The 576,716-nt window shown below is 47.0% G+C and overlaps 3 protein-coding genes, 1 non-coding gene and 5 pseudogenes across 4 annotated transcripts; 4 read left to right on the top strand and 5 right to left on the bottom strand.

The window, feature by feature from the left end:
* Window positions 1-10,894: 10,894 nt before the first annotated feature.
* On the bottom strand, window positions 10,895-17,676 carry LOC149345185 (uncharacterized; annotated as a pseudogene).
* Window positions 17,677-98,388: 80,712 nt separating this feature from the next.
* LOC149345182 (tachykinin-like peptides receptor 86C) lies at window positions 98,389-363,349 on the top strand. The gene is made up of 5 exons (XM_089547383.1): window positions 98,389-98,849; window positions 199,801-200,016; window positions 287,960-288,110; window positions 346,144-346,340; window positions 362,898-363,349. The coding sequence occupies exons 1-5, from the start codon at window positions 98,389-98,391 to the stop codon at window positions 363,127-363,129; spliced, it is 1,257 nt and encodes a 418-aa protein (XP_089403509.1). The 3' UTR covers window positions 363,130-363,349.
* On the top strand, window positions 252,602-255,577 carry LOC149345184 (uncharacterized; annotated as a pseudogene).
* Window positions 335,357-335,428, top strand: TRNAT-CGU (transfer RNA threonine (anticodon CGU)). Its single transcript has one exon. It is a non-coding gene; the product is annotated as a tRNA-Thr (tRNA).
* Window positions 363,350-405,625: 42,276 nt separating the features above from the next.
* LOC149345181 (uncharacterized) lies at window positions 405,626-407,832 on the top strand (annotated as a pseudogene).
* Window positions 407,833-409,611: 1,779 nt separating this feature from the next.
* Window positions 409,612-423,896, bottom strand: LOC149345180 (uncharacterized; annotated as a pseudogene).
* Window positions 423,897-428,333: 4,437 nt separating this feature from the next.
* Window positions 428,334-566,817, bottom strand: LOC149345177 (uncharacterized). The gene is made up of 15 exons (XM_089546486.1): window positions 566,613-566,817; window positions 541,424-541,571; window positions 536,778-536,819; window positions 525,203-525,399; window positions 520,605-520,697; window positions 516,248-516,364; window positions 512,139-512,522; window positions 501,355-501,670; window positions 484,525-484,680; window positions 470,688-470,750; window positions 470,406-470,497; window positions 464,919-464,992; window positions 453,964-454,210; window positions 442,687-442,780; window positions 428,334-428,644 (listed from the first exon to the last, which is right to left on the bottom strand). Exons 1-15 carry the CDS (start codon window positions 566,815-566,817, stop codon window positions 428,404-428,406), a joined length of 2,469 nt encoding a protein of 822 aa, XP_089402612.1. The 3' UTR covers window positions 428,334-428,403.
* On the bottom strand, window positions 477,975-480,004 carry LOC149345179 (uncharacterized; annotated as a pseudogene).
* On the bottom strand, window positions 493,962-497,711 carry LOC149345178 (uncharacterized). The gene is made up of 6 exons (XM_089542818.1): window positions 497,491-497,711; window positions 496,596-496,760; window positions 495,909-496,011; window positions 495,390-495,485; window positions 494,261-494,994; window positions 493,962-494,007 (listed from the first exon to the last, which is right to left on the bottom strand). The coding sequence occupies exons 1-6, from the start codon at window positions 497,628-497,630 to the stop codon at window positions 493,962-493,964; spliced, it is 1,284 nt and encodes a 427-aa protein (XP_089398944.1). The 5' UTR covers window positions 497,631-497,711.
* Window positions 566,818-576,716: the final 9,899 nt, after the last annotated feature.

Below are 576,716 nucleotides of genomic sequence, written 5' to 3'. Positions count from 1 at the left end.
ATTAAAGTTATTATTGGTTAATATTGCAGTATAATGATAATGGTGTTTTATTTTGCAGAAAGATTGCTTTTTCTTTAATGTTCTTCAAAACACAGTGCCTTAGTTTTCTGGGTTTTTTTCGGCTCCTCCTGTATCAGGTTTTCGCAGCTAGGCCGGCCGGCGATGTCGTCTGCTTTCGTCTTTCGGTTTCCGAGAATGCGAAAATGGCACCGCTATCTCCTACTCGCTTGTTTTCTTCGCCCACTGCGGCTTTAAAAACATCTCCTGCTCGCACATTCTCCAAGCTGAAGCATCCGAAAATTTCGGAAGACTGCAAGCAGGTGATCGTCAACGTTTACTGTAGCGTAAGGAAGCGCTTCCCGGAGAAGACTGCGCGTGAAGTTCTCGAAACTGTGGGCGAGGTGACCGGGGTGAGCCCTCGGACAGTTGCGAGGTTCAAGAGAGAAGGTCTCTCTGCTGGAATAAGATCACCTTGTGTGCCGCATGCTAAAAAGTCGCTCATTGCCCGAGAAAAGCACTTCGCAATCACGTCCGTCGCCAATACAATACAGTGCCTTTTCCCTTCGAAGCAAGTAAAGAGCGCTGTGTTTTTCAAGGTAGGCATTAGAGTTTGACAGTTTCGACTTTCTACCTAATGATTATTTTAATAAAAATAAAAAAAGAAGTGAAAAAAAAAAGCAGCAAAAGCCGGGAGTCGAACCTTGGCATCTTGTAAAATGAACGCGCGCTTCGTACCACTCAGCCACGACGCGAGGCGGACGGATACATTTTGCTTGCTTTTTGCAGAGGACTACTTTCGTACCTTTGGCAGCGTTGACAGCTATGTATGAAACGGAGTATAGGCGCAGCCAAAGCAGGGCGCTGCAACGCCAAAGCATGAAAGCCTCTAACCAAACGGACAGAATAGAACTGGCCGAACTATCAAAGTTAATCAATAAGCGTAAGGTAATCGACAGAAGCAAGTGCAATGTTATGAGAATCGAGCATGCTCCAAATTACAGACGTAGCCCAAAAGCGAAGAAGAAGAAATTAGGCATAGACAAAAATCAAATGCATGGGCTAAAAGACAGAGCTATGTCATTACCAATATGGATAAGATAGTTGAACTAGCCGAAGAGTTCTATTCAGGTGCATACAGCAGCCGAAGCAACCAGAGTAGTAATGAGACAGGCAGTAGTGCAAGAAAATTGTACACTCCGACGCTGATGAAGAAGGTAGTAAAGGAAGCATTAAAAGCACTGCAAAGGAGGAAAACAAATGGTGAGGATCAGCTGGCAGCAGATCTGTTACAGGACGGTAGGCAGAGGCTGCTGGGAAAACTGGCGACCCTGTATACGCGATAGCTCAGGACTTCAACAGCGCCGGAATCTTGGACGAACGTTCATAATATCTTAGTCCGTAACGAAGAAGATATTAGCGACTAGAAAAATTACAGACCGATTACCTTACTGTGCGTTGCCAACAAGATATTTGTTATGCTAATGTCTAACAGAATCACGACAACCTTAGACTTCAAAAAACAAAGGACAGGCTGCGTTTCTTAAAGGCTACTTGACAATAGACCATATTGCCATTGTTTATCAGGTAATAAAGAAATGCGCAGGATATAACTAACCTCTATATGTAGCCAAGCCACCGCGGTAGTTAAGTGGCTATAGTGCTCGTCTGTTGGCCCGAAACACGCGAGGTCCATCTCAGACTGTACCATGTATGATGCAATGGCAGTTGTCATCACTTAGCGCGCTTATGCTTACGTTCCTAGAAACCTTAGAGAGCGTGGGGGTAGCGGTCTCGGTCTAAAAGGAGATGCCCTCGATTCAGCGTAGGAAGCTCAGCGAAAGACCTGCTACCAAGTGAGAAAGAGGTTGATCGTTTGATGCCCAACTTTCGCCGGTCGCGATAATCAGTCGGAGTCAAATGTTCACAAAGCAAGCTTTATACAGCCAAGAGACGATACAAAGGATTTCACAATCACTCGTACGAGCTTATACAAAGTGATTTACAATACAATGCAACTTGTGGAAGGCAACACTCGAGAGAGGCTACAATACAAAAAATTATTGCTCCGAGTGTGCACTAACACAAGAGAGAGGGAAACAAATAAAACACAATTTGTTCACCGCCCACTGTGGCAGTCCTACAACCAGTGGTTTACGACGGTGCCATCTCGCAGGCTGGTGCACGTTGCCTGATTGGTCCGTGGCTGGGCGAGTGGTGTAGTCCCGGGAGTCGAGCGGACGCGCTTCTTTGAAGCTTGAAGGGCTGCTCGGGCTGACAGCCAGCGGTTAGCATCCTTCATATATAGGCAAACTCCGTGTCTGTTCGTTCTTCCAGCCTAATTTACGCACAGTATCAGCTGTGCGATTTCCTTCTCTCTCGCGCGCCGGGCGCGCGTCCCCATTGGTAAGGCGCGAAGACTGGCTTCGAAATGCTTCGAGACTTTTCATGTGTTGCGCCGCCGTCGGTCCGCGAGTGAAGGAGAGAGGGCATCACTCAGCACGACCAAGCTGCGCCCTGTCCGTCACAATTGAGTAGAAACTACTACAGCATTCTGGAAGCATTGACGACGTGCGCTGACGTAATTCCTTGGCGACGCGCCGGTGATTGATTGTGGAGAGGGAAGCAACACACACAAGGTTAGGCACTCTCCAGGGTTTCCTTCTCCCCTGCTCTAGCGACGCGTGCTGGCGAATTCGCTTCCGCGCGAAGTTGTTTTTTCTTTTGAAAATGCGCCAGATTTTGCGACAGCATGTTAAGAACCCTGGTTGGTTGAAATTATCCTCAGCCCTCCAGTACGGCGTGCCTCATAGCCTGAGTCGCTTTGGGGAGTAGAACCGCATTTAATCAAACCAAACCAATCTATATATCCAGCCCTTCGTTTTCGGGTTTTATTCTTCCCGGAATTATAAGGGCAAAATTCAGGCGATATTTTTCGCACTTAAATGTCGGTACAATTCGGGCTATTCAACCAGTCGGCAATGGGAGTTCAAGAAGATAAACCTAGTGATCTGCGCTGCACGCGTGGCATTGCGTTGATGTTAATTCGGATGAAAAATTGCAAAGCAGGATCAATGAGTTAGATCAGTGAGTAAAGCAGAACGGTTGGTCAAAAAATTAATTCGCAGATTATTAAAGCATGTTCATAAGTTTCGGGAGGGAACAGCAGTTTACGATAGGTAGCAGGCGCTGACAGTGGAAAGCAATTTACTTAGGGCAGGTAGTTACCGCCGATAAGGATCACGAGAGTTAAATAACTATAATAAGAATGTGATGGAGCACATTTCGCAGGCTCTCTCAGGCGATGAATGGCAAGTTACCATTATTTTTCTAGCGAAATGTTACTAACAGCTGTGTCCTACCGGTACTCACCTGTGAGGGAAAACGAGCAAGACAATGAAAAGGCTTCAACCTAAATTGTGGACAACGCAGCAAGCTATGGAAAAGAAAATTGTTTGTACAACGTTAGTCGACTTCCTTTCGCTTCGATGCGCCCTGGCGGGCTTGGTTCCCTTGGTCTGTTCCCATATGCTATCTTCTGTGTTGCCACGCTTGACTAGGTTTTCCAACGATCACATGGAATATCTGCTGCCTTCCATAAACAATGTCACTTTTGCACATCCATGTCAGCTTTTCTCTTCACCGGAATGAGTCCGTAGCTTCCGAGTGTGCGGTTATTGTTCTGCAGTCAGATTTCACTCGAAGCTTTGGCCGAAAAAAAATATACTTCGCTGCGAAGCCATGTTTTATGACGCTAATTGAGTTCTTTCTGGCCCTCGCAAACAAAAAACCATTTTGGGAGTGTGTCATGCTCCTAGACCAAGAATGTCATTTGTTTCTTGCTCAGCAATAAACCGTGTTTATTAAGCGAAAAACAGAATGTGGGCCAGAGAGTAACGTAAGCATCGGCAACTGATCACTCCCAGGGGCCAGAAAATGTGAAGAGAGAGAGGGACTCTTTACTGAAATAGAAAATTTAGCCGGTGTTTAAAAATCGCTGGCATACTACTCTGCGTAGGGAGGGGAATTTGGAAGACAGAAGGACAGCTGTGTGGAAGAGATAAAAAAGAACGAAGATAAAATGTGGCCATGAAATGGGTACTAAGGATGCAACGGCGAGTATTGATGTAACCTATGGAATGATGGAGTGCATAGTCCGACAAATAGGCTGACGAAGTTCACTGCATGAAGAATGCATGAAGGTAACGTGCAAGTGAATTTAAAGCTTATCTAGATGCCCAATGTCTTTTAAATATGTAAATAGAAAGTTCATTGCAAGTCTCTGTAGCCTAAGGCAGGCTAAGGGACCAAAAACTTTGTCCATTGTTTGGGGCACTGGGCAGAGCTTCTGCATGCAATGTTCATAGTACGCACGCTCGTTAGCATACGCAGGGCACTCAAGCAGGATATGTTCCACAGTTTCTATCGAGGCACAGTTGTCACTATGCGGACTGTTGATTTGTCCAAAACGGTATCGCAAGCCGTTTGTATATGCAGCATTCAGACGAAGTCGGTGATAAAGTGTTTCCAGATGTCGAGGAATTCTGGGTGAGAGTCTTGATCTAAGATGTGGGTCGATTGAGTGAAGAAATTGGTACTGATGTGTCGGCAAACTCCAAAGCCGATACGTTTCTTCGGAAGCAAAACTTTTAACCATTTGGGACGCATCAGATTTCGTGAAAAAAGTTCGAATGTATCTCCGATGTTGATGGCCCTTACGGGCCGCTTCATCTGCTTTTTCAATAGGCATAATGCCACAGTGAGCAGGTACCCACTGAAATGCTATGCAGTGGCCTGCGGCAATAGTTAAATGATGTAGATACCCGATGTCCAGGGAAACTGGCTGGTGGTTCGATTTCTTCAGCAAGTTGGCCAGAATCTGCAGAGATGCTTTTGAATCGGTGAAAATAACCCAGCGGCGGGCGGTTCGGCGCAGAATGTAAGAAACAGCAGCTTCCTTAATGCCGTGAAGCTCAGCTGTCGTAGAGGATGTCCTCCACAAGTAAGCCTCCGCTTACTTGTGGAGGATGTCCTCCGCTGTAGCCGGTAAGAAAGGGCATGGCCTGTTGAGTGCACATAAAGGCCACAAGAAGAGGTTTCTTTAGTAGTTGAACCATCGGTGAAGATATGAGTGTGCTGCGTATATTCCTCGGTTAAGTAGGCGAGAGTAGATTGCAGAAGCGCTGCCTATGGCATGCGGCTCTTTGCATTCACATCTGGAACAAACTTCTTCACCTTTAGAGGAGTGTGTGTCCATGGAGGAAAGGCCAGAGGTAGTAGCTTCTGCGGCTGATCAATAGTAAGGAGGGGCAGGAGCTGCACTGCCTGGCCAAAGCTAGAGTTGCTGTGAGTTAGGTGGACACGGTGCAGGAAGTGCTTCTTCCCTTGCATGACATGGCGGAGATGTGTATGCATAGTTTCCTGGGCGGCAATCGCCTCTAGTGGGAGACATCCTGCCTCCGCTACTATTCCTGATGCAGAGGAAACCTTTAGGAGGCCAAGGCATATTCGCAAGCAGTTGTTCCGTGCGGCAACGAGAGTCTTATTGCTTGATGTAGATAATCTTTGAAGCACTGGTAGACAGTAGCGCAAGGTTCCTTCAACGTAGGCTTTTTCAAGCAGAAGCATTGATCGGCAGTTGCTACCCCACCTTGTTCCCGCCATGAACCTGAACACTTGCGATGCTGCAGTGATCCTCTCGCGGACTTTTTTTATCTGAGGTGACCATGAGAGATTAGAGTCGATTACAACACCCAAGAATCGCTGAGATCGTACATATGGTAGCGATCGTCCGCCTAGGAGCATAGGATATCGGGTCATAATTTTTCTTGTAAACGCCATTGCAACACTCTTTTCTGGCGAGAGACGAAGACCTCTGGAAGCAGGTACATCGAAATGTGCAATAGCGCTCTCTGAAGACGTTGCTGGGTAATATAGCGCGAACGTGATGCGGTCCAGATGCAGATATCATCAGCATAAAACGTTATGCGGACCCCTCGCGGAATGTTTCTTCTTACGCGTATAAGGATAATATTGAACAGGAGAGGGCTGAGCACTGCTCCAAGTTGTACGCCCCTCTGCACTGCGTGAAAGTGTGTTGAACCGTTTGGAGTGGTGATAAAAATTTGCCGTGCTTTTAAATAATGCCCAATCCAATTGTACACCTTTCCTCCAAATCCAAGACTGGCAAAGGCTGCGAGAATTGCATGGTGAAAGACAGAGTCAAAGGCGGCCTTGATGTCTAGGAAAACGGCTGTCGGGATGTACCCAGCATGAAGGTACTCCTCAAGTGATGAGACGAGGGTGATGATATTGTCAGTCGCAGACCTGTTTTGACGGAACCCGCTCATTTCTTTGGGGAACTCATTTCGGCTTTCTAGGAACCAAGTTATGCGTTTGCAGATCATGCGCTCCATGAGCTTACCTACGCCGCTCAGTAGGACAATGGGCCGGAATGATGCGTAGCTTGTTGGCTGCTTGCAGGGTTTCAAAACGGGCACAATTTACGCCAGCTTCCATTCCGCGGGGACCTCACCAGCCATCCAGGAAGAATTGTAATACTCCAGGAGTCGAAGACGGGAGGTGGGGGGTAGCTTTGCAATGGCGTCATAGGTCACCTCATCATGACCCGGAGAAGTTTGTCTGTCTCCTCGATAGCTGTGGATAGTTCTCCCATTGTGAAAGGCAGGCCTAATGCTGGCACTGCCGCCTTTGGGATGCCTGTTTGATCATCTGCGGAGAGTGTCGAATGCCCTGACCCTGCCGACAGTAGCCTGCAGTATTCTTCTGAGACTTTTATAGATTTTTGTTCCTGAAGGGAGAGTGCAGGGAAGGGGTGGATTTTTTGAAGTGGCGTACGCACACCTCTAACTATCCTCCAAATATTGGTTACTGCTCGGCGCACACCCAGCGTAGAACAAAAGTGATGCCACTTTTGCAGACTGAGTTTATCCATGTAGCGTCGAATGTGACGTTGTGCCCGTCGGCATGCACGTAGGCCATCGAGGCTTTTTGTGCGCAGAGCTTTCCTTTCAGCTCGCCTGAATATAGCGCAATACCTTTGAAATGTGTCATCATTTGAAGGTAGGCTATCATTTTTAGCTGTAATTTGTGTACTCACTCTCAGGCAATACGCCACTGCCGATGCTAATTCCTCATTGCGAGTTGCCGCAGTAACTCCTCTGCTTACAGCGTCCTTGTATGCGCCCCAGTCTGTAGATTTTATAAGGAATTTCTTTGGGTTGCTCTGCGCACGGAAAGCCGATATGAGGATTGGGTAATGGTCGCTTACGCTTGTCTCCAAATCAGTGCACCAGCCAAAGTTGTGGGCGAATGAACTTTTGACAAATGTCACGTCGATGCTGCTGGTAGTCGTCGGGCCACGGAGGTAGGTGATGCTGCCGTCATTTAATGGCTGAACTGAATGTTTGGAGAGAAGTTTTGCAAGCTTGGCACCTCGGGCACATGTATGTGAACGGCCCCAAATTTCATTATGAGCATTGAAGTCTCCGCAAATAATGTGCGGAGAGGGCGTCCTTGCTATCAAGTTTTCAAGTCTCAAAGCATCAAATGGCGTGCCTGGCTCAAGATATACTCCAGTCAGAGTGTACTGTTGTCTAGCAATAACTGTGACAGAGCACACGTATACATTGTCGCTGTGAGGCGGGACATCAACCGAGGAGGCCGGGATATCCTTGCGAAAGCCTATCAGCAATCTCCTGACGTTATCTGGTGGTTGTGAATGATGGAAATAGTATCCGTGGAGTCGGAAAATGTCCTCGACGCGTGATTCACAGATGACTATGAAGGGGAAGCGGTACGCTCGCGCGAGCTGTCGGAAATCTGAGAGTTTAGAGTGTAGCCCGCGAGTGCTCCACTGGAAAATGGTGCATGTACGAAAGATGTTGTGGATTGTCAGCTGTGGTGAAGTTCTCGCTGTTGAAGTCATGATTACTGAAGTGTGGTATTACGCCCCTGCGGAGCGTAGGAGACCGACACCAACGGCTCCATTGCAAGGACAGCTTCTACTTCTGAGAGTCCTCCTGACGAGGGGTTTGCACGGATAAGAGCCTTGATGCCTGCAAACAGCATCGGAATCAGTAGGCATGTGATATCTTGTTCAGAGCTTCCGGTTTGCTGCCTGTCCCTGATCTTCCTGTCATGTTGTGGCGCCTTAGGCTCAGAGCGAGCGACCCTGTTTGTCAGGTCTTGCGCAGTGCGTTGCAGCAGCTTTGATGAAGGAGAAGAACCAACGGACTTCCCACGCCTCTTTTTTACCGCATCTGCGTAGGTCTTGCCAGCTGTTTTGCCACGCTGTGTTGACTGATTCTCGGGAAGAGCTGCCGTAGTCGAGAAAACCATGTCGGGGTTAGATGGTGGTTCATGGAGCTTAGGGGGCTTCCCTTGTGTTTGCTCTGCCGTGCGAGCAACTGTGGCTGCTTTCTTTTTATAACACCCTCCATAGGAAGTAGGGTGTGGGCCACCGCAGTTAGCGCATTCAGGTTGCGCTCTAGAAGTGCATCCTTTTTTGCGAGTGGGGGCCAGCACACACTTTGCAGCGCACGGGGCCGTTACAATGTCTTGGTATGCGGCCACGCCTCTGACATTTATAGCACTGAGTTGCTGCTCCGAAGTATTCAGTTACAGGGTAACTACACAACCCAAGCGTTACTCGTTTTGGTAGCGGCGCCTCTTTTGCGAATTCCATTATAACTGTGCGGCGGCGTACCTCTTTGATCTTTCCGCCATCCTCAGGAGTGTAGGTGGTTAGCCTCCTTGCTGAAAAGACACCTTGGTCGCGTAGATATTCCTGCAGATCTTCGTCTGAGTAGGTGACAGGTACATCTTGTATTTTTCCATAACTTGCCGTGTAAGAGTATGGGACTCGGGCCTCTACAGCCACTCCAGACAGCTAAGTTACCGTGAGCAGACGGTTGGCTGCGGGCAGCGTCGATACTGTAACCATCAGGCTCCCGTCCTTGTGAATGCGATGGCTCAGGACTTTTTCTTGAGCCGATGCTACAACTGCCGAAGCCAAAATGTTGGGGTTGGCTTTCCATAGGCTTCCTCCTACCTCGGTGGGCCTGAAGACTACAGGAACACCGGTAGCTCTCTTTTTCTTGTACGACACAACTGCAAACGATGCTTGGTTCATGTCCTCTGGATGTTCGGTCAGACGCTCGTTGCTGGCTTGGTCGTCGCGCAGTCTCTTGTTTGCCGGGCCCTGGTCTGTAGCCGCAACTACAGGGGCCGCTGGACCCACCACTGCCGCTGCTGCCATCAGTGCAGCATGGAGTTCAGTTGGTGATGATGTTCCGTGTCGGCGTGGATACGGCGCACAGCGCCGAGGAGGTCGCTTGACGTGCTTTTGCCGGTGGCCAGGGACCCCCAGGTCGTCGCACGTCGAGGACACACGCCAAAAAAAACTGAAAAACCTCTGAAGTGAGAAAATAAAGCCGAAAATTACGGACCGGTGTCAGACAGCCGGCCCACTAATCATCGTCTTCTTCTTCCTTTCGAAAATGTGAAGAGCAGATGGCAATAGGGAAAGGTTTGTTTGTCAGGTTTCACTGTCTCTCGTCGACTTTAGAGCGCAGTATCAAGCCGGAGTCCATGAGTAATGCCAAAAATATTGCGTAGGGTTTTGAGGTCTGAGCCGGGCGACTGAGGACCATGAGGTGCAGTGAAGTGAAAATAGGAATGGCCGTCAAAGCCGAGTCTTACCTCTGGATGATGTCTTAAACAATGAAAAAAAAAGCTTCTAGCTCTTAACGGCGCGCAATGTTTTCTGAACCGAAAGAAAGAGCCCACAAATGAGGAGGTAAATACACTACATGGAAGCAAAGAAGGCCAAAAGTGACATAAACTCCACTGCGGCCAGAGCGATTGCCCTAAAGATGGCTTTCATCGTGCGTATGAAACGAATAGCATTTCACAAAAATCTAAGTGCGCATGTTTGATTATTCAACAATAATAACAGGCAATAACAACAAAATGAGTGAAACACACAATACTCTTATGCTTAAGCTAGAACGCACAAAGTGCACTGCGGCTGAACGAATATTGCTGCTCAGTCCTGTTATGTCGTTTTCTTATGTTCCTTGTTTGTCAACTCCGGAATGGCCCTTTTCCGTTTTCTTCTTGCTATGCAAGACGGGACAAGAGCTCTCCCGAACGTTCTGATCACGTGCTGCATATTACGGCGAAAGCCTTTAATGTCTCATCGTTGTAAGCAGCAGTTGTCGACAGAGAATGTCACGCTTTTCAGTTGGTCGAAACGGTCGTGACGTCGCAGTGCGCCAATTTCAAACGGGGCCAATTGTACTTTGGCTAGTAACCATGCAACCAATTGAAGGTACCATATAGTGATGCTCCAAGTAAGTGGGATTGAGCTTAGTTAATTGCTTAATTACCCAATTAGACTAATTAACTTGTCTAGTCAGGCCATATAAATAAATAAAACCTAGTAAGAAATTGGTCGAGCTCGGGAATCGAACCCCGGTCTTCGGAGTGCGAGACGAGCATGCTATCCACTAAGCCATGCCAGCTCGACGGTTTGGAATGAACAAAGGCATGTCTAGTGAATACGGTGTCTTCGCTCACTGCCATCCTCCTTCCTTCCCTTCCGGCGAGGTTTAGGTGTCCACCGAGATATGAGAGAGAAATACATTTCCTTTCCTCAAAAACCAATTTACCGACGAGCGAGGCGTAGAACCGAATGGGCGATGGCGTTCTATGGACTCCCTGGCAGCGTTGAGAGAGAGAGAACAACTTTTATTTAGAAAGCCTGCAGAGTCGGTTAGGCTCCCTCCAAGCAGGGAGGACAAGCTTTTACCGCGACGCGGCCAATACGTCAATCTCGTGCGTTGTGCTCCTTGAGGTCTTGTTACGTCCCTCGCTACTTCCGCGGGTTCGAGAGGGCCGCCGCTTCCTTCCTGGGGGTGCCGCCCCCCTCTCCTCGGTTTCGCTCGGTCGCTGCCTCTCGAGAGCTGCCGAGACCTGCTGGACGGCCTTGAGTTGTGTCTTTTGATCACAGCTCCTCGTTGCAGCCTCTAGCTGCGGCGGGATCGCCGTCTTCTCGCTGGCTTCGCGCGGATTTACGCTACAGTCCCAAAGGATGTGAGCCGCGGCGGCTCTCTCCTTCGCGCACAGTCTGCATATGTCGCTCGCGTGCACACTCGGGCACACGTGCTTAGCTAGCACCGGGGTGAGCAGGGACCCCGTCTGTAACTGTCTATATAACACTGCCTCCTTCCGGGTAAGCCCCGGGTGAGGTGGCGGCATAGTCTGTCTCTTCAGTCTGTACCATTTCACTATTTCGTTGAAGGTGGTAATCTTGTCCTTGGCACTGCGCCGCGACCAGGACTCCGAGTCGGCCGTGCTTTCAGCCGCGCGGTTGGTTAGTCCTCGCGCGGCCGAGTTGGCCGTCTCGTTGTGGTTCACGTCTCCGCGTTCCGACACGTCACTGCCCATGTGGGCCGGAAACCACTTGATCACCATAGGACTGTTGCGTCCGATGTCTTCGGCCTTGCGCAGTATGCGCGCGGCCTCACTACATACCCTACCCTTGGCGTAGTTCTTCACTGCCGTTCTAGAGTCACACAACACTGTAGTACATCCGGGGTCGGAAACGGCCAAGGCGATGGCCACCTCCTCCGCCCGGTGCGCTTCTCGAGTCCGGACGCTCACCGCGGTCTTCGTTGCACCCGTCGATGCCCCGACAACCACCGCCGCGTATGCGTCGGTGCTCCCTTGAACAAAACTTGGGTAGGGCCTAGTTGGTACATGATGTTGTGAAGGTAAAGGATGCGCAATCAAAGGACGAACCACGAAGAAAGACACAGGGACACACACAAGCGCACTAACAACTGTTTATTTCTTCCTTGAAACGCTTACTTATACACTTATACTCTGCCGCGTCCACGTAGGCGGCGCCTTCTTCTCTGGCGTGGAGGTCCACGAGAGCCCTGGCCCTCGCCAACCTCCGCTCCCTGTTGTGCTCGGGGTTCACGTTCTTCGGGATCGGGAAGACCCTGAGCTTTCTGTTGATGCTATCTGGTATAGGTACGTCTTTCTGCTGCTTGCCTTCCCTCGGTTCGAGACCAAGGCCCCGCAGTATGTCTTCCGGTTCTTGTTTCGGAGAGACGCTCGAGTTGCGCCGTTCTCTGTGCTTCGGCTATTTCGTCCAGCGTGTTGTGGACTCCCAGCGTCATGAATTTTTCGGTGCTCGTGCCCCCGAGGAGACCGAGTGCCGCCTTATACGCCTTGCGTATGGTGGCGTCTATCTTGTTACGTTCACTCGGCCTCCAGTTGTGGAAGGCGGCCACGTACGTTATGTGGCTAACTGCGAAGGATTGAACGAGCCTAGTCAGGCTCTCCTCCTTCATCCCCGCTTTTCTGTTGGACACCCTCTTGATGAGTCTCATTGCCGCAGCCGCCTTGCCCGCGAGCTTGTTGACCGTTTCACCGTTGACTCGGTTTCGCTGGACGAGCAGCCCGAGTACCCGAATCTTCTCGACCTCCGGTATTACCTGTCCTCCCGCCGTCTTGACCGTGATCTTGGGACGCTCGTACTTGACTTCCATATTCTTTCTTTTCCTGCACGATCCTTTCGGGGGAATCACCAGCAGTTCTGACTTGGCCGGGGAGCAAACGAGTCCAGACCCGTCCAGCTGCTCCTCGATGGCGTTGACCGCTTCTTGCAGCGTTGTCTCGATGTGTCCGTCGCTTCCTCCCGGTACCCATAGCGTCACGTCGTCGGCGTAGATGGTGTGCCGGACTCCCGCTACTCTTTCTAGCCGGGTGGCCACCCCGATCATCACGAGGTTGAAGAGTAGCGGGGAGATCACCGACCCCTGCGGAGTTCCGACGCTGCCCAGCTTCTTCTCTTCGAGCTGTAGGTCTCCCGCACAGATTTCGGTGGTTCGTTCCGTCAGGAAGTCTTTGATGTGCTGGTATGTCCTCCTGCCCATGTTTAGCCTGGATACTTGGGCCAGGATAGCCGAGTGCCTCACTTTATCAAAGGCGCTCTGCAAGTCCAGCCCGAGTACGGCTCTGTTGTCCTTGGTGCCCGTCGTATCGTCGATGATCTCGTTCTTCAGTAAGATCATGGCGTCTTGCGTCCCGAGTTTGTTCCGAAACCCGATGATGGAGTTTGGGCAAAGCTCCGATTCTTCCAGGTAACGCTGCCACCTGTTCATGAGAACGTGCTCGAGGACCTTTCCCACGCACGAAGTGAGTGAGATCGGCCTGAGGTTCTCTATGTTGGGCGGCCTGCCAGGCTTGGGGATGAGGATCGTCTTGGCTGCTTTCCATTGCTTGGGTAGCCTTCCTTCTTGCCAGCACTTGTTGTAGAAGTTCGTGAGCGTTTTGATGGCCGCTTCGTTGAGGTTCTTGAGCGCTCTGTTGGTCACTCGATCGGGACCCGCGGCAGACCTTCCATTGAGTTCCTGCAGGGCATCTCTTACTTCTCAGATCTGGATGTCGCGATCTAGCGTCTCGTTCTCCTAGCCTTGGTAATCCGGGTGTCTTTCCGTGGGGGTGGTCGGCAGGTACTTGGCGTCCAAGCGCCGCTTGACCTCGTCCTCCCCGTGTTCGCAGATTGCCTTGTGTAGGATCCTGACCAGGTTGTTGTGTTGGTGGCCCTTGGTCTTGGTTTCGTCGAGGAGGTGCCGCAGCATGTTCCACGTCTTGCCCTTGTGCATCTGTCCGTCGTTGCAAGACGCTCTCGCGTTCCACTCTTAGAGGCGAAGGTTAACATCTTAACCACACATCAGTGACCACACTTTAGGTCAAAAAAGTGCACCCCCCCCCTGAATTTTGACGGGTGTCCACCGAGATATGTGAGACAGTTACTGCGTAATTTTCTTTACTCAAATACAATTTTCATTTTCTTCATTACGGGCCATCTTGGTCTTTCTTCTTTCACTCCCACTTCCTCCGTTCCTCTACGGTGCGGTTCAGGTGTCCACCGAGATGACAGAGATTTACTGCGCCATTTCCTTTCCTCAAAAACCGTTGCGTTGAAACGGCAAGGCATCGCGCCGAACGGGTGGTGGCATTCTGTGGACTCCCTGGCAGCGCTACACCACGCGGTCGCGTTCCACTCCTAAAGGCGAAGCTTAAGCTTAATTAGCAGTTAATTAGTATTCAGGCTTTAATCAGTAATTAACCATTAATTAGTGATTTGTCATCACTTAGTAATTAGTACTCAATTACATGTGACGCCACCAGTGCCACAGAAGCACTGAAAGTGGTGCGGAAAACGCTTTCGCCTCTACGCACTTTAGACAGTCAAAGTGCCCCCTGAATTTTTCTTTGATGTTCGAGATTGTCGGTATTTTACGTACATTATCACAAAAATTCACTGTCATCTTCGAATTGGGTGCTGTTAAGAAGGGCGGTCTTTGTGATTCCGACTCTGTACGTGTGAACTGGCTGCTATTTTCGCCGCCGCGTTGTTTTCTGTTTTCTGCCGAGAGTTCGCTCAGTGAAGAGCTCTGCCTCCAGGAGGAGGAGGAGGAGGAGGAAACCTTTTATTCCTATTTACAGTGAGAGGTCGATGGGGCGAGCCGGAAGGGCCCGCCCCTTACAAACACTAGGAGGGATCCCTAGTCCGGGATCCCTGTAGCTTCCGCAGCGGCCCGGGCTCTAGCTACCAATGCCTGTTGGGCATGGAGTTCGGAGCAGCCGCGCAGGGCAGCTTCCCAGTCCTCTCGAGTGGGGTGGAGGTTGGGTGGGTAGGCAGGATTGGAAGGGCATGCCCACACCATGTGGTAGGTGTCCGAAAACTCCTCCTCACAGTGTGGGCACGCGCCCGAGAAAGAAGAATTGAAGTGCTTAAGTACTGCCGGGCACAGTACAGTATTGGTATAGAGGCGGAGAAGCCAGCGCTCCTCCACCCTGGTGAGGCCTTTACAGGGAGGGGGATAGAGACCATGAAAATTTTGATAAAGAGAGGTGATCTCTTTAAAGGTGATGGCCGGATTGAAATTGAATTCCGGATCAGGCTGCGGATGAGGCGACGCCCGGTGAGTAAGCGCGCGGGCGGCAGCGTCTGCTGCCTCGTTCCCCTCAACACCCGCATGAGCCGGAGCCCACACGATGGTACGATGGGTCGGAAACCCTGTGTATTCGCATGCGTGGATAATTTTGAAAGCACGGTCTGGAATATACCCTTGCTCAATATTGCGGCAGGCGCCCCTGGAGTCCGTAATAATGACTCGGGACTCTGGATCTGCGGCGGCCAGTGCAATGGCGATCTCTTCCGCAAATGTAATGTTTGGGGCACGGAAAGTAAGGCCCTGAACTGTAGTGTTTTGGTGGATGACGGCCGCCGTGTACCAACCCCCATGGTGTGGGCCGGCCGCATCCACATAGAAGACACCTGGCTTATGGCCATATTGTTGAGAAATAGCCTCCGCCCGCGCGAGACGGCGACCATCATGGGTGTCTGCAGTCATGTTCTTCGGAAGGGGTCGCACCTGTAGTGCAAAGCGCCAGGCTTCAGGGATGCGGACCCGTTCTTCTGTATGTGTTGCGTAGGATATGTGTAAGCGGGTCAGAAGGCGGCTCCCCGCAGGTGTTTTGCTTAGGCGCAAGTATTGATTGTTAAGATGAGCTTCTCGTAACTCCCCAAAGGTGTTGGTCATCCCCAGACCGAGGAGACGCTTGTTGGACGTCGTTATGGGGAGGTCGAGCGCTCTCTTATAAATCTTGCGGAGAACTACTTCTAAGGCATTCTCATCGCATTTGAGTAGGTGGAGGTAGGGAGCCGAATATAAAATCCGGCTGGTCACGAATGCATTGGCCAGCCGCAGGGCATCTTTGCATCGTAGTCCCCCCCTTTTATTGGACACCCAGCGGAGCATCCGACCCACCTGGTCCCCCACCTTACGTAGCTTGTTTAGGGTAGTGTCTATCTTGCGCCTATGATGAATGAAAAGCCCCAGTACCCGGATCTCCTCGTGTTCAGGTATCGGTCCGCTAAGTAGGGAAAGGGCAATTTTGGTTGTGCACTTTGAGTTGGGGCGTATGTCCACAAATTCAGATTTGCTCGGGGAGCATTCAAGACCACAGCGACGAGCGTATTCGTCCACAATAGCTGCCGCTTGTTGCAGGTTGGTCTCGATGTCTCCAACCGATTGTTGTGTTGCCCAGAGGGTGATGTCGTCCGCATACAGAGCGTGCTGCACACCGGCGACCTCTGCCAGCTGGGTAGGGAGCTTCATCATGGCCAGATTAAATAGTAATGGCGAGAGGACAGCTCCCTCAGGGCAGCGTTTTGTCTGCTCTGTACGTCTCCGCCCGTCCTGTCTTTCCAACCACGTGATAATGCTAGCATTGTACAAAAAAAAAAGCAGCGGCACCGATTCTGGAGCCAATCCTATTCACATAGAATGGGCAGGATGTAGAACGTGGCTATGTTTGCAAAACAAGAAACTGGCTTGTACGCGCAAAATTTATTTATTTATTTCAGTACCCTCAGGGCCCGAGGGCATTACAGAGGGGAGTGGGGTACAATAGACAAATTGAGAAAAGAACAGCAGTCACTAGTAACACTAAACGTGAACAACAGTATGGCTCGCGCAAATGAGTAGTTTACAGCAAATACAAACAAACAAATTAACAATCATTAACACGAAATTATGAGCAAAGAAAAAAGTGAAGTATACTACGCAAAAAAAAACACAAGGAGCAATTTTTTGAAATAGGCAGGAAAAAACGGTTGCTCATATTCTTTCATGCCCTTAAAGAGCAGAATTTGGGGAAAAAAGACCAGGTTTGTATGAACGACTACACGATCTGAAATAAACAAATGGCAGTGCGCAAGGACTCCATGTACTCTGTTACCATCAGGTTAGTTAAAGCTGATTTAAACACAGAATGGTCACATATTGCGACAACTGATCGGGGAAGGTGATTCCATTGTGCGGATGTGCTGGGGATGAATGAGTTGTAAAAGTGGTTTGTTTGGCATGAAAGAATACCAACTTTACGACGATGATCGATCCGAGCTGAAACGTGGCAAGGTGGCGTTATAAATTTGCTCTTCAGGATGGTGTTACCATAGTAAATGCGATGAAATAGACCAAGGTGGGATATATTTCTGCGTTGCGACAGTAGAGGGAGTGATAAGATTGATTTCATGGCACTGACACTAGAGTTACGGGGATAATTGGAGAGAATGAAACGGGCCGCACGTTTCTGTATAGATTCGAGTTGATATATTCGATAAATAATCCAGAAAAAGAAGAAGCTGCTAAAATTTTCTCTTCATTTTGCGGAAGATCTTGCACAAGTTCTAAACCACTTCGGTTGGGAGAAAAGTTTTGCACTCAGAAGATGTCTGAACACGTCGGGGGACCGGAAGCGCTAAAAGTGGGAAGTCTTCACCCCCAAGAAAGAACCGAATATGGTTACGTGTAGTTGTTCCTATCTATTGAAAGAGAATTCCAGCTGACGATAGGCATGATCCCGGGAACAAATCGCCAATTTTGGCAGCGACGGCAGCTCGAGCAACACGTCCGTAACGCCGCTCTTCTGCACATGCAGGTTGATCGGTGCCAGCCGGAAATTCTTGCGGCTGCCTACCCACCTTCGTGCTTTTGCAAGCCTTTTCTGCCGACGACTGGACAGTGATTTTGTTTGCCAGTCACCGTTCTCAACGTTCCGGACCATTCCGGACCATTCGGCGGCGCGTCTGCGACCACTCCTGGCAACCATTTCGCCACCAGCAGAGACATCTGTGTTCCGGACACTGCAGGGGGGCGTGTTTCGTCACGCATTTTGGCAGCGACGGCAGCTCGAGCAACACGTCCGTAACGCCGCTCTTCTGCACATGCAGGTTGATCGGTGCCAGCCGGAAATTCTTGCGGCTGCCTACCCACCTTCGTGCTTTTGCAAGCCTTTTCTGCCGACGACTGGACAGTGATTTTGTTTGCCAGTCACCGTTCTCAACGTTCCGGACCATTCCGGACCATTCGGCGGCGCGTCTGCGACCACTCCTGGCAACCATTTCGCCACCAGCAGAGACATCTGTGTTCCGGACACTGCAGGGGGGCGTGTTTCGTCACGCATTTTGGCAGCGACGGCAGCTCGAGCAACACGTCCGTAACGCCGCTCTTCTGCACATGCAGGTTGATCGGTGCCAGCCGGAAATTCTTGCGGCTGCCTACCCACCTTCGTGCTTTTGCAAGCCTTTTCTGCCGACGACTGGACAGTGATTTTGTTTGCCAGTCACCGTTCTCAACGTTCCGGACCATTCCGGACCATTCGGCGGCGCGTCTGCGACCGCTCCTGGCAACCATTTCGCCACCAGCAGAGACATCTGTGTTCCGGACACTGCAGGGGGCGTGTTTCGTCACGTATTTTGGCAGCGACGGCAGCTCGAGCAACACGTCCGTAACGCCGCTCTTCTGCACATGCAGGTTGGTGACCGTCACTTATCTTTACCACGCGGTTATCACGCGCTTTTGCTGCCGTTGCTGCCAACTTGCTACAGTGTTCAGTGCTTTAACTGCGAGCCATGCCTCGGTGCTGTACTTGTCGCGTGGCGCTTCGTGATGACGAGCCTTCAATAGTTTGCTGTGACTGCAAATTTCATTTTCATGCTGTTGAGTGTTCTGGTATGACTGAAGAAGTGTTCAACTCTAAAAAAAGCAAAAAGTCCTGGAAATGTGCAATGTGCAGGCCAAGTGGCGCTCGGGACGACGGTCCCGTGGCTTTTGGAAAGGAGGACGCTGAACTAAAGTCCCTCGTATTAGAGATCAACCGGAAATTGTCATCCCTTCTCCCACTAACAGACAAAGTAGATGGCATTGAACAATCGATCCAGATGTTATCGAACCAGTTCGATGCAGTGCAAGAAAAGTTAAAGCAACAGGGAAAGGAAATAAAAGACATTAAGGCACGAATTGACCGAATTGAGAGAGAGGAAGACGTTGGGGGCCTGGCGCGACTGCAAATGGATGTTGACGATCTTGAGTGGCGGAGTAGGCGGTTAAACATTGAAATACATGGTCTAGCGGAATCTCAAGATGAAGACCTCCTTGCTAAAGTCAATGAATTTGCGGACGAGTTGAACATGCATCAACTCGTAAAGGAGGACGTTCTGGCTGTTCATAGGCTGCCCGCGAAGCCCGGGTACACAAAAGCCGTGATCGTGAGGTTTGCGCGCCAGGACCTAAGAGATGCATGGTTGGAAAAAAGAAAAGCTCTGAGGGATTCTGAAGGAAAGAGATATATCACAGAAAACATGACAAAGCGTTCAAAAGCGCTCCTGGTAGCTGTCAAGGCATGGGCTAAATCGCATGACTATGACTTTGCCTGGCACTCAAACGGAAAGGTCCTGGTGCGCAGAAGGCCTGGGGACTCCGCCGTAGTCATCAAATGTGAAAGTGATCTCTCAAACCTGGTCACCTGAGTCCTGTGTCTGTGCTGTGTTGCCTTTGTTCTGTCTAAATTCCAAGTTCAATGGCGCATTTGGGATACATATCTTTGGATGCGCTAACCAAAGAATATGGAAATAGAGACACTCTCCTGCGTTGTTTCCATTTAAACGTTCAGTCTCTACAAAACAAAACTGCTCAACTTGAGTGCCTATTTAATAGAATACAGAATTGCTTCGATGTACTTATGTTTACCGAGACCTGGCAAGCTCATGAAACGGATGCGTTTTACCTTCCTAACATGAAAACATTTTATGTTCATAGAACCAAGCGCCGTGGTGGGGGCGTATCTCTTCTTGTAGAAAACTCCTTACAAGCCCGTTCATTGGCAGACTTCTCTGCTGTTACAGATAGTTATGAAATTGTGTGTGTGCAGGCAAAAGATATCGTTATTGCAGCATGCTACCGTCCTCCAGATGGCAATGTGTGTGATTTTTTTGAGTTCCTGGACAATATGTTAACATTTGTAAATGAAAATCATTATAATGTCATTATTGGCGGTGATTTTAATATTGACATGTCATGTAATACCTCCAGAAAAGTTGAATTTGAAAATCTGCTTAGCAGCAATGCCTGCTCTAACCTTATAAATATGGCTACTCGGTTGACACCTACTTCAGAAACTACTATAGATTTGTTCCTAGCTAATTATGATATAGGGTCCATCACTACAGCTATTCTTCCCTGTTCCATTAGTGACCATATGGCAATATGTTGTAAGGTTGACACTAATCCGTTTAATACAACAGAGAGCCCTGCGATGTTTTCTCAGTTGATTTCACAGAAAACACTAGACTCTTTCCGTACAGAGTTAGAAACCACAAGCTGGGACTACATCCGGAACATTGCTGATGCAAATGCTGCATATGAAGCGTTTATGGGTCGTTTCTTATGTATCTATAAAAAGCATTTCATTCGTAAGGAACGTGTAAAAAACAAAAATTATAAAAAACCTTGGATTACCCGTGAACTTCATAAAAAAATCCATAAAAAAGATCGACTTTTCAAAAAATTTATGAATTCCCGTAATGAGGCGGACCTTTTAGCTTTTAAACATTTCCGTAATGTTTTAAATAAAGAACTGAAAAAGTGCAGGGACGCCTACTACTTTCGTTACTTTTCTAAGTGCTCAGGTCGAATGAGTGAATTATGGAGTAAAATGAATGCTCTTATGGGACGTGGGCAGGAAAAAGATTCCGTAGTAGAGATTATACATGACGGAAAAACGCTGAGAGGGGACGCAATGGTTAATGCTATTAACGAGTTCTTTGTTAACAGGAATGTGACTGCACGCCCTTCAGGAAACAACACAATGCAAGGTATAGCTAACAATAATACTTTTTTCTTAGAACCAACCGACATTCAAGAAGTTTGCTCTGTGTTTGCAAATATGAAAAATTCGCGTAGCTGCGACGCTGACGATGTGCAAATTAGTCCAGTGAAATATGTCCTTGACGTTATAAGTCCCATACTAACCTACATATATAATCTTTGCCTTTCAACTGCAGTTTATCCAACAAAAATGCAAGTGGCTCGAGTGATTCCGCTATACAAAAAAAAAGGTGATAACCGAGAAGTTTCGAACTACCGCCCCATATCAATACTGCCTGTGTTTTCTAAAGGTCTGGAAAAAATCCTATTCAAACAACTTTCACGTTTCTGCCACAAATATGATATAATCACAAAATCGCAGTATGGCTTCCAAAAACATCGGTCCACAGAACTGGCACTTCTTGATCAAAAAGAATACATTTTGCAAAACTTCGAGGATAAGAACTACGTTCTGGGGATTTTTGTTGACTTTACGCAGGCTTTTGACAACATTAATCACTCTATTCTTTTTGATAAATTACATCACTACGGTATCAGAGGACATGCACTTAATATGTTAATTAGTTATCTCTCTCACAGAAAACAATTTGTTCAAGTAAGCCATTTAATATCTAATAAGAAAGCAATAGTCGCGGGCGTACCTCAAGGAAGTATTCTTGGTCCCTTACTCTTTAATTTATACATTAATGATATAGTATGTATATCATCTGACCTGAAGTTTGTTATATATGCAGACGACACTAGTATATTTGTGCCTTCATCCTCTTGTGCTGACGCGTTCGTTAAAGGAAGCATAGCCTTAAAAAAGTTGGAAGCTTGGACAGACAGTAATCAACTGAATATCAATGCAAAAAAAAACAAAAGCAGTAATTTTTCACCCCAAGGGTAAGCAGCTATCTACCGATTACGATCTTCTGTTTAGAGGTACAAGGATTGAGGTGGTCGAAATAATAAAGGTATTGGGCGTTTTCTTTTCCAAGATGTTGCAATGGGATGACCACGTAAAGCATATTTTGCAGAAATTATGTTCCATAACAGGTATACTCAGTCGAAATCGCTATGTCTTTCCAATGTCTGCAAAACTAGCCATTTATTATGCCTTATTTTCTTCCTACATGAACTATTCTCATTTAGTCTGGGGCACAACGACCCACAAAAACCTCAGTAGTCTTTTAAGGATGCAAAAAAGGTTTTACGGATCATTAATAATTTGCCTAAGTTTTACTCAAGTAAACTTATCTTCAGAAATCTTAAGGTCATTCCAATAACTAAAATGTATCATTATAAACTCCTACGCGAATATAAACTCAGCATCAAGGAAAATAAAAGGCTGTTTTTGGACATATCGAACTTAGAATTAATAGGCAACGCGGCCTATAATGCGAGGACAACAGACCGTTGGAAAGTGCCAAAATGCCGTACGAACTATGGGTTTCAGAGTCTTAGGAATAACCTGCCTCGATTACTAAATGAACATATTAAAGCGGAAACAGATATTTTAGGACTAAATTTCCGGAACCTGAAGGCGTTGTTTTATTAATTTGCATGTCCCTAATACACACCACACATTTCATAAACAAAACACCTTGTACAGATATTTAGCCACTCTTTCATTATAACTGCATGTCTTTATTTCCCGACCGTTCCATGAGCTTGTCGCCATATCTTTCATAAAAATGCCAAGTTATAATTTTGTTTGTTTCTGTATATATCTGTACATTTTGTTCTGTACATTTGTTTCTGGATTGTGTTGCTTCGTTGCTGTCAATGCCAGGGGGGACCAAGATTTTTTTTCAAGCCGTAAAGGAACGGCTTTTCTTCTTGGCCCCTTTCACAATGTGTACGTCATGTTGTGAAAAACAAATAAAATGAATGAATGAACTGCAGATGATCGGGCGACCTTCGACCGCTGGTCAGAGACCCACGTGACTGGCACTGTAACCTTGGAGATACGTTCAGCCAGCATGAAATAAGGACGCGGCTGGTTAAAGATTGGACAGAGAGCATGCACTCACGAACTGTTGTTGTTAATGGCTATTTAGATATAAAAATAACAATGTAAGGAAAAGATGTTGCTAGCCATGGCATCTGCTATTGAAACCTGAAGCACCGATTTGCGACTAACGGGAATAAAAGGACAGGGAGAGAGAAATAAAGGGGGGGAGCGATAGAAGGAAGGATAGGAGTAGGGCGGCAATATAAACTAAGTACAAATACAGTACATGGTTTTTTTACAGAACGGCAATATAAACTCATTATATGCTTAGTGTTAGCCTCTATAATTACTGGTTGTTCTGTCAGTTAGAATGATCTGCATTTATTGTCTGTGCATTCTCATGGTGCAATGTAATTTGTTAAGCTGTTATGCTGTATGCCCTGTAACGGAGCGCGGACCTCGTCAAGCCAAGTATGGCTTTTTGTCTGCGTGTCCTCAGTACTCATAATACTGAAATAAACTTCAAAATTCAGAAAGACAGTACAAATACAGGACATGATTTTTTTACACAAAATACAGATGAGCATACACTCTAAGCACAGCTGCCAAGAAGCAATGGTTTGCAGTTTCGAAAAAATTGCCGACGATTACGCTACTTCCTAATGCAAAATTTCAGCGCAGCCATAACCTGTTTCAGCTTTTCGATAGATGGAGGCAAAGAATTCGAGCAAGACATGTGTGTACAATTCTAGACAACTGGCTATTTTTCACACATATTCCTTCTTCAGGAAACACTCCACTAACAGTTCTTAATTGTCATGAAGGAAGCTTGTAGACGGAAACATAAATGGATGTATGCTCGACTTGCTGCACCAATGCCTGGTTCTCAAAGACGAGGTCTATTCAAGTATTTCGCGAGGCTGTCACAGCCATGGGAGGACTATTAACGAGAGGAACGGGATGTTCTCCCGCATAAGTGGTAAGAAATTCCTTTTTGTCTTTATATCTAGGTCAAAGTCCCCACCCACCTACGCTCTGTCCAACCTGGGTGTTGGCGCCAAACGCACTCCTACATCGCCGCTTTCCTCCAAGATCGCACAGCAGCAATCCGGGTCGGCCCCCTGAAATCCACCGCTTTCCCTTTGGGTAATCGAGGAGCGCCTCAAAGGTCTGTATTACCTCCCTTTCCTTTTAACATGGCACTAATCCCAACTTTGCCAAATTCCGAGGCTCTCCCTACACTGACATTACCTTTTGGGACGCCACAGGCAATGACGGAAGCATAGAGGAAACTCTTCAGACAGAAGCGAAAGTAAAGGCGGAGTGCGCGGCCTTCATAGGCCTCGCTTGCTCCCCTGGCAGCCTGATTCCGCAGCCCTCAACCGGGCTGTCCCTTATAGTCTATGTGTCGCTTCGTGGAATCAAATCCCGCAATATACATTTTTTTTTATTTTAGTGACAAAAATAGCGTTGAAACACGCGGCTACAAAGAAGTACCTGGTGGTGCATCTGCAACGTGACCTCACATTTCATCACCATATTAACACTACTATAGCGCCTGCTAGCAGTATTGTCTATCTTCTCAAACGCAACACTAAACAAGTACCCATAAACGCTAAATAATTTCTCCTCATTCACCTGGCTAAGCGAAATGGGACTTAAGTGCGCTAACACTGTTCCACTAGTTCTGAGAGAGAGAGAGAGAGAGAGAGAAAATGGACGGAAAGGCAGGGAGGTTAACCAGGCGATGCCCAGTTGGCTACCCTACACTTGGGGAGGGGAACAAAGGGGAAAAAAGGAAAAAGAGCGGCAAGGAAATGAGTTTTCTAAGTGTCCAGCGACCACCATGTCACAGGGACAGAGGGCGCGCACTGAAAACTTAAAGATTATAGGCGGGAATGCAACCCCGAGTCTTTTAAGAAAGTCAGGAGCGCTTTCACCGCTTTCCGTTGTCTGGAAGGTTGAGTCCAAGGCCCCAGAACGTTAGACTCTGTTAAAGGACGCGAGTCCAAGCGGAGCAGAGAAACACTTAGGACACCGCGCTCTCGCTCAAAACGAGGGCAGTCACAGAGGAGGTGGCTGATCGTTTCGTCACAACCGCACTGGTCACACGCAGGAGAGTCAGCCATTGTGATCAGATGGGAATAGGCGTTTGTGAACGCCACTCCCAGCCACAGGCGGCACAACAGCGTAGTATCACCGCGGGGGAGGCCGAATGGTATGTGATGTTGGAGCAAGAGGTTGAAGTGATGCGAGCGGGGTGACCAACCTCCAGGGGCAGACCACGACGTTACAGTAAGGTTTCGGGCGAGCAGTTGAAGGTGCCTTGCTGCGTCAGCTCTTGTCAGTGGTATGCGGACAGTGTTGGTTGTATCGTGAGCCGATCGAGCAGCATCGTCAGCTAAGGCGTTACCAACAATGCCGCTATGGCCTGGTACCCACTGGAAGATGATTTCATGATCTTGTTCGATTGCCTGGTGGTGCAGATATCGTATCTCCGCTGTAAGTTGCTCATGGTCGCTATGTCTCAAGGCAGATTGAAGACATTGTAGGGCAGCTTTTGAATCACAGAAAACAGCCCATTTTTGAGGTGATTGTTGTGAGATATACTGTACTGCTGCAAGAAGCGCAGCCAACTCTGCTCCAGTAGAGGTAGTCCGATGCGAAATTAGTTGGTGAATTTGAGTCTGTCGCGCAGGAACGACCACAGCGCAAGCAGAACTAGTAGAGGTTACTGATCCATCCGTATAGACGTGAGTGCGGTCCGAATATTCGAAGTGGAGCATGGACAGTGTCAGTTGCTTAATGGCTGGCGTCGATAAATTTGACTTCTTCGCTATCCCCGGAATAGCAAGGCGCACACATGGGAGCCGCATACACCACAGAGGAGAGGGAGGTAGTGCTGCCGGGGTGAACTGTTGTGGGATCGACGACTGTTGCGTCGTTATCACCTTTGCAATTGCAGAATGTGGTCTCTGCAGTGGCAGAGGCGCAAGGTGATGCTGTGGAATCCTTGAGATATGACGTATGTGCATTCGCAAGCAGTCTAGGACAATATAAGTAGAGATCGGGTGGGACTAGTTCTGATTTGTTTATCTTTTTATAGGCCTGAAAATTCAAGGTGCACCAAAATCTTTTTTTGCTGTAGCTCCTCGAATTTCCTCTTGCCATAAGTCGCCTGAGCTGCTTGTTGCGATCCCAGTCGTCGTTCCCTCTTTTCAGCGGCTTCTGCAGACACCCTAGTGCAGGGTCCCCCGGCAGCTTCATCGTTCGCCTCTTTTTCGCCCTTCGATCGGCTGACTCGGGTTGGCACTTTCTTCTTTTGCGTTTCTGTTCAGACCGCCGTGCACGCCGCTCGACATCGGAATCCGTCGAAAGACAGCATGTGCAAAGGTGTAACTAGCGAAACAGACGCAAGACGTGAAAGAGGAGGCATACACACAACACCTCCTTGTTCCTTCATTGCGTCTGTTTCCCTGGTTCTACCTTTGCCCATTATGAACCAACTAGCCCAGAAATTTACTTAATTGAAAGACCGGCATCTTCTCTGATTTACAGTTGTCTGCACTGCCCTCTTTTTCTTCTTCTTCCTCTCTCTAGCGGCAACTTCATCCTTCTCCTTTTATTTCTGGCATCTGTCTGTGCACGCAACCGCGTTTCTCGCTCTTCATCTTCACACCCTCTGTCCCATTGGCTGCAGCTTGCGCGACGCTCCTCCGAGCTTACCCGAGCTTCCTACCAATGGCTGCAGCTGGCGCTAGCTCTTTCGTGATGACCCGAGTTCTAATCATCGCATTTAGCGCAAAACGCACACCAGGCAAAAGAAAGGAACACACAAGACGAGTGCTCCGAGTTACGCCGAGCTTCACCAGAACACAACGGCGTTTTCGCTAGGGACTCATTCAGGGCTAGAGCACTAAGAACTTCTCGACATCTCTCTAACTCGGCCAAATAACGAATACGCCGCAGCCACTTCGGAGCCTGACCTAGCTAGCCTATACTTCACCACCAACACCTAATCTTTACACAGCTTTGCTGTTCGATTTATCATTGCAGACTACTCGCGCTTTACTGCTGCCCTAATTTCAAAAGAGCCTATCGCATTCGAAAACTTATAGCGTCTGAAATATGCTCCTCTAAATCTTCTATAAATTTGGCACCATGCATAACTTGAGACGATTTTTTGGTCACCCCATGATGTCCTTCCAAGGCACCATGAGACTTCGACTAATCAAGCGAGTTCGAGGCCAGCCCTAACAATCTCATGCAAAAGCGAAAAGATGCAAGAATGAAAATGTAGATGCGAAACGCAAAACTAACCTGCTAGCGCAGATTTTCCGCCTAACACGTCATGATCGCATGTCAGTCTTTTCTTTTACCTTTGTTCTTATCACCTCTATTGTATGCTTTCCAAAGCCTGCTTTTTCGTGCTTATTTCCGTTGCCTGCAACAATACCCGGAGACAAAGAAAAACTGGTACGATTATACAGTATTTACTATGAAGCTGCTTTATGAGGCATGCAATGCCTTTGAAGTGAATTGCTGCTCAGCGTGGTTGGATATTTGTACCTTTCTTTAACGAATGAGGGATAATTCTAGTTTATACAGAGACGGGAAATATACTCTCACATAAGGTTTTTGAGTTAGAGCTGTTCTAGCAATTCCAACCACACTTTCTCCCGATCGGATCAACTAAACTCAAGGTTTCCCATCGGTCTGGTGTAAACCATCTTAAGATTGATGAAGGTTCACTGTGGAAGTGTAAAGTGTGTTTCTAAGCCGCCACTTTCCTCCTCTTTTTGTTATCTCGTGGATTACTTGCCATTCTTCGAGTGCCCAGCGCAGATCTCGGTGGATAATACTGATCAATTCGAGCTAAAAGGCACAGACACACGAAAACACAAACGGACGAAGCTTCGTCCGTTTGTGTTTTCGTGTGGCTGTGCCTTTTAGCGCGAATTGATCAGGAAGCACCAACTAGCCCCCGCTCTTGCATTGTTAATCAGTGGATAAATCTCAGAAGTAAAATATGTCACTTTATATGAAAAAAAAAAGCCATGTTGCACGAAAAGTGGGCTCAAATACTGTCCCCGATTCTTCTGAATCGCTTCGCGTCGAGTTTAGTTCCAAGATAACGAAAAAAATAAGGGTTCTGTGCTGGTTTCGAGAAAAATAGAGATTTGGTTCCTGTTCGAGACCCTGGATATTTTTCATTCTTCACAATGAGGAGGTGAAAGGTTCCAGTCAGAGCAAGAAAAATATTGTCGACATTCTTGCAATATTTTTGTTTCTCTTTTCTTTTCTTACGGAAAACCATGGAAATATAAAAGCGACTACACAGCTACAGTTTACAGCATTTTTAACTCTACAGAAAGCAAAAACGTACAAATTTTCCATTTATCACGAAACCACAGTTTTCCTATTAACTGCAGCGACCTTCATCTTTGAAAGTGCATATAAAATTGAGCGTTATTAAAAACAGAGGCGTAAAGTTAGAAGGGTGCCTCGGCAATTAAGTTTCGACACTCCAAGTTTCACTAAAATGGAGCACACGACTAACTAAAATTCAGCAAGTTGGCTTTTGGGGGCCCTGTCCCCAGCTAAGTACTTCTGCGGATCGAATTCCCCAGGCGGGGATGGTTGCTAAGTGTCTCTTGCGGAAATTTTGTCTTCAGTGCTTTTGTACCTCCGCCGATAATATTTGTGAACAGTGCCAATACGCTGCGAGCGATTCCGGCTGAGCCGCTGTTTTACAGGGCTGGATTGCATGAAGAAGAGCGATGTCACAGAAGCAGCCCCACAGGTAAGCCGAGCATCTTATGCCGCCGCGCCATGTTACGAACGCTGCTCGTGGTACATTGTTTACGACTTTGGGGACTGCGCGGTCTTAGTGCCTGAAAAGAACGCCGAGGATGTTAAGTGCTTTGGGGAGAAACACTCTCGAGTTGAGGGCGGCATTTCAAAAGCAGCTTGCTTTGAACATGTGTGCCTTCTTACAGCTCAGCCGAACAGCGGGGTTCACAGCAAGCTCTGTGGCTCTTGCTGCCCTTCTAAGCAAATGCGCTGAAAAAGAAACACTGACAGAAAACTGAAGTTGGCCTATGTCAACAGCCATACTGGAAGCACGCTTTCTACGAGTTACCACGTACACCATGCTACCACGTACACCACAGCCTTTATGCGCACGGATCCATGAGTCGCCGTTCACAATAAAACGGTGATGCTGGTATTGTACGTTTTTCACAGGATACAGAGTGTTTCACCTAACATTTTACGCAAAGTTCAAACATCGTCTTTTTGATATAGAAGAGCGCTTTTTTCGGCATAGCATCGTCAGTGATGTGGCACATCTGAATAGAGCTAAGACAGGCTAACTAACATGATGGGGAACTAATATTGAATATTCAACTTTTTAACTATTATACCCGTGCCACACGCGCACAAGAAATGGCACTAAATGCTTAAGGCCTTAAGTTTGTTAATGCCATTATTTCCGGAGTTGGTGCTACATGCCATTATCGGAAGTGACGATGGCGATAACGCTTGCAAAGTAGTTAAAAGTTTCATCTGAATATAAACATTCTTAATGAGCACAATATATCGGGAATGTTGTTCAAATGTAATGTAAAAACGATTTTCCAGAAAATACGGCTGTTCCTGCTTTACAAGTCGAAAAAGTAGGCATAAACTCGCATGTCAGCACATAAGTCGAAAGTACCTGTCAATAAGGGTGTTTAAAATGGCGCTCTTCGCATCGAAAATGCGGTATATATGCGTCATCTGACTGAAAGTTAAGAATTAACCATTTCCTACTGGTTAGGTAGTTGTTACTAACAAATCTGCATGCTTTTCTGCGTGTGGAATGGGAACGAGAGTACACGTTGCACGGGCGAATGAGTTGTGGCGAACTCAGTAGGTCGCGAATGACAGTAAGGCTAATGCCATTAAATTTATGCGTGTGGCACCGCACGAATGCCATTAAAACTTAAGGCAGTAAGCACTTAATGGCATTAAGTCTGTCCGTGTGGCACGGGTATTACTCCTAGTCTCCTTCAGCGGCATGTAGCCCACTTTAAGTAATATCCATACCAGTTTTCAGAATTCCAAAAATGCACTTACCCTTGGCGCTGTGGACCAACAAATGTTTGGCTACTGCGACTTGTTACGTGCACTGGAAGGGTTGCTATGCCCGCAAGGTTCTCTAAAGCACATGTATTTTGGAGCGATGTAGCCAAAGTTTGATGGGTTACAGCGCCAAATTCGAAATTCTAAAAACTGATATGGATATTACTTACGGTGGGCAACGCACCTCTCAAGATCTAAGGACCCTAACAGTATTGGTTAAAAAATTAAATTTTCAATACTAGTTAACCTCCCTGCTACTTAACACTTCTTGGCTGTATTCTGATGGCCCTACAGCATGCACAATTTTTGCCGAAAAGGCTCTCTTCTAACTCAAAAAGCCCATTTTTAAAAACTTTAAAATCATAAAGGGACAGTGAGGAGAGCTCTATTAATATTTTTTTAAAAGCAAAATCCGATAGGTCGGCATTTCATGCCTTTGTTGCCACTTGGCCGGCAGATGCATTTATTTCTAAGAAATTGGATTCAAAGTTGAAAATTTTTTCCCGCCGCTCTGATTCAAAGTTGGGATTCTCTTATGACGACACAGGACTGAGTGGCGTTAAACATGGCGTGCACATGACGTAGCGCAGACTCCGTGATTTCTGGCGGCCAGCACTGCGGCCTCACAGCAGCCGTAAAGAAAGCTACCGCCGGCCGCACGTTGAAGGCATCTATCGGCTATTCGACCGTCGCTTCGTTTACGTTTCCACCGGCGTTTTGCAAGCGTTGCGATGGACCCCGCTCTCGAAGTCATCAACGAAGTACTCACAAATAGACACCTTTAGCATACCGTGTAGCTTGTTACCGTTAGCGGAATACCGGGAGCCCGCCTACCGCCGGTGAGCAGGCGCTGATTGGTCCCGATGCTGCAGGCGCGCGCGTAGCTGCCGGGTACGTGGCGCTATCTGGCGACATCAAGGAGATTTGCACATGCAATGGCTGCGCCTCAGTGATTCGTGGAACTCGTATCCTAGTGCTGCTAGAACCATCGGTTCTAGCAACACTGTTTTGCCCTATGACGTCCTCACGCTTTTACTTGCGAGTTTGGCCTGTGGCGGCGATACCTGTATTTTGGTTCTTGCTCTTTTCTACGTTACAAGAGCTTTGTTGTCAGTATAAGTGGCGTTTTTGTAATCAGGAGCTGGTATTCTGTCGATACAAGCCAACTTCAATTTCTCCTCATTGTCCCTTTAAGTGAAACACCCTTTTTATTACCAAAATCCCATCCTTAAGAAAAGACTCCTGGCGCCAACACGCTACGTTTCAGCTTGCATCGACCATCCTCCTAAAGTTGCCATTCTTTCAGGCCAAACGAAAGATTTTTACAATTTACTCCTCCCCAAGACGTCTACAAGTTGGGATCACCTTCCTCAGTCTCCGGTCAAAATACGTAATCATTTTGTTTTTAAATCTGCTTTTTCAAATCCTTTGTTGCCTTAAAGCCGCCGAATTTTAGCATCTGCACATTCTGCCGTTTTTCTCCTTTCTTAGTTTTTTGTGACTTCATTTTCTGGCGCTACGAAGCCTTTTTTTATTATAAGGTTCCTTTCTCCTTTAGTGCGTGCTGCTTTGGCTGTTGGTTTTTTGAGTCAGTCCATTTCTGTCCAAGGCTTTTTATTTTTTGCAGCTTATTGCAAATTTGACCGCATGCTTTCTCAGTTTCTTTTAACCCAAACTGCAACCCGCGTCACAAAGCAAATTGCTACTCTTCTTGATACTTTGTAACCAACATAAATAGTAATTATGTTTTCTCAGGTGTTCTATGCGGTGACATTAGTGACCACTTCCGATTGATGTACTTGTACAAGGCATCAAAAAGCAAACAACTGACTTACCCGCCGTAAAACAGCACAGTACATCACACCCGTGACTCTTGAACTGTGTCTTCAAGTATTATAAACGAAAGTTGGAATGGTGTATTTTCTTCCGATGCAACCGATAATGCATATGAGCTATTTATTTCTCGTTTAAAGTCGTTATACCATACACATTTTAAAGAAAAGGTGATTAAGAAATCAATAAGGAATCGTAAACCTTGGATCAAGCACGAATCTCTAAATATGATTACAAAGAAATCCAAGTTGTTCAATAAATTTCAGAGAACAAAGTTGCTGGCTGATCGACAAAGATCAATGAGTATCGCAAAAATAAGCTACTCACTTAAGAAATTAAAAAAGAATAACAAGTTTATGAGCGAAAATTGCTATGAAAGCGCTCAAATCTCGATGAAAATCAACAAACTACTTGATCGCAAATGAAGTTCTGCAGTTGTTACCAGTCTTACTCTCGAAGGCCATGATGTAGAAGGAATCGAGCTTCCAGAAAAGTTCAATAATTTTTTTAACGATGCGGTTTCACAAAACACATCCCTGAAAACTGCAAATTCCAAAATAAAAGCCAATGATCGCAGTGTCTTTTTATATCCCACCAATGAAAATGAAGTTTGCAGTATTTTTCCCTCCTTCAGTAATAGCAGAGCTTGTGATATAGATAACATTCAAATTGCGCTGATAGAATACGCAATTGACTCCATGGCTTCTATTCACACCCTTATTTACAACCTCGTCCTATCTACTCGTCTATTCCTAAAGTAAATGCAAGTATCAAAAGTTATCTTGGTCAACAAAAAGGAACATAAAAGTTATAAGTCTAATTATCGACCAACCTCAATAATACCGGCCTTTTCAAAAGGATTACAGAGAATAATATAGAAAAGCAAAATTAATTTTTGCTTAAAGTTCAATCATTTTTCACCTTCCCAGCATGGCTTAAGCCATGGGAAATGATCCGAAATGGCGTTATTGACGCAAAAAGAAATCATACTGGATGCAATTTAAAATGGGAAATTGTATCGGAGTTGTAGACTTTTCAAAGGCTTTCGACCGCGTCAAGCATGGTGTTTTACGGGCAGAAACTGGAATTACACGGCATGCGTGGAACGCCCCTAAACCTTATACTTACCAATCAATATCAGGAAGTCCAAATAGGCACCCACCCGTCATTATTTCAAGCAGCTTGTACCAGTGTGCCGCAAGGCAGCATTTTAGTTCCGCTCCTGTCCATATTATATATAAATGATATAGTTACAATACATGATAAGCCAAAATATGTCATATACGCAGAAGATACAAGTTTAGTTTTTCAAGGCACCTCATTTCAGCCCCTTCCAATTATAAATGACCCCATGAATAGATTAAAAACCTGGAGTGAAAATGATGTACTCCTTTTAAATACTGAAAAAACTAAAGCCCTACTTTTTCATGCAGAGCAACCAGCAATTATTCAGAACTTCGACATCAAGCTTGGGAGCACCAACATAGAATCAAAGGCATGATTAAAACACTAGGAATACTTTTCCTTAATCACATGAGCTGGAACGCCCAGGGTGATTCTGTCGTCGCTCCTCTGTCACGGTGTGTTGGTATTCTCGCTAAACTCCGACACTTCCTTCCTGTATTATTCAGGTTAAAGATATATGACGCCATTCTTTTGTTTCATTTAAACTAGCTAGTCTTAAACTAGCTAGGTTTTTTAGTGTGGGGCACTACAACAGAAACAAATATGCATAAAATTTACATGCTGCAAAAGAAAGCTCTCCGTTGCATTGCCAGTGTTGACTACCATGCCCCTACCGATCACTTATTTTCACACTACAAGACCAGTTCATAGCTTTTACCAATATTACTTTGCAACCAGATACAAAAAAACGTCTACAATACAATAATCGAGGGTAGACGACATGCCTAACTCAAACTGTACCGGCTTATACCATGCGCAATAGAGAAAAATGGTTTAATCCTTTTTGCCACACCAAATAAGGGAATCACATGTTACGTTACAAAATGCCACACTTATTAAACCAATTCACTCTATGAATGTTGATGATTCAAAAAGAAGCTTGCGCCAAATTAAAACCGCCTCTACATAAGCAGCAAAATGTTGTTAAGCATATTTTTTTTAGTTGATGTACAAAATATTTTGTGTGTATATCGGTGACTGTTTAAAAAGTTTTTGTCTATAGTATTGGCTGATTTTCCAATGTTTGCAGTCTTTAACAAAATACTCACATTTCCTGCTGTATGCCATGTAAAGGGGGGTCCAGGGGTCCGTGAAATGATCTGCGATCACTTTTTACCCGGACCTACTCACATCTATGATGTAAGAAATAAGAACTTGAAATTTGAAGCTTGAAGTATTCTATTTATCTATCTAAATATCTTAAATATATTTATTTCTATTTATTTTAATTAGTTGTTGTAACCTGCCCTAATCCTCGTGAGCCGCATCTATATTTGTGTTTGTGCATTCTTCTCTTTATTCTTTTTTCTTCCGTAGTAAAAGCCCATACCCATTTATTGCGCTCGGGTCCTGAGGGTAAATCAATAAATGGAGTCATAATCGGTCACAGCGTCGCGCGTTTGAATCGAGAGCCACAGAAATTTTTCAAATTTCATATTCTCAATTAAAAGTCTGGGGCGACCTATGCAATTGATGCGGACAGGAATGCGTTGCAAGTTGGCCTCAGTTTCTTGAGCGTTCTGACTTGAGCGCAGCTACGCGAACTAGCTTGTGTCCCAGGCATTTCTGGGGCCCTCAGTGCGCAGCTGCACCTCCTAGTGCCGCCACAACGCGAAAGGCTGGCAGTTTAGTACGCGGGGAGGAGCAGTGATTGTCAGTATTGGCAGTTCTTAGAAATCATTTTCGTAATGGCCAAATTTGCTCAAATGGGATGTGACGGCTGATCAAGCGTTTGATCACCGGACACGAACTGTAACTTGGGCTGGCACGTGCAGGTGGCCGCGCGCTTTTGCGTTACGGCTGTATCGCGCATGATGAAAGTGATGGACACAATTTCTAAAGCACAGCGCGGCAGGATGGCAGTACAGCACGCTGGGAAAAAAGGCAGCGTCTATGGCTGAGCACAAACATAGCCACAAGTTTGTGTCATGAACAGTGCAATGCCGTCTGTGCAATACGCCAGAGACCACGGATAATTCTTTAATCGGTGGCGCGATTGTGTTCTTCTGGACATTTTACAACCAACCTTTAAGAAGGACACTGAAAGAACAGCAATACAGTATTAGAAGAGAAAGGGGAGCTCATTGTGGCATACATGATTGAAGCCAAAGGCCACCGAAACGAAGGAGCATGGGGGTGTCTTATTTATTGTAGTTTTCCATCAATAAGAGAATAATAAAACCGGAAAAAAACAACCCCATGTCACCGGTGGGATCCGAATCCACGACCTCTGAATTTTTTTGGTTGTGGTGGCTGTTGGCTTCCATCATCCATGCCACTACGGGCACCTCTATTCCCTTTAACTGTATGCTCATTAGTTTTGTTTAACGAGGGCCTCGGATCTGGCAACCTTGATGCCATATGTACAGTCTTTGTCAAACGTTTAGAGCCCAGGGGGTTTGCTTCTAAGTCTCGGAGTGGGACTCCTGAAACTTTCGTGGTAGTCCTACCCATTGGAGGAGGCAGGATCAGAAATCTTCTTACCTTCAGCAAATTAGGAGCGCTGGAGATGTATTACGAACCAGATAGTGTGCTTCAGAAGCAAGCCCCCTGGGCTCCAAACTTTTGACAAAGGCTGTACCATAAGAGGGCTTTCGCATAGCTTCCGCCCTCACAGTTCGACCACATTCCTACGTGGCACTAGCGGTAATACAGGACGTACTACGTCTGCCACTGTGAACGAGGGTGGCGCTGGTGAACACCTCAAGAAATGAACGGTAGCAGAACTGCAGATTGGGCGAGTTGGTGTTCCATGGCGCTGAAAAACGGCGCTGAGCGCCGTGTTTGTCTACTCCTCTTTCTGGTCCTGTTGTTTAGCGCTGTTTATATGTACTTGAACACCTCAAGGTTCGCTTACACTGCACATAAATACCCCCCAAAGATGAATATTAAACAGCCAACACCATAGCTCAGCCGTCACCGTAGACCGGGTTGGCTGGAAACATGCCCTGTTCTACAAGAATGCCGACTGCTGTATCGACCTTTGCGTGAAGCGGGAGCGGAACTTGTCATGTTTTAAAGCTTCGCGAGCAGGCAGCCTGATCAGCGTCAACGTGCACTGGTGGACAGCGGATTTTTCGCACTGGTAAACAGCGGATTTTTCGTAGTCCCTCTTGAAATAGCTGAGGAAACTAACTTCAGGGCTGGCTGACAGTTGAAGGCTTGTATAAGGTTCCGAGCCATGGTGCAGTCCCTCTAGCAATATTTATAGTGCGTCCAACCCGTTCTTATCCAGTAAACAGGTGCCTCTTCTCTGATGACCAGTCGAGTTCAGTGTTCTACCCTTCGTCTCCACACTGACGGTTGCCTCGCACAACAGGTCGATTATCTCCTGCAAAACCCCAACTCAAGCGGTGACGGCGGTAGCTCTTTCTCTCGGATACTCAACTGTTACACTGCTGCTCAGACGACAGCTGAATAAGGAGGTCATTAGTCCATTTCCATGGTAGTTGTTTGTTCGTTAAGTTTCGCAGTTACCGTTGGCGATCGCGCCCCATTGCTAAGCAGACGCAGTGGTGCAAGGATGTAGCGTTTATCTTCAGATTCTGGGTCATTTATTTTTGAGACAAGATTAAGGTCGAGTCTTGATTCTTGGTGCTTCTTGCGAGACTCGGTTTATTATTCCTTCTTCATCAAGGACCATGTTGCTGTCCGATTTCCGCTGCTATTTTGCAGAACCCATTTCCGTGCTCTAGTGTTTTCGGTAGCCGCTTTCTTTCGGCAGACTCTAATGATGCGACCCTTACGCGCAGCTAAACCAACATTTTGCGTTCGCGGTTGACAAGTACTAGCTTGCTGCGGACAGCTACATCTCCAGGAACTTCTGCCTTGGTTATTTGGCGGCTGAGCGCGAGCAGTGCAGTTCTCATTACAAGCTGATGCTCCGTCACTCGACTGTCTTAGCGGCGGCCTCCTCCGAAGCTCTTGCAAGCTCTGCTGTTTTGGTCAAGTTCCTGTCTGGCTCACACAAGAGCCGACGGTGATAGTACTCGTCTTCAATTCCGCATACTAGTCGCTCGCGGAGCAACGAATCAAGGTACTGGACGAAATCGCAGTGTCTCAAGAGATGACACAGATCAGCGACATAAGCCGGAACGGACTCGTAAGCTGTCTTGCCGCGCTTGGTAAAGCGAAATCGCTCTAAAGTCATCGAATGCGCACTCACAAAGTGGGCAGTCAGTTTGGCCACGACGAATTTTAAGCTTTCTCGAGTGGAAACATGGGTACACTGACGGAGAAAAGAATGGTGTACGTCTCCGCCGCATTCATTGCGGAGGAAAAAAGCCCGGGTCCTGTCCGGTGTTGTGACGTTGTTCACTTCGAAGAAGAATTGCAGTCGCTCCAGGTATACGAGAGATGCTTGCTGCAGGCTGTGCAGGCGTTAATTCTTCGGACGCGACGACAGGCGCAGACGTCACCAAGGTACGAAAGAGAGAGCCTCACTGACAGTTGGCCGACTAATGACAAACCTCGTCGCCTGGTATTATGTTTTACTGTTTACTAGGTACAAAAAAATTCAGGGGGATGCACTTTCTTGACCGGAAGCGCGATGAGGCGAAAGCCTCTAGCGCAGTGTTGCTCCTTGTGTCACTAATGTGTGGTTAAGATGTTAATTAAGTATACACAATTGTTTGTGAATCTTAAATGCTGGGGACACTGGAGGGCGTTCAGGAGGCATCCGTCTGATTCGACGTCTTTCTGCAAACACTCTCCAGCGTCCCAGACAAGGAGAACTACATATGCGTTGGCAGCAAGTAGCGTAGCCATTAGCACGCTCGGCTGCGGAACGGAAGGATGGTGGTTCGGATCCAATCGTGCACAAAGATTTTTTTTCTGGTCTGACTAGGAAAAGCGTGACACCTCTGCTGACAACCTTCCGTCGACAACGATGAGGCATTAAAGGCTTTCGCCTTAATACTGGTGGAACGTGACGAAGCTCGTCGCCTTTGGGCGTGAACCGGGCAGGAACACCCGCAGAATGCAGTCCACAGGCGGCGGTGAGACGGTGACCGCCTGTGGAGGTCATGTGCGTGTCTGGGTAAACCAGTCTCTCGTTGCCGCCGGAGCGCTGCACTTCTCGCATAAACGCACGCGCACATAAACTGTGGAATCCAGGGCGGCGGAACTGGACATATAAACACAAACGCGCGCACCGCCCACACACATAACTCTTGGTAAGCGCCGGGGTTGGTGGGCTCTGGCGCGGGAGTGTGAACTCCTGAGTGTGCGATTACACGACGCCATTCCTTTTCGTTATCTACAGTTAATCCAAATGGCTCGAGGTGCGCATCGTTTCATTCACCTCAATTGCTGCTGTCGTGAGGGAGCTTAGAGTATGTTTTGCTACTCACGTAATACCAGATGTTGTCTCAGTCAACGCAGCCACCTTCGTGTCAGAAAAGCTCAAGCTCTTTCTCGGTGGCAGCAACACTCGTCAGGCTCGAGTTCCAACATACCATCAATGGCCGAATGGACGAAAAGATACTACAATGATACTAAAAAAACAAAAAAAGATACCACAATGATCGAAACGAGGAGACGTAGAAGTGAACCTCTCACGTTTTCTCTTTCAGCAACATCTCGTACCTAGCACTTCCCCAGGAAGAAGTCCCTCAACGCTACTTTTCGCAACCAGCAGTCGATCTATTGCACCCTCGTCGTTACGAAGCGCTGCTGAATACGCAGCTTGCAAGGAGGCACCAAAGCAAAATAGCGCACGTTCCAACCCGGAGACAGAGGTTTCGGAAGAAACTTTGCCACGGAAGGAAAACGTTGGTTACATGGATTAGTCACTGCCCGTTTTGCACCTTTGTGATAGGAAGTCGAGCTGCCTAACGGTCAACGTTGTAAGAGCAACATGGCTCACATCAGGAAGCGCATTTCAGACCTGGAGAACTAACCGCTTGGCAACAGCTTGAAAACGGCCAACTGATTCCCGGGTTGGATGCTGGCGAGAACCATCAGAGCGACGATGCTCTGCAAACTGCCAGCGCACCGTCGAACAAAAAGAAGACTGAAGTCCGGCAGCTGACACTCAGTTCTGACAGCAGGCGCTAGCTGAGCTTCTGTGAAGACGCAGCGGAGATGGTCCAACAGATCAAGACAGCATCCAGAATATTACAGGACTTTCATATGCGGGAAGAGGGTTCGTGTATCCACGGGCTGAGGAGTTCACGCTCCCACGCCACAACTCGCCGGCGCAGGTGCTTCCCAAGAGTTATGTGTGTGTGTGTCCGTGGTGTGTGTTTACGAGGTCTGTTAGAAAAGTATCCGACTTTATTTTTTTTGCGAACACCTGATAGATATGAAACAAGCGCGCTTACAGCAGCTGACCTTGAACCCTCGTGCGCATGCACGAATTTTTTCCCGCCTGCCGATAGCGTCAGTCGCTGGGAAGCAGCGTTTGAGTGAGGCAGTGCGCAGTGCTCTCGTCGGTTTTTTGTTGCAAGGAAAATGGCGGAGCGAGAGGAGCAGCGCTACTACCTCAAATTTTGCCAGAAACTTGGCGATAGCCAAGTGGAAACCATTCAAAATGTTCAGACGGCTTTCGGTGATGATGCTATGAGGAGCACACAGGTTAAGCAGTGGTGCAACTGGTTTAAAGACGGCCGCATATCTATGGAGAGAGAGCCACGCTCCGGTCGGCCATCAACATGCCTAAATTACCAGGTAATTGTCAAAGTGAACGCTGTGGTGATGCGGGACTGTGTGTGACTATCCGAGAAATTGCGGAAGAGGTGGACATCAGCAATTTTTCTGCACATTCCATTATCACCGAAGATTTGGCCATGGAGAGAGTTCCATGGAGAGAGTGTCCATGGAGAGAGTTGCGGCGAAATTTGTGCCGAAGCTGCTGACGGTGGAGAAAAAGCAGCTTCGTGTTGAAGTCTCACAGGAGATGCTGGATTCCACAAACAGTTACCCTGACTTCACCGACGCCGTAATCACTAGTGACGAGTCCTTGGTGTACGGGTAGGACCCGGAAACCAAATCCCAGTCGTCACAGAGGACGCATTCCACGTCACCAAGACCAATGAAGGCCCGCCAAGTGCGCAGCAATGTCAAAGTGATGCTGACTGCTTTTTTGACTCCCTCTGTGGGGCACACCACGAGTACGCACCCCACAGGATCAAAGAATGACTAAAGAGTACTACAGGGATGTCCTCCATCGCCTAGTTGGTGCTGTGCGGCGCAAGAGACCGGAATTGAGGTCAACAAGAAATTGGCACATCCCTCGCGGCATTGCTCCTGCACATTCCTCGCATTTGATTCAGACTTTTCTGGCCAAAAAACAGACTCCTGTAGTTCAACAGGCTCCTTAATCTCCAGATATGTCCCCCTACGACTTCTGGCTGTTTCCTAAAATCAAGAGGCCATTGAAAGGAGCGCGATTTCAGAAAAGAAAGGACATTATGGCTGCAACGACAACAGAGCTAAATTCCATTCCGAAAAGGGCCTTTTCGCAATACTTCCAACAATGGCAGCACCGCTGGGAGATGTATATGGAGCCCCAAGGAGACTACTTTGAAGGTTATTAGGTTTCCAACGCTCCAGTTATGCCAGTTTTTTTTCTTTGGCCAAAGGTCGGATACTTTTCTAACAGACCTCGTATATATCCAGGCCCCCGTTACCTCGGATTCCACAATTTATGTGCGCGTCTGTTTATAGGAGCAGTGGTGAGCCCGCGGTAACTAGAGACTCTAGTTTACCCGGAAACTCACGTGACCTCCTTGGGCGACCAACGCCTCAATGCCGCCTGCTAGGGTGTCCTTCGCAGCTTTCTTCCATCCTCATCATTCCTTCCTTCCATCCTCAAATACAAACCGATCAGCTAGTTTCACAAGGGGTGTGCTGTAAAAGTCATCCGCTTAAATTCCGGTAACCGTGTAACACTACAAGTGCTTTATTTGTTCTTAGGAAGTTTGCATTTAAGCAAATTAATGATGACAATGATGTATGTGTTGTTCAGTCAGATATTAACAAGGTACTGGATTGGTGTAACCTGAGATATGAAGCTAAACATTACTAAATGCAAGCATTTGCCCATTTCTCGTCTATCTAATACACCCTCTACCTACTGCATTAATGGCATCACTCTTGAAACTGTGTCGTCTTATAAATATCTGGGTGTTCACGTCTCTTCTAACCTGTCTTGGAAATCTCATGTTTATTTATTTATTTATTTATTTCAATACCCTAAAGGCCCAATGCGGGCATTACATAGGGGGGATTCATCAAAGAAAACAACAGATATAAAACACAGAATACAAACGGCTGAAAACAGAAGTAAACAAGTTAAGAAGGCAGGTACAAGTTAATAAGAGGAACAAAAAAAAGGCTAATATGAGGTGTTTGAGAAAAATTCACATGTAGCAAGCCGCGCACAAAATCAAGAAAAATCCCGGCTTCAAAAGTTACTAAGCACAGCATCTAACATTTTGCGGAACGTTACGGCCAGCACACACACACACTAGAGCAACCAAGAAAAAAAAACATAAGAAGTGAATCACACAGTGAAAAAAAAAAACGCACATCAACATATGTTAGAATTTTCTAAATAGGACCAAAGAGCTGTTTGAAATGAGGATGTTTCAGTGATAGTCGCAATGCTAGAAGGAAGCCAATTCCACTCTTCGATAGACGAGACCAATGGTGAGTATTTGTATCGTTCTGTCCGAGCGAAAATAGGTTTAATCTTCTGCATGTGATCTACACGAGCCGATGTGTGCCGTGCCGGGAGAAGATGAGAGCTTGAAAATGGTGCGTTGCTGTGGTAGATAGTATGGAAAAAGGATAAACGGCTGAATTTTCTGCGCATGACTAGAGGCGAGAGATGGAGCGATAGTTTCAGTGCTGTTACACTTTGATACCGAGAGTAACGGGAAAGGATGAAACGAGCAGCTTTGTTTTGAATTGATTCCAACATATTGATAAGATAGACGTGATGAGGGTTCCAGATCACCGACGCGTATTCTATCGCAGGCCTGATCAGCATGTTGAATGCGTGTAGTTTTGTGTCCTGGTTGGCTTGGTGCAGTCGGCGTTTAAGAAGACCAAGTTTTTTTAAGGCTTTGATAGTTATTTGTTCAATATGAGTGCTCCAGGATAAATTAGAGTTAAAATTTACACCGAGGTATTTTACCGACGCTGCAGTTTCAATGGTAGTATTATTAACTGAGTAGGCATTAGGGCTCATGTTGGCAACGGAAGTAAACTTGAGGTGTTTAGTTTTATCGGCGTTAATTACCATTTGCCACCTGCCGCACCAATTAGTTAGCTCATCAAGATCAGTCTGGAGAGCAACGATGTCGCGAGTGCTAGATATTACTCGGTAATTTACACAGTCATCTGCAAATAATCGTATTGTTGATGTTATCTTCGACGCGATGTCATTAATATATATTAAGAAAAGCAGTGGACCCAGCACCGAACCCTGAGGTACTCCTGAAGCAACACCTGTACGTCTTGATAAGAAGCTCCCTAATTTAACTGACTGAAAGCGGTTTGTTACAAATGCGTTAATCCACTGCGTAGTATGTTGATCCAGCAGCAAGTTGCGTATTTTTATAATCAGACGGTTATGAGGTTGACTACAGTACAAATAACGCCAATCGCATGCTTGGATACCTTCGCAGAAATTTTTCATGTGCACCGAGTTCATTAAAACTATTACTTTACAAAACATTGGTCCGCTCTAAATTGGAATATGCTTCATCGGCGTGGAACCCTGGGGTCGAATCTCTCATTTCTGACTTAGAATCAATTCAAAACCGCGGTTGTCGCTTCATACTTTCCAACTATCATCGTACTAGTAGTGTAACTGCCATGAAAGCTAACCTTTCCCTACAGCTTCTTTCCCATCGCAGGTCAATAGCTTCGTTATGTACTTTTCACAAAATTTATCATAATCCTTATCTTAAAGAGAAGTTATTAAAAAGACCACCCTATATTTCCGCACGCATTGATCACCGTCACAAAGTTTGGATCCCTCCTTGTCGTACAAGATGTTTTCACGATTCATTCATACCCAGAGCTTGTGTCAGCTGGAATCGCCTTCCCCACAATATTGCTGTAATTACTGATACTGCTGCATTTCGTAACGCTGTTATTAATTTTATATAAGTATGTGTCTGTAACTTTGTTAATTTATTAGCTGGTGTTTTCTTTTTTCTTTTGTGTTTTGTTTTGGGAAATGCTGCCTTTTGTTAATTCTGTTATTGATTTTATACCAGTGTGTGCTGTAACTATATTCATTTTTTCTAGCTGCTGTTTTGTTTTTTGTACTTGCATGTATTTCCCACTCCCCTCTTTGACGCCTAACGGCCCTGAGGGTAATTAAATAAATAAACTGTCACAAAACAAATCTTTGACGTCCCGCAGCTGGAGAGGCCGCAACAACCGGCTGCCCCGGCCACTCAAGTGGGCCGCTTGAGCCACATGACCTTGCGGCGTCACGAAGCCCTGCCCATCTGGTGTGAGCAGACTGTCCGCCGTGGGAGGTGGCAGTTAAATTAATGACTGGTCACGGGAGGTTGCTCGGCAGGAGAACCCTAGGTCGCACAAGCTGCACGGGTGGCAGCGCCTAACACGGCACGGCAGTGGCGCATCGCGTAAACGTTGAGCCGTTGTGTCAGAGGGGGTATGTAGACTCCCTGGTTTCTATGACTATAAATTCCAGAATTACCAATTCCCCATGATCATCATCTTGACCAAGTCCACTGCAGGGCAAAGGCCTCTCCCATGTCTCTGCAATTAATTCCGCATTTAATGGCATTAACCCATTTTCTCCATCTCATCATGCCTTAAGGTGGAGGTTAAGTAGCCTCTGCAGTTTTTTTTTATCCTGTTTCTTTGAGGCCTAGGTACTCTACAACAACCCGCGCTCCACCGTAATGTTTACCTTTTGAAGCAATTTTTAACCCACATGTAACTTTCTCAGGGCAGTCATGTGAATATGCAAGTGTCTGGGAAAATATTTGTTTAACTGAAAAGAAATTCTAAGCTACCCTGCTGTTTTCATGGCCATAGCTGACGAACAAAATGTTCTGTTCTGGAGGCTGCGACGAAATGCTTCAGCCACTAGTAAGAAAATGATCCTCATTGTTGAAGAATGCACTTCTGTTTTTGCAAGGGTGTGATTATAAATTTGCTTTTATTTTGAGAACTTCAGAGCCGCTTACAGAAAAGTAGCTGAGGTGACCACGAAAAGAGAGAACAAATGGGATGTTCTATTAACTTATAATCTACAACAGGAGCTCAAAGTGGTCGTCGCACACATCTCTCCACTTTTAGGCAAGTCGGAGTGCGTTGCTAACATATCTTGAAGCTGTACAGCAATCATTTTGGGGATAATGTTCGCTATGTTTTATTTAGTTCAGTTAAGCCATTCCGATTCCTTTGTGCAAAACTGGCGAATATCTTTGACGACTACCATTCGTTCTTCCATGGTGAACGCCATCCCTCCGACGTAATGTGCGAAGAAAAACTGAATAGGAAAGTTTAAGAAAAAAAGCCCAAACACAGCATACGGGGCGACATCACGAGTCTAGGGAGAAAACCATGGGCTGGTGTATAAAGCGTGGCACCCACATTGGCGGCGAGCTCCATTGTAGTGGTCAACCTGTGCAACGCACCAGAATCATCCGAGATGTTGACAGAAACACAATTCCGACGACAACGGTACCAGAACAACATCGTCTCGTGACAGCGTTGAACACTATGCGTACCTACAACCCTTAAGAAATTGTATTAGACTGAGGGTGTACGTTCGGCAGCACGCAGGAGCAGTCATCGATAAAACACGGAAACAGCTTTCACAGAGACCACTCCTGAGTGAGAAGGAGGGCGTCGGACATCTGAAAGCTGCCTTTTGCCACTCGTAAACCTCAGAATGAGAAGCAACGCGGGCTCTTGCGCACGCGTGCCATCGGACGGCGCGCATCCAGCGGCCGCAGCTCAGCCCTACATTGTTTTCTTTGTAGCTTTATGTCGAGGCAGGCTTCTCGAGCGGCTGCCATCCCGGTACCGTCGGAATGCGTTTGTTTTGAAACAGACGCGGCAGATGGCGGCAACGACGGTTAACTGGCGCGTTGTAAGGTCGCGTTCGGCCAGAAAGGCGAAGTCGATGCGCGGCCTCTGGGTTTACGAAGGGGATGGCGGAGGTGCGGGTAAATCTGTTGGTTCCGACGGCGCACCGCATGACGGACCGGATGTCCTGGAGACGGGCAGCGAAGGGTGGGAGCGTGACTACGGCAGTGCGTGCGGTTCGGACTAAGTGTTCACCTTCCACGTGTTTTTGCTGGCGCTTGGTGTCTTTGTGTCTGTGTGCCGTAACTACAGACGGAAATGCGTAACGTCTCCAGGGAAATAACGCGGTGGTCGCGAGTCAGCAACCCCTAGAGTACCGGCGTGCCATCGGCTTCTTCTGTTCGAACAAAGTTGTGACTGGCTCTGAGAAGCGCATTTCCTATTGGTTACAAAAAGTGTCCCCAGGATGATAGGTGAAAATATTTAAGGGCGGCTTCTTGGCGCCGAAAGGGAGATCAAGAGAGATCGGAGTGCAGATCGGATAAGGGCAGATAGAGCCCAGAGAGGAGGCGCGGTGGGACTCGAGTAACTCAAAGATAGTTTGCTTCGGGAGAGTTTGACGAGTGAGTCTGCGCTTCGCGACAGGCAGAGCGACGCCAGTACCACTTAAACAAGAAGGTTGGGCTAGTTGGGGCTGGGACACTGGCAGCGAAATGTTAGCTAGCGTGAATAAAACAGCGGACAGAGGCAGAGAAACAGACGTCTGTTTCTCTGCCTCTGTCCGCTGTTTTATTCGCGCTAGCTAACATTTCGCTGCCAGTACCACTTTGGCCTAATGTAGGTGTTTTGCTTTACCCGCGTAATAAAGTGTACAGAGTGCCCCGAGTACACTTGCCAAGAAGACGAACAGGACGGGCGCTACGCTGTCTTCCTGTGTCCGCGTCTGTCCGCGCTATGTGGCAAGTAAACCGTCACCAGCTCGCCTAAGCTTCCATTCTGGTCCTGGGTAAGTTACCTAGTCTGTAGCGCAACGTGTCACCGGATCACCGAACCCTCAAGAGACATTAAGACCAATCCCATCGATCTTCGATCATCAACATCGATCCGCAGTTTTCAAAATAAACTGATGCACTCAAAGGCGTGCCCATAAAAGCCGTTGTTTATTCAACAAAGAAAAACAGGTTCTGAGGAGACCTGCTTCCATGTATAACTGGATACGGAGAGAAGTTTTTTACGCAGAGAAACATCTGGAACATCAGCCACAGGTAACCTAATACAAGCGATATGTACTTTAGGAGAGCGTACTGCCGAGCTAGTTGGTGTTGCATGTTGTGATGAAGTTAGCGCGAATACTAGAAAAATGGAGAAAAGATATCCACGAGCTCTACTACCAACTGTTAATTCAGAAGATCATACAGAGCGTATACAAGGGGAAAGACGAGCATGTGGGCTGAGGGGCAGTCAAGGTTTAGGGAAGCATCACAAGCAACCGCGGTTTTTAGCAAACCGTTGAGCTCGGACCGCTGAGAAACATAGCAAATTCGAGGGCGACGCTTAAGCTTCTCGAGACTCTAACAGAAAACACGCTATCGTTATCAGGTCCAGTTTGCATCGGCTACTCATTTACCTATTTCCTAATTAGCATACTATTAATAGCCTATGTACGCATCAGTACATCGCTTTAAGACACTTCACTAAGCCAAAGACCACAACGTACTCAACAGGTCTTTCTTTATTCAGCTTGAACCAAGATGCTTCATGGCCTCAAATAAAGAAAAAAAGCTTTCGTGGCCTAAGGGCAGCGTAACCGTCTTACAGTCCAGATGGCCTGGGATCGATTCCCGCCCAAAGCAAAGTTAGCCCAATTTTCATCTCCGTTTTATTATCAGTTTGCTCTCATCAGGATTTTTTCCTCACGGCTGCCGACGAAGGTGGCGCGGTATTTTCTGCAACAAGGTACCCTTAACCCTGTCACGTTAAAATAATTCAAGAATGAACACTCAGCAGAATTCACGTCTGAATACTTGTCACTGAAGCAGCGATTAGACAATGTGTTTTATATTGTTACGGGGATGTTGCGGTATTACCGCTACGGTAAGTATATATTGACGGCTGCTGTGAGATGGCCAGCACTCAGCTCTGACTCCAAGGGCCCAGCTACCCACTGTCAACGTCGTCGTCATCCAGCGCACCGCCACTTCGTTCACGATTCGTTCACTTATTCAGTAACCAGTTCACCGGTAACACTATCCCCCTCGGCTGAAGGCTTAGTTTTCGGGGTAGTTTTCTGTCGGCCTAGCCTTCGCTTCACGTTTCTTTAAATCAGCCTTTCTCCACCATTTTTACCTTGTTACTGGCCTTTTGGCTTTTAGTTGTTATGTTTCTTTCTTTATTGACACTGCTTTTGCTACAATGAGTAAATATTACGCATTGACCACTTCATTGTTTTTATTTACTTTGACACTGCTTTTACTAAGCAGTGTCAGCGATGTTCATCGTTCACCTCATGCATCATCATTCCTGTTGTTTTTGTTAATTTCTTCTCTTTTATATGATTATGGTATTGAAGGGTTCTATATCAATTTACGTGTATTGCTATCGGGTGGCACACTTGGCGGCTGGATGCTGACATGAACAGTGCGTGTATTTGCATGTTAATCTTTTGATTGCCCAGCGCGAGTATAAATGTACAAAATAACATTTAGAAGTACAGAAAGGTGGGCAAGTTGGTTATTACTATCCATGGTAAAACAGCGCGGAAAAAACACGAGGACGGAACAAACACGACAACACGAGCGCTGACTTTCAACTGCGATTTATTACGCACATGTGTACATATATAGCATTCCCGCCAAACATTAAACAGAACAAAAAAACACTGCATCATCACTGAAAATATTAAATCTACATATCTACAAATGCATGCTCCAAAAAGGTGATTTCGCGGTTAGCTAGTGATAATGAGGGCTTACTAATGCATGCTGTACCCCCTTTGTCAATGTGATATGCCTCTACTATTTCCCTTACTATCTGATCCTTATGTTTGAAGATGGATGTCTGATGAAGCAATGGGGCGCACGTGTGCTCAGGTTGCCTGCAGTGAAGCGCCAAATTCGAACCGGCTGCCTTGTCCAAAGAATTATGGTGCTCCCTCAGGCGTTCGTTTAGACATCGCCCAGTCTGGCCAACATACCACCCACCGCAAGAAAGGGGAATCTTATAAACAACACCCTCGATGCACTCAACCCTCCTCTCTACGTGTGCTGTGGTACAACCACCACCGATCCTCCTTCCTAGTAGGGCCTCTCGCTTCCGCTGCACAGCTCGGCAAATGTTGCTTAATTTTCTGCGAGACGAAAATACCACATCAATTTGAAATTTTCGCCCCACTTTCTTCAGACGGTGTGAAAATGCGTGGACGTATGGGATGACAGCTATCTTCCGGCGCTTTGAGACTTCATTCTCCTGAGGAACACGCTTATGGTCCGATTTGATTTTGGCCACCAACCTTTCGCATAACCTTCCAATAGTTGCCTCAGGAAAACCAGCGTGCTTAAGCCTGGAAATTTGGCCTTGCACTCCTTCCTCAATACGATGGACACACGACTTGGTCAGAGCGGCGCGAACACAAGACAAGGCGATGCCTTCCTTTACCAGCTGGTTGTTTCCAGCTACTTACAGAAGGCGCTTGCTTCCCTTGCTTTTGAAGACCCTTTCCGAACGCGAAACTCTGAGGTCGTTTTGGAGTACCTTCAGAACAATAATCCTGGTGACTGTCATGTGTTCAGTGTTGACGTCGAGGATCTATATTATTCGATTCCTCATGAGTGTTTGCTGCGCTTTGTAAGAGAATGTATAAGTGAGGAAAATGATGAAGTGCGCTTCCGCAATGTTTGCGGTGTATCTGTTGATGCTTTTCTTGAAGTGCTGTGTATGTACCTCCGGTCGACCATTGTTGAATGGAATGAAGGTGTGTTTATACAGCGTTCCGGGATATGCATTGGTTCTCGCGTGGCTCCGCTGCTAAGCGACTTGTTCCTTAGTAGAATTGACAAAGCAATGGCAGGAGAGTTACCGGACGGCGTACTGAAAGTACACAGATACGTGGACGATTACCTCGTTTTTGTAAAAAACGAAGAATGCACGCAGGATGTCGTGAACACATTTGTCAGAAATGGTCATGGACTTGCTTTCACCATGGAGAACGTTAAACAAGGTAGGATTCAGTTCTTGGATGTGGAGCTGAGACTTGAGCCCGAACACGTTTGCTGGTTGTATTCGCCTCGCTCCGTAAAGCCCTTACTCAGTTTTCAGTCCGGGCATTCCAAGCTGGTAAAGGAAGGCATCGCCTTGTCTTGTGTTCGCGCCGCTCTGACCAAGTCGTGTGTCCATCGTATTGAGGAAGGAGTGCAAGGCCAAATTTCCAGGCTTAAGCACGCTGGTTTTCCTGAGGCAACTATTGGAAGGTTATGCGAAAGGTTGGTGGCCAAAATCAAATCGGACCATAAGCGTGTTCCTCAGGAGAATGAAGTCTCAAAGCGCCGGAAGATAGCTGTCATCCCATACGTCCACGCATTTTCACACCGTCTGAAGAAAGTGGGGCGAAAATTTCAAATTGATGTGGTATTTTCGTCTCGCAGAAAATTAAGCAACATTTGCCGAGCTGTGCAGCGGAAGCGAGAGGCCCTACTAGGAAGGAGGATCGGTGGTGGTTGTACCACAGCACACGTAGAGAGGAGGGTTGAGTGCATCGAGGGTGTTGTTTATAAGATTCCCCTTTCTTGCGGTGGGTGGTATGTTGGCCAGACTGGGCGATGTCTAAACGAACGCCTGAGGGAGCACCATAATTCTTTGGACAAGGCAGCCGGTTCGAATTTGGCGCTTCACTGCAGGCAACCTGAGCACACGTGCGCCCCATTGCTTCATCAGACATCCATCTTCAAACATAAGGATCAGATAGTAAGGGAAATAGTAGAGGCATATCACATTGACAAAGGGGGTACAGCATGCATTAGTAAGCCCTCATTATCACTAGCTAACCGCGAAATCACCTTTTTGGAGCATGCATTTGTAGATATGTAGATTTAATATTTTCAGTGATGATGCAGTGTTTTTTTGTTCTGTTTAATGTTTGGCGGGAATGCTATATATGTACACATGTGCGTAATAAATCGCAGTTGAAAGTCAGCGCTCGTGTTGTCGTGTTTGTTCCGTCCTCGTGTTTTTTCCGCGCTGTTTTACCATGGTACAAAATAAACTATACAAAATAAACTAGTTGGAAGTTCCGCTCTGTACATGTCGTGTGAGTTACTTTGTTGTGTCCAGTCTTCGCGCAAGTACGTACCCGTTCTAGTTTGTTTTGTATAGAAGACATCCCAGCTACGAAAAAAAAAAATTCGGCAGATATTCTTAAGACTCCTTGCGTGTGGGAATGCGACAGCATTACTGCCCTTGGGTGCATTGACACCCGCCCACACGCACACACCAACCACATATACACGTTCGGGTATGACACCATCGGAACGATATACGACGAACGGTTTCATCACAATTTCGATAAAAAAAAGTCCAGGAAAGAATACAATTGAAGGTGCATAGGTCGTTGGCTTGAACCCCTGTCGCAAGCTAGCCCCCAACCTAACTAGCGCATGTATGTAAGCTATACGCAGCAAGAAATCATATTACACCACACGTAACGCTGTACGACAAACGGTTGCGTCACAATGTTAGTACGAATGTCGGAAAAACTTGCGCCACGTGGAGGTCAGCCAGTGCCGAGTATTTATAGAGAAATAGCATGTATATAATTGTCTGAAGTACAAGTCCTCGGCTTACAGTGTGCGTCATACGGCCGCTTAATGACGTCACCCTGCTTTTCTTTGACAAGCTCCAAAATGGCCAGAGGCGCACCAACTGAGTCTTTAATCTGGCAGTGGAACTGTCGCGGCTTCCAACGCAAGCGGCTTTTAGTGCAACCATATCTGACGCCATTAGATGAGAAACCGCTGGCTATAGCCCTGCAGGAGACGGGCAAAACAGCAAGACTCTCGGTATACCAATCTTTTTCAAGTGACAGGGGTGAGAAATCTCCGTCACAACGGCAATCGAGCCCGAAGTCAACTAGAGAGAAATTGAAGCAGTGCTATTGGAAGTTTTCACGGGACGAAAAGAGGAGCCGAACGTGTTCCTCTTAAATTTGTACAGTACCCCACAGCAGAGAAAGGAGATATTCAGGGTCCTCTTTCACAAAGCGATTAAGGCAGCTGGACGAACCCCTTGCTAATAGTCGGTGACTTTAATGCCACGCACCCGGATTGAGATTACGCTAAACAAGGTCCCAAACATTAGGGCTGAGGAGAGGAAGAATTAGACTCGCTCATTCGACGGCCCATAAAGAGGGCCCTGGGCTTACCTATTACCTCCTCCACAGAGAAGCTCCTCTCTATGGGAGTGCACAATACCTATGGTGAAGTATCGGAGGCTGTCAGAATTTCACAGCTCGAAAGATTAAGCCGAACAACCACGGGCAGAGCCATCCTCGATATGGTAGGCCTGCAAGCAGATAGGAGACTACTAGCCAAATCGAGCATTCCGCAGGACTGTCGAGAAAATCTAATCATTCCCCCACTCCCTCGTAACATGTATCCTATATTCAACACTGAAACGAGTGAGAAGAAAGCAGAAGCACTAATCAGACGCTTCGATCCGATGGACAGCAAGTCCGTCGAGTACGTGGACGCGGCAAGTGGCAAGTCGGGTGCGGCAGTCGCCTCAGTGGTCGACGGCCGCGGTGCCCCCGTATCGGCAGCCGCCATTAGAAGCCACAACTTGGAAACAGCTGAAGAAGTTGCGATAGCGCTCGCTTGCGTTGGAACGGCAGCCGATTTTATAATTAGGGATATCAAAACGCGCATCTGTAATTTTGGAAAGTGTAGGATCACGCCGGAAGCGGCAAGGATTCTGGCCAGTAGACGACTAAACAGAAAAATTCGCCTCATTTGGACTCCCGCACACGTGTTCGTTCCTGGCAACGACGCGGCCCACGTGTTAGCCCGAGCTCTCTACTTCCAGGTAGCTGTGGAGCCGCCCGACTGCCGGAACATGGACGAGCGTCTGCAAAATTATACGGGGATTGTCGAAAATTATGGGTTACAAAGGAGACTGGTGCCACCAAATCTAAACAACCGGGAGGCAATCGCATGGCGGCGCCTACAAGCTGGGAACTTCGTAAACCCGGTCTGGGCACATCAGGTTCAGAGAGATGAGAAACAAAACGTTAAGTGCAAGCACTGTGGGGCGAGAGGGACCTTCAACCACATAATCTGGTAATGCGCTAGCTCCCCAGGGGCTAAAGCATATATAAATTGCAGGGCCACCTTGGAAGCCCTCAGTAAATCTTGGGGGGCGTTCTGACATTGAAACAGAACCCCCCTCCCCCATCCCCTTGGCTACGCCCCTTACTCCTAGTATAATGTACTCATTAACAATTTCAATTTCTTCACCACCACATGTGACAGTTTTTTCGAAGTGAAAGTTCTTGTTCCTTCCAAGAAATATTATCACTTTTGTTTTTGCGGAACTTATGTTTAGTAGACTGACATCAGATCATTGATGAAGTCGACTGAGAACTGATCATCAATTCATTCACGTCAGGACCAGAGAGCAAAACTTTGCAGTCATTGGTATAGTGAATTTCAAGGTTTTCGAATGTTCACAATGCTATTTCTACGCACATTAAATAAAAGAGCGCCTCACACATTTTCCTGAGGCAACCCTTTCACTATAGATAAATAAGATGGTTGCTGGTTTTAAAGAGTCACTGAAAAAGGTGTTTGACGTTCCCTATAATACGCTTGCATTATGTAGAGTACAGGCCACCGAGTGTTCATGCCGCTTACAGGACCTCAAAAGCTAACATATCACTTACAATATATTCTTTCAAATTCGCGTTTCCATGCCTTGCGGCGACCTGCGGTCCCGAAGGCTTTAGCCTGAGTCCGCGCGCAAGGCATCAAGCAAGGCTCATTAAGCCAGCAGCAGAGAGCTGCAATTGGTTCGCCGTGGCGTCAGAGACGCCACGGGTGCGGCCGGCGGAGGAGCTCCGGCCTCTCAGCGCTCCAGAATTGGCGAGAGGAGAAAGGCGCGAAGACGCGTAAATTCAAATTTTGAATACAGATAACCGAGCTTCCACACGACGCTTTAAAAATTCGTGCTGGAGAATATTTCTGAAGCGGCGTCTTTTAACATACTAGGCATTCCGCAACTTTATTCGGCACCCGTTCAGAGCCTTTTTAATATACACACAGTGGTACCTATCAGCTAAATATAATTTTATTAGAGCTAAAGGCTCACCGCGACTGAGTGGGAGCGGCAGCACCGCAGTGACCATGTTGCCTGAGCATGCTTGGCTTGCTTTGCAGGTCCTGCCGCTGATCATCAACTTCACCGTATCAAACGATCAACTTCCAGCCCTGGCGTCAACAACTTTTCCTGAAGCAAGTGACATCAACAAGGGGAAAATTCCGGCAAGCGAAACGTCATCTTCCGGCGGCGAGCATATAAAGCCTTCCCTGCAACTGATGGTCTTTAGTGGGAGCGGCAGCACCGCAGTGACCATGTTGCCTGAGCATGCTTGGCTTGCTTTGCAGGTTCGTTATTATTCTTATACAACTAATGTTCGTTCAAACTGTCTTTGTCTAATTGTGCTGCCGCTCCCAGCGAAGTTGCGTGAATGTTTTCTTATTGTGTGGTGTCGCGTTGTGCTCATGCTCTGCGGTGACATTGAAACCAATCCGGGTCCAACAACAGAGGCCATCATCATCATCATCAGCAGCCTGACTACACCCACTGCAGGGCAAAGAAAAGGCCTCTCCCATGTCTCTCCAATTAACCCTGTCCTTTGTCAGTTGCCGCCACTGTATCCCCGCAAACTTCTTAATCTCATCCGCCCACCTAACTTTCTGCCGTCCCCTGCTTTGCGTTAAACATTGCCAGGTTCAGTTTCCAATGGCGTCCTGTCCGGAGCCAGAGATTCTTAGCACCCTCCGCTGCGTCACAGATCTGACCGCCGCCTTGGTCAGTTGCTCCGCAGCCGCTGGGGACTGAGGGCCGAGGGTTAATTGGTTTGTTCATAGAAGGTTGTGGCCAAGTACTACACCAGGGTGGCCAAATCCTGTTCTGGTGAGGAAGTGCGTTGTCGGTTCTGGTCACCGATATCAGGCCGCACTCCAAGCCTGGTTATGCAATTCCATCGACACGCGGAGTTTTTTTTTTCTGCCGGCTACCCAACCGAAAGCATCCGGTTCTAGGGAATTACACAAGAACAAACATGAACTAAGATTACTAAACATAAATGCGAGAAGTATCGTAAATAAATCAGGACCCGTCGAATGTTTAACATTACTGCACAATCCCCATGTCATTGCCGTGACTGAGACGTGGCTGCACGACTATATTCAGAGTGAAGAAGTTTTTCCCAATGCGTATAATGTGATGCGCGCTGATAGATCAAACAGAGGTGGAGGAGTGGCACTGTTAATCAAGAACACACTGCAGTATGAACCCTTGCCCTTTATTAGTGATCATGAAAGTGTATGGTGTAAACTAATTTTAAACGATTTGATATTAGTAATTGGGGTCATTTATAGGCCACCAACCAGCCCTGTCGAGTACCTCCAGAAGATTGACGAACATTTAAGCATTGTTACTAACAATAGAAGCAGAATTATACTTGTAGGTGACTTTAATTTACCAGGCGTTAATTGGGAAGCACAAGTTTCCGGGACCACAGATAGGTCTCAGGCTGACACTATATTAGAGATTATGACGAAGTATGGTCTAATTCAAATGGTCGATAAGCCCACGCGAACTCAAGGGAACTCTCATTCGCTCTTGGACTTAATATTTCGGTCTCCGGAGGCCTTTGAGTGCACAATAGATGTTAAAGATGGTATTTCCGACAATAAAAGTGTACTTGCTACCATTAATGTTAGCAAGAAGTGTGCCTCAAAACAGAAGACGGTAAACATTTACAATTTCCGCGAAGCTGATGACACTTCAGTTATTGACTACTTGGAATCTGCCTTTTACTGATACCACAAAATGATAGAGTTGAAAACTCATGGCATTACTTCATCTCAACTGTGAGGCATTATTTGAGGCGGTTGTACCTCTGATAAAAAAGCGATCACGTAAACCGAATCCTTGGATTACTCGAAATATTATCCATTTAAAACGCCGTCTACAACGTGCACAGAAAAAGAAGCCTAAGCAATGCCATGTTATTTCCACTCTCAGTGCGCAAGTACGGAAAGAATTGGAGGAAGCCAGAACACATTTCGTTTCTACAACACTGGCAGAATATATGCACAGCGCTCCTCAAAAATTTTGGAGGTACTTCTCTGGCTCTAGCTCAACGATAAACGGAGTAGTAATAAACGGCACTTTAAGCTATGAACCGAAATTATTCGCCGAAGCCTTTAATAGATTTTTTGTGCCGGTATTTACTCCGAAACTGCATTTACATTCAAAGAAAGCGCCAAGCACCCAGCAGCATGATGGCATTGACATATCACGAGAAGGTATTCTTTAATTACTTTTAAAACTGGATTCTAAGAAGTCACCTGGTCCTGATAACATACCTAACGAATTTCTGAAGCGTTACTGCGAATGGGTTTCCTATTTTTTTAGAGATTATATTTATAGCATCATTACGCGATAGCACTTTACCGCGTGACTGGCTGTTAGCAAGAGTTGTGCCTGTTTTTAAATGTGGTGATAAATTTGACGTTTCAAATTACCGTCCTATATCTATCACACCTTCTGTATGCAAAATGTTAGAGCATATAATATGCAAATACCTTGTAGAATACATTGAAAGTAAACACCTTTTTTACAGTAAACAGCATGGCTTCCGTAGCCGTCTCTCGACAATAACGCAACTATTTGAAATTACTCATGCTTTTGCTACAGCCATAAACTCAAAAGAGCAAATAGATGTCATCGCAATAGATCTCTCCAAAGCATTCGACAGAGTGTGTCATGGCAAACTTTTACACAAATTGCATGAGATGGGTATCGATGTACAAATAATTAATTGGATTCAGGCTTACTTAAGTAACAGAGAACAATTTGTACTAATAGATGAAGAACGCTCATCGGCTTCATCAATATCCTCTGGTGCTCCGCAAGGGTCCGTTCTGGGTCCTATATTGTTTTTATTATATATTAATGATATTGCGAATGACATACACCCTCTCGTCGAAGCGCGCTTGTTTGCTGACGATATTGTGTTATTTTGTCGCGTAAAATGCCTGCGAGACCAGGTTCTCTTGAATGACTCCTTGAATGTTGTGTATGATCGGTGTGTGAAATGGGACAAGAGCATTAATTATGATAAGTCAACCTTGATCATTGTGTCGAACAGAAAGACTCCATTAGTGTTCCCATACATAATTAATAACAGAGAACTAAAGCGTTCTAGTAAATTAAAATATTTAGGTATCACGATTAGCCATGACTTAAACTGGAGTGATCATGTGCAAAACATTTGTGGAGCAGCTCAACGAAAACTTGGATTCCTAAGGCGGAAGCTAAAAGATGCACCATCGGATGTCAAACTACAAGCATATAAATCAATCGTAAGACCAACTCTGGAATACGCAAGCATAGTTTGGGACCCGAATGAGAAATATCTTGTAGAAAAGGTTGAACGTGTTCAAAGATTGGCAGCAAGGTTTATATTTTCGTCTTACCGAAGAACGCAGTCCGTATCAGAGCTTCTATTACGAGCACAGTTACCAACATTGGCTATTCGCAGAAAAATTGCTACGCTAAAGTTTTTTTATCAGCTTTATCGCAATATGTTCAATCTGGATTCTACCTTGTACTTGCGACCACCCGGAAGACTGTCATCGCGTACTAACCATTCCTTCGCAGTTATGTCATACATGCCGAGAGTTGATGTGTATAAGTTTTCGTTTCTGCCTAAAACCGACACGTATTCAACCAAACTTGTTCACTTGAAACTTTTGTAAAAGAGCTGGAACTGTGTTGTACTGACTGACTATACCATTCCCACCCTGTAACAGCCCGCAAGGACTAACAGTATTTGGAAATAAATAAATAAATATAAATAAACTTCCATATACTAAGAGCTCATGAGTTGGAATGCATTGATCAAGAGAATTGAACGCTTTGCCGAAATCTGTATAAACGGCAAGGGTTATTAGTTCTTTTCTATGTTTTGCAGCACATATCTCTTCAGTTCTAAGAGTGCTAGTTCAGTGTAGCGCCCTTATCTTAAGCGGAGCTCCGCATCAGAAGCGAGATTACTTTTTCAAAGAATTGGTAAAATCAGTAGTGCAATATTATTCATCTGCTTTGGCCAACGTGAGTTTTATAGATATTTAGCGGTAACTTTCAGGCAAGTTTCTATCACCCATTTAATTAATATACAACTGACGCCCTGTACTTTTTCATGGCAATGGGGGATTCGCCTGATTGAATAGAGAGGTTGAAAATATACGTGATTGGAGGTTTCACACAGTCTGGAACGTATTTAATGGGTTTAATTTGAATGTTATCCATATCAAGCCCTTTGCTGTTGTTCAAAGACATAAAAGTTCTGTAAACTGCTTCATCTGTGGGTTGCAACAATATGCTTTCACGGCAGGAATGCAATACTTCTTTAATAATTATGTCAGCCATAATGTGTCGTGAAAATCGAATTAAGTGTTGATGAAAAATCAAGAAGAGCCCGACCGTTATCTATATGGTTTCTATGAATTAGCTGCCCTAGAACTACATCTTTTTTCTCTCAGCCTAGTGCACTATTTATTGCCCTTTTGTGCTGCGGCTGGTTGCTGTCTGTAGACGTTTACAAAACGTTTCTCAAAATAACCTTCGCTCGCCGAATTCCAGCCCTTAATTTGTTTATGGTGGTTTTGAATATTTTAGAGCACCTGAGCTGTACGTTTTCTGAAAAGTAGGAAAAAGAGTTTTTTCCCGCTTTATAGCTTTTAAGTGATTGTGGGTTACCCACGACTTTTTTACCTTTGTGATAAGTTTTGAATAGATATGAGAACTAACTTCATAAAATCTCAAACCTGCATCATTCGCATTCGGTTGGCTATACGCAAGGCCAGTTTAACTCGCTATTGTCACGTTGTAAGGCCCAAAGGGAATCATCAGTAATATGCTGGATAGCTGTCTCCGAGCTACTTATAAAATTCATTTTTCGGTCACAACAGATGAAAATTGGGCAGCAATCACTGATATCAGTTTTATAGTACCAGCGCTATGAACCGATGTTTGAACATCAACAAATCACACGTAGATTAAGTAGATGCACAGACATGGGTTGGTGTATTAATTACTGCTGTGAAGCCTACCGAATGAACACGAGTTAACAGTAGTAGTATTAAGCGAAATATTTATTATGAAATCTCCTCTGTACTGAATGGCAATGGGCCTCAGGCGTTGTGATTCTTCCCTCCGGTGTAGTCCTATCTTCCTTGGCCAGGGCTTCTATCATCGAGGGGATCATCTCACGGGGCAATCCTGTGCTGTGGAGTCTTTGCAGCCGAAGACGCAGGCTATTTGCATTTCATCTTGGCAGGACTTATCAGGGGCGGCACGCTGGGTGTTTTTCCCTATACCCCATTTAACAAGCTTGGGGTGAGTGGACCGCTGGTTTAAAATATCTTTTTTTGAGAGAGGCTGATACCGCCAGCACGCTTAGGTTTCACCCATTTGACAATGTCAGCCACCAGGCAGTACTGGACGACCTCAATCAGACGAGTTGCGGACACCGAGCCTATACGTATATTCGTTTCATCCCTGCAGATCATACAGCCACAATAGAAAGTGGCGTGCTGTGAAGTCCCCTCATATCGACCCCTAAGACATGGATGCAGTAGGAGCGATTCTATCTCCCACCCTTTTTAACATCGCCGTGATGAAGCAACCAGAGGAGATGAAGGCAATCCTTGCTGTATAGGACAAGCTGTCCGGCTAGTTTGTGGTGCATCGTTTTCAGCCGCGCATAGCAGCACGAGGATAGTGCACAAAAAAGCTCACGAAAGAAAACAAACGCTCATTTTTATTTTTGTTGGCTTGTCTTGTTTGTCTGCGTGTGTGTGTTTTTTTTGTGTACTGGAACTGCTACGCCCTACTGAAAACGATTAATCGCGGATGGCATCACTTTACTGGCCACAACGGGCTCCAAAGGCGACATACAAGACGCCCTACAGCAAATTACCGATGTAGTAACGAGATGCCCGCGTGCAAGCGACTTACGGGGCTCCACGGAAAAATCGCAACTAATAATACTCCAACGCAAGACAAGACGCAAACCTCCAGAACATCCCTCAGTCAGCTCGCGTTAGAAGTTGATAGTCTCAGTCGTACCTTACGTAAAAATATTAGGCCTGCACATCTAAAAAGACGCAGTCCGTGCAAAAGCCGTAGAAAGGCCCAACAGCACCGTCGCGCAAATTCTGCGTCGTGTCTGTCGTATCACGGCAAGGCACCACGGGCATGAAGGAGTAGAATACCATTCGCTTAGTTCACTCCCTTGTTCTTTGCACTATAGTTCACGCTGAACCCCAGAGAACCATATCAACACTAGGCACTGCTGCTCAAAGCAAGCATACAAGCTCTAAGCTCACCACCGCACACGACTCCGCACAAACTAGAAGCACTAGAAATGCACAACACGGCCCGACCGCACATTGAAGCTCACCTCAGTAGCCAGCTTACCCGGCTACCCTAAATACCACACGAAGGCAGGTTCCACGTAGACTGGGCTATCAAGACCACAACGAGAAAGACAAACTACCACGGTAGTGTCTCACATCAGGACAAGAATCAAAGTGAACCCGATCCTACGAAACATACGCGCCGAGTACCGTGCTGAGAGAAGGCGCAAGAGCAGAATTCCTTCAAGCAAAGTACGTAAACCTCACCGACGTTAACACAAAGATGCGGCGCAACACGCCTCCCGACCTGCTATGGTCACGTGTACACTCGACCACACACTTTAGATGGTCTCTGCCACCACCTTACAAAGCTCCGAAACAGTAGAAGCTGAGGAGACGGCCATTACTCAAGCAACAGCCCCCAGCTGAGCAGAAGACACAATGCTGGTAATCCTAGACTCCCGAGTACCACGTCAAAATTACTCAAATGGCCGCCTATCAGCAAACGCAAGACGTATATTAACGCGAAAACGCCCCCTTCCCGAAACTGTACTGACCTGGACACCAGGCCACGAGTATCTCAGCGCCGTAGCTCGAGGTCTTACTAACAGGGCCCCTACAAAAGTCTCAGCGGTCCCGGATCCGGTCCCACAAATGCACAGTGACATTTTTCCCTACCGCAAGCTAAACCGACGAATCTACCCCGGCCACGCAAGAGGTTGACGCAGGAAGAAGCAGTAGCTTAGAGGCCGGTACAAAAGAGAATACTACTAAAACAACAATAAACAAACATATACACGCTGAGGGTTTTCACAGAAAACAAATCTTTTGTCACTTTCTGAACTTATGAGCATTGCTGGTTTTGTCTTATGCTTTTCCTTTTATTTATGCGGTTTTCAGTTGGTTGCTTCGTACTTTTATTTTCGTTAGGAGTACTCTATTTTTCCCTTTTTTTCTTTATTATTGTCTTCTTTCTAAACTTCACCTTTTTTTCACTTTCTTCAGATCAATTAATCGTCTATTGGGAACCGTCAAGCTTATCGGTAGCTTTTAGCCCCAGAAGCCATTCAGTACTTTTCTGCAAAATAACGGTGCATTTTATTCCATTTTATACTCTTACACTCCATACGCCTTACATTATACCCATACTCAGGCCCGCCATGCGGTGGATGCACCACAATGTATCACATGACTTCAAAACACTGTAGCGCAGCCAAAGACGAGAACAAAAATGAACAGAAAGAGCACCACGAGCGCTAACTTCCAAGAAACTTTATTGTTCTCGAGCAGCACATATAAACGCCAGAAAAACACGTAGTCAGTTTTGCACAGCATTACCGCGTTCGCAAAAAGCGAGCTCTTTATCACTGAAAAGATGGAAGGCTTGCTCACACGTGTGACCTAAAACTATTTATCCTCTCAGATTCAATGATTTCTCGTGTTAACCTATCTCTGCTTTTTGCTATGACAACATATCTATCCAGAAAAGCTTTGCATGCTTTTGACTGGCACGAAAGAATATGTTCAACGAGCTTCCCTCCTTTCCTGTTCTTGATATTTCGAGCATGATCCATTAAGCGTTCATTGAGGCACCTTCCTGTCTGCCCTATAGATTTGTTACCGCAAGATAAGGAAATCTGATACATGACTCCTTCATCGTACGCTACGTACGGTTTCTGGTCCTTGACTGTGCATCCACGTGGCTTGCTGCTAGTTTTTCCAAGTTTGCACAAGGTATCAAGTTTTTTAGGGGCCGAAAACACCACGGTTGTCTGGCACGAAAGAATATGTTCAATGAGCTTCCCTCCTTTCCTGTTCTTGATATTTCGAGCATGATCCATTAAGCGTTCATTGAGGCACCTACCTGTCTGCCCTATATATGTGTTACCGCAAGATAAGGAAATCTGATACATGACTCCTTCATCGTACGCTACGTACGGTTTCTGGTCCTTGACTGTGCATCCACGTGGCTTGCTGCTAGTTTTTCCAAGTTTGCACAAGGTATCAAGTTTTTTAGGGGCCGAAAACACCACGGTTGTCTGGCACGAAAGAATATGTTCAATGAGCTTCACTCCTTTCCTGTTCTTGATATTTCGAGCATGATCCATTAAGCGTTCATTGAGGCACCTTCCTGTCTGCCCTATAGATTTGTTACCGCAAGATAAGGAAATCTGATACATGACTCCTTCATCGTACGCTACGTACGGTTTCTGGTCCTTGACTGTGCATCCACGTGGCTTGCTGCTAGTTTTTCCAAGTTTGCACAAGGTATCAAGTTTTTTAGGGGCCGAAAACACCACGGTTGTCTGGCACGAAAGAATATGTTCAATGAGCTTCCCTCCTTTCCTGTTCTTGATATTTCGAGCATGATCCATTAAGCGTTCATTGAGGCACCTTCCTGTCTGCCCTATATATGTGTTACCGCAAGATAAGGAAATCTGATACATGACTCCTTCATCGTACGCTACGTACGGTTTCTGGTCCTTGACTGTGCATCCACGTGGCTTGCTGCTAGTTTTTCCAAGTTTGCACAAGGTATCATGTTTTTTAGGGGCCGAAAACACCACGGTTGTCTGGCACGAAAGAATATGTTCAATGAGCTTCACTCCTTTCCTGTTCTTGATATTTCGAGCATAATCCATTAAGCGTTCATTGAGGCACCTTCCTGTCTGCCCTATATATATGTTACCGCAAGATAAGGAAATCTGATACATGACTCCTTCATCGTACGCTACGTACGGTTTCTGGTCCTTGACTGTGCATCCACGTGGCTTGCTGCTAGTTTTTCCAAGTTTGCACAAGGTATCAAGTTTTTTAGGGGCCGAAAACACCACGGTTGTCTGGCACGAAAGAATATGTTCAATGAGCTTCACTCCTTTCCTGTTCTTGATATTTCGAGCATAATCCATTAGGCGTTCATTGAGGCACCTTCCTGTCTGCCCTATATATATGTTACCGCAAGATAAGGAAATCTGATACATGACTCCTTCATCGTACGCTACGTACGGTTTCTGGTCCTTGACTGTGCATCCACGTGGCTTGCTGCTAGTTTTTCCAAGTTTGCACAAGGTATCAAGTTTTTTAGGGGCCGAAAACACCGCGGTTGTCTGGCACGAAAGAATATGTTCAATGAGCTTCACTCCTTTCCTGTTCTTGATATTTCGAGCATAATCCATTAAGCGTTCATTGAGGCACCTTCCTGTCTGCCCTATATATATGTTACCGCAAGATAAGGAAATCTGATACATGACTCCTTCATCGTACGCTACGTACGGTTTCTGGTCCTTGACTGTGCATCCACGTGGCTTGCTGCTAGTTTTTCCAAGTTTGCACAAGGTATCAAGTTTTTTAGGGGCCGAAAACACCACGGTTGTCTGGCACGAAAGAATATGATCAGTGAGCTTCACTCCTTTCCTGTTCTTGATATTTCGAGCATAATCCATTAAGCGTTCATTGAGGCACCTTCCTGTCTGCCCTATATATATGTTACCGCAAGATAAGGAAATCTGATACATGACTCCTTCATCGTACGCTACGTACGGTTTCTGGTCCTTGACTGTGCATCCACGTGGCTTGCTGCTAGTTTTTCCAAGTTTGCACAAGGTATCAAGTTTTTTAGGGGCCGAGAACACCACGGTTGTATTCGTCCTTTGACAATACAATTTTTTTCAGGTTGTAAGAAATCCCGTGAAGATAAGGCAGTACAATAAAATGCATTGTCTGTCGAGACCCGGATGAGGGTTGCATTGATTTTCGGGTTTCAGCTTCTTGAGAACCTTCTCCGCAACAGACACTTGTATGTACATGCGCGGGGCAACCAGCTTTAGTCAGCCTCTTGGTCTGCTCTTGAAAACTTTCCTCATATGCGTACATGATTTACGGAGAGCATTCTAAAAACAAAGATTGAAGATGGATCTTTTAACAAGTTTTGAGTGTGAGGAGTGATATGGCCGCGCGGGTTTATTACTTCGAGGCTGGTAGGCCCAGCAAGTGCCATCCGCATTAAAGGTGGAGTTAAGGTCTAAAAACCTGATCTAGTTAAGTATGGGCAGTTCTCTTGTTAAAACAAGTGGATTAAAACAATCTGTCATAGTGGTTAGAATGCTATGATCCTTCAACTCTAATGAGCCGGAGTCGCAATTAACAAGGATTAAAAAATCATCAACAAATCTAAATATTTTCCAGGCCTTCTAGGCGACTGACAATAGCCTTGTAAAATTTAGACAAACACAGGTTACTTAAGATTGGTGCTATGCATGACCCGATGCATATACCTTCCTTCTGAAGATAGGGTCTTCCATTCCAATTGATGAGAGTTGCCCGTAAGTACATGGCTAAAAGTTCCACAAAGCTGCTCGCTGAAGAAATTATAGAGTTGGTTGGAACGCACTCCGGTGACAGCTGTTGTGCTTTCTCAGCGGATATCGATGATCTTTATTACTCGTTGCCGAAAAGTGCTATGCTGTGTAGAGGAGTGCATTGATGAGTTCAGGTGTGTTGCTTTCCAGAATGCGACTGGGAGCTCAGCGAGCAGCTTTTAGAACTTTTAGCCATGTACTTAAGGTCAACTCTCATCAACTGGAATGGAAAACCCTACCTTCAGAAGGAAGGTATATGCATCGAGTCATTCATAGCACCCATTTTAAGTACCCTGTGTTTGTCTAAATTGGACAAGGCTGTTGTCAGTCGCCTAGAAGGCCTGGCCATAATCAAAATCTTTAGATTTGTTGATGATTTTTAATCCTTGATAATTGCCACTCCGACTCACTGCAGTCGAAGGGTGAGAGCATTCTAACCACTATGACAGATTGTTTTAATCCACTTATTTTAACAAGTGAACTTCCCGTCCATAACTACATCAGGTTTTTACACATTAACTGCAGCTTTCATGCTGATGGCATTTGCTGGGCTTACCAGCCGCGAAGTAATAAACCTGCGCTGCCATATCACTCCTCACACTCAAAACTTGTTAAAAGATCCATCTTCAATCTTTGTTTTTAGAATGCTCTCCGTAAATCATGTACGCATATGATGAATGAAAGTTTTCAAGAGCAGTCCAAGAGGCTGACTAAAGCTGGTTACCCCGCGCATGTACATACGAGGTCTGTTAGAAAAGTATCCGACTTTATTTTTTTTGCGAACACCTGATGGATATGAAACAAGCGCGCTTGCATCAGCCCACCTTGAACCTTCGTGCGCTTGCACGAATTTTTTCCCGCCTGCCGATAGCGTCAGTCGCTGGGACGCAGCGTTTGAGTGAGGCAGTGCGCAGTGCTCTCGTCGGTTTTTTATTGCAAGGAAAATGGCGGAGCGACAGGAGCAGCGCTACTACATCAAATTTTGCCAGAAACTGGGCGACAGCCAAGTGGAAACCATTCGGAATATTCAGATGACTTTCGGTGACGATGCTATGAGCAGCACAAAGATTAAGCAGTGGTAAAATTGGTCTAAAGACGGTCGCACATCGCTGGCGAGAGAGCCACGCTCCGGTCGGCCATCAACGTGCCAAAATGACCAGGTCATTGCCGAAGTGAACGCTGTGGAGATGCGGGACCGTCGTGTGACTATCCGAGAAATTGCGGAAGAGGTGGACATCAGCAATTTTTCTTCACATTCGATTATCACCGAAGATTTGGCCATGGAGAGAGCTGCGGCGAAATTCGTGCCGAAGCTGCTCATGGTAAAGCAAAAGCAGCTTCGTGTTGATGTCTCACAGGACATGCTGGATTCTACAAACAATGACCCCGACTTCATCAACACCATAATCACTGGTGACCAGTCTTGGGTGTTCGGGTACGACCCGGAAGCCCAATCCCAGTCGTCAGAGTGGAAGCATTCCACGTCACCAAGACGAAAGAACATCTGCCAAGTGTACAGCAATGTCAAAGTGATGCTGACTGCTTTATTTGACTCCCGTTGTGGGGCGCACCGCGAGCACGCACCCCACAGGGTCAAAAAATGACCAATGAGTTTTACAGGTATGTCCCCCGTCGCCTACGTGGTGCTGTGCGGCGCGAGAGACCTGAGTTGAGGTTAACAGGAAATTGGCGCATCCATCACGACAATGCTCCTGCACATTCTTCGCACTTGATTCAGACTTTCTTGGCGAAAAGCCAGACTCCTGTAGTTCAACAGACTCCTTACTCTCCTGATATAGCCCCCTACGGCTTCTGGCTGTTTCCCAAAATCAAGAGGCCACTGAAAGGAGCGCGATTTCAGACAAGAGAGGACATTGTGGCTGCAACGACAGCTGAGGTAAACTTCATTCCGAAAGAGACCTTTTCGGAATGCTTCCAGCAATGGCAGCACCGCTGTGAGAAGTGTGTGGAGTCCCAAGGAGTCTACTTTGAAGGTGATTAGGTTTCTAACGCTCCAGTTATGCCAGATTTTTTTCTCCGGCCAAAGGTCGGATACTTTTCTAACAGACCTCGTACGAGTCTCTGTTGCGGAGAAGGTTCACAAGAAGCTGAAACCCGAAAATCAATGCAACCCTCGTCCGGGTCTCGATAGACGGAGGCATTTTGTTGTACTGCCTTATGTGCACAAGATTTCTCGCAACTTGAAAAGATTGGGTCAAAGGACGAATACAACCCTGGTGTTTTCGGCCCCTAAAAAACTTGATACCTTGTGCAAACTTGGAAAAACTAACCGCAAGCCACGTGGATGCACAGTGAAGCACCAGAAGCCATACGTAGCGTGCGATGAAAGACTCGTGTATCAGATCACGGCCGGGCTGCATGCAGCGGAGCGCGCTCTCTCTTGCGGCCTGCGCATTCGCCTGAACGGCAAGGGAAAATATTCTCAGCGCCTCGCGCCGATCGGCCTACCCTCCGTCAGCTCCCCGGCCGCTAGCCGTCGGGCCTTTGTAGCAACAGCGGGACGCGAGGCTTCAACGCACGCTTGTTTGTTGCAAATTTCGAGCTTTTGAGCACTCCGAATGTGACCGGCTTGTGCGTCTCGAGCTTGGTGTACATTGACCCTTTTCCCTTCAGCGGCTATTCGTTGGCTTCTGAAGCGAATGCCTTGTACCGCGGGGGACAGAAGCTTGCGGCACATAGGACTTGATTGGCCTATTCTGTATGTGATGCCTCACATACCGTGAACCAGTGCCTCGTTGAACTGTACATCGCGCGATGGTGTACTGCTGTGTTCCTTTTTGTAAGTCTCGGTCCGGTAAGAGTCCCGGAGTTTCTTTTCAGCAATTCCCCAGTGATAGTGAACTGTGTGCTAAGTGGCAGAAGAACATTTCGAGGGAAAACCTGGTGATCAATGACAAATCTGCATCTACTGTAGTTTGCAGCAAGCACTTTCGTGAGAGTGACTATGATTCTAAGTGTCGCATTAGGAAGCTGCTTCCAGGGGCTGTGCCTACTGTTTTTGAAGGGTACCCCTCCTACAAGGCGCCATGCGCGAAGAAAGCTCGGAGAGATCCCACAGATCGAGAACCTGTGCCTCCGCGACGCCCAGTCAAACGGAAAGCAGACACAAGATTTGGAGCATGATGTTCACAGTCCAGCCAACGATGCCCCCGAGAAACGCACGATGCTCGATATAAGCACACAAACGAGGAACGATGCCAGTGAGCGCGCAAGTCGATACTTCTCAATGATCGGGAGACTTCGCTCGCAGGTTACTTATCACCGTTCAAGGTACAGGAAGGTCTTGCAAGATCTTACAGCTGAAAAGAAAGTGGTTGAGTACTACCGTACCAACAAAAGCCACTCTTCACTAAAGAAGATAGTGGCGAATGCACAGGGAGGCGACAAAAAGGCATCATTTCTCCTACACCAAGTGGAATGTTACGAAATGCAGAGGCCATGTTACCCAGAGTAAATCATTCGCGAGTGTGTCATCAGGGATAAGCTCTGCGGTTCAAGAGAGGCTGGTGCAGGAAGCTTCGATGCTGAGCAGCAAGCAGCACATGGCGTCTCTAATAATAGACGAGGCTGCTATAAAGCCCAAATGTCTTTATGACAGAAAGTCTGATACAGTCTTTGGCTTCAAAGACAGACCGAACGAAAACGTGCCATCCAACTCGAAGGAAACTCTAGCAAACCGAGTCTTGTGTTTTGTCCTTCACGGGGTCACAAGCAACTATAAAATACCGTGCGCTTACTATTTCACCAGACAGCTGAGCGGAAGAGACTTGTTTGCATGGACGAAAGAGGTGATATCGGCTGTAGAGTCATGTGGATTCACTATTGTCCGCATCGTGACCGACAATTACTCTGCGAACACGACGATGTTCAAGCACTTCGGTAACGGGTGCCTTTCGACGGTAGTGGAACACCCCCTTGATAAGGAGCGAATTATTTTTTTGAGTTTTGATCCATGCCATGTGCTCAAGAATGTTCGCAGTCAGTTTCTGGAGCGTGAGCTGACGGACGGCGCAGAGATCGTCAGCGGTGTGTTTGTGCAAAAACTCTATGAGTACCAAAAAAACATGACTGTAAAATTGGCAAGGAATTTAACCAGAAAGCATGTCTATCCCTCGAATTTGGAAAAGATGAATGTATTACGAGCTGTGCAAATATTTTCACCACAAGTAATTGCAGCGTTGGAGCACCTTCAAGAAAACTCACGCAGTGATGGCGCTCTCTTCATTTTCAAGGATGCAAGCTCTTCGTTCACTTCATGAAAGTCATCAAAAAATGTTTTGATATTCATGATACAACTCTGACAGGAACTGGCCAAAAGTTGCCGATTTCTAAAGAAAATGACCTACGTTTGCTGTGGCTTGAAGATGAATTTCCCAGCTACATAGAAAGCATGCAAAAAGTTTCCATGGCCTCGGGAAAGGATGCTTTCACCAATGAGACATTCCAAGCCCTGCTATTCACATCAAAGTCAACTGTGGAGACAGTGCGGTACCTGTTGAAAAAAGGTGTGAACTACGCGCTGACAAATAAATTTAACAGTGACCCCGTTGAAGCACTTTTCGGCAGGCTAAGATCAATGTGTGGTGGCAACGATATGCTGGACGCGAGGGCCGTTACGGCAGCACTTGATCGTATTGTGAAAGAAGATATCCCGCGTCCAAAAGACGTAAAGGTGCTCGAAGTTGACGCACAGGAAGTGGCTGCAACACTGTCACCAGCTCTGCTAGAAAACCTCAAGAGCGTGACAGATGATGATTCAGCTGTTCCGACACCCTCCGTGACATGCTCGGGCCTCGTATATGTAGGAGGGTATATAGCTAAGCTCATCGCTGACTTCGGGTGTGATGCGTGCACTCTTCTTGTGACAACTAGGAATTGGAGTGATCCCATTTACAAGCTTCTGCAGAGTCAGGACAGGAGTGGACTTTATTATCCAAAGCCGGAGCTGTTAGCTCTTTTGGATAAAATTGTGAACTTCTTCGAAAAGGCTGTGGAGCAGTTGCCCCGCACAAACGTTCTTGAGGTGCTTCAGACTGTAATTGAGCCACAGCTTGAAAAGTCAGCTGTACTCAGATGCCCAGAAGGGGTGGACAATAGCCATGCTAAAAGGTCAGCGTGCTTAATTGCTGAGAAATTTGTAAGGATATTGCTGGTCAATTACACAAAAAAGGTCACTGACCAGACTGATAGGACATGTACTTATGTTCACAAGCCTCCAAAGAAACATTTCAGGCTCTGATGCTGTGTAAGCGAGAGGTATTGCTGTTTCTGTGCTAGATGCTATAGCAATGTGCAGCTTAGTGTTATGAAAGCATTATTCGTACTTACTTTGACGGCAAATTTTTGAATCAGTAACAGAGTTTTTAGCATTTAAAAACGATAATGAGTCGTGATGTTTCGCCAGCAAGCTCGCATGTAATACCAGATTTGTTGTGTCTTGCTGTGAAATTTTTGGTACTGTAAATGAAAGGTATTTTGCATTTTGATCGGCGTACTTTACTTAGTGAAATGTCAGAGCTTATGTTATTTATTATTAATATTGAGCGTACTGCTACCGTTAACCGGTAGCTTTACCGTACAGCGATGCAGTGCAATCCTTCAATGACCGAGAATGAAAAATATTAATGCTCCAGAAATGCGTGGTGGAGTGGTTGTGTTGCTATTTTTCCGCTCGCCAGCTGCTCCTGTGCGATCCTAGAAAGCGAAAGTCGATCATGGTACATTTCTGCACGCCTGCTATCTCATGCCTAGCAATCCTACCGAGCCCGAAAAACCCGCAGCATACGCGCGCATGCATTCCGAAGCGCGACGGCGCAAGCGGAGGGGCAGGGCAGCAGCGCCGCCTTCAAGCTGCGGCCGCAGGCGGCAACTGCCCCCGTTGCGCAGGCCGGAAAGAGAGAGATCAGATTACCTTATCTTGCAGTAACAAATATATAGGACAAGCAAGAAGGTGCCTCAATGAACGCTTAATGGATCATGCTCGAAATATCAAGAACAGGAAAGGAGGGAAGCTCGTTGAACATATTTTTTCGTGCCAGTCAAAAGCATGCAAAGCTTTTCTGGATAAATATGTTGTCATATCAAAAAGCAGAGATAGGTTAACACGAGAAATAATTGAAGCTGAGAGGATAAAATAGTTCAGGTCACACATGGGTTAGCATGCCTACCATCTTTCTCACTGATAAAGAGCTCGCTTTTTTGCGAACGCGATAATGCTGTGCAAACCCAACTACGTGTTTTTCTGGCGTTTAAATGTGCTGCTTGAGAACAATAAAGTTTGTTGGAAGTTAGCGCTCGTGGTGTTCTTTGTTCATTTTTGGTCTCGTCTTTGGCTGCGCTACACTCTTTTGAAGCTATGTACCACCAAAAAGCTCGAAAATCTAACCTACTGTACCATACAACTTAGGTTTGCAAAGGCATTTAAGCCGCCCCAAAAATCCCTGATCCGAAACCTAAGCCGTGGGAGCCCGTGCTGTCCCGCTCCAGCCAAGAGGACCAAACACAGCTGGTGCAGCGGGCGCAGCAAATAGCGAAGGCGCGGCGCAAAGCTGTTCATTGAATGGAATGTTTACAACCGCTACCACCACTTCAACACATGTGCAAATACGAGATCTGCACCAGCTGCTTGCCTCCTTTGCAATGCTTGTAAGGCTTTCTTCACTTTCTCTTTCTTTACGTACAGGATGTCCAGTTCGTCCACACTACTAGCTTCATCATTAGCATTCGATTTGTTTCGGTTACTATAGGGTACTGCGTAACTATTGTGCAGCTATTTTAACCATATAATTCATATCTGGTAATGAAATTGCTCTCATTGTTTCTAAGGGTGTACATATGATCTTTCCCAATAACTAATTTTTTCTTGCTGACTCCGTACCTCAGTGCCTGCTTGACCCTCTCCGTTTGTACTTCCTCATGCCGTTTACCTTGCGCTTATTGATTAGCTTTTGGCAGCTCAATGCTATCCACGAGAAACTCGATAGTAGTCGGATGCAATGAAAGAAAAAACTGGTAAACGCCCCGCAAAAGAGTCCTTCCAGCAAGTCACGTCGACCATTTGTCATGACGGCGCGGTTAATACCTAGTGTGACGTCGGAGGTGCCTAACAGATGCCCCCGTGAAGAGGGATTAACCGCGACGTCATGAAAAATGGTCGACGCTTTGGGCTGGAAGGCCTCCTTTGCGTTTTGTCAGCCGCTTCGTGCTTGGGTTGAATTCGACTATATCTATAGCACACTCTCACTGGTCCTCTGCTCTGACCGCCGAGGTCAGGCAGCGCCTTAGGCATGTTTATTCAGTCCCGTTGAAAACCTGGTTTCTTTGTTTAAGCCTATGAACAGCATTAGACGGCAGCGCGATTAAAACCAGACGCCTTTTGCATGCGACGCGTAGGCTGTTCTTCTGCACACTCCAAGGTAATCGCTTAATAATCAGACGACACAAGCAAACCACAGTACCCGCTGTTTAGAATCAGTTCATCTGTGACTGACACGGAGAACTGCTCTACTTGAGCCCCTTCTGCCGCCATTTTTGTTTACATTGAGAAGAAATATTTCTCCGCACAGGTAGGATCTTCCGGCCTTAAGAAAGACCATTTGTTTGTTTTTCACCGCCAAACAGAAGCGATTAGTCTTTTGCAGGGTTGTGCTAAATTTGATATCAAGTTTATCAAATCCGAAAAATTCGGAATTCGAATGTCGCAACGTACTACGTAAAGCCCCGAAGGATCATGAGAATCATTTCTGTTGCGAAAGTACCCATTACGACTAAAATTACTAGACAAAATTGATGATGCTACCACTGGCAAAATATATCCTGCACAATATGGCAGAACACTTGCAACCCCGCTGAATGTTTCTCGAAATATTTTTTTACGGCTTTCGTAACCTGACATAAAAAAGCACCTTATTTGCGATATGAATTGTGCGTAATTCATCCCGAAGAAAGAGACCGTTGCTAGGTGCAGCACATTCTCAGAAAAAGGCTGCGAGTTCGCTTCGTACATCCTTTTGTACGTAGCGTGGGAAATGGTTAAAAAATGCAGGTAATCACTGTATCTTGCAGTAATTCGTCGCTTCGTTCTTGAAGAACCAAATATTCGATAATTACTGTTTTCATTCGCGACTGCACGCATTGTTCAAGAGCATTGTCTCTCCTTGCAACAACTATATGCAGCAAATCAAAGCGCAGCAGGCGTTTTAAAAGCCTGCCAAGAAAGAGTAAATCAATATATTGCAGATAGCTTCAAACTCACAAAAATTGCTAAAAAGACGCTTTTCCGCATTTGTTCAAGCGTCAAACTTTGAACGTTATAAAATTTGTGCGCTTTGTTAGCCGTGTAATTGTGCCCACAGTGGATAAAATATTTTATTCATTATAATACTGCTCTCGAGGTTGAGTTAAAGCCTTCGGAGAACAGCAAGATATGAGCTGGCTAAGTAGACGAAGCACTGTTCTCAGGTTTAGCGACGCTATCACCTCGCGCGCGTCACCATTAACTATACCCTCCGGCAGTCGCATGCCTCCCTCTAATGACTCATTACTGGTGCTGCATAATTACACGCATTCAAAGCAACCTTGCGTAGGTTGACATCTTAAAAGCCGCGTTCATCAAAAGAACGCTACAAAATGTTGCGCTTAGTTGAGGGGAAAGTCTTAACCTGAAAATAAAACCTTTTTCTAAGCGTCCTAATGAAAAAGGTGTTGCTGATGTTTTTTGGCTTTAAGGTCCCTGAAATGCGAGGGCGGGAACACTGCTTCGGGGCAGCAAGGCAATAGATCCGTAGAAGAGAAGAAAGGGAGCGCACATCTGTCTACTGATGTGCGCTTCTAGCCTGGCGTCGATAAGGGGCGTTCAGTGCGCTTCTTTAAAAAGAACAGAGGACTAGCACGCTGAAATGTTTTGCGTACGTCAGAGCGTTTGTAGCCATCTAGTCATTAAGGGCCAACTGCCGCTAAGTTTAGTTTAGCTGGAATACCTTTTAATATTTTCGGTCCGTCATAAAACTAACCACGCCAATGTTCTACGCTTCCTAGAAAACCGGGGATGTTGCTACAAGCGTTTAGCCCTTTGGGGCGCGAGGGGTAACATTTAACCAATTTTTTTGGGTTGGCTTTCAGCTCCTGGTGACAAGCACAAGGTACATCATTGTGCATGTTAGTAAAGAAATTCAAACCTCCCAAAGCGTCGAAAAAGTAATATCCTCTACAATGATCTAGGATACTGTACGAATAACCATTTCAGGGCTTCCAAGAATGTATAGACTTGAGAATGAAATGCAACCTGATATCTTCAAATTGCTCGATAACAGATACTAAGTCACTCTAAGAATTGGCGTAATTTGAAAGGCTCGAACATCCCAGTGAGCGAACGTTCCGCAACATACGAACGAAACTCTTGGACAGCTGTAAATAAAATCGAAATGACGGTGACGATGACCCCCTTGCGTACAGTAACGATAAGGTAAGCGAGTGCTTCGGATGGGATGACAAAAAGGCTGACAAGGTAGAAATAAAGAACGCGGCAGCTCAGCTAAACGGTGCACACAACGTGAAACGCCAAACAGATTAACTATTCAGTAGCGTGGCTTTTTGGGCTTGTTGGTACATAGTGCCAATACACTGTAGCGCAGCAAAAGCCGAGGACACAAGAGACGAGAGACGAACACCACGAGCGCTAACTTCCAACAAATTTTAAGGCGGAAGCCTTTAATGTCTCATCGTTGTAAGCAGCAGTTGTCGACAGAAAATGTCACGCTTTTCAATTGGTGGAAACGGTCGTGACGTCACAGTGCGCGAATTTCAAACGGGGCCAATTGTGCTTTGCCTAGTAACCATGCAACGAATTGAAGGGATCGTATAGTGATGGTCCAATTAAGTGGGACTGAGCTTAGTTAATTGCTTAATTACCAAATTAGCCTAATTAGCTGTACTAGTCAGGCCATATAAATAAATAAAACCGATTAAGAAATTGGTCGAGCTCAGGAATCGAACCCCGGTCTTCGGCGTGAGAGACGAGCATGCTATCCACTCGGCCATGCCAGCTCGATGGTTTGGAATGAACAAAGGCGCGTCTAGTGAATACGGTGTCTTCACTCACTCTCATCCTCCTCCATTCTCTTCCCGCGAGGTTTAGGTGTCCACCGACAAATGAGACACAGATACATTTCCTTTCCTCAAAAACCAATTTACTGACGAGCGAGGCGTAGAACCGAATGGGCGATGGCGTTCTATGGACTCCTTGGCAGCGTTGCAAGACGCTGTCGCGTTCCACTCTTTGGGGTATCAGTGACCACACTTTAGGTCAAAAAAGTGCCCCCCTGAATTTTGTGAGACAGTTACTGCGTAATTTCCTTTCCTCAAATACAATTTTCATTTTCTTCATTACGGCTCCTCTTTATCTATCTTCTTTCACTCCCACTTCCTCCCTTCCTCTACGGTGCAGTTCAGATGTCCACCGAGATGACAGAGAATTACAGCGCCATTTCCTTTCCTCAAAAAGCGTTGCGTTCAAAGCTCGCGCTGAACGGGTGGTGTTCTGTGGACTCCCTGGCAGCGCTACAACGCGCTGTCGCGTTCCACTCCTAAAGGCGAAGCTTAAGCGTAATTAATTTAGCAGTTAATTAGTATTCAGACATTAATCAGTAATTAATCATTAATTAGTGATTTGTCATCACTTAGTAATTAGTACTCAATTATATGTGACGCCACCGGTGCCACAGAAACAGCGAAGGTGGTGCGGAAAACGCTTCCGCCTCTACCCACTTTAGACAGTCAAAGTGCCCCCTGAATTTTTTATTCTCCTGAAGCATCACATTTATACACCAGAAAACAGTAATCACATGTGCGAACAGTATCAATTCCTCAAAAAAACAAGCTCTTTATCTGAGAGGAGAATGGAAGGTGTGCTTACACACCAGCATCCTGACCTATTTATCTTTTCAGCTTCAATGATTTCGCGCGTTTCTCTTTCTTTGCTTTTTCCTATTACGACACTTTTTTTAAAGAAAGGCTTACAGGTTTTTGACTTGCATGCAAAAATGTGGTCAACAGCAGGTGTCGAAAGGAACGCTCAAGTACTACCAATATTTTAAGCAGTTATTGAGGACACAGCTGGTGTCGAAAGGAACGCTCAAGTACTACCAATGTTTTAAGCAGTTGTTGAGGACACAGCAAGTATCGGAAGGAACGCTCAAATACTACCAATATTATAAACAGGTATTGAGGACACAGCAGGAGTCGAAATGAATTCGAATGGACATGAATAAACAGTTGCCATTGAAAACAAATTATTTAGGAACGACTAAAGCATACTACACAGTTCACATGATAGTAAAGAAGACAAAAATAAGTTAATCTTTGAATTCGGATTACAAAAATGATCAAAAAACTTTTGCACCAACCATTTTAACAGAGGGGAGCGTGTATAATAACGTTTCCTTGCGGTAGTTTGCTCGTGGCGAGGGCACCATCCATGTTTCACCATGGCGGTTATGGCGACAAGATCGTCCCTTTCCAGTTTCGCGGTTTCCGCTAAGATGTCATCGCTCTCTTTAAAAGAGAACTTGAAGCATGACAGCAACTGTAACTATACATTTTGAAAATGGGAGCAATATCATATTGCAAAAAGAGATCATGGGAAGAATAATGCTAACGAACATTTGCTATACATCTCAAGGCTTTTTTCTGGAGTAAGTGCAGATTAAACAACATTTTCACACCGGCTGGGCCCCAAACGTGATTACAATATGAGCAAATACAACAATAGAGAATTGTAGAACATGATTTTAAGTTTTTCGGAAACCATGCATTTTAACCTGCATGACACCCCTACAGCAGTGGCTACTTTAGAACAAAGATGTTCTATGTGTTTATTCTGTGATAAGCGCATTGGAAAATGACACCAAGGATCTTTACAAATTCGACATTTTCCAATATATTTGTGCCTACCCGTATGTTAAGTGGATTGGAAATACGTTTTTCTTTCAGCAAGTAAGGCGCGATTTTTGTTTTATTTGGATTAGTTTTAAGGTGATTTGCACCAACCAATGTCTAAATGTCAGCCAACACTTCATTTGCAGAAAGCTTGATGTAACATTAGCACCTACCTGTAATGAAGACAGATGTATCATTAGCTTATGATACAAACTGTGCGTTGACTGTCCGGCAGATACCGTGTTGTGTTGGGTTTTATGGCACATAGGCAGCTGAGGCCATCATGCGCCAAGCTCAAGAAATGGAATAAGTTTTGTTTAGAGCTTTTAGAAATGTTAAAATTCATCGGTGGTGTAGACGTCCTAAAAAGATGGTGCTACCTAGTAATACCAGAGGAAAAGAAATTTAGAAGTGGCAAATGTTAAAAGCCTTATAGAAGGTCAGGTAGTCTCCGCGGCTATCCTTCGCTGGTCAAGGATCTCGAGGCTCCCAACCGGTTAAATAAAAACCTCAGCCTTCTTCTCAAAAATGAGAAAGTGGCTGAGGGATCTAATAAAGTGAACCAGTGGATTGAAATTAACAGTTTTTCCAGTACACGTGCTTCTTTTCAATACCTAAAATGTGAAGGTATGTTAACAATGGCATTCTCATCTAAAAGCAGTGATGGGTGAAATGGAATGTATTCAATATAAAATTGAGTAAAGAACTTTTTTCTTAGTTTTTCCAGTTTTACACAACAGATTAAAATGTGGTTAACTGTAAGTTTACCTCCCCATTCTTCACAAACAGTTGTTTTGTTTTGTTAGCAGGAACTTATGCGTTAGGTGTGTGTGGCCTATTCGGAGACGGCAGAGAACCGCTGCCTTGAAACGTTCCTGTTGCTCACATGACTTCCATTCATCTAAAACCTGCTTTACCAAGTGTAGTTTATTATTCCCTTCGCTGTTCCAAGCGGACTGCCATTTCTGTCTTAATTTCTGTTGTACTAATTTCATGCAATTCTTAAAGGGTAGATATACTTTTTTCGTTTCCTTTCTACGAGCTTGAGCTGCGCACAAGTCTGCTGTCTCGTTCCCTTTTATTTCGACATGACTCGGGACCCAGCATAGCTTGATCTTTTGTCCTCCAGCTGCGGCTGTTACTATGCTGTGTATGATGTCACCTCTAAATATAGGAGTGGTTGCGTTTCTAGAGTAGAGAGCTGTAAGCACACTTAAAGAGCCTGTGTAAATAACTGTTTGTGAGGTGTTCGTTTCATATTTTTTCTATGTCCACCCAGACTGCGTAACATTCTGCAGTGAAGATGGATGCGCAATGGGGAATGGCGTGCATATTGCAACCGCGCAAAACGACGCAGGACGAAGAGAGGAAAGCACAGGACAAGACGCGGACAATGGACCATTGTCAACCACCAACTAGCCCCGCCTTAACTTGTTACATGTGCAATGGGGAAGTCGTACTGTTTTTTTCTGAATTGCCTCGCACCACTGACCTTCCTACGTAACCATCTGTTTTTGAGTCATCTGTATAAAAAGCTGTTAAAGTACTGTGTTTTTCCTCGTGTGCAAGAAATTCTTGTAGTGTGTGTTGTTGCGGAGTTTGTTTTTTACGAAACTGCGTAAGGGTGAAATCACAGATTGCAAGAAAATTGTACCATGGAGGCAGCGGATCTTGTCTTCGAGCAATGCTGGGTAATTTGTCTAGAACGCCGAGGTTTTGGCATGTCTCTTCAAAACGCAGGAGGAGGGGCCTGATAGCTAGCGGTTTGTTGTTTAACGGTGTTCTCAATCGGCACTTTGTAACAATCGGGTAACCGATATGTTTCGCACGGAGCTGATTTTTAGATTGTAGGAGGATGTGAGCATGCTTCTGTCTGCAAGTGGTGCTTCATTTGTTTCCACATAAAAACTCTTTATGGGCGACGTCCTGTATGCACTAGTTCAAAGGCGCAAACCTAAATTGTGTACTGGGTCTTCTTAAGTATGATTGCCTTGCTGAACCATATTCAATGCAGCCATAGTCTAAACAGGATCTTACCACAGAACAATAAATTTGTAGAAGACTTGCCCCGTCAGGCACCAGTGCTTGTGTGAACGGACTTTGCGTATGTTCAGTAATCAGGAAGCTTTCTTTTTCAGTGCGTTTATATGAGGCAGGAAAATGAGTTTTTCATCAAAAGTAATGCCTAGAAATTTGTTCTCATTTTTCAAAGGTAAATCATTTTCGTTCAGATGTAGTGTGGATCTACCTGTAATCCTCGTTTGAGTGAGAACAGAATGGCCACTGTATTCTCTGGAGAAAAGTCGAAACCATTTTGTCCGTCCATGTTGCCAGTTTATTTATTGTTAATTGTATTTGTCTTTCACATGTTGATAGGTAGGAGGATGTGCAAGCCATCTCAAGAACGTCGACATAAACCGAATACATAACTGAATTTGGGATTATTTTCCTAATCGAATTCATTTTTACAACAAAGAGCGTTGCGCTTAAATTTCATCCTTGGGGTACGTGCACACCGTCTGACCGACAGCGTGCACGTCGGTGTCAATGAGACTCAGCGACCAGAAACTGGGTTTTCTAGACAGGCACGTGTAGAACCTGACACTCGGTCATTGTACGGCGATTCGGTAAGTTTCTTTGTACGTTTTTTTGGCTGTGATAATCTCCCGACTTATAAAAAAGATGGTGTTTTCCGCAACGTACTCAGTTGGTAGCAGGCACTCTTTCTATCCACCCTTTATTTGCTATGTTCGTGTCCTTTCCGCCATTTAAATTTATCACATAAACCCACTAACCCTACAGCAGTACTATTGCAAGAGCATAAAGGTGGAGTGAAAAAGCCCTACAACCGCGCCAAAAACTGCCTGCTCCTCTGGCTAGGCTGTGTGTTACGGCGCTGCAATCTAAAAGGCAAACTTCTGCGCATGTTCCCTATGTCCTGCACCAGGGTCACCAAACTCGACTGGTGCGTCAGCTGGTCCGGCGTTAGCCAGGCGCAGTTCAGCACCTCGAACAGCAGCGTGTCTGCGTGGTGGCGAGTCACAGCCTGGTAATGCGCAGATAACAGCGTCCACCAGCTCGTGGATGCTTGCAGAGCAAAGCTGGAACGCCGTGTGGGAGAGAGAAGGCTCGCTCATTCGCCTCTCTGCTGTTGTGCCAAGCGCATGGCCGGTCGGGTCGGTCACACGAGCTAGCTGCACCGCAGTTGCACTACTAGCGGCAGCTTTCGGCGTGCAGAGTTAAGCGAAGCTTAACGTAGCATAATTTCTTTCTTTAACATCCTACCAACACTTGGTTACTACTACCTGGAAAATGATCAGAATATATAAAGGTTCAGATCACCACGTGCAAACATGTGTTGAAATCAATTCAGTCCACTGGAAACGCCGGGTTTTACCTGAAAAAGGAACAAGTAACCGTCGATCACAAAATTCTCTTTTTTAATCCTTGCAAACACAAAATCACAATTCTTACAAACAAAAATTTAGCATGATAATCCTAGCTACGGGTTCTAATAACCCGTTCGCCAGAACAATAGACTGTACACTAAATACCTCTCTCAAGCCTGCTCCTAAATGAACCTAACAATGAATAAAATAAAAAAGAATTCATTAATTTCACGTGGCGGCGTCGTTCTCTCTGTCGCACAATTTGGCGATGCGAGCGTCCCTAGCAGGAGAACCGTGAGGAGGTCAGGAAAGGAAGTGATGGCATAAATGAACACTTTTTCGTTTCACAACTGAAGCGTGGCACCTGCTTTCCGTCATAGTATTAAAGATCATGGCAGTGTTATTGAAGAAAGACTTTGTAGTGTTCAAGCTAGCACATTTCGTTTTACCTGCTATCACCTCCTTCTATTGATCCAGTAAGCATATTTATTAGATTAAAAAAAATATGCACCAACCACAGCCATTCACAAATAAGACAAGTCCTTGAACAATTACTTCACGCTGAAAGGTTCGGACGAGTGCTTTTGGCAAGAAATGGGGGAACTACGAAAGACGACGGCTCCAACGGAAAGAAGCACGTAGGGCGCTCACTTCCAAGCATTCATTATGCATGCCAGCTATTTATTGTTCATGACGTCTTCATCCATGGTCACAAAAGGCACGGGCGGTGAGTTATGATCGCTGTGGCTGATTTTTCTCTAACTTCACCTCTCTGGCTCCGAGAAAGATGTAATTGCTTTCGTGCCGCTTTTTAATGTGTCGTTTTTTTATTTTGTCCCGTTTGAACTTCGCATTTTAGAAGGCTTCTATTGTCTACATAACACCGACACACTTGCTAAAAGGGAGCCTGGTACTCTGTCCTCCGAAACCCGTTTCTCCTATTATCAAATTACGCATCATAGTATAATTGAAACATGAGCATTAGGAGGATGTTCCGACCATAGATGCCTGCAAAAGTTTTTCTCTTTTTTTTTTAGAAAAAGAATAACATGTATTCTGAATACTGAGGAAATGCACTTCAGGACCTGGGAGAAAAATTGCATCTTGGCACAAAGCTTAATCTTATATGCCTCGCTTTGATTATGCGACCGATACGAATGACACTTGGTGGGAAGACAGCGAAAAAAACGACAACCACAGGGGAGGACAAGACACAAAAGAACGCTTCGAGGTAGCGTTCTTTTGTGTCTTGTCCTCCCCTGTGGTTGTCGTTTTTTGCGCTGTCTTCCCACCAAGTATGAATTACCAACTAGCCCAGCACCATGTTTTATACGAATGACGTAGTCGGGATCTTCGTACGTCGAAGGGGCACACGAAGCAATTACTGCCAGTCCGTGTAGCTTCACTTGTATCGCCTCTCTTCCTTTTGCGTATATTTGACAGAAAAGTCCAGAAAAGCAGGTTGCCTGGGTAAAGAGAAAGGAAAGTCGATAGCGAAGCTAGCAAAATGTGCAAGGACGATTTCCCCTCGCGCAGATCAGCCAGGGGAAGCCGTCCGAGAGTTAAGCTAGGTGGTGCCATTAGATTAATGGGGTCCAGGTGGAGTTCGCAATGCTACATACAGGCGCGGCGGTTGCACACTCCAAGCTGGCAAACAACTGTCGTTGTGACTTCCTTAGAGCACAAAGTAAGTGCTGCTCAGTGCCCACCCTGCAAAGGAAGAAATACAGTCGTGCCCCGTTAATACGACCCCCCCTAATATAGACGACTGGAATTATGGGCAGTTCTTCTGCACACCAAACTTTTTCTTTGTACCTACACCTTGTTAATACGCAAACTCGTTTTAGAACAATGGACAGCGTGCGTGAATATACATGGAGCGAATTGAGATCCATGCATTTTTGTCCCGTTAATATGGACAGCGAAGAGAACAAAATAAATACCGAGTGATCTACCAGATGTCTAACCCCTTGTATTTTAAGTTCACCACACTATCGAAAGGCAGTGCGAAAATGCAAATTCCATAGTAGTGGCTTTTGTTTGTGGGTAGTTTCTTGCTTAATAGTGGCAAAGTGCCCGCTCAGCGCGTCTCACCATTTCTCACATTGCATGAATGGCTAAGAAAAAAGTTATCTTTGTGCTCTACGTATAAAACGGCAGACAGCGCTCAGCCGACTGACTGCATAGGATGTGAACAGTACTTCATCCCACCAAAAGGGGCAATCCCGCGTCACATGCACTGCCTGGCGCTTCAAACATGCTTCGAACTGCACCGCTTGGTTTTAAACATAACGGCGACCAGAATAATTCACCTGGGGCTTCCAAGTCTGCCCGATGTCCATTTCACTGCCCGCAACTATAGACTGAGGCAGTCCGTAATCATAAAGCTTTTTTGCTTTTTACGGCGTTTCTTTTGTTTTTTTCTTCATAATTTGTTATTACGGACTACTAGCTTTATAGACGCTTCTGCTCGGGAACGAAAGTATATTGACCCGGCAAAACTGAATATTACTATTTGCTGATTATTATCCAATTGATCCTGGATTACAGCTCAGATGCAAAATGAGTAGGATCAGGCAAAAGCTCGACTACCACTAAGTCCTGCCCTCTTTCATTTCCTGGTCACTTTTTTTTTTCGGAGGCTCATGGCGCACCTTTTTATTACCACTGGCGAGCAGTGACAGCAGAGAGCAAGGCCGCATGGCTATTTAGTACCTCTAATCACTCATCCCTACGTTCCTTTCATGTGGTAAACAGAGAGCCTTTCATTAGGCCACAAGGCAATAATATTGCAAAGTCGTCTGCCACTGCGGTTGGCACAGCGCAATACGGACGAAAGACGGACAGCACGGACGAGCGCTTATTAGCAACTGAAAATTTATTGAAGACGGCTCTGTTACATGTTTGGGTTTCGAACCTTCGGTGCAGTTCTTTGGTTAAGAGAAACTGCGTGTGGTTGTTTCAGATAAAGACAACTATGTTTTTTTTATATTTCACCAGAAAAACTCTTCCTTGTTAGCCTAATAATGTGATCAGAAAAACTTTGAGCCTGCGCGCGCCAATGCGAATAGGCAAAAGCGCGAAGCGTTGCGGCTGGCGGAGGGGGGGGGGGGGGGGGAGGCTTCGTGCATCTGTTAACAAAGCGCAAAAAAAAACGGTCTGGCAGTATTTTTTTTTTCTGCCAAAACACATGAACCCGATATTCCTTTTCCGATGTATCGTTACTGAACGTGCCGCCTGGCAACATGCAGTTTCAACTTTTTTACAAAGCAACTTATGTACACTTGTCATTGATGATCCGTTTGTCGTGTGAATTCTTTGGCTGTTCTTGAATATTTGAAGCTTAATAACCCGGGGGGGGGGGTACGTTTAGTATCGATGTGCAGGATATGTTTTAATCACTTCCTCATGATGGGATCCTGCAGTGCGCTAGCAGATGTATAGAAGAAGATAATGATGAACAATTATTCATTTCAAAGTGCGGGGTCTGTGTTAGTGCGTTTTTTGGAAATTTTGTCTTTTTATCTTACATCCACTTTTTTTTATTGGGAGGACAGACTGTATTGGCATTTAAAAAAAAACGAGGGTCTGCATCGGCTCATAGTGGCTCCAGTGTTCAGAAATATCTTCCTGTGCTATGTTAACCATATTATCAAAGATGATTAAATGTACTGCGTTAAACAGGGCTCCCTATATATGGACCATTATCTAATTTTTGTTGACAACACTAACTTCAAGAGGCAGTTAGATGATATTTTATAAAGATTTTGGGTGTTGGCGGTTTTGACTTGAAATTTACCCTTGAAACCCGGCCACGAAAATGAATTGTTTTTTTCTTAAATATAAGAATGTATATGAAAAATGATCACTTTTGTTGGTCCTTTCTACAGCGGTCGGAAAAGCTTATGCTTAGTTACCGTTCAGAGCATCCGAAAATAGTAAAATTTAACGTAGCTGTCTCGTGCTTATGAACAGAAATATCCAAGTCATGCGTGCCTGCCATTAATAACAGTTTCAAACAGTAGGTACAGAGGCTGAAGTCAGCGGGTTTCCGGGCGATGCTATATTGCTTGCTTACAACAAAATCCTGAAAAAGCTTGCCATTCTGTAAGCTAGAACCACCGGGTCCTTCTAGTAGGAAAACAGGAAGCATGCGGCAATACTTTACATTCATCAATTATCCCACCGTCGAAAGCAAGAGGCACTAGGTGTGGGGTAGAAGTCTTGTTTTTTCTGCTCCGAATTTTTCCTAACCAAGAAAAATTTGCGCAGTTGTTTATAGAAGAGCCCAAGAAGAGAAACAAAGAACAAGAAAAAAAAATAATAAAATGTGCCAAGTGAAACATGAGTTGCAGTTGCAGCATGTGCTGAGGATGTGGTTTAAGGCATTCCTTTCACTTGCGCCATGGACTATACGAGGCAAACCGGGAAATGCTTGAACACGTGACTACGCCAGCACAACATGTCTTTAAAACGTTTTTAACGAGCGCACGAGAATGAAACGAGGACTGAAAGAAGACACACACCACAAAGCGCCGTTTGTGGTGTGTGTCTTCTTTCAGTCCTCGTTTCATTCTCGTGCGCTCGTTAAAATTATTGAGATATGTAACCAACTAGCCCGCCAGTTCGTCCTTTAAAACGTGCTCCTTCTTCTAACGTGGCTTTAAATTGCAGAGATTGTTGTCTTAATAATTCCAGTGCCTGGAGTAAAAATGCGTGCACTCTTTTTTAATCAAAACTAAAGTTCTTTGTACCCATAAACATCACTTAACGAGAAAAATCTGCAAGGGATATCATATTCACAAGAAAAGCGAGACGTGCGTGAGCACTCCATCTTTTCCCATCCATGACATCGATGTTATGTATTTGGATTCCCATCAGTAAGGCATTCTGTATCATGTTGGGGAAGCGCATGTGCTTCTGGTCGTAGATTTAGTGCGCATTTCAGTGTCTTTTTCAATAAACTTTCAGTTGTTAGTAGGCGCTCTTCCTTGTGGTCTTCTCTTCGTCTGTCATCCGTGTTGCGCTCTACCACCTGCAATGATGTACCAACTAGCTGAACTGTCCGGTTTACTGTCGTTAGCCGCTGGGCGCATGTTGCATCGTTCCCCAATCATACTGACAGCCTTGCGAAACGTTTTGGGCGAGGAAGCGTTCGCAGCATGAGTTTGCATTATAGGACATCTCCTTGGGAGCTCAAACTCGTCTCGTGGACGGTTCCCCTTGATCAAAAAGTGCATAATTTTGACGAAACACTCGGAAAACCATTGCCGACTAACTTTATTTCAAAAAAATTTCCTAACAAATAATATGAGAAAGCCAGCTTGGCGCACCGAAACGTTTTCCAGATTTTGCGAGACTTGTAACTGAAACCGCTATAAAATGATGCCCGTGATGGGTAGCAATAGATAATTTTTCTCTTGAGAGCCTCTATTGTGGCAAACCCAACACTGTATTTATTTTTCTTATCAAAGTTTTTCATAATGCAATAACCATTTCGAACACATCACATTTTAAGGTAGGTTCAGAAAGTTCAGCCAACATTTTTCTGGGCTTAAAACACCTCGGAAGCTTCAATTTTCAAGCAAGATTGGTATTTGCATTAACAACGCAGGCGACCACTTTAGTTCACCCTGCAAGTGCACTTCGTATTAGAAACCCACTTCGTTGCGAGTAAACAGCCTAAGATGGCACAATTGGAATATTATAACAGAACTCAATCTACAGTTATTTCTGTCTAATGCGAGATTCACCGGCAGCTGATGTTGTAGTTTCATTTCACGATATAATGAGGTAAATGATTTCAGAGTAACATACATATATGTATAGCTATACTCTCACTCTTCGAATCGCACACCTTCCCAGTCCACCTCTGAGTCTCTCCTCGGGCGGCGCATTTCGCAGGAGCCGCCGCAGACGAAGAGTTCCCCATTCTTCCGCCCCCACTGTACTCTCCCTCCAACTTTTATGGAAGCCACACCCTGGGTCCTACCCTTGTCACCCACACTCCAGCAGCGCACTCTTGTGCTCTCGCCATACTCCCCTCTTTCCATAATAACGGGATGATTTCCGTGGTAGCCGCTTTCGGTTACGCACCCGTGCCTTCCTTCCACGGTTGGCGCTGTACGAGTAGTCCAATTTCAATTTCTGAATTTTCTTAATTGAGGCCATTTTTTTACAATACATAAGCACGGCTGTCTGAGTCCTTAGCCAATGACTAGTTATGAATTCATCAAAGAAAGGGTAGAAATCATTGGATACCAATGTTTTTCGACTACATACAAACAAAACACAGATATGCAAATGGTACAAAAGTTCGAAAGATACAAGCAATACCTCCTTAATAGAAGTACACAAGCACACAACAGCTAATGGCAAAAAACAATTATCTAAGACTGAGAGGAAAAGCAGCAGTCATCATACAAATAGTAAGAAATGCATACCTCTGAAGCAGTCGTTTCAAATTTTCAGCAGCAAGCCCAATATCGACAATAAAATGAAGGCTATGAAAAAGGCTTCAAGCAGCAGGCATTCTGCAATAGGCAGTAATATCTGACAGTTCATGGCTCTCCTTAAACCCTTCACATTTCCACGTTCCATGGAAATCTTCCGCCTCCTTCCGCGGTAAGCAGGCTCCGGTTAAGCAGTCCTCCGCTCACGACGTACCCTCCTCCTTCGACGGTAAACTGCCTCCGGATAGTTACCGTAATAACCACCTTCCGATTACACATTTCTCCGCTCTCGTCACACCTTCCTTCCATGGTAACCACCATCCATGTGGCTCCATGGCAGCCAGCCTCCGCTACTGTAATAGCCATCAACCTTGGATGGCGATTCGGAACGCGATGTCCTCCTCACAAGGCACCGAAAATGTCTCAGCAATATGGTGTAGTGCACCTTCATAAAATGGTGCTGATGCTCGACACCGACGCCGACGTGGAGCAGCATCTCAGCCGCGAGGTGATGATGGACGCAGCGGCGAATACGGAGCCAGACGCCGATTCATTGCACTCCTAACTCAGCCCATCTGAAACCCTGCAGAAACTCCGTTGGGCTGTCGTGATCACCTTCATTCATCGCTGTAGTCGCCTGGCTGACAGTGGGAGAGACCTTGTTGAGAGTGATTTCCACGTCTGCGGACACAGCATTACTATCAAAGACCAAATTACGGTCACTGATATTTAGGGTTCGCCAGCTTTAGTCCTGGACTCTTCAGTGCCGCGTAAAAATCGAGTTACCGATGCTTGGCGTGCGGGGAAAGCCGTGAACCTAATGTGGTTCTTGGCCAGCGAAAGAATTGTTGCTCGTGCAGTGTTGACCACTCTGCGCACTTTTCAATCTGTGCTGCGTGGGCTCAGAAAGGTCAGGTGCGTCAGGTGACCGATAAACGCCCTCGCCTCCGACTATAAGCCATTACCGGTGTCAAAAAAAGGGCCACGGTTGCGTTGGAGTGACAGCGCTGCTGGCTTCTGTGGTGGATTCTAGCGTGTCGCAAAAACTTGCAGCGACTTGGTGCAAGTACGTAGCGTAGCGTCGAGTGGAAGGCGTCACTGCGCACATTTCTCAAGCTGCGGCATCTCACAGCTAAATTTGCTACAAGCCTGTATAGCATCCATATTGTCTTCTTTGGCCAGATTTGCACCTGCAGCTTCGTAGGTGGTTCATTTGGCAATCCTACTGGTCAATAACGGCAGTGTCTGACACCACCTCTCTCCAGACTCACAGTGTTGCAGGCGTATTGTCAGCACACTCAGTTGACAGAGAGAGAGCTCTGTGATTGAGCTCACAAACGAGGTGCTTCTTAATTTTCGCTGGTCACTCCTGCCCTCAGTGAAAGGCAAGAAACAAAAACATAGGCTACGAACTTGAACAGCATTTTAGAAAATTAAATCGTCGTTGGACCACTCTACGCCAAATACGGTCGCTGAGAGTGTTTCAGTGGAGCTGCTGTTTAATTCAATCGGAATAAAACTGATTTTCGTCTGGTGAACTTTTATCAGATATTACATCAGTTAAAGAAACGTGACTTACTATAGACTGTGGTCATCATGTAAAAATTTCCGATCTTACAGGCTAAACTATCTGTCGAGGGACGGGGGTGGGTGGTTTGGTACAGCTCGTTTCGTCCATATTTTACCACAGGGCGTGTCATTTCAGTATATAGATAGTGAGTGGGAAATTGAGGCGGTGGATTTAAATCTTCCTCAGCATCATCATCATCAGCATGACTACGCTCACTGCAGGGCAAAAAGCTCTCCCATGTCTCTCCAAATTACCCCGTGTTTAGCATGCTGCAGGAATTAGTGAAGAAAAGAGAACAGACATATCTGCCAATTAGGAATAATCTGCGCATCAGTCGAGCGGCAAAACACTGAACGGGGGCGAGAGTTTTTCACTGCAGTGAATGTTCCGAAAACGATATCAAGCAGGCCATAAAATCCAAAGCTGCAGCTTTCATTGGAGAAGGGTAAGATGACACGCAGAAGGTATCCAGGCAGTGTCTGTTTTCCAACCGGTGTGCATGCTACTCTGCCTCTCGGTTCGATATTATCTAGTAGCAGAACACCAGTTCTACTTGCAGAAGACCACATCCGCACCATTTATCATTGGGGATTTTTAACTGATCACTGTGGCATACGCTTGTGAGACTGGGCTGGTGATAAGCACCTCAACTGTCAGAATTCAGGTTTCACAACATTTGTCCGTGTCCAACTTCACTCAGGATGAGGTCTCACTAATTCGACACCAGCAGTGAATGTCCCCTCTCGGACGCGCCTGTTCAGTGTACCGCAAACCGCGATCACTTTTCAATAAACTTCGAAATCACGTGACCGTTAACAGTTTCAGCTAGATAACAGAGCCCCTACAATCATAATTAAACAAATTCTTGCCTTGTGGCATCTCGAGTCTGAGCGGAAAACAGCAAGCAACTGCCTAGGATTCACGGCACTCCCAAGAAATCAGTGTCTGTGGCATTGGCTACTAAAGACAGATCACCGTGTCTTTGGTGGCCCGCAGAGTGTACTACACGACGTTATCGGCAGCGAAAAGCATCCTTGAAAAACCTCTCGTCAACCAGAGCGGCAGAAACTGGATGGATCATAAGTTCATTGCTGCTACATAAAAGAGCCCTGTTTCTCGAGCAAACTACTAGTATCACATACGACCTGATGAAATTCTCTCTAAATCATGAAAGAAGAGCTTTGCCAAGTTAGGTCAAAAAAAGAAAGACATGCGGACAGCCCCGAACGTAGTCTTGCTCATTCTGACTCTAAGATAACAGAAGAAATTAACTGAGCCTTATAGCTTGCTTCTTATTTTCCACTGGCTGGCAATTAAGGCTGTTAACAGGGCTAGTTTGTTACTGGCTCCAGACAGTAACTAGCGCAAAAAGACACGCACAGTACAGATGCGAGAGGACTCACTCTAGGCTTCCAAGAGAATTTTGCTACGGGATGGGAATATTTATACATTCATTTTTCCGCCGTTTTGTTCTCGCGCCGCCGGTGACAGTTATCAGCTCCAGTTTTGGAAGGTTCTGATAATAAACAAAGTAGCAGCAAAAAAGTCATGAATCTGCGAATATGCTTAATCCTGATAGAAGTCGACATTGCAAATGTGGCGGCATGTAACTTTAAGGATACGGCTAGAAGATATAAAATTCGGCGAAAAGAAAAGAGAAACAAAACAAAATTAAGAGTTAACCGAAAGTAAACTTTTGATGCGATAATGGTGCTAAATGATACATTGATTAGCCGCACATAAAATGCTAAAAGTAGTTAAAACTCTATAGTTACTAAAGGAGGGCTCAGTAAAACATATCCGCTCACACAGCTACAAACGTGGAGCAAAGAACAGGACACGCTGAAAACAGGCAGCATTAAGACAGATACGATGTTTAGCCAGTTCACAAGTCCGAAAGGTGTAAAAGTTGCATTCAAAAGTAGGCACAACCAAAATAATTTCACAACATACCCAGAAGCTCGCCTAAAGGCAAAAGTGATGCGAAAAGTGATAAAGGCCTGGAAACAGGGTTAAATTCAGATGGAAAACGACAAGACATTCAGAATAGATAATGCTGCGCGGTTTACTACTAAAGCCCCCGCATTTATAGGCGGCAGTGAGCCGCGTACTCCTTACGATGGCGTCTTTCTATATTTCTGAGTGATACAGAGGGCGTGCTCACCCATTTCTCTCCTGCCTCTTTTATGCAATTAATCGTTGGCTTATGGAGGTTTAACGTCCCAAAGCGGCTCAAGCTGTGAGGGACGGCGCAGTGGAGGGCTCAGGAAATTTCGACCACCTGGGTTTCGAGGATTTCCCTGCCTTTCTGCTCTCCTACTCGATGCTCCCGTTTCTTTTCGTCCCGGTATGGATGCTGGTTTGTACGGGCAGCGCTTGCAGTGTTCCACGAGTTGGCCATCTATGGCAACGGTGAAACATGCAACAGGAGTATTTTGATTGGGCAGCGTCCAGTTTGTCCCAGGCAGCGCTTGCCACAAGGCAAGGAGATCTTATGAACGACGCAAATTCTGACAGTTGACGGTTTTGGTTTTGGTGTGTTTTAGTGCTGGCACTGAAGTATTTCTTGCCGTCGTTGACGACCCGCCATAGCCTGCCCAGCTTCTTTTGTGAATCAGCACCACCGAGATAGTGTTTCTTTCTGTCAGATTTTTATGCCGGTATGACAATACGTGCATGTACAGAAAGGCTGTCCGCTGTTTGTTTGACTTTGTTCCTTTTATGACTTTAGGAAGATCGCCGTTGTAGACCTCTTTTATGAGGTGCAGATATTTTCACCCTCTCTCACATTTTTCGTAATTCCCGCTCCGTCTCCTTCACTTCCCCTCATCCTAGTCGCAGAGTTTTTAGGAGTGGCCTTTTTCTTGCGTAAATTGGAAAACTTTTTTTCTGACACAATACGGCAGCCTCTTTCATTTGCGTGTTCGTTTTTAACCAGGCTTACTCAATCGCCGGCAACCGCATGTACAATGATACACCACACGCGCATTCTGTACGTTTTGCTTTGGTGTGCTGGCACAAAGAACTGCATTCAAATGAACTTTCAGACACCTTGGCGGTGGCACCTCTAAGCGGCTCAGTCCTTACTCTCTAACCCACCTGCGCATATATTACCGCCGCTGGGTTTTTCAGGCGTATTCTAATGAAATGATTTGCTGCATCAGCGCTTGCTTAGTCTTTTTCTATGAGCATTTTATTCTCTTGGGGCAGGAAAGATTGGTGATCTAGCAAGCTTTAGTTTTCCTTCGCGTGGCTGCGGTGCAGCATTCCGCAGTTAAATTGACGCCTTCAGAAATTAGGCCTGGCGTTCTCCTTTTCGTGTGCGTTTTGTGCTGAATGGAAACAAGTGATCACTTTGGGCTGTCCTGCCGCCGCTTCTCCTATCGGAGCAGGCGTCTGTAGAAATCCGGTGTTTTTTTAAATTCGGCTCAGGTATGTCGTCTCGGGTTGTTCATTCTCTAGGAGGAATGTATTCTCAGCCATGCAAACTTTCTCTTAATATAAAAACGGCTATATTCCCAAAAGTTTCCCTCCTTTGTATTTCTTCTGCAGCTTACGCCCGCGATTTACTCATATTCATGTCTTCCTCTTTCTTGAGCTCAGAGCCCTCTTTCTGTATTTTACTAGCCATCTATCTTAGTGAAAACAGCCCTTCGTTAAGTTTACTACGGCAGTCTTGAACCTCTAAATATTTTATTGGAAATGCTCCCAAATATTTTATTCGAAATATTTTTTGAGCATCGCGATGTCACCGCCGGTGCCTTCGACAATCTCCCAGAGTGGGTACGCGCCATTTTTCACTTGAGGACAGCAACGACAACCAGAACAAAATTAAGTGTAAAGCGACCGGTTAAGAGCAGCGGCAGCCGCACCGCCAGCGAACAATAAGCCAATACATCACAGACTGGCAAAGTTTGTGCGGCCGCTTTTGCGGCTCTTTCCAGGAGTGCACGTTCCTTGAGATTACGTTCCTTCTGTATTGTGGTAGAGGAGTAAACACTTCGTCATCTACCAAACCTCCCTTCGACGAATACCACCGACAGTAACCAGCCACCGGCCCTTTTTCCTGCGCCTTTGTTTGCCCTGGTGACCCCGCCTTATTTAGTGAGACAAACAGCCACAACGCTCCTCCTACGAGCAGGTGAGCTACTACAATGAATGAGAGCATGCACTGAAGCTTAACGGCGTCGTGTTAGACAGACTTCACGAGTTTATGGCACAAGAGCCACAAATCAGACTTCCCCACCTTCCCTGCATTTAAGCGTAAATTTTTTGAAACATCGGGTACGCTACCCTGCAAAAGCTGCGCACCGAACAGCCTGTGTACCTTATAGCAAATCACCAAAGTTAAAACTTCGCCACCTTTTTCAATTAGTTTACATATTCGTTCTCAGTTTGCTTTTGCAAGAAATCAAAGGATCTGGGCCAAAGGTGCTCCCTTGCATCTAAATGCGACCAGAACCCCATTCAAGCTGTAGGCGGAGGAAGCAGTGCTGTACAAAATCACTGACACACAATTCAATTTCGACCTGCATAGACAAAAAGTAGTAAAAAAAGCGTACACCGAAAGCGGAAAACCGAAACGGAAGATATAATTCGTACAACTGAGAACATCTGTTTCTTGGTACACAGGCACAATTGCACATGGGGAAAAAATAATAAAATATGAAACCACTAAATGCGTACGTAAAAAAGAACGAGCGTAATTTAAAAAAAAAACTCACTCGCTCAAGAAAGCAGTCACTAAGCAAACTTAAATAAACATTGCTTCGCTCAAAACAGCCTTAAATGTAGCTACGCACGAGAGCCGTTCAGTTATTTCACTAACGCTCTTACTCTTGCTGAGAAGCCTAGGTATTTCGCATTATACTTTGTTCATTGCCATTTGTTCTCACATTCGGCACCCTGTAACGCATAGTTCTAAAATGAAAACCCTGTTTATTAACATTTACGCTAATTCAAAACTTTGAAGACTTTTTATTTCCTTATGCATCTAGATCACAAACTCGCGCTTTTAAAGATGGTATAGCCTCAACATTCGGTATCAGCCTCGGAAAGACTGAGTGCGTTCGCTGTTTTCAGCATTCTAGAGTTAGCAAAGCGGAAAGTTGGGCAAGTTGGATAACGTTCATGATGTAAAAAATAGCGCACAAGGAACACACGGCACGGAAAGTAAACGACGCAGACAAGCGCTAACTCGCAACTGAGGTTTATTGCTGACGCGCGCAATATAAGGTAGTCACTTTAAAAACATAAAACAAAAACAACCAGTTATAAATGACTCTTTTTCCGCGACAAATATATTTTCCACATTGGGAGCAGTAGTCCACCCCCATATCAGTGTCAAAAGTCAAAAATTATGAGGGTCAATCAGTCACAATAAAACAACTGCTGTGAACGTCCTGGGAACTGGATTTTTTACTTTCCGTTCTGTTCTTCCTGCTCTGGATAGTTTGCTTCAGGCAGTTCCGTGACAATTTCCATTAATATATGTATTTCATGAAAAAAACTCACCTACCAATTTATCACAATCTATATGCTGTATCGACACGCTCTGATGGCACGCTCCGCCGACAGGCTCTGCTGACAGGTCCTAACACGCCACTAATGAGGCAAGAAATGCTTTGGAATTAAAAGGCACAGGCGTAAGACTTTTCAACATTGTGCTAGGACAGGCAAGGAAAGTTTATATTTCACTGCTGTAACATTCGTGGTCCTACTATAACGCACAGAGCTGAAAGGAACGGCATTATAATGAACAAGCGCAAACGGCGCTAGCTGAAGGTCCCAAATGGGGGCGGCATATTCCAAATTCTGAACAACAAGTGTTTCATAAAGTAGTAATTTAAAGAGCAAGGGGCTTTCATTAAACTTCCACGTAAATAGCCTAAAATGCGGTTAGCACTGTTCATTGTGCGGTTTCAGGTTAATGACATGAATATAAGTACACCACCCAGGTACCGGCAACTCATCGTCCCCTACGCCCAGTGCAGGTTAGCGAACCGGTTTCTTCTCCCGCGTGGCCTTTCCTTCCCCTCACCCTCGTCCTTACTGATGCCAAAAAATCAGCATGTGGGGCACGATAAAACAAATCTCGAATTAAAGTGGAAAAGTCAAAGTCCATCTGATCCTTTTTCAGCAGAAATTCGACAAATTATCTCTTTTTGTGTCCTATAAATACCTTGGCGTTTATCTGACTTCTAATCTTTCTTGGGCGGAACATATTCAATACATAAAACTGTCAAAGCATCGCGCACGCTTGGCTACCTGAAGAGAAATCTTCATAGCGCACCAGTTTCTACCCGCAAGCTAGCATACTTAACATTTGTCCGTCCCCAACTAGAATATGCACCAGCTATCTGGTCACCACATCAAGCTTATTTAATTCATTTCCTCGAAGCAATTCAGAACCGTGAAGCGCGTTTTATTTCTCACGACTACAACCGTCATTCCAGTGTAACAAGCATAACATATATATATATAACAGATATAACATTTCAAACGAAATATCATGCGCAACCTGGTCCTTATTATCTACGACAAAACTTAATACCAAGGCCCCGTTCGCGTACAATATACGGTGATCAAAAACCAAGTTATTTGATTCCGGATTTCCTCAATGCGCCTCCTGAAATAGCTGAGATACTGTTTACTGCCACAAAGGTGCAACGACTGAGAATAAGACTCTTTCTTAAATGAAAACTTAAGACCATGCTGTGCAGATAACTTCGTTCGCCTTCACTCCGGATCTTTACCTTCACTGTGATGATTGAAGACGTGCGCACATAGATCCCTGTTTTTCATAACACCGCACTACTGATCCAACTTATTGTTTTTATGTACCTGCATTTTTTGTTTTTTCATGCCCTTTCATATCATGCAGTATTGATGTTTCTTTTGGTTTGTAATTATTGTGCTTATGTTATGTTGTTTCCGCCGCAGCTAAGGGGGGCGCGGCCCCGTCAGGCATGTCTATTGCCTTTTGTCGCGTCCCCCAAGGCATTTCTGTAACGGAATGTCTTGAATAAAGAAAGAAAGTAAGAAAGAAAGAAAGAAAGAAAGAAAGGAGGAAAGGAAGAAAGAAAGAAAGAAAGAAAGAGAGAAAGGAAGAAAGAAGGAAAGAAGGAAAGAAAGAAAGAAAGAAAGAGAGAAAGAAAGAAAGGAAGAAAGAGAGAAAGAAAGAAAGAAAGGAAGACAGGAAGAAAGAAGGAAAGAAAGAAAGAAGGAAAGAAAGAGAGAAAGAGAGAAAGAGAGAAAGAAAGAAAGAAAGAAAGGAAGAAAGAAGGAAAGAAAGAAAGAAGGAAAGAAAGGAAGAGAGAAAGAAAGAAAGAAAAAGAAAGGAAGAAAGAAAGAAAGAAAGAAAGAAAGAGAGAAAGGAAGAAAGAAGGAAAGAAAGAAAGAATGAAAGAAAGAGAGAAAAAAGAAAGAAAGAAAGAAAGAAAGAAAGGAAGAAAGGAAGAAATAAAGGAAGAAAGAAAGAAAGAGAGAAAGGAAGAAAGAAGGAAAGAAAGAAAGGAAGAGAGAAAGACAGAAAGAAAGAGAGGAAGAAAGAAAGAAAGAAAGAGAGAAAGGAAGAAAGAAGGAAAGAAAGAAAGAAAGAAAGAGAGAAAGAGAGAAAGAAAGAAAGAAAGGAAGAATGAAAGAAAGAAAGAAAGGAAGAAAGGAAGAAAGAAAGAAAGAAAGAAAGGAAGAAAGAAAGAAAGAAAGAAAGAAAGAAAGAAAGGTGGGCAAGTTGGTTATTACTATCCATGGTAAAAGAGCGCGGAAAAGACACGAGGACGGAACAAACACGACAACACGAGCGCTGACTTTCAACTGACGATTTGTTTACGCACATGTGTACATATATATATATATGTGTACACATGTACACATATATGTACATATATATATGTACACATGTGTACATATATATATATATATGTACACATGAATAGGAACATGCTTGGGCTTATTCATCAGAAAATGGTTGACGTTGTGTTGCCACGAAGCCTTCCCACTTACAGTTGCCCTAAATGGCGTGTCATGCTTTCGTATTTTTGTCCAAAAGACGACCGCTAAAGAATTCGTTGAGCTTGCGTCGATAGCATTTGTGAAATGCAAATACAAACTTCTACAAAAGTCAATAAATTCTGTTTTTATCCTCCCTTCGCTTGTGCTTACGTCCACAAATTTTTTGTGAACCGCTTGAAAGGCTTTCGTTTTTTTTTACAAACGCCATTTTTCTTGTGAACCAACATGCCTTTTTTTTGTCGCATAACAGTAGGCAAACACCATGTTTCTTAAAATATTTAATAATTGAATTCACTTCAATAAAGAACATATGCTGCTCGGCGCACCTATTTAAGCAGTCCATTCTGTCCAGAAGCCATCATTCCTTGTCATATTATTGCCTTAGAGGCTATATTCCTACCGATGGCTAGGAGTTCGTTCCCGGGTAACTTGAGAAGAATTCCCGATCGATTTCGGGCCTTCCTCTAGGACGCGTGAAATATTTTCAGGAAAAGAAGCACGACAGACGAAAACCACATTCTCCTTTCTGTCAGGACTTCCCTTTTGTGCGTGTAGAGGATTGCAATATTCCATGGTGCGTGTGTATCTGGGTCTAACTAACCTGCCCCGCCAGAAGCCTTCCCCAGTTGTCCAATAAATACAAGCATCTGGCACCAAGGTATTCGGAATTACTAGTGAGGAAGCGCATGCAAAAAATTCCGTCTGAACTACTGCCACACCTACTCTGTTGTAATGGAAGAATATTTTCCGCTTAGCGTATGAAATATCGCACCTCGATAGTCTGACATTACTCGCGTTAAATGCAGCTAATTCTCATTTACTGCCATTGTTACTCTGGAAAGAGCTCGGCTACACTGCATGCAGGTACTCAGAATCTCTATCTCAGCCACGTTACAAAACTACATATGATTTGGATCCCGAATGTAATAGCACTGTAAATAATAATGAGCCTAAAGGTGCCAAAATGTACGCTGCTGTGGAATCTCTGCACTTTTAATGGGACGTCCCTGTCTCAATCAGAAGTAACCAAATGAAAGCTTGCAATCGAACCAGCTCATGCTTACGAATGCGGACACATTTTAGTCTACTATAGCTGACTACTTAATAGTTTTTCTGTGAAAGTGACTGTACCCAAGACGCATGATGGGCACCGATTGCCCCCATTTAGGTCTTCAATTCAATTAGCGTTCAGTTGTCATCGTTCTTCTACGTTCAAAACAACAGTTTCGTTAGCAGGCTCAGTGAAATAAGCAGATAGCAATTACATCGTTTTCCTCGCAATTTTTTCTTGAATTTGCATAACGACGGGGAAACTATCTTCCGCCGACGTAAGTCGGATACCTCTGGAACGATCGTCGTAATGAGACAGTTATAGAATTAAGGAGCCGCTGATTGACCACAGCACCATCTCGAACTAGGGCCTTCTATAAGGACGAGATCCAGATAAATCTTCAGAAGCACAAAATGCAATCCTAGTGAATGCAAACGACCACCCGCTGCAATGTGCTCGAAAGACAGCTCTGTTTCGCGCTGTCTTCGTTGAATGGAGACGGTGATGCCACCGGGCCTCCCCGAGCGTTTTCTATATGTATATTTCTATCCCTCTTTTGCGGGCGAGCCGGGGCCAAGCCGATTCTCTCAAGGCGTGACGTATAGGTGACGTAGCGCGCCGTCATCGTGACGTTTCCCGGCAGCCGCGGTTCGTGCGCACGCGCTCGCTACTGCAACCGATGCTCCGCGAGCGCCGGCGTTCCTCGAACGCGCGCAGTGAGTGGTCAGCGGCCGTGCGGAGAAGCGGCCGCACGTTTTCGGGCAGCAACGCGCGGCTAGCTGGCTGAGGTGAGAAACTACGCGGGCCAGTGGAGGGGCAAGCGCTGTGGACTCTGCTGTGACACCGACTCCCCGCACATATTCCCCCGAGTTATTCGTGATGCGATGCTTGCAAGCCCATCTGCTCAGCGGCTGCGTGCACTGGATTCCGTCAAAGTGTGCCACTATGTGAGTGACGGATGGTACGAATCGGACGTTCGAAGGGGGCGAAGTAAACTAACGCAGAAGCAGTGGCTTTGATTGCGGAGTTAACGAGGTTTAGGTCTGGTACAAAACTTATTCCGACAGGTCGTCGCGATTTTCGAACGCCAGAAAATCAGGTCGCTATATTCAGAAGTCTTAAACACCCATCGAAATCAATGGAAAACAGTGTGTTCCAGATTATGGAAATATAAATTGCAATTGCTGTCCCCTCCTCCTCATAGGCTAGCACTCAGCGACGCTTTGCGAATTGCAGTCGTTTTCATACCTCAAGGCAGAAATAGTAGTCGCTGCGACCTTTGCGACGGGCTTGGTGCTATAACTAAGTCTTAGATACGGAGGTTCAAAAACTTAAAATTTTCTTCCGCCTTTTTAATATGTATGTGTGTTGACAATTTCATCATTATCGCACTTGAGAAATCTGCTTTTAACGTGCAGGAATTGTCGCATAAATAATTGTCACATCCCAAAGAAGTGCCCTGCCTTTGTGGGACAGATTTTAGTCGCTGGATGTGCGGATATTTTACGGCACTGTCCGTTTACAACAGCTTTCCTAAGACGGCTCGAAAATTACCTGAACGAATTCTTGCTCAAGGAACCTGTTTCTCAGCAGGCTGGATCATTACAGGTCCGTTTTACCGTAACATGATTACCATCACGGAAGGTCAGTTGTCAATATGACCCGATTCTTTCTGCAGGAGATTTTTCTGAAGACCTGTGAATTGCATTTTGCCGTTGGAGAATACTCCTACCGCTAGCTCAGCACAAGGGACGTCTGAAAAGCTGCCTGGGTCCTGCGTCTGTGTCCTTCCTGTGTCCCCACTGCGTACCATGTGCCACGGAAAGAAGAAAGAAAAGACAATTCGTTCCGAAGAAACAGTGGAGATGCCAAGAGCTTTGGAGAGGGGAAGAACTCCCCGTTCTCATTACGTCATTCCGCCAGCAACGCCGAGCTCCGAGTGAATGACTACGGGAATAGCACTGGAACACTCGCCTAAAGAAGGGCATTTTCCAGTTGTCGCAGTCTGAGTGAGCGGGATGCCTCTGCTGGAAGGCTTCATCGGTCCCCTTGTGAACTTGTCCCTGGCTTCTGGGCAGCGGGATGACCTGTCCGCCCTGCTCCCTCTGCTTCCGACGATGCTGAACGCAACCGCTGGTCTCAAGGTGAACCGGGAGCGCCAGTGGGTGCTATCCGCGTGGGCGCAGCTCGCCTACGCGCTCCTCTTCGGCGCCATGGTGGTGATCGCCGTCTGCGGAAACTCGTTGGTGGTGTGGAGCGTGCTTTACCACAGGCGCATGAGGACGGTAACCAACCAGTTCCTGGTCAACCTCTCCGTGGCGGACTTCATGACGGCCGTGTTCAACGCGGCCTTCAATTTCGTGTACATGCTGGAGAGCCACTGGACCTTCGGTGAGCACTACTGCGTGTTCAGCAACTTCGTCGCCAACATGACGGTGGCCTGCTCAGCCTTCACCATGGCCGCCATGAGCATCGACAGGTAGGTCCTGATTTCATGCGTTGGAGGTAGGTACAGACAAAGAATTTCGAACGCACACAAACGATATTATTTCTTTCACGGCTAAGGAGATGGCTTCTAGCCCAGTGCAGGCATCGAGTGAACTATTATGTAATATTATTTTGAATGTTTCCCGAGAAGCCGCTCGTAATTTCTACCCACATCGAGTGACGTCAGCGTGCACTTGCTCAGTGCTTTCCGGCGAGCCGACGTCATCGGGAATGTGGTAGTCTAGGTCGGCCAGTCGACTATGACGTCTATGACGACTATGACTCCGTAGCTTGCGCCGACCGAGACCAAAACTGTCGACACAAAATCATTTGTAATCAATTACTCACGCTGCGCCCCGGGGTTTTCAGCTTATTTTAATGATTACTAGGAATCTTTCAAAAAAAAAAAACAAGCACCCGAACACTTTGTATCTGTACACCTTCGAAAAAAAATAGACCCCGCCAAGCACAGTTGTGAGGATGCGAGCTTCAGCGGTAACTGCTAGATAGTAAAAAGCTGGCAAAAGCCTCGAAGGTAAGAGCTGTGCGCAGTTTATGCTTCGGCAGTTCTCCTTCATTGTACGCGACTGGAAGCGAATGTATACAAAGAAATGCGATAGAAAAACATCCATGCACTTGTCACAATGCCACAGAGAGGCTAAAAAAAGACCTGCAATACTTCGCATAAGCTTCGTCGGTAATGCAGACAATAAAGACCCCTGCTATCCAAACGTTAAGAGAGCAGGGAAGGGGTCGTTCCTTTGCCGTAAATTGCTCGGGAAATCATTCCAAGAGAAGGGGGAGTTCCACGTCATGACACGCGCCACGGATGCCATCAACTACACTTATGAAAAAAAGTGACGTTTATAATTGTGGCCTTCTCATGAAGACCGGCACCGCTAAAATGGAGTGGCCATAAAAGTTACTTAATACTTGGAACGTCAAGCACAGCCCATGCGCGGCACACTTCTTTGCTTTGTTCAAAATATTTCTTTTTTGTGAAATAACTATGTCTGTGTTCGCCGTCGAGTACCGTGCGGTTTCCTTTCCTCTTTGCCGCTTCGGTTGCTCGTAAGACTTGGCGCAAAGAACCAGGGCCCCTGCTTCTAATGTCCTGGGCGTAGCGCGTAATGGCTAAATAAAGAATTACGGAACGTACGAAACTGCAAAAAGATCTCTTTCAATGTTTTGCGCTGTCGACTTGCCAGTATAATTAGTTTAGGCTCTAGTTTCTGCTCCCATTTGTATGACAGCTCACAATGCGGGTGCCGACAAGCGACCTCTATGCACCTTGTTTACAGCCATGTCTTTAATTTTACGCCTGTACACTTTTACGCCTTTTACGCCGGTACTAATGCGCAGCATTTAAACCAGAACATTCGTCTCTGAAAAACTGAGTACCGCAGGAAATCTGCCAGATGGAGTTTAAAGTGCGAGGTCTCTCTGCATTATGTCGAGCAAAGCATAGATTACATCTCATAGAATGTCGCCCATCTTAACCAAGTGGTTGTAGAGCGTTACATTATTAATAATGACACCTAAAATAACTTAAGCTGAGGTAGAAGAGAAAGGTTTCAGAACACCAATTCATTTCCTCCCTTCAACCACACCTAGTCAACACAACAATGTGGTGTTGTGTGGTAGTAACCCGATTAAGCACTTGGCCTAGTCGGCATGGCCTCAAATGTGCTCATGAAATAAGCCCGATGTTACAGAGGCCCTGCGGCTAAGGTTTCTTTCTACCTCTCACTGCAGGAATTATCATTTTCGCCACGCAAAGCAGTGCACATTTCCTGAGGGGGTTTTCAGCTGAATGTTGGGTCTTTAAGTGGTAACGCGCACCATCGTTACATCTCTTTTCTCCACGTCTTTCCCCGAGAACTTGCTGCTATCACATGCCAATCTTTGTTCATCGAAGGAATCACGCGTGTACTTGCTCAGTGAAAATCTTATATTTTGTATAAGTTTCAACTTATCTGTTACTCATTCTGTTTTTTATTTCTATGGCCCCACCCCTTATATAATACCCTCTAACGAGGGTCTTTAAGGTATTAAAGTGAAGTCGATTTCCTCAGATGTCTTCGTGTCAAGGTGTGTCGAAACCTCAAAATCTCTAGGGCTCAAAAACAAAAGTAAAAGAGATTGTGTAACCGACAGTGAGGTAATCTGTACTCTTCTTACGGCGACACTTGCCCTTATTCTTGCGGCATCTCTCACACCAGACAACCTTCAAACGAAGCCAAATGGACACTTCGATATAATGTTCGCGAAAGCGCTCTCGTCGCAGCCTTCCAGATACTCGTGAAAGACATGAGAGCGCAAAACGGGGACACGGACGAGGAAGGAAACAGCGCTCGTCCTGTTCCCTTCCTCGTCCGTGTCCCCGTTTTGCGCTCTCATGTCTTTCACGAGTACGCACCAACAAGCCCAGCTTCAAGTATTTCTTAGCCTTCCAGATAGCCGCGCGGCTCCGCAGTAATCCTGTGCAGGCAAAAAAATAAATGAAGGAAACATCAGCGAACACCACTGCACATCAAACTTGCACGTGCGCCAAAAGAATCAGACCCATTCTTTCTTACACTCGCTAGACGCTCTTGCGCAATACACCGAAGCTTAGTCATTTGGGCGTGTCTTTGACCGTGAAAAACGTGCACTGCTATCGACATTCTTTCGTTACAAATTAGTTTTTATACTTTCGAAAGTGCAGTGGCGTCACAATTGTCAGCGGTACTCGGTGCGGTGGCGTTTCACGACAAACCCCTTCTCCCCCCTCTCCCCCCTCCCCTTTTGCGTTTCAAGCGCCAAATAACCACTTCCTCTATCCTTATGGCCTGCTTCGATGCACAATTCGTTCTCTACCCGACGACTTGGTACAAGCGGAAGCAATGTTTTTATTTCTTTTATACGACCTCCACATAACGAAAGTGCCCCATGACTGATAATTTAGCAAAACATCATATGAAAAGCTCATACATATGTCTCAAACGGACACTGAGCCATTGGCCCATATTCATAGACCACCGCATTCTGACGACATGCAAGCTTCTTTCATAGAAGAGGGCGCTTTTATTAGCCAGAAAATGTAAACAGAAAATGATGGGTGATTAGCGTAATTAGACGAAATGCGAATCAGGTGTGCTAGCAGTCCAGTTTTCCCTTCTGTTCTGGTGTTCAGATGCAGTGTTAATGGATAACAGTTGTTCGAATAGCGATAAGGGGTTGATGTCCATATAAGCGGAATTGGTCATTACTATTGGTCACCTGTAATTGGTCACCTTAATTGGTCACCTGTAGCGGATAAATGGTTTCAACACAGGTGATAGCTCGAATCAAAGCTCGCCGCCAACGGCTCAGAGCCCAGATCAGTCTGCGCGTGCCTCCCTCTTCATCCTCGAACTCCTCAGTAATCCGCTGCCCGGCGGAACAATACATATTGTCACTACTGGTGACGGCAGTCCGGCGCGCAGGAATACAGCGAAAAGGCTTTCAAACGAAACTCTTTAGGCTGACTTGCGGCCACGAAGAACTGAATGACTCGGTGGCGGCGGCGTAGCGACGAGCGTGCTCGGCAGTCGTCGAACAGAATGCCCGCCGCTCCCGGTCGAGCTGAATCTGAAGCTGATAGCGAACTTTCGAGCTAGGGCTTGCAAAGTTACTAAAACATTATGGAAAAACGTAGAGTCGCCTTCGCCTCGATGCTGGCAGTTGAGATAAACCTGGACACAAAATTTTAACGCTGATCCTTCCTATGCTATACTTCCATCCACTTCCCAACAGTGATCACGGAGTCATTTTAGGAAATGGCTGTTACGAGTCCGAATTCAGTGCCCCCAAAAAAATGCTTCATTTTAAAGTTAATTTTCTCATCAATAAATGCGTCCTTTCCTTCCCAGTTCTAATCGACACACCCATCTAATCTATTTTAAAAAAATGAGATGGAGTTGTCCCTTGAAAGTTACATCACCATTCTTCTTACCGTACCCTGCTTCTCTGTTCTCATTCAGTTCAAGTATTTTCGTTAGCTTCTAAATATCTGCCCCATACGTCAACACTGGCTAAGTAGAAGTCTTTTACTTTCCTTTTTGGGAAGTACTGGTAGTCTGATCGTCATCACCTGTAACTACTTGAACGCAGTCTACGTTTTGTATCAGATACTTTCCTCTCGCGGCCTGGCCTACGGCGTTATTTTCCCTAGATGGATGCATTCTTATACCTCTTCCAGTACCTCGCTGCCTTTGTAAACAGTTATTCCACTCTTCCCCACTAGGTGGCTGGATGCCGCATTCCCGTTTTCTGAGACGAGCGCGAGTGAAGCCACCCGAAGTTGGACGGCTTGTCTCGGAAGTCGGGTGTCTGCTGCGTATTTCAATGCAAAAAGTCGCGTCTTTCGCCCTTTCGTTCTCAGTTTATTGCGTTGTTCTCGTGTAATTTCTGCTGTAATATGAAAGGAACAAGCAAGCTGAACGCGAGAAATGTGATGATTGTGTGCAGAACCCTGTAATTTCGGAGAAACCGAAGAAAACAGGCATGCAGTTCTCGCCCTGATGCAGCAAAGGGGCACTCACTTAAAACACTAAGTTCTTACTTGTTCCTGGTATTCCGAGCGTAAATGAGAAGTTCTGGAATGATTATGAGGCTAGGTCATCTTAGAACCAAATTTTCGTGCAGCAAAGAAAAGGCGAACGATGGCGCGGATATCCTTACTCTCGAAGAGCCGCTCGTTATACAGCTGCCGCAGTTTCAGTTTCGAGTTGGAGGCGGACGATGACTCTTCTCATCGATGGCAGGTGGTGTTCATTGCTTTAGGGCGTCATTTACCTTCTAGGCGTGCAATTAACCTAACTCCAAAGCACTGCCCTGTTTCAGCTACACAGCACGAGAGAAACGAGTGACGAGGAAGAGGAATGCTGCAGCGCGCATGAGAAGCGCTGTTAAAAGTCAGCTGCACCAAGCATCCCGAATAAAAGCCCCTTCAGGCATAACTTGCTAGAGTACGAAACGGCGCATGACACGCTCCGTCGAAAAAGCAGTGCGTACTACATACCTTATGAAGGAGCTAACGTGAACCAACCGAACACAGCCGGCCCCTCACCCGATAGTAGCCTCGCCCTCGTTCCGGCTCGGTCTACACATAATTCGGTAAAATGGTCACTGCAAAGTCGGCTGCCTGGTGAAGGCTTCCACCTATTCTCTCTTGAACTTATCCCCCATTGATATCATAATTTGGGCTTGAGCGCGGGAACGTACATCCCAGCAAAGAGCAGAGCTGGCGACGCTAGCGCAACGGGACACCAGAGAGCTGAGCAGACGAGGCTCCATACTTGCTGTGTGTAACGACATCCTGTCGTCTGCTAGTGTCGTCCCATTGCGATGCAATGGACCCTTATTTTTGAAACGTCTTTCCCGAAGACTTTGCTGGTCTCCTCGCTCAGTTGACGGCGCAACAGGTTGGCACTGTCATAGAAAAAGACGAGAACGGCGAAAAGACGAAATGCTAAGTGAAAAACCAAAACTGAAACTGAAAAACCATGCTCAGGTCCAATTTCGTGCACTGCCAAAGGCTGACTTCCGGTAAAAGACCGCTTACTTCCGATGGCTTCACTTTCAGGCGCCCGATGCGCCATCCAGCCAACTTGTGGAGATCAGTGAGTTCTTCCGATCAGAAATTGTTGAGCGTTACTCAAGTTTCCTTCATATTTGTTCCCAGTCCCGCAATTCCACTTTGAGTTTATATGTCTCCTACCATCCCCTGCAATTCTTCCCCTGGATTACTGAGCAGGGTGATGTCATCAGTGAATCGGACCTCGCATCAACGCTCATTATTCGCGCTTCTCCTCAGCTTTATTTAACTCAGCCCTCTGTATACGTCTTCTAAGCATGCGGTAATCAGCACTGGAGAAATTATGCCTTCTTCTCCGACCCTCTTCCTGATCGGCATTTCATCACTGTTCTGGTAGGGAAAAATGGTCACTATGCTATGCCTGCTGGTATTTTCTATGACTTTGATAAATGCCTATTCTACAGCCAAATTACGCATGCGTGACTTCTGACCTTGAGACTGAATCAAACGCTTCTCCTATTCTAGAAAGGCTCTGTATAACAGCTGGTATATCTGCGTATTTCGCTATAACCTGACTGATGCTGCGAATACGGTCCACTGCCGATAATTTTTTCCACACACCGGCCTTGGTATTTACCGCCTTTTCCTTGAGTTTTTATACCAATGGATACGTATCTTACTGTAATACCATGAAGGGAGCACGATTTAATAAAATAAACAAATGAACTTTAAATGCACCGCCCGACTTGGCACCAGATGGCCTAAGTAATTTCTGTGCCATGAAACAACATAACCATCACTGGATTACTGAAATAGCTCACAGGCTGTTCGCAGAGGAATGAAAGATACGACCTCGAGGAGTAGGCTTCCAGCCATATCCAGTAGGCTTGAGAGTGCGTGAAAACAGCGCGCCGGTGGAAGCTTTCGCCTCGTGTTTGTATCTTCTACTTCACTGAAGATAACTTGTGAGATGGTTTGTAGGCTACCATAATCTTATTAGCGATTGCTTATGTGAATACTTTGCAACCAGCGAAGAGCGAACTGATTCGTCTAGCATTTTTCAAGGCTTCAGTAATCTGTTTCTCACCGATCAGGATAATGTCAGCTTTTGTATATGCCTCCGGAATGTGACAAAAGAGGCTAGTTGGTACTGCATTTCTGTGTGGCTTGGCTGCGCTGAGTGGTTGCAAGGACAACGTTGCGAAGGATTACAAGGAATGATTAAAAGACATCGTCTTCTTTAGTCCTTGTAATCACTCAACGCAGTCAAGCGACAAAGCTGTGCCTCCGCACGCTCCAAGTTCTGGGGCATACTGATTCCTGATCATACTGATAAAATGATTCCTTTATACGTACGGCATTGTACGGAGTGAGACAACAGGGCAGCGCTAACCTACAGCGTGGGTTCACTGCACCAAAATGCGCAAAAAATTTTCTTGTTGTGGCCAAATTATTACCTGGGCATGCTTCACATTCTCTGACACGATAGAACCGATTCTCTTTCCTGTTCATTCATTCCTCATACTCGTACGACACCAGTGTTTCAACTTTGAAATTGAAATCCGGATTGCCTTTCCTTTCATTTCGTCGCCGCATCGCTAGCCTCGCTCTTTTTCACAAGTTTTTTTATTCTTCTCTGAATCAGCAACCGTACATCACAGCCGCAGCACGCATATCTCACCGCACCAGTCATCCACGGCAAGTTGCACGCCCACCATCGCACACTACTACTTTTTCTGCATCGCTCTTTTCTCGAACAGCTTCAGACTGGAACGGCCTTCCCTATGACATAGTCGTCATCGCTTCGCCATCTGTTTTTCAAGCGCGTGTAACAGATCATCTTCAATGTTAATCATTGCTGTTTTTTCACATCTTCAAGTGCATTCCCACCCCTTATGTAACACCCCCTGAAAAGGGGGCCTTTAAGGAGAAAAACTGAAACCGAAAGAAGAATCTTGAAATCTGTGCAGAGTAGAAGAAGCACAACTCAGGCAGTCGCCGTTCGTATTTCCTGTACAATGCGACTATTAATTGTCGTGCCGCCGCGCTTTTGCCTTTTGTTAATGGTAGTTTCATGCAACCCCGCACTGTAGTCACATATTTTGCAATGCAATGAATGGTGGTGCCATCTGGAACCACTCTTCAGATAACACGTGCTCACAGTGGCTGTCTCTAATGCATCTGGCGCTCTTGTCGATGGAAACCTTTCCGCACGTAAGTCCAATTTTGTAGACCACTCCTTGGTACTCTACATTCGGGTTCAGGTGTTTCTTACGAGAAAGCCGTTTTGTTTTATTTCACCACGCACATGTCCTCTGGAAGAGGGCAAATACGGGCTGGTTGGTACATGTTTTACGAATTGGAAAAACAGCGCATTCAAAGACGAGACACAAGAGAACGACAAAACACCAGCGCTTTGTCGTTCTCTTGTGTCTCGTCTTTGATTGCGCTGTTTTTCCAATTCGTAAAACATGTCCTCTGGCACAGGAAAGCAAGCTTGCACGGTGCGAGAATACAGCGGGAATTTTATATCTTGTTATCACTAGAGGCCGGATTTTTAGGCACTAAAAAGCACGTTTTAGGCGCCATAAATAGGCGGCTAAAATTGCATTTTAGGCACCTAACGAGAAAATAGGCACTGTAAACTTTATCAAAAGTGCACACAGTTCCGAACTTCAGCGCGCAACATCTGCCATAAAATAAAACAAAAACACAGCAGGAATGATTTAGGACCTTAATCAAGGTGCGAACATTAGAAGCCGTTTTTTTTAAAGGCTGTCGAGCAACTTTTCGTACAATACACATGCTTCAGTAGAGGAAAAGGGACGGTTACCAACCGTTTTAAAACACTTTGGTATACCTCGAAACAAACAATTCGCTTGTCGTGTACAAAAGTAGAAACAATGAACACCATAACAGGAGGCCATGTATTTAGAAATTTATAGAAACAATGTCAATTTAAAGCATCTGACAAATGAGGTCAATCTTCGCTCACACAGGAATTGAACAGTGTTTTATAGTTTGTCTTCACGTGTCTGGAGCCACGCGACTATCAAATGGTGCTTGCCATTGGAAGGGTCTGGAAGCCATAAATACGAGATGCTAGAAAATGTTACACACAGTGCTGCTTGATGCAGAATATGCCGAAAAGAATCATAGTTCTGCACGGGCCTACGTACATCCACGAGGATCCATGGTAACATCATCCATCTAGAAATCACTGTTAAGGCTATGGAAGCAGTAGCAGACAAGCACCATCTCCAGGTTGATGGACTCATATTTATGCCTCTTATCACTAAGAACAAGATTGCATGCTGAAAAGGAACGCTCAACATCAGCGAATGTTACAGGAGCGTGCTTGTACTTAGGAACGTTTGATGGCTTTACACTGTTCGGCATCATAGAATGTTCACCGGAAAGTACTCCTGAAATTTGCTTGAGGACTGAGAACCCCTCGTTTTTGTCCAAGACGGACTGCAACTTTGCGCGGACTTTCTCGGCAACTTCTCCTTGAGGAAGGGCAGCGATTCGTTGCTGCACATTCTCAATCAGTACAATGTTGGTAGTGAGCATTATACCCCCCCATTCCATTTTTATAGTGCTCGAAAGAAAAGTGAAGTTAGCGCACAAGTACGCGAGGTCTCCTTATAGGTTGTCCTGAGAGAGGGCAGTTTGAGCCCTCCTGATTAGAGCACTCTCTCATCACCTGAGAAACTGTTTATGACGGTCTTCAGGTCAGAAAGGTGGTAGTTATGGTATTCAAAGGCTTCCAGCCACGTTCCCCAACGTGTGATGATAGGCTCCGGCGGGAGAGGCACTTCCGGCAACTGCTCTTTAAACGCCCACACACGAGAAGGCGCTTTCAAAAATACACCCTTGACTGAAGCAATAAGTTCATTAACGTCCTTGAAGTGCTTTCTGAGATCTTCAGAAAGACAAAAAATCTTCTTCAGAAAAAAATCAGTTAAACTGTTTCTAGCAGGTCTATGGCGCATTGTACAGCTGGTTTCAATTGGAACCAACTGGGAATTATTTGGTCGAACCTATAACTTACTCCGTATACTTTCCGAAATGTGGTGCCATCTGGTCAACTACCACTCTAACAGCCGAAGTCATCAAAAACCTGCCACGATAAAATGGCAGTAAATAGGAAAAAGGTTGCTTCGATATTTTCGGCTGACGTGGTTGGTATTGTGTACACAGCCGGCGTAGGTGGAGTGTTCACCGCAGCCAACTGATGAGGTCATCTAATGTTGCCACGTGTGTGTTCTACTCAAAACAGAAATGGATTCGAAAGAAAACAAAATCTGCAAAAGCAAAACCACAGCGTATTTCAGGCCCTTTTTCTGGAAAATGGGGCATTTTTAGGCACCGACGTCGGAAATAGGCATTTATAGGCACTGACACCCAAAATAGGCATTTATAGGCACTATAAAAAGAGTATTAAACATACTGTCAACACCTAATTCGTGCTCATATGTAAAAATGGTGCTCCTACGAAGCGTTGAAAAAAATAGGCATTTGCCTAAAATCCGGTCTCTAGTTATCACACACCTCAGCTTATTCTGGGTACAGTTCATTTATAGGACCCATATGCGGACTTTTTCTTTCTGTGGGTTCATCCCCTCGTCAGTTAAATTTGCATTTCGGTTTTTGCGTTCAAGTCTCAGTGATACCGGCCAGCACAAAAAGCATTATACCTTGCTTATTTCAGCTTTAAGACTTAAGTCAAAGCTTGCTTTCGTCGAATGACAACCTTATTTTTACTGGCTAGACTGGAAAATAGGCGAGGTAATCGCTATTTTCAAATTACTTCAATACGTGGAATCCAACGGCAGCTACTCTTTCCACATGCGTGGACTGTCCATCGATCATTTATGGTCTTCCAAAACACTGGTTTCAGATTCTACAAACTCTAAATGTATTCATATTAAGTATAAAGTGCTGTCTAAAGAGCTAAAACATTCGCCAGCATATATTGGTACGTCAAAGACCACTGTTTAATTTTATATAACGTACTCAAAATTGCTAGCTTTTATATGAACTTTGAGAGGCTTCCCTCCACATAAAACAAGCAATAAAATTCTGTCTATTGCTGAAAATAGACACACATAGGAAGGTACTGGGGCGACGCAAGAATACATCTGAATACTCTACTACTCGCTGCCCTTTCGATCTGCAAATTAAATAGTTTTTTAACACACTTAAAAACCTAATAGCACCCCTTAATTATAAGCCTGAATTTACGTGGCATTCTCGAAGAAGGGTACATCATTCTTCTCAGTGCAGGAAAAGACGAATTCAAACAATTTCTTATGCGGGATGGAATAGAAAAAAAGAAAGTTAGCAATATTTTCTGAAAAAAAAAACCTATCTGCTCTGAAGACTCTTCTGCAAGCAGGTCGAGTGGCTCAATAGGCCCGAGTAGCTCATTACTGCACTCGTGTGGGCTCTGTGCAACAAGTCAGCCTAAACTAACAGAGAGGATTCCGAACAAAAGCCACCTTCCTCACTTCTACGAAATTATCGGCTCTGGTCTTCCCGGGGCGCCGGCTCGCCGCCTCACATTAGAGAGCCGTCGTTCACGGCATTAAGCTGCTGCCAGAAGGCAGGGCAAAAAAACCTAAAAAAAATTGACGGACGATCAGACAATCGATGCGAACTGTGAGGGTAAGCAGTGGGGATTTTAGCAGACTGCTTTTATGATGAACGCTTTTCTAAATATTGGTATTGCGTGTGGTGTTTTTCCAATGTACCCACGTCTAACTGCCTGAACTTCCGTCAGATTATACGTATTTACTTCTGCTGCTTCAGCGCAACTTGCCGTAGTCATGCATTTGGCTCTGATCGGCAGACTCCCCTGGGTTTACCGCAGTTTTTGCGATGAATGACTAACCGCAATGCTCACCGCTGTATTTTTTCTGATCGGCGCGGCCAGCATGCCGAACCACTTCTGTTGGGTTCAGTACTGGAAGCGGGATCTGAGATCCGGGATCGCGCTAAAGAGGGACTGGCAAAGCACCCGGGCCCGGTGTCCTCGGGAGCGAAGAGACACACTGCCGCAAGCAAGCGAGGTCCTTCGACCGCGGGCGGCATGCAGAGGAACCTGGTGACGGCCGCGCCTCACGACTGGCGTTATCGCTGACACGATCAGCGCAAGACGTCACTTGGTGACGGTCAGAGCGGCTCTTAGGGCAAAAGGACGAAGAGACGATGGTATAATGAAACATAGGGCATTATGGGGGTACAACAAATATGAAGTACTAAGAGGTATTTGGAAAGGAATAATGGTGCTGGGACTTACTTTCAGCAATGCGGTTCTGTGCTTCAGGGCAGAAGTTCAGTCGAGATTAGACGCAAATCAGAGAGCTGTTGGAAGATTAGCACTAGGTGTCCACGGCAAAACCACAAACGAGGCAGTCCAAGGGCATATGGGCTGGGCATCGTTCGAAGCACGGGAAGCTAAGAGTAAGATACTATATGAAGAACGCCTGAGGAAATTGGACGATAACAGGCGGGCAGCTCAGGTATTTAAATACTTATACATAAAGAGCGTTGAGCCCCGCCGCGGTGGCTCAGTGGTTACGGCGCTCGGCTGCTGACCCGGAAGACGCGGGTTCGATCCCGGCCGCGGCGGCTGAATTTCTTCAAGGCGAAATTCTAGAGGCCCGTGTGCTGTGCGATGTCAGTGCACGTTAAAGAACCCCAGGTGGTCTAAATTTCCGGAGCCCTTCACTACGGCGTCTCTCATAGCCTCAGTCGCTTTGGGACGTTAAACCCCAATAAACCAAACCAAACTAAAGAGCGTTGACTCTTAGTGGCGGAAAAGAACTAAGAAACTAGCCAGTAAGTATACCGGTCATGAGGACGGAGAAAGAAAGAGCATTAAACGACAGGTTAAAAACGCGGAAGTAAAAAATTGGATTAATTCAATGGAAAAGAAGCATAGTGTAGAACTATATCGATACTGGAAAAGGCAGATCAGGAAAAAAATTTTCTATGATAACTCAAGAGACAGTGCCTTACTTTTTGAAGCCAGGTCAGGGTGTCTTAGAACGCGCAGCTACAAAAAGAAATTTAGCGAAGATGACGACACATGTGCAGTGTGTGGTAGATCTGTGGAAACAATTGAACACCTCGTACTCAATTTTGATGGTATCCATCCGGATGTTGATGCAGGCACCGTCACTCTTTCATAGGCCCTTGGGTTTAATGATAACAATGGTCGCGTAAATAAATCTGCAGTGGAAGTTAGCAAAAAGTGATTGGAGGATTAGTGGCTGAAAAGCAGAGATGTGACATAAGGTTAGAAGTGTACGAAACCGTAGGTAAAGAAGATGGCGAATCTTAATGAGAATTGACGACACAGTTGAACAAAAATAAAGACAGAAAAGCTGAGCATGGTGGCAATTGTCACCACCCCGTTTCAAAGGGGGCGCTCCTATCCATCCATACAGCGCCTTCACCCCTCATCTCCCTTGCTCTTCGCTATTAGCGCTGCTTCGCGCCCTCGAGTCAAGTTATCACTGACACCAGGGCTGCCAGACGTTTATTGGTGTGAAAGAAGTATTCCGGTGTGTAAACCCCGAGCAAGATCTCACCATGTTTGCGGGTTTGCGATCTTCCGATGTTTGTCGGTTTGTTCCAAGTGAAAGAAACAAATGAAAATAAAGCAAATAAATATGCGCAACAGAGATTCGAGCCCGCGGCGGCGCGCACATATCAGCTTTTCTAGCCACCGCACGACAGCACTAGGCTATCGCCGCGGGTTTTTTTTCTTTATTGCATGGAAACTATAACTTGCTCAGCTACCAAATCATCTAGGTACACACATACTATTCCCCGATGCAGACACAGATTCTAATCTCTTCGTAAACTGCACTCCACCAGCACATCAAAATTGCGGAAGACTTAAATGTGCGTCAAGAATCGGCAACAATTCAGGTGACTGGTCCTGCGGACCATAAACCCCCCCACCGAGGCGCACTGTTCACTGATCTTGACAGTGAAAGCGCTCAAAAGGACAAGGACGACAGAAAAGGAAAGACATACAAAGCGCTTACTTTCAACTGATTTTATTTCATGCGAAAAACAACTTTATACTCATAGTAATCACTTGCGCATGCTTACAAGAACATTATTAACGAGTGATAGCTGGCACGTTCTTTCAGATAACCGGCATGCCCGATGTAAGATAGGAAATCTCTTTATCCGACAACAAAATTGACGGAGCGCTTACGCAATCATCGCCCGCTCGTGCTATCTCAAGAGCCTCGACAATCTCTCTCGTTATTTGACATCTACTTTTAAAAAGTACCTTACACCTGTGAAAATCGGGACGGCAGCCTTCCTTGCTTTTCTTGCTTTTCCATTTGCACTTCAGACAATGGATACTCAAGTGCCCACCTCTTTTGTTTTCCACGTTGTAACTATGTTCTCCTAACCTCTCGTTTATGCATCTACCCGTCTGTCCTATATAACATTTGCCACATGTCAAGGGCACCCTATACACGACGCCTTCTACGCATCTGACGAATGGCTTTTGGTGCCTGATTGTGCAAGCAGCCTTTCCCTGGTTTCCAGAAGTGATTTTCTTGCATAGGGCGCTCAACTTATTCGGGGCTGAAAACAAAACGTTTACATTTACCCTGTTGCCAATTTTTCTCAGGTTATGTGAAAGCATATGCTTATATGGAAGCCTATGCTTCGGCCCTCGGCAAGTCATGGCAAAAGGGTCCTCAAGATACTTCGGGCAGAATGGAGAAGGCAAGCAAGATTGTACAGAAACTGCCTGCAAGCAAGACTTTTCACAGGTGAGAGCCTGCTGGGGGTCAAGAACTGGCAGCAATTCGCACGAGTGCTTGACCAATCCTCCGAGTTTTTGTGGAGCACAATCCTGCCGAGGCTTCGACAGATGGTCCCTCCCCGACATCCCTCGCCGCTCAACCAGGTCCGCATGTTTGGGGAGGTAACACTTCCCGAAGATGTGCGTCGGACGCTTTAGCTCGGGCCTAAGTTCGCCGTTGAGCAAGAGAATTCAAAACCGGAACTGTTGGCCATGGTCCGAAAGGTATCGAAACTTGCACCTATGTGTGAGCAAGGGAGTTGTGTGTCTCAGGGTGTTGACGTTTTAAAGAAGTGTTCGCAAACCAGGCGTCTAGCTTTCCCTAGAAACGTTTCGAATTTCCTAAAGCGCGACGATTTATGTCTTCTTCCTTGCGATAAGGAAGGTGGTTTTGCTGTGATGCCACGGAACATGTTTCAAGAAAAAGTGTATTCTGCTGTCGAGAACGTTTTTGACAGGCAAGAAGGTGTAAATCTTTCAAAAATAAGATCAAAAGCGAAGAAGCTGTGCGTCTCTTTGAATCTAATCCGTCTAGCTCAGTCTGTAGAAAAAGCCAAAGGTGTGAATCTTGAAGTGTTTTTTTCCGCCAAGACACATAAAATCGACTGTCCTTTAAGAATTATTGTTTCGGAAGCGGGTACTTGGCAAAAGTCAGTCTCTGATTTTCTGCAAAAAAGTCTAAAGCAAATTGTTGTTGATGATCCCTTCTTGATAAAAAATTCAGAAAGTGTGATTTCCTTTCTTCAAAAAACTGAAAGAAAGAATCTGGTTGCTTTCTCAGTCGACATAAAAGATATGTATTATTCGCTCCCCCAAAATGGTTTGCTACAGTGTGTAGAAGGATGTATAGAGAAAGCTGGTGTCGTTGCCTTCCAGAATTCTGTGGGTGTGAGCGTTGGGGGTTTTTTGGAGCTGTTAAGCACCTATCTTAAATCTACATTTGTTAAGAGGGACGATGACCTGTTTTTACAAAAGCAAGGAATATGCATAGGATCCAGTGTTGCTCCTATTTTAAGTGACATCTTTTTATCTGAATGTGACCAAAGGCTTTTTGCCCGGTTTGAAGCACTAGGAGTGCTTAAGGTCTTTCGTTTTGTTGACGATTTTTTAATATTTTTAGACACCACTTGTATCCCCCTCGATGAGGCCGTGGGACGTATTTTAGATCATTTTTCAGATTGTTTATCTCCACTGGTCGTCACACATGAGCTGCCTGAAAACAATAGCATACGATTTCTTGACATCAGGTTAAAGTTTTTAGAAAATCACACTTGCTGGAGTTATCATCCTAGGGAAGGAAAAATGCCTTTGCCTTTCACTTCTGCGCATTCTAAGCTCATAAAACGAAACATAGCTCGTTTAGGGTTTCTAAACTGTATAAAAAAGTCATGCCCTCATGTGACTGAGGAGACCCTGTTTCTGCAATCAAAAAGATTGCAAGACGCGGGTTATCCGCTTCATTTGCTGGTATCAGTGGCCGAAGGACTGGTCAGGAGGAAAAAAAGGAAAACTACGACCCAGCAAGAGCAGGATAAGACAACTGAAAAAAGAAAATTGGCTGTTATTCCATATAAGCATAGGCTTTCACATAACCTGAGAAAAATTGGCAACAGGGTAAATGTAAACGTTTTGTTTTCAGCCCCGAATAAGTTGAGCGCCCTATGCAAGAAAAGCACTTCTGGAAACCAGGGAAAGGCTGCTTGCACAATCAGGCACCAAAAGCCATTCGTCAGATGCGTAGAAGGCGTCGTGTATAGGGTGCCTTTGACATGTGGCAAATGTTATATAGGACAAACGGGTAGATGCATAAACGAGAGGTTAGGAGAGCATAGTTACAACGTGGAAAACAAAAGAGGTGGGCACTTGAGTATCCATTGTCTGAAGTGCAAATGGAAAAGCAAGAAAAGCAAGGAAGGCTGCCGTCCCGATTTTCACAGGTGTAAGGTACTTTTTAAAAGTAGATGTCAAATAACGAAAGAGATTGTGGAGGCTCTTGAGATAGCACGAGCGGGCGATGATTGCGTAAGCGCTCCGTCAATTTTGTTGTCGGATAAAGAGATTTCCTATCTTATATCGGGCATGCCGGTTATCTGAAAGAACGTGCCAGCTATCACTCGTTAATAATGTTCTTGTAAGCATGCGCAAGTGATTACTATGAGTATAAAGTTGTTTTTCGCATGAAATAAAATCAGTTGAAAGTAAGCGCTTTGTATGTCTTTCCTTTTCTGTCGTCCTTGTCCTTTTGAGCGCTTTCACTGTCAAGATGGAAAACCAACTCGCCCACTCAATTCCATTATTCTGTTCACTGAACATAGACTTCGATGATTAGGCAAAACTTTTCTGCCAGTTTTTCACTCGCTATCTCGCTCGTTGTTTTGTGCCTTGATCTTGTCATTGCCTGGGCGAGGTGCACGATGTCTCACTTCAACCTCACGCAAGATTCACGCGGGGGTATAGTAGCAGTACTTTGGCAACAAAACGAGCAGTTCTAAGCTTCTTTGCTGAACGTATAAATTTCTGGTGACAGCCGGCTTACTGCGCGCAGTGCTGTGCTGCTTTGGTTGTTAGCTTGCACAGCGCATAAGAGGTACGGTAAAGGCACGACAGTCTCTCCTCAGCGTCCAAGACGACTTTCGCGCTGCGGTACGACATGACGTTCAAGAGTTTCTCCGTCGGCGATAGCACTAAGAAAAATGCAAGTGCCGCATGAGTGCCCGCGTGCAGTAAGACCACCTGCTTCTCTTATTTCTAACATCGCTGCCACGGCACAGCACCTTACCATACCATACCTCTAACATGGTCCGACTGGTGGCTTTGGAACTGCCCAAGCTCTCGCTTCCACTGCCTCATTTTAATGTTAAAGCATTACTAAGCTACGTCAGCGAGCTCGTGTCACCAAAACGTCTCCGCAGTTGTTGTGTGGTTCTCAGAAGAAGTAGGATCAAACGAACGGTTGTAATCGATAGAGGACCATGTGAGGATGATGCGCAAAACATTTGATGTCAATAAGATGCTTAGTTAATTAAGTAGTGCCAAAAATGTCGGGATACCTTCGAAATACAGCAGGCGTCGATAGAGTGAGTGGACGAGAAAACAGCCGTGGATGGCAAAATAGTTGAACAAATTCTGGCGTCTTCTATCGAACAAATCTTGTCCTAGCCAAATCGAACTCGCAGATCCCGGTGGCGACACTATTGACCTTGAGAAATGCGAAACCGCCCTAAACGACTACTTCGTTTCTGTTTTCACGCCCGTCAACATCACCCCTGTCAATCACAAATCTATCATTCGTGCACACCCTATGACAGAAATAGAAATTAATGCACAGGGCACATCAAACCTCATTAGCTCACTTCCGCTGTCAGTATCAGGTGGCTGCGACGAAATCAACAGCAAATTGTTAAAAAAACACTGCATCATTGTCGAGCCAAATACTCTGCCTAATATTTTCTCGATCACTGGACACTGGGAACGTACCTGACGACTGGAAAAAAGCCCGAATAATACCGGTTTTTAAATCAGGTGACCGCTCAAGCCCATTTAACTATCGCCCAATATCCCTGACTAGTATTCCTTCAAAACTCTTTGAACATATTATAGCGTCTAACCTTATGGCACACCTTGAATCAATTAACTTCTTCTATCCTCAACAGCATGGTTTCAGGAAACTATATTCATGTGAAACGCAACTAGCCGAATTTACTCATGATCTATTGCAGTATATTGTCAGTGGACAACGAAGAAGACAGTGCTGGGCTCGTGCGCGGAGCGCGAAGAGGACGAAGTGTGATCTGTGCGACGTTGGCCGTTCGATTGAGCTGCTGCCAGCATCCCTCAGTGACTACTCCTTGTGTGTCTACATTTACGTAACATCTCTTGGTGGAGGTCGGGGGTTCGAGCCGCCATGCCGCTGACCCGACGAGCCGATCCGTCGAGATAGCTACCGACGCGCCTGCCACGCCAACTGTCGTCCTAGCCCACCCTCGAGTCCCGGGAACATTCTGCGGTACCGATGGCGTGGACGTCGAAGACTGGCTCTCGCTGTACGAGCGTGTGAGCACACACAACAGGTGGGACCCCACGATGAAGTTGGCCAACTTCATTTTCTACTTGACGGGCACTGCAAGGGTATGGTTCGAGACACACGAGGAAGAACTGACCAGTTGGGACCTGTGCAAGCAGAAGCTTACCGAATTGTTCGGTAAGCCATTCGGACGTCAGCTGGCTGCGAAGAAGGAGCTTGCATGCCGCGCACAATCGTCAACAGAGTCATATGTGTCTTATATTCAGGACATTTTAGCCCTCTGCATGAAAGTTGATTCCGCCATGTCAGAGAGTGACAAAGTCGGTCACGTTCTCAAGGGAATTGCAGACGACGCCTTCAACTTGCTGGTATACAAGGACTGTGGAACGGTTGACGACATCTTAAAAGAATGACGCCGGTTTGAACAAGCGAAAAGCCGCCGTATTTCCCCCCAGTTCACGCGGTTGCCGAACACGGCGGCAACGTCGTCCTGCGTAGATTCATCCCAACCGTGCTCCCTGCCAACATCCGACAGCCTGACACGACTTGTACGCCGAGAACTAGAGGCAGTGTCTCCCACAATTTCCCAGTTATCGGTACCGGACAATGCCCCTGCAGTATCCCTTATACAGGCTGTTGTCCGACAAGAATTCGCCAATCTCGGGATCCGACCTGCATGCTCCATTAGTTGCCCAGATGCTCGTAATGTGTCTCCCGTGCTCGGTGCCCGACATCCGTACCACACTCGCCGCAGCCGCAACCCGGATGAGTGGAGAACACCTGACGACAGGCCCATCTGTTTCAACTGCTCCCGAGTTGGTCACATCTCCCGACACTGCCGAAGCCGTCCGTCATCGACCTACCGCCGCTATCCTGATTCTTTCTCTCCCCGCCGCTCGTCGTCGCCCCATGACCCACAGCTCGCAAGCTCCGACGCTCAGGCCCCTCCAACTAACCGCTCGTCGTCGCCTTACCGCCGTCGAACTCCGTCGCCCCAAACTCGCCGCCCATCATCTCCTGGCCCGTATGCTCGATCCCGTTCGGAAAACTGATGGCTGCAGCGTCTGGAGGTGATGCTGCTCCGACTACCGACCTTGAAAATCCTCCTTTGACTCTGCATGCCCGACGGAATATACTTTGCGTCGACGTGGACGGGATCCCTGTTACCGCTCTCATCGACACGGGAGCGCACGTCTCCGTTATGAATGCCTGTCTACGCCGTCGCCTAAGGAAAGTGCTCACTCCTGCCAACTCCGCTGTTGTTCGTGTCGCCGATGGCGGTACTTCCGCTGTCGTTGGAATGTGCACAGCCCGTGTGTCAATCGCTGGCCGCCATACTTCGGTTCTCTTCACTGTCCTCGAACACTGCCCTCATGACCTCATCCTTGGCCTTGACTTTCTTTCTGAACATTCTGCCCTCATTGATTGCGCCACAAGTGTCGTTCAGCTCGCCCTACCTTTTAACGAGGAGCCACCGGCTCCAGTTGTCCATCGCCTATGTACCGTGGATTCTGTCCGCCTGAACCCCGAAGCCGTCACATACGTATCATTCTCTTCCGTCCCACCAGTTCCCGATGGCCAATACATCGTTACTCCAGCCCTTGATGTGCCTCTCACACTTGAAGGAATTGTTGAGCGCTAAAAAACCACGGAAAAAGGACGAACACACGGGACGAAGCGCTTTCTAGCAACTGTTTTAATCTGAAAAGGAACATGACTATATACACACATTTGACGTCATATCATGCAAAGAAGAGGTACGCACGCGCTGACAAGAATAAAAGAAGGAAAGAAAAGGAAAACGGGTAAAAAACTACGGGCGCTTAGAACAGCCGAAGATTGCTATTCCTGAGATAGGTTAATTCAGTTCCCCCTAACATCACCGAAGGGGAGCTGACGCATTGCTTATCCGGAGCAACGTGCATTGCGAAGGCTTCGATAATTTCTCTTTCCCGTCTGTTTCGAGCCCTACCTATAACCTTGGTGTTTTTTAGCAGTGGTGTGCATTTACAGTGTGCACAATGAGGTGCCAGATTACCGGATTTTGCAATTTGTTCACATAATCTTTCGTGTTCCCGGAGCCTCTTGTTAAGGCATCTGCCCGTTTGCCCAACATAAGTTCGTTGACGAGGGACGCCCTGCCGTGATGCCGTATGTTCACAATATCTCCCACAGAATAAGGAGGATAGCCAACAAGTACGGAGTCCAGGTGGTTTTCTCAGCTCCCAATAAGCTCATTGGAATGTGCAAAAAGGTAAACGAGAGTGAAGACCACAAAAAGAAGCCTGGGTGCGATATCAAACACGAAAACACCTATGTAAAGTGTGATGAAAACGTCATTTACAGCATTCCACTCAGCTGCCAACGAACTTATGTTGGGCAAACGGGCAGATGCCTTAACAAGAGGCTCCGGGAACACGAAAGATTATGTGAACAAATTGCAAAATCCGGTAATCTGGCACCTCATTGTGCACACTGTAAATGCACACCACTGCTAAAAAACACCAAGGTTATAGGTAGGGCTCGAAACAGACGGGAAAGAGAAATTATCGAAGCCTTCGCAATGCACGTTGCTCCGGATAAGCAATGCGTCAGCTCCCCTTCGGTGATGTTAGGGGGAACTGAATTAACCTATCTCAGGAATAGCAATCTTCGGCTGTTCTAAGCGCCCGTAGTTTTTTACCCGTTTTCCTTTTCTTTCCTTCTTTTATTCTTGTCAGCGCGTGCGTACCTCTTCTTTGCATGATATGACGTCAAATGTGTGTATATAGTCATGTTCCTTTTGAGATTAAAACAGTTGCTAGAAAGCGCTTCGTCCCGTGTGTTCGTCCTTTTTCCGTGGTTTTTTAGCGCTCAACAATTCCTTCAAGTATGTATTTCCAACTAGCCCCAGTAGTAGCTCTTTTGCCTCTCACACGGAGTGTTGCCCTCGCACATACAGTGGTCACTATGTTTGCCAATCGAGCGTCCCTTCCGATCCTCAAATTTTCATCGCACGTTCAGCCGCTTCCCCAAGGCATGTCGCTCGCCACGCTGTGCCCTGCTTCCGACTGCGTTGTATAAGCTGTCACCGGCTGTGTACCTCCCTCGCCGAAATGCCCCGAGTCCGACGTCCCACCATCTGACCAATACGCAAAAATGATTGCTCCTGACCTCTTACCAGCGCAAACTCACGACCTCAGGTGTCTTCTTTCCTCATTTCACGACATCTTTGACTTCGACAACCGCCCTTTGGCTCGGACCTCTGTGGTTACGCATCGCATTAACACCGGTGACGCCGCTCCTATTCACAGACGTCCGTATAGGGTCTCCAGTACTGAACGGAACATCATTCAGCAGGAGGTGGACAAAATGCTTACCAAAGACATTATAAAGCTCTCGTCGAGTCCTTGGGCCTCACCAGTTGTCCTAGTTAAAAAGAAAGACGGGAGCTGGCGCTTTTGCGTTGATTACCGACACCTTAACCGCATCACGAAAAAGGACGTGTATCCTCTCCCCAGAATTGACGACGCTTTGGATTGCCTTCACGGAGCCAAATTTTTCTCTTCCATCGACCTTCGATCCGGCTATTGGCAAATTGTTGTGGATGACCAAGACCGTGAAAAGACTGCATTCGTCACACCAGACGGCTTATATCAGTTCAAAGTTATGCCCTTCGGTCTCTGCAATGCGCCAGCTACCTTCGAGAGAATGATGGACTCCTTGCTTCGAGGATTTAAATGGGTTACATGCCTGTGTTACCTAGACGACGTCGTGGTTTTTTCGCCCTCATTTTCCACCCACCTCGAACGACTGACGAGCATTCTTTCTGTCTTCCGTAAAGCCGGGCTGCAGCTCAACTCGTCGAAATGCCAATTCGTACCAATTCGCCATGCCAATTCGAAATGCCATTTACGTAACATTATGGATGACCATTACCAGATCGATTCCATCTTTTTAGATTTTTCGAAGGCATTTGATCGCGTCCCTCATAATCACTTGTTGCTAAAGTTGTCCGGCCTTGGTTTAACACAAAAACTGTTATCCTGGTTAGAGCACTGCTTGAAAGGACGTGTTCAGAGCACATGCGCTAACAACTACACATCGCCTCTGTCGAGCGTGCCATCCGGTGTCCCTCAGGGCGCCGTGTGGTCGCCATTGCTGTTCCTAATTTATATCAATGATCTGCCCTCCAACATCAAATCTTAACTGAGATTGTTCGTCGTTGAATGCATCGTATACCGCGCCATAACTAACCAAGACGACACGTGCACCCTCCAACAAGGCCTAAACGCTATCTCACTTTGGTGTGAAACATGGCTCATGCCTTTAAACACGACCAAATGTAAAGTCATGACATTTTCTCTCCTTCACAACCAGATTAAGACTACCTACTACTTCAACTCTACACCCGTTGCCTACATATCATCATACAAATATCTTGGCCTGCATGCACATGACACCATCGCTATCATGGATTACACATATTGAAACCATTTGCTCCGAAGCCTCACGCGTTCTCGGCTACATGCGACGTAGTCTCTCCGACTCATACTCAGACATTAAAAAACTAGCATATCTCACATTCGTCAGACCAAAGCTTGAATACGCATCAGCCATCTGGAACCCGTCACAATCATACCTCGCCGCAAACCTCGAAGCCATTCAAAACAGCGCAGCACGATTTATCACCTCGAACTATTCAAGAAATTACAGCGTCACCTCAATGAAAAGAGACCTCGACTTGCCGTCCCTCGCATCACGCCGCATCATATCTCGTTTGTGCCTTCTTCACACATTCTATTATCACCCATGGTCCAGACATGAGCTACTAACAACACCACTAAGATCTTCCCGTTTAAGCGACAACCAGTCTCTAGCACGAATTTCCACCCGCACCCTCGCAATGAGTAGCTCGTTTTTCCCTCATGCAATTTGCCTTATGGAATTCCTTACCCGAAAACATAGCCGAATGCACAGACAGAAAACAATTCCGTAATAAGCTAAAACTTCAGCCATCCTGAATAGACTTTCCCCTTTGTACTCTTTTGTTACTTAGTTTAGTTGCATTTCTGCGCCTTAGTGTAATTTTGTTTCTGTTGCGCTTGCTTGCTTGCGGTTATTTCACTCAGATGCATGTCTGCATTCTTTCTGTATCTTTTTTCTTGCTTTTGTTTCTGCCTGCCTTCGTTGTATTTTTGATCTTGCGCTTCACATTTTTCCAAGTTCAAGATTTTACACCATGTTAATTCGCCTCCCCCGTATGTAACGCCCTCGGGGCCTTAAAGAGAAAATAAATGAAATGAATAAATAGGCAAAGGAGTAAAAATAAAGTTTGAAATGAATTGAAATGTGTTTGACGACTGATAATTAATCGAACAAACAAATTTGACTGACATAGATTACTTGGAAGCAAAAGTCATTGGACGGTCGAATAGGCTGGACGGGAGTATAGTAGGTGGACGGGAAAGCAGCAATGGCGCGAAGCTTGAAAAACCAAAATGCGTTATTGAGGTGAAAATGGGTGCAATCAGAGTTAATGCGATTAATTAAGGGAATTAATTAAGAAAAAATGTAACGAGTGCCGTGGAGGCGTCAGTGGTTTGGCATCCTCCAAATGCGGGTTGCCGCACTGATCTCGAGCTTTTTCTTTTGTACCCGAAACCCCCGAAATAGTTATGTACGCTTTAACGTATGGTTTGACGTTAAATAGGTAGTTCTGTTCGATGTTAACGCGAGAGTATTAAAGGCCCCGTTCCTCAAACACAATCCAGTGTCAGCGTCAGCGTTGTGAGCGAAAAATCAAGGCCATGGCTCTGACAGGTGGTCCCCAGGGAGCAACCTAGGAGGCAGGTGGGCCACCTAGGTCACGTGACCATGCGGCGTCATCCGAACCTACACACCTGATGGTGAGCCGCCGCGGTGGCTCAGCGGCTATGGTGCTCGGCTGCTGACCCAAAAGACGCGGGTTCGATCCCGGCCGCGGCGGCTGGAATTTCTTTGGAGGAGAAATTCTAGAGGCCCGTGTACTGTGCGATGTCAGTGCACGTTAAAGAACCCCAGGAGGTCGAAATTTCCGGAGCCCTCCACTACGGCGTCTCTCATAGCCTTAGTCGCTTTGGGACGTTAAACCCCATAAACCAAACCAAACACCTGATGGTGAGCAAACTATAAAACAAATGCACGTCTGGAAGAATTATTGATGCGGTTACGCCACAGTTAACTAGCGCTCAATATAGACTAAGTGAACTACATTATCTTTGGGACTTAAAATAAAGCAGTTGACATGAATCTTAATTTAATCTTTGAAGATCGAACGTTAACTCGTGTGACAACTCACAAGTTCCTGGACGTACACTTCCAAGACAACCTCAACTGGACACAGCCTACAACTTACCTGAGCATGGACACACCAAGAACTATTAGAAAATAACCCGCATTCAAGCGTTTGCTGCCCGTATTGGTGAAGAGTGAACTTTATTATGCCATATTTAATTCACAATGAGCCTACACTGTAAACAAAAATATACCCAAAAGGGAGTAAAAATGGTGGCAGCCACCCTTTTTACTCCATTTGCGAAAACATTTACTCCATGAGTGGGGATTAAAAAGGTGAACTGTCCTCTATTTTACACCCATGAGGGAATAAGAGAGTAAAAATGATGATTTACCAGCATTCACTCCAGTATAAAAAGGGAGTTAATTGTGCCAAATACTCCAACAGTGCCGAAATGGAGTAAAAAAACACCATTTTGTGCAATCCGCCCCGCCGCCTAGCGTCTCGTCTGCTTCTGGTCAGTTGTCGGATAATGGCGGTGAGTGACGACCGCTTCGTTACCATCGTCGCTGGATCTCTGCTGACTTCTGCTCCTTCACGGGCGCCTGCCGCGGTTCAAGATATCGACTTGTCGCCGTTTTCCGCTACAGTACGTTACATAATTGAATTGCTCCTGTGAAGCCTCCAGTGCTCTAACGATACCTGACTTTCCTTTGTGTCGCCACCCCGTTACAGCCCCCGCTTAGGCCTAATTCTCGCAGGCTTTTTTCAGTGTGGTTCTCGCAATGTGTTCCAGCAGATTATGTGTTGCATGAACATGGAACTGTGATAGAACATAGTGTCAGCGCTGAGCTCTTGATTGAGCTCAAGAGGCCCCATTTTTACTCAGCCATGTTTAAAATCCAAGCTTTAATGAAGTGAATATGAAAGCAAACACTGCCATTCCAAACTACCATCAGGTGTATTTTCACTTTTTCTGCTCTGGTTTTGGGTCAAATATAGCGTGGTACATGACCGTGAAAACTTCCCAGCGTCTTCTTTTCAGTTTTGAACTACTGATTATAATGTTAAATCCATTTATCTACGAACATAGCCAACCAAACGAGCTCGTACAGCAAAAGGAGATGACAAGCAGACGACTCCTGCCGCGTACGCCGCCGCTGGGCTAGCAGACGGCGGAAAGAATGCGTGAGGCGGAGTTACGTTAGGGCAGCGCAGTTTCCAAAGTAGGGTTGTCGGTGGCCCGCAGAGCTACTGCCGGTTTCCGCCGTTGTCAATGCTGTAAGAATGAGCCTAAATGAAAATAAATAAACATGACGCCATTTTTGGGCTTCATCTCTGTGGGTAGTAAACAATTTACTCCCTTTTCACTCCAAAATAACTCCCTTTATATTCCAAAATAACTCCCTTATATAAGGGAGTAAACAAAAACACCATACATATAGAGTAAAAAAAACGTCCTTTTGGGTGTGCGTTGGAGGACAAGCCATTTACTCCCTTTGGGTGTTTTTTTGCTAACAGTATACTGTGTGTTAGTTAGGGGCGCCACTATAAAAGGTAATATTAAAAGTCTTCAAGTTCTTGAAAAAAAACGCTCGATTCATAGACAGTGAATCGTTCCGACAAAACACACTTCCGCTATTCTCAAAAGGGCAAAATATTGGTAATTAGCCGTATTTTTCGACAACAACTGGCACAACATATTTGCTGGTATAAGAGCCGATCCAACTTCATTTCATGAAGCATTCCGACGCCCGAAAGCTGCCTACAACTTTACGAAAGGTCCATAGGTTAAGAAAAGAATTAGAACTTCATAAGGGAGACAGTCATTCAACTGTCAAACCCCTGAGCTTTTGAAACTATATCAACAACTTACAATGCATTGGGTATCGAGTCATTTCACACTTATAAAGTACGAAAAGCAGTATTTTGTTTAGAGCAACGAAAATGACTTTGCTCTGTAACAGGTACCTCATACATTTCAGTGCTGTGGTCACAGTGCCATGATTCTTTTTATAACATGGTTATACGTCTATGTAATTGTCTCTTTTTCTTGCCTTTTTGATGGTGTACTATCCTTTAGTAGAATGAAAAGTTGGGCGAGTTGGTATACGTTCATTTTGGGTGGAAAAATAGCGCGAAGGGACGGAAGACAAAGAAGAAGGAAACCTCACCGGCGAGCGCTGACTCACAACTACTATTTATTCAGAAAAAAAACAGACATTTATAATTAAGAAAAGTCACGTGGCTTGATGTCGCCCGCGTGCATGCCCAGAGTACAACAGTCTAAGAACTACATCAAGTGACAATATTAAAAGCCTTAAACTAGATTTTAGAACAACGTGACTGACCGAAAAAACACGAGACAGCCCGAAACAAAAAAAACAAAAAACATTAAAATGCATCACGTGTTGTCAAGAAACGAGACCTCTTTATCTACCATCGACAAGGAAGCCTGACTGACGCATTCATCCCGTCTTTTCCGAATATGATATGCCTTAATGAGCTTCCTTGTCGTCTTATCTTTATGGCGAAATAAAATGCATGTGTGCGCGATTGGTTTGATTTGGTTTGATTTGTTGGGGTTTAACGTCCCAAAGCGACTGAGGCCATGAGAGACCCCGTAGTGAAGGGCTCCGTAAATTTCGACCACCTGGGGTTCTTTAACGTGCACTGACATCGCACAGCACAAGGGCCTCTAGAATTTCGCCTTCATCGAAATTCAGCCGCCGCAGCCGGGATCGAACCCGCGTCTTTCGGGTCAGCAGCCGAGCACCGTAACCACTGAGCCACCACGGCGGGGCGTGTGTGCGCGATTAAAGGTCTGCATACTTCCTTATTTTCCTTCTTGCAAGCTTTGCAGTGCTCTTTTAGATGTGAATAGTTTGAGTCCGCAAGTGATCGAAGATGCTCCCTAAGTCGGATATTGATACATCGGCCGGTCTGTCCTATATAATCTTTTTTTACATGAAAGAGGAAGTTCATACACAACTGAACATGCACACTCTACACATCTTGATCTATGTGAAACCAGACAACGAAATGGGCTGATTCCTGGTATGTTGTCACGGTGGTTCGTTCTCATGTGGTTTCTTTCATCTTTGTCTTCCGTCCCTTCGCGCAGTTTTTCCCACCAAAAACTGTAGTATTCTACCCTATTCATGAAATCTTAACATTGTTTACAGAACACTTCCTGTGCACGCTGCAGTAACCATCATTTGAGTGTGTATAGTGTACTGCACTGATTACATTATCTGACCAGTTTCTTTTCTATACGTAGTCAAATGTACAATAAGATATCTGTCATAACATCTACAATGGCTTAGTATAGCAATAAGAGACCAATGTTTTTCGCCAAGAGGCGCAGCCTTGTCAGGCGTAATTCAAGGTCATTTTGCCTTGTGCCGCCGCGGTGGCTCAGTGGTTATGGTGCTCGACTGCTAGCCCGAAAAGCGCCGGTTCCATCCCTGCCGCGGTAGTCTCATTTCGATGGTGGCGAAATGCTTGAGGCCCGTGTGCTGCGCGATGTCAGTGCACGTTAAAGAACCACAGATGGTCGAAATTTCCGGAGCCCTTCACTACGGAGTCCCTCATAGCCTGAGTTGCTTTGGGACGTTAAACCCCAATAAACCAAACAATAACACATTTTGCCTGATGTAAACTTGGTAGGATGTCTCACTTTTTGCCTTCCTAGTGCATGACTTGTACCTGCCTCCTGCTAAAAATAAATACAGAGCAAAAAAAACTCAATGGCGCTCGCTTGGGTGACACGACGAAAATGCGTGAGTGGTCGCCGTTACGAACTACGCCCAATGACCACACACCTATTTTTGTAATTTCTTTTATTTTAGTTCATGCATCTTCGTTCTCATCTTATTTAAACGTTCCGACATCGGCCATTATCTACTTCACATTCATAGATCTCTGGAAGTAATAATACCAATCCTGGCGCAGTGGTGCAGGCGTTAAGCGATGCGCCAATGCCCTGCGATGGTAGAGGCTTCCACCCGTGGGGATTGGGCAACCCATTTTGCTCTTACTGGGCAACTGCTCACTACTAATCATCAATTTAACTGCACCTGCGACGGTGAGCGGGGCCTCATTCCTAGGGCTTCACCTCATCACGCCAGTTCTCCCGGCCGCGGCGGTTGAATTTCTTTGGAGGAGAAATTCTAGAGGCTCGTGTACTGTGCGATGTCAGTGCACGTTAAAGAACCCCAGGTGGTCGAAATTTCCGGAGCCCTCCACTACGGCGTCTCTCATAGCCTTAGTCGCTTTGGGACGTTCAACCCGATAAAACCAAACCAAACCAAACTTCTTCCCCGACATGCTCCCTCTTATGTTCAAGCACTGAAATTAAAATTCTTTCAACGTGTCAAGGTGGCAACCAAATTCCAAATAACCGTCACTGATGAATAAAGACCATACTAAATACACCAGCAAACTCCTTCCATATTTGGGCTCAGCTGCGCATGCTGTACCCTCCGTTATGAAACTAATTACTTCCCTTTATAATGCTTCAGAAAGCTTTAGAGGACAAGTTCAGAAGACTGAATTGGGATGAGTGAGGGATAACGTTGATGGCCAATATCATAGTAATCTCCGATTCACTGACAACATTGCCTTGCTAAGAGACTCGAGGAACGAACTGCAGAGCATGACTGAAGGCCTGAGAAAGCACTAAAGTGGGATTAAAAATAAATAATGTCACCGACAATTTCACACCAAAAGTCACAGCGTTTCCTAGGACGAAGCCCGCCGAACCGCCGAACTCAAGCAGAACGAAGACGACGCGCGGCCACGCGCGGCCACGCGCCTGGAGCCAAGGTTCGGCCACCAGGTGGCGCCGGCAGAGAGCCAACAGTGTGGCATTGCCCCCCCCTCTCTCAAGAGGCATCGACCCGATGCCGCGCGGGCGGAAAAAAAAATAATGAAGGGAAGGCGGAAAGTGAACAGCGCGAGTGTCTGCGTGAAAAGGGGCTAACGGGAGTAATACGGCTTCAGTCGCGCCACGTGGACTACTTCGGGCGTCGGTTGTCGTGAGGACCGGACAGTTCCTTGAGGGAGCACCTCGTAGGTCACCGCACTGAGGCGGCGTAAGACCTGGTAGGGACCGAAGTAACGGCGAAGAAGCTTCTCAGAGCGCCCCCGCAAGCGGATCGGGCTCCACACCCAGACTTGATCACCGGGTGTGTAAATCACTTCCCTGCGGCGGAGGTTGTAACGCTCGGCGTCGCGTTGCTGTTGGTGCCGGATTCGCTGTCGAGCAACATGGCGAGCGGCTTCGGCGTCACGTGCAAATTGGTTCGCTTCGAAAGAAGAAGGAGCAGGATCCGGAAGAAGCATGGCGTCAAGCATGGTCAAGGCTTCGCGACCGTGCACCAAATGGAACGGAGTGAAGCGTGTCGTTTCGTGTAGAGCAGTGTTGTAAGCGAACGTGATGTAAGGCAGTATCCGGTCCCAGTTTCCATGGTCATCGTCCACATACATCGAAATCATGTCGGCAAGTGTCTTGTTAAGCCGCTCAGTCAGTCCGTTCGTTTGCGGATGGTAAGCTGTAGTCCTTCGATGGCTGGTGCCACTGAGTCGAAGTACCTCGCTCGTAAGTGCCGACGTGAAGGCGGTGCCCCTGTCAGTTAATACGACTGTAGGGGCTCCGTGACGAAGTACAATGTTGTGAATGAAGAAATGTGCAACGTCGGCTGCGGTACCACGGGGAAGGGCCTTGGTCTCACAGTAGCGGCTAAGATAGTCAGTGGCAACAGCAATATACCGGTTACCCATGGAAGACGCCGGAAATGGGCCGAGTAAGTCCATGCCGACCTGTTGAAATGGGAGGCGTGGGGGATCGATCGGCTGCAGGAGCCCGGCTGGTTTAGTCGGCGGCGTCTTCCGGCGCTGGCACTCACGGCAGGTTCGGACGTAGCGGTGGACAACCGCAGCAAGCCTGGGCCAGTAGTACTTGTGACGTATGCGCGCCAACGTGCGGGAAAATCCGAGGTGGCCCGAAGGAAGATCGTCGTGGCACGCACGCAGAACTTCGTCACGAAGCGCTGTAGGTACGGCAAGCAGATAGGCAGTGTCCGTCGGGCCGTAATTCTTTTTATAGAGGACACCATCGCGCAAGCAAAACGATGACAGCCCGCGCTTGAAGATTCGAGGAGGAGATGGAGCGGTTCCTTCGAGATACTGGATGAGAGGAAGCAGTTCGGCGTCGGCCCTCTGTTGGCGGGCAAGGGTGGACGCGGTGACAGCGCCCAGAAAAGCGGAATCGTCGTCGGACTCGCCCGTGGGGCAGGGAATAGGAGCGCGGAATAGACAGTCAGCATCGCTGTGTTTCTGGCCGGACTTGTACACGATGGTGACATCAAATTCTTGTAGCCGAAGGCTCCAACGAGCAAGCCGCCCCGAGGGATCTTTCAGATTCGCCAGCCAACACAGGGAATGATGATCGCTCACAACCCGAAATGGGCGGCCATACAGGTACGGACGAAATTTCGTAACGGCCCACAGCACAGCCAGACATTCCTTCTCCGTGGTGGAATAGTTGACTTCGGAACGAGACAAAGTGCGACTGGCGTAAGCAATCACGCGTTCTAGACCATCCTGCCACTGAACAAGGATCGCACCGAGACCAACGTTACTGGCATCAGTATGTAGTTCCGTGTCGGCGTCCTCGTCGAAGTGGCCAAGCACAGGCGTACATTGGAGACGGGACTTGAGTTCCGTGAAGGCTCTTTCCTGGTCCTGCCCCCACAAGAAGGGTTCAGCGTCTTTCGTCAGGCGGGTCAGAGGCTCAGCTAGCTTGGAGAAATTATGAACGAACCGGCGATAGTACGCGCAGAGGCCCAAGAAACGACGCAGGCTCCGTTTGTCTGTGGGCTTGGGGAAGGCAGCTACGGCGGCCGTCTTTTCGGGGTCTGGACTAACGCCTCGAGCGCTGACAATGTGACCAAGAAACTTCAGCTGATGAAACGCGAAGTGACATTCCTCTGGCTTGAGAGAGAGACCAGCGGAACGTATGGCCTCGAAAACAGCACGCAAACGTTTCAGGTGCTCATCGAACGTGTCGGAGAAGATCACGACATCGTCGAGATATACGAGGCACGACTGCCACTTCAGTCCAGATAGCACGGTGTCCATCATTCGTTGGAATGTGGCAGGGGCCGAGCACAAGCCAAAAAGGAGCACCTTAAACTCGTATAAACCGTCAGGGGTAATAAAGGCGGTCTTCTCGCGGTCGCGTTCGTCGACCTCTATTTGCCAATACCCACTGCGGAGGTCAAGAGACGAAAAATAGGTGGCATGGCGCAGGCGGTCTAGAGAGTCATCAATGCGTGGCAGAGGGTACACATCCTTTTTCGTGACGTTATTGAGGCGCCTGTAATCCACGCAGAACCTGAGGGTGCCATCTTTCTTCGTGACGAGGACAACAGGTGATGCCCAGGGGCTCGTGGACGGTTGTATGACGTCGTCCTGGAGCATTTGTGTAACTTGGCGGCGGATGGCGTCACGTTCTTTTGAAGATACCCGATAAGGGCGCTGACATATTGGTCTTTGGTCGTCAGCAACGACAATTCGGTGCTTTGTAAGCGGCGTCTGTCGCACCTTGGAAGTTGATGCAAAACAATCGCGGAAGGAATAGATGAGGTTTTCTACGCAGCGTTTCTGACTGGCCAAGAGGTGCGGGTTGACGTCGGTCGGGATGGCTGTAGCTGTCGCCTCGTCGTGGTCGGACGTCGTGGACAAAGAGCACTGCCTGGTACACTCGCCGAGCTCGTCAAAATAAGCGACGACATAGAGAAATAAAGTAATGTTCAACAGTCCCGATAAGAAGCGACAGTTTACGGTGGGCAGCAAAGCATGGGAAGTGGTAAGGCAATATATGCATCATGGCAAGCACTGATCGCAGATTCGGACCACGAGAGTGAAATAACTTAGAAGAATAAGAATGGGCTGAAGTGCACTTGCCCGGTACTCTATGGTATCGAATTACGGCTTCTCAGTATCCTCCAACACGAAAGTACAAAACAGTTGTATTTAACGAGTACTCATCATGGGCCGAAACTTGGAGGATAACGAAAAGGCTTGAAATTAAGTTAGAAACAGCGCAACCAGATATGAGCAGGGTGTATTGCTGGGCTAGTTGGTTTGACATACTCCCATATGCAGCGCTGGCAGACGACGGAGGAAGAGAGGACGAGGCAAACAGTTATCGAGGGAAAATGTCATGTGTAAATTTAACAGACAGGAAAAGAGCGGAGTGGGCCAGAGATCACATTCGAGTTAATGATATACTAGTTAAAATCCAGAAGAAGAAACGGGCATCGGCGGGGTATGTAATGCGAATGCAAGAAAAACTGATCGTCCTTGAGTGCAAATGCCAGAGCGGACTCCAAGAGGGGGCGGGCAAGCGCAGCAGGGAGCGGGAGCGGCTCAGGTGGGCAGACGGATTGGGAAGTTTGGGGGAGTAGTGGAGTTGCAGTCGGAGTAGGAAAGGGTTAATTGGAGGGATATTGGAGAGGTCTTTGTCCTACAGCGCGCATAGTCAGGCTGATGATGAAGATAAAAAAAGCGTCCAGCTCATTTTCCTCCACCACTTTAAGACTCTCTATGTACGTACATTCACATCACTCCACAACAAATTAAGTTCGTATGCACAAACTGGTGCTTGCATAGCGAACACCCGTCGCAGCGCTGTAGTATTGAGCCTAGGAGCGAAACAGGATTTGGTTTGGACATGACGCCGCCTGCCCGAGCACATCTCGAAGCAAAAGCAACCGCGCACTCTGTCGAAGCCGCACGCTGCGTGCGTCCGCCTGACTACACACACGTGAACTGAAGTAAACTCGACTTCTATTCCACTTCACCGCACCGCTATTACACTTCACCGCACCGAAGCGAGGACGAGCGGCTCAAGTAAATGTTTGGTTGCGCAATGAAGTAGTCTCTACGCCGCTTGGACAACGAAGACTCCTTATTGCAGAAAACTTGAGAAATGCAGACTGCGCTAGAATTTTTGTTTTAATTTCAGCCTTTTTTTCCCGGATGACACTGTAACTCTCGCGAAAGAGGATGGATGGGCGCGCGCATCAAGTTTTTACCACCCTCGAATGTCGTTTCTTGGCATGACATTGACGAATGAGATGGAGCTAGCGAAGATAACTGAACAACTCGATTTAAAATAACCAAAGAGCGCCGCCTATGAGTGAAGACTCGAGAGCTGGCGTAAAACAAACCAAACGAAGAAAACCCCCCTTCGGCTCTACGGGAGCTCGGAAAGGCAGAAGGGCTGAACGAAATAAGCTTCGCAGGGAGTTGGATTCACCAGGGGGTCTTGCCCTCTTTTGGACAGTATTTCTGCCTCACTGCTAAGGCGGTCCGAATGCACTGAAAACACGCGTTATTATTTTCTCGCTGCATGGAGCCTTTTTTGAAGCAACGGTAACTTGTTTTTCAGTGATGGCTCTATACCTGAAGTAAGACGCGCTTCAAGGCCGCCTCATATACTGCCTCCCAAGGAATTCACCACGAGGCAAAACGGAGATTGCATTTCACGTCACGAAGGCGGCGGGCAAGGCACGACCGATGCCAGCGAGTCGCTGACGCGACATTGAGGGCAACGGGGCAGGGACCGACGACGGCGTTGCACGGAAGGTCGAATAGCTGCACATCAGCGATGCGCCGGTAAGGTGAACAGGCCCAGACCGCTACAATGTGCTGAAAGCAAAAAAAAATGGTTTCCTTGTTTCGAATGGATGTTGCGTGCGTGCGCGCATGCGTGCGTGCGTGCGTGTGTGCCCGCGAGCGCACGATGTGTGTGTGTGTGTGTGTGTGTGTGTGTGTGTGTGTGTGTGTGTGTGTGTGTGTGTGTGTGTGTGTGTGTGTGTGTGTGTGTGTGTGTGTGTGCGTCTGTGTGTTTCGTTGGGGGGAGGGGGATATGAGCTTAGAGATGCGTAGTCAAGGTCACGTGACCTTGCGGCGTCGTCACCACCTTCCCACCGGATAGTGAGAAAACTGCCCACCGTGACCGGCGGCAGTTAAACATATGATTCCTCGCTCGGGAACAACCTTGGCCGTACAAGGCACATCGCTGGGAGCACTTGCCATCGTGGCGCATCGCTTAACCGCTGCACCCCTGACCAGGAGGGCTATGAGTACTCCCGGGAATGTAAAGCAGAGAATGACCTGCATACATGGGAATCAACCCAATACGCTATCGCGTCATACCCTTAAAGTGGAGCTGAAGTGTCTCCTTAAATTTTTAGTTTGCATGCATTAACCACGGCGAAATAAACAGCCCACTTTGTTGTCTCTCTTTCAACTGTTGTCCAAGCCCACACGACGTGCCTTTCATGCGACATAGATTGCTCAGTTTCTCATAGCAGAAGGAAGTTTTGGATCAATAAGGCATGTTCACTGGCTAGTTGGTGTTCCGTCTTCAAACTTGAAAAGAAAACACCTAGGCGCAAATAATTTCACAAGGACCAAGAGAGACGAGGAGACAACGGACAGGCTCCGGTCCGTTGCCTCCTCGTCTCTTTTTGTCGTTGTGAAATTATTTGCGCCTAGGTGGTTTTTTTTTTCCAAGTTTCAAGAAGTTTTCGAGCTCCGAAGTCCAAGTAGTAGAAAAGTGGCCCACTTGTAGAAAATGTAAAATTCGTAAAATAAGCACGAAAGCCTTTGGGCACTTGAACCGAAAGGAACATTCATTCTGCGAATTTCTTTCACATGCGGAATTGAAATTTATTACATCGCCAGCATAAAACCAAAACATGCCGGAGGCCACATCACAAAGCAACAGCGGGGATTTCCCGAGGTCCATGCATTTTAATGAAACTTTTACTCCATGCCCTGATTTTTCCCTTTTTTCCTCCTGGAAGTTTCGGAGCCGTGTGGCTTTTGATTCCGACGAAAATCAGTTTCACTTTTATTTCAACATGATTTGAGCGAATGCTGGCATATGCTGTCAAAGCCGGCAAATCCTTGTCTCGTAGTACAGCCAAAGGCTTCGTACGATTAAGTACAAATTAAAGTAAACGTCACTGCAATTCCGTCAGGAAACAAGCGGACCTCATAAAACCTCTGCGGACAAACTAATTCCCTGCTCTCAATATTCAGCCGTCGTCAGACGTACATAGCCCAAGGTGTGTGCTTATAACCCAGTCGTGTAGTGGGTTTCTAGTACGCAGCATCCGTAAAAGCCTAAAGTTTCGGATTACAGCACACGTTGGGCGAGTTGGAAAGCGGAATTGGTTGATCGGAGCTCAACTGTGCTCCATTAATGAAGACCTATGTTCTTTCGTACTAAAACCTCCTTGATGCAATGCCTTCGGGCGCTGCGGAGTAATGTCTGAATAAAGAATCAAATATGCGTGGTGGAAAAATGTTCGTGAAGACGGGTTGAAATGCGGGCCAGTTGGTACATTGTAAACGGAAAAAAAAAACCAGTCACACAAGACGACGGACAAGAAGAGTGTACACACCACAACGACTTTTCCGTTTACAATGTACCAACTGGCCCGCATTTCAACCCTTCTGCATACTATTTCTTCTTCCGTGGGCGTCTTTCTCCAGTCGTTGTGGTGTGTACACTCTTCTTGTCCGTCGTCTTGTGTGACTGTTTTTTTTTTTTCCGTTTCGTGAAGACGTCGGCATTGGCTGTTTTGGAGAAGAAAATATAAGAACAACAGTGCCGTGCCAGCAACCGCTCGCACAAGCAGAACAGGCTTATTTCAGTAATAACATAAAGGATGAAACCCAAAGGCAATTAGTGCTTTGGACACCCGAAGGTGAAAAGAAATAATAAAAATTCAGGGGCCACTTTGACAATGTAAAGTGCGCGAGGCGAACGCCTTCCCACGCAACTTTGGCCGCACGGTCGTTGGCACACACGAGGCGGCTAAGGGGCGACTTGGCTTGGCTAGCCATGACTAATTGGGTCATGATGACCCATGACTAACTAGTCATGATTGGTTATTGACTAACTAGTCATGACTAGCTAATTGATGACTGGTTAATGACAAGCTTGTCACGACTAATTAGTTGATGACTAACTAGTCATGATTGATTAATGACGAACGAGCCATGTCTAGTTAATGACTAGCTAGTCATGACTAACCAGCCATGAGTAACCAGTCATTAACCAGTCATAACTAGTCATGAGTAGAGAGCGGATTTTAGGCAAATGCCTATTTTTTTCAACGCTTCGTAGGCGCACCATTTTTACATATGAGCACGAATTAGGTGTTGACAGTATGTTTAATACTCTTTTTATAGTGCCTATAAATGCCTATTCTGGGTGTCAGTGCCTATAAATGCCTATTTCCGACGTCGGTGCCTAAAAATGCCCTATTTTACAGAAAAGGGGCCTGAAATGCGCTGTGGTTTTGCTTTCAGGTTCTGTTTGCTTTCGAATCCATTTCGGTTTTGAGTAGAACACTCACGTGGCAACATTAGATGACCTCGTCAGTTGGCTTTGGTCAACACTCCACCTACGCCGGCTGTGTACATAATACCAACCACGTCAGCCGAAAATATCGAAGCAACCTTTTTCCTATTTTTTGCCATTTTATCGAGGCAGCTTGTTGACTTTGGCTGTTAAAGTCGTAGTTGACCAGATAGCACCACATTTTGGAAAGTATACGGAGTAAGTCATAGGTAGTACAAATATTTCCCGGTTGGTTCCAATTGAAACCAACTATAAAATGTTCCATAAGCCTGCTGGAAACAGTTTAACTGATTAAAATTTCCACCTGGGTATACCCTGCCCTATTTTCGTTCCTTGTGCTCCAGCTGCATGCCATCTTCATCAAATGGCATTTGGCGGTAATCTTGGACCAGGCCGCACTAGAAAGCTGGCAGTCGTGCGTGCATACAAAAACGCTTTCGTGCACTCAAACCATAGAGTAAATGACTCAAACAATATTTATTTAATGCTTGCATGAAGGCCACTCTTCTGGCGTCGCTCCCACGCCATATTCCCACGATCCTTGTATCGAAATGGTTTCTTGTGCCATGTCCCTGTAAACGAACTACTAACAAAAGCACCAGAAGTGGCGCTGGCGCATCACGAGTTGATACATCACGCTTGTTAGTCGTTATTTTCAAGTGGTAAGGGATCTGCACCGGGCTTCTCAGCCATGCCGAAAGGAGAGACCTCAAAGAGCGCATTGATTCGGCAATGGACTACTGATTCCCCATGCTACACTGCAGATGGTGAAACTGTCTTCTGCCAACCATGCGGAAGGAAGGTGAGCACGTGTAAGAGCCGTGTTTTATGGAATCATTTATTGGAATCATCCGAAATTTGTGAGACGTTCCACTGCAGCTCCTCACCACGTTTATTTTACCGCGTGCCGCTAATTCAAGTAGATTGTCCGTGGTTTTATGAAATTTGCGTATTGCCCTCGTACATATTATAGCTCAAAAGCTCAGCTCTTCACGCCCTAGTTATTAGTATGTTTCATATCATTTGTAGCAGATATCCTTGTGTTTTTCTCGTAGATTTCTTGCGAAAAAAAGTATCATCTGTACCAGCATGAAAAAACTGCAGGACCCCAGGCAAATGGCCAACGCCAGAAGCCCTGAACCTCAAGGCAATCGTTCTTGACACAAGCCGTTAAGGACAATCGGAAAAATCCTTTCTGCACTGATTTATGCGAGGCCTTAGTGGCGGCAAACATTCCATGGACAAAAATCGAAAATCCGGTATTCAAACAGTTCCTACAGAAGTATTGCAATATGAAAGTGCCATCTGAATCTACACTGCTAAAAAACTACCTGATATCTCTGTATGAGAAAAAACCCTTGGAAAGATACGAGATGAGATCGGTGACTCCTGCATTTGGATCTCCGTAGATGAAACAACGGATGTGAAGGGACGGTTTATTTGTCACTTCCTAGCAGGAAAACTTGAATCCGATGAGGTGACAAGGCCATTCCTTGTATGCTCTAAGCCTTTGGAGAGGACCAATGGGGAAACTATAGCCTGCTTTGTTAACCAATCCTTAAAAGTGCTCTACCCAAATGGTATGGAAGACAGCAAGGTTTTGCTTCTTTACACGGATGCAGCAACCTATATGCACAAGGCCGCATTTTTTCTGAAGCCGTTCTACCCGCACATGGTCCATGTCACCTGCCTAGCGCATGGGCTGCACCGTATTTGCGAAGAACTCAGAAAGCACTTCAAGGACGTTAATGAACTTATTGCTTCAGTCAAGGGTGTGCGCGTTTAAAGAGCAGTTGCCGGAAGTGCCACCCCGGCCGGAGCCTACCATCACATGTTGGGGAACGTGGCCGGAAGCCGTTGAATACAACTACCACCTTTCAGACCTGAAGACCGTCATAAAAAGTTTCTCAGGTGATGAAAGTGCTCTAGTCAGGAGGACTCAAGCTGCCCTCTCTCAGGACAACCTCCAAGAAGACCTCGCGTACTTGTGCGCTAATTTCACTTTTCTTGCGAGCACTATAAAAAAGTAGAATGTGGGGGTGTAATGCTCACTACCAACATTGGACTAATTGAGAATGTGCAGCAACGAATCGCTGCTCTTCCTCCCGGAGAAGTTGCCGAAAAAATCCGCGCAAAGTTGCAGTCCGTCTTGGACAAAAACGAGGGGTTCTCAGTCCTCAAGCAAATTTCAGGAGTACTTACCGGTGAACATTCTATGATACCGAACAGTGTAAAGCCATCAAATGTTCCTAAGTACAAGCACTCTCCTGTAACATTCATTGATACTGAGCGTTCCTTTTCAGCATACAAGCTTGTTCTTACTGATAAGAGGCATAAATTTGGGTCCATCAACCTGGAGATGGTGCTTGTCTGCTACTGCTTCCATAGCCTTAACAGTGATTTCTAGATGGATGATGTTACCATGGATCCTCGTGGATGTACGTAGGCCCGTGCAGAACTATGATTCTTTTCGGCATATTCTGCATCAAGCAGCACTGTGTGTAACGTTTTCTAGCATCTCGTATTTATGGCTTCCAGACCCTTCTAATGGCAAGCACCATTTGATAGTTGCGTGGCTCCAGACACGTGAAGCCACAAACTATAAAACACTGTTTACACAAATGACAACATATTTATTAATGTTGAAGCATCGTGTATGCCTGCAATAAATAAGTTCAATTCCTGTGTGAGCGAAGACGGAACTCGTTTGTCAAATGCTTTGAATTGACAATGTTTCTATCAATTTCTAAATACATGGCCTCCCGTTAAGGTGTTCATTGTTTCTACTTGTGTACACGACAAGCGAATTGTTTGTTTCGAGGTATACCTAAGTGTTTTAAAAGGGTTGGTAACCGTCCGTTTTTCTCTGCTGAAGCATGTGTATTGTACGAAAAGTTGCGCGACAGCCTTAAAAAAAACGGCTTCTAATGTTCGCACCTTGCTTAAGGTCCCAAATCATTCCTGCTGTGTTTTCGTATTATTTTACGGCAGATATTGCGCGCTGAAGTTCGGAACTGTGTACTTTTGATGAAATTTATAGTGCCTACTTCTCTCCGTTAGGTGCCTAAAATGCAATTTTAGCCGCCTATTTATGGCGCCTAAAACGTGCTTTTTAGTGCCTAAAAATCTGGCCTCTAGTCATGAGTGATTAATGACTAAGTAATGACTAACCAGTCATGACGGCTAGTCATCACTAGTTAGTCATTAAGCAATCATGACTAACTAGTCATGAATGGTTAATGACTAGTTCAAATGCCAAATAAAGGTAGTTAATCACTTCAAATGCCAAAGCCCCTGGTTCGATTCTGAGCCTCGACACAGATTCTTTTTAAGTAGTGACGCCGAAACGCGGACACATTTGCCGACACGGCTGCTAACCACAGTATGGGGCATTAAAGTCTTTCGCCTTAATATGGAAAAGCTGCCACAGCGACCCACAATCCGGGTAAACTCTCCTGATCTTCCATGGGAATTCGCGGATAGGAATTGGCTATATGGATGGGTAAAATGGTTCCTTAGCGAAAATTGAGTGAAAAAAAATCGCCGCTTAACTACCGTCCCATTTCCCTTACCAGTGTGCCCTGCAAACTCATGGAACACGTCTCCTACTCCATTGTCATGAGCTTCTTCGACTGTCAAAACTTTTTTCATCCTGCGCAACATGATTTTCGGAAAGGTTTGTCATGCGAAACACAGCTGGCCATTTTTATCCATGATTTGCATGCTAATCTTGACTCTAACCTACAGACCGAAGCTATTTTTCTAAACTATGCGAAAGCGCTTGATAAGGTTCCCCACAAATGCTTACTACTGAAGCTTTTATATTTGAACCTCCCCTCTAATATCTTTAAATGGATAGAGGAATTCTTGACTAACCGCTCACAGTGCGTCACCGCTAACAGCCGCAACTCTTATCCTATTCCAGTAACGTCAGGTGTCCCGCAAGGGTCTGTCCTCGGTCCGCTTCTGTATTTAATTCATATTAACGATTTACCAACGAATATATGTAGTAATATTCGGATGTTCGTCGATGATTGTGTAATTCATCCTCAAGTTAATAACGCCTCTGACCAAAAAACTCTTCAAGATGGCCTTAACCGCATTCAGGAATGGTGTACCAAATGGTTAATGGAACTTAACCCTCATAAATGTAAAATCTTGTCCTTCACGCGTCGCCGCAACCCGCTTCATTTCCCATACATAATAGCTAACGTCCCTGTACACCCGGTTTTATCCTACAAGTATTTAGGCATTCCCTTATGTAGCGACTTGTCCTGGAGCACACACGTTACGAACATAATTTCATCTGCTAATAAAACACTTGGATTTTTAAGACGCCATCTCCGCCAAGCCCCTAAACATGTAAAGTTATTAGCATACAATTTTCTTGTCAGACCAAATAAGAATATGTCTCACCCATTTGGAACCCTCACCAAGCTCACCTCATAAATTCACTCGAATCAGTCCAAAACAGAGCAGCCAGATTCATCCATTCATCGTATTCTTACATCAGTGCATCAGCGTTGAAAGCTGAATCCGACTTATTGCCCCTATCACTTCGTCGCCGCATTGCCAGCCTTTGCTTGTTTCATAAATTTTTCCACAGTTCACTAGGCCGCGCACCCTACATCGTCCCTCCAGACCGCATATCTCGTCGCACTCGTCAACGTTTTCAAGTTTCCAGACCTCGTGCCCGCATCATTTTTTTCCCGTACTGCAGCACACTGGAGCGACCAACCCAACGACATCGCAGCCATTATGTGCTCATGCAACTTTGCCAGAAATGTCACCAGTCATGTTTCGTTGTGTTAACACTTGCTCACCAAAATATTTGTACCCACCCCTTATGTAATACCCCTCGTGGGTCTTTAAGGTAATAAAATGAAATTAAATGAAAAAGGTGGTAAGGACTTGCTTCGTCTACCCTTCCAACCTTAGGAGTGCCCGATGTGATGAGAGTCCTGGTATACTGCTTAGAAGCAAACGCCTTGGGCTGTATAATGACAAAAACCGTATATAGAGTTCCTGGTCTGGTGATAACATGTCATAACCCAAACTTAACATGACTACATTGGCTCAGCCCATGATCACATGCAGTGGAAGATAGATTCATTAAATTCGTCACATAAACATTTATTGCAAATATAAGCACGCATAGCTGGCAGGAAATAAAATCGATGATGCTACCAAGTGACTCAACTTCTGTCAGTGTTGGATTTCCAAGCGAGACCCGCTGACGCCGATCTCAACACCATCGACCGTCGTCGGCACCCCACACCTAGTACCGGGCCTGGTGCCGACGCACCGGGGTGCAATTCCTAGGAGAAGACACAGCCTGGTGCATAATCGGGCATGACGTTGCCCGGGACAAAGCTCTCACAGAGCTTGCTAAGAGCGACTGCTTCATAGACTCAATCCATTGCGTTTAGTTCCCTCTATTGTCAATTGAAAAACGGCGCAAAAATACCAGGAAGGAAAGACAAGAAAGGAATAGCAGTCTGTCCTATCTCAATCTTTTTTTCTGATTGTGTTCGCGCTGCTGATACATGTCGATTACAACCAACTAGCCCGGCGTTGCACCTAAAACTGCTAACCTCTGGGAATGGGAAATCATTTCCTCTGGGAGCATTCTTTACACGTAATGTTTGGCAATGCATTAAGCTCTTTTCTACGACTGTATGAAAGCCGCAGCGTCATACCGGGTCCCGGGTGGTGTCCACCAGTGTATGATACCACCCTAAGCGATGTACGACTAACGGTTGCATCACAATCACAAGGTGCATCACAAGGTGCTCCTTTCGCAGAAAATAATAAACTAAATAAACACTAAATAAACAAATTTTGAGAGACGGGGAATCGAACCCCACGTCTATTATATTGCGAGGCGAGCACGCGCAGATCACGCTACGAAGGCTTTTTATTTCTACATCGTACTTATTACAATGATGCGATGTTTTATGTGCACGAGCTGTCTACAAACAATAAAAAAACACTGGCACATCAACACATATCAGCAACGAAGCACGAGAAAAGAGTCAAATCGGAGCACATAGCTAATACATCGCAACACGGCACATCTAAGCAACAAGAAATTAGAAAAGAAGCAATGAACAACACAGCACTAAGAGTGAGTGCCACTCCGGTACAAACTCATTCCGGGCTCACAATTATTTTAGGTGCACAATCATTCCACAGAAACCGACTTTAGCAGAAAGAACAGATTCACAATGTCGGTCCATCATGCGTGTTTTCAACAGGCTGCGTAATCCAATTAAAAATAACATATCTAAGGGTTCATCGGCAGATGGTAGCCTTCTGAGAATTCGTGCAGAATGCGGCGTCAAATTAAGTCGTTTCTTAAATGTCCGTTGCATGATGTCCGAAGAGTATTGCATCTTTGCAATCAATGAAACAATGCTCACTCGTTTCAAGAACATCATCTCAAAGGCGGCAGTTCACCGTAGGCACAAAAATACCCTTTTTCTCCAGCCATGTTTTATTTGGCAATGTCTCAGTGTGTAGCTTAAAGAAAAATGATTTTGTGCATGGGGAGAGGGGCATTTTACGTACTCTCTTGAGTACGTCACGTCCCGGTAACCAAAATACACAGAACGGTACACTGCCGGAGGAAATAGCATACAGATCAAGTCTTTCTACAACCGTTTCCTCAACACCAAAAAAACGAACTCAGGGGAAAAACGAGCAAGTAGGAAAGAAACACATCCAGCTCTTGCATTAATCCCCACAAACACGGATGATCTGAAACATTATAAGACACAATGATGCTCGGTAAATTTTACTTGCAAGAATGCACGCACTACTGGGTGTGTATCGTCCCGGAAAAACATGAAACGTGAAAGCATGGTGGACTAAACCGAGGCTGCCAGCGCTTACAGGCCGGAAAAGGTTATCACGCCTCGTTGATTCTAAAGACGAATCCCACACAAAAGTTGCGAAAACTCTGTGGAAACGCTATATATAAACTCATGTTCAATGAAAAATTCGCAGTAGATAAGAAAATTTAGTGGCGAGGAACAGACTTCATGCGGTCGCCCTGTCAAAATCTGAAAAACCACGGGGCACAAAAGTATTAGCATAACGCTCAAGAGTTGACAAGCGGTCTCTCCAGCAATATTCACTGTGCTTATAGGCACTCAAAGGAATGCCAAGGTAATATGGTGGCGTACGTGCCCATTATATGCCAGCATATTCGACAGGTGTCGTTCCCCACATCACAAACCAGAGACCACAACTCTTAGAGCGATTAATTCGAGCTCCTGGAACTGAACCGAAGTCATACGCTAAATTAATTACCTCATCGATGCTTGGCTTATCAGAGCAGAAAAATGAGAGGCCGTCCGCGTAGGCTAATACCTTCAATTCTTGACCCATTATAAAAAAAACCACTGACAGCTGCATCGTTTATAACACTTAGACAAAGTGGCTCCAAGTATATTGCGAACAAAAGCGATGACAGCAGGCAACCCTGTTTCACAGCGGACTTAATTTAGACTGATTGTGAGAGACAGCCATTAAAAATGAAGCGCGTAGAACAGTTTTTGCCCAGCGGAAAGAACTGAACCTTTATTTACTTGGTTTAGAAGAGAAAAAAGAAATGAATGGGACACCTGATCGAAGACCTTTGCCAGGGCAATTTGCAGCAGTGCTAATTGTTCACAAACGTCACTGCAATACAGCAACACTGCGCGCGCTATATGTAGATTAGATTGCCTGGACCGACCCCTCAAGCCACATGTTTGATGAGGTCCAACCAAAGTACCCATTGCAAGCTGCGGCCGAGCTGAGAGGACTTTAGCGAAGATTTTATAACCAACATTAGAAAGCGTGATAGGTCTGTAGCAATTTACAAATCATAGTTTTTTCTTATCGTCAGTTTTCGGTATTAGAATGCAAGGGTAAAAGTGTAGGGCATAAAGACGATGATTCATACAGACAGACACACACAGCGCTAACTTCCAACAAATATTTATTTCACAGAGAAACGGTAATTTATATACCGACTTATCAACACCACCATCATCCAACCATGTGCTAGCAAAGCGTATCAGCCAGATATGCGAGCAGCTTTGGCAACAGCGCGACAGAATTGCTACTCACACAGTCATCTTCCAACAAAGAAATCCATTCAGCTTCAATGAATTCCCGTGTTAAGCGGTACTTGTGTGCTTTTAAAAGAACATAATTTTCGAATAGCGGTACGCAATGGCAAACACGGCAGTGAGCTGACAAACCTTTCCCACATACACCCTTTACATCACACCCATGCTCCCGAAACCTATCATTCAGGCACCTCCCTCTTTGTCCTGCATATTGCTTGCCACAGGAAAGGGGTGTCTGATATACAGCATTTGAAATGCAATTAACAAATTTATTGTTATGTTTCTTTGTAGAGCCAACGACCTGTTTTGAGACTGTCAAATTTTTCGTCCAGAGGTTACTCAACTTTTTAGGGGCCGAAAAAGCCATTCTATCTCCCGAACACTGCGCTATTTCTTTTTTCTTGAGATTATGGGACAGCTGATGAAAGTACTGAATAACGACAACTTTTTCTTTCTTGTGCGTAGTCTCTTGATTGTCCTGCGCTTTTTTCTGGCACACTTTCTTAAGGACACCTTCCGCGACAGAGCCCAGGATATTTGAAGGGTATCCGGCGTTTTCCAGCCGCTTACAGTCCTGAAAAAAACGTTCATGCATGAGGTGCAGGCAGAACTTCTTGAGAGAATTAAGAAATGAAAGGCGAGCAGGGGTTCAGTTTAGGAGCTTAGAGTGCGCTGAATGAAAAGGCAACAATGATTTTTCGCCACGAGGTTTGAACAACCAGCATGTCCGATCATGACGAAGAATGATGTTGACGTTAAGGAAGTTGATTACGCCTGTTTCAGGTCGCTAAAACGTTAGTTCTAGAAGTCTGAAATGTCTGCAGAACAAAGTGAGAATCATAAAAGCGTCATCCTTGAAGGGCCGTCATTTCTGTTAAGTACAATTAGAAAGTCATCAACATACCTGGAAATCTTGATGACACTGGTATCTTTTAATGTTTCAGCAAAAGAGCTGTCCGACCGGGCTGAAAACAAATCGCTAAGGATGGGTGCTAGGCATGCTTCTATGCAACTGCCTTCCTTCTGAAAGTATGGTTTTTCATATCATACTATAAACGTGGACTTGACATAAAAACTTAATAGCTCTAGAAATCCATTCACCGATATGCCAGAAGCATTTTGAAAGGCAATCGGCCCGCACTGGTCGATACAATCTCCAACACAAGATATCAAAGCGTCATGCAGAGTATAATAGAGATCTTTTATGCCAACCGGAAAAGGAGATAGGCCACGTTCCACATGTTACTTGACGAAATCTGAAACCTGCTGAGAATTACGAACAAGGAAGGGGCCTTGAATGGAAAGTACCTTCAATTTTTATTGTAACCACAGGGCGTCAGATTTTTGCATGTGCCGTTGTCAGATACAATAACTTGGAAAAGAACATCAGTTTTATGAGTCTTCGCATTGAAGAAAATCCGAAGGAAGTCCTTTTTAGAATTGGTAATTCGTTTGAGAACACACCCTCGATTCAACCTCAATTCAGTTTTTCACTTCAGCCTTTATCTTTGAAATTAGTGCTTTTGTATGGCTGGTAAAAGCGGAGGACACAGCTTCACACGCTTCTTTATGAAAAAGCCCAGACGGAAATACAACAAACCCTCGTTCTTCGTCTGCGGGAAGGAGGCACAATGAATGCTGCTCAAGATAAGACCTAACTTGACTTACAAGAAGTCTGGAAGGCTGCAACTTACATCTCACTAATGTTTCGACGCCTGCAAGTACACAACGGTCAGCCTCTTGCTCGGGGATGGCTCGAGAAATGTGGCGAAAAAACGTGAGCCTCTCCTCTGCTTCAGCAAAATGGTTGTTTGGGTGTGTTGGTGAGACATGACATGAAGTTGAAGCGCTCAACCAGACGAGGACAAACGAGCGCTCGTTTGTCACTCGTCTCTTTCACCATCCTCGCCCGGTTGAGCGCTTCAACTTTATATCGTCTCTCCGCTGAAGACGATTTTTGCTACAGGGCAACTTAGGTCCCAAAGACAGAACACATTCCTCATGTTCAGGAAGATCCAGCCTTTGCGGCGTGTCGATGACTAATCGAAGTGAAGGTGGCTTATTGCTAAGCTGTCTTCTGAGGTAGTCCAGTTGTCGCTGTCAAACGAAGTCCGTAGTCTGGCTGACAAGCCGCTGGCACTCTCGAAGTATCTTCCCTGCTGTGGATGGGCTTGACCTTTGGTGAACCAAAAGGCGAAAGTAGAGTTGTTTTATCGGCCCCTTAGAAATTGAGTAATCTGTGCACGCAACATTTGACAGTCTCAAAAAAGGCGGTTGGCTGTACAAATAAACATAAGAATAAATTTATTAACTGCATTGAAAATTTCGTATACAAGATATCACTTTCCTGTGGCAAGCAATATGTAGGACAAGCAGATATTTTGCCTGAATGATAGGCTTCGGGTGCATGGGCGTGATGTAAGCGGCATATGTGCGAAAGGGTTTTCAGCCCACTGCCGTGTTTGTCACTGCCTACCGCTCCTCAAAAATTGTGTTATTTTATTAGTACACAACAACCGCTTAACACGGGAAATCATTGAAGCTGACTGGATTTCCATGTTAGATGACTGTGTGAGTAGCCGTTCCGTCGTGCTGTTGCAAAAGGAGCTCGCATATCTGGTCGATACGCTCTGCTTGCACATGGGTAATGGTGCTTGGGTTGATAAGTCGGTATATTATCCACCCTTTTCTTGGCGAAATAAATCTTTGTTGGAAGTTAGCGCTGTGTGTGTCTGTCTTTCTGTGTCCTCATCCATTTCCACTATGCTTTTACCCTTGCAATATGAACCAACAAGCCCAAGCGTCTACGCTTCAGTATCCTCTTCAGTCCCAAGAAAGAAGTTTTCGTGCAATCTGTTTCAAACTTGTTTATTTGGCACTTCTAGACACAAATGAGCGTAGGAAAAAAACAAGTCTAAAAAAAAACGAGGAGGAGTGGTGAAATTTGGTTGTACCCGATCGGGGACACTGGGTCTCAACGGGTGTGAAAGTTGAGAAAGCAGTTGCGGTTTTGCAAGCAGAGAAATATGCCACATTTGATGCATTTTACTCTCGATTTACCGGTGCAGCCTGGATTTCGGCATCTGTTGTGTGTTCCCAGCTTGTGGTGCTCCGGAAAGTGCCCAGTCCTGTCATATCTGACGTCATCCGGAGGTAGCGGAATGACCTTGCCTCTCTGTGGTGGACTTGGTTGCGCCTCTTCATCGTCGCTTTCAGCTTCGTGATCTCCTGACCTTTTCGATCGCCGCGTTTCCGCTTGAATTAAGGCGACAGCAATGTTCATTTTGAATTCCAGAAGGTCGAGCGTTTGTTGCTTTGGGGTCTGACTTTTCTCACAGCCTCTTTTGTACTCGATCCAACCATTGCAGCAGGCCATGTCCATAAACTGCGCGAACACACGGACCGTCCACTTCTTCGTTCGCATAGAGATACGATAGTAGGAGACGAAACGGTCGATCAGGTCCACTCCGCCCATGTATTTATTGTACTTTGCTACCGCATCAGGTTGCTGCACTTTGACTTTTTTTTTCTGAACCTTACACCATCTTTTGCAGGTTGCTTCTGGCGCGATGCCAAATGCAGTGGATAACATCAGGACAGATTTATTGTCCTTCCACTTGACAAGGCACATTTTGTCATCATTCCGCACCTTGCAGACTGAATCTCCGCACTGCATATCTCGGTCCTGCGGCATTGTGGCCGCAACTCCGCCGGTCCGGTTTCCCATCACTGTTCCAGTTAGGAACACATTTCCTTCGACCAGGTGCTCAGCAATCTTGACGCCTGTGAAATACCTGTCCGTGAAGACGAAAGTATCTCGATCTCGATTTAACGACTTGACAAGTTTCTTGATAACACTTCCACCGAGACCAAACTCCCGCATGTCATCATCAGGTACTGTTCCCTTGCCAACATAGATGGCGAAGTCCAGCACCAAACCATCTGGGGATGCCATTACAAAGTTTTTAAGCCCTACAGGATTTGGCTTTGAGGGAACGCACTGCCGCACAGGGCACCTCCTAGAAAAAGGTATCATTTGTTCGTCAATGGACACCTCACGAGATCGCGGTAGCGCAATGCAGGCGTTTCGGAAAGAGGTGATGATAGGCTTTACGAGAAACAGTCTGTTTTTCTCCTTTTCTTCATCTGGTACTGACAGCTTGTCCACGAAGTGAACGTAGCTCCTGAGCTCAAAAAACCGGTTTCGAGTCATTGCCTGAGCAATGAGCTCGATTCGGAACATTCTCGACCAGTACAGTCGAACCCTTGGAAGCTTCAGGATCCCCACTGCAATGTGGATGCCCACAAATATCTTCAGTTCTTTCGAATCTGTTTCCACAGACCTCCCTCTTTCCTGAACAGAGTACAGGTTGGTCTGGAATGCGCATTCTTCCCAGAAATCTTCGGGAAAGTATTTGAAAAAATACTTCAATGGTGTGTCTATGTCTTCGCATTCCTGATTCATCAGCACTTCCATTTCCTCTATCGTCAAAGCAGGAAACCTGATGCAAAAGAAAAGAAGGCGCATTTAGCGAAAAATGTAATTAATGCCTTGAAAGTACTTTAGCGTAGCTCTCTGTGCGTCAAGAAACAAGAAAATACTTACATTCCGTTCGTCCAATTGAATGTAGTCTGTCCTTTTCGTCGCTGGTCATTTCTGCCGGCCGGGCTGTCTTCAATTTCTGATTCTGTTTCGCTATCTTCGTCCGGGTCGTCGATGGTGTCAAATCTTTCGATGTCCTCTGAATCTGATAGATCAGCGTCACTTTCTTGGAGAAGAGCGTGAATCTCATCGTCAGTCAAGTACCTCGCTGAAAGCCACAAAGGAACAACCGTTAAGACCCACAGTCCCCGTTCGGGGACATCAAAGTTAAACAGCACTTAACGAGAGGCAGCAGCGAAGCAGGAAGACTAAACTTGACTCAAATTGTGCGAACACCTTTCAAAACTGCTTTGATATTCTCAAATTATGGAGGGAGTGAGTAAAATGTTGATAAAAAAAGAGTACTCACGTCGAGGACGACAGCGCACGCCTTTCCTGGGGGATGCCATTTTGGAACGCGCATTTTTTTGGCGCTCGCTCGACCTGTGGCGCTATCTCACGGATGATAGAGAAAGTAGAACCTCGGGAGGCGGGAAATATGAATTCGGAGTTGAAACGCGCGTTTACTAGATCGCTGCTCGCGCTCAAAGCAGTGTCCCCGATCAGGGACACAGGGTCTGAGGAGGGTATTAGGACAATGTGACTTTTGGTAAATGATGTGGCAAAAATCCATCAGTATGGTCTCAAAAATTTGGAGCAGGACAGGGAATAAAACAAATATAATTGTCTTGTAAAATTTCCTTCGGTGGCTGTCAGGCCTGGGGGTTTTGGAAAGTGGTAACCGATCAATTGCATCTTCCAATTGAGCCAAGGTTATAGGGCCACTTATTATCGCGCACTCATCCTCAGAAAGCGGCGAAACAACAGTCACCCAACGCGTCACATGAACATCGTCAGCAGTGCTTGAATCGGAGCAAAAAGCGAGGCGTAGTATTTTGAAAACTAGGTTACTATTTCATCCGTACTTGTGACTAGGTTACCCCCACAGTAGACCTCAGAGACGCGCTTGGCACTCAAGTGCCGACGCTCATCAAGCAAAGCCTGTCTAGTTGGCTCCTCACAGTGCGAAGCACGATTACTGCGGTATTGTACACAAGCCGCTCCAAAGCGTTTTGCATCGAACCTTTCATGGTGACACTTTACAGTTGTAATTTCTTCTGTGTACAACTTTGGAGCCTCGCATTCAAGTTCGTGCAAATTATAAAGGCTCTGGAGCAGCCTTTGTCCTCACCATGCTTAAAGTAACACCTCGTAGAACCGATCACAATAGCTACGCCATGAACTTCCTGCTTAAACATCTCCCAAGCTGAAAATAATGAGACTCTCATGGTCAAGCAAGATTTCAAAGCTGTCCACGCCCTATTTGCTTAAAGTCCTCCTCATTTAGCAACGAAGAATTAAGCTTCCACAGTGACCACCATATAACTATTGGTAAAATGATATTTTTAGGAAAGGAAATGGCGCAGTATCTGTCTCACATATCTCGGTGGACACCTGAACCGCGCCGTAAGGGAAGGGAGGAAGGTGGGAGTGAAAGCAGAAAGAGAGAAAGCGGTGCCGTAGTGGAGGTCTCCGGAATAATTCTGGCTTAAATTTGGGACGGGCACATTCTCCAATTCGCCCAATGACCGTGGCACGGTCAGAGAAAGAAACAGGCCTGACTTCTCACGAAATGCGCCTTTTAAGGGGATCTGCAGGCACGTAGATCTGATCCAGGCTGAATAAATAAATAAATGTGAAGGCGGATGACAATCTGGCATCAATTAGTCCTGCGTTTTCTGTGATAGCCGACAAAATCCCTGCGCTCTTATCGGCGTTTTCGCTTGGACCTGCATGATCGCATGGGTCGCACACTCAGTTAAAATAACCCGTGAGTACCACATACCGGTTACAATTTAGAAGAGTTGCCATATCCTCAAAGGAAACTACTCGCTGCACCCGATTATTGGAAGCATACACGTTAATGAACCTCCACGATTTGTCATGCAGCCGAAAGTCACAAAATATCACGCACCCTTCTGTGTCAACCTGGTACTACATAAAGTCAGGAACAGAGGAACTCCTTTTGAAGAACAGAAAGCAGCCCGCCGAAAGGCCTCCCGAGTGCGACACACAGACATTGTATTCTCTTCAGAAAGGCCGCAGGGCCACCTCTGTATCGAATTCACTTTCGATCTTAGTCTCTTGAGTAGCAACAGTGTCTAGCCGAGTGCCTGTAAACAATCGGTGCAACTATGCCTGTTTCTGCCGAGACCGGAGCCCACAGATGTTGAGCGTTGCGACGACCAACTGCTGGACGTTCGCCATGATGACAAACGTGCGCATAAGTCGACAGGTAATCTTAGCATATACGTTAATTTAATACAAGTTTTCAGATTGCCTGATTATTATTTTGCCTTGAGAAGCCTAGGCAACAATTAGTTTTTGCGCTTTTCTTCGATTCCATTCATAACAAATAGTGACATCTTTTTAGCGACACGTTGCATGACTGCCTTCGCGACACTAACATTTTAAAGGTTTTTAGATTTGTCGATGATTTCATTGTGTTCGTGGATTGTGACAAAGAATCTTTTTCGGCTAGTGTACATAAGCATCTAACGACGTTTTCAGAGTGCCTAGCACCATTAGAATTGACGCACGAGTTACCGGAAGATAATTTCATCAGGTTTTTAGATATAGGGCTTCATTTTTCAAGTGAACATGTGTGTTGGGCCTTTGAGCCCAGAGGCAGCCCCTGCTTCCCTTCAGCTCGGCACACTCCAAAGCCGTAAAACGAGGCATTGTGAAATCGTGCCTTTCCAACGCTCTGAGCAAGTCCTGCCTGCATTTGGTAGGACGCAGTTTTGACATCCAGTTGCAGCGCCTTTCGAGCGCAGGCTGCCAGCCGGCCTTGCTGGCATCAACTGCCGAGAACCTGCTGAAGAAACCAGCCAGCATACCCGATCAAATTGACCGGAAGAAAGTGGCGGTTATTCCGTACATTCACAGAATCTCGCATAATATTAAGAATATCGGTGCTAGGGCTGGTGTTAGAGTGGTTTTTAACGCTCCTGAAAAACTCTCCAGGATTTGCAAGAGAGTCAATGCGGAGGATGCGGCCGTCGCTTGTTCGAAGCGGCACCAGCAGCGATTCGTGGCCTTTAAAAAGAGCGTTGTGTACTCGATACCGATTGCCTGTGGTAAGCAGTACATTGGCCAAACTGGCAGGTGCCTTAATGAAAGGCTGAGGGAGCACGCAAGAGATGTCAAGAACAAGTCAGGTAGCAAAATGATTGACCATATTCGGAATTGCCGCAACTGCACTCCAGCGCTCGAAAAAACGTCAGTACTGCGCCGGTGCAAGACACAACAGGAAGAGAGATAATTGAGGCTAATGAGATAGGAAAATCGGGTAACTCGTGTGTCAGCAATCCTTCAATTTTGCTCTAAAAAAAAGAAATCAGTTATCTTGCGCAGAATTAGAGCTCGAAACATGCATCCACTCGTGCGATGATGGCATCTGTGCTGATCAGATATATATGTATGCGAAGTCTCTTCTTTCCCTCTTCTTGTTTGATAAGAGCAGCTGCTGTATTTAAGCAAATGTTCCGTCAATAAACACCTGAGTTGTTAGTAAGCGCTTGTCCTGTCTACCTCGTTTCTTTTGTGTCGTGTCTTTTGCGCAAAAACCCAGAATGTTTTGGCACCCCTGCATAGATTTTCTAGAGCGCGACATATTTGAAATCTAGATCTGACATTTTTAATATGTGTTTTATTTTTGGTGATCTGTAAATTCTGCCACGACAAGACCTTAAAAAAAACATCACAGTCAAGTTCGAAGGCCTTAACCCTTTATAAGCACGCGATGAACTGCATCATCATCGCTCTCTGAATAGTCCCCCTGAAATGGCTTGACTATCATGGCGGGATCTTCCTTCGATATTATTACGACACGCTCCAGTCGGAAGTTTTCTTAAACTATTCAGTCCTACAATGAACGACGGCAGCGCAACTAAAAAAAGGACAAGCACAAGCGCTGACTCTGCACCATTTCAGTTTGATTTAGTCTTAAAAGCGGGTATTCAGACACCTAGTTATCTGCTTATGTTGACGTTTTTCTTTATGAATTTTGGGCTCTGACTTTCCGCCTCCTGCGAGCTTTCCGGGAAGCTTTTATTTCAGTCAGAAAAATCCACACTTTTAACGTAATCCACTGAGGCTCTGACACATCTAATCAAAGACGGGACGAAAACGAGGAAACAGAAACGACATGTACGATGCGCAACTTCCAACTCGTTTATTTCATAGAGAGCTGCACATTTATACCCCAGACGTCAAACACAGCGATAAAAACCGTCGCATGCGCATTTCACGTCAGCATACCGCCACCACAGGTGCAGCCTGATTACATCAAAAGTTCCAACAACCCTCAGCACTACTATCAAGAAGGAATGATGAATCATGAGGTGAAAAATCAGGAGGTGAAAAATCAGGAAAGGTGACATTAAAAGAAATCGTAGCAAAGCAGTGTCAAAACCAAAACCAAAGGCATGTCAAAGCGCAAAAACTAATCATCGTAGCAAAAGCAGTGTCAAAAAAGGCAAAACAGAACACTAAAACAACCGGTCCGCAGGGTAAAAAAACGCATTGCAACGAAGAATTCAAACCAGTATCGAAGGCTAGCCCACCCAACAATAGTATGACCCAAAGTAAAATGTAAACCTGAGGCGCAGCAAAGTTTACACGTGTCCGTCGAGAAGTCACCCCTTTGTTAAGAAGTAAGATAGATGCAGTGGTAATGCATTTATCTCCGGAGTTAGTAATGTGAAATGCCTCAATAATTTCCCTCTGAAGTTTGGTCTTTGCATGTGCCAATATTCTGGTCCTCTGAGCAATGGCATGCATGTGTGACTGATAATGTGCTCGGGAAGGCGTCGTTTTTCGTTGTTTTTACAGCCCTCTTATGTTCACGCAGTCTCTCGTTGGCGCACTTTCCTGTTTGTCCTATGTATACGCTACCACAGGAGAAAGGAATGCTGTATATAACATTGGTAGCGCATTCAACGTATTCTTTTACATGTTTCTTATTACATGATTCATGTTTTCTAGGCAGGACGGAGCAAATGCCAATAAAACAATACTTTGAATGCGCTACCAATGTTGTATGCAGCATTCCTTTTCGTTTTCGTCTCGTCTTTCAAGCAAGTACGTACCGCTTTTCAAGCTACGAACCAACTCGCCCAGATTAGAGTTTTAATTGATGTAATTAAGGATCGACGTAAGTGACGGCCCAATCAATAATATAGATCCACCTCTTGAGACCAGTCTGAGAGCCTACAAACTTAAAGGGGTGCAGACACAAAGTTTCGAAGGCAAACAAACGATATGGTTTGTTTCATAGGCGTAAGGAAATGCCTTCTGGCGGTCGCAGGCGTTGGGTAGAACATAAAATAATATGATTGAATGTTGTCCGAGGAGCCGCTCAGAATTTACACCAGTTTCAAATGACGTCAGTGCGCACTTGCCCCAATTATTACGATGTCATCGAACCCAGTGGTTGTTTGCAGGAATTACTGGTGCATGCCAGCAACGCCGACATCATCAGGAATGTGGTAATCCAGGTTGACCAGTCGACCGTGATGTCAAGGTGCACTTCAGTGCTGGCGCTTACCGGGACCTAAACGGCCGCTACAAAATCATTTGTAGTTAATTATTAACACTGCGCGCTGGTGTCCGGAGCTCATTTTATTATTTAATGGGTGCGTAGGACCTTTTTAAAGGCAAAAGAAAGTACATCCAAAAGCTTTGTTCCTGGACCCCATTAACGCCATACTTGCACGAACCTTTGACTGTTCCTCGGTGCTACTAGACCGCTTCGCCGTGAGGGTGACAGCAAAGCTGAGTATGGCGACAGTCTTGCCTTTTTCTACATAAATTCTAGTGGCGAGTTTAGCGCTCTACTCAGTGCCTCGTTCCTGATGCAGCTTCGCCCCGTTCCTGGAAGCATCCAAGTTCTTCTTCCCTTCTACAGCATACTGCGGACCATGGGCTGCTTATTCCAACTGCTGTTTTCTTGCTTTAAACTTGTAGGCCATATATGACATTCTAGCGCGGCCAGCAAGCCCCTGTGAATAAGTCACCGCTCGCGTCCGCTGCCCGTACGCTTGCGGCGCCTGAGTACACAACGCGGTCTGTGAAGAACTGCCGCCGCTTTCCACGTTCTCCAGAGCACTTAGCCTCCGAGTCCCGGTTTCGTCCTGCGGCATTTCCCAACAACGAGAGAAAGGGGGGAGGCCTTAACTCTATCTCTCAGGGCGGACACCCGAACCGCACCATGAGGAACGAGGGGAAAGATTGAAGAAGGGGAATGGGAAAAGAAAATATATCTATGTGCCATGCACGCACCCCTGTGAGCGTACGTTTGGCCAACAGCCCGCCCGTCCCCCCTTCCTTGTCGCTTCTTGATAGGTTTCATCATTGTTGCCATATTTTGTCATCTATTAACACGGTAATCATCTTTAGCCAGCTGACTTCTACCTGGGCCACTCTCTTTACGGGCACAGGTGGGATGAAATGAACAGAACAAAAAAAATCTTCGGTGTTCTGTCAACCCCGAATGCCGATAGCATCGTGAAAAATATTCAGTGGACCACATACTGTTCTGTCCATCAGTAAAGCTAGCATACACACTGTAAAAAACAAAAACTTTAAAGCCTTCTGAACCCCATTCTTAAAGAAGAAAATGAGATATCATTTAGGTTTCCTGCTATGGTGTCTACCGTGAAAGTCTATTGTTGTTCTTGCGATTAAATTTTGGGTCATTTTTTCAATTTGAGTTCCTTGCGCGTTTCCACTACAACTCAGCTGCTCCTGGCGAACTCATACCACCCATACCAAGATCGTAGTCACGTGGCGTTTATGCCATTAAGACCCTCTAAATCGCGTTCATACATGGCTGGGATCCTCAGACCACTACTGGTGAAGTGGTGCAGCGTTTAAGCGACGCGCCACTGCCCAGTAGGTGACTGTTGAAAACACAGCAACAGGTGGGGCTTGTTAGACAGAGGTTCCTCTTCCCGAGCTCCCGTACGGCTCATGGGCAGCGCCATGGTGGCTAGGTGTCTAACGCATTGAATTTATTTGAATTAATTTCTTTTCCAGGTGCCACGGAGGCAAGTAGCTCGGAATCCGGTGGCAGAGTTGACACGCGCATTGGTGGCCAGGTTGTTATTACGTCGCAAGGTCACGTGAATTTTGCCGATCAATCATTAACAGCCTCCTGCCATGGTCGGGAGTTTTCTTGCATTCCGGTGGACAGGCGGCCACCTGTTAGGGTGGGCAGGTTCTGATGACGTCACAAGGTATCGTGACCGCTGTCGACAAATCAGTAAATTTCGGGAGAAGTAGGAAATCTATGGGACAACAACCTAAATGCTGCTCCATTAAACAAATGTGGGAAAGGTTTACTAAGGTGCAAGGAGACAGGTTTGAAACGGTGTAATCATAGGGGAATAGGAAAAGAAGTACAGTAAGACCAAACACAAAAACTCACAGGGACGTCTAACTATGCAGTGTGATAGCACTTAAAGCTGTTGATGCCCTTACGTGGAGTTTTGTGTCACTCTTTCAAGTTTGTTCGCGGGCACCTACACGTCTATCTGCACACAATCAAACATCTGTCAGGGTCATCTAGCAGGTGTTTAAACATTCACTCGAAGTTGTCTGAAGGTGGCGGCTCGGGCGCTGTGAAGATATGTCGAAATGTGTGGTTGTCACTTCCGGTCTGGAGACGTCAGTTCGTTTTCAGGGAATTATGCGGCCAACAAATCACTTTAAGAGTGAAATGTGATAGCGCTGTGTTCTGGATCCATTAGAAGCACTTCTGTCTGGAGCTCCAAGATTCAAGGTCATACTCAACCAGGAGCAGCTGCAAAATTACGCGGGGGCCACCACGCCTTGATTTCCCCTTCGCTTTGCACCGCCGAAAGCGGTCACGCGTTCGACTTTGTTCTTGCTCATGCAGGCGCCCGCGAGCTCCTGGGTTTGGAGTGACTTGATCACCACAGTACGCGCTGCAAATATCACAGAGGCGGAAGAATGTGCCATATCCCCCGCAATATGAACAGGGCAACCGTACCAATGAATACTTATCAGCACTGACTCGCAAACTGCCTGCCGCAACTAAGCACAGGCACGCATTTTCCCTATCGCGCATATGTTCCTGCAGTGCACACATCAAATCCTGAAAACGCGCCTCGTCGGGGCACCTGGGCATGCGTCTCTCCCTGGCAACGAGCGCGGTCGCGGGACAGCCTGAGAATCTAACTTCCCTGCGGCAATGAAAGATCATGCCAATCCAGAGAAGGTGGAGCCCACCCCAACTAGCGTATTCGCACAGAATCCAACATTACCGACTCTCCCGCAGAACATACTCACCACCCCACAAAAAACTCCGCTACGTGGTGGCGCGAAATCCAGACTAACACTTTCCCCCATCTTGCCCTTAGACACCAGTTTTATCCCACACGCTTCTCCGCTAACTGCTCTTTTCGTGGCCCTCATCTAACCCTTTACGATTCCGCGCTGGAATGACTCAAACCTCGCTCAGTGTGCCCCACCAATATCGGACCCAGTGGGAAGCCGTCCTTTCTGGCACAGCCCTTGACCACTAGCGTGACCTGATATCTACGGCAAATGTAGCCCAGGACTGAGAAATCTACCCTCTGGGAGCGTCCCTCTTTACCTTTGCTCATAAAAGGACATTTTCCTCTCTCTGTCTCTCTCTCCCTTGGACTGACGTGCTCACGGATGGAAGTTGATAAAGATAATGACATTAAAAGCAAGGCGCGAGACGCCGGCAGTTATGCGCACGCGAAGATTGGCTGCGCCTATGGCGTGGTGCTCTGATGCAGTGGCCAGCGAAGCTGATCTGCTCGCTCTGCCACGGGTTCGAATCCGGCCCGCGGCCATAAAAGGTTTTATTTAGTAATTACGTCATCCGCCCAACCTTCACTCGATGCCCCTTGCGGTGCTTTCCCTCTCCAGTACCGATGTCTACATTGCCGCAGCCTCCCAGCTCCTCCAATGCTGGATTTTCACGTTCTCGGCGGGCTGTAACAGGTCCATGGTGGCCACATGTCACGGTGGTGGGCGATGTCGCTACTGTCACAGCCTCCCAGCTCCTCTGGTGGTCATTGATTTTCAAATTTCGCGGCGCGCTGTAAAAGGTCCATGGTGGTCACGGGACACCCGTGATGTCAGCACTATTTTCATCATTCCGGAGATTTCATCTTGGACTACACCGCGGTTTTGGTGCGACTACAAATCAAATTGCATCGCAATAAAATGCTTAAAACACCGCATATCCGGCACCCAGATACCAGATGATGCCACAAGATGAACGAGCCTCTTGAACGCAAATGCCGGTCCAAATCGGTTCTTCGCGCCATAAAGCCTGTTTTCCTGAGATTAAATCTCTGATAAAGCTTTTATGGCCTTCGCATTAAATGGCCTTCCCAAGCACATTTAATTTTCTTCATTGCGACTAGGATATATCATTTACCCGCGTTTGTTCCCTCAGCCACTCCGCCCTATTCCGGTCTCTTAACGCTACACCTATCATTTTTCTTTCCATAGCTCGCTGCGTTGTCCTTAACATAAGCTGAACCCTTTTTGTTAGCCTCCACGTTTCTGCCCCGTAGGTGAGTACCGGTAAGATGCAGCTGTTGTATACTTTTCTCTTGAGGGCCATTGGTAAACTGCCATTCATGATCTGAGAGAACCTGCCATATGCGTAACGTTTGTTCCTGGGCTAGTTTGTTATGCATGTTACACTTCAAGAAATCAGACGCTACAAAACACGCGAGACCAGACAGGACATGGCGCCTGCATTGTCGTCCTGTCTCGTATAGTTCGTTTTGTAGCGTCTGATTTCTTGAAGTCCAACTGTCATAAGCGCTGCATCCCATATTTATTCTTCCAGTTATTTCCCTCTCACGATCAGGATCAGCGGCCAATACCTGCCCTAAGTAGACGAGTCCACTTACCACTTCCAGCACCTCGCTACCAATTGCGAACTGCTGTTCCTTTGCGACTGGCAAGACTTTTGAACATTACTTTCGTTTTCTACTACCGTTCTCCATAGCATGTCTAACTAATTACTCGTGCCTTGCTGCTCATATCGTGCGTGACTTAGCAAGGCAATGGAATCAGCCAATGCAAATTACTTAGGTATTCTCCATTAACTTTTATCCCCAACTGTTCCCAATCTAGGCCTTGGAACACTTCCGGTAAACAGGCAGTGAAAAGCATTGGCGAGATCGTGTCTACTGCCTGACACCCTTCCTTATTAGAACTTTATTGCTCGCTTTATGAAGGACTCTGGTAGCTGTGCAGTCGTTAGATATCTTCCAGCATTTTCAATAAGATTCCGCAATACCTGCATGACTCCTGAGGTTTCCACTGAGTCAATTGCTTTCCCATTATCAATGAACGCTATTTATAGGGGTTAGTTTTATTCTGTGCATTTCTGTACCATCTGCTTGATAGTGTGATTATAGTCTATTGTTGGCCATCCTTTACGAAAGCCTGCCTGGTCATTTCGGTTGATTGAAGTCTAAGCTTGCCCCGATTATATTTGCGATAACCTTAGTAAAGGTAGTCCATGGTAGAGAGAGGGTGTGGTAGATGGTCCTTGGCGATCACAAAATGAATAAGGGAGGGGAAAACATCAGGCTGCTTGACCCAACGTCTCGACAAGAGGACTTGTCTTCGTCTGGGCAAAGCGTTCATCATTGGCAGGGATTAAATAGGGCCTTCGCTCCGAGGAGGAAGGCCCCGGGGGTGGGGAAGGAAAGTGGTGTGAGAGGGGATGCGTGTCAGGAAGGGGAGGGAGGTGAATCTTGATTCGTTAAGCTGCAATAGTGGAAAAACTTATATGCGGGGGATGTGTAATGAACAAAGGCTTTGAAGGGGCTGTGACGGGGGGGGGGGGGGGGGGGGAGTGCTGGGTGGACTTGTAAAACTCAGATAAGAGGATTAGTCAGTGTGGCACAGGGAAATGAGAACATGGCAAACAAAATAGGCTGGCACTGGAAGGAGAAAGAAAGGGGGGGGGGGCATTTCTAAGGAAGGACAAGGCAGGGGGGAGGGGGGAATGGCTCGAATTCAGAGAAAGCCAAAAGGTGGGGGTGGAGGGAGTAACAGGAATGTCATGTTTTCCGAGAACGGATAGTAAAGGATTAGGGGAAAAGAAAAAAAAAATGAAAAGAAAGTTGAACAAAGGGAGAGGGTGAGATGGCCGGAAATGTGGTGGAAGATATGACATGGGAAGGGTGCAAAGAGCGATAATATACTTATGCGAGGTTCTAGCAAATGACAGTAAGCTGATCGGTCGGTAATTTTTCAAGCCCTTGATGTCTCCTCTCTTATGACTTAAGACGATGTTAGCGTTCTTCCAAGCTCCTGGTACGCTCGAGGTCACAAGGCATTGCGTATACACGGTGGCTAGTTTTTCTAGCACAATCTCTCCTGCATCTTTCACCAAATCTGCTGTTATCTGATGCTCACCAGCTGCCTTATCCCTTTGCATTGCTCCTAAGGCTTTCTTTACATCCTCATTCGTGACTGGCGAAATGACCCATTGCTGTCCGCTACTGTCTCTCCCTCTAACGTTCTTATTACAGTGACTACTGCATTGATTTGTGTAGAAATCTTGGGCTACTTTAACAATCTTCTCCTTATTGCCAGTGACATTTCCCCTTTGTCTCTTTGTACGTCCGATATCTTGTGCTTATTTATTAAATCTGATAGCTCTGCCAGTTCTATTCTATCCGCATGGTTAGAGGCTTCGGTGCTTTGCCGTTTCTTAATCAGATTTTTTATCTCCTGAGATTCTGGTATCCTGTTGACCTATCCTACCGCCTACTTCTACTTCGAGCTCCGTAATGATAGCAGTGACATTATCGTTCATTCTTCGAACATTAACATCGCCTTCGTCAGTAAAAGCCCCATATCTGCTCTGCAGCGGTATCCTGAATGCATGTATTTTCCTTCTTACCGCTAACTCGTTAATGAACTTCCGTTTCACTAATTTCTTCCGTTCCCTCTTCAGGTTTCAACTAATACGAGTCCTTACAACTCCGTGGTCGCTACAACGCACCTTTTCGATGACGTCCACGTCCTGCACGATACCAGGCTGAGTGTATCGTATAAATTCTATTTCGTTTTAGTCTCACCATTGGGTTCTTCCGCGTCCACTTCCTGTTGTTTCGTTTCCTGAACAAGGTATTCATCACCACCACCATTAGTCTGACTACGCCCACAGCAAGGCAAAGGCCTCTCCCATGTCTCCCTAATTAAACGTGTCATTTGCCAGTTGCGGCCACCGTATCCGTGCAAACTTTTTAATCTCATCCGCTCACCTAACTTTCTGCCGCCTCCTGCTACGTTTGCCTTCTCTTCAATTGCACTCCGTTACCCTTAAGGACTACCGGTTATCTTGCCTTCGCATTACATGCCCTGCCCAAACCCGTTTCTTCCTCTTGATTTCGGCTAGGATGTAATTAACCTGCGTTTGTTCCCTCACCCACTCCGCCCGCTTCCGATCTGTTAACCTTACACCTATTATTTTTCTTTACATAGCTCACTGCGTTGTCCTTAGCTTAAGCTGAACCCTCTTTGTTAGCCTCCACGTTTCTGCCCCATAGGTGAGTACCAGTAAGATACAGCTGTTGTAGACTTTTCTCTTGAGGGATTCATGATCTGAGAGAACCTGCCATATGCTCTCCACCCCATTCTTATTGTTCTAGTTATTCTTCTAGTTATTCCTCTCTCATGATACGGATCAGCGCTCACTACCTTCCCTAAGTAAACATATTCTCTTACTACTTCCAGCACCTCGCTACTAATTGCGAACTGATGTTCCCTTGCTAGACTGTTTAACATTACTTTGGCTACCTGCGTGTTAATTTTTAGCCCCACCGTCCTGCTCTTAAAAAGATACCTTAAAATTAAGGTATTCAAGATCCGTAAATTACTTCTCTCTGCGAACTTTCCTAAGAACTTCCTCTGCTATTCCTAGAGCCTGGTCTCCGGCCTTTTTTCTTTCCTGCGTTCGCATTGAAATCGCCCATTAGTACCGTGCACTGTGATTTTACATTGTCCATTGCCGATTCCACGACTTCATAGCTTAGCCGGCTTATGGCCCTTGGGGTGGTGAATACTTTCCGAGAGCTCCGGGAGGCGCACCTTACAAACCAGTACACGTGCTTGTCGCAAACGGAGTCGGGTCGCCGCGTTCTTGTTTGACTCCATATCCAACGCATCACTCCCATGGCAGACAGGTTTCACACTCCAAAACTCTGGAGACGCGCCCTCCATGTGCGACCTCTTCCAGCCAACATGTCACACGAAGGCCATAATGTCCGACGCCTGGCACGAGCGGAAGACCTAGCCCGACATTATGGCAACAAAACAGGTGTATACTACGTGGACGCCTCCAGTCCTCACCACAAGGGATGATCCACGGCCGCGGTAGTTCACAACAGCAGCACTGTTAACGGCCTCACCTTCAGAGCCAGCAGTGCAACACACGCAGAAGAGGTCGCGATTGCTCTCGCCGCCCCACATTCCGATTCAAAATACGTAATCACCGACTCGCGAGGGGCCTGTCGGAACGTCGAACAAGGCTGCACTCCCTTCCTAGCCTATCGAATCTACCAAAATTGCATACGGGATACGGACCCCGCACACCGTTACTTTATATGGGGCCCTGCTTATCAGGGGTTGGCAGGAAACGAGGCAGCAGACGCAGCCGCCCGCGCGCTCTCTAAGTGGGCTGTTTTCTCCTCCCCACCCGATCAGGAACCCGATTTTAATCCGGTCTGTACCTTCAAAGATGTCACAACCTACTATTAACAGTCATTTACCTTTACCTTCGCCCACGTAAAGGCCTCAAAAAGGCGGATGAACGGCTCCTTCTCCGCCTTCTCACCAATACATTGCTGTGCCCGGCAGCACTAAAACATTTTGACCTCTAAATGCATCTGCCCGCCCTGTAGAGTGCTGTCTTCGGACACCTATCACATGGTGTGGGCCTGCCCCTCCAACCCGGCTATTCCCCCCATCCCCAACCCAACCCGGTAGGACTGGGAGGACAGCCTGCTCGGCTGCCACGACTTACTTGCCCAACAAGCCTTAGTCAGGAGAGGCCGGGCGGCGGCCACCACCACTGGGGTCCCATACTAGGGACCTCCGCCTAGTGTTTGTAAGGATCGCTCCCTTACTGGCTGATACAAACATACCTCCTGCCCCCTTCTGATAAATGTTTTCACCGCCACCACCACTCCCCATAGGTGAGTAGCGGTACGGCGCAGCTGTTTTTTAGTGTTCTCTTGAGGGATACCGGTAAACTTTCATTCATGATCTCAGAAAACATGCCAAGTGCGCTCCAACCCATTCTTATCCTTCTAGTTATTTCACTCTCGTGATCTGGATCTGCGGTCACTGCCTGCCCTAAGTAGACGTATTCCCTTACCACTTCCAGCACCTCACTGGTGCCCTAGAGACTTTTGCACATTGACAGCTTCTGCAAAATGCTAGAGCCATGCGCGGCCCGAAAAGCACTAAATGATCAAATCAAAGCCCAACCGTGCTAGCCTTAGGGAAGTCATGAAACTGCCTCATCCTTTGCGCTGGAATCCGAGCCTAGCAGACCACGTCATCTTCGCGAAAGGCACTCCATTAGTCCGTGGCTCTGATTGACGGGTCAAGGGCGAGCGTGCCGGCGGGTCGCGTCGTCTGCTCGTTGCGCATGCGCTTTTCTTTCGCCCCTTTCGTTTTCACAGACGCAATAAAGCCCAGAAAATTAAAGGTTTTAATTTCTTGTCCCTGTTCAAGTATTCTTGAGCGGGTCTTATGTGCCGTGCTGCGTCGTGTCGTGTAACGTACCCTCTCCGTGCACACATTGCTTCTCGCTCTTCCTTCTCGTCTACACTGCCAATGGCCTGGTCTTTCGCGGTTGCGTTGAAAGCCGCAAACTTAGACACATAGAAAAGCAAACGCTCAAAAGCACCTCACACAGAGACACGCACATGTGCACAGGCTCGTTTTACAAGAATTGCCGCACGGTTCTCGTGTCCGCACTTCGCCGTGCGTTTCGAACATAAAACACTCCAACGTTGGGGAAGCGTCACGGAAACAAACACACAGCCATGAAAATGACGCTTGCTAACTTGATAGATTCAGTGTGCGCAGGAAATGCCTCGAGACCCATTAAGGAAGGGCAGGAAAGGGGTGGAAAAATGCGAGAAACAAAAGTTTAAAAAGAAAGTTGTATGAAGAAGGAAAAAGAAAAGAATAGCAACCCCCCCCCCCTCCCCCGATATATATCGGGTGGCAAAAAGCAAGAAAAGAATACTTTCCAAGGCGGGGCCATTACGTATACGGGTGACGTATTCTACCACTTGCCGCCAATATCAAAGATGGAGGGCGAATATAGCTTGCTAAGGCGTATGGCGAAGAGCAGCATGGCGATGTAGTTTGATTGCGATGTCTGTAACTCCACTATTATTGAGTCGTTCAAAAAAATAGTTGCGGCCGCGAGTTTCTGCCCCATAACCCCAGGGGTAGAAAAAATTTTCGACCAAGGATTCGTCAGTGGCCCTTTAACGCGGAGAAAAATAGGCTTCACAGCAAAGCAGCAGCGCCTCTCCAGGCTCCTCGCCGCGAGCTCTCTGCTCCCTTTCTGCGCTTCACGTGAAACCTACTTTTCTAGACTAACGAACAGGTTTAACCATTGCTCGCGTTCCCTCCTAATGTAACACAGGCTGTACGTTCCTCAACTAGTGCTTATTCTGTCCGATCATGCGCATGACGTAGAAAAAAGTTGGGTTCTGCATTTTTTTTCACCTCATCGAAATCCTAGATATTAGGGTATGTTTCAACACACGTGAGAAATTCATTCCAGCGTGCTAGCGTTAAGGCTCTCTATCGGCAGAAAATCCGGCGTCGTCGTCGGAAGCTGTGAGCGAAAGATTGCCGGAGAACAACCAAAGCGGGCCACCTAGGTCACGTGACCTTGTGGCGTCATCACAACTTGCCCACCGGACTGCGAGCAAACAGCCCACCGTGGCAGGACGCAGTTAAATCAATGATAGGTCGCGAGAGGTTGGTCGGGAAGAGCAACCAGCCTCGGTCCCACAAGCCCCGCCGACGGCCGCACCTGCCATCGCAGAGCGTTGGTGCCGATAGCATGTGCAAGTACAAACTAATAAAAAGTTACACTAGAGTGATACAGGCCAAGTTAGATACACTCCTGTCACTCGCTAATCTCCACAAACAAGAATACGTGTACCCTCATCGCCATAAACTGCCTTGGAAAGTTCTTGTCACGCGCACAAGTTATGGCCGCCAACGCGTTGAATACACACTCCCCCACACACTCAACGACTTCGCGAAGCAAGATATAGACATCACGGCACTTAACAAAGACGACACAATGCAGTTGTTTGTTAACGACCATTAGTGTAAGTAGAGGTTACTCCTTTATACTTTCTTTTTCATTGTGATTTTTTTTCTTTTCCTTGTAAAATTAACAAAAAACTTGAACTTTTACAGTGCTGCCATTGTAGCCAGGGTGGTTGTAGCTTTGTCAAGCTGCTATTGTGCAGCTTTTTCTCCTACCGCACTTTTTCGCCATGTATATTTTATTTTCGTGAAAATTGATTGATTGATTGATTGATTGATTGATTGATTGATTGATTGATTGATACCAGGAGGGGCATGAAGACTCCCACGTTGTGGGGATGAAACAGTGGGGATAAATACGTTTTCCTTGCTAAACCGCGCCTGACACAGAAGCCGCCGATCCCACTCAGTGATCGCGCGAGCAACCGAGCGCATGCCAAGCACGGCTGGCCTTTCTCTGTGAGGGAACGAAGGAACGACAGTCTGGCTGAGACATACAAAGCATTTATTGCTACAACAACAATAACGCCAGCTAGTAACAAAATACGCTGAGGAATCGAGGTCGTGCGACTCACCAACACGGTTACGAGTGAACGCTGGCCCACGCTAGGGCAAGGGAGAAACTCCGAGGCCGGACGGGACGAGCCGGCGGGAGAATATTCTTCCCACCACGAGGCAGAGCGGGGAGCCGCGCCGAAATATCCGTGCACGACGAGCTCCCGAGCAGAAGGAAAAGTTTTCTCTGGCCCACGCGCGCAGCAATCACGCCGTCCGTGGTCCTGCAACGCCGGCGCCCTCCCTTGTTAGTTAAGTAACTAGAAAGGACACCGCGGAGAAACAAACCTGAAAGGAGATGAAGCGGTGCAGTTCCCACAAGGTATCTAAGAAAAAACTTCAGGGGCACTTTGGTTTTCTAAAGTGCTGCAAGGCGAAAGCCTTTCCTGTAGCACTGTTTGGCACTGACAGCGAGACTGTTTGGTTTGGTTTGGTTTGGTTTATGGGGGTTTAACGTCCCAAAGCGACTCAGGCTATGAGGGACGCCGTAGTGAAGGGCTCCGGAAATTTCGACCACCTGGGGTTCTTTAACGTGCCCTGACATCGCACAGTGCACGGGCCTCTAGAATTTCGCCTTCATTGAAATTCCGCCGCCGCAGCCGGGACCGAACCAGCGTCTTTCGGGTCAGCAGCCGAGCGCCATAACCACTGAGCCACCGCGGCGGGACGCGAGACTGTTTGTGTTGTACTAGTGCTTTATTTTACTTCACACTTTGACTACACATTACAACTACACACTTTGACTGGCGACTTTAACTGCTTCTTTAGCATGACTTTCTCTCTGCTTCGATGAGTTCGGTTGTATCCATGGCTCAGTTCGCAGTAATGAGGTATGTAATGTGGTCACCCACGTACGCCTTACGTCCCCTGTGGGAGCGGACAACTATATTTTATTAGTTGTCGTCTGTTCCAAAAGGCATCCGTGAGTGACCACATTACTTAGAATCCGCGCACTCTGACGTCATAACCATTTCGACCAACCGAAAAGCGTGGCACCTCTGCTGTCAACCTTCTGTCAACAACGATGAGGCATTAAAGGCCTTAATATAAAGTCGAGAATGGCCAGTACTGCATACATGGGCCACTGACACTATCACGCCATACCCTTTAAGCGGAGCATAAGTGTCCCTTTTTTTCTTTATTCGAAGGCATACTTTCAATATCCGCCATTTTTTTCACGCAATAATTTTCATCCGCAGAAGGACGGAGGCATCATCCGATGCCACGATCTATACGGCATCGGCCACTGCAGTACACTTTGCACCAAATCTTCTCAAATGGATATCTTCCTCAGAAAAGTAGTGTACAAGTGTTTTCTTCCACTTGTAGTAGGCGATAAGCAGGATTAATTGCTCTAAAATAATACGTTATATACTATATTAGTCCACTAAGAAAAACGCTAATGTAGCTTGCATTGCGTAAACATCGACATAAATTAAGAAGGGTAGACGCTTGGGCTTGTTGGTTCATATTGCAAGGGTAAAAGCGTGCCGCAAAGAGACGAGGGCTCAAAAAGACAGACACACACAGCGCTATCTTCCAACAAAGATTTATTTCGCAAAGGCAGGATGGTTTATATACCCACGTGGCCAAAGGAGCTCGCATATATGGCTGATACTCGTTGCTAGCGCATGATTTGATGGCGCATTGTGTGATAAGTGGGTACATAAACCACCCTTTCATTGCGAAATAAATCTTTGTTGGAAGGTAGCGCTGTGTGTGTCTGTCTTTCTGCGTCTTCTTCTTTTTGCGCTACGCTTTTACCCTTTCGACATAAAAGCCCGTTCCTGTACACACACAGATGGCAGACATGATTAACCGTCCCGCTAATGAAAATGGTCTTCTTTAGAAGCGCTCTATAATTCTTTAAATGCTTTGAACATTGCCTCTCATGAAACTACTCCGGCAAGGACAAAGTTTAGAAAAGAGTTTAGCCAATTGTTCTCAAATACAGGCTAACCTCGCCGTCTTAAGTCTATTAAATCCTTCTTTTACAAAAAAAATTATAGTTTTTTTATTCAGTTAGTAACTTCAGATGCCATGCAAACTGGGAAAACTGCACTATCGGTTGCATACTTAAATTCAGGCTGCGTGCGCTCATGGTCGAGAGTTAACTCTTTTTCCACAATATTTTGGTTACAAGTCTTCCGTTGCTTGTGCACATATATAAGACAGGCAGCGTTGATTGGCACAAGAATCAAGTCCACATTCTTTCTTCGAAGACCTACTCTCGTGCTAGCCTCGGGCCGCGACGCGGTCAAATGGGCGTTGAAATGAAACCTATGCTTCCAAAAAATAAAAGGCACTACATTCATGATGATATTCTCGAAATGAAGCTGCTTAGCATCTCCAAATATTTCGAACAAAATGCCATCAACACGCTTTAAAACAACACGCACCTCAGCCTCACTTTTACTTAACAGTGTCAACGAACAGTGGCTCCCATTCATTAGTCGTCCCTTAAAGTCTTTCGAAGTGGAGCTCTAATGCGTCCCCACTTCGCCTGAGGCGGCGAAAGAACGCCGCTGGGGTTCGCTGAGGCGGGGGACATGAAAGGCCGATGTCGCCTCGCAATGTTGTCGGCGCTGCTTCAGAGGCTTGCTGCGACTAAATTGAGTTGCGGGAGGGCCCGACTGTAGGGTACGCGCACCTCATTACTGTCGGCGTTACTTTCGCACCACGGCCTTAGTCTTTAGGTGAAATTAAGTTTTGCTCGAGGACTATGTGTCCGGAATAAGGCCGGTGCGTTTTCGCTTGCAGAGTTCCTTCGTCGACGTTGTTTTCCTGTAGTGAGAAGCGTGGTGTTCCTCTCCATCCACCGTCTCTTGTGCGAGTATACACACAAGTTTGCGTAATCCATCCATTACACTCGCTGAGTGCTAAAACAAACTTTATTATGACGAGCGATGTAAAAGAGGAACATCTAAAGGATGTAAACTGACGGAAAACGATAGAATTGGGTTCCCAGAGCAACGACACTACCCGAACTGCTACTATCGGTGGAAGAAGTAAGCGCAAAGAGCGAGCGGACGCTAGGCGGCAGCGCTACGACGTCTGACGCGCACTGTGCCCAGATAGCGCGGTGCACATTTATATCCGCGTTGAGCTCGCAAGCTCTCATTTCCGAAGCAGTACGGAAAGTCGGGCAGGCTGATATATATACAATGTGGGTACAGCAGTACGAAAAGCAAGAGAAGAACAGATTACTCAGGATGAGCACTGGCTAGAAACAAAAGCGTTTCATTGCGATGCGCGGAACAAGTGCATGTGAGGAACAAACACAGAATCCATCACAACAAAACTATAACAATCAATAAAAATAAAAGATTAAGGTTGCGTTTAGCGCCAGCCTCGTACGCAGGAGGTGCGAGGTTGGATCCCCAGTGCCGCCAGATACCCACCGGTTTCCGACGAGCACAAGGTTTCCCCTGACTGCTGCTCGGGTTCTCTGGGGTAATGTGCTTGCAAAATTGGTCTTTGACCCCGCCTTGTGTGGTGGCCCCCTTCGCGAAAGGAGCTTTTCTGCAATTAAAATTCAGCATCATCACCAAAGATAAGGATGCGCTATCTAAAAGACAAATTTTCTCCCTGAAGGCAGGAGGGCAGGAGTTAGGCTTGTTCTTCACTGAGAATCCTATCAGGACGCCGTTCTTCTTTGAGACCTTTAAATTGAGTGAAACCCGGTAAATCTAAAACGACAGCCAAATTTCCTTCCCCGAAAGCAGGATTGGCGAACGCAGTTGTCTCCTGACCTGACAGTGTTACAGGCCTCCACTTCTCACGAAATCTGTGGTCGCTGTGTGCGATGAGAGAAGTTTCTCCTATCAAGGTTTTCCACGGTTCATATCCCACTCGGCAATCACGCCCACGCGAGCGAGGTGCGTGCCTGAACCATTTCTTATCGTGTTGCAATGTGCATTCATACCACGTCTCGAGACAACGGCCCGTTTGAGGAATGAACTCTCGCCCACGAGATGAGGGGATTTTAAAGACAACGTTTTGCTTGCAGACAGCGAACTGCTTCGGATGTTTGAGCAGTTTTTGCTCTACGTGCGTTTTCTGATTCTGTCATTTTTTACACTGCGAGCCAGTGCCTGCCGGGCTTCTCTTCCGCAGAAAGCACTTTGTACGCGCTGCAACGCGTGCCCATCGGCGAATACATGGCATTATATGAATGCAAAGAGCTAGATTGGAAAACGGGGGCAGGACAGGTGGGGGAAACACAATCACGACGAAGCGCTGCATTCGAATGTTTATTTTTGGAAAGAACAAGAAATATATGCACAATTCCACGTCAGATGAAGTGCAGCGAAGAATAAAACTGCCAAGAAATGAGTCTGCAGCTGCATGTGTAAAAATAAAAAGAGATAAGAGCCAACACATACGCAGCACAGAAGCCAAAGATGCGGCGTGAGACATGAGCAGACGTAGAGAGTGCAGAGAATATTATCGACAAAATGCCGCTGAGCTGTGCGCGTGCCTACGTGGTACACAGAGTGCAGCGCCTCGATAAGAGGCTAAGACAGGATGAGTGAGCATGCGAACAGGTGATGATATCAGGGAAACCTGATATCATCACAGATCACAGTGAAAATGCACACCGCAATTCGAAAACACGCAAGGGATAGGAAGAGCAAGCAAACGAAAGGAACGAGAAGTATCGATGCGCTTCCAATGAAGACAGCCCCGACAACAACTGCGTCAGCGTGCCTTCGTCTACTTTAGGAAAAGTTAATTTGAATTCTTTAAAGAGCATAACCTAACGCTTGTGTGAAGCGTACCTTTGGCTGTTAGCCTTTTTACTTTTTTGTATACAGCTGGGGGATCCTTTTCTCGCCAGTTTTATCGTTGTCTGTGCTTAAGTTAACGTAGAACGGAACGCGCATATGTTTCATGTTTTTTTTTTCCAAAAGGTGAACAGTTAAAAGTAGCGCTTCTTCGAAATACTTTGTTTTTCTTCCATCCGATCTGTCGCTTTTTTACTAGCTAGCGCTTTGCAAACATATTATGGCATACGAACTAGCCCCTGTTCTAGCTCTCTTGAATATATGGCAAGACGGTAGGTTTGCTGCGTTTCCTTAGAGCGTAAAATCTCCTGAATGGCCTGCTGACTTGTTTTACCGCGCGTGCCATTGCATCGCATGCCAAGCAAATAATGTCGCGAGGAGCACAGCCTGCTAGCCTGAGCTTCGAGGCTTCTTTTTATCATGTTGCAAAATTATTTGAACAATCCTATTCGAAATACATGACGGGAAAGTTTGTGACCACAATTTTAATTTTGTGACCACAAATTTTTTTATTAATTTTAAGCAAGAACTTGTAGTAGCAACACAATTTCGTGTAGTTAGTACAGAAAAGTACTAGAAGACAACACATTACAGAAAAGTACTACAGCAAAAATTACAGTACTACTAAAAGATACTACGGAGCCACAGAAAAGTCAATATGTCGTGACGACTAAACAACAAAACATTTTCTCGTATTTCTGATATGGTTTCGTCGTTTTTTTTCCGACTACAGACATTACGTTTTACATTACTCTGTTGCGTCAGTCTTCATGGTTTTCGATTGATACGAGGTAAATTTCAGCGGGCATTGGATGGACCGCCTTTTGTACTGTCATCCCTCATGTAAATCCTCGAATTTCCGCCGCAGGCCGAGAAAGTGTAGCTGAATCACTTCGGGGATTTCGACAGTCAAGTTCAATCCGAATCATGGTTGCTTACACACTTTTAGGGCGTATACGGCAGCACGGTTAAAAGTGTTCATTTCAATGAGAACGAGGTAATCATCAACGAACCTTAACATTTTCGACTTCATTTATAGCCGAAACCAGCGTGACAGGGCAAAACACAAGTGAAAAAGCGCATAATATGACGATACTTACTAATCACTTTATTTAACAGAAACAATATTCATCGCGGGCAAGCACGCACGTGCGCCAGGTCAATACAGCAAGGTGTTTTGCTGGGCGAGCTGGTTAGTAATCATTCTGAGAGGACACCGCTGGCGGATGACGGACGAGGACAAACAGTTGTGTCCAATTCTTGTCCTTGTCCGTCGTCCGCCAGGGCTGCCATTCTGACAGTGGCGCAGGGCAGTGGCACACAGCTTAACCACAGAGCCTCTATGCCAGGAGTGGTATGAGGACTCCCAGCCATCCAGGAATATAAAGTAGAGAATGATCAATTCCGCATATACGGGCATTAACCCATTTTCGCTAACCGAACAACTTCCATCCGTGAACAATGGGTCCGAACGCAACGCTGAATCTCCATGGCCTTAGGTCTCACCAGAAGCAGGCGCCACTAAGCAGACTTCTCAGCAGCAGGCGGCTTGATTTTGTCGCCGTCCAGGAGACGAAGATTGAGAGTGAGCAGGAGACAGATAGGGCACTAGCGCCCTTCTTGTTTCATTATAATGTTCTCGCGACGCATGGTGTTGGTTTGTCGGCGGGCTGCTTCTTGTTTTTGTGAAAGGCTCTTCCTTGTTCTGTGTTGTCTTACTATACCGACTCCGAAGGGCGGATAATAAACTGCGATTTTGTGCTCCACAGGAAGCCATGGAGACTGATCAATGTTTATGCGACCAGTAGTGCAGCGGAGTTTGTCGATATGTTCGAAGGCCCAGCTAACCACTTCGACTGCGATCAGCACGTTGTGCTAATGGGAAACTTTAATTGCGTATGTCGCTTGAATGATCGAGTCGATCCTGCTGCTCCGAGAGACAGGAGTGGCAAAGTGTTGTTGCATGTCACAGATAACGCCGGACTCATTGCTGCAGGGGCCTCATGCCATGCCTATTCACGCATATCCAGGGGCGGTGCCACACGCGCCTGGACAGGATATATGTGTCGCTCATTTCCCGCGGTCGGCCATGTGAAACTGTACCGGTTTCATTTTCAGATCACTCTACGGTGGTTGTTCGGCTCGGGAGAAATTGCTGTTCAAAATTTAGGCCGCAATGGGAGTTTTGGAAGTTAAATTATAAACCGCCAGGAGCTTGCCGTTCGAATACGCTCACACCTGCAATTATGTTTAAGTGGTGTCATGCCATTATTTGCTGCTTGGGAGATGTCTAAACAGCAGGTGCGAGTGGTAGCTAATGAAATTGGGTCGGTTAGGTCCTTTCACAGGAAGTTTCAGGAGAGGGCACGGCGCAAGATTTTGTATGACCTTTATGAATTGGAATGTGAAGCACCTGGATTATATTTAGACGAAATTGGTAGTGTAAAGTGGACCTGCGAAAACACGACGCAGGAACATACAGGGGTGCGAGAGCTCGGTCTCGTATGTATCGTGCTTTTCACTGTGAATGTCCTACCCGGCAAGTTCTACTTGAAAAACGCTATCATGCTACTGCCAAGCTGATACCGAAAACGATGTCCAATGCCACCCTTGTAATCAGTACGTGTGATGTGATCTTTGTGTTTGGGAACTATTATACGGCGCTGTTCAGTGACACTCCTGCTACTCATAATTCTGACCTACTAGCAAACTTCACAGCTCTTATAACACCTTTATCAGAGGGCAGCTGTGTTATTATCAATGGCCCCGTCACGTTGGAAGAAATAGAAAAAGCAATTCATCAATTACCTCTCTCCAAAACCCCTGATCCTGATGGCATCTCATGCGAGTTTTGCATGGCTTTTAATACATGCTGAGCCCAGTCCTGCTCCAGATTTTCGTTTTAAGTTAACATGTAGAGGTTCTTCCTCAGTCGTTCACTAGGAACCACACAGTCTTAATTCCAAAGAGCCCTGACAAAGAAAAGTTGCGCTCAGTAGACGGCTACAGACCTATCGCGTTGGCAAATGTGGACTATAAAATTTTCGTAAAAGTTCTATCAAATAGTCAGCAGCACGCGATGTCACTTCTCACTGGGCCCGATCAGACGTGTGGTTTGAGAGGCGGCTGCATGCAATAAAACATACACATTGCCCGCCAATTCTCAAATCTTGCTCCGGCTCTTATGAGCAGCTTGCTTTACTGCAGACTGACCTTGCAAAGGCATTTAATCGTGTCCGGCATTTGTTTCTGGTTTCTCTTCTCGAGAGCGCCAGCGTTGAATCAAGTATACTACATGGGTGCAACTTTGTTACGAGAACTGTTCCACTCGCTTGATTTTTAACGGTCACCTTTTAGAGTGAGTACACATTCCGTAATCCGTGAAGCAAGGCTGTCCTATGTCACCGCTGCTCTATGCCCTCTACCTAGAGCCGCTTTGTTTTAGCGTGCTGCGAAACTGCGATATCCGTGGTTTTGTTGAATTTGGCAATGAAGTCAAAGGATTTGCGTACGCCTATGATGTGGCGTTGTTCTGCATTGGCAAACCCAGTGCTGATAAAACTATAACCACTATTGAGCAGTTTGGCATTGTCTCTGGCGCTGAAATGAATAGCTCTGAAAGTTAGGACCTGTGGTTCGGTTCAGGTCGAGTGAGCTATGGTCAGACTTTTCTTCCGCGCCACCTATCAATTTTTGTTGCGGAGAAGTCAGCGCAAAAAACGGATGAGGGGCAGAAGAGAGGACACATAAGACGTTCACGAGCGTTACTACCAACTCTTTATTCATCCTCTCGTACAAGGCATATAAAAAGGAAAAGGCGAGCATTCCACTAGAGAGGGCAGGAAAGGAACAGCAGTAGAGGAAAAAGTTATTAAAAAAACTAATCTAAAAAAGCACATCCATCAAAGTAAACGTGTACAGACGTGTCACTCACACAATGCTTCTGACAACTTCCTTTCGTTCCTTCCTTTTTTTAATAATTTTTCGCTCGACTGCTGTGCCTTCCTGCCTCCTCTCCGTGCATTCTCGCCTTTTCCTTTATATATGCCTTGGACGACAGCGTAAATAAACAGTTGGTACTAGCGCTAGTGAACGTCTTATGTGCCCTCTCCTCTGTATTCGTCCGTCTTTCACGCTGACTTCTTCACAACATGCATCACCAAACAGCCCGGCAGCTTGCAGTCCTGAACTGCATTAATTTTCGGTCAAGCGCAGTCTGAAACATGTTTCTGGCATCAAAAATTTATTACTTTTTGCAGGTACCTCATTGCGCCTGACACTACATCCAAAGCTTTCACCGAACATTTGCTACGTTCATATGGTCCTCCATTTTTTAGCCGAAGTGGCGCGATAACCTAATCAAGCCTGTTCCTGCTGGCGGACTAGGTTTGACACATCTTTATGTGAAACCGTTAGTTGCATGTTTCTTCTTTTTCCGTGGCAACGCCCATCCAATTATCGGAGCATCCCTGTAAACTAACTTTTTGAGCCTTCTTCCCAGCGTAGTGGTTGCTCCTAATTTTGTCGAGCAGTTCATATTATTTGGTTTTATGAAGGACGTTTATGACTCTATGCGTTTCCTGGTAGTTCGCTTTTTTATGACTACTTATTCTTGTAGGCTTGTAGTGGTTTGCCGTCCCAAAGTGATTGAGGCTATGAGGGACGCCGTAGTGGAGGGCTCCGGAAATTTCGACCACCTGGGGTTCCTTACCATGCACTGACATCGCATATTACAAGGGCCTCTAGAATTTCGTCTCCATCGAAATTCGACCGCCGTGGCCGGGATCGAACCCGCGTCTTTCGGGTCAGCAGCCGAGTGACATAACCACTAAGCCACCGCGGCGGCTAGTACTTATTTTCTCTTAGACGTAAAAAATTATACAAAGGATTGATATGTATGGTGTTTCCGCCTCCATTGTATCGCTCTCTCTACTCTAATTGCATTTGTCACGACATGCTCAGATCAGTGCGCAAAATGCCGATTTCAACTTGAACTAAAACGTTCTTTAAACTTCACGCCGAAGTTCTACCTGCAAAAAGTGGCTTCACAAAAAAAGTACTTTCGTTTCTTCTGTTAATTGTTGCCTATATGTGATGCACCAAAAACCACCGAACACTACTTTACTGCCTGCCAAGACGCGATAATATTTCTGGACATTCTACAAAGGACACTGAAGAAAGACTGTCTTGAATTCTCACAGTGTGCGCTACCTAATGGCCACCCAACATGACAGTGAACCCTCTGACATGATTTTCCTGCTCGGACTGCACAGCCTGTAGGAAAGGCGCATGTTGGACCGGCATGCTGAGCCTGTATACTCTCCTCCAGCGCACATTTCGGCCAGATGGTGCGCCAGCTGAAAGACAAGAATGCAGTGACTGTCTTACTTTCTTTGCCTCTGTTCTAGTTAATTTCTGTTAAGACGTGTTTTAGTTGTGTGATGTTGTGTTTATATTCAACTTGCTCGGCTGCTGGCTTACTACTTTGTAAATAATGTATATAACTCTTTCTTGCACATAAAAGCGTGTAATAAATACCATACTGCAAAAAAGGCCAGAAAAGAAGTAAAAACTGAAGCGCTAGCGCACCTAATTCGCATTTAGCCTTACTACTCGAATCGGCCGTCAATTTTTATTGTTTGCTATAGTTCATTGTAATCTGTCTTTGTTTTTTCATGACATGTAATTATTCCACCAGTCGCACTACAACGTTTTTACAATGAATTTCTTAAAAATGGAATCCTTTCTATCAACTTTCTTAACACGCGCCCGTGTAATTCATGGCTTACGACCTTTCACTTTCGAGTTAGGCTTCTGGACAGAGTGGTTTTTGAAGCGATAGCTTCACTACGCCAACCACTTCGCCTCGCCGAGCGTGGTCGCACCTCGGCCGCATGCCCGTGGCTGCAGCTGTGCGCTGGAGCCGCCGCAGGAGCCGTTGCCTAGCAGCCGCCGCACCTGCACTTCGCCGCACCGCCGCACCCTCTGGTATGACGTCCCCTAACCGTTGCGCTCGCCATGGGCAAGAGCGTTCGGTGCGCTATCTGGTATGACGTCATCAAGCCGCCCGGCGGGGGTACGTATATATAGAGACAGTTGGTTCGTCAGTAGACGAACCGTTGTGGAGGACGATGGGCCGTCTACAGCACTTGCGCGCTGGAATGAAACCAAGCGTAGACGGCCTGCCGAGGAGACAGCAGAGGAGCGCATCGAACGCCTGGAGACACGCCGTGAAGGGGATGTAATTAGGGCTCTTACCGAGGATCAGTCCGTGAAGGAAGCCAGACGTGCGAACCGTAATGAGGCCGTGAAGAAGCGTCGAGCTGAGGTCAGCCAAGAGAAACTAAGAAAGGTCAAGGTCAGCCAAGATAAACAAAGCTAGCTACTAAAAGCTTGGCCGTAGCGAAGCTAGGCGTAGGCAGTGGTACGAAGCTATCGGTTCCAACCAGGTTTAACAAGAAATAAACCACAAACAACTTTTATAGATTAAATGAAAATGTTACAGTAAGGTCTCGTGCACAATTTCTGGGTCCGTTTCACTGAGGACAGTGTTCCAGCATGCCTGACAGGTTTCTGACCGAAAAGCACCAAAGGTGGGTTGAGACACAAGTTTATATGTATTAGGAGTATCAGCGTTGAACAATTATGGCACGTTGTTTCGACACTACGTCATACAGTCATGTGATCACTCACAGGATAAGTAAGAGCACCGCTCGTGACAGAAGAGGCGCCAAAGTAGCATACAAACAAATCAGTTATGGATTTAGAGAAGAGTGCCACTCGGGTGGGTGATTCAATGCAGTCTACGCAGTCATTGCAGGCCAGAAGGTTTTCAGAATCAAGTTTTGCAACACTAATACTGCGGCAATTAATGTTAAAATCGCCGCCAATGATACATCATATTGATTTTCATTTATGAAAGTTAAGAAATAATTTTTGAATATAAAAAAGCCCGGTATGTTTCCGTCGGGAGGACGATAGCAGGCAGCTAAGACCAAGTTTTGTAATTGTACACAGAATATCCCGTTACTATATTTCGCAAAAGAAAATTCGTCCAATAAATTAGCTTGCAAAGAATCATTCACCATCAGTGACAAACCACCTCCTTTTCGGGCCGACCTATACACGCTAATTGTTTCAATACCGGATATCTGAGAAAGATCTAGGCTGCTTGATTTCCATGTCTCAGTAAACATTACGACATCAAAACAGCTTTGCAATTCACTTAATAAACATTCAAGTTCCACAATCCTGTTTCCTATGAACTGAACATTCAAATGGAAACAGCGAAGGAAAGCACTTCATTCAATGCCAAAAACTTTCAAGTAACCCTATTACTGTAATGTGCCCTAGATCGGCCATCTTAGAGCTATTTCACGCAGGAAACCATTTATTAGTTGAAAGCTGACAAATCATTCAGGCACCTCACTCCAACTGCGGGCTCTCCTTTCTTTCTGCGGACTGACACCTTACCATGTGCTTGCCATGCGAAATCACAGCCCGTCTCCTTTGCCCTGTTTTCGCAGCCGCAAGCAGGGTTCCGGAGTGTTTAGTCACGTTTTTCAGAGAGGTACATGTCCTCGTCAAGCTCTCTCAAGTTTTCTCCTTTTTTGAACCCAAAAATCTCGCGTCTCTTGCTGCGCAAAGTGAACACGGACTCCTTGTAGCTCTCCTGGTTTAGCAGCCAAGCGATGAAGAGCTGTAATATTGCACTTCTCAGGATATTTAGTCCCTGGCGTTGCAGCAACCGGATTCACCTTTTCGAATAAGTTTTCTTCAGCTGGCTGAGAAATTCCATGAATTTCAATGTTAAGGCGTCTGCTGCGCCATTCGAGATCATCAACGTCAAGTTTCAGTTGCTTAATATCTTTCGCTGCACTGTCATTTTCAAGTTTTTCAACACTGCTTCTAATGCTGTGAATTTCCTCCTCTTGTACCTCAAGACGCTTCCGAAACTCCTCAAACTGGCTGTTTATCATGTAAACAGGCTCCTCTATGCTGCCAATTTTGTCATTCAGCGGAAGAAGGGAAGTAAGCTTTCTATGGATTTCAGCAGTAGTGACCTTCGAAGTCAGCATCTCCTTTCTGGTTCTCAGCGGAGACGCTACCTTTCGAGCCACTTGTTCTGCATGCTTCACACTTCAACGAATTCTTATTAGATTCCCGTTTGGCCAAAAGCGTAGCTTCTCTCATTCCTGAACACACAGTGCCATGGACACTGAATTCGCAACCACCGCAGACAATAACGTTTCCATTATTACGCAATTTCGAAAGGCACGCATAACAGGGCACCATAATGAACAGCCCTAAACTGTGAGAATGCATGCAGGCACAAGTAACAACGCAGTGGCAGGAAAAAAAGAGGGAATCCTTACTAAAAGCACAAAAAGTAATCAACCTGCAATGCATAGGATACCGCTTTATCCAAAGTGCTGCTCGTGCCGCCACTGCTGCCATCCGGCTTATGCATGCATCATTCAGGTTATGCATGCATTATTCAGGTTATGCATGCATTATTCGGGTTATGCATGCTAAGAAGTTTATGCATCGGTGCGTTTTCGGACACTTCGTTTTTCTACGCATTTATCCTCGCCCAGTAATCTCGACAAGAAATTATGTTAATACTGTTTCCATCTCCCCTCTGCCCGCTTTTCAAGTTAGCCTCAATGGGCATGATGTGTTAGCGCGAATGCCTGAAATGCTGATTTCTGCTTGCTCGAAAACATCGATCTTATAAACGACGCACCAAAGCTCTGCCTCCTAAATCTTGGTTAGAGAAAAGATTGTTTTGTCTTTTGCGCTAACTATATACTGGAAAGCATCGAACACCACCATCAACGGCAAAGATGCAATTTTTCTTTGCAACGTCCAAGAAAAAGCGAGTATATCCTTGTTGGTGCAAAGTTTTCCCGAGCTGTTCTCAGAATGACAGGGACAACTGAAATGAAGAAGCCAGAAAACAGCTAACTACTGAGATTTTATTCAAAGATCACTTGAAAGCCGCCGCGGTGGCTCAGTGGTTATGGCGCTTGGCTGCTGTCCCAAAACATTTTCAGTTCAGTTCAGTTCAGTTCAGTGCATTTATTTCAGTCATGTACAATGGCTGAGGAGAAAGGAAAAAAAGCCGCGCACGCGGCTTGGCAAAGCTCCCATCTCCCGTAGCGGCTTGGCACGGCGATGACAGACAGCAGTAAAACATTAGCTAGAGAATGCATGAAACAACAAATACGTTCAATATCTTTATAACAGATCACCAGAATACTCTCTGCACTGTTACACACACGCAAGTGATAGTTTTAATCACAGCACATGGATACTTTGTTTATTTTACAATTGGATATTATTCTTTTGTAAGAACATATTTCTGACAGGGTTATATGAAACGGAAAGAATGGATAGATTAGTGAAAATGTTTCTATTAAGAAAGGACGGAAACACACACCTGAGAGTTTGAAAACCGTAATTTGTGCGTGGACAAGGTACATACCAATATCCGCAGTGTCTTGCGTTGTGAACAGCGGTATTTTCCCGTAGATTCGCAAGGTCAGCGAAAAATGCGGTGTCACTATGTACCTGAGATTTGTACTGCTGAATTACACGGTACTGATGAATAACCCTTGCATCCATAATGCGCTATTTTGCAAATAGAGTACTCGTAGGTGTTAAGTATGTAGCACCTGCAATTGCACTGACTGCATTTTTTTGTAATGTTAAAACCTTCTGAATATAAGTTTGCGTCGTTCTACCGCAAACCAAATGACAATATTTAACATGAGAGTCAAAGAGGGCATGGTAAATAACAACTTTTGTCCTAGTAGGTACCATGCACTTTAACCTTCTGAGTATGCCTCTCCATTTGCTCGATGTGGTAGTCCCATAACATAAATTCATTGAAGTGAACGCCAAGTGTTTTTACAACATTAGTTATTGCTGTCATATTACCACCCAATACTAAATCTGTGTGTACAGCCCATTTCACATTTTTAGCTCTAAAAATATCGCCTTCGTTTTACGTGTGTTTATTAGTAGGAAATTTTTTTCAGACCATGAGTTAGTTTACCCAACACGCTGTTAGCCTTTTCTACTATATCATTCGCGTTGGTGCCGGAGAGAAATAAAGTAGTGTCGTCAGCCTAAATTACGTATTCTGTTTCGGAGTCAATCTGTACTAAATCAATAATATATATATATATAATAATAAGGGACCAAGGATACTTCCTCGAGGTACACCATGCTTTATTTTATTAAAAGTAGAGCGATGATTATCTATAGAAACGTATTGATATCGGCTGCCTGCTTTGTAGGGAGGCTGCGGGCTTCAGTCAACTCGCTTGTTGTCAAGCGGCTTTTATCCGCAGTCTCCCCTATCACTGATGGAAATAAACAAGTTATAATTATTATTATTATTATTATTATTATTATTATTATTATTATTATTATTATTATTATTATTATCTTCCAGCATCTTCCAGTCGGGCATACCAATGCACGTTGAAAGAATCAAACTCTGCGTCCGCTTTTCTAGCCAGCATTACGAAACAAGACCTACATGATATAATCTTTAGCTTCAAGCGAAATAAACCTCCTGGTATTGACGGCTTGTCAGCAGATTTGCTCCAAAGGAATTTCGAGGCATTGTCTGATGTCCTGATCTACATGCTGAACGGTTTTCTACACACTGCGTGTTTTCCAGATGAACTTAAAACTGCTGTAGTTAAGCCGTTGTTTAAAGGAGGACAGAAAGACGACATGAAAAACTATCGACCCATCTCGATCTTGCCTATACTTTCCCACATAATCGAAAAATTTCTTTTGAGATCCATGTGATCCTTTGTTGAAAAATTTTCTATTTTGTCAACCCGTCAGTTTGGTTTCATTCCCGGTCGTGGTACTGTAGCTCTTCTGGAAGAATTCTCAGATGAACTTTTCTCAGCTTTCGATCAAAATTTGTTCAGTGTTGCTTTATTTTTAGACATTTCAAAAGCTTTTGAAACAGTTCATCACGGCATTTTATTAGAAAAACTGCACTCCATGGGTTTCAGAGGTCCGTTTTACGATGTGCTCAAGCATTATCTTTCCGGTCGATCACAGGTTGTTGTGTTAGACGGGATGACAAATGTAAGTAGCAAACTTCCATTGCAGGCCGGAGTTCCGCAGGGCTCCATATTATCACCCCTTCTGTTCAATCTGTTTGTTAATGACTTATCCGAAGTAATTTCCAAAGGTCTAATATTTCAATACGCCGACGACACTGTTCTGCTTTCCAAACATTTTTCTTACAACACGGCCATTACTAATCTACAGAATAACATACACAAAACAATAACTTGGTTCACTAATAACTGTTTGGAAGTTAACCCGGTAAAAACAAAACTCGTTTGCTTCAGATCCCCATTAAAACTACCAGCTATAGATGCGCCGGTTTTTCTACATATTCACAACTGTTTTCCCTGTCGGTGCGTGCCGCTCACCTATGTGAATTCGGTAAAATACTTGGGAGTCTTCTTCGACAGTGATATGTCTTGGCACAGCCAGCTCTCACACGTCTGCGATAGGCTAAGGAGCGCAGCCTGGTTGTTTTTCCATATAAAATCAATTGTTCCTTTTCGCATCAAAAAAAGTATTGCGCATGCTCTGGTGTACAGCATTCTCCGATATGGAATTACTATTTTTACTTTTTGCTCAGCCAGATGGCAAAACAGAGTTGACACTTTATTACGAAACATACTGACAAATATAGCATATAACGCCCCCTTTTCTGTATCCGATAACATTTTCACAGCCCTTGGTCTTCCATCCTTTCGAACGCTCTTTCTACAGACTGTGGTGGTAAGGCATTTCTGGGACAGCAATTTCAAAGTGCATCATGTAGCTTCCCGAAGCCACCGTAGTACCATTCGTTTTAAGGTACCGCGCTCCTCAACAAGGTATGGAGAAGCCAGGCGCTGTGTTTATGTTCCCCAAATTTTTAATGATTTGCCAGAGGAGGTGCTTTCCGCAACATCAAAAAAAGCATTAAAAATCATGGTTCAGTCACTGTAACACGGTTATTATTTGTCTTAATTTTCATGATCAGGCACGAAGTGTTAAATTACTATTGTGTTAACCTTGGCTCTTGCAGTTTATTTTTATCTCTTGTTGATGTCACTTACCTGAACTGTTACACCTTGGTCACTACTCATTTCGTGTTATTGTTTTGATATGTTGTGTTAATATTATGCTCATATTTCATGTTTGTATTGCACGTCCGCCTGCCGACTTTGCCGGGCCTAGTCCCTCAAGCCACTAGAGGCTTTGACAGGCCCGTTTCTTTATTCTGTATTTACTATGTGCAATAAAAGATGTTATTATTATTATTATTATTATTATTATTATTATTACTATTACTATTATTATTATTATTATTATTATTATTATTATTATTATTATTATTATTCTGTGTTTCCTGGCCTGTCAAAGCCACTGCTGGCTTTGACAGGCCCGCTCCTTGATCTATGTATCATTATGTGCAATAAAACATTTATTATGATTATTATTATTATTATTATTATTATTATTATTATTATTATACTACGTTACGTAGTACGTAGTATAATAGTACGTTACGTAGTATTATTATAATACTACGTTATGAGACCCAAAGGAAGGGGCGGCGGCATAGCGGTCTTTATCAAATCACGATGGTCATCCCTACCCGCTCAGATAGAATTTAAGACAGCTGAGTCCCTTGCACTTGATCTGGAGCTATCCGGAATGACGATAACTCTAGTTACTGTTTACAGGCCACCATCAGAGCATGCTCCGTCCTTTTTAGAAGAATTAAAGCAATATTTAGAGAGGTTACCATCTTACAGTAATTTATGCTTAATAGGAGACTTCAATATCGACACCTTGAAAATAGACAAGGCCTTGGCGAATAATTATTTAAACATATTAGCTGAATATGGAGTGGAATCGCTGGTCCGTGAGGCAACCAGAGAAGAACTTGCATGCGACAGAACTGTAGTGTCATGCATTGACCATGTGCTAGTCCGGCCTCCCGGCGGTATGAGTGTAGACTCCGTGTTAATTACCGAAAAACTGGCAGACCACTACTTTGTTGGCTGTAAAATCTACTGTGCTCATGAGCCATGTTTGCGACCCGTTTGGAATACTTGTTTGGAGATAATCGACAGAGCTAAGCTTGACCAATTAACCTCAGAACAAAATTGGAAAACGGTACACTCGAGTTCATGTCCAGGTACGTCCTATAAGAGGTTCCTAGAAATATTTTCTGATATTCGTGACAAGTGTAAAAAAACAGTTTCTGTCAAAAAGCGCCATACAAATCTGCACTGGTTGAATCATAATATATTAACGGTTATAAAAGAAAAAGAACAACTTTGGAAGAAATGCAGACAATCACCAAATAATCAGTCACTAAGGGATTTGTACAGAGCCACGAGAAATAAAGTAACGGCAATGCTGCGGGCTTCTAGGCGGCAGCATTATAACACCCAATTTTCAGCTTCTAAGAATAATGCAAAGAAAACGTGGATGCTGGTAAATGAGCTGCGTGGTTGTCAATCGCATAGTTACATTGATAACATTAAAAAAGGATTCGGAGAGATATCGTCGGACGTTGCAAACAGTCTAAATGACCACTTTTCGTTCGGGTCTCAAGCTGACAGTCATGAACGATCCCATTATCAGGCGCCAGCGAACCTTACTACGGACTCGGCCTACCTACCACCACTTGATAAGGAAACTTTAGTGCACATTGTGCGACAGTCTCGGAAAAGACGCGCTGTTGGTGTGGATGGCATATCTGCGGACGATATCTGGCGGAATCTGCCGGTATTGACGGAACCGGTTCTTTTTATTTTGAACACTATTTTAGAGATGGGCCTGATGCCCGATGAAATGAAGCAAGCACGCATCATTCCCCTATACAAAAATGGAGATCCTTCGAACCCCGCAAATTATCGCCCGATATCTGTACTGCCTATACTATCTCAAATTTTAGAAAAACATGTTCTCGATGTTATGTATAGCTTTGTAGAAAAGCATAGCATGCTCACACCTTCTCAATATGGATTCATAGCAGGTAGCGGTACAAATGTGCTCTTCGAAAGCCTATCAGATTTTCTACATGAAACTTTTGAGCGAAACCAGATTGCATGTGCTCTCTTCTTGGATTTAGCCAAGGCCTTTGATTCTGTCAGTCGGGACATACTGTGCAGCAAGTTGTATAGCTATGGCTTCCGCGGCCAGTTTCATGATTTTTTGCGTAATTATCTCTCGCAGCGGTCGCAGTTAGTCTGTTTAGGAGAATTTAGAAGTACCATAAAATTCACTCAGACGGGTGTACCACAAGGATCAGTGTTATCACCGTTACTATTTAACATTTATGTTAATGATTTTAGCTCGGTCATTCGATACAGTAATATTTATCAGTATGCCGATGATACACTTATTATTGCTAGGCATATGAATTACAAGGACGCTGTGTCAATGCTACAGTTAGACATAAATGAAACCATGGCATGGTTTCAAGAAAACAAGATAAATGTAAACCCAACCAAGACACAACTGGTATGTTTTCATAATCCGTTGCGAACTATCAGTACACAAATACCTGTTTACCTTCATTCCCACAAATAAGCAAACAAGGGAAGGGGATGAGGGGCTCGTTTTTTAAATATGACAGAAGCCAACAGCCACAGAAACCAAGGGGCACAGGGGATTTTTTTTAAGTTATTTATTTTGTGGTGTTGATCAATTTAGAATATTACTGAATATGTCATCGTTTAAAGATAACTGATTAGAAAAGCAGAAGAAAAAACAACCACCTGCCGCCGGTGGGATCCGAACCCACGACCTCCGAATTACGCGTCCGGTGCTCTACCTCTGAGCTACGGCGACGGCTGTCAATTCTTCTGCTTTCGGGGTATTTATGTTTACAAGTAACCTAACCTTGAGAGTGTTCATCAGCGCCACCCACGTTCATAAGCGGCGGACGTAGAACGTCCTGAGTTACCGCAGGTGTGACGTAGAACGTCATCGAACGGAGAGGGTGGAAGCTGCGTGAGAACCCTCTTATGCTTCCTAAGGCGTCAAGGCTGCCAGAATCGAGGCCCTCGCTAAGCAATTAAGCAAACAAGGGAAGGGGATGAGGGGCTCGTTTTTTAAATATGACAGAAGCCAACAGCCACAGAAACCAAGGGGCACAGGGGATTTTTTTTAAGTTATTTATTTTGTGGTGTTGATCAATTTAGAATATTACTGAATATGTCATCGTTTAAAGATAACTGATTAGAAAAGCAGAAGAAAAAACAACCACCTGCCGCCGGTGGGATCCGAACCCACGACCTCCGAATTACGCGTCCGGTGCTCTACCTCTGAGCTACGGCGACGGCTGTCAATTCTTCTGCTTTCGGGGTATTTATGTTTACAAGTAACCTAACCTTGAGAGTGTTCATCAGTGCCACCCACGTTCATAAGCGGCGGACGTAGAACGTCCTGAGTTACCGCAGGTGTGACGTAGAACGTCATCGAACGGAGAGGGTGGAAGCTGCGTGAGAACCCTCTTATGCTTCCTAAGGCGTCAAGGCTGCCAGAATCGAGGCCCTCGCTAAGCAATTAAGCAAACAAGGGAAGGGGATGAGGGGCTCGTTTTTTAAATATGACAGAAGCCAACAGCCACAGAAACCAAGGGGCACAGGGGATTTTTTTTAAGTTATTTATTTTGTGGTGTTGATCAATTTAGAATATTACTGAATATGTCATCGTTTAAAGATAACTGATTAGAAAAGCAGAAGAAAAAACAACCACCTGCCGCTGCTCGTCCTGCGCATGCCCACCCGTTCAGTACACTGATTCAGTAAAATATCTGGGTGTCTACTTTGACTCCGACCTGGCTTGGAACAAACACATGTCCTTTATCTGTACTAGACTTCGGCAGATTGCTTGCATGTTGTACCGATTGCAATCACTTGTTCCTTTACGTGTAAAAAAATGATCTTACACTCCTTAGTATATTCTGTCATACGATATGGTATAGCCTGTTTTTTCAATTGTTCATTGTTTTGGAAAAACAAAATTAATGGGCTACTCAAGAACATTCTTAAAAGTATTGCTTATAACACCAACCCCCCTGCACCTGGTATTACATTGTTTAAATATCTAAGACTTCCAGACTTTGACACCCTTTTTCTCTCCACCATTGTTCCCAAGTACTTTTGGAATACAGACTTTCGTCAGCGACGCAGCATCGGTAAAGTTTTACGTGCCGATACAGGTTTTGCGATACCTCCTATAAGAACACGTTACGGTAAAAGCCTTAGAAAATAGTACATTTCCCTGACCTTTAATGACCTTCCTGGGACAGTATTACAACAAACTACACGATCCGGAATCAAAAGAGCTTTAATAAAACTTCAAAAATAGGTGGTGCATAGTGCTTTTGGTACGTATTTTATGATGTTTCGGAGCATCCGATATAGTTTTGTTCCTTTCTGTGTATGTGCACAATGGCATTGCTCAGTGTGGTCCTCTTTCCTTTTATTTTGTCTGACTGATTTATGCTAATACATTGAAAGTGTATTGAACTTAAAAAAAATATTTCTTTAACGTATTTATATGACACAATTATGAGTTTTCAGTGTGTACGCCAATAGCATATTTGGCTGTCTGTTAATCTGAACAAGCGCATACCATTTGTTTGTGAATTCAGATTCTGCCCCGCTGCCGGGCTCTGCCATACAAGCCATGCAGAGGCTTCGGCAGGCCCGGCAAGTTATCATGTGTATACTATGAGGACTAATAAAAATTATTATTATTATTATTATTATTATTATTATTATTATTATTATTATTATTATTATTATTATTATTATTATTATTATTATTATTATTATTATTATTATTGTTGTTGTTATTATTATTATTATTATTAAATAGCTGGTGATAAGAGATAGTGTCCTTGTTCCGGACACCGTATGCAGAAAGTTTCAGAAGAACAGTTTCGTGATGAATCCTATCGAAGGCTTTGGAGAAGTCTATGTATATTCCAAGGGTTATTTGTTTACATTCAATGTTATTTAGGATTATTTCTTTTTGCTTCAGGAGAGCCGTTTCAGTAGAGGACTTTGGTAGAGGATGTTGTGGTGCGTGGTTCATCATACGCGCTCGTTCATGAGCGCGCGTTCATGCCAAGGAGCAGGCATGTTTCCAGGGGCGAAGCGGCGTTTATTTCCGCATGTTCGTCGGTGCGTGGTTGACCGAGAATAACCCACCCGTAGGTTGCGGCGCACTCGTTTTATTCGTTTTGGCGCGCCTGCGCATTAGCGACGGCGGCGATAGCCGGACATCTGGGCTAGTTGGTACGGTGACATAATGAATAAACAGCGCTAAAGACGAGGACGAAGAGCGAACAGGATGAGCGCTGCCTCAACTAACGTTTATTGAGGAAAACACAGAATGTTGTTACGTGTAGTGTGCCAACTGTGGCAGGTTCCGCTACCGCCATGCGCCGACACTGCGCTGCGCCTGACGACGACGAAGTTATGCGCCGACACTACGCTGCGCCTGACGACGACGAAGTTCCCCCGCTCTATTGGTGCTGGCTACGCCCGTCTACGCTCCCAGACCCTGCAGAGCGGTTCGGTCTCTTGAGGATGCCTAATAAACGCACCCCTACAATTGGTGGAGGTGCGGGGTTCGTCCCCTACCAACCTGGAACTCCGGAGCCGTACGCTGCCGCCTGTGTCAACCATGCCAAATGAGACTGCCCCAACACCGGCGGCCAGTTCAACCACCGTCATTTGTTCTGGCGCCTTCCGGCAGCGTGACCCTGCCCTCTTCAGTGGCACTGCCGACCAAGATGTTGACGACTGGTTGTCATCGTATGAGCGAGTGAGCAGCTACAACAAATGGGATGACACTATCAAGCTGAGTAACGTCATCTTTTATCTCACGGACGTGGCGAACCTGTGGTTTCGAAACCATGAGGCGGACCTACCCACTTGGCCCGTATTTAAGAAGAGCTTTGCGGAAGTATTCGGCCGCCCTGCGGTGCGCAAGCTCCGTGCCGATCAGCGCTTACGGGACCGCGCTCAACACACCGACGAGACCTTCACAAGTTACATTGAGGACATCGTTGACCTCTGCAAACGTGTCAACGCCGCCATGCCAGAAGCGGACAAGATCCACCACATCCTCAAAGGCATCGCTGACGACGCATTTCAGATGCTCCTCGCGAAAAATCACTTTTCTAATCACTTTTCTATTCGGGACGGTCTCCTCTACCGTCGCAATTACCTGTTCGACGGACGCAAATGGCTCCTAGTGATCCCCCGCCATCTACGCACCGACATTTGCGCCGCTTTTCATGCGGACCCACAGTGTGCCCACGGCGGCGTGTTGAAAACCTACACGCGTCTGCGTCTTCGATTCTACTGGCGTGGCATGTACCGCTTTGTTCGCCACTTTGTGCGATCTTGCCCATCCTGTCAACGGCGTAAATGTCCGCCTCACACCTCGCCTGCTCCACTGCAGCCGTTACCCTGCCCTGCCCGCCCGTTTGACCGCGTTGGCATAGACCTCTACGGCCCCCTCCCTCCCACTACCGCTGGTCACCGCTGGATTATCGTGGCCGTGGATCATCTCACACGTTATGCTGAAACGTCTCCATTACCATCTGCCTCCGCCCGCGACGTGGCTTCCTTTCTTCTCAAGAACCTGATTCTTCGCCATGGTGCTCCTCAAGAACTGCTCAGAGACCGTGGACGCGTATTCCTGTCTGACGCTCTTGAGGCCCTCCTGAAGGAATGCCGCATTATCCATCGAACCGCTTCGTCTTACCACCCTCAGACCAACGGCCTGACCGAGCGTTTCAACCGAACCCTCAGTGACATGCTGTCCATGTACGTCGACGCCAACCACTCCAACTGGGACCAAGTTCTTCCCTTCGTCACCTACGCATATAACACTGCGACACAAACCACCACTGGATTCTCTCCCTTCTTTCTTCTGTACGGCCGCGAGCCCCCCTGCACGATAGATACTCTTCTTCGCTACCGACCCGACATTTCCGAGTCCACGCCACTGTCCGACGCTGCCAGGTACGCCGAAGAATGCCGCCAGCTTGCTCGCTCGTTTACCACGCAGACCCAGTGGCAGCAAAAACATGACCGCGACACTTCCGCGGCCTCTACCTCCTACCCTGCCGACTCCCTTGTGTGGCTCTGGGTGCCTCCCACAACTCCCGGCCTTTCGCGGAAACTGCTGCATCGGTATCATGGTCCCTACCGGGTTCTCAAGCAAACATCTCCGGTCAATTATATTGTTGAGCCTGTTGCACCCGCTGCGGACTTGCGTCGCCGTGGCCGCGAAACCGTCCACGTCGACCGACTGAAGCCGTACTACGACCCCTCTGTTCTTCCTTCCCCTTAAGACGCCAGGATGGCTCCTTTTCACCCGGGGGAAACTGTAGTGTACCAACTGTGACAGGTTCCGCTACCGCCATGCGCCGACACTGCGCTGCGCCTGACGACGACGAAGTTATGCGCCGACACTACGCTGCGCCTGACGACGACGAAGTTCCCCCGCTCTCTTGGTGCTGGCTACGCCCGTCTACGCTGCCAGACCCTGCACAGCGGTTCGGTCTCTTGGGGACGCCTAATAAACGCACCCCTACATACGTAACAATATATCCAAGCCAAGCCGCACCAAAACTACACAGTCTTAAAAAACCAAAAGCCGTTCAAGGACAGAACGGTACCAACGTGAGTCTTTCAGGATTGGCCTTATGGTCGATTTCATGGTCGATAAAAATCATAAGGAGGGTCGCTTTTTCATTCTTTCGGGGGACATGTACGACGAAAAAGCACTGAAAGCTGTTTAGAAGGATTTTAAGGCGGTGTCAAAGCATACCGCGAAGGTCAAGAGAGAGGCCATGCGCTTGTTAGGACTAAAATTAAGCAGATTGCCTACAGCTGTAAAAAACACCAAGTCAGGATTTCTGGACATATTCTTTTCTGTCAAGACACATAAGCTTGGGGATCCTTTTAGAGCGATAATTTCTGAGAAGGACTCACGGCAAGATATTGTCTCAAGCTATTTGCAAAAACATTTGCCTACTTTGCGTCTGCAGGATCCGTATCATGTCAAGAACTTGTGGGAATCCTGGCTTTCCGCCGTCGCCTTTGCGTGGCTGCGCCGGCCTCCCGCGTTGTTTCGCCTCTTTCCCTTGCTCCCGCCTCAGGCGGTGGAGAGGCGGCTGGGTGACTAATCACTGTCATTTAGCCACAGCTCCGCCCCGGCTCCCCAAGGGCCTTTGCCATTGGCGCCTTTTGGCGGGAATCCGGGACCCGCTCTGGGCGGCCGCGCACCGCGCGACCGTCCGAGCGGGGCCCAGAGAGAGATCCCTCCGAGACAGCGTAAGGTGCGTACGTTACTGTTTGTCCGTGCCGGCCTTTGCCGTTCGGACCAGTGCATACTCGAGCTCGCCCGCACGTGTCCTCTGACCTGCAGCGGCTCGAGCCTGTCCAGCGGGGTCCAGCGACCTCTGACAGGCGTACCTTGCGTTGAATGCCCACTCTCTCTCGCAACCGGCCCAACGGTCGACACGAGAGAGAGATCACAGCACTGCCGCGGGGACATTCTCCTGCAGCGGCGTGCTAGCGGCGCACATTGCTCGAGTCGCTTCGTGCGTGCAGCGGAGCCTTGCTCCTCGCGCGCCCCCGGGACGGGGTGACTATTGAGTGCGTGTGTACCTGCTGAAGGACGACGTGAATAAATGTCTCCTTTGTGAACTTGGAGGCTTATTTCTTTGCGGCGAATCGCTCTCCTCCCAGCGGAGGTTGAGTGCACCGCATCGGTGTCCCAGTGTGTGTGTGGTGACGGCTGATCGGGGCCCTTGGCTCGCGCGAAGCTCGAACCCGCGGTGGGTGGTGGCCTGTGTCCACTTAGGAACCCACAACTGGCGCCCAACGTGCTAAGTCATTGGGGCTTACGCCTTTGATGGCACATTAGCCGAGCAGGTCGCCTTGCCGATCACGCTTGCGCACCATGTCTACCACCCCCAGCGGGGCACTCGGCAGCTACATGTCGGCTCTCTACGGAGTTGTAGCGTCGTTTGATCCGCTGGCTGCTGTTCCTTCGAATAGCTAGACACCGTGGTTGGCCGCGGCCCCCATTGGGGTTTACGGCGACACAACCCAAAATGTCGACCACGCGGCTCCCATTGGAGCTGTATCGGAAGCACCCTGCGGTGCATCCGCTGGTCGCATGCCTCAGCTGTGCACGCTTTCCGCCCAGTGCGAAAGCAGTTCGTGTCACACTGCCGCAACCGGCAGTTTCGAACAGCAGCAGCCGTGCCCCGCGAGCAGTCAATTCTGCTCTGGGAACGACGAGGCGCTGGCCCGGTTCCCTGTGGAAACCGCGCCGCTCATCGAACTAGGAGCCTTGCCTCCCTCGTTCGTGCAGCCCGCCCAAGCCTCCACTGAGGCAGGGGCGCAGTCGCTGAGGCCGGGGCTCCATTGAGCCAGATGCGGAGAAACTTCGAGTCATACTCGAATTTCCCGCGCCCAAGGGCGTACGCGGCCTGCGCCGTTGTGTGGGAATGGCCAACTTTTATCGTCCTGTGCCCGCGTGCAGGCACCCTTGACCTAGCTCTTGGGAAAGACTGCGGCGTGGCGATGGGAGCCCGAGCAAGAGCGATCCTTTCGCCTCCTGTCTAGTGTCATTGCCGAGACAGCGCAGCTCAGGCTACCCGACCTGACCAGACAGTTCGTAGTCCAGACTGACGCGAGCGATCTGGGTTTAGGAGCAGTTTACAGGAATCCGATGGCGTGCTGCAACCGCTGGCCTTTGCCAGCCGCTCCTTGCTGCGCTCGGAGAGGAATTATTCCGTGACCGAGAAGGAGTGCCTCGCCATCGTGTTTGCACTGCGCAAATTCGACGTCTACCTTGATGGAACGCAATTCGTGGTGCAGACAGACCACAGTGCGCTCAGTTGGCTGATGCGGCTCCGCGAGCCTGCGGGTCGGCTGGCGCGCTGGGCTCTCCTGATACAGCATTACGACTTTCCGTGCAGTATCGAAAGGGGAGCACGAACGTGGTAGCTGACGCGCTATCCCGTGCCCCACTCGCCAGCGGCGCCTTGACGCCTGTAGGCGGAGGGGGCGAAACAGCGGACGAGCCGCCGGGCGGCAAGGAGGGGGAGCCCGCAAACGGGTTAACCCATTCCGCTAACCAGGCAAGCAGCGCTTCGCAAAGCGGACGAGAGGCAAAGCTCTTCGCGAGCGCCTCGGAAGTGCCGACGCGAACGGAAATTTTGGCTGCAAACCTGAGTGGGGACGAGACCAGGCTCCCCTCTGGGATGACTGGAATCGTTTTCAGCCCTAAAGAGCTACTGAAAGCCCAGCAAAATGACCCCTTTTGTCGCGAGGTGAGCGACGGTCTCAGGGAGACGGAGCGCCGTGACGCTACTGGTATTGTAGCGGGCGCAGGGGGGCAGAAGCCAGCGTGTGTCGCGGCGAACCCCGGGGAGTCATATTTGCTGGACCATGACGGGCTCGTGCTGAAGTACATAGCCACCGATGACGAGTCCATCGACCCGTTCTAGGTGGTTATCCCCAAAAGTCTAAGAGGCGCACTTTTGCGATTCTCTAATGACGAGCCACTGGCCGGTCATCTGAGTGGCTCCAAAGTTTTTGCAAAACTGAGTCATTCGGTGACGTGGCCCGGCATGAAGCGTGACATTTTCCGCTATTGCCGTTCCTGCCATGTCTGTCAAGCGGTAAAGTCACGGGGCGGCAAGCCGCCTGGAATGATGAAACCGATTGACAGTGTGCGTCCGTGGCAGATGGCCACCTGCGATTTGATGGGGCCTTTCCCCAGGAGCAAGCAGGGGTTCATAGACCTGAAGGCCTACGCGTCACGGTCTGACGAGCTTGCGCCGGTACCCATTGGTATCAAAGGCAAGCGCAAAGGCGCAACTGGTGCTGCGGAACGCAAGCGTACGGAGCACCGGTACAATCTGAGGCGACGGTCACCGGTGTGATTGATGCCGGACGGCGGACTTTTCCGCAACCGAAGGCACGCAGCCTCAGCTAGCTGGCGAGCTTTCTCGTCAGGCCCTACCCAGGCGAAGCACGGTGTGTTATTTTTGTTGTTGTTGTTTTGGCAGCATGCTCAGTTCTAGCCTTGTGTGTTTATCTATTTATTTATTTGTTTTGCTTGAGTCAGTTTCTAGCCACTTTCGTTTCCTGCTTGTACGTCTGTTTTCGTTCTAACGTACCGAGATGTACTATCAGCGTCAATTGAAACGCGAACAAGCCAATTTAAACGCGAACAGCAAAACTCGCAGATATTATACTAGGGAGGCAAAATACATGAGCAGTTGATTTTCCCATCGACGCCGAAAAGACCGCTCTTCTGAAATGTTAATAGCCCGCGCCTGCATTTCATCTCCAGCCTCTAGTATGCTTGATTTTTTGTGCTCGCGTTTCAGGTGTTTTGTTCGCATTTCATTTGACGCTGATAGTACATAGGTATCATGCGTTTGTGTTGGAGTTCAGTTTTTTTTTACCAGACTTGTACATAGGCAAACTTCAGCCCGCTCGTGCTTGCTCTTATCTTTAGAAGGAATAGATTGGATTAGGTGTCGTTTGTACAGCGCGCCTTTTCTCATTTCCGGCCCGACTGTGGGTGGTTGGCTCGTTAAGGAGCCGTGTGTCGCGGTGCGAGTTTTGTGCGGCCCGTATGGAGGGGAAGTTGGCGGGGCGTTTCGGGCGATGGGGGGCGGAAAGTGCACCCTTTGACCCTCGCCGCGGCGCCTCTGGACGCTTCTGATGAGGGGGATCGTTGTCGCCGACGAGCGTCCGCGTACGTGCCGGTGTATGCGTGTTTGTGGCTGTGGCTGTGAGCGCGCGTAACCATGAGCCAAGGCGACGCCTGTGAGTTGTGCCGTGTCCTTCTGCGTGAGTGCGAGGATGAGAAGGACCCCTCGCTGTGGCCAAGGTTACACATCAGGACGCCGCCGAACGTCCTCACCCGTTTCAGCCGGCGTGAAGGGGGTGCACTAACTGCCTTGTGTCCGAACGTGATGTCGTGCCCAAGGGCGCGAGGTCAGTGCTCTGCCGCGGCCCCGTCGTCATCAACGCATCCTACATCAACGGAAAGAAGACCGCCATCAGTCGTCGGCCCTCCCAACCCGTTCAACAACGAAGTCTGCGAGCGGTGAGTCGCTGACCGGCCCACTGGGCCGCGCCATCGAACTTTGAGGCTGGCATCCACCTGTAACATAGCTGTACAGTTGTATTCACATCTCCTTGTGTACCGTGTATATAATCTTCAAGCTGTTTTGATTTACTGAAGCGTATGCAAGTGTTGTTTGCCTTGTTTTTTCTTTGTTTTTTTTTACGTTGTTGTGGCTGGAACTGAAGTGTAGCTAGTTTTGTTTTTGTGTATTCATTTGTTTATTTTGGAACTGAAGTGTAGCTTATTTTTTTTGTGTATTGATTTCTTTATTTTGGCCGCGTGCTTTGCCGATGGGTAGGAGGGCATTTAAGGAGAGGGGGATGTGGGAATCCTGGCTTTCCGCCGTCGCCTTTGCGTGGCTGTGCCGGCCTCCCGCGTTGTTTCGCCTCTTTCCCTTGCTCCCGCCTCAGGCGGTGGAGAGGCGGCTGGGTGACTAATCACTGTCATTTAGCCACAGCTCCGCCCCGGCTCCCCAAGGGCCTTTGCCATTGGCGCCTTTTGGCGGGAATCCGGGACCCGCTCTGGGCGGCCGCGCACCGCGCGACCGTCCGAGCGGGGCCCAGAGAGAGATCCCTCCGAGACAGCGTAAGGTGCGTACGTTACTGTTTGTCCGTGCCGGCCTTTGCCGTTCGGACCAGTGCATACTCGAGCTCGCCCGCACGTGTCCTCTGACCTGCAGCGGCTCGAGCCTGTCCAGCGGGGTCCAGCGACCTCTGACAGGCGTACCTTGCGTTGAATGCCCACTCTCTCTCGCAACCGGCCCAACGGTCGACACGAGAGAGAGATCACAGCACTGCCGCGGGGACATTCTCCTGCAGCGGCGTGCTAGCGGCGCACATTGCTCGAGTCGCTTCGTGCGTGCAGCGGAGCCTTGCTCCTCGCGCGCCCCCGGGACGGGGTGACTATTGAGTGCGTGTGTACCTGCTGAAGGACGACGTGAATAAATGTCTCCTTTGTGAACTTGGAGGCTTATTTCTTTGCGGCGAATCGCTCTCCTCCCAGCGGAGGTTGAGTGCACCGCATCGGTGTCCCAGTGTGTGTGTGGTGACGGCTGATCGGGGCCCTTGGCTCGCGCGAAGCTCGAACCCGCGGTGGGTGGTGGCCTGTGTCCACTTAGGAACCCACAAACTCTGAGATGGTAGCTCAGTACCTATGAGTGGACAACCCAGGGACTGGTCGGCAGTTAGCATTGATGTCGAAGAATTATTTTATTCCATTCCACATCAAGCCCTCATGACCAGTCTGCGATTGTGCATATCTGAGCAAAATGATGAAATAGCTGCGGTATTACAAGCAGAGTCGTTTTTAAAATTAACATTGTTTTTATTTGAAAAGCATGCTTGTTGAATATGGCAGCGCCGTTTATGCCCAAAAATCAGGTATCTGTATCGGTTAGAAGGTCCCTCCTGTTCTAAATGACATTTTCTTCAACAGGGTTGATAGATTGATTGACAATAACTTTCAGGGGCTGGGCATAAGAATCTTTCGCTATGTCGACGATTTTTTGATCTTCTACAAAGGTTCCCAGGATAGCTTTGCACCAATGAATATTCTTAAAGTGTTTGAAGAGCAAGGGCTTGGTCTGAGATTTACCATGGAACAACCGTCTCAAGACAATGAGCTGAGAATTCTGAACCTCACCTGGACGCTTCGCAGGCATCGTGTGTGTTGCCGGTATTCGCCTAGGAGTGCTAAGCCGCTGCTTGATCACGGGTCTCATCATTCGAAGCTTGTGAAGGATGGCATCGCTATGTACAGCCTGGGGTCGGTCCTGTCAACATCACGCTTTCATAGCATGCGGTTTAGCTTTCAAGAACAAATAACAAGGCTAGTGAACACAGGGTTCCCCAGTCACGTCTTAATAAGAACGCGTGACAAGTTGCTGAAAAAAGTAAAGCAATCTAGCGCAGTTATGCGGGAGCAGGAGATGGCTAAACAGAGAGAAGCTAAAAAACCTGTTGTTCTGCCATATGTACATAGCCTATCACATATAATTTGAATAATGTGGCCAGAAGGTATGATGTTGATGTGGTCTTCTCGGCACTAAATAAGTTGTCGAAAATTTGTAGCATGGTTAAGAATAAAGCAGCGAAAAAGGTTAGTGAAGAAAACGCTCGTCGTGTGAAGCATGAGTTTGCTTTTGTTTCTTGTAAAGTGGGCGTGGTATACAGGATCCCGTTATCTTGTCACAAAGTGTATGTAGGTCAAACTGGAAGATGTATCAATGTTCGGTTACGAGAACACGAGACATCCCTAGAGATTGATAGGGGGGGGGGGCAAATCTGGTCACGCATTGTGAGGGGTGTAATAGCTGCCATCCATTTCTATCACAGACAGTTATTTTTGATGTCCATTCGGCAAAGATCAACCGGGAAATCCTAGAGGCCAAACATATCGTGAGATTAGGGGAAGAATGTGTCAGTGACCCTTCCATTGCTTTAAGAGATAATGAGGTTAGATTTCTTGAACAGGGCGTAGGGGGTTGTCATGACATGGTTTATTGGTTTTTGATGATTGTGTGGTTTTGGTGCTGCTTGGCTTGGATATATTCTGTGTTTTCCTTGATAAACGAGTCAGAGCTCGTCCTGTTTCCTCTTCGTCCTCGCCTTACGCGCTGCTTATTCATTATGTCACCGTACCAACTAGCCCAGATGTCTCTTCTTTTGCATTTGGGCCGTCTATGGGAAGCAAGCGAAAAAGAGAACATTCAACTGCCACCTCGGTGGTTCCGTGGTTATGGTGCTCGGTTGTTGACCCGAAAGCGGCGGGTTCGATCCTGGCCGCGGCTTTAGCATTTCAATGGAGCCGAAATGGTATAGGCCGTGTACTGTGCGATGCACCCCAGGCGGCTGAAATTATCCGGAGCTCTTCACTACCGTGTCTCTCATAGCGTGTGTCGCTCTGGAACATAAAACCTCATAAAACAAATAAATCGTAGTCCAGAGCGGGAATTTTGAAAGGCGTTTAAAAGCAAACTTGAAGGACGTGGAAAATTAGACAGTCGTTTCCAGCGCGTTTACGGAGCAAGTCAAATGTGCAAAACTTCGGATCTGCTTTGAAGAAGAGTCTGTGATAGCCAAGGAAAGAAACGAACTATTACGCCGGTACTGCGGGCATCTGGTGGTGCAAACCACAAAAAAATGCAATTCGTGTGAGTACGTAGTGTCAGCAACTCGGAATTTCGCCACTCTGCGTTCCCCTTCACCCTAAAATTGATGGTGATCGATCACTGAAGGCGCAGCAACGGAATGCCCAGCGGTGCCGGGCACCCACTCAACAGCCGTAGAAAAAAAGCAGAGAAGGGGGCGACTTCGAGAGAGTGGTCAGCCATCACCGATGCTGCTGCTGCTGCTGGCAGAGGCGCAACCAGTGTACACAGGTTTTCTTCGCGCCGCGCATCCTTCGTGGAGCCCACGCCCCTATCACTCAAACACCAGATCGCCTGGATACGAGCACACACAGGACTAGAGGGCAACCAGGTAGTGTATAGCCAGTTCGAGAACATGCAAACCAAGCAGGCTACACACAGACTCTCGCCGCCCAACCACACACCACGCCAATACGTACGGACTACAACACCAGATTACAATACTTCCGATCAGTGCGTAAACACCCCCTCCCCCCCCCCCCCCTCCGCCCCCATCACACGCTGGGCTGAGAGCACAGGAGGCTAGGGTCTGGAGGCAACTCCAAACCAACACATTCCCAAATTTCCATAAATGCAGCATAATATTCCCTGAACACTACAGAGGCGCATGCCCGTGGTGCGACGAGAGACACACAGCATACCACGTCACGTGGGGTTGCAGGGACGAAAAACCAAACCTACAAACACCCTGCACGAAGGAGCAGTGGGAGGCCGCTCTGTGCAGCTCTGACCTCACGATCCAGCTTAACCTGCTGTGCAAGGCAAGAGAAACAGCCATGGCCATTCGAGCCCTGAAATAAGGACACCACCCGCAGCAGGACACGTCGTTTTTATTTTGAATTTTCGCTAGAAGTTTTCTACTACTAAAATGGCGGTGGTTGTCCCTGTCCTCCTCTCCTCTTGCCTGCCCTCTCACCGTCATTCTCTCCACTCGTCCACCTCTCCACACCACTCCTTTCCACCTATCCCCTCTCCACCATCTCCTCATCCCCCACTACGGCTGTTGTTTCCCTGTCTACATTCCACTCTGGCCAAAGCCTCAAAGTACCGGCGGACGGTCTATATTTAACGAGATGGCACCTCTAGTGCTTTCGCATTAAGGACAATCTCCATGACAACAATCTACCGCCAATGCATGTAAGATGCCTCGGGCAATTGTTGAAACGTACTTAAGCATTGATTGTCAAGCATAGAGTAGAGTGAACACAGCTCCCGTTGTAAGTCGAAACGACCGTCTTCTTTTGATCCAAAACATTGGTCAGCGTATCGTTCTTTTCGGTTGAACTCGCTACTCGACCAGACAAGATTTCAACAAGCCTGACATTGCACATCTTACATTGTAAAATTAACCAGACTTTCTACGTAATTCTTTATACTTCTTGGTGTAGAGCTGAAGTCGGGAATTTCACGGAAACCCGCCTGTTCTGGGATGGACATGAAGGTGAAGGCAAAACAGCGACCAAAGAAGAAAAGTTCTTGCCGCTTCGGCTCCCGTACGAGAGCTTTCTCTTCATCGGTGGTGGGTGTTTCGACTTCACCTTGATGGTGTTGAGTTGGTCTAGCAAGCGTATAAAACACATAACAGCTCGGATAACGCCAGGGCAGTTACCGCGGATAACATACTTTCGCGTTTATCTCAGTGTCTGTTAAGGTGGATTTGAGTCATTTTGAGAAAAACAACTTTTCCTAACAGCAGTGGACAAGGAAAGTACGGTTGTAGTGCCTTACGTGAATCGCAGTTCCTGTATAGGGTGCCTCTTTGCTGTTTTTGTCTGCGGAAGGATTGTCTGTTGTCTTAATTAACTGTAATAAAATGATCATTTTAAATCAGAACCCCAAGCAGAAAGCTGTGCAGGTGGCCTTTCGGTGCTCCTCCACACTGTTCCTTCCTGTCGGCCGCAGGTGCAACGCCGTGATGCACGCCCTGGGCCGCCGGCTGTCGCGCTGGGAGGCGGCGGCCACCATGGCGGCCATCTGGGCGGCCGCGGCGCTGCTGTCGCTGCCCACGCTGCTGTTCTCGCGCACCCGCACCTACCACTACGCGGACCGGAGCGTGCGCACCGTCTGCCTCCTGGTGTGGCCCGACGGGATCCCCGGTGTGTCGGTGGCCGACTACCTGTGAGTCCCCCGCTCTGGGCCCAGTCTGCTCACCGGTCGGGTTTTATTAACGCTCTGTAGAGCCTGTTGACAGGTGCTGGTCAAGAAAGGATGGCGTGTGATCATCATACTGTTACGTGGCGGCCAGCAGAAGAATGAGGCGTGATGAACGATGTACAAGAGATGATTTAATGGCCGCTGGCCTAGCGCAAGCCCTCCGTCCCGCGCCACTGCCACATTCGTCTACTTCGTCACAATATGAAACACTGGCAATAATGCGAGGAACATTTTTGTAGCTTTGCCAACTTTGTTATGTTTCAAAATGTTGTTGTTCCCATGCTCGGTAACAGTGCGTTAGGTTCAAATGAAAATGAATTAGCCTACATAACTATATCTTAAGCCTCAGGGGCAAAAAGAGCGCGACCTGGATATAATCCTTGCTGCCATGAAGAGTTTGTCCATGAGGTCATTTTGATGATTGTACCAGAGCATGTTTTTAGGAATATTACACCGAAATTCTTTATTAAAGAAGCAATTTGTAATCAAGGGTTTCGTTTTTTTAGCGGATAGAATAGCCTTCGTTTTTGTGGCATTGATTTTCAAAGGGAAAAATATGCTCCAAGTGAGTTGGCAAGCATTTTGTTAGCCTTTTATTCCCGTTCGTATACTGTACGTCTACTAAAAAAGCGGCTCGTGTCATAGGCGTGGATAATGTACGTCGTAATTTGTCGATGTTAGTTATGTCGTTGATGTAGAGGCTGAAGAGAAAGGGTCCTAGTACATTTCCTTGTGGGACGTCTTCGCGAACGGGCGTTTGGCTTGATGCATAGCCAATGGTGGCTACCTGTTGTTGGCGCTGCTGAAGACATTTTAAAGAATTCACAAGAAAATATCGCGGAAACCGTAATGACCAGGTTTTAAAATTAGTGTTTCAAGATTTAACTGGTCACCGAAGACATCAGGATAATCAACGAAGAATTATCAACTAAGAAATCAAAAGTGCATAATTGTTTTTCAAATAAATGGAATATTATTCATTTCCGAGTTGACAGGGCTGAATCCGTAGATTTGTGTTCATAAAACTAAAATTAGACGCTGTTATCACGTCATGCTTGTTAGGGAAGTTCATCACACCATGGTATATTAATTTTCCAATACATTTCGAAAACGGTACAAGAATAGACGTTGGACTGCAATTTTCTAAATTGTCCTTGTCGCCTTCCTTAAATATTATAGTCAGTTTAGCAGTCTGCAGCCTCTCTGAAAGAAACCCTGCCAAAAAGATTTATCATCATCATCATCACCGTGACTACGCGCACTGCAGGGCAAAGGCCTCTCCTATGTCTCTCCAATTAACCCTGTCCTGCGCCAGCCGCGGCCACCATATTCCCGCAAATTTCTTAATCTCATCCGCCCACCTAATTTTCTGCCGCCCCCTGCTACGTTTGCCTTCTCCTGGAACCCACTCCGTTACCCTTAAGGACCAGCGGTTATCTTGCCTTCACATTACATGCCCTGCCCAAGCCCACTTCTTCATCTTGATTTAAACTCGGATATCATTAACGCGCGTTTGTTCTCTCACCCACTCCGTCCGCTTCCGATCTCTTAACGTTACACCGATCATTTTTCTTTCCATAGCTCGCTGCGTTGTCCTTAACTTAACCTGAACCCTCTTTGTTAGCCTCCACGTTTCTGCACCATAAGTGAGTACCGGTAAGATACGGCTGTTGTATACTTTTGTCTTGAGGGATACTGGTAAACTGCCATTCATGATCTGAGGGAACCTGCCATATGCGCTCCACCCCGTTCTTACTCTTCTAGTTATTTCCCTCTCATGATCCGGATCAGAGGTCACTGCGTGCCTTAAGTAGGCATATTCTCTTACTACTTCCAGCACCTCGCTACTAAGTGCGAACTGTTGTTCCCTTGCTAGGCTGTTGCTAGGCATTGGCTTCCTGCATGTTAATTTTTAGCCCCACTGTTCTGCTCTTCCTATCAAACCCGTTTATCATGCTTTGCTGTTCATGTCCTGAGTGGCTTAGCAAGGCAATGTCATTAGCGTATCGCGAATTACTCAGGTATTCTCCATTAACTCTTATCCCCAACTGTTCCCATTCCAGTCCCCGGAATATCTCCTGTAAGCAGGCAGTGAAGAGCAATGGCGAGATCGTGTCTCCCTGCCTGACACCTTTCCGTGTTGAAATTTTATTGCTGACTTTATGGAGAACTATAGTAGCTGTGCAATCATTATACATATCTTCCAATATTTTCATATAACACTCTTCCACACCCCGATTCTGCAGTGCCTGCTTGACAGCTGAGGTTCCTACTGAGTCAAATGCTTTCTCGTAATTAATGAAAGCTATATATAGGGGTTGGTTATATTTTGCGCATTTCTCTATCACATGATTGATAGCGTGAATATGGTCTATTGTCGAGTATCCTTTACGAACGCCTGCCTGATCATTTGGTTGATTGAAGTCTAAGGCTGTCCGGCTGTCCTGACTCTATTAGCGATTACTTTAGTAAGTACCTCGTAGGCAAAGGACAGTAAGCTGATCGGTCTGTAACTCTTCAAGTCCTTGACGTCTCCTTTCTTATGAATTAAGATAATGTTGGCGTTGTTCCAAGATTCTGGTACTCCCGAGGTCACAAGGCATTGCGTATACAGGGTGGCTAGTTTTTATAGCACAATCTCTCCTCCGTCCTTCAACAAATCTGCTGTCACCTGATCCTCACCAGCTGCTTTCCCCTTTTGCATTGCTCCTAAGGCTTTCTTTACTTCCTCCTTCGTTACTGTCGGGACGTCCCATTGTTCTGCTCTACTGCCTCTCTCATTAACATTCTGATTGCAATTGCTACTGTATAAATTTGTGCAAAACTCTTCAGCTGCTCTAACTATCTTATCCATATTGCTAATGACATTGCCCTCTTTGTCTCCTATCGCATACATCTGGTTTTTACCTATGCCTAGTTTTCTCTTCACTGCTTTTAGGCTACCTCCGCTCTTTAGGGCATGTTCGATTTTGTCTTTATTATACTTCCCTATGTCGGCTTTAATGCGCTCATTTATCAACTTTGATTGCTCGGCCAGTTCTAAAATCTCCTTTTGGTTAGATGCTTTCATGCTTTGGCGTTTCTTAATGATAATAAGCAAGAACATCAAAAACAGTATTATCTACACAGACTCCCTCAGTGTACTGAAAGCACTAATGTCCAGAAATGCATTCATGCCATCTCTAGGTACCGTCATACATAACATAATAAGGATTGTAACACAAGGGCATAACATAAAATTATGTTGGGTTCCAAGCCTTGTTGGAATTGATGCTAACGAGAGAGCGGACGCATGCGCTGCTCAAGCCCACAAAAAGGAAATACAGAAAATAAACATGCCACATAATGATTGCATGAAGCTAGTTCAGAGCTGACTGAGGAACAAATGGCAGAGCACATGGAATAGTCAGATAAATAACAAGCTACACTTAATAAAACCAATATTAGGAGAATGGAAATTATGCACACATCAGGAACGCTTTTTTGAAGTTATTTTATGTCGTTTACGTATTGGACACACACACCTTACCCACAACTTTCTACTAACAAAACAAGACAAACCTACCTGTGAAAAATGCGGAGATGAACTCACAGTAACTCACATCTTAATCTCGTGCAGAGAACTTGAAACACTCAGGAACAAGTTTTTTACCCCGTTTTACAACCAACACATCCCCTTTCATCCGTCATTGATTTTAGGTGAAGAAGCTCTTATTGATAAGTCAAGCGTTTTTAACTTTTTAAAAGAAGCCAATGTACTAGAAAAACTCTGAATTCCTACCCCGTGCTTTACAATTTATTTACGCACCTCGCCACCCTCTCGTCGCGAGAAGACGGCTGAGGTCACTATTACATCGGTTGGGGACCTCGAGATCCTTGCACAGCCAAGGATGGCTGCTGAGGTTGCCAACCCTTTTTAAAGCATTTACCATGAGTCTCTTCTAAAATTTTGTCATATATTTACTAGGTTGCACGAATTAACTTTTTAGGCCCTTTACACCGCCGTTCATTAAGACTTTTGTATAACATCTATTTAGAAGAATTTTCTCTACCCGGAGCTTGGCGCATGATAGCCTTAGTCGCTTATGCGCCATTAAACTCAACTCAACTCAACGTTTCTTAATGAGATCTTTAGTCTCCTGAGATAGCTTGCCGGTATCCTGTAGAACCGTCCTATCATCTACTTCTGCGGCGCACTCTGTAACGATAGCTGTGCGATTATCATTCATTGTTTCTACGGCCGTCTTCTTCACTTCAAGAGGAAGATCTGTTCTGCAGCGACATCCTGAATTCCTCTACCTTCCCTCTTAACGCTAACTGTTTAATAGCCTTCGGCTTCACTAGTTTCTCTCGTTCCCTCTTCAAATCTAAACTAATACGCAACCTTACCATTCTGTGGTGGCTGAAGAGGTAGTACAAGCTGGAGGTGGTGCAGGCCTACGCGCCTACATCAAGCCATGTTGACCAGATAGTTGAAAGCTTCTATGAGGATGTGGAATCGGCAATGACCAAAGTAAAATCACAGTACACTGTACTGATGGGCGACCTCAATGATAAGGTAGGCAAGAAGCAAGCTGGAGACCACGCGGTAGGTGACTATGGCATATAGGTTCTGGGAGTAGCAGGGGAGGGTTATTGGTAGAGTTCGCGAACAGAAATAATTTACAGATCATAAATACCTTCTTCCACAAACAAAAGAGCAGGAAGTGGACGTGGAAGAGCCCCAATGGTGAGAATAAAAATGAAATTGACTTCATACTGTGCGCTCACCCTGGCATCGTGCAGGATGTGGAGGTCCTCGGAAAGGTGCGTTGTAGCGACCACCGAATGGATGAACATTACAGCGGATGAAATCCAGAATGGCGAGGGCACCGGCACTCAGGCTCCGAGTTGCGCGCTCAGGGAAATGCAGCGCGGCGCTCCGAAACATTGCACTCGCACTCCTGCAAGGAAGCTGCCACGGCGTGAAGCCCGCCCGGAATTGAAGGCGGCCAAGGAGCGCCGGTCAAGTGAGCGGGCGGAACAGGAAACAGCAAGCAACCACGCTGTGGTACTGCGCTGCATTTCCGACTGCCTCGTGCAATGTACTCTGTTCATCCTTTTCAACTGCCGCTAAAATGGCGCGGAAGAGCGAACCTTTCGGAAGAGTTCCCAGGGCTCTCCTCGTAAGTATCCTTCGTGTCACGTCGTACGGGGTCGCCCATACTCTTGGTTCATTTCGCTTAACATCAGAATATACTTGTACAGAGAATGTTTCGCCTTAGGCAGCATTTTTCAAAAAATGGTCTTCTAAGTTAAAAGAGTGTTTTGTCAGTAAAGTATGTCTACGGTAATCTGCATCAAAATACAATTTATTAGTGCTGATTAGCAGAATGGTATTAACACCTAACAGTTGACTTCTTAAATGGGCGACTTATTTCATACCAGCCTGTAGGTCATCCTTAGTAATATCATATCAGTTTTGAAGTCGCCGCTGCAGAGAAAGGCTATCCGAGCGCACACACGGGCGAAACCGAAACCGCACGACCGGAGAAGACAGGCCGCTACTCCCGACGAGTGTAGTACACGCCACTTGTTCTCTCTCCCCGCTACCACCGCACAGGCACTGCGACAGGAGCGCGTGACACCAGCGCCGCTGTGGTGCGCTGCTCCGGTGACGAGGATTGGCCGTAGAATAACATTTTCGAAAATTTCAAAACTGATGTCGATCTTGGTCGATGTTACGAACGATGGGCTACAAATTTCTGAATTAAAATGGATCTCAACTATAACAGATAAAAAAGTGAATTAATAGATATTAATTAATCAACGTGCTAATTACCACATCTCACTGCATCGCTGAGAAAATAATATCATACGCCATTGCCGACTCTACAGCATACTTTAACTCCATTTAGAAGTACAGAAAGGTGGGCAAGTTGGTTATTACTATCCATGGTAAAACAGCGCGGAAAAAACACGAGGACGGAACAAACACGACAACACGAGCGCTGACCATATCTTTCCTATGCAGAAATATCCAGCACATATACCTACAGGCGAAACGCAGTAACATCTAAATTTTAGCGAACAAGGCAGAAATATTCGGATCGCAAAACGTTTTACATGCCGCGCGTTCCACATGATCCCATGAGGACATATGAAAGCCCTCCCAATGCACATAAACACACCTTTATTTATTTATTTATTTATTGTTTTCTCAAGGGTCCACAGGGGACATTACATGAGGGGTGGGCAAACAAAAGAGTTAATATGAACACACATGGTCTTCAATGGCGGTTTTGAATGGAACACGATTGATGATGGTCGCCACTTCGGATGGAAGGTCATTCCAGTCATTGGGAAAAATGACATTTTGTATGTTTCGGTGCGGGCCCGTTCAGGGTAGACGGCGTTAGGGTGACTATTACGAGAAAAGCGATGAGCGCGCGTTATCGGGGCAGTTTCATGATCGGAAGTATGATAAAATTTATGATACAGCGAAAGACGCGCGATTTTACGCCGACAGGCCAGTGTTGGGAGATTAAGCTGAGATTTTAGTGCTGTAACGCTAGTATAATGAGAGCAGTCTGAGCAAATGAATCTGGCGGCGCGGTTTTGGACTGCTTCGAGCGTGGTGATTAGGTTAGTATAGTGGGGATCATATGCAACGCAGCGTAATCAAGTTTAGGCCGTATGAAAGTTATGTAAGCAAGAAGCTTAATGGGAGGGGGAGCTAATGATAGGTTACGGCGCAAATACCCTAGAACTTGATTAGCTGAATTGGTGACGTGATGAATATGATGCGACCAGGTTAAATCTTTACTTAAATGGATACCAAGATACTTGTATGAGTCAACGGACGAAATAGGATTGTTGAGAATTGTATAAGTATTTTCACGGTGGTTGCGCCGGCGATGGAAAGAAATAAGTGACGTTTTACTGCTATTTAGGGACATGAGCCAGGTACTACACCATTCTTCGACGCGTGCGAGATCTTCTTGAAGAATGGTGGCGTCGGAGGAATTATGTATTGGGCGGTAGATAACGCAATCATCCGCAAAGAGTCGGACATTAGATATGATGTTAAAGGGTAAATCATTTATGTAAATAAGGAAGAGAAGAGGACCTAAAACGGTCCCCTGAGGGACCGTTTTGTGCAAATACATATAAAAAATATGTCGCGTTCACCTTACTCGACAAGAAATCTGCACTCAAGTCTAGCTCGTTCTATTAAAAGTAATAATAGCAAAGATATTTTATTGCGCCAAATATGAACAAAATGTACAAACATCCGGCCTGCTAAAGTCTCATAGGGCTTGAGCCGCAGAGACCGACAGGCAGCGGAACTGTGCATACAGGGTCTGTTCTGTAAGTAGTGGGAATGGTTTTTTCCTGGGCGAACGGGCGGACAAGAGGCGGTCTGCGCATACAGGATCGTTGAAGGGGGATATTGGGAATGCTGAGGAAAATCGGCAGTCGGCTGTCGGCCGTTGAAGAGAGCAGGTCGCTTGTACTGTGAACCCCTTTCGAAACGTCTCGTCACGCAGAATCATGGAGCGTTTGCTGGATCTGCGATACGCGATCATATTTTGTGTATATCTTGGTAAAACGGGCAAAGAGACTCACGATATGATTAACGAGGCTTACGGTGACGCTGCCATGGGTAGATAAGGTGTTTTTTGAGTGGCACAAGCTGTTCCGAGAAGGTCAGGAAAGAGTGGAAGACGACGACCGCTCCGGGCGACCTTCTACCAGCAAGACCAACGAAAATGTGTAGCGAGTGAAACATTTACTCAACAGTGATTGTAGGATGAGTATCAGAATGATTGCTGATGACTTGAGCATTCCTCAAACACAAGTTTTTGAGATCGTGACAGAAAACTTAGCCATGAGGAAAGTGTGCGCGAAGTTGGTGCCGGGAGTGTTGTCAGAGGAGCAAAAGGCCAACCGCGGAAAGTGATCTTCATCATGTGAATGCGGACCGCAATTTTTTGCCCAGCACAAGGCGGCAACGCTGCCTCAGGTCCCCTACAGCCCCGACATGGCCCCGCCAGAATTTTTTATTCCCGAGAATAAAATCGACGCTCAAGGGGAAACATCACGCATCGGTAGAGGCGGTTCAACAGGCCGTGACGAGGGAGCTAAACAGCATTCCGGTCCAGGCGTTCCTGGTGGCGTACGAAAACTGGAAAACTCATTGGCAGCAGCGTGTAGGTGCGGAAGGGTGTGACTGTGAAAAATTTTAATCGTTTGTACTATTCTCTTGAATAAATTTTATTTAAAAAAATGAGTCCTACTACTGTCAGAACAGACCCTGTACATATGCATAGGCCATGATAAGACACATAAGCATGGCAAAGCATCAGATTAGTTCCGTGAGCAAAATAAATAATGACAAGACAGAGAAAAACATGTTCTGTATGTAATAAAACTCATCCGAAAGGTCATGCGGAAGGAAGAAAGAATGTGACGTGGCAATGCCTAACATCAATGCAACTGGAAATACAGAGTAAGTCTCTTCCAACAGGTGTGTTCAAATGACACATCACCATTACGACCTAGGAGTAAATCGCTATGCATTCGTGAATTATGAGAACAAATCCATTAACACAATACAGAAAGCGCTCGATTTTACGCTATAAGCGATAGGACATTATGTATACAAAGTCATCAAAGCATTACTTACCAGTGCATCTCAGTGTCTTTTTAGCTTATGTTTGGTTTTCACCCGAATAACCCCAGAAAGTAAAACAGTACAAAGAAAAGGAAGATGAGGCACTGGCGCTGAGTAATAACTGAATATTTCATTGTTGTGACACTTGGGTAAACATACAGCAGGTATCAAAAACAACAAGAGGAACAACAAAGCAGACATTAGAGCAGAATCACGCGGCAGAATCATTATCACCCAGCTCCTGATAGGAAACAGAACTCCTTATCCAGAAGGGTTGTGGAAGGAGGGCTGACACAGCGTTCTTTTAGGCTCGCGATTTTTTCGACCTCAGTAATTTCTGGAGTATTTTTTTCATCGCACCAAAGCAGCGCGCTCGTGTTGCTGAACTCGGGTGTTTATTTACAATCTCGGCAGTGAATACACTGATGGCTTGAAATTTACTCTTTCGCAGTGTAGCTGTGCTCTGATAATCTTTTATGGAGGTATGTGCCGGTTTGGCCTACGTACGCATGGCCACAAGACAAGGGAATCGAGTGCAAGACACCTTCGGCACATAAAATGAACTGCTCGCGACGATTCATGATGCAGCCAGCTTGTCTTCGACGTTGGCGACCGGAAGAGAACAAAGTGGGTCAGAGAACAAACGCGAGTTACTGATGTCCTTGTCGGAATCAAAAAGAAATGGGCTTGGGCAGGGCATGTAATGCGAAGGCCAGATAACCGCTGTTCCTTAAGGGTAACGGAGTGGATCTCAGCACAATGAAAGCGTAGCAGGAGGCGGCAGAAAGTCAGGTGGCCGGAAGAGAATAAGAAATTTTCGGGAATAAGATGGCTGCAGCTGGCACAGAACAGGGTCAAATGGAGGGATATGGGTAGGTCTTTGGTCTGCAACGGAAGTAACTTGGCTGATGATGATGATGATGATGATGAAGCAATCAGCTCCGGCTGTCTATTTCGGCGTTGCACAGCCGACAATCGTCTCGGCAGTACGGCATACCGCTTGTGTCCCAAAGACCCTGCTTGCCCGTCTTCCCAGCTGCCTCACGACATTTTCCCCCTGCCTCGGCTCTCACTCCGTCCCGTAGCCTGGCGCTGACGCTCGACAGACTCACGGTGGCGCTCGAGAGCTGTACCTCGCCGCACTCCAGTTTTCGCACCTTCTGCTGGGAATGTGCGAGCTCTCCAGGGCGTCCTGGTCAACAGCGGCTCGCCCAGCTATTTCAAACGGGCGACCGGTTATTTACGAGCTCTGACCATGGATCGGTGCGCTGTCGGGGGCTCTCAGCGTGGATTTCATAAAGCCCTCTTAGAGTGTGGGAGTGGTTGAGCTGAATTACGTCGGTACTTGGCCGCCGGTCTCAGCGCTGTGCCGGCGGTCGATCGCTGGGTCTCAACGTGACAGGCTGCTGCGTGAGTGCTTTCAAGTTTACCGCAGAAGCTTCAGGCCAAAAACTTTCCGATGTTGCTCTGAACACCTAGGAGTCTCACAATGCCTCTCCATGGAGCGTGGCAGGAACGATCGCAGCTCTAAAGTCGATGACGGCGCCAGCGGTGTAGCGAATACAGAGAAGGCGTACCGTGCGGCCTTTTATGCGGTGCCTTTTCGTCTGCAGTTCAGTCCCGACATACGTCTTCTTCTTTTGTGCAAACAATGTCAAACGCCTGTGCGTACGCGATCCAAGCATAGTGTTCACGTGGCCCATGCTGCCAGCAACATTCAGTGAGTTTTTCCTCAGGCGACAACAGCTCCTAAAGAAGAAAATTGGTCAATCGCGGAAAATAAAGAATGGCACTTCAGACCACTTACATGTTTATATTTCAATTTAAATGTTTTCCTTCCTTTCTAACGACACACCTACTCATTAGCATACAGCCGCTACGGTGGCTCAGTGGTTACGGCGCTCGGCTGCTGACCTGAAAGACGCGGATTCGATCGCATCGTTCACAGCGATAGTATTTCGATGGAGGCGAAATACTATCGCTGTGAACTCACTGTGCAATGTGAGTGCAGGTTCAAGAAGGCAGTCAAGGCAGTCCAAATTTCCGAAACCTTCCACTACGGCGTCCTTCATAGCCTGAGTTGCTTCGGGACGTTAAATCCCATGAAACCAAGCCATACATCAGCATACAGTGGTAAGGCAACGCATACAACTATGTTCACGTTTGTTCGCCATGAAGCAACGCGGTTCTATGGCCTCTGGGTTGCGCGCTCAGCTCCCAATCTGAAGGTCCTTGGTTCAATTCCCGCACCTTCGCAAGAAATAAGTTTCTTTGCTGATGACGTCACTGTGGGTTTTCTGGACCACTTTTCCTGGACGCCGCCGGGTTTCCTTGCCATTGGGACATAAAGGCTTCCGCTTCTAAAAGGTAGTGTGTGTAGAGCAAACAGTTCCTTGACAGGAAATGCTCTGAGAATAGAACTCGGAAATGCTTTGAAAACGTGGCATGAACCGGAACCTTGCTGCCGATCGATTCTGGCCGAAGGGCCTTCACGCGGGTCTGTTTTTGTCACGTGGCCGCTGTGCGAGCGGCTCGAATGTATCTGCCCTGTCAGCGCCTCCTCCGCGTCATGCTCGGAGTTCGTGCGGGATCTGGGCGCTGTGTGCGAGAATATCGATCGCAAACAGCAGCAGATGCCATTAGAAGGCCCGTTTGCCGCCACTTCAGGACAGCCTTGGGGAGGCTACCGCATGGATTGATTTCCACTGTGCTTGGGGCAGTGCGTGCGCGTATAGGGCAGCAACCTCGTGCACCGCTCGAGGGGCGCCGTACAGGCAATTAAATGATGAACCACGCCTCACATTTGGTGGTAATGTGCCCACCAGGCTTGCAAGCCTATGTGGCTGCAATTTCGTACTTTCAGTGTCCAACACGTAGCAGCCCCCATGAGCTGTCGATGCTGCCGAGCGCGCATCATTACCGCTGAGCTCACTATCAACGTTTAGTCCACTCTCGGCCCGAGGAACTTTAAGGCGAAAGCCTTTAATGGCTCATACTATCGCCCGTTAGCAATGCGTGACACACGCGTTTAATTCGGGAACTAAAAAAAGATAGGAGAAAAAGAATGATTGTTTCAGATAGAGGAGAAAAAAACGAACCTAGAAGCCAAGTTCGATGACTGTAGATTAATTAGTTAATTGCTTATAGGCAAAAATGTCTAAATTGCGTCAAAATTGCGTGGACGTCGATATAGCCTCGGCACCGGTGTGACGTCACATGCACTGGCAGTCGTAACGGCATAATGAAAATTGTCACAGAATGGTCGGTAAAACTTCGGATTTGTATCAAATTAGATCGAAAATGTGTAATTAAGCGTAATTCACATTTAAGATTCCCGAAAGATATATTTTGGGTATCGATATAACCACGGCAACGGTGTGACGTCCCATCCACCGGAATTCGTCACCGCATAGTATCCTCGGCTTTCGCCTCTCAGCACTTTAGTTGCCAAAGTGCCCTCACAATTTTGAATATTTGCGATAAAACATGGTGGCGCAGTGCAAAGTAACAGCCTCCCGAAGAACTGACCTACCTCAGCTCTTGCTGTGTTGTTCGCAGAGAAGCAACGCTGCTGCAAGCTGCAAACACCAGTCTTCAACACTGGTCGAGATTGGATTACCATTTTTTTTTTTCGAGAGCGCGCTCGACTCCTGACATGCCTATACGTTAAACATCGGAGGCGGCAACGACGCTCCGTTCGCTTTGGGACGGGGCTGCCACTTCCCCGCCTGCGTTGCGGGCAACACGAGCGCCTACTGCAGCGCACCGGCCGCTTCCGATTTCCGTCTTCCACTGCACTGCACCTCTAAAACCTGCTGGTTCACCACAGAAATCTGTTCCCCTTTCCAGTTTGGAAGACACAGTGAAAGCACCTGCTTTAAAAACACCGCTTAATCGAGGCAAGCTCCCGGAATTCAAGCAGTGTGTTCCTCGTGTTACGTAGCGGTGAGAACAGCACGAACGAAAACGTAGACGGCACCCAAAAGAGTGGATCGGTCGACGCACTGCGGCCGCTGTATGCCGCGACCAGCATGAATTCATCGTCACCTTAAAGGGGCGCTTAGAACGAACTAAAGTCGGCCTGTACCGATACGATACCGGATTCTGATCAGAGAGACCACTGTCATCGAAAATTGAACTTTTTACAAACTAGAAACAACCTAAATAATGAACACCCAAATTAGTTCCGTAGGTAACTAAATGCGACGTAGGTGCACTAGCATTATATGTATGTTTGTACATTTCTCATAGGTTACTGATTTATGGTCGTATAGACAATGTAAGCGTAAGCTGGCGCGGCGCGGTTCCTGCCTTTCCACTTGGCCTGCGATAACCTCTGGTGTGGTGCGGGCTTCCTCTCACATTTTTTGTTTTTTTTTTTACTTCTTGAGAGTTCTACATTAAAGGACGCCTGACGGCTTCTTCGCTAAGGACCCGCCTAACACTGGCGCGCTCAACCTGCCAACCGTGGCAAGTGGTAACTGGCAGGTGGAGACAAGTCGGCTTTTTTTTTTAGTAGAGAGGTATCTAAAGTGCTAGCGCACCAGAACGGAATGCAAGCATCCCCATCATCAGCCGATTTCCCCAAAAAAACTGCGCGCGCTGACACCTGGTTTTCACGCGGATCTCAGAGGCTACGCTGCATCGCTATTCACTTAAAAATGGCGGCAACCCGCTCTTTTTGCCAGTCCATCCTTTTTACGAGTTTGAATTGACCGGTGGAAAGGTTTTTAGATAAGATTTTCTCGGCGATAGATGCGTATTGTTCTGCCGAACAAACATCAGTACAGCTATAGAAAGAGCCAAGGAATTAATTTTTACTGAAAACAATATTTGCATGGAATTGCCCTCAGTGCCCCCTTAAGGTGACGACAGACTTTGGAAGCAAAGCGTACAAGTCGTCGACAGTCGTCTGGAACATCGCCGAAAGAGCCGCGCGTGATCCTGATTTTACCAGAGCGCGCCGGTCGCGTCTCGCGGACCCATCGAAGTGATAAGGCCGCGTGCCACCCGTGATAAACGAAGATTATATGCTAAGTGTAAACAAGGTTACAAAGAAAGCTTTTCCGCACTACCCCCATCGTTAGGAAGTATCGGCCCGGTGATTAGAGCCGAAATGAAGACAGGAATAACAAGTGCCAGGAATGCGATCATAATGCGTCTGTTAACGCGTGTAACAAGCCTTTATGGCGAGGGCTTCGTCCTCGCTGCAGGACAAAAAGAGACGTGCTGACCGCGAGGAGATTCCTAGCAGACCGATTTTATTCGTCACACAGCAGAAGCGCATCCCAAAGGGGAGCGCGGAGGTAGAGAGAGGGAGCAGAGAGGCTAGACGTTTTGATGATACCGCGCCGCGCAGGTCTGAAGCATCTCAAGCTGTCGACGAGCGGCGCGGATGCGCGAGGCATCTGTGTTCCCGACCCACGGCGGCGCCGGCGCGTCCTGTTGCCTCCTCTCCTCCTGCTCTACACTTTGAAACTTACGAAACTTAATATAATTTCAGGCGTCCATGTCACCGCCGGGATGCCGTCGCTCCTTCGGAAACGACTTCATAGCCGAGTTCGCCTAGTCGTCGAAGGACACTCATCGCTATCACCAGCGTAATTGCGAGTAATACAGGACGCGTTCTGCCTCCAGTTAACCCTGTCCTGTGCGAGGCGATGCCACCGCATCCCCGCAAACTTCTTAATCTCATCCACCCGCCTAACTTTCTGCCGCCCCTGCTACGCTTGCCTTCCCTTGGAATCAAGTCCGTTACACTTAAGGGACTATCGGTTATCTTGACTTCGCATTACATGCCATGCCCAGTCGTCTCTTCATCTAACTCCGACTGTGACATCAATAACACTAGTTTGTTCTCAATACCACTCTGTTCTCTCCCTGTCTCTCAACTTTGCGTTTTTCGTTTTTCTTTACATAGATCGCTCCGCTCTCCTCAGTTTAACCTCAAGCCTGTTCTTTAGCGTCCAAGTTTCTGTCCCGTGGGTGAGTAATGGCTGCATACAACGACTGGTTACTTTCCGCTTAAGTGATACAGGTAGCCTGCTATTCATATCCTTAGTGTACCTACCGAATGCACTCCATGCCATTCTTGCTCTCCCAGTTATTTCTCTCTCGTGGTCCGGAGCGGTAGTCAGTACCTGCCCAAGGTAGGTACGTTCCATTCCGACTTCCAGTGATGCGCTGCCCATCGTTAACTATTCTCCACTTCTGAGACTGTTGTACATCACTTTATTAACACGACGTGCTCAGAGCGCACGTTCGGAGGAAGAGCCGGGCGCGTTGTCATACTAATTCAGGATTGGTCGGGAAGGTCGTGACGTCACGCCTTGATCTGTGCAACGAGAATGATTGAAACGTCAGATAAATTGTGATTATGAGGTCATAGCATGACTCAAATGTCGTAAGGACATATTGTGATGTAAAGTAAGTTAATTACGCTGAAAAGATAATTGGGACAAATGGTTGATAATCGATCCCATGACTCTTTGGTTGCGAGTCACACACACTGCGAGTGTAGACCTTGTGTATTTCGTAGAGTACCACGTCACCATGTATGCCTACTGGTCTATGCTAATGAGTGCGTGCAATAATAAATACTTGCCAATTAAGAAACTAAGCAAATATCCATTAACGCTGTCGCGTCATTCCCTTATCGTAGAGCTTAAGCGTCCCCCTAATTCATTTCTTCGTATTAAACTTCAGACACACCATCCTGTTTGCCTTTCGTAGTCCTCATCATGCTCAGACTTCGGCTCCTGAGTAACTTAGCACGGAAATGTCATCAGCCAATCGGGGAAAACCAATGTGTTCTCCAATAACTTTTACCTCCAACTCTTCCGAGTAAAGTTAACTGAATATATCCTGTGAACACACGACGAATAGTCGCACAGATAGTGCCACCCCGCCTGACAACCTTCCTGATTGGTATTTTGTCACTTTTCCTGTGCAGGACCATGGTCGCTCCACAGTCCCCGCAGGCCTCCTGCATGTTTCAAAACCAGCGAGGTGGCGCTGCAGTCGCTAGCGGTAGGCAAAAAGCCTGGGCGTGGAGTGGCAGCTATACTCTAAACAGGATAGGAGTAGCAAAGGAGCGAGCTGTCCTCTCGCGAAATCTCTTTTATACAAGGGAATTCACTAGAGGACAGCTCGCTACCTTTTTACTGCAATTTAGGCGAAATGGTGTTTATACACAGTAACGCAAGAAAACAAGGGCGACAGACTAGAAGACGGGACGAGCGCTAAGTTTGAACTGGAGGTTTATCCACACATTATGGATATGTACCCACGTTGATAAGACGAAAAATCCGGCCTTGCTCACAAGATGCTGTCCAATATCGGAATCTCGCGATCCTGCAGTGCGACATAAGGTGCGCTCACGCATGTGGCGCCAGCCTTGGAAATGAAAAATGCTTCCACTATCTCCCTGAGTGTTAGACGACAGGGAAGATATCTTCTAACACAATAATAAAACTGTCAGGGAGATAGTGGAAGCATTTTTCAAACCCAAGGCTGGCGCCACGAGCATGAGCACACCTTATATCGCACTGCAGGATCGCGAGATTCCGATATTGGACAGCATCTTGTGAGCAAGGCCGGATTCTTCGTCTTATCAACGTGGGTACATATCCATAATGCGTGGATAAGCGAGCAGTTCAAAATATGCGACTCCAACAAGCCCAACTTTCCGTTACTGCTGTGTTTAGATTGTAGGGAGGCCTTCAGCGAGGGTTTCGGAAGCTCACAGGCCCTGCTCTAGTTCGAATCACAGGAGCGGTTGTGGCTTTGAACTTAGTGATTTGCTCAAAACACACGCACGCACGTCGACCGCGCGTTTTCCGATAAATATTTTGACGATGTGTATCGCATGCGCGGTTAGTTTTAAGCAGAAAGCTTTGCTGCCGTTGATTTCCACGCTAGCCATTGAATTAAATCAGCAGTGTGTGACACTCTGCACTGGCCGGCGTGGCCTTTACTTCCACAGAGTAGCGAGCAATAGCGCTGGCATTGTTCAGCCGGAGCAGATGTCCGGCACAGCTGCCTGACAATAACAGTCTAATTTCCAGTCAATCCACTTAGTCCTCGACGTCTCACTAGAGTGCATCGCCAGACAGTTCCCACTATTTTACCACCTTACATTACAAATCGGTTGACGAGCAGAACAGGTGCTCGAATTCAAGACGCCGAAGTCCGGAAATACCATTCCCCTAGACTTGCTAGAACCTGATTCCGCGAGCTTTACAGCATCCTCTTCCCTCCTTTGTAATGCAGTGGCAAAATGAAGAAAAATAAACACTCTGCAACTGAGACAATGCGCGTCCGTGGCTGTCTCCTTGCACACAAGTTCGCGATCATGAACAGCGTCCAATGACATACCATGAAATGACAAAAATGTTAAAGGGGCTTACGTTGTTTTCGCACGCGTTAAAACAGGCTATTCAAGCCATACCGCTATAATGAATTCCATGCGCAGAATGATATGAACCAACTACACGCCTGTCATAGTAAGAAAAAGTGCCACTTCCGAGTGGATATTAAATGCGGTGAACAGGGCCTTCATGCTCTCAAAACTTCCACATATGTTAAAAAGAGTCATGCTAGACGCAGAAGAACGCTTTCCTTGGACCCCAGTCAGAGGGCTGGCGCGTCCTGTCCGCCAAAACAATTCCGAGCGATAGTTACGCCGGCAGCTAAACCTGCGTTGTCGTTTTCTTACGCACTTTTAAGCCTTCCGTGCTGATGTATCGGCGTAACAGCTTCTCAGCTGCAAAATCTTTGCCGCGTAGTGAGTAACGGCAAGCGTAGAGAACGAGACCTGGCTCTTTGCCACCGCCCTCCATTGCCCACTCTGAGTGTCTGCGAGAAACGTGGGGAGATAACTTGAACTTGAGGCGCTGCATATATACATAGAAAGGCTTAATCCCAATAAGTTGGCATTGATGGAAGTGAAGCGATATCACGGGTACAGCGTCTGTTTTGCATAATCCGCTCGCAAACAGATAATTAAACAAATAGTTTTTAAAAAGCTAACTAATTTCAATTTGCTAGTTAGGCGGCTCCACGCGTCGCAGAAATAACGCAACTTGCTCCATTAGGCTCTGAACGCTGCTTCACGCGTATGGATTTTTTTTTTTTATCTTGGCACCAGTTAGATGAAACACCCTGTCTGCGTTGCCTTAGGGAGCTTGTCGGCTTCAACGCAGCGAAACCATAGATGACTGCTGTCGGGAGTGCTTAAGTAATTTTTCCGAAGCTGCACTTAACGCCATTAAAAGCACAAAACCCGCCCCCATAGCTACGCAGCAGCACAGGCTGCCAAGTTGACAGCTTCATGAAATATTAGCGTGGAATGTTTCCAGCTCCTGTTCTCAGCGAAATCTGTCGATCCGCTTCCAAAACGGCGGAGAATTTTACTCAATTTCCGTTAAAAAGGCAGTTTCGCATACACGAAAAAGAGAGAAAACGCTGCGAGAAAAATTTTAATCCGTGCCAGCGCGAAGCCGGTGCGTTGCGCGCCGGGAACGTGCAACACTCGACCATGGCCCAGAATCTTTCGTTACTTATTTTTTTTTTCCTGTACTCCGTGTTCCACTGTGCACTTCGTGCGCATATCCCTCTTTATCCTCTTGGCCTGTTCGCTTGAATGCGCTCACGTCAAGGCACACGTGCTTGCTATCTTTCGATAAGTGCTCAGTTTGTGCGGCTGCAATGGCCTCTGGCGTTATTTAAATGGGAGCGCATGCACACTTCTTAAATGATGTGGGAGCTCGAAAAAAAAAAATTTGCTTGGAAGTTAGCGCTAGTAGCTTGCATGTCTTCTCCCATTTCCTGTATTTCATGGTATGGTCCTAGCGATCACAAAATGAACAAGGGAGGGGAAAACCTCAGGTTGCTTGAGCCAACGTTTCGACAAGGGGACTTGTCTTCATCTGGGCGAAGACAAGTCCCCAGACGAAGACAAGTCCCCTTGTCGAAACTTTGGCTCAAGCAACGTAAGGTTTTCCCCTCCCTTGTTCATGTTGTGATGGCCCAGACGAAAACAAGTCCCCTTGTCGAAACATTGGCTCAAGCAACCTGAGGTTTTCCCCTCCCTTGTTCATTTTGTGATTTCCTGTATTTGTTGCATTGAGATGTTTTCCGATATACATCTCCTTTCCCTGAACTGGCGACAAGTGGTCAATTGCATTTCAACGCGATAGCATTACATCTGCCGATCTGCAGAGAATACGGCGTCGTCGTCTGCGTCTTTGGCGGCGGCGTTGCGAGCGCAAAAGCAGGTGGCCCACCAGCAACAGAGGTCACGTGACCTTATGACGTCATCACAACCTGCCCACCGTGATGGTCGCGACCGGTTGCTTGGGTAGAGGAAACTGGGCCTCACAAGTCCCATCGGTCGATGTGTTTGAAGCAGCTACCAGGTGGCGCAGTGGGGCATCGCTTAAGGGAGTAGAGCCCTAAAACCTTTTTTTTTATTAATGACACATCATTCTGTGTGATTTTTGTATGGAGTTCACATATGCAATTATAGCTGCAATGGCACAATTAAAAATGGAGCAGGTTTCGTGATTTTAACTGCGCTCGTCGTTAAAGTCCATTAGACAAAAAATGTTTATTGTTGATTGTTTTTTTTTACTCGGGTGTAACGTCCCAAAGCCACTCAGACTATGAGGGACGCCGTAGTGAAGGGCTCCGGAAATTTCGATCACCTGGGGTTCTTTAACGCGCACTGACATCGCACAGCACACGGGCCTCTAGAATTTCGCCTCTATCGAAATTCGGCCGCCGCAGACGGGATCAAACCCGCGTCTTTCGAGTCAGCAGCGGAGCGCCGTAACCACTGAGCCACCGCGGCCGGGCCAAGGAATTGTTTATAAATTCGAAATATTTACAGAACTGGATCACGCAATAGGAACTTTCTGCGGTGATGCTGTTTCTACACTTGCAAGACTTAGTGAAAATACATTAGTAATGTCAAACGTACAAAAAAGGTTTCCTGATAATTTAGGAAGCATCTAATTTAATTTATTGCATAATGTAAAATTCAATACAAAATAATATTACCGCAGAGCTCCACTCTTCCCAAACATATTGATATCAAGCTCATTTAAGTTGTCTAAGGCAAACCAGGGAAACAGCCCTTAAGGAAGGTAATGTATTTTGTAAAACCACAAGCGGAGATTAAAAGGCTTGAAATCTGTAGGCCGTCATTAAGTCGCAGGAAATGAAGCCGCGGAAAAACTCCTGTAACTTTGGCTGCGCCGACACGATGCCGTCTTGAAAAGTGTCAAACGGCTGGTTGGTTGGTTTATGGGGTTTAACGTCCCAAAGCGACTAAGGCTATGAGAGACGCCGTAGTGGAGGGCTCCGGAAATTTCGACCACCTGGGGTTCTTTAATGTGCCCTGACAGGCACAGTACACGGGCCTCGAATTTCTCCTCAAAAGAAATTCAGCCGCCGCGGCCGGGATCAAACCCGCGTCTTTCGGGCCAGCAGCCGAGCACCATAGCCACTGAGCCACCGCGGCGGCAAAGTGTCAAACTGAAGGGCGTGAAAGCACCTTTCAAACGTAGCAAAATGGCTACGGTCCGAGAGGGGTTTCGGAATTGCGATTACGTCAAGTAGAACGTCATTTGAACCTCACGGTTCGTTTGTAAGCCGTCCGACTCTCTAACCATTCATTTTTCTTATTTTTTCGGTTTGAGCTTGGATATTTTGCGCAGATGTATTTTGAAGTATATTCAGTACGAAACATTGTTTCAAAAGAAAACATTCGACAGAAGTCTGTCTGGTTGGGAAATTTAATGTTAGGAGAAGGTAAGTGACGCCAACCAAGTAAAATACAGGAAAAACACGACGTTTCGGGACCGGCTCGGCCCCTTCTTCACGGTGTGACTACGGGCGAGCGCAGCTTGGCTTTTTAAGCCCCTGTGTGGAGGACCTGCGGGTCAATGGCCGCAGCCCATGGACGTAGGATGAGGGGAGAGTCCCCAGGGAACGATTAACATTCTCTCGTGTTTGCTGTATGTGCCACGACTCGAGTAGAAGCCTCCTGCGTGGGTTAGCTTCCGTTTCCAATACAATGGTGCTGTCGAAGTCAATTGGGTGGTCACACCCTTCACAGTGTTCGGCCACGGCGCTGCGTTGACGATTCATGTGACGGACGTCCGCTTTGTGTTGGTTCATCCTTTCCGCGAAGTTCTTCGTTTCCCCTATGTACGACGCCGGGCAGACGGAACACGGAATTTTGTACACGACGCCCTGGGCCTTTTCTCTGGGCTGCCGGTTTTTTGGGCGGGGGAGAAGGCGACCGATAGTGCTGGTCGGTTTGTGTGTTGTCAGCACCCCTTCTTTTCCGAGAATGCGACCGAGCGTCTCGCTCACGCCTCTCACGTAGGGGACGCAAACACGTTTCCGCTTCTGGCATGCGTCTGAGGAAATAATCGACCGGATTTTGTTTTGCCTTTCTTGTTTCCTGATAATGCGCCGGATGAATGAGCTTGGGTAGCCGTTCTTTTGGAGGTCAGAAATGACTCGGTTCTTCTCCTTCCTTTTTTCTTCACTTGAGGAACATATGGAGTCGGCTCTCTTCAGTAATGACGTCACGACAGATGCTTTGTGCGGGATGGGATGGTTCGAATCGAAATGTAGGTACCGTCCTGTGTGGGTTGGCTTCCTGTGCACCGAGGACTGCAGGCCTTTGTCGTGCCTTGTAAGTAGGACATCCAGAAAAGGCAGGCTGCCCTGCTGTTCATGCTCAACAGTAAATTGTATGGCCGGTTCAACTGAATTTAGATGACTCTGGAGGTTTTCTATCTCTGAGGTTTTCACCACACAAAAGCAGTCGTCTACATAACGGAGGAATAACTTTGGCTTGGGATTAAAGGAGGAGAGGGCCCGGCTTTCGACGTCTTCCATGGTTAGGTTAGCCACTGTGACTGAAATTGATGCCCCCATAGCAGTTCCGGTTGTTTGCTTGAAAAATTCTCCGTTGTAGGTGAAAAAGGTACTGCGCAGACAGAGGTCGAGAAGGCGACATACCTCATCGACGTTGAGTGGAGTTCTCTCGTGCAGCGTTTGGTCGTTTTCGAGTGCGCGGCGAGCAACGGACACAGCAAGGGGAACCGGTACGCAGGTAAATAGCGACACCACGTCAAACGAGACTAGGCTTTCGTCTTCCTCCACGGTAAGGTTCGAGACAAGTTGGACGAAATGCCGCGAATTCTGTACATGCGTGGGTGTTCTGCCGGCGAGCGGCGCCAGTACCTTGTGCAGGTAGTCAGAGAGACGTCGCAGAGGAGACAGGGTGAAGTCTACAATTGGCCTAAGGGGGACGCCAGGTTTGTGAGTTTTAGGTAGCCCGTAAAAACCTGGAGCTGAGCCGTTTCTGGAGATGAGGCGGAGGTAAAGCCATTTGAAATCAGGATGCCGCTTGAACATCTCTGCCAGGGTTTTGTTGAGTGTTGCCTGAGTGTTTGAAGTCGGATCCTTGCGAACCTTCTCATACGCCCCACTGCTCAAAAGGGCTGACGCCTTCTCCTCGTAGTCGCGTCGGTCCATCACCACTGTAGAGTTGCCCTTGTCTGCCGGGAGTATGACGATGTCGGTGTCGTCCCTGAGACCGCGTAGGGCTTTTCGTTCCAGTTGAGACAGATTGCTCGGAAATTTGGGGGGTACCTTGGCGATGACACCAATCGCTTTCAGGCGGACCTCTTCCCTGACATGCGGCTCCAGGTGCTGGATCGCATCTTCAACAGCCGCGACTAGTTTTGGGAGGGCGGGACCAGATGATATGTTGAATCCATGTCCTTTTGCGAGAACAGAGGATTCGGGCGGTGTTAAGCGACGGGAGGAGAGGCCGACTCCATATGTTCCTCAAGTGAAGAAAAAAGGAAGGAGAAGAACCGAGTCATTTCTGACCTCCAAAAGAACGGCTACCCAAGCTCATTCATCCGGCGCATTATCAGGAAACAAGAAAGGCAAAACAAAATCCGGTCTATTATTTCCTCAGACGCATGCCAGAAGCGGAAACGTGTTTGCGTCCCCTACGTGAGAGGCGTGAGCGAGACGCTCGGTCGCATTCTCGGAAAAGAAGGGGTGCTGACAACACACAAACCGACCAGCACTATCGGTCGCCTTCTCCCCCGCCCAAAAAACCGGCAGCCCAGAGAAAAGGCCCAGGGCGTCGTGTACAAAATTCCGTGTTCCGTCTGCCCGGCGTCGTACATAGGGGAAACGAAGAACTTCGCGGAAAGGATGAACCAACACAAAGCGGACGTCCGTCACATGAATCGTCAACGCAGCGCCGTGGCCGAACACTGTGAAGGGTGTGACCACCCAATTGACTTCGACAGCACCATTGTATTGGAAACGGAAGCTAACCCACGCAGGAGGCTTCTACTCGAGTCGTGGCACATACAGCAAACACGAGAGAATGTTAATCGTTCCCTGGGGACTCTCCCCTCATCCTACGTCCATGGGCTGCGGCCATTGACCCGCAGGTCCTCCACACAGGGGCTTAAAAAGCCAAGCTGCGCTCGCCCGTAGTCACACCGTGAAGAAGGGGCCGAGCCGGTCCCGAAACGTCGTGTTTTTTTCCTGTATTTTACTTGGTTGGCGTCACTTACCTTCTCCTAACATTAAATTTCCCAACCAGACAGACTTCTGTCGAATGTTTTCTTTTGAGTCTATACGCCAAGACTTCGGCATCGAGACCATGCAGCTAGTGAAGCGATACGTCAACATCTCCAAGAGTATTGCTGTCTTCCGGACACATCTAAACTTCAACAAGACCTGCAAGGAAAAGGATGTGATACCCGTGAGCCTTCGCCTAAAGCGCCCTGTAACCACCGCAGAAGGCCTACGGCTGGTGTCCAAAACGGAGCAACAGTTATTAAGTGCGCGGATACACGAGTGCCATTCCGTTCTCCGCAAAAAAGGAGCTGGACCGGTTCTTCGCGCGCCGCCAACTAGAACACAGGATGCCTGAGCTCTTCCCGCGGGTGGACGCCTTTGCCATGGAAGCGGCCTCCACTGCAGCCAACAAACATCGTGAGTGTCAAAACAAGAAGTTGTTTGCCCTACAGCAGCGGCAGAAGAAACAGCCTGACCCCCATAACTCTGGCTTTGTAAAGAACCTCTCCTCCCGTCGCTTAACACCGCCCGAATCCTCTGTTCTCGCAAAAGGACATGGATTCAACATATCATCTGGTCCCGCCCTCCCAAAACTAGTCGCGGCTGTTGAAGATGCGATCCAGCACCTGGAGCCGCATGTCAGGGAAGAGGTCCGCCTGAAAGCGATTGGTGTCATCGCCAAGGTACCCCCCAAATTTCCGAGCAATCTGTCTCAACTGGAACGAAAAGCCCTACGCGGTCTCAGGGACGACACCGACATCGTCATACTCCCGGCAGACAAGGGCAACTCTACAGTGGTGATGGACCGACGCGACTACGAGGAGAAGGCGTCAGCCCTTTTGAGCAGTGGGGCGTATGAGAAGGTTCGCAAGGATCCGACTTCAAACACTCAGGCAACACTCAACAAAACCCTGGCAGAGATGTTCAAGCGGCATCCTGATTTCAAATGGCTTTACCTCCGCCTCATCTCCAGAAACGGCTCAGCTCCAGGTTTTTACGGGCTACCTAAAACTCACAAACCTGGCGTCCCCCTTCGGCCAATTGTAGACTTCACCCTGTCTCCTCTGCGACGTCTCTCTGACTACCTGCACAAGGTACTGGCGCCGCTCGCCGGCAGAACACCCACGCATGTACAGAATTCGCGGCATTTCGTCCAACTTGTCTCGAACCTTACCGTGGAGGAAGACGAAAGCCTAGTCTCGTTTGACGTGGTGTCGCTATTTACCTGCGTACCGGTTCCCCTTGCTGTGTCCGTTGCTCGCCGCGCACTCGAAAACGACCAAACGCTGCACGAGAGAACTCCACTCAACGTCGATGAGGTATGTCGCCTTCTCGACCTCTGTCTGCGCAGTACCTTTTTCACCTACAACGGAGAATTTTTCAAGCAAACAACCGGAACTGCTATGGGGGCATCAATTTCAGTCACAGTGGCTAACCTAACCATGGAAGACGTCGAAAGCCGGGCCCTCTCCTCCTTTAATCCCAAGCCAAAGTTATTCCTCCGTTATGTAGACGACTGCTTTTGTGTGGTGAAAACCTCAGAGATAGAAAACCTCCAGAGTCATCTAAATTCAGTTGAACCGGCCATACAATTTACTGTTGAGCATGAACAGCAGGGCAGCCTGCCTTTTCTGGATGTCCTACTTACAAGGCACGACAAAGGCCTGCAGTCCTCGGTGCACAGGAAGCCAACCCACACAGGACGGTACCTACATTTCGATTCGAACCATCCCATCCCGCACAAAGCATCTGTCGTGACGTCATTACTGAAGAGAGCCGACTCCATATGTTCCTCAAGTGAAGAAAAAAGGAAGGAGAAGAACCGAGTCATTTCTGACCTCCAAAAGAACGGCTACCCAAGCTCATTCATCCGGCGCATTATCAGGAAACAAGAAAGGCAAAACAAAATCCGGTCTATTATTTCCTCAGACGCATGCCAGAAGCGGAAACGTGTTTGCGTCCCCTACGTGAGAGGCGTGAGCGAGACGCTCGGTCGCATTCTCGGAAAAGAAGGGGTGCTGACAACACACAAACCGACCAGCACTATCGGTCGCCTTCTCCCCCGCCCAAAAAACCGGCAGCCCAGAGAAAAGGCCCAGGGCGTCGTGTACAAAATTCCGTGTTCCGTCTGCCCGGCGTCGTACATAGGGGAAACGAAGAACTTCGCGGAAAGGATGAACCAACACAAAGCGGACGTCCGTCACATGAATCGTCAACGCAGCGCCGTGGCCGAACACTGTGAAGGGTGTGACCACCCAATTGACTTCGACAGCACCATTGTATTGGAAACGGAAGCTAACCCACGCAGGAGGCTTCTACTCGAGTCGTGGCACATACAGCAAACACGAGAGAATGTTAATCGTTCCCTGGGGACTCTCCCCTCATCCTACGTCCATGGGCTGCGGCCATTGACCCGCAGGTCCTCCACACAGGGGCTTAAAAAGCCAAGCTGCGCTCGCCCGTAGTCACACCGTGAAGAAGGGGCCGAGCCGGTCCCGAAACGTCGTGTTTTTCCTGTATTTTACTTGGTTGGCGTCACTTACCTTCTCCTAACATTAAATTTCCCAACCAGACAGACTTCTGTCGAATGTTTTCTTTTGAGTCTATACGCCAAGACTTCGGCATCGAGACCATGCAGCTAGTGAAGCGATACGTCAACATCTCCAAGAGTATTGCTGTCTTCCGGACACATCTAAACTTCAACAAGACCTGCAAGGAAAAGGATGTGATACCCGTGAGCCTTCGCCTAAAGCGCCCTGTAACCACCGCAGAAGGCCTACGGCTGGTGTCCAAAACGGAGCAACAGTTATTAAGTGCGCGGATACACGAGTGCCATTCCGTTCTCCGCAAAAAGGAGCTGGACCGGTTCTTCGCGCGCCGCCAACTAGAACACAGGATGCCTGAGCTCTTCCCGCGGGTGGACGCCTTTGCCATGGAAGCGGCCTCCACTGCAGCCAACAAACATCGTGAGTGTCAAAACAAGAAGTTGTTTGCCCTACAGCAGCGGCAGAAGAAACAGCCTGACCCCCATAACTCTGGCTTTGTAAAGAACCTCTCCTCCCGTCGCTTAACACCGCCCGAATCCTCTGTTCTCGCAAAAGGACATGGATTCAACATATCATCTGGTCCCGCCCTCCCAAAACTAGTCGCGGCTGTTGAAGATGCGATCCAGCACCTGGAGCCGCATGTCAGGGAAGAGGTCCGCCTGAAAGCGATTGGTGTCATCGCCAAGGTACCCCCCAAATTTCCGAGCAATCTGTCTCAACTGGAACGAAAAGCCCTACGCGGTCTCAGGGACGACACCGACATCGTCATACTCCCGGCAGACAAGGGCAACTCTACAGTGGTGATGGACCGACGCGACTACGAGGAGAAGGCGTCAGCCCTTTTGAGCAGTGGGGCGTATGAGAAGGTTCGCAAGGATCCGACTTCAAACACTCAGGCAACACTCAACAAAACCCTGGCAGAGATGTTCAAGCGGCATCCTGATTTCAAATGGCTTTACCTCCGCCTCATCTCCAGAAACGGCTCAGCTCCAGGTTTTTACGGGCTACCTAAAACTCACAAACCTGGCGTCCCCCTTCGGCCAATTGTAGACTTCACCCTGTCTCCTCTGCGACGTCTCTCTGACTACCTGCACAAGGTACTGGCGCCGCTCGCCGGCAGAACACCCACGCATGTACAGAATTCGCGGCATTTCGTCCAACTTGTCTCGAACCTTACCGTGGAGGAAGACGAAAGCCTAGTCTCGTTTGACGTGGTGTCGCTATTTACCTGCGTACCGGTTCCCCTTGCTGTGTCCGTTGCTCGCCGCGCACTCGAAAACGACCAAACGCTGCACGAGAGAACTCCACTCAACGTCGATGAGGTATGTCGCCTTCTCGACCTCTGTCTGCGCAGTACCTTTTTCACCTACAACGGAGAATTTTTCAAGCAAACAACCGGAACTGCTATGGGGGCATCAATTTCAGTCACAGTGGCTAACCTAACCATGGAAGACGTCGAAAGCCGGGCCCTCTCCTCCTTTAATCCCAAGCCAAAGTTATTCCTCCGTTATGTAGACGACTGCTTTTGTGTGGTGAAAACCTCAGAGATAGAAAACCTCCAGAGTCATCTAAATTCAGTTGAACCGGCCATACAATTTACTGTTGAGCATGAACAGCAGGGCAGCCTGCCTTTTCTGGATGTCCTACTTACAAGGCACGACAAAGGCCTGCAGTCCTCGGTGCACAGGAAGCCAACCCACACAGGACGGTACCTACATTTCGATTCGAACCATCCCATCCCGCACAAAGCATCTGTCGTGACGTCATTACTGAAGAGAGCCGACTCCATATGTTCCTCAAGTGAAGAAAAAAGGAAGGAGAAGAACCGAGTCATTTCTGACCTCCAAAAGAACGGCTACCCAAGCTCATTCATCCGGCGCATTATCAGGAAACAAGAAAGGCAAAACAAAATCCGGTCTATTATTTCCTCAGACGCATGCCAGAAGCGGAAACGTGTTTGCGTCCCCTACGTGAGAGGCGTGAGCGAGACGCTCGGTCGCATTCTCGGAAAAGAAGGGGTGCTGACAACACACAAACCGACCAGCACTATCGGTCGCCTTCTCCCCCGCCCAAAAAACCGGCAGCCCAGAGAAAAGGCCCAGGGCGTCGTGTACAAAATTCCGTGTTCCGTCTGCCCGGCGTCGTACATAGGGGAAACGAAGAACTTCGCGGAAAGGATGAACCAACACAAAGCGGACGTCCGTCACATGAATCGTCAACGCAGCGCCGTGGCCGAACACTGTGAAGGGTGTGACCACCCAATTGACTTCGACAGCACCATTGTATTGGAAACGGAAGCTAACCCACGCAGGAGGCTTCTACTCGAGTCGTGGCACATACAGCAAACACGAGAGAATGTTAATCGTTCCCTGGGGACTCTCCCCTCATCCTACGTCCATGGGCTGCGGCCATTGACCCGCAGGTCCTCCACACAGGGGCTTAAAAAGCCAAGCTGCGCTCGCCCGTAGTCACACCGTGAAGAAGGGGCCGAGCCGGTCCCGAAACGTCGTGTTTTTCCTGTATTTTACTTGGTTGGCGTCACTTACCTTCTCCTAACATTAAATTTCCCAACCAGACAGACTTCTGTCGAATGTTTTCTTTTGAGTCTATACGCCAAGACTTCGGCATCGAGACCATGCAGCTAGTGAAGCGATACGTCAACATCTCCAAGAGTATTGCTGTCTTCCGGACACATCTAAACTTCAACAAGACCTGCAAGGAAAAGGATGTGATACCCGTGAGCCTTCGCCTAAAGCGCCCTGTAACCACCGCAGAAGGCCTACGGCTGGTGTCCAAAACGGAGCAACAGTTATTAAGTGCGCGGATACACGAGTGCCATTCCGTTCTCCGCAAAAAGGAGCTGGACCGGTTCTTCGCGCGCCGCCAACTAGAACACAGGATGCCTGAGCTCTTCCCGCGGGTGGACGCCTTTGCCATGGAAGCGGCCTCCACTGCAGCCAACAAACATCGTGAGTGTCAAAACAAGAAGTTGTTTGCCCTACAGCAGCGGCAGAAGAAACAGCCTGACCCCCATAACTCTGGCTTTGTAAAGAACCTCTCCTCCCGTCGCTTAACACCGCCCGAATCCTCTGTTCTCGCAAAAGGACATGGATTCAACATATCATCTGGTCCCGCCCTCCCAAAACTAGTCGCGGCTGTTGAAGATGCGATCCAGCACCTGGAGCCGCATGTCAGGGAAGAGGTCCGCCTGAAAGCGATTGGTGTCATCGCCAAGGTACCCCCCAAATTTCCGAGCAATCTGTCTCAACTGGAACGAAAAGCCCTACGCGGTCTCAGGGACGACACCGACATCGTCATACTCCCGGCAGACAAGGGCAACTCTACAGTGGTGATGGACCGACGCGACTACGAGGAGAAGGCGTCAGCCCTTTTGAGCAGTGGGGCGTATGAGAAGGTTCGCAAGGATCCGACTTCAAACACTCAGGCAACACTCAACAAAACCCTGGCAGAGATGTTCAAGCGGCATCCTGATTTCAAATGGCTTTACCTCCGCCTCATCTCCAGAAACGGCTCAGCTCCAGGTTTTTACGGGCTACCTAAAACTCACAAACCTGGCGTCCCCCTTCGGCCAATTGTAGACTTCACCCTGTCTCCTCTGCGACGTCTCTCTGACTACCTGCACAAGGTACTGGCGCCGCTCGCCGGCAGAACACCCACGCATGTACAGAATTCGCGGCATTTCGTCCAACTTGTCTCGAACCTTACCGTGGAGGAAGACGAAAGCCTAGTCTCGTTTGACGTGGTGTCGCTATTTACCTGCGTACCGGTTCCCCTTGCTGTGTCCGTTGCTCGCCGCGCACTCGAAAACGACCAAACGCTGCACGAGAGAACTCCACTCAACGTCGATGAGGTATGTCGCCTTCTCGACCTCTGTCTGCGCAGTACCTTTTTCACCTACAACGGAGAATTTTTCAAGCAAACAACAGGAACTGCTATGGGGGCATCAATTTCAGTCACAGTGGCTAACCTAACCATGGAAGACGTCGAAAGCCGGGCCCTCTCCTCCTTTAATCCCAAGCCAAAGTTATTCCTCCGTTATGTAGACGACTGCTTTTGTGTGGTGAAAACCTCAGAGATAGAAAACCTCCAGAGTCATCTAAATTCAGTTGAACCGGCCATACAATTTACTGTTGAGCATGAACAGCAGGGCAGCCTGCCTTTTCTGGATGTCCTACTTACAAGGCACGACAAAGGCCTGCAGTCCTCGGTGCACAGGAAGCCAACCCACACAGGACGGTACCTACATTTCGATTCGAACCATCCCATCCCGCACAAAGCATCTGTCGTGACGTCATTACTGAAGAGAGCCGACTCCATATGTTCCTCAAGTGAAGAAAAAAGGAAGGAGAAGAACCGAGTCATTTCTGACCTCCAAAAGAACGGCTACCCAAGCTCATTCATCCGGCGCATTATCAGGAAACAAGAAAGGCAAAACAAAATCCGGTCTATTATTTCCTCAGACGCATGCCAGAAGCGGAAACGTGTTTGCGTCCCCTACGTGAGAGGCGTGAGCGAGACGCTCGGTCGCATTCTCGGAAAAGAAGGGGTGCTGACAACACACAAACCGACCAGCACTATCGGTCGCCTTCTCCCCCGCCCAAAAAACCGGCAGCCCAGAGAAAAGGCCCAGGGCGTCGTGTACAAAATTCCGTGTTCCGTCTGCCCGGCGTCGTACATAGGGGAAACGAAGAACTTCGCGGAAAGGATGAACCAACACAAAGCGGACGTCCGTCACATGAATCGTCAACGCAGCGCCGTGGCCGAACACTGTGAAGGGTGTGACCACCCAATTGACTTCGACAGCACCATTGTATTGGAAACGGAAGCTAACCCACGCAGGAGGCTTCTACTCGAGTCGTGGCACATACAGCAAACACGAGAGAATGTTAATCGTTCCCTGGGGACTCTCCCCTCATCCTACGTCCATGGGCTGCGGCCATTGACCCGCAGGTCCTCCACACAGGGGCTTAAAAAGCCAAGCTGCGCTCGCCCGTAGTCACACCGTGAAGAAGGGGCCGAGCCGGTCCCGAAACGTCGTGTTTTTCCTGTATTTTACTTGGTTGGCGTCACTTACCTTCTCCTAACATTAAATTTCCCAACCAGACAGACTTCTGTCGAATGTTTTCTTTTGAGTCTATACGCCAAGACTTCGGCATCGAGACCATGCAGCTAGTGAAGCGATACGTCAACATCTCCAAGAGTATTGCTGTCTTCCGGACACATCTAAACTTCAACAAGACCTGCAAGGAAAAGGATGTGATACCCGTGAGCCTTCGCCTAAAGCGCCCTGTAACCACCGCAGAAGGCCTACGGCTGGTGTCCAAAACGGAGCAACAGTTATTAAGTGCGCGGATACACGAGTGCCATTCCGTTCTCCGCAAAAAGGAGCTGGACCGGTTCTTCGCGCGCCGCCAACTAGAACACAGGATGCCTGAGCTCTTCCCGCGGGTGGACGCCTTTGCCATGGAAGCGGCCTCCACTGCAGCCAACAAACATCGTGAGTGTCAAAACAAGAAGTTGTTTGCCCTACAGCAGCGGCAGAAGAAACAGCCTGACCCCCATAACTCTGGCTTTGTAAAGAACCTCTCCTCCCGTCGCTTAACACCGCCCGAATCCTCTGTTCTCGCAAAAGGACATGGATTCAACATATCATCTGGTCCCGCCCTCCCAAAACTAGTCGCGGCTGTTGAAGATGCGATCCAGCACCTGGAGCCGCATGTCAGGGAAGAGGTCCGCCTGAAAGCGATTGGTGTCATCGCCAAGGTACCCCCCAAATTTCCGAGCAATCTGTCTCAACTGGAACGAAAAGCCCTACGCGGTCTCAGGGACGACACCGACATCGTCATACTCCCGGCAGACAAGGGCAACTCTACAGTGGTGATGGACCGACGCGACTACGAGGAGAAGGCGTCAGCCCTTTTGAGCAGTGGGGCGTATGAGAAGGTTCGCAAGGATCCGACTTCAAACACTCAGGCAACACTCAACAAAACCCTGGCAGAGATGTTCAAGCGGCATCCTGATTTCAAATGGCTTTACCTCCGCCTCATCTCCAGAAACGGCTCAGCTCCAGGTTTTTACGGGCTACCTAAAACTCACAAACCTGGCGTCCCCCTTCGGCCAATTGTAGACTTCACCCTGTCTCCTCTGCGACGTCTCTCTGACTACCTGCACAAGGTACTGGCGCCGCTCGCCGGCAGAACACCCACGCATGTACAGAATTCGCGGCATTTCGTCCAACTTGTCTCGAACCTTACCGTGGAGGAAGACGAAAGCCTAGTCTCGTTTGACGTGGTGTCGCTATTTACCTGCGTACCGGTTCCCCTTGCTGTGTCCGTTGCTCGCCGCGCACTCGAAAACGACCAAACGCTGCACGAGAGAACTCCACTCAACGTCGATGAGGTATGTCGCCTTCTCGACCTCTGTCTGCGCAGTACCTTTTTCACCTACAACGGAGAATTTTTCAAGCAAACAACCGGAACTGCTATGGGGGCATCAATTTCAGTCACAGTGGCTAACCTAACCATGGAAGACGTCGAAAGCCGGGCCCTCTCCTCCTTTAATCCCAAGCCAAAGTTATTCCTCCGTTATGTAGACGACTGCTTTTGTGTGGTGAAAACCTCAGAGATAGAAAACCTCCAGAGTCATCTAAATTCAGTTGAACCGGCCATACAATTTACTGTTGAGCATGAACAGCAGGGCAGCCTGCCTTTTCTGGATGTCCTACTTACAAGGCACGACAAAGGCCTGCAGTCCTCGGTGCACAGGAAGCCAACCCACACAGGACGGTACCTACATTTCGATTCGAACCATCCCATCCCGCACAAAGCATCTGTCGTGACGTCATTACTGAAGAGAGCCGACTCCATATGTTCCTCAAGTGAAGAAAAAAGGAAGGAGAAGAACCGAGTCATTTCTGACCTCCAAAAGAACGGCTACCCAAGCTCATTCATCCGGCGCATTATCAGGAAACAAGAAAGGCAAAACAAAATCCGGTCTATTATTTCCTCAGACGCATGCCAGAAGCGGAAACGTGTTTGCGTCCCCTACGTGAGAGGCGTGAGCGAGACGCTCGGTCGCATTCTCGGAAAAGAAGGGGTGCTGACAACACACAAACCGACCAGCACTATCGGTCGCCTTCTCCCCCGCCCAAAAAACCGGCAGCCCAGAGAAAAGGCCCAGGGCGTCGTGTACAAAATTCCGTGTTCCGTCTGCCCGGCGTCGTACATAGGGGAAACGAAGAACTTCGCGGAAAGGATGAACCAACACAAAGCGGACGTCCGTCACATGAATCGTCAACGCAGCGCCGTGGCCGAACACTGTGAAGGGTGTGACCACCCAATTGACTTCGACAGCACCATTGTATTGGAAACGGAAGCTAACCCACGCAGGAGGCTTCTACTCGAGTCGTGGCACATACAGCAAACACGAGAGAATGTTAATCGTTCCCTGGGGACTCTCCCCTCATCCTACGTCCATGGGCTGCGGCCATTGACCCGCAGGTCCTCCACACAGGGGCTTAAAAAGCCAAGCTGCGCTCGCCCGTAGTCACACCGTGAAGAAGGGGCCGAGCCGGTCCCGAAACGTCGTGTTTTTCCTGTATTTTACTTGGTTGGCGTCACTTACCTTCTCCTAAACATTGTTTTGCTGAAAATCGACATGTTCGCGATTTTTTTTGCGAACACGCATCTCCTCTTAGCAGCTGCATCGCTGTGGCGGGAATGGTACGAGGACTGCCAGCGATCTATGAATTTAAAACAGAGAATGACCAGTTTCGCATGTATGGTCATTACCACATTAACGATATAGCGTCATGCCCTTAAGTGGAAGGTTAAGTGTCCCCCTACCTCCCCCAAAGTTTTCTCTTCCAAATGCCTCTAGCTAGCCTGGTTCTCTCTGTCATCCATTTGTAAATATAACAGCACTCCCTAGAGATTAGAAGGCCTAAGTGAAGACAGATAACAAGCCATACGCCGTGGTGTTTCCCTTGAGCACAAGTTTTCCCACTGAAAACGCGTGGCGGGGCTTCAAAAGCACTGGAGTGAATGCGCGAAAGCACAAGTGACGACGCATAGTTAACTAGCGCAGAGGGGAAGGCCACAAATCATTTTTGCACAAATTATGAATTCGAGATGGTTAAGTCTATCATTCCACAGATTTTAAATAAATACCACCTCACAATAGAGAAATTTCGCGCACTTTCTAAACTTAACTTGTATTCACTTTCTGTATGATGCTTGCTAATACTTCTATGTTTATTCCAATTCCTTATGTAATAGAGTTGTTTGCATTTGATGTCTATTGTTTGCAAACTAGCTTCGCAGTCGTGATATTTGTTGCGTTAATCTGTGCTACTCACCTTTGTCAAAGCGTCCGCTATCAGTTATTGGAAGATTGGGCGAGTCAAGCTACTAATGCGTAGCTTTTTTCCCACCCTCCATACCACATCTCATGTATCATTTTTTTGCTTTGTGGTAAACAAACTTCGAACTTCGTAATTGGTCACACTCGATATCCGGTACGATTATCGCGCGCCTCCACATTTTCGGAGGCAGTGGCGGTTCGCCAGGAGAGAGGAGCTAAAACGACCGGCAAAGACGGTGGGATGCAGCTTCACACGAACTCGTGATAGCGGCTGGAGCGTCCCTGACTCCTAGGAAGAAAATACGGCCTCCCTGAGGTAGTGTATGGCCTGGTAGAGAACGTGTCCGGTTAGCTGCAGCGTCTGCGGTCCATCCGAAAACCCGCTCTGCCGATCCTGCAAATAACTGCAGCTGGCACGTACACGCCATTACGGCCAAAGGGGCCATTTGGCTATAGCTTTCTTTCTTTTTTTTTTGGGGGGGGGGGGGGGGAGGGAGGGAAAACAGCGCGAAAGACATAGCGGAAGCACAAAACAAGCGCTGTCTCACAAATGAAGGTTCAACGGCCGGAACCATGAAAATATAAGGAAAGCGGCGGCAATCAATCAAACAAGCAAAAAAAAACGCACGTGTTGCAACGCCGAATCAAAGTATGGAACCTCCCAGTCGTTCCCTACATACAGAGGGCTTACTGACACACAGAGGGCTTACTGACACATACTGACCATACAGAGGGCTCACTGACACACAACTTTGTTTTTTTTTCCTCATCTGATACACTTCTATATTATCTGGTGTTTATCGGGTTGGGCGTCTGAACAGTATATCACTATATGTAGCCTTTTCTTCACAACATGTCGTTGAAACGTTCATTGAATACTTATATAAAGTATATACAGACGAGTTGCAACTTAATAGCTCGCAAGAACCCTCTCTCATGCATTTAGTTTAACCTATCGCCGATCGTAATTCTCTGCAAACGGCGTGGCGAAGGCGATTGATAGACTTACACTTTCCACCGGTCCAGGCCCCCATGGCATCACCTCTAAATTTCTGAAACCAAGATGTCATGAATCATCTTTCCTTCTGGCGCTGCTATTTCAGCAGTCACTTGACTAGAAATGCGTCCCATATGACTGGAGGATTGCTGATGTCATTCCTATATTTAAAAGTGTAGACCATACTAATCCTACCAGATGCACACCTGATTTCTCTAACGTCAATACGCTTGATGAATAAATACTGGCGTGAAGGAGAGCTGCTGCCTGAGTGGAAACATGTTAGAATCACTTTTATTCCTAAGCCGGAAACGAAGCTGTGCATAGAGAACCTACGCGCCATATCGTTGATCTCTTGTGTGGTTCAACAGAATGGAAAGTTGGGCTAGTTGGAAGCTGTTCATGAGGAAAATCCTGTGTGGGGAAGCTGATGGAGCATGTGGTTCTCAACAGGCTTTAGGACAATGTAGAGGATGAGGAGCTGCACCCGCCCACAATGATTGGCTTTAGGGCCAACCTGTCAGTGCAGGACGTTATGATACTGCTTAAGAGGGACATAGCGTACCCAGGTTATGCGTACGGGGACTACCGCCATTTTGGGACTCGACCTGAATAAGGCTTTCGATAATGTGGCCCACGAAGTCGTTTTAAACAACCTCTCAGAAATAAACTCAGGAGGCAGGACCTTCCGATATATTAAAACTTTGCTTAACGGCAGAACTGCTAAAATTTCAGGGGGGACCAAGTCCGACTCCTTCCCTCTGAGGGGAAGGGGAACGCCATAGGGTTCGGTGCTGCTGCCGTTCCTGTTTAGTCTTGCTTTAATTAAGTTGCCGCTGAAGCTGGAGGAGATTCCAGGGCTAAAACAAACGTTTTAGGCGGACGATATTGCGTTTTGGGTTAGCGGGGCTAGTGATGGCTGCCGGTCGCTGAGGTCCCGACGATCCGGATCTTGTGGTTCTACTTGCAGGAGAACAGGAAGAATAAGGTATTAGGTGGTGGTGGTGAAAAGCATTTATTACAGGTTACTATACACAGAGAGGCAGTTTGGGAGGTGGCCCCTAGTGCGCCACCCCCCTCACAATACTAGGTGGGGTCCCGGTATAGGGACCCCACCATTTGACTCTACCGCCGCTCGGGTACGCCGGATCATGGCCTGTTGGGCCGGAAGGTCGTGGCAGCCGAGCAGGGCCGCCTCCCAGTCCTCTGGGGTTGAGTTGGGGTGGGGGGTGAGGGAAGGATTTTTCTGTTTTCTGGCATGCCCACACCATATGGTAGGTGTCAGCCACCTCCGTACAGTATGGGGAGAGGCCAGAAAAGGAGGGGTCGAAGTGTTTCATCACTGCCGGGCATATCAATGTATTCGTAAAAAGTCTTATCAGAAGACGCTCACCTGCTTTTCCCAGCCCCTTGAGGGGGGTCGGGTACTTGCGGTGAGAGTCTTGATAGTGATTGACTATGTCTTTAAATTTTAAAGGGGGTTCGTTGTCCAGATCCGAATCGGTAAGGTCATCGCCAGGGGCCCGGGAAGTGAGTGCGCGGGCGGCTGCGTCTGCAGCCTCGTTACCTGGTAGGCCTTGGTGGCCCGGAGTCCAAACTAAGTAGCGGAGCGTAGGATCTCAGTCCCGTGCCGCGTTCCGAAGTATTCGATAAGCTGTGAAGGAGACCCAACCCAGCTCGTAATTTCGACAAGCTCCTTGCGAGTCTGAGAGGATATATTGCGCCTGAGGGTGAGAGGCCGCCAGGGCGATGGCTACCTCCTCAGCGTGAGTTGCGCTGGGAGCTTATGGCTCCCATTTTTAAATGGGGTTTCTTGGTCTCAATGCACCACAAGTCCCCACTGGAGTAAAAAAAAAAGATACCATTTTGCGCCATCCGCCCCGCCACCTGGCGCCTAGTCTGCTTCTGGTCAGTCATCTGATAACGACGGTGAGTGACGACTCCTTGGTTGCCATCGTCGCTGGATCTCTACTCACTTCTGCTCCTTCACGGGCGCCTGCCGGGGTACAAGATAGCGGTTCGACGCCGTTCTCCGCTGCAGTAATCTACATAATTGAACTGCTCTTGTAAAGCCTGCAGTGCTCTAACCATACCTGACTTTACTTTGTTAGTGTCGGCACCCCACTAAAGCCTCCGCCGCCGCGGTGGCTCAGTGGTTATGGTGCTCGGCTGCTGACCCGAAAGACGCGGGTTCGATCCCGGCCCGCGGCGGTTGAATTTCTTTGGAGGAGAAATTCTAGAGGCCCGTGTGCTGTGCGATGTCAGTGCACGCTAAAGAACCCCAGGTGGTCGAAATTTCCGGAGCCCTTCACTACGGCGTCCCTCATAGCCTGAGTCGCTTTGGGACGTTAAACCCTATAAACCAAACCAAACCACTAAAGCCTCCGCTTAAGCCTAATTCTCACAGCTTTTTTCAATGTGGTTCTCACGGTGTGTTGCAGCAGATAATAGTGCGCTGCATGAACATGGAACTGTCAAAAAACGCAGTTTCAACGCCGAGCTCTTGTTGAGCTGATGAAGCTACATATTTCCGCAGTAATGTCGAGGGCGTTTTTCATCGATCATTCTTATATAGCATATTTAAAAATTCGGAGGAGACACTTCAGCTCCGCCTTAAGGGTATGACGTGATAGCGTTATTGGATTAATGCCCATATATGCAGAATTGCTACTCTTTTTTTATTTATTAATCCTTCCTGGATTTTTCGCTCCCGGCCAACGCCTTCGACGCGGCGTGAACCTACGTAAGGTGATACATACGGTGAAACGGACGAGCAGAGCGGCAGGCCACGTAGAAGCTCTGCCAGGCGCCATGCCGAAACGCGCGGGACTCAAGTTGCAGTTGTAGTTCGTCGGCACATCGTTCTCGACAAACCCGATGCCACGAACGCCAGCATAGCTTCCGCACCGAACGATCGGGCAGCAAGCCGCAAGCTTCGTGGTGAACGCGCCTTGGATGTGCGCTGCGTTGTTCGCTGCTCATCGCGTGATTCCTGCGTCCCTGCACATGCCTGCACAGCCCCACTGCGCCCGAACGAGACAAGCGGAGGCGCCGCCGTTGCGCGCTATCTGTTGGGGCAGTGGAGTGCATTGCGAGGAGGAGGACGAGGAAGTGGTTTTAGTGGGCGCCGCCTGATGGTGCTACGTGCGCTCCAAGCGAGGAGTAAAAGTAGCGGAAGCGTACTTTGCTGCTCGCTTAACTGCGACTTCTGTAATTTCCATGCTCATGATTACTGATACACACCACAGTACATGTCTCTAAAGCATCCTTCTAAGACAACATCGTATTCCGAATACTAGACGCGCCTTTTTTCATCCCAGGCCATCGAGCTGGCGGTGCGGAGGGGTTAGCGTGCTCGTCTCGCACTCCGGACTTCCTGGTTCGATTCCCCTACACAACCAGTTTTCTACTCGGTTTTATTTATTGTTGCTTCAGGGATTTTTCGCTCAAGGACAACGCCGCCGACACCGGCTTTTCTGCGACACGGGGCCCTTACTCTGTCACGTTAAAATGGTGGAACACTTTGACGCCTACACTTTTACATACATGATGGTGTATTTTTCCTGCACTAAGAAGAAATATCAATGAAATATCACCCCATCATTCACTAACCATAATAAGTTTCGTCGGTCTGACGCTCAAGTGTCACTCCACGCAGATTATATTGCAGTTTTTTCTCAACTTGACTTATATCACATTCCTATTAGCGTAGAAAGTGTTCATCCGTGATCATTTATTTACTTCTTTACTTCAGTAGCCTCAGCTTCCAATACTGCGAAAGAGTGGTGGCGGATAAAAATTGCGCGCAAGAAAAAGAAAAATAACGAGCATGCGTACTAAGAATGTATACAAAGGAGAGCGAAGGCACTGGAAGTGCGCGGCGAACGGCGGCGGCTGTGCGTTTCGGCTTGGGCGAGCGGGAGAAATGGCGCCAGGAGAGCGCGCAGATGGAGCAGCGCGCTGCCCCGCCTGCGGAGCTGGTTACGAGGGACAACGGCGACGCCGCGAAACGCAGGAGCGTGCGCCAAAGAGCTGTGCTCTAAAAACAACGATATTACCGGAACGATGCCCTTGCCAAAAAATTAGCTGTGGCTTAGCTCTGGTTAAGCCTGAGTGATTGCGAAAGCAATAGCTCCCTGGCTGTGCTTGGCTCTGCTGGTGGTTTGGCATGGCTTCGCCTTTTGTGCAACTAAAGGATTTACTCTGGACACAACATGGTTTCTACTGTTTTTTTATTCCAATGAACACGCTTTGGTGGTCCGTAAAATAGTGACTCTTGGTCTGAACACTGACAATTACATAGTCAGCATAGGCGCGTTGCTTAGCCAACCGCTCTTGCCTTTCTTCATCTGTCTCCTCGGCACGGCGCCGGCGTTCGCGCGCAGCACGTCGCTCCAGCGACGCCCTGTACAACTCCTCAGATGTTACTAAGCGGAGCGCGCCTGCGGCGCCCCCTGTATCCTCTCCTAGCGAGCGCCCTCACGCGGCGGGCCGAGGAGGCCATCACGTGGTAGCCGCCGCGCCGAGCGAAGGAACGACTACGGCCGAAGAGACGAGTTGGGGCAATGGTTGGGGCCCCTGCTCTCCTCTGGTCGTGACGTCACGCTGTCACGTGGTCATGCGCCGCAGCTGCGCCGGAGCGAAGGAACGACCTCCACCGGTGGCAGAAAAGTGCTAGCAGTATTGCTTTCGCAATAAAAGATAGATATCTTTTGGGCCGGCGTGATGCGCGACAAGGCTCCGCAGGCCACGTGCTTCTCACAGGCCACGCGTTTGCGACTGCTGCCGTATTGGAAGCTCCGCTCCCCACGCTCGGATGTCGCAGTGCTACCATTTATCTTTACTGGCATCCACTGTGGCAATATACAAGGCACTACGGGATATTTCAATTTTAAGCAGATTTCTCCTTCCAGGTTGGCAAGTGAACAACGCGCCGGCCTGATATTGTTCTTTGTTGGAGATGTCCACGAAATTCCACCTTCACGTGATCGTACTACCGCGCAAAATTTGGCGCCGTAGGCCCGGTAAGGAAAATAGCAATTTCTGGTGTGGAAAGGTAAAAAAAATTGCTGACGATTATGTTTGGTTTGGTTTAGTTTATGGGGTTTAACGTCCCAAAGCGACTGAGGCTCAGGGAGATGTCGTAGTGAAGGGCTCCGGAAATTTCAACCACCTGGGGTTCTTTAACGTGCACTGACATCGCACAGTACACGGGCCTCTAGAATTTGTCCTCCAAAGAAATTCAGCCGCCGCGGCGGGGACCGAACCCGCGTCTTTTGGGCCAGCAGTCGAGCACCATAACCACTGAGCCACAGCGGCGGCTTCTTCCTCATGTTACTTCCTCATGCAAAATTTTAGCGCAGCTCATCAGCTGTTCCAGCTTTTCGATAGATTGAGGCTAAGAATTAAGTTACAGTTACAGACAACTTTTTATTTTTCACACGCATTCCTTCTTCAAGAAACACTCCGCTAACAGTTCTTGATTGCCATGAAGGAAGCTTTGTGGTCGGAGAAATAGATGGATATATGCTCGACTTCCTGCACCAGTGCCTGGTTCTACGATGCGCGGCGGAGAGAGAGCAGCAACTGACTGATGCCGCTCACGCTGCTGGCGAGTCAAGTGAACGTACTATCGGGTACAAAAGTGGTATTGTCACGTTGTAGTGACGGCAGTCCAGCGGTCAGGAAGACACCAGAAATACTTGCAAACGAAGCTCTTTATTTGGGCTGACTTGCGCCCTCAAAAGAACTGAATCACTCGGCGGCGGCGTAAGCAACAGGCGTGCTCGGCGGTCGTCGAACTACGAATGTCCGCCGCTCGCGGCATCGCTCAATTTAAAGCCGGCAAGGAAACTTCCAGATAACAGGTCAAGATCATCTACGGTAATCTGGAAAAACCTAGATGCAGCCTTTCATGGCTGCGAACAATCGAGATTAGTCTGGTCGCTTCTCGCGCCATGAACAAAAGTGATAACGACCCTTTCCTGCTGCCTTGAGCGTGAACGAACACACACTGCAATGATACGTGGCATTACCCCCCTTCCAAAGAAGCATCGTCTCGATGCTTTAAAATGAAAATAAACACGGACAATGAAAACTTCCAGTCATTTAGCGTTCATAATATGGCTTCAGGCGTACGACATGTACGACTTCCGGGCGTCTGAGGCGTCGCTGAGATGCTGTCGTGCCGTCGGGGATGACTTCGTAGTCGAGGTCACCGATGCGACGGAGAACCTTGTACGGGCCAAAGTAGCGTCGCAGCAACTTTTCACTCAATCCACGGCGGCGAACTGGCGTCCATATCCAAACACGATCACCTGGCTTGTAATGCGTGTCTCGTCGGCGCAGATTGTAGCGTCGGGCGTCGGTGTGCTGCTGGTCTTGAATGTGAAGCCGCGCAAGTCTTCGGGCTTCCTCGGCGCGATGAAGGTAGGCGGCGACGTCGAGGTTGTCTTCGTCAGAAACGTGCGGCAGCATTGCGTCGAGTGTTGTCGTGGGCTTCCTGCCGTATATCAGCTGGAATGGGGTAAACCTGGTTGTCTCCTGGACGGCAGTATTGTACGCGAAGATCACGTAGGGCACAATCGAGTCCCACGTCTTGTGTTCGGCGTCGATGTACATGGAGAGCATGTCTGCGATGGTCTTGTTCAGACGCTCTGTGAGTCCGTTGGTTTGTGGATGATAGGCAGTTGTCCTCCGATGGCTTGTCTGGCTGTAGTTTAAAATGGCTTGCGTCAGCTCCGCTGTAAATGCCGTCCCTCTGTCTGTGATGAGCACTTCAGGGGCGCCGTGTCGCAGGAGAATTTGCTCGACAAAAAATTTTGCGACTTCTGTTGCGGTACCATTAGGCAACGCTTTTGCTTCGGCGTATCGGGTCATGTAGTCGGTGGCCACAATGATAAACTTGTTACCTGATGATGAAGTCGGAAACGGGCCGAGGAGGTCCATTCCTATTTGCTGAAAGGGCTTAGCTGCAGGTGGTATGGGGTTCAGGAGTCCGGCTGGTCTAGTCGGAGGCGTTTTGCGTCGTTGACACTCACGGCACGTTTTCACGTAATGCGAAACGTCGGTAGCTAGCCGCGGCCAATAGTACTTCTCCTGAATGCGGTGCAACGTGCGAGCAATCCCGAGATGCCCTGCAGTCGGCTCATCATGACATGCCTGCATAATTTCTTGCCTAAGATTCTTGGGCACGACAAGAAGATGTACTGTCCTGTTGGGCGCGAAGTTCTTCTTCAGGAGGACATTATTGTGAAGGACGAAGGACGTCTGGACATCTGGTGGAGGTGCTGGGTAGCCTCCCATGTTCCGGACACCCCCTACAAGTCGAGACGCCAGCCCTTTGAGTCATCTACCGCAGGACCTGAGTCCAGTCCACCGCGCAAGCCGACGCCTGCAAGGGGACGCACCTGAGTTCGGGACCCTGCCGGAGCCTACCCGGAAGCGAAAGCAAGTACCAACGTCCATCATGACCTTGCCCCAGACGACCACTCCAATCATTCTGCAGCAGCCCCGGGTGCCACCAACCTTCGACGCTTCGCCTGGCGCCGACCCCGAGGAATGGCTGGAGCAGTTCGACCGTGTGGCTGTCTTCAACAACTGGGACGACGCCATGAAATTTAGGTACGTCTTCTTCGCCCTGGAGGGACCAGCAAGAGTCTGGTTCGAGAATGAGGAAGCCAGCCTTGCCAACTGGGAAACCTTCAAGGAACAGCTTCTGAAGACCTTCACAAACGTCGTGCGAAAGGAGAGAGCCCAGCAGCTGCTACAGTCTCGCATGCAACACCCAAACGAGACCGTTGCAGTGTATACTGAGGAGATGAAGCGTCTCTTCCGGCGTGCCGACATGAACATGAAGGAAGAAGAGAAGGTGAAGTTGCTTATGCGAGGAGTTAAAGAGCAACTATTTGCCGGCCTCGTTCGCAACCCACCGAAAACCGTCGCTGAATTCGTAGAAGAGGCATCCACAATGGAGAAAACTCTCGACGCCCGAGCCCGCCAGTATGACCGCCAGCAGCGCTTTTTGTCAGCAAGCTGCATGGACACCGCTAACAATGATAACCTGCGGGAGGTTATACGTGAAGTTGTGCGAGAGGAGCTCCGACGGTTGCTGCCAACGGGAACGCAGCCGCAACTTTCATCGCTCACTGACGTCATCCGGGACGAGGTTCAACAGGCCTTGGGTGTGACGCCGACACCCACGCAGCCTATGCAGCCCCCAGCCATGACTTACGCCGCAGCTGTGCGCCGTCCTGCACCTCGACGACGGGACCCAAGCCCCTATCGCCCTCAGCCAGCTGCGTTGGACCGCCGCCCACTCGCCCCAACCCGCCCGTCCTACGAGCGACGCGCGCAGCCGAGGAAATGCGACGAGTGGAGAACTCCCGACCAGCGCCGCCCACTATGCTTCCACTGTGGCGAAGCCGGTCACGTCCTCCGGCACTGCCCATACAGAAGACTGGGCATCCGAGGGTTCTCTTACGACGCTCCACGACCCCGACCCGGCCAGCGACCAGCCGAAATCGAGGAGTTCTTACGTCGGGAAGAATACTCATCGCCGAGCCGCCTATCACGTTCCCCGTCGCCATCGTCCCCGCGCTTTGTTTCTCCTAGCCGAGGTTACGCCGTGCGTGGACGCTCCCCCAGCCCACGAAGGTTAAACTAAATAAAGCAGCCTCTGGAGGTGAGGTTGCTTCTAAGCGCAATGACAAAGATCCTCCATCGACGAGTACTCAAGACCATGCCTCAACTACGACGACAACACCGACGACGACAACACCGACGACGACAACACCGACGACGACAACGCCGACGACGACGACACCGACGACGACGCGGCCAGACTTGAAGCTTTTACCGCTGCCCAGTGAAGTAACGTCGCAGTACGCCCACCGCAGCCTCACTACTCGACGAAGCCGAGATCGGACACCGAAGACAACGTACAATACCAGAACGCGAACAAGTGACCTTGAAGTTACGGTCGACGGTCACGCGGTTACTGCCTTGGTGGACACGGGAGCTGACTACTCTGTCATGAGTGGCCCACTCGCTGTCCGACTCAGGAAGGTAACAACAATTTGGGATGGCCCGCTGATCCGCACCGCAGGTGGTAACCTGATTACGCCGTCAGGACGCTGCACCGCGAGAGTTACTGTAAATTGGAGAACCTACGCGACAACCTTCCTGATCCTACAGCAATGCTCGCGAGACGTGATTTTAGGAATGGACTTCCTGAATGAACATCGGGCGATCATCGACCTTCGATCCAAGTCGATCAAGCTTTCCACGGACAAAGCCATATCTGCAGCGACGACAGCGACTCATCACGTTGCCTTAAACGTCCTCGATGAAGCATTGAGCGTGCCGCCCCGATCAAGTGTTCTCGTCGGCATAGGTACTGGAGACATCGAAAATGCCGAAGGTGTTATCGAGGGGAACACCCAGTTACTCCTGGATCGAAGATTGGGCGTCGCGAGGGGAGTCGCCGAAATCCGAAATGGCCGAGCCCAGGTGTTGCTAACCAACTTCACCGAAGAATACCCAGCACCTCCACCAGATGTCACGTTGTAGTGACGGCAGTCCAGCGGTCAGGAAGACACCAGAAATACTTGCAAACGAAGCTCTTTATTTGGGCTGACTTGCGCCCTCAAAAGAACTGAATCACTCGGCGGCGGCGTAAGCAACAGGCGTGCTCGGCGGTCGTCGAACTACGAATGTCCGCCGCTCGCGGCATCGCTCAATTTAAAGCCGGCAAGGAAACTTCCAGATAACAGGTCAAGATCATCTACGGTAATCTGGAAAAACCTAGATGCAGCCTTTCATGGCTGCGAACAATCGAGATTAGTCTGGTCGCTTCTCGCGCCATGAAAAAAAGTGATAACGACCCTTTCCTGCTGCCTTGAGCGTGAACGAACACACACTGCAATGATACGTGGCAGTATACTCCACGCGGCGGGAGCCGGAGCAACGAAAAAACTGCGTTGCAACGCCGTCTACAGGCGGCATCTGGGATCGAGACAGCCAATGCGTGACCTTTATTATCAGCAGGCGTGGCGCTTGGCTCGTTTCAATGTTCCGTGCTTTAGCTCGCCAAAATGCCGCAGTTTTCAGTTGCTCCGGCTCCCGCCGCTTGCAGTATACCAATTCTGTCCCCGATAGTACGTGGCTCAGCGTTCCGGCTTGGGATGCACGCACCGTGATCCGCTAATGCCGAGCCGGCGCTTCGGCGACCGGAGAATACCGCAAGCTATCGCGCGGTCGCCGCCACGGAGGAAGAGGGCGGGGGGTACACGCAGTGGCGAACGGCGGCGGCTATGCGTTTCGGCATGAGCCAACGGGAGAAATGGCACCAGGAGCGTGCTCAGCTAGAGGCGCTGCGCCGGCTGTGGAGCAGGTTACGAGGCACAAAGGCGACGCCGCGAACCGCCGGAATGGGCGCCAAAGAGCTGCGCTCTAAAAGAGGTGGCAGCGAAATACGTCAGCAGAGTAAGCAGTGCTCGGCTAGTTGCGTCACATAGGCATTAAAGAAGCGTGACAGATTAAGTCCAGGTACGCGAGTGGGCGCTTTCGTCAATCTCTTCTACTGGATACCGATTCTGCACGCAGACGTCGCCGGCGTACTTTTTCCTTCGAGACTGACGAAGGAAAGTAGCAGGCTCTCAAGGAGCGTCTTCGTTTTTTCGCACGCACGCCGCGCCGGTCTCGGCACCAGAAGCGCGTCGTGGTGACGCTCGCATGCAGTTTGGCATGGACCGGCACGCGCTAGCAGGGGTCTCTTAACTTCGCTCACGATAGTACCACACGGAAGCAATGACGAAGAGGGCAGGGCGCCAAAGCTGTGTTTTCCGTTCGTAATCTGTTCGACCAGACCGAGAAGGAAGTGTCGGTCCGTGTGCGGCGTTGTGCGATACGCAGATTACCCATGGGCGATTTATTGAGAACCCTTCGAGTGGAAAATAAGCTCAAATGAATCAGTACTGCTGGCTTCCGGCTACTGGTTCACCACCTCTGCGAGGGAACAGAGCCACCAGACTTCTTCGCAAGAACCTCTGCCGGAATGTGGCCGCCGCCCTCCAATACTGTCACACCAGAGAGCAGCTTGCCGAGCTCCTCGTCGTTGCGCACGGCAAGCTGGACGTGACGGGGCGTGATCCTAGTCTTGTTGTCTCCAGCACTTCCGCCGTGAGGTACTCCAGCACCGCGGCCATGTAGACGGGGGCCCCCACGCGCAGTTCCCCTTGCGCAGCCCTCCGGTATTGTCACACCGGTAGCAGCTTGCCGAGCTCCTCGTCGTTGCGCACGGCAAGCTGGACGTGACGGGGCGTGATCCTAGTCTTGTTGTTCTCTCCAGCACTCCCGCCGTGAGGTACTCTAGCACCGCGGCCATGTAGACGGGGGCCCCCACGCGCAGGTCCCCTTGCGCAGCCCTCCGGTATTGTCACACCGGCCATCAGCTTGCCGAGCTCCTCGTCGTTGCGCACGGCAAGCTGGACGTGACGGGGCGTGATCCTAGTCTTGTTGTTGTCTCCAGCACTTCCGCCGTGAGGTACTCCAGCACCGCGGCCATGTAGACGGGGGCCCCCACGCGCAGTTCCCCTTGCGCAGCCCTCCGGTATTGTCACACCAGAGAGCAGCTTGCCGAGCTCCTCGTCGTTGCGCACGGCAAGCTGCACGTGACGGGGCGTGATCCTAGTCTTGTTGTCTCCAGCACTTCCGCCGTGAGGTACTCCAGCACCGCGGCCATGTAGACGGGGGCCCCCACGCGCAGTTACCCTTGCGCAACCCTGCGGTATTGTAACACCGGCCAGCAGCTTGCCGAGCTCCTCGTCGTTGCGCACGGCAAGCTGGACGTGACGGGGCATGATCCTAGTCTTGTTGTTGTCTCCAGCACTTCCGCCGTGAGGTACTCTAGCACCGCGGCCATGTAGACGGGGGCCCCCACGCGCAGGTCCCCTTGCGCAGCCCTCCGGTATTGTCACACCGGCCATCAGCTTGCCGAGCTCCTCGTCGTTGCGCACGGCAAGCTGGACGTGACGGGGCGTGATCCTAGTCTTGTTGTTGTCTCCAGCACTTCCGCCGTGAGGTACTCCAGCACCGCGGCCATGTAGACGGGGGCCCCCACGCGCAGTTCCCCTTGCGCAGCCCTCCGGTATTGTCACACCAGAGAGCAGCTTGCCGAGCTCCTCGTCGTTGCGCACGGCAAGCTGCACGTGACGGGGCGTGATCCTAGTCTTGTTGTCTCCAGCACTTCCGCCGTGAGGTACTCCAGCACCGCGGCCATGTAGACGGGGGCCCCCACGCGCAGTTACCCTTGCGCAACCCTGCGGTATTGTAACACCGGCCAGCAGCTTGCCGAGCTCCTCCTCGTTGCGCACGGCAAGCTGGACGTGACGGGGCATGATCCTAGTCTTGTTGTTGTCTCCAGCACTTCCGCCGTGTGGTACTCTAGCACCGCGGCCATGTAGACGGGGGCCCCCACGCGCCGTTCCCCTTGCGCAGCCCTCCGGTATTGTCACACCGGCTAGCAGCTTGCCGAGCTCCTCGTCGTTGCGCACGGCAAGCTGGACGTGACGGGGCGTGATCTTAGTCTTGTTGTTGTCTCCAGCACTTCCACCGTGAGGTACTCCAGCACCGCGGCCATGTAGACGGGGGCCCCCACGCGCAGTTCCCCTTGCGCAGCCCTCCGGTATTGTCACACCGGTCAGCAGCTTGTCGAGCTCCTCGTCGGTGCGCACGGCAAGCTGGACGTGACGGGGCGGGATCCTAGTCTTGTTGTCTCCAGCACTTCCGCCGCGAGGTACTCCAGCACCGTGGTCATGTAGACTGGGGCCCCCACGCGCAGTTCCCCTTGCGCAGCCCTCCGGTATTGTCACACCGGCCAGCAGCTTGCCGAGCTCCTCGTCGTTGCGCATGGCAAGCTGGACGTGACGGGGCGTGATCCTAGTCTTGTTGTCTCCAGCACTTCCGCCGTGAGGTACTCCAGCACCGCGGCCATTGAGACGGGGGCCCCCACGCGCAATTCCCCTTGCGCAGCCCTCCGGTATTGTGACACCGGTCAGCAGCTTGCCGAGCTCCTCGTCGTTTCGCACGGCAAGCTGGACGTGACGGGGCGCAGTCCGAGTCTTGGTGAGGTACTTCAGCACTTCTGCCGTGAGGTACTTCAGCACCGCAGCCATGTGAGGGGGCTCCCAGGCGCAGTTCCCCTTGCGCAGCAGCCGGTGGATGCGCCCAACCGGGAACTGCAAACCCGCTGAGCGTGATTTGGCTTTCGGTGCCTTGGACGTCTTGGCCCCGGCTAGCCATGGGAAGTCTGCGCAGTGGTATGGAAGAAAACAGTCAACGGAGCGCAGTGCAGCTGTACTAGAACCACGAAGCGCAGTATAAATTTAAGCACCAGCAAAGCATGTACATGTATCCCACACAGCTATATACGCCATTCTTAGCCGATGAGTTGCAGTCGAGGTGGTGTGGAAGTATTTCCACTCGTCCTCTCCTGTAGGATAAAAAAAATTAGCTGCGGTTCAACTACTGCTCAACATTGTTATAGAGCGAAAGCTACGGCGTATCGGGCAACTATAAGGGGCTTGGCGTCTGTAAAGCTGCGTGCGTTCCGGACCCTAGGCAGCGATCACGTGCTGCAGACCACCTTTGAAATCAACAAGCACAGCAAACCATGAGGGCAACACAGAATTACAGACTGAGACAATCAGGAAGGACACCAAACTAGCTACATCGAAACGAATCAGTTACGAAGATTGGACGGCCTCCATTTTCGACCTTAAAGAAAAGCTCACAAAATCCCTCGCCACCACAGAGGACCACCCAGCTATAGACAACCACCTCCTACATCTTTGGGAAGCCAGGCGTGGTCTTATAAAACGGTGCAAAAAAATAAAGCCACAATCGGAAACTCAGAATTCGAATAGCCAAGCTTACTATTCAAGCGGAACAATACGCATGGCACCTCGCTCGCACCAATTGGCTAACAAAGTGCGAATCCCTCAAACGCCGCCTAGACACCAAGGCTACGTGGAACCTTCTTCGATGCCTAATTGACCCTCTGAAAGTGAAGAGTGAACAAAACAGAAATTTGCATCGAGCCCTACACAGCTTTCAAGGCACGGATCACGAACTCATGGATGAACTCACACGTCGCTATATCTGCACCGCGAGAGAGCCGCAACTCTACAATAAGGAGTACCAGGGGGAATCGAACGAAGACCTAGATAGAGACTTCACTTCGGAGGAGGCACAGCCCCGGGACAAGACAAAATTACGCTCGGAGTTCTGGCCAATCTCGGCACAGAGCTTCTGCAGCAACTCACGGATTACATAAACAATGCTGGCGCACCGGCACCAATCCACAAGCACGGAAAACAGCCAAAGTACACTTTGTCTCCAAACTCGACAAAAAAAAAAAAATCAGCATCGAAAACCTGCGCCTCATATCCCTCACGTTGTGCGCAGGCAAACAGATCTGCGGCTGAAACCAAGTGTGGTGGCGCCAAATAACGGCAAGAGCGGTCAGCTCAAAAGAGCGTCTAATGCTGCAAGGGCTCCTCCAACAAGGCTCTAAAAGACTTCGCTTGTTTTAGCAGACCCCATTTGTTCCAGGGTGGCTCCGGCTGCCGCGGGGGGAGCTAGCGTCGGTAACGGGAGCGGTCGCATACCGCGTCGGCTCCGTGACAGATCGCAATCGATTGCGATACACCAACTTTTACCCCTGCAAGCCTGGTATCATCGTCTCCAGGAACCTCAGCGGCACCCGCCTACACCGCGTTTGTTAAGGTGGGGCCAATTTGTGACCACTTTTCGGTCATTTCAATCTTTCGTCTCGCCGCGGTGGTGCTAAGCCCAACGGCGCCGGGGCCTGCGATGGCCCCGGTCGGGGATCCCTCGGCTCTGGCGGCTCCAAATCAAGTCACCGGATACGACCCGCAGTCCTTGCAGATCGTAACAATGGATACCCATCAATCCGAGGATACAACTCAAGGCGAGGATCCTCTACCAACCGAGGACGATTACCTCCAAGGTATGGTCCGCGTCTGGCGCGGAAAGAAGAACGCGGCGGCGACATCGAGGGACGCTGGTGCTGGTGCCACCCAGCAACAGGTGCCGGCTAGCTCTGCGCATACGCAGGGCGGGAGTGCGCTGAACGCAGCCTCGAAGAGCTCCAAGCAACTCCGGTGGCGGCCGCAGAATACGCCGCGCATTGAAAAAGATGACATCGTCGTGGGGCTGAAACCAAGAAACACAGTCGACCTCAAGGCAACTTTTGGTCCTGGACAAGCCGGCGCTGCAGTCCGCAGCATCCTCGGGGACGACGCAAATGCTGGACTTGCGGTGTGGCCCGTTTGGGACCAAAACGTCCTTGTATGTGCACTGAAATCAGTCGACGCCGCGGAGAAGCTACTCCGGGATATTGTGCTGCCGGTAGGGGAACGCGAGCTACCGTTCCGGGGACACCCTAAACTCTCCGGTGCGTTCTGTCGAGGCGTTGTGACTGTTTCGCCAGACGAAACGTCTGAAAGCGTTAAACGAAAACTCAGTGCGGAACAAAATGTGGTGTCTGTGCGCAAGCTAGGGGGAACCCCGGTTGCGGTGATCACCTTCGCGGGGACCAAGGTGCCACGGACGGTGTTGTACAGCTACGAACGGCTCCCTGTTCGCCTGTACAATAAAACAGTGCCAGCATGCCACCGCTGTGGCACAGTGGGCCATCGGGCCGATGCGTGCCCGCGACCAAATCCGGGACGCTGCAAATGCTGCGGAGTCCAGGTTCCCAATGCCACTCCTGACGGCCCGGCAGAACATGACTGTGTTCCGAGTTGCCTCATCTGCGGAGGCGGCCACCCAACCGGAGCTCCTCCTGGCTGTGCCGGGCGGTTCCGGAAAACCATCAAACCGAGCTCCCCATCCGCATCCAAACCGAAGACAAAGGCGGGGCCCAAGCAGGCTCCTCCGCCCAAGGCCAAGAAAGCGCCAGCCGATCAGGAAACCAAGGCCAAACCCGGCACATCGAAACCTGTCAAGTCCGCGACCCAGGTGGTGCCCCCGGTCCTCAACGCCAGGGACTTCCCGCCCTTGGCACCCGTCCAACCACACGTGAGCAGTTGGAGTAGGGCAGTCTCTGGGCCCCCTACCCGTCCCTCCCCTACCCGTCCCTCCCCTACCGAAACCGCCCTACAGCAGCAGGTAGAGGAGCTCAGGCGCCAGAACCAAATTCTAGTGCGCAAAATTCAAGAATTAGAGGCCAAACAGGCAGGGTCATCCGAACCAATGCAAGAAGCTGATCCAGATGACGAGGATGACGGATCATCCGTAACATCTTGCCTCACTAGCGCCTCGCGGCAGAGCGGGGACACGGTACTTGGATCTGCTGGTCGCGTCGCCGGCCTAGAGGCACTGCAGCGCCAAACCGAGCAACTGGAGGAGCAAGTGCCGGCCCTCCCGAATCAAATCATGTCAGCAGTCCGCGAGTCCTTCAAGGACATGTTCAAGACAGCTTTAACGCAAGCACTTCCCGACCTTATGGCCCAGGTCACTGACTAGGTCCTTAAAGCCGTGCAGCCCTGGGTCCGCACCGAAATTAAGAACGCCACTAGCTGTTAATCCCCTCACCTCAAACGTAAGACAGCCTCCCGCCAGGCAGCGGAGGAACATGGTTCAGGCTCGGCAGCTGGTGGGTCGTTGCGGCCCCTCGCTGGGGTTGCGCTGGCTCCCGGCCAGAGTTAGTCCGCTCGCCCGTAAATAAATAGAACAAGATGGCTAGCAGATCTAATAGGAATGATAAAAACCTTGAAAAAATCCAGATCATCCAATGGAACTGCAGTGGTTTCAGAGCTTGGAAAAAACGGTCACACCTCCAGCTCTACCTGCAGTCCCTAGGTGACATGCCGGCACTCGTTGCCCTACAGGAGCCCGGCATAGACGCTAAATTATCAGGCTACAGCACCTTTCAGGGGGGCCCCTCTACGTGCATCCTAGTGAATAAGGCTTACACCGTGGTTCAGGTCGACTTCGACTTGAGTACCGAGCAAGAATATAAATGGTCCGGGTACTGCCTCTCAGACGCCGCGACCCGTCAATACATATCCTCAACATATACTGCCCTCCGCATAAGCCGCGCGTAACTTTTAATGAAATCTTCCTTCGCGCGATCAAAATGGCAGCCAAAGAGCCTCTAGTGATCGTTGGAGACTTCAATGCTCCCAGCCTTCATTGGGGCTACCACTTCAAACAGGCAAGAGGACGTAAGCTGGCGGAGCTCATCTCCACCCTCAGCCTCACGTTGCTCACGGACCCGGCGTATCCCACCCGAGTGGGGAATTCGGTAACCCGCGACACAGGTCCAGACCTTTCTCTCGTTAAAAATGCTAGAGCGGCTGCTTGAGAGAACTTCGGAGATTCTCTAGGCAGCGATCACCTCCTTCTCCGGATCACACTCATGGCGAAGGCAGCGCGCAAAAAATGGGGTCAGGCCAAGCTGACCGATTGGCACAAATTCCGAAATAACACTATCCCTCCCGTACTTATTTCCGGCGGCTACGCGGAGTGGGCTAACCACATATACAACATTCAGAAACAACACGTCACAACACTACAAACCACCGAAGAGATCCCCGCAGTGGACACCCACCTCCTGCATTTGTGGGAGGCGCGCCGGAGCTTAACTAAAGGGAGGAAAAAGCAGAAAACTAATCGCAAATTACGCGACCGCACAGCCAAACTGACAGAGCAGGCTGCAGCGTATACTGCCGAACTCTCAGATTCAAATTGGATAGCACGCTGCGACGCCGAAGCTCATCAGATGAGCTCGAAGGGGACGTGGCGTCTCTTTCGCAGTCTAATCGACCCCTCCCAAACGAGAGGGGAGACGCAAAAGCAGCTCCGGCATGCTCTGCAAGGGTATATATAAAGGTACGACGGCGCAACTTGCGGACACTCTGTGCGACAAATATCTGTCGTACGGAGGACCCGCCTGGGCCTGAGTACATGTTCTCTGGCAGGCCTAATGAAACACTTGATGCCACTTTTGAGTTGCACAACCTTAAGGCGGCCTTAGCAAAAATGCGCCGGGGTACGGCTCCGGGACGGGATCACATAACAGTGAACCTGTTGGCGAACATACCGGACCCAGCCTACCTCCATTTATTAGAATACATCAACCAGATCTGGGGCGGGCGTCCACTCCCTCCCGAGTGGAAAACGTCACTTGTGACGTTTATCCCTAAAACAGGTAAGGCCGTGAATACGGACAACCTGAGGCCCATATCACTGACCTCATGTGCGGGCGAGCTTATGGAGACGATGGTTCGGGATCGTCTCTCTCCATACCTGGAGAGTAAGGGCTTCTTTGCAGTCACCATGTTCGGGTTTCGCCCCCACATGTCTGCACAGGATGTCCTTCTCCAGCTGCACGGGGATGTAATACGACCCACAACTGTGCAACACAATGACAAAGCCATCCTCGCCCTTGATCTGAAAGGGGCTTTCGACAATGTTAAACACGGAAGCATCCTGGCCAACTTGAGTTCTACCGATTGTGGGGCTAGGGCCTACGCGTATGTACTAGATTTCTTGACTAATCGCCAGGCCTTTCTTCGGATTGAGGGCGAGGAATACGGCCCTTACATGATGGGAACACGAGGTACCCCTCAGGGAGCGATGTTATCACCGCTCCTGTTCACCATAGCTATGATGCGCCTGCCAAGCCAACTGGCCCGGGTGGAAGGCATTCAACACGCGTTCCATGCAGATGACATTACAATTTGGACCACTGAGGGGAGCCTTGAGGACATGGAGGCCCACCTTCAGCAGGCCGCTTCCATAGTCGATGCGTATGCTATTGACTGTGGGCTCCAATCTGCTCCAGCGAAATCAGAGCTTCTGCATTTTAGAGTGAACCCAAAGGATAGGACAGCAATTCACATCTCTCTGTCAGGAGGTCCTATTAGAGAGGTGGAGGAGCTCCGTATTCTGGGCCTTTTCATTCACCACAGACTCAGACCGGACTCCACCATTGTGAAACTCAAGAGAGTAGGCGAACAGGTAGGGCGCATGATCCGCCGCGTTTCCAACAAGCGTGGCGGTCTGCGGGGCAGGGACGCGCTTCGGCTCATCTATGCCTTCGTGACTAGCCGGATCCTCTACGCCGTGCCATATCTCCGCACTACTAAGCAAGACGAGGCGCGAATAGACGCCATCATTCGCAAGGCAACTAAGCGAGCCCTAGATCTCGCGGTGGCTACCTCTAATGCCAAACTCAAGGCATTGGGGGTGCTAAACTCCTACCAAGAGCTGCGGGAGGCCCACCTCGTGAACCAATACACGCGGCGCATGCAGACAGCCCCTGGGCGCCCCCCGCTAAACCGCTAACACATCCATCACGACTGCATACCAGAGGAGGCGGAGCGGATCCCATTACTGTGGCGCCATATGCTCTGGATCTCCCCGCCCCCCCCCCCCCGTAACATGGACACCGACATGCACGAAAACAGACGACAAGCGCGGGCTCGGGCTCTTGAGAGACAACACGGCTCCCGACCCGGTGTATATTATGTAGACGTAGCAGGGCCATCGCCCACGGGATTTTACACGGCCACTCTCGTTCACCAGGAAATGCACGTTGACGGACTCTCTTTTCGAGCCCCGAATTCAATGCGAGCCGAGGAAGTAGCGATAGCGCTGGCTGCCGCTCACGCCAATTCGAGAATCATCATTACGTTCTCCCGAAAAGCATGTGATCATTACTTGGCAGGGGAGATCTCCCCCTTAGCTGCTTGCATTCTAAGACGGACTGCCACTGATCCAACACCGAAAAGAACCATTTGGGCTCCTGGCCATCAGGGCTTACGAGGTAATGAGGCCGCTGACGCGGCTGCCCGAGCGCTTATTCATCGGGCTCCTCATCCCAGCTGTTCTGGCTCGGAGACTAACCAGCCGCTGCTGCGATTCAGGGAAATAATAACGCATTATAGCGATAACCACCGCCTTTTCCCGGCCCCTGCAAAGGGGCTGATTAAGACGGAGGAGCGAACTTTAAGGCGCCTGCAGACAGGTACTCTACTCTGTCCTGCAATCTTACACCATTACGATCCTAACACGGATGGCCGATGCCCGCACTGTGGGGAGACCTGTGATATCTTCCACATGGTGTGGCCATGTACTCAAAATCCCCCCCTCCCCCCTTCCCCTACCCCTTCCAGAGAGGCATGTGAGACTGCCCTCCTCAACTGCTCCTCGCTTGAGTCCCAAAGGGCTCTGGTGAAATGGGCGAGAGACGGGGCATTGTCATGCGGTGTCCCGGACTAGGAACGCCGACCGTGTAGCGGGGCCACTCTGTGGCTCCCAAACACTATTTCAGCAATTAAAAGTTTTCACCACCACCAGGCAAACTTATGGAAAAGGCAGTCCACACCCGTCTCTCCAACTACCTTGAAGACAACGAGATCCTGAACACACGACTTTTGGATTCAGGGTACACGCGTCCACCCATGATGTGCTTCTGTAACTCAAACGCGAAGTCATTGATCCCGCACGCAGATACAGTAAACGAGCGCTTCTAACCCTCGACCTCAAGGTGGTGGTGGTGGTGAAAAACTTTAATGAAAGAGAGCTTGAGGGTTAAAAAAATAAAAAAAAAAATAAATAACCCTGCTGCATGGTCGGTATCCTTAGTCCGGGACACCGCATGACGAGGCACCGTCTCGCGCCCGCTTGACCAGAGCCCTTTGGGACTCCAGTGTGGAGCAGTTGAGGAGGGCAGTCTCCCATGCCTCTCGGGTGTGCGTGGGGGAGGGGGGAAGGTGAGGATTCTGAGTACATGCCCACACCATGTGAAAGATATCGCAGATCTCTCCACAGTGCGGGCAGCGCCCATCTGTGTTCGGATCGAAGTGTTTTGCTATTGCAGGACAGAGAAGGGTTCCTGTCTGCAGGCGCCGCAGAGTTCGCTCCTTTGCCTTACTCAGCCCCTTGGCAGGTGCCGGGTAGAGACGGTGGCTGTCGCAATAATAAATTAGGATTTCGCGGAACCGCAGAAGCGGTTTATGAGCTTCTGAGCCATGAGAGCTAGGATGAGGAGACCGGTGTGTGAGCGCTCGGGCGGCCGCATCAGCGGCCTCATTGCCTCGTAGACCCTGGTGGCCAGGAGCCCAGATCACTTTTGTGCGAGTTGGATCGGCGAGAGCGCGTCTTAGAATTTGCGAGGCCAGAGGTGATATTTCGCCTGCAAGATAATGTTCACAGGCCCGGCGAGAGTCTGTGATAACCGTTTTCGATTTTGGATCGGCGGCAGCGAGAGCTATTGCGACTTCCTCCGCTCGTGTTGAATTTGGGGCCCGAAAAGATAGCCCATCGACATTCATTCCCCGGTGGACTACGGCAGACGTGAAGAATCCCGCGGGCGACGGCCCTGTGATGTCCACGTAATAGACGCCCTCTTTATAGCCATATTGCCTCTCAAGCGTGCGAACCCGCGCTTGTCGTCTGCCTTCATGTGAAGCCATGTCCATGTTACGCGGGAGCGGAGAGACCAAGAGCATGTGGCGCCATAGCACCGGGGTGTTCTCCGTCCCCTCTGGTATGCATGTGTGTTGGATGTGTAAGCGGTTTAGCAGGCGGCGCCCAGGCACCGTCTGCGATAGCCGCGTATATTGGTTCACGAGGTGGGCCTCCCGCAACTCTTGATAGGAGTTTACCACTCCCAACGCCTTCAGTTTGGCGTTGGAGGTAGCCACCGGGAGGACCAGTGCTCGCTTTGTTGCCTTCCTGATGATGGCGTCAATACGCTCGTCTTGTTGTTTGGTGGTGCGTAGGTACGGCACGGCGTAGAGGATCCGGCTGGTCACGAAGGCATAGGCGAGCCGTAGCGCGTCCCTGCCCCGCAGACCACCCCGCTTGTTGGAAACACGGCGGATCATGAGCCCTACCTGTTCACCTATGCTCTTGAGTTTCGCTATAGTAGAGTCCGGCCTAAGTTTGTTATTGATGAACAGACCCAGGATCCGGAGCTCCGCCACTTCTCTGATGAGACCGCCCGACAGAGATATGTGTAGAGACGTGTTGTCCTTGTCGTTTGTCCTGACGTGTAGAAGCTCCGATTTGGCGGTAGCACATTGGAGACCACAGTCGGCAGCATATGCTTCGACTATGGAGGCGGCCTGCTGAAGGCGGTCCTCTATCTCCCAAAGGCTCCCCTCGGAGGTCCAGATTGTAATGTCGTCTGCGTAGAGTGCGTGTTTTATGCCATCTACCTGAGCCAGTCGGCCGGGCAGGTGCATCATGGCGATGTTGAAAAGGAGCGGTGATAACACCGCCCCCTGTGGTGTACCTCGTGTACCCATAGAGTACGGGCCGTATTCCTCGTCCTCGATCCGGAGGAGTGCCTGACGCGCAGAGAGGAAGTCTCTGACATAGGCGAAGACCTTCGCCCCGCAGTTAGTGGTGTTCAAGTTAGAGAGTATGGTGCCATGTTTAACATTGTCAAACGCCCCCTTAAGATCGAGGGCGAGAATGGCCTTGTCGTTTTGTTGCATGGCTGTGGGTCGTATTATGTCCCTGTGTAGTTGGAGTAGGACATCCTGTGTAGACATGTGCGGACGGAACCCGAACATAGTGTCTGCAAAGAGGCCCTTACCCTCCATGTATGGAGAGAGGCGATCCCGAACCATCGTCTCCATGAGCTTTCCCACACACGAGGTTAATGAGATGGGTCTCAAGTTGTCCGTAGTCACGGCTTTACCTGCTTTGGGGATGAACGTTACAAGCGATGTTTTCCATTCGAGTGGGAGCGGACACCCATCCCAGATCTGATTTATGTATTGTAGCAAAGGAGATATGCACAGTCGGAGAGGTTCGCCAACACTTTCACTGTTATGCGATCCCCACCCGGTGCCCCACCTCGGCGCATTTTAGCCAGTGCCGCCTTAAAGTCATGCAACTCAAAAGGGGCGTCTAAATCCTGATTTGGCTTGCCGGAGTACGTGTACTCGGGCCCAACCGGGTCGTTTGTGCGGCAGAGATACCTGTCGCACAAAGTGTCCGCAAGTTGCGCCGTCGTACCTTGGTACCCGTGCAGAGCCCGCCGGAGCTGTTTTTGCGTCTCCCCTTTCGTTTGAGAAGGGTCGATGAGGCTGCGCAAGAGACGCCAAATCCCCTTCGAGCTCATCTCGAAGTGGGCTCGGCAGCAGCACATCGAGCACAATGCTCAGGAACCCATTTTGCTTCATTGCGCAGGTTTTGGCCGTCTTGCTGCCCGTACAACCATCATGCCTCGGTTATGATTTCTTCGAAGTGCCTTCATATCAAGCAAGTGACGTTTGCTTCGAGACTCCAGCACGTGCCACCCTTTGCTTGATTAACCACCCCAGCGTGCCTATCACCACCGTTTCTGCGACTGCGCCATCACTGGGAACGTCACATCACGAGGGTATCGACGCCTATATAAGAAGCTCCTCATCGCCGCCGGCATCCAGTGGGCTCGGCAGCAGCACATCGAGCACAATGCTCAGGAACCCATTTTGCTTCATTGCGCAGGTTTTGGCCGTCTTGCTGCCCGTACAACCATCATGCCTCGGTTATGATTTCTTCGAAGTGCCTTCATATCAAGCAAGTGACGTTTGCTTCGAGACTCCAGCACGTGCCACCCTTTGCTTGATTAACCACCCCAGCGTGCCTATCACCACCGTTTCTGCGACTGCGCCATCACTGGGAACGTCACATCACGAGGGTATCGACGCCTATATAAGAAGCTCCTCATCGCCGCCGGCATCCAGTGGGCTCGGCAGCAGCACATCGAGCACAATGCTCAGGAACCCATTTTGCTTCATTGCGCAGGTTGGTAACTATTTATCTGCCAGTTGCTATCGTAGCGATAACCGCTTTCTGTTGCTGCTGCCCTGCCCACTGTGTATAAAAAATGCTTTGTCGTACGTTTATTCTTTCCAAGACGATCTGTTAAAATGTGGTGACATAGAATCAAATCCAGGCCCAGATATGACAGAAAAGGAAATGCTGCAGCAGCTACTCTTGGGCCAAAGCACCCTGGCGTCGTCTGTGAACGACATTCTGGCAAAACAGGGTTCTTTTGAAGAAAAGATAGATGGCTTGACAGATAGGATTAAAAATCTTGAAAATGAGGTAGCAACGATCAATACTTTAAAAACGGAATTGCAGGACCTGAAGTCGACTGTAACTAAAATGGCAGGCACCATTACATACCTGTTAAATAAAACAGACGACCTGGAAAACAGGAGCCGTAGGAACAACCTACTTATTTTCGGAATAAAAGAAGAGAATGAAGAATCAGAAGCAGAGCTTAGGGAGAAAATAACAAGGGAAATTTTTGACGAGAAGTTAGGAGTGGCAATAAACAGTATAGAAAGGTGCCACAGAATAGGTATGAAATCAACAAAGAATCGCCCTGTCATCATAAAATTGAGTGAATACCGAGAAAAGGCTTCAATAATGAAGGCATGCCCGAAGTTGAAAGGCACAGATTTTTCGGTTAGTGAAGACTTCTCAAAAAGAATTCGTGACGTCAGAAAAAAGTTATGGGAAAGCGCATCTCGGGAAAAGAGCAATGGTGCCAAGGTTAAGCTGGTGTTTGACAAGCTTAGCATCGACGGTAACATGTTCGGATGGGATAATGCAAGAAACACTCGGTATAAAATCCCTAGGAACCAAAAGTGACACCAACAAGGGAACAGTCTGGTTTTCAAAATTCTTAACATAAACTGTCGCAGCGTCGTAAACAAAGCTGCAGAACTCGAAGGCATGCTGTTCTCACATGACGCGGACGTTGCCATGCTTACCGAGACCTGGCTAAGCAATGAAATATTTGACAGTGAATTTGTACCTAAAGATTATAAGGTTTTTCGTAGTGACCGTGACAGAAGAGGTGGAGGAGTGGCAATTTTAATGAAATCATCATTGCAACTTTTCAGGATGCCTGATGCTCAAGGCATTGAAGCCATATTTTGCAAAACATACATCAACAGGGTTCGCTTTGTTCTTGGTGTTTTTTACAGGCCTCCCAACTCTTCTGTTGCGGTCTTGGAAAACTTAAGAGCATATTTACAATGCCATGTAAAAAGAGATGATAGACTAATACTGGCTGGTGATTTCAACTTGCCTAATATTGACTGGCACACCTTTTCATCATTCTCTGCCCATAATGCTGATACTGTAATGCTCGACATTGTGTTCACATTTGACCTGCTGCAAGTAGTAAATAATTTTACGAGAATGCAAGGAGCCGCGGGATCAATTCTAGATCTATTTTTTGTCAGTGGTGCCATCCGCAATTTGGTAGCCTGTGAAGTCACAAACGGAATATCCGATCACAAAGCTGTGCTGCTGAGCTTGTCAAATGTGTACCCAGATCGTCAAACTAGCGTGCAATTTTTTCCCAATTTTTCGCGTGCGGAAGACGAATCTATTCTGGACATGCTTGATTCATGTTATGAGAATTTTAGGAATAGCACTGATAGTGTGAATGACCTATGGCTTACTTTTAAAATGATCGTCTCCCATTGTATTGCCCGTTTCGTTCCCAAAATTGCAAAAAAGTCTGTGTACCGCAATCCTTGGATTTCTCGGGAGACGTTACGCTTGCAGCGAAGGCTTAAAAGGTTAAAAAAGAAATCAAGCAGGAATTCATCATTAAAACCAATTGTGGAAGCAATTTCAGAAGAACTTAAGCAGAAAATAATTTGCGACAAAGAAAAGTATTACGGAACGCTCCTGCCCTCGTTCATTAAAACGTCTCCCGAGAGATTCTGGCGCCAAATCACGCCCAAATCTTCTTCCACGAACGAATTCATAGTAGACGGCAAATGTGTGCGTGATGAGGCTGTTGTTTGTTCTGCTTTCAACAAATTTTTTCAGTCAGTATTCACAGAGGATAATGGATGCCTGCCCAACTTTTCTGCAGCACTCCCTGCCATATCTGATGTTGTAATTTCAGAGACTGGTGTTTGTAACTTGCTTTTGAACCTTGATGTCAAAAAATCAGCAGGTCCCGATAACATACCAAACACTTTTTTGAAGCGCTATGCGGAGTGGTGCGCAAAGTACTTGACAGTAATATTCAACAGATCTTTACATGACGGATCTTTACCGGATGACTGGAGGACAGCCGCGATTAAACCTCTGCACAAAACCGGAAAAAAAGCACACATCGAGAATTACCGACCCATATCTCTAACTTCCACATCATGTAAAATTTTAGAACATATAATTCATAAACATATATTAGGTTTCTTGGAACAGCACAAAGTACTTACCGATTTTCAGCATGGTTTCAGGCGTGGGTTTTCCACAAGTACACAGTTAGTTGAAACTGTGCATGACTTTGCTCAGTCGATTAACCAGGGAAAACAAACAGACGCAATATTCATGGATTTCCGTAAAGCATTCGATAAGGTGTCACATAACAAACTAATTCATAAATTAAGTTATTACATTAAAAATGACAGGATACTTGCATGGATTAAAGCTTATCTCTCGAACAGATGTCAGTTCGTTACTCTGAACAATATTTCTTCTAGCAGTGTCCGGGTTATGTCTGGCGTCCCCCAGGGATCTGTTTTGGGACCACTCTTATTTCTTTTGTTTATTAATGACATTGTGGCAGATCTTTCAGTTCGCGTGAGGCTGTACGCGGATGACTGTATCCTTTATCAAGTGGTGTCTTCAGTTGACGACCAGGTGCGTCTAAATAATGACCTAGCGAAAGTGGTTGCGTGGTGCAACAAATGGCAGATGTGCATTAATTTTGAGAAAACCGTGTTCATGAAAATTACGAACAAGAAAATGCCTCTTCATTATGTGTACGGTACTAACAGCATATCATTATTAGAAGTGACGGAGTATAAATATTTGGGCCTATGGATTACTAACAACCTTTCGTGGTCAAAACACATAGACGCTGTAGTAGCAAACTCAATGCGGAAGCTATTTTTCTTGAGGCGCTCCCTAAAGTCATCCCCATCCAGTGTTCGTCTATTGGCCTACAATTCTCTCATCCGTCCATTACTAGAATATGCCGTAATCATTTGGGACCCTTTCACGTTAACAAACATTCAGAAATTAGAGCGAATACAGCATAAAGTGGTTAGATTTGTTTTTAACTCATATGGCCGTGCATCTGTAAGTGAGCTCGTGAGGCGAAGTGGGTTACCCCCCGTCACTGAGCGCAATCGTGTTTGTCGACTAAAGTTTTTTTTCCAGCTTATAAAAAGACATTATAAAGTTGATACCTCTAATTATTTTTCTTACTCCTCAGGTTATAACACGAGACAAAGGCATGCACTAACAATCACCCCTTTGAACGCGCGAAATAACTGCTTTAAATATTCTTTTTTTCCGAGGACAATTACTGATTGGAATAAACTTAATAGCGAGACTGTTAATCAAAATTCTTTAATTCTGTTTGAAAAGTGCCTGTAAATGTTGTGAATTTGTGTGTGTTTATATGCTTGTATTTTGTTTTGTCCCACCCTGCTATGATCTGTACAAGATCGCAGTATCTATAAATAAATAAATAAATAAATAAATCTGACGCGCTGCCGAGTTGCAGCGTTCTATCCAATTGGTGTCTGTGAGCTGGGCGGCATATGCCGCAGCCTGCTCCGTAAGTTGTGCAATACGAGCTTCAAGCTTGCGATTCGTCTTGTGTTTCTTCCATCGTTTTGTTAAGCTCCGGCACGCCTCCCACAGATGCAGGAGGTGATTGTCCACTGCGGGGATCTCGTCGGTGGTGTGAAGTGTTTGCGTGTGTTGTTTCTGTATGTTGGTGACCTGTGTTGCCCACTCCGCATAGCCGTCGGAGAATAGTACCGGAGGGACGTCCTGAATTCGAAATTGGTGCCAATTGGTTATTTTCGCCTGGCCCCATTTTTTACGGGCTGCCTTCGCCAAAAGCGTGATGCGGAGAAGGCAGTGGTCGCTGCCCAGGGTATCCCCCAGGTTCTGTATAGCTTTCCTTTGTGGCCGTATGGCTGCGCTCGGGTGGACGTCAATGAGTAATTACTCCCTTATTACAAATCTACTCCACCTTGGGGGATTCCCCTAAATATTTGGTCAAACACTGTTCCCACTTCGAGTTATAGATCAATTCGCTCTCGCCCTACCATAAGCTTGCCGTCCCGGTTAGCTCAATTGGTAGAGCGACTGCTCCGGTGTAGTGGTGGTCCCGGGTTCGAACCCCGGACCACGACGAATTTTTATTTAACTACGAAGTTTCTGTGAAAGTTGTATAGCTTTCCTTTGTGGCCGTATGGCTGCGCTCGGGTGGACGTCAATGAGTAATTACTCCATTATTACAAATCTACTCCACCTTGGGGGATTCCCCTAAATATTTGGTCAAACACTGTTCCCACTTCGAGTTATAGGTCAATTCGCTCTCGCCCTACCATAAGCTTGCCGTCCCGGTTAGCTCAATTGGTAGAGCGACTGCTCCGGTGTAGCGGTCGTCCCGGGTTCGAACCCCGGACCAGGACGAATTTTTCTTTAACTACGAAGTTTCTGTGAAAGCTGTATAGCTTTCCTTTGTGGCCGTATGGCTGCGCTCGGGTGGACGTCAATGAGTAATTACTCCCTTATTACAAATCTACTCCACCTTGGGGGATTCCCCTAAATATTTGGTCAAACACTGTTCCCACTTCGAGTTATAGATCAATTCGCTCTCGCCCTACCATAAGCTTGCCGTCCCGGTTAGCTCAATTGGTAGAGCGACTGCTCCGGTGTAGCGGTGGTCCCAGGTTCGAACCCCGGACCAGGACGAATTTTTCTTTAACTACGAAGTTTCTGTGAAAGCTGTATAGCTTTCCTTTGTGGCCGTATGGCTGCGCTCGGGTGGACGTCAATGAGTAATTACTCCCTTATTACAGGTTCTCCCATGTGGCGTTTGTAGTGTTCCTAACCAGAGATAAGTCAGGACACGTGTCACGGGTGACCGAGTTGCCCACACGTGTGGGGCAAGACGGATCCGTAAGCAACGTAAGACGAAGGGTGGAGATGAGCTCCGCCAGCTTGCGTCCCCTGGATTTCTCGAAGTGATAGCCCCAATGTAGACTGGATGCATTGAAATCCCCAATGTTCACCAGGGGTTCATTGTCAGCCGACTTGAGAGCACGATAGAAAATTTCGCTGAAAGTAACACGCGGCTTATGCGGAGGGCAATACACATTAAGCACATGTATTGACGGGTCGCGGCGCCTGAGAGGCAGAACCCTCACCATGGTGTATTCTTGCTCAGTCTCCAGATCAAGATCGACCTGAATCGCGGTGTATGCTTTATGCACCAGGATGCAGGTCGAGGGGCCCCCCTGAAACGAGCTATACCCAGAGAATTTAGCATCATTGCCGGGCTCTTGCAAAGCAAGAAGCGCCGGCATGTCACCAAGGGACTGCAGGTAGAGCTGGAGATGTGACCGTTTTTTGCAGGCTCTGAAACCCCTGCAGTTCCATTGAATGATTTCGAATTGGTCTAATTTTTTAGCTTTCTGAGAAGGTTTTGCCAGCCATATTGATGTTTTTATTTTACAGTGCTGGGTAGCCACTCGGTTCGGGGGCCGGCGCAGCCCCAGGTAGGGGTTGCATCAACGCCGCGGCTATCGGCCAGGAACCGCTTTCTTCCGCTGCCTGTCGGGGAGCTATTTTACGTTTTAGCTGCGGGGAGTCGCAGGAGAGAGTATTTTTTATTTGGGAGCTGACCCAGGACAGAGTCAGTCACCTGGGCCGCAATGTCGGGAAGCATTGCAGCAAATGCGGACCTGAACATGTCCTGAAAGGACTCGCGGACCGCAATCATAATTTGGTTCGGGAGCGCTGCCACCCGCTCCTCCAACTGCTCGGCTTTACGCTCCAGGGCCTCGAAGCGGCCGGCGGCCGCGGGGGCCGAATCGACCACCGTGTCCGCGGTTTGCCGCGAGACGCTAGTTAGGCAAGATGATGCTGAGGATCCGTCATCACTATCCTCGGGCTTAGCGTTCTGCATGGGCTCGGACTGCCCGGCCTGCTTAGCTTCTAATTCTTGAATTTTACGGGCGAGAATTTGACCTCAAGGAAGCGTTTGACAACTTCAAACACTCCATAATTTTCAACAACCTCCACAGCACGAGCTGTGGCATGTGAGTCTACACGTACATCTGCGATTTCCTTACGGACGGAACCGTAAACATCAGCACCGGCACAAAACAAACAACGCAAGTGAAGATGGGCACGTGAGGCAATACGCAAGGGACAGTGCTTTCCCCATATCTCTTCAACATTGCACTCCTAAATCCCCCTACCCTTCTCAAACAGGTACAGGACATACGCCACGCCCTGTACACTGATATAACCATCTGGAGAACCACGGGAAGCATGGGAGTGATTGAAGAACAACTTCTAACAGCGGCAACAACAGTTCAAAATTATGCACGGGCGTGTGGACTGACGTGCTCTCCCGAAAAATCTAACTCATAGTCTTCCGTCAACGCAAGAATCAGTAGTAGTAGTAGTAGTAAAAGACTTTTAAACGACCATAATTTACAGGCCGAGCATTTCGACCGCCTGGGCGACCAGAAGCCGCTGTTCTTCTTCCCCTTCAGCGCCAAGCCAGTCGAGCCAGGTGGTGATGGATAGAGAGGGTGGGGGGAAGGAACCCGACTGCTAAAGAGCCGGGCAATAGAAGAGGCAATGGGCTAGGTCCGCATAGATACAGGGGCAGTTGGGACACGAAGGGTCCGATCGATAGCGATAGAGGAAAAGGCGGGACGGGGTGATAACTGCATTCATCTGAATGTGCCGAAGAAGGCGAGACTCCGGCACCGTGAGTGATGGATGAGGGGGAGGGTAAAGGCGTTTGTCGAGGCGGAGCTCAAGGTAGACCTCTTTTATGGTGCGGCGAAGGGTGAGTCTCCCACCGTCCTCCGAGGGCTTGGGCCAGGGGATCAACGGTGCCCGGAAAAGTGTGTCGCGGGCGAGCTGATGGGCCAGCTCATTGCCGTCAATCCCTGAATGCCCAGGGACCCAGCGGAGGAAAACGATGGAAGGCTGCAGTGCGGAGACCGCTCGTTCGACCTCCTGTTGGAGAGAAGGGGTCAGGGTGCGTTTCTGTATGTGGTGTATAGCGGCTTGTGAGTCCGAATAGACTGTGTACTCTTGGAGAGAGGGAAGAAGGGAAAATGACTGGAGGGCATGCGCAATGGCGAGGACCTCGAGGGACAATGCGTCTGGAGGGTGTAGATACGGCCCGCTGGTGTGGGTTTCAGGAGCAGGGAGGTGTGGATGGTACAGGGCGTAGCCGCAGGAACCTCGAGGAGCCACGAAGGAGGCATCCGTGTAAGCTACACCCTGGTTATCAAAGAGAGGGGAATGGTGCTGTGCGGCCGCATGACGACGTCCGGCGTGCAGGACGGGGGACATGTTGGTCGGGAGGGGAAGGATACGAAGATTGGGGGCGGGGGTGGGAATAGGAGAGGTAAACGGGGAGACTGGAATGGGCGAGATACCCGCTTGAGTCAATAACCACTGACCCTGACGGGTAAGGGAAAGCCGGGCAAGCTGCGAGTCACGATGGAGACTGAGAAGAGAACGAAGAGGATGGAAGAGGCCTGTGGCAAAGAGCTTAGTGGTAGAGGTAGCGATAGGGAGGTTGAGAGCTGCCTTGTAGAGGCCCACAAGGGCAGTCTCGAGAGCGTTAAGTTGAGTCTGAGTGAAGGAAGCGTAGGGTGCAAAGTACAAGACCTTGTTGAGGGCCAGCGCGTGGGCAACTCGGCACGCGTGAGCCTTGTGGAGACCTGAGCGTCGAGTGACCACGCGCCGCAGGAGGTGAGTTACAGAGTGGCAGGTGGTGACAGCGCGGTGAAGGGATTGCACATTCTTAGCCGCATGCAAAGGGAAGCCAAGAACTTTGCACTGTGTGACGACAGGAATGGGAGAGCCAGAAAGGTGGAGAGAGACGAAGTGGTTGTGTGAGCGCTGGTAGGAGGAATGGTTCAGAAGGAGAAGCTCGGATTTCTCAGGAGCAGGAGAAAGGCCAGCGGTGGTGAGAAAGGAGTCGATGAGATCTAGGCCACGTTGCAGGGTGTCCTGTACGTGACCGGGAGAGCCAGATGAACACCAGAGAGTGATGTCATCGGCGTAAAATATATGATGCAGGTCGGGAATTTCAGCTAGCTGGGAGGCGAGAGGGGCCATAGCGAGATTGAAAAGGGTAGGAGAGAGAACAGCACCTTGAGGAGTGCCACGGGTGAGGTGGTGTGGGTTAGACAAGTGGGTATCTACTCGAAAGCGAGCCACACGTTTAGAGAGGAATGAGCGGATATAGGAGTACATGCGGCAGCCACAATCCAAAGAGGCGAGTTGAGAAAGGATGTGATCGTGGCAAACACCGTCAAAGGCCTTGCGAACATCGACGGTCACAAGTGCGTAAATTTGAGTAGGTGTAGGGGACAGGAACGTTTGCTGGAGAATCAGAAACATGTCCTGTGCACAGACGCGGCGTCAGAAGCCAATGAGAGAATGGGGGAAGAACTCCCGTGCCTCAAGAAAATCAGAGAGGCGAGTCAGAGCCATTCGCTCAAGGGTCTTACCAACGCACGACGTCAGGGAGATTGGGCGGAGGTTAGAAAGAGAGGGAGGTTTGCCCGGTTTTGGAATCATAGAAATAAGGGAGGATGTCCAGGAGCTCGGCAAGCAGCCGCTCTCCCAGGCCTCATTGTAGGTTTGAAGGAGGAATTCTTTGGCGCAGTCAGGAAGGTTGCGAAGTGTGGTGTATGTAATGGCATCCTCACCGGGAGCCGAGCGTGTAGAATTAGCAGCCAGAGCAGATTCGAGCTCCAGGAGAGTGAAGCACTGGTCCAGATCGGGGTTAGGTCCACCCGAGTACACCGGGTAGGAGGGTGCCAGAGGGGGCGGGAGGTAGAGAGAGGCGAGTTGATCAAAAACTTCGGAGGGAGTCCCCTGAGTGAGGGCTTTAGCTAGAGTTGGCGCAAGGGCAGGCTTAGTGCCAAGGAGGGATTTAAAGAGAGACCATGCGGATCGCGAGTGCAATGCAGAATCAAGGCCATCACAAAGAGCACTCCAACGAGAGTGCTCGAGGGAGGCGCAGTGGGCGACGATCTCGGCCCGCAAAGCAGTGATCCGGGAGGAAAGTTGGGCATTGTGTGGTTGGGAGCGAAAGGAGCGTTGAAGACGTTTACGGCGACGCCATAAACGGAGAAGGTGAGGATCTGGGTCTTGGACTGGGTAACGAGAGCGAACGCGACGGCTACTGGACGTCAGCGCTGCAGAGATGCCCGACGTCCAGTCGTCGTAGGATTGAAAGGAGTCGGTAGCGAGATTAGTGCGAAAAGCATGCCAGCCAGTGTGAATAATTGGATGACAGCGAGGGATGTGGGAGAGAGAGGTGGTGATATGGATGAGAAAGTGGTCACTTAGAAGAGTTCCGGCTGTCACCTGCCAGTGAAAGGAAAGTGAACCCCGCCTCCTCCTCCTCCTCCTCTAATCATGAATCTCCATCATCTCCGCAAGAATCAAGACACCATCGACACCAGCGTTGACAACTTATCCATCAAAGAAGTTCATACCCTCAAGATACTAGGTCTGTACTTAAATAACAACGGCAAAAATCTCCTTGCCCTACAAAAACTACGGCTCGTGAGCAAGCAAGTCGCCAGGATGATCGTCAGGATTACGACGCGGAAATCATGGATGCGAGAACAAGATACTCTGCGACTGGTGCAGGCTTTCGTCGTAAGCCGCGTCGTCTACGCAGCGCCCTACCTCCGCCTCAAGAAGCGTGATATCAAGAACCTAGACTTCATAATCAGAAGAGCCTACAAGAAGGCCCTGGGCCTCCCTCTTGCGACATCGACGGACCGGCTCTTACTACTGGGCGTGCACAACACGATAGACGGGCTGATAGAGGCACACCTCACGGCGCAGGTGGTACGGCTCTCCACTACTCGGACTAGCCGACAAGTCCTCAGTGACTTAAATGTCAATTGCCCCCGACAGCTAGACACCAAAACTTCGTCCCAGCCTCATGGAGAGGACAATTCAAGGCAACTCCACTACCCAGGAATATGCACCCCAATTTTCGCCACTCAAGACGGCAAGCACGATCCGAAGCAATGAAAAATTCAGGGGCACTTTGACTGTCTAAAGTGGGTAGAGGCGGAAGCGTTTTCCGCACCACCTTCGCTGTTTCTGTGGCACTGGTGGCGTCACATGTAATTGAGTACTAATTACTAAGTGATGACAAATCACTAATTAATGGTTAATTACTGATTAATGCCTGAATACTAATTAACTGCTAATTAATGACGCTTAAGCTTCGCCTTTGGAGTGGAACGCGACAGCGCGTTGTAGCGCTGCCAGGGAGTCCACCCGTTCGGCGCGATGCCTTGCCCTTTGAACGCAACACTTTTTGAGGAAAGGAAATGGCGCAGTAATTCTCTGTCATCTCGGTGGACACCTAAACCGCACCGTACAGTCAGGAAGGAAGTGGGAGTGTAAGAAAAAAAGAGAGGCCGTAATGAAGAAAATGAAAATTGTATTTGAGGAAAGGAAATTACGCAGTAACTGTGTCACAAAATTCAGGGGGGGGGGGCACTTTTTTGACCTAAAGTGTGGTCACTGATGTGTGGTTAAGATGTTAAGCTTCGCCCCTAAGAGTGGAACGCGACAGCGTCTTGCAACGCTGCCAAGGAGTCCATAGAACGCCATCGCCCATTCGGTTCTACGCCTCTCGCTCGTCCTTAAATTGGTTCTTGAGGAAAGGAAATGTATCTGTCTCTCATTTGTCGGTGGACACCTAAACCTCGCCGGAAGGGAATGGAGGAGGATGAGAGTGAGTGAACACACCGTATTCACTAGACGCGCCTTTGTTCATTCCAAACCATCGAGCTGGCATGGCGGAGTGGATAGATGCTCGTCTCTCACGCCGAAGACCGGGGTTCGATTCCTGAGCTCGACCAATTTCTTAATCGGTTTTATTTATTTATATGGCCTGACTAGTAAAGCTAATTAAGCTAATTGGGTAATTAAGCAATTAACTAAGCTCAGTCCCACTTACTCGGAGCATCACTATACGATCCCTTCAATTGGTTGCATGGTTACTAGCCGAAGTACAATTGGCCCCGTTTGAAATTCGCGCACTGTGACGTCACGACCGTTTCCACCAATTGAAAAGCGTGACATTTTCTGTCGACAACTGCTGCTTACAACGATGAGACATTAAAGGCTTCCGCCTTAAAAGGCACTATGGCGGGCGCGAGGGCGCATTCTACGTCGATGCTGCGGGTCCCGAGCAGGGAATGACGGCCGTCGCGGTAGTGCACCAAAATACAACAGTCGGCGGACTTTTACTGGCTATCCAGGACATACAGGCTGCCGAAGAAGTGGCGATTGTTCTAGCTGCAACACACACTAGCTCGGAATACATTCATAGAGATTCACAGACAGCGTATCACAATTATCTCAGGGGCAGGGTCGCACCGCTAGCGGCTAAAATCCTGCAAGATAGCTACACCCGCTGCTATCAACCCACACACACATACTTAATATGGGTACCAGGTCACCAGAGCATCCCAGGGAACGAGAGCGCACATGCCTCAGCCCGAGCATTTCTCCCCCGGCCACCCAGTACGGATTCCGTGGAGCCTCCTACCCCACTACTGACTTACAATGACATACTTCAGCACTTAAGGTTACCCCGTCGGGTATACCCTCCGCCAGCTAAGACACTGGACAAAGGAGAGAAACTACACCTCCTAAAGCTAAAGACTAACACTTACAGTAACCCACGAAGACTATACGCAATAGACCCGGAGTCATTTCACTCACAATGCAAATTCTGCGGGGAGAAGGCGGACCTGTACCATATGGTATGGGCCTGCCAACGAAATCAGGCGGTCACTGTTATAACTAGCCAACGCAGGAGGGTTGGGAGGCAGCTCTGACCAGCTCGAACAAAATTAGTCAAAAGTTTGGCAGCTCTGATATGCCAGGATATACGTAGCCTGAGGTGAGGGCGAGGTTTCCACATCTCGGTAGGCACCTGAACCAGATTGAAGGCATATAACTGCCCTCTTGAAACAGTAAACACCTCAACCGTGCTTTCAGCCAAGTGGCGGTGGTGACAGGTGCGCTCTGCATGCGTCGTAAATGAAATTGGTAAATTGGTTTTTGAGGAAAGGAAATGGCGCAGTATCTGTCTTACATATCTCGGCGGACACCTGAACCGCGCCGTAAGGGAAGGGAGGAAGGTGGGAGTGAAAGAAGAAAGAGAGAAAGAGGCGCCGTAGTGGAGGTCTCCAGAATAGTTTCGACCACCTGGGGATCATTAACGTGCACTGTCGGCATTGACAACGTTGTGCCAGAAACGTGGCGCTAAAGTTCTAGGCCGTCGGCATTCGTTGTGTTCATTGGCGTTGGCGTTGACCATGTTTTACACTCCGATCATTTTAAGGAAAGGAAGTGCGCATAACTGGCTCCCTGGGTCTGTGGACGCCTGAATCGTGCTTAGAGGTACGTGGGGTGATGAGAGAGAGAGAGATGTGGGCTGCAGGCATTGACAAGATTGTGCCAGAAACGCGACGCTGAAGCCATAAGCCGTCGGCGTTCATTGTGTTCATTGGCGTTATCAGCTTTAAACTCCGATCATTTTAAGAAAAGGAAGGCGAGCGCGCGCGGCGAGGCACGCCAGTTGTGCGCCGTGTGACGTCACTGCTCCTCGCGCATGTGCAGCACGGCTCTCCAGGAGCCACGCCAAACTACTCAACCTAGGCCAGTGTAGCTAACGCTACAAAAGAACTCATCGAAAGAGCCCGGACAGCAGACTACGCCAACGGGGTTCCGGACTGAGAGCTCCAACCGCCGCTACAACCTCCTAAACTATTTCATTAAACAATTCAGGGGGAACTTTGGCTCTCTAAAGTGCCGCAAGGCAAAGGCATCTCCTGGCGCACTGTTCGCCATTGATTTCTTTATTTTTATTTTTATTTTTTAATTTTTTTATTTTTATTTATTTGATTTTTATTTCCGTACAGTTTTCTTAATTTTTCTTTTATTTTTATATTTTTGTTTTCTGGTTTATTTTTATTTTTAGATTTTGCTTTTATTTTCGTTGTTTCTTACTTGCTTATTCATTTTATTTTTTACTTTTATTTTTCTTTTTGTTTTCTAATTTTTCTTTCCGTGGGTGATCTCATTACTCCGAATCCGCGCACTCTGACGTCATAACCATTTCGATCAACCGAAAAGCGTGGCACCTCTGCTGACAAGCTTCTGCTGATAACCTTCTGTCGACAACCTTCTGTAGACAACGATAAGGCATTAAAGGCTTTCGCCTTAAAATATTTTCTCCACGACCGGACACTGGATAGGCAGCACACCCACCCTGCCACCCTGGCAGGTGGCAGTCTGTGGTGAATGGCGAGAGTTTGCTCACCCAATGAACCCTGCGGCTTACTGCAGCAGTGCCGCGTGTCTGCCACAAAGTTGTCAGCGCTAATGTATGCAGCCCACATCTCTTTCTCGTCACCCCATTAAGCAGGAGTCGGGCGTCCACTGACCCAGGGAGCCAGTCATGCGCACTTCCTTTCCTTAAAATCGCTTATCTTTTTCAGCAGCGTGCGCTTCGGCGGACGCGGTTGTTGTTGTTGTTGCCTTGGTGGCATGGCACATACCCACGACGGGGGATTGGCCAGGGTTCAGTGAGGAGAGTTGCTGCGACGCGCGTTATTTCTTTTCTTTTTCTCTTCCTTCTGACGTCTTGATTCTCTTCTATCTGCACGTGGCAGCGGTGGTGGCTCGGCTCGAGCCAGTTGGCAGGCCCGTGCAATTTCCTTTTCATCCTTCTCCCAGTCACAACAACAACAACGCCAATGAACAGAATGAACGCCGACGGCCTACGGCTTCGGTGCGGCGTTTTTGTCACAAAATGCCAACACATGCAGCGCACATCGATCGCTACCGCCACGTAGCTTAAAGCACGACAGGTGTCCAATGTTCGAAGAGGGAAGTTATGCGCGTTTCCTTTGCTTTCTAAGCTCCCGTTCTATTGGTTTCGTAGCGTAACACGGCTGCCGCGCCATATTCGGCGGAAATAAATGTTCTTCCTCTTCCTCTCTACCACCGGACACTGGATAGGCAGCACACCCACCCTGCCACCCTGGCAGGTGGCAGTCAGGGGTGAATGGCGAGAGTTTGCTCACTGTCCCAGGGCGCCAGTTATGCGCCTTTCCTTTGCTTTCGAAGCTCAAGGTCATTTGAAGGTGAAAATTAGGCACACGGCGATCGAAGCACGAGGTCACGTATTGATGCTTCCGCTTCAAAAAAACATACCGAAAGCAGGTGTTGGCACATTCAAGCCGTTTTACCGAGCAAGTGAAACGACGAACGGCGTACGAGTTCCTTCATCGGTTGGAGTAAAGCATGACACATGCCTTATCTAAACGGAACGGGGCGCAATGCCGAAATTATCTTACCGGTCGGATAAGCTCTGTACTGGTCCCAGTCAGCGGGTGAAGGGCAGCGTCAGCCGAGGTACAGATCGCGCTCGTCGGCGATTGCAGGCGCGCGGCCCCTGCAGCGGGTGTTCTATAGACGATCAGGAAGTCACGCGATTGGCAGGCTGCGTTCCCAGGTTTCCGGGCCACGTAGGTTCCACCAGGACACGATTCTCGAAATTCTTCTTCCTCTTTCTCTTAAAACCGAGCGCTCACGTCCTCTTCGTTTTTGTCCGCCTTTTGTAATCGCAGTGGCTATGTGGATTAGTGCTTGCTACTTTTCGGCACTCAAGTGGGAGCTACGAATGGGGCCAGCAGATTGGGGGCCAAGTACCAGATGATGTTCTCGCATTAGAGCGTTGTGTGATTGACCGACACCTTTGCTGTCGTGCGCCAGGCTACAAGGATTGCTGAAGTGATGGGCGCCACCGAATCACGAACTGTTTTCTGCCGGTGCAATGGCGGCCGCTTCCATTTCTGTGCCAAAAAATTGTTAGACTATAGCGATGCTGATTGTAATAACCCGTCTAAAACTAAACCAATAAGATTTTCTCCTGTTCCAGGATCATTATGTAACCTTTACAAGGATTCGCGGCATTTCCATAGCCAGCTTCGTTGAGCTGCTGTCCTTTTACGTCAAAGCTACGTTCATTAAATCGGAAGGTAAACTTATACCCAAAAAGCGGGTGCGTACGTTGGTTCTATAGGGTGACGCAGGTGCTATGTGATATTTTTTTTGTCCTTTGTTGATCGCGGCATTCAAGAAAATTGGTCTGGTGTAATCACGAATTTTTCATTACGTCGGTGATTTCTTAGAAAAAACTAGCTCTTCTAGAATCATGACTGTGTACTTAAAGTATTTTTTAAACAATACTCTAGATCTGCAGTCCACCAATGAGGTCACTATCGATAACAGGCTAATTAGGCTTGAAAGTCTAGACGGGACATATCTGCTAAAAGTATCAACTTAGGGCAGAAAAACAGTTATTGAACTCTTATTCGCGCCATCCAAAAGCAGTAAAATCCGGAATTGTTTCATCCTTGTTGTCGGCGTTATCAGAATTATGTGACCACACGGTTAACAAGAGCTTCAGTGAACAAGCAAAGAGACTCGGGGAAACAGGATACCCTGATGATGTCATCGTATTTGGTTGCCACAAGATCGCCAAAAGGCTTAAGACTTCGGCTCCAATGCTTGGTTCAGTCAAAACGAAGCAGAGAAATAAATTTGCAGTTCGCACAATCTAAAAAACGTGGTGAAAAGATATGAAATAGAAGTGGTCTTTTCAGCACCTAACAAACTTAGAATGGTTGGTGCAAATGTGCAAAAAAAAAAAGGCTGCAAAACCAAATGCATCCCAAATGACCTGCAGGATGAAGCCCGAAACTAAGTTTGTACCATGCTGTGCAGGGGTGTTGTATAATATTCTTCTGTCCTGCGGGCAAGTCTACATTGGGCAGCATTACTGAAAGAACATGCAAATGCCTTCGATACAAATATATCTATAATCTAGTCTACCCTTGCCGAGACGGCAATGCTTGTTTCCTATCGTAGAATTATAGTGATATATTGTTCAGATACCCTACCCGATGAACAAGAGAGATTATGGATGCATATCACATGAGGGAAAAAATAAAACAAACTTCTGTGTCAGTTAGCCCTCCGTATTCGTGCATGCAAAAGAGGTTCTATACCTTGACTCCAGGTAACACGAGCGTTTGGCTCTTGTTTGCTTGATTGACTGATTCCCCGCGCTTTCGTTATATTGCCTTGGTTCCTGCGATTAAACCTTCAGTTGTAAGTCAGCGCTTGTGCTGCGTTTTCTCTGCTTCCGTCTACGTCATTCGCGCTGTTCGCCCTTGAAAAGTGCACTCCGTGCCACCTGGACCATGTGGAGCGCAACCTTTGCGATGCTAGCTGAAGGCGAAAAACTGGAGGGATTGGCGTTGTACACCTTTATTCTGACGTCAGCGTTGATGGCGCATGAATTCAGCGGCCTGTGGTCTTCCCGTGCCTGTTCTTTGCCGATCGGTACCTTTGGAGGCATTGGCACCGCCTAGACGTCGCAACTGGCAGCGGGTGGCCTCGAAAAAAAAAAACTAAACTAAACTAAATACGCCTTCGCTGTGTCCGTGACGGGGGAGGATGGAGGAGGAGGAAAGAAATTACGGCACATTTAAGGTAATCCAGCTGTTTCTGCAACTTCCATGTCGGAGTTAGAAACAAGCGTAAATTCTTATCTCAAGGAACTTCATTTGTGGTTGCAAAATGACAATCTAAGTTTAAACCTGACAAAAACCAACTACATTATTTTCAGACCTATTAATGCACTCATATCGCAACCTATCAATATACGATATGCAAACGCTACAATAAGTCGGGTTACTAATCAAAAATTTCTTGGCGTTTGGTTTAATGAAACCCTATCCTGGAATGTACATGTTTCAAAGCTAACTACAGAACTAAGTAAAGCTGTTGGATGCCTGTATAAAATTGCACCTCTAATACCTGTCTGGCTTAAGCTAGCAATATATTATGCCTTTTTCTATTCCAGGCTATCGTACTGTATTTTAGTCTGGGGAACCACGACAGCTGCTAACATTGAAAAACTTCACACACTCCAAAAAAGAGCCTTGCGGGCATTAGAAGGATTTTATGGCTTACCGTTAAATTTGCCAACTGCCCCACTCTTTAGAAAATACAGTCTACTAAACACTAAGCAGATTTATAACTTTCGCCTGCTGCAGCACATACACAAAAATCGATTATATGATTCCACCAATGACACCCCGACAATGAGGTACCCCTTCCGCAAAATAATGAAAGTAGTTCCAAGAATCCGTACAAACTACGGCAAACAAAGTTTGAATTATCAGGTACCAACTATTCTCAATGTGTTTAGCGTTAAAACTGAATTTACCATTTCTCTAAATAGTTTTAAGAAAAAAATCAAGAAGCTTTTGTTAGAAACTGACCCTCTACTAACATGAAAATTTCTTAAGGTCGTCTCGTTTTTGGCCTACATTTTGTTCTTTTTACTTTTGTACTGCATATCGTGTTACTTTATTAAGTTACTACGCTTTTAGTCTTTGGTAAATATTTTTTGTTTACATGGTGTATGTTTGCTGTGCAGTGCCTGTGCACCTCTTTTGTATAATTATTGTGTATCTTCTGTTCTATTGACGTTGTCAGTAATGCATGCAGTGTTTCTTTGCTAGCATTTTGTTATGTCATTACATTTATGTATATATATATATATATTACATCCCCTGTGCGTTATATTCCGTAGCCACACTTTCAATACAGCGCATCTCCATCTCGTTTTGTGCCACCAATGTCACCAATTTTTTTGTATTTTGTTGCCATGATGTTATCATGCTTGTATGTGCTGCGCACCGCTGCCCCTGCTTCAGGTGCCGGGACCTCGTCAGGCCAATTGGCCTTTTGCCCCGGCTCCCTCTTTCTGTAGAAAGAAAGAAAATAAATTTCAAAATTTCAAATTTCAAAAAAAAAAAAAAAGCTTACCGCGCAAAACTTCACAGACTGCTACTTAAAACTGCGCAAAGGACGCGGACACACGTGGAAACACACACGTAGGTACAAAGCTTGCGTATTGTGCAGGTGCGGACAGAAGCCTAGCACGGTATTTCGTCCAAGCCTTCCCTATCAGGAATGTAGGAACTTGTTTGTCCATGAAAACGTGCCCTAGCGTCGGCTACCAGTATGCATATAGCACAGCTAGAAATTTCAATTAGGTGAGGTGTGAAAAATGTGTGAACGTGATAGTATTCTCAGTTTACTTTTATTCGCACCTATACCTGTTTTTCCATCTCTGGAGCATCAAGCCATGTAATATACATGCATTTGTTCAATTAACTTAGTTTAAAGTAAGCGTCATGTGTGTCCCCTTGCGTCTTCATCCACGTCCTTTGCGCTGTTTTATGGAACATGAAATGCCAACTAGCCCAGACCTCTGCCCTTGTGAGGCTCACCAACTTGCTCGGCTTTCAAGCCTGGTGCAGCATAGATGTTTTGCGATCCGCAATCAAATTTTTGGGGCCACGATACGAACGATTTTCATTATCTAATAATTGTCCTCCCATTGGTGATGCCAACATAACTTGCGATGGTTTTTTTTTTTGCTTCTTTTGAACACAGGCCGTAAAAAGTCACCTGCAATAGAGGACATACTGAACGCAATCCTCATAAGGCACGCTGAACGAGGCTCAAAATATTTAATTCTTTAATGTAAGCAATCTCTGCGGTGAGCAGAATTTCCAAGTGGTTGGAAGTAAGGCAGATTGCCCTATTCCTTAATATGATAAGCCGCCAAAAATTTAGCAATATGAGAAGAAGATGGATTAGTTTTTGAGGAAACTAAATGGCCCAGTATCTGTCTCGCATCTCGGCGGACACCTGAACCGCGCCGTAAGGGAAAAGATAAAGGAGGGACTGTTTTCATTTCATGCGCCTGTGTGAGGACATTTGTGCATATAATATTTAAACTACCTCAGTTATTTGAAAATAGCATAACTGATTTCTGGTAGTATGTTCTTCGCAAGAACGTATCAACGGTAACAGAGTTGCGGAAAACTATTCTCGATTTTGCAGCAGCATTGAATAAACAAGAGCCAGGACGACGTTGTATTATACATCGAAATAGCCTTTCATCGCATTTCCCATCTGAAGCAACTTGTCAAAGTGAAATCCATATTCAATAATACTTCATTGTTAGCTTGATCAAAAGCATATCTTTCAATGCGGCAACAGAGTCTCATCGATGGCGTTCGTCACAATCCAGCTTCGGTTCTGTCAGACATGTTGCAGAGATCTCTCCTCCACCCGCATTTCTACTTAATTTTTTATTAATGATATTCTCCACGATGTACCAATAAAAAGTAAGCTGTTTGCTGACAATTTCAGTTTTCAACCAGAACTCAAAAGTCTAAATTACCAGGTTCTTCTGAAATATTCGCTATGTAACACAGAATGCTGGTGTTCAGAGTGGCATATGAGCGTAAATGGGATGATGATTGTATCTATGACCGATACAAGGAAACGGAGTCTTTTCAATATTCTATAATGGTCGCTGACTTCCATCAGTGAAAAAAATATAGATATTTGGGTGTCACGATCACATCTGACCGCACGTGGAGCACACATCTCACCTGTGTTCAAAAGAAGGGTATGAGGGAGCTTGGTTACCTGAAACGGTCACCGCGGCAGGAGAAACAAAATCAATATCATACACAATCTTTATTGTATATATTGTCGAATATGTTTCCGTCATGTAGGACCCATTTCTTGAGGTTAATGCAAGCAAACCTGGAAGTGTCCAAAGGGAGTCGGCATAAGGTTCGTCCTTAATTCATGAAGTTGGCGCACGTGTTCGACACAGATCCGAGACGCAGCTCACCTATGACTGATTTTAAATAGGACTCCACCTTGATGGGTAGAAATGTATGTATTTAACATATCTCGGCAGTCTGCGTACCAAAAAATATTTGTATTTTGGACAGGTTGCTCTCCATGCCGCACGAGAAACTCACTCCCAACAACGTCGAGGATATCGCCTGCCCAACTGAGTGCATCAGTAATTCATTTTTCCCGCGATCTACCCGAGAATAGAACTGGCTCAGTGCACACACTGTCGAAAGCCAACCACCAAGTCTTTCCTTAGTGTGCTTTTGATCGAATCGCATGACTCCTTCTCTTGGCGCGACGGTCGCCGCTGATTTTGCCTGACCGTATGCCCTGCTTTGGGGACTGTGGTAAGTGCGGCACGCTTTTTTATTTTACCCAGTGTGCTTCTTATTATGCACTTCTTTTTTATTTTCCTCATTTGTTTCCTTTGGTTCATCGCCAACTCCTGCGAAATACCTTCTTTGAAAGCTGGAACTATTGATGAAATAAAGTAAAAGTTGCGGAGTGAGCTGTGCCGGCCGTGCAGAGTGGCATCGTCATCGTTACAGAATTAACTTAATTTGAAGCGTCCCGAGATCGCACTGTTTCAACCTACGAATAAAGATGCTAAAGTAGACTTATCCCGCGACTATAGGACGGCCCTACTAAACAAACCACTCCCTAAAAACATGCACCCCTTACACCATGAGGGTAGAAGACAAGCACGAGCCAAAGCCTTACATAACGAATACGGACAGTGCGCTGGAACACTTTATGTAGATGCGGCAGAATACAAACATACCAATGCCTTTGCAATTGTGGCTGCGAACGAGAATGGTGACCACATCGTCCCGGCGACAATTAAAACGAAATCGTCTGAAACGGCAGAAGAGGCGGCTATAGCCCTCGCCCTAGCGCATACCCAAGAGAGCATCATCCTCAGCGATTCCAAAATGGGTATCAATAATTTCGCAAAAGGGCGAATTACTAACACCTCTCTTAGAATCCTTAACGCAACCAAATTCTCACCAAATTATTCCGAATTGATATGGGTCCCAGCCCATTCGGGGAATCCGGAGAACGAGGCAGCCCACAATAAAGCCCGAGGTTTCGTCGACCGGGCAGTGGATGAGTCTGGCTCTCTGAATTTCACGAAGGACTCCACGATCACATATGATCTCACCAATCATTTTAAACTAGAGAGGAGAATTTTCCCCCCTCCAGACAAAAGCCTGACTGAAGAACAAGAGGTTACGTGGCGTCGTCTACAGACGAGATCGATACGCACCCCATCACTCCTCGCGCACATTTATCCAGATCTTTACAACCCAAATTGTAAACACTGTGGCCAACGAGCCACCTATGATCACATCCTGTGGGACTGCAAAATAGAGCCACCTCCGGGTGATCTAGTTACCGCTCTTTCTCTCGAGCGGTGGGAGACCGTGCTGGCTAGCTCTGACCCCAGAACGCAAGTTTTGGCGGTGGAGTGGGCTGACAAAGTCGTCGAGGGCTGTGTACTCTCGACCACTTAACGCGACCTCTTACCAAGCTCTTTCAGGCGAATAAAATGTTTTACAATCAATCCAGTTCCAAGTTTGCCTCTTGGCAGGATCACTCGCCATCAGAGTGCTGTCGGATTACTGATAACAGCCTTTTTTTTATGCGAAGCATATTACTAGAGCTACACTACAGCCCGTCGAGCGAGGCGGTGGAGCTACCATTGACCACGTGACCATGTGTCGTTTAGCATGACCACGTTACACCACGTGACAACATGACGTCACAGCAGAGGAGAGATGGGCTGCCGGCTCGCGCGGTTGGCCTCGGCGGTGGAGACTCCACATCAGAGGCGCGGCGGCTGACCACGTGACAATATGACGTCACAGCAGAGGAGAGATGGGCTGCCGGCTCGCGCGGTCGGCCGCGGCGGTGGGGGCTCCACATCAGAGGCGCTGCAGCTGACCACGTGACGCTACAGCAGCGGTATAAAGCTGAGCTTGCCTCGCTCTCCGGGCACTTACGAGGCGGCCAGGTGTTGGGATGCCGCCTAGAAGCAGGGCTGATTTGAACGAGAAGCGAAAGCTTCAGCGTGCCACAGAGACCGATGAAGAGCGGGATGAACGTCTGGCTAAGCGGCGTGCTCAATATGCGGCTCGGCGACAACGTTCTACAACAACTGAAGAACAAAGCGAGGAACTTTACCAAGCCTAGCCATCAATATGTTTCGCATCTGACTAGGCTTAACCTTAGCTAAGCCTCAGCCATTTTTGTCTCCGCTCTTCGTGCGCAAGTTTTGTCCGTCCGGCTTCCGCCCGTCGAAAGCCGTACTCCTAGGACGTGCATAAGTGCCCCGCGTGCTGATTAAACTACGTTCAAAATTCTTTTTTCCTGTCTCTCATGTTCACGATATCATCGACTTCACCTGGGCCAACTACATCATCATCATCATCAGCCTGACTACGTCCGCTGCATGGCAAAGGCCTCTCCCATGTCCCTCCAATTAACCCTGTCCTTTGCCAGTTGCGGCCACTGTATCCCCGCAAACTTCTTAATCTCATCCGCCCACCTAACTTTCTGCCGTCCCCTACTACGTTAGCCTTCTCTTGGAATCCACTCCGTTACCCTTAAGGACCAGCGGTTATCTTGCCTTCGCATTACATGTCCTGCCCAAGCCCATTTCTTCCTCTTGATTTCATCTAGGATATCAAAAACCCGCGTTTGTTCCCTCACCCACTCAGCCGTCTTCCGATCTCTTAACGTTAAACCTATCATTTTTCTTTCCTTAGCTCGCTGCGTTGTCCTTAACTTAGGCTTAACCTTCTTTGTTAGCCTCCAGGTTTCTGTCCCATAGGTGAGTACCGGTAAGATCAGTCGTTGTATACTTTTCTCTTGAGGGATATTGGTAAACTGCCACTCATGAACTTAGAGAACCTGCCATATGCGCTCCACCGCATTCTTATTCTTCTAGTTATTTCCCTCTCATGATCCGAATTTTTATTTATTTTTTTATTTATTGTTTCCTCAAGGGTCCACAGGGGACATTACATGAGGGGTGGGCAAACAAAAAAGTTAATACGAACACAGATGGTCTTCAATGGCGGTTTTGAATAGAACACGATTGATGATGGTCGCCACTTCGGATGGCAGGTCATTCCAGTCATTGGCTGTTCGAAGAAAAAATGACATATGCAGTCACTACCTGCCCTAAGTAGACATATTCTCTTACTACTTCCAGCACCTCGCTACCAACTGCTAACTACTCGTGGTTTTAAATAGTGACCTACAATGACAACGTTCCGAAGGCGGAAACTCAGATCGCCACAAAACAAGTTGTTGTAGCACCGGGCAACGGCAAGCCAGAGGAGCTTCCAGCGCGTGCGCGCAGGCGACGCGCGGTACGAGGAACTCTCGAGTAGAGCACTGCACGGGTCTCAATCTGAGGCCCAAGCCCGGCCCGGCCCCGAGACATAAAGCCCGAGCCCGGTCCAGGCCCGCGGCTTCAAGCCCGGGCCCGGCCCGGGCCCGCTAAATTATCGCTCTAGCGAGCCCGGCCCGGCCCGTGAATCCCGGAGTGGAGCCCTGGCCGGGCCGGGCCCGGCCCGTTTCACAGTAACGCTTGAGGTATACAGCTTATTCTGAGCAAGCAGACCGAAGAAACTGGCCGACAAAGGTTCTGAACCCACAGTTTGGCTTGAAGAAAGTTGCTTGTTTTCAACCCAGAAGGAAGTGATTAAGAGTAGTGCTCGCCAGGCGTGTCTTTTGGACAGTGATCTCGTATAGGTGCGCAAAGATAAACTCGCAAGTTCCGAGAGCCAAATAAAGAGGGCTGCATACGCGCGTAATAGGCTACCTTGCATTCCCCCATGATTTTAATCAGTTCTATTTTGCCGCCCGCGAAGTATAAACATTAAAGCTGCCTAGCAAGCAGTGTAATTACATTTTTTTAGTGAACACGATCTCACAGGTTGAACTCATAGCCGAACTGGTTGCCTTAGAAATGAAAAGCTAAAAGGCTTGAGTATTTCACGGTGTCTGTTTTGAAGATAAGCATCCTAAACTATTATGATACATTCCAGCGGCTAAAAAGACACGGACGAAGGTAGACGAGACAGGACGAACGCCGGCGTTCGTCCTGTCTCGTCTACCTTCGTCCGTGTCTTTTTAGCCGCTGGAATGTATCATAATAGTACTACCAACCAACTAGCCCAACTTTCTACGCTTAATGACATCCTAAACTAATATGTTCTTCCCGAATATTTCTAATAGTGTATAGGTATGTTTTGGGATGACGATCAATCAATGGCAAATTGAGACCGGTTGAATTTTACTTTTACTGGTGGAGCAGAAGATAACGCGCGAACCATGTGATAACTTACAGGGCATAACACTTGTCATGGCAACCATGCTAAATAAGCGAGGAAGCTTAGATGTGGTTATGAGATGAGATGTGGTTATGAGATGAGATTTACAAACTCTCGCGTGCTTTTGTGGCTATATCATTTACGAGACGTTCCGGTGCTGATAAAAAAGAAAACCAAACGCGCTTTAGTTTGTGAATTTTCTCACATTAGAAAAATATAGCTGCATAATAAAAGCTATGTTTTTGGGGCTTAAGGGCCCAAAGGGAGTCAGGCTGTGAGAGACACCGAAGCAGAGGGCTCCGGATCATTTCGACCACCTGGGTTTCTTCAACGAGCAATGATACTGTGAAGTACATGGCTGTCATGCTTGCCACTGAAATAGAAATGCGGCCGCTGAGGCTATGAGCAAACCCTGGTTTCCCGGCTTAGTAATTAAGTGCCTTGACCACTAAGCCACCGTGGCGTGGAATTAAGGAAATAAATAAATAACTGAATGAATAAAGCTGTTTTTTTCTCAGCGCGTACTATAACCCATAGCTCATCCGTGTTGCTGCTCCAATACCGCAGTTGTGTACTTCACTTTCCGATAGTGAATGAATAGTCGGACACCAGCCGTTTCTGTACTAACCCAAGCTCGGCTCGGGTCCGCAGCTTTAAGCCCGAGCCCGGCCCGGGCCCGCAACTTCAGGCTCGGGCCCGGCCCAGGCCCGGCAAAACAGATCATGTTCCGGCCCGGGCTTTCGGGCCGGCCCGAGCCCGTGCAGTGCACTACTCTCGAGTCCAGTGACTCTAGAAAATCTGCAAAAAAAGTCGCCGCAAGGGCACCAGATGGCGCCACGTGTCGGAGAGGCGGGCGCACGCGTTCTGGGCCAGAATCAATCAGTGGATGTGCACTTGCGGCGTGGAAGTATCAATGACCCGGTGGCGCTCGAGAGGGAACGACCATTCTGACTCTCCTATGAGAGTTTATGACCTGACACAGTGGCGTCCACCTAGACGGAACCCTGCACAAGTATACCGTTGCCACTCGCCGCTAACACGATCGCCTACGGAAGCGACAGGCGAGGCCTTTACCACGGAAGAGAACCAACGGAACGATCGCCAAAGGAAGCGTCAGGCGAGAATTCCGACCACAGAAGAGGAGCCAGCGCAAGAAAGTTTCGGAAGCGGAAACACGGTTTGGCGCGCATGCATTCCTGCTATGGGCTAGTGAAAGCGTAGCACGGAGTACACCGCTACTTTTATTATTATTATTATTATTATTAGTAGTAGTAGTAGTAGTAGTAGTAGTAGTAGTAGTTATTTTTCTCATTCATCTGGGTTTTTTTTTTTCAATAGACATCTTCAGGCACGAAGAATCAATAGACGATGAAACCGGATAATCACACGCCCTAAAAACTTATCCCCTCTTGCCCCATCATTTGAAGCAACACGTGCAGAAACCAGGTACTTACAAGGCGATGTAGTGTGTGGGACATCAGCCATATCAGGACTTACCGTCCTCTTCTCTACCAGAAATGTATGGCTCCAAAAATCCATTTCAGTGATCCCGATGCTAATCAACTATGTTTCGTGTGAAGAAAACCAAATATATTTTGCTTGATCCTATCAACAGAAGGTCGCCTTCACGTACGCGCTGAAATTTTTCATACAGACTTCACAAACAGCTTCCGAGAATAAATTTTTAGGAAATGAAATTTCACGAAAATATACGCCTGGCGGATCATGTAACCTTGGTAACAAGTAGCATTGCACAAATGGCATGCTTGCTTAATAAAGTTCGAACAAATCTCCTGACCTCAACCGTCAGTTACGTTTTGCTGTTATTGACTCCCAGTTACATTACTGTGTACCTGTATGGGGTGCTACATCAAAATGTGATCAGAAAAATTTATACGTGCGATAGAAAAATTCAAGGCTCATTCGTAGCTTCTCTATTTACGAATGTGTGTGTTGAGAAACACGTACCCAATAATTCTGAACAAAAGCATTTTTGAGCGGGAAACCGCTTATGAACGCAATTTTTTTCATATAACGTAAGATTACTATGACAATCAATACATCCCTAGGTCACCCGATGGCAGTCTTGCATTTTTTTTTACCTTTTTGCTATCGTCAAAAGCGTTTCCCATTGATTTTTTATGGCAATCTTAACTGTTCGATGCGATTGATGGAAACACTTTAAAGGAAAGACTTTACTACGTATCAGAAGAATAGACCATTGCCTTCAATAGTTCCACAACAGTATCCTACAATTTTTTGATTTTCAACATTTTTGTCCTACAATGTTGAACACGAGAAACCTTATTAGAAAGGTTGGTATACTAAGTATTGCAACATTGTGGTACCAATTCCGAAACTACGTACCTCAAAACAAACCTTCAGTAAGAACGAACTGCATTGGCAGTTCAGAAATTCTGGTGTGCAGCTACGTAGTTCGCTTGTTCCTAATTGTCTAACTAAAATTATAGAGCGTTCTTCTTCCCTGTTTTCTCCTGGAAAAGGCAAACGCTTACATTCTATATTCTTTTCAAACATTCATGCACGGTTTTGTACAATGCCGGTGCCTGTTACGTCGCATGTGTGTACGGCATTGCCCTTTCGCCCCCTTGTTTGCTTGCACTTTTTCTTTTACATTTTGCAACGGTGTGAATTTTTCCAGTTGTTTATTTTGGTATTTTTCTGAGTCATTTGTGATATTCAGATATACCTTTAACATTACAAAATAGTTTCATAGGTTTTACCACTAACTGAAGAAGACTTAATAGCGTCGCTGTTTTTCTACTGCAAGCAGTACAAATTTTTTATTCCTCTTAAGTTTATACCTTTGTTTGCACTGTTTTTCATACTAATGGACAGAACTAAACATTCAAAGAATAAGTACAAGAATGTATGTATAACTGTTTATGATGAACCAAAATTGTCTATAGCACTCCAGTTGTATTGTTCTTGTTAACTCGGTACATTCTCTTCGCTGTGTGTCAAATGCTGTCTTGCTTGTGCTGCAAGTTTTTGTTGGCTCTAGGAACCTATCACGGTGGTCTTTGTTATTGCCTATGCTGCTGCTCCAGGCTAGTACTCGTGTAATGTCAGAAGCACAATACACAAGGAAATCAGCAGCCGTGAAGAAGTGACAGTCACCCTGAAAAAGATGGATAACTATTTTTGCAGTCTGCGCGGTGCGTTTTCACACCTATTCCTCATCAACGAAATGATAGCGCGCAAGTGTAACCAGACGACGATCAATAATGCTGCGGACTTCCATGCTAACCGTGCGATTAATCTCTCCTCGTTCATCGAAATATCATAACAGTAAAGAGAGGCTAAGCGTACAACTAGCGCCGAAATACGACATATTTAGTGGTCGTCTGGCTACTTTTTGTTCAACGAGGTTCAAAATTTTCAGATGTCAATGTGGCTCGCGCTAAAATTGTATGGCACAAAAACAAATAACATTGCGGCAGCACAGTTTCTCAAAACGCTGTGACTCTGCCACATTTACAGTTGCATACATGGCGATTATGAGGGTTAACGAAACATTTCTCGTCTGACATCTCCACGGGGCTTTACACTTCACTCCCACGTACGACAAGCACAATTTCGCATTCGTAAGGCAACAGGCATCAGCGACAGGAATTTCTTGCCTAAAGCTTCAATAACATCACAAAAGTTGCTTAATTTGTACCTAGAGAGGGCCATTCTATATCACCTGGCTTGCTATGTCCTTGCGGCGGCTATGTAAAGCTCGATGCCCCTGATTTTCACAGCAGCCGCAGAGCGGCGTGGTCTCTATCAAGCGTGGTATCACCGGGGTGTTACGTTACGAGCAGAATATTCCTGCCCACAGATTGCATGACAAAACACCGATGGCTGGCATCCAAAGAGTAGGCTTTTATAGTGCGTTTTTTGCAAAATTGCCAAGTTTTTTGCAAAATTCATGGCGATTCATCATAATTTAGAAGACTTTTTTTATGACGGTCATTAGATTAGTGGAGACAGTATACCGACTGCGCTTTTCTGCAAAAAAAAACAAAAAAAAAAACTGGCAGAGGCTTAGCTTGGTGAAGCCCGGTAAGTTGCGAAAGCAATAGCCCTGGCTGCGCCTGGTTTGGCTGGTCACGTAGAGCGAGCGCCTCCCCCACGGCAGCGGCGCGTGGAAGATTCGCTGGGACGATCGCGACGAGCCGAGCTGGGGCCCCGCTTTTCCACAGCTGGTATGACGTCACACATAGGTCACGCTAAAGGTCGATGGTGGATTCTCCGGGACGACGGCCAAGAGCGGAAACCTCGAGCAGTATTGCTTTCGCAATAAAAAAAAAAACGTTTTCGCTTGTATGGAGATCGTAGATGAAGTCTGCAGATTTAGATCCTTCTAAAACCCGCCGTGAGCCATTGGTGTCTCACTCCAGTGCGTGTGCAGGTACAACGTGGCGTTCCTGGTGCTGACGTACGTGGTGCCGGTGTCCACCATGGCGGTGACCTACACGCGAATGAGTCGCCTGCTGTGGGGCTCCAACTGCATCGGGGAGTTCACCGAGCACCAACACAACGCGCTGCGGAACAAGCAGAAGGTGAGCTGGGACGCTCCACGAACACACGCGCGCAAAGGCCTCTCGCCAGTCAGCAGCTGCGGCCGGCGGAGCAAGCGGGGTGAAAAATCGTCAAAGGTTAAACCCTGTTAAAGGGAAGCTGGAACGTTTTTTTTTTTTTTTAGAATTCGAAGTTATTCAAGAATTCGAATCTATCAAGCGTCTAGATAAACCATGCAAAGTATTCTTGCACTAGCATTTAAAATGGTGACATAATCGTCGATTAAAACCGCGTCGATGTTTAGGCTTCTCCTCACTACGTTGGAGGAGTGCCAGGAAACTCGGCACTGGCGTCATTGTTGCCGAAATTTCAATGTCCGCTGCCTACGCCTGCATGCTGCAGTGCGTCGTCAGATGGCGCCAAACAATGCATTGTGAGCGTAAACTTCGGCAGCGTCGGTTTTCTCCCGTGGAATAACCGTTTCTTCGCTGGAAACGTAGTGCCGCCATACGTGACGTATTTATCGGAGCCTCTGCCCGTCGTTGTGCACTTCAGGGAAGCCTGAACGACGACGACGACTTTATTTGGCGATTACGCGACCATTTCAAATGCTAGAGCAAAACGATTTCGCATGCTTTACCAGCACATTTCGCACATCCGGCGACCTTAAGCTCATCGAATTCTAAAACCGCTTCAGTTGCCCTTTAAACCTGGTTAGCGAGCGTTAGCTCCACTGTTATGATTGGCTTTGGTTCTAATTGTAAGTAAACAATTAAGGCTGATTAATTCGGGTCGCTAACTAACACAGTGCATTCACACTTGACCTAAGCTTTATACTAAGGGAGCAAATTAATCATTGGCGCCCACCCAAGAGCAGCCGAACGGTTACAAAGTAGAGCTAACGCTCAAAAAGAGGATTGCTTGTAGCGTTAATTTGTAGCGGCATACTCTTTTTTCCTTATCGCCTTCGCACGACTGCCTGCTGATGGCCACGGAAGCGATTTAGTCCCGGTGTTGGTACAGCAATGAACGGTGTGCTTGCAGAATTTTGACTAAGGGGCGCTCTTTAAATGGAACACGAAGAGCGCCTAATCACTGCTTATTCTGATATCGGCTACTCGAGACACTGCAGACAGGTCGAGCCGTGAAAAGCCAACAAGTCAGTCATGTGTCTAAGCGCAACGCAGGTTTCAGTCACATGTACGCGTCTAACGTCATTTCAAACTGACCTTTCGCGACGAGCAACTCGTTTGATTACGTATATGTACCTACGTACATAGCTAATGATCACACATAATAGACGATGGATGGATGGATGGATGGATGGATGGATGGATGGATGGATGGATGGATGGATGGATGGATGGATGGATGGATGGATGGATAGGAGCGCCCCCTTTGAAACGGGGTGGTGGCAATTGCCACCATGCTCAGCTTTTCATGCTCAGCCACCATGCTCAGCGATATGCGAAATGCGCAGCGCCATCTCTCGGCGCTCCGAGAACTAAGTCCTCCATGTTGGTACGGTACAGAAAACGAAACCGCTGCCCAGCGTTGGGTTAAAACGGCTGCGCTCCGTTTGAAAAGTAAAATGCCGATGCAGTGTTGCGCTACCCTCTCCACTGTGAAAAGACACTACGATGCGTGCCAGAACTAGGTGCGTTCGAGCTTTTCGCTTTTCTATTTTTTACTCCGTCCCAACGTTTTAGTAATACAAAACGCCATGCGAGGTATCATGTGTCAGCACGCGGATCAGTGCGCAGCTTTCGCATTCTGCGCTGATTTTTGACAAATCTCTCGAGGTGATTTGCGTTTAAATTAAGATAGGGACCACAGCCTTTGTTGTCTCTGATCAAAATTAGAAGCCGATTTCGTGCATTTATCAACTCTCCGGTCGGGTGTGAATATATATAGACGCATACTTGAACAACGTAACAGAGAAGGTAACAGAGAAGGATACCAGTGAAATGCTGAAAGAATTACTTAAAGGGCAAAAAGGCCTAGCCACTGAAGTAACTGCTTTGAGAGAGCAACAGAGCAATATGGAAAAACTCATGAATGATATGAGACTAAGGTTTACAGCCTTGGAGAAGCAGATAAACAGGATTGACACTCTAGAACAAACAATATATGAACTCCAGGCGAAAATAACTGATTTAGAAGACAGGAGCCGCCGCTCAAACCTTATTGTTTTTGGAGTAAAAGAGGAACCCGGGGAATCTGAGGCTGACTTGAAAAAGAAGGTTCTAACTGAAGTTTTTGCAGAAAAGCTTAATGTATCTTGCAGTTCTGTGGGCAGAATACACAGGCTGGGCAAAAAGGCAACAAACCGCCCTGTAATTGTGTTCTTCCAGGACTATAACGAAAAGCAAGAACTCTTTAAAAACTGCAAGAAACTAAAAGGCAGTAATGTTTCAATACAGAACGATTATTCACGAAACACACTTAGGAAGCGTAAATTACTGTGGGACAGCGTAAAAACAGAAAGGGATGAAGGAAAAAAAGTTACCTTGATAAATGACAAGCTGCGAATCGAAAAAATGCTTTACACCTGGGATGACAGCGATAACAGCAGAGTTCAACTCGCTGATAAAAACAGTTATCAAAGCAGAGACTGACATTCACAACCTCGTGTTAAGGAATTTCGCTTACTTAATATCAATGCACGTAGTATTGTAAATAAATCGGAGGCTTTGGAGGCTATCTTGTTGATTCACAATCCACACGCCGTAGTTATAACTGAGACTTGGCTGAGAGATGATATTGATGATGAAACTGTTTTCCCCCGCTCTTATCAAGTTTTTCGCCGTGATAGAGCAACACGTGGAGGGGGAGTAGCGGTCCTGGTGAATCAAAACACAGAGGCACACTCGTTGCAGCAAATAGCTAACCATGAAAGTGTGACTTTAAAACTGTCGTACGGGGGTAGATCGTTTGTGCTTTTTGCTGTATACAGACCACCTGATTCACCACCTCAATATTTATGTGATCTGGCCGATCACGTCTAAATTTCGCCGTGATAAAATATACCTTGTCGGTGATTTTAATCTCCCAAATATTGACTGGAATAGTCCCTTCCCTAGTACAATCAATGACATAAATGCTTCATACATGTGTGATATTATGCTGACTCATAATTTGCAACAGGGAGTTAAGCACCCAACGCGCATACACGGTGAAGCTGCATCTATTCTCGACCTCGTCTTTCTCAGCCAAGAAACAGAACGTTTTACTGTTTCAGTTGAAACTGGGTTATCTGATCACTGCATGGTGGTTTTTACTTGTCCCATTCAACAATATGTCGACAGTGAACCTGCAAAAATTATTTCCGTGAAAAACTTCTCCAGAGCTAATGATGAAAGTGTGTTAGAACTTCAGCTTACACCTTGACATGTTTCGAGGAACTAATGTTGATGAACTCTGGAATAAATTTAAAGAAATCTGTACGTACTGCATTGATAACTACATTCCTAATAGAACAAAGAAAACGTGTAAAAAAACTCCTTGGATCACGCGAGAAATAATACATTTGAAAAGAAAAATCAAACGTCTGACGCGTGGGGGTGCCTGTCGAAATATAGTTAAAATACATCAGGCTAACTTCACAAGCGCTTTGCGCCAGGCTAAACAAAATTACTTTCAGCATAGCCTGCCAAATTTTCTTCGTGACTCACCAGATAAGTTCTGGAAATTTTTATCGAAAAAGAAAAAAGCAATTACGCGCATTTCATGTCAAGGTGTGCAGCTTGCTGATAAATCGCAAATCTCTGAGGCATTCAATAAGTATTTTCAGAGTGTGTTTTCCCATCATAGTTTATTTGTTCAACCCAGTACCATGTCTCCCAACTCGACCCCCGACATTGTTTCTTCATCTGGCGTATTCTCCATGCTACTTAACCTCAAACCTAAAGCGTCCGCTGGACCTGACGGGATACCAAATATTTTTTTGCGCCGTTATGCAGAAGCCATCACAGAGTTCCTGGTTGTTATTTTCCGCAAATCATTTGAAACAGGAAACATTCCTTCCGACTGGAGGAAAGCGCGGATTGTGCCCGTGCTGAAAAAGGGTGATCCTGCCTTGATTGCTAATTATCGTCCCATATCAATAACTTCCACATGTTGCAAACTTGCTGAGCATATCATAGCTAACTACATTACTACATTTCTAAACGATAACAAGGTACTTACCTCCCATCAGCACGGGTTTCGAAAAGGCTTTTCCACTGTCACTCAGCTAACTTCTGTCATTCATGCTTTTGCAAGTGTACTAAATAGCGCTGGTCAAATGGATGTTATATTTTTAGACTTCAGCAAAGCCTTTGATGTTATTTCTCATGCCAAACTAATTTACAAACTTGAACTTATTGGTCTCCCTAATTTCATAATTCGTTGGATTTCCTCATACCTTTCTCACCGCACACAATTTGTTTGTATTGATGATTGCTATTCAAACCACCTGCCGGTCACTTCAGGCGTCCCACAGGGAAGCGTCCTCGGACCTCTCCTCTTTTTGATATATATCAATGACATTATTAACGTTATAACTACCCCTGTTCAAATTAGATTATTTGCAGATGACTGCGTTTTATTTCACCAAATTACTTGCCAAGATGATCAAGTTTTACTAAACTCCAATCTTCAGAACATACATACATGGTGTAATAAATGGGACATGAAGCTAAATTTAGAGAAAACAGTATACATGACGATAACTAACAAAAAGGCTTCCTTCTCATTTCCTTACAATATTTCATCTCACCTTCTGACCGAAGTCAGCGAGTACAAGTATCTAGGAGTTACAATAACGAAAAACCTTAGCTGGAATAAACATGTATCAAACGTATGCTCCTCAGCCTTTCGTAAACTCTGCTTTCTTAGACATAAACTAAAACTTGCCCCACCTGAACTTAAAAAATTAACCTACTTTTTGATAATAAGACCATCACTAGAATATGCGTGCACCGTCTGGGATCCCTACACTAAACGTAACATCGAGGCCCTTGAAATGATTCAACGCAAAGCCGTCCGTTTTATTTTTTCAAAGTATCGTGTAACTGACTCACCAACGACCCTCATGCGAACTCACGGTATTGAAACATTACAGCTGCGGCGGAAAATTCAAAGACTGAAACTGCTTTTCTTACTAAAAAACCATAAACTGTCTATGAATGCAGACCCCTTCCTCAAACCTAACACTACGCGCCAAACACGAAATCATCATACACAATCATTAATCCCTTACAGTGCTAGGATTAACGCCTTTAAATACTCATTTTTTCCACGCACCATTGAGGAGTGGAACAGGTGTCCGCCAGATCTCTTAACCAGAGCTGATTCTTTTGACTCTATGTTTTCTTCACTGCATTTAATTTGAGAGCCATTTATTTCTACGTTTACTTTTTGTATTTTGCATCTGAGCCTTGTATTTATTGCTGTATTTTGTGTTACAACTTGTATTTAACTTTTTTCAATTTTGCTAAACCTGTTCTTTTTTTCATATATTATGTATTCGCCCCTCCTGCTTGGGCCTACTGTAGGCCTGCAGTATGTTCTAAATAAAAAATAAATTTTTTTGAGCGGGTGGCCAATCGCTCGTGCCGTGGCGAAATAAGTCCACTCGAAGAGCCATATGCCGATTACTGCTTAGTTTGCTACGTGTTCAGTTAAGTTTTTCTCGTGTCCAATTAGTTTTAGAAGGGCGTGCAAACTCTCTGGACCATACGCATTTGTTATGCGCGTTAAGGAGTCTTTGTCAAGCAATGCACATTGCGTATAAAAACTGAGGTGCGAATGCTTTATTTCTTGAGGATTCCTATACCTTCGATATCTGTGCCGACGAAAATCTAAAAAAAAAGGAAGCCAATAATATTGCTACTTAATTATGAAGGAGGGACGCATTTCTAAGCTAGAAAGTACGTGCAACAGTGTTCTGAAAACGCTTCAGGCCATCAGATTTTATTATCGTTGTGGCAAGCTCCAACAGCTTTCTTCGCAACAAAGCCATTTGTCCAAGTTTAGGAGTAAGCTAATTAAGTTTCGGAAGCAACCGAACATGCTAATTTCGCCCCTGCGCACACAGCTTGACCAGCGTATCGAGTCCGTGCATGCACCTACAGCTGTAGCATCTTTCTCTAATCAAGCCACCGCGGTGGCTCGCTCAGTGCTTATCTGAAAAAAAAAAAGCTGCGTCTTTGCTTACAATATTTTGAATTATATGCGCATGCCTACTTTCCTCTTGTTGATGTCGACTGACTGACTGCGTCTTAAGCAGGACGCGGTTTCAACGAATTGTACCGAAAGACAAACGGCGCCGGGCTCTGAAACGGTGACGTTGAAAACCGCGGATGCGCATTGCACATTACAGTAAAGGAATCGAATTACGCAGCTGGTCAAGGGTCTTGTGTGATTATACTGCAATGCACGAAGCTCCTGGCGTCGGCGCGAACGAAAGTTCGCACTGTCACAGAAGTTTGTCGACACACGTGCGCACTCACCGCATAATAACCGCTCGCTGCACTACCAGATGAATTCGCGTCCACCTAAGAATAAAATAGCCATGATAATGCGTGATGTTTGAACTGGTGCTTTAATGAGAGCATTAAAACGACAACAGCACACGGTCACGGTTCGACTTTGCAACCCACTTTCGAGTGCCGATTATTGCGATCATCAGCGCCAGACTTCAAGCGAAGCGGTAGGGGTAAGCTGGCACTTATTGAAAGCACCTACATCTGGTCAAAGATCAGTTGTGAAAACAACGCAGCAGCTGAAGCTTGCCTGTTGAAATTCCACTCGCAAGAAGAAAGTACGCACAGCAAACGATGCACCAGCTCGACGAGCTCGACCGAGCCAAGATGGAAACCGGAAGTTGTGGGCGCGGTGTTGCCAGACCGCCAAGCTATTTCGCATATCGTCTATTGCGCTTTTGAAAAAGACTTGGGACAACACAGGGACGACACAAACTCTGTTGCGCACCAGAGTTTGTGTCGTCCCTGTGTTGTCCCAAGTCTTTTTCAAAAGCGCAAGTATGTGTGACCATGTCAACTACCAACTACCCCAATTTGAAACCCTCTTAACCCATTTGCGCCCAGCGTACTTTTAAAAGTACAGTTAATTTTTTTATACTTTCACCACCAAAGACTGGAATTTTCTTATCAAGTAGGGCATGCTTTGGTCAACAGGGGATTGGCCAACCACCCTTAACTAATTTGGCGCACTTCCTCTGCTCAGTATGTACGCTTTCCGTGGTGAAACTTGAGGATGTTTGTTTCCTATGAACTGCACCGGTAGTTGCTTGTTTATAATTTTCTCACGGCCACATTAATGTACATATTACGCTAGTTTCAAGTATAGAGCAGCACGAAAGACGAAAGTAAACAACGGATGCTTTGAATGTCCCGCACCTTTGGCGTTTTTTGCTCTGTGATGATTTATATACTGCTGTACTTTCTATAGTACACTGGGTCTTCCTGTGTGCAGAACGGCGCCTATTTATTCCTGTTCATAGATCTTATGGTTCCTTCCAATTTTTGGGAAAAAATCACTTTGTCTGCTCAGCAAGGCCTCGAAGGCTGCTGTACTTGCCGCTAGCGGTCTTAAGTATGATGATGGTATGATTTTAATTGGTTGTAATAAAGTTTGGTTATAAGAACTGAAGGTTCTGCAGAGCAGACAGTTAGTGTTATGCCATTGACACCGTCTGCGGAAAGTACTTGAGTTCAGATATGAAACTTTTGGAAGCGCGTGTTGTCCTGTCGTCACCTGAGGTGATTTCAACGCTTAGTGACCATTTCATGTTTTTTTTTTGCATTTGTTTTACCTCTCAAGACATTCTTGTAACGCTTCAGTGGGAGGAATTTAGGGCTAGAGGAACCGTTCGCCAAAACGGGTTTAGGAAGTGTCCACTCGGGCCAAAGAAAGCGAATGAAATAGAAGCAGCCATGAAACATCGATTCTTGCTTCAGTAGTATAGGTTACATGCTTTTATTGAAGTCTACGATCAACAGTATAGTAACTATGGCTTGCAACTATAACAGCAGTGAGCCTACGTGTTTTGTAGAGTGGTGGTTGCCTATAGCACAAGAAAAACAGATTTTTTTAAAGCCAAAACTCCTTTCCTTTTACAACAGTGGTATGGCAGGTGTTGACCTTTTGCATCAAGCCATCTACTGCTAGTATATCAGCATCAGGGGCAAAAAGTGATAGTGGTTGTTGACACCAAAGCTCAACTTTGCAATTGTGAAAGCCTGAACAATCTGCCAAATTGCTAGAGACGAGCCTGCTGACTACTTTTGCTTTGGTAAGAACGTTACTCATTATTATCTACACCCTGACATGCAGTAACCAGCGGTTCGCAGACACTCTGGCTCAATCGTATCTGATGCTTCCTTGAAAATGAGAAAGCTTTCCGTGCAAAGTAGGATAACTGCGGTGCCAGTATAGCCAGAAAATATTCATGAGGGCCTGCACGAAGTGTTATATCACCCTGCGTAAAAATCGCATACATAATAACAAAGTTCACGCCACCAATAGGAATGCAGTGAAGTAGCCACATGTGCTATGGGGAAGGCCCAGTTTACTATAAAAAGTACACCTGTGTAACCTCTGGAAGGAATAAAGCAATCGTGACGAAATTTCAGCAGTTTCTTTTTCTTTATATGAGAGTATTATGTGCTAAAAATGAAGAAAATCCCTCTGTTAGATTTTTCTTGGTCCCTAATGGGTTAACAAGTAATGACTTTATTTCATTTTTCTTTTTCATATTTTGCTCAATCGCTAAATTGTATAAGCCATTCAGAAATATCGTCTCTATCCTTCCACGCAAAAGCCCGTGTATCCGGATAGAGCAAGAAATGCCAGCCATGGAAGTATTGATAACTGACGCGCATGTACTCACTACGCAGCCATAAACTCACGGGTGGGAAATGCGCATACAGGACAGTAGCGAGGTATATTGCGTGCACATCTGTCAGATGTCGCGCAGGCAGCAAAAAACTTTGAAATTTCGCGCAACATTGCCCGATGGATTCATATCTTCTGAAAACTTCAGGCACAGGGATGTCATTTCGTTGAGCCTTCCGCACGGGCGCAAGCAACCGAGACAAGGCGGCAGCTATTCTCTTGTTAACATGTGACCATTTTCTTTGTTATCAGGCATGATTTTTTTCACCGACTCATTGTGCTCAGCTATGTACAAAGTATATTTATTTTATTTCAAGTTTTCCTTCACACAAAAATCGGTCTTCGATAACAACGCAAAAGGCAGTGTTCTCTGCCTGACAAAAGTCCCTTCAGCCACATATTGCTCAACAAATACAAGAATAAGAAAATTCATTAAACAGCTAAGCCGGAAACAAAATCTCCAACTATGCAATGTGAGCGAAATTTTTGCAGCATGTATGAACTTTTTGCATCAAACAACAAATAAAAATCCTCATTGTTCTGTATGTGACAGCAGGCAACTTTTTACTGTATTTTTAAATCTTCAAAGAGATCAACATTACTATGAGATGATAAGTTTAGATGGGTGATTTAAAAGTTTAGATTCGTGGAAGTTTAGATTCGTGGAAGTTTAGATGGGCGGAGATGATATTGTCACGGACGAGAAGACGGCGAAGTGGGCAGTGGCGTGGCACAGTTACTCCATTCCTTGTACATGTGTGCGTTTGTATCCGCTATGCACCTTGGCCAATCCCACGCCGTGGGTATGTGCCATTAAGCCTGAGGACATCATCGTCATCATCATGAAGCGCTAGTCCCGCCGCTACTAAATCATTCCATCGCCACATGTCATGTAGTCCTGTCTTCATCGGCCTTGCCGTCACCTAACAATGCGTTAAAGATTAAATTCATCATTGTTTGTGCTCAATAATCTGTCCTCACGAGCAGTAGTTTGAAGAAGTTAAGCGTCAGGTTGTACCGTGTGTTACTGATTTTGTGAATTCATAGCGTCTAGCCCATTAGAAAAACACAGAGGTCAGCATGTCTGAGTGGAAAGACTGCAGGCTAAATTTCCGCGTTGAAATTCATGCATTAAAGGTAAGAATTATATAAACGAGGCGGCATTTGGAGAAAAGGAAGCTCTAATTGAGTGAGTGAAGAAACTTTATTTCCGCCAGAAGAAGACCCGTGCCCCTCCGGGTCCGCACGCAGGCGTCCGGGGAGGGGCAGCGTCGCAGCTGGAAGACTAGCAACGGTATAGTCGCGCAGCTTCTGCTGCCAGGCGGGTAGCGTATCGTTGTATGCTAAGGTCGGCACTTCTGAGTATGGTCTCCCATTCCTCTGCATTATTGATTCTGCCATATCCTGGGGCACTGGGGCATCTCCATAGTATGTGTTCGAGTGTAGCGGTATGCCCGCAGAACTCGCACACCTCCGCATCCTCCCTCGTGTCACCTCCTGTCCAGCTCCTCCAGAGCGGGGATGCGAAGTTTCTAGCTTGGAGTCTTCTCCAGTCATAGGCCTCAGCCGAGCTAAGCGATCTATCCGGAGGAGGATAGATCCTTTTGTTCTTTTTCTGAATGTCTGTGATGCTATTAAAGGTATTGGTTTCCTCTTTAGTGCTGAATTCGTATGAGGTGTCCACGGCTCCCCGAGGTAAAGAGGAGCGGGCGAGCCTGTGGGCGGCCTCGTTTCCAACCAGACCCGAGTGGGCTGGGGTCCAGATAATTAGAATATTGTGGGCTGGGATAAAATCTTTTAGATATTTAGCCGCCATTTCGTGGATGCGTCCCTTGCTGTAATTTCTAATTGCGGCTTTGCAGTCGCTTACTACGTATTTGGTACCTGGCTGAGTTAGAGCGATCGCTATTGCAACCTCCTCCGCCACAAGGGGTTTTAAGTCAAGGTGTCTTACAACGCGTAACGTTCTGCCTGAGTCCCCGACGGCTACGGAGACGGTGTCTCCTAGCGTGCCTACCGCGGCATCAGTGTAGGCCACGGTTCCCTGTGGCATCTTGCCTAGCTTAGCAGTCAGCTGTGCGACCCTGCTTTTCCTTCTGCCTTTGTCGTGGATGGGATGCATGTTTCTAGGTATGGGAGCGATAATAAGATGCTCTCTTATTTCTCTTCCCAGATCTGTTCTGGTGTTCACTGTGCTATCTACGGTTGCCCATTTCGCTAGCTCTAGGTATTTCCTTCCTGCGGGTGTGGATGTTAGCCTTTCGATTTGCGATGTTCTAACCGCTTCAGTCAGTTCTCTCCAATTGTTATGCAGGCCCATTTTCTCCAGTATATCATTGGACGTGGAAATGGGCAGCCCTAGCGCTCGTTTGACACATTTTCTGATGATTGTGTCTAATGCCTTTTCTTCGGTTTTGTTTATTTTCAGGAATGGGGTTGCGTAACATATCCTGCTAACGATGAAGGCCTGCGTGAGTCTTAGTTTGCTGGACTCTGAGAGTCCTTCCCCCCTTCTAGATACCTTTCTGAAGGCTCTGATGACAAGTTCAGCTTGCGCTTTGAGCTTGTCTAGCGTACTTTTGTTTTTCCCTTTTCTGTTAATATACATGCCTAGGATTCTTATTTCCTCGACAATTGGTATCGTTCTATTTTCAAGTGTAACCTCGATTGCCGGTATCCTTTGACTGCGCTTGCTGATTGCTACAAATAGCTCAGACTTTTGCGGAGAGCAGCTGAGACCCACGCATTTCGCATGCTCGTTAATGATATCCGCTGCCTTCTGTAGCTTTTCTTTCATTTCTGATTCGCCTCCTTTGTTTAGCCAGACATTTACATTATCTGCGTAGAGGCTGATGTCTTCTATCTCTCTAAGCTTGCGGGGAAGGTCCCTCATTACCAGATTAAAGAGAAATGGGGAGAGGACAGCCCCTTGTGGGGTTCCTCTGCATCCCATGGGGAACTCATCGGATATGATGCCCTGAAAGGTAATGATAGCAGTCCTGTCCCTTAGGAACGATCGGATGTAGTTATAGGTGTTTTTTCCTACAGCTATCTCATTTAACCCATCAAGGATGGCGTCATGGCTGACATTGTCAAAGGCTTTCTTAAGATCTATACCTAAGATCGCCTTCAGGTTGCCGAGGTCCAGCTGATCTACTATATCTCCATAGAGTCTTAGCATTGTATCTTGGGTGGTGAGCCCAGGCCTAAATCCGACCATTTCATCTGGCCAGAGGCCGTTATCCTCCATGTATTTGGTCAGTCTGGTCAGGATGACCTTCTCAAGCAGTTTCCCTACACATGATTTAGTGAGATCGGCCTGAGGTTCTCCAAGCTCGGAGGTTTGCCCTGCTTGTGTATAAGCGTGATCTTGGCCTTCTTCCACTCCTCGGGGACAGCGCCTGCTTTCCACACTTGGTTGAGATACCTAGTGAGGCTATTTATTGATTCTTCATCCAGATTTCTCAACATTCTGTCTTCTACTCTGTCGAGCCCCGGGGCTGACCTTCGTTTTAGCTTCAGCAGTTCCATTCTGACCTCGGCTCTTAATATGGGGGCATCCAACTCCTCATTTGGTTGTCCCTTATAGTCGTCATATTTAGCGGCCCCATGGGGAGCAATATACAGTGACTTGAGCGTGTCAATAAGTTGCTCATCTGTGCCATTAAACTTATACCTAGCTTTTATTTGCTCAGTTCTCATGGCCGTCTTAGATTTATTTGGGTCTATAAGAAATTTGAGCAACTGCCATGTACTAGATTTTCCCATGCTTTTCTCCATTTCCTCGCATCTATTATCCCATCTCTGAGATTCCAACTGTCGAGCATACCTTTCTAATTCTACATTGTGTCTAGCTATTTCCCTCCTTAGGTTTCTGTTCCACCTTTGGCGCTTCAGCTGGTTATTTAGCTGTTCCTTCCTTTTGTACATGCTGAAGAGCCTGCTGTCCATTCTATCTTGGGAGTCATATACCTGAACCTCCTCAGTTGCCCTTTCTACATGCTCAAGCAGCGTTGCCGTCCAGTTCTGGATACAGGTTATGTCACTATGCTCATGTTCTTCTCTGATAGCTCTGAATTTATACCAATCCGTAAGCTTCTCTTGCCTGTAGGTTGTAGGTTTCACGCTGACTTTTCTGTTGAGCTCGAGCTCCAGCAGAAAGTGATCTCTACCCAAATCTTCCTGTCGGTTCCGCCATTTCACAATACCAGCGTTCCTACATAGCATAAGGTCGGGAGATGTGTCCGCTGTAACGCTGTTACCAGTCCCCGTGGGACAGGAGATGTCATTGGCTATGTAGAAATTGGATGCTACTATATCATCCAGTAGGGCTTGACCCTTGGCGTTGTTGCTTACGTAACCCCATTCCTGGTGCCGGGCGTTGAAATCGCCCATTATGATCAGGGGGTTTTTCCCCGCGAGTTTAGCTGCCCTTCTAAATATGGGGCCAAATTTTACTTTCATCTTTTTTGGTGGGCTGTAAATATTTAGAAGGAATATGCTACCCCTATTCTTTTTTCCAGTTAAAATTTCTACGCATACTGTCTCCGTTTCCTGGTTTCCAATGTCGTGTTGGATTACCGCGATGTTGCTTTTAACATACGTTACTACCTTGGTGTCGTTGCCATCCTTAGCAGCATACCCCTTATATCCCGATATATTCCAGTTCCCTCCCGTCTCCTGCATTGCAATTGCTAAAGGCGGGTAGTCCTGGCTGAGGATGTACTGTTGCAATAGCGATCGTTTCCTGGCAAGATGGCGGCAGTTCCATTGCCATATTTTCGACGTGCTATTGGCCATCAATTTGGATGTTAACATTACAGGCCTGGCTTATGACTTGGATGTGCCTCTTCAGCTGTTCGAGTTGTCTGCACACTACCGACTCGAGGTTCTCTAGTCTAGCGCCGAGGATGGCCCCGTGCTGTTTGAGATCTTCGAATGACTTCTCCATTTTTTCGTTTTCCTTTGCTACTATCCTTTTAATTTGGCTCTCAACTGTTATCGTTTCATCCTGCTTTCGTTTGGCAGGCTTAACTTGGTCTACGCTCATCTCTTCAGAGATGTTTTCAGCAGAGTCGCTAAGGTCACCTGCTTTGCGGATTGCCATCGGGGTGGCTGGTCTGAGTAGCGGTTGCGGCTTTTTCAACTGCTGAAACTGCTGCGCAAGTTCATGAATTGCCTCGGAAATTTTATCTATTTTCTCATTTAGTAGCCGTATGGCTGCTGCGTTCTCATCTACTCGCGCTTCTAGCGTTTTATTGGGTTGGAGACCACACTCGCGAAGCTAACCGACCTACCTGCTACCGGCGCCTCGCCTGGCGGTGTCTTCTTCCCCGGGAACTTGGTCTTCTCCGCCCATGAGTTCTGTCCTGATTCCCTTTGGGATCGAGGTGGCGCCTCTCTGCTCCTGCTTCTGGATTGCGAGGCACTCCTGGGTCGAGGTGTGCCGTTAGAGGACCGGCTTTCATCTCCGCTCGTCCTTTGGTGGGGACTTGCTTTTTCTTGTGGTCTGCCCCTGACTTGCCCTTGCTTCTGGTTCCTTTCCTCAGCATCTTTGGCGATCTTTTCCGCCTGACGCACTTTGATGATGTGGGGTGTCCGGTAGAGATTCTTACACCGGTTGTCTCCCAGCACATGGTTCTTTCCACATAGCAAGCATTTGGGCTCACAGGTGTGGCCCTCTTCAGGATTGCTGGCTCTGCATCCCCGGCATCGGACGTTGGTGGTGTCAGGGCACACGTCCGAGCGGTGGCCGAGCTCTCCGCAGGCATAGCATACATCAAACTTCTTTCTATACAGGTTGTAGCGATAGGCTACGCCGAAAAACCACACCTCCCTTGGGACCTCGGGACCCTCGAAGAGGATCAAGACGGTCTTTGACTTCTTTCCTAATCTTCTTGCCCCTCGGATGTCCTCGTTTTCTTGGAGGCCCTCGTGAATATCTTGTGTTGTCAGGCTGAGCGGGATGTCGTAGATGACCCCTTTTCCGCCTTCCGGCATGGCCGCATGAGCAGTAGCTTCGACTGCCTGCTGTCCCACTCTGAGACTAGTAATCCTTTCGTATTTTTCAGCTCGTTCCAGCGACGGGGTCACGATGAGCAGAGACTGGTTCTTGGCATTCACGATAAACTTGTCTTCCGGGAGGACTGTCAGGCCAGCCGCCTCCACCAAAATCTTTCTTAGGAAGGGTCCAGCCTTCTTCATCAGCTGATCTGCACCGCCTTTGGGGCGAAGGACCACGCGGTGCATCTCTCCGGAGATCTTCGATCTAATTCTGCCAACGGATCTCTCCGCAATGGCTCTTCCTTCTTTGTTATAGGGCTTGGCACGCCCCTTCTCTTCCGCTTCGGGCATATTTGCCCTTTACTCCACGTATTTGCGCCCCTGGCGGCGAAACCAGGTGCCTGTGGCTTCCTGTTGGTCGGTAATGACATCATTTCCCTGTTCTTGGCTTATTTCGGGCGCTGTCTGGCAACCCTGGCTGGTTTTCGGTTGCCAGTCCATGATGTCACGGCACTTCCGGTCGCCCCGGCGGAGGCGCCGCTTGGAGGCTAGGCCTGACGAGGCCAAGCGTTCCGGCGTGGGCGCCCGAACTTTTTAAGAATCACAGAAAACGAACAGGTGGTCCTACCTCGAAGCGGGTGGGCTTCCCGAGTTCCTCGCACGTTCCCGGACCTCGTCCGACCAAAATTTTGGGTGAATTGGCAAGATTTCCGCCGATATAGCCATCCAAAGCGGAGCTCGGACCTCGCTGCTTCTCGACGCGTCGGAACGCCAGCGTTCACCAATTCTAATTGAAGTATTGAGATGAAAAGAACCAACGAAAGAAAAAAATCGGGAAGACAAAACAAAGCACTCGCGAAAGGTACGGAAGAGAGCTAAAAAGGAAAGGCACACTTAAGTTTCTTTCGTGTCCCAGTGATGAGCCTGGTGCGTCGAGCGCGGAGGTGCGGCTGTGCGTCGGGGAAGTCTTGAGGCCCGTGTCAGGTTCCCTGTGTTGACACCCGGTTGGCGGCGTTGTCCACGGCGGCCTCAACGCGGCCGCAGGAAATAGTCACGGCTGTGGGCTCCGGGCACGGCCCCCAGGCCAGGTAGCCCGGGTATGCAGCGAATGTGCCAGAGGCGGCCCGTGTTGAGAAGCTGTCGGCTGGGAGAGGAGAGAGGCGCCTGGGTCTGGTGGCTGAGGCTCTCGTCGACGGCTGTCCAGGTCTGGTGGCCCGGACGTCTGCGGCTGAGGCCCATGCCTGGTGGTGGTGGTGAAAACATTTATTAAGAATGAACAGGAGGTATGTTTGGATCAGCCCGTAAGGGACCGATCCTTACAAACACTAGGTGGAGGTCCCTAGTATGGGACTCCAGTGGCGGTTGCCGCCGCCCGGGCGCGCCCGACTAAGGCTTGCTGGGCCTGTAAGTCGTGGCAGCCGAGCAGGGTCGCCTCCCAGTCCTCCCGGGTTGGGTTGGGGATGGGGGTAATAGCGGGGTTGGAGGGGCAGGCCCACACTATGTGATAGGTGTCAGAAGACAGTGCACTACACTGTGGGCATCTGCCACTAAAGGAGGGGTCAAAATGTTTTAGCGCTGCCGGGCACAGCAATCTATTGGTGAGAAGGCGGAGAAGGAGCCGCTCATCCGCCTTCTTCAGGCCTTTACATGGGCTAGGGTAAAGGCGATGACAATTTTGATAATATCTTGTGATATCTTTGAATGTATAGACCGGATTAAAATCGGGTTCCTGATCGGATGGGGAGGAGGATCGAATGATCGGATGGGGAGGAGGAACAGGCCCCTCGCGAGTCGGTGATTATGTATTTTGAATCGGAATGTGAGGCCGCGAGAGCAATCGCGACCTCTTCTGCTTGTGTTACACTGCTGGCTCGGAAGGTGAGGCCGTTAACTGTGTTGCTGTTGTGAACCACCGCGACCGTGTACCATCCCCCGTGGTGAGGACCGGAGGTGTCGACGTAGTATACATCTGTTTTGTTGCCATAATGTCGGGCTAGGCCTTCCGCTTGTGCCAGGCGTCGGACATTATGGCCTTCGTGTTACATCTTGGCTGGAAGAGATCGCACATGGAGGGCGCGTCTCCAAAGTTCTGGGATGCGAAACCTGTCTTCCATTGGAGGGGTGTGTTGGATATGGAGTCGAGCAAGAAGGCGACGACCCGACTCCGTTAGCGACAAGCGCGTGTACTGGTTTTTAAGGTGCGCCTCCCGGAGCTCCCGGAAAGTATTCACCACCCCTAGAGCCATAAGCCGGCTGTTTGAAGTAGTGATGGGGAGGTCAAGGGCACGCTTAATAATTTTGCGAAGGATTACCTCAAGCGCATCCTCCTCTTGTTTCCGTAGGTGGAGATAAGGAGTCCAATAGAGAATTCGACTGGTTACAAAGGCGTTTGCCAGCCGCAAGGCATCCTTACTTCGTAACCCCCCGCGTTTGTTGGAAACCCGGCGGATCATGCGGCCCACCTGGTCCCCCACCTTACGGAGTTTGGCCAATGTAGTGTCTGGCCGCCTGTGTTTGTGGATGTAGAGTCCTAGTACCCGTATCTCGTCACTTTCGCGTATGGGACCACTCTCAAGAGAAAGAGAGATTTTAGTTGTGCACTTCTGCGATGGGCGGAGCTGCACAAATTCCGATTTTTGAGGGGAACATTGAAGAAGGTAAGAGCAGCGCAAAAAGACGGGGACACAAGAGACACACAACCAACAGGGCTGGCGACAAGACCGCAGCGACAGGCGTAGCGGTCTACTATTGTCGCTGCTGTTTGCAGGCTGGTTTCAATGTCCCCTGTGCTACCCTGCGTGGCCCACAGGGTGATGTCATCAACGTACAGGGCGTGCTGCACGCCGGCAACACCCTCCAGCTGAGCCGGCAGGTGCATCATAGCCAGATTGAATATCAGCGAGGAAAGTACCGCCCCTTGGGGTGTTCCCCGCGTGCCGAGTAGGCCTGGGAACTCGGGGAGCCAGCAGAACTCGTCCACGTCCGTCGCCGACCGCGCTCTTCCTCTTCTCCCCCGCACGTTCCCTCTGCCACGTCTCGCTTCCTTTTTTTTTTTTCTTCTACGTCCGCCACCCGGTGCGTCTTATGTAGCCGCAGTGTGGCGCTGGCTCCTTGCTGGCTCCTTACAAAAGCCCCCCTTTCAGAGTTTTTTCCATCGGAAAAAATTACAGAATGGGGCAGCGGCATACAAGACTGAAGTCGAAGACGCGACGAGGGGACGCTGGACACCGTTCTTCACGCACCACATACACGCACTATGAACGGAACCACCGGTTCGCACTGGCCCAGTTCGGACCAGAAAACACTGAACCCCCGGCAGTCAACCATACAGCAGGGGACACAATGGAACACAACAGGGGAAACACTAACACACTAAAAGAGCATAGATACATTAACCGCTATGTACAATATTTACAGCATGAGTACACTTCAGTAATTCAAGTAGGGTGCAGTGATTCGATCAGGTGTACAACTAATCGCTCAAACGATGTATAAATGAGCGGTAGACGACCCAGCGGGGCTCTCGCTACCTTCCCTTTGGGTAGAGTCTGCTGGCATACATCGCAAGACTTTACGAATCTCTTGATATCCGCCTGAATTCCTGGCCAATAAAACTGGCTGCGTACCCTCTCAGTGGTCTTGCGGATGCCCTGATAGCCGCAGAAAGCACTTTCATGCGCAAGTGTAAGGACTTGATGGCGCAGGCTTTTCGGTACCATGGCCTGCTGGATCGTTTGTCCTGGACAGCACTGGAAGGAACGGAATAGAATTCCGTCTTCGAAGTGAAACGAATGGGTGGTGATATTCTTGCCAGGACTAGTCTCGCCGACTTTGTTCCTGCACACATCCAATGTTGCGTCCTCCTCTTGCTTCCTTCAGAACGTGGTTCTCTACACTTCCAACGCGTTGATGTATACGTCCCTGCACGCCATAGGCACCTTCGCCGTCCCAGCCTTCAGTCTCTCCTATCCCATTCGGGTCAGTCAGATGTCTCGGTGGCACCGTCCGGTTGATGGAAAAGGGGTCCTGGGCGCCTAGTACATTTCCAATGATGACGTCGTACAGTGGAGTCTTCAAGCACCGAGCGATGGACTTGCCCGAAAAATACGGCGACGAGGTCAGCACCTCCGCCTCTAGGACCTCCAAACTGCTCCCATTCACGAGAAGCAGAGTAGCTCTATTACCAGTAAAAGCCGCTTCGGGAACCAAGTCCCTACGCACCACGATACTGTTGGTATCAGTATCCCGCAAAACAGAAACCGAGAGCCCGAACAGCTCGCTTTGCTGCACCGGCATGCTGACACTGAAGATCGTTGGCCGGTAGCCTGCATCCACACTGGTGAGATCAGGTCGCACTTCAACCGGGGGAATGGCAGGATGCATACAACTGGCTGACGCCTCGCGGTCTCCTGGGTTCTTGCGCCTGCAAGACTGTACATCATGACCTTGCTTGGGACAGAACGTGCAGTACGGTTGTTTCGGCTGCGTCCGGCAGTCCGACGCTTTGTGCCCCGCCTTGTCGCACAGAAAGCATCGCACTTGTGATTTGGATCCCGTAGTACTGTCCTTCGCCTGGCGGATGTTTGGTTCCAACTTATCCATGAAAGTTAACAAGTTAGATTGCCGCTGGGCCTCCAAAAAATGATCCGCGGCAACCGCGATCTCGTCGACTGTCTTACAGTCAGGCTCGCGAATGAAGATCGCAAGCCTGGCGTGGCAGTTCAAAAATTATTCGATGACAATCATGTCGCGAACCTCTTCGAACGTTTTGCCTCGTCCTCTCATTTCGACCCGGCAATCGAAAAAACTAGAGTCTCGTAGCGTACTGCTTACCAGTCTCGCCGTCGTGGGGCTTACTATGGCGAAATTTTTTGCGGTACCCCTCCGCCGTGAAAAGGAATCGTTGCAAAAGCGCTAGCTTAGCTTTTGTGCAATCTAGAGAGTCTTCCGGAGACAACCTTCCGAAAACACGAAGAGCTTCTCTTCCCAAGCATAGGGCTCAACGCCGAGGCCCACTTATCGTTCGGCCAACCCTGACTAGTGGCCACAAGCTCAAATCGCTTGAGGTATGAGTCAAGATCATAACGACCTTCATTGAAAGCGGGAATAAGCCCATGAGGGGGGTATGGGCATAGACGATTCGGCCCTGGGAATACTTGGCTCATCTGCACGACGCACCCCGCCCTCCATAAACTTCATTCGCAACTGTAAATTCTGTGCCTCTTTCTCCAAATGTTCTTTGGAAGCTTCACGCTCAGTGGCTCTCTCGTCCCGCGTAGGATCACGTCCGCATGTTGTACCTCACTCTTGATGGGGTTTATTTATTTATTTATTTATTTCGAATACCCTCAGGGCCCGGGTCGGGCGTTACAGAGGGGAGTGGAATACTCAACATAATTAAGATAAAAGCATAGGCACATATATATATATATATATATATATATATATACATATATATACACATATATATAGGGGTGTCAAAAACAGTGCAAAAATAGTAAGGAACACCAGAAGGTAACAATAAACATCCAAGAATTCAATACAAGTACTACAAGTAAGGAACACCAAAATATAACTGTGGAACACAATACAAGTAGTAATACGGGGGTAAAAAATAAATAAACAGTGCGTAACGATTAATCAGGAACACCAAAATGAGCTTTTAAGGCATTTTTGAACAATGTAACATCAGTAATAGACACAAGATCTTCGGGAAGGTGGTTCCACTCTGTTATTGAGCGCGGGAGAAATGAATTATGAAAGGTATTCGTGTGGCATGCGAAAGATCCAATTTTATGACGGTGGTCCACGCGATGTGACACATAAGAGGGCCGGTGGAGTAAAAGATTGTGAAGTGTGTCGTGGTAGTATATTTTATGGAGCAAACAAAGTCGCTGTATCTGGCGTCTCAAGGAGAGTGGAGGTAGGTGTAATGTGTTTTTCATGTTAGTTGTGCTGGCAGTACGATGATAATTACTGAGAATGTAGCGAGCAGACCGATTCTGAAGAGCTTCGATGGTTGTTACCAGATGATCAAGGCCGGGATCCCATACAGAAGCAGCATACTCAAGCTTTGGACGGATAAGTGTTTTATAAAATTGTAATTTAAGAGATGAAGAAATGTTCGCAAAATTACGTTTCAGATAGCCTAGAGATCTGTTAGCGTTGCTAGTTATATAGTTGATGTGCTGTTCCCATGATAATTTGGATGAAAATAAGACGCCCAAGTATTTGTAAGATGTTACCTGTTCAAGCGGGGAATCCTGAAGAATATAAGAAGAAACATTAGAGTTAATTCGAGATACATGCATTAAGTTACACTTGTTAGAGTTAAGAGTCATTAACCAATCCTGACACCATGCAGTTACTGCGTTAAGGTCTGATTGCAGAATCTTTTCGTCATTAGGATTGGTTATTTCACGATAAATTACACAGTCATCTGCGAAAAGGCCAGCGCGAGATTGAATTTTGGTGGGTAAGTCATTTATGTAAATTAGAAAGAGCAAGGGAGCAAGAACGGAGCCTTGTGGCACGCCGGAATCAACGGGGACATAATTGGAGTCGATTTCGTTAATCGTTACGTATTGGGAGCGATTAGTAAGAAAACTTCTCAACCATGCAAAAACGTTGGGATCCAGGTTAAGTTGGTGTAATTTAAAGAGGAGTAGAGTGTGTGATACCTTGTCAAAAGCCTTAGAAAAGTCTAAAAATATGCAGTTGACAACACCGCCGTGGTCGAGGACGCTGTGAAGAAAGTGAGTGAAAGATGCCAGCTGCGTTTCACATGAATAATGTTTTCTGAAGCCATGTTGGGAACTATGAAAAAAAGATTGAGAATCAAGATGGGTAGCGATTTGGGATGATATGATATGCTCAAGAATTTTGCATGGAACACATGTCAAAGATATGGGGCGATAGTTTTTAACATCATGCTTGTCACCATTTTTATGTGTGGGAACCACCTTCCCTACCGCCCAATCATCAGGAACCAAGCCGGTGGATAAAGATTGGTCGAAAAGTTTTGTTAAGATGATAGATGAATAAAATTTGGTGTTTTTAAGGAATTTTGACGTGATACCATCAGGACCAGAAGCAGAAGAGAGCTTCAGGCAATCAATAATCTTTTCGACACCAGCTGGATTAACTGTGATGGGAGGCATTGGCGATAGCGGAGGTATGTCGAACAGAGGTTTAGGGACGTCTGCATGACTAGAGAACGATGCTGCAAAAAAATCGTTGAATGTAGAGGCACATTGTTCATCTGTTAACGGTAGACCATCACTGGAGTTAATAATCATCCTATCGCTTTCAGGGCCTTTTACTGTTCGCCAGAACTGTCGAGGATTTGAACGTAGCAGATTGGGGAGGGTGTGTTGAAAGAAATAGCGTTTGGATTCCCGTAAAGCGCGACTGTAACTAGCATTCGCGGTGCGATAGGCTTGCCATCGCTCTGATAGTTTTGAGGTTTTAGCTAGGCGGTATAAACGCTTCTTTTTATTGGCTAGTCTTCCGAGAGCTTTATTATACCATGGTGATTTGGTGCACTTAATTACTCGTATGGGGATGTGCTTGTTGATGAGCTCGGCTGTTTTGGTTTTGTACAAGTCCCAGTTTAATTGTAGGCTGCGACGTTCAAAATTTCTCAAAAATTCGTCACAAAAAGAAGATAATGCACGATTAATTTCGTCGTAATTTCCTCGGCTGTAATTCCTAACAATCTTCATTTTTTTTCCTGCTCGGGGGGCAGGGAATCCGAGCGTAAATTCAAGGAGTGAGTGGTCGCTAAGTCCTGGAAGAATGCTGAGGTTTGAAATTGATTCAGGGCATGTAGTTAAGATAAGGTCAAGAGTGTTTTCAGAATGACTAGTGCATCTTGTAGGCAGTGTGACGATTTGAGAAAAATGGAACGTTGAGCACAAGTTAATAAAAGATTTAGATTCTGAATCAGTAGGAAGACTACTGGGGCCATCCACGCCCCAGGAGATATTAGGGTAATTAAAATCACCCAAAAGAAAAATAGGAGAACCAGGATACCGAACACAGATTAGATTAATGACATCGTGTAGGTTGTTAATGAATTCGAGGTCTCTGGGTGGTGGACGATAACATACACCGACTGTGATCTTCCTGCCTTTTATGTTTAATAAAACCCACGTTATTTCTAGATTGCTTGTCACATGTATTGCGCATGAGGATATGTTATGGTCTACGGCAATTAGTACTCCGCCACCTGGCCTGCAATTTCTATCATTACGGTAAAAGTTGTAGCGTTTGTTACATTCTAAAATTTCATGGTCGCGTATTTTGCTTGAGAGCCATGTTTCTGTTAGTACTACTACGTGGGCTGCACAAGAATCAATAAATGAACTTAACTGTTCACGGTTTTTCAGGACACTTCGAATATTAGTATACACAACAGAAAGCTCATTAAAAGGTCCACGACCCCTCTGTGACCGCTAAGGTGATAAACTAGAAGGTTGGATGACGCCACTGGGAGAAGGGCTAGAGGATAGCGCAAGCTCAGCGACAGGTTTCTGGGTGGTCACAGCCTTGTTTAGTTGAGATTCAATGACGGTTTTCGTGGTAGGGTTGTAGGTGTAGCACTTCCCGTTCATGTGGAGCCTTTTATACTTCAACTGGTATGACGTGCTGCGAGTCTTGGCAAATTGTAAAAGCATTTTTCTAGCTAGCCTAGTTGAGGGACAGAAGTCTTCGCCGACAGAAACCTTGTTCTTTTTTATCGTGTCTCGATTGGACAGAATTTGATCCTTAGTCTTGGAATGAACAAACTTGGCGATAATGGGCCTGCAAGAATTCTCTCCGGCACGTCCGAGCCGATGTGCACGCTCAATGTCATCGGAGCTTAAAGAGGAAAAGGCTGGTAATTCGGAGAGTACTGAAATTAACTTTTGTTCAGCGTCCGATGGGCTTTCTTGGGGCACTTCAGGTATGTTATAAAAGATTAGATTATTGCGCCTGGATCTATCTTCGGCGTCATCTAGGCGTGCGTGTAAGTTAGCACATTCCTGCTGGAGGGTTTCAATATTTTCTTGTGTCGCCAGCATATCAGTTTGCAGAGTGTCGATAACAGACACCTTTTCTTCCAGGCATGTTAGCCGGTCGACAACTTCTGTCAGTTTTTGACCTAAGCTATCTTGCTTATTGCTAATTTCAGTAACTGAAGCTTGAAGTTACTCTTGGCTGTTTTGCACCGCGACAGTTCTTGAGTGTACGTCGCGAAGCAGCTTTGATATTTCTTCTAGATCCATGCTTTGTGTATTAGCCCTCGTACCAGGGCCAGGGCCAGGATTTAGTTCAACATCACCAGCAATTAGTAATAACACTTTCACGACATCAGCACACTCAGATATCACAGAAATAAGCACTTCTGGGCTCGGAAACAGCAAAAGGCAACGATCTCCGGTTTTCTTGCTATAGAGAGACGGATAGCAACTGACCTGCACAATGAAGAAACGGTTGGCATAAGTAGTCCGCATCGCCGTGCTGTCTCCGAGCCCACTGAAGGGTCCCTGTGGCGACGCTTGGTTTATATCGTCGGGCAGGGATGACGTCACTGTAGTCGATGATGTGAAGGTAGTTGGCGGGATCTTTAAAGCCGCAGCGCTGTAGATTAGACTGTCTTCCTCTGTGCTGTGGCACGTTTCCACTGGAATCCAAGGCTCGTGATAAGGCGCGAACAGGACGGTGCTTTTGTTGAAGGCGGCGTATCCAGAAGATGCCAGGAATGCGAAAATCTGCACAATGAAGAAACGGTTGGCATAAGTAGTCCGCATCGCCGTGCTGTCTCCGAGCCCACTGAAGGGTCCCTGTGGCGACGCTTGGTTTATATCGTCGGGCAGGGATGACGTCACTGTAGTCGATGATGTGAAGGTAGTTGGCGGGATCTTTAAAGCCGCAGCGCTGTAGATTAGACTGTCTTCCTCTGTGCTGTGGCACGTTTCCACTGGAATCCAAGGCTCGTGATAAGGCGCGAACAGGACGGTGCTTTTGTTGAAGGCGGCGTATCCAGAAGATGCCAGGAATGCGAAAATCTGCACAATGAAGAAACGGTTGGCATAAGTAGTCCGCATCGCCGTGCTGTCTCCGAGCCCACTAGGGGAGGCTGTAGGGGAGGTAGTAGGGGAGGCTGTATGTCACTCGGCTGACTACCAGGCTTCTAACCAGCTTGAAAACCGCACTCCACCTTCCTCAGAGCACTACAACCGAAAAGCTCCTAGCCCTAGGACTACACAACACTTTCGATGAATTGAGAGAGGCACAACTAGTCTCCCAACTGCGCAGACTACAGCAGACCCCACTTGGCAGGGAGCTAAGAAACTGCGCCGCGCCGATCAAATTCAAGAGATACAGAGGACAGAAACAATCCCGGACGAATATCGCAAAACACCAAAACTAACGCCCATACCCAGGAACATGGATCCCAGCCTGCACAAAGCACGCAGAGAGGCAAGGGCTTAATACCTACAAAAGACATTAGCACCCCAAGAAACGACGGTATACGTGGAAGCAGCCACATACGCCAGAACAGCGGGGCAGCCCAACAGCAATGCGGTAACAACAGTGATTGACTGGACCCTACGCGAGATCACCAGCGCATCACTAGAACACTGTACGATAGTCGAGGCTGAAGAAGCGGCCGTCGCTCTAGCGGCAGCGGAGGGCTATCGATCTAAACGGTCTCTAACAATCCTTACAGATTCACAAACAGCATACCGCGACTACTTACGCGGCAGAATAGGGCACAGAGCGCTCCGCATACTCCGCTCTGGGGCCACATAACACAACGACAACCAAACGAAGAACCAATCAGGCATACGATAGTATGGACGCCGGGACACGCGGGAGTAACAGGGAACCAAGAGGCGGACAGGATAGCTCGAGGGTACACTTAATACCGAGCATCCAAAGTAGCCGATCTCGAGGGGAACGAACCTGTACCCCAAGATTATTCGGCGATACTAAATTATTACAAGGGCTGCAGAAAGCGGTATCCATCACCACACAACTCCCTTAGCAGAGAAGACTCTGCCGCGTGGAGACAGCTACAAACGGGCTCGAACCCGAACCTACACGTACTCAACAAAATGTATCCCACAGAATACACTGACAAATGCCCTTGGTGCCAAGAACCACCCACGCTGTACCACATAACGTCGGCATGCCAGAGGATAAGCGTGGTACCAGTTATAACAAACTCGAGTGCGGAGCAATGGGAGGGAGTGCTCTGCAGCGATCGCCGAGTCGACCAAAAAGGTCTGATTCGGCGAGCACAACTGGCAGCAGCTTCCAGCGGAGCCCTGGACTAAGGGCAGCCGACCTTTGTACAAGCAGATGGACGAAGCCATCTGACAGAAGAAAAGCAAATCTAGAGCTTAATAAAGTTGTTCACTCACTCACTCACTCTCATCCCGCGATCTCTTAAGCTCCTCTTCTACCCCCGCGCGCAACTCTGCACCATGGAGCCTCATGCGCTCTCCTGCCGCCACAAGCTCGGACGCGCTCATTGTGATTTAAAAAGAACGGTACCAAAGCGATAACAGCTGGCCTCGTCCTGTCGTAGCAGACGCCAATTTGTGAGCGGGAAAGACTGCAGGCTAAATTTACACGTTAAAATTCATGCATTAAAGGTAAGAAATAAACGAGGCGGCATTTGGAGTAAAGGAAACTCTAATTCAAGTATTGAGAGGAAAAGAACCAACAAAAGGAAAAAATTTACTGAGGCATATACCCCTGTCACACTAGCAAATTTAATGTCATTCGAATCGAATGACGACTGCTACACGGGAACATGTAATGTCATTAGGTTCGAATGACATTCGCCATCGAATGAGTTAGGGGAACTCATTCGGATTCGATCTCGAACCGAATGCGTACTCTGGACACCAGATACGCAGCAGGAACAAGCGACGCGAAAAATATAGTGTGCACACTGCCAAACTTAAAAAGTGCATTTATTTAGTTCTGCTAAAAAAAGTTAATGTTTGTGTGAATCTGTTCACACTAAAGGCTGTCGTGGATAGCTGTTACTCTCGGTCTCAGCAGCCTACCGCAGCGGCCGAGCGTGAAGCAGCGTCTTTCCCGCGACCGTCGGTCACTTTGGGATGCGTTATTCTTGTTGGTTGGCGTGCCATGTTCGTTAAGCTCGAAGGTACTTAAAGACGTAACTGAGCAGTTCACCTTTAGGAAGTCATTTCCAAGCTCCGCGCGTGTCCGCGCGCCGCCATGTCAGCCATTTTGTTTGTTTACATTTATCGGATTTGTGGTTGACTTTGTACTTGGCTTGGCTTTTGATGGCTAAAGTGGTGCAGAATTGCCGCAAATAATATTTTAAGCTTATAATACGGCACACAAATGTTCTCACCCGCTTTAGAAACACTGCACAACAATTTCAAACATTTTTTATGCGCGCTGATGCTGTTCAGTTGGACTATCTTTTTTTCACTGATCGTCGATGCCATCATTTTCGAATGACATATTTTTTTCCGTGTAGCACCGAAAGAGACCGAATGACATTCGATGCATCGAATGCCATTAAGTTCGAATGACATTAAATTTGCTAGTGTGACAGGGGTATTAGCTGGGTTAAGTCCGGTAATTGCGAAAGCAATTTCCCCTGGCTGCGCCTTTAGGAGCGGAACGCGACAGCGTGTTGTAGCGCTGCCAGGCAGTCCACGGAACGCCACCACCCGTTCGGCGCGATGCCTTCGCGGTAGGCGGCATTGCAACGTCTGGCTGCCGGCGCGCTGCGCGCCCGGTATTGCGGCAGATGGCATGACATCAGACCGCTAAGGGCGCCGCGCGTGGCACGAGCGGGAGTTAGGCCGCGCTTGGTAGCTGCGGCCTCGCTACGCGACGGCGCAAGTTGGAGCCCCGCTCTTGCAGCTGTGACGTCAGACCGCTTAGCGCGCCGCGCGTGGCAGGAGCAAAAGTTAGGCCGCGCTTGGTAGCTGCGGCCTTGCTACGCGACGGCGAGGTAATTGATTTTCTACAGGAAATCTACCCAGATAATGAAGTTGAAATTGCATAGGAAGGGAAAAAAAATTCAGGGGGCACTTTGACTGTCTAAAGTGGGTAGAGGCGGAAACGTTTTCCGCACCACCTTCGCTGTTTCTGTGGCACTGGTGGCGTCACATATATTTGAGTACTAATTACTAAGTGATGGCAAATCACTAATTAATTGTTAATTACTGATTAATGCCTGAATACTAATTAACTGCTAATTAATGGCGCTTAAGCTTCGCCTTTAGGAGTGGAAAGCGACAGCGCGTTGTAGCGCTGCCAGGGAGTCCACGGAACGCCACCACCCGTACATTACTGTGCCCGGCAGCACTAAAGCATTTTGACGCCTCCTGTAATGGCAGCTGCCCGCACTGTAGTGCGGTGTCTTCTGACACCTATCACATGGTGTGGGCCTGCCCCTCCAACCCGGCTATTCCCCCCATCCCCAACCCAACCCGGGAGGACTGGGAGGCGACCCTGCTCGGCTGCCACGACTTACAGGCCCAACAAGCATTAGTCGGGCGCGCCCGGGCGGCGGCCACCGCCACTGGGGTCCCATACTAGGGACCTCCACCTAGTGTTTGTAAGGATCGGTCCCTTACGGGCTGATCCAAGCATACCTCCTGTCCTTTCTTAATAAATGTTTTCACCACCACCACCACCACCACCCGTTCGGCGCGATGCCTTGCCCTTTGAACGCAACGCTTTTTGAGGAAAGGAAATGGCGCAGTAATTCTCTGTCATCTCGGTGGACACCTGAACCGCACCGTAGAGGAAGGGAGGTGGGAGTGAAAGAAGATCGATAAAGAGGAGCCGTAATGAAGAAAATGAAAATTGTATTTCAGGAAAGGAAATTACGCAGTAACTGTCTCACATATCTCGGTGAACACCCGTCAAAATTCAGGGGGGCACTTTTTTGACCTAAAGAGTGGTCACTGATGTCTGGTTAAGATGTTAAGCTTCTCCCCGAAGAGTGGAACGCGACAGCGTCTTGCAACGCTGCCAAGGAGTCCATAGAACGCCATCGCCCATTCGGTTCTACGCCTCGCTCGTCGGTAAATTGGTTTTTGAGGAAAGCAAATGTATCTGTCCCTCATTTGTCGGTGGACACCTAAACCTCGCCGGAAGGGAATGGAGGAGGATGAGAGTGAGTGAAGACACCGTATTCACTAGACGCGCCTTTGTTCATTCCAAACCATCGAGCTGGCATGGCGATGTGGATAGCGTGCTCGTCTCTCACGCCGAAGACCGGGGTTCGATTCCTGAGTTCGACCAATTTCTTAATCACTTTTATTTATTTATATGGCCTGACTAGTAAAGCTAACAGGCTAATTGGGTAATTAAGCAATTAGCTTAGCTCAGTCTCACTTGGAGCATCACTATACGATCCCTTCAATTGGTTGTATGGTTACTAGCCAAAGTGCAATTGGCCCCGTTTGAAATTCGCGCACTGTGACGTCACGACCGTTTCCACCAATTGAAAAGCGTGCCATTTTCTGTCGACAACTGCTGCTTACAACGATGAGACATTAAAGGCTTCCGCCTTAAAAGTACCACAGCTGTGGGGGTGCACAAAGGATTAAGGCAAGGCTGTCCTCTATCACCGCTGCTGTTCATGCTTTACGTGATAAATATGGAAAGAAGGCTAGAAGAAAGTAATCTAGGTTATAATCTGTCGTACAGATTAGGCGGAAATGTAGTTGAGCAGCGACTCCCGGGTTTAATGTATGCGGACGATATTGTACTGTTAGCAGATAGCCAGGAAGATTTACAAACTTTGGTTAATTGCTGTGGAGACGAAGGAGACGCTCTAGGATTCAGTTTTAGCGCAACTAAATCAGATGTGATGATTTTTAACGATACAACTGATCAGGTGCTTACAATAGAAGGCCACGAAATACCCAAAGTGGCCGAATACAAATACCTACCTTGGGATATGGCTAAACGAAGGGCAGATATACACGGAAAAGCATGAACAGGCTCTTAGGGCAAAAGGACGAAGAGACGCCGGGATAATGAAACATAGGGCATTATGGGGGTACAACAAATATGAAGTACTAAAAGGTATTTGGAAAGGAATAATAGTGCCGGGACTTACTTTCGGCAATGCGGTTCTGTGCTTAAGGGCAGAAGTTCAGTCGAGATTAAATGTAAATCAGAGAGCTGTTGGAAGATTAGCACTAGGTGCCCACGGCAAAACCAGAAACGAGGCAGTACAAGGGATATGGGCTGGGCATCGTTCGAAGCACGGGAAGCTGAGAGTAAAATACTATATGAAGAACGCCTGAGGAAATCGGATGATAACAGGTGGGCAGCTAAGGTATTTAAATATTTATACAGAAAGAGCGTTGACTCACAGCGGCGGAAAAGAACTAGAAAACTAACCAGAACTAGAAAACTAACCAGGAAGTATGCCGGTCATGAGGACGGAGAAAGAAAGAGCATTAAACGACAGGTTAAAAACGCGGAAGTTAAAAATCGGATTAGTTCAATGGAAAAGAAACAGAGTGAACAACTACACTGAAACTGGTAAACAGAGATCACGCAAGAATAGTTCTATGATAACTCAAGAGGCAGTGCCCTACTTTTTTTTGAAGCTAGGTCAGGGTGTCTTAAAACGCGCAGCTACAAAAAGAAATTTAACGAAGAAGATGACACATGTGCAGTGTGTGGTAGATCTGTGGAAACAATTGAACACCTCATAATCAAATGTGATGGTATCCGGATGTCGATGCAGGCGCAGTCACTCTTCCTGAGGCCCTAGGGTTTAGAGATAACAATGGTCGTGTAAACAAATCTGCAGTGGAAGTTAGCAAAAAGCGATTGGAGGATTGGTGGCTGAAAAGCAGAGATGTGGCATGAAGTTAGAATTGTAGGAAACCGTAGGTAAAGATGATGGCGATTCTTAATGAGAATTGTCAACAGAGTAAACAAAAAATAATAAAGAAAGAAAGGCTGAGCATGGTGGCAAATGCCACCACCCTGTTTCAAAGGGGGCGCTCCTATCCATCCATCCATCCATCCTCCTTACAGCGTGGAACACTTGTGGACGGGAGTGGTGCTTGTCTTTAACAGTAGTTACACAAAAAATGGTGCATGTACCTCAGCGTAAAGCTGTAGAGGCGTAACAATTCCATTACACATGCGCCCCAACCGTGCCGTGTGCAAGTGCTGTGCACAGGGCTTCGAAAATGTCTATGTGTGATTACATTTTAAAGCGGTAGATTTAAGAGACCCGTTCTGTAGAAAATTTGCCAGCGTCCGTTGTGAGCGAAAAAATCCGAATTGCTTAAAGCGGGTCTTCATATGTATGTCGTGTGGCCTTGCGCATGATATGCAGTGTTCGCGTCTGCGTGGTCAAGAGCAGCTGATAGCACCCATTAATTATCGTGTCATAGCTTTAAAGGCGGAGCTTGGGTTTACCCCAAATTTTTCGTTGTAGCTGAGACTTGTGTTCCCTGGAAGACAGGTTTACAAGCAACGATCAGCCAGATGACTTCCGCCGATGTGGATTTCACTGCCAAGTTTCCCAGCCGTTCATTCACCTGTTTGCCTCATGTAAGGCTTGCCACAGGTGTGCGGGACTTTGTAAACGACACAGACTTTGCACTGCACTAACTACGGTTTGCAGTGCAACTTAACTGGCTACCTAGCTGTGCCGCTTACAAGAGGATACAAATGCGCCAGCTTCTTCGGTGCTGTTAACGAAAACACTATGCCTCATTTTTTCTCCGCCTTCTTTAGACGGTCACTGTTCACATAAGCCGCAGCCACACGTCGAGTTCATCCACGGCACGGTTTGGTTGCCTTCCAGTTCTCACCGGTTCGAGCAGCTTTCAACCACTTATATCAGTCTCCTTAGGCACGCGGCATTTCGAGGCGAAGCGTTTCCAACGCCTCTCTTTCGGCGACACAACGCTGGTACGACTCACTGAGATCTGCACAAATGGCATCCGCGGAAATTACTCTCTTCACGAGCTTGGAATGCGCAGATCGATAATTTAGAATTTCCTTTCTTTTTTTCTGGGATGGTGCGGCCGGCAACGTAAGTCCTTTTATATCTGACGCATAAGTTAACGTACTGCAACCCTATAGTGGTTTAGCATTTACGCTGCGAAACTGAGACTCCGGGCACGGGAATTAAAAACACCGTGTGCCGACCCCATCGTGCGTTCCCTCTTTTCAGTCTTAGCTACGTTCTTTACTATAAGGTTGTCATCTATGTGCCTAAAAATCCGTACTACTTTGTCATTATTCATCTGCGCGGGAATGCGTTGGTCAGAACACCCTGAAGTAAATACGACTGGCTGCACGGGTGGAGCAAGACCGAATACCCACCTTAGTTTTCACACATTCCGCATATTCATGTTTTAACACAGTAAAACGATAAAGGGTATAAAATCTGCAAACGGACAGGCCATCATCTTTCTGGAAGGAAAGTCGGGTCCAACTTTCTATGCAGCGCCGCAAACCATTCATGATTTGAAATAGCGGGCTCAATAATAAGAGCTTTGACATATCAATGGGAAAGGCATACGAGGCCTGCGATTTTTCTTCGCGGTTACTAAATTAGACAACTACCTTGATAGAGTTACAGACTGAAAAATGGCCCTCTACTTTGAAAAGGCTTATTATTTCTTCGTTAATATGGAAGGGGCGCCTTGCCGTGAGCCTGTTTCTGCCACGAAAGGCCTCAGCGGAACACACCCTTTATCAGTTTTTTTTTTTTCAGGAAAAAATGCTCAATTCCGTTTTCTTGCTTGCTGTTAATTTCTTGCGCAAGTCGTGAAATACCAACACTTGCACACTTTGTGCCCAGCATGTGGCGGCGCCTTACTACCGCCGGCCATACACGATAAAGGATGCGCGAGGCACAGGTCGGGTGCAAAGATGGTCACACCTGTCGCCTTCCATCCTCCCAATAGCTTCCACAGTGATTCACTCTGAAACAGCCTAGCTTTCGTAGTGCTCTGGAATGGAAAGACCCAGAGTTTCTGCGGATGTGTCCCACATACAGGTATGCCTCCTCAAAAAATACAGACAGAGGTTGCGATAGCACTTAGCTTGGCTTCTGACGTAATTTATCGAAGTTATAAGACGTGCAGCACTTCCGGGAAATTCCCGCTAGTTTTCTGTCGTACAGGCTCACCTTTCGACAACAGGAGAGAACCGGAAATGAATTTCAGCCTAGGGAGAAGAGAGAAATCGATAATGAAACCCTTGCCTTTATCCCGCCAAGGAGATGATAGGATCTGTTCTCATCACCAGCTTATTATCAAGCGAGCGCGCAGCTACCTCGCGCGGTGTGTATTACAGCGCGTGGGGAGATAACCCTCTTTCGTAGCAACTCGAAAAGCGAAGGTTGTTTAAAACAGAGCTTCGAAATTTATGAGATGCAGGCGAGCACTTCAAAGACCCGCCATTCAATTCCTGGCGCCAGCGGCAGGTAATTTATTCCTTGATATATCTGATCCCGAAGCAACTTTTGGAGCATCAAAGTGGGCGGTTGAAAATGTAGCAACTGTGAAATATCCGCACGTCTCAGACACTCAGCGAAAGCGGCGTGTTTATACAGATACGTAGCAACGAAAATAAAAAACAGAGAACAGCAGCTGATTAATAGAGTTTAAATGGATATTACACAAACATGTAATACGGAAATCCAGGGTTCCCTGGCATGCAATAATGATTACGCACAGAAAGATGCTACAGCGACCGACAAAATGAAACTGCGGTTAAGTTATCCTGCTTAGCAGCCAACTTCTAAGAGGCAGCCTTCAGCATGCTGTTCTCAAACTTCTGGATCTGGAATACTTGAATTCGGTGCCCGGCTGCTTCTGTTAGGGTGCCATCGCTTTCCTGGTTGGTATAAGCTTTGCTTTTTACCAGGTATGCTTTGCTTTTTTTGCACTTTGAGGTATCGCATTAGTGAATCCCCTATGTATCTTTTGTATTGTGAGTTTTGTCGATATTACATTGTGCTTTTCTTTCTTGTAAGCCCCTCCGGTCGGTCTTCACCTCTTCGGTGACTAGGGTATGTAAAATAATAAAGTAATGGTATTTTACCAAATGATTTAATCAATCAATTTCATTTCATAAAGGTGAAAAGGGACGGTAGGGCTGTACAAACATAACTGAGCCCCCTTTCCCCAAGGCAACAGTGACACAGACAAACTTCTTAACAATGCAGAGAGGTCATGTAACCGGTGAAGCGCAGTGGCGCACGATGCACTTTCGCCTCAAATCAGATCATGTCGAGTTTATTTTTCAACCTTTTATAATTTTGATGGCTTACCTCACAGAGAGCTGTGAACACAGCTTGTCTAGGATAGGGAACATTTTTGGCAGTAGCAACATTACATACAGAGTAGAATGCATTGAAGAATACTTGAGATGCAAGTGAGAAATGCAAATAATAAAGCACGTGCACTCTGTTCATCAACACAATTTACGCTACAAAAGCAAAAAAAGAAAGTGAATATATACATAGATATATGGCTATATATAGCTATATATAGCTATAGATGCTTCCGTCATTGTCGGCCGTGGAAGGTAGCGTCGACAATACACTATATTGCCTCCTGGTGTTCTCAGGTGGCGCTGAAGTGTCTTCAAAGACGTTGAAGGTAGCGTACGCTGCGTAGTTCCGTCTTGTCGCACCTCCACCAACGATGTTACGGGGAAATACTATTTACATTTATTTACGAACTGTAGACTGAAAAGTTCCTAGCAGGGAGCAGCAGGAAGCACCAACGCGAACAGGGAGACCCATCAACCTCCTCTTCTTCTTCGTTCGTCCCTTTCACGCGGGAGGCCACTTCGTCTTCCGCTTCTACTTCGTCGTAGCAATATATGGCTATGTAGAGGACGGCGACCATAGTGTTCAAGCAATGAACGATAATCGCACAGCTATCATTACGGAGTGCGTAGTAAAAGTGATGGGATGGCTCGAAAGGATACCGGCAAGCTATCTTAGGCGACTAAAGATCTGAGTAAGAAACTCCAAAGCATGAAAACGTCTAACACTACACACAGAATAGAACTAGCAGAGCTATCAAAGTTAATCGATGAGCGCAAGGTAGCCAACGTAAGCACGTTTAATACGGAGAGAATCAGCGTGATGTAAAGTATGGAGGTACCCTAAAAGTGGTGAAGAGGAAACTATACATAGGTTAAACCCAGAGGTGCACCTTAAAGCGGTATATACACCACATTTTTGTGTTGTACCTCTGGGTTGTAAATAATGCGTAGCGATTCAGTGAGCATGGAACACCATCTTAGAAGCATGAACTCGCATTATATAATTAATAATCGTATTATTTGTACCCAGCAGTTTCGGTTTCGGTTCGTAGTTGCCAGGTTTTGCCAGGCACGTGCATGACGTCAAAAACCAGACAATGCGTTGTCACGTGGGTCCGGAAAGCCGTGACGTCGTGTAGGCATGTCGTCTGCTTGACATGCCTACAACGAGCCGGGCGGAGGGCAAGTCGCAATGCCGAATAGCTCCGAGTCGGAAAGAAGAGTTTTATTTCGGCGAAGACACCGATTATGAGGAATCGCGGGATGACGCAGACGAGGAAGAAGACGCCGCGGTTCGAACCCCGACAACCACTTCATTTTTGATCCGCTGGCCAGCGATTTCAGTCTGGCGATGGTCGGCGGCAGCGGTTTTCGTGCAGTCGGCGCGTTTGTCACACTGCGCAGACGCCGACCGAGCGCCGGTCGTCGCCCGACGAGCGCATCGCCGTCGCGTCGCCGAGATAGCAGCCGTCGGCCGACCCGTGTGTCACACTCTGCCGACAACAGCGCCGACCTCACGCCGACGTCATCCTATCCCGACAGCTCGACGCTGCTGCTTCGTGCGCATGGTCTCTTTCTGCCGCAAGCACGGACTCGGCGAGGCGGTGCGATGGGTGACGTTCAAGCAGCGGGCGCGGCTGTTGCAGCATCGCTGCTGCTCGAGGTGTTTGACGAGCCATCGAAGAAAAAACCAAAAACTTGTCGCCAAGTGCAGCTGCTATTTCGCTGTAGGCGACTTCTTTCAAATCGCGTCGATGATAGTGCTTGTACCGCACGTCCCAAATCAAGCGCCTTTTTTCCATGAACCCGATCAGTTCAGCCTCCTCTTCGCGTGAGAACGACGCCGATTGTGAATGATGACAACACTCGGTGGGGCAGAGCACAACTCGTCAAGTCGTTCGCACAGCGTTTTAAGGCGGGGACACATGTGCGAAAAGTGTGTGCGATTCGCTGGCCAATACCGAGTTGCTGGTAAAAGTGATAACTGCGATACAAGCAAATTTCATCCCACAGCCGCTTTTGGCGATGCTGCTACTTGGTGCGGTTCGCTTGCCGTCTGCTAGCTCTGTTGCTGAAAGCGTCGTGGAAATCTAACATATCTTTTATTATGGGAAGGGTTCGCAGTAAAGCGATGTGAATAGTAGGCCTTTTATTACAGCACAGGCGACTTCCGAAGCGCCGTCAGCTGCGGCTTCGATGCGAAACCAGATAGGCCTAGCGACGATTACGGCAGCCTGGGACCAGCGCTCAGTTTGTCGCCCGGTGTTGCCGCAGGCGGTGTCGTTGCCGAAAGATCCACTTGTGCACAGGCATATTGTCGTTGCTGTAATCTAGGAAGCATCCTATCTGGTATCATGGCTGTTTTGTATCTTCTTGTGCGAACGTCAAGTACGCCGAGCATACCGGCTGGCCGGCCAGCCTGGATCCCGTTTGCCGGCGTCATAAAAACGAGCTAAAGTGTGTTCTTGACGTAAATAATAAACCCTGGGATGAGAAATGTGAAAAACGTGTCATTTTTGAGGATCGCTAACCAATACTGAGCTGTTGGCAAAGGTAACGATGTGATATGGGCAAACTCCGCATCGCAGCTGCCGCTCGCCCGACGTTGAAGTCCGGCTCGCCTTGAGCCCGTCGCTTCGCTGCTGAAGGCGTCGCGGAAATTTACCATACTATTATTTTATTGTGAGATGATGCTGTTGACAGTAAGGCGATGTGTAGAGTAGGCCTTTTATTATAGCTCAGGCGACTTCCGAAGCGCCGGCCGCTGCGCTCCGATGCGAAAGAGGCTATAGGCCTAGCGACGACCACGGCAGCCAGGCAGCAGCAGAGCTCGTCGCCCGGAGCGCCTGCGAGCCGTGCCGTTGCCGAAAGCTCGAAATATAAGCAGTCATGCTTTGTCGCTGCTCGAGCAGAAGGCGATCTTGTGTTTTCTTGTGATATTTGTACACCATCCCAAGCAGCGCTCAGGCACTGCTGCACGGCGGCGAAGTGTGACACCGGTTGTGGATGGCAGCGATGCTCACCGCTCCGTGTGTCCCTACTTGCAGTGGGGCGGCAGTTCGCAAACGACGACCGGTGCTGCGCGTCAGCCAAGTAGTTATATGGCGTTATGAATGTTGCTGCGCATGCATTATTTCTGTACATAATGATTGCACTTCGCTCTCTGAGCTCGGTACTCGCTTTTGGTCGGCGAATGTTTTCGCTCGGCCACCGATCTGCCCAAGACACGTCGGCCGACGGGTCTCGTCGGCATCTTTGGTCGGCGACGTTGTCACACTACGACGACGCTTGAACGTTGGGGGCGTCGTCGTCGTCGTCGGTGTAGTGTGACTGGCTAGTCGGGGAGCGACCAGGTTGGCCGACGCGACCGCCGATCGTCGGCGTCGCCGTCGCGTCGGCATTGGGCTCTCGTCGGCCTAGTGTGAACGCGGCCGCGGCGGTTGAATTTCTTTGGAGGAGAAGTTATAGAGGCCCGTGTACTGTGCGATGTCAGTGCACGTTAAAGAACTCCAGGTGGTCTAAATTTCCGGAGCCCTCCACTACGGCGTCTCTCATAGCTTTGGGACGTTAAACCCCATAAACCAAACCAAACCATATGGCCACTTGGCCGACGCGCTGCACCGGCCGTCGCTTGCGAACTGCCGCCCCACTGCAAGCAGGGACACACGGAGCGGTGAGCATCGCTGCGCCGCTCTACCCAAGCTCCGCCCACAACCGGTGTCGCACTTCGCCGCCGTGCAGCAGTGCCTGAGCGCTGCTTGGGATGGTGTACAAATCTCATAAGAAAAGACAAGATAGCCTTGTTATCAGAAAGACTGCTCGAGCAGCTACAAAGCATGCCTGCTTATGTTTCGAGCTTTCGGCAACGGCATCGCTCGCGGGCGCTCCGGGCGACGAGCTCTTCTGCTGCCTGGTTGCCGTGGTCGTCGCTAGCCCTATAGCCTCTTTCGCATGGAAGCCGCAGCGGCCGGCGCTTCGGAAGTCGCCTGTGCTATATTAAAAGGCCTACTCTACACATCGCTTTACTGTCAACAGCATCATCTCACAATAAAATAATAGTATGGTATATCTCCGCGACGCCTTCAGCAGCGAAGCGAGCGGGCGCCAGGCGAGTCGGACCCCAACGTCGGGCCAGCGGCATCTGTGAGGCGGTTGTGGCAAGAAGTTTGTTCGTATCGTAGCCGTTACCTTTGCCAGCAGCTCAGTATTGGTCAGCGATCCTCAAGAATTACATATCTTTCACATTTCTTATCCCAGGGTTTATTATTTACGTCAAGGACACACTTTAGCTCGTTTTTATGACGCCGGCAGACAGGATCCAAGCTGGCCGGCCGGTCGGCATGCTCGGCGTACTTCACGTTCGCACAAGAAAATACATAACATCCATGATACCAGAGAATGCTTCCTAGATTAGAGCACCGGCAATATTCCTGTGCAAAAGCGGATCTTTCGGCAACGCCGGGCGTAAAGCACCGTCGTACTCGCGAGCGTGCAGAAAAAAAGACTCGTGAGCACTCGTAACCAAGGTTGCTAGGCCGCGAAACCGCAAAACTTGGTCCCGTACGTCAGAAAACTGTGCAGTGACGTAGGAAATACTTGCTTGTGTTTTCTTCTCTGTTCCTACGTCACATTGATGCACTAGCGATGGCTCAGACTTCAAGAGTGAGCATTTTCACAAATTTTAAAATGAAATTAAGATATGTTCTAGACCTCCCTTAAATTTAATACTTCGCTCTTATTGTCCTCACATACAAAGGAAACGTATGACAGTCTACTGTACAACCTTGGAATTTGATGTCTCTACCCCTTTAAGAGGCAAAGACGGCAAGGTCATTAGCAATACGGATAAGACAGTTAAAGTACCCGAAGCGTTCTAAACATATCCATACAAAGGCCAATGTAATAAGACGTTAATGAGAGAGACAGTAGCGCACAACACTAGGACATCCCGCAGTAACGAAAGAGGAAGTAAAGAAAGCTTTGGGAGCAATGAAAATGGGGAAAGAAGGCACCTGATGAGCACCAGGTAATAGCCGATTTGTTAAAGGATGGAGGGGAGACTACTACAAAAACTAGCTACATTGCATACGCAATGTTTCATGACCTCGAGCGCACCAGAAGCTTGGAAGAGCGCTAACATTATCTTAATTCATGAGAAAGGTGACCTCAAAGACTTAAGAAATTACATTCCGATCAGCTTACTGTCTGTTACCTACAAGGTATTTACTAAGGTGGTCGCTAATAGAGTCGGGACAACCTTAGGCTTCAATCAGCCAAATGATCAGGCAGGCTTTCTTAAAATATACTCGACAATAGACTATGTTCACTGTGACAGTGCGCTGCGCACCTCTGGAGGGCCGCTATATCCGGCGACATCTTCCCTTTGTGGGACCCCGGAGGCACGTGAGCAAGAAACTATATAACGCCAGGAATCGCCGGGTGTCGGGGGCCACGGCACATTAGGGGTCTGAAGGGCGACAGCCCGACCCCAACTTTTATTCACACGCCGACAAGCAATCATCGGGTCAAGCACATCCCGCAAGAGTAAACGGGGCACCGGCCGGAGGAGAAAAGGCCCAAGCCGGTGGGAGGTCCGGGTGAAGACAGGGAATGCCGCAGATGCTGGCGCTGAGAGGAGGGCGATGAAGACGATCCAGCCTGGAAAGAAGGATCGCCCGAATGGACGGCGAAAACGAAACTGAGAAGATGTAGTTAGGTCAGTTGGGTGACAAGGAAGGCCCGGGACGACACCGCTGGCAGTCGGCACTCCGCCACTCGAAGTGCCCAAGAAATCGGGGAGAAACTGAACCTCAGAGAACGAACGAGGTCAACTCTTCAGTCCCTTCGCTCCTTCTGACGAATACTCCGGCGCCAACGCAACGGCATGTAAGCTTTGGCACCCCAGCCTCTGCATCGTGTAGTCGATAATATGAAATTCTTGATTGTATATGTTGTTTTTCTTGTTTCAACTAAGTCTAGCAATGTCTGTATGCCTCTCTATCCCGTGTGGACCCGTGCAGTATGTGGGGTCGACACAACACACTGTCAATCAGGTGATAGAGAAACGCGCAGAATATGACCAACCCCTATATATTCTCTTCACTGATTACGAGAAAGCATTTGACTCTGTCGAAATCTCAGCAGTCATGCAGGCATTGCGGAATCAGTGCGCAGAATAGTTATGTAAAAACACTGTAAGATATCTATAGCGGCGCAAAGCTACGATAGTCCGCCATGATACCAGTCAGTTAACCATCGATAGTTCACCATCGTCAGTTCACCATCGATAGCGTTGATAAAAGAATTCGATTATTTGAGTGATCATGTTTGAGTGTTTGCCTTGGCGCATGCGTGGTGATTACCTGGCGGTCTGTACTCAATGAAAAGTTCAGCTCTTAGTCCAGTCGTAGTCCTCTGTCGTTCTCTTCTTGTGTTTTCGTCTTTTTTGGCTGGTTTTCTCCCTTGACATACCAACAATAAAGTTCCAATAAGAAAGGATGTGAGGCAGGGAGACACGATCTCGCCAATCCTATTCACCCCTGTTTACAGGAGTTATTCAGGGTCCTGGATGGGGAAAATTGTGGAAAATAGTTAATAAAGATTGCCTTAGTAATCTTCGATTCGCTGATGAAATTGCTTTGCTATATAACTCAGGAGATGAGCTGCAAAGCATGGTCAATGATTTGGACAGCCAGAGCAATATTGTGTCTAAAGATTAGTATGAAGAAAACCAGAGTAATGCTGAACAATCTCTGAAAGGAAGAGCAGTTTACAATTGGTAGCCAGGTGCTGGATGTGGTAAACGAATACGCCTAGTTAGGTCAATTAGTGAACGCAGTTACGAATCACGAGAGTGAAATAACTAGAAGAATAAGAATGGGGGAAAGCGCATTTGGCAGGTTCTCTCTGATCAGATCTCTCAGTATCCGTAAAGAGAAAGGTATACCTATACCAGCTGTATATTACCGGTACTCGCCTATGGAGCAGAAACTTGGAGGCAAACGGAAAGGGTTCAACCTATGTTAAGGACAGCTCGAAGATCTATGTAAAGAAAAATGATAGGTGTAACGTTGAGAGACACGAAGGGGGCACAGTGGGTCAGAGATCAAACACAGAAATGACATCCTTGTCAAAATCAAGAGGAAGAAGTGGGCGTGGGCAGGGCATGTAATGCGAAGGCAAGAGAACCGCTGGTCCTTAAGGGTGACGGAGTGGATTCCAGGGGAAGGGAAGGGAAGCTTAGGGGGGAGGGAGGGGGGCAGCAGAAAGTTAGGTGGGCGAATGAGATTAAGAAGTTTGAAGGGATAGGGTGGCCGAAGCTGGCACAGGAAAGAGTTGCAGAATTGTAGAGGTATGGGAGAGGCCTTTGTCTCGTAGTGAGCGAAGTCGGGCTGATGATGGTGATTATGATGAAAAATGTCTCGAGATCGATGTAGTAAGCAAACAGCAGAAGGTAACGTTTTGACCACTTGTTTAATATGCGCATCACAATTCACATGGTTCGGCAGTACCACCCCTAAAATTGTGCTCTTCAGCTATATGGAAGATGTCCAGGCGTAGCTTGTTATTCAAACTCCCGGTTTCTTTTTTTGAGTTTTTATGGTTTATTCCAGAATTGTTTTTGCTCGACCAATCGAACAAATTTCAGAAGGCGTCATTATCGGTATGCATCAAGTGGGGGCCCTTATCAGATGTAAAAAATAAGCTGGTATCGTTAGCGTACAAAACGAACTAGAAGGTTTGGCAATGCTGACAACGTAATTCACAAAGACGTTAAGCAAAAATTGTCCTAATTCGCTGCCTTGAGGAATGCCGCAAGGCATTCATTTAAATTATTACATATTACCGCCAATTACTACAGAGTGAATGCGCCTTGCAAGATATGGTATTAAGAACGAGCCATGTACACCCCGAATGTCATAATGATGTATACCTTATCAGAGATAACAGTATGGTTGACGCTGTCGAAAGCTTTATATAGTCTACAAATACGCTTGTTCGCCTCTATGTTCTTCAGTGCTAATTTTTTTGTACCAGAAGGGGGGCTAGCAGAGCGTCCTTTCCTGAACTCATGCTGACATTCAGAAAGAAGTTTCTGTTTGGTAAAAGTTTATCTAGCCGGTACAGAATGATATTTTTAAGAAACTTTGAAGAACCTTGGAGAACCGATACTGGTGGGTAGTTGGCAGCATCATTTTTGTCGCCACCTTTGAATATAACACACTTTCTCACCTTTCATGCCAAGAGAAAAACAACCTCTCTGAAAAACAAGGTTATAAATGTGCACGAGGGTTGAGCAGATAACCTCTGGGGTACATTTCACGGGTCGAATCTGGATATGATCTGTGTGAATGTTTTTACTGTTTCTCAGTATTGTAATAATGTTGTAAACTTCCAATGTATTCGTTGGCACTATAAAAACAGTGTCAAAGGCATTGCAATCAAGGAATGATGAAGTTTCACCAGGGGCAACATTCCGAAGACTCTGGCCACAGACTCAACTTCGACGAAACCAGCATCCTCGGAACCGAAACGAATTATCAAAAAAGGCTTAAAGCGAATCCTGGCACATCCAAACTACCGCGAACAACATCAACCGAAGAAAGGGAAACATGTCCGGAGTATATGCGCAGGGTCTTCACTCTGCACAAGGACCCCCCCAGTCCGACAACGTGACTCCCAGCCTTAACCCCCTGCACTCCCCCCTCCTCCCCCGCACCTTTCGCATCACAACTTTCATTCTTTTGACCTTCCTTCCATGCATAATTAAAGACGCTAGCTACTTCCCCCAGTGAACCCTGAAAAAGGATCCGAGCCGGCTTCGAAATGTTGGTCTTTAAATTAATGTTTTCGGTTGGAGATGTGTTAGAATTTATCATAGTTAATCACAGCACCGATTTAATGCGCGTTAAAATGCTCTTCTAGAGCGCCTTCGGTAAGAAGTTCACCGCGGACAGTCATCTCACACTGATTACGCTATTAGGGTACTCAAAATACATCGATTGCTCCAAGCTATTATATCTGTCACCATAGGATCAGCAGCGCTTGGAGACGAGGACAGTGGAGGAAAAACGACACGTACAACTGCGCTGTGTGGCGTGCCGTTTCTCCTTCACTGTTTTCGTCTGCAAGCGCTGCTGATCCCCCGATGTCTGAAAATCTGCCACCCCAGCAATATGCCTTTCTCAAATTATATCTGTGTCCTCCACAATAAAATCATTGAGCGTAATGTGTTTGAAATCGTTTTATTTATCAAATAAGCGTGAGATTCTCTGCTTCGAGAAATGCAGGAGGCTGTTTGCAGGGCGAATTCATACAAAAGCTAACATGCTTTTGCAACCTTTCTCTTTGTTTTATGCATATGCGTATTCGCCCGCGATTTTCTCGTCTTTAGACGTCAAAAAAATCACCTACAATGGGTAAGTTTAATTATGCTTTATTTATTGTTCGTTCTGCCGCCGCGGTGGCTCATTGGTTTTGGCCCTCGGCTGCAGACCCGAAAGACACGCTTCGATCCCGGCCGCGGCGGTCGAATTTGGATGGAGGTGAAATGCTAGAGGCCCGTGTACTGTGCGATTTCCGTGCTCGTTAAAGAAGCCTAGGTGGTCGAAATTTCCGGGGCCCTCAACTACGGCGTCCCTTATAGCCTGAGTCGCTTTGAGACGTTAAACCCCCCATAAACTAAACCATTGTTCGTTTTCTTAAACCATTAACGCGTTTCGTACGTTAATTCAGAAGAATTCAGCACCCTTTATATTCTTAATACAGGGTTTTTTTTTTTCTGCCAGCTAGAAAACGCGGCAAACAATGCTAACTAGCTGATTAACTAATGCTATCTATTATATTTTAGTTACCACTGCGGTGGTTGATAGCAATGATTAGCTCGTAGCCACAGATAAAACGATGTCAAATCAGTTATTGAAGCTAGTCTCTCAGACAACAGCGGGCCTGGCCGTGCGTCCTTGCGTCATTGTCATGCAGAGTGGCTTTGTCACCAATAGTAACATAGTGTGGGCGCGAAAGCGACGAAGCCGGCACGCGGTTTCGTCGCTTTGTGCGCGACGCGAGATGAGACCAGATTAATCTCGAATGATCGAAGCCGCGTGCAGCCAACTGCTTCTACGTTGTTCGAGATTATCGCAGACGCTTTCCGCGCCTTATCTGGAAAGTTCTTCGCCAGCTTTGAATTACAAGCGGCCGGGAGAGCCTGTGATCGCGTTCTTCGACGACCGCCGGGTTTATTTCTTTGTCGGTGCGAGCCACACCAACAAAGAGTTTCTTCTGGAAGCCTTTCGGTGCATTCCTGACTGCCGCAGCACCTTCGTACAAGACCTAAACGTTTCCGCCTCGCCCTAGATTAACGTCACAGATACCTTATCCGTGTTCCGTTGCTTCCGTCCCGTTCTTGTTTCGCTCTGATTTTTTCCAAACATGCATTCTCTCCAACTTGCCCTGTTCAGCCTCCTTTTCACAGATCCTAGACGATGCCTCCGGCACTCCGGTGGTGAACAAACATCATGCAGCGTAGACAGGTGGTCTCACAATTTGAATTCAAATCACATCAAATTTATTTCACAGCAAAACGTTACGAGGAGGACAGGTAAAAGCTGTGAAAACAGCTTGAGGAGCCCTGACCCCCTAGCACGCGGGGCAGCACAGAAGCGTGCGGCTAAGGAAGTACAATACGTTTGAGCTCGATCGCAAGCTCACCTAGCATAGCACGGCTTGCGCGGACGGTTATCAGTCTCGCAATGAAAAACTGACCTGAATCACTTGCTTTAACGTGGTGTAGACCTTTTCGCACTTGCCTTTTTGAACGCAGCCATATTTCCACTGGGCTGTGCTAACTGCGTTCTGATTGGTCGGTTTTATAAAGGCATCCACTGCGCATGCGCAGCACAGTCCAACACATATGACCGCACAATCAAACTTTAAACAGTTAAAGCTGTATAGACAAAAAAAAAGGAGAGCTTTGCTCTCGCGGATGCTTTCCCAACGTCAAAATATAACATTCCATCAGCTGTTTTAACATGTCATACGGAAATTCGCCGAAGCTGGTTGTCGCGAACTATTAAATTTATTCTCCGGCGCTTATTTCTTCGCGCCGCGCTGAACGACGAGAAATGGTGACGGCTGAGAATGCCTGCCACTGCTGTGCTTGTCTTGGCTAGATATGGACTGCTCATGCGAAAGCGTGAGATGGGCTGAGGATGTGAACGAATGACGAATTATTCTGCGTTTGTTACGAATGAGAAAAATCAACGTTACGCTCAGTATCCAGTTCATTATCATGGAGTGTTCGTGACACTTCTCAAACTACAGACGCTGTCCGAAATAAGGTACAAAGTTGGTCCAATTTTTAGGGGAATCCCCCGAGGTGGAGTAGATTTGTAATTAGTCACTGGCAGAGCGACTGCTCCGGTGAAGCGGTGGTCCCGGGTTCGAACCCCGGACCAGGACGAATTTTTCTTTAACTACGAAGTTTCTGAGAAAGCTGTATATCTTTCCTTTGTAGCCGTATGGCTGCGCTCGGGTGGACGTCACTGAGTAATTACTCCCTTATTATAAGGCCCAAAGTCTCCATCCCAAGATTTCCATTTCATTGGCTCTCGAAATTCAATTTTCCAGTCGCCATGCAGACGTAACAAAACACTAGAAAAGTGATATGGTGCAATATGAATCGACATGCTTAATGAGAGCCTTACGCATGGCACAATCTACCAGGCGTCCATGTAATGCAAATTGATGAGTCAGGCATGTACACGTCACACATAACGAAGCAAAAATTAGAGAAGTTTTGTCTAAATTCTAAAAGGTGCGAAAGCAGGACTGCATGAACGACGACGAAGACACAGAATTCTCTGTCTGTGTCTTCGCGCCGCGGATGGTTTGACAATGTGCAACGCGCAGCGTGAGAGTGCGTTGCAGTTTGACACGAGGCGTGATCGGCTGCGGCGATACCGTAGTGCTCTGGTGCCAGCGAAGCTGATCTGTTCGCGCCACCATGGGTTCGAGTCACAGTCACGGATATTTATTTGATTTATTTTTATTCGCTTCTTTCACTAGGCACAAACCCACAAACAACGCAAGATCTTCGCAAACCCACAAACGTCGCAAGATCTTGAAGGTTTATTAAAACGCAATGCAAATGAGTTATAAGTTTCTTAAAAAGTTAGTACAGTATGAAGTCCCAAAGTAAAACTGTCTGGGGAACCTCCCAACAGGTATACATAGGTAAAGTGCACAAGTTTGGCAGAGGAGCTGGAACAAAAGTATCGAATCAAGTTAAAACATATTACTATAATATGCGGCAATTAATAAGTTATACCATAGTTGGCGGGCATAATTTAACAAAAAAGACATAAAACAGCAAAGCATAAGGGCAAGAGAAAGAACACAAAAGACATAAGATAACAATGAGAGAAGCCACAGAAACCAAGAGGCACAGGGGATTTCTAATTAATTTATTTATTTTGTGGTGTTGATCAATTTATAATATTACTGAATATGTTATCGCTTAAAGCTAATTGATTAGAAAAGCAGAAGAAAAAACAACCACATGTCGCCGGTGGGATCCGAACCCACGACCTCCTAATTACGCGTCCGGTGCTCTAACGCTGAGCTACGGCGACGACTTTCAAACCTTCTTCTTTCTGGGGTATTTATGTTTACAAATAGTCTAACCTTGGGAGTGTTCACCAGCACCACCCACGTTCTTAAGCGGCGGACGTAGCACGTCCTGAGTTACTGCAGATGTGACGTAAAACGTCATCGAACGGCGAGGGTGGAAGCTTTGTGAGAACCCTCTTATGCTTCCTAAGGCATCAAGGCTGCTAGAACCGAGACCCTCGTTAAGAAATTAAGCAGACAAGGAAAGGGGAATAAGGGGCTCGTTATAAATATGAGAGAAGCCAACAGCCACAGAAATCAAGGGGCACAGGGGATTTCTAACTCAGGACGTGCTACGTCCGCCACTTAAGAACGTGGGTGGCGCTGGTGAACACTCCCAAGGTTAGGTTATTTGTAAACATAAATATCCCCGAAAGCAGAAGATTTGACAGCCGTCGCCGTAGCTCAGCGGTAGAGCACCGGACGCGTAATTCGGAGGTCGTGGGTTCGGATCCCACCGGCGACATGTGGTTGTTTTTTCTTCTGCTTTTCTAATCAATTAGCTTTAAGCGATAACATATTCAGTAATATTATAAATTGATCAACACCACAAAATAAATAAATTAGAAATCCCCTGTGCCCCTTGGTTTCTGTGGCTGTTGGCTTCTCTCGTATTTATAACGAGCCCCCCCTTTCCTTGTCTGCTTAATAAGATAACAATGGGCGATGAATACGTGCAGATATCATAAAACAGAAGCGGAGGGGAAAAAACATATTCCAGATGTGTAACAGTATGACCGGGTTTACCCATCGGAACAGTGTTTTCGCACTAAAATACAGGGGTAATTTATTTCATGACGATACTCCGAAAGAAGGGGCCCATAGCAACACGCTGCGTATATGTGGATACAGGAAGTCACTCGATAAAATGCACACGCACACGCACCAACACAAACAAACATATACTAATACAGCAGGTAACCTCGTCAGCGGAAAGTTTGACAGGGTCACTGCACCCCTTTTGCAGGGCAGCTACTTGCGCCAGCACAATCAAGAAAAACATTAAAAGAAGCTGCGCACACGGCCTCAATAACAGAGCACAATAAAATGAAACTGATTGCCTACAACAAACCTGCTGACTAGCATCAATACCTGATTTTGTTGTTTTTTTTCACGCAATTTCATTGATAATGGAAGCATTTTTGCCCCATAAGTGCCACTTGCATTGTGCATGACTGCTACTACTAGAGTACTGCTACTACTAGTTTCCTAGGCGCCCGCGAGAGGTGCTCCGGGGAGCGCCGTCGGCACAGAGCCGTCTTCAAGCTGGATGGGGAGGACCCTGCACGTCAAAACACCTATGTTCAGCGTAATCTGTCGATGAACGGTTTTCACGCATTATAGTGATTAATGAAGGAGAACCAAGCCCGCACATACGCTCATAAGACGCAGCTACTACGCGGTTGCGCTCTTTTTTCTAGCTTAGCTTTTCTTTTTTAGCCCGCCACAGTTACTTGGGCGCAGAACAACGCAGCGAGCCATGGAAAGGAAAATGATAGGTGTAACGTTAAGAGATCGGAAGATGGCGGAGTGGGTGAGGGAACAAACGCGCGTTAATGACATCTTAGTTGAAATCAAGAGGAAGAAATGGGCTTGGGCAGGGCATGTAATGCGAAGGCAGAGTGGATTCCAAGAGAAAACAAACGTAGCAGGGGACGGCAGAAAGTTAGGTGGGCGGATGAGATTAAGAAGTTTGCGGGGATACAGTGGCGGCAACTGACAAAGGACAGGGTTAATTGGAGAGACATGGGAGAGGTCTTTGTCCTGCAGTGGGTGTGGTCAGGCTGGTGATGATGATGATGAATTACTTGGGTGCTGGCGGCAACTCTTCAGTCGTCACTGGAAACGCGATTACCGCATCACAGCGCTCTTTTCGCTCATTTTCTCTCGAGTAACCAGCACCCTCACACACGACATGTTTCAGCGTGAAGCGCGGCGTAATTGCGAAATGCTTTCTTCGCTTCCTGTGAGGTGTTATCCGCCGTAAATACCAAGTTGATGGTATCCATGTATGCATGCGAAATTCATTCGTCGGTCACAAGAGCCACAGTGTCGGTGAACAGCGCTTGAAGGTGGAAAAAAAAGGGGGGAGGGGGGGGAACCCAGCACACACGCGCAGCCTACCTGAGCCCACCACCAGCCTTCCTCGCTGTTTACAGCGGCTGCTTCGGGGAGTGAAAATCGCGGCCGGCGACAAGTTCGGTGACGTCATACAACTACCACGGAGGCCCGAGAAGGTGTTCACTGCCTTCGCGATTACAGCGTCACATTTTTCTGAGTTCCGGCCATCATGTGCGTCCTTGACATAAACAGTAGGAATCCCTGATCCCTGCGGTGCTCAACAGACAAATCTTGAGGCGAAAAACAGCACGTATACAACACAATTCCAAACAACTGGGACACTTTGGCCAAAATTTTGCGCGTTCCTGCCAGAAATTTGCTGCTGGCGTTTTTTACTTGCAAACCAGACTAATTGTCTCTCTTGGGACTCGCACAAACAATTTGGACGAAAAGGTAAAATTTCCGAAAAGAAATAGCGGGCGGCGCCTGAAACGGGTAATTAAATCTCTCACTATTATATTTGCTACCAAGGAACCACTCAAGAGAGATGGAATTGTTTCCAGTACCTGTGCATCGCAGGCTTAATTTGCACTTCTGAATGCGGCTCACGAATCCCGGGGCTCCCTCAGAATCACTCGAGGTTCGGAAAGCTTCTGCGCAGAGTCAGACGAGGCCGGCACCGCAGAGAGTCTTGACAGCGGCCCGTCACAAAGGCACTGTCCTGACGCTAAGCGGTCCGGCACTCCAGAAAGTCGCACAGGCACTGATTATTAAATAATGGCTCCGCGGCCGACGACGGGGCTCCTCTCGCTGCCAGACTTCGTTAGCTGGCCAGAGGCAACGACGTGCCCTTCTGCTGTTCTTCGGGCGGTGAGCCGGCTTTCTTTGCGACGCTTCAAAGCTCTCCGTCGATTAGATTTGCGCACTGGGAGACACGTGCCTGATTACTCCAGCTCGTGCTGTCGGTGCGGCGCAGCAGGCGTGTCCCCCTGGCGTCGAAAACAGAAGCAGGGTGTTGCGTACACAAGAAAGTATTTGGGTTCGCACTGGAGCGCAGTAAAGCATGGTTTTTTTTGTTGTTGTTGTTAATCGTGGCCACTCTTAAGCCAGGAAGGCCGCGTTCGCGTCTTAAATTTTTAGCACTACCAACAGAGTACTTCCGTCCATATATATGGAAGTTGGCAGACGCTGAGAAATAGGACTGATAGGGTGTTTCCTGCCAATGTTTAGCGTGGCCCCCTTTTTAGCAGAAAACAAAGAAGAAAATCAGCGAATTCCGAAGAGCATTGCGCTCGAAGGTGGGTCCGCGGTAACAGTTCCTTCGAGCACAAAGGTTCTTTATGGAGATAAGAACCACCCGCAGTATGTTGCAGCGGCGCTTTCTCGTGCCATGAAAAAAATCAACATAAAAGCAGTGCTTTTATGTTGTTGTGTCCCCCCACTACACAGGCTTATTTTTTTTTTTTGACGTTACGTGTCTTTTCGTAGGCACAAGTGCGCGTTAAATTCAACTCTTTCACCGAAATCCTGTTCCATGTGCCAGCCGTCTAAATATAACTTTCTTCTTCAGACGTAAAACATGCAGGGAGTTTCAAAAGGATCGATAGGAAGTAAGTGCAAAACCAGCGGAAAGGACGCGTTCACAAGGAGAAGAAGTACACAGGACAATGCTTGTCCTGTGTACTTCTCCTCCTTTCAACGCGTCCTTTCCGCTGGTTTTCTACTTACCATGCACCAACTGGCCCAACAAGCCACGACGCTCAATAGGAAATTTCACTTGAACATATACAGGGTCTGTTCTGAAAGTAGTAGGACTGGTTTTTTCCTGGGCGAACGGGCGGACAAGAGGCGGTTCGCGCGTGCAGGATCGTTGAAGGGGGATATTGGGAATGCTGGGGAAAATCGGCATTCGGCTCACGGCCGTTTTAGAGAGCAGGTCGCTTGTACTGTGAACCCCCGTCGAAACGTCTCGTCACGCAGAATCATAGGGCGTTTACTGGATCAGCGATACGCGATAAAATTTTGTGTAAATCTTGGTAAAACGGGCAAAGAGACTCACTACATTATTAAAGAGGCCTACGGTGACGCTGCCATGGGTATATCAGGTGTTTTTTGAGTGGCAGAAGCTGTTCCGAGAAGGTCAGGAAAGAGTGGAAGAAGACGAACGCTCCGGACGCCCTTAGACCAGCAAGACCAACGAAAATGTGTAGCGAGTGAAACATTTACTGAACAGTAATTGTAGGATGAGTATCAGAATGATTGCTGATGACTTGAGCATTCCTCAAACCCAAGTTTTTTGAGATCGTGACAGAAAACTTAGCCATGAGGAAAGTGTGCGCGAAGTTGGTGCCGGGAGTGTTGTCAGAGGAGCAAAAGGCCAACCGGAAAGTGATCTGCCAGGATCTTCTTCATCATGTGAATGAGGACCCCGATTTTCTGCCCAGCACAAGGCGGTAACGATGCCTCAGCCCCCCTACAGCCCCGACTTGGCCCCGCCAGACTTTTTTCTATTCCCTAGAATAAAATCGACGCTCAAGGGGAAACATCAGTTTCAGTTTCAGTTTATTTCCCACAACAAGTACAGGGCATGTACGAGGTGTGGCGAGGATGACGGGATAAAAGCTGCGTCAAGGGCAGCTTGACTGGCCCCGTCTCCCCGAACAACATGGCAGCAAGCACGACAGTTTATAAGGACATAAAATATATATGATGGGAAGAATAACAAGGAACAAATGGAAAAAAACATACGAACAAGATAAGTGCAAAAACAGTGAATGAGTGCATTAGTTAAAAAATACAATCAAATCTTACAGTACAGGTTAGTTAATAATGTCGAGTAATTTTTTCTTGGTTAGAACCCGCAGCTGCTCTTCCGTTAGCTTATATTTGTTAAGTGTACTAGGCAGCCTGTTTCGAAGCATTTGGAGACCGTAGTTAGTACGTGATCGCGAAACGTGCCAATGTTCATGGTGGCGGGTGGAGCGAGATGACATGTTAATCTGCAAGTTTGCAACGGCTCGTAATGTTGTTATATTTTTATGGATTTCAGATTTCAAAGATGCCAGCAACTGGCGCTCATGAAGCGTGGAAATTTTAGTAATCGGTAGAGGCGGTTCAACAGGCCGTGACGAGGGAGCTAAACAGAATTCCGGTCCAGGCGTTCCTGGAGGCGTACGAAAACTGGAAAACTCATTGTCAGCAGCGTGTAGGTGCGGAAGGGTGCTACTTTGAAAAATTCTAATCGTTTGTACTATTCTCTTGAATAAATTTTATAGAAAAAAACGAGTCCTGATACTTTCAGAACAGACCCTGTATGTTACTGCGTAGGCGCGCAGAAAACAGAAACAAATTCTTATTACTCTATATATCACGAGGTGCCGCTAACAGCGCTTCAAGGGGTCCACTTCTTGGCAACTGTTGACTTTAATTTTTACACAGGCAGGCATCAGCTGTAATACCCGCATAAAGTATCCACCTGCGTACCTTGAGTAATACAGCCTTCTGGTGAGACCGTAAGTAGGGTTGTTTAGACAGGTTAATTTGAAATTTGTTTCTGCAATACCGCTTAAGTTAACTGAAGAGCCTGCTCATGTCCAGCGTGCCAAACAAGCTTAGCACTAGCACCAACGAAACACCATACTGGATGCAAAAAGGAGAGAATTCCACAAATGCATGTGCACAGACAAAAAGCAGAAAGTGTAGCCTAAGGGGAAATCAAACCCATTAAGTTGAAAGGCACCGCTGCCATCAATGTGATGAGATATGAAAACATCCCCATCAGCCCCGGTTACGTTCAGTGCAAGGAATTTCCAATTAGCCTCCTCCAGTCACATCACCCTAATCCATTAAGTCTCTTTAACTCATCTGCCTTTCTGCAAGCAAAATGTAATGCTTGTTTTCTCATGGAGTCTAATCTGTCTCACTAGGATGCCACCGGTTATCTCATTTCCGTATTCCTTGCTCCCCCCCCCCCCCCTCATCCCTTTTTTATCTTTTATAAGTCCAGCATCCCTGGACGAAATTTTTGCATATTGGAATACTTCAAGGTGCTGTTTGTAAATGTCGAAATTAATGGCCCGTTCTTCCGACGCGTAGCAAGACCTTTCTTTTAAGGTAATTGCAAAGCTTGCATCGAGCAGTCCAGACTGCCATAGAAAACCAATATGGAATCGGATATATTGATTGTTAAAGTGAAATCTCGCAATATCAGGAAAAACTGCGTTCGTAAACTCTTTCCAGTTGAAAAATACTTTTGTCGAGAATTGTTGGCTATGTTCCGCAAGGATCATCATTAACGCTTCTTCCTTCTCTCACATACGCAAGTCTCTTCCTCTCCATTTCCCGTCCACAGTTCGCCTGATTGTTGTCAATTTCATTTCAGGAATTTTCGTTAGCCTCCAAATTCACGCCGACAGGTGAGCACCGGCAGAATAGAGCCGCTATATGCTCTCCTTTAAAAAGATATAAGCAAGTTTCTGTTCATAACGTAAGTGCATCTATCAGATGCGCTCCGGTATAATCATCTGCCCTAGCAATTTCGTTTCTCATAATCCAGATCTGCAATCACTATAAACTTGGTCTGGATAACTGCACTGGGATACTATTTGCAATGCGTCACTACCTATCCTTAACTTTGCTTCTATATAAGACTATTAATATGTACTTTCAACACCGTCATCATCATCAGCCTGACTACGCCCACTGCAGGGCAAAGGCCTTTCCCACATCTCTCCAATTAACCCTGTCCTTCGCCATCTGCGGCCACCGTATCCCCGCAAACTTCTTAATGCCATCCGCCCACCTAACTTTCGGCGCCCCCTGCTACGCTTGCCTTCTCTTGGAGTCCAGTCTGTTGTCCTAACGACCATCGGTTTTCTAGTTCCTGTGAACAACCACTTTGGTGACGTCAAAGTATTTGGGGCAAGTCCGCATCGACGTCATTGGACGCAGCTGTAAATGCCGAACGGCTCCCCAGAGAACATTCAAAATCATATTAAATCATGTTCCCTTCAACGTCTGCTACTGAAACTTGCTAGAAGGCATCGCCTTACGGCCATGAAACCAATCATAACGCTCGTTCGCGTTCGAAATTTCGTGTCTGTACCTCTTAGACTCTTCGGCCTGGCTCGTCCCATTCCATGCCTCTGAATGGCTTTCGTACGAAGACGCTCAGTAAGAGCCGAGATGCTATGTTATCCTGCGTGGCATTGTTTCTTATCGCTATCCTCTCGCTCATTTTTAGAGAACTATAGTCAATGCAAAGTTGTGGCGATATGGGGGGCCTCGCACTTCCACTGCAGCGTCTTCGCTCGCGAATAGCGCACGGTTCGTGCTCGAGGGAACAAAGGGAGGGATGACAATGCGTTAACACTCAGATGCTATTACATTGCACTTGTAAATAATACACAGAGCGGACCAGCTAGCTTCAAAACATCAACGGCTTATCCTCGGAAGTAGAAAGCTACGTAAGAAGGGCTTCCAACTTATCGGCTGGGTCGACTTCAGCGGCGATGGTCAGAAGTACACTATAGTCAGAACGCACCGAGAATGGCGGCCGCGTGTTCTCGTGCGCGACGCATCCTTGGAGAAAAAGCCATTGCTGGGCATTTGCTGGGGGAGGTGAAGAGAGCGCGGGTTTGCTGCGCTCGCTTCGCTGCCCGGAACCAGAAGTGCAGCGCCAGGGTGCGGGATATTCCCATTCGCCTGCCGCAGGGGGCGACGAAAGCGTGCCGCCAAACCTCTGGCCACGTTCACACCAACCCGACAGACTCCCCCCCTCGGCACTGTTCCGACGCATGATGAAGATCATGGTCGGCCGCGTTGAGGCGAAGGGGAAAACCGGTTTTCCACAAAGTGGCTGTAGACATACTATATTCTACCATGTTCACGTACCCTTCCACAATGCCCTAAATATGGCGATAGGCATTACTGGCGACATTATTTCAAGCGGATATGCGTGTGTTCATGTGACTACATCCGGGGCTAACGAATGGGAGAGGCTTGGTAAGAGAAAGAAGAATGGTGAAGACGCCAGAAGGCGGGTGGGAGGGGGCTGAAGAGGGAAAAGCTAAACGGATAAGCGAGATAGCTCGGAGAAAAGGTTGGGTAGAATGCTTTCTCTGGACACCCGAGGACATTAGGGAGATGAGGCGTGCAGATAAGAAGAAAAAGCAGCAGCAGCGACGAAAGAGACGAACACAATGTGGAGTGGAAAAGAGTGCACGTAGTGTGCTCTTGTCCTTGGTCAGCCTTGACCTCTGCCGGTACGAGGGGGATCGCTACTATGTTTCTTGTCGCCCGCGCATGTCTGTGCAATAGTAGTGAACCGTAGCCAGGATGCAACCGCGATGCTTCTGAAACGGTCGTTGGGAAAGGAGCCTGCGGGCCTCGAATCCTCTTGCGAAATAAAGTTTTTCCATCCATCCTAAAGAGAGCGGCAGTGGTCGAGAGAGGAGCGCGCCAGCCTAACTGAGGCACAACGGCAAGCAGCATTACATAGGACAGAGAGGAAAGTGTGTAAACGATAGGACGAGAGAGCACGCAACCGCAATGGCAGGGAAGGCAGGCACCAACCTTGCGATGCGCGGCAGGGAATGCAAGAACAAGTGCAAAAAACTAACAAGCCCCAGCCGACCTTCATAATGCGTAGGGGCTGAAAAAGAGCACAGACAAGCTGAGATCTGAAAAACCTGGGCCATCCGGGATTCTGTGTCAGCACGCCACCTGCAGCCCTATCGAAGGAGAAAATTAATTGAAGTGCGGGAATCGGAGAATCTAGGGCATACATATGCGGGCTTTTCAAATGAAATTCAGTTGTCAGGGAAGTGTCGTCCTTTCCTGTGTGTTCTTTCGTTGTTGTTTCTTCTCTACTGCAGTTTATTAATAATGTACCAACTAGCTAAGCAATCAGCCAATTAGCAAGATAGTACAGGGCTGCATCAATGCGCGTAAGATGCGAGCAGCTCAGCTACTGCATATATCTCAGACGTGGGCAGTCCAGGTGAAACTGTGGGATATAAGTGCGCTATACCTCCAGCCACGGAAACAGCACCGCGTTGCGACAGTCGCCATACAACTGTTTAGTTTGCATATAACCTCATTTCCATTGGGAAGCACTTCAGTATGGCGGCACGTGCGTTGGTAAATATTTGTGTGAGTGTACGCGTCACCCAGTCCATCTAAAATTCAGCTCAAGGAATTCCTCCTACAGACTCCGCAAGCTGGTGGCCGAATATGCTTTGCTTTTCGTGACCGGGGATATTAATGTCAGTGTGTACCGTGGGAACCATGCGCGCCTGAAAGGCTGAAGCATGAAGGTGTGGACTCCACATTACACTGACACGTAACCAAACACGAACAATCGCACACTTTTAGATTGGGTGTTTGGGAACGAGTTTTGTAGCATCGGCCCTCTCCGTTTAGCCATGCGCCTAAGTTTTGATAGGCTTGTTATGTGTTTTGTCCGCTAATAAATTTCGAATGGTGCTGCAGGATGTGCTCTGGCGCTCTAGTAGCCCATAATCTGTCTGCAGTAGGGGCTGCAGCCGCTATTACTTTGCGCGACACGGCAAGGAACCGCTATTCTTTTTTTTCTCTATGAAGACTTCATATAGAAGCTCGTTACATCCTGCCCGTTTCTACACAACCTGAATGACGGTGTGAATAAAGGCTGTTGTCAGGTACCAAATTTACAAAAATCGACGCGGTTCTTTGCTCAACTAAAGAGTAACGTTGCTTGAATTGTATCACCAGTTGCCCTTGTATCTATGTGCTGGGAAACAGGGGTAAGCTAACAGATTTCTGACGTCACCGCTCTAATGTATATATTGCCGATATTTTTGTTATGCATGTTGTTTAAGCCGCTTCCTTTGTTTATTGCCGACGGCGCACTGCGACGCTACTCGTCGTTTGTCTCGTCCCTAATTCGACCAGGATGGCGACACCACGCAACCCGCTGTTGCATGTTCGATGCTGGCTCCACTTTCATTTAGAGTTATCTTTAACGATGGTCATCATGAAACCTGCCGAGTGCACGTGTAGCTACTAGTTTTCGCAGCTGGTGGGCTCAGTTTCTTCTGAATTCAAAAGCCTGCAAGCGATAAACAAGCGTTTTCCAGCGCATTAGTGCCCGACTTTGCCTGGATGATGTCATCGCTACGCGACTATATTCTGAACTTTCTTCCGCGTGCTTCTAAGCTTGTTCAGTGGAGAAAACAATTTTGCGGCCAAAATGCTCCTGAATCCTTACGATTTCTTCAGAAGTCTCTGCTTAGGAGTTTCCCGTTTAACTGCTCTCCTCTGTTCTATAGTGTTTTCCGTCTTTTGGTGTAGTCAGTGCAATAAAGCTGCCTACTCTGTTCCCTGCTTCAAAGTGTGCCGTACTCATTCACAGCTTTCATAACAGCGCGCCGCATTGCTAGCCCTCTGTTGGTAGCCCAACGGGGAATGATTTTTTTATATAAATGGTAACTTTTTATTTCCATCAGTGATGGGAGAGACTGCGGGCAAAGGTCACTTGAGCAACAAACGACTTGCCTGAGGCCCTGCAGCCTCCTTTGCACAGCAGGCAGCGATAGCAGAAGATATTCAGAATAGAAAATAATCAAAATAGTGCCCCTTCGCATGAAGCATTCACAAATTTAAACGTACGGAAACCTTAATCCTGAGTTTCCTTAATCAATATCTACTGCGAGGAGTGTGTTTTTTTATCCTTAATTATGGCCTTACGCTGCGTAGAATGAACTGAAATAAACCTCAGCGTGTTATTTCTATGTAGTTTGTGAGCGAAGTGCCCTGAAGAAAAGATGAGTACTGCGCGAACGGGACGTACAGGACAGAAGGACGAGGAACACAGACGACAAACGCAGGCGCAAACTTCCAACTGTTTTATTCCAGAACGAAAAGCAAACGCTATATAGGAGATGAACTTATACGCATAGCTATCACCCTGAAGCTCTGTGTATTTGACTCGTTGGTGTTGCTGTCGTTTTGAAGCACGCGTTTCACGTAAAACTTTAGAAGTGTAGAGCGAGCACAGCGCAAGCGTGCTGTGCAGTTTCGATGAGCAGTGCTGACGCAGTATAGGGGTTCCCCAGTGTCACGTGACCCGTGTATACGCAGGTGGTGCGCATGCTGTTCACCGTGGTGCTCCTGTTCACCGTCTGCTGGCTGCCCTACCACGCCTACTTCCTCTACGTGTTCCACCACCCGAGCGTGGTGCACTCCGACGACGTCCAGCACGTGTACCTGGCCATGTACTGGCTCGCCATGTCGCACGCCATGTACAACCCCATCGTCTACTACTTCATGAACCACAGGTATTCACTCCACGTCGCCGAACGCGTGGTCGGGTTCCGTATAAAGGCTACCTCAAAAAAACTTTGGATGCCCACATTATTCCCGCTACTCGCATGAAAGTGGTTACTTCGACAGAGCAGGTAGAGCCTTAACGTATACACCCGGCGTCGATCCGGTTAAAGCCTATTGAACTTCCGCTCAGATGACTAGCGCCTTAGATCACTCGCAGAGGTGGGTAATATAAACGCATTTGCAATTGAACTGAAACTTAGCCGACTTGGCGTCACCGGATTGGAATATCTCTAAATGCGTGCTTGCGTCAGCAGAAGAACAGTACTTCCCAGTAACCACCATTGACATTTGCCTTCCCCTCTCTGCCCGGCGTACAGCTGCTAAATTCACTTTTGGGACCCCGATGTCGTGTCTCGGCACAGAGCCTGGGCCATATCCGAGAGCTTTTTAACACATGCCATCTGCAAAATGTCTCGTCTTGGCTACAGCCGTCTCTGTGACATTCACGGGAAACATCCGCATTTAGTGACGATTTTCAAGCACTTCGGCGCCTCTCAGCAAGTTTCGCCTTTATTTTCCCACTTTAAACCTTTCATTAAACAGGATAGCTAAGCGGGCGAGTTGGTGATACATTATGCAAAAAACAGCGCGAACAAACGGGGACGCGGGGGGCAGCGCTTGTTCCTGTGCGTTCTTCCTTTCGTCCCCGTTTGTTCGGGCTATTTTTTGCATATTATTTCATTATAAAGTGCGCAAATATCAAATAGGTTTATATCTTAACGGTGCAGCACATAACTTCGTGCTTGTAAACAAACATGACAGCTTAGCCAGCACACGTCATATGTCATTCCTTTTCTCCCTCGTTGGTTCTTTGTTCTTTCATTAATGTATTCATCTCTGCAAGAACCGATGCGCCGATAGAACATTTGGGTTAAAATGTAAAAGGCGTGTCGGCTATGACGCTAAATCCTTGTTCACAAAACAAAGCCCGAACCGCCGCGGTGGTTCAGTGGTTAGGGCGCTTGGCTACACAGACCAGGATCCAGGCTCATTCCCAGCCGCGGCGGCCGCATTTTGGTGGAGGCGAAACGCAATGAAAGCGCCCGTGTGTTGTGCGATGTTAGCGCACATTCGAACCCCAGCGCTTGCGCTGTCTGTTCTTTCTTCATTATTCGTCTCTTTGAGCTGTTTCTTTTTCTTGTCTAAGTGTAAATCAATTCGTAGTCCTACACTCGGGCGTCTCTCATAGCCTATTTCTCGCTTCGGGACATTAAACCCTGACCTCCACAATCCAAAAAGCGAAACTCAAATGCCTTTCAGCAGTCGGCCCAGGGATCTCGCGTATGTAAAGTAAGAGATTACTGTCGCTGCTACTTAATTAGCGTTGTTCACACCAGCAGGAACATGATGCATTGAAGTGACAGCTAGTTCTTTTCTATGGCAATATTTATTTTATTTATTTAATCAAGTTACCCCTAAAGGCCCTCCAGAAGAGGGTATTACATAGGGGGGGTACAATCATAAGTAATCGCGATACATTTTAACAAGTAAGTGTAACAAAAAAGCGTTAATTAAAACATAAGGCATCACACAAAGAAAAATTGAACACTAACAAAAACAGCAAACATTTACACATTTCCGTCACAGCGAAGAAGCTCATGGAATTTTTTATTGCCAGTTTCTGTGACAATGACTGATGGCAAACTATTCCATTCAGTGATAGTACGGGGAATAAATGAATTGGCATGAGACGATGAATGACAGTTTACGCGTTTAACTTTGAAAGAATGATCACGGCGTGGAAAGAGAGCATCAGGTGACTGAAACAAATCACGGCGAAGGGATGGGTGGTGATAAAGCTTATGGAAAAGGGTTAAGCGAGCAAGTTTACGGCGATATGACAAATCTTCCAGTTCGGCACGTTTTTTTAATGCTGAAAGTTAGTTTAGTTTAGTTTATGGGGTTTAACGTCCCAAAGCCACGCACTCGGCTCGCAATGCTGAAACGCTTGTGAAGGGTGAGTAGTCTGAAAATATGAAACGAACAGCACGGTTTTGCAAGGATTCAATGTTAGTGATAACGTAGGCTTGAATAGGGTCCCAAATGGCCGCAGCATATTCGATTTTAGGGCGTATTAGAGTTATATAAGCAAGCTTTTTAATGTGTATAGGGACATATCTGAGGTTACGTTTAAGAAAACTAAGTGAGCGGTTAGCAGATGCTAGGTTGAGGTCGATATGGTGATGTCATGTTAGGTCAAGCTGAAGGTGCACCCCAAGGTACTTGTATGTTGATGTTAGTTCCACAGTATTGTCATTTAGAATATAAGTGGTTGGAATACGAGCTGTACGGCGAGTGAAAGATATTAGTTTAGTTTTAGAAACGTTTAATGTCATTAACCATGATGAGCACCAAGAGCTTACTGCGTTCAGGTCAGATTGTAGGGATTGGCGGTCACTGTCTGTAGTAATGTTACGGTAAATTACGCATTCATCAGCGAAAAGGCGAAGTCTAGATGTTACACAGGCAGGTAAATCATTAATATAGATTAGAAAAAGCAAAGGCCCTAGCACGCTTCCTTGTGGTACCCCAGATGTCACATTAGCAGAGGAAGAGTTAGAATTATTAACGGAGGTAAACTGAGTTCTAGATGATAGAAAGTCCTTAATCCAAGCGAGCACGTTAGGGTGTATATTAAGCTGTGCTAGTTTCAGTAGAAGTCTTTGATGAGGAACCCGATCGAAAGCTTTTGAGTAATCCAGGAACACTGCGTCGACCTGAAAGCCCGCGTCAAGTGATAGTTGTAAGTCATTAATAAAGCCAGCTAATTGGGTATCACAAGAAAATCCCTTGCGAAAACCGTGCTGATAATCGAAAATAATGTTATGATCTTCGAGATAGCTGATGACTTGGCTATTTATTTATTTATTCAAATACCCTAAAGGCCCTCTGCAAGAGGGTATTACATAGGGGGTGGGGGGCACACGAAACACACTAATAAGAATATGCGAGAAACAAAATAGTAAGAATAAACAATTTCAGCAAACATAGCAAGAAAACCACAAAATACGCAAACACCAATATTAGAAGTGGATTAAAGTTCGAATAAAGATAAGATAAAAGTGTGAAAATTGAAACACCGGGGGTTCAAGGATAACACAAAAAGAAAAAAACTACAATACAATATCCAACAAGATGCACAGGTATTAAATTAGTCCTGAAAAAAACAAACAGCTAACCACAAAAACGCACAGAGACGTCAAATTCTGATATGAGTCCACAGCATTTGATGAAATTGATCGGTGTTAACTTCAGTGGCAATATCTGATGGTAGGTTATTCCAGTCAGCTATGGTTTTGGGGATGAATGATTGTGCGTAATGGGCCGAGTGGCATGCTGGGCGTTTGACTTTGCAGGGATGATCACGGCGAGGAAAAATGACAGGGGGTGACTGAAAGAAGTCGTCGCGCAAACGATCATGATGATAAAGTATGTGAAAGAGATAAGCGGGCGTGTTTCCGTCGTAGTGATAGCGGATGCAGTTCGGCACGAATTTTTAAAGATGAAACACTGGAGTACGGAGAATAATCTGAAAAAATGAAGCGAGCAGCACGGCTTTGCAGGGATTCAATGTTACGTATAATGTAGTCTTGGCTCGGGTTTCAGATGGCACATGCATATTCAATTTTAGGCCTGATTAACGTGATGTACGCGAGTTTCTTTAGATGTGAAGGCGCTTGCTTTAGTCTGTGTTTCATGATTCCGAAAGTACGGTTAGCAGATGCAAGAGTAACGTGGATGTGATGATGCCATGTTAGATCCGATTGCAAGTTGACTCCTAAGTATTTGTACGTGGTAGTAAGTTCGACAACGTTGTTACCTATAAAGTATGAAGTTGTAATACGGGAAGAGGAGTGTTTAAATGACATGCACTTAGTTTTCGTATGATTTAGGGTCATTTGCCAGTCTGAACACCATCTGTTTATTGCGTTGAGGTCTGACTGCAATGCTTTATGGTCAGTGTCAGTAGAAATGGTACGGTAAATTACGCAATCATCGGCGAACAGTCTTACTCTGGACGACATGCAGTTAGGCAAGTCATTAATACAGATTAGAAAAAGCAAAGGGCCAAGCACGCTCCCTTGTGGAACGCCGGACGTGACAGGAATAAAAGGGGAGTTGTGATGATTAATATTTGTGAATTGAGTTCGAAATGACCAGAAATCTTTTATCCATGCAATGACTTGTGCGTCAATGTTAAAATGTTTTAGTTTCAGCAGTAGCCTGTGGTGAGGAACGTGGTCAAAAGCTTTAGAAAAATCTAAGAATATCGCGTCGACTTGGTTGCCAGCGTCAATACATGAAAGCAAGTCGTTAGTAAACCCTGCAAGTTGCCCATCGCATGAATTTCCCTTGTGAAAGCCGTGCTGGTATTTGAAGATTATGTTATGTTCTTCTAAGTATTTTATGATTTGAGAATGTATGATATGTTCCAGTAGTTTGCAAACGGTGCTAGTTAACGAAATAGGCCGGTAGTTAAGCGGTGATGAGCGATCGCCAGATTTAAAAATTGGTATAACCTTGGCTGTACGCCAATCATTTGGAATTTGGCCGGATGACAATGACTGTGAAAAAAGAGCGCACAAGATTCCCGAAATGCTTTGCGATGTACTTTTAAGCAACTTGTTGTTGAACCCAACGTGGTCAGATGCAGATGATACCTTACGATTATTAAGTAGTGATATGATACCGGACTCGCTAATATTTATCTGTGGCATGATGATATCGGAAAGTGTACCTATGTTTAGGCATGAAGTGACGTCCTCGCGGGTGAACACAGACGAGAATGCATTGTTTAATATTTGTTCACACTTTGACTCGGGAACAGTGGCGCCTGTGGTATCGGTAAGTGTTACATCTGGATGATTGCATGGATTTATTACTTGCCAAAATTTGCGAGGATTGTTGGTCAGCATAGATGATAGGTCGTGGTTAAAAAAGTGATGACGACTGGATTTAAGTAACTCTTGGTATTCTTTGTCGCACTGTTTGTATATAAGCCACGGTGAACTGTACGCCAATTGCCGGTGATTTTAATGTTGATATGAGTAGCAATTGTACGAAGAAAACAGATTTTGAAAATGTATTGCTATCTAATGGTTGTATAAACCATATTGTTTCTCCCACACGTCTAACGTCGTCCACGCAAATAATTCTAGATTTAGTAATAACAAATTATGATGCTAACCTGGTCAGTTCCGGTGTTCTCACTTACCCTATTAGTGATCACCTGCCTGTGTTTTGTAGCATAAAATTTAGTACTCGGGGAAACTTCCACCATAAAGTGTCTAATCTTTTTCAGCCTGTTACACCTACCCTCTTAGAAGCTTTTTATCATGAGTTGGAAACAGTTTGCTGGGACAACATCCTTCAGGAAACAAATGCGAACGTAGCTTATGACGCCTTTTTGAGTTTGTTTCTTTCGGTATACCAACGTCACTTCGTATTCAAACGCCACACGGGTAATAAGAGATGTCGAAAACCGTGGGTGACAAAGTACCTATTGAAGAAGATTGAAAAGAAAGAACGCCTGTTTAAAACATTTATGCGAACTCGTACAGCATCTGATCTCGCTACGTTCAAAAAATTTCGTAATGACTTGACTAAGCAGCTAAGAAAAGCAAGAGAACTATACTATCAGAACATGTTCGGTTCCAACGTAAAGCGGACTGACTTAATGTGGAATAGCTTAAATGCACTGATGGGTCGGAGCGAGAAAAAACAGATAGCTGAAGAAATTTTTTACGAAGGACAGATATTGAAAGGAGAAGAAATGGTAAATATATTTAATGACTACTTTGTTAACAGAGATTTTACTAAAAACCCGACAGCATCATACAAAACTTCAGGGCAGAAAAACTCTAGCACAATATTTTTTGAACCAACAGATGCAAATGAAGTGTGTTCTCTCTCTTTGAGTTTAAATAATTCTCATAGTGTTGATGCCGATGGTATACAAATAAGACCCGTGAAGTATGTGATACGTATAATTAGCCCCATTCTAGCGCACATTTTTAATCTCTGCATTTCTACCGCTGTTTTTCCAACAAAAATGCAAGTCGCCCGTGTGATAGCCTTATATAAGAAAGGTGATAAAAATGATGTATCTAACTACAGACCGGTGTCAATTCTTCCTGCCTTCTCGAAAGGTCTAGAGAAAATCATCCTAGATAGAATATCGCGCTTCTGCAGCACGCATAATATTATAACTACTTCGCAATATGGTTTTAGAAGGGACAGGTCTACAGAGCTGGCGCTGTTGGACCATAAGGAATATATTCTAAAACAGTTTGAAGAGAAATGTATTGTTGTGGGTATTTTTGTTGATTTTAGCCAAGCCTTCGATTATATTAGTCACACTATCCTTTTTGAAAAATTGCATCATTATGGTATACGGGGACATGTTTTGGCTCTGCTCAAAAGTTACCTATCAAATAGATTTCAATATGTCGACATAAATGGTCTCATTTCTCACAGCAAAAAAATAATTTCAGGAGTCCCACAGGGTAGCATTTTAGGCCCTGTCCTATTCAATTTGTACATTAATGATATTGTACACATCTGCTCAGATACCAAGTTCGTTATATATGCCGACGATACGAGTGCTTTGGTGCCATCACGTTCTGAAGCTGAAGGAATTACTAAAGCAAATAATGTTCTGCGCAAATTAGACTCGTGGACTTCCAGAAATAATTTAAAACTTAACGCAAACAAAACAAAGGTGGTAATTTTTCGACCAAAAAGTAAACAAATTTCGTTACAAGGAACCGTAATGTTTAGATCCGCAGCCATTGATGTGGTAGATACTGTCAAGGTGTTAGGGGTATATTTTAATTCAACTTTACAATGGAATAATCATGTAAATAGTATAATCAGCAAAATGAGCTGCATAACTGGAATTTTAAATCGCAACCGCTATACTCTTCCAAAAAAAGTTAAACTAATGGTCTATAACGCTCTCTTTGTCTCCCACCTAAACTACTCTCATTTAGTTTGGGGAACAACAACGAAAACTAATCTGTTGAAGCTTGAAAGGCTACAGAAAAAAATAGTACGAATAATTGAAAACGTTGAATACACAGCACCTTCTTCACATATCTTTGCTTCGCTTAATTTATTAAAAGTAAGAAATATATACGAATACAAATTATGCAGGCAGTACCGTTTAAGCGTCCAACGAAAGAGTACAGTTTTTACTGAAATGGCAGAATTAAGGCCCAATTATCCCACCTACAGCACCAGAACTCCAGAACGATGGAAAATTCCAAAATGTCGCACTGCCTATGGACAACAAACACTCCGGTATAATCTTCCGCGATTATTGAATGCTGCAGAAAAAGAAGCCGCTGATGTATCCAATATGTCTCTTCCAAATATGTACAAATATTTTGCTACTCATACTTTTCTTTTTTTGTGTGAATGAACGCACAGATCTATCCTTATGTTCAATTGTTTATGTTCGACTGTTTATTGTTCGACTGTTTATTGCCCCACTCTGCTGCTGTATACACTGTAAGGGGGCGGAGGATTTTTCAAGCCGCAAATGTACGGCTTATCCCTCCGCCTCCTTCCACTTCTTTGTGGAGAATAAAACTTGTATGTATGTATATATGTATGTATGTATGTATGATGAAAGACCGGATTTCTGGGCTTGCCTGTACAATCGCTTTTTTTTGTTGTTTAGACGCTGAAGTTGCTTGTTAAACCATGGCGTAGAGCTCCTACTCCTAATTGTTATGGACGGTATATACTTGCTAACGACGTCAGTAAACACATTTTTGAACGCGACCCAGTTTTCTTCAACTGCACGGGACAAGAAGTCATTAAGAAACTGGTCTGTAAAAAGAGATAATTGTGCATTCATTCCATCAAAGTTAGCTCTGCTATAGCATTTAATTTTTTTTTCAATGATCTTCCTACTGTTATGCCGACAAACAATGTTCCCGGTAATGACGTCATGATCGGAGAGCCCATCTAGGTGACTAATGTTGGCGCAGATGTCAGGGATATTAGTAAGGATTAGGTCAAGAATACTGGAGCATGTGGCAGTGCGCCGTGTGGGTTGCATGATAAGTTGGGATAATGAAAAATCTAAACATGACTGAAGAAATGCATTCGATTCTCTTTCACTCTCCGTGACAGATAGCGTTGCCCATTTGATGCGTGGATAATTAAAATCCCCAAATATTAATAATACACAATTTGGAAATCGGTTACACACTTCACTCAAAAAGCGATAGAACTCTTCAACAAAAGCACTGCCCATATCAGGGGGGCGATAAAAAACACCAATAAGTATGTCAGTACTGCTACCGTTTAACAACACCCATACACATTCAAGAAACGTAGAAATTATGATGGGTACACATGATAATTCCTTTTTTATTGCCAACAGGACACCACCGCCTCTCCGATTTGACCTGTCGCAGCGAAATATGTTAAACGTCGCCTCGGTAACAAAAATGCTGTCGTCGGGAACATTGTCCGTAAGCCATGTTTCCGTGAACGCGACTAAGGATGCAGAGCATGAATCGATGAGCGAGGAAATGGGAACAGCTTTAGAGAGGATACTTCTGGTATTTGTATAGAGGAAAGTTAATGCGGTATCATGACAAGGCTTATGAACTGACGGCAAAGAAGGGTTGATTACTTGAGCTGAGGCAGGAGAATGATTGGGTCATTCGTCAGCACTTCCGTGGGCGCCGTCCCCTGCCTGTGGCGCATCATTTCCAGATGTTTGTAAACGGACTGCGCAGTTGGCATCCGTGTCCCAGACACAAGCGTCATCATTTAGAATGAGCTTGGTGAAAGCAAGGCGGGGACGATCACCCTCCTTTTTTATTGACTTCGAGAACTGCCAAAGCTTTCGGCGCTTATCGCGCACAGCAACTGAGTAGTCCCGTGCTATCCTGATATCTGTTTCCTTCAGCTTGCTGCCATTGCTGAGCAGAGCCTCGATTTCTTTTTCATTGTAGAATTTAGCTATTATTGGCCGATTTTTCTCGGCTGAGAACCGACCCAGGCGGTGGGCCCTGGCAATAGACTGTACTGAAACCCCCAGTTTCTTTTTACAAAATTCTCGAACTATAGCCTCGGTACTGTCCCACGTTTCTGAATGGTCGGTGTCTGCAATGCCAAAAAACAGTGCATTCGATCTTCGTGAACGGTTTTCGAGGTCATCAATTTTCTCTTGGAGTTTGCGAACGTTGCTGTCACAGGTTTCTGGAAGTTGCGTTGGAGGCATAGGCACATATTTGGATTCAAGCTCATCGACGCGTATAGTTAGCGCGTCTAAGTCTTTCTTAAGGATGCTATGCATTTCTAGAGCTTTTTTACAGATTCTAGACGGCTCGCGTTATTTGTCTCGAGACGCTTAATTGCATCGCTCACTAAGTCAAGCTTCTCCTCTTGCGCCTTTGTCATCGGACCAGGGTTCGACTCAATATCACCACCTAATAGCAAACGACGCCACAGGTACAAAGCCGCAGTACGGAAACGCTTGCAACAATCGGGTGGCCACGACACCGCAACAAGACAGACATTATTATCACGAAAGGCGTAGGAATCGTGGTAACTAACCTGTACAAATGCAAACGGTGAGAACAACATCGCAACTGCGGTGGCGTGGCCCGACGTGTCGAAGATGTTGGCGTCCTTTTCACACTGCGGATCAGCTGACAATGTTCCATGTTGCCAAACGAAGGGTGCTCCCATGTCCAGAAGTGGTGGTGCAAGTAGCGGCCGGCTCGAGGATAGGACACACTGTTCCATTCCAAGGGCGGCGGTCCTAGTTGATGCGTCAGCACACCATCCGTCCTTTATCTTGAAGAGCCGAGTCGAAGCAGTAGGCGTTAGCAGACCAAGCCCAGTCACCAGCACCTGTACAAATGCAAACGGTGAGAACAACATCGCAACTGCGGTGGCGTGGCCCCCTGAATGAATGATATGTTCAAGTAGTTTGCAAACAGTGCTGGTTAACGAGATGGGTCGCTAGTTTAATGGAGAGGAACGCTCACCTGATTTAAATATAGGTATTACTTTGGCTATCCGCCAGTCATTAGGAATTAATCCGTGTGATAATGATTGCGAAAACAAACAGGACAACACAGCGCTAATGCTTTGGGATGTGTTCTTCAGCAACTTATTGTTAAAGCCGAGGTGATCCGAACTACTAGTTATTTTAAGATTGTTTAATAAAGCTTTCTTTCTTTTCTTTCTTCTCTTTTTCTTGACGCCCTTCTTCTATCTACCCATTTTTCCCCGTCACAATGCTCTCTCCTCCTGAGCTGAAAAGTGTACTAGATAAAAATCAACTTTCGCTGATTCATTTCAATGCGCGGAGCCTCCGCAAAACTTTATTGTAACTTTATTGCTTCGCTGCATCACTCGTTTTCTTTCATCTGCATATCTGAAACTTGGCTTGCAGTTGATGACTCCAATTTATACGGTTTTCATTCTTATCAAGCTGAATATTGTCATCGCCCTAATAACAGTCATGGTGGCTCTGCCATTTTCATTTCACCTCGTGTCACATATACTCGTAAGCTTGACTTACTAATTAATACTGCTTATTGCGAAGCTGTCTGGATTGAAACTGATTCATCATTTCCTGGTAATCATAACAATAAACTAGTCATAGGCTGCATTTATCGATCTCCTTCATCTTCTGAGTCCGATTTTATTGATTCACTTGATGCAATCCTTCGTAAGCTATCCAGCGAAAATAAACAAGTATTAATTATGGGAGACATAAATATCAATCTTCTCGACACCAGCTCCTCAACATATAAAGCTTATACGGATTGTTTTTCTGGTTACGGTTTTGAATGCCTAATTGAGTCCCCTACAAGAATTGCCTCTCATGGCACTCATTCGCTCATCGACCATGCACTTTCAAATTTATCGCTTCCCCTCATTTCGGGAGTAGTAAACGTCGAAATTACTGACCATTTTCCTATTTTCGTATCCATTAACTCCACAACATCCTGCCCCAACCGTTCGTACTTTACGTCGGTATTTAATGACACAACTTTTATTGAATCGCTATCTGCTACCGATTGGTCAGTTGTTTACAATCTTCGCGACCCTTTGCTGGCACTTGAGTACTTTTGCACGTCTTTCCTTCAGGCCGTTTCCTCTAGCACTTCTACTGTCAAATGTAAAAAGAAATACAAATTCACATTTAACCCTTGGATGACTAGTGCACTTCTGGAAAGCATTCGCAAAAAAAGATAATCTGTATAAAAAAAGTAAAAAACAGCCTTTTAACCTTACGCTTGCAGCCCGCTATAGAAAATACCGCAACATTTTGAACTCTCTATTGAGCCTTGCAAAGAAAAACGTTATTATGAGCGAGCGTTCAACTTAAACAAAAATGATTCCAAGAAACAGTGGAAACTATTCAACGAATTTTTAAACAGGCGTTTTCTGAATGCCCCAATATCTAAAATTACTTTCAATGGCATATCATACAACCAACCTAAAGATATTGCGAATGCTTTCTGCAATCACTTTTCCTACAATCACCCACACCCAACTTCAGAGATAAGCATGCCCCGTACACCGCATTCATTCTATCTCTTTCCAGTTACCCCTGAGGAAGTACACCGCACTATTTCTGAACTAAAAAATACGAGCCCTGGCTTGGACGGCATTTGTGTGCGCCATTTGAAATTAGCAGCCCCTCTTCTATCTAATGTAATCAGCTATATAATCAACCTGGTCTTCAAGACTGGAATTTTTCCTGATATTCTCAAAAAAGCTAAAATCATTCCAGTGTTTAAAAAAGGTGACAAAGAGCTTGTAAATAATTATCGACCCATCTCCATACTCTCATCGCTTAGTAAAGTTATTGAAAAGTTGTTTACCCTAAGAATAAATAATTACTTAAGTAAGTTTAACTTACTAAAAAATTGTCAATTCGGTTTTCGGTCGGGAAGTTCTACCAATCTTGCATTGCTTTGCCTAACTGACTATATTAAAGAATCACTGGACAGTGGTAAACTTGTTGGCTCAGTATCTTTTAGATTTCACTAAAGCTTTCGATACGATTAATCACAATATTTTATTCACCAAACTTGAAGCTTATGGCATAACTGGTCCCGCCCTAGCCTTTTTAAAAACTTATTTATTAGATAGACATAACGTGGTGTTCGTGGCTAACGCATTTTCTGATTTTAAGGTTACTAACATAGGTGTCCCTCAAGGATCGATTCTTGGCCCTTTGCTCTTTTTAATCTACATTAATTATCTGCCTGACGCTCTTACTAACACTCATTGTGTATTATACGCGGATGACACTACAATTTCTTCTTGTGATAAATGTATAATCTCGCTATCTGCCAAATTAAATGCCTCTTTGGTTAGCATTATGTCCTGGTGCCATGATAATCACCTAATTATAAACCCTGTTAAAACTAAGTTTATGCTTTTTAGAACAAAACAAAAAATCACAGCACACTTGCCTTCATTATCGCTTGGTCATACTTCTATTTCCCCTTGCGACAACGTGACTTTCCTTGGTATTCAACTCGATTCTCAACTGAAATTTCATCATCATTTGGACCATGTGAAGAAAAAAACTGCATTTGGAATTCGTGCATTAATTAAGGCTCGTCATTTTTTCCCATCATCAGCACTCTTATCACTTTACTTTGCTTTTATTCACGCTCACATTAATTACGGCATTGTAGTATGGGGGAACACTTACAACTGTCATTTACACTCTATCCAGCACATTCAAAATCAGGCTATTCGTATTATTACCCGCAGTTCATACCTTGTTACTGCTATCCCTTTGCTTCGTCAATATAATATCTTATCCGTTAGAAATTTATTTGATTACAACCTAGCCATCATGTTTTTTAGATTAATGAACAATGCACTTTCTTTTGAATTTATCGACAAATGCTTTTTGAAAAATTGTAACCCTACGAGATTTGCGGCTCAAAAAAATTTTTTGCTTCCCCAAGTTTTTACTAATTATGGAAAACGTCATTCTCATTTCTCATGCATTTCCCTGTGGAATAATTTACCCCCGAGTTTAAAATCGCCTATATCTTTGTCTATGTTTAAATCGTATTTAAAAAGTTTTCTTTTGCAGCAAAATGTGGAGTGAACTGCTTCTATTCCCTTTAGAAAATTCTTGTACTTAATTATTAGCTAGAAATTTCTACTTTGTTTTTTGTTTCTTGACAACTGTGTCCTTGTATTCTCAATTGTTTCTTTATATGTCTTTTCAGAACGCTGTATTTTTGTTCAATATTATTTATAGTGGGTTGTTATTCTGGTTTTGCTTGTCTGTTTGTTTTTGCCCTGCTAATCTATTTCATTCTCATTATATAAATGTTACTTATTTAAAATACCATTGTTCTTACTGCTAATTGTACCTGTCTGTGATGCTGCTTGTTTTTTAATCAAGTTAGTATTAATCTACCGGGGCTCCCGTGACAGTCGCTTGACTTTGGGACCCTCGCCTGTATACTGAATTTATGTAACCGATTTGTACTCAATAAATTCTTACCTTATCTTAAAAATGCCAGTTTCATTAATAACTATTTCAGGCATGCAAATATCTTGGATTATATCTAAGTCAGGGAATGAGCTAATGTCTTCTTTGGTGAATACTAATGAGAAGGCGTCGTTGAAAACCTTAGCACATTCATACTCTTTAATTATGACGCCGTCGCTGTCGGAAAGCAAAATGTCGGGTTGAAAGCCAGGATTTATGATGCGCCAGAATTTACGAGGGTTGTTGGTTAGCAGAGATGACAGGTCATGATTGAAAAAGTGACGTCGAGTGTATTTAAGTAGTGACTAGTAGTCCTTGTCGCATTTCTTGTACTTTTCCCACGCGCTTAGAACACCATTTTTCACTGCCTGCCGGTAAAATCGCTTTTTCTTGTTATTCGCACGTCGCAACTTCTGGGTAAACCATGGTGCACTGCTGCTACATCTAATGGTCATTATAGGAACGAAATCATCAATAAGTTTATTAAAAGTACTCTTGAATAAATCCCAGTTTTGCTGAACAGTGCGCAATGAATATTGATTAATGAACTGGGCGGAAAAAATTTCAAGTTTGGAATTTATTTTTTCATAGTTAGCTCTGTTGTAACATCTGATTTGTTTAACAGTCGTTTTCTTTTCGTTAAAAGAACCAGTTATGCGTCCTGTTATTACGTCATGATCCGAAATGCCATCTAAATGAATAATGTCTGAACAAATATCGGGAAATATAAGAAATGCCTCCTCCCTGCCGTTTTTTCCTTGCAAAAGTTTGTTTTGGTCAATAAATTTTATACACCTCCTGTAGGCCGATAATGTAGCCTAGTCTTTAGACATCATCATCATCATCGTCAGTCTGACTACGCCCACTGCAGGGCAAAGGCCTCTCCCATGTCTCTCCAGCTAACCCTGTCCTTCGCCAGTTGCGGCCACCGTATCCCCACAAACTTCTTAATCTCATCCGCCCACCTAACTTTCTGCCGCCCCCTGCTATCTGTTTGCCTTCACTTGGAATCCACTTCGTTACCCTTAAGGACCAGCAGTTATCCTGTCTTCGCTTTACATGCCCTGCCTTTAGACAATACAAATCTTATACAAGACAATAGAATACAGATACAAGGCAATACAAAAAAAATTTCAACAGTCTATAGATTTGTGACCATACTTTTAGTAGAGTTTTGTCTGTATACTATAAGTAGACGAAACTAAATATCTACAGGAAGGCAATAAAGTTTATAAGAAGTCTATAAAAAGTCTTCAGACTATTTTATAAGCGTTGCTTCATGGGTTCCACGTGTTGTGCAAACGCGTTGGAAGGAACACTTATTTTCATGCCGTTTATATGTGTTAGTTCAGTAGCCTTCCGGAATTACATCTCACGCGTATACACGAACATAACCCAAGCAGGCTCAGGGAATGGCCCAAACGACGACGTCCGGAAAGTTTTATTTCCCTGGGGTGCCGTTTACATGCATGCACTAGCTTTAAGCTTTTGGCAATCATTTTCTGCTTACTTCCTCCGCAGAGCAAAATCTTTCTGCTTTACGCTCATCTCACAATGGTACGTGGCGTGCTTTATGAGGCATTTCGAATAAGACTCACAAAGCGGACGTACCTATGCCCCCACAGGGAAACTTTACTGGCTCCCTTCCTTGTCGGCTCCCGAGCCACCTGCACCGTTTTTTTTTTTTTACTGGTTGTTGGAAAACGCTCTGTTTTCATGCGCAGCTCTAATGAGATTGTTGAAACGGCACACGACGTCACGGTGTCGTTCAATGTCAGGTCGCTGTTTACCACTGTCCCTGTGAATGTGGCGGCAGAATTAGGTGCGGCAGCTTCTCCAGTCCGGCAACCGGCTGGGTGAACGAACACCAGCCGCCACGCCGGACCGTTTGGAGCGGTCTGCGTGATGGATACTTACAGGTGCCCACATAAGTGTTCTAAACAACGGAAAGGCGAGAAAAGCTTAATTTGTTCGTAGTCTAAGCATGAAGCCGCAAACTGCAGCGTGTGCTTTGTGATTTCCCACGCGACCTGCATAGTGCACCCCTCAATGTCTCGGAACAGGCGTTTCTTTATAGTTACACAAAATAACCGCCAGTCATACACTTTTAGTGTGACGTATGCTGTAAATAGTGCAAGCACGACACATTTAGTTGACCGCACCGCAGCGTCCCCCAGGGGCACGCGTAAATAGTATCGCCACCTAGGGACAACACGTCAAAGTACATGAACGCTGGGTTGAAGAAATTTTCAGCCGTAATTACTGGTAACGACGGTGGGTGCATTGCGAGCCTTTTCTCGTTCCAAGAGGACAAACAATAGAAATAGAAGAAAACGTAACGGGCTAAAAGCTAGAGAACCGCTTCGTCAGGTGTCTTTGCTAGGAGGAAAACACGCTGCATTTAGTTAGGCCTAAGAGCTTGAAAATCTCTGAGATTATCTGGAAAACAGGGGCCAGTTATCACTTTTACGTCTACGTGTGGTGAGAGTGTGCGGAATAAAAGCGAACCGCTACCATTTACGAGAGCTATCCAGTGGAAAATTCAGCGGCGACATGTGTTTATTGCGAAGCGGGTGAACAGGGCGGGGCCATCTCGTGAACGCATCCCGTAACCTGCTCGCACGCTATGGTTTGTACCGTGCGTTCGCCCGCAAGACTGTGTGAGATACGTAGCGCTCCGCGCATAAGAATTTTGCCCGCAGAGTCACTGCGTATGCCCAACTAAAAGTGTCTAATATATGTTGTGTCTTATCATACCTAAAACACTAAGTAGCAGCGACTGTAATCTTCCGCCCACGTGTACTACAGCTGGGGTGATCGTTGATCAGTATTTGGGCTTCGCTTTTTGACTGTGTCTAGCGAACACATCTTTCACTTGGCAGCAGCTCATTTTTCGCACCCCCAGACGCATTTCCCTACATTTCAAAATGCCCGACCAGGCGACGCATCATCATCCCTTCTCTAATACCGGCCTGGCGCGCCCTTTTCCGCCCAGGTTCAAGCGGTACTTCCGCCAGTGCCTGTGCTGCTGCTGCGCTCTGCTTCCGGACGCGCCGCCGACGAGGAGCCTGTCGGCCACGGCGCGCTCCAGCCACAACAACCTGAGCAGCCTGCGGGGCCGCATAGCCCTCCGCGCCAAGCTCCGACCGGAGGCACCACCCCAAAGAGGGCGCGTCGCTCTGAACGCCGTGCACAGGAGGCTGCAGGTGGCCGAGGACAGCGCGTGACTTCTGCCGCCACTCCCGACAATCCCCAGCAGGGATAGCGATTCCCAAGCCGAGATTCCATTCCACTCTTGATTTTCCCGCCCCTCTTTATTGGCTGAAAACCAGGGCGCCGTGTTATTCCATGGCAAATGGCGGGAAACTGCAAAATTGAATAGATTAGGAAAATAATCACTATAACAGGTGTTTCAGGGTAGCCTGCTACTAATTTTTAAAAACAGGGTTTTTCAGGAAAAGATAAGCTATTTGCAGCATAGTAATATCAGTTTTGCCAGAAGTCAGAAAACAGGCGAGTCATGTTAACTAGGTTAGGGCGTTCTCCTACTGAGCCGGAGTTCCCGGGTTCGAACCCGACCGCGGCGGCCTTGTTTCGATGAGAGTGAAACGCAAAAGGCGCCCCTGTGTTGTACGATGTCAGTGCACGTTAAAGATCCCCAGGGGGCCGAAATGGCACAGTTACTGTGCCATTTCCTTTCCTTAAAAACGAATTTTTTTGTGAACTAGTAAAGTGATTAATTAAATTCTGATCGTTAACTTTTTAACTCTTAGAGATAGGAACCTGATTCCAAATCAGGGGTTTGTAGCACGCCGTTAGTATTAGACACATAGGTTTTTAGAATTTCGAAAACGCAATTACCCCCCCCCCCTCTCTCTCTCTCCGTTGCTCCTCCAATTTGGGCCTTTCTCGGGACATTCGAAAATCGCTAGCCTGCGGAGAGCGCAGAGCAAGTCCACGAAATCGAGTGAGGCGCCTGCCATGTGACGCCGGCTGTGATGGAGTAGCAAAGTGGAGAGGAGCGCGGTTCACCGCAGCGTGGCCGGGGTAGAAATTGTCACGTGGTACATGGACCACGCTGTGACGCGATTTAGTGCACTTCGCTCTGCGCTCTCCGCCGGAGAACGGATTTCGAATGACTCGAGAAAGGCCCAAATTGTACGAGCCATGAAAGCGGGGGTAATCGCGTTTCCGAAATTTAAAAGACATCTTACGGGTAATATTTATTTTAATTTTTAATACATTTATTAAACGGCACGCTAAAAACCCCTAATCGCAATCAGGGCCGATAGGTAATGGTCAGAAAGATAACCACAGTTAATCACAAAAGTAGTTAACATTATTCTTTTGTTTTCTGGCGTCTGCTGACTGTGGTATTACTTTGCTGAAAAAACCTTCTCTTCTTCTGAACATACCCAACTTTTAAACTTAGTGGCGGGCTTCCCTGAAGCGCTGTAGCCTCGCACAGCAGAGAAAAATAGGGCTCATTGCGGCTCAAGTATGATGGAGAGCTAGACTATTAATAGTTCACAGCGTGAAAGACAACACAGACTCTTCTGTGTTGTCTTCTATCTTTGACTTTCGCGCTTTACCACCCTCAATGAATCGCTGCGGCTCGTTGGAGAAATTTCATTTCTCGGGGCGCTTCAGCTCCCGGAGAAGTGCTCAGGAAGGATCGAACACTAGAATAGGAGCGGTGACACAGGGTCCAAAATACAACCGCTGCACTGCATCGCCCGCTCTAGTTCTTCTCACTGCAGTGATGGTCACTCCCTTTTAGTGTCGGGCAAACGACCCAGCAGTACGTGTTGCTGAGCTTGTTGGTTCAGGTTTCTTAAAACAGAACTGCGGCTCAAAGGAAGGCGGCGTTAATTTTCGACAAAGTTTTATTCATCAGAAAGCTATATTGTGTTGCATGTGTACCGATGCGCAAACTGCGATAGCATAACAAATTGTTAATCATCGCGTGGCGACTTAAAATAAACAGAAAATACACCTCGGTCTCCCGTAAGAACACAAACGTGTCACTAACACGACCTTGCCTCTCCTAATACCAAATGCATCGACTAACTCCCGTGCAATGTTATGATTGCAGTTGAATTTTATCGACACTGGGCTGACAGGTGTTCGTCACTTTTGCCTTTGAACGAGCGCTCATGCTGGCACAGGCGCTCATTAAGGTATCGGCCAGTTTGTCCAAAGTAGACTTTGCCGCACAATGGCGTTTTGCACTCCACGCAGGGCATCTTGTTTCTCTGTTGTTTTTTTTTCAGAACTCTCCATTGTTTTGTTTGGACGGTTGGCAATGCGTGAATAAAGGCCAGCGAGCTTACGGGTAGCCGAAAATACCTCCGCTATCCTGAGTTTGTTATCTTTCCTTCGGTTGTGAGCTTGGGCGTTGTGGGAGGTTCTATGGGCAGTATTAGTAGCGCGCACGAAGGTGACAAAGGGTTAGGGTGGCGTCTAAAAGCTCAGTCGTGCTATTTCGTCCTTACGGCTCAAATAAATTCGCTTTAAAGAACACGAGAAAGTCTTATATGTATCTAAAACCGTGGCCTATTGTGCGGCCGGTGTTAACTGTCTTGCTCAGGGAGCGGCTTAGATAAAAATACACTGAGGAGGACGGAGAACCGTATGCAGACCATTGTCGCTAAAATCGGCCAAATTTTCATTCAGATAAAGCTCATGTAGTGACATTAAACTGCCAACAATCAGGGTAGTACCTCACGTCGCTGAATACTGACGGGCAGTTTGCAGCCGAGAACACTGAGGAGGTGGTAGGCCGAAAGTCCAACAGCAACAACACGGCGTGCTTTCTTCAATTGACGGTGAAATCTGTTTCGGTTCTGTTCTTCGCTGCCAGCTAGTATTTGTATCCGTTCGCGATTGCTTTTGTAGCAGTGGATTTACAGAGTTCCACAACGCTGGCGCAGCTTGCAGGAGCTCTGTGTCTGTGGAAAAGAGACGAAGTTTGTATTAGCGACACGTCATCGGTCATACGTGAGAGCTCTTTAATGCTGATTAGCTTCGGTCGCCACGCGATGCATGGTTTGCAGATGGTTATTTTATCGCAATCTGCGCAGCAGTACACATTAAATATAGAAGAGCTCTGTGATGAATAAAGCTCCGTCGAAAGTTATCTCTCATCCTGTCTTCTTGTGTTTGCTTTGCGCTGCTGTTCTTTTAAGCGAAGCTGACCAGTTGACCTGAGGAGATGTTTTCCTTGAGGCTAATAATCAAAGGCGAGAGCCTTGCCAGATTAGCAGTGGTTTCTCGCTCTTTGCGGGTCCCTCGTCCGTACAGCGTGAAGTGGTCGGTGCATTCGCGACCGCCGAAATGGACATTTTTTTTCATCTAGCTGGTGCAACCTGACTGTGCCCCTTCTCCCTTAGTCGACCGTGTTTCCACAAGCTCTACCAACCTGCGCGGAAACCTAGGTCTTCCGCAGACATGTCCAGCCATGTGTTCAGCCATGTGGAGCTAAACACAAGTGCACAGATTTGACTTTTATGGCCTTCCTGTATCTCTTACATAATAAAACTCATGTCACATTTTTGTCCTCAAATGCACCTTTTTGGCCGCTCCTGTCAAGCTATTCAGCGCCATATCTACGGCGATCTACCCTAGACCGAGACGTGCGAAGCTTCTGTGAGAGCTTTCCATTGTACCCGTGTGGCTGCGCATGGGTGGATACTAATAAGCAATTGCTCCCTTATCACAGATTTACTCCAGCTTGGTAGATACCCCAAAAACACATTAGATTGAGCTTAATTTTTTTCTTCCTCGGCCACCAGCACACGCACTTCTATAGGGCCTCGCCAACAAAAGAATGTAGCATTTTTCTACGCTACTATGGGGAAAAAATGTTTATCCTACTCTATTTCGTACGTTAACAATTAAACTTTGCCCTCTTATCAATATTGCAGGAGAAATGCTGAATTCACAAAATAAGCTAGCTGAGTAGAATGCAGAGAACGAAATCATGAGCAAGATAATCGATTCAGAAGGAGTACTAATGCTGCGAGAAGGTGCGTTACACCAGACCAAACATCGCCAAACGTCACTGAGGCACCTATAGAAGGAAGATTACATGAAAACAATGCTACAGGAGAACAGAACTAGAAAGATCGGGAAACTGAAGCACCACACCAGTGCTCTGATGATTAAACGCCCTTTATTGTAAAACTTTCAAGAAATACATAAAAGACTAAAATAAATGTGAGAGAAAGCCCGTACAATTACCACCGAAGCTTAGTCTAACGAGACAAGACACAGCAAGAAGACGCCGAAGAAAATCTAGCTGATCGTGCGTTGCAACCTAACATTATAATAAACCTCTGAGAGATTTCCGTGGTTAGTGGACCTGTATAAACGCGAGGAGTTTTCCCTAGATAAGCACAACCTCCATTTCACAATTATGTTTCTCGAACGATACTTCGATAACGGCGAGGTTCTAGAGCTGCAGACAGAGTAATTGGTTTCTGAATTGTGGGCTTTACCAGAAACGCGTAGTCGCCTCGATCACTAGATGAAATGGGTGGCATGAGAAACAGATAGCCGCAGTCCACAAAAACATGACCTACCAATTTTGAGCAGAGGCAAGCCTGAGAATGCGGCAAGGTGAATACACTGACAAGGACCAAGAGCTCGTCATGACGCAAGACAGGGAATGCTGCAAGAGCGGCCTAAAATGGCTGATCAAGATAACACTTTTTATCCGGAAGCGCTTCAAGGCACTTGGTGGCTCTTCAGACCACCTGTTTACAAAAAACACTGCAAACCTCGGATTAGTCGAGGTACTTGGTGAGTATGATGCGGTCACGAAAGAGCACTTGAGCTGTGTGCTATACCGGGATGTGGAAGGCCACTATTGCGAAAAAAGATCCCGGAGTGACATAATTAACTTGATGGCGGGAAATGTGCCTAAGTGCCTTTGCATCATCATCATCATCATCATCAGCCTGACTACACCCACTGTAGGGCAAAGGCCTCTCCCATGTCTCTCCAATTAACCCTGTCCTTTGTCAGCTGCCGCCACTGTATCCCCGCAAACTTCTTAATCTCATCCGCCCACCTAACTTTCTGCCGTCCCCTGCTACGTTTGCCTTCTCTTGGTATCCACTCCGTTACCCTTAAGGACCAGCGGTTATCTTGCCTTCGCATTGCATGCCCTGCCCAAGCCCATTTCTTCCTCTTGATTTCAACTAAGATGTCATAAACCCGCGTTTGTTCCCTCACCCACTCCGCCCTCTTCCGATCTCTTAACGTTACACCTATCATTTTCCTTTCCATAGCTCGCTGCGTTGTTCTTAACTTCAGCTGAACCCTCTTTGTTAGCCTCCACGTTTCTGCCCCATAGGTGAGTACCGGTAGGATACAGCTGTTGTATACTTTTCTCTTCAGAGATATTGGTAACCTACCATTCATGATCTGAGAGAACCTGCCATACGCGCTCCACCCCATTCTTATTCTTCTAGTTATTTCCCTCTCATGATCCGGATCTCCGGTCACTACCTGCCCCAAGTAGACATATTCTCTTACTACTTCCAGCACCTCGCTACCAATTGCCACCTGCTGTTCCCTTGCTAGGCTGTTGAACATTACTTTGGTTTTCTGCATGTTAATTCTTAGCCCCACCGTTCTGGTCTGCCTGTCTAACTGATTGATCATGCTTTGCAGTTCTTGTCCTGAGTGGCTTAGCAAGGCAATGTCATCAGCGAATCGCAAATTACTCAGGTATTCTCCATTAACTCTTATCCCCAACTGTTTCCATTCCAGTCCCCGGAATACCTCCTGTAAGCAGGCAGTGAAGAGCATTGGCGTGATCGTGTCTCCCTGCCTGACACCTATCCGTATTGGAATTTTATTGGTGACTTTATGGAGAACTATAGTAGCTGTGCAATCGTTATAAATAATCTTCCAATACTTTCACATAACACTCTTCTACACCCTGATTCCGCAATGCCTGCATGACAGCTGAGGTTTCCACGGAGTCAAATGCTTTCTCGTAATCAATGAAGGCTATATATAAGGGTTGGTTATATTCTGCGCATTTCTCTATTGCCTGATTGATAGCGTGAATGTGGTCTATTGTCGAGTATCCTTTACGAAAGCCTGCCTGATCATTTGGTTGACTAAAGTCCAAGGTTGTCCTGACTCTATTAGCGATTACTTTAGTAAATACCTTGTATGCAACGGACAATAAGCTGATTGGTCTGTAATTCTTCAAGTCCTTGACGTCTGCTTTCTTATGAATTAAGATAATGTTAGCGTTCTTCCAAGCTTCTGGTCTCTCGAGGTCACAAGGCATTGCGTATACAGGGTGCCTAGTTTTTGTAGCACAATCTCTCCTCCGTCCTTCAACAAATCTGCTGTTACCTGATCCTCACCAGCTGCTTTCCCTCTGCATTGCTCCTAAGGCTTTCTTTACTTCCTCCTTCGTTACTGGCAGGATGTCCCATTGCTGTGCTCGACTGCCTCCCTCAGTAACTTGATGATTACACTCGCTACTGTATAGATTTGTGTAGAACTCTTCGGCTAATTCAACTATCTTATCCATATTGCTGATGACATTGCCCTGTTTGTCTTTTAGCGCATACATCTGGTTTTTACCTATGCCCAGTTTTCTCCTCACTGATTTTAGGCTACCTCTGTTCCTTAGAGCATGCTCGATTTCTCCATGTTAAACTTTCTTATGTCGGCTACCTTGCGCTTATTAACTTTGATAGCTCTGCAAGTTCTATCCTGTCTGTGGAGTTAGACGTCCTCATGCTTTGACGTTTCTTAATTAGATCTTTTACTCTCCTGAGATAGCTTGCTGGTATCCTGTCGAACCATCCTACCACCTACTTCTGCGGCGCACTCTGTAACGATAGCTGTAAGATTATCGTTCATTGTTTCAACACTACGGTCGTCTTCTTCAGTTAAAGCTGAAAATCTGTTTTGCAGCGACATTCTGAATTCCTCTACCTTCCCTCTTAATGCTAACTCGTTAATAGCCTTTCGCTTCACCAGTTTCCTCCGTTCCCTCTTCAAATCTAAGCTAACACGAGACCTTACCATTCTGTGGTCGCTACAACGGACCTTACCGAGGACCTCCACATCCTCTACGATGCCAGGGTGTGCACACAGTATGAAGTCTATTTCATTTTTAGTCTCACCATTGGGGCTCTTCCACGTCCACTTCCTGTTTGCTCGTTTGCGGAAGAAGGTATTCATAATCCGTAAATTATTTCTATCTGCGAACTCTACTAATAACTCTCCCCTATTGTTCCTAGAACCTCTGCCATAGTCACCTGCCGCCTTGTCTCCAGCCTGCTTTTTACCTACCTTTGCATTAAAGATAGAGTGGCAGTGCAGAATAAACTGATTGATTGATTGATTGATTGATTGATTGATTGATTGATTGAACATCACGGAAAGGCTTAAGGCTGCAATTTATTACTCCATTGGACTGAACGTCTGACATCAGCTGCACGTTGTTGATATCTTACCGCTCGGCTCTCGAACGCGAGCGATGGCAAGGTATCAATAAGAACAGTTGATTTGTGTTCAACCAGTCAGCGATTCCATTGTAGCGGGTATTGCTGAAACTGTTCTATCAGCGCTTCAGGAGTTAGAAGCCAAAACTGAGGACAGTCGCGTTCAATGCTCCCACAACGGCGCTACCGCGAAAGCAAAGAAGAAAAGATGTGCAAACATCTTGAGTTGAATCCCTGGTCATTCTTTGTTTCATGCGAATGCCATTCAGTGAATCTTGTTTGTCAGCGTGCTGCAGTAGCCTCAAGAGAATTTGTTTTTGGCAGAGGGATAAAACTTACGTTATTTCCTGCACTACACCCCGCTGAAAGGTCCTCAGGGACCACAGCTTTTACCACTTCTCTCCACAGAAACGACACTTTTCCCGTCTCCTTCACACTTTATTTTTGCTCGTTTCCAAGCTCTCCGTGAGATTCGCACATACCTTAACTTTTGCTCAGCTAACCTAGCCTAACAGTAGTCGACAAAAAGGTATGGCATTTAAGCTTTTCGAATTTAACTTTTTATCCCATCAAAATTTCCGCGCCAGATTGATGGACGACAATGTCACACTTTTTACACAATAGCAACCAACATTTATCATCATAATAAGCCAAAAATTGTTCCCACAACAAATTTATTGAACTGCTTTTTCCGCTGCTTAAAGGCTTCTGCTATTATTCTTTTTTTTTTGTAGCAAAATGAAGCAACCATTTCAAGAATGCCTTTTCACAATAACCTAACGCGTCAGCACTTCACAACCAAACGTTTTCCGGAGATCACTGTTTGACTCCGCCGAAGCACAGAGACCAGGAAGCTGCCAGTGAGCTTCTAATCTATGTTTCTCCACTTCTGCAGCAGCTTTCTACTTTCTACTCGACGCTGCTGGCTTTTTAGTCGCTCGGACGGTGCGTGATGCTTATCCAAATATATTCAATTGAAACCATCTCAGCAGGCCGGCTTCGCTGCTCCATGATGTCCACCGGCCTCTTCATCATCCAATTTTTCACAAGTGTAGAAAAGTGCTTCGGGTCGCAGTTCTGCCGATACACACAACCAAACCCCATATAATTGCGCGCCTATGGAGGCATAATTTTTACTAGAATTACCTGATCAACCTCTTCGCTCATAGTACCTTGAATTCAGTCAAGGAGACAAACTCCACGAGCATAGAATCAGCCCCGTGCCATTACGTTCCCGCCATTACAGTTTAACTTGGGAAGTTGGTAACGAGGTCCATGCAAACTTCGTTTGGGGCGACGTAAACAACAAGTCCCATCGTTCTCGCACGACAAGAACTTCGATTCATCTAACGAAATCACATTTTCCTATTGATGACCTATCCACACCAGGTGTTCCTTTACCTACATAATCCTCGAAATCCAAGTCTTGTCACAGGTGTGCAGGATTTTGAGCTGGGCTTCTGTCGTTTAGTTCAGCGCATTGCACCTGAAGTCTAACAGTTCATTCAGTTACTGTAGAGCTTGATAACAGGGTCAAATCATCAGAAATGCCAATAACAGCCAGTGTATGGTTTTTACGCTCGCACGCACAATGCCTTTCTCGACAACTTGGTAGGCCGTTCTGTCGTGTCTCCTGCGAAGATCGGAAAACCAAACCTCCTCTGAACATTTACCTATTCAATACTTGCGAAGGTGTGGACTGCGCTACTATGAAATTCAGTGAAAGCTGATGGCGTTTCGTCGCATAGTGGGGACCGCGAATTACTGTCATTTGCGCAGTCTTGATGACTTTATGTTATTCTCCCTGTTAAGAACGAGGTAGCAGCAGTTTGTTAAGGACGAGGTAGCAGCCTCCCACCGCTGCCACCAGTTTGTTACATACGAGGTAGCATGGTCGTGTGCCGGAGAGAGAATGAGGGACGTCTGAGACGAGGCTGCTGGAAAAAGACAATGAATGAGGACTTTATACGTGAATTTAAATATTTACAAGTGAGCTGCAGGAACGCTGCATCACGACAGCTCATCAGGAGATCATTCAAAGACAAAGAGCTCTTCGGCCGTGCCGCTGCCGGGGTTTTTAAGAGTTCCCTTCCCTAGGGTCCCTAGATGGGGGCCGGGCTTGCAGGGGAAGGAAGTTCTCACTGGCACCAATCACAGACACACACGCACCCACTCACTCCCGAGAGATCACGCCGTCGTCACGCGCTGGGAGAGGGGAACGATGCCATCCACGTAGCGCAGACGCCGGAATGTCCATGAGCGGCGTTCGCGCGCATTTCGAACGCGCGTTCCCACTCGGTGTACGGGAAACGCTCGCTCAACCGGGCAGACGGACGCGGCTTCCGTGGCAATCCAGGCGCTCACCCAACGCGCGTCTCGGGGTTTGTCGGCGTTCCGCTGTAGCCATGCCGTTGTCTTCCCCCCACGACGAAGGCGAGACGTAACATCCCACTCCGCCCACTGCTTATAAAAATATGCAGTAATACAAGTAAGAGCAGAATATTGTAACTGAAAATGACTGCAAGTTATTAAGGCGGAAGCCTTTAATGCCTCATCGTTGTAAGCAGGAGCTGTCGACAGAAATATCGCGCTTTTCAGTTAGTCGAAACGGTCGTGACGTCACAGTGCGCGAATTTCAAACGGGGCCAATTGTACTTTGGCTACTAACCATGCCACCAATTAAAGGGATCGTATAGTGACGCTCCAAGTAAGTTTGACCGAGTTTAGTTAATTGCTTACTTAACCAATTAGTCTAATTAACCTTTCTAGTCGGACCAGATAAATAAATAAAACCAAGGAGGAAATTGGCCGAGCTTGCGAATCGAACCCCGGTCTCCGGAGTGCGAGTCGAGTAAGCTACCACTCCGCCATGCCAGCTTTTTTTTTTCTTTATTGCCTTCAAAGGCGTGGGAATACAGTGCATTACAACATATGTGACTATTTACATGGCTATTTACACGGCTACAGCACTCCTCGCTTCCAGCGACCATTCCAACTTCTTCAGTTGGGATAGATTCTTTAAAAGGGATACAATTTCTTAGTCAAAACCTCGGTCTTTTAACACTCCGCCATGCCAGCTCGATGGTTTGGAATGAACAAAGGTGCGTCTAGTGAATACGGTGTCTTCGTTCACTCTCATCTTCCTCCCTTCCCGTTACGGCGTGATTTAGGTGTCCACCGAGATATGAGAGACAGATACATTTCCTTTCCTCAAAAACCAATTTACCGACGAGCAAGGCGTATTTGTCCGCGTTTCAGATTGATCCAAATTGTCGTGACGTCAGCGCGCGAATTTTGACGGGTGTCCACCGAAATATGTGAGGCAGTTACTGCTCAACTTCCTTTCCTCAAAATACAATTTCCGACTAGTGTCTACTGAGATATGTGAGACAGTTACTGCGTAATTTCCTTTCCTCAAATACAATTTTCATTTTCTTCATTACGGGCCCTCTTTGTCTTCTTTCACTCCCACTTCCTCCCTTCCCCTATGGTGCGGTTCAGGTGTCCACCGAGATGACAGAGAATTACAGCCCCATTTCCTTTCCTCAAAAAGCGTTGCGTTCAAAGGGCAACGCATCGCACCGAACGGGTGGTGGCGTTCCTTGGACTCCGTGGCAGCGCTACAACACGCAGTCGCGTACCACTCCTAAAGGCGAAGCTTAAGCGCCATTAATTGGCAGTTAATTAATGCACCAACAAACTGTACAGTCAACAATCGCGTAGCAGAATGCAGCACTCAGGCTTTCGCCTTTCACCACTTTAGTCGCTAAAGTTCCTCGTAGTTTTAAGAATTTAGAAGAGACGGAAAATGAAAGCAGTGGGGAACGCCCACAAATGAACAAAAATGAAAAATGAACTGAAGGCAAACAGTTAAGCCCTCAACAATTCCTGACGGAAGAAGAGACCATTATTGGATCATAATACATTGATAAATAACAAATGGATCTTCCATAACCATGGTTTTCTGAATTTATTAAAAAAAAATTGAAAACATGATATTTTTCTGTTTACTACTGCATGTGGCATGTCTTCGACCCCTCATCACGTTTTGTAGTTAGGCTTAGCACATACACCATTGGACACCAAACGATGTCCAAGCCTAGCCACAGGCATGAATCTGCGTGCCGTACATGTGCAGAAAACGAATCAACCCTAAAGGTTTATGTTTTGGTGAAGTATCAGTCGCCAGAGTTGTTTTCATGAGACGGCCTTTGGTGCTCAGGAAGTGTTCCGTACACGTGACTTGTAGGTCGATATTGCAGTGAGAAATGGAGCCAGTATAAGCTTCAGTCGCCTGGGCCTCCTTCCTCACTTTCAGTACAAACGGCCGAAGATCACCTGCGCGTCCGCTTGCTAAGAACAGTCCTTCATGGCGACACATGTCTACTCGTCCTTACCATACACAGTCATCATCAACCGACTTGCCTACATTTATTACACAGGACTATCCCGTCGACATCCAATTCACCCTGCCCAGCGCCCGCTCGCACCAGGCTATTTCATCCCACAGTTTCTGCTGCCTTGAAATTTGCTGCGTCACTCTAAAGAACTACCTGGTCTCCACATTACATGCACCGTCTATGCCTAGTTCCTCCTCTTGACCTCAGATAGGTGTTAAGATCGGAGAACACGGGCCTGGGAAGAATTACATCCAGACGTGAGTCATCGTGAGGCCAAGATGCGGCGAAGGCTCGGGACGGCGGCGGCAGCAGCAGCGGCGACGGCGGCGTCAAGTGGCCGAGTCTATACTCTCGGGTCGCGGGACGACGGAGTGGTGAGCGCTGCGCAAGGTCAAGCTGTTGCTGTTAATTGAAAGATGGCTGTGTTCTCGACAGAGCCCTCGTGTTTTGGACTTCCAGCGGAGGGGGGGGGGGGTACGATGACGTTCGTTCACCTGATGGGAGGCAGAAGACTTGCCGCAGTTGTCAAATTGACACGGCAGTGTTTAATGACTCAGCCTCTACCCCTTCCCATCGACAGAGCTGCGAGAGAGCGAGAGAAGAGAGCCCAGCACCGCCCCCTGCTGTGGGTGGTACCACCAGTGTCCACGTCTGCCCATCTGATTGGTCATCGTTCTTCTAGCTTTATTCCCCATTCAGGGATCTGGGGAATACGAACCCTATTTAACGAGGTTTTTTTTGTGACTGGAGCACTCCCATTTCGACTGTAAATATGTCATATAAACCGTCTGTACAGTTTCCTCCTTAATGGAGTTCGACATCGTTCTTCAAAGCCGGGACCTGCGGTGCTGAACGACCCACCCAACTCAAGGGCCCCTCTGTCCTCAACATAAGATGTGATTAACTCGTATCTGTTTTCTGACCAAAATGGACACTGAGGACCACCCCGAGCGAATTTTGGCCCCTTACGGATACGCTGACTGCGGTTAGATTAGGGAAAGACGCAACACAGCTAGGAGAAAAGACGAACCCGAGACAAGGCTGGACTAGCAACTGGAATCTCAATGAAGGGGAAAAAAAATATTGCACAAAGATGCTCACACACATAACCGAAAGCAGTGAAAGGGGGAATAACAAACGACAATCAACGTTGTGCGAATGCACCACGTCATGGTGCATTCGCACCAAATTCCTTCCGCTGAAGGTTGACAGACAGCTTTACCACGCACGGGTCCTTAGCGATATTGTGCGCCTCAGTTGTCTCGCTGCGTATCCGTTTGTCACTTACACCACTGAAGTGTCACAGAAATCGGGCGTGCAAACTGTTGGGTTGTCCTCCGATTTACATTCGCGAGACTGGCAGAGCAGGGCCAGATCAAGGGCCGCCTTCTGCACCAACGAGTTAAAGCGCTCGTTCTGGCGCACATTCAGACACCTGCCTGCCCATAGTAGTTCCTTCCACAAAGCAGCTTAATGTCATAAACCACATTCTTCTTGCAAACGTTTTACCACATTCCGCCGCCTTGTGGAAGGAACGACTATGGGCAAGTGTCTGAATGAGCACTACAACTCATTTGTGCGGAAGGCGATGTCTCATCTGGCACTACACCATAGAGAAACATACTTACGTAAGTATATTTATGTTTCTCTATGACTACACTGCCAGTCTCACGAAAGTAAATCGGAGGACGCCCGATTTGTGTGGCACTTGAGTGGTGTATAGAAGTGACAGATATATGTAGGGAGATTGCTGAGGCGTACTATATCGCTCCCGCGTTTGTTCCCTCACCCACTACGCCCTCTTCCGATCTCGTAACGTTACACCTATCATTTTCCTTTCCATAGCTCGCTGCGTTGTTCTTAACTTAAGCTGAACCCTCTTTGTTAGCCTCCACGTTTCTGCCCCATAGGTGAGTACCGGTAGGATACAGCTGTTGTATACCTATCTCTTCAGGGATATTGGTAAGCTACCATTCATGATCTGAGAGAACCTGCCGTACGCGCTCCACCCCATTCTTATTCTTGTAGTTATTTCCCTCTCATGATCCGGATCTCCGGTCACTACCTGCCCTAAGTAGACATATTCTCTTATTACTTCCAGCACCTCGCTACCAATTGCGAACTGCTGTTCCCTTGCTAGGCTGTTGAATATTTCTTTGGTTTTCTGCAAGTTAATTCTTAGCGTCACCATTCTGCTCTGCCTGTCTAACTGATTGATCATGCTTTGCAGTTCTTGTCCTGAGTGGCTTAGCAAGGCAATGTCATCAGCGAATCGCAAATTACTCAGGTATTCTCCATTAACTCTTATCCCCATTCCAGCCCCGGAATACCTCCTGTAAGCAGGCAGTGAAGAGCATTGGCGAGATCGTGTCTCTCTGCCTGACACCTTTCCGTATTGGAATTTTATTGCTGACTTTATGGAGAACTATAGTAGCTGTGCAATCGTTATAAATATCTTCCAATATTTTCACATAACACTCTTCCACACCCTGATTCCGCAATGCCTGCATGACAGCTGAGGTTTCTACTGAGTCGAATGCTTTCTCGTAATCAATGAAGGCTATATACAGGGGTTGGTTATATTCTGCGCATTTCTCTATCCCCTGAGTGATAGTGTGAATGTGGTCTATTGTCGAGTATCCTTTACGAAAGCCTGCCTGATCATTTGGTTGACTGAAGTCTAAGGTTGTCCTGACTCTATTAGCGATTACCTTAGTAAATACCTTGTAAGCAATAGTAGTAGTAGTAGTAGTAGTAGTAGTAGTAGTAGTAGTAGTACTACTACTACTACTACTACTACTACTACTACTACCTTGTAAGCAACGGACAATAAGCTGATCGGTCTGTAATTCTTCAAGTCCTTGACGTCTCCTTTCTTCTGGTACTCTCGAGGTCACAAGGCATTGCGTATACAGGGTGGCTAGTTTTTGTAGCACCATCTCGCCTCCGTCCTTCAACAAATCTGCTGTTACCTGATCCTCACCAGCTGCTTTCCCTCTTTTCATTGCTTTTAAGGCTTTCTGTACTTCCTCCTTCGTTACTGGCGGGATGTCCCATTGCTGTGCTCGACTGCCTCCCTGAGTAACTTGGTGATTCCATTCGCTACTGTATAGATTTGTGTAGAACTCTTCGGCTAATTCAACTATCTTATCCATATTGCTGATGACATTGCCCTGTTTGTCTTTTAGCGCATACATCTGGTTTTTACCTATGCCCAGTTTTCTCCTCACTGATTTTAGGCTACCTCCTAAAATCGTCATTAAACACGGGTTAATGACATCTTAGTTGAAATCAAGAGGAAGAAATGGGCTTGGGCAGGGCATGTAATGCGAAGGCAGGATAACCGCTGGTCCTTAAGGGTAACGGAGTGGATTCCAAGAGAAAGCAAACGTAGCAGGGGACGGCAGAAAGTTAGGTGGGTGGATGAGATTAAGAAGTTTGCGGGGATACAGTGGCGGCGTCTGACAAAGGACAGGGTTAATTGGAGAGACATGGGAGAGGCCTTTGCCCTGCAGTGGGTGTAGTCAGGCTGATGACGATGATGATGACTATATCGCTAAGGCTAACGACACGTGTGTGGTGAGTACTTGAATAAAGTTGATTGTCGTTTGTTATCCTCCCTTTCACTGATTTGGGTTATGTGCGTGCGGTGCGAGTTTTCTTTTGCCTCTTCCGTTCATTAAAATTTCAGTTGCTAGTCCAGCCTAGTCTCGGGTTCTTTCCTCCTAGCTAAAGATGATTCAGTACCAACTCGCCTAGTCGTCAGCCTTATTGAAAGACGCACTTAATGCTAAACAAATGTAATTTAAACACGGGACATTGTTAATGCGTTAGCATTAGTACTGCCATCTTCGCCAAACCTGTCTGGTGGTGTCAGATTGAGGCATGCGGAGAGGAGTGGGATGAAGAACAAGGGGGGAGTAGCCAATTCGAATTGGTGGGAGGAGTCACAAAAGGAGGCTTGGGGGCCAATCAGAGACGTGAAAAGGGACCCGTGGGCACGCCAGCGGCTGCACCCGCTCCATTTGTTCTTTCGCATTTTGAAGCGGTCTAACCTGAACATAGAGATAGCATCCTATAGCTCTGAAGCCATTGGACGTCTGTCCGGTGAATAATGCCATTTTAAACCGGACTGACAGGGATAAGACCTTTGGTGGATTCTGCCTCTCCGGTCAGCGATGCAAAAGTCCGCAGTAAAGATATGGAAGGTTCTTCGTCTCCACGACTAACTTGTTCGATCGAGGTCCTCATTAATTTAGCTTTGAACTCGTAGCAAACAGCCAGACGATGGACGGACGATGAGACACGCACGAACAGTAGAAATGGACTTGTATAAAACCTCACGAACTATACACAAACAAATATACACAGCAGAAACAGGAATCTCATACTCAGCTACCAAAGCTGACGCAAAAATTTGGTGAGGTTTAACTCTTCTAAACTCTTCTAAGAACGTGGGTGGCGCTGATGAACACTCTCAAGGTTAGGTTACTTGTAAACATAAATACCCCCGAAAGCAGAAGAATTGACAGCCGTCGCCGTAGCTCAGAGGTAGAGCACCGGACGCGTAATTCGGAGGTCGTGGGTTCGGATCCCACCGGCGGCATGTGGTTGTTTTTTCTTCTGCTTTTCAAATCAAGTATCTTTAAGCGAGAACATATTCAGTAATATTCTAAATTGATCAACACCACAAAATAAATAAATGAATTTAAAAAAAAATCCCCTGTGCCCCTTGGTTTCTGTGGCTGTTTATTTATTTATTTATTTATTTATCATCATACCCACAGCGCCATTGGCTGACATTACAGTGGGGGGGTAGAAGAAAAAGTACACAAATGCCACCGCGTGCAGGTGGTTACAAAAAAAAAAGATAACAATGAGATAGAAAAACACGGAATTATTATACACAAAAAAATGTCACAGCATGGAAGAAAATGAATCATTTGATAATATGGACACTACTTCCTCAGGCAGCTTGTTCCATTCCGAAACCGTTTTGGGGAAAAAAGACATTTTAAAAAGGTCAGTCCGGCATCTGTATTCTTTAACTTTAAGTGAATTATCTCTACGTAAAGACACGTAATCAGGGTTGGCTATATATTTGGTTCTATCTATTCCAGTTCTAGAATGAAATATATTATGAAATAATTTTAAACGCAGTACTTTCCTACGTTTTTGAAGTGAGTCCCAACCCAAAGATTTTTTCGCGCTCGTTACACTAAAATATCGCCCATAGTTATTGAAAACAAAACGAACGGCCAAATTCTGAACTCTTTCTAGCTTTTGAACGTCAAGCAAGGCTTTCGGATCCTAGACAGTGCAAGCATACTCAAGTATGCTTCTAACGTTTGTATTATACAGCAGTTCTTTAGTCTTTAAAGGGAAAAGTTTAGCGTTACGTCGCAGGAAACCTAAAACACGACAGGCTTTGGCAGTAACGAAATGTACGTGACGATGCCAAGACATTGAACTTGTTAAATATACACCAAGATATTTAAATTCCAACACTGAAAGCAGTCTGCTATTATTTATGTTATAAGTGAAAATATGGGGAACCTTCTTTTTAGTGAAACACATATGTACAGATTTCTGTCGTCTTCTAAACCTAGTTATACAGAGCGAAAGCTCCCTTTGAGTGCTTCGCAAGTCTAACTTCTCGTTGCTCATGGGTTTCAGCGGATCGTTTTGCTCGCGTCCTCTGCAGTAGACATTCTCGGCGAGGTATATCGACTGGATGATCGGACACGGCTTGACGGCGACGCCGAAGAGTTGACACACTAGGTCCGGCGCGAGCCTCATCCATGACGGAACTGATGGAGAAACCGCCGACGTAGCAAATGTTACACCCTCTCCTACTCACGTCGTATCACTAGGGCCATAGTCCTTCAGTGTTATGTCCTTCAAAAGCATTGAAGGACTATGATATTACTTACCGTAGGCTGCACGCCACTCAATAATTAACGAGCTTAGCAGTAATAATGAAAAACTTACCGATTCAATATTAGTTAACCAGTCTGCTAGTTATCACGCCTTAGTTGTTTTCTGATGTACAGAGGGCAAAACGCATGTCTAGAACGCGTTCTGAACGTGTTTCGAGCTGAACACGCGTTAACTAGCGATAAGATTTGGTTAAAAATGGTCTAGATGTTAACATGTGCAGTTAAACTCATAGAATTTCACCATCATTTTTTGCCGTCTTGGGCGCAGCAGCTTTGGGAGCGGCGGAACAAACAGTTTGGTTGTTCTAGGCATGTGTTTTGCCCTCTGTACTACACCGCTGGCAATGCTATGCCTAAAACAATCGCTCTTCTAAGTCAAAAAGCCCATTTTTAACAACTGTGTAAAGTTTTAGGTGAAAAACCCCGTATATGGTATAGTTAAAAAGGGAGAGCGGCAGACATTGTAGAACTGCCCCAAGCATTCTGAGGATAGGAGTTGCTTGTAAGTTTAAGGCCACAGGTTCTTCCTGTGACTAATATCCACATGCTTGAAAGTAATAGTGCCCCATATATATTGTCATGCATGAGATGATTGCTGCAGGTGTTTGTTCTTCGAATTTTTGCTTTCATCCCGAAGAGTGGTTCATGACTAAATTATTTTGTCTTTGTTGTTTTGAGATTTTTCTTCGTTACAAGAACAGAGAGCTATTACAATACCTGATAGTGAGTCCTCTCTGGGAAGCACTTAGTTGGTCTATGTTCTTCTCGTGTGCACCTACAGTTGCCGCACATTGACCTGGAATTGGTTGTGCCAACGTGCAACGTGCATTGGGTGCTTTCACATGCATTGCCACTAGCATTCCATGACACTTCTGTAAGCGAAGGGGAGAGCATATGACATGCTGGAGTTGCACAGCTAGAGTGAAGCTGAAGCCCAATGTGCCTGCTGTGCCTCTCCCAGCCTGCCCTCTCCAGAACACGGGGTATCACAGCGGTGAAGCGGGCGAGCGCGCGCAGATGCGCCTCTGCTTGGAGAGTCACGTAGTTTGCTTGCCCTCCTTATTCCCTATTCCGCAATCTAGACGGTCAAGCATTGACTTCACTCCTCAGAATTTTTAACGCAATCTGGACATCCAGTGAAATGCCATCCGATTGGAAACATTCAGTGGTAGTTCCGATACCAAAGTCCGGAAAATCACCCACAATTCTCTTGGAGCCCCGCCACCGATTTCTCTTACCCCAACTATTTGTAAGCTGTATGAAAAACTGCTTGCCACTCGAATCTCCCGGTGCCTCGACCATCATCGGCAATATTCGTCCGCCCAAATTGGTTTCCGACCATGGATACGGAGCTGAGGATGGTCTTGACCGCTTTGCCAACTAAGTGATACGTCGCTCAACTCACAGCTGCCGCCGCGGTGGCTCAGTGGTTATGGTGCTCGGCTGCTGACAAGAGAGACGCGGGTTCGATCCCGGCCACGGCGATTGAATTTTTTTGGAGGAGAAATTCTAAAGGCATGTGTACTGTGCGATGTCAGTGCACGTTAAAGAACGCCAGGTGGTCGAAATTTCCGGAGCCTTCCACTACGGCGTCTCTCATAGCCTCAGTCGCTTTGGAACGTTAAACCCCATAAACCAAACCAACCTCACAGCCGTCTCGTTCGCACAGTCCTAGCAACAGATATCACCAAGGCCTACGACAACAGTCTCCGCGCAGCCATTCTCAACACTATATCATCACTTGGCATGCCCTTGCAGCTATGTCGAGCAATGCATGCCTTTCTTTCGCAACGAACATTTGCTATCCGCGTTAATGTTAAACCCACAGGTCGCTTCATTTCTAATCGCGCAGTACCGCAGGGCTCAGTTTTAGCCCCCAACTCTATTTAACATCGCATTCATTCCGCTCATGTACAGTCTCTCCACCCTTACTAATGCTTAAGTTCTAGCACATGCAGATGGCATCACTCTATGGGCTACAAACCGCTAACCTCAGGTGTAGCAAGACTCCCTGCAAAATGCCCTCAGTCTCCTTCACAAATTTCTTGCCAACACTGGCCTCTCCCTTAACCTTTCCAAATCCTTCTATGTCCATGTGAGCAATAAAGCTGGTCGCCGTATTTTCAAAGCCACTCCGTTCGTGCTAGCTATTGACAATGCACCACTTCCTGAAGTGGAACATACCAGTGTTCTGGGCCTGTACGTTCATGCTTCAGGCAAAGGCACGTCTTGGTTGTCGCAAGAGTGTGTAAGAGTGCTATAAACACACTTAGCTTCATCCGCAGAATAGGCCATCGCTCTGGAGGTGCCCGCTCAGAGACAGCTCGCCGGCTTGTTCGTGCTGTCTTTCAACCTAGGCTTCTATATCAGGCTCAGTTTCAACAACTTACAAACGACAACGGTCCACACTTGAGGCACTAAACCACGAAGGCATGCGAGTCATTACTGGCCCACCCCGAGCAACTCCCATTTGTCTGCTCCAGGAGAATGCGCAGCTCAAAATACTGGGAGAATTAATAACCCAGCGACAAATCAACAGAGCACGGAGTGTTTCCCTTCGTCCCACGTTCGATCCTCAACCGCCTCCGTGGGACAACTGTCACATTACTTTGAACAAGCTTGCTCGCCATAAGAAGTAATAGTTCTCTCCATCGTTACCACCAGCTCCTAGTACGAAACATGATGGCTGTATGATTTACACAGATGTCGCCATTACCTCATCCAGGGATCAACTGCTTTTAGAAACCCAACACACCCTCACCTCTAGAGACGACAAACCTACTGTAGTGACACTTCATCTCCTATTGCCTTCGAACTGCAAGCGATTGTAAATGCCATAGCAGCTTTACCTGCCGACGCTCCTTATAACCAGGTGCACATATTTACTCATTCTCAAAAAGCCTTGAAGCGTCTAAAAAAAGTCCGTGGTACCCTTCGGGTTTCCGAGGCCATACATGCTGCTCGTCAGTTCTACCCGGTGCCTGTACTCATCCACTGGGTTCAAGCTAGCACAGATGTTCATAACATCGCAGCTGGCATGCTTTCTCGTTTAACAGACGTACAACAAACTCCCCCTGCATCTTTGCAACTAGATCCAATCCTGACACATTTAACATCTTCAGCCTCCCTCGAGCAGCGTACACGTGCTCTCATTCCCCCGTGTACCTACCCCCTTCCCCCCATCCTGTCACGGGTGGAGGAGGTCTCTCTGAGGTGGCTTCGGGCCGTGAAGTGGCCCTTACACCTGCAGTTCGCCACCAATGGCGAAGTGGGAAGATTTCTGCGCCGGCAAAATAGTGCCCTCGCTGCGAAGTACCCGCTTCCGACACTACGGTGCACCGCCTACTGTGAACATGCCCCGGAACTTCGCTGGTGCGCGCTCGTGTTCTTCAAGAGGCAGGCCTGTCTTCCAATAATGACTCGATTTTCCCCTTCTGGTTGACAAAAAACATTTACGCTCGAAGTTTATGTGACTTTTTACACATATCAGGGCTTCATGCTTTTTTTTTTTAACGTTTCATAACGTTCCTTACCGACATCACGTTTTATGTCGTGTGGCAACTTTATCGCCATAAATAAATACATGTGACTGAGTGCCCTTATATCTTTGAGCCCTGAACTTGTGAACAAACAGTTGATAGTCCAGCCTCTTTCCTATCTTCCCCTTCTTTTTAGTTTTCCAGCCAGTAGGGTGTTACACTCGCTCCCTTGGCTGCTCCCTCTCTCCCGCAGTGCTGGCACAATGCAACAGCGTAATCATAGCGCGGGAAACCACACACGACAAAGACGAGACGGGACAAGTGCTAACTTTGAACACAGCGGATTTATTGCAGATAAGGAGAATATATATGCACTACTGATACAGCAGAAAGAAAAAAAGAAGAAACATGAAGGAACATAACAAAATGCCACATAAAGAGTACCAAATTTAAACACTCAAGCAAGGACAAATATTCCCACTGAGACAGGCCATCTGCGTCTGCTATCGACAACAGGCAGAGGTATATGCGGCGATGAGTTAGTGCTATGACGAAATTTTCCTTGGCATGCATGCATATATCTTTCTATAGTGAGCTGTCGGGATACCATGCTCCGAAAGCCGTCTGACCTTGTCCAGGAGAATATTGTCACGTAGTGATGGCTGCAGTCCGCAGAGCAGGAAAGCAGCTAAAATAGCTTCTAAACAAAACTCTTTATTTGGGCTGACTTGCGCCCACAAAGAACTGAATGACTCGACGGCGGCGTAGCAACAAGCGTGCTCGGCGGGCGTCGAACAGAATGCTTGCCGCGCTCGGCCGAGCTCCGTTTAAAGCTGACAGCGACCTTTCGAGATGAAGCGCGCAATGTTACTACAATACCCCGGAACAAGGTAGACTCGGCTCCCCTTGGATGCGATCAATCTAGATAAATCTGGTCGCGTCTTGCATCAGAAGCAAAACGATAAAGCGTCGTGTGAGAAGCTTTGAAGAATGAACAAAGAACAAACACTGCAAAGATTCGCGGCAATATGCGCCCATCTGCGGGATCAAAGCTTGCTACGCGTTACGGCCTTATGAAACATTCGCCAGTTGACCCGTTATCAAATTTTTCTGCTGTAATGCGATTCACTATAATAACTGGCGCCGTTCTAAGGCTTTGCTGCCTAGTTTGGATCCGCTTGCAGATTCTTTAGAACACAAGATACGAAACGTCGGGGTCATGTAAAACCTTCGACTGCGCAGTGCACGTTCTTTAACGCTCTGTTTACCATTCTACCCTTTAGGTAATGAGGGCCATCGGGGAACGAAATTCGAGGTGCCCTTCTAGAAAAAATTTGCTCGTTACTGAGGGGAAATTTTTCTGCGGATTAGAAAAGCTTTAGTACTGACAAGGCAGACCGAGAGAGCAAAAGGCAGTTCCTGCCTCAAATGAACTGCTCCGGTGCTTTTCGACTGCATATTTGGGAAAGACATTGATCACGTCGCTAGAAAAGGTGAGGGACAAGCCACGAAGCGAGTGTCGGGCTACAGGTTAGAAGCCTGGCTGGTTTTTGGGAAACAGATTTTTGCGGTCATCTTCGCACACGAATAATGAAGCAGTCCCGGCATGGTGTAGCTAAAGAAACCGCAAACGCGTCGCTTTTGAGGGTACGTCTTTGCCACAAGTAGGCAGACTGCACGGCTTGCTTTTCAGTCTTATAGTGGAGCAATTATGCCCTCCATAATGATCAAAAGGCCTATAAATATATTTACAGCTTGATGAACAGCACAAACATTCCACTCTACGAAAAAGAAGCAAACCATGTAGCTTGGCTACTTCTGGCAAAGAGTTTTTACATCGTCTTCCAGCGATATGCCCGGAAAGGCAAGTGAAGTAAGGCCAGCGTAGTAAATGTTGCCGGTGACCACACGGGTAACAAAAAACGCCCAAATGAGATTAAACGGTTGTCCTCTTGCACACATCTGAAAGGAGGTTTTATTTACTCCTTAAAAATAGAATATTTTATTTACTCCCCTGTACAAGGGAGGGAGCCATGATGACCAGATGGTTGAAAGCTTCTATGAGGATGTGGAATCAGCAATGACCAAAGTATAATCACAGTACACTGTACTGATGGGCGACTTTAATGCAAATGTAGGTAAAAAGCAGGCTGGAGACAAGGCGGTAGGTGACTATGGCATAGGTTCTAGGAACAGTAGGGGAGAGTTATTAGTGGAGTTCGCAGATAGAAATAATTTACGGATTATGAATACCTTCTTCCGCAAACGAGCAAACAGGAAGTGGACGTGGAAGAGCCACAATGGTGAGACTAAAAATGAAATAGACTTCATACTGTGTGCACACCCTGGCATGGTAGAGGATGTGGAGGTCCTCGGTAAGGTCCGTTGTAGCGACCACAGAATGGTAAGGTCTCGTGTTAGCTTAGATTTGAAGAGGGAATGGAGGAAACTGGTGAAGCGAAAGGCTATTAACGAGTTAGCATTAACAGGGAAGGTAGAGGAATTCAGAATGTCGCTGCAAAACAGATTTTTCGCTTTAACTGAAGAAGACTACCGTAGTGTTGAAACAATGAATGATAATCTTACAGCTATCGTTACAGAGTGCGCCGCAGAAGTAGGTGGTAGGGTGGTTCGACAGGATACCAGCAAGCTATCTCAGGAGACTAAAGATCTGATTAAGAAACGCCAAAGCATGAGGACGTCTAACTCAACAGAATATATAGAACTAGCAGAGCTACCGAAGTTAATAAATTAGCGCAAGGTAGCCGACATAAGAAAGTTTAACATGGAGAAAATCGAGCATGCTCTAAGGAACGGAGGTAGCCTAAAATCAGTGAGCAGAAAACTGGGCATAGGTAAAAACCAGATGTATGCGCTAAAAGGCAAACAGGGCAATGTCATCAGGAATATGGATAAGATAGTTGAATTAGCCGAAGAGTTCTACACAAATCTATACAGTAGCGATTGTAATCATCAAGTTACTGAGGGAGGCAGTCGAGCACAGAAATGGGACATCCTGCCAGTAACGAAAGAGGAAGTAAAAAAGCCTTAGGAGCAATGCAAAAAGTTAAAGCAGCTGGTGAGGATCAGGTAACAGCAGATTTGTTGAAGGACGGAGGAGAGATTGTGCTACAAAAACTAGCCACCCTCTTTACGCAATGCCTTGTGACCTCGATAGTACCAGAAGCTTGGAAGAACGCTAACATTATCTTAATTCATAAGAAAGGAGACGTCAAGGACTTGAAGAATTACAGACCAGTCAGCTTATTGTCCGTTGCCTACAAGGTATTTACTAAGGTAATCGCTAATAGAATCAGGACAACCTTGGACTTTAGTCAACCAAATGATCAGGCAGGCTTTCGTAAAGGATACTCGACAATAGACCACATTCACACTATCAATCAGGTGATAGAGAAATGCTCAGAATATAATCAACCCCTATATATAGCCTTCATTGATTACGAGAAAGCATTTGACTCAGTGGAAACCTCAGCTGTCATGCAGGCATTGCGGAATCAGGGTGTAGAAGAGTGTTATGTGAAAATATTGGAAGATATTTATAACGATTGCACAGCTACTATAGTTCTCCATAAAGTTAGCAATAAAATCCTAATACGGAAAGGTGTCAGGCAGGGAGACACGATCTCGCCAATGCTCTTCACTGCCTGCTTACAGGAGGCATTCCGGGGACTGGAATCGGAACAGTTGGGGATAAGAGTTAATGGAGAATACCTGAGTAATTTGCGATTCGCTGATGACATTGGCTTGCTAAGCCACTCAGGACAAGAACTGCAAAGCATGATCAATCAGTTAGACAGGCAGAGCAGAACGGTGGGGCTAAGAATTAACATGCAGAAAACCAAAGTAATGTTCAACAGCCTAGCAAGGGAACAACAGTTCGCAATTGGTAGCGAGGTGCTGGAAGTAGTAAGAGAATATGTCTACTCAGGGCAGGTAGTGACCGCACATCCGGATCATGAGGGGGAAATAACTAGAAAAAGAATGGGGTGGAGCGCATATGGCAGGTTCTCTCAGATCATGAATTTATTTATTTATTTATTTATTTACAGAAGACTGCTGGCTTTATTGCAAAGCCTTAAGCAGAAGTGGGTGTAAAATACACTTTGACAAAAAGAAAAACCTCCTTGAGGCACACGCAACTCAGCACACAATACCGAAAAAAATGAACGACGAAAAGAAACAACACTACACAATATTAGACGAATCTCGCGTCAAAATGAGCACTGGGGGAAAGAAAAAAAAAGGAAATGTTGAATGCTGCAAAATTGTTACAAATTCCTAAGCGACGCCGTAAACGACTCCACAGTAGAAGCCTCTACAATATTCGCTTTGAGGACATTCCATTCCCGCACAGTACGGGGGAAGAAAGAATTCTTGTATGTTTCAGTGTGGCATGAGTATTCCTTCACTTTTAAAGAATGGTAGGATCGTGTCGAACGACCCGGGACGAGCTCAATGTACTTGCTGCTGTTAATTCCTAATTTGTTGTGAACAATCATGAACATATATTTAAGCCTCTCGCGGTATCTCCTGAGCTGCAAAGACTCCAAATTTGCTTTCTCAAGTAGCATGGTAGGGGACGTCTGCCAGCTGTATGACTTACAAATAAACCGCACTGACTTTCTTTGAATACTTTCGAGTGTTTTAATGTTTTCTTTTGTATAAGGGTCCCACACAACAGAGGCGTATTCTAAAACAGGTCGGATAAAAGTTTTGTAAGCTAGTAACCTAATTTCCGGCGTGGAGTACCGGAGAGATCTTCTTAAAAAGCCAAGTTTTTTCATAGCTTTATTTTTAATATTAGAAATGTGTTTGTTCCACCGTAGGTCAGAGCTAATCGTTAATCCCAAGTACTTGTAGCTGTCCACGGTAGACAGGGGATGGTTATTAATAGTATAGGCAAAACTTAATGGCTGCTTCTTCCGCGTGATAGACATTGAAACTGTTTTTTTAGTATTAATACTCATCTGCCACGTTGAGCACCAATCATGAATTTTAGCCAAGGCGTCATTAAGAAAAAGCTGGTCAGCAGGAGTTCGTATTTCATGATATAATACACAATCGTCGGCAAACAGCTTGATTTTGACAGGAATTTCTTTAACAATGTCATTTATAAAAATTAAAAAGAACAATGGCCCAAGTACTGAGCCTTGTGGGATACCGGAGCTTACTAAAGCTGGGCTCGAACATGCATTGCCGATTGATATGGACTGAGATCGAGACGATAGATATGCCTGTACCCACGCCAACAGTAGATCGTTTTTCAAGATAGTCTTTAGCTTTAGCAAGAACTTTCTGTGTGAGACGCGGTCAAATGCTTTTTCAAAATCTAAAAAAATGACATCAATTTGACACCGGTTATCAATGGCTGCGGCAAAATCCTGAATCGTCTCCAGAAGTTGGGTCACTGTAGAGAAGCCTTTGCGAAAACCGTGTTGCCGATCGTCAATTACGTGATTGGTTTCCAGGAAGGCAGATATATGCCCAAAAAGTATATGTTCAAGTATTTTTGAAGAAGTACACAATAAAGATATTGGCCTATATGAGCTAAGTAGAGATGAATTTTCAGTTTTGGGAATGGGAATAATTTTGCCGTGCTTCCAGTCCTCCGGGAGCTCTGCACTTAACAGAGACCTCTTAAATATGAGCGTTAAGTACTTGGAACACCATTCGGCATATCTCACAAGAAACGTATTTGGTATGTCATCAATTCCCGGCGTCTTTTTTGCGTCACAACTGAGAAGCAGAGAGAAAACACCTTCTTCAGTTATAGAAACATCAGTAATAGGCGGACAATCTGAGTTAAAGTGGGGCTTTCTGCCATCATCGTGCGTAAACACAGTACAAAAGAAACGGTTGAAAGACGAAGCAATCTGTGTCGCATCAGTAATCAGTTCGCCGTCAACGACGACGCTGTACACAGGTTTCTTTTTCTTTGATAACTGCCGCCAGAACTTTGCAGGGGACGAAACAAGAAAGTTTTTCATGGATACGCTAAAGTGATACTCTTTTGCTTTTTGATACTTTGTTTTAAGTTCAAGCGCATATCAGATAGTTTAGCTGCATCAACTGCCGACTGGCTTCGCCGAAGTTTTTTGCGAACTCTCTTAATCTTTCGTCCCATGCGTACAAGTTCCCTCGTCATCCAAGGGCTGCTGGCGCGTAGGGTAATTACCCGGGTAGGCACAAAACGTGAAATACAATTCAGAGCAAGGTTCTTAAAGAAAACCCAGAGATTTTCTACTAAGCAGTCGCAGGATTCGTAAAGAACCACAAAATCTGAGAATGAAATATCAAGTAAGTCTAAGACTGCAACATCATCAGCACGCGAGAAGTTTGGCACAACACGTACCTCTTTCTTTTTATTTTTGGGATGAAGTAATGGAATGTTTAAAGATACCATAACATGGTCTGATATGCCTTCGAAATACTGAAGCAGAGGACCGCGACGAAAGACACCGTTACTAACGAAAAAAAGATCAAGAATGGATTTCTTATCGTTTTGTATACGCGTTGCTTGCTTTACTAATTGAGTTAAATCGTGATCAAGTACGATGTCTACCAGAAGTTCGGCTGATGTGCAGAGCGGCTCTGGAAACTGCTTGTCCCAATTGACGAGCGGCACGTTAAAGTCTCCAGCCAGCAGTACATTACTTGATTGTGATTTCGTAGTACATAAGAATTCATTGAGTTTCTCAAAGAAAACACCGTCACTTCGTGGCGGGCGGTAAAACGCGCCGATAACAAGACTAAGTTCATTTAGAATTAGTTTACAAATGACGCATTCAATTCCTTGTACGTCAGGTTGCCTGATTACTTGGAAAGATTCTTGAAAAAGAATTGCAACACCACCACCGCGAGAAGTCCTGTCTTTGCGCATAATTCTGTATCCTGGTGGTGTAATTTCTTCGTCCGAGATATCGGAGTGCAGCCAGGTTTCGGTGATTATAATGATATGCGGTTTATGCGCCACTGCTATACTTTCCAAATCCTCAGACTTGTTCACAATGCTCCGGGCGTTAAACTGAATACATTTTAGCGATTTAGTTTGACTGTTCTCGATTCATTGGTCACTTTGTTTTCGATTCCGGCTGCCATGTTCTAGGACTCTTTCTTTGCTAGTGTCATCCCAAACAAACAGATCGTCACCAATTTTTATCTTGTTGTAGATTAGCTTAACCTTCTGACCGGCTTTTCGAATCTCTGCGGGGCTTTCCCAGAGATTCTTCCGTATCTGCCGCGTGGTATACGAAAAGTCTTCTGAAATAGAGTAGTCGGTGTCTTTTAGTTTCGAGCAGTTTTTCATTATGTTAACTTTCTCACGATGATCCATCAGCTTGATAATAACATGTCGATGCTTGTTAGGTTGCTTGCGACCGATTCTATGAATTCTCTCGGCTGAAACAACTTTCGTGTCCATTTTGTCACAGAATACGCCTTTCAACACACTCTGTGACAGTTCTTCGTAAGTTTCATTCAGTTTTTCAGGAATTCCAAACACGATTACATTATTTCGCCTGCCCCGGTCTTCCAGGTCGACAAGCTTCCTTTCTAAGCCTGCAACTCGTGATTCTAGTTCCCGGCTTAAATCTCTGAATTCATTTATAGCTGATGTGAATTCTTCCACTTTGTGCAATTTGGCCTCAATTTCGCCCAGTCTCCGCTGAATATCTTTCTGGCCTTCAAGGAGCTGGGTCAGTAGCTGTTCAGTGGGTGGCCCAGGGTTGGACTCAACGTCGCCACACAGCATAAGAAGAGACAGTACGAAGTCACGACCAATAAAATAAACTTCAAGCACTCTACGTGGGCATGTCAGCTGGATAAGGCACACATTATTGGATCTGATTGTAGAAACATTGCACTAACCTGCATGAAAAACAGGAATGGATTTGACATGGTGTCGACTGGACGCCAGCCGACATGCCCACTGAAGAAGGACGATGGCAGGAGGGCTTTTATATCGCGGTTCGTCGATGACGTCGATGAGGTTGCACGTGGCGATCCCCAGCAGTCGCTCAGATTCGGAAATTCTTTTTCTTTTGCGCAGTCTCCGTGCTGGCGTAGGCGTTCAGCGAGGATGAATTCCGTGTTCACAGCGCCGGCTTCCGCAGTCGAGGCGATTAGGGCAAACTGCATGAAAAACAGGAATGGATTTGACATGGTGTCGACTGGACGCCAGCCGACATGCCCACTGAAGAAGGACGATGGCAGGAGGGCTTTTATATCGCGGTTCGTCGATGACGTCGATGAGGTTGCACGTGGCGATCCCCAGCAGTCGCTCAGATTCGGAAATTCTTTTTCTTTTGCGCAGTCTCCGTGCTGGCGTAGGCGTTCAGCGAGGATGAATTCCGTGTTCACAGCGCCGGCTTCCGCAGTCGAGGCGATTAGGGCAAACTGCATGAAAAACAGGAATGGATTTGACATGGTGTCGACTGGACGCCAGCCGACATGCTTACCAATATCCCTGAAGAGAAAAGTATACAACAGCTGTATCCTACCGGTACTCACCTATGGGGCAGAAACGTGGAGGCTAACAAAGAGGGTTCAGCTTAAGTTAAGAACAAAGCAGCGAGCTATGGAAAGGAAAATGATAAGTGTAACGTTATGAGATCGGAAGAGGGCTGAGTGGGTGAGGGAACAAACGCGGGTTAATGACATCTTAGTTGAAATCAAGAGGAAGAAATGGGCTTGGGCAGGGCATGTAATGCGAAGGCAGGAGAGAACCGATGGTCGTTAAGGGTAATCGATTGGATTCCAAAAGGAGGCAAGCGTAGAGGGGACCGCAGAAAGTTAGGTGGGTGGATGAGATTAAGAAGTTTGCGGGGATACAGTGGCGGCAACTGACAAAGGACAGGGTTAATTGGATAGACATGGGAGAGGCCTTTACCCTGCAGTGGGTGTAGTCAGGCTGAAGATGAACAGAGGAGGTATTTAGGAGTACAAGGAGTAAATTTTTTACAACCCACTGAAATTTGCCCCAGATGTGGCATCACGTTTGTTTATTCTCATTCAGGCTCATCCTTACAGCGGTGCCAGCGGCGGAAACGGACAGCCGGTGCGGGGCGGCCGGCAACCCAACTTGGGAAACTACGCGGCCCTAATGTGACCCCGCGTCACGCATTCTTTTCGCCGTCTGCAAGCCCAGCGGCGGCGTAGGCGGCAGGAGTTGTCTGCTTATGCTGTACGACCTGGTTTGGTTGGGAATATTCGTAGATAAAGGGATGTACAATTACGCTAGGTAGTTTTCACGGTCATACACCACGCTATATTTGACTAAAAACCAGTGCAGAATAAGTTAAAATTGAGAACACTCCTCAAAGTTGCACCATAAACTGTATCGCAATCAGCCCAACATGCAGTGCGCACTATGTTCGCGGCGAGATACGCCCTCATGTGGAAAGGGTGTAATCCTCCTCTGCATGTCGTGTATAAAACCAGTGAAGGTTAAAGCTGGGTTGTTCATTTTCGCCAGCAAGTGACGAATGATGTGTCGTTGACTGGCTCGCACGATGCAAATGTAGTTTGGTACGACAGTTTTTGCTTTCATATTCACTTCTTTAAGGCTTGGCTTTTTATTATGACTGAGGAAATATGTAGCCTCATGAGCTCAATCAAGTGCTCGGCGTTGAAACGACGTTTGCTCACAGTTCCTTCCTCATGCAACGCACTTTAATCTGCTGCAACACACCGCGAGAACCACACTGAAAAAAGCCTATGAGAATTAGGCCTAAGCTGGGGCTCTAACGGGGTGGCGATACTAACACGAGAAGGCCAGGTATCGTTAGAGCACTGGGAGCTTCACAAGAGCAGTTCAATTATGTAGAGCGTCCGTGAAGAAACAGAAGCGAGCGCCAGAGAGGATGGTGATCTAAGGGTCGTCACTCACCATCATTATCATACGACTGACCAGAAGCAGACGAGCCGTTATGTGACGGTACGGATGGCGCAAAATGGTGTTCTTTTTTTTACTCCATTGGGACTTGCGCATTGAGACCGAGAAACTCCATTTAAAAGTGGGATTTCTAAGGAGGAGAATCCTCCTTTATGCCACTTCATTGAGTTCCGGGAGTAAAATAGGTCATTGAACACATTTGTGCTTCATATTGAGCAGTGTACGTTTCCTCATATGGAGTTTAAAGAGCGACGCCAACCATTTAAACTCCCAATTGGGTTGATTCTTGTTCCTTTTTCTAACGGCAGCTTAGGAAAGAAGTCTTATGGTTGTGAACGCTGTTGCTAAGAACCCGTGTTTTGTCGAAAGCTTCCTTAGTCGCGAAACTCCGTTTTAAATATACGCTATAAATAAACGACTTTGTCTCTGGCTTTGATTTTTGGGTTACCTTATAGCGTGCCAATGTGGTCCGAGCGCAGAAGACGACGACTGCCCCAGCACGCCTGCCAAGCACGCGCAGACTGGATTTCATGGCTGCTTAACTGCAAGGCCGGCGTCACGCTGTTGAAATCTAACGTTCGACGAAAACTCGTCTGGTCGGGAAGAAGATTCATGAAGTCAATAGAAGGAACGCCGACCAAAAGGTTGTTGTTTAATATGAAGACGAAGACGTTTCGGCTTCCATACGGAAGCCTTGATCACTGGGCGGAAAGCCCAAAGCACATCGCTTAAGTGCGCTGCAGTAATCGCCCCAGGCATCTTGCGTACGTAGGCGGGAGATTGCCTGCGTTGTGGTTGAGGGTTTTTTCTGTTGATTGAATTATTAGGGATTCCAGATATCGACGTGACAGCCAATTCTTCTCTCTTGCGATGACTGAAGCTTCTTCCCAGGCTGTTTTGTGCGTCGCGGCTTCCACGTGTTCCGCAAGTGCATTAGAAGCAATCCTCTTGTTCCTGACGTCGTTTTTGTGGTCCCTCAATCGTCTTTCGAAATTCCCGCTCTCGCCGATATAGCAGTAGTCGCAATCTGCTCAGGGAATCTTGTAGATGACGCCAGGAACAAGAGGATTGCTTCTAATGCACTTGCGGAACACGTGGAAGCCGCGACGTAATATGTATCTGTATTTATTTTTCCTTTGTTATGGTGATGTTGTTTCCGACACGCTGCAGTGCCACCATGTAGGGGGCCGGGGCCCCTGTCAAGCTGTTTTTACAGCTTTTAGTCCCGGCTCCTACCTTTTCGAAAGGAAAGGAAATAAAGAGAGAGAGAGAGAGGAAACTTCTCTTTCTTTATCTTGTCTTTGACAGACACCAGCTCGTGCCTCAGCTTGCACGCCGGAACGTGAGCGACGTGTACGCCGTAAGTGCGTAAAACGCGAGCCAGAGACTCGCTCACGCCTGGTACATATGGGATAGCGGCTCGGGCTCGGCGCGGGGGACCAACTGGTTCTGACGGGCGCGATGACCGTTGAAGAACGGAATCTACGAAGTGCTTCGGGTAGCCGCATTCACTCAGTTCTCGGCGCACTTGGCGTAGGTCAGCAGCCCGATCTTCTGGTCTTGGGCAGATGTTTTTGGCACGTCGGACGAGGGAAGCCACGACGGAGCGTTTGTGGCAAACCGGGTGCACGGAATTAAAATGAAGGTACCGGCCTGTGTGGCTGTCCTTTCTATAAACTTTGAAAGAAAGGCGGTGGTTACGGCGTTCGACCAAAACGTCCAGAAAAGGAAGACGGCAAGCAGCCTCCTCCTCAACCGTGAATTGAATGGAGTCTTCCATGCTATTGATGTGATCTGTGAAGGCACCTAATGCATCCTTTTTGAAAATGCAGAAACAGTCATCTACGTAACGTACAAAAACTTTTGGGTGCGGTTCGAAGGTGGCCAGTGCACGGGCTTCTATTGCTTCCATGGTAAGGTTTGCGGTTGTCACCGATATAGATGCGCCCATAGCGGGGCCGTGAACTTGTTTGTAGACTGCATCCCGGAAAACAAAGTAAGTGTTCTCAAGGCAGAACTGCAACAGCTTCAGGAGATCTGATGCTTCGATAGGGGTTCTATCACACAATCCGTCGTCATTCTGCAGCGCTGAACGGCACACATCCACACCCAGATCCACGGTCACGCTGTTCCGTTCCAGCCTGACTGAGCGGGTCCTGCCAAATATATTCGTGGAGACCCGACGACGACTTGTGTCTGCGATTGATCTCCACAACCTGTTTCGTTATCGTGAAGGTGGAAACTTTTGTGCGATGCTGACAAACACAGAGGCAAGCGTCCTTCGTCCGTCGGTCTTTGAAAGTGCTTGTCTCTCGCAAAAGGCTGCCGCTTGCAACAGATGTGATGTCAGCTTGCTTATCCACTACGGACAGGTACTCGTCATGGTACGATAGTTAGTAATAGGAAAATTTGTGGTCTTGAACATGTAGTTTTCTTTCTGCTACGCTCATCTGTTATTCTGTTTACGTCTCGTTGGCGCATACAGCACATTTTTGTTCTGACCCATATATATCACCAGGTGTCCAAGCTAATTTTGACCAAGTTATAAAAATATATTAGTTCAAAACGGGTTGAACCGCCTTCCACCGCGCTAATCTCTACCGTATACAGTACGTCAGCATGTTTTCATAGTTTCTTCGATTCAGCAGCAAAGTGATTCGCAAAATGAGCTTTTTATCCATTTCTTTTCGGGCGAAAATTCAAGTCTAAAGTTTTAGAGCATCCCAAAAAACCTTTAATTCTCGAGTTGTTATTTTGCTATGACCGTTAGGTAAATTCACGAGTTGTTATTTTGGCATGTACTACAGGTAAGTTTTTTTTTGTGCTGAGAAGAAATCTGAGAAGGCCCAGCTTTCACCCGTCCACCTTGCCGCACCCGAGACTGACCAAACAGCAACCAAACAGCAACAGCCCCTCAGCAACTGTCACACTAGGTGCACCAGTTTAGAGTGCATAAATTACATCGCGTTCGAAGGCCAGATGCCTCTCTACTAGATCTTTTTCCTGGTTAAGCGAAATGTCACGACGCGAAGCTCCAAATCCAGTTTCCTCTGTTTCTGCGACACTTTGCTTCGACGTGCGGCGCCAACGGTTGCACTGGCGCTCCGAAGAACGCTGCCACACACTCGCATGCTCACGCTAAGAGTGGACCACCCTACGTTTGCACGCTTCACCAGTTATTTTACCGTTAGTACGAAGTAATCAAAAAATTTATGCAAAGCCAAAAGCCGCAACAGAATTCTGTGCGCTTATGCGCTCCAGCTGTGCCTTCTCCATGTAGCACTACAGAAAGTACCGTTTTTTAGGACAGTGCAGAGGGAAAATGTAGCCAAATGCGCGGTCGAACGCAGTTTCAATCTGTTCGTGTTACCGGCCCGCTTGAGCGCTTGTCAGCAACACTGTTGTTAGCTCGGAATGGAGCGGTTTTCATTTTATAACTATAACTACAACATAAAAGCGCTGAGCAAGTTTCGTGCTCGCATTAATAAATGTCTCCATTATAGATACTAGAAAGCCGTTAAATGAATTGCGCACACTTGCGTAGAAGCGCACCTCCAATGTCGATTTTCGGCACAACTTGCAGAGAAAGTATCCGCGTCGCCGCTCGCCGAAGCACGGGCCATTTTGTTCACAATTGCTCAGTGCATACAGTGCAACACTTTGCAGGTCAAAATCATGCAAAAATCAATACTCGGATAAGGCTGAACAGCGCGGCAAGTACTCGCTGCCTGCGTTGCAGCGGCGGCCACCCAAGCCAACATGGCGGAGAAATAGGCCAGACGCAAGACGGCGCTGCTGTCGAAAGATGGCCGCGCGCAACAGAAAAAGGTCTATAACCAGGCACTGGCAACACTGTGCTCCCGCATCCAGCTCCTCTAGGAAACTTCCGGTTCTGGATTGTTTTCCTGCCTTTTTTGTGCCCCCGCGCTCGTCCTGTGTCTGTTTATTGCGATTTTTCCTTCGTATTTTAAATTTTAGTGCGGATTGTGGCATTCCGTGTCTTGTTCAGCGTGCAGGGGTTCGCTGGAGCAACTCTTTTCTCTCTGTTCACTCCTCTGGCGGCGATATCGCGTCTCTGTGTGCTGTTGTGTTTCTACCCCCCCCCCCCCCCCCCCTTAACTCTCTTTGTGTGTTCCCGTCACACCTGTGTCCACTAAGGCCATGTCCAGAGGCAGTGCGTCGTTCTGCGAAAGTGGTCTTCATACACGCGCTCCCATGCAACCTCATGACAGGTGGAAACGAACACGAGGGAGGTATTCAACTCCTGGATTCCTGGTACCACCACTTCTGCCTAACTGCCACGACGTGTCTTCCGGAGTTCCCCTTAAACGTCACCCAAGGCACCCAAGTATTGACCTTGCGACATTGTGTGCATCTGTCAAGGTGACATGTCTCAACGCCAGCTGCTACCTGCGGAGACGAGCGTCTGCCAAGCGCCTGCCATTCAACCGGTCCTAGCTCTTTTGTCAACCGCGGGGTGATGCCGCGGCAGGTGTTCGCCTTTGGGGAATTTCCTTGGAACAAAGATATGGAATCCACCTGGCCGGAAACGACTAGCCCGTCAACACGCACTTCTGGACACTTCCAAGTATCCACGGGCCTCAGCGGATGAAGCGAGGGGACGACGCGGCAGGTGTTCGCCCATCTTGTTTCCTCGAGACAAGATATGAAATCCACCTGGCCTGACGGGCCACTTCCGACTATTCAGGGGCCTCAGCCGAGGAAGACGACGAAGCGGTGAACGACCTTGGAGCACCCGGACGAAGTCCCTTACGATTGGTTGAAAAAGGCGGGAAGATCTCGGGAGGGTCTATTTAAAGCGCTCCAGCCGTTCATCGAGAAGCCATTCCCGGAGCGACTCCCTGAGCGATACGCTCAACGTTTCCCTGAGACTTCTCAGTTTTTACCTTGTTTGTCATTTTTGTAAATAATCATGTAATTATGTAAATACAGTTTTTCCTTCACTTCCCCTACTCCCCGTCTCCGGCCCACGATTCCTTCCTCCTTCGGCACTGCGGCGGTGCTCCTGGACCCGATGCCTGGTGGGACACGCTACTAGCTCGGCAAAACATATCAACTGGTTGGCAGCGGCGGGATCGTCCACGCTTGGTCCTGGCTTCAGCAGTGGTGAGCGCTTGACTTTCTTTAGGAATCTGTCAGGCTGATAACTCTGGAAATTTATCAGTACCTGTAGATTAATCTTCTGCACGTGCTCGCTAAAGCATTTCACGTAGCAGCTTATTGTTAAAAGTCCTCGTTCGGAAGTTGCCATGGATTTGAGCAAACTAAAGAAGCCATATTTGATTTTCCTGTGTGAAGAGCTGGGTATTGAGGTCGGGAAAGGTCGCAGAAAGCCGCAGCTGATTGGGGCTATTGAGGAGTGTGGTGTCGAGGACGACGAAATCGCGGAGTCCTGGGAGATCATTCAAGAGGGGATCAGGAAAGCTAAGGAGGAGGCCGACAGGGTTGAAAGGGAGCGCAAGGAGGAGGCCGACAGGGTAGAAAAGGAACGCCTTTACCAAAAGGAAGCAGCTAAGGAGGAGGCCGACAGGGTAGAAAAGGAACGCCTTTACCAAAAGGAAGGAGCTAAGGAGGAGGCCGACAGGGTAGAAAAAGAACGCCTTTACCAAAAGGAATCCGAAGAAAGGTAACTTGCTCTAAAGCGTTTAGAGTTGCAAATTGCGGAGACAAAGCGCACCGAGAATAATTAGACCAATAATCAGGAGGTCTCGACAACTAGAAAAATCAAAATCAAAGATCTCCTACAGCCTAACAAAGCAAATGAGGAGATCGGGTTGTTCCTCGTAAACTTCGAGAGGGTTTGTGAGAAAGAAGGAGTACAACGAGAGACCTGGCCGCAGAAAATATTGCATGTGCTGCCTTGTGAATCGGCCGAAATTATTGCCAGGTTGTCAAAAGAAGATGCGGATAACTATGGCAAAGTAAAAGCAGCGCTTCTCAAGAAATACCGACTGTCAGCGGATGCATTCCGGCGCCGCTTTAGAGATGCCAGGCGGAAACAGGGCGAGACGTTCCAAGATTTCTCATACAAGTTAAAAGCCGATCTCATTGAGTGGCTGAAAGCGGAGGAGGCTTATGAGAGTCGCGACATGGTCATTGAAGCAGTCTGCCTCGAACAGCTTTATGGTTGTCTGGGGGAGGAAATGCGCTTGTGGGTGCAGGACAGGCCAGAAAAGAAAACCGTAGAGCGCGCGGCAGAACTTGCTGATGAGTTTGTGACCCGTCGGGAATCTGAAAGAGCACGTGTTCGGCCCATGTCTCAATCTGACAAAGATAGCCGGGCGCGTTTTCCAGGAAATGAGAGAACTAAGAAAGCAGCGAGAAACATGTCGTTGAATAGTCCTCCCGCACCCAACAACAAAGATGCTAGCAACAAGGAAGACGCTAAGAAGGAAAAGGCTTTTGAAGCCAAAAAGCCGATCGTGTGTTTCCGGTGCCGAGAGCCCGGACACCTTTCGACCGGCTGCCGTAAGACAAAACTTATCTTCTCATTTCTGGATAACGAGGACGACAACTTCCGATTGTTGCAGCCCTATCTACGGGACCTACAGGTTAACGGAAAACCATGCAAAGTTCTCCGCGACTCCGCTGCAACGATGGACGTTGTCCGCCCAGAGTATGTTAAGCCAGGAGAATTTACAGGTGAATGTGCCTGGATACGGCAGGTAGTGGAGGAGAATAGCGTATGCTTGCCCATCGCCCGCGTCGCAATCGAAGGACCATTCGGGGTGCTTCACACCGAAGCAGCAGTGTCACAAAACCTGCCCAAGCAGTATCCTTACATTTTTTCTAATCGCTCGGATATGCTGCTCAGAGAAAAAGGCCTTAGTTTTGGCGATCACGCTGTCCAGGCTCTCACTCGTGCAAAGGCTCGAGAAATCGCAGCGCATGCAAAGCGCCTGGAGGAAGAGGGCAGGGATGAAACTTTGATCCAAGAGCATGTCCACAATGACGAGCCAGACCAGGACTTACTCACTTCTGGCACAGGGGTAAAAAGTACCGATAGTAGTGCTGGCTATGGTGAGTCTTCCGAATCAAGCGCAAGTGATGAGCTGGGGCTAGGAGAGGGATTGAATACGAATCTAGTGTTGCCCCACTCGGATGGCTTTCTCGAACTCCTTCGTGTGGACAGAGAAACGCTCGCCGCTGAGCAAGAGAAAGACCAAACTCTACAAAACTTGAGTCACCAAAGCAACATGGGTGTGTCACGGAAGAACCTAACTTTCCAGCGCCGTTCTGGCCTACTATACCGCCAGTATCAGGATAGGAAAGGTATCCAACACGACCAACTTGTTGTCCCGTCTAAGTATCGAGCTCAAATTCTCGGCCTTTCTCATGGAAAATGTTGGGCCTGTCATTTGGGAATTAAAAAGACCAAAGAAAGATTGTTGAGAGAATTTTATTGGCCCGGATGCTTCAAAGACGCGGAAAAGTTTGTCCAGACTTGCGACACTTGTCAAAGGATTGGAAGTCACATGAGATCAGAAAAGCACCAATGAAACTGGTTCCCATAATCACCGAGCCTTTCCGTCGTGTTGTTGTTGATGTGGTGGGGCCCTTGCCGGTGACTACGTCTGGTTACAAGTACATTCTCACCATAATTTGCCCGGCTACCAAGTTCCCGGAGGCTGTACCACTGAAACAAATCAACTCGGTTGAGGTAGTTGAGGCACTGCTTTCGGTGTTTGCCCGGGTCGGATTTCCGGCCGAACTACAGAGTGATCAGGGCAGCGTTTTCACCAGTGCTCTGTCGACTACTTTCCTCGAGAGGTGCGGCATTCGCATTGTTCATAGTTCGGTGCGGCACCCGCAAAACAACAGCGTGGAGGCGTGGCATTCTGTGCTAAAGAGAGTGCTGAGGGCTTTGTGTTATGAACACAAAAGAGACTGGGAGGCTTGTTTGCCTGCTACAATGTTTGCATTGAGGTCAGTGCCTCACGAAGCCACCGGTTTCAGCCCAGCAGAGTTGGTATATGGCCGATCCCTGCGGTCCCCGCTACAGATGCTCCGCGAGGCGTGGGAAGGGCGCGGAGAGGATCCCACTGTCGTAGAGTACAGCCGGCCAAGTCTTAAGCTGGTGTGCGCGACGGCCCTTTTTTCTGCGCTCCTGCGCTTTGTGACGAAGTAAACTTGTGGAAAGCTCAATACTGAGCACGGGCTTTGCGAGTCTGTGCTTAGATTTGATATTTTCGCAAGTTTGCTCCGTCATAAGCAGCGGGAGCACGGAAAAGGCAGCCGTCACGCACGCCAGCTAAAGATTTGGCCGGCTGTACGTCTTGCAGCTGTTAGAACGCCTTCAGTCATGTCGCGAGCTGGTAGAGGTCAACATGAAATCCGCTCAGGGACGAGCAAAACTTTATTACGACCGGAACGCCAGAAAAAGAACTTTCGCCGTTGGAGACAAAATTCTTTTGCTTAGTGCCTCACGGAAGAACAAACTAGAGGTGCTGTGGGAGGGCCCCGCGGAAGTGATACAGAAGCTTTCCGACACTAACTATGCTGTTAGAATTCCTGGCAGACGCAAAGAGGTACGCATCTATCACACTAATTTAATGAAGCCGTACCGAGAGAGAGAAGCTGTTGTACACCTGGCTCTGAACGCGCCTGAGGAAGTGGAGACAGATTTTTTTCCCGGAGTCCGCGTTAGATTCCGCACTCGAAGGGCTTTGTGAGAAAGTTGGCAGTGATCCAACGCTAGACGATAATCAGCGAAGGGACCTGGTAGCTATTCTGCGAGAGTTCGGCGACCGTTTTGTAGACCAGCCCGGGAGAACGAGCTTGATGGAACATGACATACAGTTAACTTCTAACGAGCCAGTTCGGTGCAGACCCTACCGTGTCTCGCCTAGGCAGAAAGAGATACTGGCAACAGAGATACAGCGGATGCTAGACTCAGGACTGATAGTGCTGTCGGAGAGTGAGTACACATCCCCGATCATATTAGTTGAAGCGCCCGGTAAAGATCCCCGGCCCTGTATCGACTATCGTCGTCTGAATGAAATCACTCGAGATCAGAGCTACCCGATTCCAAACCTGGAGGAGAGGGTCGAGACCATAAGTAGCGCTCAGTATGTCTCTACGCTAGATCTCACTAGAGGGTACTGGCAGGTGCCTCTGACTGAGCAGGCGAGCCGATTTGCCACCTTTATTTCCCCCTTGGGAACGTTTCGCCCTCTTGTTCTTACCTATGGCCTCAAAAACGTGCCGTTTTGTTTTTCCCGGCTTATGGACCGGGTCCTGCAGGACATGCATGACTACGCACTTCCGTATTTGGATGACATAGCTGTCTACTCAAAGAGCTGGGAGGAACACTTGTACCATCTAAAAGAAGTGTTGACACGGTTGCGAGAGGCCGGCTTGACCGTCAGGGCTACGAAATGTCAACTGGGGAGAGCGGAAGTTACCTATTTGGGCCATGTCGTCGGACGCGGTTACCGGCGTCCGCTAGAACTAAAAGTAGCGGCGATATCTGAATATCCCAGGCCAGGCACCAAAACAGACGTTCGTTCTTTCCTCGGGCTAACCGGATACTACCAACATTATATCCGAAACTTTTGCGAGCTCGCGAGCCCCCTCACGGACAGCTTGCGAAAGAGCGAACCTGTGAAAGTCGTGTGGGACCTCCCCAAGGAACGCTCATTTCTTGCCCTCAAGGCAGCCTTGACTAGCCAGCCCGTTTTACGAGCCCCTGACTACGAACGGTCGTTTGTTCTGCAGTGCGATGCCAGCGACCGCGGTATGGGCGCCGTCCTCATTCAACAGGCCGAAAACGGAGAGGAACACCCCGTAGTGTTTGTTAGCAGGAAGCTAACGCTACGCGAGCAGGCGTACAGTGTGTCGGAGAAGGAATGCGCCTGTCTCGTATGGGCAATCCAGAAGTTACAGTGTTACCTGGCAGGATCTCGGTTTACTGTGGAAACCGACCACTGCCCTTTGACCTGGCTTCGGAACATGTCAGCTAAAAACGGTAGACTCCTTCGTTGGAGCCTGGCGTTACAGGAGCACTCATTTGACGTGCGTTACAAAAAGGGACGAGATAATGGCAACGCTGATGGCCTCCGCCGAAGCTTTCCCGTGTAATGCCCTTTCCTGACTCCCCAGACGTTATTCCGCTATGCAAATTTGTATTTTCTTTTTTTTTGCATTAGCGGGAATCATTTTTTTTTCTGTTTTGTATGTGTGTTCAGCAGCTCCACCTTCTCTTTATGCTCTCACGGGAGGTGGCTTTCTGTGAGATAAACCGTGCTACGGCACCCCCCCCCCCCCCCCAAATTTTAAAAAATTTTCCTGCCTTTTGGCTAACCAAGCTCTGTGTATTCTGGTTTGGTCAAACTTGGAAACTTTCGGAGGAGGACGTAAATTTCACGCGACAGCTCATTTCCTCTAAAGAGACTTTGTTGACCGAAAACAGCTTGGCAGTTCTTAAAGTCAGTTTGGCGCTTGCTGCTTGTTGGGCTTTGTACCTTGCTGGTTGAGACCGTTACAGTTGTCAACGAAGCAAGAAGAACCTTTGGGCCCAGCTGTGACCTAAAGCCGAACGGACACAACTCCAGGTCTCTGCGCGCAGCAGCGTTAGCTGCAACCACTACGAGACCTCTTCGGGCGGCGGACGTGCTGTTGTGTTTCTACCCCCCCCCCCCCTTAACTCTCTTTGTGTGTTCCCGTCACACCTGTGTCCACCTAGGCCATGTCTAGAGGCAGTGCGTCGTTCTGCGAAAGTGGTCTTCATACACGCGCTCCCATGCAACCTCATGACAGGTGGAAACGAACACGAGGGAGGTATTCAACTCCTGGATTCTTGGTACCACCACTTCTGCCTAACTGCCACGACGTGTCTTCCGGAGTACCCCTTAAACGTCACCCAAGGCACCCAAGTATTGACCTTGCGACATTGTGTGCATCTGTCAAGGTGACATGTCTCAACGCCAGCTGCTACCTGCGGAGACGAGCGTCTGCCAAGCGCCTGCCATTCAACCGGTCCTAGCTCTTTTGTCAACCGCGGGGTGACGCCGCGGCAGGTGTTCACCCATCTTGTTTCCTCGAGACAAGATATGAAATCCACCTGGCCTGACGGGCCACTTCCGACTATTCAGGGGCCTCAGCCGAGGAAGACGACGAAGCGGTGAACGACCTTGGAGCACCCGGACGAAGTTCCTTACGATTGGTTGAAAAAGGCGGGAAGATCTCGGGAGGGTCTATTTAAAGCGCTCCAGCCGTTCATCGAGAAGCCATTCCCGGAGCGACTCCCTGAGCGATACGCTCAACGTTTCCCTGAGACTTCTCAGTTTTTACCTTGTTTGTCATTTTTGCAAATAATCATGTAATTATGTAAATACAGTTTTTCCTTCACTTCCCCTACTCCCCGTCTCCGGCCCACGATTCCTTCCTCCTTCGGCACTGCGGCGGTGCTCCTGGACCCGATGCCTGGTGGGACACGCTACTAGCTCGGCAAAACATATCAGTGCGGTGTCTACGGTTGCTCGCTTGGAAATGTGTTCGGCGGTCAAGGATGGGCTCGTGTCGTGTCGTGCCTGGGTGCACTGCCTTCGCTCAGGCACAAACCTTCTTTCGGCAGTGCGAACGTTCAGGTTCACCACCGAGGCCGGTAGGAAAAATGCTTGGATAGCGGCAGTTCGCCGGGACAACTGGCAGCCTACAAAGAGCTCCCAGATTTGCTCTGCTCACTTCATCCAAGGTACGTTGCTACTTATAGTAGCGCCGGTGCTGTCATGCGGATGAATTATATGGAAGTACTACTGCCTCATATCTCGTGTGACCCACGCGCGAGCAGTTTGACTCATCCGGAACTTGCCGCTCGTAAAGTTGAGTTCATAGGCATGCCATGTAAAACTCCTTGCTGTTGATCGCAACGCCACAGCCCAAAGATATTTACGTCCATGTCTAGCCATCCATAGAACCGCCGTTTTTTTCTTTTTTATGTGTAGAACCGTATCGACGATATTAGATTACGCAGAGTAGAATCCCAGCAATAACCAGTGGATTCCATACATGCGAGAAGGTTCAGTCACTACCTGGGTTTATTTACTACGACTTTGCGGAGGCAGGCTATGGATTTTACTCTCGTAAACAGTTGCAATTTTCACTTCACTGCAGGAATGCAAAAGTTTATCCCCTTTCAATCGACCTTGCTGTTTTAACATCACAAGCACGTTTGAGAAATTCATATTTGTGTGAACACATATTGAGAAGAAGCCATGCTGATACAACAGAAAGCATGCATATGTGCACATATCATCTTGCTCTTTTATTAGTGCGTACACAAAACCACTGCTTTACTCTGATTTCATCTTTTCACTAACAGCAATGAAAGTGTCATTAAAACGACTTTAGTTGCAGATAGTCTGAGTGTGTGTCGTGACATGTTTTTTTATTCTTGTTTTGCAGGCCAGCCGTCTTCCGATGCAAATCACCCAGATTATGTTCATTCTGTGTTTCCTTACCGAATACAGGAAAACTCAAAGCAAAAGATCGGCAGATTCCAACGTGCTCAAAAGAAACTGCCTTCTGAACAAGCATGTGGTACTGCTGTGTCCTAGCGTTCAACATCCCCAGGTGACTCCACCGACCCTGGTGACAGTCCTAGGAATACCTGTGAAGCTGAAACACAAACAACCCTCACAACAAAGGACATTGAAGCTCTGCTGGACGAAAGTGAGTTGACTAAGAAACGTCACACCTAAATGGAGCAAAACCTTGAAACTGCTGAAAACAGACGTGCTGCGAAGGAGAATAAGTCTCTTCACCTACCAGAGATCACGCAAACTTTGGCGATTCAGTCGGACAAAACATTAAAGTTCCACGCAGGGCTTGTGTCCGTAACGATGTTCAGAGCACTGCTGCAGTTTGTGTCGTCCATCTGGACACCAGCCCACAGAATATCCCTGAATGCAGAGCAGCAGGGATATTCTGTGTTAATGAGGCTTCGACTAGCACTGCTCACCAACGACCTTGCGTGCCGATTCGGCATATAAATGGGTTCTGCGAATGGCATTTTCCACTCGTGGCTTGATGTTCTAGCAAACAACTTTGAGAAATTCATCATTTGGCCACCCAGAATAGCCCTGCAATCTCACCGCCTGCCCGCTTTTCAGGACCCGTTATTTGATGACCGGAGGGGTATCATTGATTGCACTGAAATATTTATTCAGCGCCCAACATCTATGGAAGCTAGAAGCCAAACGTATTCAAACTACAAACACCACAATACCGTCAAGGCACTTATTGTTGCAATTTCACTTTCAGGCTGAGTAACATTTGCTTCCAAGGCATAGAAAGGAAGAGTCTCTGATAAAGAGCTCACACTGTCTAGTGGCCTCCTGGATATGGTTGAGGAAAGGGATTGTTTTCTTGAGGACAGAGGATTCCGGTGCGATGAAATGTTTGCTGCTCGAGGTGCTAAAATACTGATGCCCTCCTTAACAAAAAAACGCCCTCAGCTGCCAGTAGAAGAAGTCACAACATCACAAAAGCTCTCACGGGTCCGCATTCATGTGGAAAGAGCTATTCAACGACTGAAACTGTTCAGATCACTCCAAAGTTTGCTGCTGGTAAGCGTTGTGAAAAGGTCAAATGACACGGATTTCGCAACCATTGACAAGATTCTGGTCGTCTGCTGTGGACTTGTCAACCTGCAAGCTCCAATTATTAACAACCTTGGCGTAGACACTGATGCATAGTGAAGCATAATGAACACTTGCTGCCTCCTTCTCATGAACGGTGACCACGTGGTGTGATGTGATAGTTTCAATGAGTACAAGACTAGAATTTTATGGAAGTAACATTTTTGTGCGAGGCTAGGTTTGGCAATATTGTACCCACATTGTCTTTATCACATGCCAAGTGAAAACCAATACTACGGTTATTGCATTTCAAGGTCACTTTAAAACTTTAATCTTGACTTTTCTTCTCTTTTTTATTGCACATGTTTTATTGCACTGAACAATCGTCACTGCAGATGGAAAACAGATTAAGCTATGCTTGAGTATTTACAGCAAAAGAAGAAAGTGCCAAATAGTCAAGGTTTTTGAATGCTGCTTTACACCTTACAGCATACCTGCCATCTTGTTTTAAAAATGAAAAGCACAGTAGCATTACTGGTGTTGCCTGACATTGTAACGATATGTTGTGTTACATAGCCATGAAACGGAAAATATCAAGTCTAGCAGTAATACGGCCTGCTCATAATACCATGGCATGTGTTTAATATTTCACAAGTCTTAAGCATTTTGGCATGTGAGCATTCACTGGCTGTTCGATGTCAGAAAAAAGTAACACATAAATATACAAAATTGAAACAAAGGAGCAAATCACAGAATCCTGAATGTGCCCTATTGTAACAAAATGGGACAACAGATTGAGCAACACTTAATCTGTTTTGTCAGTCTGCTTATTTTACTGACATTTTATACATGTCCACGATTTTGGTGCACGTTTGAAGTTTACACATTTGAGGTAAAAACAGTGTAGACATTGATGCGCTCTACAATGCGTCCAGATTTGGCGCCATGCCAGTGGCATGGGGCTTTTGCACATTCTATCTTTTTTAAAATTTGCATTGAGTGCAGCTCTGGGAAGACGTGCTGAAAGAAAGAACTTTCTGCCCTGGTTTCTCTATCTGCCCAGAATTGTTCATCAAATGTCATAGTCTCAACCAGCACCGAATTTTCTGTGTAGACTACAAAATAGGCTCGGTGCAGCCGAGTAATAGCCATTTGGGCTTGTATTTGCGTGTAATATGTATGGTCATGCCTGAGCTTTAAATCAGCATTAAGGTAAGCCAGCGTAGTAGTAGTGGTTATGGAAGCACCTTTTGCTTATGCAGGACACTTCACCTCTAACACAGCCTTCTCGCAGCATGCACATGATACAATAGCATGATGAAATCCAAGGTTTGTCGAAATCTCGTCTGGTCGGGTGAATACATGTTAAAAATAAAGAGGCACCGACCAAAAAGGTGTAGCCAATATGACAGACCTTGTTCACTGAAGGAAAAAAATTCCAACATAGAGCTTAAGTACGCTGCACTAATCGCCGCAGGCATCTAGCGTACGCGGGCGGCAGATTATCGATGTTACGATTCAGCGTGTGAACTGTTGTCTGTATAAACAAGGACTCCAGATATTGGCGTGACATCCAGTTTTTCTCACGGCCGATAACTGCGGCCTCTTCCTAAGCGATACTGTGCTTCGCGTTTTCGGCATGGTCAGCAAGTGCGTTGGAAGCCACCTTCTTGTTTCTGACTTCATTCTTGTGATCTTTCAGCCGTCTCTCGAAGTTTCCGCTTTCCCCTATGTAGGAATAATCGCAGTCTGAGCGGGGGATTTTATAAATTACGCCGGGAAATCTTTCCTTCTTCACGTTGTCTTTTGCGGCCACCACCTCATGACGAAGCTTGCACGCAGGAACGTGGGCTATATGCACATCATATGTGCGAAAAATGCGAGCCAATGACTCACTCACGCCTGGCACGTAAGGGATGGCAGCTCGTGCACGGCAAGGCATGCGAGCGGGCTGAGATGGCCTGGCTGTTTGGCGTATAACAGCATCCTCAAAGTGGTTTGGGTAGCCACAGTCGTTGAGCTCGTGGCGTACTTGGCATAGGTCAGAGGCTTTATCCTGAGGCTCCGAGCATATTCTTTCCGCACGTCGGATGAGGGTAGAAACGACGGAGCGCTTGTGGCAAGTAGGGTGGACCGAGTTAAAATGAAGATACCGGCCTGTGTGCGTGTCTTTTCTGTGCACCTTGAATGACATTCGGTCATTGCATCGCTCAATCATAACATCCAGAAAAGAAAGACGTCTAGAAATCTCCTCCTCGATCGTGAACTGAATGGAATCTTCCATGCTGTTCAAATGATTCGTGAAAGCAGCCAAGGCATCCTTTTTGATTATGCAAAAGCAGTCGTCAACGTAACGAAAAAGACCTTCGGGCGCGGCTGGAACGAAGCCAGAGCTCGGCCTTCCAATGCTTCCATTGTAAGGTTTGCTGTTGTGACAGAGATTGATGCTCCCATGGCAGTGCCGTGAACGTGTTTGTAGACAGTACCCCAAAAGACAAAGTATGTGTTTTCGAGGAAGAACTGCAGTAGCCTCAACAGGTCCGGTAGCTCGATAGGTGTTCTGGCACTCAGTCCGTCGTCGTTCTGAAGAACTGATCGGCCCACATCCACAGCCAGATGCACGACACTCGTGAACAGAGATATGACGTCAAACGACACCATGACATCGTCGCTGTCGATCGTGACCTCCCGCACCTTTTCAATAAAATCGAAAGAGTTCCGTACGAAAGTCGGACCCTTGCCGACGAGTGGCGAAAAAACCTTGCGCAAGTAGCCTGAAAGCCGGTACAAGGGAGAGCTGGTAAAATCCACTATTGGCCAAATTGGAACGTTCAGCTTGTGGATCTTTGGGAGACTATATAATGCAGGTGCAGACCCGTTGTGACAAAGGAGTCTGAAGCACAAGGACTTGTGCTGAGGTGGAACAAACCGAAAGACGTCAACCAGAAGCCTTTGTAGCCCTCGCTCTACCATAAGTGTGGGGTCCCGCTTGAGCCGCACGTGCGTGCCTTCATCCTTCAGAAGCGTCGTCACTTTTTCTACGTAGTCGTAGTTGTTAAGGAAGACAGTGGCGTTGCCCTTGTCAGCAGGGAGGATTACAATATCCGCGTTGCTCCGGAGGCTCTTCACTGCATCACGCTCCTCAAGAAGGAGCGGGGTGGGAAGCCGACGTGGCAGCTTGGCGAGTATGCTGCGAGCCTCCTCTCGGCGACTGTTTTCCACAAGACCTACAGCCTGTTCAACAGCACAAATGATTTTTCTTGTGTCAGGTGCCGCTCTCGTGTTGAAGTTCAAACCGAGATCCAGCACGGCGAGCTCTGCTCGGGTAGGCCTATACGAAGACAGATTGTGGACGGCGGAAGTAGGTCTCTTGGTCGCACTCCTTTTATGGCTAGGCAGCAGTCTGGTTAGCTTCTCTTGGTGCGTGCGCTCACGCTGGCGGGACTGTAAACTCGCAACGAAGTTGGCGTGCAACTGGATGCTGGCGAACTCGTTCGGGGACTGATGTTCAAGGCGGCGACGGGCAAAAAAGGCTTGATTCTGCAGGTACCTGATTGAGTCCTTGCAATCCAGGATTCTGGCTTGAAGCAACTGCCGTTCTGCTCTAGACACAACACTATGACCGAAGGAAGTATCGACCGGTCGAAGCAAGCAGAGGGATCTCGGAGTAAGGTTCCTGGCTTTGCACACGAGGTTGAAGTGCAGATGAGCCTTGAACGCAGAAATCCGGGACGTCTTTTTTTTTTTCTGGACGTCTTCCTTTTCTGGATGTTATGATTGAGCGATGCAATGACCGAATGTCATTCAAGGTGCATAGAAAAGACACGCATCTTCATTTTAACTCGGTCCACCCTACTTGCCACAAGCGCTCCGTCGTTTCTACCCTCGTCCGACGTGCGGAAAGAATATGCTCGGAGCCTCAGGATAAAGCCTCTGACCTACGCCAAGTACGCCACGAGCTCAACGAATGTGGCTACCCAAACCACTTTGAGGATGCTGTTATACGCCAAATAGCCAGGCCATCTCAGCCCGCTCGCAATCCTTGCCGTGCACGAGCTGCCATCCCTTACGTGCCAGGCGTGAGTGAGTCATTGGCTCGCACTTTTCGCACATATGATGTGCATATAGCCCATGTTCCTGCGTGCAAGCTTCGTAATGAGGTGGTGGCCGTAAAAGACAGGACGAAGAAGGAAAGATTTCCCGGCGTAATTTATAAAATTCCCTGCTCAGACTTCGATTATTCCTACATAGGGGAAAGCGGAAACTTCGAGACACGGCTGAAAGATCACAAGAATGACGTCAGAAACAAGAAGGTGGCTTCCAACGCACTTGCTGACCATGCAGAAAGCGCGAAGCACGGTATCGCTTAGGAAGAGGCCGCAGTTATCGGCCGTGAGAAAAACTGGACGTCACGCCAATATCTGGAGTCCTTGTTAATACAGACAACAGATCACACGCTGAATCGTAACATCGGTAATCTGCCGCCCGCGTACGCTAGATGCCTGCGGCGATTAGTGCAGCGTACTTAAGCCCTATGTTGGAAATTTTTTCCTTCAGTGAACAAGGCTTCCGTGTGGAATCCGAAACGTCTGTCATATTGACTACACCTTTTTGGTCGGTGCCTCTTTATTTTTAACACACAATAGCATCTGGAGTTTTTTTATTTATAGATACTGCGATCTTGTACAGATCATAGCAGGGTGGGACAAAACAAAATACAAGCATATAAACCCACACAAATTCACAACATTTATAGGCACTTTTCAAACAGAAGTAAAGAATTTTGATTAACAGTCTCGCTATTAAGTTTGTTCCAATCAGTGATTGTCCTCGGAAAAAAAGAAGATTTAAAGCAGTTATTTCGCGCGTTCAAAGGGGTGATTGTTAGTGCATGCCTTTGTCTCGTGTTATAACCTGAGGAGTAAGAAAAATAATTAGAGGTATCAACTTTATAATGTCCTTTTATAAGCTTGCAGCCAGGATTGGCAGCCTTTCTAGCACAAACAGGCCACTGTCTCTAGTTTCAAGCTGGCTGTGATGCGGTGACTGATGAGTCAAGAAAGCTTGTTTTGCTTGAGGCTCTGCTTCACAGCCCCCCAGCGCAGGTTTGGCACATGTGGTACCTAAACATAACCCATAATTTCAGCCACAAGACTGTCTGCCCCGGTTTTACATCTTGTTACTCGGTGCCACACAGAGGCAGTAATCCTGACTCGGCGCTCTTCTTTCCATCTCGTGCTCTTGGACTGGTCACGAGTTGTCTGCTCAATCGCAATGCAGTCTTCATGTGACATTTGCACTTATCTCGCTGTCAGCAAGTTACTGTCGCCATACACAGCACGCAGTGGAGAATGCAAGGATGGCTGTTCAAGCCCAGCTGATTCCTTGGATTCCTGGGCAGCTGCTTCAGATGACTCGGGTGCAGAATCAGTCTCTTCACTATCCGTTAGTGAATTCAACAGCAGAGTGTTTGGTGCAAATCCCTGTAAGAGCAGATCACAGAATTACTGTAGACCAATAAGGAACTATAAAGGACATTCCTGAATATAAGGATTCACCTTGACTTGCTGGATGAAGCCGTAGACCTCATGATCAGTCCAAGTTGGTACTGTCTTCTGTGGTCTTGGGACAATCTCAGGAGCTGGGCTTAAAGAACTTGATTTTGCTATCTGGTGCTGGCTGCAAGAAATTTAGTGTTCAATCCTTGTTTCCGAAAAGTATTTGTTCATGCAAAGAAAAAAATGCTCACTGTGCTTCTTCTGGACACCGCAGTCTACTTGCACTGGACATCAGTTGGTGACACATCGCTGTAGTGCCCATTTGCCTGAACACTGAACAGCAGTGAAGGAACATGGTGCAAAATTCTCCGAGGCTGCAAGTCAAAGTAGTGTACACATATTTATCAGCACTTTCAATCTGGCAAAACACAAGGAAACAACTTATCTTGACAACAACAGCGTGGTCGGAACACAGAAAAGAAAGATTGACACAAACACAGGCAGTGTTTGTGTCAATCTTTCTTCTCCGTGTTCCGACCACGCTGTTGTCGCCAAGATGTTTAACCAACAAGCCAGCCAACATATATTAAACAATTTATTAAGAGTGTTTAGTGCCTGTGTCTAGTCTTCTTTTTCTTTGTCCTTTGTGTGGTTTTGTACTGTTTTTCATCTTAGATAAGAACCAAATCACTCGAAACGAAACGTATTAAACTAATGGCAACGTGCTCTAACTGCCATGAAATCACCAACAAAGTTATATGACATGGCATTCTGTCCTAGGTCACCTGAATAAATTTCCTAAGGTGAAAACAATATCTAGAAGGGAAAACAGTGCAAATCACGGGACGTAAAAGAACACGACGATACAACGCGAAAGATACTGAATATTTCCCCACATCCCTTCAATCTTTCCTTCCTGGGTGCCAAAAATGATCCCACACTACGGACAACGTCAACCACTTCTCAAGAATAACCCAAAATACTAAAAAGAATTATTTTCTTGACAGAGTTTCTTGTAAATGCCTCTGCGGAAAAATTTGCGGTGAGGTAATGGAAGCATTCTAGGCTTATAAATTATCGGGAATCCATGCGATAATCTCTTCACGTTATCGAAGTATTCGCACTCGCATGTTATCGCGCTTGAAAACTGTTTCCGCAAAACAAACACACACCCGGACATTTGCTCCACTAGCGGTCGCAAGCGGCCGAGGCAGCTATTTAGGGAGGACGTAGTACTTACCCCGCCACAGCGCTGGATTAAGGGGGGTGGGCTAAAGGGGCTGCAGCCCAGGGCCTTACTTGCAACAGAGGGTGAAGGGGGCCAATTTAGTCCAACCTGCTTAGTATATGGAACCACGGGCGATGGAACATCGAGTGACACGTATGAAACGAGAAAACCAGAACGGGGAGACGGGCCCCCACATGATGTAACTTCGTTTAGCCGAATCAGTTGGGGAGAGCTTGTCGAGCTGCAAAAACAGGAATCCCCCGCCACACCGGCGCGGCCCCTTTCCTTACGAACTGCCTTTGCTTACGGATTGCGGATGTGCGTTTTCGTGGTTCGGTTTCCTGTCAATCCCCCCGTCCGGTGGCGTATGAAGGTAGTGTGTTTGAGAATCCTGGCGTCAGCATAACATGCGCTTTTGCAGAGCGGCGACGCGGGACTCCCGCCCCGGCGGCGTATTCGCCAACTGCAGCCTGTACAGCCACAAGGCTTGAAAGCACGGTGAATCGGTCACGCTGACTGAAGATTGTCTGAACGCCTTACCTAAAAGGGATAATGAATCCCTAAATAATGCTTAAAAGTCTATAGCAACGTATTGTTACTAACCATGTAATATTTAGTTTAAAATCAATACTGATAATGCAGCGGTGTGAATAATGTGTTTAAAAGTTTGCAGAAAATTTTTGAAAATCTTAAACGGCGTTATATGGCAGTAAGCATCACGATTTGCGACCTAAAAGGGAAAGGAGTAAAAAGAAATGAATTTGAAAAAAAAAAACAATAAAATTACATTAGGGAGAGCGGATTCGAACGGCCGACCTTCCATACGCAATACGTGCCTCTAATCCACTGCGCCATAGCGCCGATGTCAAGCCGTCGTTCTGAATGAATATTTATAACCAGCCTTAATGTGGCTGCTACCTGCCGGTGGGCGGCGCTGTCATCGCTGGCTGTACCGGCTGCATTTGGCAAACAGGCGCCCCGGCGCCAAGCATTCCGCTGGAACTGCTTTCATAATCCGCTAAAAATCCAGAAATTTTTAAAATCACAAATAGCAAAACCACAATGTGGAGCTCGATGTGAAAAATACTTGCATTGCGCCCTTTTCATGGCTTACAAATGTAAGGAAATGCAACGCTTTCGTGTCCCAGCCGGATAGACAAAGCGAAACCAGAATGAGCAGCGGTTTTTGAAGCGGCGTCTACTTGTGCAAGTATCATACACAGACAGTGGAGGAAATAAACGCGCGCAGTATAGAATCCTTCTCTCGGCTACACCAATTTGTTCGAGTTCAAGTTTAGCACAAATATGGCATTTAGTTGTCAGAATTGCTCTCTGCAAAAATCTAGTTTTTCTTTTAGCTTTCTGAAGACATAAAACTACGCAGGAGACAGGACACATAAAAGATGCAGACAGGACGAGCGTAGACTAGCTAGTCTACGCTCGTCCTGTCTGCATCTTTTCTGTGTCCTGTCTCCTGCGTAGTTTTATGTCTTCAGAATGTCTTACCAACTGGTCTCTCATCACACACTTCTAGAATTCATTTCTTTTAGCTTCACCCAGTTGAAAAACAAGTCGGGCTGGGCCAGCTTCTTGGAAGTCCCACAGTTTCAGTTCATGCTCCGGCGGCTACTAGGAAAGCGAAATACTCGCTTATGGGTTTTGTTTAGTTTTATGGGCTTTAACTTCCCAAATCAAGCCCGGCTATGCGTGACGCCGTAGTGGAAAGCTCTGGATAATTTTGACCACCTCGGGTTATTTAAAGTGATATTGAAATTGGTTTTTGAGAAGGAAATGGCGCTGTACGTAATTGTCTCACATATCTTAGTGAACACCCGAACCGTTCCCGGTATCGCATAGTGCACGGGCCTCTAGCATATCGCCTCCAACGAAATGCGATCGCCGCGGCCGGGGCTATTTTGTTCGTTCTTTTTTTTTTTTTTGGGGGGGGGGGGGATTGGTTTCGTAGAGCCAGGTGAAAAATTTTAATTTTTTAGGAAATAGAAGGCGCAGTAGCTGCCTCAGTTCTAGGTGGACAACTCACCCGCGTCTTGAAGGGAGGGAAGAAGGTGTGAATGAAAGGAGAGAAAGAGGTGCCGTAGTTGGGGGCTCAAGAATAATTTCGACCACCTGGGGATAATTAACGAGCTGTGACATCGCATAGCACACGAGTGGTTTTTTGCATTTCGCATCCATCAAAACGCGGCCGCCGTGTAGCTGAGCTTGAACCCGGGTACGGGGATCAGCAGCCGAGCACGCTAAGAACTGAACCAGGATTGTGCTATTCAAATGTGCCCCACGAGGGAAGTAGCAAAAGCTCATCGTGTAGTCAAAATAACTTTAGTAATTTTGGATATTACCCTATCGGAGCACTAATTAACGAGTGTTTCTATTTCTCATTCGCTGCCGGAGTACCCAGCTAAACAGTAAGAAGCTAGCTCAGCTTGTTCTTCAATGCGTTAGCATTAAAACTGCACTGCGAACGAAAACCCGTCTGTCGGCTTGTGTATGGCGGCACTGAAAGAGGAGAGGAGAGGAGGCGGTGCGAGCTGCAATGCAGCCCCGCAAGTTGTCGGTCGGCTCACGTGGCTCTTCCGTGGCGATCGGCGCTCGGCCACGAATAGTTGGGCATTTCTTTGTGCGCTGTAAACGTAATGCTAATGCATCATTGAGGCATGAATCCCATTGATCGCACTTCGTTCTTTTCAATTTGGAAGAATTAAAATGAAACACGGGATATATTCTAGTAGTGTAGCAGAGGGCGGGGGAGGGGTAATTAAAGGGAAAGGGAGAGAGACCTACATGCGCATTAGCCTAGGCCGCCCATTTTTCTTAATCCGGCCCAGCCCCGCCATGCAGGTGCAGTGAGCACTCTCAACATTCCCGTCATCACTGACGACGCACCATGCTTCGTATGACCTAGTCAGCGTCTGGCTGGCATCCAAAGCGGCCGCGACGAGAATGACACCGTCGCCACGCCGGCCTGCTCTGAACGACTTAAGCCGCCTCACCTTTCCACTTAACAATGCGTTGTAAGCTGCAGTCATTTTGTGGCTTTTGAACTGTTCACGGAGAAAAAACCAGTCACACAAGACGACGGACAAGAAGAGTGTACACACCACAGTGATTGCGCAGTGATTAGTGATGATGCTGTTGCGCATGCTCTGCTGGCCTTCCTCGGACCATGTATTTTCCAATAAACTTCAGTTGTTAGTCCAGTCGTTGTGGTGTGTACACTCTTCTTGTCCGTCGTCTTGTGTGACTGGTTTTTTCTCCGTTTACAATGTACAGGGGTAGTCAAAAAATCCCAGGCCGCTCCGAACAGCCGCGGAGCGGCTGCTCTCCGCTATCGGGGCGCTGTTATCGCACTCGTGTCTCTCGGCGCGCTCGGGTTGCGAGGGTATCCGCAGAGAGGAGGTGACGCTCCCTCTCTCTCTCGCTCTCCATGATAACAAAGCAGTGAAAAATACAGTGAGGCGCGCGCCTTCACGCCTGCGCTGTTCGAGATTTCCGCACTCGGCTGCGGTGCAGCGCGTCGCGGAGCAGACGACCATTTGCGCAAAGTGACGCGCGCTGGCGGCCGTATTTAAATGGATTTCGCCTGCTTCTCCCAACTTCTCGGCTTCCTGGCATACGATATAATGCATTTACCTTCACCTAAGCTCTGTTGCGGCTCTCTGAGCACTCACTTTGAGTTGTGACGTGCTATATTTATAGCAGTCTTGTTAAACTTTCTGGAAATTTAGTACACTCAAATAAGATTTCAGGACGCATTCTCTGCCTGAAATTCTCAAGGGTTTTTATTGCTCCGTTATTGCCATGTCGCCATGTCGAGTCTTGTATTAATGAGTAGGTTTAATGCTTTAGCGCAGGTAAAGCAGGTAGAGTCGGTCGTGTGTTGCGGAGTTAGCACGTGTTGCTGAAGCTTTGGCGAGTATTTCATGCAATGCTATGCAGTATGCTCGTATGCTCCAGCTAAGAGGTTTACGTTTCCGGCACTTGCACTCCTCCCTCGGCGCTCGCGAATTCGTAGCGAGAATGAGTATTTTGTCACAATGTCAGAATATAAGCGCCAACGCGTGGGTTTCACGACATGCCGTCATATATGGGCAATCAAAATTGTAGAGATTCAGCCAGATATTCTTACACCATTCCTTCGATTTCAGGCAGCGCGCTGCTCTTAGACGCGCCAATATACTCGTCAACTCTGGATAGGCGTAAAGTCGGCATCTGTGATTATCTGCCTGTACTCGGATGTGTTTGTGGTTGGCTTGCCGGACTGCTATCCACTTTGCGTTCAAAGATGTTGCGTTCGGCTTCGGAAAAAGAGCGAATCATTTCGCGTCTGGGCACTTGTACGCATCTCTACTATATGCGCGCGGTGTCCCTGTCAGGGAACTTTTTTTACTTCTGCGTCCTCACTGTTTCATTCAGGAGCGCAGAAATGGTAGGAATTTAATATGTTTAGCCGAATATCATATACGAAAACAAGCTGTTTCTTTGACAAACTTCCAGTTTTTTATTCTTCAACGGCGGACTCCCGCTGTATCTGTCGTGGAGCTCTTACTATAAGCCGACTGTCCCCGCCGTTGACGTCAGTATCTGGCCTTGCGTGCTCAGCTGTAGTGGAACTAAATTGCTCATGAAATCTGTGTAGCTATAGTCCATCCGCAGCCATCGTCCGGCGAGCTGTTCATAGCGTAAATTCATTTCAGAGGTGATCTTGAAAAATGACCTACCGTTCTCAAAAATGCCTGACATTCCAGGGGTAGAAGCCGTTTGGTGCAAAGTTCACCTAAAATGTAATTCTGTTAAAGTTGGCGCTGTGTACAGGCCGCCAAATGCCGAAACTGTATACCTAGATCTGCTGTTCGATTATATGTATAAATACGCCTATGGCTCTATTATCATACTAGCTGGTGATTTCAACTGCCCACTTGTTAACTGGAATACTTTAAGTTCAGCTGATCAAACAAGCAATGCTTTGTTTCATATCCTGTTTACTTTGGAGCTTGTGCAAATTGTTAGTGAGCCTACTCGCGTGCAAGGAACGTCCAGTTCAATACTGGACTTGGTGTTTGTTAGTATCCATTTTAACATAGACGACTGTAAAGTGGAAGTCTCAAAAGGTATTTCTGATCATGAAATGGTACTATCTACACTAAACTTGCCGAAATCGGACCGTCTGCGTGGCCCGACAAAATATGTGCGCGCATTCAATAGAGCGAATGATGCGGCTGTCATGACTTATCTCATTCATGAATTCAATGACTTTTATGATCTGTATGTCCATAGTAGTACTACTGTTGACGCTTTGTGGGCACAATTTAAAGAGCATGTGATGCACTGCATCACAACTTTTATCCCTTTGATAAAGAAGGCCACTAGCAAGCACAACCCGTGGATTACTCGAGATATAATTCACATGAAACGAAAAATTAGTAGGTTAAGGCAAAGAAATAGGCAAAGAGCAAGCTTAGAGCTAAAGGTAAACATAAGTAAGCTAACAAAAGAACTAAAGAATAAGGTACTTGAGGCTAAAAAACGATTTTGTGGCACTACACTTAACAACTTCATCAAAAATTCTCCGGAAAAGTTCTGGAGGTATATAAATAGAAAAAAATGTGACTGCTTCTTCACCTACACACAGAAAACAGCAAGCTGACTCATTTAACAGTTACTTCCAATCCACTTTCACTGCCGACAATAATGTCTTAGGAACATTCGCGTGTCATAGCAATGAGTCAACACAACTTTCAGGCGCTCCAGTCATAAGTGTACATGGGATTCTTTCTTTGTTATTGAACCTTAATGAAAAAAAGAGTTGCGGTCCTGATAAAATTCTGAACTGCTTTCTTAGGCGTTATGCTGAACCTATTAGCCAATACCTCTATCTAATATTTTCCAAGTCACTCGAGGACAGCTGTCTGCCAGCTAAATGGAAGATAGCAAAAGTAGTTCCCATTCACAAATCAGGAGACGTAACGTCCCTGTCTAATTATCGGCCTATATCCCTCACATGTACCTGTTGCAAAACACTTGAGCATATTTTATTAAAATTTCTTAAAGAACACACCGAGACCAAGAACATCATTCACAATAACCAGCATGGCTTCAGAGCAGGCTTGTCCACTGTTACCCAGCTCACAGAAATTTTTCATGACCTCGCGCAGGGAATCAACGACCAAAGCCAAACCGACATAATATTCCTTGATTACTCGAAAGCTTTTGATCGTGTAACGCATACCAAACTGAACTTCAAGTTAAATAAGATACTTGGCGACGGTCCCGTTACGAGGTGGATAGCCAGCTACTTATCGGAACGCCAACAATACGTGCAATACAATGACCATGCCTTTGACATTGTTCCGGTTATTTCTGGTGTGCCGCAGGGCTCTGTGCTTGCACCATTTTTATTTATTTTATACATAAATGACATAACATATCACGTGGATGTAAAGATGTGTCTCTTTGCTGATGATTGCGTGCTATATCAAAAAATAAACAGTCAAGCAGACCAAGAAAAGTTAAACACAGCTCTAAGCAACGTCGTACAGTGGTGTAATACATGGCAAATGGTGATCAACATGGAAAAGACTGTAGTGATGTCAGTCACAAATAAGAAAACAAAACTTAGCTTCCCTTATGGCGCAGGCAACGAAGTTCTTAAAACAGTAACTGAAAAGAAATACCTTGGTGTGATTATTTCTGACGATCTCAGCTCCAAAGCCCAAGTACAAAATATTACCAAAAAAGCCATGAGTAGTTTATACTTCCTTAAACGCATTTTGCACTTTGCAACATCAGATACGAAGTTACTCGCGTATAAGGTCCTTATCCACCCAATCTTAGAATATGCAAACGTCGTCTGGTTTCCGTATATGCAAAAAGATGTACACATGCTCGAATCAGTTCAACGAAAAGCGGTTCGCTTTATCTACCACAGATACCGGCGTACTGACTCTCCCACGGAGCTGCTTTCCCGCGCAGGCCTCGACACATTATCAAGTCGCGTAACACTTCATAGACTCAAGTTTTTATATCAATTAACTCATAATGCATTCAACATGGATCCTGCTACTTACATTAGTTTTAACCGTTCTAGAGGCACACGTCACAAGCATGATTTTACGATTAATGAATACTTCTGTGCTAACAACACATATTATTTTTCTTTCTTTCCCCGAGCAGTAAGGGAATGGAACGCCCTCGATAAATCTATAACTGCGCAGCATTCCTTAGAAAAATTCATGGAGCTTGCAGTCTCATCAGTTTTGTCATCAAGCCAGAATTGATGACCATCCATAGTCTGTATTGGTTTTATGTTGCTTTTTTTTTTGCTCACTCGATTATGTACCAAATGTATGATTGTATTAATGAATACTTTGATACGTGTTTGAACACATGTTTTGAAGGCCAGAGTTTGGCTTTCTTCCGTTTTCTGTTTTTCATTTGATGTGATTCCACATATGAATGCTGATTTCTTGTCTTTTGAACCTGATTGCTGGCTTTTGTTTTATTGTGTTGTTAACTTGCATCTTGTTATTTATAAATCCACTCCTGTAACAGTCCCAAGAAGGGACTAACAGTATGTTCAAATAAAATAAATAAATAAATAAATAAAAAGTTGTTGAACAGCAATTATACGTATAACGTCCGTGACCACTTATAATTATAGAATAGAACCAAGATGGGAACGAAATATGATGAACCAGGATGTGCTACCCGCGTGCTGATGGAATTGTCTTGTGATGGAAATGGCAGTTGGCGCTGAAAATTCAATTTTGTTACCTTATTATTTTTACCTCTGAAATGAATTGACGCTATGAACAGCTCGCCGGACGATGGCTGCGGATGGAGTATAGCTACACAGATTTCATGACCAATTTAGTTCCACTGCTGCTGAGCACGCAAGGCCAGATACTGACGTCAACGGCGGAGACAGTCGGCTTATAGTACGAGCTCCACGACAGATACAGCGGGAGTCCGCCGTTGAAGAATAAAAAACTGGAAGTTTGTCAAAGAAACAGCTTGTTTTCGTATATGATATTCGGCTAAACATATTAAATTCCTACCATTTCTGCGCTCCTGAATGAAACAGTGAGGACGCAGAAGCAAAAAAAGTTCCCTGACAGGGACACCGCGCGTAAATAGTAGAGATGCGTACAAGTGCCCAGACGCGAAATGATTCGCTCTTTTTCCGAAGCCGAACGCAACATCTTTGAACGCAAAGTGGATAGCAGTCCGGCAAGCCAACCACAAACACATCCGAGTACAGGCAGATAATCACAGATGCCGACTTTACGCCTATCCAGAGTTGACGAGTATATTGGCGCGTCTAAGAGCAGCGCGGTGCCTGAAATCGAAGGAACGGTGCAAAAATATCTGGCTGAATCTCTATAATTTTGATTGCCCATATATGACGGCATGTCGTGAAACCCACGCGTTGGCGCTTATATTCTGACATTGTGACAAAATACTCATTCTCGCTACGAATTCACGAGCGCCGAGGGAGGAGTGCAAGTGCCGGAAACGTAAACCTCTTAGCTGGAGCATACTGCATAGCATTGCATGAAATACTCGCCAAAGCTTCAGCAACACGTGCTAACTCCCCAACACACGACCGACTCTGCCTGCTTTACCTGCGCTAAAGCATTAAACCTACTCATTAATACAAGACTCGACATGGCAATAACGGAGCAATAAAAACCCTTGAGAATTTCAGGCAGAGAATGCGTCCTGAAATCGTATTCGAGTGTACTAAATTTCCAGAAAATTTAACAAGACTGCTATAAATATAGCACGTCACAACTCAAAGTGAGTGCTCAGAGAGCCGCAACAGAGCTTAGGTGAAGGTAAATGCATTATATCGTATGCCAGGAAGCCGAGAAGTTGGGAGAAGCAGGCGAAATCCATTTAAATACGGCCGCCAGCGCGCGTCACTTTGCGCAAATGGTCGCCTGCTCCGCGACGCGCTGCACCGCAGCCGAGTGCGGAAATCTCGAACAGCGCAGGCGTGAAGGCGCGCGCCTCACTGTCTTTTTCACTGCTTTGTTATCATGGAGAGCGAGAGAGAGAGGGAGCGTCACCTCCTCTCTGCGGATACCCTCGCAACCCGAGCGCGGCGAGACACGAGTGCGATAACAGCGCCCCGATAGCGGAGAGCAGCCGCTCCGCGGCTGTTCGGAGCGGCCTGGGATTTTTTGACTACCCCTGTACCAACTGGCCCGCATTTCAACCCTTTTGAACTGTTCCTTTGTGTAGAAGCACATACCTTCAACGAGGTAGACGAAAATGTCCGTCACTGTAAGAGGTGGAAGATTGCGCGAGACCGATGTGAAGGCGAACCGCACGGCATCGTCAAGCGGATCGGGAAGCTCTTCGCCCCTGAACGACAGTTTTTCTCGATAGCGGCTCTGTGTATGCGTGTCAAGCTTTTTAAAATATTCACTAGACATCGCGATGCACCAACGTGTGCAGCGCTGCGCACGGAACAGAAATAACAACACAGCCGCACGTTGCATGAAGCAGCACGTACGCGCTGCGAAGGCATGCCGGAAGTACTTCCGCCGGAAGTTTCCTCGGGGAAGCCAATCAGTGCCAAGCGCGGTTTGTTTACAAACATTGAACGCGTCTTATACCTCGAGCCTGATATCAGAGACTTATCACATTCACGAATTTGGTATCTCATGTGTAAGACAACCAACCATCAGTGACTATATTTCCACAGGAGCTTGCCTTTCTTAATCAGTAATGATTTGATAGCTGCCGCATGAATGTCATGTCATGTTCGTCCCGCGTTTGCTTCCCTTCTGTGCTTTATATTGCCCCCCTCTTTCGCAATCAACCATTTGGTTGTTCGTTCAGCGCATGTGTCTGTCTCGTCTTCTTCTGTCCCCTCCGTCAGCGCTATTTTGCCGTACCATTCAACATGAACCAACCAGTCCGACTCAGTCCTCTCCATTGAAAGATTTGCGACGGAGAGTTAAAGGTGCGGGATGCGATCGTTTGCGAGCTTCACGGAACCGAACTGCACAAGGACATCTACTGCCCCTGTTCGCGCCCGTTCGGCATCCACCCTTTCCGAATGGGCGAACGCAACAAACACGTCCACCAGCGCTAGATAGCCAATGTAGAAAGAACGATTTCGATCTTGCAAAATCTGCGAGGGTAAGTGCACATAATAGCCCCATGAACAAGCTGTTCCGCCACCGAAATTGTCACTTCGTGCTTTCAGTTGCAGTGCAGTGTGCTGAGACCACATTGCTCGTAAGTTGAAATGTACGGCCATTCGTACAAGGAGCGCCAGAGGCCAAATTAGGAACAAGAAAAAATGACGTCTTACGCTCACACATGTCGCTACTGTATATGGTGCAGTGCACAGCAGTGCGAGCGGTCGACGCTTACTGTCAGTCCGTGTATTAGGTGGCCTCTTGGTACCGTTGAACTTGGCTGCAAGTAGCGGGGTTTTCGTGGATCATAATCGGAAAGACGTTATCACTCCATCCACCCTCAGTGGAGAAATGCGAAAGCATTAACACCTCCTGGGCACTCGTCGCCCCTTTTTGGCTCTCTTTGATTCTCTTTGCCCCTCTTTGTCTCTGATAGATTCATTGATCGATCATTGATTACCCAATTGGTCATCGATAGACTGCTGAAATAACTATCACTCATTTTCTCATTAACGAATCATTTGAGTTACGGCTGCTCTGCTGGGTTGTTGTCACTTCTCTGTCCATGCGAGACAGTCACTAAAAGTGGCTCTGGCTCAGAGTGAAGCTGATTACTTACAACCAACGAGACCTCGAGCATTTTTATGTCCGCGTATCGAGCATAGCACGTACCATAAATTTATATGTGAAGTTGACATAATTGTGAATTTCACGTAGCTTGAACGCGTTGCCAGGCGCGCGTTATAACAATTATATCGCGGAATCCTTCGAAACGACAGCACGCCAGCTTGTGAAGGCTGCTTGGGGATTGGTGCTGCTTATATTAGTTAGCATTTGTGTGTCTATTTATTTTCGTCGCAATTCTGTGTTGAACAAACCAGTAGAAAATATTTCAGTTTTCCTAAGCACCGTTAACAGGTTGTAAAAAATGGCTACGATATGCATGGAGCGTTTTAGAGCGGAGTCTGCATGTATGTACACAATACAACAGAGATACTGACGGTGAAGAAGAAACTCCGACCAACAGAAAAAAACAACAAAAAAACGACGTTTCGTCTCCCGTCTTGTCAACATTGAAATGAAGTAAGCAGCTGAGTGGCATTAAATATTCTTGAAAAGAAGTCGCAGGGAGCGTGCGTAGACTGGGTTAAGATTTCCATCGTTGCGGTTGAGGGTGTGACTAGCAGTCTGGATGATTAATGATTCCAAGTGCAGGCGAGGGCGTAGCTTCTTTTCGGTTGAAAGCACGTGTGCCCGACCCCGGTCGATGTCATGGCCTGCAGATACGGCGTGTTCGGCGATAGCATTAGAATCGCCTTTTTTGTTACGTACATCGTTACTATCTTTGTCCCCGACCAGACGAGTTTTCGTCCAACTCTCGACTTCATTAATACGACAATGACCTGCGCTGCCGTAAGGTCACTAAACCTTGTCTGTAGACAGCGCGAAAAAGACGGGGACGTGGGAAGAACGCAAAGACGAGCGCTGACTTTCGACCGAAGCTTTATTGCTTGGCCCGCGAAAATGCGTACTTCAGGCACAACCAACAAAAGAAACATGATGACAAGTGATGATGACATCAACCAATAAATGCTAGAACTGTTGAAGGTAGCATCAGCGGCGTCATTATCTTGCGTCCAAAAACCTCATTTCCTTCGCTGTTAAAGCCAACAAAGCACTACTTATAAATGCGTCTTCAGTCCTCGCGATTTCTGAGGCTTCCAAAATATCACGGGTCAGCTGATTGCGGTGTTTACTTATCACTCTCGTTTGGGAGAAGTGCGGCGTTACAACCTCTGCAGTGAATGCCCAGGTGCCCTTTGTCCGATTCGAAAAAATACAGGGGGCACTTTAAATGTCTAAAGTGCGTAGAGGCGAAAGCGTTTTCCGCACCACTTTGACTGCCTCTGTGGCACTGGTGACGTCACCACTCCATGACGTCACGCATAATTGATGACGAAGTAATGACAAATTACTAATATATAGTTAATTACTGATTAATGCCCGAATACTAATTAACTGCTAATTAATGACGCCTAAGCTTCGCGTTTAGGAGGGAAACGCGACAGCGTGCTGTAGCGCTGCCAAGGAGTCCACGGAACCCCACTACCCGTTCGGCGCGATGCCTTGACCCTTGAACGCAACGATTTCTGAGGGAAGGAAATGGCGCAGTAATTCTCTCTCATCTCGGTGGACACCTAAACCGCACCGTACAGTAAGGAAGGAAGTGGGAGTGTAAGAAAAAAAGAGAGGCCGTAATGAAGAAAATGAAAATTGTATTTGAGGAAAGGAAATTACGTAGTAACTGTGTCACATATCACGGTGCACGCCCGTCATCCGTTTGTAGAGGAAGAGAGGAAGTTGAAGTGAAGGAAGCAAGAGAAAGAGGGGCCCTAATGAAGAAAATGGAAAATGTATTTGAGGAAAGGGAATTGTGCAGTAACTGTTTCACATATCTCGGTGGACATCAGTCGAAAGCGTGACACCTCTGCTGACAAGTTCCTGCTGAAAGCCTTCTGGTTTGGTTTAGTTTATGGAGCTTAACGTCCCAAAGCGACTAAAGCTATGAGAGACGCCGTAGTGGAGGGCTCCGGAAGTTTCGACCACCTGGAGTTCTTTAACGTGCACTGATATCGCTCCGTTTGGAAAGCAATTTGTTATCGTGTAGGGGGGGTGAGGTAGCTCGGCACCACTATCATCCGCTTGTTTCCTGACGTCGACGCCGGGAAAGCGCTGAGTAGGTTATCGAGTAAAAGCGATCGCAATTTATGCTTACTCTGAGGGTCATCGGCGATGGCATCGTCGTCTTCATCTTGCTTTCCCGGCGCTAAAACAAACAGCGGTACTCGTACTGAGGTCGATGCCAAGAGGCAAGCTCAGAGACTTGACAATCACTTCTTGTTCCGGTTGATTTCTTTCCAGCTTCATATCGCGCTTTCTCCTTGTGTCCTTTTACCCGACAGCAGGGCCGGAAGGTTTAGAGAATAGGGTTGACCATTGTAAATATTCAAGTATGAGGAAAAGTTCTTGAAAGCAGTTTTTACGTTTTCTTTTTTCAGTTTTGCTGCAATGTGTAATGATGTGGTGTGCCGCGGCTACGTGTACCATTGTACTCCTCCTTTTATCTGTTTTACATTTTCACCGGAAAAGAGTTTTTGCATATTTGCTTGATTTCAACTCGAAACATGCCAAAAGACTTCCTTCATAATATGTGGGCGTATTATCGCGTTAGTTAAAAAATGAAGAACATTCCTTGACGAACAGAGCGTCAGCACCCAGGAACATCGTAAAAAAAACCAGCGCTAAAGAACACGGACAGAGGACAAGGTGAAACAGACTGACGGCGCTGACTGTGTCCCCTGTCCGTGTTCTTTAGCGCTGGTTTTTTTACGATGGATCACCACCAACTCGCCCAATCCTCAGTTCTTCTGCAGTTTACCCAGGAACAGCAGGTAATGTAATAGTGATGAGGTTGATATTCTAACCCATTTGGCGCGTTCCAGTTTGCTAACGGGGTGTAAGCGATGTAGCCGCTTTCACTCTGGATGCTGCGCTCTTGTCTCTGAGTACCCAAGGAACACCTTCTATACATTTTGAATGAAAACATCTTCGACAGAAGTCCGTCTGACTTCTGCATGCGTTAAGCGGAAGTCGGTGAAGACGTTGTGGAGCTCCGTTCTGAAAGCTGCTGCCTCCGTTTAATCTGGTCACTAATTACACTGAACAAGCCGCGCTCAGTAACCCCGTTCGGGGGAACTGGCCCACTCTCGGGGGACCGCACGCTGAGGCGACGTCAGATGGTGGACAGCGACGTGGTGGAGCGCGTGCTCTGCGCGACCAGCTCGAGCGCGAAGTCCCGGACGGCGCCGCAGTGCGGCATCTCGGCGAGCCAGAAGCGGACGTCGCGCCAAGCCTGGCGCTCCGTCTCGTCGGCGGCGTCAGCGAAGCGTGCCTCGTACGCCTGCACCAGGGTCCCGGTGAGGGCCTCCAGGTACGCCATGTTCGTCCACGGGTGGAACGACGACAGATCCTCGCTGCGCGCGCCACAACGAGAGCAGGTCAGAGGACGCGAGTGAAGCTATTCGTATTCACAGCATGCCTGAAAGAACGTGGTAGTAGAGGCGGCGGGTCGAGTACAACACTGATTCTTTCGACTCTAATCGCAAGTTCGAGCGGTCCTGTTATGTGTACAGTCATGCCTCGTTAATACGACCCCCTCTAATATGGACGACTCGAATTATGGACATATTTTCTGGGGACCAAAGTTTTGCAGTGCATTCACGCTTCGTTAATGTGGAAACTCGCTGTCCGGACAATGAACAGAGGGGAAATTCACAGAGCCCATTGAGACCCATGTATTTTTGTCGCGTTAATATGGACAGACATAAGAGAAAAAACTCTGCTGCCCTAAAACGGATGTCTATTTCTGCATTTTGAGCGCAGAACACCATAACACCAATGGAAATTTTCAAATTCATTGATTGAGGTTCTTGCACTTTCAGGTTTTATGCTTACAGCGCAACGTTGCCGAGTCGACGCCCCTCTCCATTTGCCGTATCGCATGAGTGGTTGCGAAGAAAACTATCTCGGCAATTTGTGCTATAAAGAAAGCGTGTTCAGCAGCTGCCAGCAAATTAAGTCGTCGGTTGGTTGAATGTGAACTATATATAGCTCAGGTACACCATGAAGCGTGTAATACATACATTATTAGCCGCATGAAGCTGCACCACATTATTTGTAGCATAGCTGCAACCAGTCTAATAAGCTTGCGGCTCCTAACATTGCGACCAAGTTCAACTTACTGACCACAACTGTGCATAAAAGCAGACTCTAATCATAGCGTTTATTTTGTCTAAATATTTTTCTTCATCATTCCTTATAACGAACGACCCGCTTTATGGACAATTTTGCTCGGGAACCAAAGTGTCCATAATAGCAAGCTACGACTGTAAATCATTTTGGCACTGCTCGCTGTTCTCCCTCTTATGGCAGTTGCCATTCATAATTGTACTTGTTCAGTGCTGTCTTTATTGCTTTAGGCATGACGGAAACCGCTGACATTAAGCGTGCGTTTTCAAAAGAACTGAGACAAGTGAAAAGCAGCCTAGAATAAACGCATAAAGAAATGCTAGGAAGACATAAAACAGGAATGTGCAGAAATTAAAGGCAAAAGTGCTGCCCTTAAAGAGACGTGAGAATATCTGCTGCACGAGCTTGAAAAACTGAGGAAACAAGGAAACGACAAACCTTGTAGGAGTCAACGTTATTCTAGGAAAAATAATTGTGAAATCAAGGGAGACCTATGTGAAAAGCAAATGTATGCCTTGTAGTCTTGCTTGCTAAAGTGGGTGTCGCACCGGGCGAGCCCTTATATACCGGTATTCTGCGAGCCCGTTATCTTGTGAGCCGGATACCGAAGTGTACCATCGTCTTCCAACACGGAACAACGCAGTAGTCAAAAACAATGTAGATATTTTTAGCCGCCGATCGAAACGAAATAGGATAATAAAAATGGCATTCAACAAGAAACTAAGTACCGATGACCTAGATTTTTTTCACCAAGGTGCCGGTGTATTTCAAGGAGCACCAGTTCCGAGAGCTTAAGGTGCTGCTTAGAGATAATGTTGCAAAGAAATAAGTGAGTTGTTGGTTTGCATGGTCAAATGGAGGCAAGGTTTTCGCACGGAAAACGGAGATATATGGAGCCACTAGCATCTCGCGCGAAGGGAACGTGAAGAAAACGGAAAACGGAGACATATGGAGCCACTAGCATCTCGCGCGAAGGTGACGTGAAGAAAACGTAAAGAAAAGTCGGGCCAGCGCGGGTCGCGGCGAACTCTGACGTCATGCGCGGCGCACCTGCTGCTACTCTCTGGTTTCGCGCATGCGCACTATCGGCCTTCCAGGCTCACGGCAAAATGCTCGACTGGGCAGTATAGTGTAGCTCTCGCTACAAATAGCGAGATTGTTGCTCGACATAAAGGCTAGGGTATTAGATAATCGAGGGGGCTAGAGTTGCTCATGCGGCGGAGGAGTGTTTAAGCATTCCATAATTTGCATTATAGACAAGAAAGAGCTATGGTTTTTGAATGGATGGTGAATAGGACCTTGATGATATAACCTTGCGCGGTTCATGCCGATGGTTTTTCTTTTTCTTTCTTTGCCTTTCCTGCTGGCGCTTCGTATTCGTACATATGCGTGTCATCTTGACCAGAATAAACAGCTGGAAGTTAGTGCTCTTTTTAATATTATTCGCGCTGTTGCGTAAGGTGGCTATTTAGGCGTACCGAACACTTGTAAGGCTTTTTTTCATCCAGATATTCGAGATGAAGTTCGTTCTATTTCAGTGCTTATGAACAACACGAAAGTGCATGATATTGATGGTTTCTTCAGGCGCCCGCCACAGATTGTAATTTATCTCCTAGTGCATGCGCATCTTTTCAATATTTCTTTGACTAGCGATGTGTTGCCATAAAAATGCAGCCAGCCAAAATTACCGTTTTGTTTAAGCCAGGAAATAATACGAAGGTTTCAAATTCTCAACCTGTTTTTCTGTGGAAAACGAGTGGAATCAGTGAATGAGTGGAAAAAGTAATGTGCAGAAGAGTTACATAGTTTGGTCGAAAACCATCTCTCAGTATTGTCCCAGCACTTTTAATTGTTTCCGACAGGGTACATCAACAGAACTGGCAATTCTAATACAAAACGAGTTTATGGTCAAAAGTTTCTAAAAAAATTAACGCTAGGTGCTTTTACTGATTTCACCAATGCATTTGACAGTTATAACAATGTAGGTTTATTTTTTATTCTATAGTAAACGTGGGTTTTGTAGCGTTTCTCTTGTTCTTTCATTATCGAATTTGAACGACTGACAACAATGCATTTATATACAAGACGAGTTTTCAGCTTTACACACATAACTTCATGAGTTCCAGAAGGTAGCACTTCAGGAACCATTCTTTTCAGCGTTTGTAAATATGATACAGCGCGGATAAACGAACAGGCATTCTTTGCAGTCTGCACCGACGACGCGAGTTTTTTTTATTGAATCAAATTGCATCGGTGATATGCTTTCCTTGGTTAATATAACATTTGAAAAGTGTTGCAATGGGGTGGAGTTAATTTGGAGACAAGCAAGAAAAACCAGAGCGTCACATTTCGACCTGCACAATAATTTATTGATCACTGTTTTAGTTCGCAAATGGGGTCGGCAAAATACAGGTTTTAGGGAGGTAGAAATGTTGCGTGTAATATTTAAGGAACATTTAATCTGGGATACACATGTAACATCTTGCAAAATTTTGCGCGAAAAACACGGATAGAAAGAGTAGACGACACGAGCGCAGACTAAGAACTGGAAGTTTATTCGAAAACACGTAGAATTATAAAGGAAGAAAATGTGATAAAATCGTTGGTCAAAAACCAAAAGAAGAAAACTAAACACAACGATCACCGCCAGCCCCTGCTATCAAGGCGCAAAACACTTGTCCAGATATGCTACTTCTTTCTCCCGTATAGCAACAGACGGTTTGGCCACGCACGTGTTTTGAGCCTTGGCGATACTGTATGCCTCATAGATTTCCCTACACAACACGTTGTCATGCTTGTACACAATCGTAGTATTGTCGAGGTCCGGCGAGCACATGCAGGTCCCGAGTTTCTTGCACTCACGGCAATGCAAAAGAAGTTTCGAAGAAACCGGTTTTCTACTGTCCAGTGAGTTCTTGTGTTCCTGGAGCCGCACATTAATGCATCTGTCCGTCTGGCCGTAATAAACCTTCCCGCAGGCCAAAGGCACCTTGTACACAACCCCCTTTTCGCAGGCGGTGAACTCGCTGGCATGTCTGACAGTGCACTTCCGCGGGTCCTGTCGAGACAGTGTCTTTTCTAGCCTGTTTCGAACTGCCGCGCATACTCTCCCGACCTTGTGATCAACTGAAAACACCAGCTGCACATCATGCTTAGCTGCGATCTTTCGTAGTCGATGAGACACCCCGTGTATGTATGGCATACAAGCAACCTTCTGGCGTGGCCGGTCCGCTGGTGCCTGAACAGAGGGGGAAGCCTCGCGCTTCAGTTTTAGAAAGAGTCGCTCTGTAAGCCGGCCAAGATGCTTTTGAGGGTAGCCAGCTTCTTGTAGTCTGGCCACTTGCCTCAGAAAACCCTCCTCAAGTCGGTGGGGACACGACTTCCTCAGGGATGTGGACATACCGGACATGGCTATGCCTTCCTTGACAAGTCTTGAATGCCGGGACTGGAAGTTTAGGAGGGGCTTACCCGCCTTGCGAGCATACACCCAGCAAACATGCTGATTGGTTAGCTTCAGCTCCAGGTCCGAAAACCGGATACAGCCCTTCTTGGCACTTCAAATGTCAAGTTGAGGCCCTGACCTCTTTCCTTGAAGATCTTGAGAATATCAGGCGTCGTTCGGATACTGCTGGCCCCATTGATGAAGACAAGATAGTCGTCTACATACCTGAAAATCCGTCTTGTGACGTCCTTCAAATCAGCTTCCAGATTCCTGTCCACCTTCGATAGAAAAATATCGCTGAGAATTGGAGCGACCCGAGAGCTGATGCACACTCCCGAGCGTTGAACGTTCACCTTGTTTTCCGACATGATGAAAGTCGATTCTAGGTATGCTGAAAGTAGCCCGAGGAAACTCTCCACTGTCATGCTGCAGGCGTTTCTGAAGGCGATCTCATCATTGTCTTCCACGATGCATTCTTGGACGCACTTCATTAAGATAACATGGGGAAGGGAATAGAAAAGGCCCTAAATGTCAACGCTAAGTACATTACAATTTCCAGTATTCTGCTGCGATAGAAACTCCACCACCGACATAGAATTCGGGACAAGGAAAGGATCGTTAATCTTGAGGGGTCTCAAATTTTTCAGGAGAAAACTCGACACTTCGTGCTGCCAAGTTCCTCGTTCAGACGCCACGGACCACAGCCGGACCGCGGACCACTGCCCTGCCGAGAGTGCAAGGAACTCGGGACCTGCATGTGCTCGCCGGACCTCGACAACACTACGATTGTGTACAAGCATGACAACGTGTTGTGTAGGGAAATCTATGAGGCATACAGTATCGCCAAGGCTCAAAACACGTGCGTGGCCAAACCGTCTGTTGCTATCCGGGAGAAAGAGGTAGCATATCTGGACAAGTGCTTTGCGCCCTGATAGCAGGGGCTGGCAGTGATTGTTGCGTGTAGTTTTCTTCTTTTGGTTTTTGACCAACGATTTTATCGCACCTTCTTCCTTTATAATTCTACGCGTTTTCAAATAAACATCCAGTTGTTAGTCAGCACTCGTGTCGTCTACTCTTTCTGTCCGTGTTTTTCGCGCTAAAAATTTTGCAAGATGTATGTCTACCAACTCGCCCAGTATGCAGTACTGTTAAATACAAATGTAAGTCGTGGACTTGAAAGCCTCAGAAGATTGAGTTATTCTTCGGAGACCTTGCCATTTGCTTCTCGTTACAATTAGGCTCATGTTTCCCCAACATATAAATTACTGCAGTCTTGTGTGGACATTTTCCACAGTTAACACGCATCGGCTGCTTTTGATCAAAAAACAACAAAGAAACGCTCGTAGTGGAGGCTTGCAGTACCACTCCCACAAAAGGGAGCTCTTCTTGATGTTTAATATGCTTCCTGTGCTACATCTATATGAGTTGAATCTTACCATGAATTATAAGAAGGTCGGTAACAAAATCGAAGACATGCCTTGCAGGCGAGTATTACAGAAGCTTTACATCGGCTCCCAAAACCGTGCTAAGGGCTGCTACCTCAAATGGTTGCTGATTTGAACATTCAGTGCACCAGCAGCCAACGCATTTCTTCTTCAGAGCAGGAGAAAACATTGGTTAGAACACTGTATTGAATTGGGAAGGGAAGCGGTGGATGGACCTTAACCTGGGTGGCAGTCCCTATTCCGGGACGCCATTGGCTGCCGCCGCTGCCCGTGCTCTCTGGACCAGGGCCCGCTGGGCCTCCAGGTCCGAGCTGGACAGGGCCGCCTCCCAGCCTTTCTTAGTTGGCTCACTTTTTTATTATTTATTTATTTATGAACACTGTCAACCCTCATTTGAAAGTACGGATGGAAATGAAGAAAAAAATGCATATATACACAAGAATGAACAAGCCCCTTCGAGCATACAATACAAGAAAGCATAAAAACGAAACAATTCACATCACTGTAGAGCCACCTGCTATACAAAAAGAAATATTTGACAGTCAATTACGCGCTCATCTACAGGAATCCCATGCCTAGACAGAATCCCCAAGTGCATTCAGGAATACCGCTACACCTGTAGACTCAGCAACATGAGCGGGCAGTTTATTCCTGTGCTCAATAGTATGCGGAAAGAAGGAGCAGCGAACGACGTTAGTTCGCGTCAAGTATGGCCGAATCGGTTTGTGGTGAACAGCTATAGTGTATTGTACTGCCAGGCCCACACAATGTGGTATAGCTCAGCATATTGCCCGCAGAATTTTCACCTGCCCGTGAATGTCAGGCCCACGTGTTTTAGTGCGGCAGGATTTAAGAAAGACCCGGTTTGGAGCCGCCTAAGGTGACACTCCTCGGTTCTGTCGAAACCCTTGACAATCGAATGAATTGGTCGCTTCTCTCTGCACAGGCTTCAGTCGATGACTTAAGCTTCGTCTTAGCGGCTTATTACCGTAGCCTGCCAGTCACTGATCAGAGGCGCGTACTTTCCTTGACTCAGGCCAAGGAGCTGCAGGCCAAAGCTCACTGCACTCATTTCGAAACGGTCAGCACGGGTGTTGTGCTACCAGGGTTGAGAGCCACGTGGTGCGGTAGTGAAACTAGTGCAAAACGCAGTCGCCTGGTATATTTCGTACAGCGCGGGTGTTTAAAGGCGATGGAGTTAAGCAGCTCGTGTCGCAGAAAAACCGGTGTCGCCGTTGTTCGGCGTTCGCCGTTGCTGTTGGGGTTGTAGCACGCAACACGAGAATCTCCAAATAAAAAAAATCTGGTGAAGATAAGGGGAACTGAAATGAGGTCTTTCAGACTGCGAGGGGAGCACGCACAGAACAGCCTACCAAGGGTCGTTGGTTCGAACAAAATAAAAAGTGGACCTAGTGACCAATACCATCTTCAAATCAGCCACAAAATGCGACCCTCGGAGAAATCATGCACGAAGAAGTGCGGCACGCGCTTGGCTCCCCGTCATCTTTGTCCTCAGCTGAAGCTCCAGCCTTAACCTACGCCGCTGCAGAACGCAGTCTCAGCCCTAACGACACAGCCGAAGTCAGTCTCCTCGACGTGAACCAGCTGTTTCCGAACGCGGCCTCGTCCCAAGCGCGCCCAACCTTTGAACGACGCTCAAGCCAAAGGAAGCGCCACGCCTGGAGGACTTACGATAACCGCTCGTTGTGCTTCCAATGCGGTAAAGCCGGCCATATTGTTCGTCACTGCCCGCATCGCGGTATCGGTCTTCGTGGCTTTACCTTTGATGCGCAACGACCAAGTTTAGGCAATGTCCTCAAGAAATCGACAAGTACCTGCGTCGAGAAAAGAATTCGCCGAACCGCCTCGGGCGCACACCATCGCCGTCAGCCTGGCGCTTTGCGTCGCCACGCCGCACCTACGAAGCCGCGGTACGAGGAAGGTCTCCCAGCCCCCGTAGGCGAAACTAGAGACAGCGACCTCTGGAGTGGAGGTTGCTCACCAGCGAAACGCCAAAGATCCTCCAAAGACCACGCCGCATGAAGATGCCGCCCCCGACACGTCAAATCCGCATACGAGGAAAACCTTGGCTACGACGCGAAGCGCCTTCGAAACAACAACGTCACCACTAAGAAAAATTTTGCCGATACGGCTTGCCCACGATTCACATACCCGACGAAGCCGTGACCCGACGCTGAGGGTGCCGTGCAACGCAATAGCCAGGACACCTGACTTAGAATTGGTTATCGAAGGTCCAAAAGTCACCGCTCAAGTCGACACGGGAGCCGATTACTCGGTAACGAATGGAACATTCGCTACGCAGCTAAAGGTCACGACCGATTGGGATGGCCCTCGAATTCGCACCGCAGGAGGCCACCTCACTACTCCATCAGGACGATGGACATATGGACACACATATCCTTCGATGTTCTTTCTGCTACGGCAATGTTCCCACGAGGTGATATTGGGCATGGATCTCCTTGATGACCATCAGGCGGTCATCGACCTTCTATACAAGCTGATTACGCTTTAGATGCACGAGACCATCCTTTCGATGAGAACTCAGAAACATCACGTTGCTTTAAGTGTCGTGGAGGAACAAGTGAGCGTCCCACCCCGCTCAAGCGTCATCGTCACCGTAGGAGCCCCGTAAGCGAATAACACTGAAGCCATCATCGAGGGGAACATGTAGTTGCTTCTAAATCAAGGAACCAGCTTCAGAAGAGGCATCGCACATTTTCGCAATGGCCTATGAAGTACTACTGACTAACTTCAGCGAAGAATGTAGGCACGTTAAAGGCTGAACTCCATGTACGCGAAAACTCACGCGAACGCGAACGCGACAGCGGCAAGCGACGAGCGACGCCGTTGCGCGAAGCGAAATGCCCGTGTCGCTTGTCGTGTCGCTCGGATCTGCACTCGAAGAAAATTTCGCTCGTCGCCCGGAAGTTGCTAACGCGATTAGCCAATAGCAGCTAATCCGGCAGCGTGCGTCACTACCGGGCCTCTTGCCGGCCCTGTCAAAGCCACCTAGAATTCAAGATGGCGCTGGCTCTGGCCGGAAATCTTGCTTCACCACCGATTCGTCGTTGTCGCTACGCTGTGCCCCACGTTCACTGCAAACTAAATGCGCACGAAGCTTTCACTTTTTCTGAACTTGCCTCAGCCACAAAATTTTAGCAATAAAACACCCCAGATTTTCAGATTGCTTCTGTGTTTGCAGTGCTGCTAGGCTTAGCGAATATTCGTCGTTTGACGTCAGAAAGCGCGCGAGGTTCAAACAGGTGTGCGCCCCACGTTCAGGCAACACGCGGCGCCCGTGACAACGACATGCAATGACAAAGTTGTAAATACATTTTATGTGGCATTTTTTTGTCCAAAATTTTTATCCGTGCAAATAATGTGTCTCTTGTTATAGGCGCAAACAGCTTTGCGATGTATTATGCCAGCAACACTGATCGTCGTCTCCATTTCGCGTTCGCGTTGTCGCAACGCATGGAGCTTGGCCGGTGGGCGACGGAGCGACAGCCAGCCGTCGTCGCCGCGCCGCCTCGTCGCGTCGCTTACTTTTTCGCGTACATGGAGCTCAGTCTTAACAGAGGAACGACGATTGCTGTCTTCGACGAAATATCCGACGCACGAGAATTCTTCGCCCTCTCCGGCCCATCCGCAGATGATTCGCCTGAACAAAAAAACTCGCCCACTTTCGACATCAACCCAGCCCTGCCCCAGAACACGAGAGTCCAGATCCGCAACTTGCTTTGAGCAACAGTGTTTCCCGTCATCGCAAAGTGAGACTGACACCAAATGCAAAGCGTCGAATATAACCGACCAGCACGTCCGACCTCACCTCCAAAGCCCCTACCGTGTGTCGCAGCGAGAGCGACACGCCATCCGAGTGGAATAAATGCTTCACGACAACGTCCTCCTACCTTCAAAAAGCCCCTGGGCGGCACCCGTTGTTCGAGTGAGAAAGAAAGACGGCGCACTTCGATTCTGCGTCGACTACCGCCGCTTGGACAACATAACGAAGAACGGCGTCTGCCCCTTCCCCGCACCGACGATACCTTGGACCGGCTCTGCAACGCCAAGTATTTCTCATTGATGGACTTCAAGAGTGGCTGCTGGCAAGTTGAGGTCGATGAAAGAGATCGCGAGAAGACCGCATTCATCACCCCCGATGTGCTCTTCGAGTTCATGGTGACATCAGTTGGTCTCTGTTCTGCACCAGCGAAGTTCCAGCGAGTAATGGATACCTTGCTGGCAGGCCTCAAGTGACATATTTGTCTGGTATATTTATATGATGTCGTTTTCTTCGGCCCCTACATTGAAGAGCACCTAAAAAGACTTCAAACAGTACTAGACGGCCGCCGCGGTAGCTCAGCGGTTATGGTGCTCGGCTGCTGACCCAAAAGACGCGGGTTCGATCCCGGCCGCGGCGGCTAGAATTTCTTTGGAGGAGAAATTCCAGAGGCCAGTGTACTGTGCGATGTCAGTGCACGTTAAAGAACCCCAGGTGGTCGAAATTTCCGGAGCCCTCCACTACGGCGTCTCTCATAGCCGGAGTTGCTTTGGGACGTTAAACCCCATAAACCAAACCAAACCAGTACTAGACGCCATCAAATCGTCGCACATAACTTTGAAAGCAGAGAAGTGCCACTTTGCCTATCAAGAGCTGCTGTTTCTAGGCCACATTGTTAGTAAGGAGTAGCAGCTGCTATCGCACTGTTTCCAACGCCGGTCGATAAGAAAGCGGAGCGCAAATTCCTGGGACTGTGCGCGTATTACCGACGATTTGTCATGAACTTTTCGCCCACCGTCTAGTCTCTGACCAACCTGGCAAAGGTAGACGTGTAATATAAATGGGAAGCGCTGCAAGCAGAAGCCTTCAAGAAAATTCAGCGTCGTTTACAGTCCCCACCGATCCTCGAGCACTTTGATGAAAACGCCGAGACTGAAATTAATACCAACGCAAGCACTCTGTGCCTAGGCGCGGTCCTCGTTCAAAAAACTGGCGGACTGGAAAAGGTAGTCGCATACTCTAGCCGTTCCCTGTCCAAGGCCGAGGATAACTATTCAACAACTCAGAAAGAGTGCCTTGCCATCTGGGCCACGTCGAAATTTCGCCCCTACCTGTATGAACGACCATTCAAGGTGGTCAGCGATCACCATACACTCTGCCGGCTTGCAAGTTTGAAGGACCCCTCCGGCCGCCTCGCGCGTTGGAGCCTGCGCCTCCAGGAGTTTGTCGTCAGCGTCGTTTGCTAGTCCGGACGCTAGCACTCTGCCGCCGTCTGCCTGTCACGAGCCCCTGTAGATGCACCGACGCCGGATGACGATGAGGACGCCTTTCTCCGACCTATTAGATCCAGCTCGTTTGCACTGCAGCAACGCTCAGACCCCGTACTATAACGCCTCATCGAATACTCGGAAGGCAAGGTTTTTTTAACCCCTGTCTCCTTCAAGCGAGGATTTTCTTCGTTCTATGTACAGAATGATGCCCTCGTGAAGAATAAATTCGCAGCCAACAAAACAGCCTACCTCCTAGTTGTGCCTGCAAGTCTCCTCTAAGAAGTTCTTCAGGCTTCATATGGCGAGCTGACAGCTGGACATTTCGGCATTTCGGACATTTCGCCGCATTCAAGGCAAGTATTACTTGCCCCGGCTGTCTGCCTATCTCGCAGATTATGTGAAAACTTGCCGAAATTGTCAGCGATGAAAGACCCATCCCACCCTACCAGTAGGATTTCTGAACCATATTGCGACTCCCTCAAGGCGCTTTCAGCAGATCGCCATGGTCTTGCTTGGCCCTTTCCAGAAGCCTACGCTAGGAAATAAGTGATTCATTATAGGGCCGCGAATCTTTGTAGTGTTTGTTCATTCTTCAAAGCTGCCCGCATGTCGCTTTATCGCTTTCTGATGCGAGACGTGCCTACTTTTATCTCAATTGATCGCATCCAGCGGCGACGATTCTACGTTGTTCCAGAATGTTCTATAAACTTTCCAAGCTTGATCTGAAAAGTTCGCTATCAGCTTTAAAGAGAGCACGGCCGAGAGCGGCGGGCATTCTGTTCGCGACCGCCGAGCACGCCACTTGCTACGGCACCGCCGAATCATTCAAAGCCCAAATAAAGAGTTTCGCTTGGAAGCCATCGTCGCTGTTTCCCTGCTCGCCGGACTGCAGTCACCACCAAGTGACAATATCATGCTTATTCTTGATTTAAACACAAATATAGGTCTATGTATGTGAGCATTGTGCCCATTATTTTTGTGACCAGTGTGCACTGAATGCCGAATTTCGCTATTTGAGGCAGGAGCCTCCGTCAGGCCATGTGTCTTTAGCTCCTGCTCCATTTTCTCTGTACAGAAAGAAATGAAACCAAGAAAGTATTCATTTACGGCATGGCTCGGGTGTCCACCGGGATACGTGAGACAGTTACTGCGTCATTTCTTTTCCTCAAAACCGATATTAATGTTTTAAAAATAAAAAGGCCCATAAACAGCGACTAGGTGTGATAATCTGGGGCTATGCAACAGCAGTAGTGTGACAATGCGCCCTCGGCGTTCCAAGCTTTTCAAAACGTGGCATAAGGAGTGGCGCGAACCAACACGACGGACAAACAACAGATGCATACATCGCAGGCGCTAACAGCCGAATGAAACTTCCGACTGTCCATAAAAACTTGCTGAGGAACTTCACAACAAACGATAGTGAGCACAATCAGCAGTCAAACCGGAATGCAAGGTAGCTGTAATTCCTTACATTGATTCCTATCTCACAAGCTCAAGAAACTCGGATAGGCGAATGTTCGCGTTGCTTTTTGAGTGCCAGAGAAACTGTCTCTCCCATGTAAAACAACCATGCCGGCTGAAGAACGACCAAAAAAGCTGTAGTGTACCATCAGTTACCGGAAAAAATTTGTGCATTGTACGAAGGGCATTGTGTATACATCCCGGTCTCCTGTGACAAGCCGTATGTCGGTAAGCCCGGAAGGTGCCTCAATGAAAGGCTTCCCAAGCACAAAGAAAACATGAAACAATACACTGGCAGTAATCTAGTTTCGCACTGTAAGAACTCTTGCTGTGGGTCCTTTCTGGAAAAATGGTCAGTCTTGTCGAAAAGCAGAGTTGAGTTTCCTGGTGAAATAGTGGAAGCTGCGCGGGTCACTGCTTCGCAAAATAAAATTGTTACCCCACGTTCTCTTTATTCAAACAACAAATGGACTTCCTAAGTTTCGGAAAGCAGCGATTAAACTTTTTTTGCCCTTGTTCTCTCTCACGTTTTTTTTTTTTTTCGGCACAGTCCTCTCATGTCGCATTCGCCTTGGTCGTCTGGGAATCTTCAGTCGGAAGTTAGCGCCTGCGGTGTGTGTATCTGTTCTCTGTCCGTCGCTTAGGTTTGCGCTACCTCTCATGTAATGTGTCAGTGACACCGACTAGCCCAATTTTCCACCCTTGTCAATGAGCGTCATGCAAACAGCAGGGGTGGCAGTTGAGTAATCTACCATTTATGCATTGTGGGAAGCCAGCTAGGCGCTCTTTCATCGTTCCCTACATCGCAAAACGACGCATGCAGGAAACTGTTACGACAGTGGATATCCAGGAGGAACCTGCTGAATTTCATTCTTCGCTGCTGTCAGGAGGACTGGACAGTCATATTCAGGCGCACATGCAAGAAAGGTCGAGAAATTTTGGAAGATTTCCAGATTATAAAGAAAGGAGATTGAATGGTCCCCTTCCGCGCAGACTGTTTCATTTCGAATAGGAAAAAGGAAATTAATCACTTTTTTTCATTTGCAGGTTTGCTTACCTGTGCTAAAGTTCCGTTTTTAGCACACATGAACGTCATGTGTAGACTGAGCAGCCTTTTCCTAATAAATTTTAGTTCATAGAATTGCCTTCCCACGTTTCTCACTTTGCGTTTGAGCACTGTCGTGTTGCGTGTCTGTAAGGACGCCTAAAAGCAATGCGTACATGCTCGAGATAGTTATCTGCCATCTCAAAGTCATTATTCCATAAGCTAAACTGCCGCCACGAGAAGGCCGAGCCTGGAGGTACAAAATCATGTACAGTTGCTTCAGCGGGAAGCCACCAAAGCCCAAAAACACAGCCCACAGCTATACATGGCAAAAAGGCCACCATTTCCACCTTAGCCTTAACCAATATCTCTGCTCCCGTCTACAGCTGTCACAAGTTCTTTAGAAGGAGGATCCGCGGACAAACCATTTACGGCCTCCAGTGGCGCAACGATAAAAAATGTAAAGCTGAGATATGTAGTGACATTGTAGCTATTCTATAGATTTCTATGGTTAACCTATCCGCCGTTTCTTTGTTCTCATTTCCTCCTATTTTTATGTACCTTCATATGTAGTATACTTACTTGATTTCTTGGCAAACATTGCGGAAAGTATCTCCCAGTGCCTCTCGCTTGTGGAGTGGCATTTTGGTCAGGTCACTAAACACTGGCTGTGAACCTGCAGACATGCCAGAGAATCGGACAGAAAATAAGACCTCTTAGTTCGCGTTTACACACACCTTTCCTGATAAATGCTGTATGATGCAATAACCCCTGCAGGCTTCGTCATAAAAATGCCATACATTTTTTATAATACTGTATGAGGTTTGTGAAAGAAATGTATGATATTTTCAAGAATGAGTCCTGACGTTCGTCAATTGCAAAGTATTTGTATGACATTTTTCTGATTAACATGTATGAGCTTTGTCATACAGCATACAACTTTTTTCACTACGGACTGCCCGTTTTCTCTTTGCTTCTTCGAAATGTTGTCCAGGTGTAGACATTATGATGAACGGCACAAAGATGCACTGCGTAACAATCCTCTGTCTGACTGACCGCTTGCTGCTCTGGGTTTAAACCGTAAATAAAAAAATCTCTGCCTCTCCCATAACCGAGAGTAGAGTAAGCATGAAATGTTTACGGGCATAACACATTGGTTGTAGATGGTACTAGTCAAAATCTTGAAATGGGTCTAGTGTTCAACACACCACACCGCACTCTTCTTGTTGCGTCGAAGCGATCGCCTGCAATAGAGGGGGCTTAGGTAGGCAGCCGCGAACCGTGGCTTCCTTGTCGCTTTCGTCAGCGGCCGCATAACCATGGCGTTGTCGGCAGGGGCGAGCAGTCTTCTGCTGTGGCGTATCACTCGCAAAGCGATCGCTTTCCGCAAGACGTTTCCTACCTCTCCTTTCATCAGGCTCCATTGCTCGGCTTAAGCAAGCAGCTGTGCCGGTGGTGGTATTGGAATGCAGGACGATACAGAAGCGTACGCGGACACGATGAGACGCAGGCCTGACAAGAATGTATATGCAGCGCGTCTGAAGGCCAAGCGGCCGGTCTTTTACATGTGCGAGTGAGAGACCGCAGCGCCATCCTTGGGGATGGCGCGGAAGCAGTTTTTCAGCCAAAAGCCCTTCCCGCCCTGGAGCTCCCCTCTTGCTCTCGTCTTGTCTCGTTAAATCTCGTACGGTGGCCATATGTTCTCGTTTCAGTGCACGGATGAGTGGAATTCAGTGCCCGGATGTTGGCTCTCGGTCTCGGCGTGACGTCACCGCACTGCCGACAACGGGAGCTAAAAGCATTTCATGCTTAAAACTGAAACAATTTTACCCCACTTGATTTGTTCTAGGAGGTCCCCCCGACAGTCGTGTACTATGGGACCTCCTTCTGTACTGATTTTATTGTATTTGTATTACTATGTGCGTATTAAATAAACTTGAAACTTGAAAGCGAGGACGCAGCTACACCACTTATTTTCCGTTATTTTGCAATTAAAGCCCTTTGTCTGCAATGCAGTCAGGATAATTCAAAGGCTATGACATTAATTTTCTTACTGCAGCTTGCATAAGGAACAACTCCGGGGTCGGCGTACAACTACCCCCCCCCCCCCCCCCTCAGTAATATCTGCATGCCCCGTTTCATGTAGTCTAATATGATAAGACATTTCTTCAGATTTTCGCTGCATACAGCTAATGCGCAGCGCATGTCGCCTTTGGCAACCTGAGCACCCAGGGTCATCATTCACGGTTCTGTATCTACTGTTGATTTCGTCGTGCTCTCATCGCGCTCGCATGAGATTATTTCAGGTTGGGACTTTCTCTCCCATCGTAAAGCCCTCAATTACTGCGCTCGTGCAGAGAAGACATATTACGTGCAGAGCTGCCTCGCCTGATACGTCATCTTCTTGGGGCGAACTGTGCGGCTGACGACATCGAGATTCCTGCATGCTCATCTGTTTTCGTCCCGGTCTGCTGCCTCACTACACCTGACGGCACCGTCGTCTTTACACCATCCCACGTCTTCCTCTCTCGTCATGGTCTGCCTCTGCCATTCGCTGTGCTCACTGTTCAAGACGGCTGCAGACATCCCGATCTCCAACTCTTTTCTAAGCCCTTGCATTATTCTCCATGGTTAATGCTTTGGCAGTATTCAGCTCAACGACCCTTTGCTCGAGCCCGACCGTTGCGCCGAATCATGTTCTCTTCCTACTCATTTTCTTTTTTTGCCCGCATCTCCTGCTTCAGTCACAAACGACGCCTTTACTGATTCCGTTGACGCCAGCCTTTACACACCAGAACGCGCCTGACTTCTTCACCTAATGAGCAAGTTTTTTTTTTTTGAAAAAAAAAAAACTTCTTTCGACGTAGCACAAAACCAACTGGGTCGACATCTACCGTGACCCACGAGATCGACACCGGAGCCCACTTTTCGCTTCGTGCACGCCGAACTGACTTTCGGCAGCCGAATTCCAGATTATCAACACTCAGGTGAGCGACATACTTCAGCGAGGCGTAATTCAACCATACAGTAGTTTGCGGGCCTCTACTGTCGTTCAAGTGAAGAAAAAAATGACACAATGCCGTTCTGCGTCGATTATCGCCGCCTTAACAAGATCACCCGCAAAGACTTTTATCCGCTGCCGCGAATCGATGGCGCCCTTGACTGCGGCTAGGACACGGAATTCTTTTCATCTTTAAACCCGTCGACCGGGGTATTGGCAGGCCCCTGTGGCGGGGGCTGACGGTGCCAAGAGAGTTTTTTTTGACAGCAGATGGCCGGTACGAATTTAACGTCATGCCTTTCGGCCTCTGTAATGCCCCAGCGACTATGGAGCGCATGATGGACTCCATTTTACGCGGCCTGAAGTGGGCAACATGCCTGTGCTACTACACGACATTGTCCTTTTCGCTCCTGATTTTGAGACGCACCTTCACCGCTTGGAGCTCACGTTGACATGTTTAACTGCAGCGGGGCTCCAACTTAATCTCAAAAAGTGTCACTTTGGCGCCCGCCAACTGACAAGTTGGGATCACGTCGTCTCGAAGGACGGCGTGCTTCATGACCCAGCCAAACTTTGTGCCATCGCTGAGTTCCCCAAGCCGTCGCCTCTGAAGGAAGTTCGCAGCTTTCTCGGCCAGTGTCATTACTTCCGACGCTTAGTTCGAAATTTTGTCTAAACAATAGCGCCACTTACAAACATTCTTCGGGGCGCCAATGACCTGGCCGGTTCGTCACCTGACTGCGACGACGCAATCGGCACCGTACGCCGGTTTCCCACAGCGCCTGCCATTATACGACACTTCGACCCCACTGCTCCCACAGAAACTCACACCGATGCCGGTGGTTTTGGCCTCAATCCTGTCCTTACATGACGAGTATGTCGACGAGTATGAGTGCACGAGTATGTCGCTGCATACGCGAGCAGTTCCCTGATAAAGCCGTAATCCACCTACTCAGTCACCGAGAAAGAATGCTTGGCCATTGTTTGGGCGATCAGAAAGTTTCATAATACAACATTTTGGGCGAGTTGGGTACCTACATTCATTATTACAGCGCAAAGACGGCACAGAACAAGAAGGGGACACAACAGCGCTGACTGTCAACTAAGTCTTATTCGAGACCAGTCGCGTTTTTATACCACCCGGCGATCAAAACAGGAAAAAAAAAACATACAAGAATAGCTGTAGGCATGCGCAAGGGTACAAGAACGGCGGTTATCCGGCACGTGTCAGATTTCACATTCTAGATATTTCATCTCCTTCTGGAACAATGCCACTGATGGTGCGCTTATGCACTCGTCCTGCAGTCTTATAATCATAGCAGCTTCTATTATTTCTTGTCAGCTGTGAATAAGCACATCGAAGAACATGGTGTTATAGCCTTCCAAAACGAGTGCGGAATTTCCGCCGATGCCTTCCTAGAATTGTCATCGTTTTATCTTAGTTCTACTTTTGTAGAATGGAATGGGGATATGTACATTCAGAAAGACAGGATATGTATTGGTTCGTGCCTAGCCCCGGTTCTTAACAATATGTTTTTTGCCTTGCGTGACAAAAAACTGCAAGATCGTTTGGAGGGTTCAGTGTGTGCCGCATTTTTAGATTTGTTGACGATTACTTTGTGTTAGTACAGAATGACAACCTCAGTTTTGAGCAGCAGTTCTTAAAGATTCATTCAGTATTCACAGAGTGTCTTATACCACTGGTTTTAACACATGAAACCCCACTTAATGATTCTATCAGGTTCTTAGATCTCGCCCTCCATTTCACTCCGTCCCATGTGTGTTGGTCGTACGAGCCTCGAGCAAAAAAACCCATCCTGCCATATGCATCAGCTCATTCAAAACTTGTAAAAAGGGCCACTATTCATTCTGTTTTTAATAATGTTTTAAAGAAGTGTTGCCAGCATAGTATGGAACTAAGCTTTGCGAAACAAGTTGATCGCCTTACGATGGCTGGTTATCCGTCCGATGTACTAGTGTCAGTGGCAGAAAAGCAGCTAAAAAACCTGAGACCTCGACACACTAGCGAACCGATTAGGCAAAGGGAAAGAAGAAAGGTTGTTGTTTTGCCTTATCTCCATCAGGTGTCGCACAACCTCCGGAAAATTGGAAGTAGGGCAGGCGTTGACGTAGTATTTTCAGCGCCGGAAAAGCTTTCCAGGTTGTGCAAAAAAGGTAACTGCACGAATAACGAAACGCGCAGGTGTAAAGTAAAACACGAGGATCATTTTGTCCCTTGTAAAGAAGGTGTGGTGTAATCACTGCCCATGTCCTGTGGGAAAAAATATATCGGGCAGACTGCCCGCTGTCTCAACAAAAGGCTAAAAGAGCATCATGACAATGTCGCACGTGTGGCTACCTCAGGCCACGTAGCCAAACATTGCAGGGACTGCAGCGCAGAAGATGACAGCGAGGATAAATGTGAGCCGATGTGCAGGCAATGCAGTGTCATAGGGAAACATCGAGACACATTAACAAGAGAAATAATAGAAGCTGCTATGATTATAAGACTGCAGGATGAGTGCATAAGCGCACCATCAGTGGCATTGTCCCAGAAAGAGATGAAATATCTAGAATGTGAAATCTGACACGTGCCGGATAACCGCCGTTCTTGTACCCTTTCGCATGCCTACAGCTATTCTTGTATGTAATTTTTTTCTTGTTTTGATCGCCGGGTGGTATAAAAACCCTACTGGTCTCGAATAAACCTTAGTTGACAGTCAGCGCTGTTGTGTCCCCTTCTTGTTCTGTGCCGTCTTTGCGCTGTAATAATGAATGTAGGTAACCAACTCGCCCAAAATGTTGTATTATGGAACTTTATTTCTAGTACAAAGGGCTCTTTTACATGTGTTCCGGATCTCTTTCAAGTGGTACCAGTAGTCGCCGCGGCGGCTTGCCGAGCACGCTCACTCGGGTTTTGCGTTCGCAAGAGAATCCTGCCACCTGATGTATCAGCCTTATTTGGCGGCGTACAACCTTCAGCTAGCCATGGGAGAAGACTCTGCAAGATTCTCAGGTCTGAATGGCTTCAGCAAGTGCGAGCGCACAAGGAGCGCTTGAAGGTTTTGGTACAGTTCCATGCTGGGCCAGAACATTCGAATGCACAGTGGCACCATTTATCACGGTCCATTGACCGCACCACCGAGTTCCTTTGTCAAGAGACCCTCCCAGCGTTTCGTGCACTTCTTCCTAAGAAGACTCCAGTTACCGGACAACATATCCACGTCATGGAGGGCATCTCCCTTCCCGACAACATCAGTCAAGCCCTTGGCCGCGGGCCCAAGCTTGCGGTCGAGCCAAAAGCATCGAGACCGGAGCTCTTGGCTATGGTGAAACAAGTTTCCCGACGCGCGGAAAAGACCGAAGCCGACCGTTGCATCTCTGAAGGTGTCGACGTTTTAGCAAAGTACAGACAGGCAGGCAGGAAGCTCCCCTTGTTCGAAACAGTTAATTGGTTGAAAGATAACTCGCTGTCTCTTCTTCCTGCAGACAAGGATGGAGGTTTTGTTGTTTTAAACAGAGATGTGTACATGTCAAAAGCAATAGACAGCGTCCTTGCTGCGTTTGACAAGCGCGATGATATAAAGATGTCGAAAATTAAGAGTCAAGCAAAAAAGCTAACCGACAAGTTGAATTTAAACAAGTTGTCGAGTATGATTGAGAACTGCCACAAGAGCAACCTTGAGATTTTTTTTTCTTCGAAGACCCATAACCCCAACTGGCCGTTTCGTGCAATAGTTTCAGAAGCAGGGACATGGCAGAAGCATGTCGCAAGACACTTGCAACAGAAACTCAACGTTTTAACGGTCGATGACCCTTTTAGAACAAGAAATTGTTACGAAGTAATCACCTTCCTAAAAGGAAGGGATCACGATAAAAAGCTGCAGGGATTTTCAGTCGACGTAAAAGACTTATATTACACAATTCCCCAGGCGGAAGTCTTGTCAGCTGTGAATAAGCACATCGAAAAGCATGGTGTTATAGCCTTCAAAAACGATTGCGGAATTTCCGCCGATGCCTTCCTAGAATTGTTATCGTTTTATCTTAGTTCCTCTTTTGTAGAATGGAATGGGGATATGTACATTCAGAAAGACGGGATATGTTTTGGTTCGTGCCTAGCCCCGGTTCTTAGCGATATGTTTTTGGCCTTGCGTGACAAAAAACTGCAAGATCGTTTGGAAGGGTTCGGTGTGTGCCGCATTTTTAGATTTGTTAACGATTACTTTGTGTTAGTACAGAATGACAACCTCAGTTTTGAGCAGCAGTTCTTAAAGATTCATTCAGTATTCACAGAGTGTCTTCAACCACTGGTTTTAACGCATGAAACCCCATTTAATGATTCTATCAGGTTCTTAGATCTCGCCCTTCATTTCACTCCGTCCCATGTGTGTTGGTCGTACGAGCCTCGAGCAAAAAAACCCATCCTGCCATATGCATCAGCTCATTCAAAACTTGTAAAAAGGGCCATTATTCATTCTGTTTGTAATAATGTTTTAAAGAAGTGTTGCCAACATAGTATGGAACTAAGATTTGCGAAACAAGTTGATCGCCTTACGATGGCTGGTTATCCGTCCGATGTACTAGTGTCAGTGGCAGAAAAGCAGCTAAAAAACTTGTGACCTCGCCACACTAGCGAGCCGGTTAGGCAAAGGGAAAGAAGAAAGGTTGTTGTTTTGCCTTATCTCCATCAGGTGTCGCACAACCTCCGGAAAATTGGAAGTAGGGCAGGCGTTGACGTAGTATTTTCAGCGCCGGAAAAGCTTTCCAGGTTGTGCAAAAAAGGTAACTGCACGACTAACGAAACGCGCAGGTGTAAAGTAAAACACGGGGATCATTTTGTCCCTTGTAAAGAAGGTGTGGTGTAATCACTGCCCATGTCCTGTGGGAAAAAATATATCGGGCAGACTGCCCGCTGTCTCAACAAAAGGCTAAAAGAGCATCATGACAATGTCGCACGTGTGGCTACCTCAGGCCACGTAGCCAAACATTGCAGGGACTGCAGCGCAGAAGATGACAGCGAGGATAAATGTGAACCGATGTACAGGCAATGCAGTTTCATAGGGAAACACCGAGACACATTAACAAGAGAAATAATAGAAGCTGCTATGATTATAAGACTGCAGGACGAGTGCATAAGCGCACCATCAGTGGCATTGTCCCAGAAAGAGATGAAATATCTAGAATGTGAAATCTGACTCGTGCCGGATAACCGCCGTTCTTGTAGCTTTGCGCATGCCTACAGCTATTCTTGTATGTTTTTTTTTCCTGTTTTGATCGCCGGGTGGTATAAAAACCCTACTGGTCTCGAATAAAACATAGTTGACAGTCAGCGCTGTTGTGCTTCTTCTTGTTCTGTGCCGTCTTTGCGCTGTAATAATGAATGAACGGAAAGTTTCGACCTTACGTTAATGGCCGTCCTTCCGACATCGTCACCGACCATCATTCCCTGTGTTGGCTGGCATCCTTGAAATACCCTACAGGCCGCTTGGCTCGCTGGGCCTTACGCCTACAAAAATACGATATTTCTGTCATCTATTGCTCCGAACGAAAACATACCGACGCCGACGCTTTGCCCCGCTTTGCACTGCCGCCTGACGTTGTCTTACTCTCTCAAGTCAGTTGCACTTCGCTGTCGTTTCTAACAGATGCCATGGGCAGCGAGCAACAAAAGGACCCCTGGATATCTTCTCTTGTACGTTTTCTCTCCAATTCCATGGCAGCACCCATGCCTCGTGCCCTACGCAGACAGGCAGTTCAGTTCGCCATTGGCGATAGCCTCCTGTACCCCATCAACTACATCTCTAATGGCCGGAAGTGGCTGCTTGTCGTCTCTGATCCTTTACAGTCGACATTCAGCGCCCTATTTCACCTTTACCCGCAGTCTGCTCATGCCGGTGCCTTTAAAACGTACACAAAACTCCATCTCCACTACTATTGGCGCTGTATGTTCACCTACATCCGCAAAGTCGTCCGCTCGTGCCCTGACTGTCAACGTCGCAAGCCCGCTCGTCACCACTCCGTCTACCTGACGCAGCCTCTCCTTTGCCCTTCCCGTCCTTTTGACCGCTTTGGGATTGACCTCTATGGCCCCCTTCCTTACACTGCTGCAGGCAACCGCTAAGTATTTGTACTCGTCGACCATCTCACGCGTTACGCCGAAACCGCGGCTCTTCCTGCTGCTACGGCACCACATTTTGCCTCTTCCATCTTGTATCACTTCATTCTTCGCCATGGAGCGCCCCGGGAACTGCTGAGCGACCGTGGGCGCGTCTTTCTGTCCGAGGTCATGCAAATCCCTTCTCAGACAATGTAAGATCACAAAGCATACCACCACGGTCTACTATTGGTTTTTCGGAACGGTTTAACCTCTCCTTGGGCGGTGTGCTGTCGATGCGCGTGTCTTCCGCCCAGTCCGACTGGGATAAGACCCTGCCCTTCATCACCTACGCTCACAACACCGCCACGCAGACTACCACTGGCTTCTTTCCGTTTTTTTCTTCTCTACAGGCGAGAACCTTTCTCACCGCTCGACACTGTACTTTCTTACCGGCCTGAGAAGTCTGGGTGCACCACCGTTTCAGAGGCTTCCAAGCATGCCGAGGAGTGCTGTCAGCTCGCTCGGTCGTTAACTTCCGACGGGCAGGGGCGTCAAAAATTCCGCTTCGACCCCGCCCACACTGCTTGCAGTTTTCTACCCGGATTTCTCGTGTGGTTTCGCGTGCCATCTACCACACCCAGCCTTTCCTCTAAATTCTCCCCAAGTAACACGGACCTTACCGCATCCTAGATCGCATTTACCCGGTCAACTATATTGTCGACCCCGTGACACCCGCGACAGATCAACGCCGACGTAACCGCAAGACTGTTCACGTGTCACGCCTGAAGCCAAACTATGAAACGTGTGTATTGTTGTCTCCCTGACGCCAGGATGGCTTCGCCTTCAGCCGCGGTGATTGTAAAGAGAAGATGGGCAGCGGCGGCAGTCGCACCGCCAGCGCACGGCGCGAGATCGTTGCGTTGATGACCGCAACTCGGACCGCCATTTTGGCTGGCTGTTCTTAGGCTGTTTCCCTGGAAATGATGTTAAATTTATCTTTATTAATCGCGAGCCCGGCGGCATAAAAGACAAGAGGGGTGAACGAAATCGACGGCGATGTTCAGAATTTGTCGGCGTCGACGTTGGCAGCAATGAAGCCTGAGAAGTGCTGTCAGTCATTTCCAATTCAAGGAATAAATAAATTAATACAGTGGCTGCATCGGCAGTGCGGGATTCTTACCTTGAAGTTGTAACTAAGTTGTGAAGATTTATAAGATGGAGGTGTGTATAACGAACCTTTGAGAAAAAATTAAGGTTTTTCATCCTGTTGAAAAGGCATCAGCAAAAATATTGGCGGCGCTGAGAAAGAACCAGAAAACCAAGGGTTGACCTTATTGCAAATACGTTTGATGTTCGAGAGCAATTTGAAGCAATGTAAGAGACGGCGCGGGCTCAAGTGTATAGTTAACTTATTAAGGTCCTAAATATAGCTTACATATTATAAGTCTTACCAGCCTCCCACACAAATGAAGCTTCATGGAGCTGTTTGCAGCTATAAAGCGGCGGAGTAACAAACTGGTGTGCGGCTAGCCTGGTTAAATGCGTAGTGATGGCAGGCGCGAGGAAAGCAGCGACGAAGTGTGTGGCTTGCAGTCTCGATGTCAACTAAGTTTATGTGTTCGCCGGCCCATTGTGTGGTGATCAACTGACTACAGTAGACTCCTGTCGACTATGTTGACTCTCTTGCAGCGCCACGGCTCAGCAGCGGCGCATTTCGAGCTCTTCACAACACTCCCCTCCCCAATGAGAGCATGAACAAAATAAAACACTAGAGTGACTCGAGTACGCTAGAGGACGAGGCTTATTCATACGCCTGCCACTGCACGTGTGATAACTGCTGCCACAAGAGTGAGTGCCGTACTCTGTCGTGCAGGAATGTCCTTTTCTATGATCTTTTACTCCGTGTCCTTCGATTCTCATAGGAGTGCCACCCCAGCCGAAAGAAAGATTTAATCTGTAAATTGCAAATCTGTATGAAAACGTTCCAGTGTACATCACTCGCTGTACAGAAATCTATAATGTTCCTCTTTCTCGAACTAACTATGGACATCACATGCTGTGTAATACACTTCCCCTTCGATTCTCATAGGAGTGCCACCCAAGCCGAAAGAAAGATTTAATCTGTAAATTGCAAATCTGTATGAAAACGTTCCAGTGTACATCACTCGCTGTACAGAAATCTATAATGTTCCTCTTTCTCGAACTAACTATGGACATCACATGCTGTGTAATACACTTCTGAGGTTACTGAATTCATATCTCGTACAAGGCATAAACATCTGTAATCTCTCACTAGCCGACTTCTTGCGCTCAACATACACAATTTCATTGAATTATTTTTTTTTCACTCTTGAGAAATTTCTGCAAAAGGTTTCTGTATGTATGCGTTGTTTGTTATACATGTTTGTGGCACACCCACAAAATCATATTTTCCATTGTGTGTGCGATGAATTGTTTAAATTTATTAAGTCATTGTTAAATTTATCAGGTTATTAAACTTATTAAGCTGACTCGTTTTATCTGTTAACAGCGTTATAAGAAACTGTGCATGTGTTTCCCCTGCTGCTGCCATTGTACTGGAACTGAAGGCCTTTCAGCTGCTGCTTTATGCAGCTTTTGCCTCAGTTTTCACCATTTTTTTAAATGGAAAATGAATCAAATCAAATCAAATCAGTCAATCAAATCAAGAGCAACGATCGAAGTAATGAAAGACCACATGTAAGCCCCATCACACACAGCGCCTGAACGACGAGTCACGCACCCGTTCCTTCGCCGGGGGCAAGCAGCCGCGCTGCGGAGAAGTCGACGAGCGATAGCTGGACGCCGACCGTGTCCACGAAGAGCGCGCGGCCGTCCAGCCAGAAGGGCGCCACCTGCTCGTGCGCTTCCTTGACGAGCACGTGCGCCGGGGTCAGTGCGCGGTGCTCGAACTCCAGCGCCGCCTCGCCCACCGCCAGCGTGAGCGCCACCTGCTGCACCGCGGAGCGCAGCTGGAGGGCGCTCGCAAACTGCGATTCGCCACCATGCGAAGAAGGCACGCTTTGAGCGACCACTAAGGCTACTCTTTTTTCAGTAAAAAGGAAAACTTGCCTTGTGAAGTTAGTTTATTCACGCTCTATCCTTGGATACGGCATGTAGTACAAGCCTATTGAGTCATACCCGTGGTCTGAAGTGCGTGCAGAAGAAAATGTTGGTTTGGCAGTTACTAAGCTCACGTCATGTGTCTGCCAGGTTATTACTAATCTTGCGACTAAGAGCTCGCAAGATGTCAGAAGTTTGCTGGGTGATTTTCTTCAGAACTGAAGGCAGTTTTGTACATGAGAAAGAGATACCATGGGCTTTACAAGAAAGCCGGAAGAGAACCCAGGTAGAAAAAATGGCTGCGGCATAGCTCAACTAACCATGGTTATGCAATCACAAAATGAACAAGCGAGGGGAAAACGTCACGTTGCTTGAGCCAACGTTTCGACAAGAGGACTTGTCTTCGTCTGGGCCCAGACGAAGACAAGTCCTCTTGTCGAAACGTTGGCTGAGGCAACCTGAGGTTTTCCCCTCCCTTGTTCATTTTGTGATCGCCAATGACCATCTACCACACTCTCTCTGTACCATGGTTATGCAAGCGAAAGACACGCTTGCATAATCAGCGTTAAGTCATGCTGCGGACTATTGCTGCAGTTCCACGTGTATGCCACAACGTTGTCAGCGCTAACGCGTGCAGCCTACCTCTCTCTCTCTTACCACCTCTACGTACCTCAAAGCGCGATTGACGCGTTCACAAACCCAGGTCACCTTAACAACTTCGAACGCCGAAGCACGTAGTAAACAAATGTACAGTCTTTGTCAAAAGTAACCAGGCTGCATGGTTTTCTTCTCATTCGTATAGTAGACCCCTCACATTTTCCATAAAGATCAAAAACTTCTTTGAATGTGAGGACAGGGGTTCTCCTTACCACACAGAGATTTAGAGCTCGAGGGCTGGCATAATAGCTTTACTATACGACTGAGAAGTAAACCATGCAGCCTGGTTACTTTTGAAAGAGACTGTACCTCTTACTTGAGCTCTTCCTGCTTCTATGCTGGCCATATAGGGCAAGACCATCCTACGAGGCAGCTTAGTAATACTGCCTCTGGATAAATTCAGCGTCTATGTCCATGAAGTTGTCTTCGTCATAGGCAAACTAAAGCCTAAAACATCACCTGGATTGATGAGATACCTTAACGTATTACAAAAGGTTGCTGTGAACTGCTTGCTGCTGCTTGGCGCACATTTATAAGTTTTGAATACTGATGTTTTCCCGACCCAATGGAAGAAAGACATTATTCTACCCTTATTAAAAACTGCCGATGCATGCACCTATTGTGTCCAACTACTATCCAGTGTCTGCATGTTTTGAGTTTTTAAAATTTTTTGAATTGAGAGTGCACGAAGCGTTGTTCTGAACAATGCGAAACATGTTACGCCTGAGCAGCGTTGGTGGACAAACCTAGAGTTGTGGTTGATGTAGCAAGAGTTCTCTCGCTTTAACGCGCCTGATTTTCTGCGAACCAACAAACTCTACATTTTCATGGAGGCCGACATGACAGTGCTCACATCGTACTGAAATTGTCCCATAACAGGTAGGTTAAAAAGTGAGAACTGTTGCTACATCAACCACAAACCTAGGTAAGTACAAGGCAGAACGCCGATAATTTACAAAATAACTTACAAAATCCTCCTGTCTTGTAAAAAATGCTAGATCGGGCCGGTTGGCATGCTGTTTGAACACAGGAGTTCTGTAATCCCGACAGCACTAAAATTTGCCCAAACATTGCACGAAGTGTAAATACCACCTCCTTTTCGATAAAACTGCTGTTCTTGACAAAGCATGTAATCAGCGGACAAGAGACATTGTCCAAGCTTATTATATCGTGAAAGGTGGGGACAACTGTGTAAGTGACGCGTATATTACCTTAACAAAAATGAGATTGCTTTCCTTGAACCAGTTGTCAAGAAGTAATGCTTCCATACACGTGTTTTATCATGTTTCAAACTTGCTTTTTCCCGCAGCTCATCGTCGCTTCAATTTTTTTTTTTATATTTCGTCTTCCTTTTGGTTTTTTTGTACATACATATAGCCTTCCCAATAAAACTTAGGTGCGAAATAGAGCTCATGTGTATCCCTTTTCTTTCGTCGTCGTCAATGTTTTCCGCTATTTTCCGACTTGTGACAACTCTCCCAGTCTTGCATCCTTGTGCATGTCCACAGTTGAGGAGCATTCTGTATCCCACAGTTACTATTTCTCCGTTCTGGACACCAGTGTGGAACAAGGTTTTTGTTAAGCACAAGACATGTGGCTTGAGAGCGAGCAAGGTACTTCCTTCTTTTGCTAGCAACCCTCCGCGGACCGCAGTGGTGGCAAAGTGGTTGAGCGTCCGCCTCGCATGCGGGAAGAGCGGGGTTCGATCGCCAGTGCTGCCGGGTACCCACCGGTAATACAACGGGTACAAACTTCCCCTGGCCTGGTGCTCGTCTGAATCAGGGTGAAATGCTTGGAAAATGTCTTTGCCCCACCTTGAGCAAACGAAAATAGCTTGTGCCATGGCGCTGTTTGGGCGCAGATGCCCCTGCGGCATAAAAATTATTTATCATCATCATAATTTCTCCGCACATTTAACTGAACACATACAAACGACTTGTTCTCGGGAGGTGCGGTTCACCGACTATTTTTATTCCGCCGATCAGCTGTGGTCTGGACACTTCGTTCCTCATCCCTTTGGAGCATATCATTGCCCATCTGAAGCTTAATATATGTGATCTTGACGTTTTGGCTGGTTCTTTTGGTAGCCGCGGTATGTGCAAGAACCCAACGCACTCGCAGTCCGACCATCTTGAGTGGGGCGCACTGCCTCCATCAGTGACTCATTACCATCGTCCAGCCCTTCGCCAGATGGGATCACTCGGTGCCTACCATTATATAACCAGCTCGCTCGTCTTGCATGTCTCTACCTTGACTAGCGTTTAGTATCCCTTCGTACCAAGTGTGAGAGAAAGCTACACGCAAGAGGATTTGCGAAAGACCAACCCTCTTGTCGGAACGTACGCTGGCGGACGGGGGCTCTTCCTCAACCTTTGTATCATTTGTTTAGAGCCCAGAAAAATAGAAGTCTTCGCATCACCACACGAAACAAAATGAAGAAAAGGCGAGGGGGATTCATCCGTTAGCTAGCGTATCGATAACAGAAGTTGTCTTCGTCTGAGCCCGGAAGAAGCGAAGTCTTTTTGTCGAAGCGTTCGCTGTTAGACTAAGGCTCCCCGCCTACCTTAGTTCACTCAGTTTTGTGCCAGCTCATTGTGGTTGCGGAAATGTGCGCCTACAATATGGCTTACAAAGCTAGTAGCACTCCGTTCATTTGTTATGTTTTCGGCCACAATTATTAAGCGCAAGCGTAGTAGTCTTTGCAGTCAACATCAAGCGTCCGCACATAAGCCAGAACGCCAGCAGGAGGAAGCTAGAGGAGGCGGTACGAGGAGAGACACAGGGCGGCTTAGGGTTTGGTTTAGGAGGTTTAGCGTCCCAAAGCGACTCAGGCTACGAGGGACGCCGTAGTGGAAGGCTCCGGAGTACTCTTCCACCTGGGGTTCTTTCGCGTGCACTGACATCGCACACCACACGGGCATCAAACATTTCGCCTTCATCGAGATACGACGGCTGCGGCCGGGATCGAACCTTCGCTCATCGGGTCAACAGCCGAACACATAACCACCGAGGCACCGCGATGGCTTAAGGCGCATCTCCATGGGCCCATCCGAGGCGCCCTAGTGCAGCACCTACGCGTACCAGCGTACGCCAGAGCCGGTCTGCACATGCGCGAGGCGCAGACGCAAGCTGGCGCTGGCGCTTGGCAAATATCTGTCCATGTCAGAGATTTGCGCCTCGCTCGCGCCTGCGCCAGAAGTGGCTCATGGTTTGCGGTCGGTGTGATCAATCAGTGAACGAAGTTCTCTCACACATCCGGTACGGCCTTTCCCGCCGTTTCCTCTGCGGCGCTGAGCTGCCGTACCAGCGACAGGAGGCGACCGGCCATCGAGTTGCGTATGTGTTTCGACGCTTTTCGCGGCGCAGCGCTGGGCGTGCAGGCGCTGCGCTCGTGCGTCTCGAATGGTTCCATGGAGATGAGCGTTTATGCAGATAGGATTCACCGGCATGCGCAGAGGAAGAGCCCACGGCTGGCCGAAAGGCGGCCACTACAGCGAACGCTCTGTTAGAGTCGCTCTAGCGTTCCGCTGCGTAGAGAGCGGCTGGCGAATACCGGTTATTTCTGTAGTTTGCATGCGCGGATGAACCTTCAGTCAGTCGCACAGGGAAACAAACGTCGTGCGGAAGCCCGGCTAAAGACGCGGCGCGTAAACGAGCGGCCAAGGCGCGCAAGCTGCACGAGGCGCAAAGAGAAGTTTCCTTGCATTCACGTAATCACTCTCGGCAGAAAAAAAATGAACCGAGGCTAGAAGTGAGGCGCGTGCGCTCCAACTCTAAGCCGCTTGTGGAAGAACCCAGAGTTGTCAAGTTCTGACTTGCATGATTCCACCCGTAAAAGACGAATAAATCATATTTGCGATTCATGATATATAGCAAAATCATTAATCCTGAAAAGAGAAGAGAAAAGAAGCGAGGGCTTAACACGTGCATTACTTAGGTTGTGCATTCGGAATACAATTTCTGAGGAGCTTCTCGTGGAAAGGTTGTCCTAAAAACACTCAAGACTCTACTTTTCTTGGTAAGTTCTCTCTTTTTGGTCCACGTGAATCATGGCTTGAAGGCTGACACTACGGCGTTAATTCTTAGCACTTTACGCCCCTTCATGCAGTGCGAGCCATTTTTCTGTTTCCTAACTGCAAAGGAAGAATTGGTTTGTATGCAAATTTCGAAGAGTCTTTTACTCTTTACTGAAATTATCAACCATCCGCCAGAAGAAATCTCGTTAACCTTACCTCTATGGCTTGGACTGGTTACGATTTCACCGTATATTTCCCAATCGAAAGCTGAGACCTCTCCCCGCAGGTATACATCGAATCATAACGAGCAGCCTCAAGCTCCATGTTTCGCACTCAGGTTGATCGAAACCGGCCAACCCTTTCATTACGCGGGCCTTGCATCTTTTTAGGATTTCAGACGCTTTAATCTTGACAGTGGGCCTAAAATCCTGGTACCTCAAGCATTACTATCTCAACAGTGAACGCATGTAGAAATCTACACACTCCGTTTTCTGCGTTAATTTCGAATACGACATTCATGTAAAAGCTTGCACTCAAATCAGTTTGTTGAACGCAGAGTGTATCGCATAACTGAACATTGTCTGTGGTCATCCCCATGGAATGATGTTTCCGAAAAATGAATGAAGCATCTAGGGTATAAAAATTATGTAATGCTATTTTAAGAACCTCCAGGCTGGAGGTAAGTTTCTTGGTAAGTCCTGCGTTCTCATCGCTTCACGTTCTCAACTCTGAAACAACGCGTATTGATGGTGACCATGGAGGATGTATCTATAGTGAATATTTACCGTCTTCCTGCAATGAGAAGTGTGGCAGTTGTTTGTTTTAAAGCGACCGTTGACAAGCGTTGTAGCCTAAGATTTGTCGGAAATGGCCTCACGGGCCGGGGACGCAAAGTCAGACATTTAAGGCAGAAAGATGGGCTACTTGGTGTTTAGATTTGGAAGACATAGTAGTAGCGCTAAATAACAGGGACGGAAGGAGAGAAGACAGTACAAGCGCTAGACATCAACTGACTTTGTTTTCAGAAATACCATGCATTCATAGACAACGATTTGGTGCCATAAATTGTCAACAAATGAACCACATGCGCGACGGCACCTCCCTATACAAGAGCTTCAGTTGCCTGGCAAAAATATGAAATTTGGTTTTCGCACGCACGATTGCGTTTCCACGTATGTAAGAAAAGCTTCTAGAGTCTCTCGCTGCTTCTGGTCCACATTTACAGGTATTAAGCGTGTGTGCTATATTAGACATTACAGAACCAGATAATAATAATAATAATAATAATAATAATAATAATAAATGTTTTATTGCACATAATGATACATAGATCAAGGAGCGGGCCTGTCAAAGCCAGCAGTGGCTTGAGGGACTAGGCCCGGCTAAGTCAGCGGACGAGGGTGCAATAATTCAAATCAGCATACAAAAAAAAGTGTTGAGTGATGGTTAACAGTTGGGACGATTAATGTCAACATGTGGTGAACCGCACACACATATACAAAAAAAAGAAAACAACAACATCAAAACAGACAACGCGTACAGATTACAGAAATGAGAACATACACTTTACAAAGAACCAAGCATGCTTTTTAATGCATTTTTTGATGATACCGAAAATACATCATCTGGCAAATCATTCAAAATTTTCGGCACATAAGCACAACGCCTAGCTTCGCCGAATCTTGTTGAAGATCGCGGAACAACAAAGCGAACACTGTTACGAAGGCTTCGGGGGGCAGTGTAACTTATTTTAAATTCACTAAACCAGATATGCCGTAAAACCACAGTTTGGACGAACAGATTCCAGAAGCATGGAAGACGAAGTGCAGAAAAGATGTTAGGATTAGCGATTGCTGGAGTATTGTAGGCTATATTTCTTAATATGGCCTTTAACAAAGAATCAACACGGTTTTTCCATCGAGTGGAGCAAAAAGCAAAAACAGTGATCCCATATCTGAGAGTGCTGTAGACTAGAGCATGCGCAATAGTTTTTTTTATTTGAAACGGAACGATAGATTTAATGTGGAAAAATAACCAAGCAGCGCTCCTAAGCTTATTGCAGATATGCGATAGGTGATTGTGCCATGACATATCACTATCGAATAATACTCCCAGGTATTTCACCGAGTTCGTGTAGGCGACCGGCGTGCATCGACAGGGATGACAGTTGTGGCTATGTAGAAAAACTGGTGCGTTTATTACTGTTAATTTTAGAGGGGATCTGAAGCAAACAAGTTGGGTTTTTGAGGCGTTAACCTTTAAACAGTTATCACTGAACCAGGTCATGGCTTTGTGGACACTATTCTGCAGATTAAGGATGGCCATGTCGTAGGAAAAATGTTTTGAGAGCAAAACAGTGTCATCGGCGTACTGAAATACTAGACATTTTGAGATAACGTGCGTAAAATCATTAATAAATATGTTGAAGAGTAAAGGTGATAGTATAGAGCCCTGAGGTACACCAGCCTTCACAGGAAGTTTACCACTTGCGTTTTTAATCTCGTCTAAAACAACCATTTGCGATCGCTCGGTGAGATAGTTCTTAAGGACATCGTAAAATGGACCCCTGAAACCACTAGAATAGAGTTTCTGTAGAAGAATTCCGTGATGAACTGTATCGAAGGCCTTAGATATGTCTAGAAACAAAGCAACGGAAAACAAATTTTGATCAAAAGCCGAATACAGTTCATCCGAGAATTCCTCCAGAAGGGCTACCGTACCACGACCAGTAACGAAACCGAACTGTCGAGTCGACAGAATCGAAAATTTTTCAACAAATGATGACATGGTTTTCAAAAGAAATTTTTCGATAACATGGGAAAGTATGGGCAACATCGAAATGGGTCGATAGTTCTTCACGTCATCTTTTTGTCCCCCTTTGAAAAGCGGCCTAACTATCGCAGTTTTAAGCTCTTTCGGGATGCACGCGGTATCAAGAAAGCCGTTTAACATGAAGAGCAAAATATTGGATGTCGCTGCAAAGTTCCTCTGTAGTAGACTAGCTGATAAACCGTCAATACCAGGAGGCTTATTGCGCTTAAAGCTGAAAATTATTTCATAAAGTTCATTTTCTGAAATTCTAGGAAGAAAAGCGGTTGCTGGGAGTGAATTTTCAAGCGTGGAATGGACGGCCTGGCACGAGGATGCGTTTTCGCAAGGAAGTGCAAACAAATGGTTGAATCTATTTGCGACCTCGACCGAATCGCCTGGAAAAAAGGAAACCGGGGAAAGGTTTGCAGCGTTTTTACCACGAAGGTGGTTTATTAGGGACCATGTTTTTGCGGCATTCCTCGACGACTGGCGAAACTTTTGAAAAGAGAATTGGCGCTTCTTGGACCTTATTAAGGCTACTACCCTATTTCTTGCAGCATTGTACTCTAGACGTAGGGTTTTATTTTTTGGGACATGTTTACATCGTTTCCAAAGCATGTCTCGGTATGAAATGGCATGCATTATGTCCGCAGTCAACCAGTTATAGTCCTTTCTACGTTTCTTAATTACGACACGCTTGGCACTATCTTCGAACTTCTTTATTTGGTTACAGAAGATGGTATAGACTACTTGCGGGGAATTAGAATTAGTTAGGGCCATCCAATTAAAGCTGCTAATTAGGTTATCCAAGACCTTCTGGTTGATTACAGTAAGGTAAATTAAGTTATTGGGTGTGGTGGTTCGCTGAGCATTTGGCAGAGGAAAAGATGGTGATGAACGGCAAACGGCAAGATAGTGGTCCGCAAAACGTTGCAAAATAACACAAGAAGCAAATGAGTAGTTGGGGGCTCGTAAGGCGATGTGGTCTAGACACGACGTTGTTAAATGGCCACCAGCTATTTCTTCACGGGTGGGAGCTGTTATCATATTTTCAACACCATACGATGACAGGAGGGACAAATAGTCGGATATTATAATTAATAATAATATTTTTATTATTATTATTATTATTATTATTATTATTATTATTATTATTATTATTTACACTATTCATAACCAGATATTATTAGATATTACTGGATATTACACGCGACAGCCTTAATTGGAGAGACAAGGGAGAGACCTTTCCCCTGCAGTGAGTGCAGTCAGGATCATGGGTTGCAATCATTTTCATCGTGGTCACACCATTTGCAATGTGCTGCCAAGTGTCCAGGCTCCTCTAAAGAAGTTTGAAGCTTCTTCCACTTCTCGACCCAATGGGGGTGGCTAACTCGAAACAAGTAATTGAATTTTTCTCGCAAGGCCTGTCTACGGGGTCTAAGCTGGCCTTCTCGATTGACATTGAAAATCTGTTCAACTCCATTCCCCCAAAATGGTATTTCAACTGCAGTGAATGATAGCATAGAAACTAAAGGAACTGTAGGCCTTCAAGATGATGTAGGGATTTCGCTGAGAAAATTTCTACCACTTTTAGAGTTTATCTTTCTAGTAATTTTGTTAATTTTGAGGGCGAGAAGTTTGTTCAGCGCGAGGGAGCTCCGTTGCTTAGTGAGCTCTTTTAACACTCTTGGACAAAGGCATCCAAGCGCACCCCCATGACAACAAATTTTTGAAGATCTGTAGATATGTAGACGATTTTTTTTATGGCAGTGAAAGGTCATGAGGACAGAAATGAGGATGTAGTTCATCATACTTTAGATCTTTTTAATTCCTGTACCCATGTTCTGAATATGAATCATGGAATGGCTAATAGCACAGCCTGCAGTTCCTGAATGTTCATTTTTTATTTGGCGAATCACACGTTTACCACCTGTACCAGCCAAGGTGCAGAAAAGGATTTTTAAATCTTGATTCGGACCACTCCAAATTGGTACAAAGAGACATTGCTAAGACATGGCTTCTTGCTGCTTTCGAGAAGTCCTATTCGTACAAGATTCTTGAAGGCGTACAAAAGCAGGTGGGTCGCAAGACTACGGCAGGTTTTCCTATGAAACTGGTGGCATCGGTCGCTGAGAGGCCGAAGAAACAAAATAAAATCTTGGGATCAAAAGTAGACGACTGAGCGACAAGCACATAAACAGGCTAGATGCGTAGCACTGCCTTATGTTCACTAGCTTACGCCATGCCTTAAAAAGATGGCGATGAAAGGCAATGTCAGAGTTGTGCTTATTGCACCGAACAAACTTGGCAAACTCTGCAAAGTTGTTAATGACGTAACCGACAGAAAACTGCCATTCCAATTCAAACATGGAAAGCCTTTTTTGACCTGCAGGACTAATGTGATCTATAGAATTCCGCTATCACGCGGAAAATGTTACATATGCCAAACTGGCATGTGTATCAACGTTCGCCTCATGGAGCATACCACTCTTGCCGTGGCTGTGTCACGGCCTGGACACATTGCGAATGGTGGGAACATTGATTAAAAGGCTGTACCCCATATTTTGAGCAGACACCTCTAATATATGTAAATGGGAACCAGAAGGAGCGAGAAATACTGGAAGCCTTTTTTATACATTTGGAAAGGCATTCGAGCGTGAGGAAACAAAATGTTTATCTTTCTGCCAAGGAACTGAAGTTCTCGAATCGGGAGGTGCCGTCGCGCATTCTGTCTGATTGTCGACACTTTCTGGCACCTGATCGTTTCCTATGAATGAGTGGTATTTCTAAGAATAAAGGCAGCTGATGTCTATCGCTTGTGCAGTGTTCATCTCTCCTTTCGTTACTACTATGTCCTCGCAAAATTAGATCACATGAGCTCTCTTCTACACACCTTCGATGTCACGCTCTTCAAACCCAACGAACCGACCACCTCGAAACCATCTTGACATTAAGGTTGATCGACGGTAACAAGCAAAATAATTAAGCAAGGAAAAACACCAATGTGCAACTGGAGAATGCAACTTCACCGGTAGAAAACTGCATAACACGATTAAAGATGGTTATGCACAAAACACGCGTTCGGGCAAAGCATGGATACACGAGATCAGATAAAATCATGATAATAAAGGCAGAAGTAATGACTCCGCACCTTGACCTTGCTTATTGGACGGCCGGCGAAAGACATGTGCAAAACGACGTAGGGCCTGCTGAGTTCCCGCTCTTCTGCGCAGAAAGAAAGAATCACAAGTCTAGGTTATTGCTAAATACTCGCTCTATCGCTTACGAAGAGACACAGTCAGGACGCTGCAAAAATGAGATCATATAAACGGGTTTTCATGATAACGCCCATTATTTTTCTAAACACTCGTACGCGTTCAGCTTTCAACATGGAAAGAAAGAAGAAAAACAAAGAAGCAACACTGCCGAGGGATTCATAACCAGATTTCAGGGTCAGCGACAACCTTGAGCGCCTCCGGAAGATTCCACTCCAGTAAACATTTTGCTGACAACGGCTCCTAGTTAATATTATTTGGTTCTTTATTTCCATCAGTGATGGAAGCGGCTGCGGATAAAAGCCGCTTTAGAGGCAAGCGACTTGGCTGGAACCCGCGGCCTCCTTTACAAGGCAAGGAACGATTGAGGAGGAAATAGACATATATAGCAATGCACTTCATATCAAATGTGAACAAAATGAAGAAAAAACGCTAATTACGAGAAAAATGTTGTTCACTCATTTAAAAAAGATTGAGTGACAAAAAGTGCACGTAATTTTCGGTCATGAGGTGTATAAAAATGAAGACTTGATTTTTGAGAAGTATTTAAAAGTGTTGGTAGTGTGTATGATATTCTTTTTGAAGAATAATTGGTTCGCGGAGTCACCTCCTTCCTCTGTTAAGCGTCTGACGAAAGAATGTATGTTCATGGTAAGATTAGATAATCAATGAAGAAACATTAAATTTACTTTTCCCTCCCGCTTGAAAGCTTCTCTTAACTTGTAATTATAAAGGTTAAACATGGGTATTTTATTTATTTTCAGAAATAAGTCACATGTGCAGGCACTGTAAGGTGAGTTAAATAGGGCTGGATTAAATTATTTCTGCGGTATATTTTTACGCCGCGCAGCGGCTTATTGAAGATTGTTAGGAAGAACAGGAGGGAGGCGCACGCAGACTGATTTTGGCTCTGAGCCGTTTGCTGCCAGCTTTGATCCGTCGAGCTCTCACCTGTATTACAACCATTTCATCTGCTACACTATGTACCTTCTCAAGATTCGAACGTGATGTGGTCCCCCAAACGTGCAGGCAATAATATAGCGTTGGGAAAAAAAGAGGGCGTCATAAACAAGAACCTTTATTCCGTAAGGTAAAAGAGCACTCAGCCGTACCACCATGCCAACTATACGAGATAACTTGCCCAGTATTGTTTCTATGTGGGTATCTCAAAGCATCTAAGTATTTTAAAACTATCTACAATTTTTATACTTCTATCATCACAATGAGATTGATAGAATTGATGATTTGTTTACATTTGGGCCTAAAAATTACAGGTTTTGTATTGTTTATATTATACTCAAGAGCAGTAAACATTCTAAAGTGCCTCATGCTTACTCTTATATATCTCGTGCTAAATTTATTCGAATTTAGTCTTACCCTAACATTTACGGTTGGAAGCGACCAGCGCGAGGGGAGGGCGAGGGGGGGGGGTGTTAAGGTGTGAAGCTTTGTGCAGATGGCGTCGGTACAGACCTGAATGCCGGTCCCAAATTAAATGCAGCGCGTAATTATAACACGATGTTATGCGCGCGCCGTTCGCTAGGTTTGCGAGAGGAGGGTACAGCCGCCGCCCATGCTGCCTTTCGCACCCTCGCGGTGACGCTGATGCGGAGGCCTTCCCTCTATCCCAACCTAGAACGGAGAGACGTTCTCTCTATAGCCCGACCGCAGCCAGTTTCTCCCGGGGCACTCCTGTTTTGGTGGGTAGCCGTGCATACGCAACATATCCCACGCCTTCCAAGCGCGGAGCCACGCGAGGTGAACTGAGCAGTCTCCACTCATTTCGCATGCGCTACGAAATTTGTGCTTTTGGCGAGCGGAACGCTCCCCAAAAGCTCCCTGGCTGCTTTGTTGTTGTGTACACTTGCTTATGTTAAGTTGGTTAAGTTAAGGAAAACGCAGCGAGCTATGGAAAATAAAATGGTAGGTGAAACTTCAAAAGACATTAAGAGGGCGAGTGGGTGAGGGAAAAACTGGCGGGAGCTTAGCTTTGGTTAAGCCTGGTAGGTTGCGAAAGCAAAAGCGCAGCGCCTCCAACTGAAGGAACGCAGTGCGCCGCGTCTACAGGTCACGCGTGGCTACCGGCCGCCGCTGCGCGACGACTCAAAGCGTCTTGGAAATTTTTTTTATATTTTGTTTTTGATGTTGTTGCGACTGAGAGAAAGAAAACATAATCTACAGCTGGTATGACGTCACAGCGGCAGTAGCGCCACAGGTGCGCAGCGCGGCAAACACACACCGTAAATGCAGCCGGGCTCTCTGAAGGAGCGAGTTGGTCGGCCATAATTTAGTTTCATTCAAAAAATATCGTAATAATCTAACAAGTGAGCTAAGGAGCGCTAAGCAAGCTTACCAGCAGCGCTTAGTCAGTAATAACAAGCACAATCCCCGACAGCTATGGAAAGTTTTGAATGAAGCTTTTGTCCACAAAAAACATAACAAAACACTAGGTGAACTATTTGTCAAAAATGAGCTTTTATCCGGGGCCTCCCTTGCAGAGAAATTTAACTGTTTTTTTACTGCCTTTAAGCCAACCGGAGATGTAAAACCTGCCACTAGTACCATTAGCAATATGCCTAATGAATCACTAGTCTTTTATCAAACGGATTCGGAAGAAGTGTTCTCAGTATTAATGAATCTGAAATCAACACGCTGTGTGGATTATGATGGGCTGCAAATAAAACCGCTGAAGTTTGTTGCAGACCTAATAGCCCCGTATCTAGCTTTCATTTTTAATCAGTCCCTTTCATGCTCTATTTTCCCTAATGAAATGAAAAATGCCAAAGTAACAGTTATCTTTAAAGGAGGTAATAAAGCCGTATTAACCAACTACCGCCCGATTTCCGTACTTCCGGTTTTTTCGAAGGTATATGAGAAGATTATTCTAAAAAGAATGGATAGCTTTTTTGCTAAACACAGCTTGCTAACAGATTCACAGTTCGGGTTTCGAAAAGGACGCTCTACCGAATCTGCTCTCCTCTCACAAAAAGAATTTATCTTGCAAAATTTTGAACGTAAATGTCTAACTCTCGGTATCTTTGTTGATTTCAGTAAGGCTGTTGACTTTCTTAACTACACTATTTTGCTTGCTAAACTAGAAATGTATGGTGTTCGAGGAATGTGTCTCCATCTTCTACGGTCATACCTCACTGAACGAAAACAGGCTGTTTTCTGTGATGGACATGGATCCACTCTTCAGGCTATAAACTGTGGAGTGCCTCAGGGCAGCCTTTTAGGTCCTTTTCTCTTTAACGTATACATAAATGATCTCGTAAACATTGACAGTAACGTTAAATTCATTCTGTACGCAGATGACACCAGTATTTTCTTAACGGGCTCCTCAACAGATCAGTTATTAAATCGCGGTAATGCTGTTCTTAAAACTTTGCATGCGTGGTCCGTTCAAAATGGGTTGTCTATTAATACCAATAAATCTAAAGCTGTTTTCTTCAGGCCTAAAAACGTCAAAATTAACTTAAACGATGATCTTCAACTTGGGAATCATAAAATAGAAATCGTGGACACCTTCAAATCACTCGGTGTAATTTTTGACGCCTGTATGAGCTGGACCGCACACGCAACACATCTTCGCAAGAAATTAGCTCCTTCCGTTGGTTTTCTTGCTCGGTACCGCACTGAATTTCCTCCCTGTATAAAACGAATGATTTATCATGCCCTATTCCAATCACACATTAACTATTGCCACATAGTTTGGGCTACCACATCCAAAACAAATCTACAGAAAATTCTAATTCTCCAAAAGAAAGCTATCAGGATTATCGCAAGTGCCAGTTTTACTGCCCATACGGCTGAATTGTTTACTAAGTATGAAGTAATTCGTGTCAATGTTTTTCTTGAGTACCGCCTATTATACTATCTCAAATTTTCTTCACCATCAATATGTAATTTTTTGCTTAATATCGCATTGTTAAAGCCCATACAAAAGTATGTTCAAACCCGATCAACTGCAAAATGGACACTTCCACGAGCTAGAACTAACTATGGTAAACAAGCACTTAACTTCCTTATACCTAATGTTCTAAACAGCTACGAATCTAACCAGCTGAGCATGTATAACCTCCGACCACATGATTTAAAAGTGTACTTTGTAAATAATATTCCATAACTTCTTTTTCATACATTGTAGTTTGTGTATGTATCGGTGTCCTTTTCCCCTTTGTAATCAACCCAGCAGTGTATAACTTTCAAATGCATTTGTTCAGTTTTAATTGTTTTTTTCTAGTTTCAAACTACATCTCTGTGTACCCATCAGTTCAATCGTAAATATTATAAATTCTTTCTACAGTGTGCTCGTTTCCGATCTGCTACCGTTGTATGCATGTGTTTATTTTATTATTTTGTAATGGCTCTTAGATGAGTCACAGGCATTTTCAAGCTATTTTCTTTAGCTTTTGGCCTGTGGCTCATCCTAAAGACTGTATGCACATTTGTAAAATAAAATAAAGTTTGGTTTGGTTTGGTTTGGTTAATCTATAGCTAGTATGACGTCAAAGCGGCAGTAGCGCCACAGGTGCACGGCGCGCCACAGGTGCGCGGCGCGGCGTAACTGCAGCCGGGCTATCTGAAGGAGCGAGTTGGTAGCCCATATTCACTCCGCTAAAGGTCAAACGTAACAGCGGCCGGGTCACGCGAAGGCTTGAAAGTGCGAGTAGTATTGCTTTCGCAATAAAAAACGCGGGTTAATGATATCCTAGCCGAAATCAAGAGGAACAATTGGGCTTGGGCAGAGCATGCAATGCAAAGTCTAGATCACCGATGGTCTTTCTTAAGAGTAACGGACTGGATTCCAAAATTAAGCAAGCACAGCCGGGGGCGGCAGAAAGCTAGGCGGGCGGACGAGATTAAGAAGTTTGCGGCGACAGGGTGGCCGTAGATGCACAGGAGAGGGTTAATTGGAGAAATATGGGGGAAGCCCTTGCCCTGCTGTGGGCATAGTAAGCCTAATGATGATAATAATGGCAGTTGCCCGGGAGCAATAAACGTTGTTTCGAGCAGGCGGCTCTTATTTTTTCTCTCTGGTGCGAACTCGCCGTGGTGGAAACTCATCGTACCGCGAGTTGCAGGCCAGAGCTACGATTCTTATGGCTGGCACGCCGGTGCTAAAAAGGAACAAGATCAACCGTCCTAACTGTGAGATATATTCATGTCAAGTATGTTGTTAGTGACCATTTTTCGAAGGTAATCTTTGCTGCAGAAATACTCTTTATGCTTCTCATTGAACTGTCACCCAGGAGGGCACTCATAGCTAGAAGTAACAGCGACATTTAGACACCAAGATGTCGAAGTGCGTGAAACGCGGCGCAAGGAGGTAAAATGCTCTATCAGGCGTCGTGTCCCCATACCGTCACTGAAGAGGGAGAAGGCCTTCCGACTGTGGTAGTTGGTGCAAGCGTTCACCATTATGTCCGGAAACTTGTCCCACACGGCATACACCCTGCGAGAGAGGTCAATGGAAAAGTGCAGTGTTTGATCCCAAAGCCTTACGCATGTGTCACTTAAATTTACGCATGTGACACTTAAAAACAAATAGCCTGGGGTGGCACATTCGGTCGCACTGCTATATGGACAGCAAAGTGTCGTCTCGTAGTGTTTGCTAGAAGCTCAATAAGGAGCAATAAACTTACGCTCGCAATTCTGAGAATCCTGCCGCGTTGTTCTTCGAATTCTTGGTCACTTTCCGCAGTGTTCTGAAATCACGTAGAAAAATCGCGTGCGTTACCTCTCGGGGAACTAATTTGCGCAACAGATAGATAAATGTCTCAACATTAAGTGGAAGAAGAAAAAACACATTATGAATAATAGTTCCTCGGCACGTTTAAGATAATGACTGGCCACTGGAACCAAACCAGCTCGATGAGATAGCCAGCCCTGCAGACGGCAGTCAGAGCGAATAAGGAAAGGGAGCTTTTTGTTTGAAATTCTTTCTCCGCATCCACTTCTATACTTCACGTCAGAGTCGTTTGCAGCACTTTGACAAGGCACACGGAATACAACAAATAGTCCCTCAAATATTTGAACAGTTTCGTAACTCTATTTAAACAATTATTGCAATAATTGAAAAGGTACATTTTGAAGATGGCGTTTTCAAAGCACAAGCACTTCATTCATAAGTTAAAGTGGCAGAGAAAATACGTGCACACAACACTGCGGAGGCCTACTGTGAAGGGGTGCGCCGCCATTCGCGGAAATGGTATCCACCGAGTCAGCCGAGTCTCCTGCGCGCAGCAGTTGGGCATTGCTATTCTTTCCTTCTCAGTCATGGAGTCAGCAGTCACGGGGGTAAGGGGCGGGAACGAACACGTTTATAAGCGTGCGCTGCTCTGATTGGCTGAAATCGCTACAGCCATTAAAGCGCTACAAACGACTTGCGAGATGGAGTATAGACTCCTCATCCACACAAACACTGAAAACAAATGTCAAGCACAAATTCTGAGAAGTTAGGAAAGCTGGTTTGTGAACGAATATGCAGGAAATAGCAAGGTTCCTGTGTATTGACAATGAGGTCATCAAGGTGTGTTCATTATCTGTGTGCGTGCGTGCGTGCGTGCAGGTGGGCGTGCGTGTCTGTGTGCACGTGTCTGATTGGGATGTCACACTCAGTGAGAGCAGATTTTGTACCGTTGGACCAAAGTATTCCACGCGGCATGCGTCTATCCTCTCCTCCCACACTTTCCGGTATACAGTCCGAATACGGTATGTCGTCAGTAGGGTTCAGTTTTAAGTGAAAAAAAAAATTAACTAAATCGTGGGGAAGAAAACCTTCAGGATATCAAGGTACTATAATCTGTTGTTCCTCACTACATTCCTCGCTCTCGTATTGCTCTCGTCCTTCCACGGTAACAACTCAAAGGATGGTTCTCCTGGCAACCACCCTCCAGGAGCGCATTCCTCACTCTGGGCATACCCTCCTCCATGAACGGGAACCACCCTGCGGGTAAATCCCATGACTCACCCTCTCCGATTGCGCATTCTTCGCCATACCTTCCTCTGCACACGGTTATCACCCGGAAGGTGATTTTCGTAGCAGCCAACCACTGGTTGCGCATTTCTCCATACCGTTGTGCCCTCCTCCTTCAATAGTGCCTCCGGTTCGCGCATTCTACTGCTTTCGCAACAGCAATCTGCTGGCGCTGTATCCACCCTCTTGGTGGTTCCAGTGGCAACCACTGTCCTCCTCCGCCTTCCGCGGGTGCACCCTTCGGGTTGTTTCCATGGCAACCGGTCTGTTGGTGTCTATTTACTAATAAAATAAAATAACAATATACGGTAAAGATCTTGGCAGCCGCGCCATCCGCTGACGAAACCTGAAGCACCTGAGCTGCGTGTATCGGGAGTAAAAGTAAAAGGTCATGAAGAGCGAAAGAAAGGGGGGGGGGGGGACGATAGGTTTATGGCTTATGGGGGTTCAATGTCCCAAAACGACTCAGGCTACGAGGGACGCCGTAGTGGAGGGCTCCGGAAATTTCGACCACCTGGGGTTCTCTAACGTGCACTGACATCGCACAGTACACGGGCCTCAAGAATTTCGCCTCCATCGAAATTCGACTGTTGTAGGTTCATCCCCAGGAATCTAAGATAAGAAAGGTGACTTTGGATAAAGGAGAAATATAAAATACGTAATATATTTGTATCAAAGAAGTCAGTCACATGCCTGTAGCAGCTTATAGCCCCCGGATGCCATTTTCGCCGCCACTGCTTATATGTGATTTTGCCAGTGCAGGTGCCTATCAAAGACTACGTCAAGATATTTACAAAAAAGGTGTATGTTTCAGTACAGATTTGTCAATGAAAATGTTAACAGAGTTAATATCTACTTGTTTACTACGGGAGTGAAATGCAGTATATTTTGTTTTGTCAACATTAACAGACAGCTTGTTAGCTGAAAACCAGTAAGAGATGCTTGCTAAATCTAAGTTTGTTTTAGACTCAATTTCCTCGATGTTGTTTTCTGTAATAATTATAGTGGTGTAATCGGCGTACATCAGCATATCTCCGAAATGTAGTGCACGTGGATGATCGGAAACATACAAAAAAAAAGCAGGGGTCCCAAAACAGACCCTTGGAGAACGCCCGTGTGTATGCGTTGTGGTGACGATGATACATTATTCATTACGACTACCTGATGACGTTGATCGAAGTAACCAGAAGGCAGCTCAAAAATCCGTTCTCTAAAGCCGTAGTGTTTTAGCTTGTACAAAAGGATGGAATAGTCAACGGTGTCGAAAGCCTTTCTTAAGTAGAGAAAGACCACAGCCACAAGTTTGTTGTCATTCAAAGCACAGTTTATTTTTTGGTTAATGACTGGACTGCAGTTGATGTTAAGTGGTGCTGCCGAAAGCCGTGTTGCTGTGGGCAAATTATGCGGTATTTTTCTATAAATCTATTAATTCGATTTGCAAGAATTTTTTCGAAAAGCATATTAACTGCACTGAGCACTGATATAGGTCGATAACTAGAAGGGTTTGAGCTGTCTCCATCCTTGTTTATTGGAACAACTCGGGCCGTTTTTAGCGCCATTGGGTACTTGGCGGTTTGCAGTGAGCGATTTGGAACGTGGCATAATATAGGACCCAGAATATCAATGTTATCTTCCAACATACGTACAGTTATTCCATCAAATCCAGCGGCTTTATTGCTAGCCATAGTTCAATGTTTAATGTCATCTAGAAAAAAAAAAGGGTTTTGGTACAAAGAGTTTACATCTGTTTTATTTACAGAGGTAGCTCAAAAAAATCCCTACGGTAGTAGAATATGAATTAAAGCGGTCGACAACGTTCTGATCAATAGCTGCCGGAAGCGTCTGTTTGCGCGCTTTACCAACAACATTGTTCACAATTTCCCACAGTTTTTTAGAGTTCCCGGCGTATATTCAATAAGGCGTGTGTAATATTCTCTTTTCGGTGTGCGCAGAGCTGCTACATATTTTTACGCATTTTTTGTATTGGCCCAAGAAATATTTGTTATCCTTATGCTGTTTCCTTTTGTGATACCAGAAATGCTTCTGTTGTAGCACAGCTAGAATATGTTTTGTCATCCAGTGCGAAATGGGCTGCTTATATGACCGAGCAGATAACTTCGTACTGCTGCTTGTTGTAGCGCACGTAAGAGTGTGTATAAGATTGGAGAACTCAGTTTCAACGTCATCATGGTATATGGTACTAGTGTCAATACGCTGAATTTTGGATCTGAGTAAAGTGTAATCGATTCTCGTAATTACTTTGGTGGTTATTGATTTCGGTTAAATCACGTTTTGAACCGTTATATAGGTAGGTAGATGATCAGAAATATATTGGTTGCATACCCCTGCACTAATATTCGAAGCTATATTTGTTAAGATATGATGAATGACCGTTGCAGATGTGCTGGTTATTCTAGGGGGGATAGTAATCAAATTCTGGAAATTAAAGGAATTCAGCAGATGCGTGTAGTCATTATGGTGTACGTTACGGGTATCTGTGTTAATGTCTTCGCTAATTATAACTGGGTATTTGTGTTCTGACATGAGGGTGAAAAATAAAGATTCAAATTTTTGAATAAATAAAGCTACAGTAGAATTAGGGGGCCTATACACGACACCCACAATAACAGAGTTGTCGAGTCTGATAAATAATGCTTCGATATAAGGTGTGCTGCAAGAAACGTTTGGCAATGCTGAACAGGTGCGGCTGTTGTGAACAAAAAGTGCTACGCCACCATCACGCGAAATTGAATCACGTGGATGTGAAAGTGTTAGATAATCAGGAATGAGAACATTTTCTCCTTTTCTGAGCCAAGTTTCGGATATTGCAATGACGTCTTAAGGTTTCTGGTGCTGGGAAAGAGGCAAGCAGCAAGCTCAAGTTTTTTCTTATGCTACGTACGTTGCTGTGAAATATGTGCAAAGTACCGTTCTTTGTCTTCGTCAACGCCATATTTCTGCCCTCAGGTGGCTGTGCCTAACAATGCGTCACTAGACAGGTTTGAAATGAAAAAAAAACTATAAAGCAGAAATGGAAAAAAAATGATTGCTGTCATGCTGTATCTGTATCAGGTCGCCCTGAGAAATAGAAAACATGGGAGAGTCGATGTTGTGCTTTAGACGACTAAGCTACAGTATAGACTCGTCAAGAGGGTTAATCTACAAACACAGCACAATGAAACTGCTTGAAAAGGCCCGCTAAATAATTTGTGCTTTGCGAGGAGGAGCCAATCCACTCTGTTGTGGGAAGCAATACATTGGCCAAAGTGGCAGATAGCTCAATTAATGATCAAAGGAGCGTAATAACAAAATTTCATGTTTCCCCACCATAGGCCACGTAGCAAATCACTGCAGAAACTGCGAAACTGACAGGACGATGACGCCATCGTATGCCAGTCATTTTATAAGGAGTGCGTCAGATAGGCAGAAACCGAACTGGTTGGCAAATGAGATAATAGAAGCCCATATGATAGCGAGACTTCAGAAAAAATTTATCGATACACCATGATGTCGGAAAAACAAAAATGTTACCTGACAGTGAGTGTTGACAGCTGCCAGTTGTATTTTGACTTTGTTTACGCATGACATGTGTGCATTGTTTTTCCAATTATGGCTGCCAGTGGGGTACCAGCTGGTGAGCCAATAAAAATTGGTGCTGCGAGTCAGCGACCTGCTGTGTCTTATCTTCTCTGTCTTGTCCGTCGCCCTGTAGTTAGCGGAAGCAATCGTCTCCCCTTTGCTCCCTTTTCGGACTTAATTTTGACACTCCAAACCTCAGAAACCTACTTTGGCGATGTCCATCCTGGGCATCTCTCCACAAGTGCTAGCTCCACTGAACATAACATAGGCAGTTACGCCGAGCGAACAGCACCACGCACGGCGCGCTGAGCCAAACTACTTATTTATTTATTTATTTCTGATACCCTCATGGCCCACAGGGCATTATTGAGGGGAGTGGTAGATAGATATAAAATGAAACTGTTACAAAAAGGGGATTAACGCATACATAGGCATGCCTACAAAAAATGATACGCATGATTGCAAAAAAAAAACTAGCTGCAAGAAAATACATGACTCAAAAAAGCGAAACAATACAATAATTAGGAATACCAACACCAAAACGAATAAATTCACAAAAACAGTCAAAAAAACATTTCATGGAAACACAAAGATATGAACTAGAACATCACCCTTCGTAGAAACATTGAACGGGTACGATGGCAGAAGGCTATTAACAGAACAAAGTGCATGCGAAAAAAAAGGAACAGGGCTAAATACACAATATACAAAACGAAGTGAACCAACTGAGGCTATGATAAACCATATTGTAATGACAAAAGTGCCCTAAACTCATCAAGGTCCTTTGTAGCTACAATATGTGGTGGTAGGTGGTTCCACTCCGACGATGTTTTTGGGATAAAGGAATTTATGCAGGATGTTGTCCGGCAACGAGGAACGCCAACTTTCCGTGAGTGATCGATGCGGGATGAAACATATGTTGGTGTTGTGATCAATGCTTCTTTCAGAGTAGAGTTCATGCTGTAAATTTAAAAAAACAGACACAGACGGGACACTTTTCTGCGCAGAGCAAGAGGGGTTGGCAATAAACTATTTTTTATTTCTGTGACACTGGAAGCACGATCATAGTTGCGCACAATAAAACGCGCTGCTCTATTCTGCACAGCTTCTAGGGCGTCGATGAGTGTGTTAGTGAAAGGGTCCCATACAGAGTTAGCGTATTAAATTTTGAGCGCACAAGTGACTTTATACAGAAGAAGCTTGACAGGGCTTGGTGCTAAGTAAAAATTGCGCTTAAGGTATCCAAGCATGCGGTTAGCGGAACCTATGATAGAGCTGACGTGTGCTTTCCAAGTTAGATCTGATGTTAGAATGACGCCGAGATATTTATAAGATTCCACGGGTGTTAGCAAGGAAGAAGAAATAGTGTAGGCAACGGGACTTGAATTTTCGCGACGAGAAAAGCGCATTACTTTGCATTTAGTCGTATTAAGAGTCATTTGCCGTTGTGAACACCAGTTAGAGATAGTGGTTAGGTCTGCCTGAAGTAATTCAACGTCATTCGTATTTTTTATTTCGCGGTAAACGACACAATCGTCCGCAAAGAGTCCTACTGAAGATGTTACATTGTTAGGCAGGTCATTAATATATACAAGGAACAGCAAAGGACCTATGACAGAACCTTGTGGGACGCCGGAGGTCACAGGAATGGATGACGAGTTAAAGCCATTAGCGTGTACATACTGCAATCGGTTAGACAAAAAGCACTCAATCCACCTTAGTACATTATGGTCAATATTAAGTTTACTTAGTTTGTAAAGAAGTAAGTTGTGCGACACTGTGTCAAATGCTTTGCGAAAGTCTAAATAAATACAGTCAGCCTCATTGCCATGATCAAGTATGAAGTTAATATTGCTCGTAAGACTTATTAATTGTGTTTCGCAAGAGAAGTATTTTCTAAAACCATGTTGTGCACAGTTGAAGAACGAAGATGACTCAAGAAAGTTAGCTAGGTGAGACAGGATGACATGCTCCATTATCTTGCAAGGAATGCTGGTTAATGATATTGGTCGATAGTTGAGTGAAAGGTGTTTGTCGCCTGATTTGTGGAGTGGAACCACCTTACCCAATTTCCAGTCATCTGGGAGTTCACCGTCTTGTAGGGATTGCTGAAATAATTTTGACAGTATTATAGCAGAATATACTTTAGTGTTTTTCAGAATTTTACTGCTGATATTATCTGGACCGCAAGAAGAGGATAGTTTCATGTTATCTATGATAGTTATGATGCCTTCAAAATCAAAATGAATGGGATGCATTGGGAATGTGATGTGACCATTATAATCCGGTAGTGATGTGCTTGAGCAGAGATAAAATGCCTTAGCAAAAGTTTCATTAAGTACCTTAGCACTGTCGCTAATAGGGATGGGATTTGATTGTGCATCGAGAAGAGATACTGATGGCTGATCTGAACCGTTGACAGCGTTCCAGAACTTTTTTGGATCAGTTAGTAAAAGTGATGGCAGAGTAACGTTAAAATATCGCTCCTTGGCTATTTTTAACGCATTTTTGTACTCCTCAACCACACCTCTGAGTGCTGTCCAATGTTCAGGTTTTCCCGATGACTTTGCCTTGGAATATAACCGTCTTTTTTTGTTACCAAGGCGTTTTAATGACCGGGTGAACCATGGTGACCTGCCATTAGTAGTGATGATTTTATTTATTTATTTATTTATGAATACTGTCAACCCTCATTTGAGGGTCATTACAGGGAGGGAAAGTGAAGAGACAAAGAAATGCACATATAACCATGAATGAACAAGCTTCTTTGAGCATACAATACAAGAGAGCATTGAAACGCAATACAGTTCACACCACTGTAGAACCACCTGCTATACAAAAAGCAATATTGGACAATCAGTTACGCGCCCATCTACAAGAATCCCATGCCTAGACGGAATCCCCAAGTGCATTCAAGAATGCCGCTACACCTGTAGACTCAGCAACGTGAGCGGGCAGTTTATTCCAGTCCTCAATAGCATCCGGAAAGAATGAGCAGCGAAAGACGTTAGTTCGTGTCAAGTATGGCCGAATTGCTTTGTGGTGGTTAAGGCGGGAGCTTAGTCTACCTGGAGGCTGCAGATATTTTTCTTTATTGATGTTAATTTCTCCGTGAATGATTTGGTAAAGTATTTTTAATCTCTGCCTTTTACGTCTTTTTTCTAATGTTTCTAGACTACATGAGTTTAACATCTCCGTTACCGAATCTGTTTTCCTGTATTTTGAACAAATAAATCTCGCTGCACGTCTTTGAATCTTTTCTATTTCCGTTGAAAGAATCTTCTGCCGAGGAGACCATACTACAGATGCATATTCTAGGGAAGGCCGGATGAGAGATTTGTATGCTAAAAGTTTGACATCTTTCGTTGCTCTCCCCAACTTTCCTCTTAGAAAACACAGTTTTCTATGTGCCACCGCACAAACATTTCTTCGAGGAACATGCAATTCTTCGAGGAACATGCAATTCAGTTAGCTCATGTAGTTTGTTCTTAAATAAACACCAATTTTCATTAACAGACCTTTGGTCAGACTTTATGAGAAAGTCATCCAAAAATAGCTTAAGGCCATCATTAATTGACGTAAAATTTGCCTTAGCATAGTCGTAAATGGTTTTAGTTTTATTTCGCGATTTGTTAGACGGCAAGCTTAATTCGATAAGGAGTAGCCAATGATCGCTTAAACCTGGCAAGTAGCTTACGTCGGAAACAAGGTCTGGAGAACTAGTTATCAAAAGGTCTAATATGCTTGAGCTTGTAGATGTCACCCTTGTAGGTTGTGTGACTACCTGTGTTAATGAAAAGGTGGAGCAAAGTGCTGAAAAACTTGTTGATTCTGATGATCCATCGTTGCCTAAATGAGTGTCTGACCAATTAATGGCAGGAAAGTTAAAGTCACCAAAAAGAAAAATAGGCCGATTAGGAAACCTTGTTTGAATTATGTTAAGAATGTCATGGAGGTCATTACAGAAGCGAACGGCAGTAGATGGTGGACAGTAACATGCACAAAAGAGGAGAGCTTTGTTGTTAATTTTGATCTGCACACAAATGAACTCCAGAGTAGTTTCAAAGTTAACTTCAAAGCATTCTATATCCTCAGATACAGCGATTAAAGTGCCGCCGCCGCGGCCAGAAGGGCGGTCACAACGAAATATATGGTAACACTTTTGTGAGCAAAATACTTCGCTATTGCGCACGGATTCATTGAGCCAAGTCTCTGTTAGTACGATAATATCAGCCCCCATGGTATCGGCGGTGCAGGATAAGCTGTCACGATGACAAAAAACACTGCGTATATTAGTGAAAAGGATAGAAATGTTTCTAAGTGTTTGCGCAGGTCGATGCTGATCCTTATCTAGTTATCTTGGAGAAGAATGGCTTGAAGGGCTTGAGTTGGTTACAACACGTGTTGAATTGTTTTCCCGGACACTATCAGTTATAGGGCAGTCCACGTAACATCTTTTCTTAAGAATAAGCTTGTTGTAGCGGAGGCTAAATGATTCTTCGGGCTCAGTTTGCTTTGCGAATTGAACAAGTTTCTTCCGCGCATGCCTGGTGGCCTGAGAAAAATCTTCGCTCATCGAGACGTCTGAATCTTTCAATTTTGTCTTTGCACCGAAAACTCTTTCCCTGATTTTGTGATGCGAAAATTTGACCAGTATTGGTCGAATTTTCTCTGGTCTAGCCGTACCAATTCTATGGGCGCGCTCAATGTCCATTTCAGCTAAGGTTACAGACATTTCGTCTTCAATAATTTCCCGTACCTTTTTCTCAGATTCAGCCCATGATTCAGTCGATACGTCTGGAACATTGAAAAACACCAGATTTTCCCTTCGAGACCTATCCTCTAAATCATTTAAACGGATTTTAAGCTTCTCATTTTCGTTCAGTGCCCTTTCAGCATTTTCTTTCACCGTCGCCAAATCTTCACGAACTTCATCTAGAAGCTCCAGTTTATCTTCAACCGAATTAAGGCGTATCGAAAGGTCTGCAATCTGTCCGCTCAATTCTTTCTGATTGGCTGTGAGGTCTTGCAAGGAACTGAATATACGCTCCTGTCCTTCCTCAATTTTAGCAGAACGGTCCCTAAGGTCATGAAGCAATGCTAAAACCGCTTCGCTTCCGCTGTCCGGAGCGTCTTGAACCGACTGGGCATTCCTCGCGGCACCAGTTTTGTTCGGCCCAGGATTCAGCTCGACATCCCCACACAGCAGCAATTTCATTACGCAGAAACACTCATGCACATGATTCAAAAGCAGTTGTGGGCACGGGAACACAACAAGGAAGGCATTACTGGAGCGCTTAGAAGATGTGTAACTAACCTGGAACAGGCAGAAGCGGAACAAATTGGTCGGTTGCATTGCAGCGTTGTTCCCATGCCCACTAAACTGTCGCGGGCGTCGCCTGTTGCTTAAGTAGAGCGGGCTTGATGATGTCGATGCAGTTGCCGGCAGAATCTCCGCTGCCACTTCAAGCCACAATGCTGCCTTTATTAGCTTATTTTTATGGCTTTTATGGCTCGCCTGCCAGAGCGACGGCCGCCTTTCTACTGCGGCGATTAGACTTTCATTTATTATTTTAATTTGCGACATGGCGCGAACAGCCTCGGCACCAAGCAAAAATGTAGACAGCAATTGAAAAGCGCGCGAAAAGCCGCACCGGATGTCCCGAGAACCGCGTCCTTCCATTGGTGTATGAGAGATGTGACGGTGAGCAGCTTCCGGCGCTCGCGCTAGCGCTGGCGCAGATATCTAGCAGTTACAGATATCGGCGCTTCGCCGAGGTTCGCTGGCGTCTCCTGCAGTGCGCATGCGCATACCGGTTCTAGCGTACGCCAAGAGCGCCGACGCTGAGCGCGTACGCCTAGGAAGGGTCCTTGGAGTTGGGGCTTAAGCATTCTGGGTTTTTTGCGCAAAAGACACGACACAAAAGAAACGAGGTAGACAGGACAAGCGCTTGTCCTGTCTACCTCGTTTCTTTTGTGTCGTGTCTTTTGCGCATAAAACCCAGAATTACTTCCTCCCGTTCGCTCAAAGTGCGCCCACGCATTTGCTTTCTCTATTTTTTTTTTGGGGGGGGGGGAGGGGAGGAGGGGGAGTAATGCCGCCAGGTGTACCCGGACGGCGCCCTGAGTAGAGTGTACTAGAATAGGTTCTAGTACACTCTACTCTGAGGCCGAAGAAGTGAGGGACTCGCGTGCTCTGGCAGCTGGGATTCTGCTTCTCTGTTTGCGGCCTGTGCCTAGCCCTTTTGATTCCGGACCTATCGGTGACAATATGAAACTCGGCTTAGGCAAAGAAAATTATTATTGGGTGAAATATGTTATACAGTTATATTGTTATTTTCCTGTCTCCGGTCACCCATGTCTGGTCATTTTTGTCCATCTGTCCAACCTTCTCTCCACTAAGGCGCACAGGTGGACCTTATACCTTGAGAATGTCTAAGCGTTCCTGAATAGCAGAGGAGCATTCCTGTATTTACAAGTGGAGAAATGTATAGGCCTCTATTCGAGCGCCATTGAGTAGCGGAACGTGAAGGCACCTATTCCACGAAGGAATACCTTGCTGCCTTTAATTAACCAGGTTCATCAAGGCATACCACTGACAACACAGTGAGGTTCTAGTTTGTTTACATACAGGATGCATTTTATATACACCGAGACCGTGCGTTGCCTCACGCGTTCAAAATTACGCCACCGACAATGCACCGCAACAACAGAAATTGTAGGCTCCTAAAAAGATAGCCAGCTCGCTCATGAACTCCAAAGTGCACTCAGGGGTTAGCTAGACAAAGTGAAGGAAACCAGAATGTACCTAAAACTTCCCTTAAGATACCGCAACAGGCGCCGTTCATACAAAATCCTAAATAGCTGTTGTAGAGTCCTAAAATGTCTAAGAGGGGCGGGCTCTGAATGGCAGACTTAAAGATCGGCGCCCGTCAGTAACCAACGCACTGTAGAAAAAGTTGCTTATCCGATTGCTGCATAAGACGGACGTAACAGCACACGGATAAAGCAGTATTAGAAGTATTTTCAAAGCGACGCAAGCATGTCAATAGCCAATCCCCCCCCCCTCCCGCCCCCCACCCGCCCTTTATTTTTTGTGCGGTGCACCCCCCGCTCTTAGCCTCGCGATCTGTTGTGCTCATCGCACTAATCCTTATTCTGTTGCCTGTTTCCTTGAATAAGTTCATAACAATGCTCAGCACGTCCATGCTATCTTTTGATAAGTGAATGATTTCAGTTGCTTCAGTTGTGTCTTGCGTGGTTTCGAGCAAGAGAGGATGAAACGCATGTGCATTTATTGCTATGGGCTGAGGCTGGAATAATCGTTCAGCTGAAAGGCAGCACTCGTGGCGTCTGTTTCTCCGACTTACTCTCCAACTAAGGTGTTCTCCTAATGAGTCAGTTACTTTAATAACTTCACCACTTTTCAAATGTATTTCTCTCATCCGGATTTATGCTGCATATATCCCGGCCAGACGGAGCCTAAAAGTAGCCATGAGATTATTTTTCCGTAATAATACAGTTCACTTTTGCAAGCGCGCATGCATGATCATAGGAAAGTGTCATACCAGCTGAGTTTTCAGCACTTTGTTCTCCACTGGTTGCAGTGTACACCTGACGGGTTAATTTTAACATTCGCCCTTGTTCACTCTTTTAAGAAAGATAAAGGACTAAAAATTAGAGCAAGAATGTAAAATACCACCCAAAATTTGAAATACAAAACATTTATTAATAAGTTAGCTGCCCACCTAATCGCTGATTATGCTTAATTGTTGTGGCAACGCCATGACGTCGCTTTGCAACCACTAACGAGCTTGAGATAAGGGGCCGAACTACTCCCATAAACTCCCTGGTATTTGTTGGCCAGCGTACCGACTCTTGTTTTACCGCTGCCTCACGTTACGACTAGCAGTTTTATGCTACTTCCCACGCACAATTGAACGCAACCGGCCACCTAATTGTGCAACATTGAAGGGAGTCACAATCTTTGACCTGTAACCGCATCACTGGGCAAGTTGGTCTCTCATTCTACGGGTACCTGTACATAGAAAGCGATGCATCTTAAGGTCTGGACGGAACTGCCTCGCTTGTTGCTTGAGTCTTCTGCCTACATTCAAATGCATTCTATTTCAGTTATTCTAATTCTGTCCAAATTCTATTCTATTCCTTCGTTGTTGGTGCAGGTAAGCACTACTTTTCACCTTACTGGACTCCATTTCGTATTTTTCCGCCTTTGATGACGTCACACCATTCTGTTCAAGCGCGAGTATTGTAACCCCCTCTGTGGGCGACGTTGGATTGCCGTTTCGATAAGCGATCTAATGCTTTCGCATTAAAATAAACAAATGTCACCGGTCGAGGTTGCAGTCGTCTCACGGCATTCAAATGCATTCTATTCCTATTCTCTCCTAATTATATTCAAATTCTACTCGAATTATAATCTATTCTTTTCTAGTCTCTGCAGTAGGAAGCACTAGTCCTGCTTAATTGTAGTTAACTTTTTGCGTTTTTCTGTCTGATGAAGTCACACCGTTTCGATGAATCGTGAGATTTGTAAGCCGCCTTCTGGGCGACGTTTGATTCAAAAGTGTTGCGAATTGGGTGAGTTGGTACCAATTCATGCTTTCTCCGCTGTGGCGCCACAAGGACAAGGACGTAGACGGAGTGTCGTCACTCCGAGTACCTCCTTGTTGGTGTCAGAGCAAGAAAAGACGTCTGATTCTGGTATCGCTGAGTTATCTAATGTGTTCGCATTAAACGAAACAAGTTTGACTCTGCCATGCACACGCATGGTAACCAGACCGGAACACGTTAATCAATAATCAACCTAGCTATACGGCCACTGCACGAAAAAGGCCGCGTCGTGTTAACACTATAGACACAGAAGCTGGTGGTGGCGCGAGAAGGTAGTAGAGTGCACGTGCCTTCCGACGCGCACTTCGTTGAGCAGCAGCGGCAGGTGTCGGATCAGGTACGCCGGGTGCAGCACCTTGATGACGGCCACGCCCCGGACTCCGCTGGTGCGGAAAACCTCCGAGTGGGGGCCGCTCTCGCAGAGCTTTACGCAGCCGTCCGCGCCGCTGCGCGAACAAAGGGAGAGTCCGGGGTCAGCAGAAATCGGAACGCGGAATCAAGGATGGCCTGATTTATCTATTTATTTATGTGTACTTCAGCACAGTGTGCACTGTGGCAGGAGTCAGTTTAAGGAAAAAACGCAAGGCACATATGAGAGTATAATATACAGCGGAATGCGAAAATGTACTTTTACAATGAGAATACACAGAGATATTAGTGTAAATAAAGGAGAAAGCTGCAACTGACCAGCCGGGGCAAACGGAAGCCATTAGACATTTTGGGTGGTGGTTTAAAAACTTGGGTATGAACATGAGCTAATGAATCCAGGCCATGGATTCAACTCTTCGATAGAGCGGGGAAAAAAGAATTGGCTCTGAAAATATTAATACCTGTGCAGTGGAGTATCAAGTTTAGTTCCACATACCTCCTCTTTGATGATTTTGGCGCAAAGTTAATATAATTATAATTGTAGCGAAAGCTTCACTACGGTACCTCGGGTTTTCTTCGCAGCGCTTGCTGTTCGCTTGCGAGTCTGCTGAACATTGCTTTAGTCTTCTGCATACTAATTTTAGACTCATCGTTTTCTCCGCCTCTCTAAGTCATTGATCATGCTTTGCAGTTCATGTCCTGAGTGACTTAGCAAGGCAATGTCATCAGCGAATTGCAGATTACTTAGATATTCTTCATTAATGTTATCCTGAAAACAGGCGGTGAGCAGCACTGACGAGATTTTGTCTCCCTGCCTGACACCTTTCCTAATTGGATTTTTATTGCTTACTTTATGCTAGCCAATGGTAGCTGTGCAGCTGTTATAGATATCATCCGGTATTTTTGCATAAAGGTCATCTACACTCTGATTCCGGAATGCCTGTATGACCGCTAAGGTTTGGACTGAGTCCAATGCTTTCTCATAATCTATCAGGACTATATGTAAGGGTTGGTGATATCCTGCCCATTACGCGCCAGGCTTTGCAGCGTGTTTTCGAAAAACTGCTTCGGTTGGCGTAACCACTGTTGAAATGCTTTTCGCACTGGTTTTTGCAGTAGCACGATCGGTACAAAGAATGGCTTTTGTCAACACTTCCAGGCGAGTTGGCCATATTAAGACATAATTATGTCTTAATGTTTTTAATAGAAGGAATTCGTAAATATGTATTTCTTATAGTAGACCAATGCGCAAAAAAATAAAGACTGTGGATGAACGTATGCCTCTGCACTAGTAGTCGAAAGGAACGCATGCTAAACGGTCCTGCCCAGCTTAGTACAACTGCAAGCTGAGGTACTGGGCACCCGATCTGGGTCAGCTATCGGCGACGCGATATCATGAAACAGCTCTCTAATTGGGGAGATGAAGCAGAAAATCGCTGCATGCGCCTCCCGTGGCCACGGCGAGGCGGTGAGTGGCAAGAGTCGCACGTCGTCTGTTCGAGCAGGCTACGCCTCACTCTGGTCGGAAATCGAAGTATTTTGAGGGTAAGCAGCATGACATCTATCTGCTCAGATTTAGGCGGGTAAACAATAAAGACAGGCATATATGAAGTTTTTGGTCTTTGAACGCTGACTGACGTTGCAAATGTTCCGCACGTGCGCTGCTGCTTCACTGGAACTAGGGTGCCTCGATGGCAGCGCCGCTTTCAGGGTGGAGACATCGCTCTAGACGGAGGCATGTTGGGCCCCACTCTCCCGTTCGGCTACATTGGAAACAATGTGGTGGCGGGCTCTTTCGAACAGAAAACTACCTCTACCGCGTGAAATTCCACAAATTTGGTGGGCTCCCAAGGCAGGGTGGTGTTATAGGTTGTTTGAAAAGTGAATCAAAGTTAGTTACGCAAAAAAAATATCTTCTTTCGCAGCTAATCTGCTTTGAAACTTGGTGTGTTGTGAACAGTCGTTAACTTCTCACAACGGACGTTGCATATTCGAGTGGAATCTGTTTACCCGGATGCCTTACATTTCATTACTTTGAAAACAAACAGGATTATTTCGAGCTGCATTTTCATATCCGCCAAAGACTGCCATTCAAACAGCTTTTCGTTCGCCGCGAAGTCCAGTGCAAGAAGTTTTCGAGGATGAAACGTTAAAGTTGCGCATTATAACTCCGCCCAAAGCAAACATTGTTCTGGAATGCAAGCATTGCGCATGCCTTGCCCCGCATACTTTCTGTTGGTTTACAGCCGTCTCACCTGACCTGTTTTTCCTATTTTTTTCCCCGCCCACTTCTCTAGCAAAGCGAAATGCCGCTGCCCTTTTTTCAACACAGCAGACTCTCATACTTTGATCTCAATTTCAATTTATTTCGGACATAAATACACGATGTGAAATATGTCCACGAGGTAAGGCAAAAGGAGACTCCTGTGTCTCCTGACGAGGCCTTCATCCCGGACGTACACATCTGACAGCTGGCACAGAATCACTAAAAGTTTGTTGGACATGGACACAAAGAGAATCACATAGCTAACTACACAGGTATGCACACAAGAATGAACACATATGAAGACATTGGAACAAAATTAAGAAGGTTATACAGTTACTAACAATCTTTGCTCAAGTATTTCACAAGGCAACAATGCATCAATTTCAATCACGCCACAAGGTAAATTAGTGGAAACTCAATGGGACATCAGGAGAAAGCTATTATACATTTGAAGGAAGGAGAAGTAGCTTCACTTGTTTTTTAAAACGTGGCATCGTTACGTTTTCTTTGGAAAGTGTAATTAAGTATGGATATTCATTACAAAACGCAATTATCTGATTCTGTATAGTTTTAGTACCATAGTTTGTTCTTAGTATTAACCCCGTCAATGAAGTAGTGCGTAAGTTGTATGTTATGTCTCTGTTTAAGTATGTGTTTAAAAAGGCGGTATAATCAAGTTTAAGTTCGCGGAAAATCAATGTGGCTAAGCAAAATTTATGGAGCTGTGGAAATGGCAATATGTTTAACTTGTTGCACAGGGAGTTTGTTGATGAGGATTGATGAGAAGATATCATTTTTAAGGCTCGTCTTTGTAAGGAAGAAAGACGCTCAGAGTCTACCTCGTTGCACGTTCCCCAGACTAGATGGCAGTATGTCAGGTGAGAGTGGATAAATGAAAAATACAGTTGTTTCCTAACACGTAACGGCAAAAAAATCTTTTAATCTGTATATCATGCAAAGAGATGTAGATAACTTCACTCGGATATGATTTATGTGCCCAGACCAACCAAGGTCAGACCTGAAGAAGACTCCTAGAAATTTAAATGAGTTTGCAGGCATTATTTTACAATTATTAATGCTCAACTTTATGTCGTAGAGTAGTGGTTTGTTTTTTGGACGAAATATTATGAACTGTGTTTTCTTTACGTTTAAGTTAATCTCATTCACATTAAGCCAAATGTGAAGCTCGTTAAGCCAGATGTTAGCACGCTGCTCTATCAAGTGAAGGTCTGCGCCTGTAAAGAAGACGTTAGTGTCATCGGCGTACATTGCAATGGCAGGGGTAAAAGGAATATTAGCAATATCATTGACGTATAAAAGAAAAAGCAAGGGCCCCAAAATTGATCCTTGTGGGACTCCAAATTTTATATCCCCCAAGCTTGACCTGAATTCGTGAAGCTGTGTATATTGCACTCTGCCTGCAAGGTAGCTCTCAATTATTGAAAGTGGCAACCCACGGATGCCGTATGCGGTCAACTTTTGAAGCAAGATTTGGTGCTGCATCACGCTCACAACACGAGCTCACTTCAAGCAAAGAAGTGTAGCCTAATGGGTGAAATTGCGTATACTTTCGCCTCGATTTTGCATGTTTCGAGCGTTCCCCGCTCCTTTTCTTCTCTCGATTGGAGAGGCATCATTGTGCAGTAGCCTCAGTACACATAGAACCTTCGGCCCCGCGCTGTCAGAAGTCACATGTTTTGTCCCTACCACAAGCGCGTGCGCCAATGACGTAGGCCGGAAAAGCTGTAATCGTCCGAAGTTGATTGCGTCATGGGAGGCGAGGATTAGAACTTGCCAGGCCACACCTAAATTTGCATAGCGCTTCCTACAGAACCGACGACAAAGACGTTTCCAATAAGGCATCCATATTATTTAGGCCCACCGTGTCTGAGCTCTCCTCAAGGATTTTGTTTAATTTATTCATCTTCATGTCACGAAGGCATTCTAAACCCCAACCCCGCAATCCGTCTACTTCTTTTCGCGAGCTCACCACGAATATCCTGGCGGCGTACCTATACATTCTGGGCGTCAGTAAGCAAAGTCGCGACTGCGTGGCGCAACGCAATGAGCCTTTTTTATCCACTACAAAGCAAACAGGCTCGTTTCGTCGCCTTCACGCAGACACATCAATAAAAAATTCAGGGGGCACTTTGACTGTCTAAAGTGCGTAGAGGCGAAAGCGTTTTCCGCACCACTTTCAGTGCTTCTGTGGCACTGGTGGCGTCACATGTAATTGCGTACTAATTACTAAGTGATGACAAATCACTAATTAATGGTTAATCACTGATTAATGCCTGAATAGTAATTAACTGCTAATTAAGCTTAATCTTAAGCTTCGCCTTTAAGAGTGGAACGCGACAGCGTGTTGTAGCGCTGCCAGGGAGTCCACGGAACGCCACCACCCGTTCGGCGCGATGCCTTGCCGTTTCAACGCAATGGTTTTTGAGGAAAGGAAATGGCGCAGTAATTCTCTGTAATCTCGGTGGACACCTGAACCGCACCGTAGAGGAACAGAGGAAGTGGCAGTGAAAGAAGAAATACGAAGATGGCCCGTAATGAAGAAAATGAAAATTGTATTTGAGGAAAGAAAATTACGCAGTAACTGTCTCACATATCTCGGTGGACACCCGTCAAAATTCAGGGGGGGGGGGGGGGGTGCACTTTTTTGACCTAAAGTGTGGTCACTGAGGTGTGTGGTTAAGATGTTAAGCTTCGCCTCTAAGAGTGGAACGCGAGAGCGTCTTGCAACGCTGCCAGGGAGTCCATAGAACGCCATCGCCCATTCGGTTCTACGCCTCGCTCGTCGGAAAATTGGTTTTTGAGGAAAGGAAATGTATTTCTCTCTCATATCTCGGTGGACACCTAAACTTCGCCGGAAGGGAAGGGAGGAGGATGGCAGTGAGCGAAGACACCGTATTCACTAGACGTGCCTTTGTTCATTCCAAACCATCGAGCTGGCATGGCGGAGTGGATAGCATGCTCGTCTCGCACTCCGAAGACCGGGGTTCGATTCCCGAGCTCGACCAATTTCTTACTAGGTTTTATTTATTTATATGGCCTGACTAGAGAAGTTAATTAGGCTAATTGGGTAATTAAGCAATTAACTAAGCTCAGTACCACTTACTTGGAGCATCACGCGCCGAGCACCGCCTATAGGGGCGCCACTGAAAGCCGCCTCGCGGCCGCCGCAGGAAACACAGACGGGGCACTTTCCCCGGCTTCCCCATTGAAGCAGCAAGCATGGCCGAAGTTCGCGCATGTGATTTGCCGTTTGTGCGGGTGCGTGAAGACTATTTCTGCGGAGACAGCCTCCGAAAAGGAAGTAAACTGTTTGAAAGCGGACATGTGTTTGACGTCGCAGCTGTATGGGACGACCCGATCCGCATTCGTGCAAAATGCTTGCCGCAAACAAGTGTCACGAAGCCCGGCTACGACGTGGAGCTGATCGTGAGTACATCGCCTCATTTTGTGGTTTTAAATCAGTGTTTACGCTTAAGCGATGTGTTTCCAGAAAGGTCTCATAAATCCACTTTATTTTTCTGCATTGTGCAACTGCGTGGTGCCTGCCTCGCACGCCCGATCGAGCGGCCAGCAATGAAGGCGCGCGCGACAGACGCTTCGGCGGTACGCTTGTAAACAGGCGAACATGCATAATGCTGATCGGCAGTGGTTTTCGTCGCCTTTATTAAATTCGGCAACGCTGTGATGTGTCGTTGAATTAGCGACAGAGCATCACTTATAGCTACAAGTATGTTTGATATGTTTGATGTAACGCTAGTTTGTGCGGAGCCCGCTTCACTGCACGCTGTCTCCTCTCGATCTGCGTTCTGAGAGTAGTAAAATTGTAAATTGTAGATTTCGAAGTCTCGAAGCGGCGCACGGGCTATGAGAGATGCTGTAGATGAGCTCTCTGGATTATGTGTGGATTATGGGAAGAAATGAGTATGGTAAACAGTAAACAATTGTTTTTGCAAGAGGTAGCTTCTTGTGTTGTCGGATTCTGTCTCCCGAAGCTCGCTGCTCGCCTTGCTTTTTCGCGCTGCCTACGCGCGTAGGTCATATCACAAGCCGAGCTTGGTCGTAAAAATAACGCTTCCTCGTATCGAGTAATTGCTGCCGCGCTGGCTCAGTGGTTGTGGCGCTCGGCTGCTGACTTGAAAAGGCGCTAGTTCTATCCTGTCCGGGGCGGTCGAAATTCGATGGAGGCGAAATTCTAGAGGCCCGTGTACTGTGCGATGCCAGTGCACGTTAAGGAACCCCAGGTGGTCGAAATTTCTGGAGCCCTTCACTACGGCGTCCCTCATAGCCAGAGTCGCTTTGGCACGTTAAATCCCCATAAACCATAGATTTGTTACTGACGAACTCAACCTGCAAGCAACGGGATTGTTTGCTTTCGCGTAATTAGAGCCAACGCTCTAAATTAACATGCTTTGATTCAAATTCAGCTTAAAATGTTTTTTTTTTATTATTATTGACACGTACCAGAGCTTGCCCTCGAGGATGCAATGTGCACCTGCAAGGCAGGGAATGGAGGCCGCTGCAAGCATATAGCAGCAGTTGTGCACTATGGGAATTGCACACAAAACAACTCGTGTACAAGTGGCCCAAGAAGCTGGGGAAAGCCGTCTGTTAAAAGTCTGGGCATTTATAAAAAAGGAGCCTGCCTGGACAGCTTCCTTGGACGAGCAGTGGAGCAAGTTGTTTATTTGCCACCAGCTGCTCCACCTGTTCAGGATGCAACGGCAGTTGCTGCACTACTTGATGGACTGTGGGGTGAAGACTGCTCACTGGTTACAGCAATTGGCCACGAGCTCTCTGTGAGAGTGAGCGAAGAACCTGAAGAGCAAGTGGCAGCCCTTTCACCGACACCAAGTGTCACTCGAGGCAATGTGCGCACTTCAGCACTGCACCGTTGTAGTGAACCATGGAGCAACACTGACAACGAAATGGAGTTTTACATGGGGCATGTAATGGCAACACGACAAGAAATTGCAGACATAGAAATGAAAACACGAGAACCCAAAAGGGATGTGAGCTTCTGGAAAAATATGCATGCCACTCGCATTTCTGCTAGCAGCAAGGCACACACCATTCTGAGGTCCAGGCGGCAACCTGCTCAAGTGGCTGAAGGGCTTTTGAAAGAGAAAAGTTTTTGGTCACCAGCTACAGCCTACGGTATTGCCTTAGAAGCGGAAGCAGTGACATTATTTGCCAGTGAGGTTGCTGCAGAGGTTCACAAGTGCGGCCTATCTGTAATGTTAGAGCAGCCATGGCTCTGCTGCACACCTGATGGAATTGCCTCTAAAGAATCAAAGGAATTTTTACTAGAGGTAAAATGCCCTTATACATGCAAAAACAAATCGATTGTGGACTTTGAGAAAAAGGTTTGCAATGTGCCATACTTGATGTTCAGTGGTGCAATACTGGAACTGAAGAAAACACACATGTATTTCACCCAAGTTCAGGTGTCACTGTTTGTGCTGGGACTCGAACTATGTTACTTGTATGTGTATTCCAAACATCAGCAAGTCACCGTGCAAGTTCCTGTGGACAAAGACTTTCTGTGCGCATCTATTCCCAAGCTTGAGAGATTCTATTTCTCACAGTTGCTGCCCGCTTTAGCAAGGGTAGCAAGCAATGGGGCATGTTAATTCGGACACAAAGAAGCATGCTTAGTGTCAGAGGTTTTATCATCACCTTTATTAAATAAACACATTTTCACAGTTCACATCAATGATTTCGTTTTTTTTTCGTTACAAGCAAGAAATACAGGGTTCATGCTGGTTTTCAGCCATGAAATTCAAGGATCTTCAAGGACTTCCAAGGACCCCCGACTATTTCTTTCAAGGACTTAGCAACACAGCATTTTATTAAAGAAACATTTCTTACATCTCATGTATCTAGCAATTATTGCACAAGAGACTTTTAACGTAACAAATAAACCTCTCTTGAGGGCCGTTTACCAATAAAGAGTTGCTAGTAAGAGCGGCAACTGCGATAAAAACAAATTTCTGCCGTTTCTACCCGCAGCTGTACCTCGCATCTGTCCCGCGTCTGCAAGCTTCGCTGTTGAAAATGTCGTGGAACTTGACCGCATCTTTATTTTATTATAAGCTGATGAATTTGACATCTAGCCTTATGAAAAGCACACCTTTCACTCAGCTCTGGCCACTTTAGACGTGCCGTTGGCTGCGGTTTCAGTGCGAAACAGGCTAGGCGTACCAACGACTACGGCGGCCAAGCAGCAGCGTAGTCCATCGCCAGACGTGCCTGCGCACGGCATCATTTCGAAAAGATTGGCACCTGAGCCAGCATGCTCAGTCTTTGCTCGAAATCATTCTAATAACAAAGCTGTTTTGACTGTTCTGGTGCGAACTTTATGCATGTATTGGGAGCTAATCTGTGCTTGATCACTGTTGCCTGCATGAAGGAATATTCCCTGCATGGAGGCGCAGCTGTGAATGACGCCGAAGCCACTATAACTTCGCTTTTTTATGGTGGACAGAAATTTTTCACAATGGCTTTAGGTGCATCCTGCGTTGCATTAGCGGAGCGACGCACGTGTGCCTGCTGTGTGCTCGTGAACTGTTTATGTCACATGTGTAGGCTCCCTACGCTTACGCCGCACCAGGTTCCTGCCCGAACCACATTCAGATTGTGTCTCTTTTCGCTTTGTGCCCAAACCTTGCTCTTGGGGCAGGTTACGGGGTGACGGAAGCCATGTGCGGCGTCGGGCGGAGACAGTGGGGCTTCATCTGCATTTACGCAGAGCTCTTGCCGAAGGGACGGTGATCAAAGCCACAGAGGTGCAGTTCCGGTAAAGTTATCTCCAAAGGGTTAATTTGTGAAAAAAAAAGAAAATTTAAAGGATACTAGCATTTTTTAACGGCCGTCTCCCTCATCACACCAAAATTCAAGGGTTTTCAAGGACCCCATGAAAATTCCCGGACTCTCAAGGCCCTTAAAAACACTTCTTCCAAATTCAAGGGTTTTCAAGGTTTTCAAGGACCCGCATGGACCCTGGAAATATGTGTTCAATTCCTTGTCTCAATATGATACATGCACTGCATTGATGACCTATAAAGTTGCCATCTATGGCTGCTCTTTTGGCTGCTCTTTTGGCTTTGGCTTTTGGCTTCTGAAGATTTGTGAGCACACCACACATGTCAATTATTTTTGCAGCATGTGGAACCAAGTCTGCCGAGAGTTTCTCAGAAAGTATGCGATAAATCTTCATTCTTTGGATACATCGCTCAACATGTATCCTTGCAGTCGCAACCTTGTAAGTTTCAAAAACTTCTTCTCTAGTAAATGGTTCATTAGGACGGGCAAACACTGGCATATGAAATTTAACACCACGGTCTGCCAGCTGACTTCTTATTTGCGGAAACCCCTTGTCGGCCAAGTCAATGTCACCTGGGTTCAAAAGATGTAATATTCCACTATCTGTTGTTATTAAGGAATCTGTGGCACGGCCACCATAAGGTCTAGACAGAAAGCTAATTATTCCACTTGGCGTGATGCCAACAAGAAACTTCACTGTATAGCAGCCTTTGTAACTAGAAAACATGAGAACTTTTTCATGCACTGTAGTTGGCGCAGAGCAAGGGACCTCAGTGCAATCAATTATGACTCGACACTGGCTGTAGTGTGGCTTGAAGCAGTCTGGCATCATAAGTTCATTTGTTGCCTTTGAGGGCCAATATATGAGGGGTCGCATTTTCTGGTGTAGAATATTTAGGACGAGAAAGAAATGACGAGAACATGTTGTTCGATGAATACTAAAAAAGACTGCTAGAGCTGAGTATGATAAGTTTAACTTAATCTTCATTAAAAACAGTAAAAGCTTGTTTGATGTGCTCACAACTTCAGCATGCCGTTGAGCATTCACAGAAGCAAGCAGGATATTTTGCAGCTTGTTAAATACTGGAATAGAGACGCCAGCAATGGAAGTCAGAACTTCTGCCCTTTTTGGGGGGTTACAAGCTGCCACACTCTGGTACCCAGTGAAGCCAGAAGTAGGCACTGTGTCAACCACATTCATTGGGTCACAAGCAGAGTCCCTAGTTTCGAAAGATGTGCCTGATGCTGCATCCCTGCAGCTTTTCTTCCAAGGAAGCACAGCCTGTTAGAAACAGATGAAAATTAGTTTTCAGTGCTACTTGCGTGCATGTTCCAAATACCAAGAACAATAAAATAAAAAGGGGGTACTTGTTTTTGTGAGAAATGTGCAATTAAACACGATTTACTTTAAAAACTTTATAACAGAGGACAGCGAAAGATAGGAAAAAGAGATAATAGAATTTAGCAAACTATATTTTATTTTGCTTGGTGTATCATGCATGCACTCCACTGGCACATGCAAATGAAGCTATAAATATGCTACCACAATGTAAACGAAGCTGTTGGTTGGTCCAATTGCTCCGTATATATGCTCTTTTGACCATGCACGGTGTGCACGGGAGGGAGAGGAAAATGCATCAAGCACATTAGTTGCAGTGGCAGATAAATGGCACTTACTTGTGTCTCAGCATCGCATCCTGTCATACAGCATAAAAAAATACTTGGCAAGTCACTGCTTGAAGCCCATGTGCAAGGGTCTGTTTGTGTTTCCACCTGCACAAATATACGAGCGTAGTGTAAGCTGCCACACAATTATACCTTTCCTGCTACTTGCAGTCAAAAGTGCAATGCAGTGAAACCAAGCTTCACATCGGCAAAATAGACTGAGACAGAGAGAAAAGATCTGGCTGCTCCGCCCCTCACAAACTGCCTCATACTCTGTCTATGAGCTCCATTCTGTTCTGACCTGTCCTAGCTGCCTTGAACCCTACACAACCCTTTAAAGCAGGCTGGATACTGAGAAATATTGATATGTATATAGCCGTGGGTTACGATGATCAGCATGGGTAAAACACTTTCCTTGAGGAAGGAATGCCAATTAATATTAGAATGATATATATAGACAGCATGCCTCCCCTTTTTTTAATTTGCTGAAAACAAAAGATTGCTTGTAACAGTTGGGGCAGTGATGCATACGCTCCTCTTTGTGAGCTCCAAACCACTGTGTGCAGAGCATTCTTCCTCCGGAAGGTCTGCTGGAGCAGGATCACTGGTTGTTTGCAGCTCACGTGACCGCAACCTGCAGTTGGTATATTGGATTCAAGGTGTAGTTGCCCCTTACTAAGGGTTTTTTATATAAGCAAGCAGCTAATTAGCCATGACAAACCTGCAAATTTGGCATGCTCTTAAGCACACTTGGAGAAATTTCAATGTGTACTTTTGTCTGTACTGAAAATGAGCCACAACGTAGTTAATATTGCCCCTTTGTTTCACTCTTCATCTCGACTTACAAGAAGCCTCACATATGGTAATTTTTGATTTTGGGGATATTAGACTGGTGTAAAGCGTTCTCAAGTGGACCAAACAAATTTATAAACCATTATCAGTAGAGCCACGGCAGCCGGTGCGAAGCATTCAGTGACACAAGTGAACAAATGCAAAGCAGCTGAGTAAAGACTGGAGACCCTGCCAGCCTGATTGCTCACCTCTTTATGAGCCAGCTGTGGTTCAAAAGCTCAAATTAAATTAAAAGGCTGGCATCACAGAACTTTTGCCTCGTCTGTCATCATGCGAGAAGTTTCACAACATTATGTCATGTAATTACCTGACTAGCATTACCAAGGTTGAAATGAAAAGCAGCAAGGCAACCAGAAAGCGAATTACCTTTGGTACCTCTCAGATGACCCTGGGTTCGAGCATCTGTAAGCAGTTGGAAATACTGTAGGTAGGTATGATGGGCTCCTCGGGTCATTTGATTTTTCGCCATTCACGAAATGCTGGCTGCAGAGCCTGCTGTTTTTGGTAGGCTCCCAAGGGCTCCCATCTTTGCTAAATTCGAAAGAAAGCAAAGCAAACGTGCGTCAACAAATAAGCTGTAAGAAGTGTTAGTCAAAAACGAATACAGGCGATTATATATTTAAAACTGTCCACGAACTTACAACCAGCTGCTTTCCGATTACATACAAACAAATGCAAAGATAAAGCAAGGTGGCCTGAAGTAAAAGCCACAATCATGACATATTTTCCGCGTAAGAATCAAACCACCACAACACTGTTACACAGCACAAATATGCTGAATTCATGCCAGCTATAAACCGCAATATTTGCGCAGATAGGAAAGCCGCAGCATGCCAATTCCGCAAATACACGCAGCGAATGATATTCCGTAACAAAGCGAAAATTTGAGCCAGCTGTGCAAAATCCAGAGCGAGTAGTATGCATACAGTAGCAACGCTTCATAGCTTGCGCGTCGCTAAACACACAGGTGCATAATGAGTTCGGAAACGATCTAGAGCCACGCGTGAAACATCATGCGATTCGTGCTGCGTTCGCTGTGATGAAAAGCGCCGTGCACAAGACGCGCCATAAACTATCAGTTGAGCCACGTGAAAAAGCGAGCAACTTTCTTTCGCATACAACTATGAAAACAGCAATCAAAATGAACTGGCGATGCTTGACAGGGCATACACAATAGCACCATTAACATTTCATAGCCGCACCGTGAAAGCGCTGCAGTAAATATTACAAAAGCAACGAGACGCGAGTAGCTAGCACTCACTTTTTTCTCCGGACGGCGACGATCCACTGTTTTCTTCGCTCCTGTTCGTAAGGGCGGCCAGGAAACTTGTAGAAACGCGTTCCCGGGGAGCTTTTGTAGCTGTTCGAGCACCCCACTACGCAACAGTTGTTTTTAGACATGGTCCAGGCTCTAAGAGAAGCATATGCACCGAACGAACGCGATTTTCATGCGCCAGAACCTCGACTGCGTAGAAACGAGATGAGAAAGGCCCGGCGGAAGCCCCGCTTGTGTTTCGTGAAGCCGCCGACAGGCGGCGCAACCTCTGCAATGCTCAGAGCGTATATGGTCCCTTCAATTAGTTGCATGGTTACTAGCCAAAGTACAATTGGCCCCGTTTGAAATTGGCGCACTGTGACGTTACGACCGTTTCGACCAACTGAAAAGCGTGACATTCTCTGTCGACAACTGCTGATTACAACGATGAGACATTAAAGGCTTTCGCCTTAAAATTCGCCATGTGCGTTTCTGGGCAGGCATTTCCTACAGTTTACGTTTTTTTTCTTCGCCTCTCTTTATGGCAGTTGCGGGGATGAGAGCTTGTCGGTCCTGTTGACTCGTCCGTGTCTTTCTGCGCGCTTTACGTCAAACGCTGTTTCAAACTAGCCCAGTCCTTTACCATAATGAGAGATGACCTTGCTCGACTATTACTGAGTGAAGCGACAGGCCTGCGTAGTTTGGAAACCAGAGCCTACGGTTCCGCGGAAGCTAGGAAGGCGGTCAGCGTTCCTCCCACTCCCCTTTTTAAGTTTAGTTTGGCAGAGAAAATGCGATTCAAAAGAAGTGGTTATGAGAGTCTCATTTGGTGAGGTTACTTTATGAATCGGTTGCTTTTAATGATTTTTTCTCTTCAAGTTTTGAAAATAAAAATAAATGTGTCAGTTAAATTTGTCCTTGTATAAGGCTACTTAGCAACTACGAAACAGTCTCATCGTATCATCGATCTACATATAGTCAACACCGTTAAGAGAAAAATTCAACCGCCTGCATGATTCTTTTGAGAAACAAGCAGTTGATAAAGTATGAGCAATAGGTTTCAGGCATGTTAGAGACAGTGTCGCGACGGATCGTTTGGAAGAGAAATTTGCCATTACTGCATGGAGTTCTCCGCATATGGTGCAGTAATAAGACGAAGGGATACCAAAGAATGCTGAAAAAGCGGGTGTTAATTACGCAGACATAATTGTATTCGGCAGGCCATTCTCCGCGCTGCTAGCATACCTGAGAAAACTACAGCTATGTGAACACTCCTTATGTTCGAACAGCAAATGCAGCATAATTCTACTAAATTCGGCGACCATGACACTCCAAATTACAGCTGCGAAGCAACACCAAATAACCACTGTCCCTTTTCAGTGCAGCCAGTGAGTGGAGAACATAGCAGTCCGTCATTGCTTTTCGGTTGCTGTTTGGTTAGAGCGACTGCACCATGCATAATACACACTCAAAAGTGCCAGAAAATTATTGCTACGAGCGAAACAACTATGTACTGCATATTTCCAGTTTATTCGCATTATTCCAGTCGCCACGCAACCGCCTACAAACCACGCCACACGCATAGCGCACTGCACGCGACCGGCGCGTGGGACCCAACATGCCGCTGTGAGGGGGAGACGGCGGCGCGGGTTGGTACAAATGGTGTCTCCAACCTGAAAGCGGAGGCGCGCGGACATCATGGCTTCCTAACTGGAACGCTAGCAGAATCGGCGGAGGGGTATGGCCCCCTGAACACGTGCTGCCCCTAGCGGCGGCGCTTCCGGCCAGACTAAGTGGACGCTCTTTCGCCACAGCACGGCCACGCCGACGGATCACCTCTCTTTCTTCCACCGCGGTTGGATACATGAATTGACAAGAGGCACAAAGTAAGTAAAAATACAGATCATGTCATGGCTGTCTGAGAGTCCACTGAATATATCGAAATATCAAGCTAAGAGATCAGTAATTGAGTTATCATCCACGCGAGTGAGATTAGCAAAACTAGTAAACGGATAGGGTGGTTTAGAAGTTGGGTGAAAGAGCGAAACTAAAACGGTTTTATGATGTGAGAGTAGATGAATGACCTTAAAAGAGAAATCTTTTTCGGTTATATCAGTGCTTCAGAACACTGAGTTGATGGCAGAATACAACCTTGTTGCTCCCGAAACAACCTACGTCAGTCCAAAGGACAAAGGAATGCTTATTAGTTCCCTACAAATTGCTATGTCATGGCCTACTCCAGACATTGGTGGCTAATGCGTACAAGGAGAGTGAAATTATTGCATGCAGATACATCTCGAAGCTATGTTTCTCTCGATCGTGAAAGCTGAAACAGCAGAAAGAGCATTAAGGGAACAATCGGGTTAACAATACATAAAAAAAATTAGAATCAAACGATTATTTAGGTAAGCTTTACAGCACAATAAGCCTGTTTCATGGAGAGAAGGCAAAACTGAGAATCATAAGACAGACCTGATAAGCAGTGCCATACCGCCAGCGCTACCACAATTCCTCTCTGATAGCAGGGCAACAAAACATGGTGGGGTGAACTCAGAGCCTTCACTACCATTATGCAGCAGTGTCTCTGTAATGAGAATAACAAGGGGGAGGGGGATTAAGTAGATATGCGAGACAATAAATCTGGAAATTTTTTAGCAATACTGAGAGCGTGCATAGTCAACAAACTAAGGGTATGAAAACGGCCAGAAGAAAGTCAGGAAGTGGATGAGGCGGAAGTCGAAGAACCAAGCTAAGAGGAAACAGGCTGATTAAATGCCTTTCCTAATGAGTTCCAACTAGTCTCCCAAGCTCTAAGGAACCTTCACATATCGCACCTTCACGACAGACCCGTTGCTCTGAATAGAGACACGCGTCCCACATTTTTTTAATTGGCCTAAACTTTGCTGACACATCTTGGATAATGAAAAAACCTGAGCCCTTGAGTTTCGATATGGTGCTGAAGTTATCTTTAAGTTCTCAGCAAATATACATGTGACGTTAGTGATCAGTGTCTGATGAGAGTCACTGGTCACATCAGCAAAAAAGAAACTGCCTTCGAATAAATTAGGCGCTTACACGCAATGCATGCGCTGTGCAGAACAGACTCTAAACTGAATATTATGGGGGCTATGGGCTGAAACTTTCCATACCTGCATAGTTAGCCCACTTCTAGATGAAGCCTCATGCATAATCTTACTGCTGCAATGCTTATACATGCTGCATGTGTTCACAAGAGTGAATTTTGAGTTTTGTTAGGTACAGATTAGGTGAAGACAAGTGAACGGTGAGGTAAGGTTTTTAAAAAGAAGCCTGAAAAATTAAAAGCCAGCTATAGCTGCGTGCGTTCATCACCGTTAGCGTTGTTTTTGTCGGTTGCGCATTATTAAACGGTGAAATGCAATTACACAACCTGATATTGTTTCTTTTCATGTACTGCACCTCGCAATATGATTGTACTGTACTTTCCAGCCTTTTATTTTGCTCTGTGACAAAGATGCCGTTCATATCAATCTTTGTTGACATTATGACAACTGTAAATGAATAGCGCCTGGGCCCCTGTCAAGCTTGATTTCAGCAGCTTATTCTGCATGCCCTCGACCATCATGCACAATGATGCAAATACAGTCATTGTATTATTGCAGATTATTCTCATAGCATCATGGAGTATGATTCTCTACCCTTGCAAAATGGAAGGCCACAGCAGGCCTAGCTCTGTCTCTCCCAATGGTCATTTCCTGGATTTTTTGTTACGTTCACTAATTAAGAAAAAAAATCACAATACACTGAGTTGTGCTTAACAATTTGCCTGTCGCATATGACCATAACCGCTTAATGTGTAAGTACTATTTCTAAAATACACGATGCGCTCACATGTCCTGCAGCATGGCGTCGAAGGTGAGGGGCACACGGTGCTTGCATTCACCGAGGAGTTCTCCGAAGACCCTCTCTGACGACGGACCAGGAAGCAGTTGCCCAACGGGCACAGGCGAAAGCGGGTACGGCATATGCATGACAAGCTGCTGACTGGTAACAGTGCTGCTGGCCGAATCACGTGTGTTTCTCTCATCGGGCGAAGTCAGCGGCGGGTAGGCTGAACTGGAACTCGCCGCGGTAGATGGCCCGGTGGCTGGAAGAGGCGCGTAAGCGCTCTCTTCCGAGGACCAACATCGCTCCGTTTCGGGGACACCTGCGCACCAAAGAAAGCGGAACATGGGTCGGAATATGTGGGATGGACAAAATTTTTCATTGAGTTCCGTCGAGAAAAAGCAGATCGTCTAAGCCATATGTTGCCTTGTGTGGCTAAGCCCGGCAGCAGCGGCAGCTTTTTGCTCACATTGATGTCCTATAGTGGTTTTAACTATGTCATTGTTATTGTCCAGTTTTTCTCCCAGTTTTGCGGTACTTAACCCTTTCGGCCCTGGCGGTGTCAATTGACACCACAACACACGTCTCAGTAACAGAAGAAAATACTATTAATTTTTCATACAATAGTTCCTTAGTGATCCCTGCTGCTATCGACATCGCTGTTCACGGACTTCCATTGAGCTTTGCGGTCTAAGGAAGAAGGAGCAGCAGCATGGGAGGTATGGAGTGAAGAAGCCGAGGTGTAGCAAATTTGTTCATTTTTATCTCGCTAACCATTCGGTCTTCTGCGCTCAGATTTTTATATGTTGTGTGAAACGCCCATCCAAGCTCACATTCCCGTCATAAATATTACTGAATGCGTAGACGCTGCATTTGAACACTTTTTTGACATGTGCGATTTTGACACCACCAGGGCTCAACGGTTGCCAGCGGTGGCCATTGAGTGATGATGGGACATCTTTGTAGATTAGAATCTGCTAGTATTTTAGCAGATGCACCTATACTAACCGCCTTTTTGGACTGCTGACATGAATGTTCATTACAGAAAATGGACAAAATCTTAAAATTTGCTTTTTGATGAATTGGAAAATGGAAATTTTTGCGATCATACATGGTGAATATTTGGATTGAGCCTGGAAATGACCATGCGGATGTCGGCGAATAGCAACCGGACCAAAGGAATAGCGAGAACAAATGCACGCCTGACCATGCGCTTTTATTCCTTTTTTTTAACCTCTCTCCTCCTCCTGTGAGCTGTGAGCATGGACACTGAGCTGCAAGAAGCGACCGGGGTATTTACACTGAAACTCGCGCTCCGCAGCTCGTGCAGCACGTGTGGCGCGCCCTCGACGCTCGGATCAATGCAGCGTGTTCGGCTGTGTTTTCTTGAGAAGGCGTACTTGGTGTGCTGATCATCAGCTTCTGCTTTCTCCCCGGCCGAGAGATATCTTGAACTCATAAGCCTATGGATGAGAGGGAATTTCCTGTCACCTGTAGGGAACAGCATTCGGTCAAGACACAGACACGACGAGACTATGTTCCACTTTATGAATTCTTCTATAGCAAACAGCTGGTTTGAAAACAAGTTCAAGCGAGATGCAGTGTGCCGCGCACAAGCTTAGAACTTAGATTTGCCGACCTTCGCGCTGGGCGCTACGGAAGTGCTTCGTGAAGCTCGATAGAGGAGGGCGTAACAAATTCGAGGAAAGCCTTTATCTTGGCCACAGTTGCCTACCAGGAAGGCTACGCAAGTTTTGAACATGTGAGCTGCTGACGTAACGTACACAAGCTGGAACACAAACCTGGCAGGAACAAGAACGCGGAGGTATGATACAAAACGCAAGGTAAACAGGAGCGAGCGGAGTTCTTTGTGGAAACTCCGAGATTATCTATCCCTTACAAAGTAAAAAAAGCTTCTTTATAGGTCTCCACACTGCAAGATAAGAAATTTTTTCGGTAATTTCTTTCTTGTGTGTTGCGGTTACTAAAAAGGTCCCACTAGCATTTTACACCCATTGAGCCCTGATGTCCGATTTTGACACCGTACCTGTAAATCGATTAATACTCGCACCACAAGCTTTAAATTTTTACTGCGTGGTTATGGGGCCTTAGGCACTGTAAAAACGCGAAGCAAAAAAATCTACTGCCGAAATAAAAAATAAAAAAACCAGGGCCGAAAGGGTTAATTTAAGTAGCGCAAAACTGGGAGAAAAACTGGACACTAACAATGACATAGTTAAAACCGCTATAGGACATCAATGTGAGCAAAATTTCTCTAAAAAAACATGCCGCGCCACTATTTAGCATTGATCAGGATAAAGAAATGCCATTCTAAATTGACGTTCAGAATTTAAGAAATTTTAGGAGGCTACCCAGCACCTCTGGTGGAGGTGCTGGGTAGCCTCCTATGTTCCGGACACCCCCTACAAGTCGCGACGCCAGCCCTTCGAGTCATTCACCGGAGGACTTGACTCCAGTCTACCACGCAGCCTCTTGGAGCCTCCAGCCATGACTTACGCCGCAGCAGTGCGCCGTCGTGCACCTCGACGACGGCACCTAAGCCCCTATCGCCATTAGCCTGCTGCGCTGGAGCGCCGCCCTCTCGCCCCAACTCGCCCGTCCTACGAGCGTCGCACACGGCCTAGGAAATGCGACGAGTGGAGAACACCCGACCAGCGCCGCCAACTATGCTTCCACTGCGGAGAAGCCGGTGACATTCTCCGGTACTGCCCATACAGGAGAATGGGCATCCGAGGATTTTCTTACGACGCCCCACGACCCCGACCTGGCCTGCGACCAGCCGCAATCGAAGCGTTCTTGCGTCGGGAAGAATACTCATCGCCGAGCAGCCTATCTCGTTCTCCGTCACCATCGTCACCGCGCTATGTAGCGCTACGCAGTGCGTGGACGCTCCCCCAGCCTCCGAAGGTTGAACTGAGTAAAGCAGCCTCTGGAGGTGTGGTTGCTTCTGAGCGCAAGGACTAAGATCCTCCATCGAGAAAAACACAAGACTATGCCTCAACTACGACGAGAACTACGACGACCCCTACGTCGACGACGACCCCTACGATGACGACGACCCCTACGATGACGACGACCCCTACGATGACGACGACCCCTACGACGAATATTTGAATATGTGCGTAATGGCGCTTTGCTTCAGTCGTCCTTTCAACAGTACCTTAGGGCAACAGTCTGTCTGAAAAATTATCAGACGAAGCAAAGCCAGCTGTCTAAAGCGCGTTCATAGAATTCATTTGCTGGTACTATGCTGTATTCTGGCGAATATCATAAACTCTCGATCTCCCCGAATGAGAAGAATTCAGGCAGCAACACATATCGTATACATTAGGCGGTGAATGCTAATCCAGTATTTTTCTCATCGACAACGGAAGCAGAGTGTTCAGGCTGTAAAAGTGGCAGCCGACACTTGCTAGCTTTTTGCACACGTGCGACAAATTTGTGTTTTGTGGACCTTCATTATATATAATAATTCTAAGAGAGTTCGCATAATTGACGCGTGGCAGGAAAAAGAAGTGCATTTGGATGTTTGCAAAAATATTTAAGCATTATTTGGCGTTATATTGAGAAGGCTACTAATCCACATTGGCTAGCTCTGTTTTAATTCATTATCGGGTACTATACTAGCCTTTTGAGACAGCCTGCGATGTGAATAGCGTGTTCTGGAATGTCCGAGGGAGCAGTATAGTAACTGTAAATACGAGAATCAAGGAGCATGTCATCCACATATTGATAAATCTGCGAATATGTAAGGGCATCGGAAAGGTCACTAACAGGATTGAACAGGACCGGTGACCACATAGAGCCTGCTCTGTACACGCTCTGATATTATCTTGGAGTGATCTGGCAAATTTCTCCACAGCAACGACAAGAACGATCCTCTAAATCTATAATACCTAACCTTGTTGCAGAGTATTTTATGCATACCTAAAAGAATATTGGAATTTATTGAGAAACACATCTTAGCCAGAGAACAGCACGGTTTCCGCACAGGTCATTCTACACGAACAGCACTACACTCAGTGAAATAAATAGTTAACCATGCTTTTTAAATTCAAACAAGATTACTATACCATATTACTTGATATTAGAAAAGCATTCAACACTGTTAACCTTGATGTTTTGTCGCAGAAACTTGAGAATTACAGATTTCGTGGACCAGGCGGAAATTTTTCTTGTAGCGAAGCCTACGAGACCGCATACAGTTCGTGCAAATCTCAGATCTCCAATGGGGGAGGTAAGGATTAGGGCTCCGCAAAGATCGGTGCTTGGCTCCCTATTTTTACCATCTTTGTTAATGATTTTCTCAAGAACTTAGGGCGTGAACAAGCTATCCTATATGCAGGTGACACGGTCCTACTAATATCACAGAAGTCAGCTAACAAGGCGGAATCATTGGCCAGTATTAGCCTTCAAAAAGCATAACTTGGTTCAGTAATAACAAACTAGAGCTGAATATTAAAAAAAAAGTTCATTGCTCTGCCTGCTGACGCAAATCAAGCCCCATAACATGCTGCCTGCATCTCGATGGAATGCCCACTGAAAGGGTCCAAAGCTAAAATTAGTTACGAATAACTCCACGAAAATCTACACTTGGAGCCTCACATAAACGACCTATGCAAAAAGTTGACCTCTGGCTCTTATGCATGGATTAAAGTAGAAAAGCAATTCGAGAAGCACATATTAGGAATGATATATTTCAGCGTTTTTTCATAATCATTTAACATACTGTATTGAATCCCCGAGTTTCACCTTAGCATCGTACCTAACAAAAGTTAACATCCTCCAGGAAAGGGCTATCAGAGTAATACTGTCTACACCGAAAGCAAAACTGTCCATACCTCTGTTTATCGAATTAAGTATAACGCCCTTAGACATTGTTCGCGATTACAAAACGGCCATTGCTGTCAACAGAATAATTAGAACGAACATTCCGCATCCCTCTAGCGTATTCATCTTTCCCAACGGCGACGCTAGGCGGGCACAAAACAACAACTTTAATTAACCCGTAGTCATAACATGTGCGGGAGGTTCTCTATCTTTCATCAGGGCTAAAATATGGAGTAACGTTTCGAGTAGCCTGAACTCAACGCTGAACTTTGTGTCAACACTAAAAAGGTACCATCTTAGCAAGGAAATCAACGCACCAAACTAAGTACATGTTTTTCGAACCATTGCTCCATAAAGTGATTGTTTTAAATTTGATAATCTTTTTAATGGATCCATCAGTAGCCATAGCTGCTAAAGATCCAGATGACTGTGCAGCACTTTTTGTAATATTTTGTGTAAATAACAATTATGATTCTGAAAAGTAATTTTTCGTCCTACCTTTGCACACCGTAATTACCCAGGCTCCATTCAAGGAATATGCAAATACAGCTCCGTCAAATATGGGACTCCACAATAACAACACGTTTTGAAGACCACACATTTAGTGCTAATGCCATCTTTGCACACGCTATCATGCCCCGCGTTTTCGTTTCGTTAAAACTCGAGGGAATAGGTATTCGGTTTCATCTTACAGCAGCGCGATACACAGGACGAGAGAAAGAAACAAGAGACAACACGAGCGCAATCTAACAACTGGTTTTTATTCCTAGAAGGGTTAGTTATATACGCACCTAACACAACGATAAAACAGACACATCGCGATAGCCCTCACAAACCCGTACGCGCATGTAGCGGACTGCAAAAACCGCCTCATCCCCAAAAAAGGCCATTCCGCATCTTAGCTAATGACGAGCACCTGCAATCAGCCGGTCGCCACACATTCCCTGAGAGCGCTAATCTCTTTTTCTACGAGATTAATGGAAGGCGAGGCGACACATGTTGCAGACTCCTGGCTTATCAAAAACGCCTCAACTAACTCCCTGCAGGTCCTATCTGGGTGACAGAATAGGATATTAGCCCTGTCCAAATGGGGGAAACAATCTTTACATTTCCGGCAGTGCAAAAGCCAGGTTCGATGACACTGCCCCTTTTACAGACCTGCGGTGCTCAAACAGCCGCTCATTAATACGGCGGCCTGTCTGGCCGATGTACGTCTTGCCGCAGGAGAGCGGTATCGAATAAACGACTCCAGTGTTACAAACGACCAGTGGTTTTTTGTGGGAAACTGTGCATTCATTCCTTTCTTGGTCGTCCCGGCACTCGATCTTCCTCCTTACCGCACTGCAGACTCTGCTCAGCTTATCCTTCGCTATAGAAACCAATTTCACCCCAAATCTCGAGCCTACCTTCTTCAACCGGTGAGACATGCCATGAACGTACGGAATCGCCACGGTTCTTGTCAGCGTGCCGTCTTTTTCTTTTGCTGGACATACGGCCCTAGTCAATATCCTCTCGGATATTTGAGCCAGAGCCATATCCGGATAACCAGCGTCCCTCAGTCTCTGAACCTGCCCCTGGAAGCTAGTCTGAACCCTATGGGAGCACGATTTCCGCAATGAAGCCGTGATACATGCCGTCGCTATTCCCGCCTTGACCAACCTAGAGTGCTCTGAATTGAAACTGAGGAGCGGCTTAGCTGTTCTTCGGATATATTCCCAACACGTTCCTGTGTCACGGCAATTGACTTTCAGGTCAAGGAACTGAATCGAACCCGAGTCTGGTAATTCAAACGTAAAAGACAGACCCTGGCCCCGCTCTTTCAAAATCTTAATGACATCGGTAACACTCCTGGGGGACCCTTGGTTCAGAAATACTAAAAAATCATCAACATAGCGAAACACTTTCACAGCTACGTCCTCAAGATCTTCATCCAGTCTCATGTCCATCCTGCTGAGGAAAATGTCACTCAACACCAGGGCGACCCGAGACCCAATGCACACACCAGACCGTTGGACGAAAACCTTCTCACCCCATCCAACGAAGGTCGAACGCAAGTAAAAGGACAGACGTTCAAGGAAACTCTCCACTGAAATGCCACAATTGGCAATGAAGTTCCTTTCGTCGTTATCTATGACAATGCAGTCCTTGACGTTCTGAGGTATTCGGTCTCATTTTGTAGCATTTCAGGACGAGGCCACGATGCCAAAGATCATTATAAGGTTATTAAAATGGTTCTTTGCTCCCAGTGATTCAATAGAAGGGCATATATGTACAACCACTCTATCACTCACTCGCACTTCCGATCAGGATTGCGCTCCAATTCGGACTTACTATGTGTCGCTTACCAGTATGTTCCGTGCTCAGTAATTTATTGTCAGGTCGCATAAAAGGACACAGAATGAACCACACGTAGTAGACATGCGTACGCTTGTCTGCTGGAATTTCGAGAAGGGCCCCAGCGGCTACCGTAACATTGCACTGGAAAGAGCGCAGCACACATGGACCGGGGACGAGACCACGAAGGCGCTGTCTTTCAACCGATATTTCATGGAACAGTGCTTTCGAAGTATATACGGACCTCGAAATGAATTCACAAAGACGAAAGCCGACATCGTCACACGACAGTCCCGCAAGCATCATCACATCTACTTGCGCGTATTAAAGCAACTCACTTTTTTTTTCTTGTAGTTGAACCGACGAGGTACTCACAGAGTCAGCAAAGTCATGAATTCAGGTGCTCCCAACATGGCGCCAACTTCAAGCGTGGTGCTGTCTCTAAACATCTGCTGAGAGGGGCAGTCCCGGTAGCAGTTTAAATTGCGTTGACATGCTTGTCAAGTTGTATTGATGTTCATTTAGCTATGCTTTAGTTATCTGATACCTGAATTATTGCTGCCATGTTCAGGGTACCACATCGGTCACAAAAATTAATGGGCTACTTATCCACAGAAAACGCGTTTCCAGGCTATATAAAATGTACCATCTGAATCTACAAGAGAACCTTTGTTTCAAGTGCTTAAAATACATGAAGTGTACGATTTTAAAACTGCAGGTTAAAAAATGTAAGTTAAAAAATGTAAATCGAGGAATTTTTATATTGGCTCAATTGAAGAAATCCGCGCACTATAGAAATTTGAAACTAAGTTTCTCGCACTCATAATGCTGTGTCTGAAAAATTTTACAGAAACTGCGATTTCTTGTTTTACTGTGCGTTTTTATTGTGAGCTTCCGTGCGCTTTCAACAGTGTCTGATAAGCTGGGGACTATACCAATTTTTTGTGCAAGCGACATATCCACCTACCACAGCTCCAGAAGAGATTGCAGTACTTAAAAATAAATGAATTAATAAATACGTACATAACCAAAACAGAATAATCTTTATTATGAGATGATCTACGTAATACTGGTATGTTACGCTACAGAGCGCTAATTCCGGCAAAGCATCTGATTACCCATACGCTGCCAATCAAGGTGAATGCACTGATATTCGAAAAAAAAACTGTTTTACGTTGTTTGTTAATTAGTCTGCGCATTTCTTATCGCTGCTGACGTTGTTTCTACAGCGAAAGCTGTCAAGTGTACCTTCCTGCGTTTCGCGTCGTAGTAATAGTTGTAGTAGTGATAATATATCGTAGTAGCCGTATGTGGCATTAGTCATCAGCGTAAGCAGCGGGTGCGGTACCATGGGAAGCACTCGGAGGGCGGTTCGTGGGGAAGGACGAGGGCATGAGGTTAGTGGAGGAATTCATCCCTGGTGGATGGTTACCACCGGAACCGTCTGGAGGGCGGTTACCATGGAAGTAGGAATGCATATCGAGACCGTAAAAAGGAGCAACCGATGGCTGGTCGCCAGGGGAACAAGCAGGAGGGTATAATTACTCTGGGAGGAGGAGGGTTAACGTAGAAGGAGGAGAGAAGGGTGAGAGCGAGGAAGGCGCTACCGGCGGTGGTTACCACGGCAACCATCCGGAGGACGCAGTTTTTTTCTCGATTATCCTCAACGCAGGTTGCAACAAAGCTCGTATGAGCGCTGTTGAAAACAGCTTTTTTTTGTTCGCAGAAATTATATGCAACAAGCAGAGTTTCTAAGTCGCAGTGGTGACTCAGGCGTTCGACTCCACAGTATGGGACTGAATCCCGGCCGCGAATGTGGACTTTCGATGTTGGTCAAGTGCAAAGACTCCCGTGTGCTGTGTGATTTCGGTGCAGGTTATGTTCCCCACCTGGCCAGAATTAAACCAACACCCTCCTCGACAGCGCCCGTCATAGCACACGCGTAGCTTCGACACGGTAAAGCCCCGGCGCATCACATACCGAAAGTAATGGTTTCTGATCGCGCAATCGCAACAGCAGTCGGTACGGATCTTGACGCCACAGAGGCCTAACTATTTGGCTGAGTGACACATGTGGAGGCACTCCGCCGGCATATCTTTCCTTTTACTGTCAAGAACGATGGGTAAACTGTGCCTGCTGTTTTTATCACACGCCGATTTGCTGGCGCCTCCATTTCCACTACATTAGAAAATTCAAACAAAAACACAAGCCACTTTTCGGATCCTCGCTTCCAACGTGCCTTTGCGGCGTTCTTGTTCGCGCTTCCTTGAGAAAGCAGAGGGCACAGCGCCAGGGTTATGGCGCGACCTTTCCAATAACATCCTGACGCTCCTCAGCAACGCCGGGTTTGTCTCAATGCAGGGCTGTACACAAGGTGGTCGGTGCGAAGAATGGCGCCCATGGCTGGCGACCACGTTGGGCTCGTTGTCGCTCTCCACAAATGCACTTCTCCGCAGTTTGTATGTTTTAAAACAGAGCGGCATAGCATGATCCGCCTAAAAACTCCGACACCCTGACGCGAAGCAGATCCTCGGCACCAGACGGCGGTATGCCAGCTGCTTCACAGATCGAAGCGCGAAACCACGAGACTGAGGCCCAGAATTTACACTATAAAAGGAAGAGAGCAAAAGTGGAGTAAGGAGACATCTAGCCCACTCCCTTTTAGAAAAGGAATTAGTATCAATGGCAAACTTATTGCTCACCCATCTCGATAAAGGTCAGTTGAGTATATCTTTAGGGCTGCTTCTGCAGAAGCTGGCCATCTTTGAATCACTTTTATGAATTTAACGCTGACAGTAATTCATAAAAGACGATTCCTCATCAAGCCTAAGAGAGCAAAGGAACAACCTTGGCACTTATTGCCGCGATACAAATATTCCTTCGCTCCCGGTAAAAGACCGTAATGGTTAGACGAACGCTGTGACGTAGCACTTAATGAGCCAAGTCTACCTCCGGGACAAAAGACTGCCGTTCTAATTTCTCAACTGCACTCGCGGGATCAGCAAGATGTTCAATTGGGCTAGTTGGTAAATATTCATGGTGACACACAGCGCAAAAGACAAGGAACCAGAGTAAGAAAGACACAGGACAATCGCTTGTCCTGTGTCTTCCTTACTCTGGTTCCTCGTCTTTTGTGCTGTGTATCGCCATCGCGGGATCAGAATGCTACTAATGTCGGTGGGTAATCATGAAAACTTTTCTCTAACCCCACTGCCTTCACGGCCTGTCAGCCGAGGATATGTGTGCCAGCCTTTAGGCATCAAGAACTTAGGCGCATTTTTAAGAATGGTGATTTCATTTTCTCACGGTCTGCTTAATCTTCTGATGTCAAACCATTGTAAATGGCGGAGAAATGCGTTGAGCAACAGGCCCCTCGTGAAGCATTGGTAAAGGTGGTCAATTCTCGAAGCGCTTGAAGGGGGACTGGAGCTTTCTTCCAGCGCGTTGTTTGGCATTCCCGGCGTTTTTTTTTTTTTTGAAGCATTACTCGTGCTATAGCAAGTTCAAAGACTTTCGGCATCATGCTCTGAACCAGCACACATCAGTGTCAGTAAGGGACCTACAGTTGGGGTATACCATTTTCTTTATAAGAGCACCGCACTCACCCGATTCGGGTGTTTTGGTGTCATGCTGCTCGACATCGTGTCCCTGGTCTCTTAGCCCGTCCGTACAGCGCTCTGCTGCCTGTTCTTCTGTGCCTATGTCGTTGCGAGGCGCGTATTCTGCCTCCCAGCCCGTGGAGATTTCGCAGTCTGAGGAACCCTGGCCAGGCATCCACGTCACGTTGGCAGCCATGTCCGGATAGTCTGCGGCCACGGGGAACGCGGCTTCGAAGTCCTCGTCCAGCGAGTGTTCAGGGATGAGCCGCGTCGCCTCGGCACTTGTAGGAAGCCCAGGACCTCGCGACCGCAGCCGCAATTTATTAAGCCACCAGCGCTGGATAATTCGGGCAGCAGCGACTTGCCTCCTGAGTTGATCCGCCGCCTCATCTGTGGGCCCAAAACAACAGGCATAATTTGGTCAGGTCGCCAACTCACTGAATTTGAGTTTTGAAGTGAAAACATTTTTTCCTCTCGAGCAACCTTTCTTTTTCTGCAGCGAAGAGCTCACAACGCTAAGCCTATTGAACTTATTATTACTGAACTTAAGCAAGCTCCCAATTACGACAGAGGTTTCAGGGCCTGGTGTCGTGGAGTTTTACACTTTTAAAAAAAGACAATTTTTCCAACTCTGCAGCACCAAGCGACAAGGACCACTTTCATGTTCGGGAGCACATCGTTGTGCGAGCACCTCTTCTCTTTATTGAAAGTGGACAAATCTGCTCTGCATTCAGGGATGACAGACGACAACCTAAGAGCCACCATGCGAATCGTCTCCGCACAAGACATAACGCCGGATATTGCATCCCTCGTCGCAGCAAAGGGTTGTCAAATCTCAAGCCAATGGGATGCTTAGAACTGAAGGGTGACTCCTGGAATTAAAAATGAAACCTGTTCTTAAGACCAATTATCTTAGTGGGTTCTTTTTTTTTTACTTAACAAGATGCAAGAATGACACTCTGAGCCCCCCCCCCCGCTCCGAAAAGAAAGCGTCAATGTAATTGACAAACGCTTCTTCTTTTAGCTATTTTCCGTATTCAGCCCGAAATTTTCTCAATGAAGCCTGCATAGAAATATTAGTTTGAGACAATTGACGTATATAACATCCGCCTTACTGCACAATCCTTGGGAACGGACTGCACTCGTGCATCTTGCATTGTTCTCAAAATAAGAATCTGTAAAAATCTGTAAGAGTCTGTAAAAAAAAAAATCACCCTACATTTGTTATAAACAGATTTCTCCCGCTTTGGGGTGCTCAAATAATACTTTCGTTTATAATGAAACGATTCCCAGTAGCATGAAGACACCAGAGAGGATAGTATTTTATGTAACCTTACTAGAGCCCCTAATTTTCAGCGGCGGAAATTTTCAAATTTCGATCGGTATAAGAAAGAATCTCCAATATTCCGCGGGAAGTCTATCGCAAGGTAAAGGATGCGGCCTTTCGTACAAAGGCGGCTGTGCTTCGCGCGCGTCGTCTGAATGGCACAAAAGTGTTGACAAGTTGCCTTTCACCCGCAGCGGACAAGCCTAGTGACTGAGCTTGCTGTGGATCTCAAAACCAGCGGGTTAAAAAAAAAAATCCACGCTCTATTCGCTGTTTTGGTCTTGAATGTGAAGAGCGATGTTTTCTGAAATTTATTTATTAATTTCTTTATACTATTGTCCAAAATATGGCCATTATAGGAGGGGTTTCATACAACTTATTATGGGGAAGGGAAGGAAATAAATCATTGCAATAAGTGCAAAGAACACCGACCGTACAAAATACATCAGTAAGACTGGCTTCATAAAACCTAATTAGAAACAGGACGAAAATATTTCATCAATTACGGTTAGACTATCTTGACAGAAGGCACTATCGTGACATCCTATACGCTTCGTGAGCTGCTGCTTCAGCCGTACTTCTGGCCCCATGTAGGAGGCTACGCAGCAAGAAGCGGTTGTTCCTATCCGACACCGCTGATACCGTCTACGCTGTGATCTGAATGCCTAATTGTCTTTCCGCATGGAACAAACAGAAAACGAGTTGCAGAACACGCAACTCTACTGACTGTTTCGTTTCTGGTTGTCATAGCAGTTACCGGAACACACCCAGAAAGGTGCCGAAGATCGCGCTTTTGCAATTCACATGGAACCGGTATGAGAGGGAAACGAGACAGCGCTGGCCACGAGCACTATGGCGTGCAAGGTAAACAGGCCAGTGTTTTGGGCATAAGGTCTGTCTAGACTTTATAGACCGTGTGCTTAAATTTACGTTCACATCTCGTAACCTGCTTCAGCTCGGACCAAAGCCTGTGACAGGCACGGCGTGGAAAGTACATAATTAATGCCGGGGATCGAATTGCAGGCGCGGTCAAGAAACAAGCCGCAAAAGGTTAAAGCTCACCTCCAACCTGATGTCATACACAATGCCTTTCATTTGTGCTGCCAATTTCTCGAAGTTATCCGAAGGCATTCCAACACTGAAAACTTGTTCGCGCACATCGTACACATGCTTGGCCTACAACTTGCGACCGTGCACACCAAACTGAAGTTTTCAAAAACACGTCAACCTTTTCTACGGTTCGAAAGCCACAATACAGTGCGCGCTGAAAAGCTTGCCTAGCCAAGTACACTGTTTTTTCCAGAGACTGCGCTCAGGCAAAACCCCTTGTTTTGAGCTCAGGAGCCGGAAATAAAAAAGAACTGTGGTTGTGGTGGACCTTCTGGTGGATCGCGACGGAGCTCTCACTGCAATCTTCCGGTATGCACCCATGCCTGGCTCGGCGCCTCCGGGCAGTGTTCAGATACGAACCGTACTTCTGAGGCGGGATTTACATGGCTGCGACAGAGTCGCTGCGATACCGGTGTTTTTCGGGTCGACTCCACGAAAGCGATCCACTTCGCTAGGAAGTCGCAGCGAAGCCGCTACCCCAGCAAGGCGTAGATCGAGACGTGCACCACGCCTTCGAAAAATGCGTGTGAACTCGAAAGCGCGTAACAGTGAAGCGAGTGGGGATTTGTGAGAACCGAGGCAGTAGCTAAAGAAAAAACCATTTCATTGGAGCTAGTCCGCGGAGGAGGTTTCTAAAGCGCGAGTTGGAAAAACAATCGAAAGGTCGGGAATCACTGTATCCTTAAACAGCACCACTATCGCGAAATCTCCGATGCGCTTCGATATAACCACTGCTTTATCGCAGCGGCCAGCTCAGTCCGATGTGATTCGGTCGCAGCCATGTATCAGCGGCTTGAGGGAGTGCGTAGACTGCCCGCACAGCCGAAGTGTTTTGCCTTCCTTGTCAGGCCTATCGTCTGCGCCACGAAGAGAAAATCTCAGTGGAGCTGTACACGCTTGCTTCGTTTTTCTTTTATTTATCGCTTTCTATTCAAACTGGCATGTTGTTCGGATGTCTAGGCAAACTCCAAAAGCGAAGCGTCGCTAGCAAGAGCGCTCGTGCGTTGATGCTGGGACGAGCTTAAGGCGCCGCCGGGCGAAAGACGCGCCTGGTCGAGAGCGGGTAGTTGCTTTGTTTGCATTGTTTTTGGTTTATTTTGTGACATACACACACGGTGTATGCGTGTTTGCGCCGCAGGGCACAAAAGCGGCCGGAATCTGCTCTAACACGCTGACGTTGTCACGGTACCTTCCAGTGCCTCACATAACAAACGCAAAACCGCTTTCGCGGGCTCCGCGCGTGAGATGGCGCTACTTGTTCGGGAGCAGTGGCGCCTCCATGCCAGCGCACGAGGCTATCGAAGCGTGCGGGCGCGTTTTTGCCAGAACCGCAGCGCTCGACGCACTGGCTTGCTTCAGCGAGTAAGGGAGCATGCATAACAAGGCACCAGCAGAACATCATTCGTTACCAGATCGTACATTTCAAGAGAATTCAGCCTATTAAATTAAACACATTCCCATATTTCATTATTCCTCGTAATGCCTTCAAACACAATACTATAAAGAAAAGAGGGCGTGGCTGCGAATGCAAAATTGCGTGATAAATGCTAACACTCGGGATTTTTCACAATATCGCGGTATCGCGGGAAACTTGGGCGCTCGTGCATCCACGCCAAGAAACCGAACGAATGCCTTAAGCTCATAAATGGAGACAGTGGAGGCCACCCGGAGCACTTACCGCGAGAAACCGAACGAGAGTCCCTGCTCGAGCTTCGCACTGCAGCGTTGTCTCGGGCAGTTTGAAACGCTGTCTCGCTCTGGGCTGATGAAGAAAAGCTTCTGGCCGAGTCGGAACCTGCGCAGGAGAGACGCAGTGTGAGCGCGTCACATGTTTCACATACGCCAACATTTTGTTTTCCGTCGAACATCCAGGTTCCGACGGTGATAAATTTTATGTCCCACTACCCATTTAGTAAGTGCCATAAGGAGCTGCAGGCAATATTTCAGGAGAGTAATGTCAGCGCATCATGGCAAGTGATAACATATATGTGTGTGCACGGAACTTTTTCTGGACAGTTGAACTACAGAGGAGTTGGCCAGTCTCGACTTCAGCTTTCAACGTCGTTTTTTCAAAAATTCATCAATGAAGAGAAAAGTGAGAATACATTGGCAATTCCAATGAGCCGTGAATGGATAGCGTGCGGGAACCTCACGTGCCACTTCTTGGCGCCGAGGGCTCCGCTGCAGCTCGTACTTTCGCTGGCCGCCGCATGCCGGCGCCACCACGACACGCTAATAAGATTTCAGCTGCTCAGACGCATAGGTTTGTTGATTGGCGACAAGAATTGGTGACGCTAATAAGGTCCTCATAATTAAATTTATGATGTGGCCTACAATGTAGCAAACTCTGCGATGCGAGGCGTTCACCCTCCTTTATAGCCCTCAACTCAAGCTGTTTTGTGGTCTAAGGGTAGCGCGCCCGGAGTTCGAGTCCCGGCTGGACTAATTTCTTTTTCAGCGCAGTTGCCTTTCTTTCTTCACAGGACATGCGTAATAGCGGTGGAATGACGTAACGAGTGTGTAGGCCAAAGAGGAACTGCGCCGTGACGTCATCATTGTTGTACTTTGCGATTTTTGTAGGGTGCTTCAATAACCTGCGCTATGTCGCGTGGTTGTGACGTCACATCGCCATCGAATAACGAGAATTTTGTGGTCCCACCATCGCGGTTTCCGCCGAACGTGTCCTCTAAGGCTATCGTGTTAATACGTCGCCAGCCGTCAGGCTATGCTTCATTCACTGGGTTTCTGGAAGTGGCTTTGAAATTTTGTAGCACTTAGAGACAGACGCAAAACATCTGAGATACAAAAATAGAGGGACAAAACCACAGACAAACGAAATAATAAAAACGCAAGAGACAGCTGTGCTATGTGCTTTATCCATCTGTTCGAAAAAATCTCACGGCGTTCCGCCGGCCCCACTGATTTCAACTGCCATACAGTACGGCCTCCACCAATCCAGATGTGACCATGGTCACGCTTTGTGACGTTAATCCCCAAACAACCCTGAACCAAAAACAAAGGGACTGCGTTCATTCACTACTGCTTTGCAGAACAGCCGACCGCGTTTTGAAGAAATGTACACTTTTTGTCAAAAGTGCACAGCCCAAGAGGTGTGCTTCTGAGCCCTGCAGCGTGGCTCCCCTTGCATACCCAGGGACGCTAATCTCACTAAGTCGGGAGGAACTTAAGTCCTCAACCTTCCCAAGCTTACGACTGTCAAACAAGCTTAAGAGCCCCGCTACACGGCTTGGGAGCAAACCTCATGGGCTGTGTATTTTTGACAAAGACTGTACGTGCGCGCTGACCGTGCCCACAGGAGCGGCCACCACTCAGTTTGACAGAATGCACAATGACACTAACAGAAAAAATAAAAATGGAGGCTGCCTTGAACTAGGCGACTACCGTTTCCGGTTGTCAATGTTACAGTTCAATGAAAATTCAGGGGGCACTTTGGCTCTCTAAAGTGCTGCAAGGCGAAAGCGTTTCCTGGCCACTGTTTGTTTTTATTTACTTTTTTATTTTCATATTTAGTTTTTATTTTTTGCACCGTTTCTTAATTTTATTGTTTTTATTTTTATTTTCACATCTTATTTTTATTTTGTTTTTATTTTTGTTTATTTTCTTATTTTCTTGACTTTACTCCTTTTATTTCATTTATAAAGCCCATGCATTCACTAGATGCGCCTTTATTCATGCCGGAAACTTGAGCCTTTTAAGCAGTGACGCCGAAAGACGGACGAATCTGCCGACGCGTCTGTCGACACGGCTGCCGACGCGTTTGTCGACACTCCTGCCGACGCGTCTGTCGACACGGCTGCCGACGCGTCTGTCGACACTCCTGCCGACGCGTCTGTCGACACGCCTGCCGACGCGTCTGCTAACGACAGTATAGGGCACTAAAGGCTTTCGCCTTAAAAGCTTCCTCTGTACCAGAACAGAACAGTTTTCCAGAATTCTTACCAGAACAGTTTTTCCCCAAAACAGTGAATGAATGGAACAAACTACCACCGAGCATTTTTGAATCGAACAACTTTCTATCAGAACTGGAATGTCTTTTTTTTCCCAAGTAGAGGCGCCTTGATTTGCACTGTATTCTTGCACTGTACCATGTCATTTTCTCACTCTTTCTATATTAATGCCCCTTTACGTTGTATTCATTTGTTGCCAGACTTACTAGTGTTGAATTTCTGGACATTTTTCTTTTGTTTTTGTGGCCTTCTTACTTTGCATTGTTTGTGAAATGCCCCTCCTGCTAGGGCCAAAGCATTGGCCTGCAGTATGGTTAAATAAATAAATAAATAAATAAATAAATAAAGGTTCTCGATGTCCTGTCCATGAATTATCGCAGATCATGGCGTTCGCTTTCCATGTTCCGGCAGAATGTGCCGATGGACTTTCAAGACTATGCTGACAGCGCCGCTCCCTTCGAGACGGCGAGCACGCTTCGTTCGTTGAAAATGCGCTTGGCCGCGCTCCACTGCAGTAGCGCAAAAGTGCAGTCACGTGTATCTTTTAAACAATTAACGTGGGTTGTTTAAATGCCGGACAAAAGGGCCACGCAGGAGACTCGTTGGTAGAAAACAAGAGATAATTAATTTCTTAATCCCTTGTACTGTACGAAACACACTTGACCCTTAAGTGAATTTGGAAAATTTTCAACTATTCAGCGGAATTTAAAAATACTCTGAGGAGCGTCTCATGACGACAAACTTTACCCAGCTGGTGTCTGCCATATTTTTATGAAATTCTTGGTTCGTTAACGAGAAACACCGTGTGTAGCGCACATGTTTCCGCGCCGGCACGTCTCCTAAATATAACCGGCCGAGATTGAGCCCGCACATATAAGCGATTACATGCATCATTAGTTACGTGGAGCTGTCATCCATTACTCGCACATCATCTATTCAGAAACTCGGCTTGGTGTCTCACGCGGGCAGTTTAATATTTATTTCCAGTTTCACACATTTTATGTCTCATCGAGGCTGATAAAATCGCCTGAACACACGTGACCCCGTAAGCGCAATTTGGCGTAGCGCATCGCAAGCACTCTCCTAAACAATCGGGTTGCATGCAGTAAGAAACTCTACAAGTTGTCGATTGCCACACCTATCGAGAACAATAAGAAATCAGTGTTGTCCGCTCCACTTGTCACCACACCGTTATGAGAACGTTGACGATACCCACGTAAGCTGCTTGCTCTAAGATGATATCGGTAGGGCAAATTCTTCCCCAGAAGTTTTTAGCACTAATATTTTTCATTCTTTCCCACAGTGAACAGGTTTCAGTAATGTTGCATGTAAGTTTAAAGCAGGGGGCACTTCTACATGCTGCTGGGATAATTTCATTAGCGCGTGTTTTAATTATGTATCTACATGCTCGCTCTTCTGTACGTTTCACTGTCATTTACTGTTTTCTTTATGCACATTTTTGTTAATACTATTACAGCATGTAGGTGAGCGTTAAGTTTAGAAAATATCGGAACCTGTGAACGCTTTTTTCCTTTTAGGGGGTAAGGGCCTAGTAATGCGTCTTTTCAGGCTTGTTGTGAGTGTTCCGAACATCCCTGACATGTTGAACAATTATTGTGTTGTAGTTGCCAGAAGGGTTGCGAGGCATAAATATGAAAGCACGATTTAAGAGAGTTTTATCTGATTTCGCGCATGCTCGCTCAGATAGACTTGCCATGTGGGAAAGTAGGAACAAATCGCTCCGCACCTATGATGAGTTTCTTTTGCTTTACCGTAGCTACTCTGAGCCAGCTGCATGACTTGACTGCAATGGGTGCCACTTATTTAAATTAAACAAATGGGCTTAATAAACCCGCTTCGCGTAATGTGCGTGTCGTCGATCAACACCACATGTTAAACGCCTTATTGCACGCGAAATACCACTGCAATCATCAATTACGAATACTCAAGCAGCGCTCAGAGCGAAAACATTTCTTTCAGGCGGACTTAGGCTCCTTCCCGATATTGAACGGGTTGGCTGTGCGAGTGCGGCAGCTAGGCTACTGTGCTGCAATGCGTAACCCTTACTTGAAGAGTCGGACTCCTCGTGATGGCGCATTCCGGACAGCCAGGAGTCCACAGCTCCGCTGCCAATGATGCAGTCGCGGAGTGTGCGTGGTTCTGCTCGGTCCGAATAGTGAGAGATGACATATATTTGTTTATTTACTCATATATTGAGACCCAACTATGAAAACTTTGCCCCCTGTATTTTACAACGAAACACCAGACTCAGCAGACAAGGAAGAGGGATTAGCGTCGTAAAAAGTTCTTTTCTAGCCACATTTAGAATCTGTGCAGCTATCTAGCAAGCATTGGAAAAGTCGTATCGCTTTCTTTTGCTTGAGAAGGAGATTTTATGGTAGCGGAAAGAAAAAAAGAGCACACACGGATTAGCGTGAACTCGAACAGGCGCTGAAGCACCTTCAAGCAGTTAAGAGCACACGTAACATTGCATCCAACACAAACGAGCACACAGTGGGCGTGGGGAGAAGAGGGGGTCCTACTTTTCTTCAGCGTTTCGGAAATGGAATAATATTTTCCGTATCACACAATTTAACGCGACAGGATTAAGGCTCCTGTTGTGTAGAAAATCCTGCATCGTCGTCGCCATTGTGAGCGAAAATCCGCCGGGGTAGAGTGGCCCAGGTGGTCACCCTATCCCGGCCACCCTACTTCTTACCGACGGAGCAGGCGGTCAGGGATTACAAACGCACTGTTGACGAATAATACAAGCAGCAAAAATTGGACTTAGCTGATTTACCGCCACCACACCCATTCTTATCGATCCGTGAAGCTCGCATTCTTCGCCGAAAACAGTTTAATCTCCTACATACACCAGCCAAACTTTACCTATACCGGTACACTTTCACACCTCAGTGCCCAAACTGTCCACACACATATGCAGACATAGAACACTGCCGTACACAGTGCCACGCAGCCTTCCAGTCTCCCGCCTACCTTTTCCCCCCACCCCTACCATGGCCCATCTGGCTCGCATCCCTGGATTCGAAGCTGCAACGTGCCCTCGTCGCCATGGCCCAGGACGTATTGAATGCCTAATAGAAAGGATGTTCTAAAAAAAGTGTCACACCACTACCACCACCACCTGAGATTCTGCTCCGCCTCGCGCAACCCGCCAAGATCGAAAAACATTGGCGGGTCACGGGACCTTATCACGTCATCCTACCCCACGTGACCTTGTGGCGTCATCACCGTGGCAGGCGGAAGTTAAAGTAATGATTGCCCGCAACAGGTTGCTAGAACTAGTCGCACAATCCCCACCGATGGCAACACCTACCATCGCAAAGCACAGGCGCCTCCCTTAACTGCTGAACCACTGCGCCAGTAGTGGTATTAGGACTCCTAGGTATCTATGAATGTAAATAGGAAAACGAACAATTGCGCAAATATGGGCATCAAACCATTAACGCTATCATGTGATACCCTTACGGCGGCGCCTAAGTGTCTCATGCAATTTTCTCATCACGCAGGAAGAAGTTAGAAACGATGTAGAAGATGCTTCAGTCCTGTTTTGAGACGAAAATAAGCGTATCCTAAGCGTATGACAAAACTCTAAGGTTAAGTTTGCACTCGGGATCCCAGTAAGATAAGGGAAAAACGCGCCATCATTCCTGTCTCCATTCAAGCTGATGTTGATGGTATAAAAAAAAACACTGTGCTAAACATTTTTTCGTCACGAATAAAAAAATGGAATGTTTTGATGAGCTCGTTGACCTAGTTTGACTAAGCCCGAATCTGAAGCCAATGATGAACATACAGTATTTGGAAATTGGAGCATGGTAAAATCTTTGATTATAAATGCATCTAAAATGAAAGCAGTTCTATTCCACCCCAAAAACAAGCCAATAAACTAAACTTCAATCTTAGCCTAGCTGCATCCACCGTAGAAATGGTGTCCATTGTGAAAACTGTCGGTGTTCTATTCCAAGAAATGATGTCGTGGAACGCTAACGTTCAGATGAGCTGCTCCAAATTATCTCGAAGTGTTGGGATGTTATCGCGCTTGCGATTCCTTTACCCCCAAAATAAAAAGTTAATACTTTATCATAGCCTCTTTTTTCTACACTAAAATATTGTTACTTAGTCGGGTGCATTACTGCTGCTACCAGCCTAGATAAAATATACAAGCTGGAAAAGAAAGTAGAGGTTCACGACGCCCACACCGAGCCCATTTTTGAAAAACTGAACCATCCCACTACCAAATCTCTTCGATTCAATGGTTGTCTCTTGCTACCAGACCTCCATGAAATATAACGACCCTTACCTCGAAGAACTTGTAGCAATGAAATTACGGCACAATGTTTCTAACACTACAAAGACAGAAAAATGAAAGTTACCATGCTCAAAAAAATTACGGTCACCAGATGCTACGGCACACCTTACAGAGTGTATTAAACTTTTGAACATTTTGCTCATTTCCAAAAATATACTCTCGACTTTTTATCACCCCTCCGTGATTCTATTTTACATGTATATTTTCGCTTTTTTCTCAAGTTATTAAGCTTTTAAAATTTCATAGTATCAGCCTAACGTTGTGAGAGCTTTTTCATTCTTTTTTGTATTGCCTTACTTCACTTGCCCTGTAATTTTTGCCTTATGTTCGTGTACTTAGTTTTGCTTTTACTGCCATGTGTATTTTTATTTTTTCCTTACTTTGTGCAACTTGCATGCACTTTTGGTCATGTCGGCTCTGCGCCACACTGCCACCTGCAGACGGGGGGCGAAGAGAAAACCTCGGCTGGAAATATGAAGAATTGAACTTTAAAGTAGCTTCCATACAATTATGGAAAGTGAGAAATAATAAAGAAGAGAAAAAGGGAAAAAACATGTCATCAGCATTGAATTTGAGCCACAATAATGCAAATCCGCGCCTCAGGGCACTAGCCACTGCAATAGGATTACCACGAAATCTGGCTCCATTATGTCTATATGAGAAGATTAGCGCTATTTTCCCGCATGTTGTGTTCTTTGTCAGGCGTAGAATTACCCTGACGTGTTCTTGCAGCTCTTGCAGACACTAAAGATGGCGTGAATCTGGATGTGCGTTGTGACAACGATTGCATTATGTCAAGACTTTAACAGTGCTGGCTCGTGTTTTCTTTGCAAACGCATTTTTTTGCTACGCGCGGAGCTGTGCCTCGAAAATACATGGCGCTATTCGCTACGTATATTTACAACAACTCAACAAGCAGAGAAGGCAAAATTTACTTTCCTAGTGAACACGCGTCTAAGCACATTGGAAACTTCGAACGACCGACAGTTTGTCTAGCCGGTATTTAGAGCAAGGGACAGCACAAAAACAGAAACACAAGGAAAATTCTCTGACACACGCCCTGTATTTTTTATAATCTTTGGTTTCTCATTTGTTAGGCACTTATTAGTCGCATTTTTTTTCGTGCGTTTCACGAAAGCCCGACTTTATACAAGCCACTTATAACTTCATAAGCCATTGTATGCTTCCCAGATGCCAGTTGATGCAAGACATCTCTGAGCTCAAGCGCGCGCTCGTGTGTAGCGTGTCAGTTGAGGTATGCTGCCTACAAATCCATAGAAGGCATTTGTGACCCGTTTGAGCTTGTTTGTTTCGCATACGAATTCAGAAGTGAAAGTTTTGTGCAACTTAGAAAGGTGTGTTGCTGGGCGAGTTGGTTGGGATTCATCTTGAGAAAAAACAGCGCTTGCAGACAAAGGACCAGAACAAGAAGGACACACAGCGCAGTTGTGTGTCCTTCTTGTTCTGGTCCTTTGTCTGCAAGCGCTGTTTTTTCTCAACTTAGAAACTCGTATGCTGCCCAAGTGTGTACATGCGAGATACACTGTGACACATACGAACACGTATGAAGCATGTTGTGCACATACGAGGCACATTTATTGACATATCTAACTCCTATCCTGCCCACATTTGTTCACACGAGACACATTCGCGACACATACAACTCGTATAATGCACACAAGTATTCATTCCAGCCTCATGAGATATAATATGAGAGGGAGGGTAAAGGCCGCGCAGCGTTGTGCGTCGTCGCAGTTTTCCCTTTTTCGGTTCCCTATAGACTACCAACTTTACCAAGCCTCCACGCATGCAAGTTCTACTCTAGGAAGCTTCCGGTTGCGAATAGGAGCAATTTCGTAAGAATACCCTGTCCTCTCGGGATTCGTATGTTGGAAACTTGTAATTTTCAAACCTATCTTTTCCGCAGCAAAGTCGCAGTCAAATTGTTCATTGAAGCTACAGTCACAGAGTGCATACGCCGTTCTTTAATCACAGATGAGGTACGCTTGCCGAATGTTGCTTCGTCCCCGCTGCCCCGCGCGGCCCCAAAACTATAACTGCGCGGCTCAGATCGGACCCTACGAGTCTCGCCTGCGACGCTGTCCAGTAATGCTGTCCAATGAATTGTAGCTCGCAAGTAGACGTTTGTCCTCCGTTGATAAATTGGAAACGCTACTACCAATCGTGAAATGTGCTTGGAAAGATTTCAAGTGGTCGAACGCTGCGATTTTTGCGTTATTTTTCAAAATCAGTAGTGCGAGCCATCGTGTAGCGTGTGCCACACATTGGCGAAGAAACTAGCTAAGTAATAGTCCACATGATCAGAACTTACGCCTGGGGAAGCATTCTTCATCGTCGTCAAACTGGATTCGGGGCGCGTTGCCGGAAGCCGACAGATTGAAGTTTGGCTTCCGTCTGCTCGCCGTAAAAGGCGACAGAGAGCGCGATGGAACGGCGGTGACCGGGCCGTCATCCTTATTCCTGGAACGTCTACAGCTCCCAGTCCGGGTGGTTGCCTTTCCTGAGCAACTGCGGTGGCGAACACTGCGAATGGAACGCTTTCCTCCTGAGCTCTGCTGCTGCTTTCAGACTCTATCTGGCATCGCGATGGCTCTGAAGCTTGACGCTGTTGACTTAAGCGCTGGAAGAGGCAGGCAGTTTAAAGCGAAATCCACTGCACGTGCCAATGAGAGTGCCTGGAACGACTACTATGTAGCTTTCACACTGTCATGTTTTTAAATGAAAGAAGCTTCGAAATGAGTGACTGTTAGACACGTCTGCTCCATGTTTAAAGCGACAAGGGCGACCAACAGCAGCAGAAACTGCGCTCGTATAGACCTATTTCCTGTGCTCGGGTCACGCTTTTAACTTAAAGCAAAAAAAAATTCTCAACACGTACGTAAGGAAAAAGAAATGGTAAAGAAAGAGCGGCATTTCATGCCTTGCACGAGTTCAGAATAACGTTCTAGGAGCCGGTAACACATTTTAACGGGCATGCTACGCTCGAAGAGTCGTTTACCGCTTTTCCTTGAACTCGGTCCACCTCCGCCGATATTTTGGTCGGCAGCGTTTGCTGTGACTGCTGAGTGCGTGAGCGAGGTGTGACTATGAGACACGGTATGTGAGTAAGTAGTACGTCCTGTATTATCGCAAGTGTCACGTGGAACGTTATTGAACGTAGAGGGCGGAAACTGTGCGAGAACCCTCTTATGCAATCTGTGACAACAAGCCTGCAGGAACCGAGGCCCTTGTTTACCACAGAGCAGACGAGGATAGGGATATCAGGGGCTCGTTATGATATACAAAAAACGGAAGCCAGCAGTCATCAATACCAAGGAATACGTACCGGAATGTTTTTTTTTTCATTCGTCGTGTGGTGTTGATCAATAGGAAAAAATAGTGTAATTATTTTGTGGCTAAACGGTAATTGATTACAAAATAGAAGAAAAAAAAACACATGCTGCCGGTGGTATTCGAATACACAACGTCTACAAGTTCGTTATGTGCTGCGTCAAACTAAGGTTGTCTTCCTGCGACGTTCCGTTAACTGATGATCGTCATAAGTGCTGACGTCAAAGTAGTTATGTGGTTTGCGTCATGTTGTACGGATTGGTCCCTTTTACACTCATTGAAACCGACACCTTTATGGGGACCCATACAGCAAGTACAAGAATATATTAGACGAATATATATTTGTATTAGATTTTTTAAACGAGTAATAAGTGCGTGAAGAGCCCATTAAATTAACAGCGTTACACGCGGCCACATGTATCACGTGAGAACCGGAAGCAAACAGCGACACGAAACGGAATCGCTACTGCTCCATGTGTTTCCTATCACGATACTCACAACGCCACAAGATGGTTTTCAACCTCTTTGTGTGAGAACGGCACTGTTCTTTATTATCGGTATTTCCCTGCTCAACACGCTGGTCTCTGCGCCAAAGCAATGTGCACAGCATCCCGCTAACACTGCAGCAATTTTAACATGCCTGGGTTGGTCTTTCCCGGGCAACACGAAAACGCGTAGTACAGACAGAAATGCCGCTGCTAACAAAAACACGAACGGCTACGCCATCAACCTTCTCAAATGAGTAAGAAGCAGTTTAAAACAGACGAAGATTTGATACTGTGTTTGGGCACGTTCAAAGTCGTGCTTGTCGACATGACTCCATATCTGAATTAATGAGAATCAACAACATCAAACCCTTAGAGTACTGGAGAAAGCTAGCAAGAATTAAATTCCTCTTTAAACTCTGCTATTTTCAGTTCCGTCTTGGCCCTTCATTGTATAAGAAACCTTCAACAATTAGAGTAACAAGGCATTGCAATCCGCATAATATATCTCCTTTGTTTGCCCGCACTAATAACTTTAAATATTCTTTCTTTCCTCGAACTATAGCAGAATGGAACAACCTACCCCCTCATGTCTTTGTATCCGAAAATGTGCTTTTCGCCATTGAACAAGTACTTGACCGTGTTGTTTGTTGAGACTGGCTTTATTTTCATGCTCCCTATTTACTACACCGCTTCTACTGAATTCTGCTGTTGGCGTCGTTTTCTGCTGGTTGTCGGAGTTCTCTGTATGTTTATCCCACTCCTGCTTGGGCCTTAAAGGGGCCCAGAAACACAATCTTAGTTAACTGTTTTGCCTGTTGATTGCATACAGTGAGTTATAATGGTGTTATTAGCGTCGGTAACACCGCGTATATTCCGTTTTTTAATATTTTAATGTCCCCCCAAAAACAACTTCATGGCTCTGATGGTGTCGCCACACAGTGGCGGGTTTTTAGCAGCGGATATGACATCACCTGGCGCGAGCTTGATGACCGGACAAACAGTAAATATACTGCAAATTGTGTGAATAAATGGAGAAACATTTTGTCACCTGTCTGCGTTTTATATTATATCAACAAAGACAATTTGTTTGTCTTAGATAAAAGCCCTGCAAGGCACGTAAAATAAAAATACACCACCAGGGGCGCTCTGGCATGGAAACAATGATTTTGATTTATAAAGGGAAAGGAGATAAGAAGAACATAAAATCCTTCCGTCCGATTACGATAACATCTGTTATGTACAGGCTGGCAATGCAGGCGGTGAAATTAAAAATGCAGTCATGGGTAGAAGGGAATAGGATACTCGGAGAACTTCAGAATGGGTTCAGAAGGGGTAGACGGTTAGATGATAGCCTGTTCGTGCTTACCCAATGCTTAGAAATAGCTAAGGCGGAAAATAGACCTCTGTTTATAGCCTTTCTAGACATAAGCGGTGCATACGATAACGTGAACAGGGAACTCCTGTGGAGCATATTGAAAGATTTAGGTATTGGTGGTGAGGTAATTGATTTTCTACAGGAAATCTACCGAGATAATGAAGTTGAAATTACATGGGAAGGGAAAAAAAGTACCACAACTGTAGGGGTGCACAAAGGATTAAGGCAAGGTTGCCCTCTATCACCGCTGCTGTTCATGCTTTACGTGATAAATATGGAAAGAAGGCTAGAAGAAAGTAATCTGGGTTATAATCTATCGTACAGATTAGGCGGAAATGTAGTTGAGCAGCGACTCCCGGGTTTAATGTATGCGGACGATATTGTACTGTTAGCAGATAGCCAGGAAGATTTACAAACTTTGGTAAATTGCTGTGGAGACGAAGGAGACGCTCTAGGATTCAGTTTTAGCGCAACTAAATCAGGTGTGATGATTTTTAACGATACAACTGATCAGGTGCTTACAATACAAGGCCACGAAATACCCAAAGTGGCCGAATACAAATACCTCGGGATATGGCTAAACGAAGGGCAGATATACACGGAAAAGCATGAACAGGCTCTTAGGGCAAAAGGACGAAGAGACGCCGGGATAATGAAACATAGGGCATTATGGGGGTACAACAAATATGAAGTACTAAGAGGTATTTGGAAAGGAATAATGGTGCCGGGACTTACTTTCGGAAATGCGGTTCTGTGCTTAAGGGCAGAAGTTCAGTCGAGATTAGACGTAAATCAGAGAGCTGTTGGAAGATTAGCACTAGGTGCCCACGGCAAAACCACAAACGAGGCAGTACAAGGGGATATGGGCTGGGCATCGTTCGAGGCGCGGGAAGCTAAGAGTAAAATACTATATGAAGAACGCCTGAGGAAATTGGACGATAACAGATGGGCAGCTAAGGTATTTAATTATTTATACAGAAAGAACGTTGACTCACAGTGGCGGAAAAGAACTAGAAAACTAACCAGTAAGTATGCCGGTCATGAGGACGGAGAAAGAAAGAGCATTAAACGACAGGTCAAAAACGCGGAAGTTAAAAATTGGATGAATTCAATGGAAAAGAAACATAGTGTAGAACTATATCGATTCTGGAAAAGGCAGATCAGGAAAGAATTTTTCTATGATAACTCAAGAGGCAGTGCCCTACTTTTTGAAGCTAGATCAGGGAGTCTTAGAACGCGCAGCTACAAAAAGAAATTTAACGAAGAAGATGACACATGTGCAGTGTGTGGTAGATCTGTGGAAACAATTGAACACCTCATAATCAAATGTGATGGTATCCATCCGGATGTCGATGCAGGCACAGTCACTCTTTCTGAGGCCCTAGGGTTTAAAGATAACAATGGTCATGTAAATAAATCTGCAGTGGAAGTCAGCAAAAAGCGATTGGAGGATTGGTGGCTGAAAAGCAGAGATGTGGCATAAGGTTAGAATAGTAGGAAACCGTAGGCAAAGGTGATCGAGAATCTTAATGAGAATTGCCAACACAGTAAACAAAAAATAATAAATAAAGAAAAGCTGAGCATGGTGGCAATTGCCACCACCCCGTTTCAAAGGGAGCGCTCCTATCCATCCATCCATCCATCCATCCAACGCTGCCAGTCTCACAGAGAGCAGGCAACCATGGAGTACAAACTTCCGCGACGTGCTCTGGCTGGCTGTTTTGATTGGTTGCGCCACGTGCCGTCATTGGGAGAGCGAAATAGGAGTGGGAAGCCCCGCCAAAATCGAGTTGAGGGCAGCGTTTTGTTTGCTTGTATTTTGAAATTTCTTCACTGAATAACTCCCGTTCCTGTGCATCGATTCCTGTAATTCTTTTTAAGTCAGCATCTGTGTGACATAAAGAACCCACCTGAAGTATAGCCGGTATTCCCCCAGGCAGTGTTTCACAGCCCCTTTAATGGCCTGCAGTATTGTATAAACAAGTAAATAAATAAATAAATAAATAAATAAATAAATAAATTGTCGTCAACCCTTCCATGTTCACAGCAGCGCCTTTCCCATGGATTACAAATTAGCCGTATCCCAAGTCCGTGTTGGCCACACAACTGCCACGACCTGAGTAACAGGGTAAGCAATGTTGCGACGCAGAAAATATTTAACTGGCTAGACATTTTACCTTCCACAACAAATGGGAATCTCCGTTAAGGTCGTCTTATTATTAGGGCCCAAAAAGACGAAATGCTTATTCAGCTCTCTTCGAACTGAAATTGCACGTAATTAATCCAAGGAACCGACGTGCGCTACAGTGGATTTCGCAATAAGCTTAGATGTACCACTTTCCACTGACCACGGCAGTATAATTGATTACATAACTCCCAATGATAAGCGACCATAAAAGCATACATACTGTCATTTCTTTCCTTTACCTCCAAGACACGCAAGAAAACTGTCACAGTCTAAGAGAAGGGTAGTTATCATGCGATAAACCGGCTCTTAACACCTTGCCACATTCGAAACTCAATTACACAATAAGCCAATACATGAGAACTGAATAATTTCGGAACAAGGTCAATAATAAAATCATTTTGCTTACTAAGTTATGCCATCTGTCAACCTTCATGCGACTGATTTTTTTCCTAGCATGGCAAAAGGACTACAAGAAAGAAAGCGTTTTTACATAAATTCTTATTTAAGTCGGGGCTCACGTTGGAAGACCTACAAAAAGGCTCGAAAAGCATATAGGTCAAATCCGCATCGTCAGGCGCATTTTCTCTGGTACTAAACAACCCCCTATGTCAGCTAACCTCAACGAATTGCGGCAAGCAATTAACCTTAACCTACCTCGCAATGCTGCATCTACAAATAAATTCCATGGGCCCATTAGTCATACCATACTCCTTCAATGCTTTTATGGTCATGAAACTTCTCCGTAACGCTGTGGGAGAGCTTCATAAGTTCACCTCGCCTTCCGCGAGGCGGCGCTCAGAGACCTGAGGGGGCAACGACGCGAGGAAGCGAGCGTCTCTACGGTCACGAGTCTACGGGCGGAATGGGACGCCGGCGGTGTGGCAGCAACTATTTTCTTTTCTGTAGTTGCCTTCGTTCGCAAAACAAGTACAGTGCACGTGACGCGCAAGCCTGCGATGCCGAATACTTGCTGCTGTGACGGGGTGCCGCTCCGGCTACGGAGGTACGCAGGAAAAGGACTCGCTGTTCTGTCTGCCGAGCGACGCCGAGCAGCGTAAAATATGGAAGCGAGCAATATCCCAGCAGGAAAGCGGTGGATTTAGCTTCGACTCCAAGCATGGCCGTGTATACGACAGGCATTTTGCCCCACGGATTCGATCTCGCGAGTTTGTGAACAACGGATAAGCAGTGTCGCTGCAACGCGAGAAGCTGAAACTGGAGCTGAAAACTGAAGGTCCGGCCCCGTCCCACGGATAGTCGAGGGCCTGCCAGTGTACTTAAGCACGAATCTCTCATGATGTTGCATTTCAGACAGCTGTACTCATCAATGTGCTGATGGCTTTTAGTGCGAAAGCACTACTTCACGGAGTCAAAGACAGCCAAGAATATTGTGGCACCCCTTACCTTGAGGGTGCAGAAATAAAATAAACATTGCCGAGAGTGAGTTTCGAAGCCTCAGTTGCGCGCACAGATCAGCTGCGCTGGCCACTGCACGCAAGCACTATGCTATCCATGCAGCCAATCAGGCTTCGTGTTAAACTGCAACACTCTCTTACTCTCTGCAGTACACGTCGTCGCCTTCATCAACTTCCAACTGCGGCGCGAACAGATCAGACCAGCTTAACCTCGATCAGAGCTTAACTTCTGTCTAATATCGTCGCCAGACGTGCCGACCACCCAGCAAAGCAAAACCATGAGCCAAACAAGCTAAACACATGCGTTCGCACGTCTGCTCGGTTTAACCACGTTAAACCCCTGCCGCTTTTTATTTTTTGCTCAAGTTGCTCCGTGATTCCTATCATTGCTCGCGCTTATCGCGTTTACCGGTTTATCGCGTGGGCCGCGCACAGCTTCTCTCTAATTTTGGTAGCGCAAAGCCAGCACATGAGTAATAAACAAAAAAATTCAAAATTTCCTTGCACTGGCCAGTTCCTCCGTGGTCACAGCGTGACAAGGTTTAAATAAATGGCTTATGTAGCAAGCGCCTTCAGCAGCTGGCTTTGTCACCTCCGAAAGTGTTAGGAAAAAAGAAAAAAAAAATTTGAGATAGCCTCATCAAAATGCCGGTGCATTCGTCATGTGATCGCTTTTATAGCGCGCACTCCGCTGCTTAAAATGCCACAATAACGTCTTGTTTTCAGCATTAGTGAGATTGCAGTATTTCTCACAAGGTAAACGCCAGCCATAAGCAGTTTTATGCACTTAGATGAAAGCGAGGACTCGGCCGAAACAGGCGCAACCCAGGCACACATAAATATGTTACTGACCGCTACGCTAGATCTTCCAGAGTGACATTGCAGGCAAGTTGCGGTGAAAATGAATGCGCAGGCTGGACCCATGTACAAAAATTGCTGTTTTATAAAAAGCAACGAGAGAATGTAAGCGCGTCAATTGTTGGCCAGAAAACAGCCGCTAACAAGGTTTACTAGCGGCTGCTGTCGATCGCACAGGGTTTTTAGTGTCTCGATGTTGCATCCAATTTTTCAGGTGATAAGCAGTAAAGTAGCGTCCATGCTAAGCCCATTTACCAATCCCCAGAAAGCACAAATACCAAGCGAATGTGAGCTCATTGGCCGGAAAACAGCCGCTGCGACCAGGGCTCTCGCAGGCATTCGGGCCCCCTCGCCGACAGCCGCTCCACTAGCGGCGGGCGCTGTCCCTATATGAAACTTTGGCCGGAGTTTGGTGACCAGAAAAAAACATTGAGGACTATGGTCATATTTATTATCCTAATCCGTTTATCAAATTCTAACGGCATGGGAGCAAAAAAAAAAGGAAGCACATGACATTTACCGTTCTGTAACGTGATATGAATAAACCTATTAAACCTCGGCCCTAAGTCCCGAGTGGCTGCGGAGCAATTCACCAAGTCAGAGGTCAAACCTATGACGCAGCGGAGGGGGCTAAAAATCTGTGGATCCGGGCAGGTCGGACTGGAGGCTGAACCATGCAACGTTTTGACGCCAGACCCCTATCCAGTGAGGTTATTATATAGGAGTGATCTTCGAGCAACCAGCAGGTATTAAATGGGATATCATAGGGCCTAGTGACACCTGGAGGACAGGTGAGGTGTATACAGTGGTAAACGGTACTATCATGGATTAGCGCGCAGACGAGATTCTTCATCAATAAGAATAAATCTGGCAAAATGAAGGAATCCTATATTATTAACTAGAGGGTGGCAGTTAGAGTAAATAGTCTTATTAAGTGGTACAAGCTGAAGGTAGCAAAGGTCTACGCGCCTAAATCCCGCTATGGTGACCAGATCGTTCAAAGCTTCTATGAATACGTAGAATAGGTAATGTGCAAAGTAAAAAGGTTTGTGCTCTACTGATGGGCGACTTAATTGCCAAGGTAGGCAAGAAGCAGGCTGGAGATCAGGCAGTAGCCTACAATGGAATAGGCTATAGGAATAGGGGGGGGGGGGGGAGTTAATAGTACAGTTCAGAGAGAGAAATAATTTATAGATAATGAATACCTTCTTCCTCAATCGAGAGAACAGGAAGTTTACGTGGAAGAGTCCCAATTGTGAGACTAGAAATGAAATAGATTTCATTTTTGAAGTCAAGAGTTTGACGGAAGCCTGTCTGGTCGGGTTAGAACTTGAAGAAAAAAATGAAAGGCACCGACCAAAAGGAAGATGAAATACGGTTTCAGCTCCCACACGGGAGCCTTGTTCACAATGAAGGCGGTGCGAAAATTGTTGCCTTATATACGGCTCAAGTCAGATCGCCTAAATTGACTTGGGCCGTATTTACGGCAACAATTTTCGCTTCGCATTCATTGTGAATAAAGCTTCCGTATGGGAGCCGAAGAGGCATTTCATCTTCCTTTCGATCGGCGCCTTTCATTTTTTCGTCATTTCATACTGCGCGCTCACCCTGCTGTTGTGCAGGATGTGGAGGTCCTCGGAAAGGTGCGTTGTTGCGACCGCAGGAAGGTAATGTGCCTAATTAGCCTAGACTTAGGGTGGGAATGTAAGAGACTAGTGGTGCGGAAGCCCATTAACAAGATTCAGTTCAGTTTAGTTTATTACCTTAAAAGTCCCCCGTAGGGGCATTACATAAGGGGTGGCATGGCGGTAAGATGGCGGTAAGATGGAGAGCACAGGAATTTAGGACACTGCTGCAGAACAGGTATTCGCTTTAACCGAAGGCAACGACCATAATGTTCAATCAGTGAAAAGTAATCTCACAGCTATCATTACGGAGTGCGCAGTAGTAGTAGGCGGCAGGATGGTTGAACAGGATACCCGCAAGCTCTCTCAGGAGACCAAAGATCTGATCAATAAAACGCCAAAGCATGAAAGCATCTAACCCCACTGACAATTGTCACAGAAGTGGCGGCAGCCTGTAAATTACTTTTGTTTGTATAAAACTGATGCGTCCGCGTTTCTTTGTATGTGTCTCGGGAAGAGCAAGAATGCATGCACGCTTTTTTCAGTTATGTAGACAGCCCCTCGCATTGCGAAAGCGGAGGCGGCTCAAAGTCGTCCCCGATACTGCCGAAGTCTGGAGCTGACCATTAGCAGGAAAGAAGTTGCGGCCTACGTGACTGCCTTTTTGGTTGTGCTTTACTTTTTTGCGTTTCCAAGGTCACCGAATCGAGAGTCGAAGCCTAGGGCTTCTTTTTGGTTGTGCGTTAATTTTTTCCTCCTCCAAGATGGCGGCCATGCAGAGTCAAAGCGTGCCTACGTGCTCTCGTTGCGCTTTTTGGTGTTTTGTTTTTTCTACGCCGACGCTGTGGCGCCGCGAGTGCTCGCTCGCTAGCGACCGAGGGCTTTAAAAGGGGGCCGTATGGAAACGAACTTCAGTCCGCTCGTCGGTGGAAACGCTGCCGCCGCGAACTCCGGGGTCTCCGAGCCGCCGCACCGCATCCTCGAAACCGCAAGCTGCCCTGGACGGACGTCGCCTTCGGGGGCCGTACTGACTGCGTTTTTGTGGATGGACTGCAACCGCGCTTCCCGGTTGACTGTATGTTTGTTCACCTTCTGACTTTTGATCGACTGTATCTAATTGGCCTCTCACTTGTGTTCTGACCTGTGTAGAAATATTCAATGTATAACTTAATTCAGTGTGTTTACTGCTATGTGCTTTCCGCAATTGTTTTGTAGAATGTAAATTATGTGTCTGTAAAAGCTGCCGCATTGTTCGATCGAAACTATAAACGTTGTTTTGTTGTTGTTACCTCTTAAACACGCCTCGGTCTCAGTCACTGCGTTTGCTAACCGGCTACGCCGGGCATCAAACGGCCATCCCCTCATTGTCCGGACTCGGTGATGATGTCGACTAGTCACCGAACCCGTGACAACAATAGAACTGGAAAAGTTATCAAAGCTAATCAACAAACATAAGGTAATCGGCACGGTCTCAGTCACTGCGTTTGCTTACCGGCTACGCCGGGCATCAAACGGCCACCCCCTCATTGTCCGGACTCGGTGATGATGTCGACTAGTCACCGAACCCGTGACAACAATAGAACTGGAAAAGTTATCAAAGCTAATCAACAAACATAAGGTAATCGGCACAAGGAAGTTTAATATGGAGAGAGTCGAGCATGATCTGAAGAACGGTAGTAGCCTAAAGCGCTGAAGACAAAACTAGGCATAGACAAGAAACAGATGTATGCGTTGAGAGACAAGAGGGCAATAGTTTAGCTTATTGTAGTTTAACGTCCCAAAGCGACTCAGGCTATGAGAGACGCCGTAGTGAAGGGCTCCGGAAATTTCGACCACCTGGGGTTCTTTAACGTGCACTGACATCGCACAGCACACGTGCCTCTAGCATATTGCTTTAGTCGAAATTCGATCGCGCCGCCGGGATCGAACCCGCATCTTTCGGATCAGCAGCCGAGCGGCATAGCTGCTGAGCCACCGCGGCGCTCCTACAAAGATTGTAGTGTAATTCGCAATACAGATACGAACGTTAAACTAGTGGAAGAGTTCTACACGAATCTAGATAGCAGCTAATGTAACCAGGTCCTAAATGATAGAGGCAGTAGCGCACAGGTTTGGGACTTCCTGCCAGTAACGAAAGAGGAATTAGAGAAAGCCTTAAGAGTTCTGCAAAAAGAGAAAGATGCTAGTGAGGATCAGGTAGCAGCATATCTGTCGAAGGACAGCTGGGAGAATGTGCTAGAAGAAATAGCCACGCTGTATACGAAATTTCTCATGACCTCTAGCGTAACAGAAGCTTGGAAGAACGCTAGCGCTATGCCAATCCATAAGAAAGGGACGTCAAGAACTTAGCAAACTGCGGACCTATCAGCTTGCTGTCCGTTGCCCGTAAGGTCTTTATTAAGGTAATCGCTATTAGTGTCAGGGCAACCGTAGACCTCATTCAAGCAAATAATCGGTGTGTTTAAGGTGAACGTCGCTCTCGTCAGCGCGATCAAAAACAAGGAAACCATGCAGAAGCAATGGGTTGTGCTCTTCTTGCACGACGAGCAGCACGTTAGGTTGCGACGCACTCTTGCGAGTTGCTCGCAAAGGACGCGCAAAACTCACCGAAATGCTGGTGCTCGTAAGCGAAGGAAGTTGAACAGAGTCCTGCAAAAAGAAAGAAATTTCTTCGTATACTCTCTGGGATGCCAACTTCTTGCAGGTTGCATTTCCATCCGGCAAAAGAATTCAGAAACCTGTGGCACCGTTCGGAGCCTTCGACACATAAAAAACGGGAGTTAAATGAAACTGATTCGCGATGAGATTAGTTCGAGCAGCACTAATGCACACAAGGAGAATTACACTGTAACATTTTTTATCGGCTGTAAATATGACATAAATGCCCAAAAGTACACTGTAGCAGAGATAACTGCAGTAATTTCATCATTGAATTTTGGTTGAATTGGTGCTGGTGCCGTGCTTCCAGTTAATACTGGTGATGATGGATGCACGAATATGGCAGTGCGCCACAGGCAGCGCAGTAACGTAGGAAACGAGCTGCACAGAACACTTTTATACACGCAATTATCAAGGGCATATGCAGCGCACATTGTCACCCAATATGATAAGAACAGTAGTCAAAAGCTGCATGCGGTGCCTGCTATGAATAGCGCACATTATACGAGCAACACATGAACAAAAACATCCCTCACCGCCTTAAACAATAATAGAGCGATAGGAATTTCGAATTGCCCTGAAGCTCAGCATTGTATGAGCCGGACAAAGATCGCCTTGAGCATGTGCCGGAATGTTCCGCTTTTATCGGAGGCAACGCGCGCAATTTTTAGTCGACAAGTTTGACGATTTTTTGTCTTTCAATTGTAGCATGAAAAGCCTGCATTTAATACATTCCGAAATCGTAAAGTTTTGGTAAAAGCAAATAACGGGGCGGAAAAGGTCACTAGGCACTTTTAGTGCCGCGTACGCAGACATACACAAAGGAAGCGTACGCAGAAGGATAGCGTGCGTCGTAGTGCGCACGCGACAAACAGTTTTCCATGTCCAGCCCTAACGTACGCTCGCGTTACGTGCGCTATACTTCTCGAGTTTAACGTGCGTGGCTCTTGCGTACGCTAAAAAAGCATTTCCAAAATGGCGGATATTCGAGGTATTAGCGATCGCTTCGGAGTGCATTCGTCCATGTAACAGCATTTTTAACTATGTTCACTGGCCATAAATGGGGCATCAGTATTTCAGTTTCTCTCAACTCACCTATGAAAAAATGTATGAGCCATAAATTTGCTTTCTTTTTATTCTGAGTGACAATTGTGCCGTTCCTATGCTTAGTGCCATTTGGTGCTACGTCTTAACCTTGCCGCAACGCAGGCTTTCGAAGTTTTTTTTTTATTTTTATAAGTGAAGTGCATGGACTCTGGTTACCTTCAGAAATAAGGAAGCAAATGCTGCCAGCCGAAGAGCTTGTTATGAAACGAGATCCGTGGCCTGCTTACAATGTCTGATACAACTTTGGCTATCAAATGAAATGACTGAAAAATTTCCCCTGCTGATTATATCATGGTTACGTTACGCGGTAACTGAACCGATCCAGAAGTCTATTACAATGCCATCTAAATTGTGCCCCAACACAAGACACGTCACATCTGCAGCAAAGCACGGCTTGCATGAGTCGGCAGCGGCGTGGGCTCATCCAGTGGTTCTTGTACACCACTGATTGCAAGACACTACAAAACGCGCACTAGAGTGGTATTCATAAATTCCACTATGCTCACCGTGTTTCTCGGAAACATCAGTGTTTTCGTGTTTGACAGCAGCAGCTATTGCAGCTGAGAAATTCGAAGCCCCATTAGGCACCGCTTAAGTAATGGTGCTAGACGTGTCATGCCTGCCAAGACCTGGGAAATATTCGCTAGTACTTTCGAATATGCGGCTACTGATGTGGTTTCTAATCTGGCTCGGTCACTTGCAAAGATAAATTGGCCGGCGACCGACGACAGCTCGAGCACAGCTCGTCGGGAGGAAGCCATTTCTTCGGCTCGCAGCGGTCGGTAGTGTGCACAGGCAGCTCAAGCACTAGGTCAGTTTAACAAAAAGACTCGCGGCCGACTCCGGGCTGGTTACGCCGGTGAACAAGATGCCAAAAAAAATTCATGGTATGGTGTGAAGGTGTAATGTCCGAAACCTCCTTATATGCTATGGGAGCAAGACGCCGAAGTAAAGGGCTCAATATTAGCGATTTTGATCAGCTGGTGTTCTTCAGAATCAGCGGCGATTCGCTGATAACATCTCGTTGCTAAGTCAGTCGCGGGATGAACTGCAAAGCAAGATCAATTACTTGAACAGGCAGAGCAGAACGGTGGGTCTAAAAACTAATATGCATAAAACCAGGATATTGTGCAATAGCCTGGGAAGCAGCGACGTGCTGGAGGTGGTAAGGGAATACGTCTGTTTAGGGCATGTAGTGACCACTGATCCGGATCATGAGAGTGAAATAACTAGAAAAATAAGAACGGGGTGGAGTGCATTTCGCAGGTTCTCTCGGATCATGAATGGCGGTTTACGAATATCTCTCACTAGAGAAGTGTATAACAGCTGTATCTTACCGGTACTCACATACTGGGCAGAAACGTAGAGGCTAACGGAAAGGGTTCAGTTTAAGTTGCAGACAGCGCAGCGAACTATGGAAAGAAAAAGGATAGGTATAACGTTAACATATCGGAAGCGGCTGGAGTGGGTGAGGAAGAAATGGTTACCTTAAAATGATTAAATGGAAGAAATGGGCTTGGGCAGGGCATGCAATGCGAAGGCAAGATAACCACTGGTCCTTAAGGGTAACGGAGTGGATTCCAAGAGAAGGGGCAAGCCTAGCAGGGGACGGCAGAAAGTTAGGTGGGCGGATGAGATTAGGAAGTTTGCGCTGGTAAGATGGCTGCGGATGACACAGGACACTCTCAATTACAGGCGAGGGCTCTGTCCTGCGGGGCGTACTAAGGAAAATCGCGTTGTGGCGGTGTTCTTTATTGTGCACGGACTTCGTAGAGCACAACAGCGTGCCAAAAAGGGCGCTGCTGTCCAGCCCCTGATGCTGCTGCCTGTGCGTTGCACCATGCACTTCATACACTCATTCTGGAGAGAAAGTCGGTCATTCAGCTCGTGCACTGAAACGGGCAACGGTTGAGCGCCATGATCGAACTGTTCATGGTTGTCAGCTACAAATGGACTTGTTAAACCGCGATAAAATGCACTTTGAACTTGGCGATCTAGCCCGTTCAAAGGATACTGCGTGGAGTGCAGCTTTGAACAGCAAAGCGGCATTTCAGATATGTAATTCCTATTCAAGGGGCGTACACACGGTAATATATCGTCGGCCGATATTCTCTTTCTATCATGAAGTTATATGAACAGAAATATTAGAGTTGCCTCCACGCATGGTGGCGATTATTATGGAGTAATCGCTACCTGTACGGTGTGCCTGACGCTCATCAGTTCAGCGAACTAGCCTTAATAGTGCCAAAATAACGCAGAGCATCGCTGTTTGTAATCCGGGATAAATGCGTCACTCATAGAACATCGCGGCTGCTTCCACAGTGAAGATCAGGCCAGTGGGGAAAGTGCAATCGGCGCTAGAAATAAACGAGAGCTCGTCAATAAGTTACCAACGGAAGCTCATGGCACAATATTAAATTGTGCATTACTGGGAGACATGGGCTGAATCACGTTTAAAGCGCGGGGAACGTATAGAATTTTTGAATGAAGAATTATACATCTGTGTAGAATACAGAAAGAAAAACCAGATTAAAAAAAATCATTTATAGGTTAACGCAAGAGGCAATGCTTTGCTCTTTGAAGTGACATCAGTGAAAGCGCAGCTATAGAAAGAAATATGACCAAGATTGTTCGCGTGCTGTATGTTGTAAGTAGTATAATGACTACACCCCATTGAGCACATGTCCGGATGTAATGACACCTATCCAGATATATAGAGAGCCAAATCACTGTCACTAAGACACTGGATTCAAGTGATGAAGACATAGTGGATGGATTCACAGGAAACAAGAGAAAAGCGGTTGGTGGATTGGTGGTTTAAAAGCAGGTCAGTGCCTTAACGAAACAAGTCTCAATGAAAGCCAGTATACCCTACAAGCTATTGGATCCTGAATTCGGAAAAAAAGGCCAGTGCGACAGTGAGGAGAAATTGAAAGTGGCCTATATACATCGATAGATTACTTCATTATAATAAAAAGCTTCCTTGAATGAAGACAGAGATACTGTATTAACAAAGGCCGCAAAAAATACACGCGTTTCCATCAGTGGCCACTTTCGGAAGTGAACTACAACGGGTGGAAGGTCTTTGGGGTACGCAGATCCACGAGGCCAGGCAGCACCCCCTGCCTTTTCCAAAAAGGTAATCATGGAGTCCTTTTTCGATGAACATAACGAGATGAACTCGTGTGACGTAAAAATTCTTAAAGCCAAATTTCTCATAAACATATACCACTTGTGCTGCCTGACAAAGGTCACCATACCGAAATAGAGTTAGACAATCCACTTTTACTGAGAACACAACTGCGATGGAGATGTTCTCGGTGTTCCTTAAGATTCTAAATTAAAAAAAAAAGAAACGGAGGAGAAAATATATTCAGCCTGGTGACGTCAACCTCCACCCGTTTGATAGGGCACGCTGTGAGCATCCATCCATCCATTCAATAATAAAATCGGGAGGAGCCCGATGCCGGAGCACACGATGCACTTACCTGGCCAAGAAGACAGTGAAGAGCAGAAGAGGAATGAGGAGGACAGCCTGCCACAGGCTCGGGTCGCGCAGCCAATGAGTCCTCATCAGGTCGCTGAACCGCTGCTCCAGTTGCCCGCGTGGCATGCTCGTCTTCACCAAAGGCCGCGCTGCGCTCACGGAGAAGCACAGATTATCTTCTTAGTGCAGCAGTTCCACATGTTACGCTCACTTCGCAGCACTTGAAGCCTGCCATAGCCGGTGTTTAGATCGGCGCAAGGAAACATGCGTGTATGCATGAATGACGCGGGCAAAGGACAGAAGTTTTCAGGATTCAGGATTTCAGGATTTATTTTCTCTACCATTGAGGTACGAGGAGAGGCTGGGACTAAAGGCATTTGAGTGCCTTACGGAGGTCCCAGCCCCCTCGTCTACAGAATCGACAGCAAAGAAAGAAATATACAGAATGATTACAATGAAAGTTAAACAACCAATTGTACAATAAATGCATTGAGGTAACACTCTCACATAATGAGTAATCATCTATACAACGAAGAAATCTTATACAGAATAAGCGGATAACGCTAAAATTGAAAATGTTTATTCTTAGTATATGAAAATCAGTTAGCATACATCGGCAAAAGAGCATGCGCGCGTAAGCTGACGTGAATACTGACACGCAATATGTTCCTGCGGTAGCCTCATTCGGTAATCGCTGACATGACCGCGAATACCTTTTAACGCGAGAGCGTAAAGGCGCCCGTCTTAAGTTGCGGTGGAAAAATCCCTGGAGAAGCAACCGAGGTGGTCCAACTAAGTCACGTGATGTTGTTGCGTCATCTCAACCCACCCACCGGGTTGTGAGAAAACTAATCACCCTGGCAGGTGGCAGTTAAATTAATGATTGCTGGCACGAGCTTGCACGGAAAGAGCAACTTCGGTCGCATAAGTCGCACCGGTGGAATCACCTGGCATCGCATGGCAGTGGCGCATCGCGTAAACACTGCCCCACTGCGCGCAAAGCGCTTTGAAGACTCCCGGAGATCTCTGAAAGTATTGAGAATGCACAGGCCATTCATAGAGCATTGGAATGGAACGCATGCATTCCGGCATAAGCCATAATCTAGGGGTCAGAACGGAACTTTTCCGGGTTGGGTTCAGGTTTGAGCCCATGCCTTTCGGGTTCATTTCCGAGTTCGGCTCCGGAGCGACATTCCGTTCCCGTTCGAATCAGTTCCAACCTATTAGAACCTGTTCAAACAGGTTCAGGATGAAAAAAAATCTGACCGTAGATGGGAGTTTATTCAACCTTGTTATGCTGTGTGCATTTCTATGTCATACTGGCATACACAGTGAATGAATGAAGCCTTTATTTTAAAAAAATGAAAGCTTTGTTTTTCGTCTTAAAACAAAGCTTTCAGTTTTTTTTTTAAATAAAGGCTTCATTTATTCACTGTGTATGCCAGTATGACACAGAAATGCAGACAGCATAACAAGGTTGACGAAACTCCCATCTACGGTCAGATTTTTTTTTCATCCTGAACCTGTTTCAACAGGTTCTAATAGGTTCGAACTGGCTGGAACGGGAACGGAATGTTGGTACGGAGCCGAACTCGGAACTGAACCCGAAAAGCATGGGCTCAAAACATATAAATCGGCTGCGTATACGCTACAGTACACCTGATAAGGCACATAAGGGGAAAAACTGGTGGATTTTAAATACATAAAACTCTCCAGCTTCAGCAGTTTTGAACACCTCGTCGCGCGAGGAAGAGAGATCACCCTTCAAGTCCTGAGGCTTGTGTCGGTAGGGAATTTCTCCTACGCACAGTACATACACGGACAGCGTCAGGATAGCCGCATGTGCTCTCTACCTTACCGCACATTATTGAGAGAGAAAGCTGTGCTATATCGGGAGCTACAAACAGGCACATTTCCGCCTCCCCAAGACCGAATTGCCAGTCGCTTCACCGGCACAGCTCCAAAATGTATCTTTTGCGCAACCCTTCACCTGTCCCTGTCCCTCTACCACACGTATGAGAATGATTTGGTTTGGTTTAAGGGGTCCAGTCACCCAAAGTGACAAAGGCTATGAGGGACGCCGTAGTGGAGGGCTCTGGATAATATCGACCACCTGGGATTCTTTAACGTGCACTGATATCGCATAAAACACGGGCCTCTAGCATTTCGCCTCCATTGAAATGCGAACGCCGTCGCCAGTTTTGCATGAATATGAGCGAGCACGTCCACAACCGCCCATCCTTCACCTAACAAGAGCCCCATGGGAACACTCGCTCTTCCTAAGAACCAAGAGCTTACCAAATATAGTTTGCTTAAATCACCTGTTCGACATCGCCTTTGTAATTAGTTTTATACATCTCGACTCCCTATATGCTTAGTATGCTCAAAAACAGAAAATGGTGCCTTCTGGCTGGTACATTGTGAAATTAATATTTTCACCTATGATGATGAAGTCGCCCTCTTCTGTTCTGATAAAGAGGGCACGCTGAAACAACAGCAGGCGTCCGGAGCATTTCGTGTCTACACGGGCACAACCGTCTTCATTGAGACGCTGTTGTAAGTGCTCCATTCCTCGAGGAAAAAGCTACGTGTAACCCACAGAATTTTTGCGCCTTTTCTGGGGCACTCTCAAAGGAAGCCTATGCGTCGACAGAATTTCTTGCTTCCTTCATAGAGTGTGGTTAATCTGTCATGGACTTTTTGTCCAACAACTTGTTTCAGGGTTTTTATTTTTAAAACCACAAACCAACCCTTCCTGCCAACCGTGCTAAAGAGGCGAATAAATGCTCATGTGTTTTTTCTGGACATGGTCGTAAGGAAGCTTAGTGCTGATACATTCGGTTTCTTCACTCTTCTCCGTTCCTCAGAATACCCGTACGGTCTGCAGAGAAAGCAAATGACAGAGGTTCTGATCTTTCATTACTTCCTCTCCCATAAACCTGCAGCCCGACCTGGCCCTTCTTGACGCCAGTGTATTAAAGCGATTTGAGCGTATGGAATTTCAGTAGGCCGCAGAAACCTTCTTTGGAGTCCACACGTGGGCATTACACGTTACAACGTGATTTCGCAGGACACGTTTGTGCCATAGTCACTGAATTGCTGCCTGTGCTATAGCAACGATAAACTATTGGATGATACTTTGTGTTGTGTCGTGATGCTGTACGTACTTTTGGGACATTCTTCAGCAGACTCTTAGAAAGGACAATGACATCACGCCTTACGTTATGAGAATTGTGCCTGTAATGAAGACTCTGGGATTCTTCACAAAGTTGTAGTGTTCTTAGGGCTGTTTAGCGTGTAAAAAAGACGCATGATGGGTAAGCGCGCTGCGCGAGTTCAATTGCCTGACTGGTTTTCTATTGTTGACGTGTGCGCCTCCCAGAATTTCGATGTACGGGCGGACTATTGGAGCGACGGTGACGGGAGGCGCGAGGAGGGTCAATAAGGCTACTGTTGTTCCATGTATCAATGATAGGATGAAGCTAGAAATGAAGAAAAAATGATGGCCGAGCAGTCTAAGGCATCGGCAAATGATGCTCCTCTGTTTCTCTGTTTGCGACGCCTGGTTTGAATTCCACTTGGTGATAGAGTACGCTGGTGTAGTTCTTTTACTGCGTGTGTGTGTGTGTGTGTGCGTGTGCGTGCGTGCGTGTGCGCGTGCGTGCGTGTGTGTGTGTGTGTGGGGGGGGGGGTAGGTCGGTGGGTGGCTGAGCGGCTGGGAGGGTGTCAATGAACCCGGCGATACCAATGCTCTCATTCCACAAAGTAAGCCGTCCTAAGTGCATATGCCATTTTTTTTATTTTTTGATGAAAAGCTCGCTTCCGAGGGCCACCTGTCAAGCTTGACCAAACAGCTTTTATACGGTGGACGACTACTCCCGAAAAAAAGAATGATTCAGGCACGTGACTGAAAATGGTTGCGAAGGAAGGCGGAAATACTAAACTGAGGCAGAGGTTTTGTTTGAATGCAACCGAAAGCAGTCGATCTGGGTAATAAATGCGGAGACATTCTTCACCGTGCCTGCACTGGGCACCGATGTTTTCCATTGGGCGCGTTTTGTGTTTTCGCGTCATTGCAGAACAGATTGTCGATCATACATGCTGAAATGTTGCTATCTGGAACTGTTACAAACACAACGAGAAACAAAACGACGGAAATTGTTTTTTAGATAACTAGGAATGAAATAAAAATCAACGAAGAAGCCTATGTTCAACCTCCTCTAAAACGTTGCGAGAATACAGCCTTATCATGCACGCCTAGATGGCTTCCAAAACATTTTGCCTTCTGACTTAATTTGTAAAATGCCCTCCCGGGTTGCGCTATAACAGCACAACATGCCAAAGAGTTTGAATGTTGTTTTGCTATTGTACTATGCCCAACGAGAGAATAATTTCTTGTATCCCCTTTAGTGCTTGCACCCATGTTTTCGATAATCGTTGCTGTCTCCGTGTTGATGCTTTAAACATGTTTTATAATGATTTATTGTCGGTGCCTGAAATTCACTTTTTATTTTTTTTAATTCCTCTCCTGCAGTGGCCCTCAAGTTAGGGCTACAGAATTATTAAATAAATAAAATAAAAATAACTGGCATTATAAATCCCATGTCAATAGCACGAGTTTTTCTTGCAACGAAGACACCACTGCTCACGAGAACGCAGCCAAAAATTAAAACCCTGGGCCCTGTTAGGCGCAGCCTGCCAACACCAGACTGAGCGCACCCTTTGGAAGTGGTGCGCTTGAGAAAGGTTGCTTCCTGTGGCCTCCCCTATGCTATAAACTTCGGTTTAATACAGACAGGAGGGATAGTTAGTGACTTGTATCGGAATCCATATTGCCACGTCGTGGTGATGGCATTCCTGCAATCGGGAAGGTACCGAAAGGCTTTCAAAAGGAACTCTTCATTGCGCGTACTTCCACCCACAAACAACTGAACAAATCCGCGGCGGCGATAGCAAGAAGCGTACTCGGCTCTCGGCCGAACTCAATTTACAAGCTGACAGAGATATATCGAAATGTGGCATGCAGAACAATGTAGAGTAATATGGAATGAGCTGCGCATGGCTACTATCATTCCAGATAAATCTGCTCGCAACTCAGGTCACAAAGTGATGAAGTCGCATGCCGGCGGCGTTGTGCGTGAACAAAGCAACAAACGTTACAAACAGGTCAAGCAATATTGTATCGCGCAAACATTCAGGGACGCAGGAAAGCCGAGAGGGCAAGCCGCAGCAGTTCGGATAACACGAAGTAGAAATAAGGAGCACACTGGAGCGGTACCCCTTGCTGCACTATAGATTGGTGGCGTCCTCTGTGCGCAGCAGTGTGAATTAGTGCTTTTGTTAGCACCTTGACTCATAGAAGGCGGCACCATGCGCTGCAACGTAAAATGCCTGTAACGGCGTGAACGGCGTATTCAGCGCCACAAAGCGGGGTGTTTAGGGCATTCATGATGGGCATTCCTCGCATTTAGCCGTTGTTTATGGGTTTCTCCATTTGTCTGCTTGTTGAGGTTTGCTCACCGGGTTTTGGGCAAAATACCAGGTGTATGTATGTATGTATGTGTGTACGTACGTACGTACATAAGTATGTATGTATGTATGTATGTATGTATGTATGTATGTATGTATGTATGTATGTATGTATGTATGTATGTACTGGAGGAAACACGCGTACCCCATTTCCTACCCAATCCAGCGGCGCGGGTGCGAACGCCACGAGTTGGAGGAAGGAAAGGACTCGGGAGATGCGATTATGTCACAATTCTTGAAGCCGGCTCCCCCCTGCGCCCCTCCCCCCTGCTTAGCCGCCATCTCAGCACGTTGTGCACATGCGCAGCCAACAATGCACCGGGAGCGAAAGGCTCTTAGTCCTTGCGAAAGCACGTGACTTCCGGCACACGTTGTGGAGTGCCGATCGGATAGTGAGGTCCTCTCCTGAGTTTGTTTGCCTTCCTCCATGCAATAAGGTGAACCGCGCGAGCCACCCGGGAGCGGAGGAGGGCACACCTGCTTTGCTCATCATCTCCACCCGTTCATGGAGGCAACAGCGACGCCGCGGTGGCGTGCTGGCCCAGCTGCTCACGTAAGGAAAAAGAGGCAAACGCTGCTCAGGGGAAAGGGAATGATTGCCACCCCGAGCAGTATTCGGGAGGCATCAAAAATGCGCCGATTGCTCGGGAAGGGGTCTCGCTACGGACCGCCGAGGAGCTAGGGGGCCTCAATGCGCCCGCTCCCCCGCCGCACCGTGTAGGGTGGTGCCATTATTTGAAGTCGTCACTGCCGCCTACGTGGTGCCATTATTTGAAGTCGTCACTGCAAGCTTCGTCTGCACCGGCTGCACGTGCGAGGGGCAGCGTCCGCTCAGCCTGTTTTCTTCGGCAGCAGGACTGGCAAGGTTCCTGCGTGTCGCGTGCCGCTGTGCAGGAACCACTCCAGATATTGCTGGAGAACATTGGCATTCCCATATGATTTAAAACAAAGCTCATCTTGACTGTAAAGACAAACCATGACAAGAGGCAGCTGCCGGACATTTTGCGCAAATGCAGTGTAAGTACTAGCGACTTTAATAGCGTTTATCGCGATTTCTCCGTAGGTATGCCTGCCTACCACTGCTGACTAACATCCAATGTTTGTGCAAGAAGTTGCGTTAGTGTTTCTCTAGACATTAATTTGCAGTCACTCATGCTACCGCGCATAACCTTTCTTTCAAATATATCAGCCGGAGTCGTGTGTTGTGTCGCCGGCAGTTATTGGAGCATAATTTTTAACAGGTTGGTGTGGACGTATGTCGTGTATTTTTCGTGCAGAGGCTGCAGCCCCCGGGCGTTTAAGCGCACGCGCATTGCTGTGCGTAATTTGCTTGCTTTAACGTGCACTGGCATCGCACAGCACACAGGCGCATTTTTTGTTTCTCCTACATCGAAATCGGCCGCCGCGGGTTCGAACCCGGGTACTCCGGCTGTGTAGACGAGCGCCTTAACCACTGAGACACCGCGGCGGATGGTGAATCGTTCGTTCTCAAATTAGGCACAGAAATGGCATCTGGTTGGCAGAATTGTTTCATGCTACAGTTGTTTGTGGTACTTGCCTGAATCGATCAACTATAAGTCGGATATTCGCATCGCCTGCGGCGACGACGAAGCAAAAGAAAGCGTTAACAGCGATGGCACCGCTGGCGCCGTCTCGTTTGTCGGCTGTGGATATTCGGCAAGGGAGAGGGGGCGGGGGGATGAAAATGAAAATTGCGTTTTTAGAGAATATCGAGCCGGAGTACCCGGGTTCGAACCCGACCACGGCGGCCGCGTTTCGATGGAAGAAGAACGCAAAACACGCCCGTGTGCTGTGGGACGTCAGTGTAAGTTAAAGATCCCCAGGTGGTCGAAATTATTCCCTCCGCCCAGCGACAAGCTGGACAGGGCGCACGCGGTGATCCTCAGACAACTGCAGACGCTCACGTACCCCAACCCGGAACTATACCACAGGCTTTACCCCGGTACATACCCGACAAATATATGCAAGGTCTGCCACGCCAATGTAGCCACATTAACTCACATGCTTTCGGACTGTAACAAACACCTTCACGGTACTAATTCCGGAACCCTCCCGCCGCAGTTGGCCGCTGCCTTGCGCAGCCCAGCCTCGGGGACCAACTCTGGGCCGTCCAGCAGGCCCGCGAGGCGACGGCGAGGCAGGTGGTGAAAAACATTTATGGGAAATTAAGTTTTTTACAGAAAGAAGATTGGGGTAGGACCCTATTGGCCCTTTCCCCTTACAATACTGGGTGGAGCCCCTATTCCGGTGCCCCATTGGCAAGCAACGCCGCCCGCGTCCGTTGAACCAAAGCCTGTTGGCTTTTTAGGTCTTGACAGCCGAGCAGGGCCGCCTCCCAGTCCTCTCTGGTGGGGTTGAGGTTGGGGGGGATAGATGGGTTTGACTGACACGCCCAAACCATGTGGAAGGTGTCAGCCACCTCCCCACAGAACTGGCACGCGCCATCAAAGGATGTATTGAAATGTTTAAGCACCGCCGGGCACAGCACAGTGTTAGTAAGAATTTTGATGAGGAGGCGCTCGTCAGCGCGATTCAGACCCTTACAAGGGGCCGGGTAGCGCCGGTGCTCCTCCTTGTAGTAATCGGTGATTTGTTTGAATGTAAGGGCCAGATTGTCTGATTGGGAGTACCCTTCTAAGGACAGGGAGATAGCCCGGGGAGAGAGTGCGCGGGCGGCCTGATCGGCCTGTTCGTTTCCCTGGAGTCCCTGGTGACCGGGGGCCCAAATCAGGTTGCGTGGAGTTGGATCTTCGCATCGACAGCTATATTCCAGTATGCGCCAGGCAAGCGGGGGAGCCCAGCCCAACTCGTAGTTCCGACAGGCCCCTCGCGAGTCGGTGATGATGTGTTTTGACTTGGGATTCGTGAGAGCCAGAGCAATGGCAATCTCCTCCGCGTGTGTTGCGTTGTAGGCTTTGAAAGTGAGCCCGTTAACTGTGTTTGTGTTGTGTACGACTGCGGCCGTGTACCACCCCCCGTGGTGTGGGCCGGTAACGTCCACGTAATACACGTGTTCTTGGTTACCATAGTATCGCGCCAACGCTTCCGCGCGCGCCTGGCGACGACCGCTATGGTCTTCTCTGGACATGTTGCGGGGAAGGGGTCGGACCCGGAGGGCGCGTCTCCAGGGTTCTGGCACTCTCTCCCTTTCCTCAATGTGGTAGTCATGTTTGATGTGTAGCCGGTCCAAGAGGCGGCGACCGGACGTGGTCTGTGAAAGACGCGTGTATTGGTTGACTAAGTGGGCTTCTCGAAGCTCCCTAAATGTGTTCACCACGCCCAAAGCCAGAAGCCTCTGGTTGGACGTGGTGACCGGGAGATCGAGAGACCGCTTGATGACTTTCCGCAGGATGACCTCCAGTTGGTCATCATCGTGTTTGCGCAGGTGCAAGTAGGGAGTTGAGTAGAGGATTCTACTCGTTACGAAAGCATGGGCAAGCCGCAGTGCATCCTTGCTTCGTAATCCGCCCCGCTTGTTGGAGACCCGGCGGACCATGCGGCCCACCTGGTCTCCCACCGTGCGAAGTTTGGCTAGGGTGGTGTCGACTCTGCGTTGGTGGTGTATGAAGAGGCCAAGGACGCGGATCTTCTTGGCCTCCCGGATCGGTCCCGAGGGGAGACTGATGCGAAGCGGTGTTGTGTCCCGAGGGGAGGGACGTAAGTGCACAAATTCTGATTTAGCTGGGGCGCACTGGAGTCCGCAGTAGGCCGCGTAGTCGTCGACTAGGGTTGCCGCTGCTTGCAGGCAGGACTCCATGTGGCCCAGGTTACCTTGCGTGGCCCAGATTGTAATGTCATCCGCATAAAGAGCGTGATGTATCCCGGGCAGAGAAGACAATTTGGAGGGAAGACGAAGCATTGCCAAATTGAAGAGCAGGGGAGACAGGACCGCGCCTTGAGGTGTTCCCCTCGAGCCGATGGTGTATGGCCCGTGTTCCGCATCTTGTATGCGTATATAGGCTTGACGGTCTGTAAGAAATTGTCTTATGTAATGGAATGTTTTGTGGCCACAGTTGGTGTTACTGAGGTGGTCCAGGATTACTTCATGTTTGACGTTGTCGAATGCGCCTTTAAGATCCAAGGCCAGGACCACCTTGTCGTTGTGGGGACATTCTACAGGATCTAAAATGTCGTGGTGGAGCTGCAGAAGTATATCCTGTGCTGACTTGTGAGGACGAAAACCGAACATAGTGTCTGCGAAAATGTGCTGTGTTTCGAGATAATCGGAGAGTCTGTCACGCACCATCGTCTCCATCAGCTTGCCGACACAAGACGTGAGGGAGATGGGGCGAAGGTTCTCCACATCAATAGGTTTGCCGGCCTTCGGAATGAAGGTCACGAGAGCCGATTTCCAATCGAGAGGGAGAGGAGTCTCTCCGTCCCAAATGCTATTGATGTATTTGAGGAGCGCGGCGTAGGCTGCGTCGGGAAGGTTGGCCAAGAGCTTGACCGTAATCTTGTCGCGCCCGGGTGCAGTGCCCCGCTTCATCTTGCTTAAGGCCGCCCGGAGGTCGTGGAGCTGGAACGGAGTGTCCAGCTCCATGTTCTCTTCGCCTGCATAAGAGTACGCCGCCGGCCGGGGGTCCTTAGTGGTGCACAGGTATCGATCCCTGAGCGTGTGCGCTAGCTGTGTTGTCAATCCTTTAAAGTTGTGCAAGGCCCTATGTAAGTGGCGTTGGGTTTCCGTGCGTGTTTGTATTGGATCAATGAGAGCGCAGAATAGGCGCCACGTGTTGCGGCCAGACATCTGGCGCGCAGCCGCGTTGCACCGGTCCATCCAGTTAGTGTCGGCTAGCTGAGTAGCATATTCTGCTGCCTGTTGTGTGAGTTCGAGGATGCGTTTCTTTAGGCGTCTGTTATGTTTCTGTTTCTTCCATCGTTTGGTGAGGCTGCGGCGGGCCTTCCAAAGGTGGAGCAAGTGGTTGTCCACGTCCGTTTGTGTTTCTGTGAGCTGTATCAGCTTTTCGTGTTGTGTGAGTGTAGACGTGAGCGATTTGGACCATGCGTCGTATCCCGACTGGAGGGGGTCTACGATGGGTAGAGAGGTGCGGAAAGTCGTCCAGTCCGGGACACGAGCTTGTGTTAGTGGACGTTTCAGGGGACGCATGTAAATGGTTGTGTTGATTATACAGTGATCACTACCCAGAGTGTCCTCTGTATTCAGCCAGTCGGCATGGCGTATGTTGCGTGTAAATGTGAGGTCCGGGCAAGTATCTCGTTGAATCGAATTGCCGACACGTGTTGGGTTGGCGGGGTCAGTGTGTAAAGTGAGTCCAAGTGTGGAAAGAAGTTCCGCAAGCTTCCTCCCACGTCTGTCCTCCCGGGGGTACCCCCATAGCCTGCTCGGGGCGTTGAAATCCCCGACGATCAGAAGGGGATCCCTTCCAGCCACCTGCATAGCTTGGGTGAAAATTTCATTGAACGTGACGTTCTTAAGTTTAGGTGGGCAGTAAATGTTTAGAATGTGTACAGGTGGGTCAGACCGCTTTAGGGGCAGCACTGACACCATCGTGTATGGGAAAGGCGGTGTTGTGGGGAGCGTCACCTCCTGCGCAGTATACTGCTTGTGAACAAGTATACATGTCTGCGGGTTGTGTTGAAATGTAGTGTAGTTTGTTAGTTTGGCCCCGGCACCGGGTTCCTGAAGGGCAACCACGGCAACGAGGAACTCAAAGGTCTCAAGATAGAGGCGGAGATGAGTCCGCTTCGTGCGGTTCTTGAGACCACGGCAGTTCCACTGCGTTAGTGTAAGCGGCTGAGTTGTTCTTGCTCGCGACTTAGGGTTGGGGGCCATGGTCGGAGGCGGAGGGTGGGGTTACGTTGTTAAGACTCCCCAGTCCGCTAGTGCCCGGCGCAGACGTGCAGGAGTCTTCCGAGAAGTCAAATTCATCGGGAATAACTCTGTTGAATTTGGAGGGGCGGTTAGCGTCCCTGATTGGCCCTACGCGTTTAAGGACGCGCGGATTGTCTTTTATCCATTTTTGGATAATGTGAGTTAGGGCTTGTGTCACCTGTGCGATGACACTGCGCCTCGACGTCCCCACGTGCGAGACCCAAGGCCCCGTCGGCGAAAGCTCTGCAGGACTATGAATAAAGTTGTTACCAACCAACCTCCACTACGGCACATCTTTCTCTCTTTCTTTCACTCCAGCCTTCCTCCCTTACCTTATGGCGTGGTTTAGGTGTTCACCGAGATATGTGAGACAGATACTGAGCTATCTCCATTCCTCAAAAATGAATTTACCAATTTTATTATGCATGTCGGCGGACACCCGACCCGTGGGAAGGCATAAAGGAGGGAGTGAAATAAAAAATGGAAGTAACTGAGGTCTCCGGAGTAATTTCGACCACCTGGGTGTGCTTAACGTGCACTGACATTTTACAGCAAACGGGGGGCCTTTTTGTGTTCCGCCTCAATAAAAAGGCGGCCGCCGCTGCCTAGTTCGAACTCGGCACTCCGGCTCAGTATAGAGGAGCTTGCGGAAGGCTTGAAGACGCTTTTTAGCTGCTTTATCAGTGATCTCAAAAAATTAACTTTGGCCAAAACACCACTAAATCTCGTGTCTTTCGTGAAGAAGCATCTTCACACCTCCCGCACAACACCCCCCTCCTTTGCCGAATCTCCTCGGCCCGCCACATGTGCACTAGGTGAAGTAATGGCTTTTGTTTAGTAGTCGCTGCAGACGATGCAAGATTCGGACTTTTTTGATCGATTTTGCAATTGCCCAAACAATTAGAAGAGCAGAAAGCTGAGCGTTTTCAGTATGCCCAAACAAATCTAGCATAACAGTTCTGCCGACGAAATGTTATTTCTGTGCGAAATGTGAGCTCGAATAATTCAGCAGTTTAGCTGGAAGAATCTTTCTACGGCGCACGTTTAATTGCGGAACACGCTGTATGCTGCTCAAGTTGGAGGCTAGCTTGCGCAGGGATTCGAACAGACGTCATATCCTCGTTCAACTGCATGTCTTCCGCGACTATTTCTTCCCTAAAGGCGCGGTTGAGGTGTCCATCAAAATGTGACAGTTGCTGCGCCTTTCACCTTCCGAGAAAAAAAAAACAATTTTTGTATCAAAACTGTAAAGCAACCATTAGGCGTACACCGCTGTGGGTCGTGTCGTAGGATGCATCTTTGCGCAGACCATACGTCTATTAGACAGGTTGAAGACTAGCTCGCGAGAGCAGTCTTCAACCTCTTCAAAGAGAGGTATTCGAACAGATTGTCCGAGTGTTCCATTCGGACCTTGGTGAATTCAGCGTTCCTGGAATCAGCGTTCAGAGGCGAGCCTTAATTCACCATAGCGATATAATAGCGCAGAGTAGGACAAGACACACGAACAACACGAGCGCTAACTTCCAACAAAATTTTTATTTCACACATGCAACATATTTAACACCAAAACCACGTCATCACCTGTGCTATCAGTAACGTTGTCTGAGAAATAATAGCTCTTTATCCGATAAAAAGATAGAAGGAGTGCTTATACATGTCTCTCTCGAAGAATTTATCCTCTCTGCTTCAATAATTAACCGCGTGGTCATATCCCTACTTTTTGCAAGGACAACAGTTTTCTCAAAAAATGGTTTGCATGTTTTAAATTCGCATAAATGAATGTGATCAACAAGTGATTTCTCTTTCCCGTTCTTGACGTCGCGTGCGTGTTCCATCAATCGCTGACTGAGGCATCTCCCCGTCTGGCCGATGTAATGGCCCGCGCATGATAACGGTATTTTATACACGACACCTTCAATGCATGACACGTACGGTTTCTGATGACGAGTCGTGCATCCACGTGTTCTGTTGCTGTTGCTTTTCCCAATCTCGCACAACGAGGCAAGTTTTTTTGGCGCCGAAAATACGACAGTTGCGTTTGCCCGCTGTCCAATCCTTTTCAGATTATGAGAAATCTTGCGCAGATATGGCAATACAATAAAGCGCTTCCTTTCACCGTGCATCGGGGCCTGTTGACATTTATCTTCATTCAGTTTTCTTAAAAGCTTCTCGGCAACAGACACCTGGACATCGGTGGGGTACCCAGCATCAGTCAGCCTTTTGGTCTGCTCCTTAAAACTTTCATCCATCCTGTGCGTACAAGATTTTCTCAGGGAGTTCTGAAAACACATGTTGACGATGGCTCTTTTTACGAGTTTGGAGTGTGCAGAATTATAAGGCAATACATGCTTGTTACTACGAGACTGGTAGGTCCAGCAAATGTGATTAGGATGAAAGGTGAAGTTGAGATCTAAAAACCTGATAGAATCATTTACTGGAAATTCAGTGGTCAAAACAAGTGGGTCAAAACAATCATTCATGATAGTTAAAATGTCTACGGCTTTTGATTTTAGTGAGCCAGAGTCACTGCTAACAAAGATTAGGAATCATCAACAAATCTGAAGATTTTCAAAACATTCATGCCATCAAGGCATTCATGCCACCAAGGCATGAATGCATGTGTGGAATAAAAATTTTGTTGGAAGTTAGCGCTCGTGTTGTTCGTGTCTTCTTCGTGTGTCCTGTCCTACTCTGCGCTATTATATCGCTATGATCATGCACCAACAAGACCAAAAAGCTCTGCTTCTGAACCTTAATTCACTTTTCTCAGTGCGCAACCTCCATGGGTGTCGAACGCTCATGATGACACCCAAAGCGTTTCACCTTCACAGCACAAGTCTTAAATGCCCCCTGAATTTTCTTTTCACCTTCTAGGATGTTTGCAGTTTCATGTAGCTTGCCATATTTTGGTCCACCACCTTCGCAAACGAGGCCAAGTCGTCATGGAAGGAGCGCTTGTTCGTGTTTCTTGCATTCAGGCCTGGTTATTCGCCAAATAACTAAATCGAACACTAACAGCGAAAAGAAGCTCGATGGATGGCCGTCACAATTTCGCGGTGGCCAGCTCAAAGTATGCAGTTGCAGCTCTCCCGGGGTCTTTGTTTTATGTCGATTTATTCCGGCATCCCTGCAGTCAGATAACTTTACTGGCATGTTTCATTACAAAGAGGTCATGTCATATATGCCGTATCTGCGATTTAGAATTATGTAAAATGGAGGTATTGGTCATTAGTAGCACAACGTGTGATATACAGTCTGAAGCCTAGTGTCCACCTGAAATGTGCACAGAAAAAATTCAGGTGTCACTTTGACTGTCTAAAGTGCGTAGAGGCGAAAGCGTTTTCCGCACCACTTTCGCTGCTTCTGTGGCACTGGTGGCGTCACGTATAATTGAGTACTAATTACTAAGTGATGCCAAATCTCTAATTAATGGTTAATCACTGATTAATGCCTTAATACTAATTACCTGCTAATTCATGGCGCTTCAGCTTCGCCTTTAGGAGTGGAACGCGACAGCGTGTTGTAGCGCTGCCAGGGAGTCCACGGAACGCCACCACCCGTTCGGCGCGATGCCTTGCCCTTTGAACGCAACGCTTTTTGAGGAAAGGAAATGGCGCAGTAATTCTCTGTCATCTCGGTAGACACCTGAACCGCACCGTACAGGAAGGGAGGAAGTGGGAGTGAAAGAAGAAAGAGAAAGAGGAGCCGTGATAAAGAAAATGAAAATTGTATTTGATGAAAGGAAATTACGCAGTAGCTGTCTCACGTATCTCGGTGGACACCCGTCAAAATTCAGGGGGCACTTTTTGACCTAAAGTGTGGTCACTGATGTGTGGTTCAGATGTTAAGCTTCGCCTCTAAGAGTGGAGGTAGGTAGGTAGGAAAGACTTTTATTGCTCTAGAAAGGTGCTAGTAGCAGACGAGAAAGAAGAGGTCCATCTTCCTTCTTCTCACAGGGTCGGTGCCCCTATTCCAGGGCACCGCTGAGCTTCGCTGCTCGTTGGGCGTGCTGGATCAGACCTTGTTGCCAACCCAGATCGCCGCTGGAGAGCCGGCTCTCTCACTGTTCTGCACTCGGGTCTTTGCGAAAGCTGTCGTTTTTACTGCATTCCCATGTGATGTGGTACAACGATGGTTTGCTGCCACACCACGGCAAGTGTCCCGATATTGCGTCGGGTAAATCTTGCTAAGGATATGCAGGTTTGGGAATGTTCCTGTCTGCAATCTTCGCCAATACACTGCCTCTAGTTGATTTAGATCAGGATGAGGCGGCGGATAGCGGATCCGTACCCCCTTATAAATGTCTGAGTACGTAGGGCTGACTCGGTCGGGTAGATCGTCCGATTGGGAGGAAGCTCGGCTCGTATACCCTCGAGCTACCTCGTCGGCGCGTTCGTTCCCCGCTATGTCGGTGTGTCCTGGCACCCAGTAAATGCTATGTGTGACTTTTGGTGGGGTCGCGCTCTGGAGGAGCCGGAGCGCGGCGCGACCTATGCGGCCGTTCATGTAGTTACGGCACGCTTCTCTCGAATCTGTAAGGATGGTAAGGGACATGTTGCTTCGATAACCGGCTACCGCCGCTAGAGCTACGGCCAGCTCCTCCCCTTCGGTTACCGTGCAATCCCTCACTGAGGCGCTAGCTAATTCCTTTAAGTTCGAATCAACAACTACCGCCACTGTGCTGTTATGTGAGCTTCCTGTATACGGAGCCGCGTCCGTGTATACCGTTGTGGATTTTGTAGCTAGATTTTGTTGTACATACCTCGCCCGGGCTGCCCTACGGGCCGCATGCAAGTTAGGGTCCATGTTCCGGGGAAAGGAGCGAACCTTTAGCGTCTGGCGGATTGCGTCCGGTATGCTCGCAGTACGATTCTCGAATTCCGCAGTTCCGCCTAGCCCCAGTCGCCTAAGGAGCGAGCGCCCCTTAGGAGTCTGCTGGAACCTAGCTAACTGCGTGGCCAGTTGGGCTTCTTTGATCTCTTCGAAGGTGTTGTGAATTCCAAGAGCCAGTAGTTTTTCGTTGGAGGTGTTCATTGGTAGATGCAGGGCTGTCTTGTAAGCTTTGCGGAGTATGGTATCTGCACTATCCACTTCTCCTTTGTTGAGTTTGAAGTACGGGAGGGCGTAACCCACGTGACTGACCACGAGGCTCTGAACCAGGCGCAGGGTACCCCCCTCTCGCATGCCGCTCCGCTTCTGCGACACGCGTGTGATCATTCTGGCGACCTGAGTGGTCGATTGCTTGAGAAGGCCGAGCGTATGGCCGCATCGCTGGTTGCTCTGCAGCCACATTCCCAAGACTCGTATCTTGTCTCGTTCGGGAATTAGCTGTCCTTCGAGGGAGACATTGAGGGACCCTTCCTTGTGTTTCCTTTTGTGGACTCGCAGGAGTCCTGATTTTTCGGTGGAGCAGGCGAGGCCTCGTGCACTGACATATTCTTCCACGCAGGTTGCCGCTGCTTGCAGTCGTTCTTCTTTCTGGCCGAGCGACCCAGTGGTAACCCAGACCGTGACGTCGTCAGCGTATATTGCGTGCTGTATGCCTTTGATCTTCTCGAGTTGTCTCGCGAGGCCGATCATGGCCACGTTGAAAAGTAGTGGCGAGATGACGGACCCTTGAGGTGTGCCTTTGTTGGGGGTCGAAAATTTAGCGCTTCGAAGGTCTCCGAGCCCAACCGTTGCAGTGCGGTTGAAGAGAAAGGCCTTCACGTAGCTGTGAATCTTCTCGCCGCAGTGGAGGTTGTCGAGTCCTTCCATTACAGCCGTGTGGCTAACGTTGTCAAAGGCTCCTTTGATGTCGAGGGCCATAACCACGTTCTCGCCTACGCTCGGGACGTTGGTGAGGACTTCCTCTTTGTGTTGTATGAGGATGTCCTGGGTGGAGAGGTGGGCTCGGAAGCCGAACATACTGTGGGGGTACAGGTCTTCGTCTTCCATGTAGCTTTGGAGCCTCCGAGTAACGACTCGCTCGTAGAGCTTGCCTAGGCAGGAGGTGAGTGAGATAGGTCGGAGATTTTCGATCTGGAGTTTCTTACCCGGTTTGGGGATCATTACGACCTCTGCATGCTTCCACTCTTCAGGAGCCGTTCCTGCGGCCCAGTGCCCGTTGAGAAAGGTGGTCAGTTGGTCGACCGCCTCGTCGCAGAGGTTGCGTATGAGTGCGTTCTGGATCTTGTCTGCTCCCGCCGCAGTCTTCCGCGTGCATGCCTTTATGGCAGCGAACACTTCTTCCCTGGTGATCGGCCTGTCTAAATGGGTGTTCGGTTTCCCCAGGTATGGTTTCGCGTATGCCGCAGGCAAGGTCGTGCCGTAGCATTTCTCTTTGGCCTTACCTAGCAGTTCCTCTTCCGTACCCTCGAAGGTGTGGACGAGTCTGCGGATAGCTTTCCCGCTTTCGGCCCTGGTTTGGGTAGGGTCGAGGAGGCTCTTGAGTATACGCCACGTTTTGGCCGTGCTGAGGGTGCCGTCCAGCGAGGTACTGAACTGCTGCCAGCTCTGCCTGGCCAGTTGGGTCGCGTACTCCTCCGCTATCTTGGTGACTTCTGCAATCTTGAGCTTGAGCTTCCTGTTAAAGCGCTGCTTCTTCCAGCGCTTGGTGAGTCCTCGACGTGCCTCCCATAGCCTGATGAGCCGAGGGTCCACCTCTGGTGTTTGCTCGGTGCGATCCACTTCCTGAGTGTACCGCTTCTGGATGTCTTTAAGTTGTTAATAATAATAATAAATACTTTATTCACACCAAAGAAACAATACAAGACGCGGACGCGCCAAAGCCTCAATTGGGCTTGTAGGGCGCCGTCCGGCAGCAGCAACAACCTGTGTTACCAAATCAATTCATTGTTTTGTGTACTACATTAAAACATATGCACTAGAGCTGTTCAAGCTCGGCAATAGCATCACGTAACTGTCTGCGAGTGTTCAAGTTGAAAACATTATCAGGCATCTCATTGAATATACATGGGATATAATATGACCTCATAGACATACCAAAATGAGTTCGCACTGCAGGGACAATATATCGAGAAACTTTTCTTAATGGGATTGGTTTAACGTTGTGGAACCGAAATTCAGAGTTCCAGAAATATCTGAGTACAGTGACTTGTTTGAACACAATGTCAAAGGAAGGCAGACCTGAAGAAAGGAATACACTTTGCTGTTTATGGGGTATTGAATAGATGACACTCTTAGCCATATTCTTGAGAATACGGTTTATCCTATTTTTCCATGTTGCAGAACAGTTGAAGAAACAGCACATGCCATATCTCAGCAGAGAATACCCCAAAGACTGTGCAATTAAACGTCTTATGGCAAATGGCAGGTAGGCCCTTAGAGCATAGAGCAAGCATGCGACGCCTCTAAGCTTCTTACTGAGGTGTGCCATGTGCGTGTTCCAGGATAAATCACTGTCAAAGTAAATGCCAAGGTATTTCACGGACGGAACACATGTAATGGGGTAGCAAGAACATGCAGTGCAACTGGAGCTGTGCAAAAAAACCGCAGCGTTTTTCGGGATTGGCTTGTGTGCATTTTTAAAGCACACTGAAAGTAGTGTTTCTATACCATGATCCGCAAGGGCATTTAGGTAGCTTTGTGCAGATGCTCTCTCAGGCTTTAACAGATCAATATTCAAGTCACCCATTATGCATAGGTTACCTTGGCTAAACCTTTGCTTACAAACGTCATGCAATGCTGTGATAAAATTAGCCACGTTTCCAGACGGTGGTCGGTATATGATAAGGAGATGACTCGAAATGTTGCTGTACGAAATTTCAAATCCCATTGCCTCTGCAGCGTTGATGGAGATGTTGATATTGGAAACCGATAATGAATCCTTGAAGAAAACAGCAATTCCTCCACCCTTACCCATTTGGCGGGTAAGGAAATGCTCCGTATAACCCGGAAGCTTGAACATGCAGGTAATATTGTCAGCAATATTTACCTCTGTGAAAGCAAATACGTCTACTACTTGGTAAAGGTCTTGTGCGATTACCAGAAATTGATTCCAATGTTTTCGAATGCTTCTAATGTTAATGTGAAGAATAGTAAGAGAACTCAAAGAAACTGGATGGAATGATTGGAAACAGACGTCAAAACTTGAAAAAGAAGCCATAGCAGTAATAGTGAATTTCCCTACGTCATTTTGTCAATGTCTGAAAGAGACGCGATTTTGATAACGGAAGCCCCCACTTCTTTTCTGGCGAAAACTTTGCCATTCTTGACCCAGACAAATTTGAAAGATTTTTCCTTTCCTCGGATTCGAGCTTTCCAGAACAGCTCACTGTTCATACGGGTCAAGTTTTCATTGAAGAAAACGGAGGAGAGCTTGTGGGACTCATTTAGCGTCCTAAGTTTGCTTTTTACCTGCAGCCATTTCTCCCGTAAGCTCGGGGACGAAAACCTGACCATTACGACCGGAATCTTCCCTTGTCTCGATGATAGACGGTGCAAGGAGGCTATCTCAGATTGGTTGAAGTCACGTACTTCAAGTGTTTCAGCCATCTGCGCAACTTCAGCCCGCAGGTCTTCCTGTGGCTGAACTGGCAGTCCGCTTATCTCTAGATTGGACAGACGGCTGTACTGTTCACTTTCATTGAGTTCCCACTGAATTCGGTGAATCATCGAAGCCTGTTCATCAATAGTCCCTTCTAGAAATGCAACCTTTTGCTCAAGCGTCTTTGTTGCCTGCACGGCATCGTTGCAAGTCGCAAGGAGCGTGTCGTATTTGGATGCCAAGAATTCTACTGATGTTTGAACCTCAGTAACTGTCGTTTGCAGGCCTTGAATTGTCGTGACAAGCTTCTCGAGTTGCGCCGGCAGAGCCAGGAGGCTATCTATGCTTATCTTCAGTTCAGAAACAACCATCAATTTTTCTTCCAACGCAGCCACTTTTTTAAAAACGTCCGATGGTTCTTCAGTTGGCTTATCATTGGATTTCACGGGAAGTGACTCCCCGCGACACACGCGACATCGCCATTTTTCACGTTTTCCTGGTCCCATGGATGAAAATGTATTCTCGGAAAGACCGGAGCAGTCACCGAGATGGTGCCCAATGCTACATTCGCAGCAAACAGTTCGTTTTCCATCTGTAGGTAGAGCCTCATTACAAACCCCACAACGTGCCATTGTGAACAGCCGAGAGTAATATTAGCAGGTGTAGCAAAGCACACGGTATGACAAGGTACAAATTGCACAGATTGCAGTCGGCGGCATAACGAGACAAAAGGCTAGTGATGAGTTTTCAGCAATGCTCACCTGTCGTACACAAAGATTGCAGTCAGTTCGCAGCAAAAGGTTGCCGCCGACTGCGAAGGTGAACCAGGTGAACCACGGTTTTATAGCTGTCTAGCGGCAGCAGTGCCGCCTCCAGGAAGCCTGGCAGTGATGGTCCTTCCGGTCACGCTGTCCCGAAGTGGACTGATTTGCTGCGCCGAGCTGTCCAGTTCTTCCACGATATGCGCAGGATAATGGTATCAGGTGGCCGTCGGAAGCAGTTACCTGTCGTACACAAAGATTGCAGTCAGTTCGCAGCAAAAGGTTGCCGCCGACTGCGAAGGTGAACCAGGTGAACCACGGTTTTATAGCTGTCTAGCGGCAGCAGTGCCGCCTCCAGGAAGCCTGGCAGTGATGGTCCTTCCGGTCACGCTGTCCCGAAGTGGACTGATTTGCTGCGCCGAGCTGTCCAGTTCTTCCACGATATGCGCAGGATAATGGTATCAGGTGGCCGTCGGAAGCAGTTACCTGTCGTACACAAAGATTGCAGTCAGTTCGCAGCAAAAGGTTGCCGCCGACTGCCAAACAGTCCAGGTTGACACCAATCATCTATGGAAGTAATCCCCCCTTCCAGGTCCGCGCAAGCCTTGTGGAAAGCCGGCCAGTTGGTGATCTTGGCCGTGCCGAGCTTGCTCTTGATGTTGGTGGCTGCTATCGTGGTCTTCAGGATATAGTGGTCACTGCCTAGATTCTCCAGCATTCTCCCACGTTGCGTGCTTCACTCCCCTGACAAACGTTAAGTCCGGACACGTATCCGGGCAGATCAAAGTGCCAAGGCGCGTGGGATGAAGTTCGTCTGTTAAGAGGGTATATTGGATCGCTTCCGCCGCGTCCTCGACCTGTATACCTTTGTGATTATTAGTGGGGTATCCCCATTGCTGTCCGCGAGCGTTGAAGTCGCCTACAATGAGCAACGAGTTGCTTTTCGCAAGTTTGCTGGCCCCTAGAAAGAGTGTATCAAAATTCGCGTCCCGCTGGCGAGGCGGGCTATAGAGGTTTACGAGAAAGACACTCTTTTCCTTACGCTTCTTTTTGGGAATAATTTCCGTCACTAAGAGTTCAATTTTGGTGTTGGGAATTGGGTCATGGGCTATGGCTACCAACTTTTTGCTGACCAAGGTTGCCGTGCGTCCGCTATCGTAGCACGTATATCCCCTGAGTGACGGTGTCGTGTTAGTTTCCTGTAAAGCTATTATATCGGGTGTGAAGCCCTGCGTATGTAAAAACTGCATTAGGAGTCCCTGCTTTTGGCGGTACCCCCTGCAGTTCCATTGCCAGATTTCTAGTGGAGTTTGTTTAGCCATGGTTTTGGGCATTGTTCTGATTGGTGCCTTCAGTTCCGAAACGGCGCTCGTGTATGAGCCTGTCCCGGGCCTCGTTTGTTATTCGTTGCGTATTTTGACTTTTGACGTGGTTGCGGAAACTTTGGTCCTGCAACGCAACTTTTTGCTGTAGTAATGTGACGTTCTGTTCTGACAGGTTGAGTTGGACCTGCATGGCATCTAATCTTGCATGAGTTTGGCGGAACTGTCCTTCGGTGCGAATCATGAAATCCTCCACGCGCTGCATGAAAGCTCTTAATTCTTCGGGGTTCACTGCTAAGGGGGTTGGAGATCGTTGCACTTCGGCCGCCGGGGTCGGGGGCCGCGGTACGTGCCCTGTTCTCTGAGCCTGCATCTCTTTAATGAGGTCATCGATTTTTTTTTCGGAGATGTGCATTCTCCTCTCTTAGAGCTTTAATTTCTTTTGAGTTACGCGTAATATCTTGATCCGAGTGCGGAATCAGTGGGTTTGGAGAGCCCGCTCCCCAGCTCACCTTGACGCCGCCCTTCTGTTGTTTCTGCGGCGGCTGCTGCTGCTGCTGCTTCGGCTTGGCCGTTGACCGGTTGAGCGGCGGGAAAGAGTCGTCCCTGGATCGGCTCTGGCTGCGATCTTGCACGGTGCTACGGCGTCGGCTCGAGGAGCGGCCATGGTCCCGCTCCGAGCTAAGCCACCTGGGTCGGCGCTCTCGACTCAGGTGCGGGTTCCGCTGCTGCTGCTGCTGCGGTTGTTGCTGCTGCTGCTGCTGCTGCTGCCATTGTTGTTTCCGGGACTGCCGGCCGCCGGTCGTGCTGCCCCGGAGCTCGTCAGTAGTCTTGAGGCGTCGACGGCACTCTCTGGTGACGCGGTCGCCTTCGCACACCATGCATTTGGCCTTGCACGGGTGGCCTTCTGGTGGGTCGTGTGTGCCGCACGTCCTGCAGAGCTTGGTGTTCGGCGTTGGACAGACGTCCGAACGATGGCCTTGCTCTCCGCACACGTAGCAGATCTGCCTCGTAGGACGATATGGGTAGGTCTTGAATTCTCCGGAGCGGTAGATGACCCACTGCGGGATATACGGGCCGTCGAACGTGATGAGCGCCGTTTCCGACTTTCCCAGCATTCTCGCTTCCAGGATCTTCACTCCTTGGGATGGAAGCCGCAGCCTGGATTTCAGTAGGGCCGGTGATTGCCCCGGCATGACGCCGTGGATTACCGCACGCTTCAGGTCGTCCGGTAGGGCTGGATAGGTGTTGGTTGCATAGGTCTGGTCATTGATCGTGAGCTTTTCGATCTTCCTGAGCACGTCGCCGATGTCCAGGTTGGGCGTGCTCGCAATCATGATGTTCGATCCGGGCCGGAGTCTCATGATGAAGTCTTCTTCCTTGATCTTTCCTCCGCTGGCCGCGACGAGGGCTTGCGTTGCCTGGTCGACACGGATTTCGCTGATTTTTAGGCCTCCCTTGGGGCGATAAATGATCTTGATATCATCCTTCGGTAGCGGCGGCGGACGTGGCCTTATCTGCCGCTGCGCTCCCGCCAGATGTGGTTTTAATGTAAAGCGCGGCACGCCACTGGCTTGCGTCTCTGCTCCGCCAGCTGCGGCTGTCGGCGCTATCTTGTTGCTTGCTTCTTCCCGGGGATCGCCTGGCCCCATCGAGCCTTTCTTCGAGCCTTTCCTTTTTAGGCGCCGTTTGTAAGAAACAAGCTCCCAACGATCCATGTCTTCGTCTTGCAGTGGGTCGATGTCGGCCCCGTCGTCCCGCTGCGGTGGCGAGGTCTCCATGGCCTCGGTCACTGCGTCCCCGAGTCCGGGGCTTGCATTGACCGGCGGCGCGGCAGGAGATTCGTCCGTACCTTCAATATTCGCCGAACCTTGGGCCGAGGTCCGGGTAGGTTCATTCATGATAGGGTCGTCAGCGCCCCGGGGTTCCATGCTGGCCGATGTCTAGACACGCAAGCACCGCACGGGGTCGCCCCGGGAGCGCGCTAGGCCTACGCTAGGCCTAGCGCGCTCCCGGCCGCAGGTGGCCACTCAAAAGTCCGGTAAAAGTCCACAAAATGGGCCTACCGGCTCAAGAGTGGTGTCGCCGTGCTCCAGGTGACGTTATCCGTCGATGTAGCCGAAAAGTTTAGGTGGCCCACGTGAAAATTGGGTCGGAATCTTCGAAAAGACACGGAGCTGATGTGGAGTGCGTCCGTTCACATGCGAACGCCCGCGTTCCCCCATAAGAGTGGAACGCGACAGCGTCTTGCAACGCTGCCAGGGAGTCCAAAGAACGCCATCGCCCATTCGGTTCTACACCTCGCTCGTCGGTAAATTGGTTTATGAGGAAAGGAAATGGATCTGTCTCTCATATCTCGGTGGACACCTAAACCTCGCCGGAAGGGAGGGATGAGGATGAGAGTGAGCAAAGACATCGTATTCACTAGACGGGCCTTTGTTCATTCCAAACCATCGAGCTGGCATGGCGGAGTGTATAGCATGCTCGTCTCGCACGCCAAAGACCGGGGTTCGATTCCCGAGCTCGACCAATTTCCTACTCGGTTTTATTTATTTATCTCGCCTGACTAGAAACGTTAATTAGGCTAATAGGGTAATTAAGCAAATAAGTAAGCTCAGTCCCACTTACTAGGAGCGTCACTATACGATCCCTTCAATTGGTTGCATGGTTACTAGCCAATTAACCCCGTTTGAAATTCGCGCACTGTGACGTCACGACCGTTTCGACCAATTGAAAAGCGTGACATTTCTGTCGACAACTCCTGCTTACAACGATGAGACATTAAAGGCTTCCGCCTTAAAAGGCGTGCGGCAGACTACAGCATCAAAAAAGCCTTTCATCGGTGCGCCGTGGGTACGTAAAGGGCATCATTGCATTGGAATACGCGCGCTTCACAATTTGTGGTGTACTATAAAACGATCCAACAGCTGCGGTGAAGCTTGATAGTTGTAACTGTAATCATTATCCAAATTGAAATGCAATACTGCCGTTTCAGTGGCCTTTTCCTACAACGGGTATTCTGCTGCAACTAGTGGCTTCTACGCAGGCGCGAATTGTGGGCAGAAACGCTTCTGACGGCATTGTTCTGTTCTGCAGAAAGCGTCATGGTAAATGTCAAATCGAGTTCCTCCTCGATTCGTCAGGTTAATGTTTCGACACACGATCGTTATTTCCACGTATACGTGCAAAGGTAAACAAACGCCACGAGCCTGAGGAAGGATGTGTTTCTGACTTACGAGTTAGACTTCTGTTGGGTGCAGGGAATATTAACTGCTGGTTAGAGCTGGCGTTATCTCCGGAGGCTAGGTGAAGTGAAGGAAACCAGTCAAGGAGTTTATCTGCGCCGCGGAAGGTGATGCCGACGAAGGAGAGCTTGATACCGGTGTAGTAGCCCGCGAAGAGAATGCCGACCAAGACGACAAGGCTAGCCACCAGCCACATGATGCGCCTCGGACACTGCCAAACACACCGCCGATTCGGCTTCTTACACTTCGGACCCGTTCCGTAGCTTTTTCCTCGTCTTCTTCCAAGGTTATTTACGGTGGCACGAGCCCACGCGCCGTCAGACACTGTCCAGCTGACCATGGGATCTCCAAAATGAAGCGCGGTATGACATTGGAACATGCATAAAAAAATTTTCCGCCAACACTGCCTCAGTGTTCGACTTACGAGCTTTAGTTTCGGGAGTTTAAATTGTTTACCAAATCCTAATATCCGCGGATGTTTCCGTTCCGGAAGCATCCCTTCTAAGTAGGGTGCCTCGATGCCCGCTCGCCTCCGCTTTCAGGTGAGGACATGCCCGCGACGGCGCCACGTTGGGTCCCACCCAAGCAGCACAAATTGATTGGTCCAACAGTAGCAAAAGAGTGGCGGAAATTGGCATGAATATTGGTCCTACACTGGCATTTGAGCAATCCGAGACTTTTTCCAACAATGGCCCTTCATTCATGCCAAGATTGTGCCTATACTCAGCCAGTCTAGCTGCCAGCATTGACCCAACATTCAGCCAGTCTATCCAGAAATGGCCAACGTTCGTGCCAAGAATATGCCCATGTTCAGCCAATCTATTAATTATGACCCGACATTCGTGCCAATACTATGCCCATATTCAGCCAATCTATGAATAATTGCCCGACATTCACGCCAATAGTATGCCCACATTCAGTCGATCTGTCAATAATGGCCCGAAATTCGCGCCAATAGTATGCCCACATTCCGCCAGTATCAATAATAGCCTCAGGTTCGCTCCGACTTGTGCCCACTTTAGCACCCTTGATCTAACTTTTATAGGTGGCATATCTTTTGCAAGGCCAGTGGGAAATTGTATGCGATCGGGGGTCCCACCTGGTTTTGTACCACACCTCTTGCTGGCCAGCAACAATGCAGACATATACCGCTTGTTTTCCACCAGCCGGAGCTTGTATGTGTAACATTTTACATATAAGCAGTCAGCAGACATACAAAAAAGAAAGAACGGATTGAAAGAACGAAATTTATTGCATCTACGGTGCCAGTACATCGTGAAATGCACTCTGCCGGAGCCGCTGAATCGATGAGTCATATCGGCACTAATCGTTGCACTCCTCTTGTAAAAGAACTTTTGCAGTGCCTTGAAACAAATTCCTCGCCAAGCTCTTGCACGATGACCTGGCTGTACATCGCAGCTGCAAAGAGGTGCATGATGTGATCATGAGTGTAAGTACAACCATCGCAGAAAAAAGACAAGAAATAAAATAAGACATTGATCTTAGTGGTGCGCAGTGTGCGAGAAGGTACTCGCAACATATGTTGAAAGTATAATTTCTAAATGACTCTTAATATAAATCCCCACACTAATAGCAAAATGTTGAATTGAATTTAACAATTTTTTCCCACCGTATTGCTAATTTCTAATCCCAATTTGCCGTGTCACACCTTCAAATACATATTAAAAGTCACAAAAAGAGATAAATATAGTGTTTAATACAAATCAATCTATTTTTATATTTCCTATCAAAATTATATGTCTATTGCGAGCTGGTTGTTTGCCTTTTTGTTCCAGCAAACTATGGCACAGGTGGTAGCAGCTCCTCCCCATTGAACAGCTGTGAGCAATTTTTTTTTTCGCTATGAAATATAATATTCCATGCAAAGACGGCTTGCACAGTTTTGCGAAATGCCCTGAACGCAGGATACCGAATACACTTTTTTAAAGTAAGCAGATTATCGATGCCGCTTGGCATGCATGTAACGGGGCAGACGGAAATCTTACTTGAAAACCACACGAAATCACTCTTCCGATAGTCCATGGGTGATTAATTCCGAGACAACATGGATAAAGTTCGCTGGGACCAGGAATTCCGCTTTTTCTCGTACGCCTGCAAAAGGAAACGACAAAGGCACCCGGCACGGGAATATTACACGCGGCCAGAAAACTGCTGCAGTGGAAGAATAAGCGCTTCTGGTACTCATCTTGCACAAACGATAGACGACCAATGTCGTAATGAACGGAACATGAGTCGGGCCACACAACACTCCGCCACGGTGATTGAAGAGATACTCAACCTTCGGTAAATCCATTTTATCAAAGCTGAAAAATAAAGTTCTCACCATTCTGTGCATGCCTTTGAGCTAGACATTATGCTGTGAAAGTTGGCATTCAGAAGTTGGCGCCAGTGCTTTGTCGCTTTCTCTTTTCCTGCCGGAGAAAAAAAAGGTCGGCGCTGATTCAAAGCGGAAATTACGCCAAGAACCATATTCATTTCCGAAAACATTTCAATATGAAAGTATAGTGGTACTCACAAATAGAATCTTGCAGGCCAGGCTACTGAATTCCGTCATAATTGTCAAATCGTATCGGGTGTGGATTCTCGACAACGAACGGCGTCAGCTTGAGCGCGCATGCTTCGTCGGCACGCTGGTTGTGTGGCTTTTCGCCGCCTTGCTAGGTACAGGCGATACTCGTTGGGCGAGTGTTCGGAAAAGGAGGAGACGACGATGGGACAGGTTTCTTATATTTTTCGGAGAATTTGCTGCAGCAAGAGAAACGGCAGCTGGAAAAGGGGTAGAAGAAAATCTAGGGAGGGTGGATGAGCGGCGTTGCGCTTAGTTGGGCGCTAGGGGAAAACAGGTTTGAGAAGGTCAGTGTACCTAAAATCACAAAGAAAAAATAACTCCTAGCATGGTGAGGGCCAGGGCTCTTCCAACAAAGAGGCTCGGCCCGGCAAAAGGCGGCTGTATGGGACTTCAAAAAGGGGGTGGAGAGGGGGGGGGGTGAAATGAGTGAAAAAATTCCGGAATGTCCGGAGGATGCGCCATAGGCAGTTGAGCACGTGAAAAGCGGCAAGGAAACGACAATGCGGAGATGTTGGAAGTCGAAACGTGGAGCTTGGGCATGAATTTCGTCAAAACGGCTCCAAACATTAGAGTAATCTCTGCGGTCGTGTGCCTCTTTGGTTGAAGCTGAGATAAATGTGTTACTAGGAAAATACCGGAAATATAAAACAATAAATAAAATTAGCGGGAACAATGCGTGTTCTTTGAGTGTTTCATATATGATACTTGTGGAGGACAAAGTAGGATGACATACGTCCAAGCAACACCATTCATCAATATAATCCAATGATTCGCTTCTAGAGCGACGAATACCCTACATTTTATACACACCAGTGTAGGCAGGCCGGTCTAAGCCATAGTCATGCGGCCCAACCGTGCGTGTCTGCGCTAGCTCGAAATGACGCGGCGCGCTACTCAGCAATGCACCTGTTATGGCTCATTGGTATTAAGGATACGCCCAAAGAAAAGGCACAAAAAAACTACTGGAAATGCGACCGGGAAAAAGTTTCGATCTTTAATTTGATAAACGTGATAATTCAAAGCAAAAACGTATGCTAGAGTCGTAGTTATAGAATACCCAAAAAGCACAGCAGAATATCCAAACAATTTGCGACATTAAAAAAACCTAAACACCTTAGCTTCGCGGCTTCAGGAAGCAGAGCCGTTTGTTCGCTTATTTTTTTTCTAATTTAACATACATCTGCATTTTCTTTCCCGTCTGCTGCTTCTTCACGCAGTAAATGTGCAGCAAGTTGTTCACGTCAACTGTTTATTTGCGATAAAACCAAAATCTCGTTTTACTCAGATCGTTTCTTCTCTCCAAATGCGCCACGCAATAATTTTTGACCTAGTGGAAAAAGCGTTTTATTTGTTTGTTTTCTAGGGTGAGCATCCTGTGGGTGAGGCATTGTGTTTTGGATTGTGTCATACGATTCAGCGTTTCGTGCAGCATAAACTTTTTAGTGAAGTTGAGCCGATATCTTGAGACACGAATTTGAACCGGCAACCTATAATCGGGGGCTGTGGTACACGAAGTATGCGAGAGATATGCGAGGCAGTACGTTAATTAGTGCGTTATTATACCATTCCTCGAATCGAAATTTCATTTTCTTGATTGTGGCCCCTCTATCTCTCTTTCTTTTTTTCTTTGCATACCATAATTACAAAGGACGCCGCTTTTCAAAATTCGTATACCTTCGTGAATGAATCTGACCTCTGCTCACTTTCGCGCGATCAATTACTTCGCGCTTTTTATTGTAATTTCGCGTCAGAGTTCGACGCTAGCGCTGTTGTTGGTCATAAAAAATAAATAAATAAACAAGTCCGATTATTGAAAAAAAAACGGATTGAGAAAAATAACCACAGATAATCACAGGGGCATCCTTTGGTGTGTCGTGGAGCGGCACTGCCATTACAGGGAAAACAGCGGACAAGTAGGGCCATCGTTGCGGGTGTAATGAGGCGGCACTGCCAATATGGGGACGACAGCGGACATTTAGGGCCATCGTGGAGGTGTAACTAAGTGGCATTGCCAATATGGGGAAAACATCGGACAAGTAGGGCCATCGTTGGAGGTGTAACTAAGCGGCATTGCCAATATGGGGAAACATCGGACAAGTAGGGCCAATCTTGGAAATGGCACATTGTGGCAGTGCCAATATGGGGACAATGAAGGCAACATTGGCCCTCTATAAGGCCACACATAGCCAACAGACTCCCAATATTGGGCCAACGGTTTGTGCTTCCTGGGCACACTCCCGCTCCGCTGCATAGCGCAATGCGGCGGCGGGCTATTTCGAAGAGAAAACTGCCGCGCGAAAATCAGCAAATGGGTGTTATAACAAGAAAAGGTGGTACCTGGGATGTTTCAAAGAATGAATCGTTGTTAGTTACGCTAAAATATATCATTTAGTAAAACGAGCTTTTGGGCAAGTTGGCTACTTTGCTTCCACATAACTGCAGCGTAAAAAATGACGAGCACAAAGGAAGAGAACACCTACGGTACGGACAAACGCTGCACTCACAACTGATTTTATTTCGCCAGCAATGGGAAATAATTCCCATGTCACGGACGCCGAATCTCGTGAACTTAGGCATTGAATGCATCTTGCTTTAAGCACTGAAAGTGGATTACAATTTCAGCTGCCAAATTCCAACAAACTGGGTTCATAATTGCTCTCTTCCTTAAGAAGTACCGCCCTCGTAAAAAGTATACAGCCCAAATGATTTGGTTTTAAGCTATTTAGCGGGGCTTCCTAGCATATTTAGCAGTCCAAAGCTTCGGAGTACTGCTGTGTAATCTTTGTGGGCTGTTAAGAATTCCCGCGCGAGATCATATGGTTGTGGCTTCATGACTGCGTAGGCCAATGTGAATTTTGTGACACCACCGGATTCTTCATCGGACCGGACCCTGAACGCTATCGCGTTATATGTGAACGAGGATCCGTGAAAAGCCGTGTGTTGTCAAGCTCTGGGCTCACCTGTCAATACACTGCCTCCAACCTCTCGTTCGGCGTATTTTTTCTTGTTTCTAATATTTCCGTCTCCTCTGTTTGTTTTACAGCGAAAACTGTGTCACCTTTGTATAAACAATTTAGGATGTACAACGGCATCCGTAACGCGTAGCACCTTTCATGTTTAGTTGTCCATTGTAAAGCGACACAGTTACTGCGGCGTTTATTTCCTCAAAACTAGTTTAGTTTAAGGGGGTTTAACGTTCCAAAGCGACTCAGGCTATGAGGGACGCCGTAGTGAAGGGCTCCGGAAATTTCGACCACCTGGGGTTCTTTAACGTGCACTGACATCGCACAGTACACGGGCCTCTAGAATTTCGCCTCCATCGAAATTCGGCCGCCGCAGTCGGGATCGAACCTGCGTCTTTCGGGCCAGCAGCCGAGCGCCGTAACCACTGAGTACCGCGGCGGGATTTCCTCAAAACTAACCGGCGGCTCTAACTACCGCCGTTCACGCTTTCCCGTCGACGGGAAAGAGTGGAAGCACACGGGGGCCTTTCGCCTCCACCAAAACGCGGCCGCCATGGTCAGGTACGAACCGAGGTTCTCCAGTTCAGTAGCCGTGCGCCCTAACTATGCACTGAGCCACTTCGGTCGGCGCAGACCAGTGGTCCTACGCTGCCGAATCAAGCAAATACCACGATTTGCAGGCACCAAACAGAGAGCGTCCGGCTTCCAAAGCCGCGGGGCTTTTCTCTAGGACCCGCTACTTGCGCGAGACTTGCTTAAACGAGTTTCAGATGACGTCTCCCGTTTATTCAAAGTGCGTAATCACGTTATCTCCGCAGTTTCTTTCGCCATCTTCTCATAACATGTCACTTAATATAGCGATAATGCGAAATCGGATACATAGAGAACAGCTTACACAATGGAACGCTGATAAGGGCAGTCATGAAGCTTACAAATGCCGTATAACAGTGCCGTGAGTGAAAAAAACTACAGATAATGTTTACTACATTCGAATAGGAGCGAAATCACGGATTTGTGCTATGTAGCAGACTACGGTGAGCAGGAAGTGCCGCGGGACGGAGCAGATAGAACTTGATGAAGACGACGTTCTGCAATGCGCAGTGCGAGAGTGTGGTGCAGTTTAACACGAGACGTGTTGACTGCGGCGATATAGGAAGCCGTTCTGAACAGCTGAGTGTTCGTGTATGTAAATCCCGGCAGTGTGAGGTAGCGATGACTCTCATGCGGTGCAGAATCCCTCGCTTAAATCTTTACTTATGTAGATGCGGGTTCAGTCCCTCAAACCCCAGCGCGACTTGTAGAGGCGTGGAATCATTGGAGAATTTCCTACTCTAATGCCGGAGGTTTGCTCATCAGAGAAGGACGTATCTAGAAATTCCAATTACTAAGTTGGGACTCACTTTGTCGGTTCCTCTTCTCTCCTTGGGTGCTAGCGCCAGAGGTTTTGCATTGCATCAAGTTTGCGAATACCTCGACAATTACGTAATTGCTACCGGCAGATTGGTATCCAAAATTTCCAAATTGCAAAATCTCCGCAACTTTACTTGTACTCAGTTCTGTAATCTTTTCCCCGTTTATTTTTTCTAATTCATTTTTTATTCTTTTATTTTAATTTTTAATTCCATCTTTAATTCCTCTGAATTCTTACTCAAAGTTAAGTCATTAGCTTGGCAATTTTGGCACCGCTTGGCACCAATTTAGCTTCTTTTGGTTCTCCTCACTGAACCCTGGCCTATCCCCCTCGTGCGCATGTGCAATGCCACCAAGGTAACAACAACAACAACAGCTGCAAACAGCGCATCGGACGTTGGCCGAGGTCTCCCGACACCTGCAGTTGCCATGGACTCGTGCAAAGTTGTCCTCCCTCGACAACCCACCGGCAATGCTGTCCTCAACACCGTCTTTCTGCATGTTGACCTCAAGGGTCGCCCATACCGTGCTCACTACTTCCGAAACACGCCCGCGCAGATTCTGGACCCCCGTGAGATTCTGTATATTGGCCAGTACCAAATGAGCTACGTTTTGTTGGTTACCTGCGATAGCACTTCCTCAACACAGAATCTTATTGACAAAGCAGAGTTCCTCGTCAGTGGTCTAAAATGTATAGTGTTTCACCCGGGCACCAAAAACATGAAGCTTAAGCTTCTTTGGCTCCCGCACTAAATGAAGCACCGGAGGATTGTGGAAGCATTGAAGAATTTTGGAACTGTACAAACTATCGAGCGTGAGAAGTGGCAGTGCCCCGGAATAGAGCACATGGAAACAGCCAACCGTGGAATTTCACTCAGGCTTAAGGAAGGAGTGTCAGCAAGTACAATTCCTCACACGCTTAACGTTTTCAGGATACAAGCTTTAGTTATGATCCCAGGCAGGCCTCCGCTGTGTCTTCGTTGTAGCCGGGTGGGCCACGTACGGCATCAGTGTCGCACCCCCTGGTTCCTCCAGTGCCGACGCTTTGGGCACACAGTAGACAACTGTGTTATGAGTTATGCTGAGAAGTTACGCCAGGGCAACTGGACACATGAGGAAGTGGTGTCAGAACACATTACGGATGTGTCGGATGTTGTGGAAGCGTCGGGTGAACTCAGTGACGAGCTCCCAACAGAAGATGGACCAAGGGCTCCTGAACCGAATAACGGCAAAGGACCACCTGCAAGTACGGACAAACAGGAATCCCCGTCTCCGGACCCAAAGCCACCGCACCCGGATCTGCCTGGGCCTGCTACTTTGAGTCCTGTGCTTGCTGTTCAGGAGCCATCTGTCACCCAGCGATCACGATAGCAAAACACCCCTTCTGTAGACTCAGTGGAGGTGCTACAGCTAGTAAATATGCTGCATGCCTTCTGCGCCGGCGATGCCCATTCGTCGCCAGAGTACAGCAGTGTTCCACCTGAAGTGTCAGCCTCTAGTGTGTTCGGTGACCCGTCGGCTGTGAGCGTGGTTGCGAGCTACGTGGCCCGCTGGGCTTCATGGCCTTGGCTGTCTCAGAGGAGGCGTTGGACAACAGCACACCTTTGAGGCGTCCTACAGATGATGAGGTGTGTGCCGATGGCGATGAGGAGAGGGCAACTTGTGTCGCGGCATTGGAAAGGGCAACTTCCAAACGAAGGGCGATGTTTGCTCTACAGGCCGCCGATTTGCAGGCCGGCAACCCCAGTACAGGGGATTGGGTTCAATAAGACAAACGCAAACTGGCAGGCGTCGCAGCATTGCAGGTTGCTGCCATTAACGTTAGGGGTTTGCGTAACCGCCGAAGGCAACCTCAGTTAAGGCATCTTTTGCCGTAACATAAGGGGTGTGGAGTGTAATACAAAGAAATGGGGTGTGAGTGTGGCAGCCATTCAGGAAACCAAGCTATCCTTTGATGAGGACATTGAAGCTGCTCTAGAGCCCTATTTTTTCTGAGTTCAATGTGATCGCGAGTCATTCAAGAGGCTTCCCAGGAGAGTGCGTGCTATTCCTGGCCAACAAACTGGGGATTCCTGCTATGTCGTATCGCATAGATAATGAAGGGCCGACTTATCTGCTGTGACCTCGAAATCTCGGGTGTACAGTGGCGAATTATTTGTGTTTATGCCCCTGTAAAGCAGCGTGATAGATTGCTGCGTTTCCTGTCACTAGTCGATCATTTGTGCACGGATCATAAAATTATGCTGTTGGGGATTTCAATTGTGTTTGTAGGGATGAAGAGCGACCAGTGTTAAGTAAGCGTTATGACCCTAGTGCTGCTTTACCTGGTGAATGTTGGTCAAGATAAGGGACATAACAGTCATTTCACTCACTTTCAGTGCTCCTCTAGTGCTCTGCTTGACAGGATTTACCTTTCAGCCGACATGTTAGCCAGTATTTTTGGTTACCGGGTGCGGCCCATATTATTCAGTGATCACTGCATGGCGTCTCTTCAGATAGGCAGGTACAGTCGGCGCATACTCCATCCTCGATGGGAGCTGTGGAAGCTGAATAGCCCTCTGCTCAGAGATGAAATGTTCAACCGTTCTGTATTTAACAACGTTGAAATTAGGGCTTGTTTGTTCATACTTCGGAGCAATAGCGCAAACAGGACAAGGGACCAAGAACGAGTAGACACACACAGCGCTGTGTGTGTCTACTCGTTCTTGGCCCTTGTCCTGTTTGCGCTATTGCTCCGAAATTCTGTATCTATTTGCTTGAAGGGCATATGGTCACGTGGTGACCTCTCGGTTTTCCAAAAATGGGACTTATTCAAACAAGAAACCAAAAAACATTGCTATTGAAGCCTCAGCAAGAAACACGTTTTTGCCGACAGCACCTTCGAGAGCTCGGCCGTACTTTGGTTGAGATGCACGAGATAAAGAGGATTAGCCCAGGTGCCTATGTAGAAAATATCACTGCAGTAAAAGCAGAGCTTCGGCAGTTTGAAACTGAAAGATACAAAGGGGCCTTGATAAGGTCTCGGTATCACAGGTTTCTGCATGAGCTACCATCTCGAAGGGCCCTGAGTGTTGAAAGGCAGACTTCTCTTGCTACAGAAATATTGCACATACAGCGATGGTCCTGGTGTTA

Source organism: Amblyomma mixtum, chromosome 5 (assembly GCF_055824585.1).
Source record: "Amblyomma mixtum isolate Tamu chromosome 5, ASM5582458v1, whole genome shotgun sequence".
Taxonomy (NCBI): Eukaryota; Metazoa; Arthropoda; class Arachnida; order Ixodida; family Ixodidae; genus Amblyomma; species Amblyomma mixtum.
The sequence above is the reverse complement of the archived record's forward strand: the minus strand, read 5'-3'. Positions and strand labels throughout refer to the sequence as shown.

What these genes read in the sequence shown, in the direction of transcription:
- LOC149345177 (XM_089546486.1), bottom strand. Translation starts at nt 566,817, where the DNA reads ATGTGGCTGGTGGCTAGCCTTGTCGTCTTGGTCGGCATTCTCTTCGCG. An exon ending in CTCTCGTTCGGTTTCTCGCG is followed by an intron (nt 512,523 to 516,247) that starts GTAAGTGCTCCG and finishes TTGGGCCCACAG; the next exon opens with ATGAGGCGGCGGATCAACTC. An exon ending in GTCCAATAAGCAAGGTCAAG is followed by an intron (nt 454,211 to 464,918) that starts GTGCGGAGTCAT and finishes GGCGAATCGCAG; the next exon opens with TTTGCGAGCGCCCTCCAGCT.
- LOC149345178 (XM_089542818.1), bottom strand. Translation starts at nt 497,630, where the DNA reads ATGTCTAAAAACAACTGTTGCGTAGTGGGGTGCTCGAACAGCTACAAA. An exon ending in GTCGCCGTCCGGAGAAAAAA is followed by an intron (nt 496,761 to 497,490) that starts GTGAGTGCTAGC and finishes TTTCGAATTTAG; the next exon opens with CAAAGATGGGAGCCCTTGGG. An exon ending in GATGCGATGCTGAGACACAA is followed by an intron (nt 494,995 to 495,389) that starts GTAAGTGCCATT and finishes TGTTTCTAACAG; the next exon opens with GCTGTGCTTCCTTGGAAGAA.
- LOC149345182 (XM_089547383.1), top strand. Translation starts at nt 98,389, where the DNA reads ATGCCTCTGCTGGAAGGCTTCATCGGTCCCCTTGTGAACTTGTCCCTG. An exon ending in CGCTGCGGAACAAGCAGAAG is followed by an intron (nt 288,111 to 346,143) that starts GTGAGCTGGGAC and finishes GTGTATACGCAG; the next exon opens with GTGGTGCGCATGCTGTTCAC. An exon ending in TACTACTTCATGAACCACAG is followed by an intron (nt 346,341 to 362,897) that starts GTATTCACTCCA and finishes TTTTCCGCCCAG; the next exon opens with GTTCAAGCGGTACTTCCGCC.